This window comes from Ptiloglossa arizonensis, chromosome 3, assembly GCF_051014685.1.
Source record: "Ptiloglossa arizonensis isolate GNS036 chromosome 3, iyPtiAriz1_principal, whole genome shotgun sequence".
NCBI lineage: Eukaryota > Metazoa > Arthropoda > Insecta > Hymenoptera > Colletidae > Ptiloglossa > Ptiloglossa arizonensis.
Window position 1 is genome coordinate 8,987,292 of NC_135050.1, and position 524,899 is coordinate 9,512,190.

General features: G+C 35.4%; 9 protein-coding genes across 21 annotated transcripts; 5 read left to right on the forward strand and 4 right to left on the reverse strand.

The window, feature by feature from the left end:
* Positions 1-12,863: 12,863 nt before the first annotated feature.
* On the reverse strand, positions 12,864-268,706 carry LOC143144634 (E3 ubiquitin-protein ligase RNF220). 10 transcript variants are annotated; one of them, XR_012991474.1, is made up of 11 exons: positions 267,936-268,074; positions 264,969-265,082; positions 252,001-252,547; positions 190,161-190,298; positions 156,514-156,561; positions 24,327-24,598; positions 23,306-23,573; positions 20,602-21,053; positions 19,007-19,081; positions 16,664-16,809; positions 12,864-14,694 (listed from the first exon to the last, which is right to left on the reverse strand). XR_012991474.1 is itself a non-coding variant. In XM_076307241.1 (10 exons), the coding sequence occupies exons 2-10, from the start codon at positions 265,080-265,082 to the stop codon at positions 16,738-16,740; spliced, it is 1,986 nt and encodes a 661-aa protein (XP_076163356.1). In that variant the 5' UTR covers positions 268,567-268,706; the 3' UTR covers positions 12,864-16,737. The 10 variants fall into 10 exon arrangements, 9 of the variants coding, with proteins under 9 accessions (XP_076163356.1, XP_076163355.1, XP_076163353.1 ...); XM_076307241.1 differs by lacking the exon at positions 267,936-268,074 and adding an exon at positions 268,567-268,706 and having other exon boundaries at positions 12,864-16,809; XM_076307240.1 differs by lacking the exon at positions 267,936-268,074 and adding an exon at positions 268,403-268,535 and having other exon boundaries at positions 12,864-16,809.
* A 7,127-nt stretch (positions 268,707-275,833) lies between these two features.
* Positions 275,834-288,683, reverse strand: LOC143144173 (uncharacterized). 2 transcript variants are annotated; one of them, XM_076306292.1, is made up of 3 exons: positions 288,526-288,683; positions 287,752-287,898; positions 275,834-279,339 (listed from the first exon to the last, which is right to left on the reverse strand). In XM_076306292.1, the coding sequence occupies exons 1-3, from the start codon at positions 288,661-288,663 to the stop codon at positions 277,489-277,491; spliced, it is 2,136 nt and encodes a 711-aa protein (XP_076162407.1). In that variant the 5' UTR covers positions 288,664-288,683; the 3' UTR covers positions 275,834-277,488. The 2 variants fall into 2 exon arrangements, with proteins under 2 accessions (XP_076162407.1, XP_076162406.1); XM_076306291.1 differs by lacking the exon at positions 288,526-288,683 and adding an exon at positions 279,950-280,099 and having other exon boundaries at positions 287,752-287,890.
* Positions 288,684-294,455: 5,772 nt separating this feature from the next.
* Positions 294,456-336,153, forward strand: LOC143144305 (metabotropic glutamate receptor 8). Its single transcript, XM_076306590.1, has 18 exons — positions 294,456-294,559; positions 299,717-299,899; positions 301,477-301,692; positions 306,453-306,584; positions 307,399-307,578; positions 307,996-308,165; positions 310,633-310,787; positions 313,466-313,714; positions 313,992-314,147; positions 314,702-314,828; positions 315,853-315,964; positions 317,444-317,667; positions 318,070-318,350; positions 322,810-323,114; positions 331,756-331,884; positions 332,496-332,643; positions 332,728-332,903; positions 334,521-336,153. Exons 2-18 carry the CDS (start codon positions 299,729-299,731, stop codon positions 334,674-334,676), a joined length of 3,087 nt encoding a protein of 1,028 aa, XP_076162705.1. The 5' UTR covers positions 294,456-294,559; positions 299,717-299,728; the 3' UTR covers positions 334,677-336,153.
* Positions 336,154-342,038: 5,885 nt separating this feature from the next.
* Hcs (holocarboxylase synthetase-like protein) lies at positions 342,039-366,532 on the reverse strand. Of its 3 annotated transcripts, XM_076306907.1 has the most exons (18): positions 366,249-366,532; positions 359,444-359,643; positions 355,185-355,321; positions 354,923-355,093; positions 353,816-353,969; positions 353,680-353,745; positions 350,855-351,037; positions 350,599-350,733; positions 350,241-350,523; positions 349,306-349,437; positions 348,301-348,627; positions 347,711-348,062; positions 347,158-347,340; positions 346,840-346,972; positions 345,602-345,762; positions 343,997-344,111; positions 342,820-343,033; positions 342,039-342,371 (listed from the first exon to the last, which is right to left on the reverse strand). In XM_076306907.1, the coding sequence occupies exons 2-18, from the start codon at positions 359,595-359,597 to the stop codon at positions 342,200-342,202; spliced, it is 3,072 nt and encodes a 1,023-aa protein (XP_076163022.1). In that variant the 5' UTR covers positions 359,598-359,643; positions 366,249-366,532; the 3' UTR covers positions 342,039-342,199. The 3 variants fall into 3 exon arrangements, with proteins under 3 accessions (XP_076163022.1, XP_076163020.1, XP_076163023.1); XM_076306905.1 differs by having other exon boundaries at positions 350,241-350,733; XM_076306908.1 differs by lacking the exons at positions 359,444-359,643; positions 366,249-366,532 and adding an exon at positions 355,658-359,350 and having other exon boundaries at positions 350,241-350,733.
* A 434-nt stretch (positions 366,533-366,966) lies between these two features.
* Positions 366,967-368,156, reverse strand: LOC143144183 (uncharacterized protein C9orf85 homolog). The gene is made up of 2 exons (XM_076306312.1): positions 367,396-368,156; positions 366,967-367,310 (listed from the first exon to the last, which is right to left on the reverse strand). Exons 1-2 carry the CDS (start codon positions 367,826-367,828, stop codon positions 367,114-367,116), a joined length of 630 nt encoding a protein of 209 aa, XP_076162427.1. The 5' UTR covers positions 367,829-368,156; the 3' UTR covers positions 366,967-367,113.
* Positions 368,157-369,229: 1,073 nt separating this feature from the next.
* Bin1 (histone deacetylase complex subunit SAP18) lies at positions 369,230-370,521 on the forward strand. Its single transcript, XM_076306313.1, has 4 exons — positions 369,230-369,429; positions 369,546-369,652; positions 369,988-370,182; positions 370,253-370,521. The coding sequence occupies exons 1-4, from the start codon at positions 369,358-369,360 to the stop codon at positions 370,338-370,340; spliced, it is 462 nt and encodes a 153-aa protein (XP_076162428.1). The 5' UTR covers positions 369,230-369,357; the 3' UTR covers positions 370,341-370,521.
* Positions 370,522-372,857: 2,336 nt separating this feature from the next.
* On the forward strand, positions 372,858-374,619 carry LOC143144809 (ciliary microtubule associated protein 1A). The gene is made up of 4 exons (XM_076307608.1): positions 372,858-372,906; positions 373,254-373,466; positions 373,878-374,082; positions 374,364-374,619. The coding sequence occupies exons 1-4, from the start codon at positions 372,858-372,860 to the stop codon at positions 374,617-374,619; spliced, it is 723 nt and encodes a 240-aa protein (XP_076163723.1).
* A 377-nt stretch (positions 374,620-374,996) lies between these two features.
* On the forward strand, positions 374,997-377,902 carry LOC143144908 (uncharacterized). Its single transcript, XM_076307790.1, has 8 exons — positions 374,997-375,004; positions 375,076-375,111; positions 375,169-375,304; positions 375,472-375,505; positions 375,724-375,825; positions 375,952-376,146; positions 376,613-376,763; positions 377,656-377,902. Exons 1-8 carry the CDS (start codon positions 374,997-374,999, stop codon positions 377,900-377,902), a joined length of 909 nt encoding a protein of 302 aa, XP_076163905.1.
* A 5,256-nt stretch (positions 377,903-383,158) lies between these two features.
* Positions 383,159-388,094, forward strand: LOC143144909 (facilitated trehalose transporter Tret1-like). The gene is given in 4 exon segments (XM_076307791.1): positions 383,159-383,237; positions 384,288-384,550; positions 385,307-386,359; positions 388,056-388,094. Coding segments are annotated over 4 exon segments (1,434 nt in total).
* The last annotated feature ends 136,805 nt before the right edge of the window (positions 388,095-524,899 follow it).

A 524,899-nucleotide genomic window follows, 5' to 3' on the forward strand; every position in this document is an offset into this window, starting at 1 on the left:
AATGACTGCTTCTAATTAGATAATTTTAAGTATTGGAAAATATTCATATACATACCTATATACGAATATTCCATTAAAGGAAATTAAGGTAGTATATTTTTTATCTAACCCCCAATTCGTTGCAATATCTTCTTAAAGTTGTATCGTACATGTCATATGGAGATCGCTTACAATTAGTGAAATAAAATGTATGAAAAAGTAATTTTGTTGTTATCGAGGAAACAATTTACATATATCGCTTTTGCATGGACCATACTATACATAGATATGTATATATAAGTAATATCAAGTATCAACTTGAAATAAGTTTATGTAGCAAAGGAATTTGACAAATAGTAATGATACAACGTTGAAAATTATCGTTTTTTGTCTTCTTTAATTACTCATTTTATGTCATTCCGTAAAGGATTTAAGTCCAGTCATTGCGTCGGCGACGTGTGTTTTTGTTGATCGAAACATCCGATCGTTTGATAAATTATTATTAGCAAATAGCAATAAATGAGTATTCGATCTATAAATGTAAGTGTATTTTATCAATCCATAATTCCGTTAATTCGGAAAATCAGCTCAGGACCGTTTAAAATCATAATGGAGCCACCTCTTGCTTCTACAGTCGGTGTTAAACAATCTTTTTGAAATTCTTCATCTATTCGACGATGAACACGAATCTTTCCATCAGAATCAACGAGATTTAACTTTGATACGTCCATAAAAATTACTGGCCGTCCATTGCTCTTGAGTTCAGTTTATGTGATTTTTAACGAGCTGCGAACACTTCTTACGATTTTCTATCTGTTTAAAGTATGCTAGTTACTTTTCAACGATAGCTATTGTTCGTTGAAATAGATCAAAATATTAGATCGATGCAAAGAGAAATTTCATTTCACGGACCCCAAAACGATTACTTCCGTACAGAGTGTTGTTTTTCGTGCTCTGGAGCTCTCACAGCGGTAAAAAAATACTACTTTTGCAAGCATTAATTGAAATATTTAAACGATCGGTAATTTCGCGGGGTTTAGAATTCTGGTCACGTAACCGCTGTATGAATCGTTGCATTTCTGGAGAGATATGCTTACCACGACCCATTGTTGAATACGTCTGTTACAATAAAATCGACAAAGGAGTTGCACATAATGAAATTAACTCGATGAAAATTTGGTAAAACATTGATGTTTTTTAGCACGAAAATTTCACCAACGATTGTGCGTGACAATGATTCTCTATTTAGGCATAGGTTGCGCAAAAAGAATTTGTTCTTAAAGAAACACACGGACCACGTTCACAGCGTCATTCTCTACAATGTATAGATTATGAAGCTTTCTTCTGTCTATAATTTCTATACAGATATAAAAGACGTTAAATTTTACATATCGTTTTTACCTATTTACGTAAGCAAAGATTCGTTACCTATTTACATAAGTAAACATTTTTTACCTATTTACGTAAAGGTATATGTGCTTGTCGTAGTGCATAGTGTATCTACTGTACGATCCTTTGGCTATTAATTTGAAAAGTTTCAAACGCAACCACGTTATTAATATTAATAAAACGATGTAGATACCTAATATTGTTTCAAATTGTATCGTACCGTTTGTACACACGTCTAGTAAACGTTGAGCATTTTAGAGACACCCGAACTGCAATGTTCTCTATCGAACCGAAGAAGGATCATCAGCGACACGATAAGCACGAATCCATAAACCGAATAGATAGCGTTGCACATCTGTCTACATTCTCGATAGCGTGTACTTCTCGGCGTGTTTTCGAATTCGTTACACGTAGGTAGGTAAACTCGGATGTTTACCGATCGTCTCGATCTCTTCCGATTCCATCGGTACTTTCGATACGTCGCTATATTTGCAAAATGATGAACAGACGAGCAGAAATACTATACATAGAATGGATACGATTGAGTATACGGAACGGGCGTTCGATTATCGAAATTGTTATGAATAATCCACGGATCGATGGTTCGAAAGAGAATTGCAGAAAAATGGGAAAAATTGAAAAAATATCCAGTTTCAAGTTCTGTGTCTATACTCTCTCGACTTTTACAATTGACGGATATTAATGTTATCGAACACGTACGACACGAACCGGAGAAAGAAATCCGATTACATATTACCTATGTATATTTTTCCATCATTTTGTGCATTCGTTATTATGGTCTTTGTTCTTGAAGGAAATAAGCTTCGAAATTCAATGTATAGGGTTGTTCGGAAAGTAATTTTGTTTTTTTTTTTGGTGAAAATAAAACACGATTTTTCGTCGATATTCCGACAAAAATGTGTCAGGAATATTCGTAATTGGAAAATTACTTAAAACGATGTTGAATTTAAAAACTTCAAGCGGGATACGAGACTTATTATCTTCGAGGTCTTTGACGCGTTTGATAAAATCTCGTAGGAAATAAGAACGAATATCTCGACGTACATGTAAGATAAACCGAGGATAAAGTATGGATGGAAAGACCAAGTTCGGAGACAATAAGTAACAAGAAGAAAGAAGAGATTGGGATAAGAACGATAGCTATCGTTCAAAATGTTCAATAGTTGCTGTAACGTTGTAATGCGGTGACAATAAGAGAATTATAAAGCAACGTAAATGGGTTAGATAAACGTATCAAATAAACTAAATAATAAAACTATGGATAAGTTTATCCATAGTTATGTATTGGAAGACCTAGCTCGGAGACAATAGTAACAAGAAGAAAGAAGGGATAAGAATGATAGCTATCGTTGAAAATGTTGAATAGTTGCTGTAACGTCGTAATGCGGTGATAATAACAGAATTGTAAAACAACGTAAATGGAACGGGTTAGATAAACATATAAAATAAACTATAACTCTAAACGCGTCGTCAGGGACGTAGTTATGAATTGGAAGACCAAGTTTGGAGACAATAGTAACAAGAAGAAAGAAGGAGAGATTGGTACGAGAACGATAGCTGTCGTTGAAAATGTTCAACAGTTGCTATAAGATGGTAATGTGGCGACAATAAAAAAAATTATAAAGCAACGTAAACGGGTTAGATAAATATATAAAATAAACCATGGATAAACTAGTAAATCGGAAGACCAAGTTTGGAGACAGTAAGTAACAAGGAGAAAGAAGGAGAGATTGGGATAAGAACGATAGCTGTCGTTGAAAATGTTCAACAGTTGCTATAAGATGGTAATGTGGCGACAATAAGAGAATTGTAAAACAATGTAAATGGAACGGGTTAGATAAACATATAAAATAAACTATAACTCTAAACGCGTCGTCAGGGACATAGTTATGAATTGAAAGACCAAGTTTGGAGACAATAGTAACAAGAAGAAAGAAGTGGAGATTGGAATAAGAACGATAGCTATCGTTGAAAATGTTCAGTAGTTGTTGTAACGTCGTAATATGGCGACAATAAGAGAATTATAAAACAATGTAAACGGGTTAAATAATCATATAACACAAACCTTGGATAAACTACTAATCGGAAGACCAAGCTCGGAGACAATGAGTAACAAGAAGAAAGAAGTGGAGATTGGGTAGGAGAACGATAGCTAACGTTGAAAATGTGTTCAGTAGTTGCTGTAACGTCGTAACGCGGCGACAATAAGAAAATTGTAAAACAATGTAAACGGGTTAGATAAACATATAAAACAAACCATGGATAAACTACTAATCGGAAGACCAAGCTCGTAGACAATGAGTAACAAGAAGAAAGAAGTGGAGATTGGGTAGGAGAACGATAGCTAACGTTGAAAATGTGTTCGGTAGTTGCTGTAACGTCGTAATGCGTCAACAATAAGAAAATTGTAAAACAATGTAAACGGGTTAGATAAACATATAAAACAAACCATGGATAAACTACTAATCGGAAGACCAAGCTCGTAGACAATGAGTAACAAGAAGAAAGAAGTGGAGATTGGGTAGGAGAACGATAGCTAACGTTGAAAATGTGTTCGGTAGCCGGTGTAACGTCGTAACGCGGCGACAATAAGAAAATTGTAATGCAACGTAAGCGGTACGAGTTTTTTCGACATCGACGTGTGTAAAAGCGTAGGGAAGAGTGAATCGGCGGGGCATCTGTGGACGAAACAAATGCAACGACCGAGTTAAATCCGCGAAAACAGCGGCGAAGAAGGGTGTCGGGAGGGGGAGCCGCGGTTTGTTCGCGCTTCGTTGAAGTTATTGGAGGTCTAGGTGGGTAAACGGCTAGGTGGATAGGTGGAAGAGGTCCTCCGGGCCTCGGATGTGGTTCGTTTCGATAGGATGGTAGGCGGTCGCAATCAGTTTCATAGGTGCCTTACGCTCGAGTTCGCAGGCGTCGAAAACGGGTGCTCGACTTGCGCCGTCGTATGGCCACCCGTTTCGCTTTTCCTCGCAGAAACACGCCCTTCAACAACAACGCCTCCGTCGCCTTCGACGCCACCCTTGCGTCGCGCGGCGTCGGATCCGCACCGACTGTCAGATGCTCGCGAGATGCCAACGCGACCACTTTCTCCATTCCATTCCTCTCATCGCTGATCTTTCACCGAGCTAGCCGCACTGTGATCGTATCTGCTTTTCTCATCGAGTGCCTTTCTCGCGTTCGATGATTCGATCACGCTGATTATCCATCGCGAAAAGTTTCAGGTGTTTTCACGTGCGTCTTCGCGCGTCGTTCCGCGTCGCCGGAGACACGGACGGTTAACGGTACGCTTTTTACGCTCGTAGGTTCGGCAAGAGGTCGAACGTTGTTTCATCGTAAACGTTTTCCACGATTTTTACACTTGGAACTTTTCTGCGCTCGTATAGGAACGCGCTCGATAACGTGGTATTATAATATACAGGGTGGCACTGGAAGACTGAAGGGTTTCAAAGTGTCATGATTCGTTCGTTTTCAGTCTTTTTCGTCTGGTGGATGTTTTTCACGCACGATATTAACAAAATTCAAAGATAGTAAAAATAGTAAAAAATTGAAAGAAACACGTGCTTGTAAAAGTTATTTCCGTTTGATTTGGGTGAGTATTTCGGTAGCCATTCTGTATCATTTGCAGGATTCTCTAAGCTGCGGTAGCGAAGACATCGAAATGTATAGTAAATATTTGATGGCAATATTGTCGGTAAATACGGTAAAGTTTACGATTTTATCCGTTTTTGATAGCGTCGATACGATACCTGCGTCAGAATGGATTCGCGTAATATTAACGATCAACGAGCGGTATTGATAAGAAAATGTCTCGAACGCGAAACGAATTTACCAGTTGCAGCTTTCTGTACCTTTTCGGTCTACAACTTGTTTTGATTCGGGACAATGATTCATCTTCGATCATTTCTTCGAGACGAATGGTATCGTAGTAGAAATATTGAAAAAAAGTGTCCATCGAAGCGACGGATGGTTTGTATCATGGTACGAAGAGAACATCGGTGATGAGTGTAATCATTGATATTTTATACATCGTGATCTCTTAATTGGACAGTTATCGCTCAAAACATAAAAATTGTTTCTAGTTATTACCGAACGTACTTAATTGTAGAATGTACCTATATACACATATATTTATTAAATTTTGAAGAAAGTTAGACATTACTTACTTCGAATTTTTTACGTCCAATGATCGGTTACTTATCATTTCTTTTATACACTCATTTTAAAGTAACAAGGGCGTAAGACGTTTAACTATTTGGGGTATAGTGAGTTAAAAAATGTCCCATCTTTTCAATATCCTGATATGCATGGTGGGACATATTTCAACCCATCGTGAAAACTTAAAATAACTCCATACAAGTTGCACGATAAGATTGTTAATATTCCATATCGTAATTAAAGATTTAGTTAATTCATTTTTTAGTTTTAGTTACTTTGTATAGTTTCACAAGTTTAGCAACTGTGCTTCAGAGAGTTAAGAAATGCATACACCGTTTTCATTTTCGTTTCGATATTTCTTTCGTTTCTTCTTTCGCGTTGAAATGAATCGTTAACCACTCAAGAGGGTAGGTTCTTTTTAACATTGTCAGAATTTTACACGAGCGATCCAAGTAAGTAAAAATCACGCTGCAAATTTTCTCGTATAATTTAATCGTACTTGAATTATTTTTTTGAATTTTTTCTTCGTGAAAAAATAAACTGGCTGCCATTATTTCGTCCTTCGTATTTTAATTTAATTGTTCGAAACAAACGATCGAACGAACATTTCGTCCGGTAACGAATCGGATATTAAATTTAATTTTTCATTTCTTACACAAACAATAACGACATCGTTCAGGAATATCTAGGTAAAATTTAATCGACACTAAACGCAACGTATTTCGAAGATGTCGTGACAGCCAATTCGAGAAACACGGTTCTAAGAAAATAGCGTTTGAAGTTTACTTTGAGTTTAGATTCATCGGTAATGTCTTTCTCTTCGTCGAAAAATTCGCCCTCGTTAACAAAACTCTTTGCTCCTGTGTCAACAAATATTGTTGCGGAGCCAAGACCTTTATGAAACTATGCAAAGAGCCGAAAATGTTGCAATTAAAATTGTCAAGCGCTCCGGGAAAAAAGTTTGCGTTGGAAAATATTTCAAGACTTTCGTTCCTACTATTTCGCGTGTCGAGCTTTCAAATTTTAAGTTCAACGAAATATTCATCAACTGATGTGTTGAAAATTCTGGTAAACGCTCACTGTCTATCGGAACCATTTCAACACTGAAAGTGCTTCCGTAAGCTTTTTCTGTCGATACGTGTGTACATTGTTTTATTTTTTTTTTTCTTTCTCTCCGATCCAATTTTACAATTTCGTGAATAATATGTACCGTAACTATCGAAACACAGAATCTACATATTTTGAACGAAATCTGCGATCGGATGGATTTGATAAAAAAAATTGTTTCGCGATATCGGAAATTTCTTAATCGTATAGTATTCATCAAAGTGAAGCTTGGATATAGTCCAAATGTCCTTCAGATTTTTATTAATTGCGTTGATATTACAATACGAGACTCTTTAGTGTAAATAAAAAGGACAGAAAATATACCACAGGAATATCGATCAATTTATTGTGGTAAGAAGCGGGAACGAACGTCGTAATTGTATTTAAATAAAAGAAAGACGTTCCAATTTTTTGTTCCGATCCGCGTGACACGAAAATATGAAATTCCTTGAAAATGAAGTTTGTAGTTTGAAATTTTTCAGTCTTGTGTCCAATTTTGCAATTTTACTACGTTCGAGCATAATATGTATCGTAGCTATACATAGCACGCAACAACTACGTACAGTGGCTCCAAAAAATATTTGTACGCTGTATTGTAAAGAAATTCTTCTTACCTGTAAAACTGATTTTAACGAAAGTTTGTGTACATAATAATGCATATATAGAGAAATTTTTTTGTCCACAGGAAATTACTTTAAGAAAGTGAAATCGAGTTTCGAGGGTTTTAATGTTCTTTTTTTATCTTCTTAATGCAACCTTTCTTGAGACTTTTTTGCAACAGAATGATAGAGCACTAGAGGCTGAACATTTTTCATATGAAAAGTTTTAATCTAATTCACATTATTACGAAGTTGTATTTGGGAAATCGAAGTTTACGTACATCCAATGAAAGAAAATGCATTCATCGAATCAAAAGAAACAACAAGGACGAAAGACCAAAGAAAGGACCGATCAAAACTTCCAGATAGCTGACACAAGTAGATACCTTTTTGTGTATGGATGTAAATACTTATGTGTTAACATTATCGTTGTATGATAATGAACAATTGAACCTTTGATGCCTTTTTTACATTACACTTACCTTTCAAGTGTCATATGTCTCGAAATAATACGCATATTTATGCATAATTTTATTTTCGTTTACCATAAGCTTAGAAATGATTTTTCCAAATAAAATTGATAAGAATGTTACATATTATTTACAATTCAAAATCCCTTTTCTTAGACAATCTACACACTCTACGCCACTAGTAATTAAATACAAATGTAAAACTACAGCTAAATTCTCTTGAATACAAATGTAAAACTACAGCTAAATTAAATGCTAGCTAAAGTATTTGGTCAGGGATCGTTTGATAAAAATTTTTATCTCGCAACTGTAACATACGTAGGTATGATATTTATAGTATGCATAATATTACAACAGGGAGCTTTGACTTTAAAAATGTTTCTTTCTTAGAAATTACTTTCGCAACTAATATTCATACAAAGAGAATCCAAACTACGATAGAAACGTTCGAATATAATATTACTATTTAATTAATGCTTGCACAGAGGGTTCTCATTCTTTTCCTCTGTTCTTCTTATACCGATAATGGATGCAACGAGCAACTTCTATACGAATAATCTCAAACGTTCCAAATGTTCGCCAAAATTATTTGCGATAGCGGATAGATAAACGAGGGCAACGCGGCAGGTAAAACAACGGAGTTCAGGCAGGGTCAACCGTGAACAAAATAAGTACTGAACACCGAAGGGATCACGACTGGCTGAAACTGGCGAGGTGTGGAGTATGGAAGGCAGTGGAACGTGAATTCACGCGTAAGCAGAGGAGGTCAACTGTCGGCAGGTGGAGGATGGAAAGCATAGGCGGAGCCTTGAGTTCCGCCTCCACCTACGATCCCACCTCTTATTATGCTTTCCCCGACCTTTTCCAACCTCCCTCTCCGTCCTCTTTTTCTGACGTTTTCCTCTGCCACGCAATCCCGCGTTCATCACTTTTTATCTCGCTCGATCGAGCTCGTTTAGCCGTCTCGACCTTCTTTTCACTGGGCTTCTCTCTCTCTCTCTCTCTCTCTCTCTCTCTCTCTCTCTCTCTTTCTATCTATCTATCTCTCTCTCTCGCTGCTCTTCCCTCAGTTGCTATCATCGTTCCTCCGTCTTTCTTCTTGGCAAGAAAAATTGATCCATCGCGATCCTTTCGCGAAAGCGCACTTGCAGACCACACAGCCCCACCTTCGTGTTCAGTTCCACTTACTCGAGTTACTTCGAACATGCATTTAAACGGGTGCGGCCATTTTGCATCAGCTTTTTCTCTCGCTGCAACAAATCGACCTTCTTTCGGTTTTGTTCCACGAGAACCTGGCTTTGAAAAATTGTCACTTATCGGTGCATGAAGACTATAACAGCGAAGAATTTAGGTTTACTTTCGTCCGTGGTCACAGATTATGTAATCGACTTTATTAAATAACTGATTAACGTTTCGAGGGGATTTTGTAACCGATCGAATGGACTTTCCAAGGAGGATGTATAGTACATGATTTTTCGTCTATGCAATATCTGGGTGTTAACTAATGCAATCGTAAATTTTCGAGTCCAAATAATGATCGTCAGAATCTAATTTTTTTCTTTCGAAGTATTAGTACTTGCAACTAGGTATTTCACAGCCATGTTAGATAATAGGTACTGAAATCAATTTCGTGTTTATCGTTACTGATTTTGGAAAAACTGTCACGGTCGCGTTTATGGTCTCTACCACATCTTCTTTGGTTTCTGTTTTCTTCCTTGTTCAATTCTTTTTAGATATTTTTCCGCTAATTTGTTCGTCAAATGTATGTATTTTATTCTTGCAACGCCATTTACTCACATCTTTCCCAAATTTAAAACGAAAACTGTGCAACAAGAAAGTATTAAAATATAATAAATGTTGATATTTTGGGAATCTCTTCCAACGATACCGGATGTCTAATGTTCGTACATATATGTACTATAAGTATGTATTATACATATCTTGTACAGAGTGTGTCTACCAATTTTTATAAAGAGATGTTACTGTACGTAGAAAATATAATCGTTCTCGTTCCACGCTAATGGAATTTCATAGTCGCACGACAAGATAGATTTCTCCGATCCTAATGGTTCAGAATAAATAAAAAATTAACAATATCGATTTCATAAATCGGAATTATGACGCGTGAAATATTTGCAATGATGATAATTATGTTTTCAATGAAATAGAATTGGATCCATGTTGTTCATATTCTTTGCACAGATACGAGAAAACTTACAGATAGGTAAATACTTTTAGAATTAGTAAATCCTACAATTCTTTTAACGAGCTTAGATTTGAATCTGCTGTTGGCAGTTTTCGACAATTTTTATAATTTTCAAAGAAGCGTCGATAATACAGTTCACTACTGCGTATTGGTCCCTCTCTCCGCTATAGCACGATTACCTTTTCCAGGTGTGCGAGGCTGAGGACAAACATTGAATTATTTCGATGCATTGTCACATCGACGTTCTTTTGTTCGAGGAATTGTAGACCAGTGACGTCAAATTTATGACGTCAAAATTATGCAGTTTTCGAGAGTACGGTCCTCGGACGAAAAAAGTGTCTTATCTCTTCATTTATACTTACGAAAAGTAAAAAGTAAGAGTATTGAGATTTTTAACAAGAAACTTGACACTTTTCCTTATTTAATTATTTTATCAATATCGAGTGTAACTTTCCGCTATATTGATGTTTCTAGTATACGTAGATGTTAAACGTTCGTTTGTTAATCTCGAGGAAAATTTTATTGGTCGTTAAAAGGGAAAATAATTGTTCACGTGAATGTGTACTATCAGACATTGTTAAAGTTTTGGCAACAAACAAACATGCATTTCAATCAAATGTTCTGGCAAGTGCAAATAAAAATTTGAAACAACTTCGTTATAGTTTTCTTTGAGTACTATACTTGAATATTGCTTTTCTCGTCCTTGACATTGAAAGAAAGCGAAATATTAAATAATGAAAAATCATTTGGAGATCTATAGTCATTTAGAGACTTAAATTAAGTACGAAATAAGTAATGGGAAATGATAAAAATTTTGAATTTCTATCAGCTAGAAAAGTGTACATTAATAACATATTAAGGACAATGGGAAAAGTATTTTGTATCGTTCTACTACATTAATAAAGTAAACAGTCTTTCTCTCGTAACTGTTAGTAAAGCTGGTGAAATTCGAATTTTATTTTGCCTTTGTATTTATATCTGTTTCACTGTATGACGTTTCCTCTTTCGTGTATTTGCTAATAATATATACATACAGCCAGTCACGAGTATTCGTACACGCTCCAAAATGCTCATTTTATAAAAACTAAACGACAATTTCGTATATCGTTATGTTTATTTATTAATACGTACGTTGCTGATGACGACGTGATTCGGTTGGAGGATAATCGAAAGTAGTAGAAAATAATTTGGGAAAAATAGTACACCCTGAAAATATTCAAAGGATTTTAAGAAAACCTGGATATCGTGGTCACGTGCCACAGAAAATAATTTTGGAAAAATAGTACATCCTGAAAATATTCAAAGGATTTGAAGAAAACCTGGATATCGTGGTCACGTGCCACAGAAAATAATTTTGGAAAAATAGTACATCCTGAAAATATTCAAAGGATTTGAAGAAAACCTGGATATCGTGGTCACGTGTCAGAAGGAAAATCCTTAATCGGTGACATCAATCGTTCCAAGAGAATTTAATTTGCAAAAGACATGAAAACGACAATGTACAATTTTGGTAAAGTGAGTTACTCGCTGACGAAAGTAAATATCGATAATTAACAATGCGAGTGATCTTGTTTACTTTCTACAAAATAATCATCTTAGAGCATGTACGAAGACTTTCGCGACTGATTGTAAATATTTTACATAACTTCGACTTCGACGAAGACAAATCAGCATCGATTGGTCGAACGACTAAGATTTTGTCACTGTATAACATTTAATGTTATACTTGCTTTTACTAAGCTAAATAAATTCAATTTTAATCTTTCGAACGTGTGTTTCTACTGTTTCACTTATTGGACATATTATGTATTAACTACTGCTAATGTTTGCTGATACAAAAAAAAGAAATAAATAGCTCTCTGTTTGCGAATATTTTTTCAAAGCTTTGTCAAGAATTTGGTCAAATTTTATGTTTGTTCTTTCTCCACTCGGAAATCCTTGACAAAATAACACGCTACGTCTCTGTGTCTTATTAGTTAACATATATTTGGCAACTTTTAAGTTTTTCTCGCTCTTGCGCTCGATTTCTGATTGTAGAAAAATTTAAATAATTTTCAAGGGCTGTTTGATGGCCCGTTAAGGACGTGCAGATCGTCGAGTCGTTTCGTTGCTCCAATATTACGAGCTATCATTGTAATGACTCGAAGAGAACCAATGTTTACATGACTAATTCGTATCTCCAATTTGTCCGAAGAATTACTAGTCTTGAACTGATCGATCCCGTGCAACTTAAAATAATGTATTTTTAATATTGGACAGTAACCACAAAATGGAAAACAAAATATTTTAGTACGATCTTTCTACCCTTGGTCCGTTAAAATATTTTATTTTCCACATGTAAAGTGTGTCGAGTATTCGAATTATCGTCTTGTAAGAATTGGAAAGAATGTCTTAATAAATTTCTGCAAATTTTTCATTCGACGTGCGAGTAAGTAGCCACGAAATTGTGTATGTACATATGTATGTATTTATAACACTCGTATAACAGTTAATCGCAGAATTAAGTTTCACGGTCGATCGATAGAAACCGTGACTAAATCCTCGAGAAGTTATAGTCTTTGTATCAGAAAATTGCGACTCGTTACCACGAAACTTTACAAATAGATGAAATACAGTAGTTAGAAGGATTTGAAACTGCACAATTATTAAATTTCATACATTCTTTTCCACGATGCAAAATAAATTTTACCGTGTGTAAAGACTTTTTCGATCGAGGGACCACTGAACTGAAACTGTAATCGTAACGAAGTACTTTCGATACAGGAATAAATATAATTTCAAGCAAATATTACGTACCTGTGTTCCTTTCGTCCGGATACGCATCGTTAGAGAATACTCAAAGGCTAAAAAGTCTCGTATAGTTTTCGTTAGCAGGATTTGATGCGCAAAGAAAAAGAGAACCAATGGTAAACGACTGCTGTACATTCCAGGATCACTTTATTTCGGTTACAGAACAACGTTCATAACAGGTAGTTGGTTTCTTCTGTCCTTTTGTTTGGTTCGTGTATTTACAAGAACAGTCCCCGACGTGCGCGATGGGACGATTCGTCCATCAAAAATCTCGATCGGATGAGAGAAAGGAACGAAGCCGATTACGGATCGAGAGGCATGAGAAATAAAGAAAGAAAGAAAGAAAGAAAGAGAGAAAGAGAGAGAGAAAGAAATTTGAAAGTTCAATCGCAAGAAACACTCGTGGAATCGGTTTCGCCTTTCTCTCCCCGATGTTCGATCGATCGAGTTGCCAGCTTAAATTTTAAGACGAGAATATCGTTAAACGGAAATGCTGGAATCTGGACAGTAGGTTTTACGGACAAGTTACTGCGATCGTTTCGACACGGGTGGACGGTTTTCGATAATTTCACTTCAACGAATCTGAATGCGATTTAAACATCGAATCGATCGACGTGCTTTCGCCAGAGACACGACACAATTTCCGTCTAGGTCGTTCGATTGCTGTATCGAGTCATCTCACGAGCAACACGAATGTATCTCTTGTTTCTTTCTTCTTCGAAGCGGGTGAAATAAAAACAATGTACAATAGATATTCGTAATCGTTGATCGTTGTGTATTCTTTTTTTATTAATCGTCTTCCTAATTTTACGATCCCTGTTCGGTTAAAAATTCTTTCGATTTCAAACACGAAGAACTCGGCCGGGAAACAGGAAATTTGTTGAGAGCGAATTTCCTACTCGCTGTTGGAAATTCTGCAGCCCCGTGTGCAAAATGCGTAACGAAACTCGTGTACTCGACAAATCCGGATTGTGAAATAAATAAAAGAATCGATGCTACGAACGTAATAATATTGCTTCGGTTTCAATTTTCAACGCATTGTCGTCCAGTCGTGATCAAAGCCACCGAATGGAATACTTGCGCGTGCCGTGACCGAGATTAACATAATTTTCTTTCTAGGCGGCTAATGTACGCATAAAAATTTCAATTTCGAAGCTTATTGTATTTGTCAGCGAGGAATTTATTCAGATATTTGTCAGCCCGGGTGTACAGTATTGTGAACGATTCTCAGAAATACTTTTTCTCATTTCGAAAACGAGTAAATTAACTTTCCTCGATCTTTTCTCGGTTAGATTGATCAAAGTGGTAGAAACATTACATACTTGTAAACGTGCGTGGTTAAGTATGTAAACGTTCAGTAAAGAAGTCAAAGTTACACCTGGTTTGTTTACTTTAACTTGAGAACCTGGAACATTGTTACTCACGCGTGAGTATACTTGAGCGCAGCTCGAACAACCGGTATATCGTTCGAACGTATTTTCATCGGATCAATTATCGAGAATTTTGGCCAATCGTTTCGTTGAAAAATAATTAAAAATCGTTAACGCAGGGGAAGGTGCTCAGTTGGTCGCCAAGGATCGGAAAGTTAGTGAACGAAGACTCGATCGAAGAACAGGAAGAAAAATATCGACGAAGAACGATTTAAAGAATTATCGAATCGTTTTATTCGTTTCACGAGATGACCCGATGCGATTGTGACGGGGATTCAAGGATTGCAAGTTAGCGTTAAACTTTGCGTCGTAACACGCCGGATCACTTTTACAGTGATGGTTGATTGGTCGTGCCATAGTCTCGAGTGTCCACCACTGCGCGTAGTCGTCGAATGAGAAGACAGAAAGCATCCACGAAAAATATGATCTCCACGAACCGGATAAAAAAATCAATTTCAATTCGACTTGGCCCTTTCTCCTCGACGCCATTTCTATGTTTTTTCTTCTTCACCCCATTTTACCTCCGTTGTCGGCGACTGTGGCTAAAATGAACAATGTCCGTTCGGTCGATGAGTTTACGCGTATCCCGAAATCGGAAATCGATGGGAAAAGAACAGACAACGAGCGAGAACGTAAGAAACGTGATCTACCTCGATCGAATTGCATCGATGTGTGTAATCGCGTGCAATCGAACGCAACCGTGTAGGGGAGTGAATGAAATTTCTTTCGTATACGTACATCAACATCGCTCGCGAATACATCGATCACCGCTACGAAACGGTGAACGTTTTTTACACGAGTTCGCGAGAACACCTTTCAAAATTAACATTCGATAAGTGAACGAAGATTCCGCTTTTCACCGAAAATTCAATCGACCGCGTTTTGTCGAAATTAAACGTCCCCGATTCTTTACACTACGTATCGCGTGAACTGCCGTACGAGCAAACGCCTGTATACACTACTTGTTTACCAAAAAGAAAATTTGTCTTCACGTTTCTCTTCCTCATTGTGCTCGAAATCACGATTTCGAAGTGATCGGATCGCGACGAGTCGTGGCGAACAGCGAAAAAATAAATACACTTCCTTTGCCTCGAAATCAAATTATTTTCTGTCACGGAAATTCTACCGAAAACAACTGCGCCAATTGGACATTTCTCGATTATATTTCGCGCCATTTTTAATACCAGTATGCGTACTGGTACTGGTGAATCGAACGCGGTGAATCTTATACACAGACGTTTTCCGGGAAAAGATTTAAGAGAACGGCAGGCAGATTCGGCGAAAGGGCAAATTTAAGATAGATGGTAATCGTTTAAAGTCACACCTAAAATATCAGGTACGCGCGAACACTCCTCGATTCGAATCAAATTTGATTTCTTTGCAACAAGTAGTAGCGCCGGAGATGATGTTCTTTTTTCTTTTAGCGCGTACGAAAACACCGTGATTTAAAAACCGAACATGTACGTACAATTGATCGATACATTTGTTATCGTTGTTAAACGATCGAAATGTTTGTGGTTGAAATGTTGTAAGCGCATCGATTCTTCTCAATTCTGTAATACGTTGTTGTACATAATTACAATAGTCCCTCGATAAAATGCACACTATCGAGTCCGCGTCGATTCGTTTCTCGAATTTCGTATTTCGAACTCGGACGAGATCCAATCACGTCCTAGGCGATTGCAGCCGATTGGTCGCCGAGTTTCAAAGCGACGCCGCTCGCGTACACGTATCAACTAACTTTCACATTTTTCATTGTATCTTTACGAGAGTATTATTACCGGTGAGGTGAGGTTTTCCCGATGAAAAGTAGACCAAACTTTGCCGCGTTCGGCCTATTTTCACCTATGCGTGATACACACGTTGTTGCAAGAACTTCTTTTTCATTTTCATTGTAAAAATCTTTTCATTCTCAATACTCTCGAGATGCAATATGAAAAATGTGAAAAATATGAAAAATATAAAAAATAAGAAAAATATGAAAAATATGACAAATAAGAAAAATACGAAAAATATGAAAAATAAGAAAAATACGAAAAATATGAAAAAATATTCGCTTTGGAGTTCGGCCAGCCGGTTTTTAAATCCACGAGCCGCTTAAGCCGTAGAACGTAAACAGTGGTGGAGGTAGGGGACGATTCTATACGTGTTATAGAGGGAAAATGAGGCTGTTTATCGAGGGGTTACTGTACTCGGCAAAACAACATGCATGTATATGCAATTACGTGAAAGTATTTCGTCGCTAACAATATCGCACAGCAATTACGTAACATTTCTATAATAATAACTTAATAGTCGGTTAATTGCTAATTTATATCAAATACGCAGAAAATAATGAAATTTCTATCGTAACAAACGAAACGTGATCGATAGTGCATAAAATTGGTTCGATCGAGACACTATTCACGCGCGCCTTTTACGCTTAATTTACTAATGCTACGATGCGTAACGGTACATGTTAAATCTAAAGAAGAAATTTAACATGACGCATAAATATGTACAGATATTTACAAGTTTTGAAACGCGTCGATCTCTCCGTGAATAACCCCAGGTTTAACGGCTTTTTGTTTGGCACACGATTTCCTTCACACGTAGATACGTCGCAAGTCTGAAGGCGATGTTATCATGTTGCACTGCGGACAGAGCTTTTTCGCACCCTGAAAGAGCCGGAAATTTCAACTTTTCTGAACCTTTCGCACGCTTAAAATCATCAATTATTGATATTATATCAATTGCTGATATAACCGGTGGCGGATTATACATTTCAGGAGCCCGAGGCGAAAATAAAGTTTCGAGTCCTATTTTTCTTTATTTTTTTTCTTTTCTTTTTCGCACCGGGAAAAATGTGTTCAGAGACCCCGCGACTTCTTGGGGAAGATCGGGAGTCTTCTGGGATTCCTCGCGTCCCGAATATATCGGGTGCGGAGCTTATCCATTAGATAAAACCTCCACGACAGCTTATCACTGTCGCAATTGGGAGGGAACGTCAGCGATACAACATCCAATACCAGTGCTTGCTGATTCTACTTGACATTTGAAAATGTTAGAATTTATATTAATAAATACTGGTTATGAATTTTAATTTAAACTTGTTACTTCTGTAATTGGAAGTGTAAAGTAAAGTTGAAAGTAACGACTAATGAAGCAAAACTATACGAAACGTGATTACTTTTATAGCGATACTTTTCTGCTTGTTGAAGCATCAAATTTATTATTAATATTTCTGTAATATAATTGTTGGATACTTTCAAGAAACACTATCGATAGATTATTTAAATGAATATGGTCTATCCTATTTATTAAGTAGTTTCGTGTAAACAAGTATAAATGTAGTGTAAATGTCGTGTAAACAAGAATTTAAATTAATGAATACGAATTTCAATTGAAACTTGTTACTTTTGTAATTGGAAATGTAAAGTAAAGTTGAAAGTAACGATTGATAAAGCAAAACTGTATGAAATGTGATTACTTTTATAGCGATACTTTTCTGCTTGTTGAAGCATCAAATTTATTATTAATATTTCTGTAATATAATTGTTGGATACTTTCAAGAAACACTATCGATAGATTATTTAAATGAATATGGTCTATCCTATTTATTAAGTAGTTTCGTGTAAACAAGTATAAATGTAGTGTAAATGTCGTGTAAACAAGAATTTAAATTAATGAATACGAATTTCAATTGAAACTTGTTACTTTTGTAATTGGAAATGTAAAGTAAAGTTGAAAGTAACGATTGATAAAGCAAAACTGTACGAAATGTGATTACTTTTATAGCGATACTTTTCTGCTTGTTGAAGCATCAAATTTATTATTGATATTTCTGTAATATAATTGTTGGATACTTTCAAGAAACACTATCGATAGATTATTTAAATGGATATGGCCTATCCTATTTATTAAGTAGTTTCGTGTAAACAAGTATAAATGTAGTGTAAATGTCGTGTAAACAAGAATTTAAATGAATGAATACGAATTTCAATTGAAACTTGTTACTTTTGTAATTGGAAATGTAAAGTAAAGTTGAGAGTAACGATTAATAAAGCAAAACTGTATGAAATGTAATTACTTTTATAGCGATACTTTTCTGCTTGTTGAAGCATCAAATTTATTATTGATATTTCTGTAATATAATTGTTGGATACTTTCAAGAAACACTATCGATAGATTATTTAAATGAATATGGTCTATCCTATTTATTAAATAGTTTCGTGTAAACAAGAATAAATGAATAACGAGTGACAACTTTTTTTTATTGGTGTGTTTCTAGTTCTTTGGGCACGTGGGATACCTGTACCATAATCCGCCACCGATTATTTAACCCTTTCGCTGACAGTTGTATGTGATTAAACATTGATAAATTGATAACTAAAAAAGTTAATTAATTTTTAGGTTTTCGATAGTAATTAAAAGTTCTTATTCTTGTGTTTTCGGGTGAAATTGTCTCCCGAAGTTAATTTCGGTAACACAGGTTTCTTTTCGTGCAATTTTTGCTACGTCACTGAACAATTAAATATTTTTAGACGAAAATGTAGAGAAAAATTGTAGATGTTTCTCAATCGTGTGGAGTGATCGGCAAAATGTGGAATAGTCGTGTGACAATCAACGTGTTAAAATATCATTTACATACTGTTGTAAATGTTTAATAAACGAATCTTCAAAACCGTCAAGTCTTTCTTTTACAGAGCCAAATTAGTCACGATCAACTTTCCAATTTGTACGGTTTATCGTGTAAGCATTTATTCGCATCATATCGTTTTTTATTAGATGAAAAAGAACTTCAATTAGAAAGATTCGCTGGTCAGTCCACAAAAACATACGTATTATTAGAAGATTGCGATGTTTATAACTTACCAGTGTGTGTAACCAGCATTGCTCGCAATGCACATGCCAGCAGCAGACAGAAGTCACAGGTTTTTTATATTGTTCCTGAAAACAGACACGAATCAAAATTTTCTTTAATAGTCAAGGAATTAAATTAGGGTTAAAATGTAAACGTGTATTGCCCGTAACAAATTTTCAATTGTTTCAAAGGAAAGATACCGTTTGTGTGCATTTGTACAAAGTTGAAGTACAATATTCAGAAATATTGATCGATTCAGGAAACAAAAAAGTTATGCACGTTTGCATAACTTTGAACACGAATTGAACACGATTTAGTTTTGTATAAATCATAATTATGTAGATTGAAACGAGTTTAAACAGATTAATACCATTTTCAATGAATACAAATTGATTCAATTAGTTATATGAATTGATATTGATATTAGTTACATGATTGTACGAATTTCAAGACATTAATCGTTATTATGATTTTCAAGACATTGAATAGACCTCATTTTTTCATTGGGAGAATCTTATTGACTCAGCGATAATATAATAAATAGTAACGAAATCGTTCTGTTTCTAAGCATTGAGAAAGAATACTTTAACCTACGCGACGACTTTTAAATGAACTTCGATTTAAAAATATCAGAAATATCACGAACACTTAGACAAGGACACGTTTCCGTAGCCTGAATAAATTTCGTTTCATTTTCTACGTTCGTTGAAATAAAATTATTAGGTTGTTCGGAAAGTCTGGTGAAAATGAAACACGATTGTTTCAGAGTGTATATTATTCAATTATATATCCCCCATTTGTTGTTTTTCTCTCTTCAAATCACTTGAGAAGAGATCTTTGAGTGATTGATCCCCGTACGAGCCCCCAAATAACTGTTGTCCTCGTGCGGTATATTAAAGTATATTTAATGATATTATATATTACAATGATACAAGTATTAAACGTAGTGTTGGTGATTAGTTTCGCTTGGTACGTCTTTCAATTGTCTCGTCTTATCGTCTTTTCAGTCATACTGTCCGCGACACACTCTTCGGACATACTCTCGTCGTCATACTTTGTCATACTCTCCCATACTTTGTCATACTCTCTCATACTGCGTGATACCGTCTTACTGTGTCTCTTAACGTTCTTCTCGCGTTCTATACAGTCATTCCCATTCATTCTCTTTCATTCCAATCCTCAGTCTCTCTCACTTCAGACATTCGGTCACATTCGGTCACGTTCGGTCATCCTAATCGTTCGTCTTTCCCAAACACTCTTCACTTTCTCCGAACCACATGTATTTCCTTTCATCCCCATGCATTCTCACGCTCGGTCGTCGCGCAAGAGCAAGACCCCCTGTAAAGGATACTCGTGCCTTCCAGGAAAGCTAACGGACCGATCGGCGCCAAATGTTTAGTTTAACTCAAGTTCGACCGCGCGCGTTATCTTGTTTAGGCCTACGCTCGAAGCAGGCCTAAGCGGACGCCGAAAATCCGATACTACACATTTTGGAAAACGAAACGACTTCCCGAACAACCCCATATAACGTGACTAACCTCTACGGTATTCTCTATTTTGCAAAGTCTGTGTTTCGGTTTTACTCCAACATCTGATAAAAACTCACCATACAGATGAGACATTTGAATGGTTGACATCGCATTTCAGCCTCGAGTTCACGAATTCTGCCTCTGAGAGCCTCAATTACCGGTGTGTCACCGTCCCTCCTAGGCGAAGACGATACGCCTTCTCCCTGCTCGTTATGACCTAAAGGAGTCGTCGTTCCCGGTTCAGGCTTCACCTCGACCAACCCCTGACCTAAATGCTCGGGTGTCTGTGGCGCGTGCACGGCATTTGGCGAAATCACGGCCTCTCGAAGAGCGTCTCTTTCCTTTTGTTCCCTTGGTGTGCCTTCCATGCGCGGCGCGATCACGTCAGCCTCGGAATATTGCGCTGGCCCAAACTCAGCGGCATCATCGCCGTCGACCACCAGGTCCACATCCTCGTCCTCCTGCTGATTAGGCCCACCGTTACCGCCACCTGATGCGCGATTGCTCGACGACGTTATCAGACCTGCAGCTGCGAACAGATCAAAATGACAATATCCGCTGATGATTCCAATAATTCGAGAACTTTTAATGGTCCACTCTCGAAGATTTCCCAGTGAGTAATTCTCTGTTTCTGAGTATTGTCTGTTCAGTGTACACTTCAAATTTGTTTACATTTATCATTAAACCAAAATTTAGACATTTCAATGTGATGAGAACGTTCAATTAATTCAAAATTAACGCCAGTTATTTCGGTAGATTTTTCTGCATTTTTAGAGAATTTACGTGCTAATTCACTCCTAAATTTGTCTTGAACAAATTTTTTTTATGACACGAATTAACAAAAGGGGAATGGATGCAATAATTTGTACACGATCATTTTCCGTGTGCTGAATAAATCATTATGGTTTTAACTTTAAGTACATGAAATTTCAACACGGCATACGATATGGTATAATGTACCAAAGGTATAACTAAATTTTGGAAAGTGTGAGTGAATTATATACTTACTGTCGTCGAAGGTGTTAAGCTTAAAAAAGTACTTTTTGGACAAATAAAGATTTGTAAATATACTTCGAATAACAGAAGATGACGAAATACGCGTAAAAATATCTATAGAAGACACTACTCTAATGAATTTACAGAAGTAACTCGAGTAGCCGATACACGTTCGTAAACTTGAATACAGTTAGCTATAATTCTGGACTCTATTGTACATTATTGCAGGTCATTTTTCAAAGTGAAATTTACGTTTTCATATAAAACGGATATTTCATTATCGATACATTTACTATGTATATATACAATGTATAATATACATTTATTATCGATATTGGGTTGTTCGGAAAGTCATTTCGTTTTTGGAGAACATATAATTTAATAAAATAGAGAATATATAATTTGATAAAATGGAGAATATGTAATTTAATAAAATGTTTATACGCTCTAAAAAAATCGTGTTTCATTTTCATCAAAAAAAAAAAAAAAAAAGAAAAAACGAAATGACTCCGAAGAATCTAATTGTTCTATAAATCTGGATCGCTTCCAAAATTCAATTTTGTTCGCCTAGATTGCTAAAATATCACACTGTGCGCCGGTTGCCAGAAACCACCGTGGCTTTCGACGTGTTAAAGAGAGACGGTGGCGACTTGATTCTTACAATCGACCTAATCGACTGGAGTCGCTCGGGTTGCGATCCAACCACGGGCGACGTAGAGAGCGCACGAGATATACGAATGGTGAATGTAACAGTGAGTGTCTCATATTGCAGACATTTGGTCACCATGCTTCGAAACGATGTCGCATATCGGTGTTACAACAACACTAATTAACAACTTTTATATATCTCGTTGTACAATCCAGTGCAATTCTACTCCAGTAAAAATTATACAAAAATAGTCCGTATTCCGATTACTTTGTTACAACAACATTAATTAACAACTTTTATATATCTCGTTGTACAATCCAGTACAATTCTACTCCAGTAAAAATTATACAAAAATAGTCTGTATTCCGATTACTTTCGATTACACAAAAATCATACAACTTGAAGAGAAAGAACTCTGATCTCTACCTTGGTGTCTATACCTTTGCGTTGTGGATATAATTGCTTGAATTTTAACCGACGAACGCATAATAAATAAATTAAGGGGAGAGTAAATTTAGTTGTTCGAGATTACTAAAATGCGATATTGTCTGTTAGCCAAAACAATAGTTGAACAAATGTAAAGATACACAATTGTGTATGTGTAAAATGTACAATTCCAAAGATGAGTTTTCGTTGCTTCGATATTAAGATATTGTGTGAGAATGAAAGGAATGAAAAAGAATCTGAAGTGTTTGGAATAGACGAGCGAGTGAAGTGTGAAAGAAGAGCGATCGAGATAGCGTCGTACTGATAAATTTTTGGGGTACTTGACCAGACGCATGATGTGAGAGAGATTAGAAGAACGAGAGAGTGAGATTGATTAGTAGAAATGAGAAGGATTGGAACGAAAGGGAATGAATGCGTGTGAGGATATAAAGTGCGAGAGAAGAGTGTTTAGGGCAGTAGTCATTGTTGGAAAATTGTCGAATCGCGTATCGTGTCGCGTAAAATAAGAATAATCAACGTAATTGTGTGCTTTGTTAACGTTTTGTTCCTACTGTTGCTTCATTCGATACACGTGTACCCTAGAACTTCATTCACCCTTATTTTATAACCACCATCGCTAAATAAATTTCTACAATATACACACGAAACGTGAACGATAATATCTGAACGAAATATGTAACGATATGTACCCGAAAATCCTCCGACGAGCATCGATGTGGCTCGTACTCTTCTCTGTCCAGCCCATTCGTACTCCTCGAAGGTTTCGGCGTCACCTTCCACGTCGACCTCCTCCTCGTCCAGATTGTTCTGTCCAGCAGGATTACCGTTATTGTGTTTACTCAAACACCTCTCAACGTGTTGGTTCAATTCCTCAGTCGAGCCGGACAGTTTCTCGCTACAAACCGGGCACGCGGGTTCATCCGCTTTTCTTTTCCGATTCTTTACGCGAATTCTGGCCTGCGGACAAAACAAAGCATCGATCTTGAAAACCTATATTCAATTATACGTTTTCCACGGAACAAGTTCCCTTCGTTCCTCGAAATATTATTTCATCGAAACAATTTACTTCACGGTGAAATTTCGTTTCTTTTCACATCGCTCGACGTTGCGTTGTCATTTTTCTTGCTTTTAAATTTTACAATACACGATTTCGATACAACACGGACGTATCATTGTATCATTATTAATTGCACCGTCCACGCGAATAAATTAATCATCGTTCGTATATTGGTAAGCACAGACAGTGTTCCGTCCCTACACTCAATTTACTTAACTGCCGCAATCGAGCTGTTTTCTGCGTGCTTACGATTAAGTCGTAAATGCGGGCGAAACATCTGTCGCTAACTGAGCTCCCTTGTGACATTTGCAAAACAATGTTTCGGACAAATTTTATATATATTTTTACATTGAGTAAGATTCCGAAATAAAAAATATAGGTTCGTAACAACAATAACAATAACAATAACAACAACAACACCAATAACAATAATAATAACAACAACAACAATAATATTAATAATAACAACAGTGACATTAATAATAACAAGAATAATATTAGTAATGATGATGATAATAATAAAATTGACCTCCAAATAATATTGAAAATGCCCGCGCATTAGAAGACTACCTTCCTTTTTTTAACAAATTGTTTACGAGGTATTTCCTTGCGCCAACTTAAATAGAACACCCTGTATATGTGTATTTATTTACCTGCCTATTAGCTTTGATCCTTTTGTATGTCTCCCACCTTCCATGGGGTGTTCCGTCAACAGCCGACGGAGCATGAAGCATTGGCCCATGAGGATGATCCTGCGGATGCCCCGGAGGTAGATTTGACCTTGATGCTCGCGCTCGGGAGGACGATGAGGATATCTTGTAAAGTCGATCGAGTTCTTGAGCAAAGTGTTGCTCCAATTCCTGTGGTCTTACGGTGACCCCGCATGCTGGACAACACGATGGATCCGAAGGAAATTTCTTTTTACCTAGAAACAGAACAATATTGTCGTTTATTATTACACGAAGTATTGGATCGTTTCGTCTCATTGTTGAAACTATGCTTGTTCGAAACCCGATTCTTTCCTCGAGTGGTTTTGTTCTCCACTGGCAATTAAATACATTGAAATTCACTTATTTATAATATTAACATAAGGACTACCAAAGGGGTCATTTAACCTGTTTCAAACTTCTTTCTGGAATTACTGAATTATTAACAACGACTTTGCCTATATTATTCCTGGACATTTGATCAAAATAGACAACTACTGATACTCGTGAATTAATTCGTCCTTTATCCATTTAACTTAGAAGATACGTATATAGTCTGATACAAATAGTAATATATTCACCGTCGGTAGTGTTAACGATTTGAAATTCATAGATTTCAATGACTTACAATGACTATGAAATGAAAGGTTCACGGGTGTTTCAGAGCAAAAAAAAGGGTCGTTCACTTTTATAGTTAATTTTTAAGGTATAATTATTAGGAACTTAAGTATAATAGATACTGTTTTGATACTTTGCTAAAATAAGATTTAATATAGACCAAACCAGGTCATTACTTTTCGCCTTGGAAAACACATTAACTACAATAATTATTCACAGTAGTAACGATTTCACCGATTTCAATGCTCTTAAAGTACATATTATAGAGTAAAAAGGTCAATCTATTTTTGTAACTTATTTCGTTCGATGTCCCAAACCCGAAACTAATTATGTGAATTCTTTTAAAAAGGTTTTCGTTTCAATTAATCTCTTGATTTATTTTCTGTAATTCATTTGAGTCGATTTCTTTCAATAGACGTATTTATGTATCTGTATAAATAGTGGAATGGACACACTTTCAAATATTCCGTTGTCTGATTGAGTGGCGGAGGAGGGGGCTGTGCAATAATCGAATTATGAAACGAAGGGGGGAGCGCGTTTACTGATATCTTGAAACGCGATTATTTCCAATTGAAGCTATCCGCAATACCTACAAGGGAAGCAGAAGGTGTCTGTTTCAATAAAGAAAGGAAAACGGAATATCGAGTGTAGAGTACGGTGTGGCGCAGACATAAATTTGCGAGCGTATTTAATTGAAAGGGGAAAAAGAAGAATGGAAGTGAGATCCGAGCTTCTGACAAAGAGGAGACGAAACCAACGGAGAGAAAACGATGAAACTGCTCGAGGGAGACGAACGCTTGTGAGTATCGAACGGAAGAAAACTATGTACTTCAGGATATGTTAAATGGTTCGAGAATACTCGGTTGGCATTCTCCAAATAGACGAGGCTAAATGTGGAAGGAGCACACTGTAACCTCCTGAAACGAGATTCTTTGTGTCACTTACAACCGAAAGATTCTCTGCGAAGAACTATTAAGCACACTGTAACCTCCTGAAACGAGATTCTTTGTGTCACTTACAACCGAAAGATTCTCTGCGAAGAACTATTAAGCACACTGTAACCTCCTGAAACGAGATTCTTTGTGTCACTTACAACCGAAAGATTCTCTGCGAAGAACTTTTAAGCACACTGTAACCTCCTGAAACGAGATTCTTTGTGTCACTTACAACCGAAAGATTCTCTGCGAAGAATTTTTAAGCACACTGTAACCTTCTGAAACGAGATTCTTTGTGTCACTTACAACCGAAAGATTCTCTGCGAAGAACTTTTAAGCACACTGTAACCTCCTGAAACGAGATTCTTTGGGTCACTTACAACCGAAAGATTCTCTCCGAAGAACTTTTAAGCACACTGTAATCTCCTGAAACGAGATTCTTTGTGTCACTTACAACCGAAAGATTTTCTGCGAAGAACTTTTAAATTTACGTTGATTTCGGGAGAGATGCATCACGTTTTCAAAAACGTCTCAAAACTCGAATATCAAATAAAGGCTTCTGCTCAAGATGGTGAAAGAGAATGGTCACTTTAACATGGCCAAACGGTCACTTGGGAAATGTCAGCAAGAAGAAAAGTCACATTGACAGAGACAGTGGCTGTAACCAGAGCAAATGTAGCTTTGGTGAACGTAAAAGCGAAAACCTTAGTGATAAGGGCGATGACTATGAGTTTCGGTCCCAATGGCGATATGTGAAAGAGAATGGTCACTTTGACAGGATCGAACGATCACTTGGACAGTATCAGCAGGAAGAAAAATCACATTGGCAGAGACAATGACTGCAGCCAGGGCAAATGTAGCTTTGGTGAACGTAAAAGCGAAAACCTTAGTGATAAGGGCGATGACTGTGAGTTTCAGTCCCGATGGCGGTACAAAGGCAAACCTAGGTTAGGTTTGCAATGTGACTAGGTCACTCGGCCCACCAAGAGTACTCAGTTGGCATAAGTGAACTGAACAACTTGGTCAAGCAGTTGGAGATGGTGATACGAGCTCTGACCAGGGCTGGAAGAAGGAGAGGTCACGGTTGGAGAAATGTAACGCTTCCCCTCCAAATTGGGGTGAACGCGGGCCCTATGCCCCCTCTACGTCGCTCATCGTGCGAAAGAGAACGAGAGGTTACCGATAGAGTGGGTGTTACCGATAGAAGTGCTCGCGCCGCTGCCTGAAGAACGGACATGTCACTGCTGGTGAATCAAACACCCACTTTGTGACGATGGCGAGGTATCTAAAGTCCTCGACACCGTTCAATACGTGGATGTGATTGCTGTACCCAGCACAAAGCATCCCAGTGTTTCTCTGTGGTCGTGCGAGGATGATCACCTTGGGGATTTGATCGGGCGAGCTGCGTATCCGAAGTTAAGAGTCTTTGTATTTAACGTGGCTGCACCTGTTAAATGGCTTAACCAACCACGGTCCTCATAAGCGATGGGATTACGACGCGTCGTAATATCAATGATCTTGTTCGTACTAATTTTATCCAATGTATGCGTGTATACAGGGTGTCTCGGTAGAATCGAATATCTAAATTATTTTCATTGACATCGTAAATAAGAAAACGACTAAAAGGGGTTTAAATGTTCGAGAAGTGTATCGTGGCCTTCTTTAAGCCGGGCTTTACGATGTAGACACCAGAAACACACTATTTTCGTGGAACATCTGCTAGCCACGATTACATCTCAACGAACTGAGCGAGCGAGGAATTAGGGACCTAGAAGTTATCTTATTGTCGCGAATGTTCTTTTATCTTTCTGCCGAACACGTGCAATTTTATTGTCCTATTGGCTTGTCCCTCAATAGAGATTGCCGTATCATAAACCCATGGCATGGCGTTCGGAGTCGATCGTCCCAGGCGTGCAACCCTCTGTGTCCAATTCGCCCTTCCACACCCCGATGCAAGCCTAGGTGAACGTGCATTTAAAAGGATGCCCCCGTGACGAGGACATCGCAGTTTAAGTGACGCTGATTCGTGTATTAAATTACCGCCGTGATCTACGACGAGTAATCTATTTCAAGATACTTTACGTTAAGGTATAACCATTGTAACTTGGTTTTTGCCTATCCTAATCACCGATCCTAATGGTTACACGACCAACATGTATAAAATCTTAGAGAGCTTTCTCCGCAGGTGGATTATTTTGCACAAAAATTAGATTAGACACATTAGTATTATTTTATTGTCGCCCCGAGAAGGGTATAGTAAGTATCCAAAGGAAAATAGAGATTTTTCAGAGTGAGTTAATTATAAAATGACGATTCGTCGGCCATTAGGTGTACGTTTTGAAGACAATTAATCACGGAACAGCGACAAGCTCTACACAGGGTTTCGATAGTCGAATTATAAATAATTACAGTTTGCATTATTACCGAAAAGAAATGCGTACCGTCTTCACGAAACAAGTGCTTCTTTTAGTTCTTAAATAGAAGGTGTGTTAAATGTAACTTGGTAGTAAAAACAGACAATAATTTGTTCTTACTTTGCGCCATCGTACTTTTGCGTTTCTCTGTAAAGACGAATCGTCCTTTTTTCTCGCGTCTCTTTTTTCTTTACCCATTTTTGTATATTCCGTCTCTTTCAAAGCAATCCTTAAGGTTCTCCACTTTTTTCCCACTCGTGCCGATTAAAAGACAATGCTATTCTTTCCATCGCGTAGCTATCTCTTTTAACCGTGACAATAACCGCGCTATCGTTTCCATTTTCCGAGTACGAGAGATAAAGTGGTGGTGTATCTTTAATTAAAAAGAAACGGCGACCTAGAGGAACGAAATAAGAACGAAATAAAGATGGCGATTCCCTTGCGCGATAGAGCTAACGAGTACCGCATTATTAAAACGCAAATCTACCGGAAAAATGCTGGATGAAAGATGAAAGAAGTCCTTTCACTTTACACGAAAGCTGCTTCCTCCAAACGATAGTACGAGTATAACAGTACAATCAACAATTTATAGAAGAGAGTGTCAATTAACCAATTAGAGACGATTCGAATGTGTTTTACAAAAAGAGATGGACGAACGATAATTAAAACGATGATTAAGGATTTATGATACTTTGGGTTAGAATTGGAGACTGCGTAAAAGATCGTTGAAGTTGTAATTTCGTTGTATTTTTAACATTAGAGAAATGATGGTCACGTGTGAATTTACACGACGAATTAAATCAAATTTAATTGCCACAGGTAGATATTATTATTTTACCTGCCTTGCCACAGGTAGATATTATTATTTGGAAATCACGAGTTTCCTTTGACACTCGATGACAGCCTGAAACGTTTCGATTATTCTACTTTTGGCTGGTAATTTTTTTATTCGATCTAATGGCAATGTTTTTGTCAAAGGAAACTCATGATTTCCAAATAATAATGGCAATGTTTACGGACGCGTTTCATTCGCGCCGGTAACATCGAACGAGAAGCATTCGGTCGTAATTCGAAAGCTTTGCTTTCAGGGGTTTATGGCACCAATTTAGATTCGTGGCGCATCGGTCGCCATCTGAATGTTTCTGATTTAATAGAGAACATGACCGCAGACTCGAAGGGCGAGAGAACCGCACCTAGTTGTACTGGAAAGGGGTGAGTAGTGATTCCTACTCGAGTAGTCGAACAGAGGAGTAAAATGGGGGGAACCACCTGTGATTTCGCTATAATAGCAAAATGTTTCATCGGTTGGTGAATAAATTGTGTACTTTGGACCTTCCTTTGATGAATATGTACGTTGTGAAGTTGTTTCTTTCGCATCCTATTTAAGTATCGGGTTGTTCGGAAAGTCATTTCGTTTTTTTTGGCGAAAATTAAACGTGATTTTTTTAGAGTGTATAAACATTTTATCGAATCATATATTCTCCATTTTGGAAAACGAAATGACTCCGAACAACCTAATAGATAAGTGTATTCCAAATATTATTTTACGTTATATATCCGAAACTCGTTTTAATATTTATTATATATTTTGAGATATTTATAGCGTTACTTCTCCCCTGCGTTAACTCGGTGTTAGATCTTTAAAGATTCATAGCGTCCTGCTTTAAAGTAATCACTTCATTCTCACCCACCTGCTTGTTGTTTCTTTCCAATTCTGATAGTGTGCACACCGTTGTATTCGATTGGATTCGTTTCATTTAAGATAGTAATGGAAGTATTGTTTTAAGACAGCGCTATTCAGGCCTTGTCTTGGTAAGTCTCAAATCATTTGAAAGTGTTCTTTAAATGGTAAAATTCACAAAAAATAATGACAAAAGAATACAAAACAAAAAATAATTTGTAGACGACGTTACTTTAAACCGTAATATGTTTTTCAGTCACCGAACTTGTCAGAACACTTTTATTGTTCCGCTCGCTGGGCGAGCCGTACTCGACAAGTCCGTGGACCAACTTTGTAAACTTGAAAAATGTAATATGACGCTTTGTCGGTATAAAACATATCCCGAGACGTTTATTTATACGTTTATGTCTATTTAACAAGAGACCAATATATCTCACTTTGATACAAAAAAGTTTTTATTTTCCAGCATAATATTCCAATATAGAAATTCAGTTCTTATGAACTTAAAATTGTATTTGATAAAATTATACTTTTTCCAATTTGATTCACGTTATGTTAAATTGTGCATTTTATATTATTTATACGCGTCTAAATATTCTATTAATCGTTTTCTCGTTTAATTGGATCTTAATTTTGTTCGTTCAAAAATATCCAAAGAAGTATCGCATTCAAATATAGAGAAAGTAGTGAGAAAGAATTCTATTTGGATTTTTGGTTAAAATATTCGATGAAGTATTCTAAATGATATGTATCGACAGTTCTGTTAGTGATATAATTCGGCTAGGAAGGGTCGTGCAGCGACTACTTCGAGTGATACTGACAACAGACCAGTGGAGTACCCATCATTCAGCACTCTCTCACCGCAAAGGGTTAAACCCCCGCAATTTCACGTATACACTGGATCGTACTTGAATTTTATCAAAATTCCTGACATCGAGTGCAAAAAGGTGATCAAGTTGGCATGGAACGACCACATCGGTAAAAGACCAATCCGCAAGGGGTAAAAGATGGTTGATCGTGACGACGTGTCCAGAGGGAGGACCCAACCCATCGAGACGTCAACAGTTGTGGATAAATGCCTGAGGGAATCGGTAATGGTGACACCGTAGCGTGAAACCAACGACAACCCTTTCTGGTTAAATAAGATTCAACGATTTGTTCACCGCACGCACTACCGACACGAAATTGGACTCCTTGTTCGATTCGAATATCTTGTTAGAGTCGTTCGAGTTAGAAGAAATATGTTACGATACGGTTAATTTTTAAAGAACAATCTATGCGATCACGTCGATAGGTACGTTTCGACTATCTTTTCGAATTCAATTAATTACCAATAAGCAGAAATTTAGTCACTCATATTTTCATTTTCATGCGAATATAGAAGTTCGAGTTTCTTCTGTGAAAGCAAACCAGAGAGAAGGGTGCCGGATGGCAAGCGTAGGGAATGCGAGAAACTCAGTTGTTTAATTAAAACCGGATTATACATGATAGGTAGGGGGCTATGCTACATCTATAACCACCAACCTGGCACCATCGATATAGTAATTGTTCTACTCGAATTAAATGACCGTAAATACTGGATGAGCTCCCAACTAATTACCTGCTGCGTGTATTCCAATAATATAGGAACCAGCCATCTTATTTTCTTGAATATTTTACAAAAGCATCCCTTTAGATACATACGTAAGATCCATACGAGATTTGGACAGTTGTTAACTTAAAAACGATAACACATTTATTATGTGCATTCGAGTGTTACAGTAGAAATTTATTAAGTCTTAGTAGGACTTTTTCATGTAGATTACGCAAGAGTAGATTGTTTAGTAGTTATGTGTCTGTGACGAATAAAAGTTTATCTACACAACGCGTTATCTGAATAGAAATGTACTCAACTGTGGTCGGTGAAATATTTATTCGAAATTCAAATTAGACGCTTAATTCCGCGTCTAGTTCGTAATTGGAGTGCAATTTCTTGTTAAATTTGTAAGCAACAGCGGAATGTTTCGATGTACATAATCCGTATGAAAAACAATTAATACGTATCGCTGCAAAACGAAAACGGCAGTAGCATGCAAATGAATGGAATTAATACGAAGAAAAAAACGATTTCTTAAGATCAGTGATGTTCTTCTTGTCAGTGAAATATTAAAATAGCTGTTTGTTCATTCTCGTACGAAGCAATAAGGCGCAGAAGTGGTTATCGCACCAAGTCGATAATTACTAACACCTTTCATTTTACGCCGACGAAAACACACCTGCCGTACGAGAATTTTCGATCTTAATCGATCGCTTAATTATCTTAATACATTTCGGACAAAGCACGAATCGAACGCAGCGGTGAGGATACAATTCACGTCAAGGATTCGCAACGTACGGATATTTTACATTAACAACATAGTTCGTTATTAGGTTGCTTCGTACATACCGTACTATATTAATACGAACAATAATTCGTGCGTATAATGGCGAGTAACAGTCAGTCAGACATTTTACGATATTTTTCTTCGTTATAAATTCTCAATCGAACGGACGAATATCTTGTTCGTCGTTGGCTATGATACCCAAATAATGAGATTAATTTTAACGAACGTGAATAGAAAACATATACACACAATACAATATACTTTACGAGCAGTTCTTTATTCTGCCACTGTTTCGATCGAAATTATTCCTTCCAAAAACACGTAATTAAGTTTTCTTGTTCACACTCGCAAGCAGAGGTTACGTTTGCAACGTACTCGTTTAATCCATTCGTGTCTTTTAAGTCACAAATTGTGTGCAATTCCTAAAATTGTGTCATTTTAATCTCCGCGAACTACACGACACTTTCTGAACCTTGATTATTTTTTTCAATGCACTTGTATTGCACGTTAAAGAAATCAGTAAGGCCATTCGAATCTCTTTTGAAAATAACGAAAGACGCGTTTTATATTTTTTTTTTAATTAGACATCTACGGAATATTTTGTTCTATCGACTTAAATATATTGTATATTTAATATTTAATATTTCTCTCCGCGATATAATCTCCGCGAACTACACGATACTTTCTGAACCTTGATTATTTTTTTCAATGCACTTGTATTGCACGTTAAAGAAATCAGTAAGGCCATTCGAATCTCTTTTGAAAATAACGAAAGACGCGTTTCATATTTTTTTTTTAATTAGACATCTACGGAATATTTTGTTGTATCGACTTAAATATATTGTATATTTAATATTTAATATTTCTCAAAGGATGTATATTTCCTCAAGACAGAGCAGAGGTGGGACAAATTTTATTCGAGTAAAAAAGAAAAAAAAAACAACGTATAAAATCAACGTGCAGCGATTTATTCGCGACTGCTTATTCCAGCCCTTTTCGCGAAAGGGTCCCCGCACGTTTAGTCACCCACCACTGTCATCAATTGTAAGAGACGGGGATAGTTTAGAGAGAGACCATCACCAAGTCGTTCAATCCACTATCCACTACCACTTGGTATAATTTCAGTTCGATATTTTATATACACGTGTGTGTACGAGATATATTTGTTTTTAATCGCCAGTATCTGTTGGTGCGTCAAAGAACCGAACGTAAAACGTTAGCTTTGAATATTAAATGCGAGTATAACGCCGGTAATAACACGACATCCGTGTTTATCGTATTTTCTTAGATTTTTCTTCTTTTAAAGAGTACCATGTGACAGTTAATAGCTACGTGATTTTAACCCCTCATCGACCAGTCTCATCTTCACCACTGAGCCCACCATGGGTGAATCACTCCTGCAGGATTTCATTTCTAAATTATGGAACCATTCGTTTTCCTTGGCGTTTCGTTTAATTGACACATTTTGAACGGAACTTTCCGGTGAGAAAGCAATATCGCTTGTTCAGAAGGAACACGCGGTGTGGTTTATCAGAAATCGGGGTTCAAAGACCATAGGTAGACGTGGCCGCTAATCGTGACACGCACTAGGGAGATCAGGTATGTCTATAATTAATATACAATTAATCGTTGTACGATGTAAATGTTACATACGTATAGTACACGTAAAAGTAACAATAACATAGTAACTGTGAAACGACTAGTTCAATTTTTAATACGTATTCATTTCTTTTCGAATTGTTTGAAATTCTTTGATCGAAACGATCCAAGATGCATACTTGAGTAATTTAAAAGCTCAGATTGTTTGAATTTGAATTGAAACGTTGTTCGATTTTTATACCGGTTTATATTGTGCGCACACCAGTGATCCATTTGAATCCAAGATGCATACTTGAGTAATTTAGAAGCTCAGAATGTTTGAATTTGAATTGAAACGTTGTTCGATTTTTCTACCGGTTTATATTGTGTTTTCTAATTCGATTTCCAGACTATCACCATATCGGTAGAGTAACAGCGTGTACGATATTTACAAGCTTACCTCGTTTAAACGTTGCACCGTAAGTTTGGCAGTTAAGGATACAAGGGTTCGAGGGAGTTTCGATTCCTCTACATGCACAGGCTTCGCGAAGGGGCCACGTCTAAGGACATGCGCCCTTTCATGCATACCGAATTTTCCGTATCTCCTAGGTCGTCCTTTACGAGATGGCTGAAAAGCCTTCAGTGTTAGCCTTCTCTTGCCAACACTATTTACTTCTAGAATTCTTGCTGGTGCTTCGATCGGATACCTTTCGATGTTTAAATATTTTTTTTTTGTTCCTCAAGAGTTATTTAAAGTCGTATTAACTGTAATTGTTATCAGCAATTATATAAGTATTTGTAATATTCTATCAGAAGTTTCGTGTATCGTTAAGGATTTTCATATTTCCGAAAAATTGATTCAGGGAATTATACTGGTATTGTACCAATATTTTTCGATTATATCTTCATTACGCTTATACAAATCGAAATATGAAAATACGATATTACACCGTTATACTGTAAATATTGGTATATTTTTTCCCTTTCTCTTTTATTTCAATTTTCGAGACATTAAAAGACAAAGATTTGAAACTACTGCATCGAAACCGATATTCCATTATCGATACACGTGACTGCTTCTAAAAGAACGAATTTTGTACAACACACTTTACACGTATTCTGAAAACCCTATCTCAGAGTCCAGATCGCAAACCGATCGAACACTTATTGGTGGAAATTGGTAAAAAATTAAATAACTAAACTGTTGATATAATTCCAGGAAAACGATCAGAGACAAAATGACAGAAATTTGCTCGAGTTGCGGAAAATATCAGGTGCGTAAACTTGTTCTCTCTCGTGAATGTTGTAAAAATTGTTACCTCTTCGTTCGATTGTTTCGCGTGCTCGTAAGTATCGTTATTGGTGAATGAACCATGAAATGAATACAGTCCTCGGACTTCTTTCCCATTGATTAATTCAGCAGTGAAAACGTTAAACGTTCGGCTCGAGAACGTTGGAATACTTTCGCGAGCGACCGTATGTCGGTGACGTCTTTTGATCAGCGGCGAGGCACGCTCGAGGTTGTAAAAGCGAATTAGGAGACCCTCGACTTTTCTCGCGGAATATGTCTTCGTCTCGTACACCTCGAATTTATGCACGAACATCGCTCGAAACTGTGCGCCACACCGGAGCAGAATACGTATTTACGACGGGGGACGAGAGAAGTGAACGGATGCTAAATTCGTAAAAAATGAAGAAGAGACGCGGAGTAACAAGGTGGGACGAATACGTCGTGGAGGGAGAGTCGAAATTACGATATGGAAGACGGAGAAGTAGGGGTGGGGATAGATAAAAACATTTATTGTTTAGAGCAGCAACTGAGCGACCTTAACTCTGCAAGTGTGCCAAGATTGAACATTCGTACGTTGTTTAACATTTTCCCTAAATTTTCAACGAAACTTTAATTCGATCATCTTCGTGAATCGTGAAAAGAATGAAATAATTTCGATCGAACAGGGGCAAACGTTTTCTCTTCGCTATTTCTTCAAACGATGAATCCAGCAGCAAGTTTCTTACCAGTCTGGAATTATATTTATCGTCAAAAAACGACACGTGTAACTCTCGCGAGATTGTTAATATTTAAAAAATTTTTACCGAGCATTCTCTGAACAACGAACATTAGAACGCACCGATTTCAAACACTTATAATTTAGAAGTGCGATTATAATTTCTTAATTGTAAAGTAATGTTTCTCGATTTTGGGGTCACGTAAGGGTCGATATTTGAAGATTTTCTCAAAGCTCTCAAAGATTTTCAACGGATTGTTGCTCGTCAAGCGAAGCGAAGTTATTTGAAACGGACCCGCTTCTTCTCCCGGACAACACTGTGTTTTCCTTGCTCGTTCAACCGGCCGATATCTGCACGGATCTTTCGATTTACGACCCTTCGAATTTTCGCGCACACTTAATATCAAAGAGTTTCCCTGGATCACGATGAGAGAACCACGGCGGGGAGGGGGGCGACAAAGAGAAGATGGTACGCAGTTTTGGGAAAAAGCAGGCGGATGGTAATCTTTCCTTTGGCCGATGTGCAGGATTACGCGTCACCGCGCACGCATCCCTCTAACAGTTCGTCCTTTCATATAGACATTCCTTTCTCCTGTTCGTTCTTCCTTGTTCTCGACGCGGTGTCCTGTCTTTCGCATCTGACTTGTCGCACGAACGCTGGTAGCGATCAACGGAGGTCGATGTACCCTTTCAAACGACGAACAATCACGCATTCCGTTTTCCACGACACGTAGAGAGTTAATTCGATAACAACCGGCTGGAGATTATGTCCGCGTTTCGATGTTTAACGCCGCGGAGGTCGCGGGATAAATTGCTTAAGCGTCCCGGTGTATCCCAGGGAAACGTAATTAAGAATCTGTGCTGTTGTAACAATTTCTTTCTCAAAAATCTACAGCAATACGCGAAAAAAAAATATTAATCGAAGTAAATACAATTAGCAGTGGCCCTCGTTTAAAATTACTAGATGAAATTGTACGAGATGTACGCACACACTGTCGAACAGGAATAAAAAGTGAACGATTGAAGTAACGTTCGGTATGAATCAGTTTTATCAAGTTTGATAAAGTAATTGGTGGAATTCTTGGTCGATGGATTTCGTGAAACTACAAAATTCATTGGAAATAATAGCCAGCTGCGATATTCGTGTCGCTGTGAAGGTTATTCAGATACGATTTTTGATTGTTATTGATGTAGGAAGTGATTTTGGTAATTCTCTATCGAAGAACTTTTTTCTCTTGCTTCTCGTTATTTCAGAGTTTACGCAAATTCTCGAGTGATAAATTCATTTCGACGATCCGCAATCTCATGAGCGAATCACCTCGGGCAAGCGAGGGGTGATACCGTCCGAGTCAGTTTCCCATTCCTCTTTAAAGTGGAAGTTTGTATGTACATATGCGTAACCACGTACACATGTGTACGAATCCATGCGAGAGCTAATACACATAAATTGTGTAATACGTTTTAATTTTTACGCTTCCGATCGTACATCTTATCGGCTATATTTCCGCGTGTTACATTATTAGTGTACGGGCCGGAAATATTTACATACTGGTATCCCGCTAACGATGTACTAATAGAAAATTTTGATACGCTCATTTTTTAACCGAAATTATCACCTCGGTTACCGCGAGATCAAAATTGCTTTTAAACGAACACCTGGCGGAACATTCCTGGCTTCTTTTTTAACGTACACCTGATGTAAATCTTTCGAAGTGAACCGATTCGGATGAAATTGTTTTCGCGCGTCGAAGCAATGCGATCTATCGATTTATTCGAAATTTGGAAAAATTCTTCTCAACGAGTGCCAATCACTCGACAAATGTAATTAAATAGCATTTATTACTGGTAAAATTAACGTTACTTTGTTCAGGATTGTAACTTGTAATCGGTTGTAGAAAACTATGGTGAAATAGTTTTTGATTAGTTTTGATTGATTGAATAACTATGTTTGGATTAGTATTGATTGATTGAATAATTATGTAGAGTCGATTTGGGGGGTTGATTGTCAAATTTTCTGTGTTTTTTTGGGGATATTTTATTCGAATATTTATTCAGAACGTAATTGAAATTTCTAATTCGTATTTGTATTCAAGTTTGTGGAAAATACACTGTAAAATTTCACAATATTTAATAATTTTGTTGTTTTCAATTGATTTTAGATGTACAGAATTTTATAAATAGTTATTAGTAACAGCTGGTAAAATAGTTTTGGATTTGTTTTGATTGATCGAATAACTATGTTTGGATTAGTCTTGATTGAATAATTGATTGAATAATTATATAGAGTCGATTGGAGAGTTGATTGTCAAATTTTCTTGGTTTTCTTGAAATATTTTATTCGAATACTTATTCAGAAAGTAATTGAAATTTCTAATTCGTATTCGTATTCAAGTTTGTGGAAAATACACTGTTAAATTTCACAATTTTTAAAAATTGAGTTGTTTTCAATTGATTTTAGGTGTACAGAATTTAATAAATAGTTATCATTAACAGTCATAGAATACTATTTTATAAATAGTAATGTACAAAATATAATACATGAAAATAGTTTTAATATTAGCCGAAGAGTTAAATTTTTCATACCGTATCGAATTTTGTAAAGAAATAAATAGTAATCGGAAGGTTCCTTCGGCTCGTTTCAACGATTCTTTTGCCTTTGCTAAACATCTTTTGTTTTCTAGGAATAAATAGTAATGCAATACATGAATATAGTTTTAATATTAGCCGAAGAGTTAAATTTTTCATACCGCATCGAAATTTGTAAAGAAATAACTAGTAATTGGAAGGTTCCTTCGGCTCGTTTCAACGATTCTTTTGCCTTTGCTAAACATCTTTTGTTTTATAGGAATAAATAGTAATGTACAAAATGTAATACACCAAAATAATTTTAATATTAGCCGAAGAGTTAAATTTTTCGTACCGTATCGAATTTTGTAAAGGGATAAATAGTAATCGGAAGGGGAGACGGAGGGTACGATGGAATATCTCAATCGAGCTCTTTTCGAACAATTTTCGAACGAGCAGTGAAACATGTGGTCTTGCATTACCGTGGTGAAACACCACGCCTCGTCTGTTTCCCAATTCTGGACGTTTCCTGGCAATTAGCTGCCTTCGGTTCTTCTAATCGAGCACAATATTTTTCCGAATCGATAGTTCCGTTTGGTGGAAGTAGCTCATAATATACATGGTGGTCCAGGATTTAACGGCCAACCGGTGTCAGGATGTTCTATGAGCTGAAATAAGAAGAAATTCTATAAACGTAGTCGAATAAACGCTTGGTTAAAAATTTATAACAAGAGTATGAAAGTTCCTTTAGTGGATTATAGCGTAAGTATTGGTAAATTATATTTGTGTAATCGGTTTACCGGCGTTGAGTTTACGACTCGACACTATCGAAGTTAATGGATGTAATTTTTATTAATCTCTTACCGTCAGAGGACTCCATTTCAAAATGATCGCCATAGTTGTCGATACAAGACTGACATCGTTGCAAAATGGAGTTAGGTTGTACAACTGGTAGATAGTTACCGGTTCTAATAGAAGCGACATGGATCGTCTTCAACGATTTCAAATATTTAACAAACACAATGCGTGTAAACACATTACACAAATATCATTTTGATTTATTTATACGCTATAATGTGCTACGAGGAAGTTGCTTGTAATTTCATATTTCTCTTAGAACTTTTTAACAAAGCGTTTATTCGACTAGGTATTTATAGGAGTTTCTTTTTTTTTTATCGTTGAAAAAACTGCTCCGTTTTTTAGATACTATTAAAACTTTCGTGCAATGATATGCTAACTGTTTAATTATGCTACGAAATATATTATAAGAGAACAGGGAATCTATTTCAAAGAATGAGAACGTGAAAAATATATTAAATAATACCCTGGTAAAGCAGTATAGATTGAACAATTTTAACAAGAGTTTATAATAATTCTTTTTCAAAAAACATAAGAATGTTTGAACGATTAACTTATCATTTATTAATTCTGTACCAACGAATTAAGGGAATACGATTCATTTTCAATGATAAATCTAATAAAAATGGGTACGCGTGTGTATTTTATAATCTCGATGGTCAGTAAGAGTTTTATTATATCGAAAACGAATACGACAATTTAATAATCGTTATAGAAATATTCTAATACTAGTAGTTTTCAAATTTGTTAAGATAAAAATTTCTAGAATTCTATAGTTTAAATTAAGAGATGTTCAAGTTGTCCACATTTTTCTATATTATTGTTTCTGTGAAGTTAAAACTGACGGAGGACCGAAAAGATGCGATATCGCTGATTTTAACAAACGTTGATAAACTATTGCATTGCAAAAGTAGCGGAACATTTTCATTTCAGAGGACATGTCAAACGATTATCGAGAAATTTTTATGCGCTTAAATTAGTACAATTTTCATTGACGCGTACGCCAATGTTCGTGACGTTGTCTCAATTTTGTGCAAATCATAAAATCGAAAGATAAAATATAAAAACAAAAGATGTTTAGCAAAGACAAAAAAGTCGTTGAAACAAACCAAAGTCGATAGAAAATGAAAATCATGTTCAATGTTTTTATCGTCTATTGTGGTATCGTGCACAAAGAGTTTCTTTTAAAAAAGTGATCGACCAGTTAATAGAAATTATTATTCAAATATTTTAAGTTTCTTTCTAAAAACTGAACCAGTTAATAGAAATTATTATTCAAATATTTTAAGTTCCTTTCTAAAAACTGATCGACCAGTTAATAGAAATTATTATTCAAATATTATAAGTTTCGTGCAAAAAGAGTTTCTTTGAAAAAACTGATCGACCAGTTAATAGAAATTATTATTCAAATATTTTAAGTTTCTTTCTAAAAACTGATCGACCAGTTAATAGAAATTATTATTCAAATATTATAAGTTTCGTGCACAAAGAGTTTCTTTGAAAAAACTGATCGACCAGTTAACAGAAATTACGATTCAAATGTTTTACAACGTTTGCGCAAACGACCAGAATCGTATGGCAATAAAATTCAAGGATTTCGTATCGCGATAGTGTTTTTTTGCTCGTGCCTCGATACTTGTTCACATCTTTCTGTTCCTGGAAATGAAATTACCATTTCGAGGTCATCGCTGCGAGTCAATAATGGTCTGACGAAAAGAAAATTCGCTCGAAGAACTGTCTTATATCGAAAACAAATACGACAATTTAATAATGGTCATATAGTAGACATACTTTAATACTAGCATCAATACCAGTTTACTCGTTTACTATAATAGAAAATCGAGTATCAGCTACGTTTCCAAAATTGTCGAAAAACGTTAACACAATGCGCATCGGAACCAACGGGCATTTAAAATTTCTTTTCCAAATTGTCGTCTATCTGACGGTAGACAACCGTCTCTACGTTTTGGCGCGAAGTTTAAAAGATGTCCCCGTGCACTGTCCGAAAACCTTTTTGTTCGCTCAATCGATTCAGCCGTGTACAGTGCTATCTTTCTAATATTCGCTCGAAGAGTTGTCTAATATCGAAAACAAATACGACAATTCAATAATCGTCATAGACATACTTTAATACTAGCATCAATACCAGTTTACTCGTTTACTCGAATCGAAAATTGAGTATCAGCTACGTTTCGAAAATTGTCGAGAAACGTTAACACAATGCGTATCGGAACCAACGGGCATTTAAAATTTCTTTTCAAAATTGTCGTCTATCTGACGGTAGACAACCGTCTCTACGTTTTGGCGCGAAGTTTAAAAGATGTCCCCGCGCACTGTCCGAAAACCTTTTTGTTCGCTCAATCGATTCAGCCGTGTACAATGCTACTTTTCTAATATTCGTTCTGTTGCCGTATGAAGAATGGTGTAAATCGGTGCGCTTTCCAGGGACTTCGAGATCGGAACAGTTGAGAGAGAACGAGAAAGAGAAAGAGAGAGAGAGAGAGAGAGAGAGAGAGAGAGAGAGAGAGAGAAAATAAGTTCGGCGAAGTGGCTCCAGGTCCTGTTGTGTAAATGAGGGATCGTAAAGAAAGCTACACAGTATCAGCTACACCTCGGACACCTACTGAAACGTGGTCGGTGCTTGGACCCCCTGCCGCACGGCATCTCTTAAATCACGGCTGTTTGTAATTAAGTGAATGAATGGCCTGTATCAGAGTTAATATTTGCGACATGACGTATGACGCTGCCACGGAGACAAATCCCTTATATATCATCGCTTCGCTTTATATAAGTGGCCCTCTTCGCGGTTTAACGGCTTCTGCTTGACTGTTCCTGCGGATGTCGATCTACCCGTAACATATTTCTTGCGATCGTCCATAGATCGAACGATAACCGATATCGATCTTCGATCGGTAGATGTTCGAGGCTTGGAGCGCGACTGTTACATTCTAACATCAACGTTTAGCGTTACTCTGCTCGATACACTTTGCGAATTTAATTAGTACTTTTAACGAAGCAGAGAAAATGGGACTAGAGGCTGTGAGGTCGGATATCACCGATCTAAGGGCCTAATTTTTCCACAGGTCTCCTCACCAAGGGTCCAGGACTTCGTAGACGTGTCTCTGATTGGCTCGGAGCTGTTACGGATATTCACATTTAAGGAGACTATTTTCAGAGGCAGGATTCTATCAATGACACGACGAGAAGACATGTTGGGTAACAACGTTTCCAACACGCTTATTTTGTACAAATTCGTTTAGTTGTATGTCAGTTTGAATTTTGTACAAATTCATTTAGTTATGTCACTTACAATTTTGTACAAATTTATTTAGTTATATGTCGGTTGCAATTCTTGCTGTTTTGTTACTTTGAACGAGAGTATTTCAATTCTTGTTACATTACTACAAGTAGTTTTTAGTGATTTGAATGCTTGGCCACATACCCAAATAGTTACAGAAAAACAGTTAATTAATCAGTATAAAGACGTTACTGTTGTGGATAATCAATATTTTAAACGCGAATAGGAAATAACAGTTAATTTCTTTAGTTCGATAGAGCCAAGACTGTTTAGTTTACCATAAATATTACAGTTGGTTTATCATACATGTATCATTTTATGTCGCTCAAACCACAGAATGTACACTGATGTATTGGGGATTGATTCGATGCGTTTTGTACAGAAAAAATATGGCAATTTCTCAAGGTATTACTGTATGTATTAACCATCGAGCGTTAAAAGAAATTGTGATTCGACAAAGGGGGTAACTAACCTTGATTTAAGCAGTTTTTTACGGCTATCGTTTCACAGACGAAGAAGATAAAGTTCGTAACATAAAAAGTTGCACGTAATAAAAGAAACAATTAGGAAACACTTGGATTTCCAATCGGTGACCGCTCCTAAAGTAACGTGGAACTCGATCGAGGGAAAATGCTCGAGACTTCGTATAAGTCGCATTGTTAATAGAAGAACAATGGTCGTTATACAGGGTGTCGCAGTGTGTGTCGTTTCGGTTGACTTGTAAATTGAAAGTACAACTTAATGCGGTAGACGCAAGTTTAATACAGTAAACTGAGTCTTGAACTGGATTTTTAACTGGATAGGTGTGAACTGTTTGAACGGTTGTAAAGTAATCGACTGTCCTTTTATATTTTTCGACCAACGAATGGGTTGGTCGGAAACAAATTCGAATGCCCATTGGCGGGTACAAGTTTTCGATGGAGTTTCGAACGATGATTGGTGATTGCGAGTGACTGCTACAAATACGGATACCTGACCGGTACAGTAACCCATCGATAAATAGCCGCGTTTTCTCTCTATAAAACGTATCGAATCCTCTCCATCACTACACAGTGGTGTATATCGTTCGTGGTGGAAAGTGGCGAATATCGTGGCTAAAATCCAATTTTTCAATTCGAATATTTGAAAATGAAAACCTTTTTTTTTCTCGCCGGAATGGCAACCAACTGAATGTTTCGAAATCGTAAATATATTATTCCTTTCGGATGGTTTCGCGATCGAGAATAACGTTCTGTAAACAGAATCATAAAGTTCGAAACGAAACTAATTCTTTCGATGGCTCGGTACAGGACATTTCAAATATAGGTTTGTACTTTCTACGCTCTTATACGCGCGAGTATTTGTCATTTTCATTCGATATTTTTAAATATTCGGTACTACCTACACTTGACACGACTATCGCGAAGATGATGCACATATTATCGGTACGATGAGAAACCTATTACCGAAATATCGATGGAATCTTTACATAATTATAATTTGTACAAAAAGTAAACGTAAAATATTCTGAAATGAATGTACTTTTACAAAAACATAAATATATACCATCGTACCACATTTTATTGGTACGATAAGAAACCTTGTGGTGGTACAATTTAGGAATCGTGACAACTATTACCAAAATGTCGATGTAATCTTTACAATAATTGTAATTTGTACAAAAAGTAAATGTAAAATATTCTGCAACGAATGTACTTTTACAAAAACATAAATATATATCATCGTACCACATTTTATTGGTACGATAAGAAACCTTGTGGTGGTACAATTTAGGAATCGTGACAACTATTACCAAAATATCGATGTAATCTTTACATAATTATAATTTGTACAAAAAATAAATGTGAAATATTCTGCAACAAATGTACTTTTACGAAAACATAAATATACACAAGGAAACCGAGTTATTACAATTTTTATAAATTACATAAAAATGGTAAAAAATTACACATCGATCGTACCTGACCTTTCGAAATGTTTATAATACGTACCAATGAGTGTCGTCAATAAATTTTTTCTCTAAACATTTCAATATTCGGTTATTTCATACATTCACCACCGAATGGTACCTATAGTCGATAATAACGAAGAAATTGACGAGACACGATTTAGGTAACCGGTATGCATTAGGTAATTTTCGTTTAACTGCTCACTCGAAATTATTACGAGGAACACCTCAAAAAGAGAAATCGCACGTAGCGTGACATCGAGATGGCAGAGTCTGGTCGTGCGAGCTCAAAAAAGAGACCAATAAAAAACTGTTCCCTTCGTCTTTCCATTCTCATGAATGCTTGTATAGAAGCCACTAAGTAAGATATTGCCGTCTGCCGGACGTGTTTATGAATATTGGCACGTTGGCGAACGAGTTGTTTCGGACTACAGTGTTCGATATGCTCGCTGCAATATCCGAGCTGTACATGTACAAAGTCGAGCTCAGGACTGTAACGTAAGTCATTCGTGAACGCGTTTCGATATTCATTGCACAATACACAGTCTTTCGAATGTATCGTGTTGAGCTTCTAACGCCCAATGCCGGTCTTAAGCGCCCCTGATGGGCTACGTTCTCTTCGCTCGCAATTTCCTATTTACATAAATGATACGGATAAATGTCAAGTGTACACCGAGAGTGAAGTGTGTTTTCTTTTTTTTATAGATTACCAAAGTGATCACCGGTGTGTAATTCCAGAGTCACAATACGAACGATCGAAGAAGATTCGAAAATGGTCCAGTCTGTTCCATCGAGTATTTTTCTTCGTAGGTGACTTCGAGTGTATACTTTCGATGACAGATAATTGCGCGCATCTCTAAAACGGTCTATCGGAAGGTAAGTAAAGAAACGAATCGTTTTATTTAAAAAAAAAGCTAGACCTTTGTGTCTTTACACCCTAGCAAAGAGGAGAGAGACCGATAGATCGCAGACTCCACGAAACGTGTGAATCTGTAAAACATCCGAGTGAAGAGAATATTTAAAAGCGCGTCTGATTAGAAGCTTTCTTGTTCAGTTGGGTACAAACGAAAGTAGAATGTAGAAGTCTACCTTTTATCGTAATTGAAAGGTTCTGAATATTGAATGGATTGCAACGTGAATTCCAAGGCTAACAGTGAAGAAATTACGCGACGTGGACTAAGCGATTCTTTCTAAACAAATAACCGTTGGATGTAACTATATTGCGAGAACAAGGGGGAAGGGAGGACCGACCAGATTTCTGAGCACTTTGCGACGTGCGAAATGGCGCAATTTTTCGACCATAAATTTCAGCTGGTCGAAAACGAAGTTGATTTAATTCATACCGACACAGACACCGCGATACGATTAAGGAGACAAAGATGATAATAGCATCGAAGTGCAGTGTGTCGAGGATAAGGCAGAGAGTTAATCGATAGTTCGTAAGAGTCATTTGTGGTTGGAGAGACGTTGCTGTGGACAATAATATCGTAACTCGAGCAACTCAATTATCATACGGTGTGCGTCCATAGTCAATGAATCAATCCCTGATTATACACGTTGAAGGCTTAACCTTAATAACCGACTTGAACATAATTGGAAAAACGATGTCGCGTGTAATATAACGTTACACTTTCGTTTCTCCCTTTTCGCGTCATCTTCCTTCACTTCAGCTTTCGAACGATCTCTTTATCCGCGACTCTTTTTTCTTCGTGCGGTACTTGCACGTCCTTTTTTTCCTATTTCACTCGGCGCTGCTGACTGCAGTTCGTACGTGGTAGTGATGATCGACCGGTTATCAATTTCAATTCACTACTCTCGCAGACAGCTTTGTAATCTTCTTTTCGCCGATAATCACTTCTATCCAAGGAAGGAACCATCTTTCCTCCCTGCGCATTCCGTACCCCATCCACAGCCTATTACTCTTGAGTCGATCGTTTGTCAAAGCCAGTTGCATGCTACACGCGCCCTGCGTGAAACTGCATAATGGTATAAATATTGAATCTGATCTTAGAGCGAAAGCAACGCAACGATTTGTCGATCTGTTCTCTTTTCGATTCGCTTGTTGTTCTATACTTGGTACTGACAGTGATCACTTGTCCCCGTGAATGTTTTGATCACATTACACAACCGAAACGTAGACTATCAATGATTCTGCAGCTCGATGGAAAAATAAAAAATTAAGAAACCAATGTAAATCGAAGCTTTGGATTATGCCTTTTGGTACAAAATGATAGATTTAACGATTAAGGGTACCTTGAAGTTTCAATTCAATGATATTATTAATAAATCGTATAAAGTTTCTAAAGTTATGTTTTCTATGTATTATTATTTCTATGAAGGAAAACCTTTATACGCGTACAATATATATTAGACACTCGTCATACAACACACGAATCGTATATTACACGCACGACACATCGTACAACTCACATTAGACGCGGTTCTCTTACCACACACATTTATAGCTAATACACACATTAAACACGCCACACATAACACAAATATCATGCACACAATAGATAATACACATTGGGCATTACGCGTACCGTACACATATGCCACTGTTGTCGGATACATTACACGGTACCACCCACATCAGTCACATTGCATATAACACGTATACACATTACTTATAATCCTCAATATATTAAATACACAGATACGCACCAAACACATTTAACACTTTTATTTGTAAGAATTGTCGTAGAATCGATACGGGAATACATAAAAGTACCGTGATTTGTTGCACGGTAGCGTCACGCATAATTCTCGAAAATCAGGACCGTCAATTATCATCAGGCGAATCATGGGCAAAGAATTTTTTGGAACAGATCCAACTCAAATGATTCGAATACAATGAAACGAAATTTGTCGGCTAAATTCTGTTTACATAGGTATATATTGGATTGTTCGGAAAGTCATTTCGTTGTTTTTTTTTAGTGAAAATGGAACACGATTTTTTTCGAGTGTATAAACATTTTATTAAATTATATTTATATATTCTCTATTTTTGAAAACGAAATGACTTTCCGAACAACCCAATATAATAGGTATGTATAATTATTATTATTATTGTTGCTATTAATGAAACACAAATAGTAGAGACGATGACACTTAATTGCGAATCCGGGCAATAAATTTGGTCAATAAGCGAGACATTATTTACCGTCGTACAAAATGACAAATCAAAGTATGTTTTGTGTACCTATTTTTTCTACGCCAATGTACAATAATACCAGTGAGCGAACAACTCGCTGTTGGTTCGAAAAATTTTCATCAGAAGATACTAAGTTGTACAATAAGTGTTGTTGTTTTTTCCATTGTAAAGAAACACTATGACACTTCAACTTTGAAACAACTGTAATTATACGAACGAGTCCATGGATCTACGCGAAAGTTCATCAGACAGTAGTACCATATTTAGAAAAATAAAACGAACCTAATAGCACCATTTCTTATCAAAAAATAATTTCAATCTAACTCAAACCTAAGGACACAACTCATTGAGCAATCTATTACTAATCTTTGAAACGAATCATGTAACTGACCTAAAAGCGACTTAGAAGCGACCATTCTCATCATTCTCGAGACAAACCTACATTTCTTATCAAAAAATAATTTCAATCTAACTCAAACTTAAGGACACAACTCATCGAGCAATCTGTTACTAATCTTTGAAATGAATCATGTAACTGACCTAAAAGCGACTTAGAAGCGACCATTGTCATCATTCTCGAGACAAACCTACATTTCTTATCAAAAAATAATTTCAATTTAACTCAAACCTAAGGACACAACTATCGAGCAATCTGTTACTAATCTTTGAAACGAATCATGTAACTGATCTAAAAGCGACTTAGAAGCGACCATTCTCATCATTCTCGAGACAAACCTACATTTCTTATAAAAAAATAATTTCAATCTAACTCAAATCTAAGGACACAACTCATCGAGCAATCTGTTACTAATCTTTGAAACGAATCATGTAACTGACCTAAAAGCGACTTAGAAGCGACCATTCTCATCATTCTCGAGACAAACCTACATTTCTTATAAAAAAATAATTTCAATCTAACTCAAATCTAAGGACACAACTCATCGAGCAATCTGTTACTAATCTTTGAAACGAATCATGTAACTGACCTAAAAGCGACTTAGAAGCGACCATTCTCATCATTCTCGAGACAAACCTACATTTCTTATTAAAAACTAATTTCAATCTAACTCAAACCTAAGGACACAACTCATCGAGCAATCTGTTACTAATCTTTGAAACGAATCATGTAACTGACCTAAAAGCGACTTAGAAGCGACCATTCTCATCATTCTCGAGACAAACCTACATTTCTTATTAAAAACTAATTTCAATCTAACTCAAACCTAAGGACACAACTCATCGAGCAATCTATTACTAATCTTTGAAACGAATCATGTAACTGACCTAAAAGCGACTTAGAAGCGACCATTCTCATCATTCTCGAGACAAACCTACATTTCTTATCAAAAAATAATTTCAATCTAACTCAAACTTAAGGACACAACTCATCGAGCAATCTGTTACTAATCTTTGAAATGAATCATGTAACTGATCTAAAAGCGACTTAGAAGCGACCATTCTCATCATTCTCGAGACAAACCGCGTACGTCAGAATAGACATCTTCGCGCCGAGCGTTGAAATTCTTTCGAGGTTGTCGTTCTCTTTTGGTACAGAATTAAAGGAAGCGGAGCGTAAGAGAGGCAGCGAACAAGAGAAAAGAGAGATTCAGGAAGGGGAGGACACGAGGAATCCGGGGATTTACTGGCCCGAAACGAGTCGTTCATTTGCCAATGTAAATCCACAGAAGCTCCTCCATATCTTTTTCTCTCCGGTACCGTGGTTGACCCGTTGTTCTTTGCCGCAAGGTGGCCACTTTGCCGGATAAAGAAGATAAAGATAAAGAGAAAGACTAAATCGGGAGAGGACGTACGAGGTTGTCGGCTAAGAGAACATTCTTTATGAAGTAGACTTCTACGTTATTATAGTATCGGGCAACACGCATCCAGCCTCTTGGCTCTCCCTTCTTAACCTTTTCTTTCCTTCGCCCCCTCGAGTCTTTGAAATTTAAATTACCATTGTATTTTACGCGTTATACTTTCGGAATACCTCTCCCAATGCCACGTTCATCACGGTACGTCAATTTTATTATGCGTTTGTTGCATCGGTGGAAATTGCTGTATCGGCCACGAAGAACACTTCGAGGAATCCTTTTCGTGAAACGATTCGAGTTCAATCGGAAAACGAATCGCTTGGTTCGAACATTTTTATTTAAATTAACGACGATAGACAAATTCGTCACAGATATTTGGAGCAATTAATGTACGCGTTGCGCGCACAACGACGAAAGGTTAATCTCTATCGTATTCGATTTTTCGAAAGTTCAACATCGCGAACGTTGTCGAGATGTTGAAATTTCACTGGAACTCAGTTCTCCGGATTGTCCATTGACACAGGAAATCTCAACGAAATTCGCGATTACCGTATCGTTGACGCGAAATGGCTCACCGAAGAGCGAACGTAACTCAACAGATAAAGTGTACGGTATCGAATACTTAAATCAAGCGTGTTCGCGAGATAAATCGATACGCTATCAACGGGAAGAAGTACCCGCTGTAAGAAGATAAGACTACTCTCGTGAATTTAGGCTGTTAGCGAGACAATGACTCGTTCGGGTATTATCAACTTTGCGAAACAAAGGCGGGGAGACCAGGTAAGGATCCAAAACTACTGGATCGCGCGCGTCTCCAATCGTCGTAAAGACTTCGCGGATGTTTCCACAAAAAAAAAAAAAGAAATGAAAAAATAGATATTTCCTTCGCGCGAACACGAACGAATCTCCCGTTAAAATATTATATCCCATCGGTGATTTTAGTTTTAATACATTCGTATCGCTTTCGAACACAATTGGAAAACAAGTTTCTTAACGGAGATACGTGTACGTTTCTCCACGAATATCTTTTATATCGGTTTCGATTCGATCGTCCACGCGCTAAGAAACATTTTGTAGATTGTTCGTAACGGAGGGTGAATTTTACAAGAATTTTCCGTTTTCCGTAAGGACAAAACTCTGAGCAGAAACAGGACACGCTAACGTGCCGTGGGCGTAGCGTAAACGTCACGAACGACGGTCAGTTCTTTGATATCGCTGAAGCGTGAGGACGTTTTGGCAGACAGACGGATGGACGAACTGACGAGGGGTCTGGTTATGATTGTGATATTACAGTTGGTACGTAGTCTCTCGGAATGTGTCTGTCTTTCTCTCTCTCTTTCTCTCCCCGCCCCTGTCCCCCTTCGCTCGCTACCCCTTCTCCATCTCTCTCTCTCTCTCTCTTGCGCGCGCGCGCGGGTTTTCTTTCTTTCTTTCCTTCTCTCTCGGTCTCATTCGCTCTCACTCGCTCACCCCGTACCCGGTTTCTGCCTATGTGCGTTCTACGCGGATGCATGCCTGCCCATCAAGCCGCGCAACGTAGGGCTAATCAAACGGGCCAACCCACTGTGCGAATATTAATTAAACTCTCCGTTACGCCTGAATAGCATGTACAGAGAGTGAGAGAAGAGGAAAGAGGGCAAAGGTATGCGCAGGAGGATATCCGTTTGCCGTGTTATGTTCCGGCACCTACGGACATTGCACCTGTCGACAAAGCCACCGTTTCGAGTGTTACTCTTGCAAAAGGTGTTGGTATGTTAAAGGAGACTTTTATTAATACATCTCGCATTCGCGCTCCAAATGCACGCACCTTTCTAATTAATCACGAATTATACCATTTCTCAGCATTTTAACTGTGGAACAGTCTTGGGAGCGATCGTGAAATATCTTTCCGTGCACTTTTCAATTGACAAGCCGGTGTATCGTTTATGTTGAAAAACAAAGGGATAATGGGATTTGCTGGACCCCCGATACAGGTACAATAAATAGTACATTATTGTTACGATATTTGTAAGTATTCTACGGTATATTATCGCACAATTATTGAACGAATACGCTTATTAGACCATTACACATCTTGCACTATTATGCAAGTTTACTTTACACATAGTAAATTTTTATATCTTTTGTATTAATTGTTTCGTCATTCTATCCACTAAGTTGAAAGCTATTGCATAGCAATCGAAAGTTCGCCTAGTTTATCGTCGTACGACTGTTCTTTCAAGTGCAATATCAATAGGTAGATATCCATCATAAAATGAGGTACAAAGAGACTAGTTTTGCTTACAATGTATTTGTGAAATCTGTATGGTAATCAGAAAATTCCAACGTGTATAGAGAAAAACGTGCAACATTTGTAAAATTACTTATATGAAACTTACTTTTGAAATCAAATAGATTCACAAGATGCAGACGTACCAAGTATGTTACAACTTTTCTTTAGACTATTCTAGAGGTTAATAATGTTGGGTGTCCAGCCTTTTATTTGTCACAGTCAGATGCGCGTCTCATTTTTATCGGGAGAACCTCATTAATCCTTTGATGATATTCTCATGAAGATGGTAATTAGAAATATAAAGGTTGTCAATTTACATTAATGTTGTCACACCGTGCGGCGTTCCTTTGAAGCTCGGTAACCGAGCGTCTGTAACACGAGACTCGATCGTTCTTGCACTCACTCTTGGCATATCTCATTCATTCTCCTCATTGGACGATTTACACGGTCTGAGATACGAAAGGTCAATTCTAGGAATCAATTCGCTACCATCCCCCCTTATAAGGTTTCGCGTGGACCCGACAGTGTGCACTTTATCGAGGTGTTACTGTACTTTTAACATATATAAAGTTTGTTCTAAAGTATGGAAACTTTTTTTGTACGAATGATACTAGATGTACTGATTTGTTAAAGTGGTATCATCCGTTCCATTGAAAATTTATTTATATTGTAACTATACTCATTTTGGTTTAGGTATGAAGCATGTGTCCCTCCTTAAAAGGTTTCGTGTGGACCTGACAGTGTGCACTTTATCGAGGTGTTACTGTACCTTTAACGTATATACAGTTTGCTTTAAAGTATGGAAACTTTTTTTGTACGAATGATACTAGATGTAGTATGCACTTTATCGAGGTGTTACTGTACTTTTAACGTTTATACAGTTTGTTTTAAAGTATGGAAACTTTTTTTGTACGAATGATACTAGATGTACTGATTTGTTAAAGTGGTATCATCCGTTCCATTGAAAATTTATTTATATTGTAACTGTACTCATTTCGGTTTAGGTATGAAGCATGTGTCCCTCCTTAAAAGGTTTCGCGTGGACCTGACAGTGTGCACTTTATCGAGGTGTTACTGTACTTTTATCGTTTATACAGTTTGTTCTAAGGTATGCAACCTTTTTTTGTACGAATGATGCTACATGTACCATTTGGTAAAATGGTACCACTCGTTTCATCCAAAATTTATTTATATTGTAACTATTCATTTTGGTTTAGGTATGAAACATGTGTCATTAGTCACCGCACTACAGATTTCTGTATGAAAAGAATGATATAACTTGGTAAAATATGTATGAATAATAATGCAACATTTCAAAATTGTTCTATTTTTTACGTAGACTGTATCACTTAATTCGAATAATTGAGTTTCTACCGTACTATATGAGCAAAATTTTCCTAAAATTGTATAGTATCATCGGTGCAGTGGCAAGCAACGTGCGAAAAAATGGTTTCTGTTATCTTTCAATAAAAACATTAAAGAATTGTACAATTTCAAATTATAATTTCGGATGCTCGTGGGTATACGAAAAAATAAGCTATAGTAAAACTGTAGCAGGCTTCGAAATGCTTTTTCAACTAAAATGGAGGTTGTCCGTGAATAAGACACTAACATTCGTCGAAGTAGTAACTACACCGTTGAATTCTTATATAGATGTTGGATTTCAGACGATGTAAATGGTATATGGATCTGTTGTAAAGGCGGCTTCTTTGATAACATTGATCCTATAATGCGTCGATACGGGCATAAAGTCTCCATCGTAAATACCATAACTCCCTTTTTTTTTTTGCCACTCCCGATTATCTTTTCTACCTTTTATACCTTTTTTTTTCTACACAAATTAGCTTCTACCTTTCCGACGTGAAAAGCTGTTAACCATCCTAAATCCTGTCCTCGAACGTATACGACTCACACTTTAATTATGTCATCATAAAACAGCAGGAAGACTAACTTTCTGCTCCATCCTAGCTTTATGTTCGTATCGAGAATGTTCGTATCGAAACATGTCGTACAAAAGAAATTTACAAGTTCCACAAATGCTTTCTACGATGACCGATTAAACATCAAACATTGAGTACCCTGTCCCTACATAAAATAGCTATTACCTACCTTGTGCAAAGAATTATGTTATTCTGTTACTATATACAATAAAGATAGTTACTATAATCATAGAAGTAGCCAAGTTCAACGTACTAAATAGTCGTATGGAATTTAAGTTTTAAATTGATTTTTGTAATATCCATTTCAAATAAAGGTATGCAGAGTGTTCTATATGTGTCAAAGGTGAATTCGTATTATTTAATTCGTATTCGAATTAAATTTTTGAATTGTCGTCATAAGCACTAAAACTTCTATGTAATGTTTAAACGAGGAAAATCTTAAAAAAGAGTTTATTTTCAACTAGTTAATATATTTCTAAACGAATAAAAAATCAATTATCACTAATGTTAACGGTCAAGCCACATCGATAATTTGTTTTCTTATATAGGGTGTCTCTGAATGAGTATAAAAGTAAATCGAAAATGTGGAACATTTTTTTTTTATGGAACTTCGATTTTGAAGGTACGCAAGCTAAACACTTTACTGATAATAATTGGTCTCAATTTTACAGATCTCTTTACACTTCCCCATCATCTTTATAGAAGCAAATTATACAAAGTTAATGATAAGAAATTAATAAATTGATTCTTCGATTTAGGCTAAAATGTTGATTCAAATGAGACGTTACACACAATCAGGGACAAAAGTAAGTGGACAGATATGGAAAAGGATATCAATGGAATTTAATCAATATAGCATTATAATTACATGTTTATGCTTTATTTAACATTTATCTTTATAGTACACAAATTATTTGAACAACAATTAAAAGTCATATTTATAAACGGTGCAAACCCAAACAAGGTTTAAACAAAAACTCAACCAATTACGAAAAGACGAAAATAAGGGGACACTACCAATAACTGCTAATTAATATTTAATACTGCTGCAATTACGGCCTCTAGTCGTCGCGACATACTGTTTATAAGATTTTCTATATAATCTTTGTCAATATTGTTAAGAGCCGATTTTAAATAATTAACAAAGTTCATTTTATTCTTTCTCTTGTCCAAAGGAAGATTGGAATCCAATACACACCACAAATTATCTATTGGATTTAAGTCAGGACTTTATACTGGCGATTCGAGTAACTTAATATCTGAATCGTTAAAAAATTTCGTACTGTTTTTTTAGCAACATTTTTGAATCATTGTCCCGTTGATAATAAATTCTTCCTCCAAATTCATTTTTACTCTTTCCTCTGCCAAATTTTCGTTGATTATCCTAATGTACTTATCAGCATTCATAATACCATCAATTGGTAAATATTAAGGTTCCAGTCTCATTCCATGAAAAACAAACCCACACCATCAATGAACTACCTCCAAATTGAATCGTTGGTGTGACGAATGATTTTTTGCATGTTTAATTTTTCTTTCTTCAGACCATTTGCTTCTTCTTTAATTGTCACGTCTCATTTCGATTCATCAGAACACACTATCTTTTACCAGAACGATATAGGCATTTTAACATACTTTTCAGCAAAAGCTAAACGTTTCATCGTGTTCTAACATGAGGTTTACGCCTAAAAAAATTTTAATTTCACTTCGTTTCACTTGTTTTATAGTTTTTGTCCACACATTTAATACTACTGTATTTAAAATCTGTCGCGAGGAGATCGTTGGCTCTTCTTGAACAATTCGACGCTCTTCTTGTATTGTAATACAACGTTTTCGTCCACAGTGTCTTAAATTCTCCACAGTATTATGCACTAAATATTTTTTCCACCGTATTTTTTGATACTTTATACTTCTGAGCTATAACATTAGAATTTAACTCATTACGACAGTCCGAAAGAATTAAATTACCGATTTGGCACGAAATTTCTGCTGTTTTCGCCATTTTGATATTGTTCAACACTTAATCTTACTTGTATGATGCCTGAATAAGTATTGGAAAATTCATTTAATGTTGTCTATAAACATTATACGTAGATCATGTTTGTACACATTTCTTGTCTCGTAGATAATATATCAACTGAGTGTCCACTTACTTCTGTATCTCTGTAATTGGTTGATTTTTGTTTAAACTTAATTTGGGTTTTCATCGACTGTTAATATGTATTTTAAATGTTATTCAAATAATCTATACGCTATAAAAATAAATGTTAAATAAAGCTTAAATACGTAATTATGATGCTATATTGTTTAAATTTCGTTGATATCCATTTTCATCATTTGTCTACTTACTTTTGTTCCTGACTGTACATACTTACCACATTTGAAGCCAGAATTCTACATTATTCCCGAGTTAATAATTGTAAATATTTCAGCAAAGAAAGTGGGACAAATTTGTATAGGAAAATAGTTTCTCAAAATATAAATTATTACTTTTGATTATTGTGCACAAATTAATCAACGGTAAAGGGAAACGAGACAATTGTGCCGATCTTAACGAAACTTATTTTACGTTTTGATTTTTTAAGTCGCGATCCATCTTCAGAAGTGAAATAAACAAATAATCTAAAAACATATCAATTATAAATAAAGCAAAAATAAAGAATGAAAATTTTATTACACGAAACTGTAATACTTGTACGATAAGTTTTGTCGTTTTTTCCACCATAAAGAAATACTGTGACATTTTAACTTTGAACTGTAAATATACGAGTCGACGGATCTACGTGAAACTTTACACACGTTCATCAAACAGTATGTTTCAGAAAACTGAAACAACCCGATAGCTCCGTTTCTTATCGAACGACAAAACATATCCAGCAATCTATTACACATCAATAACTAGATTCGTTATATGTTCTTTGCACATCTATAAAACGAAGCTTCGCACGTAAAGGATTCGTTTCGTGTTTTCGATTTGTTTCCAAAACGTAGAATCACATCCGTGTCGGTTGTACCGTTCATTGAGAGACACTCTGTACTTATCGATGGAGGGTTGGTGACACGGTGCTCGTGAATGATTAACGTACGCGTTTACGAACAACGTTGATCAGAGATGAAAATAATATTTCGGATTCCCAGACAGTCAACACAAGCAGCTGGATACTCACAGTGTACGTTCCAAAGAAAGGCCAGATCGAAATTGTGATACATTCTAAAATTTTCGGCGCGTGCCTGACGAGCATACGAGCGTGCGTACTAGGCTTTAAGTGACCATTAACAGACCGATCAACGCGGAAGGGTCGAAAGCGTCGTACCGAGTAACTGACTAGCGCACCATCGAAACCGAACTAATAGTAGTGGCCTGGCACGTTCGTCAGCCAGGGTGACTTGGTCTGGATGTTCAGAATTGGCGGGGAAAGGGAGGAGTTAAAACATGGGGTGAAAGCGGTTTCGGCACCCCTGCTAACAGCAGCCTCCAATGAGATTTGTAGATAGACGCGTAGATGTTACTGACTGCAACAACTATTTTTCTTTATCTTCTTCCGCGTTGCGGATACATTTTCAATGTTCCAGGATCGTTTCACGGATGCGAGTTCGGTCTCGTTAGTGGATCTTTCGTTAACCTTGCACTCTTACAAAATTAATAGCTGCGACGGTTTCAAATCGATACAACCTATAGTTCCTTGTTTCTTGGATGCTTGGTAAAAATTTCGTTATTAAATAACGGAGTAGTCACATTACGATTACGTAAATGTATATTTTTCTTCTCACTGTGAATATAATTGAAGAAAAAAGGAACAGAAGAAACGAATTTTCCTTTAATTCGTTCCGAAGTGTACTTCAGTTAAGACGTAAAAGAGCGGGTATGAATGCTGTTCTGGGCAAATTTCAAAATTACGTTTATGGTAAATCGAGACTCTATAAACGTTACGTTGCGGTTTGTATTAAATTGAAAAATTATAAGGACAAAGTGAAGTATTCTGTACAATAATAGACATTAGTTTCTTACACAAGGGAACACTATCGACGTTTCAGCGCAGATTTCTTAATTTCGAAGCGCAAACAATCTATCGATTTCTTCGTTACGTGTTATGAAACATAAATGATAAATATTTCACGTTGTCAGCGGAGTTCTTCGATATTATTCACCGTGGAATTTTCAATCTCGAGTAAAACCTACGCACGAAGATCGGTAGGTTTATTCACACCTTCGTTTCAACCTAAACCGCGGTACTCGATTCGTCAAGATCGTCATTACGCGTGTACACGTTAGAACTGGTCTAACCAAGTCGAGAACTCCGATAACATTGTTTTAAAACCAACGGATCGGGTGCGATCCTCTGTAACTGAAATGTAGCGCGTTACGATTTAATTCGATTCAATTGAAAGCTTTTTGTGCAACTGCTAACCACCCCTAATGCTCGCCGCATGAAGCGGAACGACTTGGTTAAAGTGCTGTCGATTGTACATTTTGTCCAACTGACTCCGCCTGGCTGACTTTTAGTGCTAACCGGCCGTACAAAAGGACGGCTCTATGCGAGCCTACATATCGGAGAACTTATATACATATGTACAGACTCATTCACGTCGAGCAAAGATCCGAATATCCCTGGTCAACGTCCGTCGCCTTCCCGCACCCTATCATCCTCGTTCACACCTATTCCATGTTCAGAACCGGGTGTGCGTCACGTACCGGAACCCTCAGCCGCGGAAACCACCCGGTAATCTTGCTAATACAGATGTCACTGGCTTATACACGCTAGGGGGAACGTTCCTTCCTTTGTCGTTTAACGCTGTTTCGCCTACCTTTTCTTCGCGTGCCCTTCTCGGCGGTCTCGTCGCGACTTTTGCAGTTATTAACCCTAGAGAAACCGAGGTGTGTGGTGGGGAGGAGCGAGTGGCTCGCAAATCGTTGAGAAAATCTTGAAAGTTTAATTTGAAAACGAAATTTGAAAATATGCAAATATGGATGATATAAATGCCTTACTTGTCCATGTAAATTATTTTCATGCTTTTTGTTTGAAATATGTAAATAGTTATTGTTTGGTGAAAGTAGAAATTTAGTATTAGTTTCGGCAAATGATTTACCGTAAGCGTTTACAGAGCGATGAAGGTTAAAAGACTCTTCGTTAATGGTTAAAAATATGCTATTTTGCCTGTGTAGAATTTTTTAACTATTATTGATCGTTATTCGTATCCTTATGACCAATCGAACGTATTAGCGTACGAGGAAAATGCAATTTGAAAATATGCAAATATGGATGATATAAATGCCTTACTTGTCCATGTAAATTATTTCCATGCTTTTTGTTTGAAATATCTAAATAGTTATTGTTTGGTGGAAGTAGAAATTTAGTATTAGTTTCGGCAAATGATTTACCGTAAGCGTTTACAGAGCGATGAGGGTTGAAAGACTCTTCGTTAACCTTAAATGGTTAAAAGTATGCTATTTTGCCTGTGTAGAATTTTTTAACTATTATTGATCGTTATTCGTATCTTTATGACCGATCTCTAAGAATCGATTTAGATTCGACAAGAATGTTGAAAAGAAAGAACTCGTGTAATCGTGGACGAAGGTGTACTTTGTCAATAGTTTATACATTAGTGAATATTGATGTAATAAATGGATATTCTGTATTTATAGCAGCTCTTTCGAACGTTTCTAAACACTGAATAGGCAAAGGATCGAAGAACGATGACAGAAGTTACAATTAGTAATACAAAATCGTGTTGTAAATAGTCGAGGAAATATAAGAAGGAAGAAGGTAAAAATAAAATTAAGGAAAGGTGAGAAACTAACCATAAAAGAAAAGATGCGTTTATACAATATCATTGTACAGAATTTGCACAGTATAATTTACTTAAAAATTTAGTACCAATTACAAAGCATTTGCTATTAAAGACCACGTTTTAAACGAATCACATTTTACTAAATATTACTGTTTATCGATAGTCGACAAATGTTTCGATTTAAAATTTGTGAAATTTATTCTTTTTCGAACCAAATACACTTTTACAACGTGTGCAACGCAAATAGTCATGTATTGTCTATTTTGCTATTAATCCTAAATAATTTTCTTCTGATAATATGTATGCACAATTGTAATAATTTTGGTTTCGAATTAATTATGCACAATTATAAGAATTTTGTTAAAATGGAGTAAATTGAGTTACTCATCCTTAGTTCATCGGTCACCTTATCGCCGAAACTTGGAGACAATAAATATGGAAATACAAGCCTCTGGAAAAGTGTATTCCTATCATCGAACGAAAAAACTCTACACGGTGAATAATCTTCGCACACGTTAGGAAGAAAAAAAATTGACCGGTTTATCAAGCGATCTGAATCCAAGTTACGATGCTGGCGAAATGTAGGAACGACTTTTCAAAAGGACACTGGTGCAGCGCACTCGGAATTCTTAGAGGGTATTAACAGTAAGAACTCCGGCCATGAAAACCTAAAAATCTCGAGGCAGGGATTTATCGACGTTGAATAGGAGAGGAACGTCCATTCGAGCTTGCTTGAACTAACAGCGAAGTATCGCAGCACGTCCCATTCAAAACATCGTTCACTATATCCGTTCACAAGGACTTTCGCAGCGACATAAAAAGGACCAAGGCTGGATTATACAGTCAAAAGTCAGACTTCGAATTTGTCGGTACATCGAACAGAATGTAGCGGCTCGTCTAAAGGCTTCCGGTTTTCGAACACCTGCCCGTTTTTGTGCATTCTGGGACCCCGTCGGTGGCGTAGCACAATTTCACGCTCTTCGAAATTGACAAAGATGCGTTGGAAATATGATAATCTCCACGGTAGAATGTATTTCGTTCGGAGAATTTTCTTTACTTCTCTTTATCGCTGTTCGACGATCGATCACGTCGTTTTATGAATCTGTGCTGGAAATATTGCAAACTCTTCGACTTTACGTACCTTATGCACTAATATCGCGGTTCTCAAATTTTTTCTTTAGCGAGTATCACCGTATAAATATTCAATACCTTTAAAGAGTGTATGCAGAAATTTCAAGATACATCTATACTCATATGTATTAGCTTGTTCGGAAAATCATTTCGTTTTCTTCGGTGAAAATCAAACACGATTCTTTTTATAGTATATAAACATTTTACTAAATTGTATATTCTCCATTTTGGAAAACGAAATTACTTTCCGAATAACCCAATATAATATGAGTATAGATATTATCGATATAGGATTGTATTGATCTCACATGTTTATTATTTTTCTGATAGAACAATTGTACGAAATATAACAGAAGAAAGATTAACATATGCGGTTAACAAAGGACATATACTATCAGGAAGAAAAATTATTTTATTCAAATTTAATGCGATACGTGTGCTTGTTTGGCGGAAACTAATTTTTCAATTTGGTTCTAATTTAAGTATTGCTCGATATTTATTTATCAAATAATGGTTGACAATGCTGCTTCGTATAAATATGTATTTCTTAACGTTGACTTGAAGTCTCGTGGCAGGAATGCGAGAAAAGTGGAAGGGATACACCTATTCTCACGCACACATTCAATTCTAGTTTGCTATTCGTCGGGGCAGTTACAGATACATGTCGATCGAGTGACAAAGAAACTAGCGAGTTAGACACAGATAATGAGAAACACGCGGCCCATTGGCGTAGTTTTAATATATTACTATTATATATTAGTTATGCCTAATGCAGGACAATTTTTGTTTTTTTTTTTTTACAATATGCTATGAAAGCACTGGTTGTATAATTACTAGTAGAAATAAATAAAATTCCTTTCGGGAACAAAAATAATTTAATAAAAATATCATTTAGAAATAAATAGAAAAGGAATTTTTTATTCATTTCGAAATATATTATATACAGTGTGTAGCACACAATCGTCGCTACGATTTATCAGGCGCTGATGAAAAATGTCCAATAGTCCGATGAAAAAATGTTTTGGACAAGAATTAATCAGATAATACAATTTTTCAAAAAAATTCTTCATGGTAAATATTATAATGGCTTTCATGTGTTATGGTTTCTTAAAAGGATGGATTCTGTTCTTTAAAAATTAACTCAATTTTCTCATTTTTATTATTCTGATCGCCCTATATTTTTTATATGCTGTAATAGACAATGTTAAATTTTAATACCTTCGGAAATACCATTGTTCTCTTATGAAATATGGTTTTTACTTTCTTGTGAAAAACGACTAGTCGAATTGTGTATAATTGTGTATAATTTGATTCCATTAAGGAAAATTAATTATACTCAAAATAATCTTCGTTACTCCATCTATAGAAAAACTGTTAATATTGCATAATATTATTTTTTATATTAAATAACTCTTATGAGACAAAACAGACGTTTTACGCATTAAATATAAGAGCACAAACGAAACCTCGGTAGTTTACAGTCTTCAAGCTTTATATTCATATACATGTTGAAATAGAAACGAAATTAAAATCTATTCCTACTACTATGGCAAAATGATCAGCTTTCTTTGACTTCAAATCAATGATAAGGAATAGTATGAAATTGCATTAAAAATACAATTGCTTTCTCTTTTTCTTTCTTTTTAATTTTAAAGAACGATTATACCCTGCTCTCGTTTAAATAAATAATTAGGGAGTGCGTTCAGTTGATTAAGTATGCAACACGAAGTATCATTTGGATCATGCGTCGCGTAACGAAATAAGCGGTCGAATTGTGCTCGCTTATTTTCATTCTTTGGTTCGCCGGGAAACAATTGTTTAAAATTGACAATTTTACTTTTACAACCTATATCTTACGATCTATCATACTTGGACCACGCCACTAACCAAAGAAAGTTTTTCATACACAAAACTCAATGGTCAAACAGTCTCTTCTTAAATGATTCGTTTTCAGCTTTAGTTGAAACCTATTTATAATTCCATGTACAAAACTGTACGAGTACACGGGCGAATATATTAATATGGCACATTAATATGCGAAACATCAAGTATAAGCAAAATTGCTGTCATAAATGTAAAGTCGCAACAAAATAAGTTTTTAGTTTCCATTATTGTAATGCAGTATAATTGAACGCATTTCAAACATAAAACGAGGAAGATAGGATATAAAATTAAAGAGGTATACATACAATGCCAATCAGAGTCTTCGGCATTAATTAATGCACAGATTCGATTAAATGTACAGAATATTATTCAGGATCTGCGGTTGTATAGAAGCATACGTTTATGGATACAAACAACCGCACTTATACATCGATGAAAATCAATATTACTTCCATAAGGGGAAACATTGATTTTTTTTAAATAATGAACCTCGTGTTTTGATATCTATCAGGAAAATATTGTAATCAAGAAAAATACCGAGAAGATGTTTACGGAAAACATGTTTTGGGACCATTTGTTCGTATTTTCACTATTAAAAATAAATATACGTATCTACGGATATATGCAAACAAATGTGCGTGTGCACGTCTATTAACACGATCGCGTCTAAATGGCTGAATGAAATTTTATATTTATATTTTTTTTTTTGTAATCGGCTAGTAATGGTTTTTATCACTTTTGGTCTTTATTTTTCATATCTGTATACTTGTTATTGGTGAAACTGTTAACAAATTTAAAGAGTATTAAATTTTGTATAGAATTTACAGAAACTTTTTTTGTATCTTCTTCGGTGAAGATAAATTAAACGTAATCTCGTTCATTATGTTTTCTAATATGTTTAAAAGTACACATTTTCATCCATCAGAATCGAACTTTGATTTATCAGAAAATAATATTCTTTGTCATCCTTCAATCTTGGTCAACCAGTGTTTCTGAGACTGAGCAAACGAAAGTCGCATGTTTAGATTCTTTGCACTAAGCATTGCCTTTTTCATGCTTTTCGTATTTTTAACCAAAACTCTCAAAACACCTTCTAACTTTTATCTTGATTAAATCAAATATAAGCATTATAAACTGACTCGAATTCAACTTAATGGGGTCTTCTACTGCAATTTTAACAACTTTTAACCAAAACTCTCAAAACACCTAACTTTTATCTTGATTAAATCAAATATAAGCATTATTAAGTGACTCGAATTCAACTTAATGGGGTCTTCTACTGCAATTTTAACAACTTTTAACCAAAACTCTCAAAACACCTAACTTTTATCTTGATTAGATCAAATCTAAGCATTATTCACTGACTCGAATTCCACTTAATGGGGTCTTCTACTGCAATCTGTTAAAAAATTTGATTTGTTTTTGCATTTTCTTAAAGGATGTAGTCTCAGAAATATATGCGCAAAAACATGTCATATCATCAAACTCGTCAAATTAACAAAGTTATACATATTGCTCGGTCGAGCTGTTTAGTTCGTTGTTCGGATTGTTGCATCACTGATCGAAAAGTACAGCAAAAAATTGTGCGAAACACGCATCGTGTAGAAAGGAAAGAAAAGATGAAGCTGGTATGAAAACCAAAAGGATACCTGCACTATAAACGATAGTGTAGGCAAATGAGGACTGATGCCGTGAAGATGTTCATCGGATCAAAGGAACCACAAATACACTACGTATATTAGAAACGGAAATATTAAAACATAGAAAGGGATTTTTGATATTAATCCATATGGTGAAGAAATTACTGTCTAAAAAAAGTGAGTGCGTACATGTGGAAAACAGAACGAGCACCAGATTGTGGAACGTAAAGAAAGCAAATAAGGGCATCGGCTACATTTAGACATCATCCGTCTGTTAGTGATAAAGTCATAGAAGTTATAAAAATAATTTACGTGGATTCATCATCGGAAGATTTATCACAAAAGTGGCTGGGAGTGGAGACCCATCGATTTGGACGTTTGTTCCAAAGTATATTCATTGTGGATTCTCAACAATTGAAGTAGCAACATTTTTGGTCGTTAATATTTTTAACGGAGGATTTTCGAGTATTTTGGAAGTTGAATGTATTTTATATATTTATTTTATATATCTAGTTTATATTTATTTTATATATCTATTTTATATTTATTTTATATATGTATTTTATATTTATTTTATATATTTATTTTATATTTATTTTATGTATTTAATTTTTATATTTATTTATATATTATATATTTATTTTATATATTTTGAAAGATGAAATGGACATAACTGTTGGGCAGCAGGCCAAATTATACGCAAATGTCCGTGACGAACATCGAATCGATCGGTCTGAGCAACGGGCAACAGATGCTGCAAAGAAAGCCCGAATTATACAAAGAACTGAAAAATGATCAGAACAGGACTTCTTTGAAAAAGCAGAAGATTCTTTTAAGTGTTCTAAGTTGGCAGATTAACTTTAATATGATTTTGATTGAGATAGTACAAAAAAAATTTTAAATGTGTTTTCTCAAAACTATCGTTTCTGAAATGGTTGCCATGATATCTCGAGAACTACTCGGTCGATTTTGTTCAAATTTATCGTGTGTATTCAGTACTGTGTCGCTATAGCCTGTACCCCAATCAAGCTAAAATCATTATTTCTTTTAATTTTTGTTCAACCTGTGAAAGTTACAAATACGCAAGAAAATTGATATTGCAACTTCAAAATGCTGCCATTTCTTTAATTATCAATTTCTTTCGGTTTTTCTGGTATCTGCTGTAGACAGATGTATCCTGATTAAGAATCTTTTTCGTTCTTTGTTTTAAACAGACAGAATGGCTGAAATCGTGGCAACCATGAGAATACACTATTTCAATACGCGATTGCTTATGAGACTCTGTACCACCATTAACTTTGACTATTTTTCATGGTAAAAAATTTATAAATATTGTTGTAAGAGTGACAAGTGTATATACAAAACATCGTTGCAAAAAGTTGCAAAGTTTCTTTGTAAAAAAAGTAATCGCCCTTAATGTAAACTATGTTTAAAGAGGTACGAGAAGAAAAGGGAAAAAAGTGTCGATGGACGGATTCATTTCAATTTTACTTAACATTAAATAGCTTTCTGTTAATTACTTAACATTTGAATATTTAAATTCAATCGTAAATTAAATTAATATCAATTTAAATACAAAAGTTATGTGCTACTGTAGACTTCGATAAGTCGAAGAAAACAAGTCGAAGCGTTTCGCAAAATTGCAAACTCGATATTAGGATGATAATAATAATACTTCATGGCTTAAGTAAGCTATTCTATTCGTGGTCTACGCTTTACGGTCATCGACAATGTGTATAATCTACTTACTAATGGAAAATGCCGCATAACAACTGAACGCATAACGTTGATTCGATGGATCGAACGAATTAATCACCCGATTGATAAAATAAGACTCGCAACGTTAACAACACTATTATAAAATTGAGAATTAGCGATGCCTGCTCGACAGCACGTTCTTCTTTTATTATGCGCACGGATGGATATTTAAATAAAAACGTGTGCAAACATTCAATATAATTTCCGATTAATAAATATAAAAGTAATCAAATTATTCTACCTCACGGATTGTTAGTTATTGATATTAATATTCTCCTGGGAACACATAACGTTAACCACGTTATGGTGGATGAGACGAACTCGTTTAAATTAAAATTAAAAAGAAACAAACAGAATTGTGGGACAGATTCCTATTTTTAAAATTGTATCGCAATAATTCCTCTCTATACGTATCTATTTACGAGTACAGACAAGAGAGAGAGAGCATTATTTAAACAATACACAGTAAACCCCTGCGAGTGCGATTCGATCTGACGAAGAATGTCATTGCACAAACAATCCCAAGTATTTAAGCGATAAAACGTAAGAAACAAATTTCGAGGTAATTTCTAATAATTTTTTAGAAGCCATGTCAGCAACTTTGTCGTTACATTTTGATTCCTTGTATAAAATTTCACTTACAATCGTTCCCAGTTTGTAATCAGAAACAAGTGGCCGTTTTAAAGAAGTTTCTGTTTCAAGTTTTATCGTAATGTTATGGACTGCTGGTATTTTTCGGTAAAATAATTGAGCAACTCGTCACGAACAATGAACCAGTGCTACCTAACACTCGCACGTAACCGTGAAAGATTTATCGTTCCACAATTGCGGCTCGTTGTTCGTAAAATGAAATTTCAACGTGCGCCGTTTAGCGAAAGCAATCACCGGTTTAAAGGATCAGCCGGTGTTCTCGTGTAAAATTAGTCGCTAAAATTAGGGCTAAGATGCGCTTTAATATCTGTAGACAGCCGCTCATAGGAACGCCTCGTCGTCGAGCGTAGTCACGGTTAAAGCGCAGTCAAGGGGAGGATAATAATAAGGATAAGACTAAAGGATATTAGTTGGCACAACCAGGTTCAATCCGACCCCCCATATCTTATCCCTCCTACGAGTTAACTAGAGTGGGTGGATTTTAGGTAATTGTTTGATACCGACACCCTGCCAATGATTGCTGAACTACCTCGTTGTGCTACCGCTTCGTAGCCAATTTAACAAGCCCTTCTTCCACGTCGGGGAATGCTCATTTTGGGAGAAGAACGAGAATTTGCTATCAAAGAGAATCTCTAATTTTCAAAGTCGTAAACTCGCAAGCTATCAATTTTTATTTACCAATCACGCCACACGAAATGTTTAATTATCGTAACGGTTGTTAATGAATACGATGCAAAGTCTGAAACGAAGTTTCACGAAGTCCTTCTTTCGTGCTGAATTAGAAACAATTTTTGGTAAATGAAAAAATCTTCGTTAACAATGAAAATATATAATACGTGTTGCAATGTCTTTGGATTTGACGACGTTCAACCAGTGCTGGATACAATCAATTACTATAATTGCAATTAAAATTACAATTGTTAATTATAATTGCAATTAAAATTACAATTGTTAATTATAATTGTAATTGTGTTCAGTAACCATGAACAATTATGAAACCTAATTTGTAATTTCTATAAACAATTACATTCGTAATTGTAACTGCCAATTATGAATTAGATCGTACTTTAACGAACATTCAATCATCCTTTATCGATAGTGTGAAAGAAATTCGAACATGAAACGGTTATTCCGATCAACTAGAAGAGAAATTTGCAAAAGGGACACGTGTAATAAAGAGAACAAGGAAATGAAACTGATTAATGACAAATAGGAAAAATAAATACACTTGTTTGCATCGATTTGAACGAGTTGAGCATAGAAATGAAAGTTCTGAAGAAATAACAAATTTCAGCTTGCATTTAAGAAGAAGATGTAAGAAAAATTACTTCATAGTTATAATAGTGTTACCTATGACTTGTCAGTGAAATTTTTAGTCAGATCCTATGATTGCTCGAATACGAATATCGATTGATTAAATTCATTGTCAGGGACATTGTGTCGGGATCAAGGATAATTGAGAAAACAGGCACGATGCAACAGAAAGCATAAAGGACAAAAGGAAAGCGATTTTCTACTAATATCTGTCGAAAAGTTTTACAACCCTGTTAGAAAGTGCCTCGGGTACATCCTCGAAACGACTTGTACCCATAAAACGAAGATAGCCTCGATGGTACCGTAATACCATTTCGGGCAAGCAGTCGCTATTAATTAATGCTTTCAGTATCTGTACTGCAGTTCTCTTTCGAGTCGGCGGGTCAGCTCAAAAGATATACGGGAGGAAAAGAGAAGCAAAAAGAAAGGAAATCCCGGAAGGAGAGCCATTCGGCAGTCTTTTTCTACGTTTGACTTTGTAGCCACTCAGGATCGGCCCTTCGAGCCCTTTAAGTGCCCTCTAATCGACGCTACTAAACCATCGAGATCATTCCGCGGCCCACTATGGCCGTATGGCTGATGTTTCTGCATAACTCCACCTCAAAAGGGCGGCGGAACACCATAAATAAGACAAGAACGAAACGATTCCACCGTAGCAGTTTTCCTCCGCGTTGAAACGCATTCTCGAAAATATTAAAAAAAAAGAAAACATCCTCCCAAAACGTTACGGCCAAATTTGAAATAATAATTTCATTTTTAAACTTCTGCTCGAAGTTTAACTTAAACTTTTGCTCGAATCCGGTTTTTCTAAACCGGTGATTAACTTTCCTCGGAGTCTACTTGTCCGATTGATGTAAAGTTTGAATTGTATGTTGACACTAACAACACATAAGGATTTCTTTTTTCTGTAATACTCATTCCGAGAATTTCGAACGTTCTCTTTTTTTCAACAAAATTTAATTCCACAAATGTTCACCGTTCCTAAATAAATCAATATTTTTCGATAACGACGTTCGTTCGGTTCCCAAGAGTTATAATTTTATTCAATTCCGATCATTAGTCCGAGAGATACCTATACTACCATGGGTCTAAGAAATTTAGGTATCACACAAATTGGCAGAAGGTTTGTTCCAAATGTGTATGAAACATTTATATTAGACATATCAGTGGAAAAAATTCTTAAATATCGACATCCTTTCGAACCGAAAGGAAGGTCTTGGAAAATTAATAAATTTATATTTCTACCATATTACTATTCTAATATTAATGTACAAAACTATATTAACCCTTTGCACTCGAGGCTTCTTTGCTACCAGAAACCGACGCCTCGAGAAAATCCTTTGAGTTGTAAAATTAATCTGGAATGGAACATTTTCATGTACTATGTTTTTATGAAACTAAAAGAGATTCCCCTTAGGGAGGCAATTTGGTAATTTTATTTCAAAGTTTGAAAACTTTAAGAAAATGCTAAGAAAGACGTTCGATTATTTGTGGTGGATATTAATCAGATATATTACTTTTAATAGTAATAATAAGTAGTACATTTATTAGTAACAATAAGGTAACAGTACAATAATAGCTCTTTGGTTTACTTTCGCTCAGCTCTCTCTCGTTATGACCAATTCTCATTAGTGCCAACCTTTTCCTCCACATTCGATACCAACCTTTTCCCTTTCTCACCACTGTCCTATCAGTCTTGTACTGTACACGCTAGAAACCAATTTTCGCGCCATTTTTCCCCGAGAACCGAACAGACCCTTTAATTTCGCATTAATTTCACGATATGTCCTCATTAAAACCATGCCAACCTTTTCCCCCGGCATTCGATACCAACCTTTTCCCTTTCTCACCACTGTCCTATCAGTCTTGTACTGTACACGCTAGAAACCAATTTTCGCGCCATTTTTCCCCGAGAATCGAACAAACAGACCCTTTAATTTCGCATTAATTTCACGATGTGCCCTCATTAAAACCATGCCTGTTCTTTTTACGGGTGTGTCGGCCGTATTTTCAAACGCACCGTATATTTTAACGTCAGTGTGCATTTGTACTAACCGCCACTCGATCCGTACTTTTATCCCCGCATAAAAGCGTGCATAACTTGACACACTCGGTTGGCCTTCGTCTACCTCCCGTGGGGGACCCCGTTTCGATCGCACCCTCCTGTCGATCTGATTTCCTCTAAATTTGCGAATAAAAGTTTACACCGCGAGCGTTCTCTCGCGGGGGCATCATAAAATCGGGATTCAATATCGTAAGGACGCGAGGGGGTTAGGGACGGTGGCACCGTGGCACTAGAAAAGGGTGGGTGGATGTGTGTTCGCGCTGTTTGCACGATCTTCGACGAGGAGAGCGTCGCGACGTGTGTGTCCGCGCACATTGGCGTCACAGCCATTCCCTCCTTAACAGCATCCGGATACCTTCCAACGCAAATTAGACGCGAGTGCCTGAAATTACGCGAGACGCTCCTCGAACCGTGTGGTAGTTTCGTTCGCGCTTTTACGAGTGTTCTGTATACAATGAGCCGGATATAATCGCGTATTATTTAGTCACAAAATAGAGGAAGAGTGCAACCGAACCTTAATTATTAGTATATGTGTCTCAATTGTACGAGCGCTCTACCGTTCAATGGGTTTAGGAGGACTGTGCGAATGATTTAATATATTCGAGTATTCGAACGCTAGGAGGAATGGACTTGGAATATTTAACTAAGCGAGTATTATTAAGCGAATATCCAGATACTTGATCGGAGCACAATATTCTAATGCAATGAATATTTAAATCGTTGGGAATGTTCAAATATTCGAATGCAGAAAAATTCGAGAAATTGTCGCAGCCTCGGTGTGCCTCGATACGTCGAAATATTGTGTATAGTAAACATTAACGATTACAAGAATTTCGTAGGAATAATAATCATTAATTTCAATCACGAGACTATTTCGTGTCGAGACTATTTTCAAGTAGTTCTATCTAACTATTAAGCGTTTACCTACAGGGTGTCCGTTTTATCTGAAAATGCAAAATACCTCAGAACCGACTAAAGATAATGAGAAAATATTTTAATAAGAGTTACTCGGTACGAAGGGGGACATAATGTGATGTAAATACTTTTTTTCGCCGGTAAACGAATGGAGAAGATTTCAAGTTCGAGTTAGTCTTTGTTTGCGAATAGGATGCCGAATCTTTTTATGCAGAATATTATAGTACAAGTTAATACGAAAGCAATCAAGTGCTATCAGAGTTATTTCAGTCAATAGAAGCGTGGAAAATCGTCGTGTAATCGGGCCATCATTTGCCCGCAACAAACACGCAGGCAGTCACGCGGAATGTAGCTGACCGGAGGTGTACGGCACATGATGTCCCGATTGCACGACGATTTTCCACGTTTCTACTGACCGAAATGACTTTGATAGTACTTGATTGCTTTCGTGTTAACTTGTAGTATAATATTCTGCATAAAAAGATACAGCGTCCTATTTAAAACAGACTAACACGAACTTGAAATCTTCCCTATTCGTTCACCGACAAAAGAAATATTTGTATCACATTCTGCTTCTCTTTGTACCGAACAACTTTGATTAAAATATTTTTTTGTTAACATCCGTAGTCGTTTCTGAAAGATTTCACATTTCCAGATAATACAGACACTCTGTATATGTTTAATACGGAGTGTTTTAGGATTTTCCGATTGAAGTCTACTATAGACGTGGGTTATGTATTTTACGAGCAGAAAGAGAGGAAAAAATGTTATATAAACATAGGTTCGTAAATGTTTCTATTAAAAAGTTATACGTTCTGATTATTTTTGCTAAAGAAAAGCGATTTTAAATATTAAAATTTCAAATACGTCGAATAAACTGTATTCTTCTGTTAAGGTGCGGATCTTTATGAAAGGAATACAAACGTTTTATACGTTCTCGTTTTGAGATAGATAATTTAACCGAGTTGGTACAACAAGGATAGGTCTAATTTATTTATTCGAGATGTCCTTTACCTTCAAATATTTCAAGGTGATCGATTCAATTTCAACTAATCACTTGTTAATTCGCCATTTCAAAGTATTCGTCGTTTTCGTTAATAGAAGACATTGTTGAGAAATTGTGGTTCGAGTATTTGTTATAATATTTTAATAAAATCTCTAAAAGACTATTGTTTTTTATACTTATAAAACACACACTGGCACAGTTTATATCGATTACTCTGTGGACACTGTGTCTATAACATTCATGGAAAACTGTGGCCAAATTATGGTTCGAGTATTTGTTATAATAATTTAATAAAACCTCTAAAAGACTATTGTTTTTTATACTTATAAAACACACACTGGCACAGTTTATCTAGGTTACTCTGTAGACACAGTATCTATAACATTCATGGAAAACGTATGTACAATAATTATACTATTAGACCAAACGTAACACGATGCGTCGCTTCAAACATTTTTGGTACTTGTTGATGCTAATCCACAAGCGCGCAATTGTTTTTCAAAGAACCAATAGTACGAATCTATGTGTGTATACATATATTAGATCGTCCAATAAGTTCGTGTCGTTTATTTTTCTACTATACAAATTAACATTTTAATCTTACCTACGAAGCTAATGTACGTCCAGCTTTGTTATCGTTCCTATTTTTCTTCAAATGTCTGTGCACACATGATCTTGACACGTTCAGCAACTCGGCTCGTATTTTATCTTCCAGATGAAAATTTCCCTTCCGAAATCGATCGAGCCACTTTCTGCACGTACAAACCGATAAAACACCTGCTCCATAAACGACACAAATGTTACTTGTTGCAGTTATTGCCGTGTTCCCTTTTCGGAACTCGCAACACGCGAAACGAGGCAAATGAACACGTATTTCGCGTATCATTTTATCGTGTACGAAATATAAAATTCTCACAACTTCGCGATCTGTGGTTTTCGAATCACAGACTAAACTGAAACGTAACAGTTTCGTCGCTCGACTCCTTCTAGCTCTGTGTGTTTATAAAACGTATCGCAAGAAGTATAAACACACCGCGACATAATATTGGACACCATACCTATTGAACGACCTAACATTTACGTACACGGTGTGTAGTATATTTTCAAATATCTCGTTGATACGAGATTGTCCAATTTTCTTCCCAATAGAGTGTTTTTTTTTTCAATAATTATCATAGTTTTCTTCACCGACAGAAAGTTCCTTCTTCAAATTTATTTCATATATTTCCTTAAAATTGAAATACAATTCGGCAAGTTTTGCGTCAAAACGTTACGTTTCACCTCAATACGAATTTTGTTTCTGTTGTACGCGAATTGTCATATTTATTATTCTTACTTCGACATTGAATACGATTCGACCAACTTTGCAGCTACGTATCCACGAAGTGTGACATTTGTTTTTACGTTGGGCGTAAAGTGTCATATTTTTTTGTGAAAGATCCAAGAACCTAAAGGATTTTAAACAGTCGAATGAACGGACTGTCGATCTTTCAGGTTCTGGTGCGTCTCAATTTTGAATAGTAAAATCGTCGTGGTAAAGACACGTCTATGCACGTGCATATATATTTACGAGAGTGAAAAAACACGCTTGGTTGCGTGTTTCTCGATGTATGGTATGGCTCTCTCCTTCTTTCCCTTGTTTTACTTTCTGTTCCACTCGTTTCGCGACTCTCTTTCGCCTGGCTCTCGAGGATGCCCGTGTAGGTAGTTTGACACGGTCGTAAAAGACGGGCGTTTTAATACAATTTACAAGAAACTATCAAGCTGGCGCGCCCCGAGCCACTCTACTGGGTGTACCGAGTGAAATCGACTCGCGCACTACTTACATTGCTTTCTGGTTGGATTATCTCGTTACTATTGCAATTTTCACCGAGAAACTTGAACCAGAATCTCTGCGAAGGAATCGTTCCCGACCTGTTTATAATCGCATGCTTTTCAAACGATGTAATTTCGTTAAACACGCGTACGCATAACTATTTAGTATTTTTCTCCTTCACATAATCGTTTCTATTTAGTTTTCTTACTTTCTTCATTTCCTCGTTGATACAGGCGCGTACTTTAATTATCCCGGTACGGAGGCGAGCGTTAAAGTTGCAAAGAAGCATTCGTAATAAAATGTCCCAATGATACAACGCGAAAACGTGGTCGGGAGATCGATAAACAACGGATTGAATGATAAACGTTGAATCTTCAAAATGAAATTATCTTGCGCGAAGATTATTTGAAGATTTGCGATACCTTTCGTTACGAATTCGAGGAAAATGCAATCGGTGTACAGGTTCGAAGAATACCTTCATTAAACGTGGAATAAATAGTCGTCTGATCGTGGAATGTTTTACATACTAGACGAATAAACGTTACTTTTTGATCGAGGAGCGTCGACGTTACGGTTGAAAGAAATAATCGTATAGGGAACATATTGCAGAAATTGTAAGCGTCGGCATACTTTGTATCGAGTGAAAAGTAATACTATTAGTGGATTTAATTATTCTGTTGCGGTGTTCCACGATTTGGTCGGACAGAATTCAAACGTTGCTCTTGAATGCCTAATCACCTTCTCACGGGCTATAGCTTAAGGTAGTAAGGTTAAGAATCGCAGGCTGCTTGTGGCGCCAAATGTAATATTTTACAAGGTTTACGAGGCAGTCAGCTCGATCCTTGGAAACGTATACTTACCTGGCGACATCGACTTCTCCGAGGTCCAAGGAGTAAAATTCTCTCAAAGGAAGGAAGGAATGGTTCGCCGCCTCCTCGGGCGCTCTTTCTTCGCTAATTGTTGCTTATTAAAAACGGCCGTTCTTGTTACAATGTTGAGAGCACGATGTCAATGATGCTTCTTGATCCTTTTCGAGGATCTGCGAGCAGGAACGCCCTATTCCCAAGTAATTCGTGCCCAGGAATCGCCGGAGAAAATGTTTTGCATGCCTCCGGAATTGTGGAACTCATTTCCTCCGAAGGCCGAACTCGCTTTGAAGAATTTCGGATTTCTGTTAATTATTTCAAGTCGTTGTACTTTTATATTATCACAAATATGGGCCGGGGGAATCGTTTAATGCACGGTAAACAGATGTAAAAATTGATAAAGGGAACGGCACTTTTATGAATTTATACGATCCGTGTTCCACAAAGTTGAAATTAATGTACGAACAAATCTTCTCGATACGAGGTTAACGTCGTTACGCGTTTCTTTGTCGTTAAAATTTTGCAACGTAAATAAGCGGAAGTGGTTCCTGTGATTCTTCTCGAAATTAATCTCCTCGTTACGCGGTAAAACCCTCCTCTCAAAAAATCACTGATTCGTGATCAGTTAATCACCGAGATGATTAAGCTTTCAATTCCTGCGAATAGATTACAGGTGATTAAATCGGATGCTTTCGATCGTGAATTCGTAACTTTGACGCAATCGAATTCAAACCTAGCACAATCACTCGCTTGAAATACCGAATCCTATTAAAATGATACAGCATATGTACAAAGGTGATTATTGGAACTGGCACGACTAGCTCCTTTCGATAAAATTATGGGAAATATTCTATTGTTCGGTGAAATATAACTTGTACCTTTCGTAAAGGTACGAGTACACCTAAAAAAGATATCGTTATACTGTATTTTTATTGAAAATGCAATTTCGTTCAATTTTCCTCGTTATTTTGCGTGTAAAAATATTTAAAAGAACGTCGATATTTTGAAAAATTCAAGACACGTAAGAGCGAAAGACTTTCGTTCGACGAGTTCCATCGAATTTAACATATTTCGTATAAAATAGTAATTCTGAATTAATTGTAATATTGAATTATCGTAACTGTTACCAACTCGCACTGTATATTTATTTGCTGCAATAATATAAATACCTACATTTGCAATCTGGGAAACTCAATTCTTAATAAGAAGTTAGTGGATGTTGTCAAGCATAACCAATATTAATTCAGTAATAATTATTTCTTTACCGATGGCTGAATTTTCGACATTGGGCGAAACAGGAAATCAATAAATAAAGCTGAAGGACAGTTAAATGAAATTTTGTACGGTATGACTACTCAAAGGAAATACGGAAAATACGTACCAAGAGCAATCTTCGTGCAAACTGGTTGAAAAATAAATGAAATTCAATTACAACCGAAAAGCTGCGAAGAAAAAATAATTATTATTATCTTCTTCTCGTTTTCTGAAAAATTCGAATCTCAGAAGCATTGCTCTGAAAAGATTGTGATAAAATTTGCTAAATTTCTAAAAATACATCATTTCAAATCGAACTCTTTAACGATGTGCACAACCACGATTTGGCAACGATCAATTGACTCGACACTTGACTTTTATTTATTTTTATTCAGATCTACGTTCATGTATAATAAAAATCTTTTTAATTTGTTTGCTTCAAATGATTAGAACAAGAGGTCCCTTGAACACAAACGAAATATAAATAAATAGATGTACTGGATTTAAAAGTAACATGTCCAATAGTATCTGAAATATTGCCCAATTTTTCGGACTCCAAAATGGTCAGATCGCTTATAGAGAAGAAAATGATTATCGAATCGCAGAGAAACGATTATTTTGCAAAGTTGTTTCTATTTGCAACGAAAAGGGCTCGTTATCGAGTCGTAACCTTCCTTAGCGAAGAAAGATAAAATTTGTAGAAATTATCGGGAAATTGAGAAAGAGATAGAACAGGGGATATGGGGGTTGGGTGACGGAAGGCCAAAGAGGGAATCGTATAAGAGGGGAGATGTGAATACAGGTTGATACATCGCCAGAAAATTAACACATTCTTCTCACTCCACCGGTAGCCTGGCGACAATCACGAAATAATGTGGGCTGCGCGATCGACCGAAGGCCCGAAATGTGTGGCTGTCGTTGTGGTTTGCTATAACTCCCTCCGTTCCTACACACGCTCTCCAGATAGTGTCACTTTGTTCGCAGCGCTGTCCGTGTACTCTTTTACTTTCCGTCAATTTTCCGACTCGCACGTGCTGAAAATCTTCAATTGCGGGCCACGTTGCCGGAACGCGTAAAAGAATTACCGTGAATAGCAATTAGAGGGCGATTTCGGGGCAAGTGAAATCTTGTTCCACTCATAGACAATGAACAGAGACCATAAATGTTAATTTGATTATTTCTATTTTAAATCGAACGATCGAGCGGAAAATTTCGATCGAAACAATAGACGTGTTAATGTAATTGATGTTTTTTTCTGAAAAATCCATTGTTCTTTCTTTTTTTTCTTTTACCAATTATGTTTCTTCTATGTACTCCGTACAACTGTCGAGATCGTTCAAGGCAAACATAGGCGATCATCGTTGTCCACGGGAACCGTTAATGGGTCAGGAATTGTACGAAAAATACCGGGCACGTGGCCGAATTGTTTTTACACTAACCAAGGGTTAATTGTATTTATCGTCGGTCGAAAGATTTTCAGTAACGACTCGAACAACTCGTATAATTAAACGTTGTTTTGCAGGTGAATTCCGAGGCAGCGCGTGGCAGGGTTTGTTAGAACGCGATTGGGGATGGAATTCACAGCTGCGGATCGGCACGTCAGGGGCGACTGGCTAATAAATAAATTGACAAGGCATTTTATCGTGATTTGTCAGCGAGCGAGGAACTCGACAGTCCCCTGGTGGGAACTGCTACCGGAATAAAACAAAACGGAAGACCGAGGCAATTAATAATTCGCCTGCTACCTACCAATTTGTCCGGAGCGAGACGAATTCCGCTGCTACTGCTTGGCTTTTTCATCGGAAACAGAAAGAAAAGAATGGACAAGATCGTTTCTCGAATCTCCTGTCATCGTGGTCGCGTTCTCTGTCGTGGAACGTTCCTCGACTATCGTGTCAGTTTGTACACATTTTCTCGTCGCGAATGTAGTTCCCGGTCACGTGAAGCTGTAATTTCATTTTCGACTTTATCGACCAATCCATTTGTTGAATTGATAAGCATTCGTAATAAATCGAATCAATTAATAGAAGGAGGGTAAATAATGGCTTCTCAATTTTATGGTGATGCGTATGAATATAACATTTGTTTAACATTTCGTTTATCATTACTATCATCCCCATCAATAATTCCATATTCGATTTAACTCCTACCACAAAAATATACAATCCGTGATAGCATCAGCAATTAATAACTGCGTCTGCTCCTTGGATCCGCTACTCATTAATGACGATAACAAATCGATTGCAAATTAGTACCAAAAATTGACCTGATCGGTGCTACACTATTGGCATTCGGTAGCGATGCGATTGCACGTTAGAATAATGAAAAAATATTTAATTTTCATTCTACGATAATCACACGTTTAGACAGAGTTTGTTAAATGCCTCGTTTATTGTCTAAATCAATTTTAACCGAATACTTTGCTCCTTTTAGGAATTACATACCTTTTTCATGATAATAAATGTCAAGAAACATCAATGAGTTTTTAGTGATAAAGAACATTTTCATTTATATTATTTTAATTTTTTAATTTAGGTATACACCTTTAGTTCCAGCAGAGTTAGTATCCAATAATACAATACACACAAAACCATAGAAAGATCTGCGAAGTTGAAATTTATTATTAAATCAAATCCGCCTTTAGCTTGTGTATCTTTGAAATCAATTTCTAAAAAAAAGAAACTCCGTAAAAAAAAATTATATTTCGCATTGCAAGAGTAAATTGTGATGATACGTAATAAATATACCAAGACTTATTTTACAATGGATGCTTATTCATAATTAAGAGAAAACAATTGTATACTTGCAAAAAATGGTAGAACTTTTATATTGTTTAGAACGTTTTTAGAATGTTAGAAAATTAAATAAGTAGACGATTTATTTGGAAATCAGTTCACCGAGTTTTTATTCTCGTGAAAGAGTAATTTTATAAAAACGTGTCCGTCATCTCTTTCTGCAATACTATGTTACAATTAAGTTTGAGGAAATTTCCAGTCGAGAAACTTTTTCCTGTTTTTGCATGGTTTCTGAGCAATTATTGTTAGGTGGATTGTGAAGCGTAGTATGGACGCTGATAAATTGGTATCAAATTTTAGCACCTATAAATTATCTTTCAGCAGAGTGCCTCTATTTTTCGCGGTATTTATTTGCAAGAAATAAACGATGATCAATTTCGATACTAATAGTCCTCTTGCTCACTGATCTGGAAAGTATCGATACGCGTTGCCAGACGTGGAAACAAATCGTATCGTGCGTAAAAATTTCTCTTTCTACACCAACATGCCCCCATAAATATATTACCTTTTGCACGTTTCAATTGCACTCGATCATTTGATTTTTATTAATGAATTCAAAAGTGACTATAAAATGTTCCAAATTTTCATTATTATAACAAACGTGAATTGGTAAATGCGTTTATTTCACGGTAACGACGAAAGCAATGTTAAATACAATGTCATTTTGATAACGAACTACAAATAAAGAATAAAGGAAAATTAGCTTCATTATAGTAATCGTAATTGATCAATTGTTCAAAGTATTCACATTTGCGCGCCACCCGAATATTCTATCGTTTTCGTACTGGTATATTTATTCAATGCGATATTATTATTATTATTATATATTTATTTGCAACAATATTGAATATTATTTGAATAAATATACGTTAAACGTTTTATCACACGATACGATTCTTTGTAAGTTGTCTTCATTATCTTATGTGAAATGTTTTACTTAAAGATTTAACGTTCTTACAATGCTTTTGATTAAATTTGAAAACGCGAATCGTTTTCAGAAAAATATTCGATAATGAATAAATAATTGAATAAAAAATTGGTTAGTCAACATAGATCCTCAAATTAAGCCTTTTAATATAGTAACAATTAAAGTATTTCCACAAAGAAATACCATTGTAGAATATTATTTCTTTTAGTATTTATTTTCCAGGCACATATTATTTACTACCTTCGGTTAGATCCGACACGAATGAAATATCTATTCCGCGAAACAAGTGAATGCGTAGACATCGCAAATAAATATTTCTTATTCCTTATTTACTATTTTCTATACTTTACACGGGACAAAATGGGCGTTGTCTGTTATTTACAACGTGGACTATTGTATTTCAATTATTTATTTCATCTGTTGTCGCCCCGTTCTTCGGCTTCTCTGTTCATTTTTTTCATCGTTCTCTCTCGCTTTTCGTTCTTTCCACTGACGTGTTCATTTTTTCTTATTCTCTCTCGATCTTTCTCATATCGATGTCCTTCCCATTTTACTACTACTATTTCAAAACCATTTCAAATAGGTTTCTTTCGTATAAAATAGTATTTCCGTAAATTCAGAAAGGAAACAGTATTTCAAATAGAACTTTTATTTCAATTATTTCGAAGAAATATTGTACTTACTAATAGTAACAATAATTATTATCATTATAGTAAATTAAAATACCTAGTAAACTGGGGAAATAATTCCATGTACACGATCTCTGATAATCCTCTGTATTCTTACCGTAAACAATGAATCGAATTATCATACGATATATTAATTAAAGAGAAAATAAATATTTATTCGGAGAAGATTGATACCGAAACCTATATAGTTTAAGTAATTCTTTAGACAATTCACTGAGTACTACAAGTCTGCAAAGATTCGAATCAGCTTTCGAAAATGGCCTTCAAACGAGAACTTAATTTGTTTAAAACAGTCAACGATCATAAGATGATTTAAACTTTCGTGTTAATGAAATAAAAGTAATGAAAAAATTAGAAAAAAATTGGAGCCCTATATGTCTGGACTGAGTGGTACATCTCGAACAAAAACAATTCAATACGAAAAGATCAGATCGAAAATATTGAATAACATTTTATTACACCAGGTTTCGTTTTCGAGAAAATCGATTACGAAGTTGCTCCGAGTACCTGCGTGCACGTTTTGTTAAAATTCGGTGTAACAGAGCTCGCTGAAGGTATTTATCATCTTTTCGCACGATGCACAGAAATAATATTTCAAAACCGGAAATTTTCTTACAATCAATTTTACACGCTTTGTGTATAAACGCGATAAAAACGCTAGTCACTCGGATCCGTGCAAAAGTGAACCTCCTCGATAAATAGCCAGGTTTTCTCCCTAGAAAATCTATCGAATCATCTTTACCGCTGTTTATATTTGTTCAGTTCGCAGGTATCGATGAGACAGCCACTAACACGAACTGAAATCATTTATATTTCTCATTCTGATGTTTGAGATTTCCTCAATAAATATCAGATCAAACACCACCCTACACGGATTATTCTTGTAATTATTACTTTCGTATAGTAAAATTTGTATTCTTTTTACAATTAAATACAGTCGAAACGTGGCCCTGTTTAGATTCATCTCCGTCGAAAAAACCTCATCATTCGATTAATATTACTCTCGAAAAGGTATAACGAGAAATATAAAAAATTTTATTCCACATCAGTTGATACGCGTTTGGTATCGCTTTGAAGTTTCAGCTACCCAAGATCGAATTTCCAACTAACGAACGCATGTATTCGCCGTTGCATCTTGTTTATTCACGGTGTTGTATCTCACTCATTGTCACTATCCTCTTCTAGCGGCCCGTTTGACCTGAACCAGATACGAGAAAAAAATTCTCCACCGACCCTCCACTCGAGGTAATTAGTAGCCTCGATTTTCGATTTAAATCTTGGCACAGCAGATGTCACGATACTCACGCGTACGGTGGATATCGGGTCAAATGTGATCCGAGAGTAAAATTTGTTTGTACACATTCGAAAGCAATTTTTCATATTAGAGTTTTGTTTTCACCTTTCCTTTTTTCACAACGATATTAGTACGTAATAATTTGAAAATATAAAATACATACCCTGTGTTAACAAACGATCTCCTTTCGTGCAATCTATACGTTGAATCTCAAATTTCTACACAGTTACTATGGAAAATTATACCAATATGTAATCGTAACGAACGATACACAATATTCAAACTGATTGTTTATATTTAACTGCTTATACTAGGTTGTTCGATAAGTTTTGTCGGTCAAGAACACTCATCGAACAGTATAGCATTAGGTTGCTCGATAAATCTATTATATTGTAACTCCAGTGTCGAGATTGTGAACTGTCAAGCCAGTTCTTGAACGTAGAAGGAGAAATCACGACAATTATGTGTAAAATTTCAGTCAAATTGGTATCTGTCAAATCGTCTAAGCTCTCGAGGTTTTTGAATGAAAACTCGCGACTGACAATAGAGTTGTAACTCTAATTTCACTGTTTCTTAAAGCTACGAACATTGAAGTAGTATGTTGACAATAAACTTGCCAGAATCCATGACAGGGCATTAGATGCAGTAGAATGAAGCGGAAGGAGCCGCGAGAGTCGACAATAAACGGGCATCGCTAAAGGCCGTACTCACTGTTGCTAGACAGCTAGAATAGTCGGTTTCAAAGCGTTATGTCGGAAGCTGGATTGCACCACTCCGATAATGGCGTGGCGGACAATTGCACCGCTACGTTGGATATCGAAGCGCGTGACTAATAGGATACGGAAGTGGTTACAATACACACGATGCGCTTGGTATCCAGAGTTGATATCAGATCTGGAAGAATCTTAAGTTTCGTTGCTTATCTTCTTCGGTAATTCCAAAATATAAAACAACCGAAAGCTCTTACAACAAAAGGTTACTTTGATCTGTTGTTTCGTTACTGTTCTTCGGTAATTCCAAAATATAAAACAACCGAAAGCTCTTACAACAAAAGGTTACTTTGATCTGTTGTTTCGTTACTGATCTTCTTCGGTAATTCGAAAATAAAAAACAACCGAAAGCTCTTACAACAAAAGGTTACTTTGATCTGTTGTCTCATTACTGTTCTTCTTTGGTAATTCGAAAATATAAAACAACCGAAAGCTCTTACAACAAAAGGTTACTTTGATCTGTTGTTTCGTTACTGTTCTTCGGTAATTCCAAAATATAAAACAACCGAAAGCTCTTACAACAAAAGGTTACTTTGATCTGTTGTCTCATTACTGTTCTTCTTTGGTAATTCGAAAATATAAAACAACCGAAAGCTCTTACAACAAAAGGTTACTTTGATCTGTTGTTTCGTTACTGTTCTTCTTTGGTAATTCGAAAATATAAAACAACCGAAAGCTCTTACAACAAAAGGTTACTTTGATCTGTTGTTTCGTTACTGTTCTTCGGTAATTCCAAAATATAAAACAACCGAAAGCTCTTACAACAAAAGGTTACTTTGATCTGTTGTCTCATTACTGTTCTTCTTTGGTAATTTCAAAATATAAAACAACCGAAAGCTCTTACAACAAAAGGTTACTTTGATCTGTTGTTTCGTTACTGTTCTTCGGTAATTCGAAAATATAAAACAACCGAAAGCTCTTACAACAAAAGGTTACTTTGATCTGTTGTTTCGTTACTGTTCTTCTTCGGTAATTCCAAAATATAAAACAACCGAAAGTTCTTACAACAAAAGGTTACTTTGATCTGTTGTTTCGTTACTGATCTTCTTCGGTAATTCCAAAATATAAAACAACCGAAAGCTCTTACAACAAAAGGTTACTTTGATCTGTTGTTTCGTTACTGTTCTTCGGTAATTCCAAAATATAAAACAACCGAAAGCTCTTACAACAAAAGGTTACTTTGATCTGTTGTTTCGTTACTGTACTTCTTCGGTAATTCGAAAATATAAAACAACAGAAAGCTCTTACAACAAAAGGTTACTTTGATCTGTTGTTTCGTTACTGTTCTTTTTCGGTAATTCCAAAATATAAAACAACCGAAAGCTCTTACAACAAAAGAGTACTTTGATCTGTTGTTTCGTTACTGTTCTTTTTCGGTAATTCCAAAATATAAAACAACCGAAAGCTCTTACAACAAAAGAGTACTTTGATCTGTTGTTTCGTTACTGTTCTTCGGTAATTCGAAAATATAAAACAACCGAAAGCTCTTACAACAAAAGGTTACTTTGATCTGTTGTTTCGTTACTGTACTTCTTCGGTAATTCGAAAATATAAAACAACCGAAAGCTCTTACAACAAAAGGTTACTTTTATCTGTTGTTTCGTTACTGTTCTTCTTTGGTAATTTCAAAATATAAAACAACCGAAAGCTCTTACAACAAAAGGTTACTTTGATCTGTTGTTTCGTTACTGTTCTTCGGTAATTCCAAAATATAAAACAACCGAAAGCTCTTACAACAAAAGGTTACTTTGATCTGTTGTTTCGTTACTGTTCTTCGGTAATTCCAAAATATAAAACAACCGAAAGCTCTTACAACAAAAGGTTACTTTGATCTGTTGTTTCGTTACTGTTCTTCGGTAATTCCAAAATATAAAACAACCGAAAGCTCTTACAACAGAAGGTTACTTTGATCAGTTGTTTCGTTACTGTTCTTCTTCGGTAAATCGAAAATATAAAACAACCGAAAGCTCTTACAATAAAAGATTACTTTGATCTGTTGTATCGAGCGAGACATTCAAAACACATCACCTGAATATCTTGCTTACCGACTAACTATATTAATTCGCTAATCCAGTTTGCACTAGACTCCGGAGATGCGGAGGTCGATTCCGTTCTCTTTTATCCAACGATGTGAAACATGTTTTTCTACTTACCTTCCGATAGAACCTGTATCCCTATTGCTGTTAGCAGGGTGGTTTTCCTGAAAAAATTTTCTTTCGATATACCAATTTAGTTGCGACGAACAGTAGTTTGTCCCGCGTAGTCTCTCGGTGTCCAGCTACGTATCGTACCTAACCCGATCGCGTCTTTATTCGTGATCAGCTGGCCAATTAAAATCTGTGGTTCGCGATGCAAGCATTGGTACCTTAACTACACGATAACCACAAGAGGCGCATTACTAGCAGTTTGTCACCTAGTCCCCCAATGAAGCTTTCCTGTGGACTGTTAATCCCTTTTTCGTTTGTTACCGTTAGATACATTCGTGATCTGATAAATTCTAACAAGCCACTGAAAAGCAATGTCGCTTAAAGGTAAATTCTTTTCAATAATTTACAATTATTCAAATTATTCAAATAAGTATAAAAAGAAATAAAAGTGAAAATTTCAGAACACTTTGTCAAAGTTTTCGAAAGCAGAGCCGTGCGGCCTGTTACATTTCTGAACCATCCGATTGAAAAAAAAAGAAGTTTACGCACCGTTTCGCTGTCGGGAGATGCGATTAAGTAGTAGAGATATCATCCCCTAATAAAATGATAATTCCGATTATCACCCTTTTTCTGAACAGTGCGCCAGTTAACGCGTCTTGGAGGCCACCAATCCTGGCGGAAGTACTGTAACAACGATTCTTATCGAAGAAGTTTTTCCCTCGCCGGTTGGCAAAATCTCACCGTTCAAGAGATTACGTTAAAACAAGATTCAACGACTACTGGCAACGAAGTAATTCGAGACAGTCCCTGCCGAGTTCTGACCCCGGCTCTCTTCCTTTCCTCTGGCTGGCCTCCCTCTTTTTCCCCGGCTATCTACAAGCTTGCTCCTGGCTCCATCGCGGCAGTATATCAACAATGATAGTTATACACGTACGTTATAATCGTAAATTAGCCGCGGCAACATAATATATTCGTGGGCTGGTTGGTTCGCGCGTATCTGTTTTATGCGATTATTATATATGACAGCAGCAGTCATACCTGGCCCATCTCCCTTTTTTCTGCATCCTCTGGCTTCTCATTCTTCTCTTTTTTCCCTTTGCTCTCTTTGGCACGATCTACGACGACGATCCAGTCGTGTATGAAATCACGAGGGACACCGCACGTTAAACAACGTCAGTGTACCGTCCGATCAAAATTTGTCAATAGAGATCCATATAATAAAGTAAATTCACTTTCAGGTATTTCAATAATCGAATTCGGTACTAGAAGATCATAGACTCTAAGAACAAACTTATCAGTCTCTAAATACATACAGATACACGTAATAGAGTCGCTTGATGTCAATAGTGCAATAGTTGTATACAAGACTGTGTCTTTGTAACAGATCTTTTTAAAATTGCGATGATTCTCGATGGCAGTCAGTGCAGATTTCAGACTTGAACAGATAAGTACGATAGAAAGCTGCAGAGAAACCTATATAGTTGATATTTAATCAAATGTTATTAGGTTGTTCGAGTTTTGAAGTTCGATAAAAGTTATCCAACAGTACTAGATTGCTCAATAAGTTTCATCGAACGACACAACGTACTTCCTCTTACTTTTCGCGTGAGGTTGATTTTCTACGAGAAAATTAATTTTGGAAATACACGGCGTATGTAATAGGTTGTTCAAGAAGTTTCATCGAACGACAAAACTTATTGAACAGTACTACATTGAACGGTATCTTTTAATTTCTGCGTGAGGTTGATTATCTACGAGAAAATTAATTTTGAAAACACATGGCATATGTAATAGCTTCGTGTATCGTTCGATACAACTTCTTGAACAGTACTGTTCAATGTAGTACTGTTCAATAAGTTTCGTCGTTCGATAAAATTTCTTGAACAACCTACAACATACATTTTGAAAACACACGGCATATGTAATAGCTTCGTGTATCGTTCGATACTTCTTGAACAGTACTGTTCAATGTAGTACTGTTCAGTGTAGTACTGTTCAATAAGTTTCGTCGTTCGATAAAATTTCTTGAACAACCTATAACATACATTTTGAAAACACACGGCATATGTAATAGCTTCGTGTATCGTTCGATACTTCTTGAACAGTACTGTTCAATGTAGTACTGTTCAGTGTAGTACTGTTCAATAAGTTTCGTCGTTCGATAAAATTTCTTGAACAACCTATAACATACATTTTGAAAACACACGGCATATGTAATAGCTTCGTGTATCGTTCGATACAACTTCTTGAACAGTACTGTTCAATGTAGTACTGTTCAGTGTAGTACTGTTCAATAAGTTTCGTCGTTCGATAAAATTTCTTGAACAACCTATAACATACATTTTGAAAACACACGGCATATGTAATAGCTTCGTGTATCGTTCGATACAACTTCTTGAACAGTACTGTTCAATGTAGTACTGTTCAGTGTAGTACTGTTCAATAAGTTTCGTCGTTCGATAGAACTTCTTGAACAACCTATAACATCCGCCGTGTGTTTCGAAAATTAATTTTCTCGTAGAAAATCAACCTCACGCGGAAAGTAATCGGGAAGTTGGGTATAGTACTGTTCAATGCAGTACTGTTCGATAAGTTTCGTCGTTCGATAGAACTTCTTGAACAACCTATAACATACGCCGTGTGTTTTCGAAATTAATTTTCTCGCAGAGAATCAACCTCATACTGAATGTAAAAACGTTAGGATTTCGTCGTTGAGGATGGTACGAAATACAATTAAGGAAACAAAAATTCCAATAAAGATATTTCGTTGATTCCTTGCACGAAAGAGCGAAAGAATTCTACGTATGTATACACGTCTTTAAATGAATATCGCCAACAGAGTCTCTACGGCGCACACTCGGCCGCGTTGTTCCCAAGAAACCTCTTAATCCTCGTTCCCGCGGGTGAGAAATAATTTGCTCGAGAAAAACGGGGTGAGGCAAGTTTGCATGTACACCGGGAGGAGGTTTACAACCTTGGTTGGTTCGTAGGTAGATTCACGAAGGGGCTCGTTCACGCTTGGTAATATTTTAATCGTCACGTGGAGTGCGGCAAGATCGCCGCACCATCATTAAATCATACGAACCTTTTTCTTGCCAACTGTTTTCCTCTATCCACCTTCTTCCCCCCTACCCACCTCACTATCCCTTGAGTCACACGTAGGCATGACTCGACCATCACATCCTCATTACGGATTATTCATTAATCGAGTAGCCAGGTACCTTGTACATACGTTGAGTTACACACGAACAAGCTGGCACCTCCGTTTCGAGAAAGTATCTTCCTGTTCACTTACTCTGGCCTTTCGGATCTCCTTTGCATCCACGGTACCCGACTTCCCGATTATTTATACCGCCCGGTACAGGCTACACCGTGTAATACATTAACAGACATAAAGATACGTTTTCGTGAGCTATGGAGCGAATATAGAAAGGATAAAAAGTTCCGTGAACGTGTACATCGATGAGTAAGAGTCCTGGATTCAAATTTCGCGCGTATCTGTTCGTTTCTGAGACCAGTAATGGGACCAATCTAATCACATATTCGTTAAGCAAGCCCGAAAGAAATTGTCCAAAACCTTCCACAGGCACGTCGCTTCCTTTATTCCCTTAATTAGTTCAGAATTATTTACTTCTACCACACAACCGGACCGGACACTTCAATTTGAGGTTTCAACTTTTATTCAAACTACGTCAAACATTCTCAATTCTCGATATGACTTTGGATTACTCTCACATGCTGATTCCGAGGACAATGTTCTGCCTGCACTTTATTTCTCGATGCGTTTAATTAGTACTTTTTAAGTTCTTTATAATATTACTAAAATCACTAAACTGTACTACAATCTTTCAAAGATTAAGAATCTTCTTCTAGGCGAAGAATGAGAAACCTGTGGTCTTTTTAAAGAGGAATGTAAAAAAAATATACCCCTCTTGTCGATCGTCCATTGTTCTTCAACGGAGATAAGTTTCTTCGTCCAATTCGCGGATAAAACGCTCAAGAAACAAGAACAAACGGCGACCAACGAACCGACCGTTGGTTTATGAATTCCTGAAAAGATATTAACGTGTACAGGGTGTATCCGGATGTGAATATAATGAGGTGTGGTGAAAATAATCAAATAAAATCTATGACTGCATTCCGGGCCAGGACAGAATCCGTTGTGCGGTGTACGGTGAAGTAGAGAGAGAGAGAGAGAGCGAAGGGAATGCTACTTAGATCGAAGGCAGGAGATATGGTAGAAATAAGAAAGCGGGTTTGCAGAGCCGAAATGGAAGGCGATGTAAAAAAGGAAGGGCAAGAACAAAGATAGAATGTAGCCGCGTGTAAGTACGGAAACCGCGGTTGTCGAATCGCCGAGCAGAAAATCGTCCTGAATAACGTTGTCCAAAGGGACGCCGCGCGCATTTTTTGCGCCAATGATTGCAATTGGAAGCGCCCGTGAGTCAATTTGATGTCCGGTAGCCCTTCGGTGCGTTCCCGGATCGGGTAGAAACCGGTTGTCATTGAGCGCAAGGGACATCTTTTGCTACTGCACCGAACAGCTGTAAGCCCTATCGATGACAGTTACATGTCAATACGGAATTGAAAAGTGGCTGTCTTCCTTCCTTTTTGTCGCTCGGTCGTTCGTTACTTCACAAAAAAAAAAAAGGAAAGAAAAAAAAAGGAAAGAAAAAAAAAGGAAAAACAAAACAAAAAGGAATCTTTAGGTTTCTGATCAGATAGGTTCTATGGTAGATTTCTTCCTGATAGTTTTTTTGTATTTGTTTTTTTGGAAGTGTTTCGTACTCGAGTGACATTATTTTTATTGTGAAACGTATTAGAAGATGTGCTTGGTACTTCGAATGTGAATAAATAACGGGTAAGTGTATAGGACGAACAAAGTAAAATATTTGATTAGAAATGGTATGTTTTTGGACAATTATAACTTGGAACTTTTTTACTCTGAATTCTGTATGTGTACTATAAAATGCAGATGATTTACGCGCGATGTTTATTCAATTGGACGGTGAATTTTTTATCCGTTTATTGTAAAATATATTTTATTCTATGATTCGAAATCGAATTTTGTTTGTTCACCACGTGACGAATAAATATTCGTTCATCTTTCACACTTTGGCCGAAATTTTTATCTAAATAAACAATTTTGCCCACCTCTGCTCTAGATCCTTCTATTTCACGTGTAAGTATACACGGATACACGTGAATTAAAGGTTGGACGGAGTCCAACACGTGATGTTTTTTTTTTTATCACGTGTTACATAGTTATCCGGATAAAATTGTTTCATTCGAATAATTTATCCGGATAATCATTCGCAACGTTTGTCCGTAACAAATAAAAGTTTATTCGAATATCTTGGACGTGCAAATTAGCGTTTAGCGCAATTTCAATCGAATAAAATAACAAATGGGAGAACTCTCTATTCGCCAACAACGAATTAAACGAATAAATTCGATTTTCGAATAAATGTTTATTCGTTACGCGATTAAATAAATAATAACTAATAATACACAAGCAATTGTTCAACTGTTGTTAATTGTTACTAAATAATTGATAACCATTTCTTTGAACAATCAAAATGACCGAATAAATATTTATTCGTTATATAAATGAGAGAGCAATCCGTAATTACGATTGTAATTAATTTCAATGACATTTACATTTTTACAACTTTTTCGTATAATTACGATAAACTTTTAAAATTGAAAGATTTACGTGCTTTGAAGGTTGTCATAGATACATTGCGTTGTTCGAAAAGTCATTTCGTTTTTTTTGGTGAAAATAAAACACGATTTTTTTTAAAGTGTATAAACATTTTATTAAATCATGTATTCTCCAGTTTAGAAAACGAAATGACTTTTCGAACAAGCTAATATAATATTATTCTATAATGGGTTTCCGAAATTGATAAATTTGATGTAAATTTACGTGTATGTGTATTTTAAAACAAGATCGAAAGCTCTAATCTATTCCCACGCGAATTTCACTCGCAGGCGATATTTTAATCTAAACATACGCACGATCCCATCCTCTCTGTCCCAAACACTTGTCATTCGCACTCAGACATCTACGGCATGCGAATCTCTTTCATACCTACATGTAGAACGCCTCGTATAACAAATTATGAAATAATGAAACGATCGAATTTTTGTCTTTCTACGATAAGCAACGAATAGGTAAAAATTGCTGTTTACTCCAAAAGAATCGATCTACGAGTATGTAATGGATCATCAGATTCCTGTTCATTATTATTATTTACATTTCGACTCGATAAACTGAAATTTCCAAAATATTTTCAACATCTTCATCCCTAACACGTAACTTAACGATTACTATATACGCAACCCAAAACTTGCAAAAAAGAAACAGCATTAGCTTGAATTATCCGAGAACTTAGTTGACGTCATTTTATATTATTTTTCGACCGTGACTTTTACAACTTTTGTTACGAATTGTGTAGCATTCAAACTATCATTGGATTGTATAATATTGTTAATACACGAACGATCCACGAGTTTCTTGCCTAAATTTCAACAGTGAATGAAGTTTTCAAACATTGTTCTGTATACTATATAACAGCAATGAAAACAAAGACGACAACTGCTATGCATCTTTATTATATATAAACAAAAATAATAATAATAATACTATATCAGAAGTGGAAATAAAATTAAGTTTAGTACAAAGCTGTTCGCTGTTATCAGCCTGAACTTGAAAATAATAAAGGATAAAGTCAAAAGGGAAGAGTAAGATACCATTTAAAAGGATATCATTCCTATTGTTACTTACAGAATAGTTACGTTCGTACCAATTAAATCGGTATATTCTCTAAAAGAGTTTTCTAGAAGAACACCTGCCACGAAGACCAACGAAAGTTTCTTCATCGCGTAAAGTCTCTGTAAAATATAGCGTTCAGTGATCGTTTCCCACAAAGTAACAGCTGCAATAAATGAGCAAGATTGTCCACTGGGAAAAATGTTACACACGTCTAAAACATGAACACGTTGACAGGACAGTTTGAAAGTTTCCTTTCCCGGAAACACAAATCGTCCTGCCCGGTCGTCGACGAGAATCGACAACTTGTCAGGTTCTTCCTGTTTTGACGAGAACCGGTTTCATAAACTTTTCTCTTTTCCCGAGGCCTATCTCGACTTCCAATAATATTTTGACACGCGAATGTAGCTACTGTGCCAAGGTAACCGATACAACGCCCAAAATATTACCTACATAAAAAGCAATTTGTAGTTGGCCGACGGTACATTATTATTCCATAAACTGTGCTCTCCCGAAGCGTAGCTTCAACCATCGGAAGTCGTATTATCGACGACTTCCATCGACGATACACCGCGTGTAAAGCTCTTGAGAGAGATTTTCAAAACTCAAAAGTCTTCAGAGAGTCGCAACTTTCGCGCAAGCTTCGAAACAATTGTATCGAGTTGTTCGAGAAGTCACTTCGTTTTTTCTTGGTGAAAATGGAACACGATTTTTTCAGAGCGGGTAAACATTTTATCAAATTACACATTCTTCGTCTCGGAAAACAAAATGGCTTCACCGAACAACCCAGTACAACCATTGTCGAATTTAGAAGGAATGTCGGTTGCCTAGGTTGATCAAGTACATCTTATTCAATTTCGTCTATATTATACATCCTCGAAATCTGTAAACATACTTTTTTACCAACCTGTATATACGTGCACACCTATATGTGTATAATTAAAAATTGTTACTAACCGATACAAGATGCAAGAAAAATGAAACAAGGTTACATTATCTTGAGGTAACCTAGCAGCAACCGAAAGTCGAAGTAAAAACTTTTATATCCATCATTCTAGATTTACGATCACTGTCTCAATGAATACTTACAACGTGTATTTAAATATTTGAGAAACATTACGAGAAAGCAAAAAACCCCAGTAAATACTTGCACATCTCGTCTCGTCGACTTAGATATATATATTATATATACACATCCGTCAAGCTTCTTCCTGTACTAAACAGTACATCCTGTACTAAATTTTCACATCCTCGCAATTGCTATGTAATCATAGTTTATAAATATTTGGGTTTTCGCGATGGTAACGAACTCGAGGGAACTGTACATCGGAAGCATCTTATTATCAATTTATAGTGCGTGTATAATTATATTAGGCAACAGAGCCAGGCAAACGCTCTCAATTTACGTTGAAGAGCGGAGTTTTGTGATAAACACCGCGCGATCGAAGCTTTCGAACGACAGTCTACGTTCCATTGGGAAATCACGTATCACCGTATCGATATTATTCCATTCCAGCGGTATAATCTTCGCACAAGCGCGTCCAGATTTCCGGGCACGGATAATGGTTAGCTGATGTAATGAAAGAGTGTCCTCGAGGCGCGGCGAGGCGAGCTTGCGACATCGGTTGAAATAATAATAATAAAATCCCGGAGTGACGTTCGAGGTGTCGCTTTTTCGTTATTCCAACGCAATTTTTCCCACAGGTTTTCGGCTTTTTATCCATTCGGTGACGGGTGACGAGAACAAGGTGTTGGTTACAGTGCCAAACAGAGGGGACACGATGGATCCGACTGTCGGCTAAGTGGAGTAGCAGGAGCGAGCCTCTGAACAACAGAGCAGTCGAAGGGACTGATGTGAGTGACACATGGCAGCGTTGACAGCTCCTAGTCTTCCCTTTCCCCTCCACTTCGCCCTCGACGGCTACTCGACAACTCTGCTAGTCCGAATGTCATTAGCCTCCGACAATCCATCTAGGATATTTACGCTTGAATTGGTCTCCTCGAGTCTTCTTCTCTCGAGTAGGCTACAATCGGGACTTCTGCGAAAATTACGCGATACGAAGATAACGATGGTAGACAGAACGCGTTCACGGTTGGTTAGCAAAGAAATGTGTGTTTATGGATTTAGAAAGTATGTAGTGCTAGTGAGAAGAGTTTGATTCTTCGACTGTAGCGAGGAATATCTGAGCAAAGAATATTCTGTTAGGCGAAGCTTCTGTGGAAGTAGAAGGGAGACGCTTTGAACACCTTTTGTAGATATCAAAGGAATCGTATTCGGGTTAGGCAAGTCATTTGTGTTGCTAACATGGAAAATTTCCCTGTGTGATAAGATCGATTCTTCGGTCTAGGTTGACCCAGTACATCTTATTCAATTTCGTCTGTATTAGATGTTCTCAAAATTTGTAAATATACTTTTTTTTACCAACCTGTATATACGTACGTATGTGTGTATAGTATAAAATTGTTACTAAACGGTAGAAGATACAAGAAAAATGAAACAAGGTTAAATTATCTTGGGGTAACCTCGCAGGAACCGAAAGTCGAAGTAAAAACTTTTATATCCACCATTCTAGATTTATGAGGGTATTATTAATAGATCGGCGAGATTCTCGCAACGGTATTCGAACTATTTTTAATTCCACGTTACGAAAGAGTCCTTCAGAAATTATTCGTATAATTAATTTCACGAAGTGAACATTGAACGAAGATACGACGAACACTTTTAATTTGCATTAATGTCGTTACGGTGATACTAGACACCGAATAGATGCATTCCTAGATACATGAAAGGATCATTGAAACACCGATCCATGACCGAAGTACACGCCAAGTAAATTATCCCTTCAAGGTCACGTTTCCTCCCACGAAAATCTCCGAGTTTGCCCCCTTCTATTGGGTCGTTTGAAAAGTCGTTTCGTTTCTTTTTTTTTGGTGAAAATGAAACACGATTTTTTTAGAGTGTATAAACATTTTATTCAATTATATATTCTCAATTTTGGAAAACGAACTGACTTACCGAACAACCCAATAATACAACTGGAAATTTTGTAAAATCGTAATTTCTAGTTTTTCGTACATCTATCGTTACAAGGTTAGCTTTTCGAACGACCCAATATTATAGATTATTATTATATATTATTATATATATAGATATAGATATAGATATATATATAGATATATATTATTATAGATTATTATATTTTGCTGCGAGCTTCAATTTCTTTCAGCCATATGAACAAACGTATACGACATACACGAATACGATACCATCTCCGCTTTTACATTTATTTCTTAATTTTCATTCGGCTCAGATATTCGATAATGTTGAAGTATACGAATATATATTACGCATGTACAAGAAATATAATAGATAACTATAAAACTATACATCAGCCTACCTCTATATTTCAAAGACGGATGTCAGAACAAGTTTATCGATTTTGGTTATTTGTCTTGAACAAGAAAATCGACGAATCAAGCTCCGAGCGAACGATGAGTCATGTGTCAGAATGGAACGCGGAAACGAAAAGGACAGCAGCATCGGTAGAGATGGTTGCGGTAAATACCCCTCAGTGATTGTAACGGATCAGTTCAATAGGCGTTTACTATGACAGTTTCGTTACACTTGTACCTGCATCGGTGATCACGATCGTTCGTGTTTCTTCAAGTTGTATGCGTCTTTGGTAAATGGAAATCTTTCAATTCACTGGTCCAGTTCATCGTTTAGATACCTTCTCGAGATACTAATAATAGATTGTTCGGAAAGTCATTTCGTTTTTTTTTTTTTTTTTTGGTGAAAACGAAACACGATACAGTAAGTACAGAAGTATTCATTGAAGAACTATGTATATTCAATTTATGGTTATAATGTAGAAGACTGTATCTAAGGTTAATAGAAACATTATAGAAGACTATAATGTTTATCACTGTGAGGATCAACTGCAGTAACGAGGAACGATTTTCAGACCCCTGAACATTAATTACTTATACCTTAGAAACAAAGCCACGAAGATATTCTGAATTTGATACGTGTAAATTTATTAGGTTGTTCGGAAAGTCACTTCGTTTTTTCTTAGTGAAAACACGATTTGTTTAGACTGTATAAATATTTTATCAAATTAAATATTCTCCATTTTGGAAGACGAAATGACTTTCCGAACGAGTCGATAATACATCTGGAAATTTTGTAAAATCGTGATTTCAAGTTTTTCGTACATCTATCGTTACAAGATTAACTTTCGGACAATCTTGGACCATTCGTAGCGCGTTCATGGGAAGATCGCCGTTTAATTGCCGTATAAATAAATTAGAGGCGAAACGCGAGCATAATAGAAGGACAGGAACTTTTTGACTCTTTTTGCGGGAGCTACGAGAGCACGAAGAGGAAAGTTCCGCGTATTTGCAAAATGAGCAATTTATTCTGTTAAGAGTACCGACTGAGACGTGCAATCATGGGTTCACCCAACGAAGTTTGCCCGTTTAAATGGCCGTGGTTCCGAGTTGGGGTGGCTAATCTTCCAGCGAATGAGCACCAACGGAAGCTGGAGGACACTTCCACTGCGAGAAGGAAAGGGAGCTCCAAAGGGCGATTCTGAAGAAACGAGAAAGACGGAGAATGAATACCCGGGACAGAAAAGAACATACTTCCGTATTACGTTAATATCGGACCGTGGAATGTTGTTTAAAACGAGTGATTTACCATTTTATCGATAACCCCAATCTTGATTGCAACGTCTTTCGTAGTTTCAGTCGCTCGAATGAACGTATCGAATGGACAGTATACTTTTTTTTATAATAAAGTTCATTTGTTTCATTGTAGGATGTAAAATAAACCGATTGGTAATAGTTGGTTAAATAATTTAAATCACAAACGAAACGTAACGAAATTTTACTTACAATAACACCGCGATGAGTTGGAAATAGTACATTGTTAGTCAATAGTACGATGTAGTAGTGTTTTTTTTTTTTTAATTTCATCAGGCTGAGAGACGGCGTTAATAGATAATAATACGAGAATTTATGTTTTAGATTTTCAATCTTATTCTTTTCTTGATAGTAAGAGTATTAATAACATTTAATACCCACGTATATACATATAATATATTCATAATCTCTCTCTCCCTCCCCGTCCTCCCTCTCTCTCAATGCACATACTCTACAAGTATTCTTCTTTTGAAAATTCTATTGATCGAAGTAACCTTCGTGTACAAAGCAATTTAAACAAATCTCAAAAATACTCAACTGGAGTACAGTTGAGTATTAAAAATACTCATAATCGACTGAAGATTGATTCGAAACTTCGATTAATCGAAGATTGAAACGTAATACGTGTGTAATTTAATTTTTAAATATACGAATCGAATTTTTTACAGTATCACAAAATTATCCGAGTTTCCCCTACAAATTGTACAGACCAAAGTAACCTTCATGTACGATACAATTTAAACAAATCTCAAAAATGCTCAATTGGAGTACAGTTGAGTATTAAAAATACACATAATCTATTGAAGACTGATTCGAAACTTCGATTAATCGAAAATTAAAACGTAATACGTGTATAATTTAATTTTTAAATATACGATCCGAACTTTTTACAGTATCACAAAATTATCCGAGTTTCCCCTACAAATTGTATAGATCGAAGTAACCTTCATGTACGATACAATTTAAACAAATCTCTGAAGTACAGTTGAGTATTAAAAATACTCATAATCAACTGAAGACTGTTTCGAAACTTCGATTAATCGAAAATTGAAACGTAATACGTGTGTAATTTAATTTTTAAATATATTTTACAGTATCGCAAAATTATACGAGTTTCCCCTACAAATTGTACAGATCGAAGTAACCTTCATGTACGATACAATTTAAACAAATAACAAAAATACTCAACTGAATTACAGTTGAGTATTAAAAATACTCATAATCAACTGAAGACTGTTTCGAAACTTCGATTAATCGAAAATTGAAACGTAATACGTGTGTAATTTAATTTTTAAATATATTTTACAGTATCGCAAAATTATACGAGTTTCCCCTAGAAATTGTACAGATCGAAGCTGGTCTTCAACGTATTAATAAGTATATCGCACGGAAGTTAGATCGATATACATACACATTTACACTGGTTTTCGGGTTGAGTGCCGCGAGCAGGACGAAACGGACAAGGAAAAAGGAAAGAGAGAAAGATTCTTCGGCTGGACCCGAAGGGAGGCTGAAGCCTATTAAGACGTTCGCGCCAAGATAAAAGAAAGCTGTTGAACCAAGAAGAACAAGAAGCACGGTAGGGAGAAAAAGAAAACGAACACAACGAAGAAGAAGGGACAAGAAGAGAGACGCGGAACGGTGACCGGAGGATGATGCTACGAATAAAAGGAGCACGGAGATCTTTAAACAACGAGAGAAAGGGAGAAAGAAAGAGAGAGAGAGAGAGAGAGAGAGATAGAGAAACGTTGCGGAGGAAAAAATAAGAGTAAAAGGCTAAGATGGAGGAAGGCTGAAGGGTGGAACAGAGAAAGAGACTTAGGACGAAAAGAAGCCACCATTAAAATGAAAAATGACATTCTCGCTGACATCCCCGGAACGGTCTCACTTCCTCCGCTAGGTAGTTACGTACCTTACCCTTCTGGGCGAGCAAACAGCCTCCCTACTTGGAATTATTGGTGATTTTTTAAATCTGTTAAACAGGCCTCTCGACCGCAGTCAAGCCAGGGGTTTCCCTTCCCCTCGGTCTCCATCTTTCTCCCTCTCGTGGGATCTAAGCGAATTTCAGCTCCTCAAGATCGCTTCTTCTTCCTCCTCCTGCGCTCCATTTTAGGGGTCGTCCTTCCCGGGTGCTTAGCACCTTGTTATTTATTTTTCAAACTTTCCACCCGCCTGTGCCTCTTTTATATTCGTGTTGATCCTTGTCGAACGGAAGCGTCTCGGCAAGGAAATCGACGTAATCGAATACCGAGATCAATCCCGAGGGCGTTTCGAACGCGAACAATCGGTTACGGAAGTTCAGTCCGCGCGTAATATGCCTTTCGAGTAGTAAATGGTAAATAGTTATCAGAAATGAACTTTGTTGGATTAATATCGATAACAAGATTCGACTTATTTCGATAAAGCAAGCTTTCGACGATCACAATTATTTCGATCTTACGTTATCGGATCCAGAACATCAGTACAGAAGGTGTTGCATTTCATACAGCATGTAGACTCTTCGATTTGAAGTAACAGATAGAAACATGTCTTAAGTATTGCGCGAATAAGTAAAATGGAAACTGTTCAAGATAACAAGATTCGACTTATGTCGATAAAATAAGCTTTCGACGATCACAATTATTTCGATCTTAAGTTATTGGATCTAGAACGTCAGTAGAGAAGGTGTTGCATTTCACACAGCATGTGGATTCTTCGATTTGAAGTAACAGATAGAAACATGTCTTAAGTATTGCGCGAATAAGTAAAATGGAAACTGTTCAAGATAACAAGATTCGACTTATGTTCGACTTATGTCGATAAAGTAACCTTTCGACGATCACAATTATTTCGATCTTACGTTATCGGATCCAGAACGTCAGTACAGAACGTGTTGCATTTCATACAGTATCTGGACTCTTCGATTTGAAGTAACAGATAGAAACATGTCTTAACTATTGCGCGAATAACTGAAATGGAAACTGTTCAAATTTCCCTCCCAGAAAAAACTCTTTCTTTCCGATTGAATTGAATAGCTTCGAATGGCTCGAATAGCTTTCAAGGGAATTCGAACGTTGCTCGCAACGAAGAAATTAAGAACGGAAGGAGAATTAATCGCAGCGAGTATTAATTTTTAAAGTATCGAGTGCCTATGAATGCGCAGTTTTGATTGGACGACCGTGACATTATTTGGGACGTGGACGAGCCACTCGATCATCCGTGGCACCCTTCATTTGCATCGATCGACGCGTACGACCGCAGACTATAGTTTCTCGCAAGTTCCACCAGTTACAAGGACTTCGCAGGTCGAACACATGGGGCCGGTTAGACAAAAAAAAAGAACGCGCATCTCTTGATAACCATTCGTGTCACTAGGGTGAACACAATGGCAGATCGTACGAAAAGTCTGATTTATCACTCGCATCTCCCCGGGGGTATTTGTATTGGGAGACGTAACGAAATACGACATAATAGCTCGCAGTGGAACCCCGATGCATTGTAAGCCTTGTAATAGCGTGACAAGACCGCTGACACACTGCAATAGGCTGTTCTAACAGGGGAACTGTTTGATTTACTATTAGTTGCGCACCGAAACGTTCGATTTCGCGAAACTGACACCTTTCCTTTTTTTTCCTCATTTTGGACATCTCGTGTCGACCATTGCTTTGGGAATCGTACACGTTTCGATTGCCACGAGACATCCACAAATGCTTCTTCAATTTCAACGAGTTACCTTGTCACTTTTATCGACGACCGAAAGTATCGTACCTATGCGAAGAATACTGGACCAATTTGAAGTGTGCTAAGATTTGGGAAAAAATGGATAAAAAACAAAATACGAACGATATTTACAAAATTCGCAAAGGAGAGTATTAGGAAATAAAGGAAGAATGAAGTAATAGAAATCGTATTTCAATATTTGTTGAAAATCGTACGAATAATATAAATGTATTATGAGAAACGTAAAAATTGATTTCTCTTTTACAAAGAATATTCGTATATAAGAAAAATCATAGTTTGATCGTAATTTTATATAGATCGCTTAGTATGAAGTATAGATATTGCATTTTCAATCATTTGTAGCAAAATAACTGATATCGGTCGACAAAACTAAAGGATAATTCCATGATGCACGGCAACCGTCAGGATTATCTGCTACAAAACAAGTGATCGGTGTATTTAGCATAACGTTACTGAAATACAATTTTAATATTATTTTAAACATTTATACTTAGTTATCTGGCTATTGAAAATGTGGAATATTTACGAATTTATTAATATTTACTCGGGAAAATGCACTGTGTCGAGTTTCTATCTCATCGTTCCAATATATATGCAGTTTGGACACCAACCAGCATAGAATATAACAAAAAGTTAAATCCATACATAATTTTTTCAATTGTTTTGCTACGAAATTAAACCATTTATAATGTTTTATAGACTTATTTTGAGATAGAGATCTCTCGAACAAACATAAGAATTGTTTATGAATTGAAACATCAAAACGAATAAGAGACTAATTGAAAAAGCATGTAAATGGTTTAGATATGCAACAATTTGTACTAGAAAAGATCTAAACCCCCAGTTGAAACATTTACTTATAATTAACAACGTGCTTGTACCGAATAATATCCTATTCATTACATTTAGAATATCTAAATGTAGTATATTTAAGAGAAAACTAATTTTTTGTCAAATTCAAACATTTTAAGAATATTCTAGGACCCGCTTTGTATCTTTCAATAATCTGTCTGTCGTTCTGTTGTATTAATCTTCAAAAAGAACACGAAATTTTATATGACATTTTTTTGTCTTTAATAAAAAACATTTTCGTCATCTCACGAAAAATGTTCCACTTCGCTCCACACGAGATACTTTAACAAAATGTTTAATAGTTTCACTGTGACTCGAGGTACAGAGTCCGTTAACACGATCAATTATAATGTAGAAACTATGGAATGGGATATATCTTTACCTACCTTAATGTATTTTCGTAAACAAGTTGAAGAAAATAATTATCACACCACCACCATATCTAAACTTTTAAGGCACAAGTATTTCGCTCTCTGATACTTGCAAGAAAATGTCCTCGCGAAATTATAATAGACAACGAAATGCTTTGATGGTCGTTTAGTCTATTGTCATACGATACAAATTCGATTCCCAGCTCTTATTTATCCAAAACATTGGTGTTCCACTTCACCCACTCATTTCACTTTACACTACTTTCCTCTACCTCTTTATGTACCACACAAGCTTAACTTTTGACCACGTTTCCAATTTTGTTACAACAGTTATCAGAATCCAAAAATTACCTCGAACGAGTACTGAATCTTCGTCGAAACTTTCGTGAAAAATTAAACTAAAAAAAAAAGAAGAAAACGCTATTTAATTAAAATTTGCAAAATAAATCTTCCAGATCTGTGCGTAATAAAACGCAATACATTGATTTCAAATTCCACTTTTTTATTCGTCTCAGATCGAAAATCGTATTTGCAAAGACATTCGGTCGGCTAAATTGTTTATTTAAACGAATCAAGTCAGGCTTGAGACACACCCATTTCACTTTACACTACTTTCCTCTACCTCTTTATGTACCACACAATCTTAACTTTTGATCACGTTTCCAATTTCGTTACAACAGTTATCAGAATCCAAAAATTACCTCGAACGAGTACTGAATCTTCGTCGAAACTTTCGTGGAAAATTAAACTAAAAAAAAAGAAGAAAATGCTATTTACTTAAAATCTGCAAAATAAATCTTCCAGATCTGTGCGTAATAAAACGCAATACACTGATTTCAAATTCCTTAACTTTTGATCACGTTTCCAATTTTGTTACAACAGTTATCAGAATCCAAAAATTACCTCGAACGAGTACTGAATCTTCGTCGAAACTTTCGTGGAAAATTAAACTAAAAAAAAAGAAGAAAACGCTATTTAATTAAAATCTGCAAAATAAATCTTCCAGATCTGTGCGTAATAAAACGCAATACACTGATTTAAAATTCCATTTTTTTATTCGTCTCAGATCGAAAATCGTATTTGCAAAGACATTCCGTCGGTTAAATTGTTTATTTAGACGAATCGAGTCAGGCTGTATAATTTATTTCGTTTATTTCTAAAGGTGGGTTGAAAAGTGGAAGTTGCGAACGAGGGAACAGAGAGGGAGCGTTACATCGTGGAGTGATTGTCATTTATACCGGGCGATGTGGTACACATTGTTAGCCGCGATGACGGGAGCACTATCCCTGTCAGGCATTGTATATTTTTTGGATCGCGATTTAGCTGTGATGTACGGCTGCGGCTTTGCGTGTTATACTAGTCATATACGGCCGTCCATCCGATATCGTGCTATTACGCGCACGCGATGCAACTTATCCGAAAAACACGTCGCTGCTACTGATGTCACCAATGTGGAAAAATCGCGGCAGCCAAACGTCGAATTTTACGTCACACTGTTTCTCCTTAGACATTTCGAATTACGGACAACTCGTAAATATGTATCACTTTCCAGTGTATGAACGGGGAAGAATAAACACAGGTGTAAATATTTCGAGGTCAGTTTTCGAATTTGGCGCCGGTTGGGTTTCGCGTTGTTCAATTTTACTTGAATCAATTTTTCAAATTGAGGTCTGAAATTTTACTCGAACATCCTTTCGACTACAGTTAAGTAAAAATTGTAGGAAAGAGTTAATTCTTTTCTCTGGTGAAACATGAACACCTTCTCATATAACAACAGAGGGCGACGACGACGATGATGATGATGATGACGAAAAGTAACATTTTCTTCGTCTTGTGAACAATATTGTTTTATACATGTTGCAAAATGCGTATGAATCTAAAATTCTCTGCAAGTAAAGATGATTATTTATTTCATTATTGTTTATTTACTGCTTAGTGAATATATACTTTCCAAGTACCGTATACTGTATTATCGATAAACTTACGTTTTTCCAAAAATCAAGATCGATTGATTAATCCTTAATCGAGATTCTCTATCCGTGTGTAAATGCTAACCCGAGAACTTAAAACGCAAACAACCGAACATACTCAACACGCCTAATGTGCATTTGAATAATCAATTGTTTGTTTAATAACCGTACGAATACCTTCCATTCTGCTGTATTATCTCCGATAATCGGAATGCGTAAACAGATTTTGAATTTGGTATAAAATATATTCTACAGAGATTATAAACGATCCCAATGCAACGTCACGCAAATTTATTCATTAAAAGTATCGCAAGTGTAACGCACTATATTAACTCTAATGAATAACGTCGTGAATGGCGTTACCAATTTATTCTTCACGGATTGAACGGAGTATCAATCAACACTTCGCATTGTAAATTCGCAAATTTATCCTCCCCTCGATCTACCCTATCATCGGAACCGAAAAAATACTCGTTAAGTGGCAAATCATTATTTCTCAAAGTAGATATTCACTTTTTTCACGTTTCATTCGAAAATACTTAATTTGACAGAGAATACAATTTTTCCATTACACAATTTTCCTATAAACAGGATACTGATGTTTGCAGGTGTTTGTAATTGTGTACAACTAGTATTTATGTAAATATGTTAGACAATATCGGCTAACTGAAAGAATATAACACCAAATGTACACATTTACTCGACCGTAATACAGATTATGTGTAATAATATTTTAAACATCGAACAACAGCATTGTAAATTCCTACAAATATATTCTCAGTAAGATAAGTTTCTGAAACTAAAGTTTCGAATTATTCAAAGTTAGAAATAATTAACTAAATTACAATTATATAATAATATAATACTTTCTAATTGACAACGTATTGCAAGAGAAGTTACAAAAAACTCCCGGTGTACTTCAATCAAGTCTCAACCTCGTACCGTAAAAATCACAAGATATTCAAATAAAGTTCAATACCAGTAAATAATATTTCCTAAACACTCTTCGAATAGAACGCAATTGATAAGAATGGGGTAAAAAACGTTTCATCCTCCGTTCACAGGTGTTCGTTGTGTATTCATTGCGGGGGGAAAACGATCTCGTTCGATTCTCTTGTATCAAACAGGCGACTCGAAATCTTTGCATTGCGAGAGTATGCACGGTGTAACTGCAACAAGACGATCGCGACTAGATAGTAAGCCTCCTTAAGTCCGTAACCCTGCCGTGATTTGTGTCTTTCCTCAGCCTTGTGTCCCTTAGTGTTCCTGGCAGTGCGCTCTGGCCTCCCCACATGTACCCGGCTCGTCTCTACTGGCAGCCTACCGAGCAATTAACAAGTCCCCCTCGAGGGCTAATCCCGCTAATCCCTTGACTGATGCCTCCCTCCCTTATGCTACCTCTCCTTCCTTCACCTTCTCCATGACCTGCTACATTCGGGACACTGTCTACCAGCATCTCCAACGTTCAAAGGATCATTGGGTGTCCGACGTTCAATACGAGATTTTCAAAGATAGCCACGAGACCGAGTCACGCCACTTAATCCTCGTTAGAATTAGACTTCCGTTACAGGATGCTTTTCCGTAACTGTTCGCAATTTAACGTTCTTGAACACGGTACGTATGGTCGTGCGGTTCGTACTGAACTGTACAGCTTCCAAGAAACGCGAGTAAGACGAAGGGAATCGTTGTACTGGTCGAAATTGTTAACATTCGATTCTCTTACGAGCTACGATTACCTCTTACGATACCTGACTGAACGATTCTTAACCCTTTCCACTCGAGAGTCGATCCTCGATCGCCACTTAATTCGGTGTACTTTCTCCAATTTGGAAAATCATCTCGATTTGGAATTGAAATTGAATAAAATTCAATTATTCCTTTCTTGTAAGGTGTAAATATACGTGTACGAAATGTTGAAACGAAAATGTTTCGTTTTAAATTAATTACACAATTCCAAGGATTTCATCGAGTCAGGTGTGCTAAGCTTGTGCTTAGTTCACTTGGAAGGTTTTTATGCTAGTTTCTGGTAGCAAAGAAGCTTCGAGTGCAAAGGGTTAATCGCGTTTCGTTCTTGAGATTTCGTACACACGTACATTTGTACCATGTGTCGCTGGGCGCCTAACACGATCGAATGCTAAAATTCACTCTCCTCTGGCAATCAACACCCAAACTTAAACATCCATTCGATTCCCCTCTGCGTTGCAGTAAACACACGTCCGACATCTCCACAATCGTGTATTGTTAACCTCTTCGTATGTGCACAATGTATAGAAATACGTATTTCAAGTATCGACTCAGTACCTACTTTTGTCACGCCATAGACAGTCCTTTCACCTCGATTAAACAAAAGTGACTCGTTCTACTGTATTCAAGTTGGAGTAACCTCTCAATAAATAGACGAGTTTATTTCCTATACGACGTATCGAATCGTTACTGTCATTGTTTACGTTCTTCACTTCGAAGAGCAGGCTGCTCTGGATTTGAAAAACCAATTGACCGAACTTCAAAGCGGTATGGTATAAGTGGGACAACTACTAATGGAAATTGAAAACATTTATATTTCTCATTGTAGCTTCACGAGAGTATTATCAATGGAGCGGTGAGATTTCATCTCTCGATGAAAATTAGATCGGATTCGTACTATTTTTAATTACGTATTGTTGAAACTATTTGTAAAATGATTCGTATAAAGTGTAAATGAAAATATCTTGAACACCACGTGTACTCGTGTGCAAAATTAAAGAATCGGTAACTTTCGGTGACAAAATTGCCATATTCGACAGTTGTAACTACGTTAAAATTGATCACAGAATATTGTCATCAAGCAATAACATGGAAAGTTTTTCAATTGTTACGTTAGAATGTTTTTTTAATTGTACACTCGTGTTAAAACTAACTTATCTTTTTCACGTAAATTATAACTAATAAAAACGAATTGTGAATTCCAGTGGCATAACTTTTCGAATACGATATTGAAAACTGAAAAATGATTATTTTTAAATTACTATTTAATAAAAAAAAAAAAGAAAAAGTGCCTTTATTAACGAAGAATTCAATACGACTATGTATTGTGAAACATACAAAGGGGGTATCAAACGATGGGATAAAACAATACATAAAAATTCCTCGTGTTCTAAAAAATGGAAAAGTTCTTTACCGTTTTGCAATCTGAGGCTTCCTTTTCGGATATAAGCAATTAAAATTAAGGGATCCGATTTCCCGTACGCGCTGTTAAATCCTATTCGACTGAGCCCGCGGCGGTAGACACACACACACTCGCAAAACTCATGTTATGATACTGAATGCGGCGAAACCGTACTCACACCATACACACGATATAAAAAGTGTTTATGTTTCAAACCCTTTTTATATCGAATATCATTTATAGTAATTCAATTTCACTTTAGGTCAAAAAGTGACGATCTTTTTGTTCGGTAAATTGAATTTAAAAGTAAATAATTAAAAAACGAAATAAATTTTATACCACGAAAGTAAGCGAGACTAATTAATATACGTACACTTCGTCTCATAATTACACATGTTGTAACTTTATCGTTGTACAGTTTCGAAAATTTTTTTCGAAAATCGTTGAAAATGAAATTCTGATATTTCGATATGAAACGAGTAACTTTTGTCTAAAATATTTATCGGTCTGTACTAGGAGTATAAAAGGCTTCTTCCGGTCAGCGAGATTTCATAGAATATTTCATTCACTCTTACACCGTTTGTTAGCAAAAATAAACGAAATTGTGGTCGATAGTTAATACTGCTTTTAAATCTCTCCCGTTAATTTCAATGTATAGGTGCATTGTTTTTATCAATTTTTCATTAACCGAGATCAAACGTTTCGTTTAATTTTATGATTTTAAACATATTTTCTATGCAATTACGTAAAAGGATAAACGTTATTGAATACTTATTCGTAGCCTGTGATCAAATCTAAACATAAGAATCTATTTGTAATTACAACAGCACAAGAATAGGTACATTCATTTATACTTACTCCAAGTAATTGAACTTATAATGTAAATCGTAATAGAATAAAAATGCAGAATTGTTACGAATAATAATACTAGAAACTTCAATGAGAAAAATTAATTTCGGACGATCGTTTGTGTTCTAAAAATGTATTTGATTTAAGAGAGAAACGAAGTTGCAGTTAAATAAAAACACAGTTGCTGACATTTATAAAACAGAAAATTAATAATCTACAAGCAAAATTCCCCTCGTTTATAAAAGGGGCTGATTGTGGCTTTGCTGCGATCATCGTGGACACTCATCATCCTCGATTAATCTCCACAGTAGTACCATTTGCAACGTACCCTTGGGGGTGAGGATTACAATAACGACCTTAGAAAAATCAGTTATCGGTTCGGTTTGGGGTCCATAAGATTTAACGGTATTCAGGCGACGAATGTTAATGGCGAAATTAACGTTTCTTCCTCTTTTTTTATGCTATAGATTATTTCTCTTCCAATATCACACCTTTGCTTTCAGTGCTTTCGTAGAAAACATAAACACAATTCTCTGGTACATAAAACTGCAACAAAAGTAAACAACCAAAGAAAGACACAGGAATGTCTTCTAACGTTTCTTCCTCTTTTTGTATGCTATAGATTATTTCTCTTCCAAAATCACACCTTTGCTTTCAGTGCTTTCGTAGAAAACATAAACACAATTCTCTGGTACATAAAACTGCAACAAAAGTAAACAACCAAGTAATGTCTTTCCTTCTCCTAATTAGTCAAACGTGAGAGTTCCTTAATCACAATGACACGGCTTCTGAAAAAAGGGCTCCATATGTGTACCGAGGTAAATCATCCTAAAAGCAATCAGCTGGAGGCAGTAACGATGATTTACACCAAACTGCTAGGTGTTTACGGGCGTTTGTGTCGCATAAGAACCGCTGCGTTGGGGTGAATCGATTTCGTAGAGGTTTCGGCTAAAGTTGTAAGGCGTTTCAAATTCTCAGTAAAATTTATATCTCGTGTTGTCCAGTTTGACGAATATAAATGCCAACGAGTGCAGATTTACGATCGATGTTCTCAGCCTCATCGGCCAGTCCCTCTTTACGGTAACATTTCGACACCAACATGTCTATCAGCCGCGAATATAAGTTCTATCTTAACGCGTTCCTCGGGTCTTTTTCGACCCGCCGAGATCTCACAATACATTGTTTTCCCACGATTAAAATTACTACAATAGATTCGATTGGATGTACCCGTAGTTACATATATTATTAATCCTATCAGTGCATTGTAAAGTTAATAACACGAGTTCCATACATTCGGAAGACTTTTTACCTAAAGACCAGAAGTCTAATATAAGTCTCATATAAGGTATAGTCAAACAGAAAAACGCTTTTAAATTAATTGTACGGAACAGGTCCAAAATCATTTTTTAAAAATTGGAAAAGTTGAACTGTGCATTATAATGCAGAGTTTCGTACCTAAACTGGAACCTAAGAATAATAATATTGGCGGAATCATTGGTTCTAAGTATCATTCCATGTATTCATGATATGTCGACAATCTGACTTTCTAACCTGTCAGTAAAAAATCTTTGTACGCTGTTATCGTGTATCGATACTTAATGAGAATAAACTAAGTAAGAGAAAAAACTCCATAAATGTCTCGATATTTTCATTTTTGTCCTCTGCCATTTTTATGAAATTTCTAGCACCGGGTTGAATTTCTTTTATCTCGTTTGAATAATTTCGATTATGCTAAAATTAACGCAATGAAGTAAAATTAAATTAAAATAAAATTAACGCGTAAGGGTTACACGTGCGGAATAAAATGCGTTACCAGATGCACAATGCTGAAGAGTATCATCGTGTAAGAGGACTGCTTTTCTAAGGACGCGTGTGTGTTCGTATTAGTTGAGTATTGGTGAGAGAAGACGGTATACGGGTCAATAAATGACACTTTTTGCAGACCCACATACATAGCTGTGAGTGTGTTAAGAAGAAGCAGGGGTTAATAGTTCTGACCAATAGGACCCGCATTCTTTCTAGAAATAAACATTTCAGCTCCACGTATTTGGCTTTACTGTATTACACAATGGTGTGCGAATTTTATTAAACTCGACACGAAGCTTTCTGCAAACATTTCTTGACAAATTTCTTATTTAAATAGAAAAATACATTCTATTAGCATTCTTAATAACGTGTGTCAATATTTTAACAATATTGCCATGTTATATCACGGGAAATTTATTTACGAATATTTATTGATAATTTTACTGATCATTTGCATGATAACTCGAAGAGATTCAGACCGAAGATAAATATACGTGTTGTATTTTCTTGCAAGCCAAATATTAGATTATAAGTCTGATAATAAAATATTAGAATGTGTCAACGTATTTTTCCTTTATCCTATGAATTGTTAAATGAGATCGATATTCCTCTAAATATGTCAGCGATTTCACGATTGCGTTCAAGCTTACGCGAACTGTGGTAATCGTCCTAAGATTTTTGAGTATGATTGCACGTGTGAGTGTAGAGTAGGTAACGCGATTAGAAACATTTATTCGAACCTCAGCTGTCCGACGCTGAGCTGCGGTTAATAACAAGTTTCCTAGAGTGGCTTTTACCGAATGCCCGTCGTTCTTCTCAAACATTTCGAGTCTTTGAGTGTTCGCGATACAGTGGTGTGCGTAGCCTTACAAGTAATTTATGATACCAATTGAATATCCACGCGTAAAAAAGTTCCCGCAGTCGCGAACAGGAGGATTTCATCGTGGCATTTCCTGCCTACCGAATAGCACTGTAACCATAAAACCCCTGCCGGACTTCAATGACGATAGCGAACAGAGTCTAATAAAAATGATAAAAGGAGAAACCTGGAGAACATTCAATATGGTCGTGGTAGAGAGAGAGACGTCCTGAGTTGCATATAACCAGAGAGCCGCATTTTGATCGGAGTTGGCATACAATGCACGAAGGGACCCCCTCTATCTTAAAGTCTTTCGAAATTTTATAACCGTACACATAAACACTCCTACCAACCGCTCGGTTGGTTTCAAGGCACTGAAAAATCTTGGCCTGGACAACGGTCGAGAGTAGGTGAAAAAGTTGTCATTGCCGATGTGATTCAATCCTCTTAGCTCTCGGGTAATTGTATGCGAATTTTACGGAGATTTTATTATCAGAATTTCCATTTTTTATACTTTCGTACCGACGTTATTCGAGTGTGTTGTAATTCAACGTCCTTTGTCGTTTGTGAATCGGTAATGAGCCACTTGAATGACACGAATAGTTGAAAACAAGATGCAGGTAGGAATGTACATGTAATATGTACGGGAGAAATTCTAGTCTACGATAAATGTGAAAAGTTTACTTACGCTACTGCGAGGGGTCTTCCTTAGAACCAGGCAAGCGTTAACGAGATGCTCGTCAGTTGTGATTACAATGTTACATTAGTCGATATGGTAAATTCTTATCTTAATGAAACAATATTAATACAAAGATGAACTTTTTTTTTTATTATTGGACTTTTGTTAAATTTTGACAACTGCTTCTAGACTTAGTTCCTCTTTCGCTCCCTGTCCTTTTCTATGGCCGTTGCTGTTAACGAAATGCCGACAGAGGTGTAAAGTTACAAGGAATGTCCTTTGTAAATGTAAATTTTAGTCTCAAGGATTTCACATTTATCGAGAATAAATACTGTGCAATGAATTCATAAGCGTTTCGTTGTATAATTTGTATCGCTTCGTGATCGTCGATTGGTACTTGTTCTGCATTCCTTTACGTATCTCTCAGGAATTTTCAAATTTACAGTTTACGGTATCGATATTTTCTATACGTTCACCTAATGTCTCTCGATCACGGGGATCTAAGAACGATGAAAACGGTGTTACTTGTCCGAGTGTTTCAACAATACACACGAGAATATTGATCCCATCGTTGAGAAAACCTGTTCTCATTTAAGTTCCTCGAGATAGACGAGGATGAGAATTTCATTTACAAAAGTGAGATCCATTTGCCATCAGGTTGCTGATGACAGCGGTAACAGTCTAATAAAGCGAACACAACAGGTAACTAGAAACGTTTGGTCTACCGAGTTACCGTTCGTTCCTATACACCCAAGAGAACTATGACAGAAGCGATGTAAGAGTACACTTCTTGTTGCAGATCCTTTCTATTTTATGACCTTGCCTACACGGAGGTGTTTAAATGATTGGATGACGCTTTCGGCGTTATACTCGAGGACAAGTATGTATGTATATATTTTAAGAAAATATGTGCGAACTGATCATTTCGTTCGATGCCTTGCGTCCATCCTTAGATTGGAAACAAACACTTCTGTACACGCTGTTGCATCTAATTCTAGAAAATTCACTTTTCAACCTGTTCAGTAATAGTAAGAACAGTACGGTATACGAGACAAGAATATTCAACGGAGAAATATTAATGAAATAAAATATGTGTAGATTTCTAAAAGATAAAACTCACTCGGATGATAGTATTATTCTTCAGTCGTAGGCATAGTATTTAATTGATAAAGAAATGATCGTAAACGATATAACCCTACATTATTCGGATAATATCTCTCCTGCTACCTGATATCGTATCAAATTTCTTAACACCAGTTAAGAGAGATTAACACTGATTTAATAGAAACTTATATTTATTTTCTATGTCCTTATAGAGGATAAAAAATAGAAATTGAATACTTTGTAAGAGGCGTTCGATTCCGATCACCTAATCTCGGGATATTTTAAGTTTATTAACATATTTTGAAGATACAACGGGTGCTGAAAATGATGGTCATTGGCATCGATGCAGAACTGAAGCCACCAAATCAATGACCTGTACAGGTTTTCTACCTCCTGCAGCGTAACTGATGCACATGCTGTAGCAATTCTTTGTTTCGTATCTTCTGGTGTTGTAGCCTTTTTATGGTAAACAATATTTTATAGTTCACCAGATAGATAAAAATCTAATGGAGTGAACTGAGAAACAGGGAAGTATAAACTAGACAGTCCGTTTCTCAGTATTTATCATTACGTTTGCCTTCGGTTTATCTTAATTCTAAACATTTATTTTTTGTACGTCCATAAAGAAAGGAGATATTTAAGTACTTCCATTCTATAGCCCCTTCCCCCTGTGTAATAGAATTTTACGCGTCCGATTAACATTTAATCTAGAATTAATTTTTGTATACGAAAACGTATGCAATATGCAACATGTACAGGGTGCACCTTATGAAGATTTTAATAATAATTTTAATCAATAAGGCCCACATTCTTTTACAAGACACTACTTATGTTCAATAGCCTCATCGAATACGTACAACATATTTCACGTAAAATAGTTTAGTCGAAAATCGATGTCACGGACTACATGTGTCAATTTTAATATTTTGTAACACCGATTTCAATTAAATGCTCATTTATAAAAACTTGCTCCTTTTATTCTCATACTCTCAAAAGAAAATAGAAGTGTCGTACCATTGAATGCTTATTTTGCAACTAATGAAGAAATACATCTTTGGAAATGTTTACTCGGGATTGAAATAGAATTATTCGAAATATTCAAAAGTTTTAATACATAATGCATTCAATTGATGTTTCATTGAGTACCAAGTGACGAAAAAGTTCATCGTTAAAATACTGTAGATCGTTACAAAATCGATCGACTATCAACTTGATCTCTCGTTAATTCGAATAAGTAATAAGAATTTACATCGTATTACATGTTTGAAGTTTTCATTGTCAGAATTCTTACAAACAATACGTTTAAGACTCCCAAGTGTAAGTCGTGGCACCTTGTTACGATTCTGCTTTCCTTAAACTTTTCACCACTCTCTATCATCTTTGGAGAAATTAGTTTTCATATTACGGGGTTTGAGGACACACTGGTACCGAAATGCATCTTATTGTGCAAATACAATGTATTACAGTGAGAAAGGAAGACCACTCCCAGGTTAAGAAGAATGTGGTACGTAGTGTAAGTAGAATGTGGTACGTAGTGTAAGTAGAATGTGGATCGTTACGTACAAGTGACGTTAGTTGCAGACCTTAGGAAGTGTAATTGAAACATTTGACTCAATACGACTCGCAATTCCTTTCAGAATTGATCTTACTGTTTCCCTAGAATACATTTGATTTTAATTAAAATTAAATATATATACACTTCTACATATACTACATACACATACAGTCCTACATATACTACATATACTTCTTAATAAAAAGAAGACTATACCGAATATTTAAATAGATACATGCAGAATATGTATAATCAGATAAATCTAATCATAATCACACAACTCAAGGACTGAATATAGTCTAAAATATAAATTATACACGCGTCCCATTCCACACCTACTTTGTTTAGTAATGAAATCGTAATCCTCCGATATACATACTATAGTGTACATTACTGCGATATTTTCGAAAAGAGACAAAAGTATAGACAAAGAAACGTTTCCAAAGGCGCGCAACCCATTTAGAACCGAAAACACGTTCCCACTTGTGTAACACCCAGCCTGAAACACCATTAACACCATACGGACCAGGTACCGCCACTACGGGATTGGACCTCATTAGTAACTCGTCGGCAAAACCTTTCTAACTTGTAAAATATGATAAAATGTATTCATAAACAAACTTGTATTAGCATACTGTAATTACAATGCTGATTAAAGATTAAGCTACAAAAGTTTCGCCGTCAATCGGCTAATGCGGACCAATCTCACGCGAGACCGGTCCGTAAAGTATTAAGGACTCTATCACAGGAGCGTCGACCTTGCTACCGACATGACGACCAAGTTCTCGATGCCTCTGTTCGAAAGTGAGCGAGAAACAGTGGGTTTCAACGATACACGATCAACTTTCAACATTAACCCGAAAATGGTCGATTCTACCAAGATGTTTCGTGATCAAAACGTACTATTTAGCGTGGACTCGGAATAATTGCTAACCTAGCCGAAAGCATTCAAAAGAATTTGTATTTTTGGGACCAAGTTTACCTTCCATTTCTGTACACTAGTTACGTACACATATGTAGTGGTCGATTCTAACCAGATGTTTCGTGATCGAAACGTACTATTTAGCCGAAATCATTCAAAAGAATTTGTCTTTTTGGGAACTGTTTACCTTTCATTTCTGTACATTAGTTATCTAGACACATTTGTCATGCGTGAAATTCAACGATACACGATCAACTTTCAACATTAATCCGAAAATGGTCGATTCTAACAGAAGATGCCTCGTGATCAAAACGTACTATTTAGCATGGACTCGGAATAATTGCAAATCTAGCCGAAATTATTCAAAAGAATTTGTATTTTTGGGAACTGTTTACCTTTCATTTCTGTACATTAGTTACCTACACACATTCGTCACGCGGTAATTATTGCTAAGATATTAAACATATTTAAACCGTATACATAGAATGAAAAGAAATATCTTGCATAAGCGAATTCTACATACTTTGGCTCGGTGGAGTTCCGTTGAAAAGAGTTTCCAAAAATAATACAAGTTTAAACGGCCATGTTTTCACAAGAAAGAAAGAATAAGTAAGTAATGAAGAAGTAGAGTAATATAGAAAGTAATTAAAAAAAATTTAACTGCCATGTGTGCTATCGATGGTTTTATAGCGAGAATTCACTTCATGGAAACAACATATTTACAGGACAACGATTTTGCGGTGAAAATATATCTTCTTATATTTATTTCCAATTATCTGTTCATAAAAATTCGTTTACATAAGTTGTGTTTTGTAATGTACTGTGTTATTCTTGCATTATGTTGAGATTCTTTAACCAGCTTTACGTGTATTTTTCATTTTGGTAGAAAAGGGTAAAAGGGAAGTTGCACCCTTTTAGTATAATATATACAAAAACGTACTACACACGTATAAAATAATGTAAATCAAGTTTAGTAAAAGTCAAATTAAACTGTTTTAATCGAGTAATCGCATGTCAGCATAGTTGATCTTGAGTTGTTCTTCAAGGGAAAATGGCGAGGATTGGTAGAGAAAGGGTATTTGTTAACACAAGGTGTTAGTAGAGTATATTTTATTTAGTCTCTCCCTTGATACCAAACAGACGAGACACGATTCAAAAGTTTTTAAGGCAGAGATCAGTTTAATGGTTTTTGCATCGTCGCTTAAAAAGCATCAACCCCTATCGATGCATTTCATTTCCAAGAATAACGGGCTAAGAGTACAATAGAAGGAAGATCTAAACCTGGCTGTCGACCAACCGGTTAGAAATTAGTTAACGTTCAGCAATCATTCAGAACCGTAGAAGGAATCAGGCTTCTAACATCAGTTACTTGAATCAGGTGTCAATGAACGGTATATAGAAGACATTGCAGGTAATCAGGTTTCCAGCCATCAATCTTAGAAGCAATCAGGCTCCCAAGTAGTCAATTAGTTTGGGAACTCTCAGGCTACCGGTTGTCAGTCAGTTCAAGTTATGCTTCATTCAGGCTTTAGTGTCTTAAACACCATCGAAGTCAATTAATAAGCTAACCAATTAGTTACCAAGGATATAATTATTATCGAATAAACACTTTTATCGCTTATTGTTACTATTAAACATAAATACTTTATCGTCGTTAACGAGTATTCAGATGATCCTACGTAGAGATTAAAAGAGTACCTGACTCTTTTAATCCCAACCGACAATGTTCTTTTTAAAGAGCATTCAAAGTTACGATTATAAAATCGTTGTAACCGACATCGAAACGATTTATCGTCCACATAAAAAGTCGACTTGATTAGAGAGGAAACTTTATGAATCTCACTTTCCTCGTTCCTATCTTATTATTACTATCCTAAACACCTCGAACGTAGTATTAAAATCGCCCTCCCTCCTCTAATTACAAGATGTGAACTTTACAAATAATTGATATCTTGGAAATTTTTATTCTAAAATTAGATTCCGTTTTATATTCACGAATTAACAGTTAAAAAAATTACTTTCATCAGGTTTCGATACTACCTGCTGTACAATTATGTATTTAATTCTACTATCAATCATCATTCAACAAAATTGGGGACGAATTTCCTTTATCGAGATGAATGGTGAGAGGTATTAATCTATAATACATCCCTTTTTTCAAGTGCAGCACGTATTTGCTCATTCGTGCGAGATTATGTATAATGTAACTTTAAAATGTTTGCAAATAAATACCTATAATCACACCGACAGTATAATACGATCCGTGTCGATCTTTCGACCATCCATGGTTCTGTGTTCCTACTCCTACCTCTAACTCTTATCTCTCTCATTCCCCTATCCCATCAACCTTCACCCCTCTTCGCAGCTATACGCCGATAACCCTTGATAATAACCGACTACTATTCAACGTGTACACAACGGTCCCTGAATCTGAACGTATACACCCTTTTCACTTTTTTAAAATATCTCTTTGTAACAACGCGTTGCAAACGGGCAAAATGAGCGAGAAATAAAACAAATCGATTTACACAAAATTACAAGAACGTGTCCATTGAGAAATAAGATTGCTTAAAAAATTCGAAATACAATTTAAAGTGTAAAAATTGATGGCTGGGCAAGACACGACCAGATCCCCAGTTTATTTTCCTCTGTCGCGTGAATTCCACATAAACATTTGTTATTTTATTTTCTTCACTGACTCGTTTCGTTGAAACAAATTTAGGTTTCTGTCCGAGAAACGAAAGATCGTTTCCGGAAACAAATTCATCACCGTTCCTCGTTAAAACGTTCCATGCGAACACGTAACTATACACTTTATCGAGGTTCTACTGTCTTTGTGTCAGAGACGAACAAAAGTTGATCTCACTGTTCTTATTCAGTTTTTCTATCCATGACCAAACAATTGCCTTCGTTCGAATAAAACTTACTCGATACACAGTGCAGTAAATCTCTTCCTAATCGTTTAAGAAGATAAACAATTTTCTACACTCGAGGATGTCCGCGATATTCGTTCGAACCGTAACGTAAAAAATTGAGATATTCGATAACTTATCGGTGTCCTTGTTATTTTATATTAGGTTGTTCGAAAAGTCACTTCGTTCTTATTAGTGAAAATGAAACACGATTTTTTCAGAGTGTATTAATTATACATTTTAATTATTCATTAAATTATACATTCTTCATATTGACAAACGAAGTGACTTTCCAAACGACCCAATATTATTGCCAACGAGAGTGATGCTGTTTAAAAGTTTACTCTAGAGTTCACGGTTCGGAGAATAAATTCGTGCAGAAATGTTAGAACGTCCCCAGGGAGCACCGTTTAATTCATCGAGCACCGAAGAATCGAACAGTTGTTTCAAATTAGAATCAATTGTGCAACGAAAGTCTGGTTTTCGATTCGATTGGGGGCCAGGAACGAGCGAAGAAGAGGCCGGTAGACGGTGAAAAGGATCTACGGGACTCGTTGGGGAAGAAAAAGGTGGGAGTTGGTCGATTTAGAAGATCCCGAGTCCAGCGGCGTACCACGAAGAGATGCTCAGAAACAAATCGAGCGTGTTCGCGAGGTGGAGAGAATGTTTACGATATCCAGAGGCCACTTTTTCTCCGTCGTTCAGTTTCCATGGGCCGCGAACAGACAAGAGAGAGAGAGAAAACTACGGCCCGCGTACCGGTACGGATAAAAAGGTGAAACAAAAAGCCGATTATGTAACCCGGGGGATGAAATACGAGGTTGGACGGGGGCGGGGTGTCGGTCCAGACACAATAGGGTAATTTTCACGCGAGATTTGGGAGGCGATTTCGCGAGAGAAGGAGCGTCGACGGCATCTTCCACGAGCCGCTTTTCGCGTCCTTTTTCGCGACCCCTCTTCCTTCGGATAAGCCGTCTCTGTTGGTTGCCCGTCGACGCTTTTTTCCCTCGGTTGGTTCTTCGCAACCCTCCAGCTCCAGGAGCGTGAGATACGGGCGTCGAGGCTATTTCAATGTACCGACGCGTTTGTTACTTCCTACCACTTTGTTATTCAGAAGCGGCAAAACGAGACTCGAGGACAAATAGCTTCCTTCTGCTTGCCCGCTTTCGAACCCTCACCTTCACGCTGCCAAAATGTTTTTGCGAATAACGTATGTTTCGACGCTTGCTTCCTCCGTGTTGCTCTTTTGTCGTTCGTTTCTATTTGGTTATTGCCCGAAAATTTTCAACGACCGTTTCTTGATATTCCATAACAATTGTTTAAGATACAGTCGTGTTGCGTCGAATGATTGAGACATTTTCGTTTATAACGATTCAAACATTTTCGTACCGCGCGGGACAGCAACAACAACGATCTCAAGTAATTGGTTAATTATCGATATTGGGAAAACTGTTTTAAATGCGAAATGTATCGTAAAAGGATATCGAGGTGATCTTGAATTTTTTATACAGCATCTTTGTTTAGCACTGTATTGGTTAGTAATACCTTTATCGCAATATTATGATAAATTTCTACTAGGTTGCTCGGAAAGTTATTTCGTTTTCCAAAATGGAGAATGTATAATTTAATAAAATGTTTATACACTATAAAAAAATCGTGTTTCATTTTCATAAAAAAAAAAAAACGAAATGACTTTCCAAACGACTCAATAGTTTGCATTCATAGTTCGACCACCACGCACATTTAATACGAGACTTGATGACTGTTATTCTATCTCACTGATGTTTACCATTCACTTTCTTCTTTGGACGGTGCTCGTGACATGTCACACTCAGGGCCAGTTAACAATCCCTACCTATCCCACTTTCGAGTGAACGAAGAATCCAGATTTTATCACTTGAAAATAGAGAAAACACTGTAATGAAGAATAGTACGAACGAGACTATATTTGCATTCATTTTGGTAAGAAGTACCTTGCTGGTCAATTGGTGATACGAAGATGTCTACCGAATTGTACGCAAAATTGTAATTCTTAACAACAGATGTAATTCAGTCACGTATATACGTCTTATTTCCGAATAAATAAGGATAGCGACAGATCGAACCGTGTTGTTGCACATATAATATGAACATTGCGGTTAAGTGGAGTAAAAGGAACAATGCACGAAGAAATGTAGAAAAATATTGTAGAATTTAACTTTCGAACTGTTAAAATTCAAAACGTTACGTTCTTTTTCGCGCGTGCAACAAACACGATCTTTTCCTCTACAAAGCATTTCCATTTGGAAATGTTAGATTTCGAACTGTTAAAATTCAAAACTTTCCGTTCTTTTTCGCGCGTGCAACAAACACGATCTTTTCCCGCTACAAAGCATTTCCATTTGCGAATATCATTATATGACATTAAATTCGATGACGTAGTGAGCAATATGTCGTCCGAGTTATGTTCGACGGCCTCCTGAAAGGCTTTATGACTACATGAAATTTTATAAAGTTTATATATATATGTATACATATTTAACACAGAATCGTTTCGTGTCAATAACCTTTAAGATATACGGCGTTATAAAACCGGATTTCTTTGCGAATACAATTTCGCGTGTAGCTATTCAGTCGAAAGGTAATGTTCCTTTCCTTCTCTTTGCTGTTCTCACCCCAAAGGCATATCCACCTACTTACGGTACGTATGGCCAGTATAAGCATAAAGCTGCCGACGAAAACAGAGTGACATTCTACTACTTTGACGACTAATAGTCCGGAATACACGAGATCACTTACCTGCAACAGAGGAGAGAAATATATTATTAGAACGAGGAACGTAACCGTTTGATAATTTTAAATTCTACCGGTTTACAATATGTGGTAGCAATGCTTGCACGTACCGAATGTCTGTGAAACCTTCTCTCGGGCAGTTGTGAAATTTCAAGACACGATGAACGTTAAACGAACGTGTATAAAAATAGTACTTAATAAGATTCAATGTAATGGCAATTACAGATTGTAATTTACGGACAATTTTCCAGACGATTTCAAACACAACGAGAATCGAACACGAACCGCGGTTAAACGCACAATACTCGTATCTTTGCATGTATTTTGTTCAATGCGTTGTACAGTCGGTTGTTTACTCGTGAAAAATGTCTCCAGTTTCCAAATCGTTGTCAAAACCATCTACAAGTGGTACGAACGGACTTTGAAGGAAAGATGGAAAATTCCGTGCACACAAAAGAAAATAAACATTGAATGGAATTGTGCTCGTCGAAGGCAGTCACGTGTTAGTGGAAAAGGAAAGGACGGATGGGGCGAGACGGTCGAGAGAAGAGGAGAGGAGAGTGGAGATTTAGGCGTGTAATTGGCTCAGCTGGTGTTGACACGATCCTATCATCAATACCTCATCAGCCGTCCTCGGGAAACCTGTATCTTCCCTCTCGCCTCCGACCCATCATCACCCCCTCCACATTTCGTCGCCAACATCCCTCAGATCTCGTGCCAAGGGTGCAAGGAATAGTCAGAAAGTAGTTTACTCGAAAAGAATCAAAGAACCAGGTCTATTGAGCTCGTTTCTGAAATTCTTCGATCACGAAAGCTTTCTAATTGAACAGTTCTATACTTGACTTTACAATTACTAGATTCGATGGATCAGTAGCAGTTTTTATTTTAGAACTTTCTTCATACGATGGATCAGTGTGTCAGAATTATATCAGCTAGTAGAGAAACCCAGATTATAGGCAGGTTTCCACCTGCTCAATAGACCAGGTCTATTGAGCTCGTTTCTGAAATTCTTCGATCACGAAAGCTTTGTAATTGAACAGTTCTATACTTGACTTTACAATCACTTGTACCATATTCGATGGACCAGTAGCAGATTTTATTTTAGCACTTTCTTCATACGATGGATCAGTGTGTCAGAATTATATCAGCTTGTAGAGAAATACAGATTATAGACAGGTTTCTATCAAAAGGTTGACAATGTAAATAACCGACAGCAAAACTGGTATTTCTGGTGCTTTGGATGACGTCTCGAATCTTGGAAATTTGTAAGGTCTATGGAAACTATAAACGAAATATCAACTGGACAATATAACTTGGAAAAACAAACACAAAAGTCAAAGAAAGTATAGCTCTGCAATTGATCGTTTTCAACATACTCGGCTGTACGTTTCCAGTGACTTGTCAAGTTTGTACACATTTTATACGTTTAAATTTGTATCATCAATTGCTAAAGACAAGATAGAATCTTCCACGCGTAAATAGTAATCGTTTAAGAAACTAATTACCAGGTGGTGATATTTATATAAGATATAAAAAAAAAAACACAACGCTTAAATGCATAATTTTGAATTGTAGTTTCACCGTTTGATGAGAATTTTCACGGAAAAAGAGAAAGTGTTTTCGTTAAAATCGAAATTTTCCAAACGAAGAATGCTTCTTGGAGGAAATAATTTTATCCCGGTATGTGAAATATTTTTTTCATATTTCCGTAATACAGTGGATAGATAATATTGCAGAATTATTTAGGCAGTTACGATCAAGTGGAAAGGTAGGCGTTAAACAGCAACGAGAGAAGCAGATTGGCCATGTCAGATACGTATCCGGTTCTGAGTGTATCGAGGCACGTCATGCAACCAACAGATTAGCCTTCAGGCTAGCCTTTACACTTGCAGATGCAAATTAGAGGCAATGTATATAATTCGGGATTTATGTACAGGTTCCGTAGAATCCGTTGAATGACTGATAATTTCATGCGGAATATTCTGCACCGAATTTCCGCTATTCGAATTATATTTTAGTTGCGTACTTTATGCACGTATTTATCACATAGGCGTGCATTATATTAGAATACCTGCGGAAACGATGCGATACATTTATAGACGGAAAGAATTTTGAACGATAATCTCTTCGTGATTTCTTTCACCGATAGACACACGATTTGTCAACGAAGTTACGTGTCACCTTATTCTTAGCGCTGAAAAATTTTAGACACACGCCGACATACATCAAATACAAGCGACGCGTACCGAGTGTACGTTTTTGTAATAATTCCAAACATTGGATACAATGGCGGCGTATACAACTTTAATATGCAATTGGATATAAATTGCAATGTAAATCAAATATTACCATTGTCTTTGCACGGCATAGCAGTAAAAGCTGAATATTGTTATGCGATTCAATTCCTCTCATTGTCAGACACGTGCTGTGTGTCCGCGGTGCATCCGCGCATTCATTTTGTATCGACCTTCTAGGCCTGTAACCGAGGTGCGAAACCAATGACTTGAAAGTAATATTATACGTACCAGACAGAATTTATTTACCATGCAAATACTTCCGGGTTCGCATTTCACAGTTGCCTGAGATTTGATTACTTTAGTACGGTAATTTCACGGTGTTAATACCGTTTGCTAAAACTCATTCGTACAGGCGTTGCCTATTATGTCGTTTATAGATCCAAGCAGTGGATTATGCAATAATTAACTCCGAGCCCGTAATATAAATGTAATTAACCTCGATACCTTGAGAATGAGAACAGAATGCCGTAACGAAGTAAAATCTTAAACACCGAGTATCTGTAATAATGTTACAACTTATAACAATTATGGAGGAGAGCGATGTTTGCTGTCTCAATTTCACTTAATTTTTCTTCAAGGTAATATTATTTCAAATATGGCACTTTTAATTACCACACTCGAACTAGTGGTTCTTTATCTAGAGATTCTCTCGTCAATTTTAATTTTAATTTAATACAGTTCAAAGGCCAAGTTTATTTACTAATAACAAACGACGACACATATGAGAACTCGCCTTGCGTATATAATAGGTTGCTCGATAAGTTTTGTCGTTCGATAAAAAATGGTCCAAGTATAGGTTCGTCGTTTTATTTTTCTAAAGATGGTACTACTGTTTGATGAACATGTGTGAAGTTTCACGTAGATCTGTCGACTCGTTGTTATATTTACAGTTGTACAGAGTTGAAGTGTCATAGTATTTTTTTACAATGGAAGAAACGACAAAACTTATTGAACAACCTAGTAAATAACTTGACGCTTAAAGTGGGGTGTATGCCACAAACCAAAAGACACATTTTATTAATTATACAGAAATGTGTCTTTCGTTCGGAGATTACTGTATTACAAATATTATTGCGTGGCTCTCTGTTTCCTTTCGACAATGTCGTACAGCTTTCTTTATTCGAAGAAAGTCGTCGACGATGGATCGATCGATCGTACACAAAATGCGTATCGTAATTCTGTATCGCAACCTCGATCATTCTCTGAACACTTCTATCGAATTATTGTACACGTCGGTACGGTCGTATTCGCATACACGTGCGAATCACGATTCACGAATCGCCATGTGAAAGAGGTCTGAGAGTACTACAGTTAAATTTTTGTACAATTTTTGAAAATTGTGCTCTCCGATGTAAGTATTGATTACTCGATACTAGATCATAGTGTGATCTAGCTATCAAATTGAATTGAATCAGGCTACCCTCGCCATGTGAAAGAGGTCTGAGAGTACTACAGTTAAATTTTTGTACAATTTTTGAAAATTGTGCTCTTCGATGTAAGTATTGATTACTCGATACTAGATCATAGTGTGATCTGGCTATCAAATTGAATTGAATCAGGCTATCCTCGCCATGTGAAAGAGGTCTGAGAGTACTACAGTTAAATTTTTGTACAATTTTTGAAAATGCTCGATATAAATATTAATTACTCGATACTAGATTATAGTGTGAAATAATGGTCAGTTTGTACAGTGAAGATTTTATAGTTGATTCACCTTGGAAGCAAGTCTGCGAAACATTTTGTAAACGAAAGAGAAAATTCTGTAGGTGAGATGCAGATTCTACGGGTTGACGAATTGAATCAGACTATCCCGTCGCATAAGAACGAAGTCTTAAGGAAATTAACATCCATCGAGGTATTGGAGTGGCAAAAAGAAGGAGGAAAACTGAGACACGAGTAAAAGATTGTGGTTTTGGTTTCCTCGAATGGCCTCGATGGGAGAAAAAGGGAAAAAGCTGAACGAATCCGGGCTGCTGATGCGAAGAATGCTGGTTAATCCGCAGACTTATGCCTCGAGTAAAATGGCCAGATTTATATGGCTTAGTACCGTAAAAGCTACTGGGTATACAGGCCCAGGTACTTAACATGACCACCTCGAATAATGTTTAAACTATGCATTCTGTAAAACAATGCTTTTTACCGAAAAGTACGCGGTGCCGTTTCGTAGCGAGTTTACAACTCCACTTTTTATGTTTTTCAACGAAATGTTACGTTTCGGATTAAAATTCAAATTTAGATCGATTATTTGTCGTAGCAGAAAGTGTGGACAATTTATTGAAACGTTCTCGGCCCTAAGTATTCATTCCATTTCGATATTCGAATTTTTCATACTTTATGGTATCCACTCGATACATTTAGCAAAGTTTAGCAAAGTTCCATACCATTTCTGCTTCCTGATTTCTCATCGCGTTCTTGATTTTCATTCACGGTACAAGCGTTCCGGTTTATACCACTCTCCCCTACTAACGAAGCAATATTTATTAATCACTGTGAGTGAATTAATTTAGAAAACCCGTATCATTAGGCATCGGAGTATCGTTACCGAGTTCAAGAAATTGTACATCAATGCCAGTGGTAACGTTAACGTATGATGTAGTATAAAAGGAAATCGAATAATTGCGCCATTTTAAGGACGCGGTTCAAGCAACAAGTATTTAAATTTTAATTAACGAATGAAACTGATTCGATCCAGTGTCAGATTACTCGCGTCGAGTGAATCATAGACAGCGGTGGGGATAATTCCACTAGTTGTATCTGGTTTGAAAATTGTCACTCGAAAGTGGAACGTATTACTGCACTGTTACCCCACTTCTTGCTTGGGACTCGATGCACAAAGAAGTTCACCATCGAGTGCACGGAGCAAAATGGTACTTTATTTGAATTTCCAGCATATTACTTCATCGTATCGGTGTATCATTGTACAGTACATGGAGGGAAATAAAACTTTATTCGAATTTCTAGCACTTTATCGTATCGGTGTATTATTACACGGTACACGGAGTGTACCAACTGTATGGAAAATTTGAGCAAAATGGGTGACCCAAACGTCGCGGGCTTCCCTCGTAAGCCAACCGCGAGTGACATCGGCCGAACGCTGTCGAACGGTGACGACTTTATCGTGGATTAATTATGGAAAATTAGCCCAGCGAACGTATCGTGCCGGAGGAAGCGCCGTGATTGGATATTAGCACTCCCGCATTTGCAGCCTCTCTTGCTCTGCCCAGCAACGGCAACAACAACACTGTCAGACCGGCAGTATTGGCTACAGTAACAGTAGCATCATCATCATCATCATCACCATCATCATCATCATCATCATCATCATCATAGTCATCAATGTCCCGATCTTCGTGGACAGCCGCGAAAAGGATGAGAAATGATCGAGTTAGAGAATCGGTGCTCTTTCGCTGAATCGAATATTTTATTCTTTCTGGTCAATATTCAATTTGTTTCGACGAAACAAATGTGGGTCTTTCCTTTCGTTGGAATAACGAAGATAACATTCAAAGGGAAGAGGATACTCTGGGAATCTTAGACGAGCATTTCGATGAATTGCAATCTGATAAATTGTGGTAGAACTTTGTACAAGTATTGTAAAGAGAGTGTACTAAGCGAATCATGTAATATGATTGTCATCTGTTGGGATGTAATTATGTAATATGATCGTTATCTAAGAAGAGAAGACGAAGAAAGTCTCTCGATCGAATTTTATCGATACGTGATTTAAAGACGTAGAAAAAGTTGAAGCACTTGTAGAAATATTTTGACTAGGGGACGATCGGATTCAAAATATTTCGAAAGAATGAAAAATATTCTAGCAAACAAGAGGCAAAAGGAAATTTACATTTTATTATTCGAATAAAATTCTGTATGTTGTACTTTCCGTACAGATTGTATAATAATATACTTGTCTGGATGAAAAAATTGTTGTACGAAAGATTGAATAAAATTCTAACAAGAGAAGACGAAGAAAGTTACTCTCTATCGAATTTTATCGATACGTGAGTTAAAGACGTAGAAAAAGTTGAATCCTTTTTGATCAATATTCACAAATGTGTGTCTTTCTTTTCGTTGGAATAACGGAGATAAAATTCAAAGCAAAGAAGGAACTCTAAGAATCTTATACAAATATTTCGATTAATTGCAACCTGATAAATTATGATAAAACTCTGTACAAATATTGTAAAGAGTGTGTACTAACCGAACTATGTAATATGATCATCTATCGTTCGAGTAAAATTCTGTATATTGTACCTTCCATACAGATTGTATAATAATATACTTGTCTGGATGAAAAAATTGCACGAAACATTGAATAAAATTCTAACAAGAGAAGACGAAGAAAGTCTCTCTGTCAAATTTTATCGATACGTGATTTAAAGACGTAGAAATATTTTGCCTATGAGACGATCGTATTGGAAATATTTCAAAACAATGGAAAATATTCCAGCGAACAAGAGGCAGAAGGAAATTTACAATTTTATTCGGGTATGTGTAGAATTCGTGGCAGCTCGTTCGAAGATAAAACATCTTGTTCGTCAAGGATTCTAACGGAAAGAAAAAAGTGTCTTCACCCGAACACCGATATATTCTTTTTTCCGAAGAAAATCTCATTTCACAGGCGAGTCTCGTACGGGCTGGGATTTCCGAGCAGCCTGATCGCTTCGATTCCCGAGATGCTCCCGCAAGAAGAAGAAACAAATCCGTGGACATCGAGTTAACCTCTTTCCACCTATTCTCCCTACCAACAGCCATCCTCGCACGTCGAAATATCGGCGCTTTCTTTGTCCGCACGTACAATAAACTAAAGTCTCATCATCCGCGGGATTTGGACGCGATAACACGAACATTCGTCCCTCGAGGGAGAAAGATTCTGCGCGACCTGAAAGCCTCCGTGTGTCCGGCACGTCCACGCAACAGTGAAATAATGATAGAAGGCACTGTCAGCCATCATTCGATATCTTTGATCATAGATCAAGTCAAGGAGAACAAACTTGTACCGAAGCGATGAATGTTGATGCGTTATGCGCGTTACCTTAAACTTTCGCGAGGAATTTATACAATACACTCAAGAAGAAGAAAAATATACACCGAGTGTTCTTTAATTTAAATTGCGGTTTCTTAAAGACACTTCCTTGATTGTCTCGAGCGAAAGAAAATTAATTCCTTTTCGTTTACAATTCTCTAACGACATTGGAGTTTCAAAAGTATCCTATGTCTTTATTTGTTCTAATTGGCGTAGATATTCTCTATGTACAACGATGTGTAGAAACCTGTCTCTAAGTGAAACTGTAAATGCATTTTTCTAGAATTGACATTATTTAAATTGGTCATCGCGATACTTACGTTAAAAACTAACATCGATTGTGTTTGCTACATCGTACATAGTAGAAATTCAGAATGTATCGCAATTCGAAGATAAATTGCTCGTTAGATTTATATTATTAATCTCAACGTGTCGATTGCTATACAGATTCCTGTAAAAAGTCTCCTGATGTTAGATTACTATTACTTTGCGTCGAACTTTCGTAAATGTGTCAATTGTTACATGACGTAGAACTTAATATTTTTTCGAAATGTCGTCTATCCTTTTCGACATTGAGCACGGTCAGTGTTATTTATATCATCACACGGAAATCTCCGAGTATCATTTGCTTGCAATAGAATGCAATGTACGTTAGAAAATACAATTTGAAATCATTTTTGTATTATTATTCGGTTGTTCGGAAAGTCATTTTGTTTTTTTTTTAGTGAAAATGAAACACGAGTTTTTTTAGAGTGTATAAACATTTTATTAAATTACACATTCTCCATTTTGGAAATTGAAATGACTTTCCGAACGATCCAATATATAAATTCGTAAAATAGTTTCGTATAATGTGTAATTTTAAGTACATCTTTCGTACCGATGTACATTTACCAATAAATGTGTGTACTTCATTGAAACTCTTCGGTTAGATTGATAGATCTTTTGCAGAGTTCATAATATACCGTGTGAAAGCAACGAATTGTTTTTAATTCGTATAAAAACGATAGAATGGGAACAAACGATCCGAGTCTCAACGATAAATATCTAATAACCGTGTATCACACGAGTGAACATACGTACGTTTAGTAAGGAATTGAACGAGATTCAAATTTCTGATACAAAATCATTGATTAAGAAATCTGTTGCACAGATGAAACATTTATCGTTTCGTGAGACCGACAACGCATTTCTGGACAGTTACCTTCTCGCAAGAAGAACGAAAAATGTTGCTCTTTGGGGATATTTTATCGACGGAAACGAATAAATACGTATTTCTTGTTTCTCGGCGACGCGAACAGCTCCGATACAGTAATAACTGTGTTTACGATGGTGGTGTAAGTGACAGTGGGTTGGGTAGACGAAAATGGGGGCGTACGTGACCGCGGATCAACGTGGAGTGCCTTTTAATTTAGACAAATCGTCCAGATTAGCATAACGGGATAAATTATACTCGAGGATCCAGCCGATGGGGTGACGAGACTAGCAAACCCTGGAGGCATGTCCAACGATGGATGATCCATTGGTCCGTCTGAAAGCACGGACAGGACTGTTTCTACCCTTCTCAACTGTTTTCTACCCTAAACCGGCCAGCCAGATTAGGATATCCAACGATTTCAACGGCGAGTATCGGCGACCAGTTGGTTCATCGTTTGGTGAATGATCAATTTTTCTTCTCATGCATTTGGATCAACTTCTACGCAAAGTTGGACAAAATCATTAATATTCTTCTATACTCCGTTTCGATTCACATTTACCTCAGAGTTAACAATGCCTGTACCAATCAAACTATCCGTTTCCTCCGTCGACTTCTTTTACGTCACGTTTAACATTCCTCTATACTCCGTTTCGATTCACATTTACCTCCGAGTTAACAATGCCTGTACCAATCAAACTATCCGTCTCCTCCGTCGACTCTTTTACGTCACGTTGACGTCATCTTTTTAAAAACAAAAAAAAAGAAACTATGGGGAGAAAACTCTTCTAAAAGTTTCTCGAAGCTACAATTCCAATGAACAATGATTGCTTCGTAGTTTCGGTCGCGATTTTTGAACTTGTTTCCAAGTTACCTCGGTCGTTCTAAACGATCCTCGCGAATGGGTATAAAAACGGAGATCCCGGGACAGTCTGCTCGTCATCGAGTCCTCTCTGCGATCCCGTGGAATCGTTGTCGTCGTATTTACCAGGTCGGTCGTCGGCGAGGTGGGCCCACCTTTTACTATCTCCGGCGTCGTCCGTTTAAGGCGGTGCTCGGGAATGGCCGCGAGTTTTAAGGATCGCGGGTATAAAGCCGAGGAACGGCGCGAAAGCTCGTTGCAACGTGCACACGCTTCTTCGCGCGTGTAACGGGCACGCAACGCTCGTCCTTCTTGCACGTTGGACGACGGGACGCGACGCGACGCGACGCGACACGACGCGACGCGGCCCTCAGGATTTTACGGCTTTTTGACGGACCACATCTCACGCCGACGGACGACAACTCGGCCTCGCCGTGTGCTTAGCAACAAACTTGCAAATTTGCATGCGTGCACGCGTGTTTCCCGCGACAATGTAACGGGTGTTTCCAGGATATCTACGAGCGTTCAAGAGTTCCAGCGTACGCGCGGAAATCGTGAGTTCCGAGTGACCGAGCTCCAACGACTCTTCCACGTCGATTTTAATTTTCCAGTCACTTTATGCGTTCACCGAGTTCAATTTCGCCGTTGACGTTACGCACAGGTAGAAGTAAGTAGTTCGATGACGTTTTTTATCGGGCTGACCGGTATTTGTGCCGATGCAGGTAGAATCTTCGAGAAGGTGTGGCCGATCACGTGGAAATACACCCGTACACGTAGAAACACATTTCAGTCCAACAAACCTTGCGATTTATAAGGATAAAAAACGGTGGCAATCTACGAACAAGGCTACACCGGAACTTTTACTTATTTTATTTCGTCTCAGTTAACGTTTGTATCGTGCTAGCTACGCGGTGTTATCTAGCGAACAGTCGAAAGAACGTGTAACCGAATATTCGCCCGAAAGTGCACAAATCGTGCGGTAAACGTGTTAAATTGACACGATAAATTGTGTAAAAATGATCAGGTTGATAAGAGGATGTGGACGTGTCTCGCGACGTAGCTTTTTTCTTCTCGATTATTATTATTATTGTTACAAAATGATATCGCTTCGTTCAACGTTTCTCGTATTCCGGAATGTAAAAGAAGTAGGTGATACCGAGCATGTAGCGTGTATTTCAATAATCAACGGAACTTTCGTCTGTTTTTGTTGGTCCCGACCGTACAGAAAACCAGTCCTTCCGAATTCACTAACTAACACCAAGCGATGGCGAACAGCCCGAAAGAATTCCCTCGTTGACGTTAATCGATGACGATCAATTAAGCGCGTTCCTTTCTTTCCTCTCGATTGCTGCTGACGAGCCCATCTTGGCTACTTTGCAAAAACCACCAATGACGAATATTCGATCAATTGAAAATCATCGTACAGTGATACATTGCGTCGATTTCACTGCCCTTTTTACTCGCAACGATCATTTCTTTCAACTTAAACATGGTTTTCGCCGATAATCGTTGAAATACACTCTCCAAAACAAATACTGTCAGAGAATTTTTCTTACGCGAACGTTATATTTTACGTAGCAAACAAACTCTGTTTGTACACCCAGGATTCTAGAAAAAAAGGAGTCCGTTGATTAAAGTTTCAAGAAATTCGTTCAATCTATCGATACTCGTGTTCGGTTTATACGATGTTTCGAAAAATTGCACTGTTTGGTACGGGATCAATGTCGATCGTTTAGATAACACGCGATTACGCGCAGATTCGCGCGAAAAATAGAATGTTCGATTTACGTTTACAACCCGCGTACGGAAAATAACACGATTTACGTTCACCCGTTTGAATTAAACGACAGTTTTGTTGACATTTGAGCGTCACAAGGAGCAAGAACGCGGTGAAAGATCTTTCGATCTGGTTGGCTTTCAGTTCAAGGGACTTTGGCTGGCTCGATCGATCGTTAAACTTCCCTCTTAATCGCCGTGTCAAACCAGTGTTGTAAACTTATACTGCCGACTTCTACTACTTTCTCGAGCTGCTGGCGGCGACTCGCAAGTCGGGGCCGGATGACTCGAGACGACATGGGACGGGACGGGACTGCACGATCACCGCCCGTCGTGGATTTACAAAATTTTAAATTGGTCGGCATTCTTTTACGCGATAAAATATCCCGCCCTTATTTTCGCGACATTCGCGCCAAGGAACTTTGTAACTTTGTCGTATTCGCGCATCGCTTGGCTTTACGAGATTTAATTCGTCCCTCTTTACAGGGAAACGAAACAATTTTGGTTTTATGCTATAGACCCGCATTCGATAGTTTCGACGAGTTCTGAAATAACAAGATCAATCTTATTCTTTCTATTTCAAATAATATCATTTAATTACCCCTCGATGAAATCCTACGAAATTACAAAATTAACTTTGTCGTGCAATTTTGTCGATCGTTGTAAATTTATAAATTTGTTTATACTTGTACGTTTTTGTACTATAGATGTGTATTCGATAGTTTCTATGAGTTCTGAAATAATAAGATCAATCTTATTCTTTCTATTGCAAATAATATAATTTTATTATACCTCGATAAAATCCTATGAAATTACAAAATTAACTTTGTCGTGCAATTTTATCGATCGTTGTAAATTTCTAAAATTTATAAATTTGTTTGAACTTGTACGTTTTTGTGCTATAGATGTGTATTCGATAATTTCTACGAGTTCTGAAATAACAAGATCAATCTTATTCTTTCTATTTCAAATAATATAATTTAATTACCCCTCGATAAAATCCTATGAAATTACAAAATTAACTTTGTCGTGCAATTTTATCGATCGTTGTACATTTATAAATTTGTTTCAACTTGTACATTTTTGTGCTATAGATGGGTATTCGATAATTTCTATGTGTTCTGAAATAACAAGATCAATCTTATTCTTTCTATTTCAAATAATATCATTTAATTACTCCTCGATGAAATCCTATGAAATTACAAAATTAACTTTGTCGTGCAATTTTATCGATCGTTGTAAATTTATAAAATTTATAAATTTGTTTGAACTTGTACGTTTTTGTGCTATAGATGTGTATTCGATAGTTTCTACGAGTTCTGAAATAACAAGATCAATCTTATTCTTTCTATTGCAAATAATATAATTTTATTACACCTCGATGAAATCCTATGAAATTACAAAATTAACTTTGTCGTGCAATTTTGTCGATCGTTGTACATTTATAAATTTGTTTAAACTTGTACGTTTTTGTGCTATAAATGTGTATTCGATAATTTCTACGAGAATTTGTTTTAATTAAACGACTTAAATATATGCGTGTGTGTGTGTGTGTATTTAAGATCGTGTTAAATTAAACTTCTTTGACAATGCAAATCTTTTTTTTTGTCAATAGATACATAAATTTTAATTGTTTCTTTAAATTCTATAGCATTTCGGTTGCGAAACAAGCTTTGTATAATCGACTAGAGTCGAAGAAGTTGAAATATAAACATCCAGTGGCTACCAAATGGTCGGTTTTTGAAAAAATACACTTACTCAACCAATGCATGTTTCGATGGAATAAAATCCTTTTTACGTAGGCTCGATCTCTTAAAGTAATCAATGTAATTATCCGTGAATACATTTAAAACCCACGTACGCGAGAAATCTTAGGGAGAGCATGTCGTCTGGTAAAAACGACTTTTAAGCAAATGCGTTAGGAAAATTTTACGGTTCGACAAGAGAGTATTTGATTTTGAAATATGTATATTGCGTTTTTATCCAGAAAAGCTTTACCAAACTCTGTTAGCACTCGGTTTCTTCACAGAAATCTACGAAGGTATATTTTTATTGGGTTGTTCGGAATGTCATTTCGTTTTGTTTTTTGGTAAAAATAAAACACGATTTTTTTAGAGTGTATAAACATTTTACTAAATTATACATTCTCCATTCTGGAAAACGAAATGACTATCCAAACAACCTAATAATTCCCTCTTTTATTACAGTACAAACACGAAAGTCAATCTTGAAACAAAAGTATTTTTGTCCATTTGAAAATGATCGATTGAAACAATTTATACGCAATAATTACTCATCGATACATTTTTCAATAACGATTTTCCGCTTCCAGGAACTAGTAACTCTTTTTTTAACCAATTTGGACGCATCCCTAATACCACTAGTTTATAATTTCGTGTATGTACCAAGAATTAGTTCGTTTTCTTCTCGATTCTCTGAACGTCATCGATAAACGATGATACTATTCGACAACTTTCAACCGATCGAACGCTAAGCGTGCTGGTCCGATGGGAAAACCAATTGCGGTTTATGAAATATCAGGTGTCTGCCACGCTCCAATAAAAAGTTATTCGTTGTTGGAACAAAGTTGACAAAACTGATCGAGAAAATACTGCTCGCCGCGCGATGTTGAGATCTCCGACTCGCGGTGAAATTCTTTTCGACTAGACACGAACTGCCTTCAACCAGCACGCCATTGGCTACAACTCTCGAATCGTTTAAGCTGGACTGTAATCGCCGATCCAGTACTATAAACTTATATTACCCGCTCCGCTATTCAGTTTCCTGGAGAACGACTCGAGCCGTATCCTCGACGCGCCTCAAGTTTTTAACTAAGTAATAATTTCTGTGTCTTCCTCATAGTCGATCCGAATGCTTGCATCCTTTAATGTCCGCGATTTACAGCTAATATTTCCACCGCCTCGACGATATAGAACATAACGATGCTCTACTGTATAATGATACGGATAGCGTGACGGAATTCGTTGCATCGTCCGCCAGCTACATATTATTTGAAGTATCTAGTCGTACTTCGAACAACTTGTCGTCGCGGCCAGTTTCAGAAATTTTATGAAAATCGGAACCAGCTGACTCTGGTTATTACTTACTTAATTATTCTACGCCCTGAAGCAGAACTGGATAGACACGAGCGAATAACAGCGCCGATATGTCGATTTCGTATTTTTATGCGCGAAGACGTTCGTTACATGATGCAACAAAGTGGTTGGCCTGGACGAACCTTGCAGGGTTCTGTAAATTACGAAAATTTTCATTTACAATTTCGACTTGCAAAGTGTGTATATCATCACCTTGATTTACGTTATTGTTAATGTCTGTAATGAAAAATGTTTGGAACGAAAGTTGAACGATTTCGAGAAGTGCATATTTGGGGGTCATATATTTTTTTTGTAGGCGGATACGTAAAAGAGCTGGAAAAGTTAACTCTGTTTCTTCAAATAGAATCTGTTTTTAAACCATATCTGAAGATGATTTTCCAAATCTTCAAAACTGCATTTGAAGATTTCTTTTTTTTTTTTATTTTAATTCACGAATTCCTGTAACTGTACAGCTTCTTAATTTACTTTCCTCGCGTTGAATGCGTCGAACTGTTCTTATACAAATTTCATACTGTTAACTTAAGGATAGTTCCTCTTGTTCAAGGATGATAGTTCAACTTGTCAAGATTTAAAATTTAACAATAATTCAACTATAACAATACACGCAATTGCGATAATAATTGCAATAGTACGATTTATTAAAATTGTATTAAATTTAAGCAACCTTTCCATTAAAACGAACGATATTTATTTTCCTACATCCCTATACAATCAAAATCATTGAAACTCGAACAGTTGTGCCTGTCCCCTAAATGCACGACTTACAACGAGACAATAGACCTTGTTGATCCTTTCTCAGATATAATCATAAACGTTACAAATCTATGAACAAACTACGTATATCCGTAAAATATTGTTATCTTTACACATAGTATAAATATTCGAATACTCGTGGCAATATCCTAGAAAAGGTCTGAAATAAAAAATGTCTCACCTCTGAAGCGCGCGATTCGAAACGAGAGACATCGTTTCTAAACACGTGAAACGTGTTCGATTCGCGTGAATAAACACCGATCCGTGATTCGTGGGATGAAAAAGAAAGACGATTCGATCCGAGTGGAATGGAGGAAAGTACGCGCTCGAACGAAAGAAAGGCGATTTAAAGGTTCCAGGGGTGTCGAGGGACAGTTAGATCCCGCGGAAGACGTATAACAATAACAGGACAGAAACATCGTGGAAAACACTTTCGATGCAAACTACGAGGCTGACGTATTTCTGCATCACGGCGCCCGATTCTGATCTGTTATTGAATTGTTAAGCCGCGCTGGAATAAAGAGATATACGTATATATCCGCGTAAGCGACAACGACCGCGAGCGACACCCTCTATTTCTTCTTACACGACACTGGCCCCGATCTCCTTCCTCTTTCCCTCACTGTTGCCATTCGTACGCTCGTTTCGTCCCCCTCACGTTGGTTTTGTTCTCGCCGGTGGACGTCCCAAGGAACGAGAACGCAAATGCGCCCGCGAATAATATTTCCAGCCGCCAAAATGTGTCAGCGAGCTGATCCCCGCTGACATTTGAATATCTGTGACTCCCTAGGCCGACGGATATCACGGGTTCCCGGCGATATTTCGGAATCTCTTTGCGAATGTGCTCGCCGATATTCCTTCAAGGTTTTTCCTACTTTTATCGTAACCTCGGTGAATCGCGCGTGAATTGAAACGGAGGATAACACCGTCCGGGTTTCTCACGATATTTTCTATCTTTTCGTCCTTACCGAACCATTTCAAGTATTTCACCAGCGATCGCGAGTGAGCAAGATTCGAAGAAAAGAAAATTGATTTATGCGCGACGCTGCAACAGAATCGATGCACGATTGGTTACCGTGGTAATCAATGGTAAATCGTGGTAAATCTATCCACGAGTGGGTGAGATTTTTCTTCAGGCGAACGGATGGAAACGGAAACAGAGTTTTGTTGAGAAAGTTCGTCGATAGTTTCTAGGTTCGTTAGTTTTCGAGATGCAGTTGAGGAAACAGTAGTGTGTATTTACTATTTATTTGTCTACGTTCGATCTGTGTGTCAAGTTTTCATGAAAATCGAAAATGATCAATCGTCAGTGACGACGAGACGATACTTGAATAGATTGAACAGGCATCCGAACATACTGGTTGAAAATCTGCGGGATGATAATGAAGAGACGAATTAATTTGAACAGCGTTTTAGATTGTTAATTTCATCTGAATTAAAACAAGATCGAAAAGCAAATACCAGTTTACTGAAGGAACTAGTAGAAAAACGTTGACTACTTTCAAAGTACAATATTATTCTCTTTATTTAAATTGTTCGTGGTAATCGAAAACTATATTTTTATTTTTATGACGTTCGATTATGTAGATACATGGGAAACGAAATTATGAGATACAGATGAATAGAGTTTTTGGATGTACGTGTATTAAATAATAAAAATAGAAGAGATTCGATTAGACTAATCTCCGATAAATAGTGCCTCGATTGCACTTCTCTCGCAAATTTATATTCTCACATACATTGACTCTCTTTTGTTTCAATTCTTAAACTTTCTCACTCTATACATTTAGTCACGTTCACCCAAAATTCTTCACTCTGGCGCCATCTCAATTTCTCGTCTTCACGCCTCAGTTCGGACACCCTGTCGTTTCGTTCAAACACTGTTCTTTCACGCTTCGGAAACACTTTACTAGCTCGTCTATTCCAGACACTTTACATTTTCTCAGGACTTTGCACACATTTAAGAAAATAAGATAAAAAAAAAATTGATTTTAAGATCTTTCCACACGTTTAAGAAAATGAGATAAAAAAGAAATCGATTTTAAGATCTTTGAAGGTACACGATTTTGGTACGTAGAATCATTATATTGGTTTGTTCGGAAAGTAATTTCGTTTTCCAAAATGGAGAATGTATAATTTAATCAAATGTTTACACACTCTGAAAAATCGTGTTTCATTTTCACCAAAAAAACCAAGTGACTTTCCGAACAACCTAATAAAATAAAAACTAACGATGTCTATGTTATGTCGATGTCATGTAATTTATTAGAAACATGAACCAACCATCTATTTTTCATTTGTGGATAGTACTATGTAGTCATGTCTTAATAAGGAACCCGATGGATTGTATTTTTGAGTACTAAGTTGTTCTTAGATATCGGTTATTCAAGTGTGCGATATCACGATCGAGTTCCCTTTGTGGGTAAATTTTCCAAAAATATCAATTCTCGCTCACCTTGTCCTTTTTGAGGGAATAGTCGTGCCACGTTGTGGTTTGGGCTCAAGGTTCGAAAATCATGGGTCCTCGATACGTCGATTGCTATCGAAATGAGTGGCTAGAAACGCACATGACCGCCAAAGATGTAGAAATTTCATGGCAAAGATACAACGTCTAGGATCTTGATCTCCTGTGCAATTGAACGACCGAAATGTTAATATTACCGACAGTTTATCCTGAAAAACAGCGGGTACCGTATCGTAAATCCAGGTTTGGACAGTTTAAGGCACACAGATATTATTGTAATACTTTGAGTCCTCGAATCATGCAAATTCGTAGATACACGGTTGTTCCCCAATTTGTGTTCTTGTGTAGTATATATCACGTGCGTGTATGTATTCACGTATCGGATAGAGTTTACTTTGGTTGACTTTTATCACAAAGATTGTATACTAAATGATCAATATTCTAGACAAGAAGAAAAATTAATCTTGACAGGAATTGTTGTCAAGTCGGACGGTTTAATTAGCCCTCGAGAGGCCTGCGACTAATGGAAAATCATTCGACACTTTAGTTAATGTATAATATTCATATCGTATTGAACAAAATTTTAAGTCGCTCGTGTAATAAAATATTTAAATAGTTCAACTTTTAAATAATCTATTAAACAGTTCGACTATTAAATATTGGGTTGTTCCTTTCCCTCCCACATTAAAAAAGGAAAGAAAAGAAAATCTTACTCCTACAATTATTAAACTTCGATAATTAATGCATCGATGCAAAGTTCAATTAACGTATATTCTACAAAAAAAATTGAAGCTTACTTGAATAACCACTCGATTCAATAAACGCACGAAATACGTCATAATGACCCAACATGCTTGTCCTCTCGAATATTTTATTTCATAACCACTACGTTTCGATTTTTCTCAGCTATAAGAAAAACTGTTCCTTTCGAACTATTAAATCATTCGGAAAGTCATTTCGTTTTTTATTTTTAGGTGAAAATGAAACATTTTATTAAATGATATATTCTCCATTTTGGAAAACTAAACGACTTTCCGAACGACCCAATAGTTTCATTTCATCCTCGATCATTTCCTTTTATCGTCAACGACCATCCTGTATTTGTAAAGTACGGTAATTTATGGCGAAAAACTTGCGATTAGAAAATGTAAAATTCGTTGGTTGCCAGGAATTGCGATACTCGATAAGTTGAAAATGCTCGTGGATATTTAAGAAGCGTGAAGGAGGCTCGTGAGAGAGTCTGGTCTGCTAGCCAGGCCAGAAGAGTTTCAAGGGCTTCGAACGGGGGTACACGAAAGAAGATGTTCCACGAGTTTCCACGGTCGACGCGACGCTTCGGGAAAATTAAATGATTATGGGTAAACGATATCAAAGGGGAGACGAGGAGAGTAGAAAGGAGGGTACGTGTATTTCAATTCTTCAGCCTGACAGGGCCGCGAGATTGCGTATTTTTAGCAGAAAGAGGAATGATCCACGGAGCCCCCTCTTTCCTCGACGCCCTCGAGCGGATTTCGCCTTCCGTTTCGTTTCACGCCGCGATTCGCCGGAAAGACGCCGCGTGCTTAACCATTCCGCTCGATGCTCGGAAAGACATTTTTCGTTGATCTTTTCTTACGCTTTCCCGATCACGAGTCCCGCGTAACACGCTACGGGTCCTCCTTGATAAACGAAGAGCAGAAAGTCCCACCAACAAAAGCGGTTTCCAGTAGCAACAACCGTCTCACCGTTTCTCCAACTCGAGGAAACCGAAGTACCATCGATGACTAGTATCGTTTCTTTTTCTTACCGTGACGAGATTCAAATTCTTGAAAAAAAAAGGGGAAGGATCATTTTTCAAATCGTCCCTCGAATTTTACGGTAACCTTGTATATAACGGTATATATTGGTAACGTTATATATATATATTACCAATATATAATAGGTAACGTTATATATTGGTATCTTTATTTCTTCGCCATAAGGGGGGGTAAAAATGCACTTCGAGTACACGAAAACACGAGATTGTAGCTTAGTCGAGCAGGGATTGGCAAATTTCTATTTTGCAATCTATCCTACGCGAAAATTATTAAAAATACTATGAAATGACGAAAGTAACGTTTTCTCGTGTAAATAAAGATTATTTTGTATTAGTACATACGTGAAAATGATAAAAGTGTTATTTCCCTGTTCTTTGGGATTTTATTAAAGCCCATATAATATAATATATAATAGGTAACGTTATATATTGGTCACTTTATTTCTTTTATTCGACGACTTTGTTCAACTTCGTTTGCCATAAATGGGGGGTAAAAATGCACTTCGAGTACACGAAAACACGAGATTGTAACTTAGTCGAGCATGATTCAGCAAATTTCTATTTTGCAATCTGTCCAACTCGAAAATTGTTAATACTGCTGACAACGATCTCGTAAATTAATGTAAAATATACTAATTATCAGAGAAAATACTATAAAATGAGCGAAAGTAACGTTTACTCGTGTAAATAAAGATTATTTTGTATTAGTACATACGTGAAAATAGTAAAGCTGTTATTTCCCTGTTCTTTGGGATTTTATTAAAGCCAAAGCACACCCACGGTAACGCTTGACTGTTTTCTACTTTCACGCGATCGCTCTTTTCTTGTCAATTAGTACATTTTACTATTAGTATATACAATTGTATACCGTTTTCGATTCGAATAATTGCTATTTCTCGATATCGATATAAAAAAGTGTCACAAACGATCTAAAATTCTGAAAGCATTACGAATACATCAATTTATAAATATAAATACAAAACGGAATTTTTGCGACGATTACTTCGATCGTGATCGTAACAATTGTGCGAAACAATTGATCATTTTCGCACAGTAGAGCCACCGAAAGGATATAAGCCCTTTCAATTTGCAGAAGATTAGTTTTCAAAGCAGATTATTGCAACAATCAGCTGAAATTTCACAAAAATTGAAAAATTTTTAATTCGATTCCATCGTCGCGATTCTCGCAGTATGAGCAAGAAACGAACAGCGAAAAAGGAAGAAAAGAATATATCACAATTAACGCTCCTAACTCGAAATTCGAGTTCACCCTCGCCCTAAGTTACACGTACGTTCGCTGACTTTATGAACGCAAGTTGACGACTGTGATTGATCAAACGATTAAGAACGAATTAACGGTGTACAGTAATCGCTCGGTCGAATCCAGTTACACGTAACGGTATTTCCATGTGCATGAATATTTTCGGCCGACCGAATCGTATAATGTCACTGCGGCTGAACCGCATCCGGATTACAAATTAATTGCCGCGCGATGAAATCAAAACATCCACATCCGCTTATAATTAATATTATTCCGTCGTGTAAAGGGCGGTTCACCGCAGGTAAATCGTGCAACTGAACGCGTAAGTAAATTCGTGTGATCTATGATGGTTTGGACGAGTATGGGGACACGGTCGCTATCCGTACGACATTCGAACCCTCTTCAACGAAACAAGGGCGAGAGAAAGACAATTAGTAGAATAGCTTCTTGAAGGACGATCAATTGAATAACCGGCTTAGATAAACTTGTTTCGCGGTCCTCTTCCCTCCTCATTTTGGGGGCAAGTTTTCTGACTTTTCTCGATTATATATTCTACGGTTTTCCATGAGGCAAAAATGGGCAAAACTTCTTTCGAATATTAGGCGACCAAATAAAAGCACATTTATTTCATATTTCTTTTTCTTTTTGTATTTTATCGGGTCGTTTGGAAAGTCATTTCGTTTTCCGAAATGGAGAATATATAATTTAGTAAAATGTTTATACATTCTAGGAAAATTTTTCACCAGAAAAAACGAAATAACTTTCCGAATAACTTAATAGTTCGAAAGGAACAGTTTTTTTTATAGCTGAGAAAAACCGAAACGTAGTGGTTAAGAAATAAAATATTCGAGAGGACAAACATGTTGGATCATTATGATGTATTTCGTGTGTTTATTGAATCGAGTGGTTATTCAAGTAAGCTTCAATTTTTTTTGTAGAATATACGTTAAATTAATGGTTGCTCCGTATGTGACAGCGGATCTTTAAATAAGATCGTTAATTAAAATTACCATTGGATTAGCTGTTGGATTGTTTCAGTCCAGTGTTTTCCAAAGTGAAAGGGCACGAAGGAAAAAATGTGAATAATTTATAAGAGTGAACATCTCTTTGCATCGATGCATTAATCATCGAAGTTCAATAATTGTAGGAGTAAAATTTTCTTTTCTTTCCTTTCTTGAGGTGGGAGGGAAAGGAGGAATTTTCAAGATCGTAGATTAATTTTACAAAAGATATTTACTATAAGATTATTTTTCTTCTAAAATTTTTAATCGTTCGCTTTAAAACGAAATGTTGTTCTATTCTGTATCTATAGTTTTCATCTCTATTTAATGAACAGAGATACAACTAACGAACGAGATATAAATTTTACCTATCTCTGCCTTAAGATTTATGCACCACTTTTATTAAGGTCGGCGTTTTTCTTTTAGAAAAGGCAAAGAGAATTTTACACGAATAATATATTTAGAAGTATTCTACAAATTGTTCGAACATGTGATTCCCTTGCATTTAATATTTTTAAAGTACCACGAATAGTTTACATCTCAGACTCGATGCAACCTCTTGATAACGTTAATTGTTCCAATTAAGATATGTAAAACTACCGGACGGACTTAAGAACCCTGACATAATATGCGCTTTAATCGCAATGAAAATATTTCAAAGAATATTAACGAAATGCCACTTGGATCTCGGTTGTACAAAATAATACAAGTGCGGATAATTGTGCACATTCGGTTCATATGTTAGTCAAAGATAATCGAGTCGTAATGTTAATTTATATTTCGGAACAGTTTCGCTGTCTACAATTTTAACAACAGTTAAGACTTCGTAACCCGATTGCGTATCTTTCTCTGTACCCATTTGTAAATGATACAAAATTATTAAAATCAAATTGTATTTTCGAATGTTCCGGGAACGGATTTATTTTGTAGAATTTCACGGTAGAATCCTTAATGAATGTTCTATAAATCACAGGGGCGGGAAAGAAGCGCGTCACGCTTAAAGCGAAATTCGCAAAGCCGCGGAATTTTCGCGCGAATTGAACGTAGGGAGTGACGACGCGGATTCGTGTATATAGCAGGGCGGTATATTGGTGTAGGGTTTTGGGTTTGATTTACATCTAGCCCCGTAATCGAGGAAAGATTAGACAGCGGCCAGCTGCCGGGTCAGCGCGCCGACGAGCGGCTTGCGAGGGTATTTGTAAGCGAGCCTTGTCGAAATGTAGCACGTACCGATGCCCGCTAATCACTCTGACACTTCGGCTTAAGCTCCGGTGGAACCCCTGGTTTGCTGCTTTTTGCGACGTCATTCATAAGAGCCGCCGCTTTTCGTGCCGATAATTCGAATCTTCGAATGTCCAATAAGTAATTCCACTCGGACCTTTCTCCTGCCCGATCCTTCGTGTTACGCGTCTGTTGCGATCCAGGAAAGAGAAAAGTAGACCGAGTTATAATGTACCTATGTAAGCTACGTCGGTGTCACAATATATCTCGGTATAAGTTTCTCGTTAAAATATGGAATTCTAGGAAAATACAAACAGGTATTGTATTGTAATTTGAGTGGGTAGCCGATGCTAAATGCTAACTACTCAAATCTATTCAATGAATGTAAAAGTACGCTACAAGACTCACGCTATATGGGTGCCACGATATATTTCGGTATTAAATTCTCGTTAAAATATGGAATTTTAAGAAAATACAAATAGGGATTGTATTGTAATTTGTGTGACTAGCCGATGCCTAATGCTGACTACTCAAATCTATTCAATGAATATAAAAGTACGCTACAAGACTCACGCTATATGGGTGCCACAATATATCTCGGTATAAGTTTCTCGTTAAAATATGGAATTCTAGGAAAATACAAACAGGTATTGTATTGTAATTTGAGTGGGTAGCCGATGCTAAATGCTAACTACTCAAATATATTCAATGAATGTAAAAGTACGCTACAAGACTCACGCTATATGGGTGCCACGATATATTTCGGTATTAAATTCTCGTTAAAATATGGAATTTTAAGAAAATACAAATAGGGATTGTATTGTAATTTGTGTGACTAGCCGATGCCTAATGCTGACTACTCAAATCTATTCAATGAATATAAAAGTACGCTACAAGACTCACGCTATATGGGTGCCACAATATATTTCGGTATTAATTTCTCGTTAAAATATGGAATTTTAAGAAAATACAAATAGGGATTGTATTGTAATCTGAGTGACTAGCCGATACTAAATGCTGACTACTCAAATCTATTCAATGAATATAAAAGTACGCTACAAGACTCACGCTATATAGGTGCCACAATATATTTCGGTATTAATTTCTCGTTAAAATATGGAATTTTAAGAAAATACAAAAAGGGATTGTATTGTAATTTGAGTGACTAGCCGATACTAAATACTGACTACTCAAATCTATTCAATGAATATAAAAGTACCCTACAAGACTCACGCTATATGGGTGCCACGATATATTTCGGTATTAAATTCTCGTTAAAATATGGAATTTTAAGAAAATACAAATAGGGATTGTGTTGTAATCTGAGTGACTAGCCGATACTAAATGCTGACTACTCAAATCTATTCAATGAATGAGAAAGTACGCTACAAGACTCACGCTATATGGGTGCCACAATATATTTCGGTATTAAATTCTCGTTAAAATATGGAATTTTAAGAAAATACAAATAGGGATTGTATTGTAATTTGTGTGACTAGCCGATGCCTAATGCTGACTACTCAAATCTATTCAATGAATATAAAAGTACGCTACAAGACTCACGCTATATGGGTGCCACAATATATTTCGGTATTAATTTCTCGTTAAAATATGGAATTTTAAGAAAATAAAAATAGGGATTGTATTGTAATTTGTGTGACTAGCCGATGCCTAATGCTGACTACTCAAATCTATTCAATGAATATAAAAGTACGCTACAAGACTCACGCTATATGGGTGCCACGATATATTTCGGTATTAATTTCTCGTTAAAATATGGAATTTTAAGAAAATACAAAGAGGGATTGTATTGTAATTTGAGTGACTAGCCGATACTAAATGCTGACTACTCAAATCTATTCAATGAATATAAAAGTACGCTACAAGACTCACGCTATATGGGTGCCACGATATATTTCGGTATTAAATTCTCGTTAAAATATGGAATTTTAAGAAAATACAAATAGGGATTGTATTGTAATCTGAGTGACTAGCCGATACTAAATGCTGACTACTCAAATCTATTCAATGAATGAGAAAGTACGCTATAAGGCTCTCGCTATGAGAAATAGTCAGCAGTTCCTTAGACAGGTAACTTTTAACTATTAATATAATTATTTGTAAATTAATACAAAGAACTTACTCTGAAAAGCCCTTCCCTTCTTGCTTTCCTTTCCTCTTTTCTCATTCCCATTTTGTTACGTTTCTATTAACCTTTGGAGATGAAACCATTACTGAATGGTATTTGTGAATATTTTATAATTTTATAATTATAATATTTATGTAAAAGCTTTAGTTAATTAATTGAGAGAAGATTTTCGCCAGACTTGTGATCGAGTTTCTACTTCGATCTTCAGTTTCCATGATATCCGTTTCAATGGAAAGCTGCACGGCCCTCTAACAGGAATTAGGAAGGATCGCAAAGTCTGCTATCGACGGAATAAACTCAACAAAAGACATTAAATAACGTATTACTGCAATACTTGCACCGACAAGCCGGAGATACATCTAGGTAATTGTTTTACAAAATATCATACTAAATTTAAGAAATTTTCTTCCTTGAGATGTAAAGATACATGAAATATTAAAATATAATAGATTTATATGTTAATTTGTATGTGAAATCATTTTAAGTTAGGAATACACAAAATATGCATTAAATTTCTCGAGTTGCTGATAGGTCCCAGCAAAAAATGCCTCGAGTGCAAAGGATGGACATCTTGAGGATAAGAGAGAGAGAAACTGATACAACCAACTAATTCTTCGGAAAATCTTAATTTTAAGAATCTGAAAAACTTAAATTAGGGGAATGTATCATCGTTGTATCGACTTGATTAAAATTAAACTTGTAATTATTACGTATCTACCGACTGGTAAATGTGTGTAGTACTGTTGCATAATAAACTCAGCTTACAATCGCACGTGTGTGACAGAGTATTTTTAATCAAAATAAAATTTTGTAGGAGACTCACAACACTTTGCTGATAACGGTATAGCCGAGTAGTACAATATTGTGTACTTATACACGACTGACGTAACTCTGTAATCATTTGTATTGCGGTATCAGCATTTCATTAGTGTTGATCAAATATTGCTCGTTCAATTTTGCAGTATTGATCGTGTCATATTAGCACAACAGAGTTTCTTGTAGTTTACGTCACTTTAGTCGGTTCTATACCGATATGCTTTTATCCCTAAAACGAATGTATTCGGATTAATGAATGAATGTTTTAAATAGAATTTCCATTACGAATATAATTTCCGTAACATTGTATCATAAGTAGTACCGAACAGTTTCACGCGAAATTGTATTAATTTGAAACTCGACGAAGCGTAAATATTTATAAATCGATAAAATTTGTGAATAAAATGACATTATCGTCGAAGAAACGAGTGACTCGCTTGTCAAACTATGAGTATTTCTCCAAACAATTATCGTCTTTGCATTAAATTCTGTTAGGAATACGTTTACACTGGCATTAACCATAAATAATTAACTATATATATTCATTAATAACTATTACAGATCCAGTGTGCGAACGTGTTTACATATTTAAGACTTAACCTACCTACGTGACCCTTTTCACGCAAAACGTACTCAAAGAGTGACAACAATTATAATAATAAAGATGTCGCTTGACAGTAAACGGTCGAAAATTTTCAAGAGAGAAAAACAGGAGCAGAAGGCGGTTCGCTTCCGCTCCCAAAACGATTCGCCGTACAGTCGAAGAGGGTTAAAGTGGCGAATGTCAAACGCGTATAATAACGCGGGAGTAAGGGGTGACTGAGGGTGGAAAGAGAGAGGGCTCGAGGACGGGGTGAACGATGCCTGGTATAAGTCAGAATGCGGACAAGCGTGTGGTTTCGGGGGTGAGAAGTTTAAATGGCTCGTCCGTATGGTGCTTCTCCATCCCTTTATCCATCTCTCTAACCCCGTCCTCTTGCTCTCGACGTCCGCCACCGTAACAACCTCGTACGATCTACCTTTCGACTTCAAACATCTAATTTTAACTAGCCGAATCGCACTTCGACCGTGTTTACGTTCATTTTATCATTTTACGTGTTCGCTTGGCGTATCACGGTACTTGAAAACTACTACAATATTTCAAGAAATTTCCGAATTATCGAACACCGTGGAACTTTCCGTACAGAGACAACCTAATGTCACGATTAATTTTATTTTATCGAACCCGGTCGAATAATTTAATTATACGATCACGATTAAAAAGATAAATAACATTGCAGTTTCTCTCGTTACCAAAGATAGCGAATACAATACGATGTTTACTGTTTCTAATTAAATACCCTCTATGTGAATTCGGTGTTCACAAAATTGATATAAAGATCCAGCCAAGTAAAATTAGACAATTTTCTTCTATTTTTATTAAAATTATTAATTTCTAGATTCCTGTACCAATTCCGTATCCAATATACCAATTGATTTTTACCGAATAGACAATATTATTTCACACGTAACAAGGAACATTAACTTATTACTTCGTTTCGTTCTACAATTCCATATCGCCTCAATAATTGTGCAATGGGATAACATCGAAGAAATCTTTGTCCTAGATAATTCTTTCGATAAAGCTGCTTTCGTTATTCGTTACTCGTGGTGTTCGTCCGTCGCGAATAAAAGTATAGTTAGATGCATACTTGCATCTCGATGTAACGCGTGCAAATTGATCTAAGTAAAATTTCATTCACGATCGTTTGTTTCGCAAAGCTGGAAATGGTTGTTTCGATAACGTTAGATTTAAACGTCGCCTCGATGAGTTGTATGTTCTCGAGGATCAGAAGGGGATTGATAGCGATCAGGAACACGTGTCCATTGCGGAAAACTTTACGGTGTAATAAAGAGTCGGTTGTCCCGGGATCCGACAAGGGGATGAACTTTCGGTGACGAGGTTGTACGTGGAAGACGAAACTAGGCATAATTCGCCCCGTTACGCCCCTCGGCCTTTTCCCGGGAGTGATTTAAGTGGCAGGCTAACGTAGTAACTTCCTAACGTGCACAGATGCGACAAATCGACAGAACTTCTGTGCCCGCGATACCAGTGTCCTTGCTCCTCGATTTTCTTGTTAAGAAACTGTTACTCGGATAGTGCACGTACTGGCTGGACCGGTCGTTCTGTACAGAATGTTGCAACGACGTTGATTAGATGCACGTGGATTATCCATCTTCTTTCCACGAGATTCAATTATCACGAAAACGCGTAACGGTTTCAAGAGGGATCCGATGTTGACTGTCCTTTTACTCGTGGATGTGTAGAGAACACTTCGATTTTCCTTTTTCAAATTCAACGATGTAACGGTCAAAGAGTCGAGATTCTTAAAGGCCAATTTTGGTGGAAAATAATTTACATCGAAGAATCATTTACTTATTCGCGTGCACACTGTTGATACGAACGTTTATAATGTTAAGCTCGAGTGTCGATGCGTTTAGCTCCGACTAAAGTGATTCGACACGTATAGATAATACATAAGGGTATGGTATCGTTTCGAAACTCGTCAAATCGAGACTAAACAAAGTTAATTCGGTGCATTGTCTTCTATCGACAAAAGTATGGTGATTTTTTACGGTTTATTAAGTCACGTAAATTCTTTACTTACCAAATCGAATTTTAATTCCAATTAGTGGATGAAATTTGTCTCTATTCAGAATTCATTTGCAACGGGTCAAAGATAAATAGTATAAACTTTGAACTTTATTTCGTCGTACTTGACTATGTTCTTTATTTATTCTTCCAGTGACGATTCTCCGTTTATTTCTTTATCGACGATAACATTAGTAATTGATCATTTACGTTTATACATTTACAAATTGTTGTTTCAACTGGTTAAAATCAGTTACGAATGAAGAGAATTATACTTTCCATTCAAGTTAATAACTTCATAGATATTACTGTGAAAGAATACCATTTTCAGAATTTTACCTAAACTGAACAAGGTAATTTCTTAATTTATTCCTTTTTGTTCAATTTTTAAAATTCAAGGTTACTTCGAGGTTATATTAAACTACAACGAAGTGGTCTTATATCAACGTCAGGTACAATACAAAAAGGAGATAAAAATTCTTCTTTCGTCGTGTTAAAATTATTTACATTGTATCACATTTTTCCATCTCTTCGATTGTAAGAGAGTTATTTATTCTCTAAGCATTCTGTTTTACCTGGACCATCATAACCAGGTACATTTACACACTCACTCACGATTTAAACGGTAATTGCAGCCTCTGTCTCAACCGGACAATTAATTCAATCTTTGCGAAAACAGTGAACGCGTTTATTTATTCTAATTGATTTGTTCGTTCGAAACGGTCGGGCGAGAACGATTCAATCGCTATTAGAATGGAACTAAAACAAAAAAAAAAGTTTGCAAAGTTAACGGGAGAAGAATGAAATAGTGGAACTGCGCTTCTGTTCGCTGGAAAAATGTCCTTGTTGAAAATACAGCGAGAGTTCGAAATCATCTGTAAACCGTAGCGCGGCGCGCGGCCGCGGCCGCGTACTACGATATTTTAATATCCGCCAAATAGTTTCGGCCATGCCTCAAAGGATTAAATTCGTGTATTAATAAATCCATGAAACGCTCGATGAAACCTGCCTATTGTAATATCATAACATAACACGGTGGAATTTTCAAAATTTTCCTGCCTGTTAAAATAAATTCCGTGACGAACCTTCGTCGTTAGAGCATTACCGGGCCAGCCACTGACAGCTACTTAATTAAGATTAATTACTTGATTTCTCGGATACGCGCCCAATGGTCGTTCGTTACGTCGAGCGAGCTCTGTGAATTCGTTTCCTCAGCACGGACGAATGATTAAAAAAAAAAAAACAAAAAAAAAGGGGGGAAAAAAAAAATGATAAAAAAAAAATTGGAAAAACCACACATACATTCGAAATGAAATTTTGCACGAATCCTCGTTTGAAGATCTGCTAACGAACGTTTTCGTTTACAAGAGTCACCGGAATATAATCATCGATTGCAATTTCGTGCATTCGTATGTGACAAAGCCAGTGCGCCCGGTGGATTAAATAAATTCCATAATACTCTCCACTTCGATCCCCGGTGAATAATACGTGCTTCCACGTATTTATTTACTAGGGATACATGTGCGCCTATATACAGAGCCACGAATTTATAAAGCTATCACGTGCCCTGCTCTGTCGATCATCGCGCGCCACTTGTATTCCGTATAACTACGGGGCCACGTAGTTAGCAGTCTGGCTCCTCGAAAAAATATGGAAGCTTCCGTATTAATTTGCACCGTAATAATTACTTGTATCCACGAAGAAGCTATACGTCGATCGTGGTGTACCTAAAATCGGTACGCATTAGGTTAGCTACTAGCAGCTTACACGTGCGTAATCGTGTCTCGTCTATATTATATTCAATTTATTTCTTATTATTTCACGCAAAATGACTACAATTTCAGATCTACCTTGGGTTTTTTGAAACCCTCAAGAAGAGTTTTCTTATCGTTAAAAGTCTTAGAATATCCTATGAAAAAAACATTAATTCGCGTTTCTTGAACAAGAAGAAAATAAAACTGTTCAACCCTTTGCACTCGAGACTTTTTCACTACCAGTTTAAGTTGTCCAGAAAATTAATCTGGAATGGAATATTTTTATATACATCGCATAGATGCGTTTACACTCTACGAGAACGTAATATTTCAATTCCAATTTCAATTCCAAACCACGAAGTTCTCCCGAATTGAAAATAGTACACTGAATTAAGTGACGAACGAGGATCTTCTCTCGAGTCCAAAGGGTTAATTCTTTTATTCGATGGGATCTAGATATGCAAACGGTACAAGAGTATACCAATGCAGTAAAAAAATCTCCAAACTCTTAGTTTCGCGCACCCCTTACAGATATGGACTGCTAAAAACTTAAAAGTAAAATTTCTTCGTCGAAATTAGGCGAAGTGGACTCTGTGCCCAGCACACTGGACGTATACATATATAAGCACATACTGTGCAAACATCGAATGTAACGCGTTCTCAAACAATACCTAAACACTCGTTTCTCGTTGAAAATGATTTCTCTGTTTGGAATATCTCGGTTCGGAGTTAGTATACACTTTAAAGAAAAATTGAAAGGCGATGGTGTATCTTGCACGAGAGCGGTTACAACGATAGGGAAGACACGAGAAACGCGTGAAAAAGAAGCAGAAAAAAGACGGAAATTTCCTCGTCGACGATTTATACCCCTCGTACATCGAGCTCGAAAATCGTACATCGAGCACCCTCGGTGACTCGTATGCTCGTTCTTCCAGCACGTTTCATCCCCTTGCTGTCAGACGACTGACAGTGCACCTCTCCTGTACTCTTTCTTTTTCTCACCGGCGCCATCGACTCTCGAAAATTTCCCTTCTTTCATAATTTTATTCATTTTTCTTGCCAGCGATCCCACGGCCGTCTGTTTGCCTATGGAAATCCCGCGCCGACCAACTACCACTTCCTCTACCTCGGCCCAACACTTTCCAACCCTCGTGTACATTTCGCGCCAACCCCACAGCGAGCTGTCTGAATATTATTAGTAATTAACGAAAGGAACGGACACGCCACGGAATACCTGTGGCCAGTCGCGCAAAATGATTCTATTATCGAAAAGTTTCCGCCGAGGAGAAGGTCTTCCGACGAAATTTCTAATTTCCTGGAAACCTTCCGGGTCTTGCTTGATAAGCTGCGAGTTATGCAAATCTACATCGATCGTGGGGATTTTTTCTTTTCCTACTGGAATTATTCCTATAAAAATTTACTTCCTTTGTATTAATTATTTATTTTAATACGCGTGCCTCCGTTCGAGATAAGGTAATCTAGGATGAGATGAACCACCAGGAGAAACGGAGTAGGTGAATATTTCTCAAATTATCTGTCAAAGACACAATTCGTCGGTTTGGTATCGTTGTACTGAAAGTGATCGAGCATGTTTGTAAATTTTACATGGTAACTTTACGAAATTTTGATCAAATCGACACATTTTTTATTTCGGACACGGTCGATGTTATTCTTACGTGGTCGTTTGAAATAGTGTTATATTATTGTTTAAACAGATGTTTGCTTGTAAGCCAAGCTTTAATAACGTGTAAATGTAATTTTAACCTATGCTAGATGGTTCATATATTTGATACGATTCGAGACGGATAAATCACATACTCGGTGGTGAGAAAAGTAAAAATGATTTCGAAGATCGTATTGAAATAAACAAAACGTTTACTTTTGTGATTTCACGAGAGATATTCTAAATTACAAAACAAGTACTTATGGTGTGCAAATGTAAAATAATCTTTGTTCGATAGAATAATTTTTTTCAATAAAAATAACGTTTCGTATAGTATAAATATGGAAAATTTCTTACTACTCTTGTAACATAAAACTGCTTATTAATCTTAGTATCGTTATATTATAAATTAAGCATGGTCAAATTGTGCGTACATGTAAATCATAGACTTTCAATCGTAATAAGTCGGACGTGAATGTTACGATTGTTGAGGTAAAAAAAATTCAAATATCAACAATAGAGGGGCAACAGCGTAGACTCGTAAAATTTTCTATAATAATTCTGATCCGGATACTGTTTCAAAATTTATAGCAGTTTCGTAGAAATACTTGTCATTGTTATTTGTATTTCACGCTTCCATGGTGAAGGGCAAAAGACGAACAGGCAGAGGAGTGGTATACAAGGCCTGGGGAGTGAGGGTAGAGTAGGATAGGGTGGAAAATGACGATAAATACAAAAGTGAGGGCTCAAGCTAAAAGGGGACTGTCCAGAATTATCGTAAATACTGAAAAACCGAAAATTCGAGTTTTCCATTGTGGGTTTAAAATGAGCAGACAAACCCTCCGTTTGCATTTACGGGCAAACGATCACTCGTGGGTCAATCAGCGTTTATGCATGTAAAAGAGCTGGAAAAGAGGACAGGAAACGAGAAGAACGGGAGCTAACTTTAAATCCGATAGTTCTGTACACAGCTGGCCACTGGCAGTTATGAATTAATAACAAATGTATCGCGGAATGACTTCAACGTCAAATAAAACGATATTCCTGTCGAGTAATCCGATGTATCCCCTCATTTTATTCGCGATACAATACATTCACGCTGCTCCAACATTTTGTCAAGAAACGCGCTCGAAACACTAAAATAGTCAATTCGAATGGGCCGAGGTAAAAATAATTTGGAAATAACACAGTTCTATCTTATCCAATCACGAGACACGCAAAGTGGAAGTATTATATTTTTTGAAAGTATTGGTGACATCGAAGAATGCTATCGAACAAAGTTAAAGCGATCATGGTTGCTCAAGTTCAATCGAGATCGGGTATAAAGAAAAAGCAGCTATATACTCGAAGAATTTATTTTGCGTTAAATTATTTCTAACGGCAATCATTCGATTAAAACTAATACAATCAATATAGGAAGAACTTGTTGTGTAGAAAAATGACTGAAAAATGCCTATAAGCATTTCAAATATCTGTGATAATATGCGACTAATATCAGAATTAATTGAAACAAAGGCTATTAGAATGATATTGTTTACTTTTATCCACGACCCTGATTGACATCATACGAATGTAAACTACACTTATGAATATAGAAAAATGTACGATTCTGTTCTAACCCTTAGCTGTCGAGGCAACACTTTCAGTGTTACAGTGTGAAACACGACAATTTATCAAGGAGTTACAATATTCAAAAATGATCCAAACAGGGTTGTGTTTCCTAATTTTCATTTAGAAAGTGTTACCAATTCATTGATAACTCTGTTGTGAAAATATATGGAAAAATATGAAAATTTCAAGTTTCGTTACAGGATGCAATTCAATCTGACACACAACAAAACACGCTTTCGGAGGTTAATCTACGCCTTAAATCCAAAAAAAAATATCGCTTTGAAAACGTCTGAAAAGAATAAAAATAATGTCCAACGGACGACGTTAATTGAATCGAGTCTGTACACGCAAAGGATTGTCTTGTAGAATGCAAGTACAAATGGAATTAATCTTGGAAACACTTACGGAACGATTTCTTTTTTTTTTCACAGAATGCAATACGGAGGGTTAAGCACAGAGAGAAACACACACGGCTGTCTAGAACTGTTGTGGAATAACGTTGTCAATTGAAATATCTGTTGGCACGGCGCGAGTTTCAGCGTGGCTGTAATTTAACCTGCCGGTGGATTATATTTCGAACGAAAGCTTTTGCGAAAGTATCAACAGCCGTGGCTTGGCACAAGCGTGCATCATCCGCCGTCCGGCTCGGTGCGAATTTCAAATGTCGAAAACCTGATATAACGAACGTTATCGCGAATAATAGCGAGACCGTTGACAGACGATGACATTGAAGAGTACTTTTCGCTACGAATCCAAATCAAAGCGGAATATCCGAAACGACGAATCGTTAGTACGTTAGAACGACGTTGATCGTAATCGTCGTGATGAGCTCAACACTCGAACCAATTAAGAAATTAAATTTACTACCAGTGTTCGTAATACCGTGACGTAACTGACGAAATAGACGAGTTTACATATCGTTGGTACGACGATCGCGTGTAAAAGTTTATTGGACGTAACGTAAAGTTGTACGATAATTGATATTCTTGGTATTACAATGTCACCTGTATTTTTTAATAGATTCAACCTACGAGGTATCATTCCTTGTACAAAACTGGTCAACTTTCATAGTTAACGTTACTTTTTATATTTACATGCTTTCGAGATGTTTCACTTAGTTCACTTTCCAGAGTAAAATATCAGGTCGCCCATAAGTTGTTTATTTTTTTATCATATGGAGTAATATTTTAATCTTACCTATGAAGCTAACATACTACGTCCAGATTTGGCATTATTTCTATTTTTGTTAAATGTTTATATGTAGATGATTTTGAGATGTTCAGCAACTCGGTTAGTAGCTCATTTTCCAAATTAAAATTTCCTTTCCAAAATCGATCGAACCACTTTCTGCACGTACAGATAAAACACCTGCTCCATAAACGACAGAAATTTGATTTGCTGCGATTGTTGCCATACTTCCTTCTCGGAACTCATAGAACATGAGATGACGAAAATGGAGACACATTCCACGCATTGTTTTCTCGGTTATGAAATATAAAATTCTCACAAGTTCACGATCTGTAGCTTTCGAATGCCTTCGACAGACTAAACTGAAACGTAAAATGTTTCGTCGTTCGAGTTCTTCTAGCTCTGTGTGTTTATGAAGCGTATCGCAAGAAGTATAAACACACCGCGGTGCAAACTTATAGGACGACATAGTGCATGAACACTCGCTCTGAAGATGAATATTCACCGCTAAAAATAATACGCGTTGAACATTTTCAACTACTTTACAAGTGTGCGAAGTGTTACAAAAATCGATTTCCAACAGTTAATAACGAATCCTTGTAAGGAAGTATATTGGGTTGTTTGGAAAGTCATTTCGTTTTCCAAAATGGAGAATATATAATTTAATAAAATGTTTATACACTCTAAAAAAATCATGTTTCGTTTTCACCAAAAACAACGAAATGACTTTTCCAACAACCCAATAGAATGGTCGAACAATGTAAACATTACACTTTAGTGGATTCTGAGACATCGTACGGTTTGTATAGATTTCGTAGAGTATAATTTTTCATAATTATTCTAATTATAAGCACGAAAAAATCAGAAATCAGTAAATGTGAACGTGAGTTAATATTGAAGTTGCATAATGAAAATAAATCCTATCTTGAAATTGCCAAATTATTAAATTGAAGTAAATCTGTGATATATTGTATAATAGAAAAGTCAAAACCTGAAGGAAATATTATTAACAAAAAGCGTACAGGACGTCTAAAGAAGTTAACGTCCAAAGAGAAGAAAATGATTATACATGAAACGAAGAAAAATCCAAGCACATCTGTACCGAAATTTGCAACGATTGTTGCAAATAGTTTTAGGAAACATGTACACTCAAATTATGTTACAAGGTTCTGTGGAGGGAGGATCTTCATAAAAAAATACCATGAAAAAAGCCGTGTATCGATAAAATTAATAGAAAGAGAAGATCAATGTTTGTAAAAATGTGTATTGACAAAGATATTTCATTTTGGTATGAAGTTATTTTCTCGAATGAAAGTAAATTTAATATTTTTGGCTCGAATGGACAGCATTATGTGTGGAGAAAGTGCAACACAATATGATTTCAACTGTGAAACACAGAGGTGGTTCGACTTGGTATGGAGATGTATGACGACGAATAGAACAGGAAATCTAGTTTTTATTAATGCAATTTTGAATAAGTAGAAATATCTGAAAAGAAAATTTGAAATAAAGTACAATTAAATTGAACCTATTGGACAATTTCTATTTTCAACAGGACAACGATCCTAAGCATACACCTGGAATAATAAAGGAATTGATTGTATATAATACTTTGTATGTACTACATACTTTCTTCCACTCGTTTATACTCCTGATATAAATCCTATGGAACATTTATCGACCGAAATTGGAAAGAAATTCAGAAATTATGACATAACGTTCAAGGAAATGTTAAAAAACAAAATAACAGAAATATGGAATTCCATTGGAAAAAAGACAACAGGAAAACTTGTATACAGTATGGAAAACCGGCTGAGACACGTTATTGATGCCGAAGGATAATTAACCAGATATTATTCGTATTTACGTTCAAAAACGGTATATTTATACTCAATGCCTCGTAAATTCTATATACGTTGTCAGATTTTTTTATAATTTTAATTATACACTCTCGAGACTCTTATGCGACTTTACTTACAATCTTGTTTTGAAAACATAAACCGAACGTGTGCATTTCATTTGTTAACGATGTGGATTGCAAGTGTTCGAATACTTTCGTGAGTTATTGGAAATGAATATAAAGAGAGGGAGAGGGGAAGAGAGAAAATAGACAAAAGATAAGAAAAGAAAAAGAACAGATTTAGAGAACATTACATATAAGAATATTTTACGCAAAAGACAGTAGATCGTAAACATTAATGATGACAATTGGCTTCAAAAATTAGACTTTTTGGAAGAATGAACGTTGTGAAGAATGGCGCGATCGCTAAAACATTATTTATTATGAATTATGGAAACGATAGATAACAATGTAGTAAGAGAGAAGCATATTTCGTGTTCCATACAGCAAGAGTGTTATGGCAAACAAATTTTAAAACTTAGTTGATCTTTTTTATCTCACCCATAAGGTTGTCACCTTTTGAACAGTGGAAAGTAGAACGGGTCAAAACTATAAAAAGAAAAATATTATGTGAGATGCAATAAACTTCAGTAACAATTGATTACATTTATACTTTTCATCGTTTTAAACACATTTGAGCAAATTGGTTCTTATATTTCGAAAAAGAGTTAAACTGTTTTCTTATTATTTGTCAGTTATAAGTAATTCTCTTTTAACAAGTAACAGAATATTTATTTCTGCCGTCGATCCATTTGTTACTTATTATAAAAAATACGTTCCGTATAAACGTCACGAATAAAATATTATTTGGATAAAGCTTTTATTCAAATAAAAGTTTGTTCGTGACTTGCAAATAAAAATTGATCATACCTTCGTATAAATATTTATACATTTGTATATTTATATATTTGTATATTGACTAAACGAGAAAACAATCCGTTACCTTCGCACGCACGTGTGTAGTGTCTGCGTCACAATTAGACATAGAATGATAATTAATTGTTCAAACTTCTGAAGTACGTGAATTACCAAATTTCGACAGATATAAAATTGAAACGCGCGTGTGAAAGAGTTGTGAAAATTTGTAAACATGTAAATTTCATAAATTTATACAATTAATGGCAATTGCAATTGATTACGCTCAAATTTTACACACTCGCGCGTGCACACATGCAACTATATATATATACGGATGCACATGTAATATATGGTAGCTGCACAAGAAGTTAGCAGAGGACCAATAAGCCAAAATAACACAGAGGAAAGGGAAATCGTTCCCTCGCACCACTTGTAACGAGATTACTACGCCCTTGAGCAGATACATCGTTACTATTGGCTAAGTTGAGCACCTGTAGAAGTCCATTCGAAACAAAACACGACAAAGTGAGATGCAACGACTGAGTTCGCGAATGCATCTCAGATGCGTTCTGCATCTCACTTTATCGTAGTTTGTTTCGGACAATTAAAGAAGAACAAACTCGATTTTTTTTCGCTCAATTAATTTCGTTAATCTAAATACTATACTCATTATTGCACCGACGAATTAGAACCGCCAACAATTAATTTATATCGCTTTTGTATAGTAAATAATAAATAGTGTTCATAGTTTCTGTATTTGTCTCGGTGCACGAGATTACTCGTTATTGTTACTCAAAATTCAAAGTATATACCTCATCACGGTGAAGTTAAAACTCGATGCAGTGTAAACAGAAAGTACGGAAATTTTACTCTCGTATAATTCCATTTTATTTCCATTTCATTCGTTGCATCTTGACGTTCTTTCCATACAACATTTATCTATTTCAACATATTATATGAAAAACGATACTACTTGCGGGATAGACTAATATATCGCATTTTATTCGGCATGGAAAAAATTTCGTTGACAGTGTCGAAAAGCGAGTTGGTAATTAATTTAACCAATTCATTGGTACAGATTATGGCGGTGGAAAATCGAGCGTGTCCAAATATATTGCCGCAATAATTTCTGTTTAGTACTATACGTTTTTCTTCAGTAAAGTGGCCAGAACGTAAATTTTTCGTTTATTTTTATAATAAAAATCGGATATTCAGCAATCACGATTTAACACGATTGTTTGACAAGTTAATGTAGTTGAGCGGCGAATAATGTCCTATTTGGAACGGTTTTACCTGATCTGATCTTGTGTCTTCTATTGGGTTGATATTATAAAAAAAAAGACAAAGATAAAAATTAGACAATCCGTTTGCGTAAATCATAAACTGTATTCTGTGATCATATAATGGAAAAGTATGTTTCTGTTTGTCGATAAATCATTTACAACGTACGGCTGCAGAGCTTCCCAAATTATTTTGTAATAAATTATTTGCAAAAGCCAAAGAAATTAAATAAATTTTGCGCTCTTTCAGCATACATCACTTTTATTATCGTTTTCTTTTTTAATACTTTTAACGATTTCGTTTAAACGAATGAATCAGTTTCAACGAAACGTTACGTTTAATTTTTATATTCTCGTCTCAAGACTATTCGATTTTGAGTAAAACAGCTCCACGTACAATGAAAACTACCCTCTTACAATTTTGTTGATTCTTCTGATAAGCATTCGTTATTTGCAAAAATTGCAAAGAAGAAAAAAACGTTAAAGAGAATTTTAAGAGAATTATATATTCTCAAACGAGAGAATATTTTCCAATTTTAATTTCTCATACGAGAAAGTTAAATGAAATCTTATTCGTTGCACACTCGAGCAACATACTTTTCGTCTAAAAGTATTTCGATATATTCCTTTCTATTAAACTATGATAAAATAGCTCGAATTTGAAATATCTTTGAAGAATTATAACGTTGTAATATATTAATCTCTAAGAACATTTTACGGTAAACAGTTACCGCCGCACCGTTCAATTTCTCTACGTGAAAAAATCTCGCTGTAAATGTTGCAGCGGTGCAGTGAGCGTCTCGTATCTTTTATCACGGCGGAAAAGTGTTGTTACATAATGCTCGTGCACGGTTGTTCGATTAACGGTGCCTATCAGTTTTTCATGGGGAAATAATCCTCTCAGTGTCTACGTCATCGCGTCACGAGGCGGAAAGGGGCAGCACGTGTTCCAGGTGAATTTCATCTCTCGTTCACGGGCCGTGCTGTACACGCGTACACGCGTACACGCGTTACACGCTACGTACAGAGCTAGCCACTATAAAAGCACCCACATCCACACTTGTGCAATCCGAACTGTTTCCAAATAAAAATGAAAATACAACCCATGTAATGTATGGATTACAAAAGGACCGAGCCCCGACGTTCCGCATCGTCAATATTTGTGGTATGTATGTAGTTTTCCCTGGAAAACTGAAAACGAAATCCAACCATGCGTAAATTGTTCCTTCGCTCTGCGGCCGTCGATACGGTGCACCATTTCACTGTATCAATCTCTTGACCGTACGAGTCGTTTCATTAATTCTATTGCACCATTTTTATAAGTGATAACGTTCGAATCACCGTGTTGCACGACTCGTTTCTACGTAATTATCGCAACGTTTCGAAACGAATATTTCTGTCCCCTTATTAACGAAATTGGTGTTCAATTTTAATACAGATTCAAAATTTGAGAAAATTGAACATTTCTCTCAAGTTTTTATCACAAACATCGAGTTTCATGCCGAGTTTCATTTATAACTTTTTTTAATTCAATTAAGACAACCCCTTGTTGCAATGAACATTCGTTAAACGTATTGGAATCGTTTTTACCACTGTTTAACGTTCTTCGACTCGAACGATTTAGAAACTGCACGCGTGTCGGTGGGACGATCGTTGATGTAAACTAAAGATATTCTCACGATGAAAATGAAATCGAACACGACCGTGTTTGGACTACTCTTAATTGAGAATTCTTCAAAAATGATTTGAATAACTTACACTGACTAGTTTGGTCTCATTTTTATCGGGAGAACCTCGCCAATCCATTCATAATACTTTCTGGAAGATATTTTGAAAAATATAAATATTGTCATCGAGTGCTTGTAAAACGAGTTGCGTTTCAATTTCTCCGTGGGATAGTCAGTATATAGCTCACTCTCAATTCGACATACGTAAGATCGATTCAGGAAAATACGATCACTAGATCTCTATTTAATAAACGTACTTTTATCGAGGGGTTACTGTTCGAAAATACTTATTTTCAGATAAAAGTGTTGGCTTATTTTACCATCCTTATTTTACCATTAAAATCCTTTAAGTCGTAAAATTAATCTGAAATGGAACATTTTTATATACTTCGCATACGTGCGTTTACACTCCACAAGAACGTAATCTTTCAATTCGAATTTGAATTCCAAACCACGAAGTTCTCCCGGATCGAAAATGGTACACTGAATTAGGTGGTGAAGAATCTCCTCTCGAGTTGAATACTTCACTATTTAAACCAAATGGTTAAATAGTGAAAAAGAAAAACAGCTAACAGAGAAGTGCCAAAATTTGCAAATATCAGAACTTCAGTTAACGATACAGTTCAAATTACTAGTATCAAAATTTACGAATAGTTATTATTTGTATTAATGGATTAATTTATAACAACTAAACAAATACTTATATATGTATATATATATATATATATATACATCGAAACTTCTCTCTTATTTATTTATTTTGAACACTGTTTCAGGAATATTTTAATTCCAGAATAAATAGTACACGAGCAAGCTGAAATATGTATCAAACACTGACTCGATCTATTTATGTACCTACATATGTTATTATTGTACTGTTGGTTAAATGCTCTTAGGGTATCTTATTACAAAGTATATAATACACGACAACCCTCCTCCCCTATCCCGCTTTCTCTCTACTCTTTGTACGTTTCCTCACTACGAGTTTCGAGTCTCGTTAAATGTGATCTCGTGCAACGCGGAATACTGCCCTGTGCTTTCCAGAAGAGTTTCGTGTTCACATCTCGAAGATACGTAATCGATCGGTGGAGAACTTGATCGATCTCGATCTTAAATTCGCGATTAGAGCTGCTAATTGCGTATCACAGCAGTTGCAACGCGTATCGCGTGCATTGAAGTACAAAGGGACAACCGCAACGTTCTGCTGAGCAGTGACCTAATCAATGCAGATTTCGCTGGCGATTTCCGTAATTGCGCTGACGCATTTGCGCGTCCATCGTCCCTTAGCGACACGAACAAGAAAATGGAGGAAAATGGAGTAACTGGAAACTGTGACAAGTGTTGTCGTCTTGAAAGAGGATCTTGCACGGAACCGATCTCTCTAAGAGAACAAAAACCACGTGAGGATTACTATTGACGATTGGTAGGTGTAATGTAACAGAATTATTCGACGAATGTAGAATCAGTGATCAGTATTGAAAAGATCAGTATCTTCTGAGAAATTGAACAGTGTATTTCAATGAATGAAAGGACATCGATGAACATATCTTTTTCATTCGACACTGAATATTAAAAATGAATCGTACACGATTACAAAGATATATTGTAATCGTACGATAACGCAAAGTGGTGTTACAGATATTTTCGATTAATCTTTGAATCATGAACTGTGTGACACTCGCACGTACCCTCACACAGGGTTAAATTTGACCCCATATTTAACTTCTATACGCATTTCGGAAGGAAATCTTGGGACAAATTTTAACATAATAGTTACAGTCTTGTATTCTTGAATTATCTTTTCTGTTTTCTTTCTAAAAATTAGTTTCTTTGCAAACTGTGTTTTCCAAAAATAATTGTAGTTATAGAAAATTTTTGTATTTGCCTATGGTTTGTTGTACGAAGTTAGTCGATTCGATGTCGCGTAAGTAGATGCAAAGCTGTATTATTAAAGCAAATAATTTACCAAGATTGTTGCAACGTAATACAAATAGCATAGGATTCCTGTACCCTTAAATACGATACAGTATTTGTAAACATGTCGCAATGTTTCTTAATATTTTATCACATTAAGTTAGCTACGTTTTTGGTAAACTTACAACAAAGCTGTTTCTACACTCTGATACTTTAATTGTATTCGTAAACCATTTTGGTGTATTTCGCATAATTTCGTGTGCACGTTAAGGTAAATAATTCGTCGGAAGGTAATAAACGTGTACATTGCGTTAAAAAGTCACGCTACAACTAAGAATACGTGTCCGTGTAACTTGTTTGTTAACTTTTGCTGAAACGTGACGTGGACGAGTTACGCAAAGAACCAAAGAGAGCAAAACAAATGGATCGAGAGGGCGGTCAACGTCGATGGAGGATGGAAAGTGTGGGTACGGTGTTACAGAACGAATTAGAAGAATTTCGCCATAAAAACCGGTTTTCGAGAAGGAGGGGTTGGTTGGTAGAGTACCATGGAATATCGGTGTCGGTGATATTGTACGGTACCCGATATTAAAATGTCGGTGATTGATGTGTGTACCGTGCTGAGCGGTACCGAGTTACGATACACACCATGGGATTGGGGCAGCCAATGGAAATCTCACCCTACACACCTTACTAAAATACGGTTCCGTCATAACGGGGTGATATTGCATCTTCGAATGGCGGGCGAATTCCCTACTTCTTTGTGATCCATCGAAGAGTAGCCAAACATTTTCGTGGTCGAAAGGAAAAAGGAACGATCGGTATTTATATCTGCGTAAATCATCGGGCTATTGTGAGACGCTCGGCATCTTTCAGAAGGGGATGCAAGTAGTAAATCTTACGAGTATACTTTTTTCATTCCCCGACGGCTAACGGAGCGTACTTATCTTTTTAATTTTTAATATCGACTTTCGTTATTCGAACGTCTAATACCAGACAGGGGTAACGTTTTATTTATTTTCTTCATTTCTTTAAAGAATTATATCTACGAATTAACGTACAGCGATACATTTGCAACGCGTGCAATTTCATTTTGCACGTCGAACTTTGATTATTATTCGACGAGTATCGGATGAGAAGTTCAACTTTTATTCGTTTTCGAAATTTTATCTGGATGAGAAATTTACTCGTCGCTGACCGATACTTATCGAACTGGACTTTCGGTGCAGTTAAATAAACAAAAACTTCACTACTGATAGTATTTCCAATTGGCAATCTCCGATTTTAACGAAACTTGGCACAGACACACTGGAAGCGTATTATAGGATGATATTCAGGTTCGAGGAATGAAAACCACCCTTGAAATTGTGAATGAAGTACCTATTTAGTTAAACATCTTAAATATTAATAGAGACAGAGGCAGATGTTGAATACGAAGAGAATTTGGTTTTCGATAATCGTTTCTTCTTATGTGTCACTGGACTCTGTTGCATCAGCAAACAAAATCTTTGTATAAAATTCCTGTATAGTGTGTACACACACAATTTAATCTAAATTAACTCTTTACACTCGAGAAGTGTAAGAGAAGTGTAAACTACTAACCCTTTGCACTCGAGGGGTGATTTTCGGTCACCATTAGGTTTGACGCGGTAAATTGAACGGTGACGATTTTTATTTAAGTTTGATTTCTTTGGAACTCGAAACATTGATGCCAATTCAGCATCGTGAATGGGTTTTCAAACTGTTCATGTACAATCTTACGAAGTGTAGAACGATGCATTTTCAAATGTCTATAAGATTTCCTTATTTCGAATTAGTCCGTGATCAAGGATCAGGCTACGTCGTCAGCGTTAGTCTGAACTTGGCAATAGTGGCAATAGGAATATTATTTAAATATGGAACGTGATAATAAAATCAGCTCCGGGGAAGGCGAGTTTGATTTTTCGCTGTTGAACGATAAAATTACATTTATACACAGAGTACTCGATGAGAAGGAAAGTTTCAAAGTATGTGTAATTAATTCATATATTCTTTCCAAAACAGTAAAAAAACGGAGAAAAGAACCGCCGTTCAGTCATCTGCGGTATGTAAAAGCTTTAATTAATTAATTGAGAGATGATTTTCGCCAGACTCGTGATCGAGTTTCCACTTCGATCTTCAGTTTCCATGATATCCGTTTTAATGGAAAGCTGCACGTCCCTCTGACAGGAATTAGAAAGGATCGCAAAGTCTGCTATCGATGGAATAAGCTCAACAAAAGACATTAAATAACGTATTACTGCAATACTTGCCCCGACATGCCGGAGATACATCTAGGTAATTGTTTTACAAAATATCATACTAAATTTAAGAAATTTTCTTCCTTGAGATGTAAAGATACATGAAATATTAAAATATAATAAATTTATATGTTAATTTGTATGTGAAATCATTTTAAGTTAGGAATACACAAAATATGCATTAAATTTCTCGAGTTGCTGATAGGTCTCAGCAGATAGGTAATTGTTTTACAAAATATCATACCAAGCAACAATACAAAGACTCAAATTTAAGAAATTTTCTTCCTTGAGATATTAAAATATAATAGATTTATATGTTAATTTGTATGTGAAATTATTTTAAGTCAATTACATTTTTACGTTTAGAGGAATTAGTACGCTTCGACAAACATATCTTGGATGGAGTTACGTATGCAAGCGAATGAAATAATGAAATGACACAGTGAAAGTAAAGATAGCGATGACACGTGTCATCATTTAACACGTGTCGTTTAACTTGAACGCATTAAACGCTCTAGAAGAATGCGAAAGTAACATAGTTTAGCCAGCTAATTTTCGTGACTTCGTTTATGCATTTATCCAAAACAAAGACTATAAAAAGAATAATATTTAAATAGCTTATCAGATTGAAAAAGTGAAGCTAGATTCTTATTGAAGAAAGTGTACTTAATTACATAGAGATCATATCGAGTAAATGTATAAAATTTTCAACAAGTTGCATGCCTTTTAAATTAAAAGGATCGTATAATTAAAAGTGTTCGAATAGGCATAGAATACCATTATTATTCGATGTACTCTGGTCAAACATATGTACATATACATACGTCGAAACGTGTCGATTTCTGTCGACAACTGCGAAAACTGTGAAATTCATTCAGCAGAGAGATTTTTCCTACCAGTGATTATACATTCAACGGCGGAAGTATCGAAATATTGTAGAAAAGGAAGCTTAGCAGCGGTAAGAAATCCAAAAGGACACGAGACTTCCAATTAATTAATCTCCATTCAGACACGCCATTTACGAATCATCGATTAACACATTCAATGAACGCTCGATAGAAAGTTACAAAGTATGCGTGCATGCCTGTTGCGAGGCGGTGGCCATCCGAATGCTTGAACACTAAAAGCGACATTCGAGGCAAACTGCCAGGGTGCATCGCGTTATCATCAGCTGTTACCTGGCCGGCCATTAGCGATAAATTGACAGGCAAACACGGAATTGATTTTAGCACCGCAAAACTCGGTTTCTGTGGTGTCTCGCCACCCACACTTAACCGTTTGGCGTTCGGTATCCACGCGCGGAAAGGGCTTGAAATCTCGGCGTAATAAATCGATGTAAACGCGGCCGACGACAGAAACAAGAACGGGAGACAAATCATCCAATAGACTAAGCGATTTCGCCGGGCAAAAAAATATCGCGCGATCGAGTGTTATCAATACAGCGTTTGTCAATGAAGCGAAAATATTGCAAGTTGGGCCAACAATACGCCGTGAGAAAGAACTGCGATAGAGGTTCGATTATCCGCTACGATTGGCCAATCGAAATCGGCGTAAACGGTGTAAAAAAAAAAAAAAAAAGAAAGAGTGTTCCTGTCAGAACGTTTACAGACGAATCTACGCATCCCGATCAGGGGAGATTTGTCGTTTCGAACTTTTAAATTCAAGGGGGACAATTTTTGTTATTTCTGCGTACTTTGCTCGTCAGAAGGACCAACATTTTAGAGGGAATCTTTATATCTTTGTAAGCTTTTTCTAAAGCTTCTATAGCAGAAGCTTAGAGTGAATCACTATTTTTACTTTCTCCAAAGTAACCGAAGACCTCTCTCTTCAAAGATCAAATTCGAATGGTGAATTATAGGTGCTACGGACATTACTGTTTGAATGATAATTGTAAAGTGTGCGAGGTTGTTGCACAACCTGTCGCATGATGCAGTTGTGTTCCATGACAGTACAGCACTGCTATGCGACTATTATCGCAACTCGACGTACGACTCATCGTTTGATAAATCGTTGCGTCCATCATGCCTATTATTAAAGAAATATACGTTGTCTGCGTAAATGTTAAGAAAAGATTACGTTGCTTCCCCCCACTGTCTCCTTTCTCCTGTAACTGTATATAGAGTGAAATATTGTATTTATTATACGCGTATTGAAAAGATCCAAAGTATATAGGATAAAAATAATCTGTTTGAAGGGTGGTATCTTAACGATCCATTTTTTTTTTTCTGTAATATGATAAAGATACACCTGCCTTAACGCTAGATTTACCAACCAGTCGAAATGACTGGTTTCAACTGCTTTCATAATAAAATTTACTTAAAATTCCATGGCATGTTTCACAAAGACGTTAGAATTTTTCTACGCGTGTGATCAATTTTATAAATTCTTCTTTTTCTTCATCGATTGATTTTCTTTTAGATATATATATAAGGTATACCTTAATATTACAAAATCTGTCGGTAGTTCTAGTGTTAAAATTAATAGTTTTCGAATATACGAGTATCGCCACCTTTCAACTGCTATAATGGGTGTCAAGGCGGGTGAAGTTGGCCTTCAAATGTCCTTGGTGCTTCGTTCTACAAAGCAATCTCCTAATTACACGTTTGTTCTATCAGTAGCTTTCTGTTAAATATACGTAATACAAACTTTAGAGAGGAACACTATTTGATCACTCGTTATATGTTCATACGTCGTACACACGTAATATAAGATACAAAGGAAGATAAAGCAATCTATAGTTAATTCTTCAAGCGTGCAGAACAAGGAAAGTAGTAAACAATAACTTAATATTTAATTTCTTTTTCAATTTTGTAACTTTAATCGTACACATATGCGTAGCAAGAGTGTTTCTCATTTTTACTACCTAGGATGACAAAAGTGAATCTGATGTACCCAGAATGTGCAAGATAGGGCAACAGTCGCAAAGATTATCGGACATCGGATGCGCTTCGTGGTAATAATATCAAAGAGATATACCGTACGCTGTACCGTATTAATGTGTCAACTGTTGATAATTTGAATTATTTCCGAAAAATGTTCAAGTACGTATAATTAAAGATAGTCCGAGTAGAGTTGTGTAGCAATACCGTCGCGAAGACGTAATTGAAAACACAAACATTCTAAATTTCAATCAGTGGATTATTTTGTCCCAATTAGTGGATTATTTTGTTCGATTCAGTTATTAACCTTTCTTCTTTCACCGAAAAGGATCTGCAGCGAGAGCTTGAAAAAGGTTTACTTTCACAAGAGATTACTTCGTAAGTACAAGTATTAAATGTGCATAGATACCTTCGTACAAGTATCATATCGCATGGGTGTCGATCCTGTTTCATTCGTCTTGATTACAATTTACTGCCTGGTATCGAAGGTATTGATTGCTACCGTGAAATACTGGCCAGAAAATATTATATCAAAATGAAATTCAGTCTGTCCAACCCTCCGCTTAGATATACGCATCTTTCTTGTTCAAACGAGCAAGGAACGAACCGACATTCCGGTTAACAGTCGTATTCCTAGTATTATCAAGTTGGAATGCCGCTATAATAAATGGTGGAATCATCCCCCTCCCTTCCAACTGGGAGGCACAAACAATTCCCGACCGCGGTTCACCCTTATATTGTTACTCGAACAAAGAGTCGCGCCATGGACGACTTGTGCTATGCGCTTTATGGTAACCATCCCTTATCCACTGTTCCACTCCTCTTTCGAGTCGCTAGAAAAATCCCGAGTTGTCGAACGGTTCGACTTCAAGAGGGTAATCGCGACGTATGAATAAAAACGCTAATGGTTTTCCGCGTGGTCTACTCATCCACAATTTTTGAACATTATTACCCAAAAATCTTCATCGCGCAAACGAAGATACACACCAACCGACTCTACGTTCACCGTGTCTCTAGTCAGAATTAATAATAAACTTCGAATAATAGTATTAGTAAATTTTCCGCGTGGTTTGCTTATCTACAACTTTCGAACATGATTACCCAAAAATCTTCGTTGCGCAAACGCAGATACACACCAACCGACTCTACGTTCACCATGGCTCTAGTCAGGATTAATAATAAACTTACAACTTCGAATAATAGTAATAGTAAATTTTCCATGTGATCTGCTTATCTACAACTTTCGAACATGACTACCCAAAAATCTTCGTTGCGCAAACGCAGATATACACCAACCGACTCCACGTTCACCATGTCTCTAGTCAGGATTAATAATAAACTTACAACTTCGAGTAATAGTAATAGTAAATTTTCCACGTGATCTACTTATCTACAACTCTGGAACATTATTACCCAAAAATCTTCATCACCCAAACAAAGATACACACCAACCGACTCTACGTTCACCGTGTCTCTAGTCAGGATTAAGAATAAACTTACAACTTCGAATAATACTATTAGTAAATTTTCCGCGTAGTTAACTTATCTACAACTTTTGAACATTATTACCCAAAAATCTTCATCACGCAAACGAAGATACACACCAACCGACTCTACGTTCACCGTGTCTCTAGTCAAGATTAATAATAAACTTACAACTTCGAATAATAGTAATAGTAAATTTTCCACGTGATCTGCTTATCTACAACTCTGGAACATTATTACCCAAAAATCTTCATCACGCAAACTCAGATACACACCAACCGACTCCACGTTCACCGCGTCTCTATTCTGGATTAATAATAAACTTACAGTTTCGAATAATCGTAATTAGCGAATGGTATCGGCTCGTACGAAAACAATGCCGAGGTCCAATTAAAACGTGACTACTACTCGGCGAGAAGTAGGCAAACGAACGTAGAAATAAAGTGCTCGGACGAAATTTATCGTCGCGGACATTACCCCGGAGCGGTATCGCGATGTTTTCCATCTTCTCTTGGCTTCATAACTTCCTTTCAACCTGGTCGGTGATTTTTTTTATTAAACCACCGTGCTATTTGCAGTCGACTACGAGGAGTACGGTGTAACTCTGAGATATAATGTAGCCGTGCGAACCAAGCCGGTCGGTGACAAACGTTCCTTTTCTCATCGTAACGGCGCGGCGGTTTTTGCGCCACGGCGGGCGGCGGGCGGCGGCGGCGGGCGGCGGGCGACGGGCGACGGGCGGCGGGCGGCGGGCGACGGGCGACGGGCGGCGGGCGGCGGGCAGCCGAGCGGTCGCGCGTACGTGCGCAGCCTGTGTGCCGTGGCAATATGGAAGATCATACGTCATGCAGAAGCCTGTGGAGGAGAAATGGGGAGGGTGGGTCCACGTACACTCTGCTTGTCGTTTGTTTGCACACAAAGGCGGCGTGCGTGCGCAAATGAGAAAGAGAGAGAAGGAGGGATAGTGGGAGGGTTTGAGCCCTCTGTACACACGCGACCGTAATCTGTGTGTACACGAGCACGGCCGGCACACCCACACGGACGGAGATTGAATTCCAGCAAACGGCGATATAACGCCGTCGGAAACGAATAAGCCAAATAAAATAAATACTAAGGGCTTTCAGCGTGTACCGGCGGTCACGATTCCGTATGTACGCGCACACGCGGCCGCGTTTGTTTGCACGCGAGCTCGTGACTTTATGTGCGAGCCCGCGGAGTGATATACATGTTGCACGGATGCGCGCGTGTAGGTGCGTTATTGCCAAGCGTGCGGCTTATTAATCTGACGCTAAAGCGATAAAGCGGCTGCCCACGCGACAGCTACGATAGTACTTCATACGAGCACGACGACACTCTCTCGCGCAATCTCTACCCATCCACTCTGCCATGTACTAACGATTCCGGCCATTATCGCCGCCCTAAGACCCCGAGTACTTTGCTACCTGAGTATGTTGTTGCTTCCCTGACATGATGTCCTCATCGACGGACGCGAATACGCGAATTCGATTCTTCCTGTAAATAATAGAGAACGTACAACCTTCGAGTACAAGAGTTTTGTTTTTTTTTTGTCTTCCATAGGGAGAAACGATCAAATAATGAATACGGTAATGAACACGTCGACGACACGAGAACGTTAAACGCGTTTACGAGTTTACGCGAACGTGACACTTCTAACTCGTGCTTCGAATCTTTGGAACGTAATGGGTTAAAAAATGTTCCACCTTTTTGAAGCTAGAAGTATCGATAGATTCCGGTATATTCAGGTGTTCCTTGTACGCGTCTCAGGAGAATCGATGATCGAGGAAAAGAAGGAACTTACGAAATTGATTACACGTGCAGAGTCGAAAATCATCGTTACATCTTTTGAAAATATGCTGTGGAATTTTAAGTAAATTTCTTTGTAAAAGCAGTCGAAACCGGTTATATTCACCGGTTGGTAAGTCTGGTGTTAGTACCTTGATACATATGGTGGGATATTTTTCAACCCTCCATGAAAAATTAAAATAACTCCATACTAGTTGCACGGTGAGATTGTTAATATTCCATCTCATAATGAAATATCTAATTGATCTATTTTTATAGTTTTAGTTATTTTGTATTCCAATTATTCGATTCTTCGAGTCTCTGGTCAAGAAGGGTACATTGAAAATCAGCAATTGTTTAGTCGAACTTGTATTTGCGTAGAGTATACCGTTATGAGTAAGTGACATAAGTTTTAATTTTTAACTCGAGATTAATTATGAGAAGAAAAATATGCAACAATTTCGATTTATTTATTGTCCGTTACATACCTTTCTATTGCCCATATAATATATTGAGTTGTTCGGAAAGTCATTTCATTTTTTTTTTATGAAAATGAAACAAGATTTTTTTTAGAGTGTATAAACATTTTGTTAAATTATATATTCTCCATTTTGGAAAACGAAATGACTTTCCGAACAACTTAATATTTAAGGAGTAGTTTTTATACTTGAAATGTACATTTTTGTGTCCATACTCATTTCTGACATCAAGCTTCAATAAACGGTACGTAATAAATAAAATAAAGCGCTCGATAACTTGAACAAATTCTAATGCGTGTAAAAAAAGAGTTAAATATTAACGGTGGTACGACACTATCCAGTTTTCGTTGAGCTTACTATCTTCCAACCAGTTAGAATCACCCCAAACAAATAATACTGTACTATACGACCGTTAATATTTACAAACATTCAAAATCGATTTTTCCAAATTTTCCGCGTACTTTTATACGAAATACGAATAATCACCCCCGTTTCGATTGCACTCTGATTGTCGTCCTACCCTCTATTTTCACGGAAAAGTTCCGTTTAATTTAAAATATTCTTCATATTCGAAAATTAACCTCTTAATATAAAATTTGTACAAACGTAATATTACCTAGCTGAATTTTATATTTAATTCGTTACCATAAAGATGATAACGACACAAAGAATAGTTTCTGTTACGATTTTCTGATCAATTATTAAAGGGTTGTTAAACGATTTTCCTTCACGTGTAACGTTAAAACAACAAAGTAAAAAAAGACGTTTAGTTATCGATCTTGTTTCATTAAGTTAGCTCGTTTCTCGTTGAAAATAACTTCAGATTCACGATTCCTCTGCATCGCCAGAGACGTCCCGAAAAAGGTTCCAAAACCTTTATTTCGACTCGAAATATATTCCGCTTAAAAAAAAAAAAAGACTAAGTTTGTTAGCTTCGCGAGCGATGTTCAATTGAAATTTCCAAAGTAATCTGAAACTCTCGGCACACTTGTTTACGAGCGAAAGATCCAAGGAAACCCGTAGCCAAGAATCGAGCAACAGCCATGGAAGAACGAATTCCACGTGTACACTCGTTAGAGAGGATGTCAGGGTGTGAAAAGCATAGCGAGGAAACTAAATCAGTGGGAATCCCCGTAGCCGCTTACGGATCGCATATGTGCGTAGATTTAACCACTCACACACACACACACGTTCGAATGTCCCATGCTTCCGCGTTATCATTTTGAATATCTCTAAACAGCTCTCATCCTCCCTCGAAAGCCAGCCCTATCCGTCAGCGCTATCTCCTGCCGCCTTGCGTGCTCGAAAACCGGGATTGTTTTGCATCCATCCTCTTTTCCATCCTTTTCCTTTCCATCCGTGTCGTCCCTCTGGCGAGTTTAAAGAAAATCGGTGAAAATTTAAAGCGCTTACCCCCGTGGGGGTTCACGGTGGTCAGGGAATCGCGGAGCGGGATGGCTCATTGTTATCGGAATGCTTATCGTGTGTGAGGGGCTTACGTGGATTGTGCTCGGTAACCACGACTGTTACGATGCCTCGCCCACACACACCAGGGATACTACCAAATATACTCTCACCCAATCACCGACAACTACGACCCCCTGATACCACGACTACCCCCTGCTTACGATCTGTCGACAAATAGTAACGTATCGCGATTATGCTATGTTTGCACCGGCATCTATCTATGGCGAAAGATGACGCGCGGTTTACGTAAACGCGGAGCAACGTGGTTAAACAATACGAAATCCGTGCAATACCGACCGAAAGTTCTTTATGGAGATTTCAGGGAATCCTAGGCAATGTTTTACTGTATTGGTTCCCGCGTTATCGGCACGCGTGAAAATTAGGATTTTGCGTTAGGATTACACGAGTACAATCCGCTAATTTTGTAACAACGATGTTAGATGTTTTCAAAATTCCAACCACCTCCAGAGATCGTTATCCTCTTGCAATTATATCTACGCGTGTGTATATTTTTAACGAAATAAATCCCGGCTTACCCAGCAATATTTCAAATATTTTTTCTAATTGTAATATCGTGTATAATGGTAAATTGTAACGAAAATACCCGTCCTGTATAAATTTCACCGATCTGTATACAGGTATTTGTACATACCTACGTATGTTTATTTAGTTTGCGAATTTATGTACCAATTGCAGACAAATGTAAATTTAACGGTTGGTAAGACTTCGTTTACTTTGTTCTGATATTGTAAGTTTATTGGCGATCGATTTCGTTAATTTTTTGGTAGTTTCGTTTGACATTCGCGACAATTTCGTAAGCAACGACTTTTGTAATTGTTCTTCGTTTGTCGTGCGATGTTGCTGAATTCTAATTTCCGGTGCACGTCACACATTTTGTCAATTACCTTGACTGACATGTTATTTCATTTTTGGATAGTTATAATTGACAATAATTGTAGATTCGTGTTACGAGTCGGTGTCTCGACAGATGTAGAGTGTACTCGATTGTAATTTCGTTTACATTCTTCTTCGAAATATCTAAATAGATTCACTTATCTACGTTTGTTCGTTAAAATATAAATTATCCAGATCAGAAAGCATAAAAATCATCACCGTGTTTCACCGTAGAAATTACATATTTCATATTCAATTCTACATTAAATTTGCTTCCTTAGCCATATCTTTGGAAGAAAAAAAAAAACGAAAATTCATATTCATATATTTTGAAAGAAATTTGATTGCGTTATCTCTGTTTATCGCATCGATGCGTCCCTTTGTGTCATTTGACCCTGACACGACACACGACTGTTTGACATTTACAGCAAGCGACAGCAGTAATATATTCCTCGTTATAATTGTTTAAAATTGTTGTCTTACTTTGTTTCGTTTCATTTGGTACAGAATTTTCACAGACATTTTAGCTCGTTGATTTTGTCTCAGTGTCTGCCGGATAATAGGCAAACAAAAACTATAAGTTTGTACGTAGAAAAGTGTATTGAAAAACAAACAAATAAAGGAATTTATTATCTTGATTATCTTGAAACATTTATCGAAGTTACACGGTTTACTTTGTATATTGGATTTGATGGCCGATACTAGAAAGGCACAGATGGACGATTTATTTCATAAGCAACGCCTTTTACAATTGTTCTTCGTTTGTCAGGCGATGTTTCTGAATTCTAATTTCCGGTGCACGTCATACATTATATCAATTATATTTACCAATTACATTGACTGATATGTTATTTCATTTTTGGATAGTTATAATTCACAATAAATGTGACATCTCAGTGCGAGCAACTGTACGTGAACAAATTTATGAGTCCGTATATATAATTACTCCGCAAGGAATGAGACGTTAGCGACAATTGTATTACAATAAACATTGATAGGTGAGACTATCGACTAAGACCATTTCCAATTTTAATTAAAGGTATTTCCTCGATCTTTTGTGACAAGTATAATAGAACGATAAGATTAATAGTATAAATAAATACTCCGTAACGAATGAGACGGTAGTAATTGTTGTATTACAATAAACATTGATAAGTGAGACCATCGACTAAGACAATTTCCAATTTTAATCAAAGATATTTCCTCGACCTTTTGCGACAAATATAATAGAACGATCAGATTAATAGTATATATAATTACTCCGCAACGAATGAAATGTTAACGATGATTCTATTACAATAAACATTGATAAGTGAGACCATCGACTAAGACAATTTCCAATTTTAATCAAAGATATTTCTTCGACCTTTTGCGACAAGTACAATAGAACGATAAGATTAATAGTATATATAATTACTCCGCAACGAATGAAACGTTAGCGATTTTTGTATTACAATAAACATTGATAAGTGAGACCATCGACTAAGACCATTTCCAATTTTAATGAAAGATATTTCTTCGACCTTTTGCGACAAGTACAATAAAATGATAAGATTAATAGTATATATAATTACTCCATAACGAATGAGACGTTAGCGATGATTGTATTACAATAAACATTGATAGGTGAGACCATTTCCAATTTTAATCAAAGATATTTCCTCGACTTTCTGCGACAGGTACAATAAAACGATAAGATTAATTTCCATTCCAATAGAAGAAAGAAAATGTTTCGCTCAGGACTCGAACGAGACTAATCAGTTCCAGTGAGGGTTGAAACGCAACACTGAAATATTCGGTGTCAGTACTTTTTTGGACGAGTTGAGTAGGTCAGCGGCTGCACAATACGGCCAGCAAAAACAAAAGCACATTGTTATGTGGTTTTAACTAGCGGAGATGTGGTCGGTCCGTACCAGTCGCGTTTTATTCTCGACGTATACACGCGCTGTCGATATACCTGATAACGAGTTGAAAAAAAATGCCGTCCCGAAAAAAATGCAGGTTATACAGGAAATAGATATTGAAACGCGTATTTGCTGAAAAAAGAAAGTAGACCGGATATTGAAATATGTTTTCGCGAGACCGTTTTCGATCGATGCGGCTTAGTCTTGAACAAAGCAAACAAATCAGAAGGGAACGTAATGCATTTTTCGTGCGCAAAATGGTATATTGTAACGTTTCTCGTTTTCATGCCGAGTCGAAGAGCGTAGATTAAGCTTGATTTAAAAGCGCGCGTTCGTTTAAAAATAGAGCGACCTAACTGATCTAATTTGTGTCATTTATGATTTTATTCATACTATTTAATAATCCGTAGAGAATTTTCTTCGTTCGGTATCGTACCAATATCGTTTTCCCTTTTTTCAATGTACACAATCCCGGAACGATAAAAACCTACTATCGTTAATACTAATCGACCGTAGTGTTGTTACGTATTTATTTGGTTACAATTCGATTTTGGTGAAAACGTTTTACATTCCACGCTCCTAAATATTCTTGAGCCGGCGAGATCTCGTCGTTGATGAAATACTCGAAGGGAGGTAGTCGAAGGAGTGGCAGTTGCTCGATATTTTAATAAAGAAGATTGCAGGACTTCACACACTTACTTAGTCACGCGAAACGATTACGATAAATTAACAGCTCTCGTCTCATTCCCCGCTGTCTGAGATGAAAATACCCGTAGACCCAATGCTGCTTCTCCTCGGTGCACTTTCCTCATTTTAATTACCGATTTAATTAGTTTTACCAAAGAAGATGATCCAGTTCATCGTTCCATTGCGTATCGAAATCTCGCGACACACTTCCGAAATGATAATAAATAACGTTTACATTGTATTTAATCCTGTTCGTTGATAATCAGTTCGAAATGCATCGAGCGCGTTTCACGCGAACTTGCGCAGGTCGTCTCATCAGAATCGAAACAATTATTTAACTGTCTCCTTCGTTTCAGATAATACGAGATAGTATTCGAGAAATAATTGAAAAGCAATTTTGAACGAAGAACACGATGCGTTACAAAATTTCTTCCCCGGAGCGATTTTTTCGAATTGTTTCAAAGTTGTCGATACACTTTTACACGAAATCGCATTCTGTCGGATCTGTAGTGTGGATTTCAAGTGACTTGGACGTCAAAGAAACGTTGCATTTTAGAATCGTCTCAAAGAACGAATTCTCTCTTTGAAAGATTATCGTTTAACAAAGTGTACAAATCTCGTACGTACGTACGGGGATAGAATAGATTCAGAAATGAATTAAAAAAAATTCTCGCGAGGGTTGGTGAAAATTTTGATAAAAATACGACCACGTTTCCGAATAGGATGCACCTTTGAAATACAGAACGATGATTGCGTTTTATGAATTCGGCAATCGGAGAGTTAAACTACAAAGTGCAGAATGTTTGAAAATTATTAAGAATTCGCATTATCGGGTAAAAAGGAAGATCGGCATGTGGCGAATAAAATCTCGTAAATCTGGCGCGATGCAGTGCAAAAATGAAAAATAGCGAACAGCGTGTTGAAAAGTACTTGAATACCTCGACCGTTTACAAAAACTGTCTGTAACGCGCACGATTAAAAATACGTTGCATCGCAAAATCTCTGCGGTTCATTTCAATGGGGGTGAAATGCAACCGAGCAAAAACTGCAGCTAAAATATGCCGGAACGATGCATAATGCATTTTGCGATAAAATATGAATTTATGCACCTGCTGAGTTGCACTGTTTCGATTCGATCGACGATTACAAAGCTCCTCCAACCTCTGTAACGCGTGTAATTTTCACGGAATATTTCAGATTAAATTTTGAAACGCTCGAGAGTGCGCGAGCAAATATCACGAGTACGATTCATCGAAAAATACAAAGCGCCATTCTGTTTGTTATTTCCTTGCATTTGAAAAAATCTGCCGAAACAGATATTTCTCGAATCTTCTTACAATTGCCTCTACCGTTGAAAATGTTCTCTCGATTAACGCATACGGAATCGGTCACATCGATTTCAGACCTTAAACTAGTTTTCGAACTTTTCGCGAGCGTCCCCTTATAAATTCTTGCACTCGAAATTCACGGACAAAATACTTTTCTTAGCTTTATTTTGATTCATTCGACATTCGAACGGATCTTTCCTTCATTTCTTTCGATTGAATCTTTTACTCTTAACACAAAACACTACTGAAAAGAAACTATTGTTCCAATTAATAAATTACATTTACCATGATATATGATGTAGATACTGTGATAACGAAGCAGAAAATCAGAAAAATGCAACGAAAGTGTTTGTATAATTTCATCGAATGAAAATTTAGTCACCACTTTGTAATTGATCATTTCCCTGTCTCGTATTTTGTTTTTATAATCAACCCTGTACGTTCTCGCTTTCGAGTCAGTATTAGACGCGTTACGTCGATTTCTTTCTAAATTATTCGGATCGGAATTAATTTCGTTAGAAAAGAATACTTTGATAAGAGACGAGACACTTCGTAGAAACGTGTCCTGCTTGAATAATACATTCTTTCGATAATAAAGTATTTGCATAATAAAACGTTATCGTGGATTCTACTCTAGTTAGCGAAACGTTTGTTCAATCCGCGATGTTATTGTTGACGTGAGCATTATACCTACGAAGTCCGAAGCAGCTGTAACGGAGGGATTAAGGGAGCTACGCACCCTCTCGTAAAGAGTATCGGTCACTTTGTGTCGATACCCCAAATTTCATAACTTGGAACACCGAGTACACGCTGTAATTGTTACTGAATGTCGAATCAGTTTTGTTCCGATGCTAAACTAGTTTAGTTCCAACAGCTTAACCTCTCGTACAAATGGACGACTCTAGTTCCCTTGGTTTCCATAACCGCATAACAGCGAGTACTACACCTATTAATTCGGTTAGTTGCTTTAAAATACAACCACGTTGGTAGAGTTGCACAAAGACTATGTAACTACATTTAGTATGCAATCTTAGTTTCGTAAGACAATCAATATCTCTTTCTTTGTAAAAGGTAAAATTTCATTTGACATCAAAAAATAAATACACGCGAAATATGTACAAGAAGATGGAATCTAAAGCAGCATGGAGAAAAATATACACTTATGTTGAAAAAAAACTAATAATAATACGCAAAACTTGAATAATAATACGCAAATACTTTAGTTATTGCTAGTTGATCTTCCTTCATCTAATTCATGCCCTTCACTCGTCGACAACGTTGACACACAGAAGCAAACATCATCGAACCGCTCATTGAACTCCTTAATGCAATGATCAACTTCGATTCGTACACTCTCGAACAAATCAAAGAAAATCAATTGCGCGGTTAGATTCTTATTTTTCAATTGTGAAGTATTTCATTCTGTAATTCAAATTCTAATTTTTATTCTAATATTTTTTATGAAAGATTGTTCTTTCTTTCATTTGCCGTTCGAAATTTTTATCTAGGAGTTCAAAATTATCTAGACTTATCCAGATCTCGGGTCAGGTAAATTCATAAGTATTTGCGTATTGTTATTCAAGTACATTGTGAAAATTCAATGATGTTTTTCCACATAAGTGTATATTTTTCTCTATGCTACTTTAAGTTACGGTTTTACCCATCTTCTTGTACATATTTCGTGTGTATTTATATTTTTACGTATCAAATCGAATGTTACCTTTTACAAAGAAATACGTATTGATTAACTCACGAAACTAAGATTGCATACTAAATATAGTTACATCGACTTGTACACAAATTAAGGAATAATGTAGTCTTGCGACCTAAGCACGTGTTTGACTGAAAAAGACCGGTGTACCAGAAAAGAGAGTAACTCAAAGACAGAAAAGATATTAAACAGCATCATAGTAGCCGTTAAAACTTATGTGTTCCTCTAACTGACTGGTCGCTGCCCGCGGGAGACCCTCAAAAATGATTCTCGCGAAAGACGGCCGGCAAAGCGATTTAATTAACGATCTTCACGTGCCGAAAAATTTAACACTGTATAATAAACCCCGTGAAAGCTCCTCGTGTCGGTTTTACGTTACGAGTGCTCCGTAACTCTTTCATCTTCTTAATGTTTTCTTATCATTTTGCTCCTCCTCTCCCATTATATTGTTCTTCCGTGATATCGTTATACTCGTCTATATAACTGAAAATAAACAAAGCTATGTTGAAATCGATCGAATAAGGGATGAACGTGAACTCCCATCGAAGGATCCAATTTCGTTTTGTGTTACGATGCGTTCAATATCTCTTTCACGTTACTAATGGTTCATAATTTTGGTTTCTTTTACTTGTATTCTGATATTGTTGCATACAGAGATGTAGTTGCGGATAGTGAAACAAATAGCCTGTACTTTTTTCAAAATAATTTACCTTCAGCGTGGAGAAATTTTCCGTTAACAAGTTGGAAAACATTCGACCGAGATATTGAAATAATCACGAGGAAATGGTACTGAACATTTGCTTATCGTTATGATAAATTGTTAAGGTTGTCGAGCAAATTTTAACGAAAGTGTGTAATCGCACGATTTATGCAATTACAGCCACATTGAAGTAGTGGCTTACGTGAAAGAGATAAACGAAGTTTTAAATAATCGAAAGAAACGTTCACTTGCTATTCAAAAATGTCAATAATAATAGTTTAATAGAAAGGACAACTCGGTAATGAGATCACACGGGCGATATTTTCGGTAGCTTTTACGAAAAATTAGTTTTAGAACCTGTTATGGGATTATACGCTGTACGTTAAAGTATTATGATATTATATTGTTAAAAAAAAAAAAGAACCCTCCAATCGGGGCAATAATTTTTATTTACTGCTGAGGTGAAAGAAATTAATCTGCAATTCAATTTTACTGCACAATGGAAAAAAGCCACACAAACAACTATTCATTTTGGTGATACATTGTATCGTATATATACTAAAAATATTGGATAACAAATTACAGCACGTACGCGTGATTCAACGCGTAAATGTGTTTTACAGACGTTCAGATTGATCTCAATTGTCATTCACGCGTTATGCACGTGCAAATAAAAGTAAAAAACAGTATCGGTTTAAAAAATATATGCCAGTAAAACAGAAACGGATGTTTAAAATAAAATGGATTTCTTTGCAATATTTGGTTGAAGCGAATCGTAGCACGATGTAAAAGAAATCATATTGCACCGATTACGTTCGTACAAAAGTATAAAAATTCGATAAAAATTGATTGTTAACCGAGTACTGTTGTTTTAATTAATCACAAAACCGTTTTCGGAGACACTGAGAACAAGATCGAAGAATAACAGAATAATTAAACAGGAGCGAGCGAGGTACAGTAAATCGTAACAACATGACAGGAAATACTCTATAATTTACAATGATTTATAAACCTCACTATCGCAAATTAAGTACCATCCTAAGTGGTCAATCATATTTTAATGTTTAAAAAGGTTCGCATCAAGAATCGGTGTAAATTTAGTTTCTTTACTCTTAAATTTGTGAATATACAATATTTCTTTACACATTTTCGAATGTCTTCTTTTATGCGACCAAATGTCAACAAGAAAGTGCAGCGTGCAACTGAAAGAAATCAAATCGAATTTGAAATAACTTGTAGCAAATACAAATATCATTTTTATTCCATCAACTTTTACCACAAAAATGGAACAAATTTGATCTGTACCCTTATCGTATAAATCAGCAGTATAGCTGTTATTTAGAGACTTATTTCAAGATATCCTGTAAATTGCTTTTAAACCAAAATAAGCAAACAATAAATTTATCTATTTTCCAATTCAGTCTTTGGAATTAAATCGAGAAGATTTTTATTAAATAATTGCATTTGGTACGTAGAAGCAAACTGTTGTATTCGCCGCGTGTCTGGCACCTTGTTGCAACAAACAGCGAGAATCATTTTGGTGACAAAGTTAGGATGTCAATTAACAACGGTGTAAAGCACAAAATTAACGACGTATTTATGTACACAGCGTCGGTAAAAACGGCAGCTGAGCCTTCCATTACATTTCACTTCGTTCATTTACAGAATCCACACAAGCGACAATGAATTTATGCAATATTTAATCAAAGAAGCCGCTCCTAAATAGTATTTTCACTTCTTATCTCTTTATTTCGTCTTTACGCTCCTTATTCCTGGCAGCCAAGGTCGTAAGTAAAGGAGCAACCCTATTCGACGTGCCACGGAATATTTAATTAGTTTTTCCAGCCGACAGTCGCCGTCCATAAATGTTAATTGCAGATGAAGTAGTAATAAAAAGCCCCTGAGTCCTTGCCAAGCCACCCTTCTCTTCTGCCCCTTGATTCTTACGACGCTTAACGAGTACCCGCAAACATTATCCAACGAAACTCTCTATAGAGACATTTTTCCCTCGTTTATGGTTTCGCTGACATCTTGCTGTACGCAATTGCTAGATGTTTAGTATAAATCATTGCTGATCCATACAATCACCGCTCACATTTTCCGTTATTCACGGCACATATTACAAAATTACCGCCATTGTTCAAGGATGTCTATTACCTCGGAAATGGGCAACGTTTTATTCGATTATTTCGAACATCTGTTTCATTGAACGGTCACTTCGATCATTTCATTTCATACTTCAGATCGTTATTCTTATTAAACGATTGACAGATCTTGAGTTACTTATTTTCTTTTCATTGTAGAAAATTTATATTCAGATGAGAATTTTGTCCACTTCTACCTCACATCACATCACGTCTTACACGTTGCTCTGGTATTGATAATAATAATATTCCAGCATGATTTTCATCGATTTTCGATATTATTCAGAGAATATTTTGAAGAGGGTTATTGCTCCATTTTTTGATTCCTTCGGTTTATAAATTATTGTATTTATGTGGAATGTATGTATGTTTCAAACAGAATTTTTGACACAAATTTAAATATGTTTTTGCATACTAATATTGTAACCAGTAAGCGTATATTATTTCGACACTGTTTACTTACAGATCTATGTTAACTACCCCACCTTTTACATTTCAAAACTTTGAAGTTTTGTCTTGGATACCTTGGAGTTTCTGAATATTTATTGTATTTCTCACGAACGGGCATTCGCAGTTTCAACTTCGCGACTCTTTTTATTCTTTCCAAGATATCGTGATTATTTCGATTCAGAGATAGTATTCACTACGCGACTACATTTTATTTACCACGCTTTTGTATCGTAATCTCCCCTTGGTTGTTACGACGTCGGGAAAATAGTAATCTCTTTATATCTTTAACGAAAGATACAGTAGACTTAAAAAATACCATCTCGACGTTGCCAGTGTTTCTAAAATATTGTTAAGAAACACAAAGACAGCATTTCTTTAGCAGCGGTAGTTCAAACCTGAAAGTACGTATCAACACAAATAGTGTACATATGCATAAAAAAATTTTACCTAAGAGAGCATAAAATAATTAAATTCGAGGGAAATTTTCGTCGATAGGCTTCAAAAGTAAAAGTAATGGAAAATTTACCATCAGTTGCATATAACCGTAGAAAACATTTAAAAGAAATAAATTTTCTTAACCGTCTGATTTTAAATTTGTTCCTCGTTAAAGCCGTAAGAATAATCGTTCTGCTTTGTATTTGTTGTAGTTTTTATTTCGAAGCAAATCTTAACTCACAAATCGAGAACGTTTAATTGTAATAAATACTTGTATCGATTAATAGTATTATTCTTATTTCTGGATTATTACAGAGAACAGTTGCATTCCTCAAATTTGAGTTACTCCATTCTTGGAATAAAAATTCAGAATACGTGTTTACAATAATTAACCTTTTCGACCAATAACTAAATTAATCTCAGATTAAAAGAGGCTAATGTTCCATCTGGAAAAAATACAAACTATACATCTGCATTCTGTAGAAAATAAAAATAAAAGAATATTAGCCTTTGCATGTTCGATGGAATCTTTGATCGAAAAGCTCAATAATTACAAACAAGTCTTTTAATTTTAATTATACATAAATACTTGATAGTGTAAGAAAACTCTTTATCTTTTTAACCGTCAATCAACTATCTGAGAAACACATCGGAAAGAAACTCTCAAGAAGTAGAAGTACTTCATCCGAAGAAAAATTCTGAATAAAGTTCGATCTTCGAGAAAAACCACCAGTTTGTGATTAGACACGGATGGATGCACACGAGAACGAGGCAATCAGTTACAGCAATTTTATAGTCACTAATAAATATAATACTTAACAATATCCATTTTCTTGTCCTTTTTCAAACACAGTAATATGCAAATATCACTACAAATTACACGTGGCTTGGTGAATCGTATCTTAGCCGTCATTTACAACATTTTTAACGTTTTCAAAAGATATCACCTCCTAGCCGCTTATACGTATTACTTACACGCATCCTGTACACTAATCTCGGATCGAGTGCACATTCACGTGGAACGATGACAAAGTAAAACCATGGGAATCGAATGTACAGGTAACGGTAAATGTGTCGTAAATAATAGTTTTGTTGAAAACTCAGCACCGTACGAATAGGTGTTTGCTGCATTTTTACTGCACGGATCGCGGTAAAAGTTTCATTTAACGCGTTCATCCAGCAGATCTGGCAAACCTCAAAATGCAAAACACTGAAAGGGCAGTTAAGTAAGTAATTACGAGTTTCGTATACGTTCGATTCGTTGCTTAACCGGCGAAGGAGGACGAAGTTTCTGTCTCGTATTGTCAACGCTTTCAGCTTACCCCGACGAGCACGAAATTGTGGAAAAATCGTTTGAAGCTCCGACGGGAGGAGAAGACAGCCGAGAAAAATCAGTGACGATCCTCACTGGGCGATAGAAGGGCGGGCACGGCCAGAGGGGTCGTAGCAAAGGCAGAAAGAACGGAATTTAATTAAGTAAAATTACTGTCGCACGAAGAGGCGAAAAGCAAACGGGATGGGGTGGACCATGGGAGGTAGGGGAGGGATGTTGGCCGAAAAGGTGGCGATGCAAGACGTTACACGGGGAACGAGAGAAGGGAGGGAGACCGGCATAATGATCTTATCCCACGATGAGAAGGTAGTAATAGAAAGTAAACGAATTCAAGCCGGCCGGAAGTCTCGGTTCTTGCATTTTCTTAGCAGTGCGAGCCTCGCCGGTTGCCAACCTACAGTTTCGATTCGCTGTGTGAATATTTTTTACAGTGAAAATACTCCGTTGTCAACCTTGACCTGTACAATTCAATTTACCGAACGATTAATTGTTTGAAGAAATCATTTGCACTTCCCCGAACTATACGAAAGGAAAGTATTGGAACGATAGGGTTTGATGTGATTAATTAATACGTTTCTCTCGTGGGACCGTGTAAAAGAATTTTAATACCATGTTTATACACGCCAGCACGTTTTTCTTCTTCGATGTGGACGAAAGGAACACTAGACGACTTTGAACCTAACTCGTAAAAATTAATGCACGGGATTCAAAATTGAGAAGATATCTCGTAAACTAAAGGCGATTGTCGATTGTTCGAGAAAAAGATTCTTCGTAAAGGTGCCCTTGACAATATATGTATGTGTTAGTCAAGGTCATCGGATTAGTATCTTTTGAATTAAATAATTACCGAAATAGCTTATCGTTGCATACAGTTATTTTACATTGATTATTTACATATGGATAAACACGTTTTTAAACTGTAATAGACAGTTCGTTTTAATGGAACGAGTCTCTGTTGCTATCGAATTTATTATACCATGTAAAATCACGGTTATGACAAAGAATAATATGAAAATGTAAACTTAACTGTCTATTTAGAAATACAAGTGACTGATCAAGAACCTGGCACAAAAAATTCCTGTAAAGTTCACTTCCCAAGACATCTCTTAACTCTTCAACTACAATCACGTATTGTTTACTTTCAACAATTTATTCACGCGTGCAACAAATGGTCGATAGAGTGTCTTCTCGAAGAAGGAATTTGTGGAAAGTGTGAATGAAGCGACACTTGCAAAAAAAAGGCTCGATAAAATTTCACACGAGGCTTTTTCAAATTATTCCTTAGTTCCGAAGTTATCCACGCGATTAAATTATTACCGTCTTTAAATACGTTCGATTTATTACAGTTGAACGCGTTCACGATCACGTTGAATAAAAAAGAGACACGGGTGTTCCAGAACCGTTGGAATTACCCTCTCCGTTTCAACTAAAGCGAAACCAGGAACGCGTTCATCCCGTAGGATCCATGCAATCACACGGAACGGCCATTTACGCCGCGTTTATGAAAAATAATATCACCGTTCCTGGTAAGATCCTCGCCGTTTCGGCGCAACGATGATCGAAGAGAGCGAGAAACCACGAAACGAGTTACTCTTCTTACCTTTGAGATTACACTCTCAAAGTGTTGTGTGCGTCTATGCACCAGACTGACGAATACATAATTTAGAGCTTCTCGAAACAAGCATTCTCCACCAGCAATCTCTTTCAAACCAGAAACGAATTTTTACACGCACGACCGAGAAACTGACTTCTCTAGTTCCTTATACGTTTATCGAACAATTTCACGTCCCCGAAAATTCAGAAAACGTGTTTACAATAATTAACGTTTTCGATCGATAACCAAGTTGTTCTCAGATTAAAAGGGGCTAATGTTTAATATAAAAAAGATACAAACTATACATCTGCATTCTGTTGAAAATAAAAATAACAGAATATTAGCCTTTGCATTTCAGATGGAATTTCTTTGATCGAAAAGCTCAATTATTAGAAACACGTCTTTTAATTTTGATTATAAATAAATACTAGATGGTGTAAGAAAATTTATATAGGATAAAACGTTTGTCGTTTATTTGTGTAATAATGGCTCTCGTTAAAGCATTTGCATTAGATGGTTAAAATATCAGTCTTGTTATAATCGCTTGACATGTTCATTTTAAATATTTGTCTTCTCATCATTGGAATAATAGATTGTTCGATAAGTTTTGTCGTTCGATCAAATTTATTGAACAGTACTACATTGAACAATACTACATTCAACAGTTCTGTTCGATAAGGTTTAACGAACCACAAAACTTATTGAGCAGCCTAGTTCTATATTGTTCAATAAATTCGATCGAACGACAAAACTTATTGAGCAGCCTAGTACTATACTGTTCAATAAATTTGATCGAACGACGAAACTTATTGAACAACCTAGTATATAGATACAGTTCTAACATTACAAAACTAGGAAAATCACCTCCAAATTATTTTCATGAAATGTATATACTATATATTAAAAACGAATACGTAGCATCATTAGTACTTTATTTTTAATTCAAGAAGAAATGGGTCAATTAGGTGTTTTCCAATGCGTTGGTGTTGTTCCGTTAAAATGAAACTGATCGAGTATATCTGTGAATTTTACATTGCAACTCTAGAAAATTTGGATAAAAATTGGCATTTTAATTTCTAACGCGATCAATAGTGTTACAAGGAAGAGTGTCATTTTGTTGTTTGAGCAAACGTTTGCATCATTAGCGTAAAAGAAGCTTTAATAACACGTAGATATACATAATTGTAACCTACAGTGATGATGTAGAAGACGATTGCAATGACACTGATAAATAGTCCATCTATATCATACAATTCGGGATAGATTCATTCATAGAAGACGATGAATGAAAATCAGTGCGTCGATTGTGGCAATGATTACAACGAAACAAACGGAACATGTTCGCTCTCGTTGGTTTCACGAGGGATATTCTAAATTAGAAAACAAATAATTATTACACGGAGAAAAATAATAGCAATAGTAAGTAACAGTAATAATAAAAATAACCTTCTTCTATTCGATAAAAGTAATTGTTGCAGAACTCTGAAGTTCATTGAACAATCAAAATTAAGTCTGACATTGACGCAAATTGTCACAAAAAGGTTACATCTAATTAAAGTCAATCAAAGATTCGTTCTACTGTAAATTTGCGTTCTACTGAAAACAATAATAATATAGTTGATATAATGTGTATCACACATTTCCATTGTGCGAATACAAATAAAATATTACCACTTTTCTTTACTAAATTTTGTCAGTTACTTGTAATCTTAATATTATGTTTTTTTTTTGTTAAAAGTAGCATCCATTCTGTACTTCGACTTCAACATTATATAATATTTCTCGCGTAAGTTGAAAATATTTTTCGAAAATTTTTACGGGTTTCGATACTTCGACCATTCTACTATGAAATTCTATTAATAACAACTCCTTCCTTTGCAGTGAAAAAAATTGAAATTTTTTTCCAGCTTTGAACCACCGTGCGGCGTTTTGAATGTCTGCAATGTTATCGTAACGTTTTTCTTTCATGGTTATTTTCAGTCGTGGAAACAAAAAATAATCACGCCAGTGCTAACTCCGGCGAGTATGGTGAATGGTGCAATATAGTAATTTGTTTTTGTGCTAAAAACGCAGTTGCAACCGCCGCACGGTGGGCCCAACTGCCAGATTCGCGATATTGAGATCGAATATGGCAAATTTGTTTTAATAAACGCTTCATAATGGTCAAGTAGAAGTCATCGTTCACTGTACGATCTGGTGGAACAAATTCCTTGTGAATAATTCCGATTGAATCGTAGAAAAAAATAAACATTATCTTTACTTTTAATTTCTACAGACGATATTTCTTCAAAGTTGGTTGTTTTGGCGATTTCCATTCGGTACTTTGACGTTTTGTTTTTGAATTTTATCGAAAACACCAAGTTTCATCACCAGTAAGACAGTTTTAATCAGATCTTTGCAATGTTCAACACGGTTCAATTCTTGATTATCGGTTGACGTGTACGGAACAAACCGTGCATAAACTTTCAAAAGCTTGGGTTCTTGGATAAAATACGATGAATAAAGTCCTCTGATAAGCTCAATTCATTTTTCAATAATCGTATCGAAGATTTTGGCTGATTTCTTATTGCTTCGCGCAATTTTTGAATATTTTTTTCCGACGATTTTTGTTCTTGGACGATCTGAACGATTATAGTCGTTAATGTTTTTTCCAAACCGCCTCAAATCGTTTATACCACCGGTGAGCTTGAATATGCGATAAACAATTACCACTGTACACTTTTTGTAACAATCGATAAGTTTCGGTGAAGCTTTTACCAAGTTTATAACAAAATTTAATATTGTGTCTTTGAAGTTCATTTTTTGACCGGTATACGAAGACTGTCTCTCTAAATGTTATAACGTTGTTTCTAACGATTCAACTGTCATAAAACCTCAAAAAACGAAAGATGCAATTCTCCACGATATAAGTTTCGTATAGATGTCGCCACCAGTTTCTTTTATTCTTAGATAGTTCGGTTATTTTTGTGACACACCGTGTATATTGTAGAAAAGATAATTCATACCCAAACCGACTAGTTTAATGCACAATATTTCTGGAATCTTCGATTTTGTAGACCATTTCTCTTCAATTACCTTAAACGAAGAAATGAAAAATTTGACAGATTCTCCCATAAAATTCCAAAAGTTTATAGTAAAACATCAGTTGTAGTTTTTAATTTGGGTATCTAAACAGCTGAATATACATACTCGAGTGCAACAGTTAGAAGGTCAAATTCGAACACAAATTAAATATTATTTAATATACCTACATATTTAAATTTACAGGGATTTATTAGAAATTCTATATAAATATTTCTATTCGATATTAGACATACACATACTGCAGTGCAACGTAACTTGCAGTTTAACCGAGTGCAACAGTTAGAAGATCAAATTCGAACACAAATTAAATATTATTTAATATACCTACATATTTAAATTTACAGAGATTTGTTAAAAATTCCGTCTAAATATTTCTATTCGATATTAGGTATAGATATACCACAGTGCAACGTAACATTGTTTGCTATTTTATATACGTATTTTCTCAATAAAATACATAACTATCCAGATTGCGTTTGTATCGTACAATGTCAGACAAAGTGCAACATCGATATATACTGGTCTGGAGTCAGCTGACGAAAGTGCAAGCCTGTTTATAATCGGTTTTGTTAGATTTGTGGACACAAAGATGAGCATAGCTCTTTGGCTTAGTCTGTACAAACGTGCAGTCGATCTTGTAGCTGGGTTTCGGGGATCGATGGACCATTCTAAGCCCTCGGAATTGCGGAAATGAACAGAGCAATCGATATTCTCGTCTTAATAGATCGGTACGGTGACCTGATCCTGGTATCGACCGTCGGTTAAACGATTGTGCCCAATCTGGTAATCGATCGTTAAGGACAGATTAAACGCGACATTTATTTTATTTTCTGTTACCGGTAACAAGGGGACCAAGCAAAGTGTGACGATCAGATTTTAATGACGCTTCGTAGCGCGCACACACACACACATACACACACAGAGAGACTCTCCTCGTCCCCTCTCTTCTTTTCCACCTCTTCCTCTCCCCCCATCTCGTTCTCTCGATCTCTCCCTTTGCCTTCTCCTTCTCCCCTAGCTTCTTCTTCTCTCCCCTCTCCCTCTCCCTTCACCCTCCTCCTCTCTCCATCACCCCCCTCCCCTTTTCTTCTTCTCCCCCCTCTAGAACCGCATATTGTAAATATATCACATTCACGCCTCAAAAATACTGGACGGTTCGTAAAATATATTACACGTGTACCCAACGTATACACTCACAAGTGTCAATGTTACTTTCTGCATACGTTTGAGCACATTTTTCATAGTCTACCACTAATCTTCGTTCGTTTCTTCCGAATATACACCTCCTCCATATGTTTTACATACTTCTGCATATAAATATATATAATTTGCACATGTTCCACAGCCGCAATCCATTGTCGATACCACGAATCTTTGAGTACGTAAATGGAAGTGTTTTCATCGGTAGCCTATTGTCACTGTATTCAGTGTGTTCCCGATGGACATCGGAAAATATCATCACTCATTGAACGGAACAATAAACCACGAATCGAACCCTGCCCGGAAGCCCCGTTTACTATAGAATCGTGATCGTTCGGGAACCGATCTTCCACCAACGATGTCAATCGTTGAACCGCTGCGGAAAAGAATGCTCTATCTTAGATCTGGAAAGAGCGGGTGAACGTGTCATAGGAACAGTTAGGTAGCTGGTCGATCGGATCGGTTCTATCTGGGATCGTACGTGACGGTAATGAAGATGGCTGGTAGGCCTACCTTGGTCGAATACAAGGCAGCGGGTGGTCTTGGCAGCGAGTCCCGGGGGCAGAGCGAACCTGTAGGCCGGGCCCAGCGACAGCCCTAACCCCAGCCCGAGCGCCTCCGCGCCGCATCGGCCCCCGAACACAGGCCCCACTAGAATCACCCACATAACAACGGTCATCAGTCATCGTCATTAACAATACATTACACATTATACAGATTAATACAAGGTTCATGCAAACTCTCTCCTTTCGAACGATTAATTCTAGAAAGATCGAGGAAGAAGGTCGTGCCCACCCCGGTTGGAGAACCTTACAAATATTTCCTCGGTGTGAAACGTTTGATGTTATCCATCGTGGATTATGTTGTCATCCACATGGCAATTGATTATGTTTACAATTGATTTTAACGGAGCGAGAAACACAGTAATTGTAAAGAAAACAAGGAAACGGAAGAAAGGGTTTGGGTTTGGGTGAACGATAATCGTCACCCATGGTGTAGAAAGTATAAGAAAGAAAGGAAAAGTAGATCGAACGAAAGATGAAGTAATTGGATGTGGTCGGTGGTATTATAAATGCGTGGCACGAAATGGAAGAATAAAATGTAACTTATCGAACGCAATGCAAAACACATCGTGCGAAAAGTGGATAATGGATAATAAACGATCAGAGTAACGTTCTTTCGATTTTGTATTGTATTATATTATCTACTGAATTTATTCCGTAGGATCAAAACTTCCCGATAATGTAAAATTTGTTCAAGACATTGGTATATTCGTGTTATTTCTTTTCTATTGTACGAACTACCTTTGCTCGTAAAATATTTATTCCTAATATAGGGATAAATAACTGCAGTAATTCCCACTTAACGAGTAACGAAGTTTTTTCTTTCGTTTGGATAACAAACTCACTTCTCATTGTTTGGATTTATTTTCATTAAGAAAATCCATTAATCGTGTTTAGAAACAATAGTATTTGAAATTTCTATTCAAACGTTTCCCTCACGAAAATTACAAACTCCTCTAATTCAGTGTTATTTAAATAAGATCGCTCGAAGCACACGGAAATTGAAATGTTTCCAATTGTTTATAAATAGTACGATAATGTTTACCTACTCGATTATAAAAAGGATTCTCAAGTCTGTGTGTTCAAAACTCAATTTCCTCGAGATTAATCCCCGTGACTAACGTTTCTAGATTATAAGTACACTCGAGTAAACTTCAAGGTGCTTAAACGTTCCGACAAAGAATATTCGATATTCGTATCAAGTATTAAATCTGCAGGACGCTTATAAGACGGATTTTAACTCCGAATCGGTATTAACGAACAGGATCAAACGAACCGATGACAATATTACTCGAAAGAGTGCCGATCTGAATTCCTTTATCGATTTAACGCTCTTAGAAACGAACAAGCGTCTACTTATTACGATCTAATATAGATAATAGCGCATTCGTAACGCTTTATGTTGGTTTTTAGTATTGAGTCAGCACGTGGCGGACGGTTGACTATTAGAGACCCTTCGTGTATCTCATCCAACCCCACAGCTTAAATTCATATCCACTAAATGAAAGCTACAAACGAATCTTTTCGCGTGTCCATATTTTAATAATACGTAAAGATAATTTGTTTATAACATCAGGTGTTATAATATACACGAGCAGTACAAGTTTTATGTTCGAATTGTTTGGTATTTCGTGAGATTTTACTACATCAATTGGGTAAACTTAACATACGAAATAAACTGTGCAGTGAGCTGTATAGTAAGGTATTATTGTATGCATATGTCATTTTACATTGCAAATATTTATAATTTAGGAAACTAATTAAGTGGTTAAAAGATGAACCCTATCAGAAAGAAGCATTTGACAAAATCGATTTCTTTTGAAGAAAATCACTCTTATTAGTTACGAACACTGATCAGAAACATTAAAGGTTTCTGTTATACAAAATATTCTTTCTCTGTAAATTTGTATTTATCAGTTACTCAATCGAGATGAAGAAATTTAATTTTCGAGTTCCATTTGAGAGTTCTATCTAGTCGTGTACTCTATATATTCATTTCTGTATTTTCAAACCCACAGTGTTTCAAATAAAATATAAATGATAAATATAATTCCAATGCTTATCTCAATTTGTGTCTATTCATAGTTACAATAATTAATTACAATTATGAAAAAAATTAATTGTGAAATTAATTCAAAGGCTTTACCTACCATTGATTTCTTTCAGCAGTGAAATTCATAGATTAATATTCGACTAACAATATTCAAATAGTTTCAGTGCTACGTGTCTCGCGTACAATTTGACTTTACCACGAAAACTGTCTGAAGAAATAAGGAAGAAACGATGTGAGGACCGAAACGTAACCTACGCAGATCAATCCCGTAGAAGGGCGCAATGCCTAAGCCACAATCTAAATTCATGTTCGGGGAGGATAAATGCATCGAATATAATGTCGAAGGTTTAACATACTTTTAAAATTCGGTCTTTAAGATGCAGAACATGGAGGTTCTTCCTCCTTGGTCTTCTCTTTAGAACCTTTGACTTTAGAAGCTTGCACGCTGATTAAGACACCCGATACAATTAGGCGGCGAAAAGAACCTCAAAAGACGCCTCTCTTTACCTGCCCCCTTGCCCGAATGCAAACGCTTAACCGATGCCTGAGAAAGAGACAGGGAGGTTTTCTTGGTATAAAGAAATTTCAAGATATCGCGTTAAAAATTCGTTTCTTCGAAAGCTGGTACATTTTTCGCGCGAAAGCATTTTGATATTAAAAAAAAGTACCAATTCTTAGTCGGATAGAATCTACAATGTCGTTCAATAATTTTAGGATGATGTAGGACACTATATTCTAAACTAACCTATAAATATTACATGTATATAGAAATTCGATATGATCTGCGAGTCACAGTGAAAATGTAGAATGTTTTTTTTATTAGGAAGTGCTGATAGAGAAAAAATAGAGTGTATACGAATGTTGTATTTTGACAATCAGGGGATGATTCTAGACCTCTGAATAGGTGAATATACACGAAAAAAAGTTTGTTGCAAAAGTGACCTTCGTTGACTTTTTCCAAATCAAGGTATCGGATAATTTTTCTCCGTCAACTCTTTTTAATAAAAGAAACACATTCTACATTTGCGCTGTGACTCATAGGCCTTGTTAAATTTTACAAGACCAGATGCATCGAGAATATCGACCGTTACAGAGAGAAAAAATTATGTTTTTCGAATATTTTACTTACCAGACGTACAAAAGTGAACAAGGAAAACGAACAACTTTACTAACGCAACTAACAATCTATGTAGAGCTTATGGCCTATCCAAAGTACATAAATTAGGGAATCCGCTTAGAATAATAGTCAGTTCTATTAACTCCCCATTCCAAAATATAGCTTCTACACTCGATCACATACTCGGTACGTTTAACCCACCTGCTGCTACGAAGTGAAGAACAGATTTTGTCCAACTAATAAATTATATAACGTAGTTCTACCTGATAATTATTTATCGACCGACCTCACTGCTACCTGATTAGTATTTACGTCGCTGCTTGTAAATACTTAGAACGAATCAGTCCTAATTATCCCTATAAAAAGGAGATGTCGCTATTTAGAAAGTCACCAAGAAATTACGATACACAATGTTCTATTGTTCTCCGATTCAAAAATTAAGAAAGTATGTTAAGCGCATAAATCTAAATTTCTGAACTAAATGCAAACTACGGAGCCCATAACAGCGCATATATTGTACATACCGACGCATCGAGAACACAAAACAGTGTTACAATCTTAGAAGATGTTAAATTTATATATAGATATAAGTATTTTTCAATATCACGTTGTTTATACAGACTCCACAATTGTGACAAATTCCGTAACGAAATTAACTGGCAAAGACAGATATGAAATCATTGAAAACATACAAGGAACTCATCGTCGATGACAAACATATAATCGTCGCTCGGGTACATTCCCACCAAAGTATAATGGCAAATGAAAAAGCAGAGTTGCAAAAGAAAAGCGACAACACTCGCGCAAAATGAAGAAAAACCAGATCCACGACCAAAAAAAGACAAATTTATGATACAACGAAACATTCTTATCGAGTAGTGTCTCGCTGCAACGTGAATCGGAAAGAAAAGAAATCAACGATTACTCGATCAAGAATTGATTACTTTAAAATTACTCGTGAATAGGTTGCAATGGTACCTTGCAATGAAAATAGGTCCACCTCACCGACCCGCATGTAACATTCGGATAACAATTAACAATCCGCTACACGAACGCAGAAGATTCGAACCACAAAAGCGAGAATATAACCTGAATCTGGACACCTGACCTCGATATTCCAGAACCACTTAAAAATCACCCATGTTATATAAAATTCACAAATCTCTACAAGAACGTCTGGTTCCAACTGGGAATTAAACAAAAATATCAATTTCTCGAACGAAACGATGCTCCCCACTTATCCGAGGAAAATTTCATTGGCAAATGAAAATAATTCCACCGAGTACCGTGAAACTCTCGTATTGCGTACGATAGACTCCGTACGTGTATTCGCCGGACCGAAAATTACTCTTGCTCTGTCATGAAAGGTTCGATGTATCATGTAGAAGCCACCGTTGAAACACGAAACGGACGAGCAGGGTGATACCAGGGTGTCAGAAATAACTGAGGTGAGGTAGTGTAGAAAGCGAATCAACTAACAGTGCAAACAGGCATGGAACAACGTCAGTCCTTGCGCCGAAGCTAAACCAGCGAGACTCGCTTTCTCGATGAATTATTCAAGGCTTCTTGATCCGGTCTCTCAGCTCTATAAACCGACAGACGGATTCCCGTCCTCTCAATCGACGAGCTACCGATTTTTTCCTCCTCCTCCTCCTCCTCCATCTCCACCTTCTCCACCTTCTCCTTCCTCTTGGTTCTTCTCCCCTTCTCGTCTCTTCTCCCTTCGTTCTAGCAGTTCTTTCCCTTCCTGCGAGTATGTTGACCAGATTAAGATCGCAGGATCGACTGTCAGCTGCCGTGATCATGATGCGCAACAATCGCATGCTTCGGAATCGTTTCATGCGCCATGTTAGGCGGTCTCCTGTTTCCCGTTGTTTCCCTTGTTCTTCTACCCCACCTCTATCTCCCTCTTCTTCATTCACGTAGACGGGCCTGTCGTCATCGATCTACCGTGAGATGACTCGTCATTCGAGACTTTCTTGTGGAATGCGAGAACATTGTTGCCGGTAATCGTTGCATCGGGCACAGTCCGAAAGACCAGTTCGACGTAAGTTTTATACGACGAAACGTTCGGTTAGCGTAACCCTTCAATTTTCAACTGACTCGATTTCTAACTTCCTGGCCCTTTCATTTTGCTTTCTTCGTTGCATGTCACGTACTCGTGTTGGACTTGAATTTGTATTTTCTCTTCTTTCTCTGACGAATAATATCGTTGAAATAAATAAAGAAAATTTGAGTGTACGTCTACACGAGAGATGTATCTCTGTATCGCAGAAATGTATAATTAAGAGAGATGTAACGAGTAATGACTGTCTTGTATTTTCTCTTCTTTCTCTGACGAATAATATCGTTGAAATAAATAAATAAACTTTGAGTGTACGTCTACACGAGAGATGTACCTCTGTATCACAGAAATGTATAATTAAAATAGGTGTAACGAGTAATGCCCTTCTTGTATTTTGTAAACTTGTATTTTCTCTTCTTTCTCTGACGAATAATATGATTGAAATAAATAAATAAAATTGGAGTGTATGTCTACACGAGAGATGTATCTCTAATGCCCGTCTTTGAAAATCCTATAATTCGAAGTGTCGTGGAATATTAATATTTTGTTCGGTTCAACAATGAAAATGCAAGAAGTTCGTCAACCTGCTCTTTCGCAGTATCGGCGAATTGTAAATCTTTGCGAGAATTTTGAAATTGATCGTCCCTGTTCGAAATTTTAACGTATCGTTTCGCATCGACGATCCGCACGATCCGTACATCGAACGTTAAGATGTACATGTGCGAAGACACGAAGTGATTTTTTCGCAAGAACGAGCAATTACTGCATCGAGGAAAGAGGGGGCTCGGTTACTGTAAAACAGAAGAAGTAGTAGAAGACGAGACGTTTGGACGTGGCACTAGAGAGTGGATTGTGTTGCGGCAAGTTAGCTGGTTGAGTTACTTGCGTGAGACCCTGCTACTCAAAGCTGAAAGCGTAAGATCAGAACGAAGAAACGCAGAAGTTACGGCACAAGTGCAATAAGAATAGTGTAGTATCGATCGTTGGGGTGTCGGAGAGATACTTATTTTAGAGCTTCGGAGGAACAGAAAATTTCAATAAACGGTTGTTTGGTGTTGTCGATATTTCATGAAATTCGTTCTGAATTCGAACTTGTCAGCCTTGCTGGTTTTTTAGGGATATTCTTTCTTTGCTTTTTATCTTGAATCGTTAGGATTTTCAAAGACGGATATTACTCGTTACACCTATCTTAATTATACATTTCTGCGATACAGAGGTACATCTCTCATGTAGACGTACACTCAAATTTTATTTATTTATTTATTTCATTCAACGATATTACTCGTCAGAGAAAGAAGAGAAAATACAAGTTCAAGTACAACACGAGTACATGAGATGCAATTGAGAAGGCAAAATGAAAGGGCAGGTTTTTCAACCTAATCCTCGGTTCAATACTAACGAAAAAATAGAATTATGCAGATTCGTCAGTTTCTTGCATTTTTGCATACGGTTCTTCTTTATTAATATAAAAGTTACATCTACAACAATGTTGTTTAATATCCGTAATAAAATCATTCTTAATTGGCATTGGAATATTTGGAACAAATAACCAAATACAGCACAATTGTATAAGATTAGGCGTTTGATATAGTCGATTATTTAAAAACTATTTATAGATACTAAAATAGAATATTTTCTTTTGGTTGTACGTCTACATGAGAGCTTCGCTTCTGAATCATCCTCTGTATCGCAGAAATGTATAATTAAGATAGGTGTAACGAGTAATGGCCGTCTTTGAAAATCCTATAAATCGACGTGTCGTGGAATATTAATATTTCGTTCGGTTCGAAGTTGAATGAAATAAATAAATAAATAAAATTTGGTTGTACGTCTAAATGAGAGCTTCGCTTCTGAATCATCCTCTGTATCGCAGAAATGTATAATTAAGACAGGTGTAACGAGTAATGGCCGTCTTTGAAAATCTTATAATTCGGCGTGTCGTGGAATATTAATATTTTGTTCGGTTCAAAGTTAGAATGGTCAAGTGAGGAAGAGAAGGTAGACGAGAGCCATCGAAGCTGCTGGATGATAATCGACGTCGATTTTCACCGTAACAGCCGGCGTGTATCGATTGTGGAAAGACTAATGGCCAGCGTGGTTAACCATATTATCCCACGGCGGAAGTCCGCCAGTTCAAACGGGGACATAAATAGCGGCGGTTCCCGAATCGTCTGTTTCAATATTAGTTTAACAATCACGGGCACAGGATCTACCAACACGTACATCACGCACACGTTTATCGATACGCCAGACAAGAGCATGTGCGTGAAAAATGTAAAAACAGATGAATACAATTAAAGATTTTTAAACGCAACTTTTATTCTTTCATTTCTTAGTTCCCTTAGTAGCAGTTTTTTTTCTTCTTATTTTAGGTCTTCGATACTTCCTCGTGTGCGAGTGCAGCAGTTTACAATTAGACAACAATAAAGAAATCGTTTCTACGCAACCGATTCATATGGATTGTTAAAATTGGTAAAAATGAATTTCTAGAAAAAGGAGTATAAAATCAATTTCTTGTACCAGTTATGCTTCAATTAAACGTCATCGAAATCGTCAAAAATCTTCCATTGTACTCCTACGTCTAAAGACGTCACAGTTTTCTAATATTCGATGAAATTGTTTCATTACAAAAGATTTTGAATTCGTTACTTGAATATAACCCAAAAAAGTCCAAATTATGCCCCGTAGATCGCTATATAAATAGTGATAAATTAAAAATGTTTTGATACACGGGTGGGTTCTTACGAATCGACCAACCCCCTATATTGCGAATCTCTGTCGGACGACGACATTCCAGAAGTTGGCTCGATTCTTTATTAGTTTTACAACTTTTTCATAAAGCAACAAGAGTGATGGATCTGATATACTCGCGCATAGTTTAGTGAATATTGTCGGGGCAAGTCCGGGGGGAACCCGCAATTCGTATATCGTATCCAAGTCCTGTTCCTCTCCGTTGCTAAAGTGGATTCTAGTCAGCTAGTTTCCTCGATATTTGACAGAAATTCCCAAGATTTTCTGGCCTCCTAATTTCTGGCAACCGAGCAGATTGGCGATCGAGCGAAAGCAAGTGTCGACGGAAGATGGCTCGAAGTTTCTCAGGGCGTTCAAGTTTCACGGTGGTTGATATTTCATACAGAGTGTGCAATAGGGTACCCCTTCGTTGTGTCGACCTGTTCAGTACCTAACGTCACCTATATTGTTCGCGTATTATTACTATGTGTCTTCCAACGGTGTATACCCCATTGAGTAAAGTGTGGTTTCGCGTCCGGCTGTAAGCATTCAACCAAACAGTTTCCCTAGATTCCTCTTTCTACAACTATTAGCCCAAACCGGAGGAACGGTAAATATTTTGAAATTTGTGGACCAAAAGGGATATATATTATCAGATTCTAACACGAGTGTAGGAAAAAGTCAAATGGCGGCACAAGCGTAGTTTAAATAATGACATTAGTGTTTAAATTAAGAACGGTGTAGTCCATGTTTGAACATAGATTCCTCTTTCTACAACTATTAGCCCAAACCGGAGGAATGATAAATATTTTGAAATTTATGGACCAAGAGGGATATTTATTGTCAGATTCTATTACGAGTGTAGGAAAAAGTCAAATGGCGGCACAAGCGTAGTTTAAATAATGACATTAGTGTTTAAATTAAGAACGGTGTAGTCCATGTTTGAACATAGATTCCTCTTTCTACAACTATTAGCCCAAACCGGAGGAATGATAAATATTTTGAAATTTATGGACCAAGAGGGATATTTATTGTCAGATTCTATTACGAGTGTAGGAAAAAGTCAAATGGCGGCACAAGTGTAGTTTAAATAATGATATTAGCGTTTAAATTAAGAACGGTGTAGTCCATGTTTGAACATAGATTCCTCTTTCTACAACTATTAGCCCAAACCGGAGGAATGGTAAATATTTTGAAATTTATGGACCAAGAGGGATATTTATTGTCAGATCCTATTACGAGTGTAGGAAAAAGTCAAAGGACGACACAAGCGTAGTTTAAATAATGACATTAGTGTTTAAATTAAGAACGGTGTAGTCCATGTTTGAACATAGATTCCTCTTTCTACAACTATTAGCCCAAACCGGAGGAACGGTAAATATTTTGAAATTTGTGGACCAAGAGGGATATTTATTGTCAGATCCTATTACGAGTGTAGGAAAAAGTCAAAGGACGGCACAAGCGTAGTTTAAATAATGACATTAGTGTTTAAATTAAGAACGGTGTAGTCCATGTTTGAACATAGATTCCTCTTTCTACAACTATTAGCCCAAACTGGAGGAATGATAAATATTTTGAAATTTGTGGACCAAGAGGGATATTTATTATCAGATCCTATTACGAGTGTAGGAAAAAGTCAAATGGCGGCACAAGTGTAGTTTAAATAATGATATTAGTGTTTAAATTAAGAACGGTGTAGACCATGTTTGAACATAGATTCCTCTTTCTACAACTATTAGCCCAAACTGGAGGAATGATAAATATTTTGAAATTTGTGGACCAAGAGGGATATTTATTATCAGATCCTATTACGAGTGTAGGAAAAGTCAAATGGCGGCGTAGTTTAAATAATGACATTAGTGTTTGAATTAAGAACGGTGTAGTCTATGTTTGAACATATGCAATCCATTTTTAAAGGTTTCGATCGTTGTTGAAAAAATTGAAACGTATTTAGTCTCGTCAGACATCATTGTATACGTACAACGTATCGCCCCTATCGTTTTGGTTCTCTTCGGTATAAATATTAGGACACTTCGTAAGTCTTCGCGTATTTAAGTATGCGAATTTTTGGCTCAATGTAAGCATACATAAACATAGATCTACCAATTCAAACCACAAAATGTCCGTCGATGCTTTATACCCAGTCTGCTACCAGCCGTTGAAACGAGTTTCGGCAAAATGATTGAAAATATTTTTCAGTTCAAACTGAACGTAAGAAAAATTCGTGTAGACATCCTACGCTTTCCGAATTAAATAACATAAAAGATACTACGCGGATTATTGTATCGATATACTTCTTTCTTTCTTTCTTTCTTTTAAATCGACACTGGACAAACTTTAGAAAATGCACCGACTGATTTCTTACGGGACAGATCTCGATAAATTAATTTCGTTCGTATGTTCAAATGTTTATGGATCCCTTTATGGGACGACCAGACGAAAAGTACCTTCATTAACGTTAATAGGTATTTTCGGAATAAAATAAATTGGGTTATTGATTTTATTAAGCGTTTGAGTGAAAATTCAAATTCAAATTCTACATTAACACAAAGCAAATCCATAAAGTAAATTATTAATTATTAAATGGCTCATTTATGGATCGAATATATTGTACTAGAAATTACTCGATACTTCTTAAAGTACGGAATTTACGAAATCTAAAACTTTTTCGACATAAATTGATCATTTTAGGTCTTGAAAACAATATATAATACAAATGGTTCCATATTGAAATTCGCATTACTCGGTGAATTCTAGCCCTTTAACGATGCTGTTTGGTTTGGAACTGTATACAGGGTAAATACCGTGTCCTTTACTGTTTCGGATAATTTTCGTGGTCGTACTACTTAGAAGTATAATCCTTTCTAAGTATACTCGAACTTAACAGTCGAAACGTTGTAACGAATAAATAATCAATTGTATATTTCCTGTTGTAATTCGAGAAACACCTGAACCTGGTCATTCACCAAAAATACAAAATTAACAGAACCTTTAACAAATATTTTCGCGCGTTGTACGCTCAGAAGAAATATTAAACATCGTTTCCACTATTGTCGCTCCCGTAAACTCTTTAACTATACCTTCGTTAATCAATCGACCGTTCGTGTTCCCTGTACCCCTGTCGTTGCTCTACATAACCAGAATAACTCGGCTATCCTAGAATTAGATACCGAACAGAATCGAATTTCTGTAGTTCAGGTGGGATAAATAAACGAAAACATCAGCGGGAAGAGTGGGTATCATTAGCGTCAAACGGTGCTCGAAGAATTTCGCAAGATCGTTTGGAGCCCGAGGAACTCGAAAGAGCCCAGTGGTACAGCTCGTGAAGTGAGTTTCATGGTGTCGCGGCGACAACCGAAGAAAATACAAGCAAAGTCAAACACAAGCCGCCAGTGTCCTCTTTTGCATTAAACGCGCATTCCCTGGCGAACGATTAAGACCTAAGAGAAACCGCTTGTCCGAGCCACCGTGGCCCGAGTCAAGGGACGAATGAATGTCCTTATTGTCCTACCGTGAGAACTCCAGGCACGCGCTTCTCAGCATGAATTCGATATAATTAAATAAATTATACTGCTCTGCGAATCGCTTTCTCGCGATCCTCTGTTTCTTCTCGCTGGTCAACCAGATACAAACGATCCTCACCGAGATACCATTTATTCCATTCTCTAACCGGTACGCGGGCCCAACGTATTCTAAACTCTCCCGGTTACGAAATACTTCATCTCGCAAAATATTTACGGAACAATTGGAATTTTTTCCTTACAATTACGTTCGTCGATTATCAATAATCACGAAACTACTCGACGACCGACGGTGAATATAATTATCGTAACGAAATGGAACTTCGATTTCGATAATTAAGTCTTTTGAAATCGATACCTTCGTTTCTATTATTTATCGAACAATGTAGAATTTAATCGGAAATATAGAAGAGCGCTTCTTTTACAGGGCATCGTTGCCAGAAGATCGATTTTTAAAATGTATAGAGTATTGATTATTACGTTTCAATTTACGGAACTCTTTATAAGTCTCTTTATCCTATCGTGTTTGTCTAAAGACTGGAATTGGAATTTTTTTCTCATAATTACGTTCGTCGATTATCAACAATCAAAATACTAACCGAATACTCGACAACCGACGGTGAATATTATTATCGTAACGAAATGGAACTTCGATTTCGATAATTAAGTCTTTTGAAATCGATACCTTCGTTTCTATTATTTATCGAAAAATGTCGAATGTAATCGAAAATATAGAAGAGCGCTTCTTTTACAGGACATCGTTACCAAGAAAGAATCGATTTTTAAAATATACAGACCACTGATTGTTACGTTTCAATTTACAGAACTCTTTATACGTTTCTATCGTGTTTGTCTAAAGTCAGTTACAATTCCAAAGTATTTCTATTACATTATGTACAATTTAACTTGGTTAAATCGAATGTAAGTAAAACGTGCACATGCTCCAAAACAATTTCAAAATCGATTTTCTCGAAAACGAAGCATCGTACAAAAGAAGTTCATTCCATGTTTTCGATTTATATTTACACATAAAATCACCACTTTCTCAAACACACCACCCATATAGTATTATTTCCAACTGCTACGATATGAATGGTAGAATTGTACAGTTTACATTACTTTCGAATAAATAAAGGCATTTGGAATTTCTATATCCGTACCAGATTGTAAAACAGAACATTTATTAAAGACTTCCAGTGACAATTTCAAAGTCGATTCTCTCGAAAACGAAGCATCGTACAAAAGAAGTTCATTCCATGTTTTCGATTTATATTTACACATAAAATCACCACTTTCTCAGACACACCACCCATATTATTTCCAACTGCTACGATATGAATGGTAGAATTGTACAGTTTACATTACTTTCGAATAAATAAAGACATTTGGAATTTCTATATCCGTACCAGATTGTAAAAGAGAACATTTATTAAAGACATCCAGTGACGTTAACTTGGAATAAGAAGAAACCGTGCACACAAAGATCGCAAGAGAATTGATGACAGAAAATCATTGACACTACGCTGTTTGAAAAATATGCCGCGGCATCGTGTTACTTTTCTCCAACTCATGTTACTTTCAGCATTTACGTATAACAAACTACTCGTAAACCTGACGTATCGTGAGACTGAAAAAACTGTGGGACAGGTAATTTGAGAAGAGAAACCATATTGCATACCGTGGTGACTATCGTATCACTAAAACAACTTTCTTATGTCACTAGCGACAATTGTTTCCTTATTAAAATGCTTTCCTTCTCATTCGATGTATTAACCTTGACACAAAAGGAAATAAACTGGTAGAAAATTGAGATTAGCCGTGAACTACTGATTAATACCATCGAAAGATTGTAAAGAGCAACGATTGATAATTGGAGGAAGATAAGCGTAATTTGTACAACGCTAATTGTTTTCAATGTTTCTCTCGAGGAGAAAAATAATATACAGGGTACGCTAGGAGAAAATCTAGATAACAATGTCAGTACCTATGTTTCACGTTTTTTATTTATTTTGGAAAATAGATACTACGTGTACACAATTGGAGTAAGTTTATTTTACAAGAAACTTACGAGAAATACATTTTTCATGTATTTCTTATCTTTCTTTTTTTTTTTTTTTTGCACGTACAGGTTGCAAGAGATGTTCAGAACGACTACTTTACGTACCGTAAACATAAAATTTTAATAATCGTTGCCACTTCGTTCTAGTAATTTCATTTTAAACTAGTCACTTGCAATAGTCTGATTTTCGCGATATTTGAGTAAAATAAACGATTATCTCGAAAACAAATCTATGAAATTCAGATCGACCCACCAAATATACTGGTAAAGTTATTCGAAAGGAAAATATGTTTCTTTAATCACATTCCTTTACATCGTACATACGTACATTAATCAAATATAACAAAATCATGTTATTATATTAGCAATCGAAAACTGCTGTGAAAATTGTTAAATTCTTCGATAGTTTTAAACGTTCGATTAACAACTTGATCGTGTTTTATATTTCTTTTTACATTTAAAAATATTAAACATTTAATGCGTAATAACCGGTATAAAACTAGTCTAAAAATTGTATCTATTGGGTTGTTCGGAAAGTCATTTCGTTTTCCAAAATGGAGAATACATAATTTAATAAAATGTTTATACATTCTAAAAAAATCGTGTTTCATTTCCACCAAAAAAAAAAATAAAAACGAAATGACTTTCCGAACAACCTAATGGTATATTTCATAACTGTTCGAAGCGAAGTAAACGTTCCAAAATTAATTCAACACTATCTGTAATAAAATAATCCTACGAAAGCTTTCCCACGAGTTTCGTAAAAGTTTACAATTAATTTCAAAATTGTCCCCCTTTTTACCTTATTTTGGAGAACGAGAATTAAATTATCCGGTAGAAATAATGAATATGATAAAATCGGAATTAAAGAAAGTTCGATCTCGTTCGTGCGAACAGATCGATAGAAATACTGAGCTTTATCGCGAATTTCGTACAAAATGGTAGAGAACAAGCTGTCTGCTAATGCTCGTGTAATCCCATAAGCGGCATAAGTCCCGATGACTGGTCGGAATAATACCGATAGGCCGTTTCACCCTCTTCGTCCTGCTCGATATATGCGCCTTCCTACTGTCCCGTAACACGCAGCCCCTTCCGCCCAAGCTTACTATTCTGGAGCCGACTTCGAAGTACAAACTTTCAGCTTGTAAAACGGTACACTTTCAACCGATCAACTTGACCCGTAATTAACAAACACGAGTTACTCGAGCACCTGAACCGTGAAGCTTCTTGAGTATACGACACGGCGTAAGAAAAATTGAAACGTCGAAATGTGTGGTATTTTACCAAATATAGACTCGATAAATGTGAAATTATTCATTAATATCTTACAATCGGAGATGAAACCAGTTGAATATTGTATACAGATAAAAAAGAATGAATCTGCAAAATTATAATGTATTCGAAATTATAATAGTCAACGTGAATGAAGAATATAAGAAACGTAAGTTTGTCATTAATCGTTTTGTATCGAATGTACTGCTGGTCACTTTATGTATATATTATTTTATTTTTTATAAAATATTCAACTAATATCTGCTTCGTTCCACACAAATTCCTTATGCTTGCATCGTACACTGTTTCAGACTCTTACAAAAATATTATACTATCTATAACAGTTACAAGGTCTGAAGAAATATTTCAGCCGATAGAAGAACTACGTATACTTTTCGATCTGCGTGGCAAATTTCCACAAAATTAAAAATTATCCACCGATTGAATCGCTGATATCTTTTCATGGAAAACCAATGCAAGACTTTAAAAATTCCTTACGTTCATTTATAAATTACTTTTACTCGGACTGTTATAACATAACAGTCAGTATTTACATAAAGTGTTCTGTAATACATTAATTTCTTTTTCGAGCCTGTGAAATATTATACAATACGTATGTGAGTCGAACAATTGAACACTACGTACGTAAGTCGATTCGATTCGAAAACAACGCGTACTCGTACTTCTTCAAGTCAATGGGAATAGAAAAAAAGGTGAACGCAAATCTCTGGAGTCGAGATCGTTCCAATCAATTACAGTTCGTATATTTTGCGGGATTGGAGGGCGCAGTTAGATCGTTTACCTCATCGTTCAAGGTGTACGAAAAGGAATGTTTCGGCAAAGCTGCTCTTTTTCTCCTTTAACGAAGATTTCCGTCCGTTCAACTCCGTTGAACGCAGTGAATACATACAACCCTCGTTCGCTCTCTTCAACTCTCGAGCAAGGTTGCCTGCGTCGCTCGCTGCTTTAGTGGTAGTAAGGGAATCGGATGCGAGGATCTTTTCCCTGTAATTAATTTAAGAGGGCTCGCCCGAGGTACTCTTGGCAGCCACTGTCTGACTAGATCTACCGAGAGCTTCGTGGCATCTCGCGGATCACCGAGAAAACGAAGAGGGTCGCGGTCCTCTTCCTTATCGTCCTGCCTACCCACCGACGCTTTTCTATAGTTTTCCTCTTTCGATTCCCACGTTTTAGATTCCCGCTTGTCAAACCGTTAAAAAGAAAAAGAAAAAAAAAGAAAAAGAAACAATCTTCTCGAAATGGTAGCGGAGCTCCCGATTTTAATTAACTTTACCCCGAACGATCGAGAAGAGAAGCAAGACATGCGTTCGATCGTATTTTTTACTCGAATTTTTTAAAACAGAAAACGATCGATGTACAAGTTTCTGGCCATGTGACCAATACGAGAAACTTTTTACTTATGTTAAGGTTTCAGCGCTAAAATGTATCTTTTTTTCTCGAATTTTTCTAAACAGAAAACAATCGATGTAGAAATTTCTGGCCATGTGACCAATATGAGAAACGTTTCACTTATGTTAAGGTTTCAGCGCTAAAATGTATCTTTTTTTCTCGAATTTTTCTAAACAGAGAACAATCGATGTAGAAATTTCTGGCCATGTGACCAATATGAGAAACTTTTTACTTATATTAAGGTTTCAGCGCTAAAATGTATCTTTTTTTCTCGAATTTTTCTAAACAGAAAGCAATCGATGTACAAGTTTCTGACGAATAATACGAGAAACGTTTCACTCACGTTAAGGTTTCAGCGCTAAAACGTAACTTTTTTCTCGAATGTTTTAAACAGAAAGCAATCGATGTACAAGTTTCTGACGAATAATACGAGAAACGTTTCACTCGTGTTAAGGTTTCAGTGCTAAAACGAAGGCTTTCGGGATATCTTACGGTACAACTTCCGAAATAACAATATGTCCACGCACGTTGTTCATTTATTCCGTTACCGGTACATTATTTCTATAATCGTATAAACGAAAAGATAAACTGTACGATGTTGCTCGCGCAACAAGCAAGTTGCAACCGTCGTATCTCGAAACGTTCGAAATTCAAATTTCAAATAGATACTTCGTATTATCGTTGGGAATAATATTCTCTTTCTTCCCGTTGCATCGTTCTTTGACGTTAAAAGAACGTAGAGGTCCAAAGGAATACGAACGAACTGAATGATTTAATTAAACGTGTACGTAGAATTGCGAAAGTGCAAACTGGAAGAGCGGCTTTCGCCAGGGTTGCACGGTAGTTTTGAGCAATCGCGGGTTATAAGACGGTGTTAAGCCCGTGTTACCGAAAAGGGAGACACGAAAAGGATGAAAAGGAGGAGAAAGATCGATATGCCAGGTACTCAGGAAGCTGGACTATCGAGAAAAGGCGAAGCAGAAAGGGAGCGCGTGGTAATCCAAGATTTATCCTCGCAGGCTGTGACAGCAGGACTGCTGCTCCTACAGCGATTTAAGGGCTATCGGATCCTTCCACTTTCGCAACACTGTCACCAATTTGCCGGGAAACAGGAAAGGAATAGGCATGGGGGAAACGAGAAGGAAATCGTCGCACTAAACTTCATTGGTATCGATAAATAAAACTATTTACAATGCTCAACTTTCGGATAATACACGTTCCGTGCAACGGAAGCGGATTCTATTTCGAAGTAACAAAAAGGAATCCTTCGTTGTTCGAAATAACATTTTAATCGGTGTACATATTGAGCACGTATGATACGGTAAATGCACCATGTACAGAATTTTTACGACTTTAGACGTGGAAAACGATCAATCGATCGTTATATGTATTATCATGGATCTGAAGTTTTATTGAAAGTAATTATTTCTTATTGTCACACGAAATGAAATTGTCGATTTTTGGCTATAGAGAAATTCGTTACGTTCTCCTCGAGTCGAAGATTCTAAATAATTATATTTATCGATATCAACGAAGTTATTATTGGTACGCATAGTTTGAATTATTTTAATACAGTGTATTATCGCTAACAATATTGCGCCCAGTTCACCCACGACATTACATAGTTCGTGTCATAGTTTGATGCGCTTACACGTCTCCCTTTATTATTCGTATAATTTGTATTTCAGATTCGATCGCATTGTTTCGAAGATTATCGTGAAAACATCGGATCGGAAACGTTCAATGAATCGATTTCAACAATATATCTTTATATTCGTTCCATGTGATTTTTGTACATAAAACACTCTCGATGAAAATTAAATTCGATCGCGTGGATTCTTCGCGTATTAATGAAAAAATAATTTTGCACCCATTTTCCAATTGCCGGTTCTTTGTCGCTTCCGTCATTGAACGTTTCGATTTCAATTTTCGAAACTTTTCGAATTTCTTCACTGAAAATGTTAATAGCTCTGTTTCTATGACATTCATTATCAAAGTTTGTTTTCCACCGATCTTTTTTATGCTGTCATCTGCTGTCTCAATTCAATCAATTGATCTGCCGCGATTCAAAATTGTTTCGTCGGAGCGTTTAACAGAGACACGTGAGTGAAAAGACTGGAATTAAAACCGGTAAATTGGTTGTGGTAAACATCGTTCATAATTCGAAAAAATATGTGATTATACTGAGAAACAATAAAACGATAAACAAGTACACGGTAATTAAAATACTAGTCATAGTACCCGATAATTGAAGATAATGGAATAATAGTGCCCGATAATATCTTACTCTGTTAAATAAAAACCAATTTTATCGAGCAAAATATTAGATTGTTCGGCAAGTCATTTCGTTTTTTTCTTTTTTTTCAGTGACAATGAATCACAATTTTTTTCGAGTGTATAAACGTTTTATTAAATTATACATTCTCCATTTTGGAGAACGAGATGACTTTCCAAGCAACCCAATAGTTATTACCGATCGTTTTAACAAAGAAATATAATCGCAATACCAAGAGAGACACGGACCACGGTGATTAAAAATGTTATTTTCTCAGCTATTTGTAAAAATGTTGCGTCACGATAACCACACATTCCAAGGAAGACGATTCACAGTACGAACCCGTAAATAAGTATAACACTTAGTATTTTGAAAATACACGATTTAGCAAAGTTCTTTAAAAACGTCGCCCAATCCTTCCGGTATTACTCGATAACCGCGCGTACACTCGCGGCAATATTCGTGGTAAGATGAAACACAAATTCAGGCATCTCGTTGAGCAGAAATCCTGCTAGGATCACGCAATTACACGTGTTCGCGTATACGTTTTCGACCTTATAATCTTGCCGAGGTGCGACGAGTGCGGCGGAGGAGGTACAAGAGGAGACTCAGAGCGTGATAAATCGTCGCGGCCAATGGTAGCCAGCCGATCTCCACGATTAAAGTAAAATATATGGCAGGTTTAATTACGAAGAGATTTCGGAACGCGACTGGACGAAGTATTATGCGCACGAGAGAAGAGGAGGGAAGAGGAGAGAAGAAAAGAGGAGAGGAGAGGAGAAAGAGGGTAGGGAAGAGTAGAGAAGAGAAGAGAAGAGAAGAAAAGAGGAGAGGAGAGAACAGAGGAGAAGGAGAGAAGAAGAGAGAAAAGGGGAGAAGAAAAGAGAAAAGAAGAAGGCAAGAGAAGAAGAGAAGAGAAGAGAAAGGAAGAATGGCAAGCGGTAGAGGATGGTCAGGAAAGGGAGACGATGGGCCCAGAGGGGCGACCTCTCAGATGCATTATTCATGAAGTGTGAGAAGATACGATATGATCCAATATGTGGTCCGCCCATACCCGCTAAACGTGCTGAACTTGAGAGGAAGCTGTGAACAACATCCCTTCCCTAATCTGCTGAAAATTGGTCCACGAATTTTCGAGTAATTTGCTAGGCAAAGATAGCTTTTTCAAAGAAAGCAATAGCTTTCCCTTAGCGACTGCTACGTTTCATTATTATTACTCGCATTTTTACTCGTGTGCTCGAAGAAGAAGTTATGCGTGCCGTTATCCTACTTGGATTCTAGTTCAAAAAATTATACCTATACAATGAAGATCTTGAGGCATGTGGTCGAAATTGATTAAAAAAAACTAATGTTATTGAATAAAAACAATTTTATGTAGAGTGTTTCGAAGGATTGAATTTCGAGAGGACGTAATATTAAATAATGTAAATTATTTACTTGTTTACTTGCGTTTTTTCGGCGTATTCCAGTTCTAAATAATGGACTATTATGTTCGTTTGATACTTGGAAAATAATATTTATCGTGTTAGAAGATTCCGTAGGTATTTAAATATTCTTGGCTTCGTTCGAATTACTTAAGCATAATTTATACGCAAAGCAAGGAAGTATCGTCTAATTTCTTTCTACCAAGGAATCGAACTGACACCATTGAAATAAAAATGATTATTACAACTAACTAGCCCAAACATTAAGACTCATTTATATTTGAAACGAAGAAAACGAATCAACTTATCTCTCGTCTCAACAGAATCGAATTCCCAAAGTAGGATAAAAATATTGAAATAGGTAATTGTTTCAAAAAATTGTTTACGAATATTGTTAATTGTTTCTAAATGTGATTATTGCAAATGCAATAGAATAAAAAATACTGAACGAGTGAACGACAAAACGAAGACTTAACCCCTTCAGAAATCCTGGTTTGTACACGTGTACCTACGTTTAGTTTTAAATCATTCTGAACACTCTAACGTGGAAGTAATCGCTAACGATTGGAAATAAATATTCAAAAATAAATGTCGAAATGACAGTTCAGTTTGTTGAACGACACGGATAAATATTAATACAATTTGTTGCGTATTACGTAAACGTAGCTCGTTCTCTTCGGTTAGATTTTTGTAAAAATTCTGCACTGGAAGAGTTCTGCGGCATCATCGGGAAGCGTAATCTCTGATACTTGAGTTCGCGCGGGAAACTCTCAAGAGCTTCCGGTGGCGCGAACAAGCGGCAAGAAGAGGTTTGCCACCGAAAGGAACTTCGAAACAAAAAATAAACGGTGCAAGAGCAAGAGCGGAGGATCCAGGTGGTTCGATGTTCCGACAGTTTTCACGCGCAAACAAACACGCAAGGGTTACTCTGAAAGTTTTGACAAGCCGGAGATCCATTTCAAATGTGTTAAACGTTTTTACGTATTGTGGACGAAGCGTTAGTAAGCTGTTTATTTACAGTCATGATTTGTTGAAGCATCGCATATTTCATTCATTCTGAACCATACGCCACAATTTACTTTTTTAATGTAAATTACAACGCGAGAGTGTTACGTCATCGTTACTAAAGTTTAGAAGAATAAAGTAACCATGTGTCCTAATTTTTCACAGGCCAGTCCCATTTCTTAGCTAATCGTCCCAATTTTCGTCGTTTTTATTTTCAATAAATGTATCATAATATCGAAAAGTTTGTACCATTGACATACAATGAAAATAAACGTTTCTATTGTAAATTTTTAGTAGTAAATATATACTTGTAATTAGTTCGTTCGGAATATTCTTCATTTGAATAAAGGAAAGATTTTTAGTCGTTGCGTATATGAATTATTTCTTCGTTGATTTTTTTACAAACTTTTGCATCACTGTTTGTATTCAACGAAGTAGCTATTCTAATTATGTATTAGAATTTATAAACGAGAATAGAAAGGCAAGGAGAGTGGACGATTTTTAATTTCAACCACTGTATAAGAATGAACAATATTTACTTGTCTATTAGACTCAATAAGAGTCTTCTTTAAGATCGATATTATTGTATACATATAAAAAATAATTAACAAAAGCTAAAAAGATAAAATTTCAAGTAATTGGAAAATTTAATCGCTGAAAGTTAAGTTAATTATAAATGTATTGCATATATTTCTTTGTAATTGCTTGTTTCGTATCTATCAAACTTTCTTTCTTATTATTGCTACATTGACAATAGTATCGATGCCTATTCGGTTTATACGGTATTGATTTGTATTCATTATAACAGTATCAATATCGAACATTGATACCAACTACGCACTGCACGTAATTGATACACATAGATATTTTCGTGCAAGGATGGATAAAATGTATTCGAAGATATACTTACACGTGGTATTCGATATATGTGTAACTACAAAATACTTACATATATGCATTGTCGAATACAAGATGCACAGGTATTTTGTACTTTCAGGTATTTTGTAGCTTCGTCAGTGGATGCCGAATATTAAAAACATTAAAATAAAAACATTTATAAAAATTATTCCAATTAACATTTTATATTCTATAATCGAATATAAAGGATATTTAGTGAAGGATACTTTAGTAAATTTCAGTATTCGGTATATTTTTATTAAAATTTTATATTCTATAATCGAATATATAGAATACTTAGTAAAGGATACTTTAGTAAATTTCAGTATTCGGTATATTTTTATTCAAGTAATTACGAATAACGTTTTATTTGTGATATTTGATAATCGCATTTCCCTTGCATGGATCTTGCGAATGATTACTATTTGAATAATGCTGATACTGGTAATATCGTTAAATATTACACTTTGTCATCAGGAGATTATTCAGTCATATGTAAAATAAAATTGCGCATTTTCTAAAATAGTGTAATTTTTATGAGAATACGTTTTCCATTATGACAGAATTTTCAAAATGCTTTGTAAATTATTATATATATTATTGCTTCACTTTTTCTTCACTAAATAAAATCAAAGTTTAAAAAAAATTATAAATTTAAAAATTTTAATCCCCAATTCGTATCACACTATTTAAATACTACAAATATCCAGATACTCGATCAGTGTACAATATTCTCGAATATGTATTTAAAGTATTTAAATTTCATTCGACAAATGTTTGAATCACCGAATTGCTCGAATATTTGAATACTGGAAAAGTTTTAATAGATTTTTAATTCCAAATATTGAAACGGCGTACCGTGTTTGTATTACGTATCACATTTACGGATCACGTTAAATTTACGTAGAATTATATTTGTACACCTGTATCTGTACGCGTTCCGATTATCGATCATTTACCAAGAAAGCTCCAGAAAAATGAACCGCGTAGAGAACTTACCGTAGTAAATATCGAACAACGATATTCGAATACGAACATCTATAAAATATTCCGGTATTAAATTATTCGAGTAGTCACGGCCCTAATACATAGTCCGTGGATCACGTATTCTTTTGTTTTTAATTGAAAGCTTAATGCCGCAGTACTGCAATTTCGTAACGTTAGAACAGTGTTGTGCATACTTGCAGTTGCACGCCGCAGAAATCGAGGCGGCAGCGGCGAAACGTATTAACACACAATGAGATAGTTTTGTTCCACCGCTCCTTGGGAGCCGTGCGTTTGTTCGCTTCTCTCTCGGTTCGAAGCACGTTCCATACCATGGATTTCTGTCTACCTGGTGTCCAAAGATTTGTTAAACACAATGTATCTCCCACAGACTGCGCTGTTCCTTTAAAGTAACCAGTTCGACATCGCGTGCGATTGGAATTCACTCTTCTAACCAAACTGACGCATGCAAAATATTCATGAAATGCACATGAAACTGGCGATCGGTACAATTATTGAAAAATCAATTGAGAATTTCACTCGGTGAATGAAACGTTATAATTTAGACGTGTCTGTACGATATACGTGGACGTCAAGTATTTAACACTGTATAGAAAAAAAAAAGAAGATAGATAGATTGATAAATTGACAGAGAAGGAAAGAGGCTCCACAAACAAAGCATTGATTTAGCAATCAACGAAGGTAAATGGCGACGACTCGTGAAATTAGTGTTTATATTACCGGATATATTACGCTAATTGGGAGCGGTTCACAATTATATTTCCAACAGACCCAAATGTACGCGCGAAACAAGTCAAATTAGGAACTAAGCTACAACTAATTATTTAGAGCTGTGAACGATATTGTTCGCAAGAAATCAATGTATCATTGAGATCATTAAATGGTAGATTGTTAAAAATAGCTTCGTCTGATATCAAACTTAACTACAATATCTGCAATAATTTAACGACGAACGTTCAAAAGGCATTACCGAAGATACTGGTTTTCAAATTCTAAACATTCTTATTTCCCAATTATCATATCTTCCAATTAACATACGAGTAAAATAACTTGAATAAAATTGTCGAAATTTTCAATAACGATTCATGACGGACTAAATTTTTTCTACTCGAAGCATTACGATATTTAGAAAACTATTTCCAGAGATAATATTGTTTTTTACCGCAACTGTAACAAACTCGATCCGTCGGTCAGTGTCGCGTACTTGTAAATAGAAACGAATGTGTACGTTAACCGCACCGGTGGAAAGAAAAGTGGTTTACGTGAAAATGGAGTAAGAATTAATGATAAAAATCAGCAACTTGTACTTTGGGAACACCGTTTACATGGAAGACTCACAAAGGACAGACCGTTGGGCATCTCCTTTGCACGGAACTCGTTGTGGACCATTGTGTGCGGACGTTTTGATAAATTGCCGAATAATTGTCAAATGTTAGAAAACGACAAAGTCGAGACGACACGCAGAAAAAGCCGGTCCGAAGTCAAGACAACCAGAGGCGTCGACTGCCTCTGTTAAACATGTGCGAAAGTTGTTTGAATCCACTGATGATATTCGATTCTAGATTCAACATAATTTCAACGAGAAGTTACCATTTGAATCTGAAGCTGGATAAAATACTGGAATAAATCAAATTCACCGTAGCTCGTGGTGCAATTAATAATTCATAAATAATCGCCATTAGAAGTTCTATTGACGTTTTTGACGTCCACAAATACTTTGAGGTCCGTTTCATTTTTTTGGCAAATATGTGATACGATACATGAAAATAACCATTATGAAACAAAAAATTAATTGATCCATTCGAAATATTTACTTAAGAAACAAGGTTGAGAGTAAATCTGGGAATAGTATATAATATTATGTTATTAATCGTTGAGCTTAGATTTTGATTTTGAACCAAATGGTCCCAAAACGGAGTACTGATTTAATTACAGTCTAATATTTATGGATCTATTCGAAAAAAAAAAGTTTAGGATCAGCAAATTAAGAAATCTGATAGTATATTTTTATTACAAAACGCCTATAGATAAAACGAACAGACTATCTAAGTAAAACTTAATATCCAACATAAATTTAATTCGATTCCAAGGAATTTACTTATTAATTTAATTAGTTACACTCAGCGTTCAAAACCAAATTTATCTTATAAAATATAAATCGAACGCAAATCGTTAGAATTTCTTAGAAAAGAAGGCAATAATTATAATTTCAAATATACAATAATTCTCTTTTATTGATCAAATAATTACCTATTTTATCCTATGGTAATTCTAACATAATTCTAACGTTTCGATGTAAAGATTTTATAAGGAAAAATAGTTTATCGTATTCTTACGTACCATAATTGGGCCCATTAATCATCAACATTGTGTCGTCAAATAATTCAATCCGAAAGCTGAATCTCCGAAACAGTTCTCGCAAAAGGGATCATTTCAACCGCGAATGGGCACAAGGGCCAAACTGGTGGATGAATAGAGGAAGCAGCTCGAGGTAAAAATCGAGGTAGAAAAGGGGAGAAGCAAAAAAAGAGATGGTGCGTGTTTACGCTTGCCCTTTTAGCACTGCTTTGCTTGCTGTTCATTCAACCGTGTACCTACACGTAAACGCATACAAATCCTTACGCGTCTCCGCGTGACGGTGACGAACAGACACGGTTGTATTTTCTTTCGATACAGGGTTTAGTCTCGATAGAGAGATACTACACCGACAATACTTGTACAATATTTTAATACGTTAACTGCCAAGCAGATTTCATAAAAGTTGGTTAGGTTTCTCCATAATTTATATTTTTTTACCCAACACCTCTACGTTTAACAATTTCATCGAAACTTTCTACCGAGCGTTATTTGAATTTAAATATCGTATTTAAAAAAAATGTAATTCAATAAAAGAGTACAACGGTACATTTTGTTACAAATTGTCTTGCATTGTCCATTTCTTGCTTCACGAAATTACATTTCCGTTAAATTGCTAACGACTCGTTCCCGACTTTCTACGATTCCGAGTTTTAAAATGTAGGAAATTAAATTCGCTGCCTTTGATGGGATTTTCTTCGATTACGTAATACTATGCTTTGCCATTTTAACAGATCCTATCGTACGATATTGGGAATACGACTAACGGTAGGTGCGAGCGCAAGAGCAAATAATAGAATTCAATATCCGTAAATCAGTGTTTGACCATTCCTGGCGATAAATAATGTACTTGAATTCTGAAAAGGAAAAAGGAAAAATTGGTTACCAATCTCTTTAGCATCCTTCGAATGGAAGCAGGTTTATCTCTTTGACACGGTCGTGTCGAGGTAAGGGTGGGTCCAGATTTGAAGTCAAGCGCGAAACCGGGCGCCGCGCGCCGAGTCGAGCCACCTAAAGCCACACTGCTGCTTGTGGAACATACTTCAACCATCCACAACTATTCAACTGCTGACGCTCATGAATACCCGAACACGGGTAACAATATTATTTTAAATCCAGATAATTGAAATCGAGTTAATAAAAAATACCAGCTACATAAACTTTTGCGAACAACTCGGTAAGATTCTTTGTCTCTTTCTTTGATTTATACGCGTATATTTGTAAGTATTATTTTTACGAAATTAATTGCGGAATTTAGCACAAAGGCTTTTCTTATCACTGATTGATCTGAGAATCAAGTTTCTTTAAATGAAATGCCAGTTGTTTGTATGTCAGAAATCAACAGAGTAATGTTTTCTCTCTCTCTCTTAACAAAATAATCCCTACAAGTGGAAATGAGGCTTGAAGTGGATCATCTGTGCGATCGTTCGCACACTTTCTGGCATAAAAAAAATAACAAGACTAAGCGGGAATATGGCTATAGGTGGATCGGTTCGACGCTCGGCTAAAGTCTGGACGCACCCTAACGCGATTAAGTAATTAGGGAATTTTTAATCTTGTCCCTCATTCGCCCTCGTTTTGGCGTCGGTCACGAGCCGGCAAAAAAATAAATAAACTCGAACCCACGCCGTTCAGGAATTAAATCGCTGATGAAGAGCCGCTCTCGTGCTCTTTTTCCGCCTCTCTTTTTCTCTGTTTCCTCTTTCTCCTATCTTTCGCTCCTTTCTCGTCTGGCCTGAATCGATAAATTATCCTCGACGAACCAACATGCTTTCAATCTTGCTCTAGCCTTCTACAACTTACTGACTGAACTCTGTCTTTTCTCCCGATAGTTAAGAGGAAAATTAGTACATACTATCAAACACATACATACATACATACATACATACATACATACATACATACATATATATATGGTAATAGTATACATATAATTATGTATGTGTGTATATATATGTATACCATTGGATAAATAAATTATATAAATAGAAAAAAATACTATCCATAATAAAATGATATCAAATACATACATACATACATACATACATACATACATACATACATACATACATACATACATACATACATACATACATACATACATATATATGGTAATAGTATACATATAATTATGTATGTGTGTATATATGTATATATATATATATATATATATATGTATGTATATGTATACCATTGTATAAATAAATTATACAAATAGAAAAAAATACCATCCATAATAAAATGATATTAATAACCCGATAAACACGAATTATTACACGCGGTACGCTACTTATGCCGAACAACAATCGTGTCGATGTATAATCGAAATAATTGAGCAGATACGAAATCACAGACTAGGCAGAAAATATTACTCGAAGAAAAAGTACAACTGCAATTTTCAACCGTGCACAAAAGTGCGTGAGCGTAACGTAAGAACACATGTACAGCGTCTATAGGTATATTTTGCCTCTTGACGTTTCGTCCGATGTTTAACCATCTCAAGGACAGAGTTCGTCTCTCAGTTGCACGATGTGATCCGTACACGTTGATTTTCGAAACGCTTTTGATTTTGTCCCGAAAGAATTCGTCGATGCACAAAAACGTCCAACGAATAGTGATCCTTTATGCAAACGAAAGGAGCGTGACTAAAAAGGTGATGTAACATTAATAGCTCTCGGTAGCACTAACGATAATACCAATGGTAGTAACGAAAGTGGTAGTGGGGACGGTAGTCGAAGGTTAGACAGTGACAAACCGCCTTGACCCGCTGTGATTTCAGTTAATTGTCGGCGGGGCCATTTCTCACTCCGCGGCTCGGCTTCTGCCCGGGCGACGACGTTGTAAATATCCCTAAAGACGCTACGGGTAAAGGGCTAAAGGTGGAACGTCTTACTTTCGCAGGCTTAGTTTATCCCAGCTTAACCTCCCACTCGTGAGCCGTTCTTCCTTTTCTCCCACTGTTCTTTTGTGGAAACGACTTCTCGCCTACAGCCTATGCACTAAATTGCACGATCTCTGTTGACGTCTATTGATCCCCACCGGCTAATATCTCAGGTGTAACGTTCCCTAAATATGTTCCCTGACATTTATATATCCTTTTTCCCTTTTGTTTTTCTCTTTTTCCAAAACCAATTAGTAGTTGCCCAATTTCTTACACGACTGCATAATATCGTGAAATATATATTGTCCATAGTTCGTTTGAAATGGATCTTTATACTGTATCATGATATTCAAAGCTAATGTCACTACGAGAATGAGAAATGCAATTTGCCTTTGCTCATTTCGAATCGGTGTGAGAGAAACGCATCTTCGATCGAATGTACCGCTTTTTGGCTCACTCGTATTGGGTATATCTCAACAATTCATTAATAATAAGTATACACACATGTACACTCTCTGGGTTGATGAAATACCAGTTTGTTATCATTTCGTAATTTTGCTATAGCTTCTTAAGATATCATTTAAGATACTTATCACGTTTTAAGAATCTATGTTCGATATAACATTCTCTTCCTAATTGTTCACGCAGAATATATTACCAAAGTTGTACAGAGACACACTGTACCTACTGGTATAATACATTTAGACCTTAATCTACCATATCTAAAAACAGACTACCCGAGAGTATTCAATTGATAAAATTAGAACTGTCTTCGAGATTCGTAATAATGAAGGTTGGGTTTGTATAACTAAAAAGTTCTTCAAAAAAATACAGACCATTCAAGTCGAAAAGTAAAAACAAGAAAATATGACACAGCTACTAGGTCGATCAAAAATGAATATTCGTGTAAAATTTGAACAAAATCAACGTTCGAGTGTTCGCGATACTCCCTTCTGAGCCGGAAAAACGCAATCGCGTTTACGGGGCACGAGACGAGAAAAGAATGGTCGATGGAGATTTGCCTTACCATGCAGTTAGTCATAAAACGCCTGTTGGCCGAGTGTCCTGACTAAATAGTCGACCGCAGTTATTACAAACGAATATACGACACGTGGTCATGGTGTACGCCGCCGTACGGGCTGATGGTGACAGTTCAATCCGAACTTCGGCGTTCGGCGGTCAGAAATGCTGCCCGCAAAACCGCACGCGTGATTTCTGCCTCTCTTTGCCCCTGCCAAATCACTGCCGTTTCTCGACCGACATTTTCAATAACTTTCCGTGTCTTTTAAACTCGTTAGTCAAACAATCACGGCGTACGGTTCCGATTACTCGTTCAATTTCCGTGGGTACATCTATCACCAAGACAACGCTTATCGTAGGCACATTAACTGCCACATCGACAGCGCGAAAGGTACACTTTGAATTCGATACTTGTATTTTCACAAATTCGACTGGAGGGTTCTGTAGGGACGACACTTTCAAACGCAGATTTTTTTACGTAATATTTACTTCGGTCGAGTATTTTTCTACTTAAGATTTTAAAACAGTGTTCCGTTGACGCGATCAACATTTCTGGATATAAAATGTCCCGAAGTTACAGAACTTGTGATTTCGAATTTCGTGGTGCAACGAGAGATACCTAAGTAAGATACGAGAGCTGTTATAATAGATTTAAGTATGGAATAACAATGTAGAATTATATGAACTTGTGACGAGTGAAACAGTACGATAAGAACGTATCAGGGGTAATTGTTACGCCTTAAATTGAAGTCGTAGTAACCGAAATATTAGTGTTACGCATACGTGGATAATATGGCAATCAACACGTTGATAACTGTGTGAAAATTACTGGAATTATAGAAACTCCTGAAACTGGTGAAATTCGTATCTGATCATACACTCGTACGAGTATATCAATGGAAACATTAATACCCAAACGACGATATCGCATCACGTTCATTTCGAAATGTATTCTACCCTATTTTATTCAAGGAACACTCACCATACGTCGCATCCAGTTGTGAATATCCCGCAAGATGTCGTATTTATAATCCAATTCGTTGATATCTGAAAAATAGTCTCCTGCTGAATCTAACGTTTTTTCGGTGGATAAAAATTTATGCCCGGTCAAGAAATACTTTTATCGGGGGCAACCATCTTGGGAAAATACGGGACGTGTAGTACCAGTTGTAAATCAATTTCAGAAATTTTGACCGTCGCAACTACCAATATGTGCAACACTTTCTTCTTTGTCAACTCGGGTTTGGCTTCATCAATAGTCAAATAAAAATCAACTATCAAATCGTTCTAAAAGCTAAAGTGTTTTCAAACACCGCTCGTACGTCATTTCAAGGTATGTGGTTGATCCAATTGTCATTTTGTACATACTGGATGTATTCTCTAAGGCGACGTACGATTTTTCAGTGATTTGCTAATCAAAATAATTTATTTTCATGGTAAAACCAAAATTACCTTGGGTTCTTCAAATAAAACCAAATATTTTTCGCCTTTGTATTTTAAGTGACATCAAAACGAATTGAAAAACCATATAATATCAAATTTTTGTTAACGAAATACTGTATTTACGGTTGGAAATGGAATACTTAGCTTTTTGTCATATTCTAGATTACTGGTATCGTAAAATAAATGACGATAGAACAATAAAATTTCCTGCCTGTATTTTAATACATGTTCAAAGTGTATTCCGTTTTCCGTGCTGTAATATTTTGCTTTTTCGTATTAGTTCGAGTGTGTTGTTGTAATTACTCTACAGGCTATAATAAATTTTTATATTCAATTTTCATTCATCTTACGACATCGCAACATTATAAAATCCTAATTCAATGTTTTCGTTCGTTACACTAAGGTCAAATGCGTTTACACTGTCTAAAAGTAGAATAAGACGAAAAGCTACGGTAAACATAGTATTGTGTTAATAAAAATATAAGGTTATATAGGTTTCTAATCCATCTTGATGTCATCTACGATACAATGAGAAAATAAATATCTAATCCTATTTAAAAAAATGATCAAGATGAGCTTAGTTTCGCTATAATAAAAATATAACGTTATATAACTTTTAATCCATTTTGATGTCACCTACGATACAATGAGAAACTAAATATCTAATCCTATTTAAAGAAGAATCAATATGAGCTTAGTTTCGCTATAAAAAAAAAAACCATTCTTTTTTATTTAAAAATTTAATCTAGGCATTGTAGAGAAAGCGTCGTAGCTCGTGATATGAGAAACAGACACAATCTAGAAAAATGCATAAAAAAAGACCGTGTTTCCACTGATTCCTTCTACACGCTCGGTATCACGTAGAAATTGGTGATGACTGTATCGAAAGATATCACTAACGAACGATTAGTATCTTAATTTCTCAAATTTTCATCGAGTTAGCCCGTTGTTGGACGACCAGCCTTCTGTTTGCTGTTATTCATGACGAATCGCTAAGGGACGAACATCTTTAAACGTACTCGGTGTATTTTGTAGCGCAAGGGTCTATTCTATCGTAGCTGGCGATTAATTAAGGGCTACGGTCATTCTCTCCTCGCTAAATACCTCAGTGTGTAGCGATTATCTCCATCCTCGCCATACAACCTTACAGAGCTTCGGTGTCGAACCAAGTAATATTTAGGAAGTGGTTAATAAACGACGCTCGGTTCCTTATCGAGATTCCTTGACCAGAAATTCGCCAAACGAGGTATAAATACTTGTAAATCCTTCAGCGTTCGTTTTTCATCGGGATAGGCAACGATTTTTCCCGTTTCGTAGGCGAATTACCGTAAACTCTGAGCTAACCAGGCTCGGGAACGATATTAATTCGTCGGTGGCTCGTACGATGATCGACACATGTTCACGGGAATCGTGGTCCAGAACGAGGAAGAGGAAGTGGAAAGCGGACTGGCACCGCAGTTTGCCAATTTCCCGCAGGCGTTGTGCGTAGGTGCGCGACCGGTTAACAGGTTGGGAGATGAAGTGCGTGAACGAACGAGATTCGGAGAGAGGTGAAGCGGAGGCTGATGTGCGGTCGAACAGATTAATATGCGTGAGGCTCGCACGCTTCAAACCCCCGCAGGCCCTCCTGATCCTCCATCCTTCAGTTTCGCCCACGTCCTGCGCCGCCGTCCTTTCATTCCTGCTCCCATTTGCGAAACATACAATACGTGCATGAACACGTAGAACTACGTATGCTCGCGATTGTGCGAGGCTACGAGTGGCCTGACCGTTTAGTAATTTCTGTCACGAGTCGAGTGTTCCGCACGAAACGTCAACGCGGCCCGTTACTGCAAAACGTCTCTCGGTCCTTCCATCCACCCCACACCACCCACCCTTCCTACTCCTCCACCTCCCGCTCTTTCCCACTGCTTACGTATGCGCCGAGGTTTCGCGCGAATCCGTGGGACGCATCTCTGAGAAAATTCGCGGCTGCGAATGCGCCGCAGCCACCGCGAAAAGACCCCGGTCAAAATGCAATACGCTTTGCGTTTACTCCCTGCGAAGGGAATTTCAACGCTCTGATATCCATCGGTTGACAGAATTATTTCTTTATTATTTTCAACCCATCGATCTTGCAAGTGTACGAATATAGTCAGAATTTTGTTCGATTAACGATTTTGAATATGGTCAGAATTTTGTTCAATTAAGAATTTTGAATATGGTCAAAATTTTATTCAATTAAGAATTTTGAATATGGTCAGAATTTTGTTCAATTAATAATTTTAAATATGGTCAGAATTTTGTTCAATTAAGAATTTTGAATATGGTCACAATTTTGTTCAATTAATAATTGTGACTGTATTCGAATACTTCCAAGATCGATGCGTTGAAAATAATAAAGAGATAATTTTATTCAATTAACAAAATTGTTAATTATCTTCAGCTTTTCTTTCTTTTTTTTTTGAAACTGCAGAAAATGCATTTGCAAAGTGCGAACGAATGATTGTTATTCCAATGATTCCAATGCGTGTGTACGTAATATTTTTAAAAACTTTTGCCGTTACCGATGCATTCGCTTCGAACATTTTCGGAGTTTCGAAGTAATTTTCGTTCTTTATGCTTCATGCGAATTGACAGAGGGTCTCGCAAAATGCAATACTATCAAACAGGGAAACATTTTACATGGAAAAATAAATACGAAGACAGAGATAAGACTGTCATGTAATGGTTCTTGAAACAATTACGAAGGACGGAAATAATCTTATAATTGTTACAGATTGAAAATCTGTACTATACCAATTTTAACCAAAAGGTTACGGTTTTAATGTCTATCGACAATTCTTAACAGAATGAGACCATATGAGGTGACAAGTGGTAATTCGAAACAAAAATTAGCGAGAAAAAATATACCTACACAAGCACTTGGTTATAATTATGATAACCAATACGTGGATACGATTTGTATCGAATTGGTTTAGGAAATTATGCATATACAGACAGTTTATCACAATCGATCATACTATACATCTTGTATCGCTCATAATACATATTCACCACACAAATGCCACATACATGCCAAAGTATCGAACTATTTCATTTTGTAAGCGAATTGTTAACGAAGCGGTAATGTAGATTAATATAGAACTAAAGAGATCGATGTAGAACTAAAATCGATCTCAGTTGCATAGAAACGATGCAAGACCTTATAGAATCTATATCGAAGTTGGTGCTAGATTGGATAAATCTAATTTCGAATCTCCAGTAACAGTTACTTCGAACCGAGTAATATTTGTAACTTAAAATCAGATTCAAAATCGATACTCTAATTGTTTTAAATAGACACTAACGTAAAGAAACAATCGACAATTCAGTAGGCTGCTTTCGAACAACCGAAAATTGAACATTTTATTTGGTGATACGAAATTGGTATTCGAATCTCTACGATTTCATCCACAAAGGAACTATTATTTTAGATTCAGAAAATTTTAGATTTAGATATCAAGAGAACGTACAACTTTTGCAAACCACGTTTTTTCTTATTACTCGCAACAATGAAGATCTATTTAACGTAGATACGGTTATTGGATATAACTGTGGATTAAATAGGTATTCTGTAGATTAGAATTAAACAGAAATAGATTGGACGATGTTAAAACCTTTGCCACGTGTTCACGAATAACGTTGATCTGTAAATCAATTCAAATTTCAAATTTCCTGCGAAATTAACCGATGCAATTTTGTTAATGACAAAAGGAGATTAATTTCATTAATTATTTTATTTCAATGTATGTATAAAATTATTCCATTCGCCATGGTGAGCAAGCAGATTAAACACTTACTTTATGAGTTTAACAACTGTATGGAAATTAGAAAAGAAGGTACCGAAACTATAAACATAGTAGGCGCGTTTAACAACAAAGCTGTGTATAAGCGGTGAAATAAAAAATTTCAAAGAGGGAATTTTATCATTTTAAACGAAAGCTCGAACACTCGTTGATAAATTATTATATAAAATTTAAATCTTTTAACGTCGAACGACGATACATCGTTGCGTATGCGAAGACGCCTTACTATTCGAAGCGCGAGAGGACTCTATCTCGAAATAAATTTGTAAAACGTTACAAATGTTTTAATTTCGTTGCAAAACGATTGAAACAAATGTGTGTGGATTTAAATTTTTGTTACGTTCTACGCTGGTCGGTGCCGAGACCGCGTGTACGATTGAACGATAAGATAGAAACTCGACACGGTGCATTTCCCCGAGTAAATATTAATAAATAAGTAAACGTTACACATTTTCAATAGCCAGATAACTAAGTATAAATGTTAATGATAATATTAAAATTTGATTTCAGCAACGTTATACTAGCTACACCGATCACTTGCTTTGTGGCGGACAATCCATCTGACGCTTACCGTGCATTATGGAATTATCCTTCAGTTTTGTGGTCCGATATTGGTTATTTTGTTGCAAATTATTGAAAATGGAACATCCGTATTTTATACTACGTGGTCTATACAAAGCTATGATCAAACGATGATTCTCCTCATGGCCAGATATCGTTTGTAAAAGAGAAACTAATTTTTATGTCTTCCATTTATGTCATTCGTATAATTTTCAACAGATATTGAAATACGATTGGCATTACTTCGTCCTTTCTTTGTTTCGTAATATGCTCCTTGTTGAATTTTGTAAATATCGTTCTTAGTTTGTTTTTCATCAGTTTTTTTCAAACCTTAGCAAATTCATCGCAAAAGGGTTAAACAACATGGTCGAATACAAATACACACTCGTGCTCGTGTGTATTTCAGTTTCGACGAGATAAAATTTTCGTAGCACTGTTGCTCCGAATCTGTAAAATTGATTTACAGATCAACGTTAATTTCAGTTATGACTGAAATTTAGTTTCTAAAAAAAGCTTTCATTATAAAAGTGGTGTAAATCCACGAACACAAACGTTGATTGTATCATACACTCGTACGAGTGTAACAAACAAAACAAATGTTTCAAGAAACAAACGATGTGCACGTTTGTTCGGTGCGCTAACTGTAAGCGCAAATTGTAGACTTACGAGTTGTGAATTCCCGATATGTCACAATGCACATATTTCTGAAAACTGCAACGAAACAAAACCGCTAAATATCATTTTCAATGACCATTTTAAGTATTTTCAATATTTCTAGTTATCTCAAAGACGTCGTTCATCTTCTCCACTAGTGCCCTTAACAAACATGCATGCGTTGCACGTGTCGTTATCTGTAGTTGATAAATAAATTTACTCTTTGAACTAGGTTAAAATTAAAATTAACATCGAAACGTATAAATAAAGAACTACCAATTCAGACGCGATGGTTGAACGAGTCGCGTTCGAAATAACATTACCCAAAGAAAGAATCCATTTTTCCAAAATGGAGAACACCTAATTTGATAAAATGTTTCTACGCTCTAAAAAAATCATGTTTCATTTTCACCAAAAAAAAAAAGAAAAAACGAAATGACTTTCCGAACAACCTAATAATTTCAAATGTGTTCGGTTCGTCCATTCGATAAAGAATATTATCGAATAGACGAGTGTTGTGAATGGACTCTCATCCGAGAAATGTTGAGAATCGCAAGAAAGTGAAATATCACTTGCACGTTATTGCAACGCGGGAAGATTTCAACCGATCTATTCGAATTGAGAAAACTCGCGCGTGAACGCGGCCATCGATGCACAGAAGCAAGATAATTGCGAGCTGCCGGCGCGATGATGTTAACGCCGCGCGGAGACGTCCGGTTTGATAGTGCATATAAAGGTGTCCGCGTGTACAATAAAGGAGAACTCCTCCCCCACCACGCCCAGATCCTCGCAAAGAGGTTCGTACCTCCAGATCCACCCACATAGAAGTGGATTTCTCTCTTCCCTACCCCCCGGCCCCGTATAACTCTCGTTCTCTCTCTCTTCAACCACCGTCAACACCGGCGAGAGGACTCGTCTAGGAGGCGGAGCATCTATTTCTATCCCTGGCAGAACGTAGGAGATCGTTAAGTGAGCGGAGGAGCCACGTCGTGACGCTCCAAGACAAGCGGAACGAGTAGGAGCACGCGTAGAAGTACCAGTAGGTGGGAGAAGCTTCGAGGTACACCAGAGCCAGTGGAGATCGCCATGGCGCTTGCAGATTTCTCTACATGCGCGTACCATCTCCTCTCGCGAACTCCGCTGCAACGAGCCAGAAATACAGTTTCCAAGCGAGGGGCGGGCAAACAAGAAGGATATACACGATTTCCTTATCCGCCGCCGCCGCCGCCGCCGCCACTGCCACCGCCACCGCCGCCGTTGAGTCTAACTATGTGCGGGCATTACTGCAAATAACGGGGAAGAAGCGGTGGGAGTATCATGTTTGGCCGGAAAGGTACGAGAGAGGAATATTTGCAGACTTGTGTTACAGAACGCCATTCTTTCTCTTTTGATAAAGAATACGCTCCGATTATTTTGATTTTTCAATTACAGGTACACAGGTAGAAATCATTTTTGATAAAAAGCTTTGGGCGAAACGATATTCTAGGGGAAAATGCATCCTTTTTTTTTTTAAGTAGAAACGCGTTTACGGACAGAGTGTGATAAGAATACTGATCGATTTTAGGGCGATCGTTACCGTTTTCTCTCCGTTGGAAGTGAACTGTACAAATTTTCATTTGTTCCAGGTTTTGACATTTGGCGGGAATATGATTTCAATACAGGGTACTGGAAAAGTTCTATGTAAAACAATTTAATTTTTATTGTTTAACAATTATAGATTTAGACAGAGTTCGTTGTCGTTTTGGTAACGAGTCGGTATTAAAAATACTTTCAATTTTCTCAGATGTGTACCAATAGAATCTCATTTTACCAATACAGTAAGATCCCATATCTGAGGTTTTGTACACTTATGAAGTATACCTATCTCGTTATAAGAATATAAAAGTAGAATTTCTTAAACGAGAACTGTTTAAGAACTGTTTCAGCTTGTAGGTAGTGTGGCAACATCTCGTTTCTTCGCAGTAGGTAAGTAAAAAGAATACTTAAAAATTTCAATTCATTGGATAATTAAAGATAGTAGTTACATGCTCAGATTTCCTTATTCCTGACGCACCGTAACAACTTAGGACCCGTAACACGAATAAAGTAAAAGGGAAAAATAATTTCACGTAATTGTAACAAGGGTATTTGAAATGTAGGTTCATTGAGTTTTGAAAACAATCTGAACGAGAAAAACATCGTATATAACCAGAACTGTCACCTTTTGAAGAGTGAGAACTGCCCAGAAGTAAGATACTTCAAAACCGTAAACAAGAGTCGCGTAAGGTGCAAGATCGGTATATTGTTTTATTTTATCGAGTCAAAAAACTTAAATAAGAGTAACAATTCTTGGCGAATATAGTACTTATACTTTTAATCTCTCTTGCATAACCAACCAATTCGATCAGCTTCTATTAAAAGTTCGATATATTAGGTTGTTCGGAAAGTAATTTCGTTTTCCAAAATGGAGAATATATAATTGAATAAAACGTTTATACATTCTAAACAAAATCGTGTTTCATTATCACCAAAACAAAACGAAATGATTTGCCGAACAACCCAATATTTTTAAAGATTTACAATCGGGTGACGATCAAATTTCAATCATGGTTTTCCTAGACTGTGCCTTCTTTCACCTTTCGCCTTGTGAGACAAGTCGTGCAACTACGAATACACTCCTGCGTGACATTAGACCTAAAATAACAGTTAGAAAGGTAAATAATCATCAATGGACCCGTTCGACCAAGTCTTGTAACTTCGACAAGTAAACGTTAGCATCGGGTTTCAAAAGGATTAAAATCATCCTCGATGGTAGAAAAAGCATTACGATTTACGAAAGCGTCGATCTCGATACGAGCCGACGATTTCGCGTGGATCTTCCGTTTAGCCCTACAAAATCCATCTATCGGGCATTCGTTTGATAAAGTACCTATCTATAAACCGACACGTGGCGGATAAACCGAGGTAGCCCTGGAACGGAAAAAAAAAAGAACCGGATCCTAGGATCCTTTCGTCTGGAAAAAGACGCGTCTGATCGATCGGTAGCGGCGGTAGCAGAAAACGAAAACAAGAAGCAGGGTGGTACGGCGAAAGAGCTTTCCGCGCAGGATCGAGGCAAGCTGCAGGCTACGGGAGTGTAGGTAACCGTGGCAAGAAGTACACGCACCTAGATAGAAACGGAGTCCTTTCCATTGCGCAAGGATCGAGGCGGAGGAGTCTTTATCCAATGTACATGCAGCTCGTATATAGAGCTCCGCCTAGTTGGCTGCAGTTGAGAGGAGGAGGACACCGAGTCTCAGTTATTTTACCGCATGCAGCGGCGCCACCAATGCTGAGCTACCTTCGACTCTCCTACTTCTTCTTCCACTCAGAAATTGACTATATATACCGTGCAACGGGAGGAGCGTATTCGACGTCGTCGCAGTTGCAGCTGCACCTGCTCCTGTATAATAAATCGAACGTCTCTCTTCGCAGCTATCCACCTTCGTTTTTCTCGTCCCTCCTTTATACCCAGTAAAAATAAACGGCAGCGACGATAGAACTTCGCCGGAGATGAAACGAGAAATACTATTTTCGTAGGTACGCTTGTTAAGCTGGGAATCATCCGAAGGGATGTCGACGAATCGTGAACGGTTGAAATTCAATGAACACGCGATGAATATAATACGCGGGGCCAACGCTTTATCAGATTCGCGCGAATATCGTCGAAATTATTGGTAAACTCTGGAAACGCTCGCGAGGGAAGTTCAAGCGGAGACGTTTCGGATATTTGATAAGATATTCGTTGAGAATGGGTGATTTTCTTGGGAGAACCTTTTTGGAGAAACAAACCGAGTATTACGTTAAAAGTCATTTACATACCTTTTTCATTTCATTTTACAAGTAGTTGGGAATAACTTTAAAACGAAACTTTTCTTTGGTAATTTTAGTGTTTACTGTGCAATCTGTTTAAGACGAACTACACGTTGGGTAGTAAGAATATACTGGTCACCATTGATATAATATACGGAAAAAACACTGGATGAATATCTATTGTTTTACCTGGAAAATAGGAGTAAGGTACGAATCTATAACGAATTATAGTTAAGGTGTAGGTAATCGTAACATTGACGAGGCAAAAATACAGAATGAAGAAGCACAAGTTTTTATATATTTTACCTTCGCCTCGCCAATGATACGATTTTTAACTGCCACGTGATTCGTACATTATTTGTGTCTTCTAAGTAAACAAGTAGGGACTTGTGTATTGTTTACGTATCCGATGACGACCAGTTTATTCTTATCGCGCGAACAAGCTGTTACCTTTGGAAAATTGTACGATACATGTTGGAATTACCGAAAACTTTTTGTTGACAATATCCGTTACGGCGAAATTGTTTCTCGTCGCGAAATAGTTAAGGAAGCGTTACGTGATCGAAGTGACACTTGTGTTCGTTCCTGAACAAACATCTAGGCGTCGATCGTAATCATAAATCGTTAATTTATGGGGCACTGTACAAAGTGCTGAAAGTAATAGAAACAGATTGCAACAGTGCCTTGGCTCGGTTAAGTTCGTGTTACCAATTAATACAATATATTCGTGTGGGAAGTATCCTCTGCTTCGAATGATTAGGAATCGTAGATAGGTTCGTTTGTGAATCAGCTACGATATACACGTATGTTTCTAATTACACGAATTACGTGATTCGTGTAAACACGAATTGTAATCGATGACTGGAGAAAGGATCCACGAAATCTATAATCGTGGAACCCTCTATTTCTAATCAATTGGTTCGTAAGTTAATCACTCCGATACCTCTTAATTCGTTAAAATAATTCCCGCGTCTAGATTCAATTTACGCAATTTACGTTCAATAACCGACAAATTATGTGATTTTCCAAATTTCTCTATTATTTCGATAATAGATTCGAGACGACGTATCGGTTGCCAAACAGGTGGCATTCGATCGAATGGCCGGTGCAGAGTTACCGACCTCGACACGTAGCAAGGTATCGTCCTGTTTATAACAGTGCCTGCAGGTAAATTTTAACGAAAACAATTGAAGCACAGTGTTCGGAAGATTGTGTTCTTTCGTTAATTTCGACCATTCGAGAATCGATAATTGGGTGAATTGTGTAAGAAAAATGTGCCGTAGATTCGAGCGTAATTCCCGCGAAATTGTTCAAGTATAAAACTGGAGTAATCTTTCAACTGATTGAACTTCTACTCTGCATCGATCGTACGGGAAACCGAAGATGGTTTCAATTCGAGGAAATTGTATATTTTCCGTGTACTTCCTCCATTTTAGAATCGTGTTCCTATCGATTCTTGTTTTTTTCCTGCAAAAGTTATTCGAATAACTTTTGGAGAATTTCCAATTTCGTATAATTGAAAATACTTAAAACGAGTGTAGTGTTCCGACTTATTTTCACTAGAAAATTCTCCTAAATCCATCGGTAATACTCTCGTGAAAAATAATGAAAAATTGTAATTTTCATTGCCCGGTGAAATTCGATCCCTCGTACAATAAAAATCGCTATCGACTACCGACCACTGAACTCAGGTAATTCAAGACTCTCTCGCTGTTGCTCCATCTCGCTCACTCTCGGTGTAGCCTATTTATTTTCCTCGTCAGACAGTATATACGCAGCTTGGTCTCGGCCCGAGATAAAAATGGTTGATCTTCGGGAAAAAATGACAACCTTCCACAAGTAATTGAACAAGAGCCGGCCAGATTCGCGATCAGTTATCCGGGAGGTAGTTTATACGAACGTAATAACATTGCGAAAATCTCGATAGACCAGATGAAGAAGAATACGAGTATGCACTGCATAAAATATATTATGCAACGATGTCTCGGTCGAAGAAGATCACTGAGATATCTGCTTTGTTTTTAACGATACGAGAATATGTTTATGACGTAATTTGAATAGTTTCGGAGGAGAAATGGAAGAATATTTTTTACTAGAAAAAATACCACGTAAACTTTTAGTGTTTAAAGTTATCCGAAGCTCGTGACTCAAGACTGCAGAATGCAATGTAAAGAAATAGATATATGTCTCTTTGGTAAGAAATATCAATGATGTTGGAAACACTCGAATGAAGCGATGTTAAGAGAGAAAATTTCTTCCACGCCATTCCTTGTTCAGAACTATTTAAATTGTGCCATAATTATTTTTCACCCCATGAAGCACAAAGTAGATTTCGTTTGATCTGTATCGGCTGAGACACTGCACGTAAGTGTAAGATATTCATTTTTCAAATATATAATCCTTATAAGTAATTTTTATTTAGACACCAATACTTCAATCGAACAGTGCCAATAAATCAATAGATATACAATATTTTCTACGAGTTCGAACAAGTATTTCAATTTGAATTACTTTATTTTTATATAACAACGGACTTTTATGTAATTGTACTTTTTACTTGAATTTTAATCCTATTTGTAGACACACGCATACAATTTAATTGTTCAATGATTCAATTGATAGTGTGTAAGGAAAAATTATTTATTACACTCTCCAGAATATTTGTACACGTGTGCATTTTGTATCAATTTTAATTTTAATTTATGTAAAACTTGCATACTAATAATGTCATTAGAAGTTCTAGTTTCTTGATGAGAATAAATAATTATAATATCAAGTAATTCACTTTGTTTTCTTTTGTCACATCGTAGAGAGAAATAATTAATTGATACTATTAAACTAATAAATCTAACACGAAGTATAAGTCTATTGATCGATTGGATTGGTATTGTCATATTACAGTAAAGATAATTATTTTTTTACAATTATTAAATATTATAAAAATTATAATTCTTATACAATTATGTAACGTGTGTGTGCGAAGGGTATTGAGATATTCGAATTCTCTGACATCGATTATTTTAATTAGCATGAAAATATCTCTAACCTGAAACTCTGACCAATATAATTTATCAATTGTATATAGAATTTTTTTGTCAATTTTACTTTGCAGACTAGAATTACTTACTAAAGACACGCATCTTCTCAAAGAACGTTAATAGTCTACTACTCTCCATCGCTCACAAATAATATACAATACTTTTCCTTCGTGAAACGAAACGATCATTTTTATACTGAAAGCCATTTCTCCTTAAGCGTAATATATTCCTTCCAAATTATTCTGCGTTTTCGTTGAAATTAAATGACATATTCCCGGTCAGCTTTTTAATGCAGAATGATGACGTGAAAATGAATACGTAATAACAAAATGGCGAAATGCTAATTATTTCAATGCTCTTTCCGCGCATATGTACATGAATTCTGCGCGCAAATATTCAATTGCGAACTGCATTTTAGAGGAGAGCACAAACGTAGACTATATGTTCCGTGAATATAAATCGAGAATTGCAAATAAAGAAAATACAAAGGAACGTTGCAAAACTGAATGCGTGAAAGGTGTTGCCAAATGTAAAAGAAATTTAATTCCTTTGCTAATACGTAATATTTAACAAAATCAAATTCGGTCGAAGGAAAGTCGAATCTTTTATATTGTCGAGCAAAGTAAATAATAATATAGAATAAATCCAATCACCAAACGAAACCATTTTTACCTCACAAATTTAGAAAACAATTGTTTTTAAAATAGAAATTCATGTATCTTTTTTGCTCATAATTTGTATAAACGATGTATAGTTAAGGTGTAAATTTTTTGGTTTTAAGAACACATTTTTCAGGAAGCACTCTTTAGTTCTCATTAGAAAATAAGAAGAGAATGAAGAACAATTTTGTGTCTTGAAGCAAGCCAGAAAATAACAGAAACGTTAAAAAATTAAATAATTATTAGATCGTCCTAGATGAAGCAATATATTAATTTGACCTATGAAGCCGATAAAACACCTTCGAATGTTACTTGCTGTAGTTGTTGTCATACTACTTTTTCAAAACTCGTACAACATGAGACGACAAAAATGGACAAGCATTTCACACATTATTTTATCGACTATGAAACACAAAATTCTTACGACTTCACGATATATGGCTTTCGAATGCTTTCTACAGACTAAACTGAAGCACAACTGTCTCGCCATCAAAGTCCTTCTAACTCTTTGTGTTTATAAAACGCATCGCAAGAAGTATAAACACACCGCGAAACTTATGGGACGACCTAATATAACTGTTTTTAGTTATTCACGTTTCCTTCCTTCAATTTCGTAAGCAATCTTCTAATCCGTATTATGTTTCAATATTTAAACTATTTGTAAAATTGACCGTCAATTAGTACAGATATGGTACACTACTTGAACATATCGCGCGATGCTTTTCTTTATTCATTGGTGAAATAGTATTTATTCGCTCGCACTGTTTCAATTCAAGTTTCATTGATCAATTTCTCGTCGAGACGTTTCTCGTTGTCGGTGAAAGTTTGCTCAACCGATTGGAAAATTTAGATTCTTTTCTCAGCAATGATCAGAAAACAACGTTAACGGTATTAACGCGGAATTACATTCGGTTAACTGTTCTTGTTATAAAACGTAACCACGTTCCTAGCAATTACCCAAGAACACGCGCACGTTGATGCACGGATATAAAAATGACCACGAAATGGGTATCCGATTCTACTCAAGAAATTCATCGCGTTACATTTTCCCTATTGCCATTATCGCAAATACCCATAACCGAGTATCGACAACTCATTACGAGGAACTTTCCAACTGTCCGCAGCGAGAAAATGCGCGTAACGCGAAACTCATTACGATGCGTGAATAACGAGCCGCAGTATAGATTACCGGATTCAAACGAAGTAGAATTATTGAGTTACAAATGACCGGCATTCCACTGGCTGCTGTCCAACCACGATGTGACGAGAGCGGATAACTCACCGCGGAACATTCAATATTCTGCTTCTTTGTTAATATCGTACAGACGAGACAAATAATAATAATAATAAAGAAACGTTTCCTTTAGAATCTTCGCTCGTTAAAGGCCAGTGCCTTATTTAAGGAGCATTCAGAGAAACATATTTTCACTGGTATTGAAATTTAGTCGACTATCGTGTGGTTTCAAAGGTACGAAGTTGGGATTACATAATACGCGATGTAATATTTTTTGTTAGGAATAAAAAAGACGATATATAGATAATTTCCAGATTTTCGTTGATTAAATTAATTCTACTTTGCGTTATTATATTATTGTCGCTAATAGAGCTGTTCGTAGAAGTTTCAACTACCGTTGTTTGTTTTCCACTGTGTGCTGTATACAAACAGTGTATCTTAATATTATTAGATACCACTAGACCCCAGTGTCGTATTCATAGCATTGAAATTAGTATCACGTGTGTCAATTTTATATCAGTTTGTATCTTGTAGACCTAAATTAATATTTATAAATATATTCTATCAGTCTGGATTCTCTCATGTTTTTATTTAGTCGGTTGTTTCTTTCTAACTTATTAAATTCAATGCTGTGCATACGGAATTTACACCTGCACGTGAATTCATACGAAATATCGTTTCTCCTGTTCAACGAAAATAAAATTTCTTCAATATTCATCTATCGATAACTAAGAGAAGAAACATACGTTTGGATGATTCTCAGACTTCTTTTCAGCGACCACGTTTAGTGTATCTTAAAGATATGAGTGTACGAGTATCGGCAAAAATCAAAAATGAAATTTCAAAAGTATTCCTACGCTAGACTAAATCGAATGAAATTTTCGAATGAAGAAAGAAAGAAGAAACGTTTCGCCATTTCGTAACACTTTGAAATTAATTCTCATGGAGCGACGTTTAACTTTTAATTTCGTTTTTCACACAAAAGTTGAACACGATGTCATACACCCTGGGTACACGTTAGGCGTATATGAAACGCGATACCTTTAACGGGAATTTTTTGCACGGTTTTGCTTTATTGTTCCGCAAAAGTGATTGGTAACTGGCAGTATCGTCTGCAATGTCGCCATTCGTCACATGCTCTTTTATGGAATACAGACGAACAAGAGCGCAATGGTCGAGTATGGGATTGGTATGGCCCATAAGGCACCCCTTGTCTCTCTTTGACGATTGAAAAAATGCAATTAAAAATTTGGACGGTAATATAGGTCAGAGACACGACGGCCCCGTCATCAACCTCCCATCCCACCCCTATGATTCTGTGCAGTGCTACGCTCTCTACCTACTTCGTGACGACGAATTTTCGGAAATACGCGTTACCAAAGCGTCGCTCCGATGTTTCAACGACACTTCGTTTCTAATCAATGTTCTCGTTATATAATTAAACTATAACAATTCTCCTGCAAGAAACACAAGATATATTCAATTCTTATAATTAGAAAGATACTTTGCTTTACACTGACAGAAGCTAAAACGTAAGAATACACGATGCTTGTCATATTCAAATAGATGTTCTCGTTATATGATTAAACTATAACAATTCTCGTTCAAGAAACACAAGCTACATGAAATTCTTGTAATTAGAAAGATAGTTTGCCTTATACTGACAGAAGCTAAAACGTAACAATACACGATGCTTGTCATATTACATGAAATTCTTATAATTAGAAAGATAGTTTGCCTTATACTGACAGAAGCTAAAACGTAAGAATACACGGTGCTTGTCATATTCACAGAAATGTTCTCGTTATATGATTAAACTATAACAATTCTCGTGCAAGAAACACAAGATATATTCAATTCTTATAATTAGAAAGATACTTTGCTTTACACTGACAGAAGCTAAAACGTAAGAATACACGATGCTTGTCATATTCAAATAGATGTTCTCGTTATATGATTAAACTATAACAATTCTCGTTCAAGAAACACAAGCTACATGAAATTCTTGTAATTAGAAAGATAGTTTGCCTTATACTGACAGAAGCTAAAACGTAAGAATACACGGTGCTTGTCATATTCACAGAAATGTTCTCGTTATATAATTAAACTATAACAATTCTCGTGCAAGAAACACAAGCTACATTAAATTCTCGTAATTAGAAAGATAGTTTGCTTTATACTGACAGAAGCTAAAACGTAAGAATACACTGTGCTTGTCATATTCACAGAAATGTTCTCGTTATATAATTAAACTATAACAATTCTCGTGCAAGAAACACAAGCTACGTTAAATTCTCGTAATTAGAAAGATAGTTTGCTTTACACTGACAGAAGCTAAAACGTAAGAATACACGATGCTTGTCATATTCAAATAGATGTTCTCGTTATATGATTAAACTATAACAATTCTCGTGCAAGAAACCCAAGCTATATTCAATTCTCATAATTAGAAAGATAGTTTGCTTTATACTGACAGAAGCTAAAACGTAAGAATACACTGTGCTTGTGATATTCGCACAAATGTTCTTGTTGTATGATTAAACTATAACAATTCTCGTGCAAGAAACACAAGCTACATTAAATTCTCGTAATTAGAAAGATAGTTTGCTTTATACTGAGAGAAGCTAAAACGTAAGAATACACGGTACTTGTCATATTCAGACAAATGCAAATGAAATTTTTAAGTTAAAGTTTTCTTCGATCTGTGAGACTATCTTCTACTTATACTTAGAAATACACAAATAATACATTTTTACGAGAGAAATGTATCTAAATTGAAAAATAAACGTTAATAGAATGGAAAAGAGGAAAGAAATTGTGTCATATTTAAAGGAGAGAAAATATTTTTTAGAAATAACGATAGATAAAATTATCAAACCAATTTACAGTGTTACAGATACAAAGTACGCCACAAATGTAATATACATTTAAATGTATGTAGCAAATGAATAAAATAGACCTAGAAAAAACTATGTCAATTATGATGAAGCATCAATTTACATATTTGTCTCTCATATAGAGTGAACAAAGAGCATGTGTAATATTGAGGTCAAATTAGAAAATCGAACAATTAAAAATTAATATTTTATTATATTCGTAACGTTGAATTTTATAAATATTTTATTTCACGTAGTTTTAATAATTGTTTTTATAATTGTATGTAAAGAATCATTTTTCTTAGTTGAATATCACAGAATTAACCTTCCTTTTTTGATTCAATTGAAATTTAGTTTGTAAGTATAGAATATTACTTTTTATCCTTTCAATTAGACAATTCGATAACTAAAACTTAATGAATCACGACAAAATTTGCTATATCTACTGTTTAGTAAATATAGTCGTAATTTCTAGTTGCATGAATCTAACGTAAAATTTCTAAAATTCGTACGATTTTCTTTCACATACATATTCAAACATTTTGCCCGACAGGCAAGGTTGCGCAGAGTTTTGTCCGGTTGTTCGTCGGTTTCATTAACGCTTCGCGCGTAGGAGCACTTACCCTCATTTGTATTCTGAGAACGAACAGCGAGCCATGCCGCGATTTACTAGCACGTTCTACGAATTATTTGGTAATCAAATTTTTCCACTCTCGTCCCTTACCTCGAGAAATGGCTGGAAAGGTGCACGTCGTTCGGACCTTTTACAATGATTTCTCTATTTTACGGTGGTTGCGTGAGAAGGCCATTAGGAGTCCCGTGTAAACGTGCCATGAAAACGATTTCAAGTAAATAGTTATAACCGGCCGCTTTCAAACGAAACACGCTAACAAAATTAATCGTTCTCGAATTGAATGAACCAAAATCTTCAGAAATATTTGTACTCGTTTAGTAATTAATCAAACTTCGAAAAATTTCGATGGAATAAATATTATCCAAATCATTTGTGTTCTTGCCTATGAAACCAGTTAACCCATTAGATATTAAATTCTTTCTCTTTTCCAAATTAATGTTAACTATTTACAAATAGCAAGTGACAATCATATTGATCAATTTTAATTTCAGTTGAAAATTATTTTCTGAATGTTCTATTAACAGCTAGGATATTTTAGATCTTTCTAATAAAAAATATGCACTTTTTGCTATATTATACTCGTATCATAAATATTTAAAACTAAGTATACTAAAAAAATACTCGTATTACTTTCTCATATTGTATTTTGCAATATACGAATTGTTATAATTCCAAAAAATACGAGTAGTGCATGAAACATTTATTGCTTGTTTAACTTTTGTTTTATAAACAATACTGAAATTATACGAACGCCACCATTGCTCGAATAACTGTATAGTAAAACAATTGCTGAAGATAAATGTAAAATACAGCTAGCGGCATACATCTATTTTGTAAAATAGAACGATATTTGTAAGTGATAAACAAATCATTTTTAAATTTTCGCATTAACGAATTTCGCTTACAAAGCACGAAAATATTATGAGATTTAATATTTCCAATTTAAAATTTCGCCGAATCTGGTTCAATTAATTCATGTCACGTCTTTCAATAGCAGCGTGAAACAATAAAATGGAAATTAATATGTAATAACGGAAACAATAAAATAAAATACAGACTCTCGTTACTCACTCGTTTTTTTTTTTCGCATGGATATGTGCAAGTCGCACTGACGAAAGATCGACTACAAACTGCATTTTTGTACGAAAAAGTGCACATAGATACACACATGTATGTATACCACCGAATTGTCTATCCACGTGGTTTGTATATTTGCATAGAACATCTGGGTATGCGATGAAGCGAACAAGTATTCAAGTATTTTAACATCCATAGTGTGAGACAAGACTCAGATTTCTTAAATATTTAATTTAACCACACATACGAAGCTTTGAAACCTTAAATAATTTGGGTGAAAGTAGCACAATGTATTGAAAAATACTAGAGAATTAAATGCAACTAGAGATTTCCTATTTTCATCCTTTCTATAGGATTACACAGTGTTCGCAGGAATACTAGCCAGCTTTTTTCTCAAAAATAACAAGTGTATCGAAAAAATGAAAGAAGAAAAAGTTTTATTTTTTATAATCGACACATTAGTGTGTACCAATGTATCTACGATCATTTTCAAGAAGCGGAGATGGCGATTAATATTTCAAATAGAATGCTGTATATTTTTCTATATCGTTTGAAAGACGAGTTCGACCATGGTTCGTACTATAGCCTTCAGGGTCACAGAAAATCCGAAATTAAAGAAATATTCGAAATATTTTCCAGCATTTTATTTATCGGTATTTCTATCCGATCAAAACCGAAATAACTTTTATACTAGAAGTGAATATCACATTGAACATTGGCAATCAATGGAATTTTTATTCCAAAAATTTAGTTTATTGAAAGAATTGTTCTGTTCGTCGAAGAAAAAATTCGAGATCAAAGAGATTGGAATACATTGAAACCGAAGTAGATAGTTTTGATGAACAGAAGCATATCAGTTTTGCCACAGTGAGATTGTGCTTTAGAACAAAATTCTACAAGCATCACAATACGTCAATCATTCTTTAATACGAATGAATTTTAGGCAACTCCGCTAAATCAGTATCAGCTAATATCGTCAATCGTTAACGAAACACGGCGTGCATCGGTGTTAAACCTGATGTACCACCTTGCCAATGAGAAATTATATAAATATCGACAGACGTTGTGTGAGTTCGACATTGCAAATTTTGCACGGAGAACACAAAATGCTCGAAGTATCAGGTGGACGAGCGACGCTAAACAAACGTTGCTTCAATATCAGGCTAATATTTACCAAATAACTCCATACAGACTCAATAACAAACACGAAAATTACTCACCATACGTATCTAATATTGCACCACGTAATAGTACATCGGTATACTTGCGACAATAACGAACGATCGAAATTTGTTTAAAGCTTTAGACACATCGTTCAGCTTCGTGTAATAAGTTGAACGTTGAAAACAAATATAGATACGAAAGACTCAAAGAAACGATGTATCAAGACATCTATTTAGATTATTTAATTTATTTGTGTTCAGTATCAAATAACAATCCCTTGATAATTCGGTATCATTCCGTACTAAACGATAGTAATGATATATTAAATATATTATTATATTTAATATACAAGGTGAACTGAAAGCTATTGTCATCCGAAATAATTTGTAATTTAATAAGTTTCAGGAAAAAAGTTCTATATCAAATATATTCTATTTATTGAGGCTCATCGAACAGATGCATTTCAAGTTTACATTTTTTCAAAGACATTAAAGTGACTTTAAACTTTTCAAATGATACTCATGATGATATTTTGGCTAGTAAATAAAACAAAAAAAATTCCTTTAAAACAAGTAAAATCGTTCAATGGATAATGATGTAAATTGTTAATTTTTCCGAACATTTGTTCCTATCTGTTAATTGTTCTTTTCTATCTATAATTTAACGTAATCACAATTTTCAGCATTGCCATTGTGCTTCATTGTTTCATATTTCTACAATTTCTATACAGTTCATTGTTTACGTATAATAAAATGTGAGTTTACCTGTTTAAAAACTAAACAAACCCCTGAACAAGATGTCGATTAATTTTTCTAATTTTTTCATCGCTCGACCATCATTCACAGTTGATTTGATAAATTCAAAATGAATCGAACGAACGCTCTTCTTCCCAACAAGATACACAAAACCGTACAAACGGTTCAACATCAAGGAACTTCGAATCGCGCTAACAAAAATATATCTCTGATGCAACAATAATCATTTTCAATTCCAGTTTGCACGCGTGATGAATGCAGTGGCACTAAAATTACGACACAATCAGTGTACGGGCGCAATCAGTGTAATGCTACAATTCAGCAAAAATTGCACAATGGAATTAGCGAAAAACACAAATAACTGTAAAATCCGTGCATAATCAGTTCCCTGGATAATATATCGCAGTGATGCGTAAATTTTATACCGGATCGTCATAATATGCGCAAGCGGGGCTGCTCGCTGGTATGCACATGAATGTGCAATCGCCAGGCCAACAGATGTAGTTTGGTTTGCCGCCAGGAGGAGAGGTGAAATCGTTCCGTTTGGTAGACTGTTTGAACGTTTTGCGATGAGTTTATTCGAGTTATCAATTTCCTGACAAATATCTGCATTTCCGTTCACGTATCTCTATCCCCAACCCTTTCGCTTTTTCCCTCGTCTCTCTGTTTTGCGATTACAATATAATCGATTTCATTTCAATGCAAAAATGCGCATTGCCTGCTGCACTGGCGATCTTCTTTCATTTCAATGGAGGAACACGATTCGTTCAAAGGTCACTATTCGAATGTTGCAAGAAATATTACATCGTATCAAAACGTTCGTTTATTAACCACTCCGTGCATGCAAATAGTGAACATTATTATTTTGTCGTAAACATAATACTACTACAACTACTACTATTATTACTCGTAATACTATTGCTACTATCATTACTCCTACTACTATTACTCCTATTACTACTACTATATTAATCCTACTACTACTACTACTACTACTACAACTACTACTACTACAACTACTACAACTACTACTACTACTACTACAACTACTACTACTACTACTACTACTACTACTACTACTACTACTACTACTACTACTACTACTACTACTACTACTACTACTACTACTACTACTACTATTACTACTACTACTAATAATAATAGTAATAATAACGATGTTGATATTGTCGATGATGATTGTATATCTTCGTTATACATTAAAAGGAAAAATAATATTGATGTACTATATTATTGAGCAAAGAAAAACGAGTAAAATTAAATATACGTTCGGCACAAAGGCGACCTATAACTATGTATAAATTATTATTAATCAAATTTTGAAAATAATATAATAAGAGTTCAATAAAAGAATAAAGAATAATAAGTATGCAAACAAAATAAATAAAAAGAGAATTTGATACAGATCGTTTGCGTATCGTTGATTGCAATTAATGTACTAACCTTAACCCTCGTATGACGATCCGTGGTGGATGGTGGCTGGGTCTCGCGTGATCCATACGAGTACATACATACATAACTCTTATATACAGTAATCAGTAAAACTGAATACAGTTTATAAAATTTCCAAAACTATTCACACTGATTCAGATACACACCATTATATTATAACATGATAATATTCATTCGATATATTTTCAAATTGTCTCTTACTATTTTATCGAGTGCATTTTTACCATTCTTTATACTATTGTAACATTAAAGAATTTTTTAATTATAATCACTTTCTCTTTATATTATTATACTGTGTTCACGGTACAGGCTGGATAATAAAACAAAATATTTTCGTGTTTTGGGGACGTAGGACACCAAGGCTAGGTTTTTCATGAGGAAATGAAACAAAATTGTGAAATGAACAAAAATTATGAAGAAAATTTATGCCGATCTTTCACTTATATAAAAATCTTCCTAAATCATGTTTGCTTCCACGAGACTTTCCAAAACGACCAAGTAATAAAAGAAGTTCGATAAATGCAACGGTTTCGATACAATTCACTGTAGCAGTTTCCACTTTTTGTTCAATTTCGTACTTACACTTGCTTTTTCATTCGTATGTAAAATATTAGTGTCAATTATTTCTTCGTCGATGAAAAGATTGAAACATTGTTTCACTGTTACCACGGTTTTACTTTTTATGACGAGAGAGCCATGTCTCGACAAATTCTGAGAATTAGTGACATTTTTATTCCATGAAATATATACATATTTCCATACACGTTCAGAAACATTATGATATCGGTCATCCGTGTCACGATCATTATGATTTTACGTATCAAACTTATCACATTCTGCATTTCGTATTTCTGGCTCAACATCGCTAAATACTTCACTGCCACTATCTGACGAAATTTCATTATTGTATTCGTCCACATCATTCAGCGTTCGCCCAAAATCCCTCTGACTATTCACGGATATTACAAATGTACTTGTATCATTTATAATAAAACTTACGTGAAAAATCGTTGCACGTTGTATAAAAATCTTTGATAAAACTATACTGTATAACGTTCACTAAAATAAATCTATAGATTACTTTGGACATTACGAGAAATCTTCGAGACGTCATTTGCTTGTCTCAATCATTCTTCGAACTGTTAATAAAAGAGTTTCATTATCTTTAAGAGTATAGGATGACAAGTGTTGTATTAAACTTTGCCGGTACAAAGCAGTCACTCTTTTGCCATTTGACGGAGATATGATTTCAAGACACGATACTGAAAAGATTCTACATAAGAAATTTTACTTTTGTTCAACAATTATACATCTAGAGTTCGTTATCGTTTTGCTCGAGTTTGTATTAAAAATACTTTCAACTTTCTCAGATATATACGAGTAGAGTTTCCTTTTACCAATGGAGTAAAATTTATATCGAGTTACATCGCGGATATGGAGATCCTATTACGGTATTGTTTCGTTATATTTCGTAATATGTTCCTTTTTGAATTTTGCGAATATCGTTCTTATTTTATTTTTATAAACTCTTTCTCAAACCTTGACAAATTCGTAAAATTGTCCGCTATTTTTCGCATAGGGTAAACGTGCCAGTGGTCGACCCTTAGTAATCAGCCTCTCCTAAAATAAATGTCGGATAATTAAGAAGTAATGCCAAAATCGCGTAAAATAAAATGTGCCAGTTGTCAATCTATACCTCTACTTTCGAAAGTATACACAGTTTCATGTCCCTAATGATAATACTGTGAACTACAAAAATTCTTGTCCTGACAGCGATTAGTTAACTGATATCACGTGGCGAAATTTCAATGAATTCAGTAACAGAAGTAAGCATCTAAAATAATGTCTATCGTTGATAAATGTAAATTTTAAATATTAATATTTTACATTAGTATGAATTCAGTAACAGAAGCAAGCATCTAAAATAATGTCTATCGTTGATAAATGTAAATTTTAAATATTAATATTTTACATTAGTATGAATTCAGTAACAGAAGCAAGCATCTAAAATAGTGTCTATCGTTGATAAATGTAAATTTTAAATATTAATATTTTACATTAGTAATACTCAAATGAAAGATTTCTGAGGTTAAAATAGTATTAATCGGTTAATATATACGTTTTTTTTTTTTTCTGTAGGATCGATTACTATTATTGAAAATATAAGCAAAATTAATAGACGAGTGCCACGGTTTACTATTGGATAGTGTTCAAGATTAATGTACGACCAGTAGTAGGCCGTCAAAATACAAAACAGCTGTGAATTGAATCTAATAATACATAGTTGCTCGCCAATAAATTAAATATTCCGAATTTTCGAATAAGTGCATCGTTTGAAATGTTTAAACGCAAAGATGAATCGAAAGCTGATCATAAAATGGAAGTGATTCAGAAAACGAGTCGAAGTCGTGCAAATTGAACTGAAAGTCAAGATATTCACAAGACAGAAGAATTTGGAAAGGAGAATAAAGATTGCGCGCGATCTACAATTATTATAAATAACGAAAGAATGGATGACAGTGCCGTTGCAAAACTATTATCACTTCGATCATCGCATGAAGAAATGAAGGAAATTGATAGCGATGTGATAAAGAAAGAGAACACTTCTTTGATGAGGCATTCATTTTTCCCAAAAATTATTAATAAATAAAGTAAAAATAAAAAGAATAATAAGCCAGTGCTTGCTGCTATTTGCAGCAGAAGGAAAACAAGAAGCACGAAAAGAAAGCTACAGAAACGAGAAGAAAGAAAGAAAAAATAATTGACGATAAATGTGCGAAGAAGAAAATAATTAAAAAGAAAATAATTGAAGGCAAAGGCAACAAAATTACACCGAAAACTGATACCATGCAGAACGTGCTTTAACGATTTATATAGTGATGCAAATGACAATGAAAAACATGTAGGATGCAACGAATGCTCTGCATAGTTTCATGCTAAATGCGCAAAATTCGTAGGCCATACCGATACCTAAAATAAATCATTTATTTGTTTATTGTGTTCATTTGCTAAAGTACTACGAGTGTTATTAAAGTAAGTTTTTTCAGTCTATTTTATATTACAAGCATAGAAAGAAAATTGTTCTGTTTCATTTTATTTTACTTTTTACTCATCAAAATAGAACTCGTGTTTTGTTTTTGTAAATTAATGCATAAGTGCATTGTGCAATAAATACAAACAAACAGTTCTGTTTATTTATTCGCCAATTTAGTTGTTTTAATTACCTAAATACTTATGCAACTTATAACGGCTACTTGCGGACATTTTTGCATATTCTTGTACATTCCGATTGTAAATTAATATATTGTTAAACGGACTAGAAAATATTCTTAAAATATGTACTTCAAAGAATACAGCGATATATAAAACATTTAGAAACTGATTGATTAACAATAATCACGCATAGGTTGAATTTTCATAATGGCTTAAATGGCCGACTGCTAGAACATTTATTCTAGGGTAAATAAAGCGATCTTTTATAATTTTCTACCGTCATGCGCGATATAAATTTTACTCCATTGGTAAAATGAAACTCTACTCGTATATATCTGAGAAAGTTGAAAGTACTTTTAATACAAACTCGAGCAAAACGATAACGAACTCTAAATGTATAATTGTTGACCAACGAACAATAAATTTTTTTATGTAGAACAGAAGAACTCGAAAATCATAAACTGATTCGTTGTAAATCGTGGCTGTCTCTCAAGTGGACGGTCTATAACGAAACAATACTGTAATATGCATTGTAACTGCTATGAACCTAAAAGTAGAATCTTTTCAAGTGGACTGAACGACCGTTTCGATCTATATGTAGGTACCTAGTGTGTCAACATCTCGTCTCTCCGCAGTACTTATATGTAGCGAAACACTGAACATGTTCCAATTACCGGATGCCAGAAACATCAAAATTGCATCGTGATACCAATCGTACCGCAGATTGATAGAATACAACTATGCTGTATCTCTGGATGAACGGTAATACGATCGCGTCGTTATCAGTAAACGATAGTCGCTCATACCGAGACGTTTACACACGTTGCCAATTCGAACGAATCACCGCTGAATTCGTCATGGGAGAATTAAAGAATTCGTAAATGGAAAATACACAATCTGTAATTAGCATGTAGAAAGGGTTACGAAGAGGCTAAGTCGCAATTACAAGGAAAAATGATTTTAAGCACGATGATCTGGTCTTTCGTCATTGTTCTGAAAACAATTGTATTCTTCTACAATACTGGCAACGTATCAGGAATATAGAATGAAACTTTGCAAAAATATAAAACTTCCCAATTGATATATACATGAAAACTATGTTTAATCGTTTTTAACATTTGCATAGTTGCTAACGACCTTAGCTATTGAAGTGATCTTGAACGTAAGTTAAACAAACAAAAAATTTAAAAACGAAAAAGGGGAACGGTAGAAATTCGTAGTTTCATTTGAAAGTTTTCGCTTTATTTTGATAAAAAATAATAGAATATTCTATTATTTTTATTCTATATAAGTAACTTTGAATATCATTTACACTTCTTAAACACGAACATCAATCGATGAGACATTCACTGGTGTAATATTTCTCAATGCTCCATCTGTATGCGAAATTTCATCAAAATCAAATTGTCAATTAGGTAACGCTCCTTCCAAGTAATTAAATCAATAGCGCGTGCATTCATTGAATTTGAAAACTGATTTACGCAGAAACATAATCACATTAAAGGGTACCCTTTATCATTTGTAAAAAGTAAAAGTGATTGAAATCGATCGATAGCTAATAATTGTTCGTCCGTGTGTCCGAGAGTTATTCAGAAATAGTTACGTGCTATTTCGCACAGTACCAATACCGACGAGACATTTTTCTACGCCGTTAAAATCAAATAGAGATAGTGTAATTTCGCGAATGGAGCAGCAAATGGTATTTATTTACCATGAATCCCTGTCAATCGTGATAATGAACATATTTCATGCGTAAGTATTGATACATCCCAACCCCCTTTTCGACGCAGCAACCAAAAAGGGCGCGCGGTATGCTCGTGTGAGCAAAACGATACATCGTTGAGTTTAAAATACACAGGAACGGTTCGCGGGCGTATGGTAAATCAAATTATTTGCTGATTATTTCACGATGTTCCCCACAAATTCTTCAACTCCATATGCCGATTACGCAATTAATTTCCATAGCATAAATCTTGTGCACCGAGTAGCAGTCTCATTTCGATACTGTACCGGCGCATAATTACAAATTTCTCAATTATATATATATATATACATACAACTTTTCGATGATAAATCATTTTACATTTCTAATTAGGGAAGAAGGCGAGTATCTGTCACATTTGTGCTGTGCACCCATCCAAGTCGAATTCTGTGACGTAAAACCGATGGCTAGACACAAATGTAGAATTTAAAATTGTTAAACTTTAATTCACCACGTTAGAGGATTTAATTAAATATATTGTAGAAGTTGTAGGTGGTAAATCGTTCGACGTGCGTGCAATTAAGAATTAATTTCGATTGATTGTAATTATTATACCGAGGATATTCGGGCACTTAACGTATTGTCAAAATATGACAATACGGACGACAATAGGGCAGAAATTGTACTATGGTTAACGGATAATACCAAGTCGTTCAATGATGGAAAATTAAAGCGCACTGCTTCCACAACTCTGTGTAATTCACGAATCACACTGCTCGAATACATTATATTTCGATAGAATATTTTCAACTTTTCAGAAACGTCTTTAATACATGTAGATACATCTGTCACCAAAAGTACTGATCGAAACAGTCGTATCGAAAGTAAGTGTTTTTACTCGAAAGTAAATAAAGAAAATTTATCCATAGTAATAATGACAGCTTAAAATTCTTTTTTTATATAATCACAACTTTCCAATTTGTTCGATGGATACTTGGTAAATTCTTTTAACGTGTGTTGCACAGAACGTGGATGACAGTCCCCATTGAAATATCATCGCAAATTAATTCTATGTATTTTACTATTCGATTACCAGCACTCTTATCGATCTCTTTATTTCATACTTCTTGAGTTATATTCATATCAACTTCTTCTATGAGTGAACTAATTAAATTACTTATCGGAATATATTCGCAGCCATTGCTGTGTTTCATACGTATTTGTTATTGAAATTATTTCTCGCTTTTTAACTATTGTAACTTCTTTCTAGTTGTTTTTATCATTGTCTGTTGTTTGATTAACATTTTCTTCGTTATTTGCTGAACTTTCCCACTCTCCAGTACTTGTTTTTCCTTATTCTTATTTTCTTCATTGGTGGTTTAGGTTTGGGTTTTTTTTAACAGAATATTCATTGCCATTGGCAAATATTATAATATCCTCAACGGTCTGATCCATGTTGATATTATTGACGATGAACAACCGTTGTTACACTCACTGATCACACGCAGCACTTTTATTATTTACTTCAAGAACAATCCGACACACGACTGTCACAGTCAACTGTTCGAGTGGAACTCTGCCAGCTTCAAATGTATTAAAATTAGTAAGAAATCTATGAATAAGATATTGAAAAATTTAACCAACAACATCGGATTTTACGACACAAATATAATAAACGTATATATATAAAATATACAATACACCTCTGCATATGTACTTAAACAAACATTAATTCTGTGGAAATTAACCCCTGTTTACTTTGAATGAAATTGTTTAACAATTGTTTTACGATTATCAGTTATTGTCAACTGAACACACTTCGTTCTCGTACAGTAATATAATTCTAAATGTCTTCTTAATTATGCGACAGTCAGTTTAACTTTTTTAATGCGCAGGAAGTATATTTCTAAGAAACATTGCATTGTATAATGCAGTGATCCTTTGTTTAAAGTACAACTACATTAAAATATAGAAGTACTATGTAAAAATGCAAAAAACCAAAAATTAATTTCATATTGTCTTTACCAGTTATTAGAAGACAATTATTTTACCTTTTCGATGAGGTTTAGTTTCATGCTTAAGACTCGTAGTGTATGCAAAACAAGCAAAACAAAACGTGCTCCATTTCACTATTAATTTTCTATAAAAATATGCATTTACACGAACATCCGCACGAGAAATAAACATAAGAATGTTTCGTACAGTACAAATTTACACAAATTCTTGATTCGAGACCGGTCGAGCAAAATTTTACGCAAGCAAGTCCTCTTTGCAACGCATACGCACCATGCCAAAGTGAATATCGACTAATTAATGACACGGTTGTGTAGTGTTTGTCACAGTCAAAGGACATCGTTATCCTGGCGTTGAGCACTCGAGAAATAAAACTAAAAGGCAGTTTGACGCCAAGGTTGCACGCCTTCGACCTTTTCCAACCCTTTTTTCTCGTCTTGCAATCAAACGAAAATTAGCCGCAGTACAAGGACAGGGAGACATAGAAAGAGAGAGATAAAGAGAGAGAGAGAGAGGGAAAGGGGTGGAGGATACGCGAATCCCGACCACTGTGTGCTTTTTTCGATTTTAACAGAGGAAATTTACAAAGCGACCTGCTAACCAACCAAAGGACGATTCTTCGAGGGTGAAAGAGCAGAGGAGCAAAAGTGAGAATGAAAAATGCTCGGGGGGACATTAAGCTGGAGGAAGAGGAGCGAAAAAACGATCGCTGCGAAATCGTAGTCGAGAAAAATGAATAGCTCTATCTTTCGGTAATTAAGACTGTACCGAAAAATAAGCAAACACATGGAAACGAGCCCTGTACGGACCTTCAGACATGGCACAGCTGCCACGACCCTGAGAATTCAAATAAACGACTTAGGTAGATTAAGCATACAAATCTCCGCAGTGCCTCCTTTGCAAATTCCTATATATATATGTTTCAGCTGGCCTTTTGTAAACAGAGTGGACTATCTAAATGGGAACGCCTAAATATCTCCGTTAGTTATGGATATATGAAGGAACCGTTCGGGTCGAAAGTTTCGTTCAAGTTCTTTCTCTCAACGTTTCACTATCATTAATTATTATCAACGATGTTCCTTTCTTACAACGGTACTCTGTACGCTTATTCAACGATTTGCAACAATGTCCCATTCCCGATCACCTAATCCTCGGATACTTACATTTTATTAACAGATCACGGGGTAAGTCTAAATGGAATCCTAAATATCTTCGTTATTTATGGATTATGAAGGAACCGTTCGGGTCGAAAGTTTCGTTCAAGTTCTTTTTCTCATTTTCATTATCATTAATTATTGTCAATGATGTTTCTTTCGATTAAATGATAAAATACAGCGGTACTCTGTACGCTTATTCAACGATTTGCAACAATGTCCCACTCCCGATCACCTAATCCTCGGATACTTACATTTTATTAACAGATCACGAGGTAAGTCTAAATGGGTGGTAAGTATAAAACGCCTAAATATCTCTGTTACTTATAGATATATGAAGAAACCGTTCAGGTCAAAATTTTTGTTAAACTTCTTTTTCTCAACATTTCATGATCAACGATGTTTCTTTCAACGAAACGATACAGTACAGCGTTACTCTTTACGCTTACTCAACGATTTGCAACAATGTCCCACTCCCAATCACCTAATCCTCGGATACTTACATTTGAATGGTTGTTCATTGCCATTTGCCATTTTCTCCGATATTGCAATCTTCGTTGTCGTCGCTGAACGTAAAGGCGACAGCGAGGTTTCGCGCAAGGCACTCCCGTAAAAATGTAACGTTTTCGCAAAAACTGACCAAGAACGCATTTACTTCATCACACTTCACAAGAGAATTACACAACATATCCCGCACCGATTTTCGTAAGGGAATAAAGAACCGAAAGATATTTCGCTCCTCGTGATTCAATTTCTCCGTTGAAACTCGATAGATCACTCGAATACTACACATTAAAACGATCAAAACTGTGTCGCTCGGGAAACAAAAAATTTACCAAAATCTATTCGGATTGTTCACTCGAAAAGCAAAAGTTCCGAATCTTTGATTCTCATCGATTCCTCGATAGATTCTAGCTACTGTATCGTACACTATTGTAATTTTCATTGCTCGATATCTCGTAACTAAACTATACACTAAAGATTCTCCGTCTACCTAAAACGCTCAATTAAACTCGGTTCGTGATACGGTCAGTTTGTTAGCGTTCGGTACTTTGTGTCCCCGATCGCTGATAAAACATCAGACAGTGACAATATCGTAGTCACGGAGATCGACGACTCGAACCAAAACGGAGAGTTCCGAATCTTCGATTTTAATCAATTCCTCGATATCTCGTAACTAAACTATACACTAAAGATTCTCCGTCTACCTAAAAAGCTCAGTTAAACTCGGTTCGTGATACGGTCAGTTCGTTAGCGTTCGGTACTTCGTGTCCCCGATCGCTGATGAAACATCAGACACTGACAATATCGTAGTCACGGAGATCGACGAGTCGAACCAAAACGGAGAAAGTACGGACGAATGAACCGTGTGGGAGAAAAATTTGGTGAAACTTACGTCGATAAGGTCGTCCTTCTTCGGGCGTGGAGCGCTCGGTGTTCTCGGATCCGGGGGTCGCGTTGGCGTCGCGATCCTCTTCCTCGGGTGTGGTGCCGCGATTTGGGACCGATCCGGTACCGGGCCCGGTCGGTGATCTACTCGTGGAGCCAGCGGGGCTCTGAGGCGCGATTTCTGATCCTGTCGCGGTACTCGCACCACCGACACCACCTACACCTCCGATGCCGGCCGTCGCTCCGGAAACCGAAACCACGGCGCTACCGCCGGCAGAGGACAACGACGACGGTGAGAACATGTTCGATAAACTCGACAGAGAACCGATGCTGGGCAAACCGGAGCCAGTCACCGGCCCGTTTCCGGTTTCTACTTTTAGGCACTTGCTCGGTGGAGCGAACGCCGATGGCCCGAGGGGCCTGAACCCACCGAACGGTAAACGGTGATCCAGAGGGTGCAAGAATTGCGGTGGTAAGTGGAGCATATGATGGAGCCCGTATCCGAGAGAAGCTGCGGTGCTGAACGGCACTTGAAGGTCCTTCGAGTCGGTCACCTGACGAACAGAATATCACGGATTAGGCGAGGGACAGTGGAGCTCGATACAGTGGTTAAATAATAACACGCGTTGGTAAGCCTGACTTGGGATCTTTTCTGGCCGGTTGTATTCTCGTGTGGCTGATAAATATAGAAGCTAAGTTAAACGTTTAATCAACACGTGTCTACACGACGGATCGACTTACGTGGAAAGATTGAAACTTGTGTGTGAAAGTTGAAGCGTTAGGGGTTCGAAGTTTCGTCGCGTCAAGCGTGTGTAGAATCTTACGTTTACCGTGGTTTCATTTTTCTAGGTATGGTATTTAAACGTTTACGGCGCGATTCGTGGGCCCCGTTGATGGTTTTTGGTCGTATCGATCAACGTAAAGGAAGTCAGTTGAAATATATGAGAAATACTGTTTCCGTTTATCAGACGATTCTCTGTTATTTTATCGTTTATTCGCGGAATAAACGTCAAACGATTACACTTTGAATACGTTTAACATAATTTTCGCATCGCCCGTTTCTGTCTGATAACTCTTATTTTACTCTATGTAAATCTAACGGTTTATGTTCGAAAAATTGTTCACATCGGTTCCACAGATTTATCTGGCGTCTATCTTTAACGATCAAAGTAAACATCGGATCGATGAAAATGTCACGATTACGCCGTAAAAGTTAACGTATGGTTCAATAGCTCTTTCTCTCGTGCGTTCGTCTAATGTTCATCCGAGGTACCAGTTCTTTACTCACTGTTGCAAAAATATTTCGAGCTTTTGTTTCTTTCGTTCTGTAACGTATACTTCAACACTTTATTCCTTTAGACTCGTTAATTTTGAACAATTTAATTAAAAGTAAGTATTCTCGCAACGATTCCACTTATTATTCTTATTCTTCCTCTTCGTATTATCAAAACTGTATTTAACGATTGATATTTCAGATTTGCATCAACCTCGGTACAATGTAAATAAAATGAACAATTGGTACTGTTCGGTACCATTTTGCAATGTGAGATTTCATTATCCAGATATAAGCGGTTAAAGTTTTCACACGCACATACTTCATGAACACGGATTTCTCGTGTGTGAATGCGTACATGACGGCCTTGCGATCAGCTGACAGGAATATAAATAGCATGTGCTAAGAGTCACATCGGTAAAGTTTAACTGCTCATATCTGGAAAACGAAACCTCAGATTGTAAAATGGTCAAGGACTTTTTAACGTTTTTCGCGCAACGAATCTGCACGACTTGTTCCACCCTTTTGGAACACCCTGTACCCTTATACATAGTGCCGTTGCAACTTGTACTTATAAGTAGCGTGCATTTTCTTTATATATTTTTCTCTTATGTAAAAATAACCTTCGAAAAACTTTAATTTATACGGTTACTCGAAAATATCTGTCCACCCCATACGTATGATGTATTACATTGGTATAACGTAAACCTTAATTAATACACTTTAACGAAGAATGTATTATATTAAAAAATTATACACAATTCATCTAAAAAAGTATTTTTTATCCATAAAAATAACAAAAAGACAACCATAAACGTATCACTCCAAAGTCAATGTTTACTTTGTAGAAACTTAATTGCTATACATTAATACTTTGTTCGATATTTCTTCGATTCTATTATAAGTTTTAATCTGTTATGTATAGATTGAACTATACATTTTTTAAATAAATTTTCTGTCATTTCTGAGCTGAATGCATTCTAACGTAAAGTATATTAACTAAGGTTTATACTGACGGGCATTAGGTGTAATTAGTAACTAACTTTGAAACTAATTAAATACGTAAACTATATTATACGTGTGGGGTGAGCGGATACTTTTATGAATAACTGTATATACGTTATAATACAAAAAAATGAATTCTTTGTATATTTTATTAATATAAGATATGAAATTATTCTGAAAGCGAAGCGACTTAAATAAATCGTTCACGCGTTACTCTTACAACCAAAATGTTAAAATGTTTTAAATATTTGACAAACAAAAAGATACAATGAATTTTATGTACGTTAAGTATGTATATAACGAAGAGGACCTAAATAGAGGTCAAAATATTCAATAAAAGAATGCTTGCTTTCATTACACTTCCAAAGATTTATTTCTATTTTACAAGTAACATAGACACTTTATATTTCAAAGGAAGTTACGAAGCAACTAATTTCCCAATAATTCCTAATAATACCCGAGCCTCAATTTAAAACAAATTTACGGAACATGGAACCATAGGCTCTTCCCAGCTTCGCATAAATTTATTTTTCAAACCTTATTTTAATTCATTCGACTACCATACGATTATGTATACCTTTGAAGAAAGTAAATTTATTTTCTAAATGTTCCACTCACAGATAGTAATAAAACCTTGATTTTTAATTGGTAGGTATAGCAAACCAGTTCTTTCTGGTCGGTACATAAACATCTATTCTAACAATACGTTATCTCAAAAATAAGATAATACCTTGCAGTGTTTCTCAAACTGTGATTCATGGACCCCCTGGGTCCACGAACGTGTTGTTAGGGGAAAAGATGAAGTAGCAATTATAAATAGCAAAGTTTTAAAATTCACATTAAACAACATCCGGTCAAATATATAATAGAATGATTTAATTATCTTGAAGAATTTGTTAACATAAATTCTTTATCATAGATTTCAGATGTGAATGCTTCAGCTTATTACAAAATAAGTATAAAGTATTTACAAAGACACATTTACCGATCGTAGATCATTATGTGCATTATTGCACAATTCTTATTTTCACGTCACAGATTTTACCAAAAATTTATTCGCTTTACCCGTACGATTGTTCTCAGATGTTGTACTTTCCTTTACATATTTATATTATTCGCGGTAAGTAACGTTTAATTTGATGTTTGAAACAGGAAAGGTAGATGCACATAGTTATGGATCACAAATAATTCTTTTTGCATTCTCGTTGTGAGCACCCTGCGCATCGTTTCAGTGCTTACTTTATGCCTCAGCAGGAAGAAGACGTGCTTACTAACTGGGTTTATCGATCCAACAAAAAGTTGATTTAAATTTGAATTTCACCAGGAAACAGAACAGGTTTAGCTCGAAGAAAAAGTCGTCCCGTTTCTTTTTTTTTTTTTTTTTTCTTTTCAAGAAATTCAAACCAATGTCAAATAGTAAAATAGAATCAATGTGAACATGTTTCGATACAAGTGTCCGAAACTATTGGAGTAAAATCGAATAGTTTCTAGATATAAAGACAAGACTAGATACAAAAACCATTTTCTTGGTAGCACTCATAGTGCTCGTAAATGAATTTTTATTACATTCCCGTTTATTCTGATCTTCTTCCATCTTTTATTCGCTCTTTAATGTTTTAATGTCAAATTACGTACCTTCTTCGTGCATTTCAGTAACGAATAATATGGAGTACGTGGTGTATTCGTAGCGAATCGTTGAATTGGTTAACTATACGGGGTTAATGAATAGTTTCTTTCATTTACGAATTTTTATCTTTAACTTAATATTGTACGCAATAGAAGTTGTTGTCTGTATTAGTCATAAGAAGACTCAGCCTTCCGGGTTGTAATTTGAGATGCTCGCACCTTGGCAACCACAAACGGTTGAAAACCATTTAAAGTAAAGAGAAGTTAAAAAAAAAAAAGAACAAAAATGTCTGCAGCAACTTCTTTGTAAAGAATGATTGGTCACTAGTGGTTAATAGTTTAGAATTTATTTAGATTCGTCAATCCGTCGGTATATTTTCCATCTATAATGCATTCGTCCAGATCATGACTTGATCTTTATTATACATATTCTTCCACATTTACGTCAAATGTTTTTGCGTTAAATCTTTCCACGATGAACATCGTTTGTAAAAATGTGATGCATAATAAAGAATTGTAGAGAAATATGATTTCGTATTTTTGTATTTTCCTTCAGAACGATAAAGGAAGTTAGTTTCAATGCGGAAACAATAATGACGAAATATTATTGTTGGTATTTAAACGAAGCACGACGAAAACTGAATTTAACTCGTACACACGATGAAATGGGAATTTCGATTGCACGATTGCAAAATTTCAAAAGTACTTGACGCAAAGTCAAAATTATATAGTGCAATAGTAGAACATCATATTTGTTGTAAACGTCTGTTAAAATGTAGTTAAATAGTTTACGATTCTCTATCCACCTACGAACTTTTATTAACTCGTCTAAATAAGTTATAATTTACTTTCCTTTCTTCAATCGGTAACTCTGACTTAATTAATTGTAAATGTCATAACGACACACAAATCTATGTACAAAATTGGAAAAAATATATAAATATATATATTATAATTTATTACCGTACAAATTGATAGTTGTTTAATAATCTATTGTATCGTATATTGATTTGGAATTACGTAACATAAAAACAAATTTCAATTCAATTTAGTTGTTTGTTTGCACGTCATTTAGAGAAACATATCGTTCCCTTTGCGCACGACTAATCAAGTCGAAAATAAACAATTAATTTTAATGTGCAGCTATTCGTGTACTATGTTTCTTTTATAGATGGTACGAATCAGTTTAATTCTAACGTGATAGAAATTAAGTTTGGATCTCAGATGACCCATCAGAGACATCTAGAGTTAAAGCCTAGAGTATTCTCGTCAAGTCAATTATTGTTAAAACGATAAAGAGGCGAGCGTTACTCCGAAAAACGCATTTTTTAACAATGTTTAACGTAGGAAAACCACATCGTTCGTAGAAACTAAAACGCGAAATATAAAATCACTACAGATCAGCAATTTAAATTCTACACGTGTATTAAAGATAATAATAACTATAACATGACATTTAGCCGTTGTCAAAGGCACGTATATAATGAACATACAACATACTAAATCAGTATTCTTTCTACATTTGGTAGAGAAGTAAAACCCATAGAAATGGAAATAAACAGAAGGTGGTACGTAAATATAAATCTGGTAACACGCTATTGAAATATTGTAACAAAAATAATGATATATATTATAGTAATTTCGTGGTTGATATATTAGCACTTAAGAGTGGATCAGTGATACTAATCTAATTTATTTTTGCCAGATTTTTCATCGCCGGACACTTATTGAAAGTCATGAAATAAGTGAAATTTAGTTTCTGAACAATGTTAAAATTGTTTTAGAAACAAAAGAGTACAATATTTGTTCTTCTTCTATTGAAATACGATGATACAGCGTTTTTCGATCCATCATCCGCGTGCAACTTTTATCTTATTTCTACGAAAAAAATATACCGGTGAAATTTGACCATTTAACTTTGGAACAGTCTATGTATTTCTTATTCGTACTTCTCCTTTTTCATTTTCTTTTTCGTATTATTTATTACACATTATATTCGTATCAGTATTATTCTAATAATTTTCTATCGCATTCTAGTATCGTAATTAGAAAAATCCTTTTGACGATAGAAATCAACGCCTAATCAGCATATTTTGTAATGAGCATAAAAGAAGATATTATGGGTGCAAACGGGCCAAGGCGTCGCTGTTCGTATCATCGTCATCACTGTCTGTCGTTCAAAGGTTAATCGCTTGAATGTTAACAGTTTTAATGAATGATTCCTTAAACGAAAAGCACTGACAAGCACAACTATATAATGCAGTATGAATAAATTCAGCATAGTATCTGTGAAAAGAATATATTAAGTAACCATTGTTGAACACGCAGCGTAAACCTTTTTATACGCATTGCTTATGAATATATAAAAGCACTGTTCAGAGCGAATATCCAAATTTGCCTCCATTGTTGATACGAAGAGAGATGATTAATGCTGTTGACGGAATCCTTGAAATATACGTAACAGTAGTATACTTCATTTCGACGTTTCAAAACATGGCCAAATATAAAGTATATTATCACGTATGTACATATATTTCAAGGATTTCGTCAACAGTATTTATCTTCGTTTCTCGTTCTTCGTATTAACGAGGCAACAAAAATTGAACACGTCGGACACGAATTTCGTTCCTTCGATTCGTTAGATTAAATGTAACTTTAAATGTAACTTAAATGTTACTGTAATTTAAATGTAACTTTCAAATAATGTTCACACGTTTTACAATTCATGCAACTCGAAAAGTTACGAAAATTCTTCCACTGATATTTGTAAAGTACTAAGTAGAGAAAATTTTTAGCTTTCGTAAACAATTCTATAAGATTCTTCTTCTTTATTCAAACTGTCATCAGACTCCTTTATTTAACTTTTACGTATATTCGTAAGTATAATTATCATAAAATAGATTGTAAAATTGAACACAAATGCTTTTCCTATCGCTGTTTAATTCAGGATCGCAGTTTAATAGCAATATTTAAACAAAATAGTTCGTTCCCTTTCTTCTAGTTTCGAAAATGATACAATACGCGTTAAGAGTTTGAAAAATTTCAATATTTTCTCACTATCCATTACAACCAAAAGGATGACATTTACCGCGGCCTGATGTTTCGTTATTACAAACATTACAAAACAGAACTCGTTGATTTCCATCGAGGCATTCACTATGCCAGCTTAATAGACTCGTCAATCACAGCGAATAGAATGATACAACGGACGGGGGAAAGCTTCACGTTTTGACGGATTATTATAACACAGTGGTTTCGCGTTATTAACAGTATAATGCCATATTGCTTTCGTATACGCTATTTCAATGTGCTCAAATGCATAGGAATACCCGCATACTGCAAATGAGATATCCGGTTATGGTGATATGATAAGTTTTATCCATGAATTTTAACGGATATTCCAGTGAACGCAAAATATCGAATTTTCACCGAACAAATACTGCTGTTACTGACACTTATCAAACATTTACATCGATAATTACGTGTACTCGTGCGTGGTATTTTATTGTTTCATATGTTACTGCGAATATATAACGATTGTTATATGCTAAACTGTAAGTAACTAAAAAGTTCCTTCCCGTCCCACTGTAACATAGTAATCTAAATTGTTTACAATTCTCTGCGAGAATTCGTTGCGATTAATTCAAATAAAGTATTTAAAAAAAAAAGTACGTTACGGTATAATTATCCTTGATTTATCGAATGATACTGAACCTTCAATGTTCGTGGCTCTGTTCGCACAATATTCGTGTAACTATGAAAACGTATCGTTCATTATTTTATTCGAATATTACGAAGTAACGAATTTCTAAAATCGTTTCTTTCAATCAAATTTCGTTTCACCCTCGAATGTTTCTCGTACGAGACAAAAGCAACAAACCTGTCGAGGGAATAAAATATTCACTCGAACAATAGATCTTTTTGTGAATTAGAGAGTATGTCGATTATCTGAACGCATTCTTTGTATAATTGTATCATTTGTATTTAAGTCGTTGTATGTTCACTGATGGTTCAACGTTTATGATTTTATAGATTAATATTGATTTGCTGCAATTCTACATCATACAATTTAGAAATAGTACAATTTACTGTACACCGACGTAGTATTACATTACCCGTATTGTAACATGGCTATTTAATTAATTGTGATTCAATATTGATTACCCTTTGTCTGCAGTACATCACAATTTCAAACTGCAAATAGAAACTATTGACAGAGCGCTGTTACATCGTTAAACATTCATTTTTACAACTATGAATATTAAGTATTTATCTCGAACAAACATCTCTGCAATGACCGCTCTATTTTAAATACGAATGAAAATGTTTCTACCTATTACCGGTCGAAAATAGAGTAGCAATATTTGAACAATGCTTACGCACTATCAGATCAATATCCGAGCCCGCGTGGCTGTTCTGTTCGGTGTCGTATCATTTTGCTGTATTTATACAATTTTAGAATTTCATCGTTCGCGAAATATATTGCAAAATGAAATGTAGAAAACGTTTTCTTCTGTAACTTATTTTCAGTCATAGTTTCTACATCAAAATTAAAATGATTGCTCGCTCGATCAAAATTCACATTCGTCGTTATATTAATCTCTGTAAACTTCATACCTGTAAACGTTACGATAATATAACGTTTTCGATCATATTTTAATTACAATTTAAATTATAATTTAATCTCCCAGTACTCGAACTAAAAACTGTACACGATGATATTCCCCTTTGTGCCCTTCTTATAAATTTCTACACGATTCTGTTGACGATTGTTGTGTGATTTTGGAAACGTTATAATAAAATTATACAGCTCGGAGGGACTAATACAACAGTGAATTTATGAAGTACTTCCGTATTCGTACAAAGTATAAATCTATTTTATGATAATTATGCTTGCAAATATATGTAAGTCAGTAGTATCGATTAATACGTAACGTTACTTTATTTACAATGCGTTCAAATTGCTCACCTTACCAAATCTTGTTCTAAATAAAATTATCGTCTTAAATCGTAGGTACACCAGCAATAAACATTCGCGAAGTGACCTCCTTCCTTAGATTTTAATGAAATTTTGCATGCTTATGAAAGGATACGTATCTTTTACATCGGTGATAATTTAAAGCGAAGGGGTAACACTACTTTCTAAAGTTTTACTCGTTTTACCTTGACAACTATTGTACATATGCGATCAAGTTTTTCAAACAAATTCTTTACGGTTTCTACTAAAACCTAACGTGTCGTACACATCGGTAAGAAAAATTGATAACTTGAATGATCAATTTTATCACCCTAAAACCGAAAAATGAATAGGTAAGTGTACATTGTCTTCGTTTTTTCTCTTATTAAGATTCTTCCAGATTGTACTTCAAGATCGAGTCTACTTTATTCTTAACAGACACTGACAAATCAAAATATTTAACTTTAACTCGCTATCTCGTCTTTAAGAAAATGTTGAGCATAGCTATTCTCCACCGGAAATCAAACTCCAATGATATCTATAATAGATCCTTTTTCATGGTAATATTAAGTGAATGCTTTGAAGGATAGTTTCGTTCCTCTTCAATTTAAATGATCACCGTTAAAAAATAATACGTATCACCTTATTTTTAGCAGTTACATAAACATGCAGAATATCATACAATCCTGGAACACACGCGCGCATTTTACGGAGATACTTTGCTAGTGACATTAATGACTGCATAAATATGTAACTACTTTGCAACGTTACCTCTTGCATTGCTTTCGTTTTGAACCTTTTATTTTGCGTACATTTTTCATTAGTATTTATTACGTTTAACACGAATTACGTTAACTCGTCCAAGGCTAAATTGCATTGAAATCGGAGCATTACGAATATCGTTTCGCAATTCTCTTACTTAGGTAAAAAGAAATTTAAATCGTTCGCAGATTTCATTGATTTTTCTAACCACACCTGTGAAAATACGGAAGCACATCGGAAACAATTATTGATACTTTGAATGATAAGTATTTTGAAATTTGCGTGAAAAATTCCGGCTGAAAAATACACCTATTAGTAATAATATTTCCTCTAATTATATTCTATCTGTATACCCTATTCGTATCGCTTTCGAAGCCATAAAGTTTTATGAAAATCAAGGTCACTTCGCAGATTTTCCATCCGAGGACCTTCCTTCATGTTCTGTGCATACGTGCTCTGATCAAAATTCGTCGTAGACTTTCGATCATCGTCCTCTAAATTTCGTATCTTAGAGTCAAAGGGTTAGAAACGTGTACCCTGAACGAGAGAAAGAGCATATAACTTTACATATACATACATACTTAACATATAATATAACTTTCATTGTAGTCTCGCATGGAGAACTCGAAGAACCGTGAAAAAAAAAAAACAACACATGGAAATCGAAAACAGATGCGCTGTATCGATAGGTAGGAAAATTTCCGAATAAACATTTCATCGATTCTATAACGATGTGGACGACGAATTATAGTTGTACGAGAATTAGCGCGGCGCGGTTAATTTATTATTCTTTTATACGAGGAAATGAGGTTCTCGTTTACCGCTCTCCGTATTTGTTCTTCCGTTCGATCAGTGATTTATTAGGTATTTATTATTATCTTAATTACATACCACGGGTGCCACGAGTGCGGCAGTTTTTTCAACGTTGACCCGATCAATGAACAACGATCAATGATCGTGCATCTATGTATTCGCGATATTTTTAATCTCCCTATTTCCGGCTCGCGGATAATATTGTTGTTCCGCGGCGATTAATTTCCGTAAAAATGATCCCGTTCTTTCAACAGCGCCAATGTTTCATCATCAAGATCCCGATTGATCTGTGCCTGTCTTAGGGGACAGGTATCGTCTGCTGTGATTTATTTAAATCTACTCACGGTTTCGTTGTTTCAAAATACACTTCGTTCTTAGTCGGTACAAGCGAATTATTATTATTCGGGCTCTCTTCTATTCCACACACAATATCTCAGCGATATATACATATTGAAACTCCGTTAATAAAATACTGTTCAATGCTTTTGAAATACGTGTATTCGACAAGTGTTGTTTCGTTTCGTTATTTGTCTCTAGAAACGTGTTAAATCTTGAACAGGGGGTGGTTAAACATTCGTAAAGGAACGTCTTTACTTTACCGTTACTCCTTTCATAAAACGAGGGTTCCAAATTCGATGACCTTTAGAATTTTCGTTAAGCGATTAATACTTACTTTACAGTATCAGAGTTTGGTTGTCTGACTTTGACCAAAGAGTGACTATTGTGAAATAAACATTCGTTCGCTACGATTTATATACGCATGCATCTACGTTACCATACATTCGACAAAATCCCCATTCAAATCGTGCATTAATTGCCACTGGTGAGCATAAAGCAACAAGCGACCAAAGCGATTACACCTGCAATTGATTCTCATTCGAATTCGCATTTTTGCAAACACAAAGATTCCTCCTTTTTATTATTCGCTACGATGACGCGAAAAAACGAATTGACAAGAAATTAGGCAAAACATAAAAATGACGACATTCGTTGAGCGTACCACCAATTGAAACTGCTTATGGCAGTAATTCGTACATCGGTAGATTTTTCGTTCTTCGCGCGAATTTTTGAATTGCAGCCATTGAATCGACTGGACTTTCATACTCGACGCGTCAGTTATTGGTATCAATGTTAAAACTATTCAAATATTTAACAGACACTTGAGTAGACACTACGAATTGACTTTAAATATTTGAGTATTCGGATACCATTATTTGAATATTACTACTCGAATACCATTTCTCGGATATTACTCTTCGAATGATACTATTCCGATGATAGAACATAACGCAGATCCCTAAAAACGGTGGACAAGTCATCAAGGACAAGTTACCCTACATGACGAAACTAGCGAAATATATTGTTAACTGAGATTGCTGTTCAATAGATAAGTATTGAAATGGAATTCGAAACGATGAAGCGTTCGAATTTTCGAATACAGAAAAATTCGACAAATAATAGCACCATTTGTCTAACACACAATTTGCTCAATCTTTGCGTGTAACTTGTACGTTAACACCGCTAAATCCTAACGTAAATTTCTTTCTAGTCGTTGCGTTGTATAAATCCAACCGATTGAAATAATATTGAAAAGAGAAACGGTTAATGAATTTTTGTATCGAAGCAATGATCATGATCGAATGTCAGTATTGCGATTAGAAGAAATAACAGATTTGGTACAGATTTGGCGACAAAAATAATTCATTAATATCGGTAAGAACTACGCGATAAAAAATATTCCTGTACAATAGGAAATTGTTTTCGTTTCCCTTCCGTTTAAACTGTCACAGTGATTAATCGACAAATACAGATACTTCGAACGGTACGATGGTCAATATAACGAATAAGTGGCGACTAATTATTTATCTTATGTGAGCTATTTTTATTGTTGACCTTTCGAATCATTTGTATGTTTTAAGTCATATTTTTAGTAAACATGATTATACAATCTACGAGTAACGTTAAACTTATACCCACTTGAGTGTAATAAGAACAAGTGTACAATAAAAGAAGATTATACATCGATATATATTGCGAACAATGAGAATCTTGTAAGGAGTTCATCATACAAACATTAAAATTATTACTCTGCGCATCTTTTAATTCGTATAATCCACACCTTACGTATCTTTCATGTAATATTATATCTTGTAATTTTAATTTTACATTTACAGATCACTTGCTTACGTTAATTCTGAAAACGACTCGACACTAGTGATTCGAAACGTCAAATATAAAACCAACAATTGTATCTACGTGTATAATTGATAATAAAGAAATATGTGAACGAACATCGTCGTTTCTAGGAAACGAGAACTGGAGGTACGTGTTGTTACTCGTCGAGGTGAACAAGATAAAAACAATTACGTATCGTGGAAGAATATTAAAAAAGGAAAGTGTTTCGGTGGATCGAGCCAATCGTCGCAGTGCTGTGCCCCGACTTAAATATTATTTTCACCATACTCGTGCGTCAGCAAATAGATAGGAGTACAAGCAAACACAGGCTTAAGCGTATAGGTAAGGATAGTAGGACACTAACTTGTGGATTGAAGGGTCTTTGCATTCTCAGAGCTTCCGGCAGCCCTCCAGACTGTGAAAACACAACCAGAGACGGCGGCGGTAGATGATTCGGCACGTACGCAGAATTATCCATCTAGAACAGATATCGACGTGTTCCATTTCTCAATCTTCCATGGATCTCTCACTCGTATCGATCTCACGTGCGAAAACTGTCGAGAAAATCACGAATTTTTCAAACCCGACGCGACACAACGCACCGAAAGAAATCTGGTCGGCGTTCGAACGATCAGTGTATCGTCGAGATGATTTCACTACATCCGTACACGTTATCATAGACGACGATCAAACGTGTAAGTACTGTTTACATCGAATCGAGTGTCGTGAAATTGATTAAACATTGTACACTAACGTTCGCAACGTTCAAGCTGCGTATCATTTTCTACCTACGATTAAATCGATCAGAATCGAAAGATTCGCCTCTTATATATTTGACCGATTAAATATCGAATTATTGTTTTCTCGAAATTGATAGTTACTTTCTAGACAAAAATATTTCACGAAATTGATAGTTACTTTCTAGACAAAAATATTTCACGAAATTGATAGTTACTTTCTAGACAAAAATATTTCACGAAATTGATAGTTACTTTCCAGACAAAAATATTTCACGAAATTGATAGTTACTTTCCAGACAAAAATATTTCATAAAATATCGCCGAAATTGATTTTATTAAATCGATACATTGTACGTTTGAATGTCTCGGAGTACTTTTTAAATAATATGCACTCCAACTGTTCCTCGTTCGTTACTTTTACGCGACATTGAACGTACTCGCGAGTTTATAACCGAGTTGGAAAATGATTACGAGAAATTCGGTTCGAAATGAAACAGTACACACGGGATTCTACTAAGGAAACAATGCTTCGAATTGTTTCACTCGATTAACAATGTATTCTGTTATGTTGGCAAGTAAGTAGAGGAAAAGGTCTACGTAATTGCCGTAACAGTACTCGGACCGTTTTACCTTATACGTTTAAAAATATTCTTCACGTTCGATACATCGAGCAATAAAATACCGCTGAGGCAGATCCTCAAGTTTCATGAAATAATCGAACGGGATAAAATTTCTTGTCCAATACACGACGATGGTTATACTTTTCAAAATAGACCGTTGTACAGATGCAAATATCGTCTCTGTCGACAAATTGAATATTACAAACTTGAGGAGGCGGATACTCCGCGATTTTGAATGAAAACTACAAAAGGAACGTTACAACGGTTTGAAAAAACGATCAATTTTCAATTCGCGGTAATAAAGAATAATTGACAAAAAAAAATTACGAAACGTTGAAACACCGAAAGATCGAACACTCGTAATTAACGCTGCCTCGTGTGAAACTGAAAACTTCCAAGAGAATGGACATCAGAGATCGGTGAATATATTAATTAGGAGCGTTTAAGGACGATTCGAGGTATGACGGTATAGTTAATGACTCGACCGACAAATAACTTCGATTTCTGTTAATGAAAACTACAAAAGGAACGTTACAACGGTTTGAAAAAACGATCAATTTCCAATTCATGATAATAAAGAATGATTAATAAAAAAAAAATTCGAAACGTTGAAACACCGAAAGATCGAACACTCGTAATTAACGCTGCCTCGTGTGAAACTTAAAACTTCCAAGAGAATGGACATCAGAGATCGGTGAATATATTAATTAGGAGCGTTTAAGGACGATTCAAGGTATGACGGTATAGTTAATGACTCGACCGACAAATGACTTCGATTTCTGTTCCTTCTTGTGTTTCAACGAGAGCTATCGAATTTGATCCATGAGCAACTGCATCGATCGCGGTTGTGTCAGCTTCTCTTTCTCTTGTATCGAATAAATTGAAGAGTGCAAGAAAGTACGCGCGCCGAGACTCGGGTTGAAAAGGAGGTGAGAAATGATAAAACGAGTGTTGCGACGCTCCGCGGGTGTTCAGGTTCGTTTATTTAACGTAAAAATTGCCCGTTTGCAACGGACCGAGTTGCGTCACCACCGATGCAATTTATTCGCGCGTTACATTAGACAGTAATTTTACGCGATATCGAATAGTTCGCGATGTAAACGGGATTGGAAATACGAGAAACTGGTTGAATTCTGTCGGTTTAAATATGGTCTCAAACCGGGCGCCGATTATTTCAATTTTCGATATCAAGTGACAATACTTTTCTGACCAAAATTCGGGACTCTTTTTTTTTTTCGTTGCATCTTTTAATTTCGTTCCTACGGTGATTCGTTTCTAACGAAATTTCTTTCAAATTCTACGATTTCGTGTGATTCGTGGATTACAGTTCACTAGGAAATTTCAGAGACTCTTATCCGATGTACCGTCTCTGTACAACGCTCTCTCGTTGGTTCACTCGTTAATTTTGTATACTCGATGAATTCTATAGGGAAGACGGTGAAAAATTTGTATCCGTAACGTGGAATCGTGTTTAGACGTTAATAATCGAACGGTGTTGCGTTCCCGAAGTTATCGGTTGAAGCTATCGATTCGTTCTAATGGCGTTCCGAATTATTTCTGTTCGAATAATGTATATTGAGAGTACACCTATTCTGTGTTTTAAAACGATACAGCTTTCGTCTCGATAAACTTTACGATAGATTGCAACTACTTTTGAAACGTAACGAACGGGAGAATATTTGAATAGAACTTATCGACGGTTATCGAAGAAATACATCGTTAATTTGATTACTGTGCATGTTCGAAAAGTAACTTCGTTCGAAGGTGGTTTCGAAGCACTTGGAGCATCGATGGAAACGATATAGGAAAGTACCGAACACCCGCAACAGAACGACGCAACAGGCTAACGTCATTTCGATCACTTGTCAACGCTCGATGATCAATAAAAACAAAACTGTTGCGCGCTTATACGAGAGAGACCGTATTAATATACATAATATTAATTCGTATACTAATCACCATAATGCGTACATTTTGTTGAACGCCAAAGAAGTCACTGCACGAAATACGACCGTCCGGAAACATTCACTCAATTTTCACGAATCTCATGGTCTTTATCCGTCTCTTAGGAAACGTGTCCTTATCACTAGTAGTTGGCACTAATATCCGCAGAAATCGATTTCCAAGGAACGTTACGAGCAATCCATTCGAAAAGAGCGCGTTAGGCGACGAATAAACCTAACCTCAACGCGCGCTTGTCACGAGTTCGAGTACCCGCGTAAACAGTCAATAAACGTTAAACTTGTTTTGACAATCGTTGAAATGTTTCGTTCCAAATCCGTCGATCGCGTTAAAATACATTAAAAAGCTGGCACACAACGATTAACGGGACGATGCGGCGCGGCGCGGCGAATTCAAATTCAAACGAGTCACGTAATCCCGCCACGACAGGCCACTCTGACCTAACCTCTCGGCGGATGATAATTCCCGACAAGTACCTCAACTGGTGGCTTGGTTCACTCGGGTACGGCTCTCTGGTAATGTACTAAACGTGGTGAGCCAGGTGCAAGCAAGGGGTGAGTGCGAGAGGAATGCGCCAGGCCTATGCGAGCAACCTCGTGGACATGCGAGTGCAGACTGATTGGAGTGTGAGGATACTTACCCACGAGTCGCGAGAACGGAGGCGGTGGTGGAGGCGAGGTAGAGGCGTGGAGAAACAAACCGGCGGCGGTGCTCGCGTGCGCGCGTGTTTTCCGCCGCCATTACTGGCGCCACTGTAGCGGCACTATGGCAGCGCGCATGCGCGGCATGCGCACACGCTCGACGCGCACCTATTATCGCGGCGCACCGAGGTTTAATCGTGCGTTGACAACGTAACCAGCAGCATCTAGAATGTTATGTCGCGATCTGTAAATCAAACGTCTCGAGAAACTACATTCCTCTCCGACTTATCGAAGGTGTGGCTGAACTTGTCGAACTCCTGTGAACAAGTGAATCGATCTACGTGGCCTGTAATAACTATTTTTGTTGTTTATTTTTAAACAGAACTGTACAATACCGCGATAATGGTATATAATATTCAAAATTGGATAAATACTGTCAGTTATTTCGAGCAAAGTAATGTGACGTATACTTAGAGTCGTGTTTCGTTGACTTTATTTAAAGATTTTTAACGTTTCGTTGTTCGAAAGTGTCTTTTACGATAAAGTAAATGCGTGTTGTATACAATCAAGAGTTTGATTCGGCTTGAGACGTTCAGTCATCGTGTTTCATTCCATTCGTTATTGATACTTTAAAAACAAATATCACGTAAACGTGTAGACATTAATTTATTAATATACAAAAACGTTGAGAAAATTATGAACGCGATTACATTTGCAATTTTTTACATGACGAGAGAACAAAAATTTTCAGCACGAAGGAAGAGAAATATCTAATTAAATGCATTTAAATAATAAGTTCGAGAGAAATGAAATACCCTCGTCTCTTATTTTCATAATACTATAATAATTTCAAAACATTTTTGTAACGACGTCAATAAATAGCAGTAAATCCTAAAAGTGATTTATCAACGTAGTATCGTTTAGTATTTATATCGAAACAATATACAAACATAAACGATGATAATCTTTGTGAAGAGTCCAATTTATTAATAAAGGAAATTGCAGAAAAATTAGAATTATTTCAAGTTCATATATATATTTATCAAAGTATTTAATGTTATCAAGGAAAATACACTAATTCAGAGTTTTAACAAACAGGAATTGAGAATAAAAATCATGTTTCAATTTGTACCTACGAATTGTACAACAGCTGATGTGTAACTATGCTTTAATATTTCAAATAACAATTGAGTTTCGTAATTTTGGTGTAAAAAAAGTTTTTTTTTAAATATAAACACTCGACAACGAATTCTGAATCCGATCATAAGTAATACATGTTTGCAAACTACGAGTTTGAAATAACAATTCTCGTCTTGAATGTTATACACGGAAAACTTACTTATGAATAATATGCATACGATTTGGATTCACTTCGAAATAGTATACAAAAAGTATGTTATAAAAAACGGTATCTCCATTTAAAATGTTTTAAATGCTACTTTTTTTTATAGCAGGTGTAACGTGTTTAATATATTACAGTCCATTACAATTTATGCAACATTCATGTGTAAAAATATTTTGACGAACGAATTTAAATAAAAATGAAAGAATCTTAAATTTCTCTCATAACCACGTTTTGTTTAACAAATTATACCAATTTAAGTAATAATCACGTGTGACTCAATAATAACATACTATCCTCACGTACAATGATGTAACACAGTCACATAGACATCGATATTAACCTTTCTACTGAAACTATTTAACACCAACACTATTGCTGCTTCAAGCCACGTCTCCCATCTCGTTAGAATCAGTTTAGGTGTCAGTGAAACGTTTAGTCATTTTTTTCGATAACATTCCACACGTACGAGTACTTTTCCAAATATTACCTTGACAGAAGATATTAAATTAATTATGAACAAGGTATTTCTTCTGCAACTCAGTTTAAGCCATGTATTGCACGTATTACATGGATCATATTGAGATGAAATCCTTTCATATTTTTAGCAATTTTTACTACACAAGCAGCTGCATCTGTCGCAAGGAATAATACTCTTTCTTCATCACAGTCTCGCCACGCCATTCGTTTAAATGAAGTGACGAAACGGACAATATTTGCATAGCTTGCTTTTCTTAATTACACATCGTTCAATTCTATTGATCGTCTCATCCACGAAAACCCATATGTAATTTTCAGCAACAGCATTTTTAATACCATGCATTGCTAATTTATAGTAATCGTCTAGAGAATTTTTTCGTAGTGTTGACTCATTCTGATTCACAGATTTCATAAAAAAATGTCTGTACATTTCATAATCAAGACATTCCTAAATTATATTTACAGCGACCATCGCTTTAGACTTGTCAATGTAAAATTCATTCTTTCTCGTCACAATTTGCTGTTTTTCTGGTATTGTAATGTCGAGCAATATGTTTCATCTGAATTTTCTTTCTGTCACTAAGAGTATTCAAATGTTGTATCATTTATGATTTTTTATCATTGAATAGTTACTCCATCGTTTATAAAACAATCATCTCCTATTTCAGCAATACAATTTCGAACTGATACACGAAAACATTTTCTTAAGCTGAACATCTCGTTTATTGTTTAGAGCACTAATTTGAAAATGAAAATAAAATACATTTCGAACGTTTTGCTGTTTCGAATTATATTATACCTAGATAGATCGTACATAGCACTATCATAAGTGTCTATGTACAAAAATATCAGAGCTGCATTGTTGTTATTTCCTAGATGATTACTTGTTATCATATACAATGTTTATGCGCGTTTTAGAATAATACCAGTCGCGTTAAATTTATCGAGATTTTGATTTCACTCACAGCAGATTGGTTTGAAAATTCAGTAGATATCGGATTTTATAAAGACGTATAATAAACATAAATGAATATGCATATGTACTTAAAAAATATGCAAAATAGGTAGTATATGGTTGAAACACTTTAGAAATTAAATAAATGTTTATTTAAATTCCGCTTTATGCTTATTCTAATAAAGATACGTATTTACATGAACATTTAAGTCTACTAAGCAGTCTCTATTTTAATAACGAAAGACTGCATATATAAAATATTGAAGCAGAAATAGTAATTTCGGATTTCTTGATGAAAAAATATCACTATTCAATATTTAGAATATTATTATTCCACGTATTTTTGATTAACGAAAAGTTGACAAAAATTTATTCAATCATTATTAACAGAAAATAAAATGTGGTGATAATAACAAATAATTTGGAATACTTCATAATATAAGTATCGTATGTATATTGAGAGTAACGAGGAGTCTTTAACGATTTCAATTAATTAACACGTCATAAGATTTAGTAACATTATTACCTTATAGAATCTAACAAAATTTTAGATAAATCCCAGATAAGTATACGGTTACTAGATTCAATGCAATTGCGTTATTGTACATTTTCGTTTTATTTTAAGCCATAGAATCTCTTTAGCCTCATTTATGTCACGAATCTTGGCACACAATATGGGTGTGTGTAATTTGATTAAAATGTAATTAATCTCATTAATATACGAATTAATAATAACAAAAAATGTGCTGATTTAATCTTCAGAAAATCTGCTCGGTTTATATTATAAATGATGTGAGAACAATAATTACTATTGTTTCATACGAAAATAGATACACAAAAAAGAACTTGTCAAAATTAATACTTAAAAAACTTAATTTTTATGACTTGATCGAAGTGAAATACTAAGCAGAACATCTATAATATAATCTACAACATGTAGATATATTGCATTCAGGACTTCAGTATTTGTTGCAATGTAAAATTATACGAATCGAGAACATTTTTGTCCGTATTGTACGAGAAAGATTTTTTATAAATTCTATTTAAACTAAAATTTTTATGTTGAAGAACTATTATGTGCCTGTTTTCATCGTACATTATAGAAGGGAACTTATTTTTTGAAAACGTTCTGTTACTCTTTAAAGAGACCATATTATATATCTGCATAGAGATTCAATGCATTCATTATATAAAATCGTTCTCCAATTTTCTTTAAGGATATTATATCATATATCCCTCGACGAATTTTTAATAGTAAAATTACGCTCTTTATATTTATTTTATTCATAGCCTATATTCACGAATGTTTCGACTAAATCTATAATATATACGTTAATACCATCTTAAATATAAGTAGATTATAAAATTGTGTTACATACAATTTTAATGCGCCATTATATGACATTTTTACACAAAAACTAATTTTCAGACACACAAAGAGCAACAGATTTCCACTTTTCGAATACAGCTTAGACTACTACCACGCGATGTTTATTTATAACACACCATATTTAGAAAATTTTAAACGTATAATTAGAAACTAAAGGCAACATACGTTTACTATCTTCTTCCACGTATATAATACATAATAATTCCTAATAACGGATATTGACAATTTTTTCATTTTTTCTCATATATTTCAATCATTAATGATTCAGAGTGAAAGTATTTTATACTGACTATATGGACAATAGAGAAAGTATTTCAATAACATGACATTATTTCAATTGGGAAAAAGACGTGAAATTAGTGTCTACTATAAAGGTTTGGTTACAAATTTGAAATTACTAGTACAGTTACAAATTAACATTACTTACGATAAAATTAATATGCGTGAACAATGGGTAAGATAACATGTCGGTTGAAAAATAGAAACAGTTCCAGCAGATAATCACCATATGTTTTCTTGGGAAGCAAGAAAAATGCATAGTGGCTCCCTCTATGTCAAAAGTTTGGAAACTAACCTTTAGTGACCGATGAACCGATCCCAAACAGTATGGAGTATTCAGGTAATAACATTTCGTGTTTTTATAGGGCCAACATGGAAGAATTATTATTATTTACATAAAGTCGTTCATATTTAATCACTCTCTAGCGCATGCACCTTAAAAATCTTTTGTTACCTCACGCTACATCATAAAACAGAGAAATCCTTACCCTATACCCAAACCTAGTTACCATCACTATGTCGGTAACTAAATTATTATCACTGCAACAGTTCCATACATTCTTATACATTACAAAAGCTTCTTGTGTTATAATATTATACTTATTCATATATCTTAAGAAGTCATTTTAACTTAACAGTCGATTAGCTTGGTATTATCTATAACGAATAATCATCTTCTACCCGTATAACACCAATTACCAGTTCTTACCACAGACGGATGAAATCAATCCATTGATCTAACTCTACATGTATCATAATCGAATTTAGTTTTACTGAGCAATTACATTATAAGCAACAAAATAAGGTATAATGAGCAGCACGAATCGTGCAATTAGAGTTAATCCCGTTTTCTTGCAGACGCACTGATAAAAAGACCATAACGTTACGGTACGTAAGTATAATATATGAATCGGTTAGAGATTTCTTACTTCCAAAAATGATCGGTTTTAAAGGCCGGAACATTTTGCAATCTATTTTTAAAACTTCAAACTATTATTTAATATACAAAAAATCAATTTTCTCAAAATTTCAAACAGTCCTGCCCCCTCAAATGCAGATGGATTGCAAGTACATTTGGATGTTATTATTAAGAAAATTTAAGTTTAAGTCCACTTGTAAGAACTGCTTTCATTTCTCGAAGTACTTACAGAGGGTTCAAATCCAACCAGCCAGTCAAAATATGAATGTATGTACATGGAAGGTGTTTGATGCTCCTGCTACTTAAACCAAAATATCCCATCTTCTCAATTAGTTGTCTCACCTTACACACCACAAAAATTAAACGTGCTCGAATACAGATTTTCCCATATTTACAGTCTCCACATATTTATTTCCCACTGATTACGTCATATCAACATTTGGTATACTTTCTGAAAGAGAAAACATTCTTCGACCTAGAAGTTATATAAAATGCATTTATAGAATTCACCGGATTTGTAAAGTGGATACATCCAACCGAATAAATATAATAGATCCCTGTATAATGTAGAGTATACGTTCTGTGTTATACGTAACTCAGAACTCGTAGAAATTAAAAGGAATATAGGATAGAGAGAGAAAGAGAAAAAGCGAAGACTGGGTATGTGATGCAAATACATATTTATCTCCTACTTTGTACCGGGGTTGTCGCAATTCTTTTACCGTGTTATACGAATATCTACTGTAATATGCAATAACATGTGATTACGTATCCTATTTTTCATAATCTACCAAGGCTGTATTTGACGATTATTAATAATACCCACATGTTTTATTAACAGTTTAATGCGTTCCGATTTTGAAACATTTGATCTAATAGGATGTAAAAATAGACTTTCATCTGCTCTCACTAAATTTGTGCAAGTATTTTACAAATTTGATAATTTTCAAATTCAAGATTCAAATTCAAGTGAATAATTAGAAAAGTAATTTATATTTCTGTTAGCCCTTTAAAACTGTGTAGTTTTGCAGCAGTTACATGCATTGTGAATATCAACTGAAACTTAATACTTTAAAGTTAATGAAAACTATTGCGGCAGTAAACGGTAATAATAACATTAAGCATCAAGAGTTTCGAATTCAATTAGATGAAGTACAAAATGTTGCATATTACTTGTAACTATTTTTTCACCAGTTTCACAATTATTAATACGCTTTGAAACGTATCATCTCCATAAGACAACATTAAGTTCATAGAAAAGTATATGATTCAACATATTTCTTAAAATAAATTATTTTACGCAATTATTATTACTTAAATTAATTATCTTTATTGTTATTTTTCAGTCAAAAACAATGAACTAATTGATAAAAAAGAGTAAAATTAGCTATATTCAATTAATTTAATTGAATTAAAATATTAATTTATATATTTTAATGCTATAGTTTCTATATTTTATATTACACGAATATAGGATTATTAAATAATATTACATCATATAAATAATTTTCATTGTCGTTTTACATTTTAAATTTGCGTATGAATCTACTTGATTATCAATAACTATCTAATCATTCTTTATCTTGTGTCACGCCTTAAATGAATTGTTTTTATGTTGTTACCCCATCAAGAAATTTCATAAAAATCGTTATTAACTAATGTGACAAAAGAATTTTATTACACAATTCCAATAAAAAAATCTCAATTATCAACAAATTTGAGCAATCGTGAATTTGAAAATATGTTTGAGCAACACAAATTTATCCGAATCGTATATAACTACATGCATAATGAAAAAATCAAAACTACAAAGCAATGATTGGAATTAAAACGGACGATAAAATATATTTTATTTGACTAAAAAAATATCTATAAAATCTTCCTCTACAATTTTTATAAAACCACTTCATATGATTCCAAATTATGAACAAAAGACACGCATACAAAATTTGAATAGAATTTTTTATTTAATTATGGTGTATTATAGAATATTATGGTACATTTATAATTTATAAAGGTTTCATAGATTTTTATTGCAAATATTTTTATGCATATTTCATTATTTTGTTTCATGGTTTATAATCAAATGTGTAAAGAAATTAGAAAATTTGTAAATATTCGAAAAAAAATCAAAAATGAAAATTACAACTAACTGTATATCTTGAAATTCTAAAAGTCTTCTGATGCAAAGGTTATTTATCATTCGTCTACACATTGTTGCGTGTTTAAGAAAATATCCTGAATTGAAAAGAATGCGTGTCTCTTATTTCCGACTATTTTAGAAGCTTATGAAGATTTGCCAAAGTTATTAATATTCCTTATTAAGAAATGACCAAGGATTGAAAACAATTATGATACAGATTCCGGTTCTTAAAACAGTTATAAGAACCGAAATAATTTTTAAACAATTATGAGTGAAAACTGTTCTGATCTGCGTCGGTTTCGATTACGATTCTACAGAACCAATATTATATTGGTTCTAAAACGGTTCCATTACAGTTATGTATCAATTATAATACATACATCCATTACATATCAATAATAAATCAATTAATTCATTTTGAACGTAGTAATCCCTTCTCGTTACTTATAATTTTCTTACAATTTAAACGTGCAACCGACATGTATGTTATCAATAATGTCTGAATTTAAGAAAAATGATAGACTTAAAAATCAAAGAAAATAAATATACGTATGTATACCGAAATTATTGTAGAAGAGCTTCCAGTTATAGAATGCATTTGAAGACTGCCACTGTACATTTCGAAATATTTGCAAACAATGCCGCACTTTTTACGGCTCATTATGTTAATAATTTTTTTAAGTATTACTAACAACTATTGTACACTATGACTAATTTCACACTTAATTTACCACCTAATTTAAAGTATTACTAGTGCTAACATTAACAGTATTACCGACACTTTCTATGAAATATAAGTTTTCTTTTAATCGAAGTATTCGCCACTCGTTCAGGAATACAACTGAATGTCACGCTTCGATCATGCTGATTTATTATTCTTAAGCGTTACGTTTGTTTATGAATTCTTATCGCTAAGTCTCAATTCCTGTGAGCCTCTCGTTTCAATACTTCAGTCAACGCAGAAAGAATCGAATCAAAAGAGAGAATGACAGGACATAGGAGCGATAGATAAGTACCTATTATAGAATCGATATAGAACCGATATAAGTTAATATTTCTCATAACTGTTACAATACTATTTCGGTTCCTCATAATTGTTTCAGTCTGAAACTGTGATATAATAGTTTAAAACGGTTATCTTCAGAACCGTTTCGACCCTTGGAAATCACTAACTAGATGTTCTCTGACAGTTCACATACCGTATACACTTATTTGGCAAAATGTGTTTGATATTATTGAAAATAAATTAATATAATATCTTCTTCCTATTCACATATCTCAGGTAATTATGCATTTCACAATTTCTTACATATTCATACATTCGTGATTCTTTTTTTTTTTTTTCTTCAAATGTACGAGCGTGACAAGTCGGAACTGGTGTACATACGGTAAAGTGTAAGAGATCACACGTCATTAACCATACTGTATAAGATTAAAAAGTGCATCGACATTTTCTTTCTCAGACTCTTGTCGTACAACTTGCGTAACATCCTGAGTCAAAAGAACCTCCTCGATTAAAACGGTCTCTGTATCAGGATGCTCGGAGATGGTAATGTTTTCTTCTTTAACCTTTTCTTGCGTCTCGTTCGATTTCATCGTATTTTTCCTTCGCTTCACCCTAGGCCTGTCGGTGTGTATCGTCATGTGTCTCCTTAGATCGTACTTCCCAACGAAACGAGCGTTACAAATTTCACACCCGAACGGTTTCCCGCCAGTGTGTGTCCACATGTGACGTCTTAAAGCGGCGCTGAACGTAAACGCTATTCCGCAAACGTTGCAAATATACGGTTTCTCTCCCGTGTGCAAAAGACTGTGATCCCTTAAGGTGGCCCTCTGATTGAATCGTTTTCCACATACCTCGCAGGTGTAACTTCGCGGATTCGAGTGAATCCTCACGTGGTTCAATAGGTTTCCCTGTTGGGAGAACGACCTTCCGCACACCTCGCATTTGAATGGTTTTTCGCCGGTATGGACGCGCATATGCGTTTCCAAAGTGCGATTATTCGGGAATCTCTTCCCGCAAACTTTGCAGGGATACTTGGGCAGATGTAGACCCTGAGGGTCCAGATGAGTGATCAGATGTCGTTTATAATTACCCTTATGATTGAACAACCGTGGACACTGGCTGCAAGCATACGGCGCGCCACGTATGTGTGTCGTGATGTGCGACTCCAGTTCCGATTTAACTTTGAACCTCAGGCCGCATTTCGGGCAACGGTGTCTTGGAAAATCTGTATGGCATACCATGTGCCTCTTCAGATACCTCTTCATGGTGTAAGCTTTGTTACATATGAAACAGGAATACGGGAACTGACCTGTGTGGGTCTTCACGTGTGCACGCAACTCTCTGTGGCTTTCGCAGTCTTTCTCGCACACCACACAAAAGAATGGTCCGCTGCTCGGTACATGATTATCTATGGTGTGTAACAAGACACCGGTCAATTTGTCGTAATTTTGCAAACACAATGTACACTGATACTGTATCACGTTGTCCTCGAGTTTGATCTCCTTTATTCTCGTTATCGTGTCATTCAAGCTGCCCAATATGTTATCTTTCGGATCAACGAAATAATCGGAATCAGAGTCACCGGTTTCTTTTGCGTGTTGATTGGACTCCAACGAAACCTTCGATTTTTTTCTTCCATTTACCTTCTCCTTTGAACTCTTCTTCCATGGTCTTTTCCCATACGTGGCGTTCACTTCTGTATCTTCGGATTTCTCCACGCAGACAGCATTTATAAATTCCTCGTTGTCCACAGATTCGTTTACGATCTCACCGTCATAGTGGTCTTTCAGGATATTTGTACTACTTTCTAATTTAATCGCAGCTTCTGGCTCGCCAGAAAGCGCATTATCGACGTTCACATGCTCCAATGCAACGTTCTCTTCTGGTATATACATTATCGTGTAATCTAAGTGTTCTGATTCTAAGATTTTCGAAATTTCATGGGGTATCTCATCCTTTATCCGTTTCTCTTGGTCGAGCTCTGATCTGGGTAATTTCGAAATTAGAATCCCTTTCAGACCAGATATATCAGCCTTATTGAATTCAGCATTTTCTTCCACTAAATCGGACACGTCAATCTCTAATACGTGTTCTCCTTTATCAGGTATATTACTTTCTTCGGGTAAAAGCTCTTCCGAACTATCTACGTTATTTAGAGATTTAAGGTTCTGTTTGTTGTCTAGCAGTTTCACATCTGACAGTTCGTTCGGTTGATCTATATAGTAGTCTTGTTCGACATCATTGCCCATCGCTTCTTCCTAAAAATGAATACAAAGTAGTTGAAATGGCGGAAATTTCTTATTACGTACCAGTGTGTAACAAGTAAGAAAATACAACATAAAAGAGAATAATTATATTGCAGAGAATCAAAAGGACAGTGAAGCACAATATCAATTACTTTTTGATCGATATATTTTAAACATGTACGATACAATAATTTAAACAATGTTTTTTCGCTCTATTAAACATCATTTGAAAATGGTATTGGACTATAATCATTTTATTTTAACCTTTCAGACCAGTATTAATTTCAAGTCCTGTTTTATTACTAATACTTCGAATTGTTAAATACAAACTACGGTTTTTATAGATACTCCTGAAAAAGTCCTAATAAAAATTAATTAGTAATATTACAAATAATATTATTCTAATTTCTTAATCAAACTTCCTATTCTGGATTGTATCAGGAGAAAAGAGCACGGATATTTTATATGATAGTAAAGGTTAAAGTTATTTATTATTTATCAGTTATGGAATTTAGGGTTGTTAATGTACTATTGAGTAATTTCTACTTGTAGAAATTCTTTTTGAAACACTCTTTACAATTATTATTTTAATAATAAATGATAAAAGAATTTGAACACTTACAATAAAAATCCACAAAATGTTTGACATCGATTTTGATGAAACCCCGTGTTTTTTAAATTAAAGGACATGTAATTTTCTTAGCTCCAGAGACTTGACTTAAGGGATGAAACTATGTTCGAAAGCTTCATCCTTCTGATGCTCTCTTGCAAACTATTGGAAATACAAAAACAATTTTGTAGACAATTGTGTTATTATTTTTCTATATATTTAGTAATATGGCGTGAGTATCGATTAAACAATGTAACAAGAAATTCTTAAATTTGCATTTGCCATATTTATCTTCAGAATTTATTATTTTATATAACAACGACAATAATCTTTTCTTTATCCTAAATCGAACAATATTGTTTTACAAATGATTTTCAATAGCACATTAACCTTAAAAGATCATTTTTGCATGCACACATGTGTAAACATACACGATGGTTCATAGTACGTGGAATTCACTTCAGAAATTTATTCAACACTCGACAAGAATAAAACATTTAACCTTGTTTCCGAATTATAGGGATTGATGTGTTGCAGCAACCACGTCGGTAAACTAAGCTAATATAACCGATTCTACTCGACTGTTTACAAACAATGCTCCGTATAGTAAAGTTTGTCTAACAAGAGCGTGACCTGAAAAATTGTTACCTGGTAACCTTAATCGGGGATATTCCCGTATCAACAGGTAGTAATGATCGACTCTTCCCCTAATACGCATTCTAGGAAAAGTTTTTGCTTCATCGTTGCGAAAGAACGACTTCATTAAACATGAGTGCTGCCTACGCGAATAATTCGAAGCGGTCTTTCTGTGTAAACATTTGGAAGGTCCAAGAATGTCGCGTGAAGGGTCTGCAAATTGTATGAAAAAATCGAAGACGTTTCTAAGTAAGCGGTTAAGTGAGATAATTTGAAAAAATAAGTACCGATGATGATTCATCAAAACATGGTTTGAAAGAGAGAAAAAAACGGATAGAGAAGATAAACAGGTTGTTCAGATGTTTTACACAAATTCTTGTTTATTTCTACGTTAAGGATAGGCAAGATTGAAAAAGAAAGATTCAATTACATCGCATCTAACTGTTTGAAATCGCTTGTGTACACAGATTGTAAAATACTGGAGCACAATTAAGAAACTTCTTCTCTCTGAGGAGCAATCGAGAAAAGGACCGCACGAACACACGTAAATGTCGATCGGAATTAAGGTAACGTGATTTTTTCGGACCAAGTTTCTTTTTGGATACGAAGTACCATTCAACGATCTTGATCTTCTCGAGGCAAAGATTTGATACATTATTTATTTTCATAGGTAATTTGGATGCGTAAAAAATTGGTCAAAATTAATCAGAGAGCTTTAGTGTCCTAAAGTAAAAATTAATCAGACAGCTTTAGTGTCCTAAAGTCAAAATTAATCAGACAGCTTTAGTGTCCTAAAGTCAAAATTAATCAGACAGCTTTAGTGTCCTAAAGTCAAAATTAATCAGAGAACTTTAGTGTCCTAAAGTCAAAATTAATTAATTGCGAAGAGACAATGAAGATTGGATTTTACAAGAGGACAATGATCCAAAATATCAAAGTTATGCCGGACACATTCTTATTAGACAGACTGTACATACAGAGTTCAAATATTTTCTAAAGTACGCGTGCGTGGAAAAAATATTTTGTACAAAAATTACATGGTTCGAAGGTTTATATTATGTATCGCATGTGTTCTATTTTTATACAAGAAGTTTTAGAGATTTAAAGGTCAACTCTGTTCTTTTTTTTTTTAATGAAATACTATATTTTTTATACTAAAATATAAAAGAACGTTAAACCCTGAGTAAAAAATATTGACCTTTATTAGGTACCTAAAGCTAATAGTTAACGAATAATTTTATTTTATTTCTCAAAAATTTACTTCGCATAATATTCAGTTAATTTCCATCTATAAAAAGATACACGAAATTTATAATATATCCCTTCAAACCACTTTTATATAAAAAACATTTTTTCGTGCAACGTATACTTTAAAAGATATTTAAGATGTGCAAGTTGCGTGAACCACCCTCTTGTACAACACAACCTTGTTAATTATTCTGTAAGCACTATCTTATAGTGTTTTCACTATAATATTTCAGGCTTGTAATATTTTGTAATTGAAGTGACAATAATTAACTATTTCAATGAAAGAATGGCCGACGTTAAATTTGACTTGTCAAATGTAACACAACCGAAGCAAGATATCTGAATGTGGAATATTAAATAGACGTCTGTGAAATAAGGAAACCTATAAGGAGAGCGTTCATTTAGATATACAACCACATTGAAGCAAATAATAGAATCATTATAATTACAGAAGTAAGAGAGAACGTCTGACGTACCTCGTACAGGAAATCTAGCGAGTCACAACTGTGTACAAAGACTTACCAACGCTGATTATTTAATACAAGAACCTAATACAATCAAACAAAATTAATTTAAAAAATACATTTATCACACATAAAATGTTTCGTTCAATGGGAAATGGTGAAACATCTCACGAGAGATTGAAATTATTAAGAAAATGTTCTTACGAAAGTTGTTCAGCACAAAAGGAGACATTACGTGGTTTAAATAATGTTTCTGTAGATATAATCGTGAGGAGAATAACAAAGTCAAATTAATTTTTTCCAAATAGAATTTTATATTATTTTATTCGTAATACGATAACGTTTGTTAAGATAAACTCAACAACATGCCGACAGACGATAACATTCCAAATGTCGCTAAATTAAATCCGAAGGAGTCAAGTTAACACAAATTGTTTATTGTCGGTCAGCCGAACCATACTTGGCTATACTATCTACTCATACCAGATCGATGTTTCCGTTCTTAATCGAGTGGTCTTGATACGGAAACGATACCAATATTGTAGTAAATACGAGAAATTGAATATGATGGATATCAATTAGACTATTCAATAAAAACCTAATAAGATCGTTAGTTGATTCTTGTTACTGGAAACACAGTTAAATGGTTATAAGCGAAAATTAATATCCATACATCGCACAAGTTAAATACTGCTAAATGGAAATTACCGCTGCGTTAATTTCTAACATGTATTACTTTTTAACGCATCAAAATGTCCTGCCCCCTTAATTACACCTCTTCTTTATGTGACACAGTCTCCGTAATAACATCTGTGTTATTAGAGGCTAATGGATTAAAGGTCTGCGTAGACGGAAACGGAATAACTCCAGAGAAATTTTATTCGATCTGACTTGGACAATACTGTATTAGAGGATTTAAAATATTCGTCTGGTTTTTTTCTTTTTAGACTAAAATAAATGAACGTTTTTAACACCGTTTTATACTCGTACCATTTCGGAACCCACACTTAATTTCCGAAGATGTGTACTTAACAGTATCTATTTACTTGCCGTATTATTCGTAAATAAAGCAGATTTTTAAATTCGTTAAATACGAAGCATTAGAGTACCACAACAATCAATATTGAATTAATGAAAATCTCTGCATCGTTGTTCAATCACTGCATCAAAAATAATCTAGACTAAATGCGTGAACAGAGATAATAGGCGATAATTTAATCGAATCTATTTTTCGTCGTGGTTAATTAATAGGTGAAATATCAAATTAATTTACCAAGCATGCGATTCAATGTGCCATTAGAAAAAGTTTTATTTGATGTCAAACGTGGCATATGATTTATACACGATAGTGTACAATTCGCACCATTTCGACCAAGTAGCTGGGCAATTTTTGGACGAGCAATTGTCAAATAAATGGACACGTTTCACAAATCTCATTTTCTATCCGTTCCCCAGACTCAATCAATTCAATCTTTACTTGTACAATTATCTGAAATCCATTGTCTGCGCAACGTCCATTAAAAATATTGAAATACTTCGCCGGAGAATAAAGGAGAGTATCTGAGAAATCCGAGGAAAGTAATTTGTTAAAAAAATTGAGACCTCAATAATAAGGGGTTTCGAGCACCCTTCGTGAAGATAAACAGATATAAGTTTCTGGGAAGTAAAACTTGCTGCATTCGGAAATGAGGTCAAATGGGAGAATAGGTCGTATCTTTATATAAAACTATTTTATTATCTTTAGGTACTAAACCCATCTCTGAAGCGAATTTCACGTATACGGGACACCGTATGTTATTTCTTTGAAAAATAATGCAATACCATTTTGAGTATCAAACGCTGCAAACAAATATTAAAAAAGCCTGAAAAATATGCAAAATGATTGTAAACCCTGTAAGGTATTTGTGTGTGTGTGTGTGTGTTATGAGATGTTAAGCAAATAATATTCCTTTACATTAATGGTCTTTCGAGTATGATTGAAAAATTAAGTATTACAATTCATTGATACGTGCAAGGCTGTTACAGACATATTTTCAACTGCACATTTACTGTTAACAATACAAGGTAGACGAACATGGAACTATACGTGCTGTTTGCATCTGTGTGTATCTTTTGCTATGCGATGAACCGCTCAAAATTTAAACAATGAGTTCTAGAAGTTAGATGAAAAAATTAAATTTTGACCGTTCATATCTCAAAATCGAATCTTTAGATTGTAAAATACTAACGAACTTTTCGATTTCATTTGGTATAAAGAATTTATATTTCGACACGATTGATTGATTTCTATAAAATTTATATAAAAAGAATGTTTCTTGATCGTTTATTTGCTCTTTTTTCTTTTCACATTTTGAACGTACTTTAATGTTGTTCAAAATGTGCTTAAACTTTCCTCTCGAAAGAGAAACTAAAAAATATAAATGTGCAGAGACGTTCACATGCTAGTACTAGGTTGTATAATAAGTTTTGTCGTTCGATAAAACTTATTGAACAACCTATTATATATATTATATCCTTACTGCCTCACATTCATATTATGCGTATGAAAAATAAGTATACCAGACTAACGTTACTTCTTATTAATGTAAATTTAATCATGCTAATATTGCATAAAAAAAAATTTGTTCAACAAATCTAACACTAAATATAAGATTATTACATTACTTTTCAATGGAATAAGGTGTAGGTGTATGTATAAGTATAACAGAAGTTAGAATACAAATTGTTTACTTTGTGTTTATAAAAATGTTAGCAATTTTGAAAAGAAAAGTAACCGTAGCAATTTGTCGAATTTCGCATTACATTTTGTTAACATTGTTTTCGCCATGTTGATCTCTCTATTTGTTTATAACTTTTATCGTCTAAAAGTAATACACCTGCTATAGCTGAAAAAGGTTCATACGTATACTTTAATTTTGCTCACACTATACACACGCAGTTTCATAAAAATCAACGTTGTACATTTCGTGAATATTCCTTGTAGTTTCATATTTAATACATTACTTTCGTCATTACAATGAATCCATCGATGAATATAATAATAAATTAATTAATTAAAAAAAAAAAACGAATTGCGAATAAAATTTTTTAATATTAACCATATCACTTTACAATCACTTATAATAATTAAATTATTAAATTGTAATATGTATAAAAAATATTACTAGACAAAGTGATTAAGGTAATAATTATACTTTTTAAATATACACAATAATTTTAGTCCACAATTGAATAAAATCAATAACTGTAAGCAACATACAAATACTTAAAGGATAAAATATATGTGTATTTAAGTACAACTTAGTATTTTTCTTTGGGTTCAAGCGAAATCGAACACTCTCCGGAGTACCATTTCGGATTCTACTGAAACTTAAGTATGTTGTAATCTTCGGCGCGATATTTAAATGTATCTCGAAATATTTTTCAACATTTTGAAAATTGTCATTTGTACAAATGTTTGAAGTACGGTGTTAACTTTTTTAAAATAAAATGTAACTGTTAAATCAACAACCATAATTTATTTATTTTGTTTAAATAAATTAATAACAATTTGTTGCTCTTTGATGATCTTGACAGAATTTTGACAAAAATGAGGACATAAGAAAGACTTCAAACTTTCCAACCATACAAGAAGATATGATACAACATTCAAAAGTACACAAAACTAAGGCTAATAATCACAAGAACCTACTTGCAAAAAATTGTTATTGAAGCATGCCCAGAAGATTTAAAAGTAAACAGCCTGCAAACCTAATAAGATCCAAACTCTAACATAGTGTACAAACTCTTATGGAAACCAACTGTAATATTACACATCCCCGAGAAATTTTTGATAATTGCATTGAAAAAATCCTTGTGATTCTATAGCAACTATTCTAAAAAATATAAATAATTGTACGAAACAATTAAAAACACATAATAAAGGAACTTAAAAAAAAACTGTTTGTGGTTTCCATTGAATGGTGGTAACTTGAATGGTTTCAACAATAAATGCCATTAATAAAGAGTAAGTTTTCAATATCTATTAACTATATTACAACTTGGTGGTATACTCTATATAAGAACCAAACAGGATTCACCTAGATATGTACCTAGAAGCTTATTCTCATTCGTTTGTTAATTTAAAAGTTATAATTTAATGAAAACAATTTAGTATTGTACTTCAAACAGTTGTAAAATCAACAATTTAATCATATTCAAGTTGCATCAAAATCTGAGATGGTCCTCTAAAAAGTGCTTGACTTTATGTAGAATGACCCCTGTATTTATGGCCCTGATTGAGTTTTAGTTTTAGTTATCATAAATTAAAACAAACTTTCAATTATGAACAAAAATTAAAATTCAAAACAATATTATTGTTATATTTCATTTCTAACACTTAAATGTTGGAAAATGAAAGTATTATTATACACAGAATAAATATAATACATCAAATTACAACGAACTGTTAATTCTTTTTAAAGAAACACTTCTGTTGTTAGTATAAGGTGAAAAGTACTCTTTAAAAACAAAGGGTACTTCTAAGAAGTTTCCTTTTCAAATTGTCAAAAATGGCAGATTCCTCTTGATCAGTCTTGTTCATTCCTCAATTTTTATGAGTAGTTTTGATGATATTTGCACGAACTGATATAGCAATTCTATATATGCTTTAAGTTCATTAATTTGTTTAATCTGTGTTATTATATTATAAACAATTCAAAGATATTATTTCTTTAATTTTATCAAAAAATTTACTATTAAATACTTCATAATTAGAGTGGAAATAACGAAAGCAATACTAGTCTCAAAGGAAGAGATTCTGAATAAAGCTAATGCTTAATATATGACAAGCAGAGACAATGAAAAGGAAGGGACTGTAGTAACAGCAATGAAATATTCATTCATTACCTTCCAAAGCAGTATTAATCAATCAATGTGAAGATTATGACAATTTTTAATTGTTTTCATTTTTTTTTATAATTAAAACTGATATCAATTAATTTTATATGATTAATTCATTTAATAGAGTTCAAAGATAATAAATATTTTGTATTACAGTACCGGCCAAAAGTTTGTATCTTTGTACAAATTAAGAAATGATTCGATTTTCTTCACAAAAAAAGAACAATTTTAAGTTAGCATAACTCACCTTATTTACTGAAGAAAGGTATTAAACAACATAAGTAATTACACCTGACAAATTTTATAAATGTAAAATGAAAATGATATTGAATGTAGAACCAATGAAATAAAATAAATCCCACTGTTGAAGAGTTAAAAAAATAATTTATGATAATCAGATTTGATAAAATAAAAACCTTTTTAACATAAAAAAAGATGTGTAGAAACAACAAAATGAGTGATAACAAAAAAACCTATGAGTCAGAACAGTTATTGTAGAATCAAATATTATAGAATAAAATAAATAAAAATTAAGTAATATAAAAAAAATTATAAGTTACAATAAATCTATTTATTTACTCTTACCTTTATGGTCCAACATATTTGTGTTTCGAACATCTTACGAAGCTTCTTTTCGGTAGCTTGAACTTGCAGCTTGAAGTCGTAAAATGCATCTGTACGATATGCACATTTTGCACAAAGCATATTTGGTAAACCATCGTATCTATCAATCTATGGAAGAAATAAAATATAGAAATAATAAACTATAAATATTACAATTATATAATATTAGAAAATAAAGAAAATCTGATTAAAGTCTATTCAATTCTATATTATAAATTTCTTAAAGTTACTATAAGAATTAGTATTTTCCAAAATGATTGATAACATTTTTTAAGGTTATATATTTCCTTCAAAAATACTGTTCAGTAATAAATAACCTGTAAAAAAAGGTGTTTATAGAAAACTATTGTACTGATTTCTTTGATCACTTTAAATTATCGCTATACATATATGTATATAATTTTTGTAATGCTTAATTATTGTCAATTTGAAAACTACATTTTAAGTAGAATATGTAGTAGATGTACAAAAATAAACTTTAATAATTAATCAATTGAAACATTATTCTTACCTACAATATTACAACAGTAAAAAAAAATATATATATACACACAAATACACATGTATATATAATAATTATATCTAATAAATAAATCTTTGGAGATAAGACTTTAAGGTTATGTTCTTCTGTTGCAAAACTCAGATGCATTTGTCGTTACAATTAATCGCAGCAAATAATAGTTTAATTCATCAAGAAAATAAAAGTGTGAACTGTAAATAATATTTATTACTAACCTGTATTGATGTAAGTTCGGCAAGCTTATCGGGTAAATTTTTTTGACTGATTGTGTCGTCATCGTACATAGGAAGAAGTACACCATCGACCTTCATGCACGCACGACACATATCCGCACAGCTGATTTCCCAGCTCATTGTTATCTTAAAAATCGCAACACGCGCAAAATAAGGCTTTCACGGTGTTCTTGGTCACTTATAAATAAATGCATTTCACATTTCGCGGTCAGCGTCCCGTTTCCTGTGGAACATTGTCGTCAACATAAAGTTCAGTCATTAACTGTAGATAGAGCTTACGTCTATCGAATGTGCCTCAGTGGCGCAATCTTACAATGTTAAACGACGTTTCATGTTATGTATTATTTTTAGATATTGTAATTAATGCAATTAAGTTTAATGAATTGTGATTATGCTAATAAAAAAAAAACATATTTAAACAAATTTGGGTTATTAACACGATTATAATAAATTTAGGGATTCAGCTCTGGTAATTGTAATCTTGATATATATACATATGTATGTTGTCAAGGACACTCTTTCAAATAACCCCCAAATAATTTTACTCGTTATTCAGTTCGAAATAAAAAGTTACTAACTAGAAAAGTTTGAAAAATATAGCAAAATTTTTAACAAATTTTCTCTATACATAGGATCATCGTACATATAAACTCTATTCTCTTCTTTTCCAACTTCACTCATTAAATACTGCTTGTAAGTACGCATCAACCTATTTCAATGACCTTGAATTCCAGCTTTAGTAATAGGTTCGATGTAGACGAGTTTATTTTTGCTTTGCAATCTTTATTTCTTTTTTTTTTAGTTGTTTTCAATTGGAAAAATATAGAAAAATAAACGATCATGCGGCGTGTAGATGTACATCGACATCAAGCCATAATCTAGTTTAAACTAACCTAATCCACCAATTAAGTTAAATTAGGTTAGGTTGACGTTACATTATTTTGAAATGGCGATACAGGCAAAATCCCTCCCCCACCTACAAATTAAATTTTGAAAAATATGGCATTTATTTTTAATAGCATTTCTATATATTGACTGAATATAATAGTGAATTATAATTTGTTTAAAACATTTTTTTAATGAATAAGGAGCTATAACTAAATCCTTTTGGAGGTTACTCAAGAAGACGTACTCAACAATATATGCCGAGATTAACTGTATAATTTCCTAAATTTATGAATATAAATGTAAACTAAATGTTGGGAACTACCATTTCTATGATAATATAACAAAATACGAATCTGTACATAGAGTACACTTATATATACATACATACATATGAACTTTGATTCGTTGCAACTACATCTACAAATAACATTTCTGTCGTTTAGTTGTTAAGAAACACTTAAATATTAGCAAATATATTCAATTTATAAATAATTATAGATTCGAGTATCCATATGAAGTTTTAGAATACAGAAATACGTACAATACATCCACTTATAGGCTACAAAAGTAAAACATATAAATCTCATTTTAATAATTTACGATATTTTATGTACTTAAATAAATGTAAACGTGGCTTCAAAATAAAATTCACGGTGAAAGATAATTTTTAATCAATGAAGTCTAATATAAACGAAAATGTGTTAAACGAAATTTTCTGAAAAATGTGGCTAATATGATGAGAACGTTTATACTAATTAGAATCCGAAAAATTCGGTATAAATATACAGAAATTCGAAGCAATGTAACTTCTATAAGACTGCATCCGAAAAACAATATCCGCTCAATTGTATCTGGTAAATATTCTCATTCAAAATAAACTACTATATTTCACGAAATTACTTTTAAAATGTCTTTACAAATGTGTAAACTGAGATAAAGAATTAAAGAACTAATAATTAATTAGAAAAAATCACTAAATTACAAATTTTTTTATCTCTAACAGATAATCCTTACATTTATAACTTGACCCTTTCATGCCTGCGTAAGTGAGTGCAAATGGGCTTTCCTTGTACGGGGAAGTCTGCCGGGAGTGTGTTGGCACTAGGATTGACTGCTTGTTACGTGAATGCCGACCATAGTCGATGCTAAGACCCATAGGTCTCCACAAGGATGACGATTCTAGTTGGTACTAAAATTTACAGTTTTCAATTTCAAACATCGCGGAGATATTGGATCATCGTCACCACTTGTCGCACATAAATACTTACTTAGATACTGGTCTCGTCTATGTTAGACGTTTTGGAAAGTTTCGGTCGCTTCGTAGTGTAGTTCGTAGTATTGGTTGTTGTTTGGTTGTTTCGTTTCTTTTTGGTGAAAATGAAACACGATTTTTTTAGAGTGTACAAACATTTCATTGAATTATGTATTCTCCATTTTGGAAAACGAAATGACTTTCCGAACAACCCAATATAATGATTCTACGTACCAAAATCGCGTTCCCATCAAAGATCTTAATATCGATTTTTTCTTTATTTCATTTTCTTAAAGTGTACGACTTTGAAAACACGCGTGCAAAGTCATTTACTTCAATTTGTGAAAAAAATTGATATAGAGGTTTGAATGTATAATACATTCCTGCCGTGTGTAGTGACGCTGCACCGTAGGTATACATTTCTCTTTGTACCTTTTTGACCCACACATTAATAAAAATATGAATCCGAAACTCTATAGGGGTTCGAGGTTCGTCAATTCCAGTCTGGAGAGAAATCGCACACATCGTCGAAAGCATTGAAAAGAAAAATCTTATTGAAAAATGACCAAATTCCCCTTCTCACGAATTTGCTCTAAATTTTGCACATTCGTAGATCTATGTAGTCATCGTTGATTTTCGTTACAAACTTTCTCCAAAATTTACCGGGGATAGACTAAGATGGGGTAAAAATGCCACCTAGCGAAAATCAACGTAAATTAATAGCTTTTAAATGATTCGAGATATTTTAGTCAGACTTTCTCTAAGAAATGGAAAAAATGACTACTCTCAGGTGGTATCGAGTTTTAATGGATTACCATTATTTTGAACCAAGTGTATTTATTGTTCTCAATTTATTAGGCCAGAAAAAATGATAATTAATTGTTATAAAAAGTATACACTTTCCAAATGTTAATCAGATACCATCTCAATTACATCTTATTTCATTCTCTTTTAGATACCGTAAGTTAGATCGAAAAGAAACGAAACATTAATCGAATTTATACCACGTGCAATGTTAAGAATACATTGAAACTTTTTCAAGTTTCTTTCCATACTTGGTGTTCATTATCATCAATTACTAGTTTCAGTAGTCAAAATAAAGGTTTTTCTAATTCTTATTAAATATTAGAGAAAATACTGAATTAAAACTGAAGGAAATATATAGAACAGTTAGTATGGAAAATTGCACGGTGAACTTGTTACAAACCAACTGACACACAATATAAAGATTGGCAGTAAACTGATAATAGTGAAGTATAATTCGTAAATTCTTTCTATTTAATATAGATTATCCTACATATTTTACTGGTTTTGAAGGTGACTATGATTGGTAGGAAACATTAAACATAAAGAATAAGTGACAATAGTTCATGCTTATGTAAAAATAAAAGTTTTTAAGTGCGTAAGTCGAATCTAGCATTCTAACGTTAATATAACGTATTAAACACATCAGTTTGAGTCTTGTTCGGTATTCAAAGATTTCTTGACGGAAATTGATCGAATTACGATGTTCGTTAAACGTTAAATATTAGTAAAGAAGAGTAACTATATTTAAAATAGAACTAACGTTACAATAATAGTTAAATGATAAAGAGCATCTATTCGTACTATGCGTTGATATTCGTACTATTCCTCTTACCTGTGAAAAAAATGTAAACGATAAATAACTCGGGTACGTTTTTATTCAACTACAGGGTAAACATCGTTGCAAAGGTTAAGGGTTAAAATTGTTCACTGGTGCAATGTTTCCGCGTGCCAGGACCAATACAATTCACGTTTACGAACTTGTTTCATCTGTAGCGTTAGATAGCTCCTCCGAGTTTCTACGTGGAACGACATTGTACATAGCCGGATCGTTCTATAAGAAGAAAAAGCCATCCTCTTGGCAACGGAGGAAAATATGTGAATACATCGCGAAGGTAACAAAGATTATTGGGAGCTGGTTTTGTGGTTCATCTCGCGTTGAAAAGTCGATCGGTCGAGAGGAGAGGATCAACACCTCTTTTCGAAACGTACCGGCCCATCCCTAGACGACAGAGTTCCCGGAGCGCTTGCGCTCCAATCCTAACTATAAGAGTCCGATCGGCGCTCGTCGAGACTTCAGTCCACCCCGTGGTGCCGGTGTCGCGTTTATTGTCGCGTTCGTTGTTGCATCGTTTGTTCCTTGGATTACTTTCGGTAACGACCCCGCCGTTATGTTGTTCCTCGCGTTTCAGTGACAAAGATCGAACAACAAGGCGAGAAAGGGATAGGGTGAAGCGGTGCGACTAACAGAGAAAGTGAGCGAGAGGGAGAGAGCGCGCGTGACAGAGAAAAAGACCAGCTTTACCTCCCTTCCTCACCTTCCTAAAACGATAGGACCAGCGTCGTCAACGTCACCAACGACGTCGACATCCTGGACAATCAGCGTACGTTTACGACCAATGAGATGACCATATTTCTCGTAGTAGCTACCCGTTCTTTCCATCCTACCGTTCTGTAGTGACTATGACCAACATTCTCGGACGCTGGGATAATAAATATTGCACGCATGCATATGTATTTGTCGCCGTTGTCATTGTATCGATAGAGGAGATCAAACGGTAATAAAGTCGATCGAATTCGAAAAATTCTCGCTGTTTTGTGTATATTGAAATTCCATTCCGTGGAACTTTCGTCGAGTGGCTCTCCACGATTTTATCCTTCTAATGAAAACATTTTACGATCGCGGAGAATCCGTTGGGGGATTAATTTTCATTCGTTCCCGTCGAATAATTATCGTGTCTGAATCGAGATCGAGAATTTGTTTAATGTTGCGACGCAACTTTCTATTTTAAATATCGTTCGTCGTTACTCGCTGCGTAACGATGAATTGATTTCACTTAAAGCGCGACTTAATCGCAGTTCTCAAGTGGAAATGATAATACTTTGGATTTCGTTTACGTTTTGTGAAATCGCTGTTTACTGTGCTTTAACAAACGTGCCGCAGACTTCGACTTTCCAGTTCAGAACTAAAAGTTTCCCGATGGTAACCGTTACAAAGGGGAGCGTGTATTTTGAAACGAATTTTTTTTCAATAATTAAAAATTACTTCGATATAGAAAGTAACGAAAGTAACGTTATTAGTTTTATTAAGCCGATAAATGTTTCTCTTGCTACGGAAACGAAAAGACAGGGAATAACAATTTCAGAATATCGCGTCTGAATGCTTAATAGAGTTGCATAAAACAGCACGTTAGAAGGATTGATCGATCGATTTGTCTACCGTTTGAATTAAGTATCTCGATTTACTATTTTCTATTTTACGTTACATCTATAAAAGTAGCATTATTAATTTCGTATTATTCATTTAGTATTCGAGTAGAAAATAGACACTACACAGATAATAAATACTACATAGTAAGTTAGTAAACGAGACTTATTTTAATAAATTACCGATTCAATTGTTCGATAGGTACAATCGTTTTATTGATATTCAATCGATAATAGTTGATACTTGCTATCAGTAATAATTGTCAAATTAATCGAGTTTCTAATTCATATGTACATACAAACAAAAACCGGCTTTTTTGAACATACACACGCATACACGCGCATGCACGCACACACATATGTACATGAAAAGAAGGAGAATTCATATAAAAGCTAAGTACGAGATAAATACGAGAAAGGTGCCCATAATAATTGTTATGGACGTCTCATCTCCTGTGTAACTTATACATTCCCTTCCTTACGTATAGATACATGCACACAAGACGATTTTAAAATTTATACATGAATTTCGAAGTTTATAAGAATATTAGATAACTTTATCTGAGAGAAAATATTTCCAAGAACAGCAAACATGAACGAGTTGTGGATACTACATAAAAACAACGCCCAGGTGCTACGTTAAAGGTACGTTTTCGCGTGACAGTAATTCTCGTAACAGTGTAGCGGTTATTTGACTACTTGTATGCAGTTGTGTTATATGTCATATCATTAATTCTATCGTAGAATGGCTTGTAATAAATTAATTTTAGCACCTGTTCGTATCATTCTTGAGATTATCAAGTTTGTTGCTAAAAAAATTGACATTTTTTGGATCACTGCTGTAATAATAATAAAAATCATGACATTCTTGTCGCAAAACTGACAGCTACACTATCGTACAATGTCACGATGACCAAAGTCATGACTTTTATCGAATGAAGTAATGTTGTTGCGATAAAAGCATTTTTATAAATTATATAATATGTAATGGGGATTCAAACTGAATTTGAAAACTGGGCTGGACTTTAGTTCATTTTTAAACGAAGGTAGAGGAGAATTTCTAATGATAATATTGTATGGTTTGGTAACCACTTTTTCTCTATTGATAACACAAATAGTGTACGTTTGCGACTAAATTCACACGCGTGCCTATGTTGTGAAATCTTAAGAATTACTTCCACAACAATACCACAGAGCTTCATAAGGCAGTAACAAAAGCACACGAACAATACCCATCACTCGATCTATAACAGGAAAATACACAACAAAACGAGAACATACTTACAGCAGAGGAAAAACAAAGGAAAATGGGCAAGAAGACCATTACGTGGCAAACACCACAACATCGTGGCAAATTCAAACATAGATAAAGAACTATCGTACAAGTGGCTCACAACCGGACAACTCTTCCCAGAAACGGAAGGATTTATCATAGCAGTACAGGACAGGGTCATAGTCACAAAAAAACTATAGAAAGTATGTAATAAAAGAAAATATAGACACAGAGACGTACGGATACTACCGTGAGGAAAAGAAAACAATATAGCACATCGTCGGATCGTGCAAAGTGATTGCCGGAACTGTCTACACAGATACAGTGCAATAACAAAAATCGTGCACCGAGAGCTTTCGACACAATATAAATTAACAGAAACGAAAATATTCTGAGCAACTATTCCCTATACATATAGTCGTTGCTCGGTTTCAGTTTCGAAAACGTGTTGCGATGTATATTTTGTTGCCTACAACACAAATGTTATTATTAGTCTGAGGTGTCTTAGAATTCGCATTAAGCGGTAAGTAGACTGACAGGCAATTGGCAGGTAGCGATGGACAAAAGAAAAGTCTAAAAATAATCCTTGGACAAAGAGTGATCCGTGTTATGTCTTACAAAAACCTTCGTTCAAATATGGACACCTCACACTGCAGACTATTCGTAAATAATTGCTTTATCATTCTTTTCGCACTGAACTGTGTGGCTGATATGTGATACTTGGTCGATACAGGAAACAATGTATCGACCACTGTTAATGTAGCATTGGGAGGAGAAAGCGTGAAATGGACAGATAATATAAAACTCGGAGTTACTATATTTGCAATAACGAAATAGGATATATTGAATATAATTTGTCTACGTTGTAAGTACATTACCTCATGGCTTAAGTGTGTACCCTTTCGTAAGAAACTATTGGAATTATACTATGTGTTTACGAGCATAAGTTACGTTCCAAAAGCATGTATTTACAATGTCTTTTGGAACAATTGTTTGAAATTTATTCTAAGACTGTCGATTTGGACTACACGGTACATTCCTTTTCTACTGGGGATTTGATTCCCTCGTTGCCTTTACCACTGCGACAATGATCAAATGGACCTTCAGTGCATTCCGAATTTTCTATGACGAAACCTCCCTTCTCCCAATGTTCCCCAATCCCACCGTAAACAAGCAGACATAAGGCACATCCCTTTCTTATACTTTATAAAATTGCTCCTTTAATACTTTCTCCTCTAAAATAATACCAATAAATGTGATCGACCAAGAAATTATTTATCTATTTCTTGACAGTATTTCTGAGGAATGTATGGAGAAATGAATGGAACTTTATTGGATACATTTTAAATATGTTTACAAACAAAAATTAATTTCTGTTGATTTAATCTTTCTAATTTGAAATTATCATCCAGAACAGGGTTTCTCGTGTATTTTAAAGAAGACTTCGAGATACACGAATAACACATGAATAATTTCTACGAACTAAAATAATACCAATAAATTGTGATCGACCAAGAAATTATTTATCTATTTCTTGACAGTATTTCTGAGGAACGTATGGAGAAATTAATGGAACTTTATTGGATACATTTTAAATATTTTACAAACGAAAATAAATTTCTGCTGATTTCATCCGTCACCCTAAACATCTAATTTGAAATTATCATCCAGAACAAGTTTTCTTATGTATTTGAAAGAAGACTTCGTGATACGCGAATAATTCCTATGAACTACGTAATCATGATAATACAAAATTATAAAAATTATTCAAAATCGTATATTAAGTTTAAAAATTTAAACTTGAAATTAATATTTGAAAAAATTAGAATCAAATCTTTAAAATTGGAATTAAATCTTGTAAGGGCTTCATTTTATGATTAATCGCAATAATTTTGTATTTGTATTATTCGTCAGTTTGCAAATGATGATATGTCGAATTTGATGAACATAATTCAAGTGTCCATAATAATTCGAAGGATAATTCTGTTTGAGATAGGATACATGTCAGAATCGATAGCGATTCTCAAGAGTCGCTGTCGAGAATAAGAGCTCTTTCACACGAGCAAGCTGGAGAGTCATACGGGTGATTGCATCGAAACTTGTATGCTCGGCTTCTGTATATTCGTGTGAAAGAACCCTCACTATTTGTGCTACATATAACCACTAAAGAATCTTATTCATATTAACGACTTACGAGAGTAAAGCTCACAAGTGGACGCTTAGCCTAACGCTCAAAAATACATGTCGTAAAGTTACAATTACAAATTTGGTTTCGTTAATTTTGAAATTTTAAATCACGAATATAATCTTTCCAAACGACCAATTTCGGAAATATTACACATTAAGTATTCTTTTCACAGTCTTAATTTTCAAAATAATAATAAAGAATTAGTCATCAATTATAATTACAGAAGAAAACAATAAATAGCTGTTTTTTAGTTTGATTTTCTGTCATTAATAAACAATAATCTCAGTAGACATATTCAAACTCTCGCGCTACGATACGTAATTATACAATTATTGTATAATTATTATGAGGTTTCAATGTATTCCGAAATTACCGTTAAGAAGAAGGAACGAACTATGTATCGTGTGTGACTGACTTGATGATCTTTGGAAGGAATTCGGGCTGAGTGGAAAGTGCACGCTTCGTCTCACACGCATTTTCCGACGTAGCGTTACAATTGGTACAAGTACTCAAACATAAATACTAATAAGAGTACTGACAAAGAAAAGAAATAAGATTTGTCGAGGCAGGTGAGCCGCAAAGCGAGCGGTGGAATCTTAACATTGGCGTAGATTCGGATCTGAGTAGAGTACTATTATTAACGCATTATAATATTTCTTTACTTTTTATCAGATATACAATAATAGAAAATCAAACAGATATTTATTAATTTTATCAAATTCTTTCGACATGGAACAAATTATTTTGAATTAACATTTTAACTTTAAGGGCAATAATAGAACAAAAAATGTAAAATATTTTACATAATATATAAATAAATAAATATATAAGTAATATAACATAATGGAACAAATTAAAACTGTAATTACGTATAACATGATACAATATTAAAACTTTTATATAAAATATTTCAGGAAGTTATATGAATTATTTTAAAATATGAAAAAGGCATCCATTATAAATTATTTGTATTGCATCCACAATTTAAAGTTAATCTAACGCGTTTTTTGACAAGGGTTCAAGAGATATTACATTTTATAATAGTAATGATTTCATTTCTGCTCGGAATTCATCACTAACTCTCGTCTTTTAGCTCGAAAAATGTTCACAATTATTTCGAAAATTAAGGCCAAACGACAATTATTGTTCAGATAAAAGTTATTCATTTTGCACTTTTTATTAATTTTCTAATTTTTACCAAAAACCAGCAAAGACACAATAGTTTCTCAAGCTCCAGCGATCTATATTTCCTTTTAATGCTAAGATACAGCATTTATTTAGAAAACAGGAAAAAGTAAGTTGATTTAGGGAAAAATAATTAACGTAAACTTACGCTAAATATGTAAATAAATAGATAGAAATATAAAGAAAACAATTATATAAGAAACTATAGTAGGATTTCCGTATTTGTTGTTTTGTGTCCCGACAATAAGCAATCGAACGAAACCTCTATAAATACAGTGATCCTACGACTATGTCGATAGCGGCATACCGCCAGGAGCCAAAATGTAGTGACTACGGGAGTTCTGTATTGGGGAATAGGTGGAGCGATCGAGGAACCCCTCTTGACTCTTTGCCGCCCTGTATATCATTCTCTCTGTCACACACGATACAGTTTGCCATATGACTACTGTAAAATAAATTGTGCAGAATAAGACCTGCATACCTACCGCCTATCATTTTGTGAGCACAATACTTATTTTCTAAAGAGGGTCTAGAATGAAAGGGTCAGAAACATTAATGTCGATTAACTTGCAACAAAAGTATCAAACACTTATGGAAAAAAATATAAAGTTTTGAGTTACTTTGAAATTGTATGGAGGCAAAACTGGTTTTGAAAATTTTGAAAGCCTGAATGGCTCTTATAACCGTAAATGTGACAAAGATTAATACACATTTACCATTATTAAAAGATATAACTGTATGCTTATGACTGGTTGTCTAGTTTCAACAAGATGGTACACTACCAGTTCTTTTCTACGAGGCTTTACGAAAAGGAAAGTAAAGGGAAAGTTTACACAATGTTTTAGTTTATAATCGAATTAACAAATATCTGAAAGTCAATGAAAAGAATTTTTAACATTTACTTGTAATAAATTTTCATTCGCTAATATTTCTACTGTCGTTGATTCATTATTCGCGACTGTTTCCAAAATTTTCCAGTTCTTTCATATTCAAAATCAGGTAAAGTTCATGGTACTATGATCATTGGATTCGCCCTGACCTCAACTATTATATTAAATACAATAAAAGTGATTTGAAAAATGACACGAACACAAACAATAAATAAGGTAATTAATTAATATGATATACAGATAAATATTTCCTTATTTTGTTCTAGTACCAGTAGGCAATGTTAGTTTCGAGGATCAAGATGACTATGGAGAAGATTTTAACATGGATTGCATATTCTCTCATTGTAAGCGAATGTCACAATTGGAAGGGACACGAGGAAGACGGCTCGAAATTAATCCGCATCAACGGTGACGTAATCCTGGGTGGAATCTTTCCCATGCATGAACAGGTAAATTTACATCAAATCGTACAGCAGCTGACCTCAAATTAACATATGGAAGCAATTTCGTACTATTCTATTTGTAACATTAATTTACCACCAATGGATCTTATTTTAACGGTAATTCTGCATTCAGTGCATTCGTTTCAAAGCCCACTTTTAAAAATTTTCCTTCTGTGCATTCGTAGACGTATGTGGTCCTTGTCAATTTTCGTTATCAATTTTCATAATAGGAAAGTCCATTGATCCCATTATTTGTTTTATTGTTCAGAAACCTGATCGTTAACATATATGTAAGTCAAATAAAATTTTCCATATAACATTTTACGAATTTAAAATCCATTGATTATGTTTATAAAAGAAGCAAAAAACATAAAGAAATTTATTTTCATATGTTTGATACAGAAAAACGTATAATAATTTCAAAATGTATTTTCATTAATTTAGTAAACGAGTTTTGTGACAGTTAATTTATAAGAATTAGCTTTATACTAAGTTTCATTGGATATCATTTCAAGATTAATATTTTATTGTGTGATGTATTATCCGTATACGAGAAGAAGGCACAACTTGTTTACATCCCCATTCCGCTCGTAGTTCGTTGTTGCACCTGCGATCGCAAGCAAGAGTCGCCATTGGCTGAAGACAGTGACGAAGACCGATGGCGGTGATCACAAGTTCAAGTGAGAACGTATTCGTAGTTAGGTGCATTGGCGTAAGCTTCCAATAAAGCGTCAAGTATTTATTGGGTTGTTCGGAAAGTCAATTCGTTTTTTTTTTTTTTTTTTTTTTTTTTGTGAAAATGAAACACGATTTTTTTAGAATGTATAAACATTTTATTAAATTATATATTCTCCATTTTGGAAAACGAAATGACTTTCCGAACAATCCAATATAAACAGAATAATTTGCTTACGGTTTAGGTACTATTGCTAATGCGATAAGTTGCTCGTAATGGAAAAATTAATATAATTTAATATGCGTAATAATCACTAATATGTTGAAAATTATTTATAGCGAAAAGAATTAATTTCTGTTTATTAAAAATAATATAAATCTGCTTATACCTCATTTATATCTAGATAAATTCTATATAATTACAATTTACACAAAAACAAGTCACGTTAGTAATGTATTAAAACCAGTATAACTTTTATAATTTGTAATGTAAGAAAATGTAAAGGTTATGCTTGTTTTAATTTTATCGTGACTTGTTTTTGTGTAAATTGTAATTATATAGAATTTATCTAGATAGAAATGAGTATAAGCAGATTTATATTATTTTTAATAAATATACGAATTAGTTCTTTTCGCTATGAATCATTTTCAAAATATTAGTGATTAATACGTATATTAAATTGTATTCATTTTTCCATTACGAGCAACTTATCGAATCAGCGATAGTATTTAATAGGATATAAACACGTTGTGCCTTCTTTTCGTGAACGAATAATACATTTTGTTCATGATGTATACACATATTAATATTTTAAAGCACAATTCTGGAAAAAAAAGCAATTATCAATCTGACTAAAACTCTGTTATACGTGTATTTTATTCATAGATAGTTATATTTTTATTCATAGGTGTCAGGTTCCATCGGTCAATCACCGTGCGGCGCGGTAAAAGAAGAAAAAGGAATGCAGCGTTTAGAGGCTATGTTGTATGTCCTCGACGAAATAAATGCAGACAATAATTTATTACCTAACACCACCTTAGGTGCTCTTATTCTCGACTCTTGTAGCAGCGATACCTACGCTCTTGATCAAAGTATGGAATTTGTCAGATCCTATATGAACCAAGTAAGTGAGTTCTCTTTAAATTTTACTCTCTCTAAATTTACTCTAAGTGGACAACTTGATCTCATCTTGTTGCATAGAAAGAATATTATTCGTGCCTTCACTTCACGTAATACTAAAATCTATTTCCATTGGATCCCATCACACGCTGATATTCTTTCCAATGAAAACGTCGATACTCCAGCGAAAGAAGCTTCCCTTCTTCGACTCTCGTCTGACTTCAAAATTCCCTACACTGACTTCCATAGGAATTTCAAAAAAGAGACCAAAAATGGGACTGAGAGACAGCTTTTGGTACGAGTTACACATTTTTATAGGAACTCTGCTACTCCTTCATTTTCTCGTAAAATTCTTCCTAGAAACTTTACTTACTTTATCAACAAACATCGATTCAATCACTTTCAATTAACTGCTTCACTTTTTAGAGTCAACCCAGCACAAGGTGCCAATATGGTCACATAGAGCAAAATCTCATTCACACTGTATGGCAATGTACTCTATATGATCGTGGTAGATCCGGTATGATTAACCAACTGTGCTCTAAAGGTTATTTCCCCTTTTTACACAATTGATGCTTTCCGTTTTCAACACTTATACCACTTATGATGCTTCTATTTAAATTTCTTATTTTTCTAATATAACTCCACGTATTATACGAGTAATTATGAAGCTTATTACATGTTCCATGTACACTCACTTGTGTATATTTGTTATGTATACTTGTACTCTATATATTGGTGCTAATAATCCCGTACGGGGTTATAGCGTACTAAAGAAAAAGAAGAAAAAAGTAAACGAGTTTTCCTTTCTTTCATGTTTTTCTTCAACGCAAAGTTTAATCTCAGCTGTAATTACAAATTACGTAATTTAACTGTGTCGTTACCTCAGAGTACAATCATATACCATCGCGAATCTTAAATTTATATTTTTTTGCACATTCCACATAACTAGATTAAACTGTTAATTATAATTCTGAAAATTCTTGTTTGAAGATATATAGAGTTTTTGTACGACAAGCTGAAGTTTAAAAGTGGTCAATACGGATTCCCATAGAATTGATATGAGATGGTAGGTCTCATGAGACCACTAAGCTTCTGCCACTTCCGTCTGTGAGCTTCTTTGCGACCGAGATCTCTCAGCAAAAAAATTAAATTTTAATTATTTTTAATTATTTAATTAAACTTACTCTCATTAAGTTCTTAAATCCTTGTGGATTTTCATTTGGAATATTATCCATCTCTAGAAATCGTTGGAATAGTATAATTCTTACAAAGAGGTCTATAATTTCTAGTGTCTGTAAAAATTAAATTTAGACTATTTAATTATTTAATTATTAGTTTCACTAAGTTCCTAAATCCTTGTGGATTTTCATTTGGAATATTATCCATCTCTAGAAATCGTTGGAATAGCATAATTCTTACAAAGAGGTCTATAATTTCTAGTGTCTGTAAAAATTAAATTTAGACTATTTAATTATTTAATTATTAGTTTTATTAAGTTCCTAAATCCTTGTGGATTTTCATTTGGAATATTATTCGTCTCTAGAAATCGTTGGAATAGCATAATTCTTACAAAGAGGTCCATAATTTCTAGTGTCTGTAAAAATGTCGTTCTACACTTCATATTTCTCCTTCTAGAAGACAATGATACCATTGAATCGTTTCTTACGTTATAGGTTTTATATGAAAAGGTACATACTTTATTTTTTCAATAAAAAAACAATTCAATAGATTCAATATGCAATAGTATAAGTTAATGTAATCAAAAAGTACCAATTTTTTTTTTTATGGTGTTATTGTAGTCTTTTGTAGTAAAACTTATCGAATTGATACGTAGGAAAATATGAGGCAAAATGGAACTGCGGTTTATTTCACATTGCTATGCTGCCATCTCCCTGAAAACCAGGAAATGTAAAAAGCAATTGACATCTGCGCGTCAACAATAGTCGCAGTCAGTTTGTAGCGTTCTTACGCGTTAAGTTGACATTTATCGATTTCTAGCAATTGCGATCTTATTTTCTCTCATCAAACATCAATAGGTAAGTAACAATATTCAATACTATTAATTATTAAACATTTTTATCTATATGCTTACAAAATATTATTACTAAACAAATAAGAATATTATCGTTCAATTAATCCTGATGTAACATTTGAGGCAAGATGCAGAAACTTCTATAAACGATAACTTTCAAATAAAACGAATCGAATCTGCAAAAGAAAAACACAGAGACAAAGTTGGACCGAAGAAGCATTGCCAAAAGTTGTTGAAACCATTGTGCCAAAAAAAAATGAGTTATCGTAAAGCAGCTGTAGTTTTTAATATTCCAAAAAGTATATTCGAAAGAAAGGTGACTCTCTATCGAGAAAATCCTCAGCAGATCAATTTAACCTCTTAAAAAAATGTATTTACGTTTGAAGAGGAGGAAGAATTGATATCATATTGAAAAGAAATGGAAGGCTTATTATTTGCCCCGACAAATGGATTTAAAGAAACTAGCTTTTCAGCTAACTGTGAAAAACAATAAAAAAATATAGCTTTCATTTCTTGAAACAAGAAGCTGACTTTGATAGACTCGCTGGTTTTACGAAGCAACATTAAAATTTGTCTCTTCAAAAACCGGAAGCAACTTCAGTAACGATAGACATGGACTTTAACAAAGTTATGGTGTCAAGCTTCTTTGACTGCTAAGCCAGTGATTTATATATATATATAAATGATAAATATAAATTTACTCCGAAACGAGTATACAGTTGCGACGAAACAAGCATACCCTCGGTGCTGAAAATAAAATCAAAGATGACCTCTGCAAAGTGTATAAAACAAGTCAAGGCTTTGACATTGACAGAAAAATGACAGACAACTATTGAAATTTGCTTTAATGTAGCGGGAACTTACACGCTGTTGACGATTTTTCCTCAGAAGAGAATGAAGAATGGACGGAATTATTCGTTCAATAATTTAAATGATTTGTACGATTTATGAATGTTTCCAAAATTATTCTGATTCTATTGTTATTTCATGATTATACAACGCATACAAAAAAAACAAAATGGCGTTATTTTAAGTTTTACAAGTGTACTTTAATATATTTCAACACACAGCTATCGATACTATATGTATGTAATATTTTGTAATATAGATATTTTGTCAACAAATATAGAATTCTAGAGTAATTTTTTCTTAGCATTCCTGTCTTGCCCCACATTGTCCTATTGGTTAGAATTCCACCACGAACTTGTAGTTTCAGTTCAGTTCTTTGAATTTTCTATAAATCAATTGTTATTTTTTTAATAATACAACTTTAAAATTAGGAAGCCGTGTACTTGCAAAACATAAGGGTATTTAATCATCCGTGGAAGAATTCTTTTATTTCATTCTTTCTTTTCTGTTCTTTCAATTTAATTGGCAACTAAATTATTAATAGATATATAAAAATTGTTTGATAACTGAATCATTACCTGATAAGAACTTTAGAAAACGGGACGCTGCGTGTTTTGATAAATTTTGTAGCAACAACTATTGTTGCTCTAGTTTCTATAATAAGTACTAATGAATTCCATGAGAGGATAACAATATTTTTTGAATTTATGAATTGTACAGTAACCAGGATCAACATTGTGGCCCCGACTTGTAGCATTCTCCAAACAAGAATTGTAGTGAAACCTGTCTTTCAATTTCTGTACATTGGATTCTTTTCTATTTTTACTATCCCCCCCTCTCCGTATTGACTTACATTCAAGACTCTAAATGTAGAGCACTTATGAAAAAAAATAAACAATAAACGTATGACAACTAATGATGAGAATCATTGCTGAAAATGGTTTATCAAATATTTGGAAGAGCAATGAAGCTGGCTAGATATATTTCACATACGACTGTTGTACAAATTACAATTATAATTATAGAAGAATTAGTCGAAAAACTTGATTCATAATCATCGTCATTTGAACAAGTTTCTTCGTTACGAGATGCAGAGTTCTGTTTCATTAAACGTTGTGCATCACAAAACAAACATTGCTAAAACAGTAAGATTTTAATTAGAAAATCCCAGCTTATTCATCGTACATTTATCGGATTTTACTCTCAAAGATTTATATTTTTTCATAAGCTTAAAACATTTTTTAAATATAAATCGAATAAGAAAATGAATTTTGTCATATGGTATTGAAATTTGATGCTGTATCTTATTAATCTGATACGTCTGCTTATACATCGATTTCAATATTCATGTCTGAATCTGTTTGAATTTATGTTAACCAGCTAATAATATGTAGCAATTTTTAACTTAATATCAATTATTAACCGCCCCTCGAAACATTCTTCAAAGCAACTACCAAATAGATGGATAATATGAATACCTCTACGTAAAACCAATTGAAAAGTGCTTCGATGGACGATCCATGGATATTTACACGACAAATAATATGAATTCGTCTTTAATCTTTATGGAATCGCTACTGAAACTGATGCTGTTGATATAATTGATTGCAACTATAACTAGAATTCAACCTATAAACAACAATCGTTTCTGTCTATTACGATTATAATGTTACGTAAATTTTTCATCACTCATACATTTGTCTAATTCATGTGTTCAGTCCAGATATTTAATACACTGTAATACACTGTACCATTATATACTATCAATTAGCGGTATTTTGAGCATCTACTTTGAATAAGTAGATTACTACTTAATCGAATGTATGAAACGAGTGGAATACACAGAGTTACATACATCTAAAGATGTTATTCATTTTCAGGATATAACGGAATATAAATGTGAAAACAATAAGCCACCAATGTACATGCCTCACAAACCCGTGACTGGTGTTATAGGAGCTTCCTTCAGCGTAGTATCCATTATGGTTGCCAATATCCTGAGATTGTTCAAGGTCGGTAGTAAAGACCCATTTAATAATTTTCATTTGAATTAAACAAGACATGCTGGTACAGTTTTTAAGTAAAAAATCAAACGAGAACCTTGATATATTATTTATGATAATAACACTTTTTATCCCTTTTTAAATAATTTTGTCTTTCTTTACATCAAAAAGGGCATTTTACACTTGAAAACATAGAAACATAGGCATATTTATACAGTGTTCTACATATGACAATATCAAATATAGTAGCTCAACAACTTATGCAAATATTTGACGTAACATTGATTATGATATTAATTTCTGATATTGATAATATTAATAATGATACTTAGAAATCGGTTAAGGCCAAACTTCCGTATAATTACCAAAGTCAAATATTTATTTAAATAAATATAAATGATCACACAGCTTGTTTAATTATTAAAATAATAAAAAAATTTAGTACTCCGATAAAAAATTGGTATAGTACATCCAGTTTACATTTCTTCCGGAAGAAAAAAATGTTTTTGTACTCATTGCAGTACAAAGTTAATATAGGTTACTTAACAGAACAAAATTTTTAATTTCTCTTATACTTATTTCAAGCAATATTGTTCATTATATTATGAACTTTTATTCTTTCATAGATATCGTTACTTGTCCGAAGATGACCTGAAATTAATAGATCGAAAGCGTTAACAGTGATTTTTTTTTCAGAAATGAATAAAATTAACTACAATTGCGTTATTTAAAACTAAGATGCATTTATTTAAAATCATAGACTACTTCAAATAAGATACTTTCAAGTTATAATTACAGAAAGTGATAATTACTCTGATCGCAGATACCGCAAATAAGCTATGCATCAACGAGCACAGAACTGTCGGATAAAAGTCGCTTCGAATATTTTAGTAGAGTGGTACCGCCAGATAATTTTCAAGCCCAAGCCATGGTGGAAATTATTCATCAACTCGGCTGGAAGTACGTTTCAACGGTGGCAGTTGAAGGCGATTACGGAGAGAAGGTAAAATTATGCTTATACACTTTAGACCTAAACAAAAAATGTTATTCCTCTATTAGATTTATTTCTTTTTCCAAAGTAAACAGTTTTAATGAAAAATGAACTCAATAATACATTGAGTTCTACATACTATTTTTTAACATTTTTGAAGCATAAAGCGTAAAGTATTTTATGCAATTTTTTGCCTCTTATTTATCAGTACGTCCTGCTTCTGTATAAATGTTTCAGAGATGAATACTGTGCCGATTTTTTCATTCTTGTTAAAATCTCATTGAAATGTCTTCAATCGTTCGAAAATTATTAATTTATTTTGATTTTCACCGGACAGTAGGGAGATTTTGTTGTTTTTAAATAAGCGCTTTTTCCAATGTATATTATATAAATAAATCATTTTGTATTCACCACTTGTATACTCTTCAGGGTATTGCCAGTTTCATCTCTCTGTCGATGGAGTACAACATTTGCGTGGCAGTTAGCGAGAAAATCTTAAGGAATGCGAAAAGCGAAGACTTCGATAAAATTATTGACCGGCTCAGCTCGAAACACAATGCTAGAGGTGTCGTCTTATTCGTTGATGAGGATAACATAAGGTAAAATGCTCTGTTACGTCTTTCTCTTGCCAGTTCTGCAGAGGAATCGTATCTAGATTATCAGGGTGGCTGTTGATGTATAGCATCCCCATGTACCCGAAGCACTGGTATATTAGTATCATAGATTGCAAGATATCATGCTTGGCAGTGCCGGCTTGTGTGGCTGAACGAAAGCTTCATCATGGTTTAAATGTTTGAAATTTGAACAGTTCACCAGACAGATTTGCGGTTCTGTTGAGTAGTAATAGTGGCAGCTCATATCGCGAGTAGAGCTAAGACTGCCTGTGCGAATTGCAAAATGAATACATCAACTTACGAACTATTACAACTGAAACAAAAAAGCTTCATAAGACTTTAATACAACCTCTGTCTTGCTTACCTTTCTGAATTAACCATTAATCAAGCCGTTGAACTACATCCAATATAATCCGTACATTTGACCAAAAGTGTCAAAAAGTTGATTCAACATTACCGAAAGTATAAGGAATACAATAGCTATATATTGTGCAAAAATAAATTTTCTTTTCATGAAAGAAGTCTGCCTGAGTCTTTCCCAATCTCTTGGAAAGAGATTGGAGGAGAGGTATAGGATTTTCCACCCCGGAATTTCGGATGCGGAATCTACCCATTAAAACCTTCACGGTGACTATTCTTGTACGACCACAGAGTTACGTCAAGAACTGCCAGTGACATAACGTTCATAATGTTGTGACGTGACATAATGTTGAGAAGGAAGTTACATTCAATTCCTCTGCCTCCCCTTGTTACAGTGTTGAAACGCCTGACAACAGGGTAGAATCACATGGTGGGCGATCATGAGTTTGGTGCTCACTTTTGGGGATCGCGTCTCACGGTCTTACTATGCCCTGGTGAGGGAGGAACAGAAGAGTAAGCGTCTTTCTCCTTCTCCTCTGGAGGTACACACATATATTATACCTCAAAGTGGGACCAGACTTTGTTCCTCCCTGAATTTCAGAACCTATGTGGGAAGGGGGAGGAGTCACCTCTTCCTGTTGACCAGGGAAGGGGGAGGAGTTACCTCTTCCCATCGACCAGAGAAGGGGGTGGAGCGTGAGGTGGGTGACTAGAAGAGCGACTCCTGCCTACACGTTCATGCTCCCTTCACTCGACCCCCTTTGGCAACATAACTTGTTTACAGGAGGTTCCTCTCCCTAATTTTCCCTACCAAAACACGACGAATCACCGCCCAAGCGAAACACACCTTTAAGATGTCTTGCACCTTAATTGCTCGACACGTATCGGTGACATCTCTACTCGTGCACATTATCTTTATTATCATTACCTTATCTTATCTGAATCGCACTTATCTATACATTTATAATGTTAACTTGTTTTATCCTACACATCTTTTAACGAGCCTCTATTATTCTGGCTGTCTTCAGAATTTGAATCTTCTACGTTGAAATTCAAACTACCCATTGCAGTTTCTAATAAATTATCTTTCTTACAATATTTTTTTATTAAACTACACTTGGTTGTAACGGTACAATGAAAACTAGTAAGTGTAATACTATTTAAATACATGAAAACAAAAATTAAATATTCAATTGTAATTAAAAAATTTGTTGTCTTGTGTATTTGTTGGGAAGAGACAATTCGTTCGACCCTCTTCCCCCCATCCCATCATCTCCGGTGTCGCGAGAGGTCCCTCCCCTCCCATAATCACCCCGCCCAGGACCCACCCACCCAGGCGGGGCATTCCCAGGCGTAGGTATCGCCCGAAGCAACTGTGCCCAGACACATGGACACCTGATTAATCAACCGGGGTTCAAAGTACGCCGCCCAATTACCCAGGGCCTCGCCCCTTTGATTCGTCCTGGGGGACTCCGAAGCCACCAACTTGGAGTTAAAGTCCCTCAGAACTAGCACCGACTGTGGCGTTCACCGCCTGCTCTGGCTAGCACTATACCGTCAATCAACAAGCTAGTACAACATACCACAAAAAATTCACTTTCGTTATTCTTTATGGAATCAGAACTTAGCTATACAATACAGATAACTTTCAAATTAGCAAACTACTACAGTCATCTCCTTCAAACAATTGAAAGCTAAATGCAAAATTCCACAATGTATCAGATGCCAAGAATACAGACATACAAAACATCACTGTTTTAAAATACCGATGTGCGTTAAATTTACGAAACATCACTTTACGACCGACTGCCCGGATAAAGGCAACATAGAAAATATTATATATTTTAATTGTCAGGGTAACCATTCAGCAAATTATACCAATACGTAACACTAAACACCCATCAGATCAAGCTCATAGAGACACAGCAATAATAATAAAAACTAACATCAAACATTATCTCCATACATAGCACAACCATACTTAGAAGCAAGATGCATATCTGCCAAAATAGATAGTTGAACAATAAACTTTGCTGCAGTCTACAATTCACCTAAATTTAAGATCACTAAAGATCGAATTTTTTGTTCTCAGAAAACTCCTTCAAGCAGCTGTCAGAACCAATCGTACAGGTCATTTTATGTGGGTAGGTAGTGACTCATGGGGCGCCAAAGTATATCCAGTGAGAGACCAGGAATTCGCTGCAGAAGGCGCGATCACAATTTTACCATATAGAACTTCTCTTCAAGGTATGTAGAAATATTTTATAAATGTTACTTCATTGGATATGTATTTTACTCACGAATGAATTTAATATCAATAAGATTCTCGATTAGATTGTACTTAAATAGTAAGTCAGATATTTAAAAAATCTATGTGATTCCTCCATTATATAATCTGTAAGCAGAAAACATTCAACATTATTTATAATTAAACAATCAGTTATTTCTATCATATAAAACGTTGTTACGCTTTAGTCAAATTCTTTTATTTTGCCTGTACTTTTACTTTTAGTCTTAGTAGCAGCTAGACTATCTTCCAGATATCTACAATTTAACCATAAACATAGTCGTAAGATTATGAAGAACTTTCTTTCATATCCTTTACAAATTGACATCGTGTAAAGAGTCCATAGAAACTAGGTGTACCTCAAAAAATAAGTATAATTATTTAAAAATTTCTTCGATCCCTTCCAGTGGGGTTAAAAGTGATGTAGTATGCGTACCTTACACATTAAAATCTCCACGGTGATTATGGTGAACTGCAAGCAACATAATATTCAGTGACTCCGCCCCCTTCTCCCACCGCGCGGCGCGGTGTCCGCCCACGCCCCGTTTCTTTGTGGGGAGGGGCGTGTTTAGTACCTCCCTTCCCATATTACGGCCGCAGGACAGAGCCACGCTGCCACACTGCCACACTATCATGCTACCCCGCCACTCTTCTTGGAACCGCATGAAAGGGTGGCTTGGGGATGATAGGGTGATTTCTTCGCCGTTTGCTATTAGCACGGCCCTTATCTTGCACTCTTAAGGAGCAGCTCCATTTACATCTATCAAGATTTCACTGACCCAACTCCATGGTGGCTTTCACCGTGTCTCGATCGTCAAAACCCTGCTAGCAGCGCTTCGTCACTTCGTTGCCTATACAGTGCACATACTACCCGAAGTTACCGTGCTTGGACAACACCTACATTGTCCGGTAGATGAGGTCACCCAACCTCTATTCAGTCACTTTGACAGGAGTGGTAGAACAACTCCAACAGTCTGCTGGCTAGTGGTTGGCTGTGTCAGCTACCACTACCACTGCAGCAGCATGGACTGCTGAGCTTAGCACTTGAGGACTTCAACGTTCCATCGCTCGTGGCACTCATGGCACTCGTAGCGGTTATTGCAGTGAGCCCGAGAACAAATCCAGCAGAGAAAGCCTAGAGAGGATGATCCTATTAGGTGGACCGGAATGTAATGTCGTTTCCCGACATTACTTTCCGGTCCCCCTAATAAATATAATATTAGGTGGACCGGAATGTAATGTCGGGAAACGACATCACTTTCCGGTCCCCCTAATTTCGGGAAACGACATCACTTTCCGGTCCCCCTAATAAATATAATATTAGGTGGACCGGAATGTAATGTCGTTTTCCGACATTCCGTATTCCGCGAACGATCCTTAAAGCCAGTCACTCGTGTCATATTGAGCCTGGAGGCCATAAATGTGACATACCAATTTAACCATTCAAAGATCATTGAGAGCATACCTCATATCTGTACAGTTAATCATGTCTGGGTTTGAACTGTCTGAAATACATAACGAGACACGAGAATGTGTATAAAATAAAGAATGGTCTGTGCGATGTTCATTTGAACGAAGAGTTTCTGGATAAATTGAATTATAAAATTATTGAATACAGATCATTCGAAAACAGTTTGTTAAGAGGGAAAACATTTTAAACAAAAGTTGTATGGTATGAAGTGTATAAAGTTGTAACTACGATTAGATTTTTCTATTTTATTTTTTTATCGAGATATGAAGGTCGCGTTTAATTTTTTAATTCTAATGTATATAAAATTTGACTACGCTATTGAAAAGCGATGAATATTGAGATATTCATTAAATGTGAGAAATATAAATTTTACATTCACGAGTTCATCATCATTTAGTGAAGCATAATATTTCGTTAAGTATTAATTTTCGAATTCACATTTTTATAGTTTTTTTATTCAGTTTTTCATACTTTTTTTTTTAATAGTAGAGTTAATTGTATACATTGCGATTGAGAAATTTAAGGGGACCTTCATATTTCAATAAAAAAGCAAAATGAACAGAAACTAATGTAGCAGTTTCCATTTTATAATCTACAACTTTTGTTTAAAATATTTTTCCACGCAACAAATCGTTTTCAAGTAATTCAGTTAATAGGTCTTTCTGATTTTCTCTAGATATTAAAGTTCTTTATAGAGGTGTACAAGTGAGAAATATAGGATTACCTTCTACCTAAAATCATCCTACACGATGGCCAAGTAGTGCGTGTAACGAAGTTCTGATTAGACAACAAAACATGTCTTACCGAATAGTATCCATATTATTTTATGAATCATGATAAAATGCTTGAATAATTGAAGGAATATCTTCTAAATTAGTCTCTAATGTTGGCTAATAATGTTGTATTTTAAAAATATGTAGAACTACTTTTTAAATAAACGGATTTTAGATTGGATTTTTTTAAACCCAACGTATGTTTATTTCCTTTTACTTCTCTACTTCTTTGTCCTAAATTCGTACAGGCTAGTTTCCCATTATAATAGATAGTTTTACTCCTTTAATCTTTTGCTCCCTTAGCTACTGATTTAAAGTTACATTTCATCCTAAAGACTCGAAATTATAAGTACGTCACTGCATTTAATAGTTTAATGTAAATTCACATTTGTAGATTTCGACAACTATTATTTAAATCTTCGTCCAAGAGTGGGCAACGAATGCGATGATCAAACTGAAAATAACGTTCTACATAAAGAACTACCTAGGAAAATCGTGAATTGTCGAAACGTTTGGTTCCGTGAATTTTGGTCTCAACACCATAAATGCAGTTTCAGTGCAAATTTGTCAACAGGAGCAACACGTTGTACCGGTACCGAGGAATTAATTGATTACGAACAAGAAGGCTTGGTACCATTTGTCGGTAAGTTGTGTTTCTCTTCCAGAGTTTTAATGAATTATTCCTCGATTAACTAACTTAAAATTTAAATAAAGTTTATAATGTATATTTCATTTTTGCAATTGAAAAATTTTCGTTACATAGATCACAATCTCCAACAAACTCCATCAAACAATTTTCTCGTCGATTCGTTATGTATTCGTTGCTACCTACTTTCTAAAATGTAACGCGAATTAAAAAAGATTGCATAGTTCATCTAATATACGTTTCATTATTAATAATCATGTTCAATTATTTTTAGTTGATGCGGTTTATGCGATAGCACACGGTATTCACAATTTAATTGAAGAAGAATGCGTAAATAATCTTGGAACGACTCACTATTTGTGTGAGAAACTTCGTCCAGCACCAGACGGTCAGCAACTACTTCAACATATTCGAAATGTCACCTTCATCGGTGAGTGCGTACCATATTACTAATCCAATTGTTATTTCTGTTGTTAAGTGCAGTATTTACATAAAAGAAAATCGAAAGGTATGTTCCACCTTTCATTTTTTTAAATTTGTTGTTTATATAATATTTCGTTGTGTTAAATGGGACTCTCGATGTAGTGTATCGAGATATAGTGTACTACAATAGTTTAACATATAAACACATTAAATTGTACCATATCTTTAACTTTTTTATTGTATTAATGAATTCTTTGTATCTTGTTTTATTCTAAAATTATAATGCATCAACATCATAATTGGTATAATTAGAAGACTGACACACGCTATCTTCAAATGTTCATGCTTTATGTTAATGTTTATCTGTTCACAAAAAAATAGAAATTAATTGTGTTTTGCGTGTCTATAAGTCACAATATTAAAACTTCAAAGACATATTAGTTTCATTTGTAATAACTCTATCTTTACATGTATAAAATATATAAATGAATTGGAGTGGGTCAGGACATTTTTAGAATAGAATATTAAGTAATCAATAAATTTTATACATTTGTGACACAGGTCGTCAGGGTACCGAAATTAAATTTAAAGCAGACGGTGATGCTTATGGATTTTATAATGTATATCAATACCAACGAAATGAAGAGGGTCGTTTCGATTATATTCTTATCGGCACATGGAAAGAAGAGTAAGTCAAATTTCATATATCATGATTATGTAAGTTGTGTATGCTAGATTGAACCATGTCTTGTATTTAAAATAGTAAGTAATTTACACGTTGATTTTCGCCTATGTAAGTTAGAGTGGACCTTAGTTATACATGATGACAATTTTTTGGTTAAAGTTTTTCTCGAAATACTTACTATAATTATGCCACTAGATGAAAAAATAACCTGTGCAAAATCTGAAATTGATTGGAACAGGAAGATGTGCCATACTGAATTTAAAAATGTTATTCTTACAACTCATTTTTCTCTACTATAACATATCGTTTTTATACACTTTTGTACCTTATTGAATTCGTTCTTTTATACTTTTTAAAAATATGGAAACAAAGTTTATGATTTTTTCTTTTTTATAAATGGTAATTTTAAAATTTCGAAAAATTTACTTGGAGAAAAAATATACTTTTTCGAAATATGTTTACTTCGTAAAACAGTATAACTATTACCTGAATTATTTCTATATATTCGCAAATAATGCAGATATTTTTATATTTTGATTTCAATAATTTATTATAAAATATAAAAACAATGGAAGAAAATTTATCGTATAAAATCGGAAGCCTTAAAATTGGAAAGAAATTGTAAAATAAAAAATGAAAATATTCTTATTATTTGAAAACATTATTTTAATAAATGATTTCCTGTATAATTTACACTTACATATCCGTTGTTAAAAAGTATTTTTTTTTAAATGCCGGAAACGTTTTCTATTTTCGAAAACAATTTGTAGGATGTTGGAGTTGTGAACAATTAGTCTGAAGATGAATCTGGTAATACATTTAATCATAGTGTCTTATAACAATATTCAATGCATGTTATTGATGAAGTGGGAACGAACTATGCATTAGTACGTTTGTGATATTAAATTAGAAATATAATTCAGGGTGCTTCTTAAGCTAATAATTTTGACAAAATCGGAAATGAGTGACGAAAAAATTCCTGGCAATTGCCATCGTATTTCCTACAGTTTAGCAATTTTTTGTCTAGATTGACACTTGATATTAATATAACAAGATGGGCAGCCGGAGCTGGTGAAATGCATATCCCTCGAAGTTTATGCAGTGATAATTGCCCATTAGGTCATGTTCGCAATTTTCAGGCAAGTAATAAAAGAAAGTACATATAATCACACTCTCTTGTCATCCAAAAAATTCATATAAACTTTCGAGCATTCATACTAGAGGACTTTCTTTCATTATGTTCATAAATATTTATTCGATACTCCTTACACTCCCTTACAAACGCTAGTTACTCGTGCAGACACACAATCGACAAAGTATAATACTAAAAACTTTTCACCAACATTTACAATCTTATTTTATAAAAACTTTTCACTAGCATTTATACTTTTATTTTATAAATACTGTCATTACAAACAATGTAAAAAGTAATGTAAAAACCGGGTGGGGAGCCTGCCCGTTAAAATCTCCATGGTGACCATCTTTGCACGATTTTGGGAGAGACATCGGGAACTGCCAACAACATGACATACGGTGCTCCTCCCCTGTTTGTGCGGTAGGTATGGGCATGTCCTTTTTTTCAACGTTGGAACGCCCAACAACACAAAAACAAAAGGGTTTTTGTCTATTACATATTTGAAGGGAGAAACCATCCCCTTTCTCCTCCACGCTAAATTTTGGGACTGTAAAAGGGCGAGATCGACAACACCGAAGCCTCTCATGGGGTGGGAGCATGAGACGAGGAACTTAGATCAGTTATAGAGACGCCTGGATGCAATGCACTGTTACTATTCGTTAAATCGGGCAAATGTAGAAGTCTATCGCTCGACGAGCAACGCAAACGAAATAAAACGCGACAAAGTGAGATGCAAAATATATCTGAGATGACTCGTCGTGCGGTGGACTGCTCCACACTCCTAACTTAACCAGTAGTGACAACTCGTTAGCATACGAGCGTCTCAGTTACGTCACGAGTGATGCAAGTGAAAGATACCCCTGTAATATTTTAGCTTGTAGGACAGCAGCTAACTCCTGGCACGTTAATAATACCAGTATTGTCGTATATATAGATTTTTCCGTCGATTTACGAATTTCTTACTTTGTTTACGAGTCTATAAATTATAAATTAAAGTTTACGAATTTCTGGTATCTTTTATTAAATAAATATTCAAGCCAGATAAACGAGCAATGTCTGATCGGCAACAAAATGTCGCTAGATCGTTACACACGTTATTGATAGATATTTTTTTGAAATTGGTATTGAAAACCATGTCGACACTTTTGCTGCATGGTCTTTTCTTTAGAAATATCCACAGAGTTCATTACATCATGTACTGTAGAGTATCATTACATAATGTAATACTTACACGTACCAGCATCACACAATATTGTAACTATTGATATCGTCAGATGGAAGAAGCTTTGCTTCATCTTTTGAGACTAATGGGAACTTAGCGTTTAGTTTTCTATACGATAGCAATCGTTTGCAATACGAGGAACTGTTTTAAAAGAAACATTAATTTATGAGGCAGTTTAATCCAAATGAAACGGTGCAAGAAAATTTCTACCATTACGTAAATAAATAATGCTTCGTAACTATGGTGCGATAAAATTTTCAGGAAGCTTGTTGTTGGAGTTGCGTGGCATGTCGAGAAGATGCTTACGTTTTTAACGACACTTGTCGCAGTTGCGGTCCAGGATACGCACCGGATGAAACAATGACAAATTGCGTCAAACTTACGGCTGAAGTAATTCCTTGGACCAGTCCATGGGCACTAGTGCCATTAATATTCGCATCTATCGGCATACTCAGTACTTTGTTCACTACTGTGGTTTTTATTCGGTAAGTTTAATAATGATCCACAATACAGATCGTTTCAGTATTTTTTCGACAAAAATTGTAACTGATAATCAGAGATATTTCATGTTCTCGTTTTAAAATATTTTACTAATAACTGTATATGTTATTAGTAATGTACTGTATGACGTTTTTCGACACGTTTTATCGAAGGAAAATCAGACTATTTATCGAAGGTTTACCGTAGTGCAGTATTTCGTTTTATTATTCAGTTGTTCGGAAAGTCATTTCGTTCTTTTTGGTGAATATGAAACACGATTCCTTTAGAGTGTACAAACATTTGATTAAATTATACATTCTCCATTTTGAAAAATGAAATTAGTTTCCGAACAATCCAATAGTTTAACAACAATTATTACTATACGTTAATTCGTAATTATATTTCAGTTTTAATCGTACCCCAGTGATTATGGCGTCAGGACGTGAATTATGTTACGTGTTGTTGGTAGGGATTCTATCGTGCTACGGTATGAGTTTCGTGATATTAAGCAAGCCAACCACATGGAACTGTACATATTTGAGAATCGGTTTGGGCCTGTGTTTGAGCATTTGTTATAGCGCGATACTAACTAAAACAAACCGAATATCGCGAATTTTTAATCAAGGAACAAAGACTATAAAAAGACCTTCCTATACATCACCGAAGAGTCAAGTTGTGATCGCAATCGGTGAGTTTACAAATTTTCAAAGGCATGCGTAGATACCTAGGCGTAGATAACAATGTTTATATCATTCTGTTCAATTACTTCCAAAACTATTTGACATTCAAACAAATGTTTCATATAAAACTTATTCTTGTTTGAGTACGATTAATAGGGGAATCGTTTCAATATTCGCTCACCGAAATCAATTAATTTAACGACTAAATAGCATTTTATTAGAATTGAGCAGTATTCTGAAAAGATAATTACACATTGGTTAAGACATCAATTTAAGTATTATTAAGTGGATATCCAAACCGATAATGAATGGAGGCATAGTTAGAAAATATTATATAAAAACTTTGAAATTAGCAAGCACTGACACTTTTGAAAGTAAATTTATCGCGTACAATGTGTTTTGAATAATTTGCAATACTAAAATTGAAATTCACTGTTCACTCTGAAAGAATAAATCTATCATCTTTTGCCCCTGAAATACGATGTTTAGTCCAAAATTTTAGGGTACACTCAGGTGTGTATGAGACGATGTGCCAAGCGTGCGTGGGTCGAAGCGGTTAAAAATGATAATGGTTTTTTTATTAGTTTTACAATAGCATAATATACTTGTAAGAAAAATTACGACGGAACTAAATAAGCGGAGGGGGGGAGGGGGAAGATTCCATTATTTAAATTCAGTGTGTAAAGTGTCACTTGAAAGCGAGAATTACTATGTATAAATTCATCATACTTTCTCATACGATCGTATGATTTTTTCACGTAACGACTTCTTCGCATCTCCTCCTTCACTCCCATCCGTATATCTCCCTAACATGTGTTCCCATACGTATGTTCCCATACGTACAATTAGTGAAATAAGCATAACAATCTACTAAAATTAGTCACGAGTGATTTCTTAAGCTCTACCTTTGTTCGATACGAACTATTAAATCTGAAGCTCTCTGTTGGCCACGTGGTCGTACTCACTGGATCTAAATTAGAGTTACATTTATCTTTTGTAATGGTACCTCGATTTTTCATATTTCGAATCGTTTGAAAGTTAAGGAACACAATGACGCATCTCTGTTTGCGTCTTAAGATCACTGTACAGACAGCACAGAAAGATGAAAGGGATGCAAGTACATTTTTATTAATAAGTACAATTTTGGATTTAAAATCGTAGTACCTATTTTGCATAATATTTCTAATCAGAAGTTAATTTCGTTCATTTTAGGGGAATCAAATGTACTTGAAACAGTAAAGATTATATAGTCTGCGCAAAGTTTTTTGCTTCTTTCTCTCGGATGCAAACTTAATATTGTGTGACTGTTTCGTCGTGAATATCAAAGAGGTCATTTTATAATAGAATATGCGTAAGAACAATAGATACGTAATTTAAATATGTACATATGTGCATTGAACGTAAGGATAATTGGTCTCAGTTTACAGAAGAATAAGATCGTCGATTAAAAATCAAATACTTCGATTAAAATGAAATTTGACTAGTCAAACTTTAAAGTATAACCTTCGCCGATTAAACAATAAAATGAAACTAAATTGCTTAATGTTTCAATTTACCTAGTCATGAGTTCGACGATACAAGTACTTTAGCAACGAGGAACTATGCTCAGTAACTAGGCTAACTAGCACTTTGTTAGAAGATGTTCAACTTTATTTTATTTTAAATGGATTCGTATTACAAATGGTACCTGAGGTACTTTTCCACACAAAGCCTAATCAATTATTATTTGAAACAATTGTTTAAATAGCAAATAATTTTGAAGATATTTACGTTTTAGATTAAAATGAACATTCTGCGTAAGTAACTGATACAGTTATTTCGTGCAGTAAAGTAAACCTAATGTAAGTAATTTATACAGTAATTCATATAACAAAATTAATCGCAACAAATTTACGAACTATTTCGTATAATAAAACAATAGAAATTATATTTAAAACTTACAACTACATACTGTGTACAGATCATTTTTTGGTTAAGCAGTTGGATTCACCAAATTTTGTGTATTCGAGCTTGTTTGGGATACTTTCGACGAAAGTTGTTTTGAAAGAGTTGGGTAAACGAATAACAATTTTCGGGGTACAGTCCCATATTGTAAACGATCGAGGAACAATATTTACTTCGCACATGTTCAAGACCTTCTATGAAGAGCATGGTACAAAACATATCCTCGATACTGTGTGGGATCCTTGTGAGACAAGAGAATGAAACAAGTACAAAGTGCAATAAATTGCATTATCCGCTCGTAAAACACCGATACAGATTCTGTTTGGTTATAAACTACATAGCCTGGCAGGTACGAGGTAACTAATTCAAATTAAAAAATCACTTTGAATTAGGTAGATTTGCAACAGTTTGACCCACAAAGATGTGAACCTCCTAAACAGTCGATAAGAGGTGTTGTTGTGTTGGCAGCTAGTTCAAAGATGATGAGGGGGAGCAGGAAACTGTTGCCAAAGGCAAAGTGTTATTGCACTCATGAAGGTTCTTACTATGTAATGACGATACTACCCAATGATCGGTACAAAGTGCAAAATTTGCGGCACTTCAAAGAGTCCTCGAATAGTCGCAACGTAGTAGCCTTTGATAGTTTGCGGAGATGTGTTATCTTCGATGATACATAGCGAGTAGGGTGAGTCGATGTGAAATCTCAGTAGATGAGTGCACCTGAAAACGAAATTTTAGTATTTGATTAGGGTCCATGGTTCTGAGAAGCAATAGTGGGTGAAAGTTGTGTTCAGTGCAAGTACGAGCAAAACTGGAACCTAGACTTCTGTATCAGGGGAGAACCAAAGACATATGGTCACCAAGATCATGAGTAGTCGGAGTTAGGCTGGTACTAAGCTGAAATAGCTGGTCACTTATTCGTTGTCAGTTGGTAAATGTTCCTGGCAAGGCTAGCAACCGAAATAGTGGTTGTGGAAAAGGTGACTATTCGGATTGATTTGGAATTAGTCAATCTTTGAGATTGAGATTGTTCATTTGGTCTTCGTTTCGATAGCGTCGGATAGTATTTGTCTGAAAGTTGGGTTATGATAATGTCTAAGAACTTATCATTCTGGGATGGTCGTAGTTCAGGTTGGACAAATATCCCTTGTGTAACAAACGGATGTTGAAGCTAAGCAAAGCTGCTTATTAACCATGTTTCAGATCGATTTTAACATTACCATTTCTTTCTCGTCATGAGACAACTTATCCATTGATTTTGGCGAACGGAGCATTTGTTTCTTAAGGATCGTACAGTTGCTGGGACTGTTTACAGAGGTGAAAATTGGAGACGAAACAACAGACACGGTCAAGGATGTTCAGTGTGCCCGAATTTTGAGCAGGGGCATCGAGCATTCTTTCGAGAACTATCAAACATCGCAATTATTACTGAACGGAGACCTAGTCTTTGTAAAATCTTCAAAACCGTCGTTGTGAATGAACTTATCAATTTATTTAACTTTAAAGAAATTGTAACAAGCATTAGCAACGACAAAAATAACAGACGAAGACATTGCCGGTGTTTTAAACGAACGCGAAGAAATGGAGAAGAGAAGTTTAATTGAAGAACGTGGCGAACACAAGGAATGTTACGAAAAAGAAGAAGTAGTAAACGAAAAGAAAAAAAGAAAAAATGATACAAATAAAGGAGTAGAGCGAGGAAGAAGAATATGTGGAAGAGGTCTAGGAGAAAAGTGTTTCGAGAGACTAGAGAACATTCAAAAATAGAATTAAAGTATTTATTTAAGCGGTTAACATATAACTGCGGGTATGAGGCAATAACATATATCGTGTATCATTTTTTAATACATATTGTGTTCACACTGTAATGCAAAGCAACTCTACGTGGAGAGAATAGTAGGATGCGGCCGTCATCGTTGAGGGATTAAATGCTTATCGGTGGCTTCTTACAAAATGGTGGCTGGGTCATTTTCACGCTTCATTGGTCTGGAGATGCTTCTTTCAATTGGTGGGTACAGCGACGATTGTACAACGAGATATTACCGATTACGCGAGACGCACACAAAACCGTGTGCTTAATATTATTTTATTTGCATATCAAAATCCCATAAAATAGGAGAACCAACATCTTTTTATCAAAAAATAATCTCACGATCAATGATCGATACAATTACGACTACTCGTTAGATTTCTTTTTATCTAATTGGATTTCTTCTTTTATACATTGTTATTTGAAATGATATCCCTTCGAAAGTGTGGCTACACGTACCGTGAAAGTTGAAGACCTGACCCAGACCTTTAACGATAAGCGAACTCCTCTTAAGTGTAGACGTGACCGATTCAACCGAAGTAAAATGTTTCTGTACGCGTTAACCAGTTAAACTGCCTAGCCAACAAGTCATCTCTGCACAGTATCATAGCGTTTGAGCTTTAAATATACGACCGACAAAGGAAAATTTCAACAAGTTTATTAGTGTAAACCTTCGATCTTGATATTGTATTATGTAATTCCCGTTCTTATAGGGATCACTGCAGTGCAATTAATTGGTGCTATTGCGTGGCTAATTATCGAACCACCGGACACCACGGAAATTCATCCTTATCCATTATCAGCGGTACTCACATGTCGCGTTTCCACATTTTCTCTAATGATGTCCCTTGTGTACAACATGGTCCTAATACTCATGTGCACTTTGTACGCATTTAAAACACGTAAGATACCGGAGAATTTCAACGAGGCGAAATATATTGGTTTTACAATGTATTCAACCTGCATCGTATGGTTAGCATTCGTGCCCATCTACTTTGGCTCAAACAATGATTACAAGGTTTGTATTTATACTTGTAGGACACCGATCGTTTTATGAAAACACACACCAAACCGGGATCTAATATAAGTGATAATAATTTATTAATTTCGATAGGATTAACAATGCGAGGCTCAAGGGTGACCTTCACCGATTCCAATGAAATTTGACAGAGTGTTAAGTAGGTATAAAAATTTGGAAAAATCCTGTAAGAGTATATCCGTGCAACAAGACTATTCACATTAGAGGTCGCCGTGGCGTTGCAACTAGCTAGTATGATTACAAGTGCATTCATGTCGCGGTTTCGAATCTTGTCACGGGAATTTTTCCATGTTTTTTTCAGCAAGTTTAATCATTGATTATCATTAGTCTCTAGAAATTCTCTCAGGTTCTTGGTACAATGCCACATATGTACGTGCGTGCGTTTGCACATACACAAACACACGTTTTATGTACTTGGTACACATATATACGTGCATATACGTTAAAGTGCCTACATTTTTAATTCTGAAGAATCCAAAATGAATCATAAAATGCAGAAATATTTTAACATAAACTTTGCAAGAAACTTAGAAAGAAAGACAAGGGGCAAATTTGCAGAGTAGTTGAGCAAAATTTATTTTTCTATTGCTGAAAAAATAACTGTAGAATTGAGTAATCTGAAAGAAGAAACAATCAGTATAAGTATAATTCTGAGAACAATGAACAGAGAAGAGTTATTGGAAACAGTTCTGAAGAAGAACCTATGGATTTCTGAAGTAAATAGGTAGAAGTGGCTGTAGTTGCCAAAAACCATCTAATAATTGTTAAAGGTATAGAGAAGCAAGAATAATGCTTTAAAGAAACAGAACTTGGTTCGTACTGTTAAACATAGAAGATTCACAGGGTCTAGCGATGCATAATGGCTTCTGGAGATGAAAATCTTGTATTTGTAGAGAGTACGATGAAAAAGGACTACGTTGAAATATTGCGAAGAAATTTAGAGACTAGTATTAGGAAATTGAATTTATCGGGGGAATATACTTTTCAAAGTGACAATGATCCAAAACACATGGTATGGCAGAAGAATAGCTTTTTTACGAGATAACAAAATAGTTACAACATCTTTCAAAATTCCTAGACCTTAATTTCATGAAAAATCTATGGAATTATCTGGATCAAAGAATGAAAGAAAGGAAGAAACTTTCCAGAAAGTCCTTTTAGGAGAACGAAACAAATTCCTGCATGTTGTATTTCTTTCTTGGTCAAATCAATGAAAAACAAATTGACCGAAGTTATAAAAAACAAGGGACGTTTGAACGAAATATAAACTTTAGAAGAAAAAGGAAAATTATTATTAATACCTAGAGTGGCAGTTTCTTTCATATTGACTCGAGAAAAAAGTATTTTCTTATGTAGGCAAGAAGCTACATAAGAAATAATAATAATAAGAAACTACATAATTCGAGCTGAAATAAATACACAGTAAATTCATGTGAGGGATGCACGTACATATTGCAACCTCAAAATCAGACAAAGAAATAAAAGGAATACCTATCCGATTTTAAATCAAATAATAAAACTGTATATAACAAATGAACCTTTTCTTTTAGTTCTTGATGCATGGTTAGATCAAATTGACATTTTGATATATTATATAATGATGTACTTTATTCCATCAAAATGCAGTCCATATCGTCAGTCGTGTGACGTGTATTTTTATCGTCAATATATATATAATGAATTGTAAACACCTATATACGAATCAATGATTAAATATGTGTGGTTTACAGAAAAACCAACTAACGATAGGGAAGAATTTAACAGTGTCAGTGATATCAATTTCTCTGTGGATATATATAATCACAGTTGTACATTTTACAGTATATAAAATCGCCATTGTACATTCTAATCATCATTGTAGATTTTATCTACACATCAGTATTAAAATATTAATAGGTAATTATCAAACTCTTGATTCAGTCATTGAAAACCGTGTCAAGTTGAAATTTCTTCTGGACATGGTGATCTTCCATTATATTTCGCTATAGTCTAGAGTATTTCTCTTGCTAAAGAATCATTTCTTTCCGCTTCGTCGATCGTATGCAGTATTTTACGAATATTTTTACATCGCACTATTTTCTCTAATACAGATGTCACTTTCTTAATGTTAACAATATACTGAATCGTTATTACGTCCAAGTGTTATCTATGTGCGACGAAATGTAAACAAATTAGGTAAAGTGTATTCAAGAAGTATTGGAACATTAACATTATTTTCTAACAGAATTGTTGAGTTGTTACTCATGATCCATTTAAAACCGGAACAAAAACTTGTAATCATACAGCTAACAGTTACACCATGGCAACCACTGATGCAAATCGTTTTATTGCACTGACATATCCAAGTAAATGATTTTTGCAAATTTTTATGTCTTTTTTTAAAATTGACTAGTCGTCTACGGTTAAAATTATAGTTACCGCTTATTATAATTATAGATGTATTATTCTGCCAAATTTCATTTGTATCGGTGAAGGTCACTTCTAATTATTTCTGAGGCTCCAGTTGTAAGATTATAAAATAATCTAGACCATTACTGTTACAACCAAAATGAGAAAAGATTGAAGTGTGACCGTTATATTTTTTACTTAAAATGGTTTCGGTTACCTATTAATAATTGTAAGTGATTGAAATTTTTATTAATTACTGGTTACTGGAATAGTTACTGGAATAATTTTTGGATACGAATAATAACTATAGTTAACGAAAATGTTAATTCGTTACGAATAATCATTATAGTTAGCGAGAATGTAAATTCGTTAAAAATAATCATTATAATCAATGAAAATAATTTTTGGTTATAAATAACCATTATTGATAACCAGAATTTTATACTGGATACGAATAAGCATTATCGTGTCAAATTGGTAATAGGCGATCTTTGAAATTTTTAGTTCATACGTGACTATATATGTCAGTATGTCTTCATAAAAATATTAACAATGAATCGACAAAGTTTCCCCCATAAAATTAAATCTAAAAACAAACTTATTCGTACTATTTCTAATTTTACGTTTTTCAAGCCACTTTTGATCATTTTTAAATTTCAAATATTTTAAAAATTATCCGAAAGTGGTTGTATTTGAATTCATTTTCACTAATTTATTGATAATATCTCTTCTAAAGCGATATAATGGAAAATATAAATTTTAGTTTATATTAGTGAATGAAATTCAATCAGAAATGCGATAAGGTTCGCTCTCGCGAACCGTGTAACCGTGAGAGTCCATGGATCACTTGCTCTGAGTAAATAAGAACAGATTTAATCGAATAACCAAATCATCTATGAAAGTAAAATACGTATCGTGGCGTTGATAAGAGTTAACAACGCCTATGTATTTTGTCTCCGTGTATGCAATTTTTGCAAGTTTAATTGTGTTCTCAGAATATTCAATTTATTACTGTTTTTGAGGTCGTATAAAAAAGGCTAACTACTGTAAACGAAACGTTGTACGTTTAATACAAATAATTGCTCTCGTATCCAATTAATATACATTATTCTACCCACGAAAATTCATTTCAGGGATCAATAACAAGAATAATATAAAACATAATGTATTGTGTAAAATAAAGATAGTAACACGAATGATTCCATATCAGTTGACGAGAGATAAATGTATGTTATTTTTCTGCATCGTTACAATTCTTTTTAATGTATGTGTGTACCTATGTATAGTGTGTGGAACAAATATAACAATCTCGTAGAAACTGTAAGGTGTGAAGATAGAGAGAGGGGCACAGGAAGCTTTGATATTTTCAGTTTCCGGTGTTCCTCCGAAAACGTGCGAGGACGGCCACCATGGTGTGTTTTAGTGGGGTAGATCCCCACTAAGAATCCCACACTCCCCCTACCTCTTCCCAAAGAGTCGAGGGAGTCTTTCGAAAATTTCCTCCACGAAAAAAAAAGTCTAGAGATTGTGGGCTAATGGTATCATCATATAGTAATGTTAACATATAAAACAACATTTTTTCTTTCAAAGTATGAAAACGCAAAGTTCCTTGTCACAAAAATAAAAGGAACTATAACTCAGATCTATTAAGTATAGCTGTCTAGTCGATGATAGCGTCTCAATAAAGAAAACTATAGTTGACTGCTTGTACTCGATAAAGGTATCACTTATCGCTTCGTTAAAGAGTACCTGAACTAAACCGCTATATATGTTCCACGCACTATATTTTGTCTAATTCGATCACATTTTAATCTCACTGAGAAAATACCTTTGATTGTTTTCGTAACCAGTATAGTTCCTGGGTTTCACTCGTACCGCAAAAAAAAAGTCGAATAGAGATCAGGTCGGATCAACTCGATCTGGGATTTCGAATGATTTGGGAACCTGAGACACGATTCAAAATCGCTACGTGTTCAAAAATCCGAGTAGTCGTATGTAAGATAAATCTTTCATTCGAATGAAATCTGAGCGTGTTGCTGTCAGTGAGAGAAACTGATGGGAAATTTCCCGAATTGCTTCCCTCGTTTGCTCGATCATAGTAAACACTCGTCGATAAAATGAATCATTCTCAGCTCACCTTTCAAAAATTCAATCGCCGGGTGAGAGATCCAGAATATACGGATGATATCCTAGGAATTCAAATCGGAAAGATTTAACGACTTCGATTGTTATCTTAGCTGGTATGTGAACGGGCATTATTGTGCCTAGAAAATAACCGTTTGCAATAACTGTCCTCTTTACACCGTGTGTATACCCGGCATCAATTTTTCTGGTGCACAACAATTTACACGAATCACTATTTCTCATTTCTCTTGATAATCGTCAAGTATAGGTCCATCTGAATCCCAGAACAAGGTGAGCATGACCTATTTTTTTTTTTTTATAGCTGACTTAGTTTTGTACTTTTTCTACGTGGGTGAAGGGGCATGCTTCCAATGCATGCTTTGCTATCAAGACATTGCCCTTCAGCTAGATTTCTTCTACCAAGTAATATGAACTCCTCCCAATCGTACACTTTTCTTTGCGTTGGATAACTGTCATACTGAACTTTTGTACCACGATCACAAAAATCTAATTGCGAAACTCTTTTCTTATTCCCTGCTATTTAATAACGGAACTGGACGATCGTTAACACAACTTTGAACAATCAATATAATTGTTACCCATGTCAGATCTAATACAGTAATTTCAATGTTCAAGTGACAATTTTTATACCAAATTCAAGTGTCGGAATCATTCCCACCACTGTTTATGTTTATCCAGTATAAGTGGCCCATGGCATCAAACGAGAGCTACGAAGTTCGCAGATGAAATCAAATTTCATTCTATAATGAAAATTAAAACTATTATACTTAATATTCTATCCTGTGAAAGTATTATTAATAAATTGGTAAGGTTCTTTTCTTGTAGAGAATGAACCTGAACGTGACATTATTAACATTATTTTTAATCATTGTCACTGAAAGCTTTTCAAAAAAAAAAAAAATCGAGAAATGAAATAATGAAAAACAAAACTAATCAGATCGGGTTTGGACTTAATTTTCCCCTGGGAAAATCCCCTGCAAACCCTCGAAGATACTCTTATAAAACTATAAACATTGACGCGTTGTATCTGGTAGTTGATACACGAATATGTGTGCAGCGTCGCTTTGTAGTCGATGTTCGAGCACAGGTAATGCGAGACTTGTTCGCTGTTGCTCTATCCTCCTCCCTCTCGGTATATATAATACCATTTAAGTTTTTCATCGGACGGCACACGCAAGGCAGTGGCTTTAGCTCAATAATAAAGTTGCTACTTACTGCGCTTTCAATATAAAATTGAAACTATTAATTGTAAAAAGAACTTTTGAACGCCAGTGTGAATATCACGTATTGCAATCTTTTACATTTACTTTTCTAAACATTATCGTGCAGAGATTTTTAAATTTCGAATCTCTGTGACGTATGCAGAGTATTTTTGCTAAAACAAGCCGTCTAAACATTTCCTCCATTTTTAATGACAAAAGAATGTTTGCCACGCAATTTAAATTGTTTTTACATTTTTGTTCTTTGTATCGTCGTTTCTTCCGAGTTTTCTCAAGGTCATCGATATTTCTTATCAGTCGAGCAAGTATTTTCTTCTATTTCGTCATCTAACGGATGAAAAAAAAAAACATTTAAGTGTACCTTCAAATGACCTGAAAATCTGATCATGTCAGAACGGTGGACGAACTTACTTACGTTATAAATACTCAAGTATTCAGTGTGAATGTTCAGCGAAATGCTGAATATATCGAGTATCATGTATAAAACAAAATCTGCTCGACAACTGATTGAAAAAAGATCCTCATTGTATCGGTAAATAAATATGAAAAAATTTACGGATCTTCGGATAATAAATATCGATAATTCCGAGAAAACTCGAAAAAAATGACAATATAAAGAAAAATTTTCTCACACATTTTTGTTTCAAAATTATTTAAACGGTGGCAAAAACGGTTTTTGTATTATTAAGAACAAAGGGAATGTTTAGGTGACCTTCTTCAGCTGAGACACCCTGTACATTGTTTGTTATTCTTCGAATGAGAATTAAACATTTTTTCTGTGTGCGGAAGAGTAAATTGATGTTAAGAATTATGTCGCGATCACTTCTCGGAAGTGTATAATAAGTTTGTGTCTGTGTTAAAACACAGTTACACATTCACATCTTGTTAACGCCAGATCTCACGATTTCACATTCTGAGCATGCATTTTAATCTTGTCGAGCTTAGATACTTCACAATTGTGCGACATAAGTGCGCAGAATCAATGTACCATCGATTTTAATTTCTGGAAGATTTAATTTACGTCCATATTTATATGCGACGATTCGCATAAATCGTTGTAAAATAATAATGCTCTGTTAATGTATGCTAAACGTCCTGCACATTTTGAGGTATTTCGCACATTGCATGCTGCATATCATAATAGGTTTTTTGTGTTTTTATATATTAAATATGTGCAATATATTTATGTTCTTATACAATGATGAATAAAGGTATTAGGAAATGTAAATGGAAAATCCCTCTTAGCACCGACGCTATTACAATAAATACTAAACAAATTACAGAGCTGGTCGCATGCTTCTGGTTTCATATTCTCTAATACAAATTTAGAAACGATTATATTTAACAAAAATAAACAATACCAACTGTAAAACTAACTCTTAACAATGGTGCACTAAAGGAAACAACCACTATAAAACTACCATGATTAATTCTTGACTCCCAACCGACGTGAAATACCCATATTGACAAATGAAAATCTGACAGCACCCAATGTCTCGATATATGAAAAATAATAGCTACGAACGACTGGGGTGCTGATCTAAACGCCCTACTACTGACGTATAAAACTATCATAAGATCTAAATTCGACTACAGATCAATTGTCTATGATTCTGCCCAACCTAGTACGCTAAAAAAACTCGACCCTATACACAGCAATGCATTAAGAGTTACAATGGAAGCCACCTACTCTAGCCCAATAAATGGCATTCTCAATGAAATTCCAAAACCTCCTTTACAAATCAGAAGAAACTCCTTAAACTTCTAACATAAAAGTCAATCCTATGATGCTAAAAACTCTGTTTCAAGAACTCGAAGAAACACTCACAGATCATACACATATGTATTTACATAGACGAATCTGAAACCACAAAAGGTTCAAGATATGCATTCATCGCTAACCATGTGATCAAAAAAAAGTTAAACTATATCAAGACACACCTACTCTCTACTGCTAACCAAATGCTCTGAAGCATGTTATCGAATTTAGAAACAGCTACTCAAATAGAAACTTTAACATCTTTTACGACAACACTATTCAAGACTGCCACAACGCTTAAGTCAAATCTAAAGGAAAACCTTAATCACAATGATACAAGTCCCTTCACACACTGGCATCCTCGAAAATAAATAAGCAGAAAAAATAGCCAAAGAAATAGCTAACCTATGCACTCCTGACCATTACTACAGTAATTTATCTCCAGAAACCATTCTCCGTATTCTGAAATACAAAATGCAGCGCTTCATCGTCCATTGTGAAAAATATAACACGATATTATATTTGATATAATATCAAATTCAGATTAAAGGATAATCTAAAGAACTACGAAACGATCCAAAACCTTATACAGTACACGAAGCATACGAATCTGTTTGACTAGCAGTAAACTCCTACTGTTTGATCGTTAATAACTCTGCTAATGATGGATGCGACCTTAAATAATTAATAAAAAGAAAAGCATCAGTATAGATCGTATTTTCAAAAAAAATCTCGGCTAAACACGAAAAGAATACAGTTCCTTGTTTAATTTTTGTCTCGAAATGTAAGTTTGAAGTCCAAAGTCTAGATCATATCATAAATTATAACATTTAAGTAGATCTGTAGTAAAGAAAAACAATGAAGACCACATAATGGCCTGTTTTCAGCGGAACGAAGTATTTTCACATTTAGAAACGTAACGAAACCAGCTAGAAAATCTGAAAATTGTGTTATCTCTCCCGTGGAAAACATTTCTGAAATATTATTTATTATCGTCCATGTTTAACCAGCAGATATTATATTTATAAGACCGACGTAGAATAAGAATCTTTACTTTTAATTTCATTGTTCAAACTGAGAGAGAAAACAAATAAAAGTAAATTTACAGGTACAAATAGCAAGCATGTGCATGTGCATCAACATCTCTGCGTCTGTAGCTCTCGGTTGCCTCTTCACACCAAAGGTATACCTGGTACTTTTTCAACCATACAAAAATGTTCGGCCTGGACATGCCAACGTAAGTATGAGTTTTCTAAAATTCGAAATAAAAATACGTAACGTGAGAACAAAACACAATAGGAGATTCTCGGGGCTAAAAAATTACCATAATTTTTCCCTTCGCAAAATCGCAACTCTTCCAATGACAATACATTTCAATCAGAACGAACAGTCGAAACAAGTAACGTGTCCATTTCCTTATATTAAACGTATCACGTTTTTCTTACACGTTTGCATATATCGTATTTGCTTTCTTACATAAAATTAAGCTACCGATGTACTTCTAATTAATCGTAACATTCAAGTTAGAAAATATATCAGTGTAAATTATTACTATCTATTAAGATTCATTTGGTAATTGTTTATTACGATACCTATTCAATTTACTCGACTAATTCCAATTGATCGAACAATTTACCCTTTTGCTGCCAAGTTACATTGAAAAATATATTTTGTTCACATGTTGGATCATTTAATTACGTAATTTGACATCACGCGATACGTCTTCCTCCTGGAATTGGAAATATTTCAACGTATTTTTCCATCGATACGTTTCTTTGCCGATTACACTCCGCCGTCCGTGAAAGTTCTACGCGCAATCACTACATGAAATTCTATGAACTATTTCAGACGGGCGCATTGCAAAGTAGTAATCGTGCAGCTCATAGTATGCGATTCTCTTATGGTCGCAGCCAAACGATGCAGAGCATGACCTCTTGTTCTCGCAGCAGTCCACCGGCAACACGTTCAGGCCAAGACGAGGTGAAACACGCCAATGGTGAGACACAAGCACTGGCGAGTCCATCTGTCGAGGAGACCTCGATTAGCTAGGTCTCTCTTATACACCTCCCTCCCTGTGTAGAATATCAGGGCAGAATTCGTGAAATCGCGACGGAGGTGTATAACGATTACGAAGAGGACCGTAAGCTCTCGATTGTTCAAGAAGTATCAGAATCGAAGGATATTCCCAGTCCGTCAGTGTTCGTTGAGAATTGTCGAAATCGAAGCCGAAAGTCGATTTCCAGTGATTCCGATCAGGTGATCGATGTTTTATTAAATTTTATAAACGGCAAGCTACAAGTCCTGACAATCAGTTTTTTTTTTTAATACACTCGCTAACTAGCCTAACAATACACAAAAGTAATTATCTTGAAATTACGGAATACTGTTTTATACGTATACAGGGTGTATTGTAACATGTATGTGGACCATTTCGGCAACAAATTTGGAACAGAGAATAATGAAACATATTCGTACAAATGTGTGTCTTGCGTAACTTTGTTCCCCGGTTATGGTCGTTTTTGTCATACGGTAATTCTTAATCACAAATTTAAATAGATTAATTGATTCTATTTAGTAAAACGTTTATATACAGTGCGTGATAACTCCTTGACACCTCTGAAGTTTTTGACTATTTAAATGTTGAAATATTTCGCTAGCACAAATATTTTATATGTCCCTATGACTCGATGTCCGCAGACTTATATTTCCATTAAAAGGGAGAAATACAAAAATGGCTATGACTCGGGACGAACTCGAATAAGACACATGTTCATAAGAACTTCGTTTATTGTCTTTGTGTCTCCAACTGTCACTGAAGTAGCTCTCACGTGTTACGATAGTCCTTTATATCGTATGTACATATTATAGGGAGATGAGATGTTAGCACACTATCCACAAGTTGAAACAACACACGAGTAGAGCATCAGGCGCTCGTAGCGTTACAATGACGTCTATTCACTGATATTGGGTGAATCGATCATATCTGTTTAGAAGTCTAGCGGGAAACAATAGTTACCGATAGTGTATCTGCCCGATTGACAAATCGCACATATCAACGTGGTATTATGACTAGTGCAAGCGATAATATCCTATTTCAAAGGGAGCTGATTTTTGTTTAGAGTGTAAATGATATCTTTGAAGCATCGGCTGGTAAAGCTTATAATTCGTGTTTGTATTTTCGTGAACATTTTTTATATAAAGACACAAGGGTTTCTATCGACTGGTCGAGTAAGTATCTGATATGTCCGTGTATTTCAAGTCAATTATTTCTGCGGCGATCGAAAATTTTCTTACATTCACCGAAATCGCCAAAGATTTTCTACAATTGCATTCTATCGGCTAATTTCGCGTAAGCATCTCCGTCATGCTGTCACGGTTACGATACAACAAAATCGATTTAACTATTTTTCAGAAGTACTCGTTCTTATACATTTTCATACATTTTCGACTAAGAACTTTTTGCCAGGAATTGCAGATGCATCAGAAGAATATCGATGTGCTAGAATAAAATTACTCGAGCGTATCAAAATCACAATCTCATAGAAAACATTCAAGTTAGAAAATATATCAGTGTAAATTATTACTATCTATTAAGATTCATTTGGTAATTGTTTATTACGATACCTATTCAATTTATTCGACTAATTCCAATTGATCGAACAATTTACCCTTTTGCTACCAAGTTACATTGAAAAATATATTTTGTTCACATGTTGGATTATTTAATTGCCATTTCATTCAAACGTATACTTTTTACGCGTTCTGAGCAGTCTACGTTTTTCGTCAATAAGACAATAATAAAATGATCACCAAGAATTGTGGGTAAGAGTGAGTAAGCTTTTCTAATTCGTATTTTTGTAACTGTGTTTCGAGTCGGGTGATCCAGGGCGTAAGATTCGAATGGGAACGATCAGTTGCATCTTCGACAGAGCGGTGTCTCATAGCACAGAAGTTAACATATTGTCCAACGAAGAGCAGACTTTCAACATTTACAGCGATTCACCGACATTCTCCGACTTTTCTTCGTAGTCTACGACGTTCGATGTCAAAATGAACCTAAAATGTCATTGTTGTTATTTAGAAATTAATTACCAGCATCAAAACATTATTACAGCCTCCTATCTGTCCTCGAGAAGAAGTTATGTATAAAATACACTTTTGCTATAAAAGGTAAAAGATCGATCGAATCAAACAGCGATTCAATAGCAAAAATGTCATTTCTAATGTTAACATAGTTACAGACACTCCTGTTCGATGTTACTTTCGTTACCTTTGATTTATCGATTACCGCAACGTTCACCATTTTATTCGAGCAAAAATAACAAAAATCCATATTACTATAGGAACGGAATTTCAATTGATATAATATTAACATTAACATGCGACAATCTCAATCGGTCAAAGAACAAAAATAATCAATTCTGTTGTGTCCTTGTACATCTCCTAAAAGTAAGTATTGCAATATTAAGTATTCACTGCAACAATATTCGATCAAATTTCACTGTACGTATGTCTGTATAACAAATACTTATGTTCAACATTTACACGCGCGCGTACACACATTGATCGTTGATAACAATGTGGAACCTTTTCTCAGGATCAATTTCTCGTGCGAAAGGAAAGCAAAAGAGTTCAATCCATTTTTGCAATCCGAAGCCTCGTTTCTGAGATACAAGGTGGAAGTTTACTTATGCGATTTCCAATACGTGTTATTTAAAGTAACTCCCACTTAATGTATACACAAAGATGATACACTTGCCTACAAATATACGGGAAAGATGTCACTTTCTTACCTCGGACTGAAATCTACGCGCGTATATACCGTCCGACGAGATGGATAAATGGAATTTCTCAAATGTTACGTGTACTCAATGGCCGAAATCTCAAACTAATGTTAATCCGCGATACAAGATTGGCTGTATTTTTCATTACGTCTTTATAACGACATTATAAATCGATCAACAAGATCCTTTCGATAGAAACGAATCTAAACACGATGCATATGAAATTATTTTTACTTGTTCGTTATAGAAATCACTTTTTTCATAACTTTCAGTTGTACATAAAGACCCTATTTCGAATAAAGTCGTATTTGGGTCTTGTTTTTAGAAGGGATACCTCGTGAATCCATTGATAATAATCTCGTAAGGATATAATAATAGATATAAAAATTTCAATTTTTATTTGTTGAAATTTGATCCCGCATGCGTTTGAGTCGACGGCTCGTTTGCGCTGAATAAATACTAACGGTGGCAGAAGTGATTGTTAGGTTTAGAAAAGTAATAATTAATTAGGGGTAACGTGTACAGGATGAGTCATCTATGACTGGAAGTTAAACTATTTTCGAAACTGTTAATTATATATATCGGAAAAAATTTCAGGCAAAAGTTGAATGATTTCGAGAAGGACATTATTTGATATGACTAGAATTTTTGTAAGTGAACCTATAGAGAACATGATATTTTTCAAATGTTTTTTTTTTTAACGAAATCGCATATTTTAACGCATCGATCGATTTAGCTCGTCATTTTTTATACAAAATTGTTAGGTTACTTATGTTTAAAAATTATTACCTTAGGAGATATTTTAATTAAAATATTTACAGAGTGGTACTTATACAACCAATTCCAGTTACATATGTTCTTTTTGCAACCTTTGTTCACTGTTGAAGTAATTGTTTCGTAGGAACTATTCAGGTCAAATTGACTCGTATCGAATCATACACTAATATTTGAATAAATTTCATTCTCATTCATAATTGATTTATTACAAATCTGGAACAAGGAATTACATACTGGGTATGTATAATACCTTATTAATATAAAAGGTCATGATTGATTTCGGATAGTTCATAAGTAACTTAAACTGAATCAAAAAAGTAATTTAGAACTAGATCGTAATAAATATAAAATAAGATTTATTCAAATACATGTTCGTCAGTAATACATAGTAATATCATTATTTACTACACTGTTGAAATTAGAATTTATATTTATGTTTTGGGGCAGATTTAATATAAAAGTTTAGGTATGGCGAAAGATTATAATGTAATTATCATAAATAATAATATATAAGACTAAGATAACCTGCCAAGCATTAGTATGTTATTTTGTTATACCAACAATGTAACACTTCTTTGAGGATATCGCTTGATAATTTAGCGAAAAAGTATGGACTTCTTTTCGATTGAAAGAAAAAAAAAAATCATAAGATTTTTGCCGTGTAGCTTCCTCAACAATATTTACGCATATTTACGTCAGATATACGATTTTTTATAAATGAAAATAAGAAAAATTACAAGAGTTGTATAATTTTAACTAAAGCGTATTTTGAAAAACTGGTCCAAATGACTGACGTGATTCCTATCGTTTTGCTGATGTGAAACGAAAAACTTCATTATTATTAAACAAAGAAGTAAATCTCGAGTGGAGATAGAAACTTTCGTTAATTTTGCTAAATCTCGAGATGAGTAACTAATGCTTTCGCAAGCCCAAACGCTCGTTTCAGCTCAGGTAAACAGTAGATCTCAACTATGAACCCATTTATGTCACTTAGGAGAAGGATAGAATTTCACGCTATTCGTACCCACTGGTTCATGCATGCACATTTGAAACACCCTTTTCGCTTGACCAAGCAATACTTTCGAATGTAATCAAGTATGTCCCCTTAATGACACAAGACTGATACATGATATTGTAATTCAATTCATTCGATGTGCTCATCGTAACAAATTTTTGCATTTATCGATATAACGACATGTATCATATTTTATATATATCTTAAAGAAGATTTCCAGTTTAAATTTATAAGTTGCAAGGTATTTTGTAGTAGGTGTTGTATCATTTGTATATTTATAAACCGAGATTTATGAAAAAGAATATCATCATTCGACGTCTAGATTTACCCCTACGTATTTTATCATTTGTAGTGTCCCCTTGTGAATACAAAATAAGAGATCATCCAATACGATCAAGTATGAAAATGATTGTCTCTCAAAATATGATTCTCCTCCTTCATAACTCCTAAAGCAGAATATCAAAGAAAATGGATAAGAAAAGAACATGGTCTAGTCAACCAGAATCGACTTTGTTGGTAGAAGTTCCTGGAATAAGAAACATCACTTTCTGCTTGACTCTTATCATCTTGATTACTTTTAATAATGTATTTGAAACCTTTTTACGATTTCATATTTGTCAAACAATGTTATCGATTACATCGTTATCTAAAGAAATGAATAGTATTAGCAAATGTAATAAACGATAATTATTTAAAATCAAGGATAACGAGTAATATCTAATATGCGTTTAGAATGTTATCATTCGTTTCGTTGTTCGTTAACTGTGTACAAAATTTGAACGAAATCGGTGACCCACCGAACGCGAATGCACCTTGTTACTGTCACATTCAATATGTATCAAAATTAAATATGCACCGAAGCATATTAAAGAATTGCAGATTTATTATATCGAACTACAGTAATTTTCGCTTAAAAGTGGCAATTTTTCCGACTAAATTCAAGTATCAGAGTTATCCAAATGTTTGTTAAGTGCAAACGACCCATCGACAAGCGCGATATTATTGGTCTCAGCTCGAGACAAAAATTCGCCATCTACCTCGCTTTCAAGTAAGTTGCCAGTTCCGATTTTGTCACTTGAAAGCGGGAACTACTATAATGCTCATAAACTAATCGGAAGACTCGCAAGTCACTTTCTTGGTTGACTTAAACTTAGCGATGCTTATGACAAAAACTTATAAAAAAAAAAAAAATAGTAAATTTTAATAAATTCTTCATTCGAGAATGAAAATATCTATATCGAAGAATACTTTGAAAAGGGCGATTGATTTTTTCTATTTTCAATATCAAACATTACGGTATCTACAATTTTATACGCTACTTGGAATGTTTTTAAATTAAAAAAAGAAAGAGTTTAGAAAACTTAAGAAAAAAATATATGCGTCCAACATAGGGTAGAACTTCATTTCCATTTGGCAGACTCACTATAGTTGATAGCTAAATGTTATACATATAATAAAATCAAAGTAAATTATCCAGCTAAGTAAATAAATAAACCTGTACTTTTACAAATACATATACATATATATATATATATATAACTACCGAAAATTAAAAATTTCGATTAGATTTAGAAACAAAATAGATATAAGTATATATGTACCTATGTGTGGGTACATGTGCGTGGATTTTTAACAGAACATAATGATGCTGGGAAATTGCACAGACAAATCCAATACTTAGTTTAATTCGTCGAAAGAGTGCTGTTTCACACAAAATGATTACCATGTGTTCTCGTTTAGATATACAGGGTGTCTTCGAAAAAGATGGTTCTCTTAATCCTCTAATTACTGAACTTAACAGTCTTGCGACATCGCTTAAAACGATCATCGTTTTCGGGGTACACACTGTATACACAGGAAGGTTCTGCGTGACAAAATAAATGGAAAATAGATAATAAGTTCCCGTACGAGGTTTTGTTTATGAAACAATAGACTGAATATTTTCCTGGTGGATTTAACCATGTCGTGATTGAACGGATCTCGATATAACGTTTACAAGTAATATTAAGGGACATGAATTCTTGCACTTTTTATATGCGATAAGAATGCATCCCATTATCATGCTGGACTTTCCACTCAGGAACTCCAGATGTAGATAACTACTTACAAAGGAGACACCAGCAAACTGCCAGCAGCATAACGTTTGGTGCCACTCCCTGTTCGAGGACCGCGACCGTGCCCACGCTCGTGTTTTTTGAAAGAGGTGACTGAGAGATTACATTTAATCCTCCTTATCCCTCTTTTCTTCATGTTCCTCGTCGTGTGATGTACTTTCACATTTACCTAATTTAGCTAATAGCGAGGATGCATTTGCGTAATAACGCGAGTGGACGATTCTCCTTTTCCCCTGTGCCGTTTTAGCTTCTAGGACTTGTTGCGCGCTTGCGGTACGTGTACCAGGAGAATATTCAAAGTCGATTTTCTCGAAAACGAAGTTTCGTATGAACAAATTTCGTTCAATATTTTCGACTTGGTCTTTCACGTATGATTACACTCTTCCCGATTGATTGTATAAATATTTATTCATACGTTAAAATATTGTATACATATTAAAGAAAGGATGGAAATCTATTTCTGTTCCTTCGTCCGCTAAAGTACGTGCGCGCTAGGAATTTCTCGAAAATGGTCACCGAAAATCAAATTTTCCATCGAAATATCGAGAGAAATTTGCAACGCGCAACATTGCCACGCCTAATCAGAGAAATTTAACTAAAATTGTTAAACACTCGCTACGGTCTTGAAATTGTCTAAGAATTATATGCTTATTATAAAAACGCATCTAAAGAGTGTATAAATATGTATAGTTGTTAACGATGTGGTCAAACACACTTGGCTGACTTGACTGAATAATTGCGAAACTTTACAAACTTCAGTAGCGCAATATTTAAAAATAATTAAATAGGTTCGCCAAAGATTTATATCTGTAATTGCGGATAGCGAATAGATAAGTTGAACAAAAATCTTTTCAAACTTTACATAAGAAAAAAAAAGATGTTCTGTAAATCTATTAAGCGACTACCCACTTGTTGTAAATATTTCGGCTTCTCGAATGAGTTGAATTTTTACTCGAATTTAACAAAATGAAAATTTTGAACCATGTGTGTTTGTCTCAAATCTCTATAATATACATACGTATGTATAGACATAGATTAAGCGAACGAACGATCGATTGTCGCAGAAGTATAGACAACGAAAATGTAAACTCAACAAAAATATTTTGTCGTCTAGAAAAATTAATTACATCTAGATTATTACAGTATTCATGAATGGAAAAGCATAAATAGCAATTGAATTGAAATTATTCTAAACCACGATTAACATCTAACAATAAATCAAACATTTATTTACTCCTGAATGTGCTTTGAAAATTATAACTATTTACTATAACTGTAAGTAAACGACTAAAATTCGAGTGAACTTTTGTATAGGTTCTCCTGATAATTAATGAATCAAATGGTGACCTGATAGATAAATAATGTCACGAAGAAAACAAAGGTCAATTTGTTGTTACTTTACCTTTGAACTACTATATTACGTATGTGTATATGATTAATGTGCGATATTGACATGTTATTTAATTTTTAAGAAAAATTCCTCGGGTATCAGAAAATAAATACAATTTATTGTACGTTTCTATGTTTGGACATCCAACTTAGAAACATATACATAACACGTATATAATAATAATTGATATATAATAATACGTAGAACTATAAAGACGTTCAATTATCGTATAGAATAGTGAGGTATCTATTATAATGGTTCTCGTTTTTCAAGTACAATTTTATATTCTGATGCCAGTTGAATTTATTGTAACCTCAATTGAACTTTTTGTAAGACAAATTTCAAATTTCATCGACAGTCAATAAATAATTAGACAAACTGTAATTTGATTCTTTTCTCATAGTTTATTTACAAAAGTTCTTTTTTTCACTTAACCTCTTAATAACCGAGTCTACGAAACGAAAACTTCACCATGCGAATAGAAGTAAATGACGAATCTCAGAAATGAAGTTTTGTGTGATTCAGCCGTAAGCATTCGTCCATTTACAATCTTCAACTGCCAAGAATTAACTCACTCCAATACACATAACAAATATTTTTTTCGGCTATGTACGTTATTCGAGTAAATTTATACCTAGACACACTTTTAATGGAGGCAAGCACTACAAAAAATGAGAACAATGTTACGTTACATTAGTATGCTATTTTAAACAGCTGCATAATCACACCATACTTCTTTAAAAGAACCTTCACGGGTCAACGTACGACGGCGACCGACTTATGACTACAATCGATGTGCAAAATTACAAGTCATTGTGTTAACAGCGCATACACTCGCTAATTAAGAAGTTTGTAACAAGTAGCACTTTGTTTTACTCGACAAGTGTACCAAGAGATCGATACAACGCGTAATTTCTCCAAGAGGTAATGTCAATTGATCACCAAGATCATGCGATTTGACACCTTTGGGCTTTTTTCAAAGGTAAGGTTTGTGTCGACGATCCAACATCGAACGCGTTGTTGGATCACAACGTGAAAAATGTTGGGAAAAGATCGGTGGTTCGTGAAAAAAAACCGAGGTGGACATTTGGATGATAACTCGTTCCATTATCAACTCCCAAGTTTGTACTTTTAAATAAGAAAGAAATATATCGAGATTACTTAAATCGTCCGAGTTTTATTCAAAAAGTAAATCGACCGATGATGATTGGGACACCCTCTATACTTGAGCGGAGTTTTTCATTCCTAAATTCAAAGGAGCGGAATTCCAATAAGGAAGTTGTCTAACAAGGTATGAATAAAACTACAATAGAGTTTACACAGTATATTTATTATATAGACGAATGATGCAAAGTAGAAAGGGAAGTAAAAAAAACTTACTCAAGACTGAATTTGGTTTTACAGCCAACGTTCGTATGATATATAAAAATGAAAGAACAACAGTACATAATTAATGAATCTTCAGATTTCAATTATTTTGGAACTATCAGACCTTTGAAATAATCAAAACTATTACCATCTGGATGTACAGTGATAACATTTCCGTTCTCTTCACGGACGCGTAAAAATCCATAATCATCAATGCCTACAATTTTAACAATTTCCGACATACCAGGCGATAAAGATATTGTCACAGTGTCGTCGCTACAAACATACAAAATAGATTAAAACATTGTGCAACATATGTATTAAATGAAATGATAACTATTGGGAAAGAACAGAGTATGTCCATATTTTTACTGGAATAAATTAAGATGATTATCAATTGCAAAATAAACAGTACTAAAGACTAAAAATTAGAGAAAGCGACCGTTGATGTCCTACCCCCCCCCCCTTCTATCCTGCGAAAATGAGAAAACTCAGTCCTTCATAAATTGGACAGATTTATCGTTTTATTTATAAAACGTATTATCTCGTAGATCTTAATTAAAAAATGTGAGGTTTAAAAATTATTTTAAATAATAAAAAGAAATGTCTCAATTACTTATTAAATATTCAAAAAGCAATTGATTCAACGTAACGATAAATAAAAATACTTTACAGTAGAATAAAATAATGTCATGAATGAATAAGCGATATTGAAAGAACTTACGTATGCATCCAGTGTTTATAATAAGTTTCAAAGAAGGTATCTATATTTCCAGTTTGTACGATATTCAGCCATCTCTCAATTTCATTAAATACAATGGCAAAATATTGTTCGTATGAGATTGGTTTCAACTCCTTGTGATACGTTTCATTGAACATTTGAATTACATCGTTAATACAGCACGTGGGCTCCTTATTAAATAAATTCATTCCAACTCCTGAAAATGCCAATAGTTATACAGAATATGGAACACATATAGTGTGTCTATTTTAAATGGACTCTCAAAAATATTTCGTACTGACACGAAATTCGTAGTATAGAGAGACTCCGTTGTGTTGAAATCATATATTGTTTCTTAAACGAAGAGATGTACATTATGCAAAATATCGAATAAATACAATTGTGAGAATTCCAAGTAATCTTATCGATTAACAGGCCATGATTGCAGGAGATGAAAAGTGGATTACTTATAAGAATATTACTCGAGAAAGAACGGATAGACGGGAGAATTTCAGCCAGAACTCAAAGTTACGCTTCATAGAAAAAAGTTCTTCTTTGAGTATGGTGGAATCGAAGAGGACTAATTCATTACGAGTTGTTAAAGCGTAATGAGCCAATTATGGAAGTTTTGTACGTTAAACAATGACCAAGGTTTCGGAAAAATTGCAAGAGAAACAACCACCACTCGTCTATCGTAAGTGTCGTGTTTTTGCATGATCCAACTAAACACACGTAACACATATAGCAAGAATCATTCAAGGGAAAATTTTAGAATTAGGATCGTTCATTTTACTTCACCTTCCTCACTCAACGAACTTAGCCCCCCCCCCCCCCTCACCCTCCAAGTTATAATTTATTTTCATTCTTACAAAATTCACATACAGAAGTTTATTCAAACACTTTTTACATCAAATAAGCTCATTTCTTTGCATCAGGAATTGACAAATTATTAAATAAATGAAAAAAATATTTAATAACGAAGAATATGTTTCAAATTTAAGTTGTTTTGTGACTTCTTTGAAAATGGAATAAGATTGATACGAAAAAATGGTAATTACTTATGATTCAACTCAATATGTATACACGAAATAAGCAAAGTTACATAGAAAAAATGTATGTAACGGAAAAATTACAATTACTTTATAATACTAATACATAACATACATAGGTTGATACCTACCAATATTACAGATATTAATATCTGATACCACGGTGGCGGTTAGAATCAAACCACCAATCTTGATTTTGTTACCAGCATAAATGTCATTAGGCCATTTTAATCTAAGATCAATTTCCTATTAGCAAAAATAGAGCATTATTAGCATTAATTTTTATATTATAATATATGATACTTTCAAATAGATAGAGAAAAATTGATTAAATGTGTATTAATATTTTGCGATTTAAACAAAACGGTACATTTAATCTGTTAGTTTAAAAGACGCAATTGCTTTTATGTGAAATTTTTGAATTTTAGTTTATTTTTCTCGCTAGGATATTACTCAGAACTGCATCGAAGTTCCTTAATTGAGTAATTTTAGCTGGAAATATTAATGAGTAATTAATACTTATTATGCGTCCACGAGAAGAAGACAGCATTGTTACATCCTCGTTCCACCCGTAGCGAGACTGAGTGAGAGACAATACTGCATCATTGGCGTAGCCTTCTAATCAAATGTTAGCTATTAAGAAACGGAATGATTTCGTTCCTATTTAAATACTATCGCTAATTCGATAAGTTGCTCGTAATGAAAAAAATTAATACAATTTAATATGGGCAATAATCACTAATATTTTGAAAATTATTTATAGCGAAAAGAACTAATTTGTATTTATTCAAAATAATACAAATCTGCTTATACCTCATTTATATCTAGATAAATTCTATATAATTACAATTTACACTAAAAAACAAGCACAACCTTTACATTTTCTTACATTACAAATTATGTAAGAGATGTACTGGTTTTAATGCTAACGTGACTTGTTTTTGTGTAAATTGTAATTATATAAAGTTTATCTTAATAGAAACAAGTATAGACGGAAAATATTAATAATTGTAACGCCATTAAATTCTGTTCATTTTTTCATTACGAATAAATTATTGAATCAACGGTAGTACCTAAACTATAAGCAAATTATTCTATTTACGAATATTTGACGCTTTATTGGGAGCCTACACCAATGCACCTTGCTACGAATTTTTACTCGCATTTAAAATTACTGCTGTCGGTTTTCATCATCGGCTCCGGCCAATGGTGATTCTTACTTGCGAGAATGTAAACACGTTGTGCCTTCTTCTCGTGGACGGATAATAAACAGTTGAAAACATGCATGGTCTGCTAACTAATTATAAATAATCGTGGTAGTGAACATGTTAAGAAGAATTAATGGTACGAAAAGAATGCTGTAAAAGAATGTAACGTAGAATGCTAAACGTAGTATGCATGGTCTGCTAACTAATTATAAATAATCGTGGTAGTGAACGTGTTAAGAAGAATTAATGGTACGAAAAGAATGCTGTAAAAGAATGTAACGTAGAATGCTAAACGTAGTATGCATGGTCTGCTAACTAATTATAAATAATCGTGGTAGTGAACATGTTAAAAAGAATTAATGGTACGAAAAGAATGCTGTAAAAGAATGTAACGTAGAATGCTAAACGTAGTATGCATGGTCTGCTAACTAATTATAAATAATCGTGGTAGTGAACATGTTAAGAAGAATTAATGGTACGAAAAGCCTACGTAATACTAAAAACGAATGTAACGTAGTAAAAACAAACCTCGTATCCAGGTAGAGATTTAATGGCGCATATAATAGAAACTGAAACCAAATGTTGCAGAAGCGAGATGCGCCTTCCAAGTACTGAAGCAATCGGCACGTGAACTTGTAAAGTAAACATCGCACAACCTTCAGGACTGAGCCATACGTTTTTACTTCTCCCTTAAAAATAATATATGACATAATATGTGTTACGATAACTTCCATCGGTAAGAACACTGGCCGAGTAGGTTGCCCCAGTTAAATAAGAAAATATAGTATGTTTAAGTATAGAATATAATATACAATTGGGAACAAAAGTAAGTGGATAGATAGTGCGAATAGTTATTAATGAAGATTAATCAAAATGATACTATTATTATATAAGTATATTTTATTTATTACGTATCTGTATGGTACATAGATTGTGCGGTAAAGAATTGAAAAGATATTTTTATCTTTGTAAAAGTAAATTGCGTTTAATGGAAAACAACCAATTGTAGATGGCTGAAAGTAAGTGGACACTCGATCGACGTGTTATTTTGTATCGAAAAGCAACCACTAGCAATCTTCAAATTTCTCTATCTTGTTTAATCGTCATTTCTCGTAGTCGACCGAACTTGGATAAATTCTACAAGTGATCTCATTCTGAACTTTTAATACTATAAATCGTTCGATTTGAAATGTCAAAGCGTGTTAATACTTTTAATATGGATTCCCTACCATGTGAAACTTCTATCATTTTTTCCTTTTATGTATTTTTGTAAACATTGTCCTCGTACGACTCCAAACGGAATGAATGAAAACAATGAAATAAAGATTTTACGAATGTTTAAAAGTCATACAAAATATCACATCTATAAATGAAACGTTCGAACATTTTTGTCCAGTCAAATACAGATGTGAGATATTGTTGTGAGGTGAAAGGGAATAGAGTTTTAGGATGTACGTGTATTGACAGAAATATAACGATAAAACATAAACAAACGATACAATATCGACGCTGGTTACGAAAGAAAAAAAAAAAAAAAAAAAAAAAAAACTCCCCCTTCAGAGCGATGGGCTTTCTTATATTTTAAGTTTTTGGGCCTATGTGACCTAAATCGCGCAGATAAAATTTACTATCAGTACACAATTCGCGAAATGGAACGTTTTTAACATGACTATCACGACAAACAGTAAAAAAAACGTCATTGAACGAATTTATTTGTCCGATACTGTATGTATCCTTAAGGAATAAATGTAGAAATATTTACGTACCTCGTCCTTGAGTTTGTCGTCGAGCAATAACAGCCAAACCATGTTGTAATTGATGACCGTTTACAACCTCCATCGTTGATGACATTACATCAGTATATATTACTAAACGGCCTATTTCCTTCGTAGTTAAGTTCTGTGACAAAAAATATTTGTGCAGCGATCAAAATAAAATTAGACGATGGGGAAAGGATAACATTGTATATTTTTAATTTTTATTCGAAGTAAAAATTTAGACTATCAGAGGATATAATTACTAACAGAAAATGATATATTAACGTATTGAATAGACACATTCGTATGACTTGAAACAAATATTACCTCGAAATATTCAATCGTCGAAAAATTGCTAGGACACTGATAGAACATTATAGGAAGAAACGTAGACGAAGCTAAACGTGTAGTCATATTATTTCGGCAAAATTGTAATTCCAGTTTTGGTAGCTTTAAAGTATCATTCGGTGACATAATATCTTTTAATCTGTCTAACATTTCCAATTTTAACTGTAAAAAATTAAATAACATCTGTAAATTTATTCCATCCCAGAGTCTAAAAAGTAAACATCTTAAATAAAAGTGTGTGTAGTATTACTGTATTGTATCGTTTTATGCGCATCATTTTAATGTAGAGAAGTAACGTACGATAAGTGTTCTCGGTTATAATCGCCAAAAAAGAAGTATTTAAATGTAAAAATATATGTAATAAAGAGCATTTCTGAATTCAATAGAAGTCATAAAGCATAAGAAAATAAGACGATTAAATTAAACGACTAGGTACCATTAATTACGTAAATGTTATCCTTGTTTCGTATACTTTAAACGTGTAAATTAAAAAACATTGTGCACAGGTATAAACATTTTATATTTTTCTCACCTCGTAACACCCCAGAAAGTAAGCTGGTGTATAAGTTACCGGTGCTTGCGATACACTACAAAGTTCTATTCCGAGATGTACGTTTAACAGATCATTGAATATCTCTATCCTGGCAGCATTGCTTTCTTTCAAAGCTTCAAATTTAGTCTCCTCAAATTCATATTGCATTGGATCCACTTCCAAATGTATTTGGGAAAAGACAATTTTTCCATCATTTTTCGGAAGACTCGCAAGTAAAATGCTTGGCGTGTGCCATGTTTCCTCTGTTCCTAGTACTTTTACATCGAACAAATGCGAATTTCCTCTCTTATCTTTCACACTTACCGAAGTCGGAGGAGGCAGACTAGACACTCTAAAAAAGATCTTTTGAAATATCTCTAACCACCGTACCTTCGCTGTATCGCTAAACCTTACCATAATTATAAATATTTATTTAAATAAGAATTTTGTAAATTTATTTATACTTTCAAAGAAAACATTTTATTCGGTTAGTATTTTAATTTTTTTATGAACTTTCTCTTCAAACTTCCTTTATATTTTGAACTGTCCTTCGTATTTAATGAAAGCATCATTACATATAAATATCTTACTTTACATCCTCGTGATCCTGAGAGAATCTCGTCCTTAAAGGAGACGCTTGATAACAGAAGATATGATGCATCATGCGTACATGCTTCCATTTTCCATAAGAAAAATGAACGAGTTCATTTTCACGCACTTCCGCTGTTTTAAACGACGGAAGTAAAACGTGAAGTACATCAGAACATAAAGCAAGAAGTTTACCGCCGTGGACGATATATTCAAGCATCTGATTTCCAACCTCGTTACCAACATTTCCACAAACAACAACCAAAGCTGCATTTTGTATCCATGCGTCATTCTGTGCATCTTCTAAAGACAACGCATAAATGACATACCTGTTTATAAGAAAAAAATGTGCTGAACAATGTTAAATATAATATATTCGAAATTTATAACGATGAAATCAAATAGTATCAAAATGATTTTCAATTAATACAATGAAAATATAATGAGTTTGAAACTTCTAAATAAACTCATAGATTAATGAAAAACTTATTTAATTATTTAAGAAACATATGATAAAGAAATCAAAGTAGCGTTAAAGTGAAGCATGTGCCTATCCGAGAAAGTAACAAAATTGAAAAATTTACAAAATTTCTTTAAAACATTGAAAAATTGCTAGTTTCTACTAGAGGACGGTACTTCCACGAATAAATAGAAAATAAACACATGTCATAAAAGCTCCTGACTTTTCACGAAAAACATTATTTCATGAGTGCATACTATATGGTGCACCGCAATCATAGTTTGGTTCCAAGGAGGATCTCCCCTTGTATCAGGGATCAAATTTCTACATTTAACGTGAGGTCCTTTCGCACACTTAACGCGGGAACGCTGTATGCGTTAAATTGTATAAATTAAAAATATTTTTTATTGATAATGGTTCTTTTTATTAACAATTTATACACAATACTAACTAATATATAAATTTATTTCAAGTTATGAAAATAAAATTGGGAGTCTTAAAGTAACCGCATGTTTTATTAAAAGTACAATAAAGAAAATGAACATACTTATCTGTTCCAAGAGATTCGTCTAATACGCTTTTCACGTTATTAAGCGCAATGGTACTATCCGCAAATATTAAAACATTTGGCGGTTTAACAACTTTAGATGATAATTTTGATGTTATGTCCATGTAGTTTCTAAAAAAATAAACGCCGACAAACATAAATACAAAATAGCATGCCTACAATGTTTATATTACATATATTGGAATACAATTATAATTATCTATTCCTTTTGTTTGTTTGTTAAAGTAGAAACTTTAATTGACGGACTACAGTAAGTCCACAGTTAAAGTCGGAGATTCGAAGTCCGTGATCTTAAGAATGCATATGTTAATTTAAGTGTGTATGTAGAACAACGGTCATGGTCGAGAAACTGTAGTCTAATAGGGGAACTGCCAGACTAATGGTGAAGTTAGTGTTACGACCTGGGAAAATGTTCTCCAGGCTTGTATAATTTTAAAGAACTGTACCCAGCATGTGAGAGTAATTTATTTATCGTTGTACCTCAATTAACAAATACCGTGTCATTCGAACGTTGAATAATGGAAAAATGCCAAGAGAAATTGTTATAACATTGAAAGTTAATAAATTAACAGTCGATAATGTCTCGTATGAAAACGATGTTTCATTCAATGATGGATGTATACACCAAAGCAACATTGTGGTAGAATTAGATATACTTATTTCGTATTTTATTCTAATTATCAAATATTGTTACTCGTGTTATGATTTGCAGAAATAAGCGAAAACAAATGATACAATGTGAGCTATGGTTTGGGTCCGAATAGACCCAGCCCCGCCGCTCGTATAGTCGTCCAAGGTTAACCTCGTCCAAGGTTACGTTTCAAGTTGAATTTATCAAAATATGAGGCAATATAAATAATACGAAATAGCAATTTTCAATCGATGTAGATTTACTTCATTTGTACAGTACTTACTTGGCATTACTTTTAGATGATGTCGCTTTACTATCCTTCGCATCGTAACAAGTTCTTTGTTTAGGGGATTTACTGGAACTTTCGATATTAATCGAAGGTTCTTGTACGGTCTCTTTAATGTTAGATACTCCTGCGTTGTCACTGATACTGAGTAATTTACTCTCGGCATGTGATATATTTTTAACCTGAATGGTATCATCTGTAGTGACTTGTGTTGTATTTGATACATATTGATTGTCACATATATTGGGTAATTTACTCTCGGAGTGTGATATATCTTTAACTGAAATGGTATCATCTGTAGTGACTTGTGTTGTATTTGATGCATTCTGATTGTCACATATATTGGGTAATTTACTCTCGGAATGTGATATATCTTTAACTGGAATGGTATCATCTGTAGTGACTTGTGTTGTACTCGATACACACTGATTCTCCTGCTTTGAAATTCTTATAGAAGTTTGTTTAGGAATGGATCTTCTACTTTCGCTTTCTAAAACAAGTATTTAGCGTCATTTAGTTAAAAACTATAAACACTTTTTAATTTTTCAATCATAATATAACGAACCAAGGTATATTAGTATAACAAAATCCTCAATTTAATGAAGTTTTACCTAGTCTATCACTTGATGTAATGAATTGTAAACGTTCAACTGCTTCATCTGTTACCCTAGTTTTTGGATAGACTACTGCACCTGGAAAATCCACTTCAAAGGATTTACATCGCATGGATACCGTTTTGGCAATCTTGCTTAATGTTCTTAATTTTTTTATATGGCTTTCCCAGTCTACTTTGTCTATAAATTTATATTAAAACAAACAGATATTTCAATTTCATATTCTATTTTATAATTTTATTTATTATACAAGGTCACCTTCAGTTTTTTAAATGGAACTCTATTTTCTTTTAAATTTTTTCCTCGCAAAATATTCTTTTCATTGCCAGAGATAAAGATGTATTATACGAAGACGGAAAATAGTATTCAAGAAGAATATTATAAAAATATACACTGTCGAACATTATTATAAGATTAATATTCCACATTATTGAAGATAAAAAAATTCAAAAAATACTTTATAAAGTATGTTTAACTGTTTGAGTCCCAAACACCACGATCGCGCTGTTCAGATTTTATGTCGAGAAAATCCAGGACATTTCGAGCGTTGAATGTAAATAATACATTTTACAATAGGTACAATGCTATAATAATAGTGCAATAATACGTTACAGAATGAAACATTCTGTATTTCATTGTTGCCTTCTCGATCATTTTTATCGAACAAAGCTTGAAATATTTGTAAACTTACAGTACGCGTATGTAATAATACACATGTATTTCATAAAATAACGAATTGCAAATAAAAAATATTTTTGCATTATGAACAAACAATTTAAATGGAGAGTAACACTTATAATTTGTAACATCGGTGTTCATCAAAACGTATTGGATGAATTCCTTTTTTACATTGCACACAAATTAAATGTGATCTTTTTATTGCATCTTTGGTGCTACAGACCACGCATTACTAAATCTTTAGTATCTTTACTAAATCAAACTTACTAACTTCTAGTAGCTTTACTAAATCAAATGTTTTTCCTTTACATAACCGCGTATTTTCTATTCGTTCATCCACTCACACTCAATTTTAAAAATAATATTCGAAAAAAAATCTGACCGATTTATTGCTTAACTCTTTCCTTGTAGATTATATATGCATTTAAAACCATGCATTTAAAATAAACGAAGCGCTATCGTGCTGCTTGGGTCTTATCGTACTCGTTAAAATATTCTCCGACACCTTTGATTTCAATGTACATCCATATTCAACGAATAAATAAATGTCTAGTTCTTTTGACTTATCATAGAACTTACTCATGTTACCTACACTTTTTGTCGTTAAAATATTCTTATACACTTTGTCTTTTAATATATTGTAATAGAATAATACGATGAATAATTTTGTTTGACAATTTGATTACATCACTAACTTGACATTTTTAAACTAAAAGCACCACATTACCAATTTCGACACAAAACAAAAAAGATTAAAAAGAAAAATGTATGGATTCTATGCTTGGCGCAAAATTTGAATTGATTTGTATAGAAAAATACTACCAATAACTTACCTCTTCTTATCATAAATTTAATAGTCCGATGATAGTTATGAACATTGCTTACAAACATGATATAAACATAACGAGTAATATCAGTCGCACAACAATGTTAGAAATGTAACTTTATAGTATGTCTTCTGAATACTTCTTTCTATTTTATTTTTACTTTTGATGGCTAAAAGAATATTTTGTGCTGCTTACTGACGTGGACCTATCTACTAAAAGATAAAGGAAAAAATAAATATACGGTTCTATTAAAATCAGTGAAAGGTTACTTTCAAAATTATCCAAAATAACCAAAATCTAAATCGGTCTTTTAACACTGGAAATAATTAACATAATCAAGTTATGTGTTTCACTCTGTATATAAATTACGGTTTATATCGTGTTATACATGATTTAAACAAAATCGATTTAAACAATATTATTAGAACAATATTATAATATGTAATATCGATAAAATATTAAATCAAGGATACATTTCGTACGAACTTCATTGTACGAATCTTAACAATTCGATAAAAGGCATCTTGTAAATAATATAATAAAAAAATAATAAAACAAAATTTCTTCGGTAACTTAAATCAAATGAGTTATATGGATTGAGATCACAAGTAAGGCTGAGGTTTGACTCGAGTCGGTATATAGATCTAGAAATTGGTGAGGATAGAACACGGTCATATAAGTGGACAAATTTGTGGTTACTTGTCCAGACCCTACTGTACACGGTGCTGATTAAAAATTCAATTTAACCTTAATTTTTTATCGAATAAAAAGTTTTTCGAAATTTTTAGCGTGCAGTTTTTCATCAGATTAATGTAAGAAGTCGAACAATCGTGGCAACCGTTACGATGAACACCCTGTATAATTACATCTTAATACTTTTTTGAGAAGTATCATGTTTTATAATTGATGCAATATAATTTGAAGAGAACAAACTTCAGGAACATGAAAGTTTAGTGAAAAATGAATTTCAAACTTTTCTAACATGTACCGTTAAAAATAACAAACATTCTAAAATAATCTGCGCAAAAATATATTTCTACCAACAGTAACTGCAGATAAGCTGCTTTGTAAAATTTTCTAAAAATGATTTTGTAAACTACAATTTTTCTATATTATGGTTCGTTCAGAAAATTGATTTTCACTGTTTGCGGAACATGAAAAGAGTATTTTACTAAATAATTTTTGTAAATTTCAAAATTCAGTAAAATTAAACAATAACTCAAAAACTATTAACTTAAAAATGAGTTGCTAACATAAAAGGAAGTAGTGGCTAATTTACACATGTATATATATAATAATATACTTTTATAATCTCACTTTTAGGTGTTGGTGAATCCAACAGGCTATTGTTGTAGCAACAAGCCTCTCCGGACATCAGCACAGCTGAAAAAAGATAGCAGAAAATTACTTTAATCCGAAATTTTTTATAAGCAAAATCGAAATCTATACTTACTTTCTATACGTTTCAGTAACAAGCCATTATTAATGTAACATTCACCTTCCATTGATGCAGTTAAAAATTTTATGACTGGATCTAACTCTGTTTGTAGAATGAAGACAATAGTTTTATTAGCCGTCCATGCTATAATTGTACCGTAATCTTCAATCTAGAAGATACAATGTAGCTAAATTAGGGCTCTCACTATCCGGATATCCGAGTGTCCGAAATATTCATTATAACGAATATATCCGGATATCCATCCTTAAATCCGAGTATCCGGGTATTCAAATCCGGTTCTTTTCTCTTAACATCTCGAATATATAACTCTTTTTATCTGGATTGTATTGTATTATTATTGTTCTGTATTAGTATTGTTCGATCGTCAATTTATCAAAAAAGCAAAGATATATAATTTATGAAGTATTGTTCTATGAACTTCTCAAATCAGATCAGACAATAACTGCTGAACGATGCACAGACAATTATTACGATTAAATGAATCATTATTAGAGAAATATTCAGCTTGTGATCGCATGTTCCTGTTGTTACAAAAAAAAATATCTATTAAAGTCGACTGAGAAGTTTTATTCCACACAGCCCACTCCCTAAACATAATATTATCCAATTATCATTTATTCCGATCCATGCAACACGACCATGCAGATACTCATTTCTATAATAAAGTCGAAGTAAAATCTGTAGCAATTAAAATTCCTGAATTCCACTTTCAACACAAAATATCTGTATGTTACATATGCACGTCGCACATAATTGCATGATATGTCAGAAGAACTCCTTTTATACGAAATTAATGTCTCGTAAAATTGCAAAGTAAATATGTTTTAAATCGTAAAAGTAAGACGAGTGAATTTTGTTTTGTGTGTGCCCAGTGAAAATATGCTTGAAATCTTCAAAATGTAGTAGAACAATTACTGAACCAAAATTTGAAGTGCTTGTATCTTGAAAACAATGTTAAAGTTTTTCCATGCCCTTGGATTTTTTAAATAAAAGAAATAGAAAAAGCATCTATAAATTTCTTTTGATACCTAGTATAGATCCCTTATACAGACTTATCCTATTAAGAGTATAAACAATTATTATTATAAAAACAAATGCTACCTTTATGGTTTTTGTTGCGGCAGTGGGTTTATAACTCTCAAGATCAGCTTCAACAAGAATATGAAGTCTGTACTCTGATGGGAATGCATATCCAATATTGTTACATGTTTCTAAAGGGAAAAATGTTGGGCCAAGTGGATACTTTAACCAACTTGAGACGTCAACTTGTTGCTGGCAAGATATTAATTAATTAAACCATCAATTAGTAATAATACACTCAAACTACAATAATTTTCTTGTATTATTAATACTTAATGCATACTTGAGGATATATAGTGCAAAACTTCATATCACCATGATACCATAATAATTTCTCGAGTTTGGCAGCACTTTTATTTGTACATAGACAAGAAGTCATAAACTCGTCATTTTCACAATCATCCTTGGGAGATTTTGATTCTTAAAATATGAAATACAATTTTATTATATTCTTCGTACAAAAATAGTTTTGCATATCTTTCAAAATATATAATACTAATATCAAGTATGCATGTACACCATTAATAAACTCAAAAGCGTTTAGGACTGCCACGTTTCTGATTTAAGTCTCCGGTTTTAATTTTCTATCTCCAGCCTTCAATTTATTACAACGTAAATTCGATCTCGAAAGTAATCATAATGTATAAAAAGTTATTTTATATGAAACCTCTCTCTTAGTATCAATATTATACGAATTCATTTTGTTCATCTAAACAAAGTTCTCGTTTGCGAAATTTAAAAAATTTTTGCACTTACACTCTTAATCTTTTATTATTGAGCGCATAATCTTCAGATATTGTATTATGTAAAGGTGACAGTTTTATTTGTACTCGGTCGAATATTTCAGAAAGAACTAAAAATGTAAAAAGAATGTTCTCACAAATGTTTAGTACGAAGGAGTAAGTTATGCTTTTTTGTCGTTAAAAGAGACGAGAAGATTTTGAGGTCGATTTAATCTTTTTAAATGGAATGCTATATTTTGTTTATAGCTTCCAACAAAGTCATTTCGTTCAGTGAAAAGTTATAAAATTATTGAGGAGTCAGGTCAATATGTGCCACACATTTTTGGCCAAAACATAAATTAAACAAATATTTAGTTTTTCCTACGATTTATAAATAATTATTTGATCAAAAGCCAGGTATGCTGATACTTTTGTTCAGGACTTTATATGTGAAATTCGAGCAAGTAGGAATATAATATAATTTCATTAATCCTCAGTAATGGTGCTCAGAATATGATAAATCCATAGCCATTTTAAATATTAATAACTTACCAATTCATAGTTCCACTAACACCTTATTTGCATTTTATAATGGTGCGAATCATCTACCACAATTTTAGTACTTATGTTAGACATATCCACAAGATATGCTATGCCAGATCGGATGTTATACTATTTTCAGTTTTTGATGTGCCCTCGAAATCGTGCGAGTATGACCATGGTGGGAGTTTTAGTGGATAGATCCCAATGGATCAGGTGAGTATTTGGAAAATTTCCCCCACGTTGAAAAAAAATTTAAAAAAAGGCATGTAAGATATACTTAATGTTACGTAAACAAACCTCAAGCTCCGTAGGGGGAAATTGGTGGGACTAATTTCATATAATATGTAAATATAGTTCAAATTATTATTGTTGCGTCGAGTCGAGCCCTACCGTTTTATGGCGGGATTAGTGCAGGTGCCGAGCATGTCATCGGCGCACGTGCTATCCCCCGTCAACTAACTACCCTACCTGGGTTCTTGGAAGGCTGCTAAGCAGCTACAGGCAATTAAGGCGACTTTCGCCGTTTGATGATTTTTAGTAATTTTGACTTCCAAGAACCCACGGTTTAAACTAACAATCCCACTCCTGGAATCCCTCTCCTGCAACTCCGCTGTCCACCTCCAAATTTCCTCGACCAATCACATCCTGAGCCGAGTGTATAGAACGGAGGGTTGAGACGCGGAAAAATCACTTGGACACTTTTAACATTGACTTACAACTTTGCCACAAGTCAAACTATCACTTACAACTTACACACTTGAACACATGACTTACAACTTTGCCACAAGTCTCACTTTAACTCTTACTTGATACTCACTTAGTCACTGACTTACAAGTTTGCCACAAGTCACTTGACACTTTAACACACTTCGCTTACACAACTCAGACTTGAAATACAATTTCGCCAACAAGTCAAACACTCCAACTGAAAGCTTCAACTACAACTGTGCCAACAAGTTACAATAACAATCTTTGCCAACACTGTACTAAATATATTATTGTTGAACCACATCGACAATAGTGCATTTATAAATCACCAACCATCTCGATAACTCTAACGAGCTGTCGAGAAGTGCAGACGACGAGAAGCTCCAACATCAACACCTCCCGTCGTCCAAAGCGCAACAATTATTGAATGTTAAATTAAAAGCATTCGTCGCGTTTTTTTTCTTTTTTTTTGTATATTCGAAGGAATGTGCTGTTGATGGTGCTGTCATATTTCTTTTTCGTTAGTTTCGAATACCTCTTGTTCCTTTATAAGTTAGTTACAGTTTACGACGTTTAAGAGTAACATTTATACAGTAAAATTTAATACAGTCATTTCTATCGTATTTATATTTTGCAACCTAGGAACGCATCTACACTTTGCTTTTCCATTTTATCCTGTATTTTTTACAATTACATGATATTTTGGTCTTATATTATTCAGTAAGAAGCCATAAATATTATATTAAAATTTTCGGTAAAAAATGATTAATAATAAAAGTTTTATAATTGAATCTCACCGATACGCCTTTGATCTAGTTTGACACTACCCAGCGAAGGAAAAAAATGTTGTCTTTTCTTCTCGATATGTAAAATTTGAGCCCTGAGACATTTATTTATGGAGAGACTTCACTGTACTTGACAATCGGGACACAAATCGCGCACTATTCAACGAAGGTGTTGATCTTTAGACCTATTACACTTCAAACCATCTTTCAAAGATCGCCTTTGTCGTGTCGAACGTAGAACAGGGCAATAAGTAAAAACGAAAAAGGTCTGAGAGTTGAGACGAGAAAAGAAAAAGCATCGGTGAAACAATACTAATGCAATGATGACATTTTTTAATTCTGGTTCTTCTTTAATGAAACTTTTATCATCATATTTGTGAAGGTTCTCTGATTAAAATGAAACCAATCACGTTATAATTTGAATTATCGACTGATCGTCCGAGTGACTAATCGCCCGTAACAGCGAGAGGATTTATAAATAAATTAATTTATTTGATGACATGTTTGATCTCATTTTAATCAGAAAATCCTCACGGATACGTTGGTGAAAGTTCCATTGAAACGGAAAAAGTTTAATTATTGCTTTGTGTTGTTTCACCAATACCCAATTTTGAGTCGAGTTACATATCCCGGACGTCAAACTTTGGAATATGTCAAAAGGAATCCCCTCAGTGGTGAAGTTGAACAATAGTCGATTATACGTTTCTTGCAGTTATTCAACTTTCACTGTATTTTCCATTCTTTGTTTTATACCTATTTCTCATTTCTACAGGGTAGTACACCGTTCTTTTCCTCTTGGTTTCTCACTGTTCTGGCGATGCTTGTGTCTTGCGTATAGCATAAGTGTGACTTGAATAAACTGAGTATTACTCCTTTTTCTCACATCAATCGCACCATTATTTTCTTATCGATTTTACGTTGCGCGTATCACGACACAACAAAAATAGAAATTTCATCGAATCTTTCACGCGATATGTAATGAAATATTTGTCTTGTAATGTTTTCTTTTACCCAGTAAATGAAACTGCGGTTCAGTTTAGGGGATTCAGTTCCGATGACCTTGACTTCGATATACTTCGTTTGTCAAGGACACTTTTGAATAACTTCCAAAAGCTAAAAAAAGTTAAGAAAAGGATATTTCAAAAACGTAGCGTTTATTTCTTGGAGTATTTCTATTTATTAGATGAATATAACGGTGAATTATAATTTGTTTAAAAATTTAACGCGTGGGCGAGCGCAAGTGTTTTGGCAACATATATCAAGACCAAGGTCATTGGAACTGAATTTCCTAAACTATATAATTATCTTTCAAATTAGGTGACAGTACTGGATAGTAAAAGACCAATAACAAAAATAACAATTGTAAAGGTTGGACAATCATTTTCAACCAGTGCTCAATTCCGAAATAATAAATTGAAGTAAAAGAATCGTAAGTAATTTGTATATAAGCGGCATAATAAAATAACCTTGCTAATGGGCAAATTCGATCTGAAACGCTGTAATTTTTGCTCTTATGACCACATAATGTACACCTCTTACATACTTATGTCAATATTGAAAGTAGATTATTCCCACGAAATTTGAATACTTCTTCAAGTACCATAACCATTCATTCGGTAAACTAAATAAATTAAAAACAAGTAAATAATTCATTGAAATTATTTTGCATAAGTACATAAGTGATTTTTAAGGCTTTTTAAATTATATCATTTAGTAAAAGTTGGTAATACCGTCATATAAAGTGACAAATATGGAAGTTTCAAAACATAATAATATAACATTACCTTTATATGAATCTAACAGTGTTTTGTTATAAAACATAAATGATGGATAATTAGTTGTATTCCTTTGAAATAAATTATACAAATGTGTCTTTAAAAACAATATCCTTTTAGATTGTAATGAAGTTGCTATCATATACAAGAACGTTAAAATCATCTTGACAAAATTGTATTCCCTTTAATGGTGATGAAATTACTTGCTTCTGAAACAAGAAACATGTTTATCTTATTTTTTATTCATGTGGGCCATAAATATGAACAATTAATAAAACTGATATTGAGAACATTGACCAAAACAAAGTTAACGAACAACGTACATTAAATAAATATATTATATTTTAATGTATAAAAAATTAATTTCTATTTATTTCTTCTCGTAAAATGTTCTGGGTCAGTGGGAATACTGTAGTATACAATATACGAGCAGCTTCGCTTTATAAATAGTTGCTAGTAATGTTGAAAGATACCTAATATTATTGATATGTCTATACATCTTGATATATCTATTGATTTGTAGAAAATAATGTAAGTGCCAATGCAAGCATTATTTCATTATTATTTTTTTTTAATTACTACCCAAGCCATGTATTATTAGTACTACTGGAAAATAAAAAGAACACGTTAAATATATTTTTGATTTTCTATATTTTTTATATTCTCACATTCTGATGTAAATAATTTGGAAACTAACAGGATTGGTTTTTTCAGTTCTTTTTACAATTAAACTGTCGCACATACTGGCTTTTCTACAAAAATAGAATTCTTTTTTCCACAAGTTAAAACATTATTAACGCAAGAAATAAATAATTTTATAATATATTAGGATACCAAGGGTTTTCTACAAATGTAGAATTTTTATTTCTCCAAAATCATTTAATAACATTTCTTAAATATTATCTATAACATTCTATTAGATATTATCCACCATTGTTTATGCTTTGGTAATCTTTTTAGATCCGCTCAAGGAAATTCTGTTCAGAGTGTTTTGAAGAGAGCAGGAACAGTAATAATTAGGCAGTTCGTCATCGCAAATATTTTGAGCAGTTTCGAAAGCTTTCTAATCACGATTAATTTCATTGAGCAACACGTGTCAATCGGGAATCTATAATTTTTAATCCGAATCTTTACTATTATCAACGCGAAAAGAAAACTTCCAAAACAATATCGAATCATACATAATACAGTACCGACAGGCAATTATTATTAAAAGAAATTTATTATGAAATGACAATCGCGCAAAGTTATTAGACAACATAATACATACAAAAATAAAGACAAATTACACTTTGCTTGAAGATCTTAAAAAAAAAAAAGGGTACGTGAATGTCAACGTTATCATTATGAACATGAGTCATCTGTTTAACTAACATAAATTTTTGTCTTGGCAATCTCTCTTCGTTTATGTAACTTGCAATGATTTATTAACTGGGTGATTAACTAATCGCACATTTTTACCATAATGTTCCCCGAGATACTTGAACTTATCAAGGTCACAAGGAGACCCTACAGTTGCCCCATCAGTACATATTAGGTCATCCCATAAGTAATGTCGTTTTTTGACGGTGACTTTCGGTGAAAAAAATTAATACTTACATTTATTTTCAATCGTCGATATATTGGAATACTTTCTTATTCCATTTTCTAAAAACTTCTGGAATTCTGAATTAAAATACTCATTTGGTGCTGACTTTACATCCTCGCTATTGTTGAAATTTTTTCCACTCAAAAAATGTTGCATTAACCGCAATAGATGATAATCGCTTGAGGCAAGATCCAGAGAGTATGATGGGTGTAGCAGAAGTTCCCAATTGAAATTTTTAATTTTTTCTACCGTTATCCTTGCTGTGTGTGGCCTAGCGTTATCGTGGTGAAATAGAGCACCTTTGCGATTCACTAACGATGGTCGTTTTTCTATTAACGTTGCTCGAAGACGTTCAAGTTGTTGGCTGTAAATCTCAGCTGTTACGGTCTGATTTTGCTCTAAAAGCTCAAAATGAATAATTCCTCTAATATCGCAGCACACGCGCAACGAAACTTTCCAGGGACGAAACCCTGGTTTTGGACACAGTAAAGATGATCGACCAGGTGGTAACCATTTACGTTTTCGTTTGGGATGGCAGTATAAGACCCAGTTTTCGTCACGAGTAATAATTTGATCGAGAAACGAACGATCATTTTGTCGATCTCGCAGGGAAGCAGAAATGTTCATGCGCTGGATACACTTAGAAACCGTCAGTTCATGCAATACCCATTTTCCCAGTTTCGATACTTTTCCCAATTGTATTAAATGTCTATGGACAGTACCGCTGCTACTGCTGCTAATCTCTCAGCAATTTCATCGGCAGTTAATACGTGGCTCTAACTCGATTAAAGCTTTCAATGCCTCAAGATTGAACGCTGTTGGTCGACCGGATCTCGGTTCGTCGAAAAGGTCAAAATCACCTTTTCGAAATTTCGAAAACCATCCTTGACACTTTCTCAAATTCAAAGCACGTTCACCGTACACTTTGCAAATGTTTTCAACCGTATCCGTAATTGTGCTACCGTTTTTAAATCCGTATAACGTACAATGCCGTAAATGAAGTTCGCACACGGTCGTTTAAAAATTTCTTTTCGAGTGAAAAATGTCGATCGAACTGCATCGAACGCAACCGATAGACTGTCGAGGGAGCACTCTTTAAGCTACATAGAAAGAAGTTTCTATAAACGCATCGCCGAGATGCGATTCAAGTGTTTATTTAAAGTACGATAAGAGACGACATTATTTATGGGATTACCTAATATGTAATACAGCAAAAGACCACCTCCAGGAGGGCACAGAAGTAGACCGGCTATCTCCCTCAAACACTCAACGCTGACGTCGTGGGAGGCTGGTTGAGGGCTAGTCCCTCCCTCCAAAAGAAGAATGAAATAATAGATAAATGGCGAACGGGGTAGTGTATCCTTTCGTTTCCATGCAGTAGAACGTGGCTATGGAGGCTGAAGACGACCATGAAATTGGGGCTTCGTACAGTCCCCCTCCCGACAAAGACGCAGACTAGGCGCAGAATATCGCGTTGCACAGAGGGGGGGGACGTTTTTGGTAGATTTCCCTCACGTGAAAAAAAGATTCTTCCTAAACTTCAGTAGATTTTTATGGGTAAGAAATGAACGATTCTGTGCTTTAAATTATGTCAAGAGGGTATTTTAATATGACATACAATATTTGCAAATATTATTTTTAGGTTTTCTTTTATACAAAACATATAAGACATTACGTTGGTAAAAGTTTTAGATTATATTTATACATGTTTCGGTAGTAAATATAATTATTTTCATCGAAGAAAAGTCGAAATTGACGGTACAGTGTGCCCTTGTCTGTAGTGGTTTCATTAAGGATGTCGCCTTATGGTGTCGCTGATTTTAAATCTTCTGCTTATCTAAATTGGAAATACAAAATACATTTCTGATTAATGTAAGTACGGTTATAGTAGGAAGGAAAACAAAAGAGAAATAACTATTGTCGCAAGAGTAACGATTCTTCGAAAGTTTAATTATCGATTTTTTATTCTATTTTTTTTTAAATCTATGGAGCTGAAAAATACAGAAAGAATATAAAATTTTGATACGATTTTGCTTCAGACTATAACCCTATGCTCACTGAATATACAAGTAAACTTTTGAGTTAATTGATTTAGTAGATTTTTAAACATCGCGAATATATCATAAGGTTTTATGTCCTTAAAGGTGTTTTATATAATAACTCATACTTACGGCTAATCTACCAGGCCAGAGCCATGAAGAGGACCCTCTTCTTTTCATAAAAATCATCTAGCATAACTTCTTCTATTGTGATTTCCGTCTGAACTCTTTCGACAGTTGATCATCATTTAAAATAATCATTCTACAATGCCGTTACTTGCCTTTTCAGCATTTTAACAATTCTTTGCCCATTCTTCTTTTCACATGCTTAATACACTCTTTCTTTTGCATAACAAGGTTCTCATACATCATATATACTCATATTTAAAACATCTTGTTCTCATCTCCTCCTCAGTTGTAATTGATTCTATTGATTGCCATTGAATTTTTTCTTCTTCCAACTTTTAGGACGGGCGTGAGTCATTACGCTTCCCTTTTTGTCTTTGGCGGCTCTAAGTTTGAAATGTGTGTGGAAGGAAATAAGGAAAAGGGAGTGGGAAGAAGCGTTTCATCCCGGGCCTGCTAGTGGAGACTCGTCAGTAAGGCATCCTAGCAGACCCTGCCTTATACGCCGGGACATTGGAAGATCGGTATGGAATCGTATATATACCGATCGGAGCAGGTACGGGAACTTGCGGGAAACGGTTGGTGGTGAGAGTTTCCCTCTGGTGGCAAGCGTGGGTAGCGCCACCACATGTCCATCTTCCTATAAGACCTTGTTGCGGCACGCAAAAGTCCGCGCGGTCCGTACGCGCTCTACCGTTTATGGCTGGATTAGCGCGGGTATCGAGCACGTGCTCGACACGCGTGCAATTCACCTCAAACCAACAACCATAACCCGGTTCCTTGAAAGTCTGCTAAACACCTGCGGGGTCATTAAGACAACTTTCCCAACTTTACTATTTTTAACAATTTTGACTTCCAAGAACCCCCAGTTTCTAACTAACATCCCCACTCCACGTTTCCCTTTCCTCCGACACAACTGTCCACCTCCCAGATTCCAATCAACCAATAACATGTCGAACCGAACATATAAAACAGAAGGTTGACACGCGGAGCGGAGTTCGGTGGCCAAGCTTCAAAAAAAAAAAAAAAAAAAAAAAAAAAAGGGGTCAACTTGCCAACTTTCGCCAACACTACACGATAAATACACTATTGTAAACAGTAACCGACAAGACTCGTCTTTTAATTGCAACGATCTCGATATCCGTAGAAGGTTGTCGAGAAGCGCTGACGACAAGACGCTCCAAATCAACACTACTCGTCGCCCAATACGCAATGGACCTAATACAATTCTTACACTTTGAACCAAAATTTGCAATTTTCCTCGCGCAATGAAGGGTCTAGCACAGCTCGTTATATACCGAATGTTATGACAATTTTATAGTAAGTTAGATGTTCCTTCACGAAATAGAAAAACCTATAGAAACCAACCATTTAACTGCGGGTCTTTTAAAAAAAAGAGTCGAGCAAAACGCAAAAGTAATAATGATGCTGACAGTTATGTGTTTTAAACAGCTATAATTTCACTATTTTCAGAAATTCAAATATAAGCTCCTATACATACATTCTCGAAAGCATGTTCTTCAAGAAAATTAAATTTACAAAAATCGATTTTTTCAAGGGCTCACACTAAAATACCTTCTTAAGAAAAATGTATGATTATTTGAACCATGGTCAATAATAATCAACATATTTTGTGTAGGCTCAATAACATAAATTGGAAAGACAAATTGGCATTATTTTTAGCATTTATTAAAATAAATTTTCTCCCAAATAAATTTTTCTCTGGTATTTCAATTTCATGAAAAAATAAATGAGATATCCAATATGGCCAAGTTAAGTAGAACAGCATATATGTGTACTTAATTTTTAAATACCACTGAACACCACCCAATATATATTTATACAATTACACAAACATTTAAATTATTCTGATATATACAATACAATTATTTTGATACTGTAACATATTTTTCTTTCTATTTCCTGATACATAAAATCCATTATTTCTAAAATTGTTGATGTAGATTTGCAAATACTCATAATATTATATATATATATACAAATATAACATCAAGAACATAATCGTCATTTCTTTGAATGTTGATATTATGTCAAGAAATCAATTTCTGAATTCTCTAAATAATTTATACATACTTATGATTATAAAAGAACATCTTCATTTTTTAAAATACAATTATCACGTGCATGTACAAGTTTTCTGAAAACATTTATATAGTTTTCTTATTACCTTTAAACGCTAAAATGTATATTAGATATTTTTTTCTATTTCAAATAAATAACCAGGTCTGATAGGATTAAGACAGTTTATTATTGTAAAACTTGTAAAGATCAATCTAATTTCTATGACAATGAATCTGTACAATGTCTTAAAAAATTCTATACACTGTAATATAATATATAGTGTGATTAATAAATAATAAGAAATTGAATACAGGTGATATACAATGAAGGTTTGATATATGAAAAGTATATAGTAGATAATACTAGTTGATAGTATAGTGAACACTACCTTAACCCTTTGCGGATGGGATGGTTCAAAGTGAACCACAAAGGGTTAAATGTATTTTTTCTTTTATGAACATTATGTTTATCGAAAAAACTATACTCACATATATTATAAAGACTGAAATTTTGAAAAAATGGATCAGTTGTTATCCGTTTAAAGAGACTACAAGACATGTGATATTGTTAAACAATTACAAGTAACATTTGGTGACTTTATTAAACCTCTTACCACAGTTTATTTGGTTTAATCCTTTCAGATAACATTTGAATATAAATTTACTAATTAATATGTTTACATAAGCAAACAAATATATATTTCATAAATTAACGTAACAACTGAAGAATTATTTTATTTTAATTCTTATCTATTATGATATTAAACGTAACCTAAAAACATTAGATACACAGTTATGGATTAATACAAAATCTGAGAAAATACTTTAGTAAATGTATTTATATAACACAATAAAAAATGAATGTTATGAGCATTTCTGCACATTGTTCTCAAATAATTAATATTTATTAGATGTTACTAATCGTGTATAAACGTAGTGAAACTGTTATCAATGATGTCTTATGAAAAAATGTCACTTACCTATTTTCAAATTCTATTGTTTGTTTATGAATCTAAAATCGAAAACACAGACAGTCACACTCTTATTAGCAATTTCACATGAATAAATTACTACACAATTATATTATACGCATTTTGGACGTGTAATACGAATTTATTGATGCTTCATTGTTACGCGTGTCACCACAGATGGCGTTAAAGAAAAATGGAATGGTGGTTGCTGATTCCTACTAACTTCAAGTTATATTTCTAATATTTTCGCGCCAATTTTTAATTTGAGTGCTAGAAGTTTAAGATTCCATCCTATTTGTTATAATCTATATTTACTCATTTATTTATTCAATGTAAAGTAAAAGATTAACAAACAAAGACTTGTATTATGTTAAATTTATCCATAATACTTGATTTCCTTTAATGAATCATGAGCAATTATAAAAGAAGAATCTGTTTTAAAAAGTTATCTATATTAAATATATTAAATAAAAAAAATATACATACATATATTAAATAAAACTTTTATAGGCATTCAAAATTCAATTGATGATTTTATTTTAGACTATATGTTAATTTCTCTTACACTTTAATGTATTTACATTGTACTTTTAAACCATGAATAACACTCTTATGACTATTCTCTAGAAATATGTAATAACGTTTTCTGGATAAAAATTAAGAATAATAGATATTGAACATAAAAATAAATTATAAGAAAATAATTGTCCAATTGAATTATTTTAAATATACAATATAGAAGTCAAATCATTATACAAGTAATAAATATGGTTGATTACATGCTTTTAATGAACATGAAAGTAGATTAGCCATTGTTTTATTTATTATAATGAAAGTATTAAAGACAATAAATTATAAAAATATATTTTGTTGTTTATGCAAATGAATCTGAATCCAAATCATGATCGCTATCAAAATCTTCATCATCTTTTTCTACTAATGATTTTAGTTTAAATAATAATTCACTTTTAGATAGATTTTTGTCCATCACATTTCCATTTTCATTTTGTTCTTCATTTTCATTTGTCTTTGTGTGCTTATTTTTTTTTGAATTATTTCTATTATTGGAAGCTGAAACCAATCAAACAATATCTATATATAGAAATATATCAGAATGTTATACAATTATTTATCATTTAAATTATAGTTTTAATACCATTATGATTCATGTAACGTATAAATGTTCTACGCTTTCGTTCAGGTAATTCTTTGAGAAGTATCTGCAATTCCCTATCTAACTTCACAGATTCTTCTTTACTCGGTGTCCCTTCAACAATGTCACTTTTCTCACCACATTTTGGACAAACTTCAAATTCCTTGGCACAAGGTAAACACATATTGTGATATGCATGTTTTACTGATTTTTGCTCACACTTTATACATTTTGACGGTGCTTTTAATGGTTTGTATTTTTTATATTTAATTTTCCATTCAATAACTTGTTTACATCTTTCACACACATTTGCAACTTCAATATTATTAATGACTTTTGTTTTACGTGATGTATCATGTAAATCATTTTTGAAAGCAGTTCGATTTTTATGTTTTTGAGGTCTTGACCGATTTGTATTACCTTTTTGTGTACTCATATTTTTCGTTTTAAGAGTAAGATTCGTATATTCTGTAAATTCTATACTTTGTTAAATTGTTATGTTACTCTAATTTTCAGGAAAATATTAGTTCAATATTGTCTGTTGTTAAAAATTCCTTTTTAGTATTTCAATTTCGTAAGTTAACATAACCTTTATAATTGATAAAGAACAATCTAAGGTATCCACGTAGATACTTTATATATGTGCGATTACTTGCAAGTTCATGATTAACGTACACATAAAGATAAATTCTTTAACAGAAAATAAATTTTTATTTTATATTCTTCTATTATTGTATTTTAAAAAATATTTATATATAGAAATTTAAACGTAATTTCAAATCCTGTAAAGTAAAAAGTAACGACTTTTAATTTTTTTTCTCAGACTTACTAATTATACCATCGAATTGAAATACGGCAAAATTTAAAGCATACCTTTTTACACATGTTGTAAGCTAATAATTATTAAATGTATCCGATTAAATATATAGTGAATAGTTGATTATTACTATGGTTGTTTAAAAACAGTATTGCACAACGCTCTGAAATGAATTAAAGTTTTCTACTACGCGCTTAATTTTTTCCTTTGCGTATATTTAAAATAACAATAAAATATATTTTTAAAATTTATAACACACTACTCTGTAGCGTTGGAATACTGTTAGATAACTATGATGTCACTGGTATTCGGATTACTTTGAGTTAGTCGGATTTCTAGATAGAGACTTTTGCAACCAATGTAAACGTATCGTACATCTAATATAACTATATATTTCTTAATGTTTTAAAAATGTAATAAGGAGATATAAGGAAGGTAAAAATGAATTAAAATACATGTGATGATTTATATATAATAATTTGTTTCACAAAGTTTATGTGCCTACTCTAACCGAATTTTCTATGAACAATGGCGTCGCGCGCGTCACGAAAAACGAGTCAAAACACCATATAATCTATTATTAAGATTTTTCTCATCACTCCACTTTTACACTCTATTTTGTCACGTAATCTGAACACCGATTTTTTCAGAACGTCACTCAAAAACACTGTATAATGCATGAAAATTCATTACTGCTAACGTTAGGCAGCGCTACTTTCTACGTAAAACCACCATAAAGTGTGTGTAGGAGTGAACCAATCCAAGTAAATATACATAAAGAAATACTTGATCCTACTGTCTCAATACCAAGTACTTTTAGTATCAATATTTTTGATTTTGATGTATTTTCGGTATCGAAACAAAGTACTCGTATTGATTTTAAATAATCTATAAAAGTACATCAAGGAAACAAGTTAAATTCTGATTTTTTTTCACTTATTCAGTCCTGCCTTTTAGTTCAGAATCCTATTATCTGCGGCGCTGTAAATGCTTACTAAAATCTAGAGAGGTATCCATCTATAATAATTTTCTTCAATTTATGGAAGACGCAGCGTAAGCTAACCTTTGAAAACATTTAACGAGATCTTTGAAAATATAAGTTCTCCTGTCTGAACATATTTCTAAATGCGTATATAACAGTTATAACAATGACATCAGCAATAGAATCGATGGTAGTAGATGAAAAGCAATTACCAGAGAAACCAATAGATAGAGAAAAGGTATACAATATTACAAACAATAATACTCGAAAAATATCGATTGAAGATTCATACCGTTTTCGAAAAAATTATATTTTTTCATTTTGATATTAATTTAATTAATATTACATTTTCAGACATGTCCACTTTTACTTCGAGTATTTTGCAATACTGGGAGACATCATAATATAATGGAATATAGTAGGGGAAATGTTCCTTCAAATGAATTGCAGATATATACATGGTAATATTTCTAATACAAAAAAATTAAGAATAATATATTTATATTTAATAATACTTTTGATAACATTTAGAAAAAGAAAGAAAAGAATTACATAAAAAAAAAATGTAACTTTTATACAAATTTTAGTTTGGAATAGTACTACTTTGGCTAAAGGAGTGATTGAAAACTACTTCTATGCTAGTAGGGTTAAACTAATACTTAAAAATGTTCAATGTTTAAAGCCATTTTTTTATAAAAATGTTTTAACAATGGCAGAGCATTCTAAGATTTGTTTATAGTCATCATCATTTTCATGTAGTTCCATTTGAAAAGCAATTTTTCTTTTATGTTAAAAGGATGGATGCAACATTAAGAGAAATTACAGGATTAGTTAAGGAAGTAAATCCAGATGCTCGGAGTAAAGGAACGTATTTTGATTTTTCATTAGTAACTCCAGAATTACGTAATTCTGGATATCGTATGCGTGAAATTGGTGTTACTTGTTCAGGACAAAAGGGTGCAGATGATAATAAAACACTTGCACAAGCAAGGTATGTATTTTCTTAAATTAAGGTAATTTTGAAGAAAACAAAATGATTTTAGTTATTTATATAATTACAGGTTTACAATTGGTGATTATTTAGATATTTCTATTACACCACCAAATCGACAACCAGCAATTAGACGTGGTGCACTACGCCAATACTGATTTAAATTACAAAAATTTTAATTTTCATAGGTTAATAATTCGTTAATTTTCTATTAATTACCTTTCAATATCCTACAAATTTTCTAGGTACTGCCCAGAAATATCTTGAAAAATGTGAGTTTTCGGATATATTTATTAAAATTAACATACGTTTCTTAAAAATAAAGGTATTTTTATGCTTTTTATTTTATTTTATTGTAAAATGTATGTGGTTTCGAATACTTTTTACAAACCTATTTGTTTCCCTCATAAATGTTTTAAAAAGTAATCTTGTGAAAAATAAACAAAAATAATTAATAGGTATAATTGCAGTCAATGGAATATATTTTGGTTCGAAGTATTTTAAAACTAGAATGTTAGGTTTACGCTCTTCTACATTCATTTCTATCCATTGCAATTCATTATGTATATTATTTTTGTTACTATCGCTTGATTCTATGACTAGACGATTTCTAGTCGATGTCCACTAGTCGATATTACACTTTCATCATTTTCACTTGATTCTATCATTTATCTTTACCTTCACTTTCTTTATCACTTAAATTTAGGCAAAACGTTTTCGAATGATCCTTTAAGTTCGTACTATTTCCTCTTGTTTTGTACTCCTTTATTAAATAAATAAATAACGATAAGAAATTGCAAGTACAATACGACGTTCACGCCCGTGTATTCAATTCAGCGGCCATTTTATCTTTCTTGTCTCCTTTCTTCGAGACTCGATGATTCGATTATCGAAAACTGTTAATAGTAGATGCTAATTATCGATAGTAATTCGATAGTGGGAAACCATCGATAGTCTCAATAAGACTATCGATAGTTTTACGGTCCTATTGGGCAGAAATTTTAGTAGCCTCACCTACCAAACGTTACAGGTGCTGCCTGTACATGGTTGCTTCTGCACGTATAGGGAAAGAAGTGATAACGCGCTGCCGATATTGTTCGGTGACCAAGACACGGCTCAACGCATTCGTAGATGTGCCCCATTTGGGCGGATGAGCGTTGTATTCCGGTGGAAGAAATTGGGGGGAACCTCTCGCTGTCGGGCGTGGTAAGGGCCATGCGCATTACACTTTCTGTGAACGTGTAATGTTGCAAGAGGCCGTAGAGCGTGGGTGCGAACTCGTCAGCAGGGGTCGTGAAAGGCTCCTTTAGCTGTTCACCTTGCGCCGTTGCCCCAATCTCTGGGAGGATGGCTTATTGTCAAGCGCCCCCTCTCGATAAAAACACGCGGCGTGTTGCGGACACCACGTCGCAAAGGAAGAACACCGGATGTTATGCCGTCTGCAGTTCCTGGTGTCCCCTCGAAATTGTGCTAGTATGGTTATCGTGTTATGGGATGTGGGGAATCCCACACTTCCCCCGACCTCTGTTCAACGAGTTAAGGGAGTCTTTGGAAGATTTTCCTTATGTAAAAAGAAAAAAATGATTGATAGATTCTAGAATTCTATTAAAACATAGTGATAGAAAGCGAAACGAAACGAATTATAGATAAGAGTCAAAGTTAAGTAATTTTCTTATACGAATTTAAATTAGGTCATAGCGAAGAAGTCCCTTGTCAGCCGTCGGCGCGGCGATTATCTTGATTCTGCTCTTGAGGGAGGGGCCAGACCTCTTGAGAATAGCTCCGTCCTTGGAAGGGGGAGGGGGAGGGGGGCAAACGCGGAAGAAAATGAGCATTTGCAAAATCAAAACAAATGCAACCTATGAACATTTGACGGGGAAAAATATCGAAATTTTGTTGGTTGTAGAAGACAGTTCTTTTGTGGACGTTTCTTTAAGTATGTATTTTAAAAACTGGTGGTTTTATGAAAAAATGTTTTAGACAGAAATGATGCATATTTTTACGTGGAATAGAATTATGAAATGAAAAATATAGGTTTACGATAAAAAGAGACAAGTTAATCTTGAAATGACTTTAAAAATGCCGTTGCATTAAGAAACTAACAATACCATTTGAATCCTTTTTCATATTTATAAAAGGCTTGTTCCACTTTTTTTTAATTAGTTGCCTACGAGGTATTTTGTTCTGTCAAGTGAAATGGGAAATCGTGTATAACTTCTTCTATGATATTTTCAACAGTGCAATAAATTAGTAAACTTGATTGAAATTGATTATAATTCAATTACAGTTTACCATAATATTCTGTAACATCATTAAAGCAACTTTTACATATTATGTATTAAGGTTATAATAGTACGACAAGAAAAGTACAATGTAATATAAATTTCGCGATTATTTCCGTTATTTTAAGAAATGTAAGAAGTATTAAAGTATATGTTGAAAAATTAAATGAAATGAGAAATTAAACAAATGATATAATTATTTTACCCTAATTATGTTTTTCACTTATAGAGAACTTCATTTATATGCATTTATTATGAATACAACATTAAACTCTTCAAATACTCTGAATATTGTCTCTAAAATTTCGGATTATTAATCATTTGTATTCTTTCATTTGATATCTTTTTGTGTCGTTTTTGTATCGTTTTAAATGATATTTTATGTTATAAAAAATGGAGGAGAAAGAAAATGAACAAAAAATGTTAAGTTGTCTAGGAAAGGGTAAGATTTAAGTGAAAAGAGTATATTTATAATTTTAATGTCGTAAGTTCTAATGTTATCCTCAACGTTGATTACTATAACTTATTTTATAAAATAAGCAATGTTTAATGTAACAATTTAGTATTTCTACAGCGATCTATACGTGTTCTTATGTTGATCATCTGTAAATCATGAATATTAAATTTAATTAATATTATAAATTGTTGTGTTTGTTTATGAATTTATTACGTATATGTATTGTTTGAGGAGCAATGAAATTACACTGTGTCACATGTAATAACATTATCAATTCTAAATGATACTAACCAATGCTTTTTAATATTGTAAAATTAAATGTATATATGCAGGGCCTGGTCCAGTATACAAATTACGATCTTTAGTTGGTTACGAAAATCATTGTCTATCTCGACAAAGGTGTCCAGCATATAGTCTGCGTCATCCTACTAAAATTCTCATACCCGCCGTTGGTCCTGGACCGCGATATAATGTTGCAAACTTAACAAATTATGGTTTGAATAATGCACCTGCTTATACAATAGCTGGCAGAGAACCTTTTACAGGTGAGCATATTGTTTGTCTTTCAATATTTCTTATAATTACACAACTCGATAAAATAATGCTTAAATTTTGTTTTTTTTTGTACTTATATTTGTAAATATGTTATTTCATTTGAGTACAAGTTTATTTTCGAGTAGTTGTAATGTAAGTAATAATAAATATTATTATATAATAATATATTTCGAAGAAAAATTAATTACCCCATACATACATTTCTCATTTCTCTTTTCTTTTAATTTGTATATTGATTTAATTTTTACTTTTAAAATTCTAACTGTATCTCTGATTTACATAAAATAATATATACGAATAAAAATTCAGTATTGTTTTATTATTTAAATTATTGAAAATATCATAAAATGGTATACACGAACAATATTTTTTATACTATTAGTTTTTATAATATTTTTCAGTAAGACAGTTAGGTCCAGGGCCAGGCGCACATTATCCAGAAATGTGTCCACCAATGAATCATAGTATCCGACCACCAGCTTATAGCATTAAATCTAGAAGTAGAACAAAAATCAGTGACGGTGGTCCTGGTCCAAATACATATTGTTTGCCAACGTGTATAGGTCCTAAAATTCCCGACAAAAGAGCTCAGGGTGCTTTCTCAATGTACGTATTTAAATTTCAATAAAACTATGAAATGTATGTCAGTTTTAGGTTTATTATTCTTTAATTCTTCATCTTGTTTTTGTCGATACCCTTTATAAAAATTCTCTCCTTCTCTTCTTCTCTTCGTTTCTCCTTTGAAGGTATCTTTAATTACAAATAAAGTTACGAGTCGTTAGATTAACATGAAACATTTATAAAAAAATAGTTTATAAATGATTTCACTTTATAACGATCAATACAATTAGAATTATTGATACAATAATTCTATTCTATTGTTGCAGAGGTGGTTATCATAAACTTAGACAAGAACATGTTGGTCCTGGTCCAGCAGCTTATACAAACATTAACACTGATATTGTAAAACGTAGTTCTCCAGCATTTAGTTTAAAATGGAGAAATGAACTAGCTGACATAGATTTTGGTCCAGGACCACAATACTATCCTCAATACGTTGGAAGGCAAGCACCTATGTATTCTTTCGGTATTAGGCACAGTGAATGTGCTGGCATACCTACTACTGAATTAGATGAAGATTAATATACATATACTCCATTTCATGAATTAATAAGGAGCTATGAAACACATGAAATATATTTCATATATTTATGAAATAATTTTGTATATAATATTGCAAATATTTGTAACATGAAATTTATATATTTCATTGTACACGTTTAAAATATAAATTTATATGTCTTGTTCTAGTAGACTTCGTTGATTCAATTAATTAAGTTTACTACCGTGTATCGTACATGTATAGCCTTCCGTTGACTTGAAGTCTTGCGAGACGGCACAGGGGCAAAGAGAAACCGCAAGTTTAACGTTAGCCACGCACTCTGCCATAGTTATATCTGTTTATATATAGCTTGAAGACTATAAACTACTGAGGTTTCGTTTATGCTTACATTTAATATATGAAAACGTCTGTTTTATCTCATAAGATTTGTTTAATATAAAAAAGAATATTATGTAATATTAACAGTTTTTCTACAGGTGGACTAAGAAAGATGATTTTGAAATATTATATAAGTAATTTTCCTTAGTGGAATCAAATATTTCGTATGATACAATCCGGTTCAACTCTAGTCATTTTCCACGAACAAGTATCAAGCCACGTTTCCCAAGAGAACAATGTTCCAAAAATCATAGAATTAAGTTTTCTTTTCAAGAAAAAAGTATACATCGTTTTGAGAAAGCAATGGATACATTTTGTCGTAAAATCGTTAGTTCTATCAAATAAATAGGAATATTCACATACAACATGGAGCTTCGGTTAAAAATAATGAGATGTTTAGGTTGTTCTACGGAACTGATTGTGAAACCGGTGGAATTGTCGATATGGTTTCATACATAAAGAAAAGTCATAAGGTTAAAATTGAACGATTTTAGGTACTCCAAATTCCTGATATTATTATAGATTTAGGTACATGCATGTGTGCAGTTACGATAACTTTCTTTTAAGATGCAGAATTCGCATGTTTTGGCTTGTTTGATAAATTTGGGACATCTAGTATCTGTACGAACGTTCTACAAACTACTAATATGTTCATGACTTTCAGGAAGCACAGCAATCAACTGTTAATGTCTAAAATAATGTCGTTCAAATAACACCACTAAATTTGTAACCAATTTAATTTTCAGCGAAATGTAAATTTTCAAGTATAAACATGTTAACAAAATCGGAAGAACAAGCAAAAATTAAACCAAACACAAAAACAGAAACTGTCATATGCGGAATTAGAAGTAAATTATTAAATTACACTTTGCAGATAAATATAAAAATCTTACCGAAGTATTAAATTTATACGATCACCGTTGCCTGGAGAAAGTACATCGGATTTAATTTTACAGTATATTTTTATTTTGCAGGTGCTGGTCCCAAATACAAACTCAAAACACTTGTAGGTTATCACGACCATTGCATTTCGAAATATCGGAATCCAGCATATACTTTTGGCAAAAGATTTCCTATTTTGCAAGGCTGTGAAGGAGTAGGACCAAAATATTTACCAAAAATACCTAAACAAGAAGGTTTCTCTTTTGGATTAGTTGGGAAAACTTTTGGTACTTAATGTCTAATTTTTATAATACCGCTTTCTATGATATAAACGTTTTGAAAAGTTTTACGACGATATAATGATATTATTCGTTTCATATTGCGTTTTTGTTATTTAGATATTTAAATTATTTCATTACATTCAACGATTCAAGTAACATTTTAATAATGTTACTAAACGCTCGAATAAAGCAGTTTGCATATTTCGACGATTCCTCTTTCCCCTGTGCCGTCTTAATTCATAGGATCACTGCCAACTTTTCATGTGGCTACGATATATGTACATGTATATTTCGTGTGGTTGCCAGTTAAACGACTGTGCAAAGATTTAAAGAAAGTGAACAGGAATTATTGACTAATATAAAATTGTTTATTCACGTGGTTAGACTTCGAAGCATAAATTGTTCGCCTTTTTATTCATTAAAAATTTTTACATCGTACTAGGATTTCTACATTAGAATTTCTTTCTTTTAGATACTTCCTGTGGACCTGGTCCGAAATATATTTTACCAGTTCCAAAAAGTCCAGCGTTTTCGATAAAATACAGAACTAAGTATAGGAGTAGTTGTGGTGTACCTGGACCTTACAATGTGAAACTTCCTCCTGATGGTCAAGCTTTTTCTATGTACGTATTATGTCTTCTGTACATGGTGGATATGTTTTGCTAATCGCTTTATTATGGTTATTTTGAATTTATTGGTGATATAGATATAAATTTCAAAACTATAGCATAGTACAGTGTTGTCTAATACAAACCTTGAGGCCAAGGGAATTTTCTACAACCTATCCTCATTAGTATTATATAGGAACTTTGTATGATGTCTCATTAAGCCATGTTAGTTTAAATATCAGTAAGCAAAATCTATCGAAGAATGTTTTGATAAGTGGTTGGCAGATGAGTAGTATAAATTTACCTTTAAGTTTGTATATAACTCCTGGAAAATATAATAGTTTTCGATCAGATGTATTAATCTAAAATTTAATAAAATTATTCATATTTTAGGGCTATAAAATATTATTATTATACGTCTAAGTGATAGGGAATTAAGAGGTGTTTATTATATAGTAAATCATAATAGAAACCCCTCATTTAGTATCGAAGAAAAATAAGGGGAAAAACAAAATATTACATTTTTTATTGGGAAAAAGTTTTCGATCGATAGAAACTTTGGAAATAAGTTCAGATTTGTTAATCGACATTTATGATGCAATCATTTCGGTATTAATATTTTCTAATGTTCTCACGTGTACTAACAGCTTTAATTTGTTCGCACATTGAATTGATTAGATACTCACCTAAACACCTTATTTTATCCGAAGTGTACATTTTATTTTAATTTAACGATGCATTACATATCCATTAAGAAAGTAAATTTTTGTTTATTCGCGACAAGGTACATCGAGGATTCCCAGAGTACATATCCTGATTTGCGCCTGCAAATGTTGAAGGCAATTTTAAAGAAATAAACTTAATTATTTTATGGCAATGCAATATACACGACATACTTAAATTTTAGGGGACATCGTATAGCCGCTTTAAAACACTGTTCCACACCGGGTCCTTCTTCGTACAGTGTACATTTAGTTACACCAAGGGCACCAGCTTATACCATAGCGGGTAAACAAGAAGCAAAAATAGTTTGTGACAGTCCGGGACCGAAGTATCTCCCTAAACCTCCCAAACCAATTCCCATGTTTTCTTTCGGATCCAAGCACAACGAGTGTGCTCTTCCTTACATTGTTGAATGTGACGATCAATGTTGAAACCTAAGTGAATATCAATAAAACTTATAACATACTAAATATTTCAATAATCAACGTTTCCGTTGTGAATTTAATACGTCAATGTCCTGCGTCAAGTGTTACTTTCAACGAAACAGTATTTCTCTTTTATCGGGAGGGCGTTAATCAACCCCTTTCCTGTATCACGGCGTCGAGTTTCTCTGCGGGGGCAGAGAGGGGGTTGGGCTACGCTGTTATGCCCCCTTCTTTCAGGAGGTAGCGGTCCCCGCGTCCACGTCCGGGTGCATGGCAACACGAGGTCTTTATCTTATAATTTTAGGAGTAGAAACCAGTTCTGCCCACGAAATAAGTGGTGGGTGCGAGGCGGCTGGCTTCTTCTGTGCACGTGTAATGTCGCAGTAATGTAATCCAGCTTCTCTCACTGCAGAACATGGTCCTCGCGACGTCCGGCAGCAAGAGGTCGCCCCCAATTACCCTCATTAGGACAAGGAGCTTACTCGCCTAAGCGAGACACACTTTCAGGGTGTGCTGCGCGGTGTCTTGGTAGCCGGGACAACGTCAGCAGCGCATTGTTACTTTAGCGGTCCTGCAATCGCTGGCGTCCCTCGAAACTTCATATCCTATTCGGTGCAGGACTGACAAAAGTAATCGTATCCGGACAGCATCTGCATTCCAGTTGGTGATTGAAACCTTTGCCTAGTCACTCTGACAGGACTCTGACAAAACTCTGACAGAACTCTGACAGAACTCTGACAGAACTCTGACAGACACTCCGTTGACTGGTGGTGAGTTTGATCGGTCGCTGGTGTCACTTCAACAACATGGACTGCAGAGCCTGGCATTTGGGGGTTTCTAGGTACCTCTTGTCCTATCAGAGCCTCCCGCTGCTTTCGGGATTCACAACGGCAGTTGTATTAAGTCGCAGGGAGTCCCACGACCCCATGGATCCAAAGCGAATCTTATCCTATCAGAGCCTCTCGCTACTTTTGGGATTCACAACGGCAGTTGTATTAAGTCGCAGGGAGTCCCACGACCCCATGGATCCAAAGCGAATCTTATCCTATCAGAGCCTCTCGCTACTTTTGGGATTTACAATGGCAGTTGTATTAAGTCGCAGGGAGTCCCACGACCCCATGGATCCAAAGCGAATCTTATCCTATCAGAGCCTCCCGCTGCTTTAGGGATTCACAACGACAGTTGTATTAAATTGCATGTGAGGGAGTTCCACGACCCCATGGATCCAAAGCGAACCTTGTTCTATCACAGCCTCTCACTACTTTTGGGATTCACAACGGCAGTTGTATCAAGTCCCAGATAGTCCCACGACCCCATGGGTCCAAAGCGAACCTTAGAGGACCATTGAACGAATCATGCTATCTAAAGGCCTAGAAAATTCTTTCCAACGTGGTGCCCTCGAGCCAAAATGCACATCAAAATACCAAGGCTCGGTCCCATATATTTCATCCGGGAGTTCATCTCGACTTCACTTGCGCCGTTGATGGTTCCAATCGAGATGCATACATCGGCTTTATGGAGCACCGTCTTCGAAGCGATCCTCCCGATTCGTTCGACGATGGCCAATCCCATAGTGGTCCCCGAAAGTTAGCATTAACGTGTTGTCAGCGAAGGTGATCTTGAAAACTTTGTAAAAGGAAACATAGAAAATGTGTACCGTAATCAGGTTGTAGTCATCCTCACCAAACAAACAAAACAGATTTCACCTGTCGATGAACATTGAAATCGATTTGCGTGCTTCACCTTATGCACACGAGTAATTCTAAACGTTTAAACTATATGGGATACGTAAACGATATTAAGTACCATTTCGCATTGTCGATACGCGTATTCATTTCGGAAGAAGTTAGAGGACATTACTTTATTTGTTTAACGTAATAGAGTATGGATGAAATATTAGTATTCATTGCACAGTGGAGCAATATGTTCTATAAATTTGATAAATTTTCGACCGTATGTGGAAATGTATAAATTTTTCGAGATGTTAGTTGGTGTTTACTTATGTTCTTATGTTATTTCCTTTTCTCTTAAATGTTAGCGACTCGGTCTGTTTCCATCATTTATCCACCTGAAGATAACCCACCTTTACAAACTCTCTGTGTAAGTCGCGTACACACCCCCGAGGGCGTCGGCAGCTTTCCATTATACCGACCATGTCATTTTCTTCCGCGCGGGTCCTAGCTTCTTTATCACGCCTTGCGTCATCGTCTCCACAATCGCAAAAGGAAAGTAAAGAAGGGAACAGCAGCAGCTGGTAAAATGAAAAGAGAGTTGAACGTGTAAGCATACAGACCTGAGAGACGACAGGGTGACATAGATCGAGGAAAAGACAGGAATGAGAAGAAAGGAAGAGACAGGGAAAGGAGAAGGACAATTTGAAATAAGAATACGAATTGAAAGGAGAAAGATCTCTAGACTTCTTTTCTTTCGTCCACGAACTGAAACTTTTTTCGCACCAGAATTCCCTGCGGCAAAGACGAAATCTCGGACGATGGTGTAAGCGATTCCACAGTGTAGTTTGATGGAAATCTTGAAGAGCTGGGTAATGGAGACCCAGTAATAACGCGATGGGATTGTGCAGATCAACAGTCGGTGAGAGTGCACGAGGAATTTCTTGAAACGAGACACGCTTGAACAAATCGTATTCATATTCCGGGTCGTTGTGCTATGATAGTGCTCGATCAAAAATTTGTTGCACATAGATGAGGAAAATTCATACGAATCGATGAAAATTCTTTTCGAAAACGATGCTAGAGAATTGGCTATTCTCTACTTTCTTGTCAACGTGAAAGTTTTAAGAATGATTTATCAATGTACACGTGAACTTTGATATATTGCAGTCATCGCAATTGATCTATTTAGATAATATAATACATTCCATTAATCGTCGTCGTCTTTTTCGAATTATGAGAAAAGTTGAAAGAAAGAAAACTTTGTTGAAAAAAAATACATACACACAAAATATGACTCGTGTAACTCGAGATCTTACTGTATAGACTTCTCCGAGTGAAAAATATTAATTCCCGTTAAAAATAACCATTTTTATGAGGACTTTATCATTATTAAATAAACATAGTAAATTAATTGTTGGCATGTTGCTTCAAAAACAGGTTCAGTGCTCTCTGATTCGTTGCAGCAATTTCTGTCTGTACAACTGAAAGAAGATTATCCCCACCAGTTTCTAGAAGTACTGATTTCGAGCAATCTTCGTCGTTATCTTCGACACGCGACCTAACAAACCGCGGTATGTTAGGTTGTTAATAAATTATCGAAACGGAGAAGTAAATTTTCAGTATTCTTTATTGATTCGTAATTGGATATTAGTAAAAAGTTAAACACTACATACACGATGGTACCATCTGTGCAATAAATTGTACGTATTGTAGTAATGTTGGCTACTGAAGTACAGTCACACGACGATCTTAAATAAATGCGAAAGAATTTCAACTTTTACCTACAAGCAATTATATTCCAATTCCCATACCTTTACCAATGCGAAAGAATTTCAATTTTTACCTACAAGCAATTATATTCCAATTCCCATACCTTTACCAATTTTTCGAATTTTAATCTAACAATTTAAGAATACGTTTAACATTTACATCTCAAAGAAAATGTAAAGAAAGAAAAATTGTTATCTTCAACGCCAACGATAGAAAATTTCCTAAAACAAAAGTAATGTTCAAATACATGTACAAGATTTTTAATACATTTTTGTAGTCATCTTATCCTCCTAATGGACTAATATTGACTTATGGTATCTATCGATGTTACGATGATGTTTCTGTGTTATGTCGTTGAGAAATTTAATCACGAATATTCATGATTGTTTACTATTTAAGTGGTTACTTTCATCCTATAATATTTAAAATAATTTTAAAATTAAACTTACACATACTATGATACGATGGCGGCCAATTTTACATTTAAAATAAGAGTCGTTCGATTGAGCATTATGTAACAGATATCATCACACAATGTAACACTTAGGGCAATAAAATGCTCTGTGTTCCTACTTGTTTAAACACAAGTAATCTTGTTCAACTTTTTTTGGAAAATTACTTTTGTCGCTTGGTAATATACATTCACGTTTACAACGCAGACGATGATCATAACACGAATATGGAATAATTAGTTATGTTCGAAATGGAGGTCTCTTTAGCTTATGTATCCTTTACATAAATTTCATAAACATTTTGACACTATCGTAAAAGGTGCGAGTAATGTGATACATGTGAATAAAAAATGGAATAGCTAAAAAAAATCATAAAACGACTACGTACATATGGAAAGAGGCAAAAAGAAAGATATAATTTAACGTATAGTAATAGCTAGAGTACCCTAAAATGCGCAATTGTAAAAATTGTACTCTAATTCTGTTTATCTAAAGGAAAGTGTCATCGAAAATACAGAAAAAATAACAGAAGAGATATTATTATTAATTTTTTAATATTTTTTATTTTAAATAAATATTGATTTATACATACATTATTGAACATTTATATACACTATATAGACGTGACTTGATATACTTCTTAGATGTGACATACATGACGTGTAATTTCTTTTTTTGAAATCACTATTAGAATAATACTATTTTGATGTTTTCGCCATCATTATAATAGGTCTCCTTCATGAATATCTATAAAAAATATATTTAAAATTACTTTTAATTTCTATTGAATCAGTAATACCTACTTCAAATCATTAAATACAAAGTACACTTTTAATAGATATTTCTCAAGAGAATCTAAAAGAAAGGTCGAAATATCGAAATAATATTACATTAACACTTTCTAGATACACCAAGTAAACTAATTGTCAAGTGTCACCTAACGGAGCAAAAACAACATTGTTACAACTATTTTATAAAAATATCTACAATAATCCACAATAAAATTAGCCAGATTTCTTCTAAATATATTGATCAACATAACCTGATGAGAATTTGGTGGTTTCTTCTTATCAAGATTGAAACGGATGCCCTCACGAATGTCTTTGATGATATGTAGACGGAAGCGAGTCTGTCAACGATGGATATTTGTTTCTAGTACATACGTATATGACTGTGTCATTATAAATTTCACAATAAGTAACTTTTGAGTGTGTTTCACATATTCTGGTATCAAGCTGTTATCTGATACATTGATCAAATAGAGTTGTAGATCGCGTTGACTTGATTTGGTTCAGTTGCAGATTGATATTCATTCTAGTGTTTGAAGCGTATTGGTGCTTGAGGTGTTCAGAGCGTAAATTTCAAAAATGGGTACAGGCTCCGAGAAAGGCAGATATACATCACCAGAAGGCTCAAGAATGTGGGAGTATTTGGCTATTTTAACAAGTAATTACAAAATTCCCTTACCGTACAATATTTTTCACCTCTAACGACATAAACAAAATGTTGACCGCAATGTCCAATATCACAATAATATTCAAAGGATACTTAATTTGGTGACGTGTGATTATCTTTAAACACTAGAGCGATAACGTTCAAAAATACAACCTAACAGATTTCTGGTTTTACTTTATTGTGTGTTAAGAATGTAAGCTAACGTAAGCTACATTACAAGTCACGTTTGACGTCAATTGGTCTTACAAGGGACATCTCTTAAGTGTGAATCGCCGATTTTAATAAAACTTACATAAAATATGGTTTTTAGAAAACCATTTGACATGTAGTTTTCTTTCTACTATTGTTCATACCCAAGGGGCTGAAATCAGCCCTTAAAGTTGGGGGAGAAAAGCACATTTCCCTTGATATTTCGACGTTAGCATTACCGCGGACCGTTTCTACTTGTGGCGACAAGTTTTAACAGTCAAGGACTAATTAACAATAAGTGTTATTATACCATACATTTTTACAATTGAAGCTGATGTTATCGTACCAATGCTAACTCATATTGAAAGGATCGAACCAAAATTTAAAAAAAATACGCATTTTCCATATTGGTCTATAGTTTATATTGGCAAATTTGAAAAGAAATCGAAACCGTGAATTGTATAAAAAAAAGTATTATAAGTGACAGTCTTTTTAACATATTGCTTAAACGAATTAATATCTTGCAAAACTGTTTAGGAGCTTGAATTCGTTATTCAAAAGTACACAATTACGTTTAAGCAATTTTTTTTTTCTAGCTCTCATCATTTTCGAAATATCGAGGGAAATGTGCTTCTCTCCTCTAACAAGTAATTAGAAAATTGTATTTATAAAATTGCAGGGCTGATTTCAGCCCCTAGGTACAAATAACAGCAAATAAAAAGAAATACATGTGAAATATTTTTCAAAGACCTATATTGTATGCCAGTTTCATCAAAATGAGCGATTTACTTAAGCGATGTCACTTGTCAGCGATTGATACGTATTCCACTTTAATGCAATTACTTTCTCTAGGTTCTCTGATGGCAGGTTGCATCGGCTTTATTGTAGGATGGAATTCACCTAGTATTGTAATATTAATGGCTGAAGATTCACCTATTCAGGTCACAGCATCGGGTATTTCTACGTTAGTAGCTATTGTAGGCGTTGGTCATATGGTGGCACCACCAATGACCATTTTCCTTGTTGACAAGTTTGGTAGAAAGAACACCATGTTGCTTAGTTCCTTACCGCTTTTAATAAGTTGGAGTTTAATCACAGTTGCCACGACTATTTGGGTAAGTATTTACAAAATTTTACAATACTACTTTATTAAGTATATTAATAGGGTAGCGGAATATTTGCGCAACAGGTACGAATAATTATTGCATTCCATTTACCGTTAAGGTACGAACACTTAAATTTATCGATTAAAGAATCTAACCAGAATCCTACTCAGCCTAACTAGTCCACTTACTAAGGGAAAACTACCTTCTATGGAAAAATTGTTTCTGTAATTGAATGCAGATATTTTTCGTCGTGAAAAATACTCAAAATTAATATTAGTTTGATATCAGTGTTTACCTGTAAGTAAAGTGTAGCGATACCTATAACATACTGGGCTCTCGTTAACTACCTCCGAAAGATTTGAATTATTCTTTTATATTAGAAATTTAGAAAACAACAATATTGTAAATAATATTACATACTATGCGATGTATTAGTATTTTCAGATTATGCTTGGCCCGATAAGCGTCGTATTAAAATATCGCGACACGAAAATACATTTTTAAGAGAAATTTCTTACCCCTAGAGCGTCTTTTAGGAAATAATTTTCGTAAACCGTGTCCTTCTCATAAATTATTTTCCACAAATCATAAATTGAAAACAATATTCTATAAGAAGCACACCTCCTCCACGGTTGCTTCATAAATATTTAAATACGTGCTAGAAGTTGTTTTATAAGCTAATTTAACCTAAGAGCCAAAGTTAATTTAATAAGTTTCTTTGTTACCGGATGCAATTATCATATTCATGATTTTTTTCTTGTGTAGGAACTGTACGTGGCGAGATTTCTGGCAGGTGTTTCACTAGGAATATTTATCTGCGTTATTCCGATGTACATAGGCGAAATATCGTCAATAGATACACGGGGTGCTGCAAGCTCTCTAACAGGCATCATATTCAATGTCGGTATCTTTCTAACCTTTATTGCTGCACCGCATCTCTCGTTATCAATAATGGCTGGGATTTTCTTGGTCGTCAACATTGGTTTTGCCATCGTCTTTTGGTTTATGCCGGAATCGCCGTACTTTCTGGTAATGAGGAACAGAATGGACCAGGCAGAAGAGGTGCTAGAAAAACTACGAGGCAAAACTGACGTTTCCGAAGAGCTGGAGACGATTGTCGCCTCGTTGTCAAAAAAGGAAAGGGAGGTAGTGAAGAGTGGAACTTTGAAGGACATTTTCACCTCGCGTGGAAATTTCCGTGCTTTTCTCATTATTATGCTTTTCGCCGTGACACATCATTTCGGTGGTTTCTTTACGATTATCCTATACGGGCAATTAATCTTTAAGTCAACCAGTACCATGATAAGTGACTACATGATGAATGTTGTTATCGGTATAACGCAGGTGATTTCCTCTCTTATAACTTCTTTTCTCGTCGATAGGCTCGGTCGCAAACCGTTGATACTTGCATCGGGTATTTCCGCTGCTATATGCAATCTCGTGATCGGTATTTTCTTTTACGCGAAGGAATACTTGAATATGGACGTTCAGATGTTCTCATGGGCGCCGTTCGTATCTTCCATAATATTGGTCTTTACTTTCAGCTGTGGTCTGGTTTGTCTACAGATCACCCTAATGTCAGAAATCTTCGCTACTGAGATTAAGGCAATTGCTACGTGTCTTATTGGTGTACTCGGTGGTTTAATGGGTACTGCTGGCTGTAAGCTGTACATATGGATCGCCATAAGTTTGGGCTATGGTCACTCGCTACCATTCTTGGCGTATTTTGTAATTTTAGCAGTTTGCACGCTAACTATTTTCCATCTTACGCCGGAAACGAAGGGCAAAACGTTTATAGAAATTCAGAGGGAACTAAACGAGGGACGATTACCGTAACTTTTCTTCATGAGTTTACCAACACGCGCGTATTGAAACAATGTTACGTTCATTTTTCTATTAAAGTGCAGAGAGCATTTTTTATTTAAATGGAGAAAATGTATCGTCGTTACTTCCAAACGTGACGACGGTTTGCGAATAAAATTTTACGAACAAGAAACTATTTTCTATGTAGAATAAGTGCTTGGAAAATGAATACTCTCATTAGTGGTAACATTGCAATTAGCGATAGCGGTTTCCATATTTTTCGTTGTACAAATGATAAACTGTTACACTTTAAAGTTCAAAATTCATATGCGCGTTAACGCACGAATCGATAGATAGTCAATGGATCCGTGTAAATTACATTCTCTTCGTATCTAATTAATAATTTCCTATCGTATAATTATCGGTAGATAATTCGTCTTCTGAATCAATTGTTTGGTTTGTGAACGTTTCTGCTTTTTGCCTTATCGGTTCGGTATTAGGTAGATACTTGTTGTAATTTTATTTGAACTTTAACTTTCTTTCCACTTTGATCATTCTTATGTACGACAATAACGTCACAACAAAGTGAAAATCTTAATCCCTATTCAAAGATTCATAATTGTTCGAAAGTGGTGTTAAATCAAGGATATTTCCTCGAGCGTAAAATCCATTGTCTATTATAACACGCGAGCTATCGCAGGTGTGACTTATTGTCAGTAGGAAATTCCGTTAGTCTGATGATAGATTTGGCAGTACAACTTTTGTCCATTTTTAATTTTCGATAGAATTATCGAGTAAACAAGGACGGTTCCTTCGTTCGAAACGTGTAAGGTCAGGCAGCATCAGATTTTCGTCCTTCGATTTTACGACTCGTTTCATTCAACTTGATCGAGATACAGATGATCTGTATCCTCTCAGCTGATCTGCCTGTAATATCATACCCCACGATATCTAATTCAATTCTTGAATTCCATTTATCGAATTTATAATGGCACGGATCTTTGCGTATTCACGTCTGTAACATTTTCGTCCAAGTTATCGTTTTCAATTCACATTGCAACGAGAAACGAACAGGTCCTGATCAAGTATCGTGTCTTTAGTTTCCAAGAATACTTGTACCATATTTGTGGCACCGAAATATCGGATGATTCTAAAGTTGTGCGTGTCAGTATACGCTCTACGAATGCTACAAAGTGTACGGAATAAGAACCGGTCGACCTATACGGCGTTAGCGAGAAAGTTTAAGAAAGTCCAATTAAAAGTTCGGATACCGCATGTGACGTTCACCACGTGCACTGGTGATTCCAGAGATATGCTGAATACCGGGTTGCTCTTCTACGACTGTAACGACTGTTGCATTCTCATCAAAGTTAGCTCTGGGAAGCTATTTGACTGCGGCGTGCATAGTACTTCCTACTTTAGTTTCATAGATAATTTATTGTGTACAAGTTTAAACGACGCAATTCTAGAAGGGAGTTTCATTATTGCGAAACGACATTTCGACTGTACTTCAATCTTAATGCGAAGCTCGTTTTTAGAAATTTAACGGTTGCACAGTGTCCGATACATTATTCAACTTTCCCTTTACAGAGAGAGTGTCGATATTTGCTAAAAGTCTACTCGATTCGTTCTTCGTACGACGATTGTTTATTGCGTATTGTATCTTTAAACTTCGATCGAGGTGCATAATTCAGATACTTCTACCATCGAAAATCGAACCAAGTAAGATCGGTGTATCGATATTGAATAGAATTGAGATAACCTTCCGATGTGATATTTGTTTTAAATAAGTCAAGATTCGTTGATCGAACAACTCATCGTTGGCACGAAACGTTTCGATTAGAAGATAGGAATACCCAAAATAATTCATTTGATCGACCGAAAGAAACGATCGATATAATATTTATTTTTTAAATCAAAGACATAAACGCATATTCTACAGTGTATTGAACGTTCTGATCGTGCTTCGATTAATGAATCGGTGTCGGTGAAACTATCATTGTCGAAAGTTCGAATAAGAATTCGGTAATTTGATCTGTAACAACTTGATGTATTGCTTATCAGAGTTTTAAAACTCTAGTATTACCTATATCTTCCTCGTGTTATTGTAAATCTACCATTTATCTCGAGCGTGGAATTTGATGGAGGTACACCTAAGAAATTTGGAAACCATTGTTTTCGAAATGAAGAAGCGCTTATTCAAATTTGTCCAAGTGATGTCGTCAAACGAGTATCTTCTTCGATTGGGAGGATTGATCATCTTTATTTACTACTAGTTCAGGTTGTACCGGTAGAATGTGCGAATAAACGTCTGATGGCTGGATATCCAACTCCCAGCGGAATTCTTCCGGATATCCGTGGTTTAGTAATATTCGGGTTGTTAACCGTAGACTAATATCTTGGGATCGGACAAATCCCAGGCGACAGATATTGGTTTACAACTAGTAAGAAAATAGCAACTGTTGCACGAGTTTTTGTATACCGTGCAAATAATTTAGCGTGCACGTGTCACCGCTTTGTCAAGTATCTTTCGGTTCAGAAGTTTCGAGACAGCGTATTGTATATATTGTATGGAAAAAAGTCAATTGATATCCATTAAACCTCAGTAAAGCATTTATACGATTTATTTCGATCGAAGTAAACATGATTTTTATTTAAAATGAAATGTTCGTTGGTGTTTACAGTGTACGTATATTAAGTAGTAGCTATTGATTTTGTTAATATTCAAGAAAATATTAATGTACAAGTGCTGGGATGTTAGAATATATTTTTTTACACTATATTTTTAACTTCTGACAGCTTTTTAGATATTTAATTTTAAGTTGAAAATTGTGTTAGTGTAAGCTAAATTGTTATAAAAAAGACAGGTCTGTTGTTACTAAAACGTAATTTAATTTCACTTATGTACACATAATAAATATAAAAATGTCATTTATTTTATGCCTATAAGTTATTGCAAGACTACCTGGATTTCACGGTTGTTAGGTTACTAAATTGCATGTTTATCTTAATCTATGCAACTATTTACTCGCATCAATGCAGGTATACACTTGTCGAAACGGTTAGTTCGCAACTTCTGCAAGTTAACTACAACAAATAGAACCTACACGCAGATTTGTTTCGCATTCTAAATATTACAATATATCGCGTTTCGTAGTTTTTGTACACTTAAATTTTTCACAAGTGTGTCAACAAAAATGTACGTATACGTAAAGAAAAATGTTAACGCAATTAATTATCACATATACCGCATCTTGGTTCGGTTTCAACGAACAAAGATTTTTGAACGTACTCGGCCTTTCATTTGTGCGATTTAAATATATAAAAAAAACCAATGCAGTGCACGTAATGCGTAAAAATATGCAAAATATCTAGAATAATGACATATTACAATATTTAGAATGTGAAACAGATCTTCGTGTGGATTCCATTTGCTGTAGTTAACTCGCAGAAATTATCTATTAATTTACAGATTTTTTTCTTCTTTTTTTTTTTTATTGACGCATCAATGGATACGCTGGTGTACAGTATGCGGCGAGCTACATGTAGTCTTCGAGACTGCCAATGTTTTAACAGATTCATGGTCGCATTTGCAATGCATCGAAAAACGATGGCATTCAATTCGAACGGCGTGTTTGGTTTGGCCAGATATTGAATTGTACGCATTTGGCTGGCCAGCGACGACAGCGCGATTTAACTTTTAAAACGTTTAAGCGTCACGTTGTTTCCCTCCCGCTCCTTCCGTCACGTGTCGTCGAGCGTCGTTGCGTAACGAACGGCCATTGCGCGACCACTGGATGCATTCCCAATCCGAGTATGTTCCACCTTCTCTACTTTTTTCAAGATAAAAAAGTACGACTGTACGCCACAATTTTCTTTTTCGAAATTGTTTCGATTGGAATTTTTCTCTATCGTTCGTTGTTAGATTTCGCAAGCGGATTTAAAAGAAGAAGAAGAAGAAGAAATATAAAAGAAAACGAGAGAAGAGAAATATAAAAGATACAAAAATAAACAAGATAAGTAAGATTGGTGTGATTTAGTACGGTGCGGCTTAAGCGAAAGATTCTGTCAGAGATATTTCGATTGTTATTAAACTCAATGCCGATAGAATTCATCATTTTAGGATATAAATTTTTGAAAAAGATTTCAATTTCACGAACACTTCGAGCGGCAGCTTTTTTCTGCCGCTAGTGAATTGTGAATATCTACGAGTGTAACGACACAGAAGTAAATGGTGTCGCCATAAAATCTCAGTTCGTAAGAAACGAACGAAAAAAACACTTTGGTATCGTTTCCTCGAAGAATGTTCATTTTGGAAAATGAATGCAACATTATTCCCCTGGGTATCGATTCTCGTGTCTCGTTCTAGCGAAAGAACGATTAAATTCTTTAAGACTGTGGATAACATAGTAGCACCTGAGGAAGCTCTTGTGGTCGAAGTAACCGGTGCACTTTTCTATCGCAAAGACACGTTACACGATTGTTCCTTGCAAAGTGATGGGGACGGTGCTTTATTAAATTCCTTGACGATACTTTCCGCAACCTTTAAAGGTCCGCCCGTTCTGCATCGTCAAGCAATTCTGCTTTAACGTTTCAGAGTTGAGAGAATTCTTGGATTTTCAATATTCACTGATCAACAGCCTGGGGACATGGGATTATACAGAACGTTAGTATTTAATAGAACATTGGAAAGTACTTTGTGTGTTTTAATAACCAAACGAAAGGATCATTAGTAATCTCCTGTTCTGTCTATACTCCTTCCTTCCAGGCTTCTTGTCCGCAGACAATAATTTTAGCCTTGAAGTGTTCAAGAACATCTGCAGCATTTTCAATCAATCAACGGAAATAGCATCTAGGTCGGAGATGAGATTTTCCACGAATCCAGTACGAACACTTCTCCTTCGAACCAGGTGTGTAATTTAAATTTCTGCTAGTATTTTTAGATTCAACGCATTTTTTTCGTATTGGTGTTGAAAACTACTGCCTTTCGTGACGTTGAACGCTGCTAATTAGAGGGTTTCCTGGTTTCCGCTTCTTTTTTACTTTACTCTTTTCCACTTCGAGCCTCTCCACAATTTTCGGAGGGCACGGATTAAAAAATTTTTTCATGTTTCTTCCGAGATTCCGAGTTAATCCGTATGAACGATGACGATAGATTTCTTGCCAAGCAAACGGAAATTCTCGTTCGTCGCTGTAGTATTTTGACGAACTTTTAACTTCAGATTCCACTCCCGTGATTATAAACACTGAGTCGGAGAACACAATCTGTAAGGGTCCTTGTAAAATTTTGGTCAGCCTGAAGGACGCCTCGATGAATGTACTTTCTGAAAAAATCTTGGAGATTATGTACGTCGCGATAGTCGACATCGTTTCGAATGATATCATTATTTTTCTCTTGTTATTAACTTTACAAACAACTTTCGATTAATTAAAAATAATAATATTACTTACTTTTTGTACAACATACTTGTTACAGAACTTACAACGAAACTGAGTACTGTACACAATCGTATTACGAAGTTCGTTTAAATTTTAAATTTTGAAAAGTGTTAAAAATTAGGGCTGATAACTGTTTCAAAGATTATTATTGCAATTTTAGGGATTCAAAGCTTCCTTAATAGCATGAAATGTGTGGCCGAAGAATATTCGTCGAACACCAGGAAACAGGAAGAGTTGATTTGCGTGGACAAACCGACGATTGGCTAACACCGAGAGCCACTAACAGGAAGTTGATTTTCGTAGCCGATTCGGTGCTGGGCCAACACTGCGAGCCACGAGAAGTAAATTGATTTTCGTGAACAAACCGAGTTTGGCTAACATTAAGAGCCGCTATAGTCAGGTTCATAATATTTATAAATTCATGTACTTCGAACAGCATGAATACATAAATGTGGTTTATTGTGGATTTTTTTCAACTTTGTTAAGCTCTTAACTAGCTTAAAGACAAAGTTTCTCAAGACAACGTTCATTCGGGTTGAGAAGAATGCTTCTCTAGTTCGATATAGCCGGAAGTACTGTACGGTGAGAAGAATGGTTTGCAGAGTCTGAGGATCCGAGCTTTTTTCTCTTTGAAAGAAATAAACCTGGACTAAACTTGAATATTCATCCTCTTGTATCCGAAAATCTAAATGTCGTTGTACGTGTCCATCTAATGTTCCGAGAATAACATCTTAATACTTTGACTGCCAAGTTTTGTAAAATGTTCCTTGAAAACCGTTGTAGATAATTTCATGATTTATACTAGCACTAGACAAACGAGACTCATAGGATCTCAGAGTCTGAGGATTCGAGCTTTTCTCTCTTTGAAAGAAATAAACCTGGACTAAACTCGAATATTCATCCTCTTGTATCCGAAAATCTAAATGTCGTTGTACGTGTCCATCTAATGTTCTGAGAATAACATCTTAATACTTTGACTGCCAAGTTTCGTAAAATGTTCCCTGAAAACCGTTGTAGATAATTTCATGATTTATACTAGCACTGGAGACTCATAGGATCTCCGAGGTCTCTTTCGTTTCTGCCTAAATGCGACACCAACGCATACGTTGTACACAGCGTCTGTATCTGTGCACTAACTTGCCTTGGTGCGCTAGGTTGCATGTTTAGCGCGGTGCGGTTTCTTTGACAACATAGCATACCTATTTCAGAGCACTGCGCAGGGAGAACCGTGGAAAGAAACGAAAGCAGTGGAATAAGGATTTTCTACGTCGGTGGACACTATCAATTTATACTTTTAACTAGGGTCCAAATACAAGTTATCCTAGAAATCTGTGTGAAAAATTTTATTGACCAAATATTGTTTATTACTTAAGTTAAGGGTAGTAATTGTAAAGTGTAAACACTTTTTCGAAAAACAATACGATTAACGAGTATCTATTTCTTGTTAATTGGGAACTATAAACGCAGATTAATTTCACGAGTGGCCAGTTACACCCAAAAGGGGCGAGTAGTTTCTAAATCGATTTTGATTGCAAAATTTCCTAATAATTCATCTATCGCTTATTCATGAAACGAGTTTCAGGAATATTTAAAATTTGTGTATTATATATTCTAACATTTTTCGGTTCAACATATAAAATTTCAATCTATTTGTAAATTATAAGGGATAGTGTTTATTTTATCAGTGTGGTAATTCCTGCTTTCAAGTAACAATTTTGCAAACGGATTCAAGTTACAGAATCATATCCCCTCTCTTTTCTCCCTCAAGTATTTAGATTTACGTAATGTGTTAGATATAAGTCGACGCTTCCTGAGAATGTTTTAAAGGTAAATAGTCGGAAACTTTGTCGCTTTCTAAATGTTTATGGTTGTGAGAAAAGTTAAATAGATTCTTGACAAAGGTCGTGTATACTCATGGGCTAACGCTGAGCTACGGCTGGCGACTAATTAAATGTTAAACGACGTTGTTTGGAAAACATACAAGTCTGAAAGGAATGTAAGCGATTTATCGATTCGCTACTTTAGTAGTCGTACTACTAAAAAATGGGATCATGTATTTAAAAGCAGAGAAGTCGTGAAGAAGATGGCAGAGACTTTTCGATAATAGAAGTATGAGAGTCCGAACGATACCTGCGTCAGAATATACAGAGCGTTACCGGGCGAGTGGTACCATCGGGCAGGTGGTGATTCTACGTGGAAAAATAAGTTGAAAAAAAAAGAATAATATTTTTCCATTTGAAGCTTCGTTTACAAGAAAAGCGAGTTTGAAAATCGTGGCACGACCATTTTTGTTTACACTTTCGTATTCGTTATTCTCCGTGATATTTACATTCTGTCTTCAGCCGTACGGCTACCGACTACTCCTATTGTCAGTCCGTTCGCATTGGTCGAATTGTAACAGCGAAACCGTTCGGTACTCGTAACGGGAGTGTGTCTGTGATAACTAAGTATTGTCCGATAATACTAAAAAATGTATTATCTACAAATTTTTAAACTCGACGGCTGAGTGGTACCCGATAATAATTAAAAATGTATGACCTACAAATGTTCAAACCCGGTGGCTAAGTATTAGCTAATGATAACAAACGTATTATTCGCACAATTTCAAAATCGATTTCCTCGTAAACGAAGCTTCGAACAGAAAAATGTTACTTCTTTCTTTTGGTAATAATTAAAAGTGTATGGGCTACAAATTTTCAAATTCTGTGGCTAAGTATTAGCTAACGATAACAAACGTATTATTAGCACACTTTCAAAATCGATTTCCTCGTAAACGAAGCTTCGAACAGAAAAATGTTATTTTTTTCTTTCGATTAATTTTTGCACGTAGAATCATCATTTGCCCGATGGTACCACTCGCCTGGTAACACCCTGTATAGGTTAAGGCATATCCCTTACCAAATAATCAAATTTTAGCAAGTATGAGCGATTGGTCGACGCGCAAGCTCGGTTCAAGGAAAAAATTGCTAACTACCGTGCTCTCAAGTGAATTGGCGGTTTCGATTTTGTAATTTAAAAGTGGAAATTACTGAGCTTCATCCGAGAGTACTAGGAAATCAACTCGTTGCTTCGCTTATAGCTTAAAGAGAGGACAGAAACGTGTCCCCCATTAAATACGGAAATCGATCGATTTACTCTAAAAGGGAAATAGTCTGATTTTGATTAACGCTTTGAAGTATCAGTTTTAGCTTTACAGAGTTTCTACAGGGTAGGTATCTTCTAATGAATCAGTTTTTGGTAACTGAGAGCTGTGAACGGTTGAACGTTGATACAGATAATGTTTTTCCTCACTTTTCGTTAAAATGCTTTTAACACGTAGACTGTCAGGTCGTACACATACATCGTACATTATTACAAAACAATATTTACAAATTTCGAACGTGTACAGTACGCACTAAACAGTGTAAAAAGTGTTTAAATCACACGGGTTGGGAAATCAAAATCGTCAAAGTTAGACACTTTTTCAATTATGGTTTTTAGTAACTTGTTTGATCATTTAGCAGAAGAAATATTATATTATTCCAATGTAAATGAATGTAATGGAAATGTAATGTAATTCAGGAAATGTTCCCTCCCCCAAGATTTTAATGAAAAATTTTTGCAAATATGTAGAACGGTAAAAAGTAATAAGGAATACTTTAAAGTTTCTCCTCGAAATGCTATCTTGAAAATGATAATAGAAAAAAGTTTTACTGTCTTAAATATTTTGTGAAACGAATACGATCAACTAAAATCTGAACGTTAGGGCGCATGCAATTTCGTCGACTTGCAAAATTTATAGATCTGTGGTAAATTTCCAATCAATCGTGAAATCTAGATGCTGATTCCCGAAACTTCGTTACTGGTTTGAAACTAGCTCTCTGTGCATTAATCTCAAAGGGAACTATTTGGTATACTACCCTTCAACAGATTTACATCAAACTGGATCGTACATGTGAATGGTACAGATTGATAATACCTTTTACGTCGCTATAGCTTCAATAAAGAGACAGGCTTAACCACTCGTGTACAGTTGTAAGATATTGCGAGATGTACAGTCCCTGGCTATCGAATTACTTAGAACCACTGGCGTAACACTGAAAATGGTAAAATTCAAAGTTACATAACTTTGTTAATATTTATAAAAAAAACTATTGCGGCAGGAATGAAATGAAAGATTTCACCTTCAACCTTTTTGTTCGTTTAAGCGATTTTACTTTGGTCGATGTCCAAGGAAGGAAATTCATCTTCAATGGAACAATTTATGAGCACGAAACCAACATTCTCAAGCTTCACGAGAGAGCCACTCATAATAAATTCGCAGGAACGAAATGTTCCTATTAAATATCTTACCAATTCTACGAAACATATCTGATAAAGGTATATAAAATACGTACGCATTGTATTCTTGCTTGTTTTTAAAACAAAACTATGTAAAATATATAACGCGTGCAATAAAGGGTCTTATACACGAAGAAAGAAGTTTCTACCTAGAGTTCAGTTTTCAATTTACATTATTTAAAAATGTAGATTTCCGTTGACCTTAATATCCACAATCTGGTAATGCGTTTCAAATAACACCGTGAAAAATACGAGAAAGTAGTAAAGGTGTACGGCATTGATTATAAGCTGTAGATATTCGTTGAGGTGGAAGTGTCATACACGAAGTGTAGATGGAGCAATGAAGGTGCAGTGGAGGCTAGTATAAAGCATGGTAGACAATAGCTGCTTCGATAATAGAATAACGCGAGACCATGACACGTTTGATAGCGATTCAATTAATGCCGTTATCTACGACGATACTGCACGCGCAGCTTTTGACCGTGGACCATCATCCACTCTTCCCTCGTAAACCTTTGCTTCGGATTCTCCGTTGTTCATTGAAGCAGGTTCGTTGGATACACTATCGGATAGATTGCCGTTGTTGCGCAATATTCGAAATAATTGGTAACAATAACGTTGGCCGTATTCGCCAGCTGATAGTCACTTCGTTGTATTTATCGGGATTGAATTGTTAGCGTATTGCGTTAATACGGTAAAATATAATATATTAACGTTTAAAGTGCGCGATAATAATTACGATGGTGATGAGGTCGATAATGCCGATGATGATATAAACTTCGACTAATATTTTCCTTAATGAAAATCCAGACACTTTCTGAACAATTTAACGATAATCGAATTTTTGAGAACACGCTGAAATATTCAGGCGGGGCTGGAATATCGAGTTGCGATCGTGATCAAAATTCAGCATTAATTTTCTCTATAGTAGTTTTGCGCTGTCAACAGGATCATTCTTCACCTACGTTATATCATCTGACCGAAATGGTCTCGATTAAATTATAGCAAGAGCATTCGATCCCGGATTACAGTTCATTTGGCCGATTTCCAATTACAATTAAACTGATTACTAGCGAGGGCGAAGAGCAGACTAACAAAAAGCGCGCAATATCCCGACGTTATCGGCATCGTTCCAGAATGTGGTTGTGCACGAACATGCAGTGAACTTTATTATCTCGTGTGCATCAGCGATGTACGACGCGTGTGGATTGTTACGATTTTCACCGTGTCTGTACAGCCGTGGATAATTTCACCGAGTATGAATTAACTAGTCGCCAACTAACAATCTTGAAATTTTCATCTCCATATCGTTACACGCGTAACATAGTTTCCGCCCTGTGCGTGAAATTTCATTTAAAATGTCCAGTTTCGGTGCACGTACAACGAATCAAATTTTATTTAATTTTTCATCGCTAATTCTTTATTAACCAACGCGTGTGTTCACCTCGAGAATTGTTATTCGTTCGAATGAAATTGTCAATAAAACAGGAAATATATAAATGTCTTTAATTTGCACAGAGTTCACCGATACCTGTAGAATCGTTTCAATTCGATGGACCACGGAAGGCAATGATACGATAATTTAATAACGTTGGAACGTGAAATCAAGTAGCTCTGTACTGAAAACATGGCAGCTAGAGAATAGATTGCCTGTGAATGTACACATACAAACAATTTTTCCTTTAAGTGATAACTCGATAAATTTATAAACTGCAGTTGCCTTCCGACAGCGCTGGAATAGCCATTCATAATGGGAGCATCGCACGCGAATCATTTATCATTCTAATTGATTCTAAGTACAGAGTCGGAGAGAGGGAGCAGACACAGGAGCGCTTAGAACGAATGAATATTCATCGTACAAAATGCAGAGGAACGTTTCCGGGGTGTTCCACATCTGTTGTTGATAAACGGATATTAGTAGACATTTGTTTCTCTAATGGCAAAAAGTGTGATCTGAACGAGTTATTCGGAATATGACCGGTGTTTGGAGAATTTATGAATTCGGTTCTACGTTACTACGTGAAAATTTAACGAACTTCAGTACTCTTTGGGTACAGAATTACAATCATTTTCTTCTTTCACGTGACCTTATCAGTTCACAAACGATGTTTAAAAATGGCGTTGAAATTCGAACAATTTAAGGGCCGCATAATCCATTGACTGTTCGCGTACGTGACCTACTACAGGTGTTTTTTCGTCGGAATTTCTTTCATAATAGCCTATAAACAACGTTTTCGCTAAAATTCAACTTTTATTAACACTCTAACGAAGATGAAAGTAGTACCGTTTTAGAGAATCACCTAAAATAAAGATTAGAAGATAGTCCAAAGTTCTTTCTTGTGACAATATTGTGCCACTTAAATTTGTACCTGAACTACAGTATGGTAATTTTTCTTCAGTTCGATACATTTGAACATTCATTGGTATGTTAGTTTCTAAGAAAAAGTTCTTCTAGATGTAAAATAATAGAACATAAATAAAATTGTCTAAACACACTCTATCGATAAGATGGCGATTTATTTTAAACGATTTTTATCATTACGTAATGAATATAAAATTAAAACATAGTGGACGAGTTAAATGGTAATTTCATTATGGCTATGAGAAGCAATAAAAAATGGGAAAGGTTCGATATACTTCAAACTAAACACCGGTGGCACGAAATTGATTTACATTTTTGTCAGAGGGTATCACTGAAAATGAATTTGCATTTCTAATCTGTACAACCTTCGATCCGTTACTCTTATCTAAAAGTATAATTTCTTCCGAAACAAAAATTTGTTGAAAACATACACTTGCTCGTTAAGGAACGGTAGGAATGCTTGAATTTTATCAAGATATTACTTTTGGGGAAATTCAAATTTTACAAACGAAAGTAACTGAAATAATTTCAGTTTAGACAAAAACTTAGAACAGCTACAAATTTAAAGGAATCGAAAGAAAACCATTCGTTAATTCCAAAACGTGGAAAATTTTACTGCAAGCGAAACATTAAGATCGCTCTCGTATTTCGAATTCTATCTGCAAATTTTGAAAATTGTCTGTACGATATAGTACTCTTACATTTTTATCATTTAACTGTTACGTATATTAAGAAAATCACTCGGGTGATGAACTCGGTAATTCTAATGTTTATGTCGTAAAATCTTCCACGTGTGTGTGTGTTATTGTCTGCCATCTCCTCTAAAGTTATTGTACCACCTACGGTCAGGTTGCTTGTTCTTGATAATCCTCTCCACCGTGCTTGTCATGTGTGGAGCCATGTCACCAAACGCCTAGCATTGTCTAACAATACTCGACACACGAAGCGATCGATTTTCTCAGTTGCTTAAAATACAATCAGAAAGTTTTCGCGGCAGTAGGACGTATTCAGCTAATATCCGCACAACCAATGATGATTCTGCAGTCTGACAATTTCCAATCAACGAGCGGAAATGGCACGTTTCTATACTATTTCGCAGCAACGTCGTCTATACTGACTCGTTACCCGACAGACGTTATCGGCTGTTTCAGACGGATATAAGATGCTTTGCAAAATGCCAGATCGTAAATTACTTCGTTTCTTCAACAGTCAGGTCAACTAGCCACTGCAGTGTCTTGTGCTCATATTTCTTACATACATCACCAAAGGCTTTTCATCGTCGGTTAAAGATAACTATACTCCAAAGCTATCATCGAATACATTCTGCGAGGTAACTACCAGTTCGTGCACGTGTTCTTTATTTGTTTACTAGTGTATTTGATTGTTCAGTGATCCGAAAATAGCCGTAAGACAGGTCAAAAACGCTTGTATTCTGGTTACGTATGTTTTTATCCACTGAAAGACCAAAATGTTTACTTAAGATTGAGGTAAGTTTTTAAAGTACTTCGTACTTCTCCCGTTACTTGAACATCATCGACGCGTAAACGTATTTAATAAAATCGATCCTTCTTGGCTAGCGTGTATCACTATTAATTTCCGCGGATAAACCCTCGTCGAAGTAAACTTTTATCCGATTGAACATTTATCTAGATAAAGATTAGGTATTCGAGCAATGCTCAACTTTGACGTTGAGGCACAAGCGATTACTGCCGAGAAAGGCATAGAAGTACGGTGAAAGGCCACGGAGGCGGAGGCAGCGTATAATTAAACCAGGTAATGTCTGAACATTAGAGAAGATGATGACGTCATCAAATCCCCCACTCTCAAGACCAAGCTCCATCCACTGAAATTTGCCGTCCGTGCAGCCCTCCACCAGCCAAGAGAACGGAATTCTGTGGAATTGCCATCATTATTCGTCTCCCATCTTCTTCCCGCGACTTAATATCCTTCCAATTAAAAACATATAGCATATGAATATAATCATTCGGTTGTCTAGTACGTCGGATAGATCTGAATAGTGAATCTCTGACGGATTAGGAAAGAGTAACGTTACCAAGAAACACGTGCCTCGTGAACAACGATTGGTATTAGATAGAAATGTGTAAGAAATATCAATGAACGCAACTTATTTTATGACGTATGGTTCATTCAGTTTGCAAGGTTTTGTTCGAGTCATCTGTGAAAGATGAATGAACGGTAACAGAATCAGGGGAGAAATAAATCGATCGTTACGATTAGGTGCGAGTAATACTCGAGCAATTCTACACCAAAGTGGTTAACAGGAAGTATTAAAATGTATAAAAATCTCGGGTACTTGGTATCAATGATAGATAATACTTTCTCAACGAATAATTTAGTATACCGTGTACGAGTCACGTATTCTGCGGACGATATCTACCTTAGGTATTCTTTTTAATTAGATATCGATTAACGATCAAATTAATAATATAAAAATTTTGTTCTCGTTTTGTCGTCACTCTCCCATTTTATCGAGTGGTTGTGAGATTGGGACTCACGGCTGGCCTTTATGCGGTTTCTGGAAGATTGACGACAGGCCAACGTAACTCTGCTGTTAACAATTCCCAGTGTCCCTTTGGAATCATACTAGAATGGTCACCGTCGAAGTTTTCGTGGTGAAATTCCGCATCCGATCATTCTTTTCGAGTAGGGGAAACCTTACACTCTCTCCGACCCTACTCCGAGAGGTTGAGAGAGCCTTTGGAAGATTGCTCCACGTAAAAAAGAAACAGGAAGCGATTTCTGTAACGAACTAGAGCCATTGTGGGTCTCCGTTGCTTGTTACTCAAAAACGATGCGAAACTTGCCCTTTGAATGCAATAACTTGTGAATTTTATAATTCCAATCTGTACGTGTGGCATATCTCTAGATTTCTCACATCTGAAGTGGAAGCATTCAATATAACAATGCAAAAAATTATTGTCCCAATAATATTGAATTCTTGGCCGTTATGTTAGATGAAACAGTGATTTAACCTCTCTCCTCGTATTGCATTACCGGTATTCAAATCGTTGGATTGAACGTAACGGGCCACCACTATGATCAAGACGTTTTACTTCTTTATTTAATTTTTACATATATCTGCAAGTATAAGTGTCAAAAATGAAATCGCGAAATTGATTCAACACAGTGGATTTTCCTATTACCGTTTAATTCAGTAGTGGAAACGTTAGTAGGTCCTCTCCAATTCAGCTTATAAATGTTCTATGAAATTAATACCAAGACTCTGCAGCGGAGTTTCTAATTTGTAAGGTGAACTATAATATTATAGTATCCAAACTTGCCGTAGTTGAACTTTCAGAATATGGACGTAGTATTCGGGCGGAATTCTGACGGTATTCAAATGTGCCGCAGTTAAACTCTCAAGGTATTCTGATCTTTTTACATCAAACTCGGTTCGAGCCAGCCAAGTTCAAACTTCCTTTCACCATCCACGGAAGAACATGTAATTAGGTGGGAGAATGTTAGGACCAATAAAAATTGAAACGGTTTCCTCGTTATACAAGGCCTACAAGTTTGAAATAAATCGTTCTACAAGAAGACTATCAAGGGACGTTCGCACAGGAAATTCTTTGTTCCAGAAACCCATAACGTACAATGCGCCGGGTGCTGTTAAGAGTAATACGGGCGCACTTTTTCCTAAAAACAAAAGTTACCCGATAGATAAAAGTTTATATTTAATGTTCAACTGATACTTTGTACATTATAATCTTGTAATTTTATCGATAAATCTCCGAGACTCGTTTATTAATACAATTACAGTATTATTTTGAAACCTTAGATTTAAAGTATGTATCTTTTCTCTCAACAATTTGGTATGCAAGCGTTTAAAGTTCATTCTGTAATCAGAAGGTAAAAATTACCAATAAATTGTTACTAGTATTTTATTTTGACGATACTAAAAAATTCTCGGCTTCCAGATAAATCTTTTTATTATTTACTTGTAAAATTAAATTTGAATATATATATATATATATATATATATATATATATATATATATATATATATATACATATATGTATATATATATATCAATAACAGTTATTGAGCTACACAATTTCTGGGCGTTGATTATCCCTCTCAAAGAAATATTTAGGTCTCATCGTTGAACTGTTTCAGGAACCTTTTATTCGAGCTATGTATTTTTCATTTTTGGAGGTGGTCCTAAATCACGGTCGCTCCAAAACGTAACGCAGAGCGGAAATTCGTCCTCGACCGTAATTTGCACGGATCGCGGACCAAACTGTTGGAACATGAAAACGCCCGGCTACGCTGCCACCCCTGTAAAAAGGAGAGGGAGGCGAGGATAAAATGTCACGCAGAGTGAAGCGCATTACCATACGCTACGACTGTGGAACACATATAAGACTACCCGCTCGAATGGAGAGCCAAAATTAATTATTCTCTAACAACTTCGAATGAGACTCACTCCTTCTCTTTCTCCGCATCCCTTCTGACTTCTTTCTTCCGTCACTCATTGTGACCTCATTGCATTTTCTGCAATCACAAAGATTCGGATGCAAGGGATAGCTTTAACGATTAACTTTCCTTCGTTAAAAACGTCAGTTTTTCAACCACCTTGCCTTTCCAGGCAATTCTATAATATATATCAGTGAGCGATCGTCAACCACGAAGAGTTACGATCCTTCAATTGAGAGTACTACGGTCTCCCTTTTACGCGTTTTGTAAATAATTCGGTCGGTTTGAGAAATTGTTATTGCGTTGAAACACAAATAAATAAAATTGATAATATTGATTTTATAGCAAATAAATAAAATTTGAATCGAAATGAATTATAGTTCATCTTAAGTTTCATGCCTTTCTGAATAACCCGATACTTAACGCGTTCAGCAATAACACGTTCGAACCCAAATGTAGACATTAAATCCATGAAAATAATTTAATTCTCGATAACGACACGATGAAAATAATCACGACAGAGTTCGTTCGTTGTTTTTTGTAAAAAATAAATATTTCTCGTAGAGATTCCTCCGAAACGTTCACATTAGCGAACAAAGGGATAGCAACTTCGAGAAGCAAGCAAGAAAGTCTAGTTTTACTTAATACCGCAGCATTTCTGATTTCAGCACAGAGAAGATACATTTTCCGGTAGATGCAAAGGTAGTTGATGTCGAGTTGCAGACACAGGACGAAGCGTATTTGGTTTGTGGGTTCGTGAGGGTAGGAGGTGAGGGTAGCAAGCGGTTCTAACCTAACAGTCATTCGCTTTGCTAGCGATCGACAGTAACAAACAGGTCAGTAGAGCGAGAAACGTTTACCCCGCTATTCCGTATCGTGATCCTTTTTGTCCGAAGAACTTTGAAATATGAATGAATGAAAGTGTCGATTTTCTTTACGACCGTGAACGCATAGAAAGCTATTCTTCGGGTCATGAATTGATAAAAGAAATCTCAAGACACGCATTTGTGGTAAAACGTTCGAAAATAGATCTGGTTTTCACCTGCATGTACATTCGTTGACACATCTAGAGAACGAAGTGCATCGTGTGTTCCACTCTCGTAGTAAATGTGAAAAACAAAAGATCGAAGTGTCATGGAGTTGGTTCAGGTTACTCGTCGTACGAATTAATAATTGGAAAATTATGCAAGTGTATTTCCGTGTTACCGAATCGTTTGATTTGAAAATATATGTGATTGCTGTAAAAAGAAAAAAACAAGGAGAGATATGACATTTTTTACGATTTTTAGTCACGAATAAAATTCTCACAAACATGAAATTGAATTTACTGTGGTCGAGTACGATGAAACGCAGCTTTTGACAAATTTAATTATCACATAGTCATTACATCACTTACTGCAAAGATGGTAATTAATATTTTTCCGTCTAACGACCTGTTGGATTTATTATGGTCAAGCATAGCGAAGCAATACATTTCATTCGATTGGCACTGGACAAAGTGTACGATGCGACACTATGAAGATGCGCAGCTATTAATTGTGACTTCCAGAAGAAAGTTTTTATTATAAAATTCGTCCCTTCAAGCCAAACATTTTCCTCGTCTGATATTTCTTCGTATCGTCAAAAACAATAAAGATACGTTCAAAGTGCTCAAATTAAATGGTACATATTTAATAATTTGTCTGCAATGTGCTAAATTTAAAGTAACGTGTTAAAAGTTGAACGAAAGAAATCATTTTCTCTATCGTTGTGCTGTTACACACTTATCGAAACAAATGTCTAAAACGTTAAAAACTACGTCTCTTATCTTTATAAATTTAATTTATAATTGAATTATAAATGAACGCAACGTGCAACTAGTTACACCGGCTGACAGAAACGAACTACCTAATCGTTCATTTGTGCTCGTCTTTTAGTAAATTAAATGGGACATAATTAATCATTTATTTGCAATGTGCGAAATTTAAAGTAACGTGTTAAAAGTTGAACGAAAGAAATCATTTTCTCTATCGTTGTGCGGTTACACACTTATCGAAACAAATTTCTAAAACGTTAAAAACTACGTCCCTTATCTTTATAAATTTAAACGCTGAACGCAACGTGCAACTAGTTACACCCGCTGACAGAAACGAACTACCTAATCGTTCATTTGTGCTCGTCTTTTAGTACATTACGTGGATCACGATCACCATTGAATAATCGACTCCCATTCGGTTTTATGCTTGACTAAGAATCCTGGGCATTCTGACAGTATGAAGGTAAAGCGTATAGGAGCGCGGTAATAAATCGGCGGTTCTCAAGTACCCTGGGGGAATGAGCTGACGAAAATATAGCGGCGGCCCGCAAACTAGGAATTGTTAGTTACTGCGGTCGGCTGTAAAATATATGAGTCGGGCGTCCATGAAGCAGATGCCCGCAAACCCTATTCTCAAGTGGTGTGAAGCGGTAGGCTAGATCGAAAATTCGCTGCTCTAAATTTGCTCGTGCCCGATGGTGATTGGTTTTATTATATCCATTTCAATTGATCGACGCGTTGAAAATGAACGAATAAATTCAAATACCGTCGGTGCTCGTGCTACTTCCGCATTATCGAATGTATCTATAAAATACATAGTTCGAATAGGTTGCGTTCATTTGCACAGCATTGATAAAGAAATATGAACAAAAAAAAAAGAAGAAAGGTACCGAGGCCAATGAAAGATCGAATTATGGAGAATTCCTTTGTCGATCCGATTTACGAGTATCAATTTCCAGGTAATCCGATTTACAAGTATCAAGAAGATAAAGTGTTTCAGAATTATGTACGCGTGTAAAATTACGAAGTTATAACAAGATAATCGCTGGAAAATAGAGGTAACTTTTAGACATTTTTTTTTTTAAAGAGAAGTATGCAATTTTATTTAATGTTTATCCATTGCATAAAATACAAATCTACGTTGGGTGGTGTCGCTCTCGTTACTCTTACAAATTTATTTATTTTTTCTTTTTGTTTTGATTTTTTGTACTGGTTCAAGGTTGAATATTGGATTTTTTGCTCCAAAGTTTTGCATTCTTTCGATCATAACGGAAATAAATTTTCGATAGCAGCGTTACTCTTGTCTTTTTCCTTTGTTTTAAACGATACATTTTTTAGAATGTGTGTGAATCGAAACTGTTGAAGTTCGCGAGACGTTTAATGTTCTATCGTTTCCGCTTAGAACGCAAGACTAATACATTGCACGATGTGCTTAGCGCTTGTGAGAATTCTTACAACGGAGACGTTAGTTTGACTTGGCTGTCTCTTTAGCGTTACACGTTTTCTTTGACAACGTAAATATGCCATACAAGAAGGAATTTTTAGAGAGGGAAATAAACGCGCGAGGGGCCCGCATATTGTATATCTCTGTATAGTTCGATATTTGTCATTGCCCTTCTCTTTAACAGACTGAACTGTGAAATGGTTAAAGTCAGTTTTTATCAAGTTTCGTGTTAATACGAACCATTCCACAATCCACCACTAATTGTCCATTACGTTTTGTATAGAGACTCACTCAAAAAGCACATGTCTTGGATACAGATAACCCTTGTAAGACCTAGCTATTGCATTTTTTTTCATCCTCTCGCCAAAGGTAGTTTCCCTCTTGTTTCTCTATCTGGAATCTACCATGATATGCGCCACGCTCTGTTAGTCTACTAACGTAGCTGCTAATTATCGTGTAGATACATTCAGCAGTCAGCGCACACGAGGTGAATGACAAGGCCACCTCGTGGGATGACAATGGCTATTAGAATTCTTGGAACGTGCTATTAGGTAAATCGTGGAATGCTGTGGATCACAATTCGTAGTCGGTTCGTGCAATCCTGCCACGTATGAATTCTTACGAGTGTGGTCAAGTTTCCAGCTGAGAAGCTCGCCGATCGAACCAATTAGTCCGCAGGCACACGATAGGTGTTGGCTAATTGTAATTATCGGTGTATCTAATTTTTGATCGGTAGACTTTGAACCAGCAAAACGAAATTAGCCTTCAATCCTTCGTTAATTATGATTCCTATTAATGATCCTTAATCGAATCTACCGCATGATTTGCAACGTTGATTGCGTTCCAAACAATGATATTATTCGGCAAAATTAGCAAATTTACTAAATAAAATGAATGTACGTTACTTGAATAATTGGTGAACAGGTAAATTTGTTAAATTTAGAATTGGAAAGTGTTCACGTACACTTATACGTTCTGAATATAGAAATTCTGAAAAATGTAACTATTTGAGAATTAATCATTTTTAAAATTCGAATTAATTTATGCGTCGAAGAACTGCTGATTACTTCGTCATCGATCATTAATGATCTCCTGAATTATATTTTTGAACGTTTATAACATTATTACTATACTGTCTAGTAACAGTATTACTATAATATTATTACTATAATATCTAGTAATAGTATTACTGAATTAAACTGTTGTTTTCAACTTTAATTTAGACTATCTTCAACAATTTAAAAGACACATTATTTTTGTTGTTTTTAATTATTGATGAATTTAATTAAGCACAACGACGAATCGTTTTACGTAAATTCTAGTTAACGTTTATTATTTTAACGATATAAGAGAAATCTTGTTTGTAGTTCTTCTTGCCCTTACGCGTTAGTTATTTTTCTTAGTTTTAGGTTTGATAAATTCTCTTTTTATAAATCTTCCTAAAGACGAGGTAAAAGTCAAATCGATACGTTAACACGAGTTATACTTATGAATGTTACGTTCCTTATTTACCAGTTAAAGAGAACATACTAATCGTCCGAACTTAACCTTTAAGTACCTTATCAATTCTACACCTCCAGTTCTTAAAAGAAAACATACTGTTAATGTCAGAACGAACAAGCACTTTAAGGACGAGAAACAAATAGCCAAATGGAACACACTGGACATTCGAGCTTGATCTTCGAGGAAACACTCGTATAAACATTAAGTTCAACTCGATTCAACCTATTATTCTTATTATTACAATCCGCGAATATATGAAAATTGTTTTGTACTTTTCAATCATATATTTCCAACTCGAAGTTCGTAATCTGAACAATTATAATAACGATTAATTCAAAGCAGCCTTCCTTTGTTCGCAAATTTCAAAGCCTTAACAATGCATACTCTCCATTTTCCTCTCTTTCTCCGTCCAATTTTCCTTTTCTTGCCTTTCTTTGTCTGCAGATTCATCCCGCGGTTCTCTGTTATTCCCGAACGGTAACTGGTGTGCAGCTAACTGCGGTTCGCTTGCCTTTATATATGATCCAACGAGAACAGCCCCAGAGACCAGAACGCAGACTGAGCAGAGCGAGCAACGCAACAACCCCAATCTGACACTTGTGAAAGTTAGGACGGGCAATTTTCTGTTATTGTTTTGTAGCTGGCTTTGTACGTGCGGTCGGCCGTGTGCAAATCAAAAGTCCAGACTGCTGTCACGTTTGACGATTTGGGATTCAGTATATCGCGGCTCGAAATACCGGTGTGAGAATGAACCAATGAAGCAAACTGCTCCCACAAATGATTCTTAAACGTTCTCTGTACATTTCACTGGAAATTCAGTTGCCATTTGAAGAGCTTACGGTGACGATGAAACATTCCAAGTGGCGAAACATCTGTAATGTAATAAATACTTCATTGTATTGCTTCGAACAACCCTACCAGTTATAACGAGTCGTTTTCGTGTCTTTATGGGAATTGTGGGAAATATTCATATTAGACCAATTCAGTCACAAATTGAGCTATCGTTTCGTCAAACATTGATGTTTAGAGCACAATCGTCGAATATAAAGGGATGAAAATGTTCCTTCGAATGTTAAATCGTTTTACTTTCAATTAAAGGTGAGAAGAGGTGGATAAAAAAATTTGCGTTCCATTCTCTTTTCCCTGTTCACTCGCCACGCAGCCGTTTCTGCACCGTTCCCTCTGAGTCTTCCGGGTGCAAAACAAAGTCGACGCTCGTAAAATATTATGTAGGATAAGGAGGTCTTGGCTCTGGGCCACAATCAATGGCGATGCAGGAGTCTGGAAAGTTTATCCAGCTAAAGAGCTTAACGTAGCCACCGTTGTCCCAAACTTCCGCTTTATAAATAAAGTTCGTCACGACCCTATTTCTGGATGTCCAGCTCGAACGTCTAATACCGGTGTATACTTATCACAAATGCCTACTGCCTGTTTACTACTTACGTTCGCTACAAATGTTACCTGAAGTTTCGAGCCAGGGGGTTCACAGGTTATATTATTTGTAAATAAATCACGTACCATTAATTTTTCAATATTTACAATTATTTCCTCAATTGATTACCATTTGTGCGATGCTGTCTTCTAAATCTTATCGTTTGCATCACGGTACAATTTTTTGACAAGAACCTGTACCTATTAAATCTAGTCTGAAACGATTAAATTAGTTTACTGTAATCTTCAGTTTCGAAGCCGGAATTTGTCTCCGGATTCACGGTGAGGTGTCATTCCTATCATTGGTTACGTTTCCGAAAAAACTGATCGATCCGATCATTCAAGACACCTGACAGATCTAATTTTGCGCCTTGGAATCAAGAATTACTGTGTATCTTATCGGATGGTGCATCTTTCTCGCTAGAATGTACCAGCTTTCTTTTTCTTCTCGTGGTAAGAAGAAGGGTGGGGGGAAGGATATTTTTAAGACTTCCCCCACCCTTTGCAGTGAAATCGGTGGGCGTGTACGATTCGACAACACGGCTGCGGAACCTACCCAACAAAGCCCCTATAGTGATCATTTTCGCACGATCAGAGAGGGATACCGGGATGGAAAGATTTCCAGTGTCTCTCCTCGTGTCGGCTTTACATGCAAGCCGGCCGCTCTCAGCCCCGTCGCCCACCATTCGTCGAGGGGGCCGCATTATGGGCGTCCGTGAGGCCCAAATCACGGTTGTCCGCAATCTCCTCGACTACGCTCCGGTGAGTGAGGCTCGGGAAATCAAGTGTCTCTCCCTTTCCCGCAACTGACACACCCACCCATCCACACATCTGCATACACAGAGACTCGTAGACACGCAAACACATACACACGCGTACATGTGTACACACACCGGGCTGGTATCGAACAACCAGGCTTCGAAATTCTTTTCCAACTTGGTAGAGGTGTTTATGAAAATTGAATTTTTTAGTTCATGAAACTGAATTTTTAAATCGATATACAAGGTGACGACAATTCGTCACGATCTAACGTAAAATTTTCGCGAAACTCGGCAAGCGATGATCGAAATTAAACGATCCAAGGCCGTATCGAATTGTCCCAAGTTCGAGATAGGAACGATGAGCTTCTGTCCACCACAGTACACGCACATGCACTACACGGTACCGAGAAATTACGGCTGCGGTATCAGACACTCGACTATGCCTCTGGGGCACAGGTTTGCTGAACTTTCGACACGACCTGCTGATTTCGCTTCCGCTGACCAACACGGGCCGCAATTCCACTCTGTGAAGCCAGAATGGGCATAGGAAGTGCACGCTACTGACAATCGAGAGCGATTTATTGGTGACGCTTATTTAGTTAAAAATACCGTGGAGGGTAAATGTTGGTATACTAGAATCTGATCAAGTCTTTAGAAAATGAATATCCGCTCGCGTATCGGAATTTAAATTATTACAGAGGACGTCCTTTCTGCTTTCCCAAGTATTTATACAGTGTTGATATTACATATTCGTTACTTGGGTGTAACGCTTGGAAAAAAAAATTTCGGTAACTAGCGAACGATGTTAAAATATTCATTGTTTGGATAAGTGGAACACTCTTCCGCGTGTACTAGATTTTCACTTTATCCTGTGTATTAAAAGTTTCATTTCTTCCGGTAGGTTAATTTTTAACACCGAGGAAGTTTGAAATTCAACGCAAGATTGTCAAACTGTTGAATTAAAATTTTACTCTATAATTCAAAGTAATTAAAATTATAACGCAGCACCTGATGATACAAGTCAAAAGTATAATACTTGTAATAATTATTTATCTATGAAGTATAACTAATATTTCTCGAACAAATATTTACTAGACAGTTTAAGCATTGACTTGAACATTTTGTTTCTTTATCGCATGAATTTCTACTACACAGATTGTATATATTCAAATTTGTTTATGGGAAAATTGATCTTTTATCAATTCTTAATATCATTGTCTCAATTGTCGTTGTATCGATGTGACGAACAAGGGTCGATCATTTTGCAATGTTGAGCCTGGTATAGTTTAAACGTACTTCCTTTAACTCTTCATCGCAACGTTTTTATAAATTTCCAATATTCGTTTCTCAACATCCACCCAATTTTCAGCACCGGCGCCACAAATTCGAATCTCTGTACGGTCCGTCAACGCAAACCAGCTCTGCTTCCGCTACTCTTCGTTCCACGTCACAGGAACAATCCACAAAAGGAAGAAAACTGAACAACGAATCTGTAGACAAAACGCTACGAGACGAATTTTCAGGTATTTATACACACAACGGTGGTGGCAGTTCCACTTAAGCTGTCGACGGAATGCTGACGGAAGAAAAACGCAAAGCCGCGGAACATCGAACGCGTGTATGGTTCTCGGAGCATCCTCGAGCACGCCAGTCCTCCTTCTGCTCTCTGGTTTTTAGACGGTGGCGAAAAAGGGGGCCGTAGCTAAGGGAGAATTCAGGGTACTCCTGCGGGAATAGCGGGACTCGCGACGTCACGGTTCGACAGGCGGGTACGTAGTCTCTGTTTCCGCATCCTTGAGTCGTGCGACTTACTCTCTCGTCGATTTCATTTGTAGAGTGGGTGCTTCAGGCTGAAACGTACGCATTCGCGTATGCACGTGTTGGCTAGGAAAGAGAACGTACCGACACAATCATGGAGATTTCGACGAGTATGTCTCTCCGCAGGAATGTTCCGCCATGTTTCGTGTACAAACTTTCAGTCCGCTCGAATTCCCTCACCCGTGTTCTTTAATTTTGATTTTCGGTAATACTGGTCGTTCTGGATTCGGGAGGGGAACTTTTGGACGAACGTTTCCGAAGATCTCAATATTGCGACTGTGCAATAACTCTTGGTGTTCGCGTTTGTAGTGACTTCGGTCAATGATTGAACTCGCGAAATATTCGCTACTTTTAAGGTCGGATAGTTTCGTGCTCGAGATTCGGAAGTCTCGCAAAGATTTATCGACAGAACTTCCGGAAGGTAAATTGGATAATCGGGTAATTTTGAATCTCGATGTGTCGCGTTGGGAAAGTTTCTCTTTCTTCGTCTCGTGAAACGTAAATAAATGATTACAAATGATCTTACACAAGTTTCAAGCAAATCGGGCGTTAAATGATATAAAAATATAATTATTCTCAGATTTTCGTTTTATTGGTCGATGTCTCGAGTGTACAACTTTTCAATTCGAAATTATTATTAGTAACCTAACGCGTAATGAATATAACCCTATTGATATTAACGATTGTCCATATATCGTACGCGATACAAACATCAGCGAATTATCAGGTTGTTCGGAAAGTCACTTCGTATTTTCCGGTGAAAATGAAACACAATTTCTTCAGAGTGTATAAACACTTTATTAAATCATACATTCTCCATTTTGGAAAACGAAATAACTTTCCCAACAACCCAATGTATCACTGTTCGACCGTAAAATATAATAATGTACGTAAGTGTAAAATTGTATCGATCAAATGTAAAACAAAAACGTACGAAGTTTCCCTTCTTTCTAAATGGACTTTTAAAGACTCCCCCAACTCTTTGGTGTGGAATCGAGGGTAGTGTAGAATTCTTTGCACCTAGAGATGCCGGGTGAGTAACCTACCCGCTGAAACTCTCACGGAGGCAATACTGGCACGATTACGGGGAACACAGGGAACTGCAAACAGTAAGATCTGCGTCTGCCTAGTATCTTCGTCAGGGGAGAAGGTACCACCCACCCTTCACGGGGTAGGGCCACGCTGGCCCACTGCCCTCCTTTTCGTCAGCTCCAATGTCATAACCGTCCGTTGCACTCGTCGACACGAGGGTGACATATCCCTCGTCCGCTAGCGTGGTCTCTTCTTATATTTTTCGTGGAAGGAACAAGTCTTCTTTCCAAGATAAGCGTACGAGAGAGAGAAGAGGGGTTGGAGGGTCATTATCGGCCTTCCTCGTCCTTCAAATGGGCGAGCAATAACGCTAGGTTAAATCGGCGATCGACTAGAGGGGTCTCCCGTGACCCATGCCGGAGATAAAGGCCATACTCGTAAGCAAGAGAAACTGGATAACGCTTAATATCGCTGAAGGCCACGAAACGGGGTGCGAGCTCGCCGATGATGATCGTGGGAGGCCCCCCCTTAACTGATCGACTCCTGATCCGGGCCCCAGAAGAACAAAAGAAGCCGAGGATAGCCTTCATCCTCCACGTTGCTTGTTTCGACACTGTCTTTCGGTTCATTGACAAGAAAATAGCTTTTTCTACGCGGTGAAGGTTGGTTCCTTTTTCAAAGAGTATAAAATAAAGACCTCGCTAACAGCGGATGGCTGATGAGTCAGTATGGCTTCGGGGGCCGTGGCCGGTTAGATGGATTATTTAATAAGTATACTTTTGTATTAAAATATTTATTATAATTGACTAAATTAAAATGGCTTCTTCGTCTAACGATAAACGACGAATCGCACGCTACGGTACTTGTAAAATATTGTAATTTTTAGTTACAATGGACTGTTTCGTTGCATTAACGAAGGAATGGTAAAATTTTGATATAATTTTAAGATTTTAGTCACGTTCCTGGCGCGATCGGTTCATTTGGGAATAACAGTTTCTTTAATCTAGTAGTCAATTGCAAGTTTAACATAGGAATAGCAGCGTCTATATTGGTACCCAAAATACTCCTGATCCGATGGAATGAAAACACACTACCACTCGGAAAACTGCCCTTTATAGGATATTGATCTCACAGTGCCAGCACCTAGATTCTGTACTGCGGCATTAAACGCTGATACGAACCACGGCACGTCGCACGCGGTATGGAATATTATAGAGAATTTATTCGAAAATCGACGACACGTATAAACGTTGTGTCACGCTGGTGAGGCCGTAAAAGAAAAACAAATATGCCCGTTCAGTGAGATATTTAATTTGTCAAGATTGAAATATGTACCCGACGAAATACGTGTACATTGGTAGCTACACACGTGAATCGTTCGGAGTACTCGAATCGAGAGGAGGCTGCTTAATTAAAAGTCACGCAGGAACATGAACCCAATGAGGCCGACGATATTAGAGGAAGAATTTGAATTTTTCAGGGCTTGAAAAATTCAACGTTCCTCGTTATGTAACACCAAACTCGTATCGTTGCGAAGACAATGGCCGGTCCGGATATATAATTTCTTCTTTTCGTTTACCTTGTTTTTTATAATATAAGTCTGAGTATATATAATTTCTTCTTTTCGTTTACCTTGTTTTTTATAATATAAATCCGAGTATATACAATTCCTTCTTTTCGTTTACCTTGTTTTTCATAATATAAGTCTGAGTATAGTTTATTAAAAAAAAAATGTTACAAGTAAGTACAGACTTATGATATAAGTCTGAGTATAGTTTATTAAAAAAAAATGTTATAAGTGAGTACAGAGTATACTTCACATTGAAAGTATGTTTTAAATAATTATTAGAAAATCGTAATTTTCTCAGCTTTGTTGAATTTATTATTCCATTTTCGTACGATATAAGGCGTCTCTGGTATCGCGATGAAAAAATCATCGTACATACAAGAATTTGTACCAAGTATCTACGATGTTTTATTAACTCGATTTTAATGTAACACTGGTTCGGGTAAGAGATAAATTATGTAAGTTTAGCACTTTCAATGGCAGTTTCATTTCCATCGGGCGATATTTTTTCCCCTTTTCAGTAACTTACCTATCTCTGTATTTTCACCGATAATTCTGCTCTGGTTGTTCAATTTCCTAGGGCTTCTCAGTCTTTTTTATTTGGATTCTAATTAAGAGTTCTTCAGCTAACTTCGATATTATAGTTTCGATAAGGGAGGAGCTTGGGGAGGGAGGGAGGGGCGTCGAGGAAAAAAACGTCTGGATCGAGTACGATAACTTTTCGTTACGATAGTAACTTCCTAGAAAAATAAATTATTTTCGGTCCTGAAGAGATTGTGTTAGAATCGATACCCATTGTACTCGCACCATCGTCATTCAATATTCCCATTTTCTGATGTATGCGTAAGGGAAATAGAAGAGAAGAAACGTTTTTAAATTTTATAAAAAATACCATAATATAAAACTCTAGTTCTTTAATAGAAATCTATGCTTTAATAATCTATATGTTAGAAGATTGAAATAAAAACTGTATCGTGCGTTTATACAGTTAACGAAATTTTAAATAACATTAGAGAAGGTATAAAGAAGAGGTTATTACACGTTATGTAACATCGTGTGCTTCATTGTAAAGTGTATCTTGAGCGAATCATATTTTTTATGTTGTCCGCAACGTAACACGTATATTATTTTATCGATTGACGATTGGAAAGTGGAACAAGAAACATTGTATATTAGAGGTTCTAAAGTAATAATTAATATTCACAAGTATTATTCTGTTGCGAAAAGAAGGCATAAGTTGTTTACATCGATGCTCCGCCCGTAGTCCGTTGCTGCTCCTGCGATTACAAACAATGATTCAAGAGATTTTAAGTTCGAACAACAACAAATTCGTAGTAAGGTGCATCGGCGTAAAATCCCAATAAAGCGTCAATTATTCATGAACAGATTAATTCGCTTACAGTTGAGCTTATTACCGTTGATTTGATACGTTGCTCGTAATGAAGAAATGTATACAATTTAATACGCGTAACGATCATTAATATTTTGAAAATTATTTATAGCGAAAAGACCTAATTTCTATTTATTAAAAATAATATAAATCCGTTTACACTCATTTTGTAGTCGATATAAAATATTGGGTTGTTCGGAAAGTCATTTCGTTTCTTTTTGGTGAAAATGAAACACGATTTTCTTAGAGTGTACAAACGTTTTATTAAATTATACATTCTCCATTTTGGAAAACGGAATGACTTTTCGAACAGTCTAATAAAACAAGATGTATAATAAACGTTTAACGCTGCTTTTCATTGCTGAAGAGCAAAAAATTAATTGGTCGACACATTTGAGAATAAAGAATGAAACGATGTGATGAACATTTTTTTTTCTCGAATAATTACTCTGCACCGTGAAACAAGTTAAATTATTACTAAACGAAGTCGAAACACGGCTACCAGAATATACATAATAAAATTATAATTTAGGCAATGAACATTAGACAGTAAATTTTCCGTTGCATTGTTTACAGTCTGTCCCATAACAACAGGTCTTTCAGGTTTGAGGGTGTTTTCTTGTGTAGTCACCCAAAATGAGTTTTGCAATTGCTGCAAAATACTCGCACAACTCACCACAATTTGTTAAGAAGTGAGTAGATAGGTAGAAGAAAACGAAAAGTGTCGATGATTGTTCAAATGGTCGTTTGAAACGAACTACCTGCACCGGAGAAGATAAAGCGATGCTCATACTTTTTGCTAAAATTTCAATACTTTCATTGGGTAAACGTTAAAATTGTATCAAAGGAGCTTCTTACATCGGTAAAGCGTAATTAATTGATACAGACTGCAAAACGTCGTAAGTCTCTTGTTAACATCGTTAAGTAATCATTAGCTTAATACCTGTTCTTACAAAGAGGACTTGTTAATTATTTGACTCCGATATCGAAGTCCTTTTCAAACACGCATAAGTAGCAAGCTTACGGTAAAAGATCTTCTTCGTGAAAAGGACGAAGTAAAAGGGGACCATCTATGAAAACTATCTCGTTCGAATTCTCTTCAAACAGGAAATCCACTGACAAGCGTTGTACAGGAATTTTTCATTTTATTCGTTCAAACTATTATCTTTCATAATTGTCCCATCGAATGCGGTATAAATACACCGAGCACGGGGACGCGATTTACAAAAAGCATTCGTGCGATGCATTACAAACGCGAGGCAGAGAAACCGATAAAAAGAGTGTCTCCGTAGTCGAGGTTGTAAAAACGCAGGAATGTGGGTGGAAAAACACTGTGTAGAACGACACGTGGAAATCGAACGGCGACGTGAAATCGTCAATGTACTTGAACATTGCGCGAAATGAAGTGTTTCCATTCGGTGCGCCGCATAAATAACGGCGTCAATCGTACGAGTAATATTCACTGAACGAATATTATAACGTTGTAAAGCCAGTACACTCGTATGTGTACATATTTCTAGTGCTCTTCCCTTCTCCGATTCCTCCTCGCTTCGCTGCTTCTAGTTTTATTCGGTCGACCACGCTCTTTTTCCTACACCTTTTGCCGCGCTATCGGCATGATGTACGACCTGGCTATTATCCTTCGAGCTTTTCAAGTACTACCGACCGTTTCAGAATTTCACCAGTCGTTTAGTTTTCTGTTCCGGCCGAGTGGTGAGCTACCTTTAATGTGTATTTGCATCTTTGCTTACCCATTGAATCCAAATACTTGTCGCGTATTGTTAAACGACAGATGTTTCGTCTTGCTTATTTGAAATTGTTCGTCGAAAAATAACGATACAGCGATTCTTCGATAAATAGTCGCGTTCGTTTTCTAATATACATCCCCACGATTATTTACGTCAGCGCTGTCCAAGCGAGACCTCGTGAAACCTCTAGAGTTTCTCCACTCTTGGCTGAATGTGTCACTATATACACGTCACGTAATGCGTAACATCGTAACGCTACCTCTTTATGATTGCCTCTTTAGCGTCACCGGGATTTTTCGACGACACAGGTAAATGGGCGGATGAAACGGTTGGAAAATTTAAATACAAACGATCCAGCATAAAATGTGTGGAATTCCACCTAGTAGAACAACATTGCGGTAACGTTGATTGTGTAATTCCAAGCTGCTCTTTTCTCATTGTTAGTGCCTAGTTTGCCACGGTCAGATGTTCAAAGTGGCCTACCGTTTTACCGCATCGATGAATTACCTGTTCAATATTTTTGTCCGCAAAAGTTTTATTTATTGCAAACTGCAAGATATAGGCAGCACGTGCCACGTATTGTGTTTCATTTTTTTTCAGCTAGTAGAAGTACAACGTTTATCATGTTACGTGTATTGTTCAGAAATATCGATGTTATTTTACCAGTTATTTCCCAACCGGCCAATGCTTCTTTCAATTCGATAATAAGACTTTTGGCAGCGTTCCTTTCCTTCGTTTCGTGCGTAGTCAAAGTATACGACTGCACACACCATTGGCAATCGATGAAATGTACACCGATCGTAATATATACGTAAGTATTTCTGCTTTTAAAAATTCACACGGGTGGTAAGAAATGGGGAATACGGACGAATCGACCATTGAAAGGAGAGAGAAAGAAGTGGTGTACGTGGAAGAGTTAGATGATTTCATGGCGACACAAGTGGCTCGCTTGATATACGTCCAAAGTTCCTTTGGGCAGGCAGACTCTTGCTGTAGGAATCGGTAACACATTAGACCCCCGTCTTTAGAGCTAAGTGAAATTCTTGAGAAGTTTAATTTAATTATACCGGGGTCAACCGAAGCGATTAATCGCGACGTACCAATAACCGAGCTCTTCGTCTTGCTCCCTGAGCTCCATGGCTCCGCTTTGTCCCTCTTATATCGATTTCTCACATAGGAAAACTTTGGTCATACTATAAGGAGGACACTTTAGAACGCCGTCGCTGACATGAAAATTATAATGCAATTAAGCGATAAATTCGAACACGTTGAATTCGTGGCTTTATAATTAGATAACAGGAGCTAGACAAGTTTCACGGTTTCCAAATTCCGCCACAATTGAACCTTATATTCCCTAGGCCGATAATAAACTTGGAAAATCGTGAACGTATTTCATTTGACACTATATCAATACCGTGTACCGTATACTACGCTTAAGTACTATTTAATTGTGTAAATAGAAAGTATGGAATCATAGGCTAATGTAGTACAGTATACATGTTTACGTTAGTCACATCAAAGTGGCTACTAAAATAAATTTACACTTAAAGTTAGCACTTTTCTAAATTAGTACATTTGTAAAAGTCAAAAAAATATAATAAATAAAAATACAACATTCAACAATAGTTATAGAGAGTTCTCAGGTAGTTGTATTTTCCACACTAATTTCGGTCATACGGTTATAAAAGTCTTCTCTACCTTGGGACGACAAGTTTTGACAGCCAAGGACTAATTAACAATACGTGTTATTATATCATATATTTTTACAACTGTAGCTGATGTTATTGTACCAACACTAATTTTTATTGAAAGGATTAAACGAAAATTTTCAGATATACGTATTTTCCATATTGGTTTATATTTCATGTAGGTAAATTTATAAAGATGCGAAACAACGAATTGCATAAAAAAGTATAAAAAGTGAACATTTTTTAATATATTTTTTAAACAAATTAATATTTTGCAAAACTGTTTAGAAACTTAAATTCATCATTCAAAAGTACGCAATATGTTTTGAATATCTTTTTGCAAGGTTTCATTATTTTCGAAATATCGAGGAAAATGTATTTCTTTCCCTCAACTTTAAGAGCTGATTTCACCTTCTAGATATGTATAATAGCAGATAACAAAAAATACGTGTTAAGTATTTTTTAACGAACTATATTATGTGTAAGTGTCATGAAAATCGACAATTTACATTTAAGTGATATTCCTTGTGAGTTTAACTCCACCAAGAGGCTTCCCATCGAAATAGACAGGGGCCCCTTATAAGGCCACCAAGTAGACTATGCCCGCATAGCGGTGGCGAACCTGGTCGTTCGAATTTCGTAGGTTGGGGGAGGAGTCACCTCCGTCCGACCACTAGTAAATCATCCGGCAAGGAGACACGCCCAGTCGGGGCCAGACAGTACTGCAGCAAGCATAGCAAGTTGCAGTCCCTAAGGGAGCTACGGAAACTGATGACCCCTCGCTTTACATTTTTGTTTACATTTATATGGTGTGTATATATGTAGTTGTTACAATTTATAATTTATTTAATAATTAATTTACACGCCCATGTGCATGCCTGCACACACACACATGTAATTATACATGAATTATATGTATAATTATAATATTATATATGATATATAATTATAATGTACATATGATGTATAACATAATTATAATATACACATGATATATAATACATAATTATAATATAAATATAATATATAATTATAGTATATGTATCATATATAAATATGTAATATAATTGTAATTAAAATATGGACAATTATCATCTGAAACTTTTAGAAGATTTTATTGAATATGACATTTGTTTAAATATTCGCAAACCTGGAGAAAGTTTCTATGGATAACTGTTGTATACTTACGTTTATTTTGTTCCATAGTATTTTTTCTATAGCTACACTGAACACGTGTACTTGCGACTTGTTAGGAAACGTACAGAAAACATAGGGTGTGATTCATAATGGTCATTATAAATTTCGAATACATCGTACATAATTCATCGTCAAGGTATGATGTCGTTACAATATTACGCGTGGTATTTCATTGTTCATGTACCATAGGCACCATATTATCTCCGTATTGTTCGGTTATAAATCAACTAGTAATAAGCTTCTCTGGTTTTATCGGAATAGACTCGTAGAATCGTTTCGTAGTCGTTAATTCGTTTGGGCGAGACTTATCTACATATTGAAACGAGATTTGCGAAGATCCAGATTAATATACAGCTTAGATCGCATTCTCAGTTACATAAAATCTTTATCGTAGACCACTTTAATAATTCAATTACAAATTGCTTACTAACTTGATCCGAGTTTATGACCTCCATTAATTTAGCAGTTTTTTATTCAGCTTTAGCATTACTAGGATTTCATTTAATAGCAGAGGGATAAAATTGTAATATGTGTAAGTAACATTACGTAGTAGTTATTTCAAATCGAATTTTGAAACGATGGAGAAATTGAACGACAACTTACTACCAATAACATTTTCTGTTCATCTTTCATTCCTTTGTACTTTGGTCAAAAATAAAAGTAACTTATTTGAATAAAAATTGAATATACTTAAAAATTCTTACATAGCTGCAACAAATGATTTTTATTTATTAAATGTCTAACTTTATGAAAATATTAAATTAACATGTAGTAAAAACTATAATTAGTCCTGAAATTATATTTTTCTAATTTAAATAGGGAATTAAATGTGTGCGTAACAAGATCGTGGTAAAATTTTAAATATGTACTCGTAATTATTCGTGTTGCATTAACAATATTTTACATATGTTGCATAATTTCGTTACTGCGAATACCACCAGACATTGCTATGAAGGCATTTGCAAACTTTTTACCACGATGCAATACCAAATCCAAGTTCCGTACAATTTTGACTCAATTTGCATCGGAAGTGGATTCTCCATCTCCGTTGATTTGTCTAGAAAGCCTTTATTCGCGCGCGTGGCGTAGTTTTGGGAAAAATGTTATAATATTGTTAGGGAAAATAATAAGAAACATTGTAGATGCTTTATTTACCGAAAATTAACAGAATTATTCAAAAGAATTAATTCTACTGCAAATGAACTTCTCCACAGGCAGTTCCATTTGCCAGGGAAATTGAAACTCAAATCGACTTCGCTGGATTGATTTCCGTCGGTCGGTAAGAACCAACCGTCTTCTCGCTCAGAGAGTGGCCATTACAATATAAATTTGTCATCACGATAATAAAACCCGACAAGGAAAGTTCGGAAACTTTGAAACATAGAAATAATCGAAACACTGCGCGCGACCAGATCAGTTGAAACTTTTTTTCGGAGAATTTCACAAATTCTCGTAATTATTAACGCTAATTTGAACGAAACTCGAGAAACCGTACATATAAACTCCGTTTACTTCCAATATCGTCTTTCGAATCATATTTTAGACAAAAAACCCCCCATTCAAGATCGCGTGACACGGCAGTTTACATGCTGTCGATATTGAAGTTTCTTTTCGTTTTCGTACATCAATCTCGTTTTTAAGTAACAAAATCGAGACCGTACGTAAGGTACGTGTCTCGTAGCATCGCTCGCGCAAAAGAAAACCCGAAATAGCGGTGGATCGATTTAATCGTTCGAATCCGTGGTAAAAATTCTTCCTCGAAAATGGGACTTAATTCGATCTCTGAACTGGAGCTGATTGAAGAGCGATTTCAGTTCGATGCGTTTGACTTTCGCGTTCACAAATTTCGTATTATTGCCAATTACACGTCCGGTATTATTTTCACGGTAAGGTACCTGAGCAGGTAGGTACCCCGGTACGTAGGTCACGGTGTGACGCGTTCCCCGTTGACACGACAGATACTTGTCCTCCAGACTCAGAGAGCAGAGCTCGACGTGGGATGTTCGGGAGGGCCTGCGCGCTCCGGCAGCCTGCGGGATCAGTCGACATTCGAAGCGGCACTCACGTTCCGCGACCGTACCGCGCGCGCCTTTATCTTGCCTCACTAAATCGTCCTTTTGAGGCTGCCCGATCGAACCTCGTGTTATTCATTGCCTCGATAAACGTCGCGAATATCGAGCAACGTTCGCGGTCCCCGGCCGACGAGAAGCCGGGAGTTCTGTTGTTCGTCCGCCAATAACCGATCAACGATCAAGAATCCCTAATACCTGGAACGATCTACCGATCTGTTGCATCACGAGTATCGAATTAAAAGAGATCGCGAGCTGGCCGATCTTAACGTTTATCCGTTTCGTAATACAGTGGAAGTTTCTTTGTTTCGTGCCTTCACGGACGATTCTACCTGGGACTGGTTCATCGATTCCCTATTGATCGAAAGTAGTCGGAGTTCATTACGAGGACAATTCGTCCGAGAAACGAGTTTCGGTGTTTGTGCTACGTTCGATGAACCTTCGCGTTCACGTGTCCCGTTCCAGACGGGATTAGAAGAAATTTACCGGCGATCGAGCACAGGTCGCATGGTCTATTTGTGATGGTTAATGAAAATGGTGCTCTCAGGGATCACGTGTATTTAACAAGTGATTAGTGTGTCGAGGTCTTGTTGTATGTGTTGCGTCCCCGAAGCTACAGTTTCCACGTGCTCCTTCGACCACAGTGAGTATATCGAGTGTCACCTTGCGATGCATTTTTCTTTCGTTTTCATGGTTCCGTCTTGTTAATATTCTCTTTTATAGGAGGTGCTCGTAAACGTGGGACGGTTGTTGTTTCTCGTTCTTTGAAATCTGTAAATAAGTCTTTCCCCTGGAAGTGATTCTCGCGTAATCTTGCTTACAATCGTGCTGCGTCGGTTCACTGGAACGTTTTTCGCTATGAGTTCCGTCCGTGAAGAAATCAATAACGATTATAGTAGCGACGAAGGAAGTGACACGTCGTTGGCAATAAAATAGTACTTCGTATTTGACGAATCTACCGGGAATTACTCTCGCATGAGCTGGTAAATTCAGGTGAAACATTTCAACGTAACAATAGAATAACGTTACACACCGAAGAACTGGGCAAACCAGTTGATTGTGTCGCAGTTGTAAAACGAAAAACAATTGTTCTTTGAGCTGCTTTTGTCTCGTGGTGTTCCATTTTTTTCTGATCTTGTATCTTTACTTGTGACGATCAATTTCTAAAACTTGCGATAAATGGACAATGAACTATTTCCTTGTTAACGTTTTCGGTAACGAATCATTGTGTTCGATCTAGATAAAAATTTGGCATTAATCCGTGACACGGACTAGTCGCGTGACAATATTACGACATATTGTATCATTGAAATATTTAATTATAGATATTCGATCTTGATTTTAGCGGTTCTTACCGGGTTAGAATGGTTAAAATAACATAAACTAAATGTAAACGGTTAAGTGACGAGTACAGTCAATTTACGATTGCATTTCAGTCAAACGTGAACGTTGTTCGAATAAATATTTGTAGAAACAAAAGATTGTTCATTAGTCACGAGTGAAATTCAATTTATCCGTAAGTCTGAGAAATGTTTGTTTACTCAAACGTTTATTCGAATACCTCCTAACTTCGATACTGTCTATAATATATTAATGCATTATTTAACGTTGAATGTGTACTTTATATTCATTTTTAATATAATTCTAACATATTTCTATGTTAAAATTAAAGTAAAAGAAAAATAAGTACGATAAAATATAACGTCAATTTACGGTACGTTCACGACATGGAACCTCGAAACATTTACTTCCTGCAATCGATTTAGAGTTATTTCAGAAATTGTTCGACACGAAAAAGCGTTTTGGTGATTAAAAAGCTTGTTGCACCGTTCACCTCGCATTACGAGCGAAACTTCAATTAATATTCTAAAAGTTTATTTAAACGGTCAGTGTGGCCAATAACGCATACAATGACAAAGGTATACAAGACCTTAAGGGATTTAATCTACACTGGGCAATTAATTGTGCCAGTGGATTATGCTTAAAGAAACCTTGTTCAAACGCAAGTTTGCTGAATTACACATAGTGAAGCAGATAAAGCGTGAGAATGAAATATTTTTCAAAATATGGGCAATATCAAAGAATGTTTTCTTAAGTTATGCACTATTAATTATCATTTATAAACATAAATGGTTAAATAATATACGTGGTTGTACATTTGATAATTATTCACGAGTAGAAATAATTAAGTAATATTTATTTGTTTACCGTGGAAACGAGGTCACGTAAAAGAATACATACTTACACGAACTCTTATTAGACTAGTGTATACCGTACACTACTAAAGTAGGTTCCATATGTTATGGAACACCCTGTATAATATTGTACAAACTTGAAAATCAATTTGACATTCTTTACGAAGGATGTTCCATCTTCTCCTATGAACGAAAGCGATACGTCACAATCGATCATACTTTGTCAATCTGTATAAACGAAAATTCTTTGTCCTATCTACGCCAAGTCGAGTTTTATGAAGGACGTAATAATATAGGGTTCCGTTATTTGTTAAATATCATTAGATACTAATCGAAAAATACTAATATCATTATTAATAACTAAAACGAATGAGAGTTGGATGAAACAAAAACTAAAATTAAAAATTAAATTCTTCCGATCGGAGAAACAGTACCTACGGATTAAGTAGTAAGAAATTATAAGAAAAAGAGGTGGAACAATAATGGTGAATAATAAATACATCAAAATTGAACAATAAAACGATAACAAAGTGATAAAATTAAATGTCAAAGCGAATTGTCAGATTGAATAAATCGATAATGTAATTATGAAGCTAGTAGTGAATAATAGTTACAATATTTACTCGATAGACAATAGATGATGTGTAGCTACATTTTTGAAAGTGATTTTTCTGCAGACCTAGGACTCTGCGAGGCGTATTTTGTGTATTTAGAAAAATGAGGGTAGAAATCTAGCGTTCATCTTCGTATTTGGATCGAAATGTTAGGACACAATACTCACGTGTAATTATGGCACAATTTTAGTCTTTAACGCGTTTCCATATTCGATGACTTCGCGAAGCATTGGTAAAGCTGAAGTATCTTTGAAATTATGGAAAGCTCGTTAACGAGCTCTACACGATGCTTTGATGTATTGATTACTTCACGCGTTTGCAGAATACCTTAAAATGTCGTGTAGGAGCCAACGTACCGTTTAGTAACATTACTATGCAGATTCTAAATAGTATACATCTATGTTATTTGATGCAAAATAACTAAACTTTATTATACTAATAACGAGTATAATATACTAATCTCTGAGTTATTTAGGTTGTTTTCTTGTTTTTCATATTCTACATCATGCAGTGGGATTTATAGACAGTTATACGTTAGTTTATTTCTGTCTGATTAATGACTTTTCCAGTTACTCGATGTAAGTGTACCTATTGATACTAAATGTCGATGACAACTGACTGAAAACGTCAAAAAATTAATGATCAATTCTTATGAAACTTAGTGCACAAATAGAGCATTGAAAAATATTAAACATGTATTTTCTTGAATTGATGTTTGTGGTTAAGGGGTGGAAACTGTCTTCAAAATTGTGAATGTAATGCTTACATAATCAATCTTTTTTAAAAAGGGGTACAGATAGAAAAAAATGTTGAATATGAAAATAGTTTGATTTTAAACTCATAACAACGTTGTTTAAATAAAACCTTCACCAACTTGTGGTACGGTGTCATTATAGTTAATCAGGTTTAATCTTATTTTGGTACCTTAATTTATGAAAATAATTACATTATTTTACAAAGGATGTAATTATGTAACTTTGTTACACATGTATGGATAAATGAAAATTCAAAAACTTTTAGTTAATGTTTCCAAACCTGTAACAACGAGATTTTTATTTATTTATTATTTTTCATTTAATGATTTGTTCGTTGTAACGAAACAAAAATGTTATTAATTGTTTTTCAATTGAATCCTGTAAGTAAATAAAAATTTAATTGACCGTACAAAATCATTCTTACGACTGTGAATCGTGGCATATACCCCTTGTCTTAACGCCATACTCGCGTACCTTTTTGTTTGAAAACGGAGAGGGTATTCCCTATCTATGAAAATATTTGTTAACAAGTCATCAAGAAGTTTTCAATTTTCCGAAAGTTTACGTTACAATCTCAAATCAAACGAAGAACTAGAGTAAGAAAAGGTTCAGAATGATTACAGAGTGAAATAACAATTCTCGTATTCCTCTAGTCCTGGCAGTACAGCAAGTCCTCAAATTGTGCCGATTCGTTAGCATGGTGTCTCAGTTAGAAGTCATCTGTTTACTCATCAGCGAGTAAACAGATAATATTTGAAATCGACGTCTGAGTATTGAAAGAGGGAGATCGACTTGGAAGAAAGGAGATAGAGACGTTGGAAGATGGACATAGCTGCCCAACGACTAATTAAGCATGCACGCTTATGTGCTGTCGCAATCGACTGTGTAACGTCAGTCAGCAGTAGATTTTCGTCCAAAGCACATCGGCTATCGATCTTGCTTCCGATTACACGAAGTCGTTATCTTCTTTGTCTTTACTCTGTTCTTGAAACCTGTTCCATTTGACTTGATCGAGATACACGGCGTTCCGTGCTCGATCGTTGAAGCAGCTTATTCTCAGTTTCGTTAATAAACGATTATTGTGCTCTAGAATCGGTGCATTCACCTGATTCTAGATTGACTGCTATTTGACTTTGAAGTAACCCAAGGCCAGTTCTTGGATGGTCACTCGGTTAACGGTTAGCTTACCGTCGATGTTTAAATAGCTTTGCAAAACTCTTTACGTTGACACCACTCTATAACCTCGCCCTTTAAACTACCAGTGTGACGAACAGAAGCACACCTGTACAGTGAACGAAGTGCCAGAGTACCTACTTGCGTTCCCGTACGCACAATTTTCCATTATAATTGAATCATTCGACGAATGTTTCAAACGGGAGATCGACTAGCTTCGCAAAGAGAACGATGTAACTCTCAATTGGCGAGTTTTTTAATCTCTTTCTCCCACGAGACGCAATGCGTTCGTTTCGCGGGTGGTTGCACGATGAAATAAGCCTCCGTTATCAGTTACCGAGACTACTTTTCTACGAGTCGTAGTAGTTCTCTACGCTCGCGAAATAGAGATATTTGGGGCTTTACAACCTCCACTTGCTGCGCTCCATTTCAGACAATTAGCGAATCGTGCATTCGGTGCAGAGACGAGGTCATTTTCGGCTCTGCGCGGTTGGCACCGATCGAAGAAGTGTCGGTAATAAAGTCCACTACTCCAGCTGCGTGACCCAGTGAGATAGTGTTTCCTCCTCCCGCCATAGCACGGTTGCCACTGTCAGGTGTCCGAGGGCAGATACTGTCATTGAACGTATACGATTACCATATTACTTCGATGTTGCTACACAGACGTTCTTTATTTCAGAAAGGGAACATCAAAGGCCGGAATACATCAACAAAGTATAGATAGTTTGTAGATTTTCTAAGAAAATCTCTAACAAAGTACTGCCCTTTAGAACGGTAAAAGGATTACAACAATTGTAACATTCACTCCTCTCTTTCATCCGAGTCACGTTTTCCTTTTCTAAAACGCTTTGAATAATATCAAATTGTTACACATTTTCTTTCTTTTCAACGTGGAGAAATCTTCTAAAAGACGCTTCCAAAACCTTGGAGCGGGGGTCGTGCGAGATTCTTCTCATTCTGCAATAGCGGACGCAGGGCCTAACTATTGGGTTGTTCGGAAAGTAATTTCGTTTTCCAAAATGGAGAATATATCATTTAATAAAATGTTTATACACTCTAAAAAAAATGAAATGACTTTCCTAACAACCCAATACTAAAATCACTCCAGCATGAGGAGCTGGACAGTCCCGGCAGTCCGCTAGTCCCACGTCGGTCGAGCCAGTCGCTGCTACCACTGAACCGCAGGGCCTGGTGTTTGAGAACTCCCACCTCGCGCCTCGCCAAGAACTCCCACCACTCGCGTGCTCTCACTCGACTCTCGTAGAAAGTCGCGTGCGAGTGGATCCAGCGAGGGAAGCCCCGACAGGAAGGTCGTCGCCTCGTCGAACGTATGTAGTACTATAGCCACGGGCGATCGCAGCGCCATCCGTTCGTGAACCTGGCGCAACGCCGTTTAGCTGCGCCGGGAGACCGCTAGGTCGCCAGCCCAGACGGAGGCTCCGTATGGAACCACGTCTGAATCATGCCCGCTTAGAGGCAACGAACACGCTCCCTCGGACCCTACAGATTAGGGAAAAATCGGCACCAATTCCCTCCAACCTCCATTCCGGGATCAGTGACCCTCGAAACGTTAGTGGTTGTCAAGGCTTAGGTCTAGATATTTCATTCGGGATCTCGATGTTATTCTGTTATTGAAGGACTGTTTTGTCGTGTCAGTTTAATTGGGACACCCTGTACGATATAAAAGCGATGACGAGACATTATATCGACATATGTCGTAACGTATTCTTTCATTTTCAAATAGGTATACGTGTATCATGGAAAGGGCAATACGTTTTTATATTTCTAACAGAATTTTCTGATTGTTGCATACTAAATGTTAATCATTTATTTATTTGTTCTTTTTTTTCTTCTATAATTCGAAAGGACACGAACACGGTAATGAATAATTTGTAAGTACAACGACTGCACAAATTTGAATAAATTTGTAAATAAATGTGAAACTCGTATCAAATAGTCTGACGTATGAATACCCTTGTATGAATAAATAACTGTCAACGTCACGTAGAAATATGCACGTGGAGTGCAACAAATTTATGCTAATTGCCATCCGATGGTTTCGGTCGTAGCTTTCAATCTCTAAGTTTCAAACTTTGGTAAATTAAATAAGATTTGAAATTGTTGATCGCGACGAATGTAATCAATTTTTGGGAACTTTACGTTGCTTTTTCGATTTTCAAAGTTCCAAAATTGTAATTACATTTATCGTGAACCACCATTTTTACCGAAATTCGGATTGTATTTTCTATCGTTTACATGTTTATGCGATATATTTGTAAATTGTGTTCAAGAACGCGTGTACGAAGGAAAAGTGTTCTTATCCTACTATAGTCTCTGGAAGGTAGCGAAGCTCATAAGATGGGATAAGATTGAACTGCAGCAGGTAGCAGGTGCATCTCTCCAAACGCGCAGTTGGCGGAAGAGTAAAAAAATTGGTAGTTTCATTTCACTTTTATGGGCTCCGCAGCGCCGAAGATTTCATCATCGCGAATACAGGGGTAAAGGGATGAAAAGAAGATGGGAGTGAGGATCAATTGAGCGGAAAGCTCTTTCCACGCGAAAGATTAAGTTCGTATATCAGAAATGTCGTTTCTCGGAAATTATGCCAATAACATAAGTTATCATTTATTTGAATGTCAATTGCAGATTATTTCGAGAGAATCATTTTTTGCAACGAGCGTGCACCAGACATTGAAAAACGTCTACATTTTGTCGAATTTGTAACACGAAACAGGCGATTCTTTCGTGTAAAAGTAAATCGAAAACTCGAAACGAAGTTTCTTCGTAAGAAATTTCGTCTTTGAGAAGGTTTGTTCATTAATTTTGACGTTTTTATCATTTCTATTCGTCATTCGTAATTTTCCGAAAATTTCGTGAAATTTTTATCGGGTAGAACATATTAATCGTAAAACCGTGTTACAAAAGTACATAGACGTGTTCAACAAGACTATCTCTTACGCGATTTGGGTTTTCAGCCCTTCACGTAATACTTATAAAGATCTCTCAGGCGGTCTTATTTCTTTTTCTTTATAGCCGGCTCTCAAAGAAGAGATAGCCAAAGGTTTTTCTGCTCGATCGCAGGAATCGTGCACCCGGGAATTGACTTAACGCTGAGTTTCTATGTAAATTCTGGATCGTGGCAAAAGCTGACGGTGATTCAGACGATGCGTTTAAGAGAAATTTACATGCGCCTTTCTTTTATGTTGCTTTCCAATCGACCGTTCCTGAATGCTTAAGAATCTAAAGAAAATTCCAATTCTGAATAGAAGAAATTTTTCCATTTTTGCTTTAATGTTCCCGATTCTGTATAGATTCCGTAATAATTTTCGTTCAAAGTTAGACTAGCAAGGTATCGCGTGCTTAAATGTCTTTAATACAATATGAAAGATGTTGGTAATGACAACTGGTATTTGATTATTAAGACAATGACAATGCACATTGGACGAACATCAGAAAAGTATTCATGACAATAGAATTTGTACCATTAAAAAGCATTCATCGTGAACACAATGTGAATTCGAGTAAATAATCGTACATTGGACTTATCTCTGCATAATACTTATTTATTTCTGTCTTTGTTCTTCGATTGGTATACGAAAGAACTGCATTCTTTAAATCTAACATCAAAAAGACTCGAGCTTCATCTAATTAATCCACAATGTCCTCCATTAACGGCATCGGGAATCTATTGCGTACAATATGTTTGTTTAATTTATAATAATCGTTTTTTTTTTCTTTAAACGTTTATAGCAGTGTTGACAAAACCTTCTTTTATTTCATCGACAGCTGTCACGGTTGCTGACTAATCGATTCTTCGTTGAATAACACAGTTCTTGTTTCGATCAAGGTCTATATTTTGTTATTATTTTTTTACCTCGCCGCTGTAAAACAGACAAACGTGGCACAGTGATTGATTTTTCGAGAGAACTCGGCACTTGGCGCTTTTAAAAATAAATAAATTAAAAGCGTTGCACAGATCTCATTTCTGAAAAGTGGGAAACAAATTTCTCGTTGTTGTAAACGCAGAGAAACGTTTACGCGTATAAATAAAAATTTGTGAGCCAATAATTCTTGGAAACGTTGCCACATTCTATAAATTCACGGCTCACCGTCGGATTTGTAGAAAATCTCAACTCCTCGCCATACCACGAAAAAATTAATTCCCACTGTGAAAGAAGTTAATAGTGTTTTGCTCCGATTTCACAATTTTTCAACAGATAGTACACGATGTCTGCAGTTTATTTTCCTGGCACCTTTGCGGTAGATTATACCGTCGCCAAGTAAATTTACTAAAGATGTTGTATTTTCATACGCCAGCAAGACTCGTACCATCTTTGCCCGTGTTTGTTCTGCGTCGAGTTCGTTCATCGAAAAATGTTCTGTTTATCACATCCGTTCGTGGCGAGGAATAAAAGAATACTGAAAGCGACTTTATTTGCCTTCAAACGGAATAAGCCGCAACATATTCTCAAACATGTATCACTTTGAAGAATAAAATGATCGGAAAGTCGAAAACACGAACAAAGAACTGCGAAATTAACGTTCGAATTGTAGATAAGCACTTCAAAGAACAATGGCATTACTTATAACTGGAATAACGCAATATGTGCGTTACTGTCGATTGAAGTACAGCTTTAGTATTCAAATTTTGTTAATACAATCTATAGGACCAAATAAGAAAAAAATTGTATGTAAATGTAGGTCGTTTGAAACTTTGTTAAAAAATTACAACAAAAATACAGAACGCAAATGCTATAACGAATTTGCAGTTACTGCGATACAATTATGGAATTGCAAACTCCATAATTGGTTAAAGATGGAATTACCCAAGACAATTAACAATTCATTTAAAAATGTCTACCGTTCTTGATGGTACATAATTGACAACTGTCAAAAATTGAATTCATAACTCCACGAATTTCGTTTCTATTTCCTTTCATTTGATCGAAAACGTCATTAATTTTTCGCATCAATTTATTACGCGAATTTATTCCTATTCGATACACACTTTCTTTCAAAGTTCCCCATGGAATAAATAAAAGTTACTTTCAAAATTAAGAGAAAAAGAGGGAGAGAGAGAGAGAGAGAGAGAGAGAGAAACATTCTTTTTCCCTTTTAATCGTTCAATCTCTCACTTGCAAGTCAAAAGGTTTCTCAGAATATCTTCTTCCTCGAAGGGAAGACTCTTTTCTCCTAGGAAACCTCACTCTGTCTCTCTCTCTCTCTCTTTCCTCGTAGTAGTAGGACAAATTTCTTTTTCCTCTGAGTTTCTCTCTCCTCTTCGTGGTCAAGAGTCTTTTATACAGCCTTCTTTTATTTCAGAAAGGAATCTCGTTTCTCCCTCATAACCTGAAGATTCTTCTCAGTGTTGCCCTCTCGCTCCCTCGATCTTCCGCGACATAAACGAATGCTGGGTAACTATCATAGCTAAGACACTCGTTCCAAACGAAGAATAGGAAACCTCGGTAACGTCGGACACAAACCATTAGAGCTAAGCTCTGCTACTGGCAAAGGGCGTATCAAGGTATATTCAGGTGACCATTAACACAGATACTTTCGCCAAGGTGTTGGCCTTTTCGAACACTCGTTGGTGCAGCAGCGAACAAATACTTAATGAGATTCTTGAGGTAGTGGTTTATAATCTAGCTCGCGTGTGATCCGATACTTTTTAAGAGAAGTACGATTATAGAAAGATGACAGAGATCAACATCGAACTCGATCTTATTTACAGTGCCCTGATATCACAAATCGCAGCAATTGCTCGACAGTGACTTCTAAACGTGCAACGTTCTTTCGGATTACAACATGTCAGTTATAAATTTCAAAAACTCGAAATGGAATTTTCCACTCTGGAGTGATACAGTGTTGAGAAACGGATTTCTGGGACAACCCGTCCACCTCCTCGATTCTATTTTATTCCGGAGCAATATTACCAAACATTCCACAGAAATGCGATGAGCAACCTCGGGCGAGATTCTTGCCACAAGTAGTGTTATGAAAACAGCACCCTCGTAAAGAGCTAGCAGAGCTGGTAGTAGTCAGCGGCAGATAAGTGGAGAAAGACGTTGACCCAAGGAGCATTCCGTTCTAGCAGGAAGGTGGCTAAAATGACGGAAGAACTGAAAAGGTACGAGAATTCCATCGACTGCTCTGTCACGAACGGCTTTGCCAGGATATTTCGTCGATTCTCATCCTTATCTTGGCCCGCTGGACAAGCGTGGGACAATATCACCGTACCGGTGATTCGAATCGAAGCGAAAAATACTCCTCCTGAGAGGAAAAAGAATTTCGTGGCCCATCATGGCCACGTGTAGTCCCACGGTTACTGTTACCGTTGCGGTCCTATGGTGGAGAAGAGACGAGCTACGGATCGAGAAGATACGTCTAGTGTGTTGCTGAGTATTAGATAAAACAAAGAAGTAACTGGGAGAAGGAATAAAAATATGCAACCGAGCTACGAAGGAATTACATTGAGTTGAACAGAAAGTTGTCTCCTGCGAGAAAATGAGTGGCATACTTGCCACCAGAGGGAAACTTTCCCGCAGTTCCGGTACATGCTTCGATCGGTATATATACACGGTCCCTTACCGATCTTCCGATATACCGGTACATAAAACAAGGCCTGCTAGAATGCCTTATTATACGGAATAACCGACAACACATTCTCATTTCAAACAACTATCACTTTGAAAAATATTACGCCGTTTGGAAAGTCATTTTATTTTCCAAAATGGGGAGAATATAATAAAATGTTTATACACTCTAAAAAAATCGTGTTTCATTTTCACCAAAAAAAAAACAAACCAAAATGACTTTCCGAACAACCTAATAAAATGGTTAGAAAGTCGCAAACGTGAAAAAAGAATTGCGAAATTAATGTTCGAGTTGTAGATAAACACTTCGAAGAATAATGATATAACTTACAAGAGAAATAACGCAATATGTATGTTACCCCTTTCCTTTTCCACCTATTGGAGTAAAGGCAGGACCTGGTAGGAATGCCTTACCGATGAACCCACTTTCCCCATTTTCATCCCACTTAGAACCACCAAAAGTGGTAACTCCGACAACGAACACGCAAGCAATGGAAAGCAGAACAAAGCAGCACAACAACCCCAGAAACTACAGCACAGAACGCACAAGAAATGCAACGTAAAACCAATTTCGTAATCCTTCTCGTAGGGTTGACTTCTCGATCTGGCGGAGCTGAGCCAGCGCACACTAGCTGGCCACCGCACCTTTTCTTTCTTCATGGTTACCCGTAGGACAGTAACATATACGACTCGACACGGTGATGATCACACGACGACTAGCCATGGACTTCTCCGACGACATTCGACGATGCACTACGGCACATTTACGGCTAGAACCGATACGCTCGCCATTGCATTAACGTCGAAAACACGGCTCGAGTAACGTTCTCGCTGCGCGTATCCCGTGATCCAGAGCTGCGTCCATTACGAAAAAGAAGCATTCTCTTCAACCACTCTGGACAACCTTCTTTTGTGCCTGTTGTGCCCAAACTGAACGATGGAAATATCAACGTCTCCCGAGACAATCGAGAAGAGTTACATCAAATATCGTTAAGCACTGGCAAGTGGGAAAGAGTTAATGTAGTGGCACTTGCCACACTTGTGAAAACTTACCTTCTCATAAGTTCCCGTATCTGCTATATATATATATACGATCTCTTACCGATTTTTCAGTATCTCAGCGTATAGGCAGGGCCTGCAAGATGAAACGCTCATCCTGTGTCATCTGCATGCTAAAAGGATACTTCCATTTCTTCTCATTGAAGCGACAAATTAATAAGTATTTACACTTTCTCAGAACAGGTACCCTACAAATCATTTTCCATTATCCGTGCAATATTATTGAAATTATTTCTAATTTATGTTCACTCCACAAGTTACTGTAATTGATACATTTTGAAATCTTTCAATTAATCCAATATTTATTCCTGAGAAAACGCTCTCGTTTCCTTTATCTACCTACCTACCTTCTACCTTCGCTACTTCAAACCAGTAGTTACCCTTCCTTTTCTCTCGTTTTCCTTTTCTTTACCTCCACACACTTCAAATTTAAGCGCCTCACTATGGCGACCCCGGCTACCGAAAGGAGAGTCCTTCCTTTTACCAACTTCGACACTTTTAGCACCGCCGAAATATTTATTAACATTCTTTTTTAACGTGATCGGTAGATTTTTATCAGTAGCTTTCGTCGTGACGAGACACCGCTTACTTTGCGATCCCGCGTAACAGATTGTAAAAACAATTAGTTCCCCTGTGGTGAAAAAGATACAGTAAGTGTTTAAGTGTAGAGGCTCGAGTAGAATTGGGTATAAAATCTCAATAAATGTATAATATATCACTGTCCCGCAAGGAGAGAAGAAAATAAAGGACTCGAAACACCTCGAATAGATAATGCAATTACACTTGTGACAATTTTGTCGATCGGAGGGAATAAAAACGTGATTACAGCAAAAGTATTGATTTGTTCGGTGAGTCATTTCGTTTTCCAAAATGGAGAATGTATAATTTAATAAAATGTTTATACGCTCTAGAAAAATCGTGTTTCATTTTCACCAAAAAAAACGAAATGACTTTCCGAACAATAATTTTCACAATAGGTGCAATGTGGGACAACTATTTCTTTTGCATTCTGTTCAATGGGTCGGTTTAAACACTCGTGGTGCCGGCATATCTTGAAACAGAATGCAGCTGGAATTTCAAAAATCGTATTGTCTCTTTCAGCGATGTATTTAGCCAAGCATGCTGAATCATTTTCTGGTACCGTTTGAAAATCATGATCGAAACCAGCGATACCGATTCACGATACTTAGCCTGAATTTAATTCCCCGGGAACGAGAAAAGGGCTGGACAGCTTAAGCAAATTTCTTCAAGAGCAATAGAGAGAAAATATTTACCAGATGTGTATATCTTTAATGAGTATCGATATTTCACCCTAGCAACGCAGTAGTATATTAAAACTCGGCATTCAGTTCCGAAGTATGTAAAAATGATTCGATATGCTCGGTTTGAGGTTAAATATGGTTTAAGATTAGAGTTGGAACGAACAAAATAACATTTAAAATTCCAGCTGCGTTTTATTTCAAGTGTTCGAATTGCCCCACTGGATAGGATGTGGAAATTATTTTTGTCGTAATCACGTTCTCGTTTTTTTCAATCGATAAAATGATCGCAAGCGTGATGCATAATTATTCGTTACCTGTACGAGATATTTTCGAGTTCTAATTTCGATTGCTATTCACGTGAATAATTTTTCTTTTTTTTTTTTTTTCATCAAAAGGATTTCACGAGACGCGAAAGAAACGCGATCCCGTCGAAACTCCGGTCCCGTTCAGCATTCGTATGCAAATACAAAAATTAAATATCGCTTCTAATCCTATGTATTAAAGGTCGAATTTAATCTCAGGACAGATATATCTCAGAATGGAATAGTTAAAAGCGCGATGCTCACCGCGAACTTTTTCCCACTTGGCGAGCGATTGGCGCATTTCGTTAAATTAATTAAAACTGGTTACCGCTCGACGAAACTGACTAATGATGAACGTACCGACTTCGTTTCGTGTATTCATTAACCGACGAAACGCTCGGAAAGATGCTCCACGCGCACGCGCGCGCGCGCGCACGCGTACGCGTAATTTCAGAGAATTTCCACGAACCTTTTTCAACCAAATAATTAAAAAGTAGTTGTAAGAGGCGAGCAAAACTGGTCCAGAACTTGGAAAACATTACGGACTTGCGGAAAAGCAAATCGGGACGCTAGCTGTGCCCCTTGCTACGAAATTTTGTGTGACATTCGTACTAATAAAGCAAAGAGAGAGAATATGTGACTGAATCGCTCTTCAAAGACATTAACGTGAGATTTTGAAAGGTAATCTGTTTGGTATTGCGAGTATTGTGTCATCAGCATGCTGAAAAGATACTTCCATTTCTTCTTATTGCGCGACAAATTGATATTAAAAATATTTCCAAGTATCGATACTTACGTATCGAAATAAAATACTTACGCGTTAATGTTAGAAAAATTTACACATAAATAAGTATTTACACTTTCTCGGAACAGGCACCCTACAGATAATTTTCCATTATTGGTGCAATATTACTTAAATTAATCATTTATGTTCACTCCACAAGTTATTGTAACTAATACATTTTGAAATCTTTCAATTAATTCGACATTTATTCCTGAGAAAACCACATGTATTACCACATTGAAAATTAATCGATACACTCGTATTGCTTAATTGCCATAAATAAAACCGAATGTTAAAACGAGAATTTCTTTCTTTTGTACAAACGTGTGCAAGGTTTTCCTTCGGGAGATTTTTTTTAAATATATCGACTACTTGATAGACCAAAAAATCATTGTTGAAATTATGCAAAGGTCAGGCAAGAAAATAACATTCTGTTGAAATTGCAAAGATCATTTTATCAAAGAAGGATTTCTGGAACTCGAATAGCGCAATTTCCCTTTGTTTCAACTCCTACACGGGGATAGAGAGTTTAAATCGAAATCAGAAAAACTAACTCTGAAAGGAAGTAGAGAAACTTGGTCCTGCTTTGAAAATGTAAAACTAAAATAAGCTTCCAGGAGGAGTTACATTTAAAGTTCTAGGAATGTCGGATGAGCAGCGTAAATTTTCGAAAGCGGAGATTTATCTTACACAGAGGTAAGGAATCAAATGCTTATGCAAAGAATCAGCGAGAGTTTATTTTGCATTAAGACAGACGCAGCGGAACCGTTTTCCTACTTAATCATATTAAAGCAGTATTTCCAGTGTTCAAAATAATATTAATTTCTTTTCCAATTATTTAAATTTCATTACCGTTTTTATTGTCACTGTTTTTTATCTGTATTACCATTTTAATTGTATTATTTCTTCTAAGTTTAAAATTGAATTTATTGTATTTAATGATTTAAAATTAATAAAACGGACAAATCTGTCGCAGATGGTAACTTTTTTGATAATAAGAGTAGTAATAATAATAAAAAAGGAAACAAATATCCTGTTGTTAAAAAGTCATTACAAAACATTAAATTATTTAATTTCAGTCGATTCAATATTATTTAGAAATATGTAACCAAAGCATTAGATTGAAGATGTTAAAGGAGGATATTGCCTGAAATGACGAGTATTGATTCAATTAAATTCACGTGATATTAATGAAACAGTAAGGCTGAGATAAGAATTAAACGCTTCTAAATAACTTTACATACCGTGCAAAGTTTATGAAAAATTTGTCAGCAGAACATCGTTATTCGTTCATGTATAAGTAATATTTGCACGAGGAATAATACAAACGTTTCTATATTTTTCCAAGCCTACGTCAGAAAACGTAACACTTTATTCTCCATCGAAGACGACACCTCCACGTATACAAAGGTGGTTGGCCATGTGTGGCCTGTATGTTCTCAAATATTTAAACTTATCACCGAACTTCGCAGAAGTACACGTACTGCTGAAAGTGCTGGAGAAACTAGTCAAGACGATGTCCCTCGACGTAGTAAGAAACTCTCTACCGTGTGTAACGTGTTCGTTCAGTACGAGAATTTCACGTCGATTTAAAGGTAACGTCGTGAAGTTCCCGTGCAACATGCAGAGAATTCCGACCCACCTCTTTTCAGCTCACGCCAATTGATCGAATGCATTCTAGCAGCAGTTTGCGAGCTATTCTTCGGTAACAACCCGGGGATTATCTGTGGAAGTCAAAGTAACGAACATTTTTATTTGCTACGAGCGTTGTTTGCGTTTCATTCATATATTGTGTTCATTAGCGACCTTTCGATTCAAACGTAACTTTGACCATCGTTCAAAGCCTTTGATCATCCGCGTCATGGAAACAGAATTCTTTTTTCTTTACCAAAAAAATGTAGATACATCGTTGAAGTTAGGTGTACTTTTATTATAAATCAGTCGAATTACTCAACGTTGTCGTAATACAAAATATCGTTTAGAAATAATAATGTAAATAGTAATGATACCTTCAGTTGTTTTCACGTGACATAAAAGACATGAATAGTCATAACTAGACACGATTGAACTTTATTTACATGTTGTTCAGTATTACACCTGTCAAGAACGTACACGAAACAACGAAATAGAATATTGAAGGTTCGATTAAAATCGATTCGGTAAATTTTTAGTTACGATTTCATTTATATGTACTGATATTTATTTTCATAAAAACTGCAAAATAATTCCTTAAAAATTGTAATCGAATTCTTACTTTTTTACCAAACGCAGACGTAATACGTGATCGAATACATTTGAACGATATTGTATCTGTAGAAAAATGAAATATTAAATAATTCTAGTAACTTGACACCATAAAGCTAAAGTGAACGTTCCTGTGCTACAAAGAATTCTGATTAAAGTTATTTTAAAATCCATTTACGTTAAGTTTACTTTAGCCTAGATTTCCTTGCAAGAGCTTGATCAAAACTGGGAGTGTTTGAACGACCAATTTGTCTAAAAAAATATAACAGAGAGGTGTTTATAAAATAGAATTGAAGAGTAAATGGAAAAAATGAGGAAAATCACAAAACAATATTATCGAGAAAATGAAGTTTGAAAATTTTAGTCCACTGCGAAAGAAATAACAATGTTTAATGAATTTAACGAAATTGTTCATAAAACAAAATGTATACCTTAATTAAACGTCACAAAACGAATGACCAATACTGTATGAATAGCTAGATATATTTTTTACTTGTTATATTCTGGGTAACGTGTTATAAAATCGTTGAGTCTTAAAATCACAAGATTTTTTAAAACCAGCTCTCCGTATTTTACTTTCGAAATTGCTAGCAATTCTGTTTAAACTGTATTCGAACTATACTCAGACTAAATTTGAACTCCATTTATTTTCTATTATTGTCATTTCTTCTTTTTAGTAATCTTCTTTTCTTTCAATGCAAATTGGATATATCCTCTTTTTAACTGGTACACCAAGTCTTTAATGCTACCTTACGAAGACATTTTAAACATTACAATTAGTGTAATTTGATAATTCTGTGATCCCAGTTGTTACAAACAAAATGTGCTGCAAAATAGAAAAACACAAAAATTGTACATGTCTTTCTTCGAAATAATGGAATAAGAGGAAATATTTCAAGTATTAAACTTAAGTACGATTACCTTGTGTACACGTACGTGTGAAAGCGTAAGCAATACGTGACAATTTTTCTCTTGTTCTTCTTTCGTGTTTTCTATCACATAGATCTGGAAAAATAGTAAATCTAACGCGCAAAAGATAAACAAGTTTCCGAATACAGTAACCAGCAGCGTAATCAAGTCAAGAGCTATTTAGAAGAAAAAAAGCACATGCATTTACGACTTGTTTCTAGACTTGGAGTCGCTAGTTTTATAAATATGCGAGAAACTTCCGCATTCTCATTACGCTATTTATTCTCTTTTTCCTTTTGTCCGTTCTACGCGGTGCGGATGATACAACGGCCAATTACGTCGTGAAGGGAAATGAGTTCAAAGAAATGGCTTCTGTTATTTTTCGAGATTGGATGTCCTTAAAGTGTAGATTTCGTAAACGATACAGCGGCTGCAGTACTAGCAGCTTAAACGATACCTGTTGGAAGCTTTTAAGACATATGTACGTTCTGTGCCAAGAAACGGTATCGTTACTCTAATGAGAAAAAACTTTATAGTTTAGTTAAATTTACGTAATCGGGATAGAAACTTTTGTTTATCGTATCAGGTAACAACAGGAAGGTAGAGTTAATTATTTCTCAATGACAGATTGAAATTGTAGATAATTTTGTAGATAATCATCGATTCGTCGTATCGACCGGATGCGAGAATCCACGCAATCGAATCGTCCACAGTAATGTTTTTCCAAATATTTTAGCCATAACTCGCTGTGAGAATCGCATTCATTTCTGACAAGTACAATTATTTATGACAAAGTAAACACAACGGAATTAATACCAAGTATTATTTCAATATTGAATAATACAATATTGGTCAATAATTCGTAATAAACAATGCAAAAATGAAAGTAGTAACTTTGTGTAATGCGACGGATGGTCGTTCGTAAATTGTTTATATTTGTTCATTTATAAATTGTATTCGTTCCAGAACACAGGAGGACACATCAATACGGATACATCGGTAACCCAGGTCTCAAAAAAACGATAAGATAAATATAAAATTAAATGCATGAAATGGAAAATATATTTCCCTAAGAATATAATAAGTGTACTTATAATATATAAATTTTATTATTCAGTAAGAGAGAAGTGCAACAGTAATGCGAGTTAACGCGTTTCAGGTTTTAATTTTCACCATTTGATGTTTGGGTGAGTCATTGATGAAGTACATACGCTATTGGTAGGTATTGTCGATGTAAATTAAATTTACTGCCAGTATGCAAATTAACGAAGCAGCAATCACCTTTTGTTTCGCTTGTAACTCTTTTAAAAAAATCGATATTTCGATTTCGACTAGTTCTCGTAACGTTTTTTTTTTTTTTTTTGTTACGTAGAAATGAAATTATAGAAAACGGAAAACGTTTCTGTTCCAGATGTAAAATTGCTAATGTAATAGTATTCGCGTTATGTTCCTATTACAGAAACAGAATGTTTCTTTTTTACAGAAACGTTTCGTACTTTTCTTCGCTTTTGCTTCCGGAGAGAAAAGAATTCAATTCTTTCATTATTGTGTTTGAATGTTGCAATTTCGAGAGATGAATTTTTCCCCACATTTATTGTCTAATGTTAGAAACCAAAGTACTTCTTTGCTATCGCAATAAAGCAATTACAATGCAATTTTCTACCTTCGTGGTCTGTTGCTGCTAATGTCTAGTTTTGTTCACTAATTTAGACATTATTCTGCACCGAAAGCTATATGTGAACGAAATCTGTAGCACGCAAATCTAATTTTCATCTACGATTTGTATTCAGATTGATCATACCAGTTGGATGGTAGTAGCCGCCAATTTACTATTACGATCGTATCGCGATATTACTTTTCCAACTTCGGACGAGATTACCATTTGATAACACTTCAAAGTTCATTACTAAGATATCTGAATAATTTAGACGATGAATAAAGGAATAGCAACGATAGTGATAAAATTAACATTCTTAATAACAAGTGCAATGTTTGAACTTGTTCCTTTGCCTTCAATAGTACCTAGTATATGTTCACAACGTATTTACAAGACATCAATCATTTTAAACTTCGTTAAAACTCCTTTGTCGCTCTTACATTATACGATACGATATTGCCATAATGTTAATTGTCTTCTAATGTGGGCTGCGAAATGCACATTGCAATAAATTGAATTTATATTTTCAATCCAGATCCTTTCTACTTCTCTGCATTATCATATCTTCGTCACACCAAATCTTAAATCCTACAGTACGAAATACTTGGATATTAAAACACGAATATTTGAAAATATAAAGTGATGCATTGCTAATCATTGTCGTTTTAGTCTCTTTAATCGTCGCACAGTTATCTCTACTATTTCCTGACAAGGTTCAAAGCGAGCTACCGTGGTGCCTGCAACCCCTCAAGGACGATCACTCAACTGCTAATAAATAACACTTAGCTATATCTTACTCCCTTACACTTTGTCTCGGTCTCGTATCTGACGTGCTCAGAGGCGAACAAACTGGATATAGATAGCGGTCAATTCCCGGGACACCTACCCACTGTACCCAACTCGGTATAACCGCACTTGTAAAGAAAAATGTTTGTAATGTAGTAGTTTCCTCGTGGTACAAAGTCGGCCAGGTAATCGTTTCAATATGTGTCCTTTTTGCGTCTAGAACGCACGTAGCTTCGAGGAACTTTTTATTTCTCGTAAGAGAGTGTTCACACGGTTATCGTTTATCAAAATTATTCAAACAAGGATTACTTGTTTCGTAAAAGGGCACCGACTAGCCTCTCTGCTCGCCAGGCAGCCGATATTCTCCTCAAAGCACCAGTGGCTCTCGAGGATCAGTCTCTTGTATTTCATCTGGGACTTCATCTCGACACCGAAGTCACCTACCCGTATTAGGACGAGGCGGGGCTGGTGGATGGCGACTCCAGCCGAGGTGAGCGTACGGCCACTACCTCCGTCTTATGGAGCACCGTATAGAATGTATAATAGAAAGTATAATAACATTTGTCTCGAATATAACCAGTGTGGCGGCACTACCCACGCTTGCCACCAGAGGGAAACTCACCACCAACCGTTTCCCGCAAGTTCCCGTACCTGCTCCGATCGCTATATATACGACCTCTTACCGATCTTCCAATGTCCCGGCGTATAAGGCAGGGCCTGCTAGGATGCCTTACTGACGAGTCCACTAGCAGGCCCGGGATGAAACGCTTCTCCCCACTCCTTATATTTCCGTTCTTTCCTACCTCCTCTTAAACATCTTTATAGCGCCGCCAAACCAGTATAATATACGTATAGATGTACCGTCTTTCGATTAAACGATGGAAAATTGAACAGAATATCAGTGAAATTATTACTAACTCCGGTGTACTGTTTCCTTGTTCGTGTGTAGTCTGTAGGAAATAAGAGATCAGTAACGCGTGTCAACAGATACGCGGGGATGATTACACGGTTATCGTTGTTGCACGCCACGCCCCGTTTACGGAGCGATACTATTTGTCCGTCGTACACAAGGACCAATTAAGGCTTATGTGCTTTTGTCTCCTTCGGACGAGCAAACTCGCCCGGTCCGGGGAGAAACGCTGACACTGCGGAACATGGCGCCAGGAGTAGTGGTTTGTTTAGACCGACTGTGGAACACCAGAATTGATGGATAATGCGAATATAATCGGGCCGTTCAAAAGTTCAAGGGTCACGAATCACGTTCAAATTTCGCACGGAGCAGTTTCACACCGAGTGTCATAATTTACAGAGGTTGGACAAAAAAAGTCTCGAGAAAGTATTTTGACCCATATACCTACAGACCACTCTATTGTACTAATTGATTTATCACGTTCTACTGATGTTCCACCGAGTACGAGAATAAATGGAAGTGGGTAGACGTTAGTTGTTGACGAGACAGTGTTTGTCTCATTGTAAGTAAACAAATAGGTACATATATAAATGGAATAAATACTCGTTGGATCTGTGCTACATATTTTGGGACAATTTGTATATTTCCATCCGTTGTACACAGATCGGTGAAGATACGAAAGCAGCGTTGTTTTAACTTTGAAATATCGTAGCTGCGAATGAACGCGCCAGATAAATTCTACAATCGGACGATAAAAATAACGTACAACTAAATTTCCATAAAAGGAATCAGCACCTACGGTTTTGTACACGTGTAATCGAGGAACCGGAATCAAAGATGTTTCGTATACTCGCCAAACGGCTACTATCAACAAGTAAGTCGAGTCAGTCGATATTTATTTTTGCCACGATCCACAACACGGGAGATTTGCTTTCCCTCGCTACAATAAATCTTACACCTTATAATTAAGATAAGAACGGCGCGGGTGTGTGGCTCGATAGAATTTCCGTGGCTGAATAATTAATGAAAACGCGTGAAAAATTCCGTGACGGGTATGATCTATGTGTACGATGTTATTTATTTACGTAGATACGGAGATTGTCATGCAAATATATAATTAACGCGAACTGAGAATGAAAGCATGTATGTCCTCTGACAGTATTCTCCTTCTACCTCTGTGCTGGTAATAAATCTACAGAGAAATACCGGGTGGTTTATTAAACACGATCAACCTAATTGAAACAACGTTCTGATTACTCTGTTTCAAATAATTGTTGAAGATACTCATATCGGGTCGATACGAGATACCAGTTTCTTTTCATTTGGACGTATAGATAAACACGGGGCGTCTTGGAAAATATCACGAGTTCCGTGTGCATATCGAGTGTATATCGAGTGTATATCGAGTGTTCCAAAAGCAGACGAGAGGAGTGCTTTTTACGAAAAATCCAAAAGAATCGTAATAATGTGAACTTTCGATACCGATCGTATATATGATACCGGAAGTTGAATGTCTTTTAACGAAATATGGTATTTTTTATTGCATATTCGGATTCTATCTCACTGTTTCAAACAGTTTCCTCGAAAATGTGTCCATTGCAGGATATTAAGATTTATTCTTTTCTAAAAGAAACCTACTGCTCGAAGGATTTTATTAACATCTAACGATGGAATTGCTCGAAGAAATTAGTATTGTAATAATTGTTTTCTGATCGATACGAGACACTCTGTATATACATTTATTTATTTTTTGTGACCGATACGCTTCGGTAAGATCTTGATAATGAATATTTTTATTCTTTACGAATCAAAGGGATATTGGTTTAAAAACTGAATAAATCATCCGTCTTATCGTGAGTAAGCGTATCGGATGAAGAATATTCTGTATGAAATTGGTTGCGAGGTGAAACAGGAAGATGTATTTTCGTGTTTCCTGTTAGATGAGATAGGTATGATAAGAAGGTGTGCAGAGTAGATAGCTTTTCAGAAGGATACCCTGGATCGAAGTTTCTCGAAAAATGTAAACATTTACGGAATGTTAACAATTGCTAAAGTTGAAAGTTTTTGGTTAGTAATATCGTGAAGGTATTTCAGGTACGAAAATTAAATAATCTTAAAGAAACCTATGAAAGGCGAATAATACCTTTCATTCTTCGTGAATATTCACAGGCAAATGTTTACATACACTCGTTTGTCTTTTTACAGAATAATTTTCGTTCAACACGATCAATTATCATAATACCTTTATTGTATACATTAGGCTGTTCTGCATTACATAATCCCTTTTCTTACACGTTTTCGTTAAATTTTTGGGTCACCCAGTAGCTGAGTTATCAACATACCAACTTTGTATCTTCGTCACTGATGGTACTTAAAGCAATGGATTAGGTTTTTTCAAAAAATTGTTAATAAATTTCAAAGTAGATTTTTAAGATTCGATAATAAAACTACACAAACTGCATGGAATATCTTTGTTTTAAAACGCAAGAATAATTATACTCCAGTTCAACATTTGACGATCGATGAACAATTGCTTGGATTGTATATGTGTATGTATGTATAAGTTGAAAATAATTACAATTGTTTTACTACATTTATTGATCACTTACTTTCGACCTTTTACTTTTTAATAAAAGTACACAGTGTGTACACTGGTATGGGTACATAATACGAACAGAAAAATGTTTTCCAGAAATTCAGCAGAAAATAAAGGATATTGCTTGAAATTGCAAACTACAGGAACTTTTCCGAATCTAATCAAAGAACAAGAACCGCGAATAGCTAAGCAGCTGTGTTATAAGCCAAGGTAGGATCGCCGGGATGTATTTGGAGCAGCTAGGAAATTTAGCAGTGAATTTCTAGTTCGGTGGGACGAATTGCAAGTTGTTTTCTCCTTCGTGTATAGCACCTGCACCTGAACGAGAGCCACGTATACAAAAATTAAGTTAAATGAAATACATTCAGTGATTCGAACAAAACTCTTCCTGCGTTGTAACAAAACTAATATATTGTCCAAAAATATACTACTGGTTTTTACAATATGATACAAAATTAGAAACACCGAATGAATAAATTGAACATTAAACGTAGGAGGACCTCTGATAAAGATCAGGTTGATGAAGTTACTCAAACGTATTTTACAAGGATAGAAAATACATTACCCCTAAAAAAAATTATACACTTTACCAAAATACTATCGATCTTTGAACAATCTACTAATAATGTTCGTAGTATCATTTCAAGAGTGGAACCCTCTACTTTCGTGCCCTTAAGTTGAATTTCCTTGAAAATTCTCTGTCACCGGGAAGAGATCGAAAATATTTGCCAAACACGTTCACATGAATATGTAATCTTGAATTATTTTCAAAGCAATTGTGCAACGGAAACGTGCCATTTACTATCTCAGCGATTGTTAGCGCGAAATGTTTTAGAGCTTATTTGTAAACGTCAGTACCTTTTGCGAAAAGAGCCTGAACGCAACTGGAGAACAGTAAGGAACGACAATTAGCGAGTAGCCTAATGAGAGGAAGGTGGAAGCTGTAACAGAGAGTGAGAGAAACAATAGGAAGGTTTCATTGAACGAGTGTGTAAGAGAACAAGAGAATGAGGAGATGGAATGGTGTTGCGCAATTACCAAGCAAATAGAATGTATTGTATAAGTTACTACACGACCGATTGTAAAATTAGTTTATATATACAAATAATTTACGGACGAGTAAAGGTACAATGAGAAATAAAATGGTAGCACGCCTTTATACTTCTCCGTGTTCGGTACAACTGGCAGTTTGATCTCGATTTTCAAACCTTTCTTGCAGAAATAAAGACAAGTTTCACTTTAACGACGCACACCGCACAACTATCGTCAGGTCGGTAAATTCACTTATAGGCCCGGAAAATTTGTTATAAATGATCTGAAGAACTCATTTACCGAAAGCAGCCGCGAAAACAATCTTTCAGATCAGGCATGCCACGATGATCAACTGGCTGCGTCGTTTACTGCGAAAAACATCAAATAATAATACATTTTTCTCTCGATATTACCATTTCTTAGTTTTTGTATCTATTTCATTGATACGATGAAACTGAATTCATATTTGAAAGGAATAATTCTACATTATAGTAATATACTTAGAAATACAACTATTGGGTTGTTCGGAAAGACATTTCGTTTTCCAAAATGGAGAATATATAATTTAATAAAATGTTTATACACTCTAAAAAAATCGTGTTTCATTTTCACCAAAAAAAAAAAAAAAAAAAACGAAATGACTTTCTGACCAACCTAATAAATTTTAACGGTAATTATAACCGTGTTCAAAAATTTCGCACGGAAAAATTCCAATATCCAAAGAATACATTCCTCTTTTGTCTGAACTCCACACGTCATTACGTACGCTTAATTATACATAACCGGTAACTTGGCTCATTTAACGAACTTCAGGTATATCCAAATACCATCTTATTCGAATTATATTTAATCGAACGATAAGAAGTTTTTCCGAAACGATTGGTGTTTACACTTGGAGAAAATCTCGCCAATCCATTGATCATACTCATATGAAGATTCAAAGAGAAATGGAAAAGTTGGAAATATAATAGCAGCAATAACGATAACATCGAAAGAAAATAGAGTAAAAAATACAAGAATAATAAAAATAGGTTAGTGTCGAACAGATACGAATCTTGAATTTACGTGGGGATAAAAAATATTTATAAAGTAATTTGAAAAGATAAATTGATCAGCACTTGAAAGGAGAACTAACTTTTTACGCATTTTATTGTTTTAAGAAGGAAGTATATAAACGTTCTTGACACCTATCTTCAGCGAAATACCGCAGTAGATTTCTTAAGATGTAATTCTGAGCATTAGCGTCACGTACACTTGCAGATGTAATTTTCTTCCGTGGAACGTGAACGTGTTGAAAATACACTTTTGATTATTCGCCAGAATTCACTGCAAGCCTTTCCATAGAATGTGCCTGGCAGAAAATGGATTGTTGGTCAGGTTAGCAATTACGTTTCGCGATATCATTCGATACAAGCTCGCGTGCTACGGTAATTAACGTAATTTTAACATTAAACAAGACAGACGCGTATCTTTTCGATCTAAACCGCCGCTAAACTGCGATTTTCTATTTCGTTAAATAAACATTAATTACTTTAATTCCCGTGAGAGACAACTTCATGGTCTGTTTGCGTAATGTTCCAAACGTGAGGCTTCGCTTAAACCAGTTAGACACACAGAATCTTCTCCGAAGTGTTCCTTATGGTGAATTTAATAAAATTCTCTCCGGTATTTCTATTGCAACAAATTTAAAGAAACGTCAGATACTCTTTTTATTAACTTTCATCGAAAACCCAGGACAAGGATAATACTAAATCGTGTCATAAATCTTTATGTATCGAACTATGTGAATCTTCGGCACGGTGTAAGAATAACCATGCAATTTGAAACAACAAGCTTCCAATACTTTATCATCATTTTTTCAATTGACTTTGATGTTCAATGAACCAACTCGTCAGATCTCTCTTTTCAACCCAGACCACAACTATAACACATGGACGAGTTAATACAGATACTTCTTCCGAGAATCGGAAGCACTACCTGAGAGCTAGCGCGAAGAGTATCTATTAAATGCAGCCTCTGTTCAGCTCCTATAAAACTCGCGAAGTTGATTATTGGGTAAACAATATTTTCATTCGCAGCCACAATAACATTTATCAAACAGTAAACGTAAAATATTGTACATCGCACAAAAATTAGTCTATACTGTTTTTTATAGTTCCGACAGTTCTAAAGTCGGTATAATTCAAGAATTCGGTATATGTGAAACTTCGATATAATTCACAGTTCCGTGTGCATAATTCTGTATAATATGAAGAAATTCCGATTCTTCGATATAGAATCGTCTAAAATGGATGGTGACGTGATTGGAAAATGGCTACCTAAATCTTTCGTGCGACACTCTTCAATTCCCACTAACCGTGTTATTGGTGAAAAGGCGTGGAAAGTTGGGCCCTTTTTGTTACGGTGGGGGAAATCTTCGAAAGACCCCTCAAACCCTCGAGGACCTAACCCAGCACGTGGAAACACCGGATGCGGTACCTATTCACTAAAACTCACGATGGCTATCCTTGCACGTTCTTAAGAGGGCACCTGCACCTAAAAACATCGAAGCTTCTGATGCTGATCCCCCCTCCCGTGCAATCGTCGCTCCCTCTCACATTCTCGTTGGGGGGGTTAGCTTCTAAGAACTTAATCTTTCGCATAATTAAAGTTGCGGTGAAGTAAATTGACCAACTGAAGAATTTAAGGGTTAAACCTTTTCTTCTTCTGTCACATACTCCCTTGTTCTCTCGTTCGCATCGAGTCAAAGATTTGGTGGTCCATTATCGTAAGTCTAGTAAGTGTCTACGTAAGTCTATCGTGAGTGTCGCAGAATAGAGGAGGTAAATTGACCAACTGAAGACTCTAGAGGTTAAACCTTTCCTTCTTCTGTCGTATACTCCCTTGTCCCCTCGAGTCAAAGATTCGGTGGTCCGTTATCGTGAGTCTAAGTATACTCAGTCTGTGTCGCAGAATGGAGGAGGTAAATAGTCCTCGTTGACTGGGAAATATCCTTGATTGGTCAATTTATTCGACTACGACCCCAATGATAATTTCAAGAGCTGTTTGTTAAAAATTCCCCGTAGCAAGCGAGCGTGTCATAAACTTAGGTTTGAATCTCCAGTAAGAAAGAACGATAGATGGCGCGAAGTTACGTTTTCATTCCCGTGACGTTATCTGGCATGATTGCCCGAAACCAGATGGATGTCAATGCCAGTAACCAACAGGGAAACCAATAAAACACACGTGACGATAAATCGCGCGCAGTCGCACGAGCATCGTTGAACGAGCAATAATGGGTGCCTCGTGGCCGAGCAAGCCTGTATCCTGTACCCGGATACCTGGAAAGGCTACTTTCAGGTTCCACATATAGCGAGGCTCCAGTACGGTTGTTCGTTTGTCCGGAAGCAGCCGTGTACTGGGTCATTGGTTGATCTATTACATGTCGTTCTAACCTGCGCCACTCGTGCACCTCTTGCAAAACTGGTCACTACCGACGAGACTTGTTCCGCCATCTTACCACCATTATTACGATATATATCTTCGTCCAATAGTTCCTCAACCAAATATTACTGCGCTTTTACAGTACTTACCGCGGAAGTGAATGGTACGCCGATCAAGCGAATACAGGGAGTGTTGTGCCAACCAAAAATCGATTTTATGAATCGCGACTAACGTGAGTTCTGATGTGCACATTGTGACGACGAAACGACACGAGATTTCTTCTCATTTAGCGTTTTACTTGGACTAGTTGTCAAACGAAGACGAAGCGATGGTTTGACTTAGAAATCGACTTATTTCCACGAAACTGATTTTCAATTTGTACTAGGTGCCCCATATTGATCCAATATGGTTTCTTGATGCTTCTGGTTATTTCAAATGTTACGTGAGTCGATGATTTTAATTGTGTTCAAATGAAATCTTATTAGCCGAAGAAATACGTCTGAATCGATACTTATTGATAATTGTTTGATTTTTTTCTTTTATAATTTTTCTGTGTTTATATTTATATTTTAAAGTGATCGAACTATTTCGACACTCTACTGTAGGATTCAATAAACATTTTTCTTATTCTTCTTTTTTATTTGAAATTTTAAATAATATACCCGAGATATAATGTTTGGTTCCGAATGATAGAGTATTTTTCCTTGCTTTTTAAGTCAGTAGCATATGTTTGGATTTCTTTTTTCAGCTTTTTTCTTACTCTTATTCTTACAATTGTATGCTTTTCCACTGTAGTTGTATCCGTAAGTTCGTCTTTCGATATTTTTTCATTTCTGTTATTTTTCCTACGTTAATTACGGGTACAAGTTTCCTTTCTTATTTTTCTTTTATCTTGCTTTTGGTTATTACTTATTTCTATGTCTTCTACTGTGAATTTAATCATGATGTCCTCTATCTTTTGCGAGGTAAATTTATCTCCTTTTCTACTATTTTTAATTGGATGTTTCTTAGTTTTTCTGACTGGACTTCTACGTTGAAGTACAAATACGGTTTTTCTGTTGAGATGGTATTTCTTGATCGATTTGTGTTAAAAATGGATACAGATCGACAAGAGACTCCTATCGTTTGAAGAATAAAACTGACAAAGTTGTTTCGCGAGCACCTTATTGATATGGTGTTCATAAACAAAGAAATAAGTGTAGAAAGACATAAATTAGAACGGTGTAAATTGCGTATGAATTTATAAATTTATTACAAATTTTTGTAAATATGCTAAAAAGGGTACTCAGGTCCAATGACTTCAATCTTCACATTAATACGTATTACAGTCTTGAGTTACAACAAAAACATTCTACATTAATAATATTAATTAAATTAATAAATAACAAGCGACAGCTAAAACCCACTGATTGTTACTCAAGACTATGACTTTAATAACATATTTTATGTCCCTTTTAATGCACGTTTACTCAAATTTCCTATAAACTTTCTCTAAATTTCTCCTACAGTTATAAACTTTGAAGATTTCATACAAATGCATAAATTTAATAGATTTACAATAAATGTATAAAAAAATTGTATCAATTTGTAAATTTGACCGACAAATATATACCAAAATGAAATATAATGAATACAGTTTAGAAAGTACCTAATTTTTAAAGTATCCTATGGAGATTACCACAACCGTGCATTAACCGATATTATTTGTACGTATGCTCATATTTATCACTTTTCTGTCGCCTCTACAGTAATTCGTTCCATTATTGCTCCATCCTTCTAACGCGTACTTACATTGATTCGTCTGTCGCGACTGAAATTGCACGTGGCCGTCAACGGAAATAACCAGCCGACACGTGTCGTTAAAACAACATCAGCAGGCGTAATGCAAAGTAAACACAGGCAACGCGTACATCGCAAATCCACAATCGGATCATAACGTATCGAACGTTATTCCGACTGTTGCTCTGATGCGGCCGACATCGATGCGACAGCCAGTTATACCTAATACCATTATATGTACGCGGCGGGCAAACGGTGAGAAATTTTAATTGAATTGTATATTATGAGCTTATCATAAATAGATTGTGAATATTTATGAATATACCAATTTCAATGGAACGCAATCAACATTAATAGAAAAAAATTGCAAAAATGGGATTTACAAGGGAAGCCCCAGGAGTGATCCTCACCGATTGCGATGAAATTTGTCAGAGTGATGGATCTACATCTGCAATAAATTTTAGCTGTAATGTATGAGCCATTTTTGAGAAGAATTACTAAAAAACAAATTGGAAAAAAGCGCCTTTCGCTTTGGCAGAGAGCAAAATAGAAAATGGTAATTGATATATATAATACGTTAATTCATCTGAAATAATAAATAAAGGTTTCTTTTTATCGGGAACCTTGCCACCAGAAGAAAACCACCAATCCAGAGATAAATATTCTGACGAAGATAAATGTAAAAATTTGTATTTTTTTTCAATAGATTCTGCAAATTTTCCAACTTACGTATCTTACATTTTTTTGTTTTGAGTGTCAAAGAGAGTAGTTTCGTCAGAAAAAACGAGAATATGTAATTGTCCATACCTTTGTTTCGTTAACTGGATTCTGTAACGGTCCGTTATAAGCGAGCGATTAAAAATTATTTGCGCAGATAAACACGATAAAACACTTTGAAGTGTGGTGCACACAGGATGTGACAATCGCTACTTAGATAAATTCATTCGAATTGCGAAAGTATGAGAGGTTTAAAATTGCAAATTACATTAATTGGTGATTACGAGTTTACCAGGCTGAAATGACGCTGAACGACTGTTTGTAATGGGTCCTTTGTTCGTCTCTCCATACACACCATTGTCGATGCAAGTAAGGAGATACGCTGCACGAATTGCTGAAACAAATTCAACGGCTATTATAGAAACGATTGGCTCGTTCACCGCGAGGACATTTTGTGGCTTCTTTGTGATTTTATCGAAGTTATTCTGGAAATTACTGTAGCGAACGTGGCACCGAAAAATAATCGCGTATCCGCGCTCACGTTGGAGCGGTTCTCACAGTGTTTGTTCAACTATTTCTTCGAAAAATGCATACCTAAAGCCTTTAATGTTTTTTCGGTCGAGCAAATCTGTAGACTTACCAGTTACAATTCGTTGATTCTTTTAAAAATAGTGTCTCGGCACGTGAAAATATATTCAAAGTGACGTATATTCACCCTACCGTAATGAACGTGTTAATGGACACGCTAGTAAATAGAGTGAATAACGTTGGAACCAATGGACGGTATATATCGCAACGAGTGCATCGCGAATAGTTATCGTCGTGTTTCGGAAAGAGATCGCCGATATCGTAATTGATGAGAATTGGCCAAGGACAGAAGTGAAATACGAAAAGAGTTAACGATAAATTTCAAACAATTACGAGCATATTCGGTAAGATTTTTGGGGTAATTAAACTGAGAAACTGTGGGAGTTAATCGCATACATAAACAACGCACACGCATACTAAGTTATGCAGGTGGACAGAATTTATACCGTAGTTTGCAAACGTTTTTAATCTCGTGTCAGCGACAGTTCCCGCAACGTGAAATTAAGTACACTCGTTAGCAAGACGATGTTTGCTAATGCGAGAAAGATTCGGGCTTCCCAGGGTTCTTATCTTTTTATACACGAATGTCACGGTGTTTCCCATTAATTCGCAATTTCACGGCCAGGTCACGCGCACTGCCGAAGAAGACAACACGTTGGTGATATTTTATATTGTCACGTTCCATGCGGAAATATATGAAGCACTGCGAAATAAATCATCCACTAGAATTCAACGTTACGGTTTCAATTTGTTCAACAGACGGATGTTCCTCCGATCTCATTTGTAATGCATACTTTGCTACCGACCGGAGATCGAACTTGTGAAATACGACCGGTCGAAGGTTTATATTTTCCTTATCGTAAATGAAAAATAAGAGTACGGTAACTCTCGCGACCGAGTGATGAAACCGAGATTGTCGTTTTACTCGAAAACGTATCTTCGAGTGCACTTTCCAAGCTAGATTTCTATGTATGCCTTCCGGGTGCACGTGATTTATAATAAAATATCGTTTCAAAATCAATCGATCCACCTGTTCTACATTACCAACAAATATCTCAGATATCTGTGGTACCTTACAAGAAGAATTTACCCAATACTATCTTCCAAATTTGTTACTTCTCAGTTGGTCATCCAATTTTCCAACAAGAGTTTAGCACCGAGTCTTTTCAAATTATCGGAATTCCAGCTGCTGCGTTTCAACGAGATCATCGAAGCTTTTAAACCATCATTTATGCAGGAGGGAGAGTGAATCCAGGCGATGAAACAAACAATCTACCCGATAATGTTCAGGTTATTACACGATCGGTTTAAGTGGAAGCAAATGCTCACGTTCACTTACCACTGAGGAAGTACTGGCTACTTACATACATACGTGCCATCGCTTATTACTAGAAGAACGGTGATACTTCAACGAAAGTTCCTTAGGGCTGTTCATAAATATCTCTGTCAAAAGCCAACCGCTTGCTGGATAGTTAAGACCGCCACTACCTTTACTATAGCTCCGCATAAGGTGGTATCCCTTTGAAGGTTTTCGCTTTGGAGACTTGGAGTATTATACCGAGACTACTATGGGCCAATTATAGTCTTGCACGCGCATATGAACTCTGAGGTCTGTTTTTCTTCATAATTAGTAAATATATTCTGGTATTTTAACACTGCATCGACATTATCGTTGAATACTTATCAATTTTCCTCTCATAGTTTGACCGATATTGAAATTTATATTAATTGTGATATCATAGTAAATATGTTCTGGTCTTTTAATGCTCCATCGACATTATCGTCGGACACTTATCAATTTTCTCTCATAGTTTGACCGATATTGAAATTTACATTAATTGTGATAAGTAACAAATATATTAGGTTGTTCGGAAAGTCATTTATTTTTTTTAGTGAAAATGAAACACGATTTTTTTAGAGCGTATAAACATTTTATTAAATTATATATTCTCCATTTTGGAAAACGATATGACTTTCCGAACAACCTAATAAATGCAGGGAACAGAGTATTAACCCTTTCCACTCGAGAGGCGATTCTCAATCGCCATTTAATTCGGTGTACTTTCTCCAATTCGGAAAACCATCGTGATTTGGAATTGAAATTAAAATTCAATTACTCCTTTCTTGTAAGATGTAAACATATGTATATGAAATGTTAAAATGAAAATATTCCGTTTTAAATTAATTACACGATTTGAAGAATTTCATCGAAGTTTCTGGTAGCACAAAAGCTTCGAATGCAAAGGGTTAACATTTTAATTGTGTTATCTTTTAACAGATTAATAATACAAGAAGCTCAAATCAACAAAAGAAAAAGAAAACAGTAAATCAAACTAAAATATTATAGAATAATAACAGTAATTAATATTTTGATCACTATCTAAAATACAATTAATTGTCCCTTGATGTTTTATTAAGACTAGTTAGAAATATATTTTAACTTTTGTACACTGTTCGAGTCAATTTGACCTGAAATTGAATTTTGCTATTAAATAACTTTTGAACAAAATATTTCATTTACACGAAGTATTTATGTACATACTGACTTTTATCAGCACTGCTTAAAGAATTTATCTGACTAAGAAAAATGTATTATTAACGCACTAGGAATTGACCGTTATCTTACGAGCTACAAAGTCTCAGAGGAAAGGGGAATTGTCTGCTCATGTCGGTCGTGACACGACTGCTACATTCTCACACAGGTACATACATCGTCGTTATTGGCTAACGATAAGTTGGATCTGGTTAGGAGTTTACCACGTGACAAGGAACGCGAACGAAACAAAACACGGTAAAGTGAGATGCATAGAGTTCGCGAAAAACTTTTTATTTCGAGTAAGAAATCAAACATGAACTTTTCGGGAATATTGGCATATTCCAAGAAGACGTTTGAGTTTTAACTTATTTTAAATATTGCAATATATTAGGTCGTGTCATAAGTTCGTGCCGCGGTGTGTTTGTACTTCTTGGGTTACGTTTCATAAACGCAGAAAGAAGAGGCAAACGCAAGGAGACTTGGGTGACTAAACTGTTATGCTTCAATTTAGCTTGTAGAAGGTATTCGAAAGCTACGGATCGTGACGTTATGAGAATTTTAAATTTAACACCCGGTGAAAGAATGAGTGAAACGCGTGTTCATTTTCATCGTTTCGTGTGGTACGAGTTCTGGAAAGAGAATACGACAATAAGTGCAGGGAATGTTTGTGTCGCTTATGGGGGAATGTGTTTTATCTTCTCGTACGTGGAGAAAGTGGTTTGAACGATTTCGAGAGGGAAAATTAATTAGATTTTAATTTGAAAGATGATCTACGCCTCGTCCAGTCGAAACGAGGAGTTTGTCAATGCGAGGAATGTTGTAAATACTAAACACAGGAAAATCATGTCTAGATGGACATTCGAAGAAACTGAGAACGATGCCAAAGTTTGACGTACGAATATGTTAGCTTCATAAGTAAGATTAAAATATTGGGTTGTTCGGAAAGTGATTTCGTTTTACAAAATGGAGAATATATAATTTAATAAAATGTTATAAAGTTATGTTTAATATCGTTATAAAGTTAATATAATAGTTGTTAATCAACAATTATACAGTCGTATACATTTCGAAGAGAATGATTCGTTTTCGAGAAATGAATATGTTCTTACAAAAGAATCTGTAGACGTAAAATATATAATATATATATAAACTATGAGAGGAAAATTGAATATATATATATTGTCCCATTTTTAGTTCGAATGTTTAACGTTTTTTAAATATTGTAGCGATATTCCGAACAGCCACAGGAAAAGGTGTACTGTAAACAAGATAGATTTATATTGAACAAAGTCGGTAACATACTTGCAATTCACGGTTTTATTACACAATTTCTCGTAGCGCAGCTGCAACGACGTTCCGCCTGTCACGGAATGGCGCGCCCAGTTTCTGTTCCCGTCCTAAAAATTCCAATTTTCCAATGTTCTTCCGAATCGGCGAGCGCGCGACCGGCTCGAGAGCGTTAATTAAAACTGCACAATGAGCGAAGTTGCTAGCGAGGCGAAACGAAGTTTTCGTGTAAAACTAATCGCGTTTCCCCAGTGCTACATGAAACGCAGCCCAGCACTCGTGCGTACGTATTTTAATAACAAGCTCCCGTGACCCGTCCGAAATTTTTAGACCCGAGTGCTGTTTTTAACAACGTGTCCCAAGAATTAATCGTCGCAACGACGAACCGTTCGATTTATCAACGGCGTTGCTTTCTTCCAACCAGGCTAAAGAATAGTTATTCTACCGTTTCTTTCGTCCGCGTGAGAAATAAATCAATAGTCGTTACGATGTTCAGGGAATTCCCTAAAGAGTATACGCAAAGAAACTTATAGATGTATCTATGATAAAAAGTGACCCAGATAACTAACTCGGACCTTGAAAACTTCCGAAAAAAGAAACCAACTGTAAAAGTATTTCGTAATCATTCTAAAGACTAAATTCTCACGTTCTAAATGCTACACCCAAGTGCTTATACACCAGCGTTGTTCGTGGTACCGCTCTAAATGCTAAAGTTGCAGTAACACCAAATGTGTAATAAACTTTTTAACTCTTCTGGTAAATTTTCTATGCTTTTTCCCTGTTTTATTTCATTCTTACACAGATGTTTCTTCCAAGGTTGATTAATTCAACGGTGAAAAGGTTCAACCGTGTTATCTGATACGTATCAAATGTTGATCGGTCAATCAGCAATAGAACAATCGAAAGTGACGACGTCACGGTCAGAGTGGACGAGTACAATTCAGATTTGTAACACATCGATGAACGATACACCACGGTTGTGACTCAATTTGATGAGCTTTTTCTAGCCAGAATAAGGTCCATTCTCGAAGGATAATGAACATATTTATGCATTCAAGTTAATTCAAATTTAAGCCGATAGCGAGGTGAATGTAGAATAGGGCTGGTAGTACAGCCATATAATAGGTAGTTTCCAGCTCAGCAGAACCAGCACGCAGGCTGCGCAACTGAGTAAAATCGGGTTTGGATTGTTATTGGATGCACAAGTGTACTACACGACTGCTGTATCGCCGCTCGCATTTGTATACGCGCACTTCTGCTTCGCAAGGATGTAGAACCACCGTTATTATGGGAATTCTCTTCGCGGAACGGTATCTTGTATCCGCTCCCGTTACTTTTCGATGACAGATATCCTCTTAATTGTAACAACAAAAGTTACGATCGAGCCGTAATTAAGACGCGGGGCCGACGTTTGTATTTTCTATGAAACACCCCGGCTCGTTATTCCTCGCAGAAGTCTACATTATCCTACTTGGGAATTTGTAATTCGTTTGCGTCTCGCTTACCTTGATTAAAATGATCAGTGTGTCGTTGGATCTTCGTCGTTTGCAAATGCGATGCAAATGTTTTTAAGGGAGGTATTCCGTGGAAGTTTTATCAGTATGAATTATCCCCTTCTCGACACCGCTGGATTTTCGCTTGTCGTCGGTAAGAGATACGAACCGTGCAACCGGTTTGTCTGTGACTTGTCCCATTGTAACAGAAACAGTGTATTTCGTTGGCTTGAAAACGTAACTGATCTTCGAAGGACATAAATCTGCGGTGGGCATGACAAGTGCCTTGAATCACTATCGCCATCTGGCAGCCGTCTTTCAAACGAGACATCGGATTCAATAGGGCGACCGATGTATGACAATTTTATAATATTGTAGATATTTTTCTCGATCGCAATTCACCGTCACGATTCATGTTGGCGGTTTCTTTGTTCGATGTCGTTTCGAATTGCGGAGAACGTCGCGATAGAAGTCAAAACTGAAAATAAAGCAACGGAAGACGCACAGAAAGTTCAGACGTCATGAAATCGAAATAAAATAGCTACACCGAAGAGTACATACGTTCGGGACATTTAAATATGGCGAGCTTTGTGTACGTCTTGCTACACACGTATGTAGAAGATACCTGTTATTTTCTTGGTACTTCAAACAATCTGTCTCCCTTTCGACAATATTAAACTTCTTTCGTTCAATCTTTCGCATAGCAATTGCCACTTCGAATGTATTTCTAACAGTTTTCTTGAAAATGTATACAACTTTTAATTGCAAAATAATACTTTCGTAAATTAAATTTATTCAAATTATAATCTCGATTCAATTTCATCGATCGTGTCGTATTCCTCAAAAGTGTTCCTTGATATCGATATATAAATTTGGAAAAAGGAATCGGTGAATCGAACTAATTACCAGGCAGTTACTTATTTTACTTTAGGATGAAAAGGAAGGAAAAGGGGAAAGCGTAGACTTCACCTGGCCACTTTGGACCACCAACCCGTTTTACCTCTCAGCGAGACGTCAATTGACCCATATATCCATCGATTGCCCATGAGCCGAAACGATCGAATCGTTAACGATACGAATCGTAGCTGGGAATTCTAAAAAAATATCGTACGTTTTTCTTTACCACGAATGATTTACATACATCCGTCAATTTGAAAACACAATCGTGCCAAAGTCGGTAAAATATCAAGAGGAATAGCGCAGTAACGATAACCCCTCTCAAAAATTATGTTACCGGGATAAATTGCCAACTACGCCAATTGTCGTTACTCTTGGACTATTTGTTTCGAGCTTCATTTCCAAAGTAATCACGGCTGCCTTTCCACTTGCACAACATTTCTAGCTAAATGAATATTGCTCAACGATTAGATCCAGGACTTTTTAAACGGTATAACTTTGACCGTCCGAAGGATTACAATGCTGCAGACGGTTCACGTGGAAAGGAAGCTGCGCCAGAATTGTCGAATCATTAACCTAAATTACATTTCATCAAGATCGCCGACAGAGTTCTGTTGAGTTCCGACTTACTTATTTCTCGGCGTTAATGCACGTGTTTAGCTCGTAATGAACCATTCACTCGAATGAATAAAATCGACGTTTTAGAAGATTGACTACAATTTGGACACGAATAATTGAACGTGAACTATAGCAGTCTTAGAGAATAGCGAGATTATTGAAACTTTCCTGGAACTCGGAACACCTGTGATTAATGTCAGGAATATCGATGTAACGTGTAGTAACGATGGTTTCGGTATCTCGTGAAGTCGTTAAAGAAATTTTTACAAGAATTGCTTGATTCTCGAGAGAGAAAAGAATGGAAGAATTATTTATTTCGTTTAGATGGGGTACCGATTTGCAATGTCTCCGTGGAGGGTTAAACGTTTTCAATTCGTTGCGTAAAAATTTCACCGTCGCGTCCAATACATTCGAAATGTAAACGCATAATCTTTGGGAAATATATCCAACATCAGATGTATTCGGACATCAAGCAGGTAACAAAGTTCGTCAATTAATTGACCCACACTCGTGGCACCGACCACCTTCGAACTAAGTGCATGCTCCGCTATTCAGATAAATTAGGGAACCCAACCGGTATAACTCGGTGTAATTGAATGCTGACTATACCGGTCTAAAATGAAATTTCTCCCTCGTTGGTATCAATCGCACTTGGGAACTACCGACAACGAAACTATCGAAATTAAAGCGGCAACACCCGTGGTACATTCAAGTTCTGCGTCGGCTGCCACCATGAATATACTCACACATCGACACAGTGTTGATCATTTACGAATGTAAATTAACTTCGGTGAGTTAAGTGTCCCTGTGTCCATTTGTTATTGTAATACGCTTTGAGATTGTTAAGCCAATTGACCCTTTACTCTCGAGACTTTCTTCGCTGGGACCTACCAGCAACTCGAGACGATTTGACGCAAACATTTGACACATTTTTAACTAACCAATTAACTTAAAATAATTTCACTTTGTAAGATTATATATAAGCAGCTTGAAAACCATTCAGAAAGCTGCATTGGCATCAACGTTTCGAGTTCCAAAGAAATCAAACTTAAATAAAAATCATTGTCACTCGATATACCGCGTCAAACCTAATGATAACCGAGAGTCACCTCTCGAGTTACCGCATCGAATTAAGCGGTTAGTTATCGAGTGTAAAGAATTGACACGTTAAATGTTATTGTCATTCGTTTACGAATGATATATACGAATATATCTCACGCATACAGTGCGCAGATACACTTCACGAGGTGTATTATTACTGAATTTATGAGATTCTTACGATACAAATAAGACCAGACCTGGTCGTAAAGGAATTATTTTCATTCACTTTCAACCACGTACAATTAAATACAATTAATACTCGTTAATCTATTGATAATGTAGTATCGGATTTTCCGCGTTCGCTTGGGTCTGCTTCGAGCGTAGGCCTAAACATGATAGCGTTTGCGGTCGGACTTGAATTAAGTTAAACATTTGGCGCCGATCGGTCCGCTAGCCTTCCTGGAAGGCACGAGTATCCTTTACAGGGGGTCTTGCTCTTGCGCGACGACCGAGCGTGAGAATGCATGGGGATGAAAGGGAATACACGTGGTTCGGAGAAAGTGAGGTATGTTTGGAAAAGACGAACGATTAGGATGGCCGAACGTGACCGAATGTCTGAAGTGAGAGAGACTGAGGATTGGAATGAAAGAGAATGAATGGGAATGACTGTATAGAGCGCGAGAAGAACAGTATAAGACAGTATGACACAGTATGACACAGTATGACACAGTATGACACAGTATGACACAGTATGACACAGTATGACACAGTATGACACAGTATGACAAAGTATTATATGACGACGAGAGTATGTCCGAAAAGTGTGTCGTGAACAGTGTGACTGAAAAGACAATAATACGAGACAATTAAAAGACGCACAAAGCGAAACTAACCACTGACACTACGTCTAATACTATTATCACTGTAACTTATAATATAAATATATATATCCATACACCACGCACGAGTACAATAGTTATTTGGGGGCTGGTACGGGGATCAGTCACTCAAGCTCTCTTCTCAAGTGATTCGAAGAGAGAGAAAAAACAACAAGAATGCTCTCACGAATGTGTCCAAATGGTGATACATATACGTAATCTGTTTGAAGTTCCGTGAGTAGGTTTTTAAATTCACAATTAACGATTCCTCGAGTTGAGAACGTAAACATGTTTGGAACGATTCGATACGTTTTACAGAGGGTGAGTACGACCATTTAACGAGGATTTGCTGTACTTGTTTACGTTACCGAACGGTTTCGATTGTCGTAAGGATACGAATACCGTACAATGAATCCTCAATATCCTCGCAAATAGAACGGAATAAAAATTCGATCGAATGATTCGTATTTAACATAACGTTGTATCGTGGAACGCAAAGAATGGAAAGCAATTCAACATTTTTCGTCAATATCGTATCTCCGCGGATCTCTGCGCGTTACAGTTCTGTTTCCGGCAGAACGTTCAATTATTCCTACATTAGTCGAATATTCAACCCGTAACCGGGCTCGGAATACCTGGATTGATATTGAATCTTCCGCACCGGAACATAATAAAATGATACGACACGTAAGAGTAAATTCAGTCTCGGCTATCTGCATTCGTCTCGTCGTCTGGCATCAAGTGTACCACGCGGAAAGTGATAACACTCGTAATTTGGTATATCGTCGTCGATTATGCCGCTGAGATTACCGATACGGTCGTTTACGCGGCTCCGGTCGCAGACGTAGAAAAACGAGACATCCAACTGCGCGAAATGGGAGGCACGAATTACTGGTGTCGAAAACGTCGGATCTACGAGGCGAGCTTGTCCTGGTAAGAGCCGAAAGAACTCGAGTGTCGACTCCCCCTCTCGTCAGAAACACGAAAATGGCACGTAAGAATGAGCCCGGGCACCCACTGTACGGCTCTGGGAGCGTTTTCACGCACGATTCAAACTTCTTCACAGTATTTAGGTAGGAGAGAAGGAAAGTGGTGGGCGGTTGTTGCCGCGTGTACGCTGAGTTTGTCGTTGATTGACTGTGAGACCGCGGTTTTTCCTCTGTATACAGAGTTCCCCGTGGGGCAGCTTGGATAAGTGAACGAGGTTGTCGCGAACTTTGGATCAGAAGGGAAACGTATTCAACTTTATAATAATCACTCTTATCGGTCACGTACAATAAATCAAAGTTTTCCTCTCGTCGAGATATCCGTGTTTCTTTATAATTGCCTCAAACAATTTTAGCATTCGCGTTATCGATGTTCCTATTGATTCGGGCACTATTTGGTTTTATAATTAGTATAAACAGAGAATCGAATGAAAACGTTTAGATCTTTGTGTATTTAAAGAAGTGGAAAAGCTCTCTACACCGAAATGAACGTATATCGTGAAATAAACAGAGTGTACGTTTTCAACGAATAAAGTGCAATAAATTGTAAATAAATTATTGAAACAGCAAATACTTTTATTTTGATGCATATATACTTTTGTTAATACGATACTACGAAACTGGTATAAATTAATTAAACTGGCTCAATATTTACGTTTCGAATGAATTACGATGACATTTTCAAGTTACGTTCAAAAGCATCGTAGGAAAGTGTGTTGAATGTATGAATTTTTGGTACATAGCTATCGATAGCATTATTGACAACTATATCGTTTTTCGCCCGTAAAGTCCTTTGAATGAAATACAGTAAATCTAATTCATGAAATTGAAAAAAATCTTTTCAATTTTTCCGTTCACAAGCGCTACGAAACCAAAGTTTATTTTTAGGTCAATGCGGAAGATATATAGAAGATAAGATCTATGATGCAGTCAGTAATTCCACGAAATATGTACTGGAAACTTCCACATTTATGGGAATTCAGGGTATGTACTTCTTCTTTAATGCGACGTTTACAGTTTAGCTGTGGATAATCCAGTAACTCTATTACCAATAGGAGACCATATATCTTCAATATCGTCGAATTATACAAGAATATAACATAAATATAATTCTTTTAATAAACTTCTATAACGTCTATCGATATTATCAGTATTGCATATTTCGATCGTTGAAAGAATAGTACAATTATTAGAATAAGAAATTTTATAAATACAATATAATTTATTAAGCGGAACTATTTATTTACATTAAATGAATATTGAATTTCAATATTCTGATTGTACAAACGCTTTGGATCATTCAATTCACAACGTATCATGTTCGAGCTGTTTGAGTAACTTTAAATTTCTAATACGATGTCTAATTTTGTAACGATCCGTTGATTGTTTAAAAGTTGTAAATAAATAACTGAGAGCGATAGCGGTTTTTATCGGCTGTCGTTCAGTTCTATCGTTCGTTATGGATCAGTGTCTTATCCTTAATATACTTGTTTCTAGCAAGTATGCCAGAGAGCATTGTTCAACGAGATTTTCCTGATTTTGTAACCAAAATTGATTATTTAGTATACCATGCGCGAATGCGTTCATACTACTTGAACATCGTCGCGTGAATCCTTACATTTACAATAGATTTCACGCTACGAGTGTGGTTTCGTGTAAATTAAGAATTTTATAAAAATAAGAGCTGTCAGTCCAACATAGTTATAACGATAATGGTATATCGAGTCTTAAGACATTATCGTCACCATTTCTGGATCAGACTTCATCCGAGAACATAAACGTCATTTACTAACGCAAGGTACATCCCATTCTCCAAAACAAACACAGATAAGGTATACTTTAGTAATTTGCTAGAACAACAATCCACGCCATTGTCCTCGTGGCCGCTCATGGTAACTTAACTAATTGCGTTCGCAGAAATGTCACAAAGATCTACGTGTCCAAACTTGCTCTTCCGGTTAAATCTACTTGACCGGTAATAAATTTCATTTACCATAAATTACGGAATGTTGATATTAGCTTCTTATTCTAGACTAATATACTAATAATAATACTTTCTCTCTACCCATACTCTGGGTGACTCGCTTATTGTTAACTGACTAATCAGTTAAAGTCCCAGGTATCGACACTACTCGTACTTCCATAAATATATATATAATTATTTACATAGATATTATACATTCACTTACAATTTATAAAAAGACTGGTTCAATGGATTATGACTTTCTTTATTAGTCAGTATTTTCTTTGACAAAGAAAAAAATTATTAAGTATAAAGTAATGTCGAATGAGCATATCACCTAATGGACAAGTCAGTGACTGCAATGTTATCTATTGGGTAATTGTTTTATTTGAAAAACGTTTGCTCATTATTCCATACGTGATCCTCAGGTTTGATATTTGGAAATTTTGTAGAATATCTACAGTTTTGATTATAACCCAAATAGAATCATTCTTTATGTGTCTTAAAAGATAGTTTGAGTAACTTTAAATTTCTAATACGATGATACATCGTAAATTAAATTTCTAATAAGATAGTAGGATTACAGGAGTTCCTATTGTAAATGCAGTTTTCCAAAAATCTTAACGATATATTGTTAAGGGTTTTGTAGTATAGAGAACTCGAAAAATCAATATTCGATTTATTACATTTCAGAGAAAGCAGCTACAATGGAATAAGTGGAGTTGCAAAATTAAAAGGGTCCGCAAACTCTCATATGTTATTCGCATAAAATTAGTAATAAAAAAATCAATGACAAATTGATAGCGATTCGTGTGTTTGCAATAGTTCAATCACGGGAAAATAACGAATTTGCGCAAAGGGAATACACTGTGAATATTTTAGAACACGAAGGAATGGTCGTCGATCGATAGTTCGACTTTCCTCAACGATATTCGTTGCCGTAAAGAAAAAAGAGAAACACAAAGACAATTCGAAGTATGAAACTGTGTTGTAAATCTTCTCTAAAGCAATTCCGTGAAATCAGTTTCAACGAAGGGGTTTAGTGATCGCGATTCAAGGGCCAAAGAGACACGAGTGTGAAAAGAAGTCGTAAAAGTAGAAGAACGGGTCTTCCTCTCGAAACGACAATACATTCGGCGTATGTACCTGTAAAACGAGGCGAAGAAATCCTATACGACTTTCCGTACAGTTACTTTAGCGCTGTTCCTCGGCTGGCAAGGAGTAATAAAGTGCCAGTGTCCAAGCTAGCGGAAATTAATCGACGCGGAGAAAACTGCAGTGTACTCGACGGTTCTCTTTCAACAGAAACACAAGCAACCTCTTACTTTCTCGTTAAGAAGTTATTGGATAGCAGCAAAATCCGCGTAATGTCGCGACAGTCGAACGTTTAATTCCGAGATCTGTTAAATTGTCGAACAAACGGTCGCGCTCGAAATTATTATCGTGCCACGGGGACATATTACATTTGTAGGATCCACTGGAACAATAGTTATTACCGTTTGTCACTGTTCACGCGACAATGCGTGTCGATCTTGGATTTTAATTATCCGGGTGCATGTTACAAGTGGTAACGAACCTGAGTTGTTAACCATCGTAGACTTTTCGTTTAATGTAATCTATGGTACGCCCACGAGGGAATTAAGTCTGTAGTTACGACGGTTATTGCCATTAATTATGGTTCGCTAAATACATGTTTATAAATTACGAGCATAGTTCGATTTAATTAATGTAAGGAATTTTAGATATTTTAAAACGTGGCGTGTAGTACGCTTCGATAATAGTCGGGTACAATGTTTATGAAATTATTACTCATAAGCATTCAACCGAATTTTAATAAGTTCTGCGTCATTGAATTTATGTTGAAATTATTTTATCTGAAATAAATTGCAGTTTCGTTTGCAAACACTCTTATGAAATATACGGTCATTTCGCATGGTTGAGTGAAATTCGAGAGTCGAGGGAAATGAAAAGGAACATAAAACGATATCATTAAATAAATATACGTACGAATATAAAATGCATCGATTTCGTGTTATTGAGAACAAAGGTTACCAATTCAATTTGTACAAAAATTAAAGAGTATACACGACGTGGAAACTTGAGATCGTTCAATTACTAAAACATTCGTACAAACGTAATAGAATATGTAATTTGAACAAGCATGATTTAATTAATGTAAACATTTGAATACTCTTAAGTATATAAAAGTTGATTCTTTACTTAGAAGTATATAACTCTATAAATTGTACGAGAAGAACAAACTTTGAGAAAGCAAATATAAAGATTAACGTATTTAGAACTATTAGTCAATTAATATCATTGATTAAAACTTGGACGATTTTGAAACGATTAGTCTTACTATTTTTTCCAAACTAAAATAATTAATAACGTAAATTTTTAAAACACTGCCTGACTGTATATAAGATTACATGTTTGTTTTTGCTTAAATGTAGGAGAACATAAGAGAAATAATAAAATAAACACTGTGAAAGTTACGAGTATAAATAGTGTAAAAAAAGATGAAGGGAAATGTATACAAATATACACAGTAGATCATTTCAATTGAAACACTTAAATATTTCCGTCATTTACTGTTCTTTTTTTCATAGGGGAATCTTAAGATCTCCCTGAATCGTGGGACTCCCCGATTCGGCTATATGGTTGTGGAGTCTACCCACTAAAACCCCCACAATGATCATTCTCGTACGACCACAGAGAGGCACCGAAAACTATATACCAGCAGTATAACGTCTGATGCCTCTCTTCGTGCAACGCTGCGACAGCGCCTGCGCCCGCGCCCATGCATTTTGGGTGAGCAATAACGAAGTTTCATGGCGATAAGTAAAAACTAAAACACGTATAGAATATTTCCTATATTACACGTTGGTTAATAAATTGATTGATCGAATCGAAGAGAATCGAGAGTACCCATAGAACAAAAATTCCATAAAGAACGTTCGAATCTTATCTATGCGTCTCAACAGAGATGAATTATTTCGTTTGAAGTACACGAAATTCAAACTAATATTAATCCATGACAATTAGTATCCTTGTGGCGATACTGTTGTGTTATATAATTGAATAATTGATTTGTGAATATTTCTTACAAATTTCAGTGCTAGTTAGAAGTAAGTTGTTTATTTCTTCGTTGAGAGCTACAAAGGTGAGAACGAGAGCAACTCAAAGGGATCGAAATCGAGTGAGGAATGATATGAGAAAGTTGAAGCATTTATACTTTGACCCAATATGCTTTTCTCGACGTTTGTTTTTAGATTTTAGATCACATTTGTTTTTAGATTTTGCGACTCGCTCACATATCTATCTTGGCTTCACCATTAGCAAGAAAGAAGCGAGAAACGACCACTCGGAAATCGTGTCTCTTTTACGTTAAGAACTTGTGCCGGTATCTAGTCAACTGATCTCAAAGAAAAAATACTATATTACGTAAGTTGTCAACTGTTAAATTTCTAATACCATCTAAAGATGATTCGACAGAAATCATCTCTGGTAGCCCTATGGATGTATGTGTTTATACATATACGAATATATGAATGTATGTATACATGCATATGTACATACAGAATGTCTTATCTTCTAGAGCATTCTAGATTAAACAAAATAAGAATTTGTTACCATGACAAACAGCAATTCACAGTTAGTCTGAAAGCTGAATATTCTCTTCCAGGATATTAATAAAGTTTGATTTATTGATAAAATAGAAATACCGAGCAATTATATAATCACACCAATAACCAGAAATTCCAATACCAACGAATTAAATTAGTTGTCGCAACCCAAATTACATGCATTTTTGTTTCAGCTAATGCGATCACATACGTTAGATATGTATATAAATATACATATACACATAAGTTAGAAGAGTATCGTGTGACGAAGTCATGAAGGAATACGGTGGTTCTATTCCCATAAAATGTGATCGCTTTGCACCTAAATCTAGGCATCCCTGATGGAAATTGGGTGGATCCAGGGCCTAATCCCAATTGCCTCTCTCTCGTTCAGCTTATAGGGTTTCGGCAACTTACGATCTCTGCATAGTACACGTATGCGGCCGAATCTCTGAAGAGATTAATAGCTCCGTGTTAGGTCTACATATCATCACGTTATAGAGTAATCATAATCTAACACGTTGTTACTTGTCAGTAGATATTTCATTGTATATAGGGATGTAATGATCAATTCTGTGTTGAGCAGAATGCGTATAACCGGTAAATAGAATATGGAAACTATCGAGTAATTTATGCCTACGAGGGAATTTTGTTAACTAAAAGATTCAAACTATTCAAAAACTTTGCAGGTTTGTAGGGAATCATAGGAGAAGTATCGAGTCATTCCTTGTTAGCTACAATTTTGTTACTCTAGGTGAAAATACACCTTAAAGGTGGATAGACATTCTCCTATCTCCTTAAGTATCTTCGAAACTATAATATATATAAAAGAAGAAATAGTTAAAATGAAAATGTAATAGTTTTTCGTGAACCTCGAACGTTTCATCCAAATTTATTTATTTACTATATTTCGCAGGTGTTTATTAAAAGACATCACTCGTTTAGTGACTACAGAAGTAGGTGTGTGAAATTTTATAGAAAGATCGCTCAATGATGAAAATAGATAGATTAAATAAATGAGTTACTTTCCTGTGAAAAGAATTGTCGAAAATAGCAGTTTTTAATTGCGTTACAACGAGAGATAACGTTGGCTTATTTTAATTAATTCTACCGATAGCCGTTAGACTGATTTTAATAAGTACATCAACGCGAAGACCTAATTAAATAATCAGTATTCTATTCGGTTACAACATTATAGTATTGACTCCAAGTATCGGAGCAGTTGTATTCTAATTGCCTGCTAGTCTCAAAGGACTAAACTCTAAATTGTACACTGGCTTCACCGTGACAGTGGTTTGAATAAAACATTAGCAAAGTCAGATGCAGCACGAATATCACTCGGTATTATATAATTTGTATAAATTGAACGGCCTTGGAATTGTTGCTGGAGATACGAACACAAGTAATCTGAGTCCCTTCTCGGTACTTATATACGTATAGAACGTTGAGTCTGCAGTTGCCAGACACGAACTTACATTATCATTAACCCCTTCGTAGCGTGCCATGTAAATGTGTTTACCTACCAAATCCAGTGCCTGGAGGCGCGGGAGCCGTGAACAGATCAAACGTATACGCGTGTTAATGGCAATTGCATCGTGTGTACTATTGTCTCGATTAATCAGACTTACTGGCAAATAGAATTGCGGCTCGTTTCTGTACGCTTGCGGAAGAAAGAGCAAATTTCATTCGCGCCTGGAATTTTTTGGGAATAAAATTCACTCGATTGCTCAATCACGAACAATTTATTCAATTTACGCTGATTCGCCATGATGATGCAATTTTCACTGGAATGGTCCTCTTCAATGCAGTCGGTTTTACGGTATCATTGGTGCGGAGAGTAAAAAATTGGGTCGTGAAATTGATCTTGTGCTAATTAATTTTCTATTATTTTAAAATAATAAAATATCTACAGGAATTCATTTAATTAGTGCCGGTGGTTATAAAATAAGGGTGAACAAAGTTCTAGGATATACGTGTATCGAATGAGGTAGTGTAGAAACGAAACGTTAACGAAACCACCCGATTCAGTGTATTACTTTCGATCCGGGAAAACTTCGCGGTTTGGAATTCAAATTGGTATTTAAATATTACGTTCTTGTCGAGTGTAAACGCACGTGTGCGAAGTATACAAAAATGTTCCATTCCAGATTAATTTCACGAGTTAAGTGATTTTCTCGAGGCGTCGGTTTCTGGTAGCGAAAAAAAAGCCTCGAGTGCAAAGGTTTAATAACTACGCTGACTACGCTGCTCTTTCTTTACGCGACACGACACGCTTCGACGATTTCCCAACAACGACTGCTCTTGACTGCTCCCGACTACCCTAAACGCTCTTCTTTCGCACCATGTATCCTCGCACGCGTTCGTTCCCTTTCATTTCAATTCTTAATATCTCTCACTCAATGCGTCTGGTCACGTACGCCTAAAATTTCCCAACGCGGTGCTATCTCAATCGTTCTTCTTTCACACTTCACTCGTTTCTTCCAAACACTTTGGATTCTCTCCGGACAACACGCAATCTCATTCTCTCGCATTATCACATATCGGTCACTTTTTAGATTGGGATCACTTTATTTGATACCATCATGTGTAGTTGGTAATAGTTTATTTCTTTCTCTCTAATAGTTTTAATTAATTCTAATGTCACCAATCATATTTTGCATACATTTATAGTGACTTAAAAAGAAGGGTTTATCGTGATGACGTTGCCATATGATGAGGTCTCACGTCAGATGTTAAATCCTATAAAATAAATACTAGAGTGTTAAACATTTTCCTAGTACCAAAAGTAAAATATATAAGGTGGTTAAATCAGTAGTTATAACATTAATTATCGCTATATGTATATGAGACTGAAATAAAGAAATAAATTTTCGAACGAAATTTAGATTGTCAAATTTAAACAAAGAAATCTAAATTTTAATATATTACATTTCCAGTATATCAGTTGCAATCGTGTTGGTCGAAAGGAACAATATGGAGGGAGCGAGGGATTGATGCAAGGTATTGTGATCGAGATAAATGTCATTTATATAACTACTTGTCCTCACTTTCCCTATTCGATTGGTCACGAACCGTCATCGTGAACACACGAACGAACGAGAGCTGTACAATGTAAACAGTGAAGCGAGAGTATGTGTGTGTGTGTATACTAAGTAAACAAGCTGTGTTCAACCGGCAAACCGACAGCCTGAAACTCCCGTGACTCTCGGACAAATACCCATATATATTTCGCACGAATTGAAAAATTTAAAATGATAACAGACGAAAAAATATGGAATGTCACAAACCAGCCACTCAAAAAATCCGAAAGAAGGTCAAAGTTACTTAGTCATAGATTCAGAAACAGAAATAAACCCGAAAGAATGGAATCTACCAGAAAGAATGAAAAAAAAGAAAAGAATAAATTCAACAACACTCGAAAAAAACCGAGAAAAAAACCAAATGGTTATTAGATCGTAATTCAATCTCAACATGAAACAGCTACGAAATATTGAACCACGGTAGCGAACTTCCAATTAAAGGGACAAAACCACCGCCAATATTTATCGAAGTCCGCACTATGAACCCCCTAATGGAATTACTAAACCAACTATCGAACCAAACATCATACACACAATAAAAAAACTTTAAAAATAATCAAGTTAAAATCCAAACCACAAACTCCGAAGATTAGAGAAAATTGATAAGGACATTTGGAACAAAAGACATTCTAAAACCGATCCTGAAAAAGTCAAATACCACTTGGAATCAAAAGCAGCGACAGCTAATAACAAAGAAATCTATAACAATATAATGTGTAATACAATAGTTACAATAGAACCATCAAGAGCCAAAATGGATATATCTGATCTATGGATACTATATGACTTGGAAACAGTCAAGTCACGTTCTAAATTTCCTTTTTACACATATTACGGTACTCCGTATTCAAAAAATGGAAAGTTTGCAAGCAAGAATCCTCCACACAATAATAAACGTTCCCTGGTATGCCAGTAACGACGACATACGTAGATTTACCTATTACATATTTACGTATTTAGTGATTACCTATTACATAGGTAGATTTATACATTACATCACATTACATTACGTTATGTTACATAGGTATAGGTAGATTTACCTATTACATATTTACGTATTTAGTGATTACCTATTACATAGGTAGATTTATACATTACATCACATTACATTACGTTATATTACATAGGTATAGGTAGATTTACCTATTACATATTTACGTATTTAGTGATTACTAAAGGTTCCATCTGTACAGAAAGAAATAATTCGTTTAACGAACAAGCACAAAGCTAGAATTGACATATGCACAAACCCACTAACAAGTATGACGACAACTGCTACGACGACACAGAAAATTAAAAAGAAAACACCCGAAAGACTTATTAGAACTGTAACTGTCATCATTTAAATATTTGTGAATATTTTTTCTTTAAATAAGAGAATGTTAAAAAAAGAAAGAAACTTTCTCTATTCACCACGGGTCTTGCAAGTGTTGCTACTCCTGAATCCGAAAAGATTATACGCCATAGTGGTTCTTTTCCGGTTCGCAAACGTTACTGCATAGACGAACATTATCTCCGCATACGTAATGCGGTATCCCGTCATCTCATCGAATATCGACGCCTTGCATCCCGATGCTCGCAATTCCCTCGAGTAGGTCGGTTTAACGTTTCGTAAACCGAATTATTCGATCCATTCTGTAGGAATGGCAGTGCTCCGTCGGTAACGAAAGCGCATTTTTTGAAAATTGCTCATTGCTTCAGTAAACCAGAAGGGAAAATTCTAGAAACGGAATTATTACCGAGCAGATCAAATGTATGAAATTGCGACGAGCTAGAAAATTGAAATTATTTCTTACGTTAGAATGTATTAGATAACAGAATTTGCACGGTGAACTTACTCGTGATATTTCTGGAGATTATTTCGTAGCTGTTTGATAACTCACGGTTAGGTATTTATATAATTAACAATTACGTAAAGTCTCACTCAAGGTATAAATTTAATATTATAAGTACGAACCTCAATGTACTATCTAAACATATACGGAAAACAACACAAATGTTTTCTGGTGTACGTATTAGTATGTTTCATTATAGTTGTATGTAAATAAGTTTTATGTAAATATTTCTACTAGGGAGATCAATTGTGGGATTGTTTAATCATTTACACGAAGCCACATAGCAATATTGAAGCAATATCGATGTCGACAATATTGTAAATAATTTTACGACTGCAGAGTTTACACGTTTTGGTAACCTTAACGATACGTTTGTATCGACGAATTCGAAAGTTTTGTTTATTACGAGTATACGAAACAAGAAGAACGTATATTTAAGTATTACCGTTTTACTCTACCCTCACGTGTGCATATAAAATGCTATGCGCTCGTGTGAGTTATCGTGTTTCTACAGCGTCGTCATGAGACCTAGTAGGGAAGATATACGATGTGTCGTTTTAAAAAAGGAGAGGAACGTTCTGAGAAGAAAAAAGTGAATAGATTTACGACTGCCAAACGCGATTGCAAGGTCAATAAAGCTAGGGCGGTATTGAGAACAATGCGTTTATATACGATTATTGCTACTAATTAGATTTGAATAAATTATAGTTGAAGAATTTCTACAGCAAATACTCGTTTCACTAAGTACTTTTAGAAATGGTTTCCACCATTTGAGTTTTCTTAAGACTTCGAGTATCATTGTTCAGATATAATACGTTGAATTTTGCTGCAGAAATTTATTTAACGAGGAGATCGACGGAATTATTCCACTAACTTTGTTATAAACTTTTTCGGATATTCGGGAGGTAGTCCTTAATAAAGTTGAAAAGTAGTTCGTCCAAAGAGTGTTTTCACAGTATAATGCTCTATTTTTGAATGCCTATTTTTAAAGAAACTGAATTACTAAATTTTTCAAGAAATTAAGAAACACTTGTAAATTTTTCTATGTCACGTGGATCGAAAAACTCAAACGATACTTTTCAAAATTACAATTCTCTTAACACTGGACTCACCAACCAGTCAGAATGGCTGGTTTCGATTGTTTTTACAAAGAGATTTATTTTAAATACCATAGCATATTTTCAAAAGATGTTACGATGTTATTTTATTCTATACACATAATCAATCACATAAGTTCCTCTTTTTCCTCAATCATCGATTTTCCCGAGACACGTACGAGGAATACCTTAATATACCAAAATCTATCGAAATTTTTAATGTTAAACAACACTGACTGTATGCATCGTGTTATCAAAATCTGTCGATGTGTCACAAAACAAATGTATAAATATCTGATAAATATTTTGCAGAGGTTTGGTCGCTAGAGGTTGTTGGTTTTGAAAGCGACGCGTAATGAAAACACGTAATAATAGAGTCATTGTTTTTGTTTATTTATCGCGATTCACTTGTCGACGAATGATCTTTATCGTAAACGAGATTGAATTTTCATTCATTTCTGAAAATAACAATGGTTGTATTCGTTGCTATATCTTCGCGAGAGTGTTATAAATGAATCGACGTTTTTACGATGAAAATGAAAATAAACGTGTCCTCGTTCGAACCATTTTTAATTAGAAATTAATCGAACTATTTTGAAAAAACTTTCAATTTTGTGCAATGAAATGGGGCGGTGTTCAGACTCATTTTCATCGGGAGAACACCAAACCATTTATAATATTCTGACGAAAATATAATGAAAAATGTAAAAAAATGTTATTCCGCATTAGAGGTTGACAATATCGATCGGTATGCAGTATCGTATTCAAGTTACGACCATTAAGAGCACGTTATCGGCTTCGGCTCGTCAGCTCGAGATAAAATTCGTTGGCTGTCCCGCTTTTATGTAACTATATCGGTAGTCTCGATTCTGTTATTCGAACACGGATACCAGTGTATGTTACAACGATAGAATCGATTCTTAATAATAAATACATTGTTTGTCAGTAATTACCGATATAAATGTTTACCTTTGCGCAAAGCTTTTCGAAACTATCCATCAAGACTAGGGAATTTCGAACGTACACGGCGAGCGGCTAGTTGCAGGGAAATCTTTACAGCAAACGCATCAGTTAAACGGCATTCGCGTAACAGTTTCCCGCGAACGAAACGGCTCGAAATGCAACGAGATTGGACAAAACGGTGACTGGAGTCGAGGGGCGCAGAAGGGAATAAAATGATGCGATCCTAGTATGCACGTATACACGAAGCGGGAGCGAAACACTGCGTGTTAACGAATAAAGAATAGCGTGTTGCACCGGCTGCATTGGATGGGACCGGGTGTACTGTGAAACGACATGCAATGGACAACGTGTCAGCACGAACAAAAAAGAGGTCGCAGGAAAAAGGACAAAAGCGAAGAGCCAAGTCAGCTGCTGAGGCCGCGGACTATCTATAGACGAGATAATTGCGATCGAGCCTTTTAGAAGCGAGGGAATTCGTACTGTCGGGATTGATATTCGTAGCTGTGTTGTCTGGATAACTTTGTCCGCTTTCGTGCCACACTGCGCGCTCCAAGAATTTAATAATTGATTACGAACTTCACTCTTTAGTTGTTTGGTCACAAATAGATTACAGTTTCAATTTTGCGATATGAAAAGAACTTGTTACGCGACACAAAGAAACGTTGCCGGCTATTTTCTTTTTCGGGATACTTTGCGAAAGTGTAACCGTCCGAGGGAATAAACGAACGCGTTTCGTGGACTTTTCATAATTGGAAAATCTATAGGTACATTTGTAAGAAGTAAATTAATAACTTATAAGATTATTTCTTTATTTTCACCGTTCTTTCGAAAGGAGGTTTCGCAAGGTAGTTTGAAACTTAACGAAAAGATTCATTTCGTCTAGGGGAGGGTGTCGGTTAATCTTGGAGCTTTCGCGATCACGAGGGGTCACTTTCGTTGAGCATAGTTCCCCGTTGTCAAACATTCAAAGCTGCACGATCGTGAATAATTACCCCAGGGACACTGATATTGTAATGTTGTGACCAAGTAACGTAGAATATTCTTAATATGTATACAAAGAAAAAGTACTCAAGGAACTAATCTCGTTAAACGCAACGGGGATTACTCCCACCGATTTATCGTGCCACGTACATGTTGAATGCTAATGCAAATTTTTATCGCAACTCGTTCTGCGTAGCTCGCTCTCCTGTATCTTCGACGAAGGATGAAACTAACGAAGGTCCTCTTTCTTCATCTTGTATTCCGTTGAAAATCTTTACGTTGCGTGTCATTCTTGAACAGCCCAGATTTATAAAGGATATTATTCAAGAGGCGTAACTAGTGAATATTTTCCGTATCGATTAATATTTATACGATCGATGTTTCTCGCGTCACGCGACTCCTTCTCGTTTACAGTTACGTTCGGGTGATGGGTTTGGAGAAATGGTATCTGTCTAGAAATCGAAGGGTGGTAAACAAAAAACGAGGATCGGTAAGTTCTACGGTAGAAAAAAGACAGTGATACCGAGACTGGTGGCGATACCGATGCTCATCACGGCAGAGAAAACAGTTCAGGCGACCAGTAAGGAGGAAGACGTGGATAAAGAGTGGGTTATGCGGTAGAAAACGACACGCTATCAAACGTGAACACTCCGGGTGTCTAGCGGTAGTCACGGTGGGTTGTATAGCGCCGGATGATACAGTGCATCATCAACAGATAAGCTGCTTAGCTCTGGTCTTATACGAGTGTTGCTCGGATCTCTGGGTTCCCCGACTCGTTCTTCTTTTTTCGCTCCCTTTATTTCGTCCCGACTTTCTTTCTCCTTCCAACTTTATCTCCAGAGACGGTCCATCGACGCTCGGAATATCGAGCTCGACGATACACTGCGTTAAATAAATTCCGGGAACGAGGATCCCGATTCTTCTAATCGGAACAGAATCAGCCGGTAATGTTTGTATTAAGACTGGACCGTATTATCGCCGATTCGTTGAAGAAATGCGAACGACAATTTGGCTCGCGTGGAAGCGAGGACCTCCCTCTCGTTTCAACGTCTGCGAAAATCGCATTTCATTGCACTAATCTGCCGCTAATGCGCTTCCGTGATAAGCAAGTGTAAAAATTCGTGTGCACGCTATCGGAAGCGTTTGATATCGATCTTGCAATTAGCGACCCGATTTTCTATTTTTTTTTTTCTTTTTTTTTTTTGCGTTACGTAAGATTAGTTTTTACCGCATTTGTTATACCTTGCGGTTACTTCGTGTTTCGATGCGAGGTGTGTTACCGTTCGATTGTTTTCGAAATATTGTTTGTCATTGCGAAACAATATTACGGGTGAATAATACTATTCCTAAGTTTTCTGTCTTTATTTATTTGTAATAGATATTAAATTTATTAATATTTACTATCTAATATTAGCTACTAAATTAGAGTTTATTCTAGGTATTAATATTCAGATACTTTGTATTTAATACCAAGCGAAGTGGTTGATCGTGTAGAATATTATCGTGAGGATGTTTGAAAAGAAATTTTTTTAATACATCGTCCCCTCGTAAATTAAATTCGTCTTCGTTTCGCGAACTATATTTTCAACGAAGGATATCTATAAATATCCATGTATTTAACTATCTATAAAACATTCACACGGTACCAGCTAATAGTAATTTGAATAACGAGATTCATACATGACAAACTTAATCTTTCGAACATGTACTTCACCCCCAATACTTGCAAATCGATACTGCTTAAACGCTTCGATAACACATACCAGAGGGATTTGCGTCGAACAGCACGCTTGCACGTGATTTCTGATCCACCATAACCGCCATGTCACGAACTGTCACTGTAACAGGAACTATTATCACACAGACATCCTGTTGACCGACCACCTCTACAAGTATTCGCGCGTATATGGATCCTATTCACTGAAGGCCGTCGATTGCCTGTGACAACTGTCACGTCAAAACATTTCTCTCGAAAATGCTTGATAGTTCACTACAACGATGCCGCGTTAACCCTTAACAACGCGTTTCGAACACAGCTCGGCGAAGTTCGCAAAAATATTGCCCGAACTTGTCCAGCACAATGATGATAATTTTCAATGCGAAGAAATGTATAGAGAAATATATATATACTTTTCATTTGTCGCTTTTTCTCCAGTATTGTCTAGTTCATTGAAATCTTGCGTTCTTTTCTCTCTACATTTACCGCAAGTTTGATCATTCGAGACGTGTACAGAAATTCTAGACAATGACGGTTTGTCGTACCAAAATTCAATAATTAATGGATGCCGTTTATCCGAACGAAATTTTACAATTATTAAATTAACATGAAAAGATTTGAAATTTTAATACCGGTATTATGTACACGAAATGTGAATATAACGTAATTAATGTAAACGTAATGCAAATTACGCGAAATTATTGTGAAGCGTGGTTTTGATTCATAACCACCAAAATTGAGCGTCACGTAAACGAATTTACGTTCAAACAATGATAAATTATACTTTCGCGAGAATGTAATTATTCGTTGTGTCGAAAAATTTGGAAAAATTATACGAGATAATTGCCGTCGTTACCGCGGTTCAACGTTTATTGTAATTTTGCTTCGACACCCGTTCGATCGGAAAAAAACATTGTTCGTTTGGAGTTCGTTGTAGTAAAAAATGATACAAATAAACAGGACAACAATACATACAAATGAATGGTCGAAATTTGTACGTTGTCTCTGCGTTACAAGCGAAACGAAACTTTACCATTTCGATTCGTCGAGGGATACTAATTTAACGCGTGACGTACACAACGTTGCACATTACCGGAATCGATACGTTCGTATGCATTGGCCGTGGATTGTAGCGCATTAAACTTCTCAAAGAATCTCGAAGGCACTGAAGGATTGCAACGTATCGGATACGTCCGATAGGCGAGACGCGAGTTTGCACAAACATGCCTCGGTCGTAGACGTCGCGCGCATTTTCGCGCATGTAGACGTAAACATTCGCGCGGGCGAAAGGAAGCTGAGTCACTCGATTCTCCTTCCAGGTTCTGAAGCGTCGGAGGAGGCGTCGTTGAAAGGGGGGAGGCGAAGAAGGGTGGCGGCTGAAGACTACTCTGTTTGCTAATTACTCGGCGTCGGCACATTTGCATCTACGTTCGCACCAGTCCTCCTCCTCCTCCCCCCGCCTCTCGCTTGGCAGTGTTAACCTTCTCATTAAACGTAATTGTTTGCAATAATTTGATGCCACCTGTCTCCCTCCTTCCGTTACGACTAGCCAACTTCTCCTAAGTGTATCCACTCTACAACCCTGCTTACCGTTACATCGTCTAGCAGACTGTCTTCCCGTATCCAGTTCCTTCGCTCGTACGCACTTCGGTTGCGTTCGTATCCGTGGAGCCTATCCCCGTCTGCGCGTATTCGTTAATAGGAGTCCTGGGGTGCACTCGAACCGTGAATACGGGACACCCGTGTACGAGCGCGAGAAGAGATTCTGATTGCCGTCTCTTCTGGAGCAGCGAGTAGTTGTCTGGCCGGAGCCACGGAGGGTCTTTGTTTCGACAGTGACGTCCGCGGCATGTATGCACCGTACACGTAATAATAGCGACTTCAGATATACGTCCTTGGATGTGACAATTACAGATGGCCAGATTAATTGTCGGAGGAGCCGCCGGATCGAGCCATAATAGAGCCGAATCGCTGAATAATGGCGACCGTAATTTCTGAACCGCGCGCGAGAAATTTATTCATTAATGTCGACTGGCCGGGAAGTTCACGGTTTTGTCGTTGTCGTTTCTGGGAGTTTCTTACCGTTCCGTCGCAGAACAACGCAATTTCCGTCGCGGCGTTAGGAACCGCGGCGAACGAAATTGTTTACGTCGGCGATCTGTTAGCGACGTTCGCAATGGCGGTTACCACCGTGTAGATTCAAAGTACAAGGAGGTCGGACTTCGTAAACGAAGTGTTCAATTGCTCCGTAACTGGTGAAACGTAATTTGAAATAATGAAACGTCCAGTTTCTTTGCCCGGGGTACGGCGAAACGAAGGGCGGCGAGACGTCGGATTCGTTTATTTACGCATTCTCTAGTTACGGTTCTAGAGCGGAATTTTTCTTTCAAGCGGTAAACGCTTATTCGAGTTACGGAATTTCAAATTGTAAAGTCACTGAACGTATTTCGAATACGAAATTCCGTAACTCGAATAAGTAGTTCATTTTTCTTTAAAGCGGTAACTACGATATTGCGATCTTGCCTGTTCACATTACGAAGGTGCATACTACAAGCGATCTCCAAATCGTAAAATCATAGAACGTATTTCGAATAGGAAATTTCGTAATTCGAATAAGTAGTTAATTTTTCTTTAAAGCGGTAACTACGATATTGCGATCTTGCCTGTTCACATTACGAAGGTGCATACTACAAGCGATCTCCAAATCGTAAAATCATAGAACGTATTTCGAATAGGAAATTTCGTAATTCGAATAAGTAGTTAATTTTTCTTTAAAGCGGTAACTACGATATTGCAATCTTGCCTGTTCACATTACGAAGGTGCATACTACAAGCAATCTCCAAATCGTAAAATCATAGAACGTATTTTGAATACGAAATTCCGCAACTCGAATAAGTAGTTAATTTTTCTTTAAAGCATTAACTACGATATTGTGATCTTGCCTATTCACATTACGAAGGTGCATACTACAAGCGATTTCCAAATGGTAAAGTTATAGAACGACGCGTCTTATCTTATCTTGTGAACGAGAAATGGTACAAGTTGTACACGAAAATACTTTTACTTTATGATTTTAAACATTTTCGTGAAATAATTTTTCTCGCTTGGTTAATAAAATCTACATTTCGCGCGGAAAATGTGATTAGCAAACACGACGTTGAACGTTTTCAAACGAGCATTCCACAGCGGGACACGATTATCGAGGAAAACATCACTGGAAATGGAACTTGAAAACCATGTATAAAATGAACGAGAGCCAGAACGAACGTTTTTACCTCTATATTATGTCCATTTTAGTCGTAAAAGGTTTCTGTACATGTCTTACGATAAAGTGTGCTTGTTGGCAGGACGATATAACGCGGTAATAAAGAAAATGTAACGTTAATTCCATTCGTGTAGCGAAAAAACGGTGAGGGTTCCTTGTTAGCGTGCCTGAAAAGACGCTTAATTACTTCGTAATAGCAGTTACTATTGAATAAAATTAAAAAATACTTAAAGCAAACTGCGCCACGTACCTTAATGATGATTATACGACGCATAAAGGTGGAAACTTTCTTATCGAAATGCATAGTACTTGCTAGCACTTACTTTTGTGAGCTGCAAGTTCTGTTTAGTTCTAGAAACTATTTTACTTTCGTTTCGCTCGAACGGTCACAACGACACGGCATGTTTACACGAGGCAATTTTATGTCTGTGTAATCTACTTGTCACCATATCTGTTGGGTTGTTCGGGAAGTCGTTTCGTTTTCCAAAATGGGGAATATATAATTTAATAAAATGTTTATACATTCTAAAGAAATCTTGTTTCATTTTCACAAAAAAAAACAAAAACGAAACGACTTTCCCAACAACCTAATAACCTAAAATTTTCAAATGTCATAACCCAGTATAAGTGTACAAATGAGAAGTATTCCATTGGCAAGTTAAATTTTCAAACGTCACAAGAAGAAAACATTCACTTAAACTAACTAAAGTTGACGATAAATATCGCGTTATTAAAGTCAAGTCGATAATGCAAAACTGATGTAAACGGACCAAATTGAAAATGGAAACTGAAAAGAAGCTGCAACGACACAAGCCAAAAGAGAAGACACGCTTATCACAGATTTGAAAGAAATTTCAAACATATTAGTAACACCTTTCCAACGAAACTCCAGCAACGACAACCACGCGAAGAAATTCTTAACGTGCAAACAAAAAACAGAATCAAACCTTTGAATACCCACAAACACCTATCCAGACCACTCCTACCCTAAACATGTACCTTCGATCAGAGAAACTAAAATACTGTCTGAATAAATGCTCCAGAACATCACTGTTCCGTTCCAGAGTCCCAAACATCTTCTTGTGCAAGCTTCCGCAATTGTGTGTTATATTAATCGGAAATTTAATTATGAATATTTGTTCAGAATTTTATGTTCACTTATACGCAACAGTATTTAAAATAACTCGAAAGCTTTACGCATATGCTGGTATCCTTGAAGCAATTAATGTTAAATATATCACTGATCGCATATTAAGAATAGCAAACAGTTTTCGTTAGTTCAATACTGTTGATCAGAGACGTATTTTATTTTATTCGACGCGTTTCAGCGTGCATTTCATAATTGTTAATATTTCAAAAATACCGATAAATATTCTACCGATACCTCATAACGTCTCGAATTGATAGTTCGAGTAAACTCGTGCAAGAAAGACCGCAGTGATATTTACAAACACGTGCTTACGTCGGTTGAATATTTATTCTGGAAAAAGACAATGAGTACAACACACACACGCGCACACAATCCCTTATACAAACGCACATATATGGTATATCCGTGCGCGTACGACTATTCGCTATTCAGAGAGCAAATAAATGAAACGAGGGCGTCATGTAATACCGCTTGCTACCAGCGTATACTCTCATCCGACGGTTTTTCATATTGCCGTCCAGTTACTTCAACATGAAGATCTAGCTTCCAACTTGCCCACAAGCCACGTATAGATTGCAATTTTATATTAATGAACGTCTTGGAATATTTGTCACACTCCTCTGTACAGTTTACTGTTCACTTGACGATCTCAACGTTCGAACAAAAACGACTTGAAATTCAAAAGGCGCAAGCGAAGCTTTCACAATTAAATCTAGGCTAACGATGCACTCCATACAAATCGGACAATTTGTTCACGTTTTGTAAAATTTCTGGTGGATAGTAACACCGGTCCAAGTTGTTGATACCCGGTTTTTATATTTATGCATTCTGCGTTGATTTTAACGCGGAACATTTATAAAATTAAACTTCTTTCAAAATTCCGCTTCTAGTGCAATATTTTTCGCGATTGTATTTCACTATTTTTGATTATACGTCATTGAAAGTGTCTTAAAAAGTGATTCGAATTATGTAGAAGGAAGAATAGTTAATAAATATTGTAGAGTACAGTGGTGTTCGGTTTCATTTTCATTATGATAATCTTGCTGATCCATTAATAGTAATTTTGAGAAAATATAATAACAAACGGTTTTTACTTTGCATTAGTAGCTGTCACACCAATGTACGCATGGCGTCGCTTGGAACTCGACGATTGAGCGTCTATAATACGAGGACGCTTGAAATTCACTACTACCCCTTTTTGAAAACTTTTCAACGAATCCGAGAGCGTACGTTTTAACGCAGAGTTATCGTAGTTTTAGTATTTTTACAGTTTCATATTTTTGCTAGTTATACGAGCTAGCGAAGCAATATTGTATTTGTTTGTAGAGGTAATTATTAAAAAAAAAAAAGAAACGCGAATAAAGAGACATCTTTAATATATAATTCTTGTGTCATTGAATACGTCTCTAGCATATTGTGAAAAAAATCAGTTCACGAACTTTGTAGACAGACGTCGTCTAACACAAAGACTTGCAATAATCCATAAAGCAATGAACGTGTGAGTTATTGTATAGAAACAGAAGCGAAATATTTACAGAAGAATGGAAAAAAGTATTGCAAATTTCGCGTATTAAGCTGGTATTGAAACACTTATCTGTTTTTTTATAGCTATATCCAGGAATTAGTAATTGAGAATCAAAAGGTTAGACATTAATTTAGTGTCAACATACAAATAGCATTTACTAAGTACTAAGAAATATGTACGACGAAACACCAAAAAATGAAAGTAACTTTATTTGAGTAAAGTAACAAATGTTTTCATACGTATAAACAATGAAATATTATAACGGTGGGAAACATATTTTTCACGAGAATAATAAACATAATATTTTTAGTCTAGTCGGTGTTTTCATTGTGGTAAAGACGACGCGACCGTGTACGCGAAGCTCGAAAAACATTTGGTAAAATGTGGGAAACTCGGTCGCCGATACGATCGTTAGCGAATTGTATACAGCAACGTGTGATAATTCCGTTCAACGATTTTAGGCTCATTTGTATCTGTTAATTAATAATTAAATTGCCGAATGAACAGAATTACACCGAGCGAGGATTTTGGTTAATGGCTGCGTAATGTTAGCCTTTTGGTTTCGTATTAACTTCATACGACATCGATAATTACGTCGAAAGATTTTTCTGTTAATTGGGTCATTTTTGTGTAGAGTGGTTTAAAAGAATTACAATCTTTATAGAAATTGTCAGTAATGTTAAAGAAAATCATACTTCGAGAAATTAGAGTTTCGACGAAGCATTTCTTGTGACAAATAGGCTTTCTTCCCGGGGAAGAATTTCATAAATGTATGGAGTAATATTATTGAAAATTATACGATCTGGCATGTGTTTTCTATTTTGTAACGATTTCATTCACCATCGTGAAAATAAATACAAATTTCACTATAATATCCTCTGTCTAACAAAAGGGAACTTTTTCGAACTGTGATCCAAGATATTTATTCATTTCATTTATTTGTTTAGATGTAGAAGAGGTCGCCCAGAACAACCTTAGGAAGTAACAAGGAGCATTTCTATTTTAGAAAAATAAATGATTAAATATGTGAAAATTTTTATCGCCAAATGCCCACCGTGCAAATTGAACTGTTACAATTAGTCATCAAAAGCAATATTTTTTGTATCTTTATTTGAGTTCAAACTCTCGTACACGTGACTATGCTTTTACTTTTCCATTTATTTGTTCGTTTATCATTTTTTCATTAAAATATCTTACACACTAGCATTTTTACAAAAAATACCATACAATCGATATTTGGCGATTGAAGTTTTACACATTTCAGAATTTATTCCTCGAAAGACTTTCTTTTTGTGTGTCGCGATTATTCCCTTCAATCTCGTGTTAAAAAAATTATGTAAAACGTGACTGTATATGAAACGTGACGTATAGTAGAGAAAGTAAAACGAAAGAACAAGATTCAGTGAGTTATTGTTTTAAAACCTAATCCTAATTAATCTTAAATAAATGTTACATTCACTGACATTTTAGTATCGTTTGGTATAACGTTGCCGCAATACACTTTAGGTAAAGTACAAGACACGTTCATTTCGTTACGATTGAAACAGTTAATGAAAATTATCAATCGAAGACAATTGTATTGAATAATAAAAATTGCATTTTGGAACGAATGTTTTCAATCTTGGGCTAGACTTATACTTAAGAGCCTTGAGCAATAACAAATGTAAGAAACTCGACTGTGAAAGTTTCCACTATCTGATTGTAAAATGTCCACGATGATAGATGCATAGATGTTTCAAGAGTGTGTGTATAGGGATTTTTAAAGATCTATATATATTTGATTAAGAATCATATACATGTATTTTTCGAACCAATACATTGTTTAAAATCGACTCGAAACAATTATACGATTCTCTTCAACACAGGCACAAACACTGGTAATTCGTACACTACGAATGAAAAATATACGCATCGTTTGAGATGAAATACTTTCTTAACGCACTGTATTCGCGTACGGGTTTCTCTTCTACAAAGAAGTACGTAAGCCGATAATAGTGGATTAAGTTGAGTATAGAAATATTCTCGATACAATTGAAATACTTATTGACGGGGATAAAACGTTTCATATTTCAACAAAAGGAACTTGTATTCTTTCACCTATCCCGTATAACGGCATGTAGCAGCCTGTAATAGATATATGCCTTAAAGATTACGTAAATCCTAGTTTATTGTAACTGGTAAGGAAATTCGGTTGGCTCGGAACGTAATCTCGCAGCGTTCCATGCGATTCGATTTTCCACCGAGGTATTTCGGTTTTGTACTTAAATAAAGCAATGTAGCGAAATCGATCATGGGGAAGCAGTCAATTACGAATTAAAAATTGCATTTACAGGATCGTATGAATTATTCGATGAGAAATACCGACAAAACTGGCAAACGATTTATATTATTCACTAAAAGTGTCCGACAGGTTGAATAATTCGTTAATTAATTCGATGAGTTAAAAGTGTCCGACAAATTGTACATAAAAGTGTACCTTTATATCTATGTTTCGATTTCAATATAGCTTTCGCCTTTAATCGAAAACCATTAACCAATTTTGAATACGAAGATTTGTGTCGGTGCTTCTGTAACTGCAGTTACATATCCATAGCGAATGTTTCGTCACACCAACATAAATTTCAAATGAGTCGAGATCGGTTGATGGTCATGTTCTTGCATGTAGAACACCGCTGTCCAGCAAAGGGCTCCTTGCCTAGCTGCTTCCTCTTCCGACCGTGTCTTCTCCCCAAATAGTCTACAATCGTTGTTCAAGGAATCGCGTGACGCTAAAGAGACAGCTATGACAAGTTAGCGTTTCCGTCGTAAGGAAGTTCACAAACGTTACGCACGACGTATGTATACCTTAGTGCCGCGTTCAAGCGGAATTGGAAGAACCCCAGAGATCTCACGAGGCTCCACTTGGAGAGACCAACTTGGAAGGTGATGTTCTGAACGCACAAAAATGAACGAATAAAAATTTGATCAACCTTTGCAAGTTTCTGATCCATGCTATCGATGATAAGGAACATGTAGAAAATAGGATAAGGCGAGTATGGTTCTGTATGTTATAATCTCATTGTGTTAAAAAAGATACTGCTGAATAATGAGGAAATGTATCATACTGGATACGAATGCAATGCAGTCGAGTGGATTAGGAAAATAGTAAATTGCTATTAAATAGTTGGAACTATTTTGATCAAAGTTACAAATTTAAGTGCACGATTTATGTAGTGATATATAATGGATTATATATAGTATGCAAATAGAAATTCGATAAGTTAAAACCTTGGTGGGTGTATGATTTGTTTTTTGTAATCCCTTGACAGCAGGAAGGGATCGTCACTTAGCAAGGAGTGAAGCTGAAGCTGGTAAGGTTGTGTATACGTGATTATAAGTGATGGAGATATACTATTGAAGCTCGGTATTAGATTAGTTATTTTGCTCATTGATTCTCAATGCTTGCAGAAATTTTCAGCTTCATTTTCGTGTAATTTTCGATATTCCACTGCAGCATGTCAAACAAGTTAGTCTGGACTTGAATCCTCTTAAAACTTCTGAGCCGAAATCGATAACAAATTAGAACCGTATGTAGTTACGAAGAGAAACATTAAAATCACAACTTAAAAAGGTTTGGTCTACTTTGGAGTAAAATTGTTTCTGAGGTTCGAAAGGAGATTTCTCCTTCTCAAATTTTCTTTCGTAACATTGGAATCGTTTGAAACAGGACGTACAAGAATGTATAATTTTCATAGATATCTGTTTACATTGAAATTCACAATCACTTGGGGATTCAATTTGTTGCTCGCAACAAACAATAGACATTTGCCGATTCAATTCCATTACACTATATTTAATATCTATTTTTCTCTCAGTTCTTGTCTCGAACGTTTGTATATTACATACCATATGAAAAGGATGCGGTATCTCAAAAGAGAAACGTTCAAAGCGACGAACAAGTGCAACTGAAAAGTGTTCCTGGTTTACTTTTCCCACGGATTTTGTTTTTCTTTCTGTTGTGTCTTTTTCATACCTGAATTTTTACCAGTAGTTAAAACTTTAACTCGTGTCTACCTTGAAAACGTACTTAAAATGAAGAAATGAATAGGTACGTATTATACAACTCTTCAAAATTAAGAATAAAGACTCGCTCACAATTCATTGATCGAAGCATGTAAATCAAAAAATGTCGTCCAAAGATTAATAGTGCAATACGTTTTTGTTTATCTTTAACTTTATATTTTCCTCAATGTATTTCCTGTGTAATATCAGTTCTTTTAGAGAATTATAGGCATATTCCATTATAAGTAGAATTATATACTATAATAGATTTATTTCTCCAAAATGTTGAGTTTCTTTACATATGTAGTAAAATCTCGATTATTGCTGGACAGTTGGGTTAAAATTCGGTGCAACGATTGAGGTTTATACAATAATCGAAATGACCATCCAATGAGAGGGAACTCCACTTTCATAGAACATTTCCACTATTTGTGATGATTACTATTAGTTACTTCCCCCTCCAATTTTATTCGTTGCTTGTAAGTGATCATCACTGGCAACGCAATGCAATAATAAGGAACGAACAGGTTCTTTATTTGGACAGTCACCGTTCATAACTGTCTCGTATAAAGTACAGTACCAGTATGAACTGAAATGTCACATTCGGAGCTGGATGACTATATTCCACTTCTCCAATTTCCTCGTCAGATCCTTTTGTTTTACGATACGTTCTTAACGGAAAGACAAGAAAGTAACGTAAACGCGCAGAATTTAATAGTTTTATGCCAACGATGTCTTAAAATGAACACTCAACGCTTTTGTCGCGAATGAAGTAGTATCGTACGTCATGATAGTCCGTAAAATTTAGGAGATATTGCTACCGTACTACGTTTCTAAGAATTTGCAGCTATCTCGATACTATATTTTTCAGAAACTGTGTGCCCTTTTATAGTTATACGTTTCTTCGTAAATTAAAGCAAAAAATCCTTTAATGTTGCATTAAATATATTCACGAATGAAAAATTGAAATTTTTATGTTATAACTTCGGTGTAATTTTACGCTTGTACGAAAATAGGATGCCACCGAATCTTATGAGCGGGGATCACCGAAATATTATGCTAATACTATGGTAATGTTGCATTTAAATAAATTGTATATCACGTATGTTGAATATCTCGCATGTGATACAATGTATGATTATTTCGTTATATTGTATATCGTATTGTTATTTTTAATGACGAAAACGATCCATTTTCCCGTCTATTTCTAAAAGAGACCGTCTCGTGGAACGAGTTCCGTCGAGATCTTTAAAGAAGTGATTGTAGTTTATCAGAATAAAAAACATGAACTGGTTTTACCTTTTGAAATTTGAAGAGTGTAACCCAGGTTAGTTTAAAAGTACCTCGTAGCGTACCGTTCTGTATTACTCGAACTCCATTCGAAAAGTAAAACGGATTAGTATTCAAGAGATGAATGACTCGTTGAGTCCTGCGCAGAAATACAAAGTCGTTGATTACAAGGCTTAATGGAAAACGCGTTTCTTACAGTGAGCTCTAATTGTATAAAAACGAGGAGTAAAAATAACGAGCATTAAGCGAATGTCCTAGAATGGAAAAAAATGCAGAGAGTGAAAATAAGAAAATTAGTTAGAACGGAAGGTCTCGTTATTTTAACGTGTTTTTCATTTTCATCCGTCTCTGTTCCATAAAACGCGAATCAGCGATAACTATTATTTGTCAATGGAAATAGCGATCGAAGGAAAAAAAGAAGTAACGAAGAATATGTTAATTGAACAACGGATAACGGTAAAAACAATTAGAAGGAAGTTACAGCAGGTGAAAAATGAAAAGTAACACCAGCGACGAGCACAAATTTATTATTTTCCATTTTATTCGAATCTTGGACGTTCGACATCCAATTAAACGCACATTTTTCGCTTCGAGAGACCGAACAAGTAGTTCCAAACATCATAATTTGTCGTGGATGCATTTGCAAGCGTTGATCCACGTTCATTAATTAACGTATTTGCCCCTCAACGCTGACCAGCAGGACTCATTTCATCTCTGATCATTGGAACGTTCGTTCTCTTGATAGCTAGGCCGTTTCCGCTGTAAAATGACCACGTTGGTTAATTAATTAAATCGTTGAAGAGTGAAACAATTAGAGAGAATTGAGTTATTTTTGTGGCGTCGATTGAAGTTGTGTTCGCGCATCGGTGCTCGTCAATTGTTATTCTTCTGCGATTGGAAACGTTGTTTGCTTTCGATTTTCTGCCCGCCAGATGGAAATACTTTGCGCCGTGTTTCAGACCAGCCACGCCGGAATTGTGTTTCCTACATTTTCGGGAAATTCAATCAATAACGTTTTTCGCAAATAGAGATCGCGGTCGAAAGAACGAGATCTAAACGATCAAGTAAGGATCTCTCTTCGCAGATCGTGTACCGTGAACATTAAACGAAAATGAAATTGCATTTGAGGCTTCGTTTGCGAGAAAAGTGCATTTGAAAATCAATCTAGTACGTATGCACTCGAACGATGACTCGTGTTACCTATTTCGCTACAAATGGTATCCGTGATTGTTCTTGTTCAGTATACATCGTCAGCCACTGTTTACTATCAATACTTAACTACTAGTCCGTTCTTGAGACACTTAAGATAAGAAAAGATACTTTGAACGTCTGTAGTGGAATTCGTAACATCGGTTACATATACGCGTACTAAATTAATTTTCAAATTAACGAATGTTTATTACCATCGTTATTCATACGCCTACGCAGAAGTAAATACGTGTGTACATACGAGAATATAACATACGCGGAGTACGTGAATGTATAAAAGCCAAGGTGCAGCTAGAAATTATGCTATCATAAAATTTAATCTCAATTATAAACCCGGACCACTTTTCGTTAACCGTGAATATTATTAAACTGTCGTCGGAAGGATCAGAGCCATTGTTGTTATTTTTTGTCTCTTTCAAATATTAAAAGCTAGAATTTTACAATTTTGAGTTAAAAACTGTCGTAGTGAGCGTAACCAACAAAAGTTAACTTTAATCGAATCTCGTTGAGAAATAGCATCCAGGTCAGGCGGTGTAGTAATGTACTGCATTTGCGTTGAAGTTCTATAAAGCAGGGTGCAGGATGAGAAGAAAAATGAATGTCATCATAAATCTCCCGAATATGGAAGCCACTCTGCCTGAATGGTTATAAAAGAGATTGTAACATAAATATTTACTTTAAGGGGAGAGTTTCTTCTTAAGCGAAAATGTCTCTTTTCTGAAATGGCATAATGTAATTCGTTCATACTTTCCCATGATTTACATTATATTGCGCGTGATGTTTACTTTTTTCCACGTAACTGTATCGAATTCGTCTATTCTTTTCAATTTTTCCGCTGCTACTTGATTCTTGAGTCACAAAGGAAAACAATCATTCTCCGAAACACTGGCCTTAACGATAAAATCGTAAATACAACATCACCTGGCAATTTACGTCACTTACTTTTCATTCTTCCATGAAACTGCGATTTATTGCCGCCAGTGAACGAATAATTTCTCCGAAGATCAGGCAACATTCCAGTAAACTATATTTTCTGTAATATAATGAAAATACACTTTAATTCACTCGCTGGAATTTAACCAAATGATCGCATACATCGTTATGTCTTTCCGAACGATTCGAATGATCGATAAAATGCATTTTGCAGAGCACTTGAAAATTACGGTTGAACGGTGATCCCGTATCAACCGATTTCTACTTCCTTTTTTCTTTTTTCTTCTTTCTTATTTTTTTTTTCTCTCGTTCGCGATTCACGTTCGCCCCGACGAACGCGCACGTTAAATTTCTCGCGACGAAACGACACTTGGCGAAATCCTTAACCGCAGTTACAGTAAACCGAATTAATTCTCAAAAATAGCAAAGTCTCGCGTTTACGTCAAAAACTTGGCTGTGTTTAAAGTTGCAACAGCAGAAGCAGCGGAGAAAGACAAACAACAGAAAGGGGAGACAGCACGAAGCATCGTCACGACGGCGAAATTTTGCGTCGCAGAATACTCAGGAGCATGGAAATGCTTTCATTTGACGTGCAGCGTCCTCAAAGGCTCGCATTATGAGTATCACGATCTTTTCACAGACATAGTAGGAGATATCTCATAGAAATGCTCGCGTCTATTTACCGCGGACAGAGGGGCCGCGATGGTAGGAGTGAGGGAAACGGAATGAGGTGGCGCAGTTTGAAAGAGACCAGGGGAACTAGCCTCTGCAAACGTTGAGTGGATAACCCGGGGGAAACTCGAGAGGTTCGGTCGCCTTTTCCGTAGCGCGTGCCTTCTTGAGACCCGTTAATAGTACTCCTGGAAAGATCTTCCATCTTGCTACTCGATCTTCGCTAGGTGAAAGATGTCCACACTCCGGAAACACTTCTCGTACTTCCTTCTCAAGTAGGTCGAGCCGACGGTGTAGAGATTTTTTCTCCACTGCACGGATTCCAGTGGACACGGCTGGCCACCCCTCACCCTGGATCTTCGTTAATCCTTAATTAAAAATATGATTAAAAGAGTCACCGAGAGTATCGAAACCATGGAGCAAAAATACGCTCGAACCTCACGATAGGAGGATTTCTTTACTTTCGAAGGTGTTGTTGTCGCGTTGCAAACACTTTGCCATCCGGTGCTCCATGTGCTAGAAAGCTATCTAATTTCGGTATTACGAATGGAATGGAACGTAGAAGATTCAGAGATACATAAAAGTAGTATTATCCGGTGAAACAAAGGTTCGATGTAATTATGATTTTGGTCTTTTCTTTTACTAGGAATATCATTACTTTTATCCGGTGCTCTATGTGCTAGAAAGCTATCTAATTTCGGTATTACGAATGGAATGGAACGTAGAAGATTCAGGGATACATCAAAGTAATATTATCCAGTGAAACAAAGATTCGATGTAATTATGATTTTGGTCTTTTCTTTTACTAGGATACATAGTCAACTTTGAGATATCATAAACGTAGATACGTTTTATAACAAATCTGTTAGTAGAACTAACCATTAAGGCTTGGTTTACTTAGATCCTGACTTAGACACACCTATTGAAAATAGTTTTCTGTATCTCGAGTCTTTAAATTAAAGTCAGCAGCGAAAAGGATCTTAGTAACAGCCATCGAGTGGCTGAAAAGGGATATTTTAAAGTTAACTGATGTATTTAGTTAAAAAAACACCAAAATCATAATTGCTTCAAATCTTTGTTTCATTGAATAGTGTTACTTTCATTTATTTCTGAATCTTCTACAGAAGATTCTATATGCGGAAAAGCATATCCGAAATAGCATTAAACGGGATAAAATTGAGATAGTTTTTATCACACAGTTTATATTTTCTCTGGTCCAAACAATACAAGAAATAACTGGTATGAAATTAGGATAATCCATGATTATATTGTGTCATCTGAAAGCAATAATTTTTTCACCTTTTCGACCTTTCACCACCGCTTGTTCCGCTCTCTACAGACCCATAAGAAATGATTCTTAGGTGTCCACCTCTCGTTATTCGACTGTTCGTTTTAAAGGAAACAAGAAGAGTAAAATAATTCTGCTTCGATATAAATTTTCAAAAAAGCAGCACTAATTCGGCCCAGGCAACAGAAATCGATGAATTTTATTCCGCGAAATAGAAATGTACGAATGATGATATCGGGTGAAGAGTGAATTTAGAACGGGGTCATGTGTTTCGAGTGTTTCAATTGTACCTAAATATCACTTCTGACTTGTTGCGATAAAACAACTAACGTCTCCGTTGAAGAGTCAAACGAAAAAGCTAACTCAGTTGGAGAGGCTCGCGTAGCTGCACCGGAAAATTACAAGTGGATGAATACTGATGGCTGTGTAGAAAAGAGGAGAAAAGAAACTCGAACTATCAAGCACAACACTTCTGATATTGCTAATATTTACGTACATACATATCATTTACGACCGAACGAGCTTTATTTCGGAGTATTCAATATCCGTCGTGCACTATGTACTTTCCATGTACCCGTGCTCTGTGTTACATAGTGTTCCAAAGAAAATCTTCGAGTTCAAACGAGGAAAGATATTCTCGGGAGTAAAATCGCTCAAGCAATGTAATATCCATGCCACTATAATGTATGCATATAGGTACTCGTACGTTTGAAGTATCGTGTCGGCTTATTGAAATTGGAAAACAAAATCCTCGTGCAACGGTTGGTCGTTATTTATAGCGACGGTAGCTAGCGAGCTTGATACTTTAATAGAAACAGAATATAAAAAGTGACTGCTACCATAATAATTCGAGGAAAGTTTAGGAGGTCACTGGTTCGGTTTCACTGTTCTACGGACTATTCTTATTTGAGTGACACTTTCCTTCAAGTTCCTATCAAACGGAGAGATATTCACACGAATCGTTCAATCGAATCCGGTTCCATTTCTTCGCCGCAACGAATCTGATATTGGCCTATGGATGTACTTACATTCGTACATGAATCCAAAAATCTTTCAATCTTAGATTCTTGGAAAATTTCGAAAATTCAATTTCACTGTTTACCCAGAACCTCCAATTATCATTGGACAACTGATGCATTCCTCGTACTATAAATTTCGAACGGGAAGCATCAGGATCACCCTCGAAATGAAAAGACATAACAGGAAGAATTATTAAACCACCGGGCCGAGATAATGGAAAATTTAACAAAGGCCTTTCAAAGTGAACCGCGTTCCGCGTCGCCAGGTTATTGGCGATATCATCTATTCCGAACATCTCCTTCGTTGGACCAGACGATTGGCCAGACTGGTTGCCCCGCTCTTGTGACATATATTCGCTCCATTCTGTCCAGCAGTTTTCCTCTTTTTGAAAATTAATGGGCCCATTCATTTCTGAAATTTCAGATAATGAGAGATACCACCCTTTCCCCTCTATCACTCGTTTCCTCTAGTCGTCTTTTTTTTTTACCCATTCTCGGAGAGTTTTCTCCATTTTTATCGTGACCTGTCCGTTCCGTTTTCCATGTGTTCGTATCTCTCCTCCTTTTTCAGAAACGACGCGTATTAGAACGCTCCGCGAGGCGATCATTATTATGTGCCAATAACATTGTAGTCGGATTCCAGCTCGTGGTTACGTTTCCAGATAAGGAATGGAAAGTCTTATTTTCTATAGGAGACGGAAAGCTATCGGTTAATTGCGCTCAATTCGGATTATGCAGAGCTGCAAGCATATTTATAAAAAGTTCTTATTGAAAATTCGGATTGTTATCTCGACGGAAGTTTTACACATCGTCTCAAAGAAAAACGATAAGAAAACACTGTGAAGATTTCGATCTTTATATTTGTTGTTGTACCTTCATAAATATCTATTTTTAATTACGTGTAGGAAAGAGACGAAACTGTGCACTTGCACAAATTTTACATCCCAAGTTATCTACATCGTGACACTATGTTACATTAATCGTCGCTATATTGTTGTGCAATTTTTTCAACGATTTAATGGATATTTTTATATACAATGTTTTATATTCCAATGTGTTTTAAACGAGTAAAAGTAAGTAAGTAACAATTTATTTTTAATTTTTCCAGGTTATTATCAATAGCTTATGAACAACCTAAACAAAGTATTTTATTAAAATTTTACAGTTAGCTTGAGAGTTAGTTTGGTCATTTCATACCAATGTTGTGGTCTATGAACTAAATATTTGTACAGAATGTTATTTCTAAAATAGGCATTTCACTATTAACATCACGATGTTGAAGTTTATGGCGTGGTTCGTTTTAGGTACCATATCTAACGCTCTTACGTTAACCAAATAGTATTTATTGTTAGTAACACGTGACCCGATCGATCATTAAAATATATTTCTGCGAAAACAGTACCTCGTATGTAAACATTTTATTCCTCAATTTGCAATGTATCTCTAAAATATAGACTCACCATTTGCTCGCTTATACTATCCGTCTCGAAAAACTCTGTACAATATAAATCTAAAATAATTATCCAATATTTGTTATTCTTCAGTGTAGACATAATCAAATCTGGCATAGCGTACTTAAACATTTTCGACTAAATTCGTTAGTTCTGTTCAGATATATTTTGAAACATATTTGGATAATTTAAATTGAAAAATCACAATCTCGTAAAATCATAGAAGAAGAAATGATCAAAAGTGCTTAATCGCTGTCTTTGCAAATGAAGATATTTGTATTTAAATCGATTATAATTCTTCACTGCCCAGGCAAGTCATTGCAATATCGGTGTATAGGCGATATACAGGGGCAATTTTCCAGTCGATCTGGCAACAATTTCGCAATAATATACCAGGCCGCAGAATGAATTATGATAAGCCTGTCTAGGTGGTAACCGAAAAATACAGTGTTTTGTACGAAAACAGGGGGCATTAACGACACGGGCACGTGTGTATGCGCCCGCTGCCGCGTAATACCATGAAATGAAAACAAAGCAGCATTCGAGCTATTCATTGAGGTAGAAAATGCAATTAAAGCGAGATTATAACAATGGATGTGTCGCGTTTTATCCAGATCCGTTCTTTGTTGTTTTCCCGCATTTTTACATTGTGAAAAACGAAAGCGTGACTTTGATAAGATAACCCGTCACCGTTTATATCGACAAACGCATTTTTCCAGGGACACGGAACTTATTACCATCTGTTTGATGGACCATGCTGAACCGACGGTTATTTATTTGCTTTGGATTTACCGCGCTTGTATATTTTTCTGGTTGAATTTGTTTTCACCATTCTACCACAATCTTTATCCTCTAACCCGTTCTCCGCCAGTCCTGTTTGTTCATAATATCCTTTTTACTTTTTTTTGTTTTATTGTTTTGCTGTTCGGTAACATTGCGATTTTTAATTAAATCTCTCGGGACATTGAATTCGAGTATCCGATACGATGATGCTGAGTGATGCTTCGTGTCATATTTGAACGAAACATAACAAATTCAATAAAATGCTTCTCTTTTTATGTAACCAAATAATGTACAACGAATACCGAAGAAGGAACAAGTTGGATTTACCGATATCTAATAAATTGAGTTTTAAATCTAAACGATCTTTATTGTTATTATTTTTCAAACTTATTGCTAAAAGTCGGGGTAAAATTTGTATTGGAAATTTTAAAGAGAAAATTTGAATACGGTTATTTAAATCGGTAGTGTTTGAAAAAATATTTCTTGGTAAGCTTAAATTTGAATTAAGATCGATTTATGTACAGTTTATACAAGATGAAGAGAAGGAGCATTAAAACGATGTAAAAAAGTGTTATATGAGTGTTATATAAGAGTCTTATGTTTATATAGATATACGTATGACCGGGCGCACAATATTGTGGGTATTTGTAAATCGATATGACCCATGAATTTTTAAGAAATTTTAATTATCTCCGGACGTAAATATCTCAAGATTAAATGATCCGAATAGAATGGTTATTAATATCGTTAAATTTGCTTTTCTTTATGATGCATAAAGTTATCGAGGAAAACATAGAGGATTATCGGATTAAACGTTAACGAAGAATCCGATTTAGCTTTTAAGATGTACATGATGTATTTCAAGACATGGAAGACATTTAATTAGATCTCTACGTTACGTTTCGTTGTGCCAACTGAAATGGGACAGCTTGTATATGGGGAGGAAAAAGTTTTTGAAACAGAGAGCCAAAACTTTGTTAAATACGTTGTCCTCTGCGTGTTATTGCATTTCAGTTATTAAGAAAGATGGCTGGGACACTTGTACGCATTACATTATGTAGGTTATATTTCAAGAGTGGAAAAAATTCGAGCGATCGATTTTCAGAAAATGTGAGCTGCCACAGAAACACTGTGTTATTTTAATTGCAAAAGTCATAACCAGCCAACGGTATCGGCTTGATAAATAATAGGAAGAGGGTACAAATGAAAACCTCGTGTCACGGGTTTATGATATGTCAATCGTTATTGAGGACAAGGCGATACGGCGCTAGACATGCACGTGTTCGGTATAAATGCGCAAGTTTGTGACAGTGAAACTTTAATCCCCAGCTTAATTAGTTACCTGAAGCTTTAGTATTACTAGCCGATGACCCTACAAATAACATGTTCAATAACACGGAGGTTTACGCTCGGTTTGTCTAGCTTTGGCGACTGTTTTTGAACACTGAGTAAAAATTCAATATTGAAATCAGATATAACCGGACTCGATAAAAGTGACATTGCAGAACCACAGGAATTTTAGAAATTGAACGCCAAACGGTTACCTGTTAACACAGTACAACAAACGAGGTTTTAATACAATTATCGAGGTTCTGCTGTAAACACACTTTTGAAGAATGTTACAAATAATTCCTGATACTTTTTCTTTCAGCTGTGTGTACACCATTTTCTGATGCACGAGATACTCAAGGTGAAACATGTAAATATACGTTTATTATGTATATGTAAAAGTACAGGATTTCCTTTCGTAACAGTTTACACGATACGTTAAGCATATCAAATTTGTTGAGAAAAATCAATCTGAGTATTAAGAAAACTTGAACGGAGTCAGGAGTAGTCTAACCTAACTTGTTAGTCCAGTCACGCAATATCTTGCCGTTGCTATTGCGAGATCTACCATCACGGCTCGTACTTCAAAGTATAGGACAGAAATGTCGTAACGCGGAGAAAAATGATTCAGATTTAAAGCATAAATCCATCCAAAATCTCTTTAATCTATGGAAGGTATCGTACGTTTCTTGCTCACTTCCCTTGAATAACCGGAGAAAAAACAGTTGGAAAAATTATTAAAATATTGCAAAAAGACTTTTCTGAACGAAGAAAAATACGAAGAGTATCATACTCTCTAATAGAAATTGTAAAAGGCACGAATAGCCGAAGAATGTGTATCAGTCGCATGTGTGTTGAATAAATACACGAGTGATGTTAAAGGAAACATAGAATTGCATTTTCTTGACTAATAATAAATTACAAACAGTAAAAGCAGACACTCTTTAGAAATACCGTCTTCTGTAAGTTACAACACTGTTTATATAGGAAAGTGTAAATGCATAAATTCGTAAGAAGAATTTAAAGCTAGTTATAGTACTTTTTCTTATTAAAGCATGTCGAAACATCCATTTGTAATATTACTTGTATTATTTAAATTATACTTGTGTTAGCCTATTCTTTGAATCTGTAGCTTAGTGAAACAAGTTTAGAACTTTACAAAGGTTCCTCTATTTAACCAGAAACCCTTTATTGACAATCGACCAAAAATTCTGAAACTAAATATTCCTAGTATACTTCAATAATGTGTAACTTTAAAAGCCTATAGTTTCGCTGTATACGTAGCGAATGTATTCGTAGAGTTTGCACAATTTTATTAGTATATCTGTAAACATCATTCACTATAATATAATTAAATATATACTTACATATATGTATACATAAACAAAGTTCCCCAAGCATACTAGGTTGTTCGATAAGTTTTGTCGTTTTTCCATTGTAAAAAAAAATACTATGGCACTTCAACTTTGAGCAACTGTAAATATACGAACGAGTCGATAGATCTACATGAAACTTTACATGTGTTCATCAAACAGGAGTACCATTTTTACAAATATAAAACGACGAATCTAATAGCTCCATTTCTTATCGAACGACAAAACATATTGAGCAATCTGTTACATATAGTCAGACATTTTTCCATAAAATTATGATGACTATCACGACAATAAGTTGCAAGTAGAAAAATGGAACTGATAGATTACGTCTCATTCAGTCGGGAAAAAAATTAATTTATGCAACCAGATACTACTGCATACCGTGATAGTCGATTTACTCCACATTGCTGTCGAATTCATCTGTTTTATCTGACTTCTAAAATAGTTCCGTTCCAACTATCAAACCGATCGCTTTATACTCGAACGAACCAATTTCACATTTATCTTGAAGCTGAAAAATTGCGTACTCACACTTAAACCAAATCAAAGTGGTTTATACTTCAAACATTTAAACCAAAGCAATTTCTCATGCGTAGAGTGTATCTTTATAGAACTTTAAAGAAACTTTAAAACTGTTCTTCCCTGTTGAAACATCGCGCAACTTTTCAACCTCCATCGCTGTTTTAAGACTCCGCAGTGCGAAAGAAAACAACCGACTGCTCAATAAGCCTTCACTTCCACCACAGTGAATCCAGTAGAAGCAATTCCCTGTATACGTCTTGCAGAACATACATATACAATAGATGACAGTCAAACACAGACATCTGTACAGTCAGCCTTAGACATTTTGTTGGATCTCGTCAAAAATATTCATATTTTTGTAGACGATGGTAGTAAAGTAACGCTTCGTTTAATGTTCGAAAATTAGCACCATAGGGAAACTTTAACCGAGGCTAACAAATAAGACATGACTTATGTCAATTTATTGGGTTGTTCGGAAAGTCATTTCGTTTTTGGTGAAAATGAAACACGATTTTTTTAGAGCGTATAAACATTTTATTAAATTATATATTCTCCATTTTGGAAAACGAAATGACTTTCCGAACAACCTAATGGATAAGTGTATTTCAAATATTATTTTACATTATATACTCGAGACTCGTCTTAATATTTATTATACATTTTGACGAAATGACTTTCCGAATAACCTAATAGATAAGTGTATTCCAAATATTATTTTACATTATATACTCGAAACTCGTCTTAATATTTATTATACATTTTGACGAAATGCCTTTCCGAACAATCTAATAGATAAGTGTATTCCAAATATTATTTTACATTATATATCCGAGACTCGTCTTAATATTTATTTTGACGAAATGACTTTCCGAACAACCTAATAGAATACGAATTGAAATTTATTTTTACTCATCGGTAAATGATGGAAATAGAAGATGCAGAAGGTAGTATGTAAGGTGAGTGAAGTCGATGGGCCAGCAACAGCTGCTAGCAATCGTCTTCGAGAATTGGAGTGAGGTGTTCTGCTGTGGCCACTCCTGGCCACTCCCAGGAGTCTTGCAAGAGGTTGAACCGATATGAAATTTGATAACCTCGATCCCCGTCAAGTTAGTCCTAAAGCCTGTCCCTTTTTCCACCCTTTTGGCTTGTCCAGCGTTCTCCTCTCTCCGTCACTACTTACCCCACGTTTTGTTTCTTCCCTCTGTTCGTAAACTTTTCTATTTCTTCGTCTATTCCGTGTGGAGCAGATGTTACTGCCAAAATCAATTTCGATAAGTAACCTGCGGTCAATTTTTGAGAGACGCGCCACGATCTAGGTCTACACAAGTTTAAACTGGCTCTTTGTTGATCCAGAGACGAAATGACTTGGCAATTTACTCTTATCCTTCTCGGCCGAGGTTTCTGTAGTGCACGACGAGATGCACGCCTTTGACTTTGATGGCGATACCGATAGTGACTAATGGGAGTATTGCATGTCTCGAGCTGGTCGACTGATTTAACTGATAACTTGGGCCACAGATGTTAAGATAGAATATTAGAAATGGCCGATGCTTTTGGTTAGTTGCAGTTTCTTGAAAGATTAAAGATACTCTGCCGATAAGTTTGATAAGTCACGATCGAACATGGGTGTCGTGTGATTCTCGTTAATCTCGCGCATTGGAAAACTTTCACTGTACCAGATTTTTCGAAATTAGTAAATTGGTTTCGATTAAATTTGTGTTTATTATCCGTTACTGTGAAAATTGTGATCATCGCTGAGCTACGGCTTGCTATTGCGAAAGTCGATCACGAATATCTATGTTACTGGACTATCATTCAACGATTGAACAAAAAAGGAAACACACTCCACGATGCAACATTTATTGATTCACCTAGGCAAAGTGATACGTTTTCCATTGCACTAGGCCCAACTTTCCCTCCCGTTGTTGCACACTAGTCTCCTCGCGCATTATTGCGCGGAATGCAAGTTACTGGTTTCACGAGGGGATAGCAGAAGGGTAGCGGGAGTAAAACCGAAACGTGATTTACGGCGCAAGAAGGATACGAACGTAGCCAAATATCAGTGTAAACGGCACTGATGCGACGGAAAATTAAATTTACGCTCCCCACGGAAGCTGTAAATAAATATGTCGCTTAATGTGTCCGTATGACCCGAATTAATTGCACGTGGAAGGACGACTTGAAACACTCGAAACGCGATACGCTCGTGTAACGACGAACGTGAAGTATTATTTACACGGAAACGAGTCAAGAGTTGAGTCAATAGAACGAGGACTTAGAAGAAACGAAACGAAACAGAGGTTTGCATGCGGGGACAGATACGTAGGATTTAAACGTTTCAAATAGTTTACATCGTGGCACACGGTCGTTGTAGACTTCTCAAACTGTTAACTTTGTTTGCGGTACACACGCATTACTCATTAATTTACGACCGTGTATTTCAAATGCACACCAATCAACTGTTTTCCATATTCAGAATGATCCACTAAAAACAGGTTACTCTAATATTGGTTTCGTTATTTCAAATTATAAGGAGAAGAGTGCTTCTACCGTTTCGTTTGTACAAATCATATATGGACAAAGTAAATAAAGTAAAGTAAATATCCAATTTGTTCTTTCTCTTAGAAAAATGAATCAGATTTTCTTACTTCGTAGGCTGTATATTTTTATTTCGTGTTCACGGTATTATTTTTCCACGTAGTCGTTTTAGATGAATAATTTAAAAAATTATCCGAAGATAACTGTTTCAACGGTATCGATTCAACGCAACGTAAACTTACGCTTGTTCTACGTATAAGTGTATTCTATGGTTTTGTTTTTCGTTCTCGTAGAACATTACGATATCTCAACAGTGAAGCCATAATTTACAATCTGGTGTAAACATTGAATAAAAATCACAAAGCAAATCATACGTGGACAAAGTAAATAAAGTAAAGTAAATATCCAATTTGTTCTTTCCCTTAGAAAAACGAATCAATGGTGCAACAAAACCAGTATTCTATGGTTTTGTTTTCGTTCTCGTAGAACATTACGATATCTCAACAGTGAAGCCATAATTTACAAAGTATCTGGTGTAAACATTGAATAAAAATCACAAAGCAAAGGATAAAAAGCAAGCGGATCATGCCGTAGCAAATTCAACCCTGTATTTACACAGGCAAGGAATCAAACAGCAATTCCCTCAATGAGTATTCAGCCAGGATATCACAATTTCCATAATCCCGTCTAAACGTAAACGAACGCTTCTGATTCTGACGTCAGGAGCGAACGTCCCTGATAGGCCAGCAAAATTAGATTCGCTTCTAGGAGCAACACTGTCGCATCTGTCTGCATATTGGATTTCGCGTCGTCCTGAGACGCGACGAATTATTTTTACTGAAACTCCTTTTCTGTCTCTCTGTCAACAGAATAAGATTTCCACGTGTTAGACTGGCAAAATATTTCGCTTGCACAAATACCGTACAAATCCTGCGCAAGAGTTTCGAGTTTTCCCTCGGCAAGAATCGCGCGATCATCCTCGCCACTTCCTGGGGTTGCTGGTTTCAAGCGAGCCTCGAACGTCACCGTCGCTAATAACTTGGATTATTAATCAATTACCGAAGAAGAGAAGTAAAAATTTCATACTTCGTACTTTCTCGTTAACGAAACTTCTTTACTCGAATCCACGAGATTTTTACGACGAGAATGATACCGAACGCAAATATATTATCGATAAGTACGTTTCTCGTTACGATAAACAAATGTCGATTTATCGTTGGTAAAAGCGCATCTGATTTACATTTTTACTTGTACATTTGGAATGATTTTCAGTACAAACGCAATTACGTAGTCTACAGGTATGAAATTAACCATGTCCACTGTCGATCCTCTAACCAGCAACACTGTTAACAATTCTCTTCAGCTGAAAGTATCGTTACTCTAACAAGTATATCGTTACCTCCAGAAAACTGTCGACGTGTTAATATTTTTAATATAGAACGGAAATTCGTTATCGATCAGCCTCGAAAGAATTTAGTTCCTTTTTCTTTACAATTCAGAGGCTTTGTACAGTATTTTGAAATCAGATTCAATAGAATAGAATTCTTCGTTTCGATTCTATTAGAAAACACAGCCCGTGCCAATACTTTCCTCCGACACTGTAAGAATCGGTATATTTAACAGCTAGGAATCGTGGACAGTGGCTGACACGACTGAATAGTTTAATCGACGTAAAGTTAATAACATGCGCTTAACCTTAGTAATTCTCCACGATACGTTAAAATTAGGGGATGAAACGCGGCCCGGTAACGCGGAATCGCGGGCAGATACGACATAGACCTTTTGATCTGTCACAGAAACACGCGAAATTGGATTCATGAAGCGTAGAAGGGAAAGCACGTGCGCCACGCGAATATTGGATTTTCCTGCGTCGTTATACAGCTGACGAGTTGCTTCTGTTCGCCGATCACTGTCGACAGAGCAAACGATGATACCCAATTGGGCGTACTCGTAAGTGGCAATCGCCTCGACGTCACGTACGATTGCAACGTGTCTCTCTTGCGAACCGTGGAGAGAACAACAGAATGGAAACAGCAACGTCAGATTGGACTAAAAAAAAAAAGAGAGAGAGACCGGTTTTGAGCTGCCGTTTTGTTGATTGGTGCGTTTCGCTCCGGTGCGTCGCGATAGATTGTAGACTTCGGTATTATGACAGAAACGTCTGACATGCGTACCGTTTCCTGTGCTGCGCACAAGATTACTGTGTTCCGTTTTACAATGAAAAGATATTCGTTGCATTTACCAGGAATACATCGAACAGAAAATAAGAGCGAAAACTGTGGAATCTCCTTCTGTGTTTGCCAACGGACTCTCCAGTAAGGCTTCTTCTCATCGATCCTAATCGCGTTTGATCTTCACGAGGAGCATATCGAGTAAATTTTTATTAATTTTAGAGACACACCGTCCTTCTCGTAAAAGAAACTGCGCACAGGTAAAACACGAGCATGGAAAATACCATGTTGTTCGATAAGTTTGATCGTACGATGAATCATATCGAGTGAATTTTTATTAATTTCGGAGAGATACCGTCCTTCTCGTAAAAGAAATTGCGCACAGGTAAAACACGAGCATGGAAAATACCAGGTTGTTCGATAAGTTTTATCGAACAACCTATTAATCTTTCATATTTGAAATTAATTATACAATTATTAACCAACTTACAAGGGAGGGGGGTGAGCCTCTTTCGAGCACCGTGTCTCTGTGTTAACAGTCGGGTTTACTGGCTCTCTTAATGCTATTGTAACACGGTTCGTTAGTAACCCTTTCCCAAATAACGAATCTCAGCGAAATGATCGTCCCGCTCAATGTTATCGCCAAAGGTACGCAGGATTTTGATTGGGGTAGCGCTAATTGCTTGTTTCACTGTGCTATTCCATCCAGCTCTGTCGCTTTTTAGCTGGTTTTAATGTTTCCGAGACTGTATTTTTGGCGAGTACGGTTCCACGGAGCGCGAAAGTATCGTCCTGTTTCTCATTGTTAACGGGGTTGCCTGTAACCCCTGTCCTCCGTGTACATTTATTACCGCGCAAGAAATTTGCGAACTAGTAGAAATAAAACAAATTCAATGTGTAGGGCCGCTTCCACGTCCAAGAGGATCTGGGAGCAGACGGAGAGGCTACGAAAATAGAGTGAGCGAGAGTAGCATTAGTTAATTAGGTTAGGCAGGAGGCGTGACGTCGTAATTATTGCAACGTAGCTCCAGCTAGCATGCCTGCCTGCCTACCTACAGGTCTGCTTGCCTGCCACAACAAAGTTATTAATTGCTTCCTACTATTCCAGCCTAGGCAAACCCTTGCGTTCACAACTACCGTGGCCCACCTACCGAACGTCTACCTGCATATCTGTGTAGTAATTCCACAACTCATAATTGTATTTTATCGTTTCTGTTAGGGCTCGACTAATGAACAGCTCATCATTGGATTCGAAAGGAGGAAAAAGAATTTTACAGCCGATGGATGAGGAATGTTTTCAAAACTGATGAAATTTGAAAGGATCAATTCAATCTACGAGAACCAATTTCAAGCATTCCTGTTCCGCATAAACCTTGTGTTTGTTAAATAAAATCATTCGCGTTGACGAGTCATTGTTCGGAGATTAGTTTTTCCAAGTTTAATAAAATGACAATTTTGTCGTTTCAGTGATTGTAAGAGGGTTGTGTTAAGGATTATGTTAATGCCACGTAGTTAGATTTATGTTACGTCGAGGAGAATCGTCACGTTTATCGAGACCGTGATTCTAATATTCCGAATTTGTCTATATTTCCAAGGACCTGGATATAGTTGGAAAATTTCAGCTCTTTCTGAAAAAAAATCCAGGCATACCACTCTCAAGGTTACTTCACTCATCGTAGATATACAAGAAAAGATGTATAAGAAAAACTTTGTGTTAATGTCGCAAGACAGTTTCCTCGAACAAAGGGTTTACTGTGCAATTTTCCTTTACAATTTTCTTGTAGGATAATTGCATTCGATCGTATAGGGGTATATGAGGAAATCGTCCCAATTCTCATTGTTCTTAACATGTCCCCACCTAAATGGTACCTGTTCCCCTTGGTGGATAGTGGGAGAAAATTTGAACTTGGTCAAGTCGAATTAAGTTTTACGAAAAAAAGAAACACAGAAAATAACCTTACAGTCTCTAGATGTAAACGCGCAGATTATATTTAAAAATTATGACAGTATTGGGGTGACTTAATAATACGCTAATCCGTAAAAAGAAAAGTGTTTCCCGATGAATTGAAATTTCATAAATGTGTGAAATTGCCTTCAAAAAATTCAAGTCGAATTTGTACCTTTACAGTAAGCGTCTATCGAATAGTTTCTATTGATATGGAAATTGATCTGGTATCTTATGCATTGCATCACAAAAAGGAATAATACTGCATTCATCGTACGATCGTAGGAGATTAAATGTACTATAGTTGGCTTATGATCAGGGAAATTCCATATATATCGTGAAGCGTATATTGGTATTTGCATTATTGCGTAAAATTTAATATGTTCCGAGATTTATAGAAAATGAATGAAAGCCGATTCATGGGATGCATGAAACCTGTGTAATGCTCCCATTGACTCGAACGGCAGATATTAATTGAACTGCAATAATAAGAATAATATAAAGTTTTAAAAATAAGATTTAAAAATCTGATACTGGATCTGTTGGTTATCAATTAACTGAACATGAAAAGGTTTAATAATGATTACAAATGAACTGCGCTTTAATTCAACTCTTTAAATTTGTAATGTCTGTACAGTGTCTATTTAGTTTTCGATCGATTCTAAAATAACGATACTAGTTTCCTCAGAGGAGAGGGCGGAGACTGTTCTTTGAGAAAAATTATTTAACGTACCAATTGCAAATATATATAAAAAAAAAACGAAACAATTTAACCACAGGTAATTATCCTCAAGATCTTGAAACAGATAAGACGAATTTAATTTTTAAAAGAAAGAAAGAAATGGAAGCACCCTATTAAACATTTACAAACAACAGGAGCACCTGCAGAATATTCAAAGTTATACTTGAAATTTCCTCATAGTCCACTGCACCAAAAATAATGATACTTCCAGTTAAGGTACTGCGACTGGATTTCAACAGCATTCAAAGGGAACGCCTGGTTACTTCAGTTAGATCTTGATTAAACTCTGCGAGTGACGCGAAAAATGAACGAGGAGGATCAAAGATTCATTCAGATCAAGTAGATACTTAAAAAGTTCTTCCATACACTCGTTTCCTTTCTTCCCCAACTGCATTATCTACTTATCGCATTTCACCACCTAAAGAATTTAATGAATATGCTTTTAACGACAAAAGGACATTATGTGCTGACTGTTATATGGTAAAGAGAAGGAGGAGATTCGAGTAATTCGTTAATGAGACCGTTCGTTAGCATTTTTTAAATCATTAATTCTCAAGACCAGCTCTGCTACATCTCGTGCATCCTTCGGCTGTTGAAGCTTCTTTGGCACGATGAAAGGATTCAATCGTTCCAGTGAGTCGATTACTGAAGAATATTAAAAACTTTGGGTAAACATTGCTTCGTTCGTTTTATCGTAGAGAAACAACGTAGAGCGGAAAGACTACTTGTTCTTTTATCCGGCTGAAAATACGTAATTACCGTATTTCAATCGGTAACTTTGTATACACATTTATACATCTTTGAGAAGGATGCACAAATTTTTATATAATAAATGTATTAATATTTAAAAAGTTATAGATTAGAACGTATCTGGGAACGTACGGTGCAAAAATTTAATAACTGAGTCTCTTAGTTGATAGGTTAATTATACATCTTGTCTTAATATTTTAAAAATTGGACTTTTATGTGGTATCTTATAAAAAATTGAAAAAGGTGATGTAGTTTTATTGTAGGAAAATGAAGTGAAAGGATAGTAATTATTATGACATTTATATATGACAAAAGATACATTTCTTTCAATAATAAACTAATAGCATTTAACATAAAATAAATAACATTATTGAATTGAATTGTGATACCATTTCCTTATAAAAAGTTGCCTTCCATACGACAATTGATGTATAATATTAATAATCATAACTTATAAGAATATTACTTTTATTACACTACAATTTAATATATTCTATATTATATCCATGTATTAAAGAAATTCATTTGTCGTTGGTTTCGTCATCAAATTTCAACAGCAAAACAGGACATACAGGAAATTATAAATTCATATGTAGTTTATTTTTCAACTGTAACGATCTGCTAGATCGAGCACGTTGAATATTTAATATATTAAACTCAACGTCCAGAGAAATTGTAATTTAAAAAAAAAATATCAAATTTTTCCCCCGTTTGAGGTGCAACCACTGAATGACGAGTTAATTTAATGGTGAGTCAGTTCGTGTTAGTGTATTTTTGTTACGCATCGTTATTGATTGTTCTAACTGTTTAATTGAAAAGAATTTATTTCTCATCGTTTCGCAAACTATAAATTTATTGGAAGGTCGGACAGATTTCACACACAGCGGTACCAATCTTTAGGAATGTAAATTAACAACTTTCGTTCCATAACTTTCGTTACAACTATATTAATTTAAATAATATCGTAAAGCTGGCATCAAGAAAGTTGCTCGATATTTGTCAATACCTGTCGCTAACGTATCCATTTCTCAGTTAACCACGTACACGAACATTGAATGAATCTCGATGTTCTTTTTTCCCCAATATACCTGGATAATTATCTAATATTAATTCCATTAACTTATTTCTTTATAAAAGTAAAATTCTGGCACTATCGTTCGAAGTTCGCTGCAGTAACACTTCATCGAACGTAAAACACTTTTAACTGAACTCATTTCCTGTCGAAGCGTGGCAAATAACAGTTTCTCTCGAGAACAGAGTCCCTCGCTTCTGGTCTGAGTGATTACATTGTAAAATCGGAAGCGGAGTTTTTCCGGGCCGATCAGGAAGTTCCTGTTGCCGCTGCTGCTTTATCTCGCCGCATAAATTTCGATTTCCAGCTGGAAGTTCTAGTTTATTTCGCATGATGGAGAAGGCGTCAATGGCACTTCGACGTTACGATAGTCAATAAAAGCAATAAGACCGCTGGTTCTCGACGATTGCTTCATTTCCGTAAAGAGGCAGCCTACCTGTGCTTTCATTTCCATCGGAGCCTGTCGAGTCTGTGTACGTACATCGATCCTGTCGGCTGCTACACCATTTTCCACACTACGTTGAAATCGTTTTTCCAGACACTGACAGTTCTACCACCATCAGAGGATAGAGACTGCAGTTGGTTACGTTTAAATCAGTTTCTTAGTGTATCTCGGTGACGTCTATCCACAGTGTTGCTGACACGGTACGGAAGGGCTGTTAAAGCTGTATCTGTTCTATTTTTCCTGTTGCTAATCCAGTGATTCAAAGAAGTACAAATTATTTGTTTTCCACTTTGAAAGAAATTATTTCGTTGATTTGCAATATATTGCGGTACAAATTATTCGTTTTCTAGTTTAAAAGAAATTATTTCGTTAATTTGCAATATTTTGCGGTACAAATTATTTCTTTTCCACTTTGAAAGAAGTTATTTAGTTAATTTGCGATATAACGATCTATATATCACATTTCTTGAGAAATTTCGTGTAGTCGCAAACCTCGGTTACGTGAAAAAACAAGATTTAGAAAATTTTATGACAAATTAATAACGTATAACTGGTTCAGAATACATTGATAAATAATGTATACTGTATGTTTGAGTAGTGGACTGAATACAGTAATCCCTCGATAAAAGGCACGCAGTCGCGTACGCAGGGAAATCTTTAAAGAGGATCGGTAGTGAATTTGTTCTGGAATCGATTTTCATATCTCGGGCCAACCATCCAACGAGGAGAATAAACGAAATATACATTCAAAGCAAACGTGACTCGTATTACAGGCTCCTGGTTATCGAACGTTAAAGCGATGTCGAATGCGTATCGGTATGACGATACTGATGCAAACAACTTGTACACTTTTGATTGTCACGAAAATATCATCAATGAACTGGTGAGGTTTTTTCGATAAAAATGAAACCGAACCCGGACAGTTTCCACTTATAAGTTACTTGAATTATTTCTGTAAAACTTTCAACTACGTGTGACAAAAATATTCCGTATACGGTCCTGTTTGATCTCATTTTAATCGTAAAAATCTTGCAAATCCATACGTGTCATACATCCAGTTTTCAAATTAACGATCTATCCAATGGTAGAGATGATTGTATACAATTTATAGAGAGAAGTGGAAAATGGATAATTGAGTTTTAACAGATCGAATATACAAGTATTTGATGAGTAATGTCTCTGTGCCCTTTGTTTTGTATCTTCTTAAGTGTCTGAATCTTTGTGCTTGAATATTGGTTGTATTTTATTTGTATAATGTGCTATTGTTTCTACAGTTGTCGTGCATATTTTTCGTTGTTCCTTACATCTAGGAGGTGAATGTTCTGTATGTGTATTGATTGTAGTGTGGATTTTACCACTAAACACTTTCTTACCACAACACTTGTTGATCGAACCAAGTGCACCTAATGCAATAGGTTGCTCGATAAGTTTTGTCGTTCGCTAAGAAATGTAGCTATTAGATTCGTCGTTTCATTTTTCTAGAGATAGTACCACTGTTTGACGAACATGTGTGAAGTTTCACGTAGATCTGTCGACTCGTTCGTATATTTACAAGTTGTTCAAAGTTCAAGTGTCGTAGTATTTTCTTACAATGGAAAAAACGACAAAACTTATCGAACAAGCTAGTATAGCTATCCGAAATTCCAGTTTCGTAAAGGCTCCCAAGACGTTCAAATCCTACACCTAAACGGTACCAGTGGTCCTTAAGTGAAATGCACCCATAATTTTTGATTAGTTAATACCATGTCCTATTACAAACGATGAAAGTATCATTCCAATAATTAATTGACGATTTTCATCCGACTGGTGTAAGCTTTAACGTATTTAGACCATAGTTAGCACACATATCAATGACACAAATAGAAGCAGCAATTTACTTAGAAGGTTAGATAATTATGCAAATGAAGTGGCAGCAATAGTCTGGAACTTCAGAATCCTGCAAGCGACCATAATAAACAAACCAGTCTTGCTCATTAAATTTAAGACCCTGTTTGTCTTCGCACCACTCGCAGTTGCCGTACAATACAGCGGTCCTTAAACAAGATAATTATTACACACAAAACACCTTTGAATACGGCACATATATCAGACGAGCAGAGAATCGCTGAAACTTTTCGAGAAGTTCCCAGACTGGGTCGCAGGTATGCCGAAGTATTCTTCTATGGTTCTGCAAAGGACTTAATGGACAAAGCTAGCGCCAACTTTTTCCTTCGTTCTCGAACCTTGTTATTTTTATTCGCACGGCGTGGTCCGACTGTTAATTTACGTTCGGAAGTTTCACAGAGCGAGGGTCGCGACGAATACCTATCCGGTAATAATAAAGTCAACACTCATGGAATCGATTCTGACCACTTTGCTGTGACACGACCCTTTTTGCAATTGAAACGTTCGTCCAACATATTCAAATACGGATTATTCTGCGATAAAATATTGAGGGGGACGACCACCTTTCCGATTCCAAGAAATTGATATTTTTATCGATATACTTGACATCGTAATATTAAGGAGGAATTTGCAATGTTAACGTAGCTTTATAAAAAGTGACGGAAATATTGTTTAACGTATAAGGATATTTTTGATTTATGTTCGTAATCATTAATATTGTACATTCTGTATCGTCAGAAAAATTCACAAACATCACTGTTTTGCAGTTCAAAAAATTATATTTCCTTTTAATACACTGGGACACCTTGTATGTCGTTTTGTAGGAATCTAACAATAATCGTGACGATAAATATTTTATCGATTTAACTAATTACTAACTATAAGTACTCCTGTCATTCTGACATATTTGTAAATAGTATTCGATGCAAATTTGGTAAAACTATTTATCCGAATACATTTGTTATGTACTGTGGATGTCTAGAATATTACATCAGTTTTAAATGTTACTTGAAGTGTTAGATTGAAATAGTCTGTATTACTAATTTTACACATCAGTAGCATTATTCATTAATATTACTGGAAAAATTATTGTTTCAGATTTTTCTTGGATTCGACCATGTAATAGTGCATTTTGAGGTATGTTTTTTTTTAACTTCCCGCGTAATATTATATAAATATTGTAAATGATAAATTCATACTTGTCATTTCATTAGTATCTGGTGAGCAAATTTATACTCGTCTCCGAAAATTAATGTTTCATATACCGAATATAATGTTTCATATACAATTTATTCAAGATGTTCTAAAGGAGGGAATTCAATAAAAGTATAACAATTTGATGTGGAAAGAGTTGAACATTATGAAACTTTGGTAGTAATTGTAATATTGTAATATAATATTTCATCTGTTCGTTGCAATTAGACTTATTTCACAATAACTAACAAATATTATTTATCTTCTTAAAATATATTAATTCTGCTAAGTGTATCCACCATACGTTGACTCGTACCATAGAGATTAATCGATCGTATTTTGCTAATAACGATATTGCAGAAATTATAGTTTTCGCGTGATTAAATTAATCAGTCGTCCAATTACTCGAACCTTTCGCGGACTCAAGTGGATTCAGAAAATATACGAACTAATTAATTATTAAATCAATGTTGGTCATGCAATGGATGTAATAAAACTACGTGGAAATTACTGCACGATATTGGTTATAAGAGGGATAAATAATCCGAGATTATTTTCAATGTACAATATATTTTTTTGAAGTAACTATTGGGGCGAAAAGGGAAATTCCTCAACATTTGTTCAAATAGAAGGTGGTATTAATCTTGTTATTGAGATAGTTCTCATCGAACTAAATAAGATTTACTTGAATCATTTTTTTTTTTTTTGGAATTATTTTGTTCTATCGAACTATTTTTTTATTTATATACATTCAGCACGAATAGAATTTATATTATTTTTCGAAAATCTGAGCAAATGAGCGATATTTCTTTACGGAAATATGCACGAAACTTTAAAACGAACTTAACGAACTTTTATCCCGCATTAATGAAATCACGGCAAAGTGCTTGAAGCGAGCTAACTTTTCTACTTTTCGGTAGTAAATTGCTTTCTTTCCTGCGAGGAGGAAGTGTATCAACAAAATTTATCAAATATCGACAGTCTATCGAGTCACGGAATATTTATCAAACGACATATTTCCATGAAGACATAAAATTCGCGTACTTTAATTGAAAGGGCACTACTAAACTAGCTGTATCTTCGACATTTTTAATTTTTTTCTTTTAAAGTAGTGTATACTCCTTAAATATCGGTATAACAATGCCCTAAATAGCGACACAATAATTTCTTTATAGTTCTTAAAAAAAATTCTAAAAAATTGACCTGTGGACTAGAATACTCCCTCAATTACTCTAATCGGAATTACTTACAATGAGATATTATTTCTTGTGACTAGTATTCCTAATTCGTGAAGTGATCCTTGGTTATTGTAATTGACAAGCATTCGTGAATACACACAGTGGCTCAAAGATTTGCTAGCTATATTATAAACTATAGATAGAAATTCTTTAGAAATTCGTCTTACCTATAAGACTGATTATAATGAAAGTTTGTGTGCATGTAGGGTATAATAGTGCACATATAGAGAAAATTTTTGTCCACAGGAAATTTCTTTAAGAAGGTGAAATCAAGTTTCGAAGGTTTAAATGTTTCTTCTCTTTTTTTTTTTGTTTTTGTAACGCAATCTTACTTGGAACTTTTTTGCAACAGAACGATAGAACACTAAGAGCTGAACGTTTTTCATATGAAAAGTTTTGCTCTATTTCACACGGTTACGAAGTTGTATTTGAAAAATCGAAAAAAGAGTGGCACCGTAAAGGCTGATATCAGCCCATTGAAGAGCTTGCAACGACTTTTATTTTCTTTACAACTTCGTAATCGTGTAAAATACAACAAAAGTCTCTTATAAAAAATGTTCACTTTTCAGTCCTCTATCGTCCAACTGAACTAGAAAGTTCCCCCGAAAGAATTGTATCAAAACAACGAAAATATGTTGAATTTTTGGCTCTTAAATTTATCCTCTCGGGAACATTTTTTGTCAAAAAACAAAAATTATGTTATATGTGGCCTAGTGTGCTTTATACGCGCACAAAACTTCATTAAAACTTGACTTCGTTATATGCACACAAACTTTCATAAAGACTCGTAGGTTAGGGGAATTCTCTCGTGATACAGTGTCCAAATACTTTTTCGATCCACTGTATGGAATTTGATCCCATTCTTAACAATAGCGTGGCAGTAATGCTAAATACCGTCCAGCCGGTATCTTCGCAACGCCTTTAATGGCCACGAGTAGCAGAGGTGTCGCTCGTTTTAATTATCAATCTCCTCCTGCACGGTGTATCCGGATAATTTTCTTTTTTTTTTCAGAGGGGCTATTATTTACGACTTCATGTCATGCATGCTGCTGTTGGATAAAAGTATCCCGGTAAACTGAGCCCTTATCGATCGGGAGGAGCGAGAAAGAGGAAAAAGAGGGCAAGGAATGAGGTGGAAGAGCCGTACAGCGGTAAAGTGGTCGGCTACACAGGCACGAAATGTATGAATTTTCCATGCGGGCTTCGGCTCTCCCGCTGATTTCTTTCCTCTATTTCTTTCTGGGCTGCTCTTTCTTCTTCCAGAGACGCATTAACGGGGCAGAAAGTAAGAGGCATTACTTCCGCGCTTCCCTAATCACGAGATTAATAATTTCCCATTCATTTTCCCGCGATGCAATTAGTCGACGATTGTTTATAGACCAAAGTTCAAAGTCTGAATGAAACGGGAATTCGGGTCCCTTCGGACTCGGTTTTCGCGGTACTCGTGTTTCTTTTTTTTTTTTTTTTGCTTCGTTTTTTTATTAACTTCTTATTATACTTTACTGCGATATAACTTTTCATTGCTCGTATTAGTTTTCGTTCGCACGTAACGTGTCGAGTAAATGACGAGAATTTTTGTAAATTACTCGTTGTTACACATTATGTATGAAACGATACGTTCGCTTGTCGAAGGTGACGTTAATAATAGATCGGAGATGATTTTATTTAAAAAACGAAGCAAGCATTATTTTCGTTTATCTTCAAAATCAACTTTTCTAAGATTCTTCGTAATGTAGATGTGTCCTTTGAACGTTATCGACAAACTCGAAATGATTACTTTCGATCTGTAATTTCAATTTTGGGAGTAAGAGGTACACACGTCATTTTTTATATTCTTCTTGTTTGTGGCTAAAATTATTCGCCCAATTGTAGCATACACTTTCGTAATATTGAATTTTGTATTCACTGTCACGATTCATATCGAGTCACTCAGTTGTCATTCCCACTATCAAACGTTGGTATCAGCGAATGCAAGCCTTTGCACGTTGAACGTTAATTTCCGATTTCGTGCAGACTGGCCAGCCAGATTGAGGCTCACTTCCCACCATTTCTCGATCATTGGGAAATTTTTTCTGTTGACGTATTTTCTATCGAATACAAGACAATGAATCGTAACCGAACATATATTCAATTAGTTTCTGCGTTTCAATGGGATTCTCTTTCTATTTCATACGAGACTTTATCGCATAATGTTTCCCATTATCGTGGCTCGTTATCTAAATGTACACTTTTACGAAACGATCGTAAAACTACAAGTATTCTTGAAAAGTCTGATACACATTTCTTGAAGTGCGATCATTGTGCATTACGTTTGTTTATGTAGTACACGATTTTGGATGCGAAACACGAGCGATTATAGATTACATTAAAAGAGATTAGATTACCAGAAATTGAGTGCCTGCGCATGGGGTAATATGAACGAATGCAGTCAATCGTTCATTAAATTATACGTGCCCAGCGTTCAGAAAACTATAACCTAATGGGACTTACGCGCGAATTTAGCATGGCGGTTAACCTGCCATACAACAGGCATGCCAAATTCAGTTTCGCACGAGGGCCAATTTGCACTTCAGCACCATGTCACAGGACGTAGCTGTATAATTATTTTATAACAGCCAGAAATATTTTCAAAGCGATTCTATAGTCGTACCAATATCAGCCAATATATAGAAAACACGTATAGCACTCGCAAGAATAAAATAATTTTCGTAAAAATAACTAAAAGGATTTATATAATAGCGTAGTACCAAACGTATACATAGAGTGTTTATTTGAAAAATTTGCATCTAAATATCTCGAAAGTAACACATTTTTTACTATCAACTATGATTGGACGTAATGAATTGTGGTTTCAAACTGAATTTGATAATTGATTAGAAAGAGTCATTAGATACGAAACGTTTTGTTTTAGTATTATTAGCACGCGATGATATTACGAGATAATTAACTCGAGTTCTACTTATTAGCAACTTGAACCCTGACATAAGTATGATTTCGATATCGACAAGAATTAATTTACGAAACAATTTTAATATACAATTTCTTTTCAATTTTCTTTCAAAATTATAACTCATCCTGTAACTTCCTCCATAGACTTACTTTTCGCTGCAGTTTTTACTATTGTTTGAAAGAATAACCTTACTACAGTGACTCAGATATCGATTACATGTAGCCCCTAAAATCCTTCCTGAAACATATAGCAGAATTCTTTAACCTATGTGTGGTGGCGGTCGGTATTCCTCAATCCCTGAATCCGAAATGAGATATTTCTCATATTTTCTTGCTCACACCGTCCCAGTTTCTTTGTACAACAAAAGTCTCCGTTGAATGTGGAAGATTTAGGTTTCAGTTTCTGCATATATATATATATAAAAAATATATACGTGTTTTCTTTTTAGATGATCTCTTCGTATTTTCTATTCTACATGAAATATTTGTATCTCTACGAGAATATGTATTTAATACAAAAATATTCGGGCGAGTAATTACGGATAGAGTATCTAGATGTACGTAAAAAATGGTATCGGTATTTAAAGATGAAATATGTACATGAAATTTACATTTAAGTCATTTATCAATTTTTAATATAAATGAGAATTCATGTATCGAATTACTGTATCGGGTTTTAGCAGCTCCTCAATTGTGAATAATACTAATCGCGAATCGAAGTCAGCTATTATTATCTTTCTATTATCAAGTTGCACGTAAGCTTAAAATTTTATAGTGAAACTATATTTGTTTACGGTTAACAAATATAAAGTATGCCAAATGATGCTAAAGATAATTCCATTCACACTTATCGAGTAGTCGTCTAACTAGTAAATCGTTTAATTAAGGTTTTATGCTTTTGTGGACTCGAAACGGTATCCTCAGTACGATGTAAATTATTATCGTTGAATTTGATAAAATTAAAATAACTATCGAATAAATTCTAATAAAAGAAAATTTTAATTTATGAATTTTACTTCTTTAACGCTCGTAACACGAACCCTCACTTAAACCGTCCAAAGAAAAGCCGCTCTTCCGACGGGCGTTGTAACCTCTAACCCATTGCCGACAGGGGCGTTACCGGAAATATCTACGGAGTGATCTATTTCTTTCACCTTGACTATATCTGTGAAACTAACTACAGGTCTAGAAAAGGTGGAAAAGTCAAAGGTGTACATACTAAGTATATAAAATATATTACAACAAACACTCGTTCAGATATCACATTTCTTTCTTACCGGATGTTAATCAGCAAAAATACGTTTGATTTATATGATTGATATGTTTATTATAAACATTAGAATTTCAGAAAATAAAAGAAGATTCCAGTGAAGTTTACGGGGGAAGCTTGAGGGACTTGCACACGATGTTTTCCTATGGGAGTAATCAAAGTTCTAAAAGTTAAACTACTTATTGTTTCCTTCTGATATTAAAGAATTTCATAAACTTGTAAACAGCCAAGAAATAATTTTTTGTATAATTTTCGAGTAACAAAATAAAATTCAGTCAGAGAGGAGTCGTGCAAAATTCATTCTCTACTAGCTCGAATAGATTTAAGAATAACGAGTTTTTCTTTTATTTTTTTCACGATAAATCGATAAGGTAATTGATAGACATTTATCAAAGCTTTTAATAATGCTTATTCATGTAAAAGTAATAGAACAATAATATTGTTCACGACAGGGTCGTGAATCAGTTGCTGTTTCCGAATTGAGGAACATACAATCCACAATCAAAATTTGTTTAATAATAGTAAAGAATGTAACGACACGAGAAATTGTGAATCATTATTCATAGTTAAAAGTTTCTGTTTCTCTCGTGACGATTGACAAATAGATCTTTCACGACCCACCGAGGTAGTGAAAGTAGAAGTTAGCTTTTAATTGTGTTTAGACATTAATGTGCCTATTAGGGAGGATTCAGAGCCAATTGTCAAAGTTTCATCCAGTACTAAAAACGAGCCAGTTGCTGTTGCAAAATCTATTCTAGGAAGAATACACTAAGAGTGCAGCGAAAAATAGGTTGCTATATCCGCAGACAGGTACAGTCATTACGAATCACTCTTCGATCAATTATCAGTGAATATCAATCAGTTGTCAATTAGCATTTCCAGAGGCAATTAAGCGTTCATTAATTACCCAATCAGTTTAGTAAGTAATAGATCAGCATCGGAGAAAGCAATCTACCTACTACCAACAGTCATTTTATATTAATATACGATTGGGACATTTCAATCACTTTACGCGGGAAGCCAACAATATTCGGGTCACCGGTTTGGTTTAAATTTTGTACATAATCGGTGCACATATACCCTTTGCACGGTGAGTTCTGCAGTGTCATCGAAGTTATTCTTCCTTATATTTGACAATGAAAAAAGAAAGTGATAGAGGAAAGGATCGAGCTGTTGAACAATGTCTAACCGTCTATCGCATTGTTAATAATGTGTTCTTCTATCGTATTATTAATAGTATCTAATTTTGAATCACACGATTGATATCGTCTAATTTTTTATAATTTGCAGAGTATAAGTAATTGCATTATTTACTTAAATGGTTTACGTTTCAAAATAAAGGGTACAGTGTTAGATCGTATACAGAGTTCGAATCAAAACTCGAAACGATTGCCAATTTTTCGAATTAGGTTACTTTTTAGGGCAAGTTCCATGACCTAAATCTCGAAGAAACTGCAAAAACTAAAACTCGATTTTTCGATTCGTAATTAACAGACTGTATCCTAAATACTTCAGAGACGATTACACGTTCAGGAGTTTGAATTTTAAGCAAGTGAAATGTTGCAAATTTGGTTTTCCAGATCTCCTAAACCGGAATACTTTGATAAATATAGTACACTTTAAACAAGCATGGTTTTCATTCCACAGCTTCCGAGCACAGAACTTCCTTTCATAGAAAATAAGACTGAAGCTAAAGACCATTAACGTTTCCCTTCCTAACGCCAAACTGTTACGCCCCTAACGCCTCAGGAAAGATATTCTTATTACCTTCCTATTACCTTGCTCCATTCAAAAATTCACAGTCCAACGTTTCTAGCTACTTCTTTCTCTTCGCAGGAAAACACTCAACTCCCATTGGAAGAAATCTCTCCGGTTGGAGCTATCAACATAGTAGCAGCTAAAAGCAAACAACCACTGCTGCGATCGTTCGTGAACTCCTTTACGTCCAAATACATTGGAAGGCAATTGTTTTGCTCGAAAGTTATTTAGTACGTTCCTACTACAGAGAGAACGTATTTAATGCTAGCTGAACATTCTTTAGCGCAAAGCAAGCTTTTTCTTGCCCTTTAAGGGAGAGATCCGCCGATATGAAAGCTAATTAACGAATCCGGTTAATGGCGAATCTGAACTTATCGAGATTCGAAACTAATTGCTTTAAGCTAGCCTTCCCTTTTTCGAAATGTTTTATGAAAGAAACAAATGTTATTATCGTGTGGATATTATCGCAGATGAAATGTACTTACAAATCGTATAAAATAAAAATTCATAAATATATAAACTTTAACTTTAACAACCATAGTTGCACTTCTAATCACCAAATTTCAAAAATGGCTTCTACATTTCTTCTAACTCCTTCGAATTATCATATTGGTGTAAGGAGTGATAAATTGATGATAAAATGTAGGAAATAATTTATTCGATCGACTGCTAATAAAGTGATCCTATTTAATGTTTCCTGAAACAGGGAATAGGAAATAAATTAACTGTACCTAGCAGTGAATTTGTTTCTCCGAAACAAATTTCTTTGAGATCCGAAAATGAATTTCAGTGAACACTTACTTGCACTTTGGCAGGATTAGAACATGGCATGTTAACAAGGAAGCAGAATGTTAAATCCGTAATTTCGCGGAAGATTCTATACACAGTGTAACACGTCACAACGTTGACCTATAGATCAGCCATAAACACAAGCGATTTATGTTTATTTGCTATCACTCTAGGGAGATCTGTAGTCTTCCTACCGGTCGTTGCTTGTCACTTGCGCCATATAATATAGTTCATAATGCTATTCTCGCTGATCCGATAACCTTAATTCCACGTAATAATTTATATATTAATAAAACACAATAATCATAGTGGCACCATTCGTGTCTAGATAAAATACGACCAAGCACGTTTTTTAATCATAGACTTGGATTTAGATGAATACCATGGAATCAGTGAGGTATAATAGAAGCTCTTTAAAAACTATGTTTTTCGCTACCATTTTTTAAATTACGTTCAAGTTTTCAATAGATTTTTTCCTTTATAGAAAAAAACGACGAACGAGATAATGTATTGAAACTTAAAGAGTACAATTATTTTAAGAACTAACATTGTACTTCAATGGACACGAAAATTGAATACAGTTCTTTAACAGGTTCTTGGTAGTTTTTAGCAGAACAAAAATTGGTCTTCGGAACAATAAATATAAATTAATCTATTAGAATACAAACAACGATGTTTCGGTAACCTGTATTATGAGCCTTTTCAGGTCAAATTTGAATACAATAAGCTAATAATACAGAGAATTTCTGGTAAAGAGAGAAAATGAAAAATATTATTATTTGCACAAACAATACTCAAATATTAAAGTAAAATAAACAAGTTGGCAGAAAAATATTTCAGGAAGCGTATTCAAATTACAATGCACGTTTTATTTAATGTTGTATTGTATTGTATAATACAAAAAAAGTGCCCGATCCCAAACTTTTGCATTGTAGTGTACATATGAATATGATCTTTTAAATACACACGTGCACTTTTGTTCTGTAAAATTTGGCACGCGTGAATTCTTTTTTTTTTCCATGGAATAAAATATCGCAGAGAAGGAATTAAAACATTATTCACGAAGCACCATTATTTTCTCGGCTTCGTACATTCGTACATACAAATCGTTAAATTTTCTGTTCACAATGTATTCTTGGTGAATTTCGCGTTGAAACGCTTCCTAAGGTCGTCTATCTGTTATCTACATCGAGCACCTCGTGCTAATAGCGGTTCGCTCAGCATTTAACTTCATTAACACCACAGTTGACGGATTGTACATTTACGCTCGTGCAGGTTAATACCACCCAACCGAAATTCGATAGTAATAAAATTTCAGAGATTTAAAATTTTTAATTGTATTCCTTGAACAGGGATCACTACACGTACGTAAAAGTAATCTGTTTGCCAGCAACCGTATTTTATGCAATATTCTGCATCATTCCCGTGACTCGAAATACGAGTATGTATAATGTAACATTCCCTCTTTGGACACCACTCTACGAAATATATTCCTTGAACTCTCGATACGAACTAAACCAGAAACACTTGCTGTTACTGACAAGGAGACCTTACAGTAGTGCAAGTAGTAAATGAAAATTATAGTATGTACGCATCTAGTATCAAAGAACCAAGTTTTTTCACGATGGATCTTCGTTTTCGAGATATCTTGATTTAAAGTTTGATACGCACGTGACAAATGATATCTTGAATATTATATACTGTGTACCACCATCACTGGAAAGTCGCATAATTCCTATTGACAAGATAAATTGTATTTTTATTTAAAAAAAGTAGTCACCCATTTTTAAAGTAACGACACACAAATGTCACGTAATAAGCTTAAATCTTAATTCAGTACGACTTCGAAATGCAAAAATATGCTATTCGTATTGCCACTATCGAGGCTAATGGTTTTCGAACATATTCCAAGTAACTCTTAGAGTGTCGATAATCATTGTGTACTTATAAACGGTGTCCGTATATCTGGTTTATGTTAGAGAATAAGAACGAATCAACTAAGTAGATAAGTAGAGAAGACGTATTGAAAATACATTCATTAATTAATAATCGATCGTCTGCTCCAATATTTCAGCCTGTGCTGTCTATACGCGTGGTAAGCACCGTGTTTATTAGCAAACGACACCAATATTTAAAAATGTTGATCGACTGTGCTTTGACAATTAGCAGCATATAGAATTAAGCTTACGTGGTTGTCGAGAAATTACGTTCGTTGAGCGACAAAATTGCCCTGGCTCGAAGAAACGAAACGTTGCGCGTTGTGTCGCTCTGATGACTCCACTTCGAATTAACGGAGTCTAGTCGAGTTGAGAGGAAGATTGTTGAATCGCGACTACGTGTTTACCGTAAACTTCGATTTATTTTCGCTGAGAAGGAGAGCTCTCTGGATGTGTCGCTTTGGTGATTTTGTCGTAACTGACTCGTCTCGTTTCGGTCTCGTCGAGGAAAGTTCGGTCGTTTAAGAAAAATCAGTCTAAGCGATTGTCCATGATTGGTTAATTCTGACGATGTCGTGGTACCGAGGACGAATGTTTTCACTACGTCTTGCCAATAGGAAATTATGCGACTTTCCTATTGGTGATGGTGGTACGTAGTATACAATATTTAAATTATTGGATTGTTCGAGTCTCGGATATATAATGTAAAATAATATTTGGAATACACTTATCTATTAGGTTGTCCGGAAAGTCATTTCGTCAAAATATATAATAAATATTAAGACGAGTCTCGGATATATAATGTAAAATAATATTTGGAATACACTTATCTATTAGGTGGTTCGGAAAGTCATTTCGTCAAAATATATAATAAATATTAAGACGAGTCTCGGATATATAATGTAAGATAATATTTGGAATACATTTATTCATTAGGTTGTTCGGAAAGTAATTTCGTTTTCCAAAATGGAGAATATATAATTTAATAAAACGTTTGTACCCTCTAAAAAAATCGTGTTTCATTTTCGCCAGAAAAAACGAAACGACTTTCCGAACAACCCAATATAAACGATTAAACGGCACGCATGGCAGGGATGTCGCGCGGATGATTGGTTTACGAGGTGGCCTGTGTCTCGATCGGCAGGTAACTGGTTCGCCAAATAATTTTTGGAAACGAAGGTTTCTCCCTTATTGAGGGACAATGGAAATTGTGTCACAACGATTCTAAAATGTGCACGGTATTACCAAAAATTACGTTTTGTATGTTTCTATGGTAAACACCATTTACAGTACCATTTGAATTGTATTTTTATTTTAAAAAAGTAGTCACCCATTTTTTAAGTAATGACATACAAGCATACCCAAAATTGACATAAAATCGTTGTAATTAAAAAATTTTGACACTGATGTAGCACAGGTCCCCGTTGTCGAATCACTTAAATTTTGCACGTATAATTCTTTTCATCGAGTGACACTACAAATTCAAAATTAAGGACCGTCTTAATATCCACGTATGATCGAGAAAGAAAAGTTTTAAACGAAATTGACAATTAATGTACGAGTTGGGCTAATTGGCTCGTACATGGTTGAACCGTGCTTCCCGTCGAATCAGCCGAACGAAAAGTCTCGTAATCATTACCC

Coding starts and splice junctions, on each gene's coding strand:
- LOC143144183 (XM_076306312.1), bottom strand. CDS start 367,828: ATGAGTACACAAAAAGGTAATACAAATCGGTCAAGACCTCAAAAACAT. Junction 367,311..367,395: donor ACGTTACATGAATCATAATG/GTATTAAAACTA, acceptor GATTGGTTTCAG/CTTCCAATAATAGAAATAAT.
- LOC143144809 (XM_076307608.1), top strand. CDS start 372,858: ATGGAGGAGAAAGAAAATGAACAAAAAATGTTAAGTTGTCTAGGAAAG. Junction 372,907..373,253: donor GTTAAGTTGTCTAGGAAAGG/GTAAGATTTAAG, acceptor GTATATATGCAG/GGCCTGGTCCAGTATACAAA. Junction 374,083..374,363: donor GCTCAGGGTGCTTTCTCAAT/GTACGTATTTAA, acceptor CTATTGTTGCAG/AGGTGGTTATCATAAACTTA.
- LOC143144305 (XM_076306590.1), top strand. CDS start 299,729: ATGTTAGTTTCGAGGATCAAGATGACTATGGAGAAGATTTTAACATGG. Junction 314,148..314,701: donor TCGAAATGTCACCTTCATCG/GTGAGTGCGTAC, acceptor TTTGTGACACAG/GTCGTCAGGGTACCGAAATT. Junction 332,904..334,520: donor TTTCCAGTGATTCCGATCAG/GTGATCGATGTT, acceptor CTGTGTTTCGAG/TCGGGTGATCCAGGGCGTAA.
- LOC143144908 (XM_076307790.1), top strand. Junction 375,112..375,168: donor GATTTTGAAATATTATATAA/GTAATTTTCCTT, acceptor GTTCAACTCTAG/TCATTTTCCACGAACAAGTA. Junction 376,147..376,612: donor ATTAGTTGGGAAAACTTTTG/GTACTTAATGTC, acceptor TCTTTCTTTTAG/ATACTTCCTGTGGACCTGGT.
- Bin1 (XM_076306313.1), top strand. CDS start 369,358: ATGACATCAGCAATAGAATCGATGGTAGTAGATGAAAAGCAATTACCA. Junction 369,430..369,545: donor AACCAATAGATAGAGAAAAG/GTATACAATATT, acceptor TTACATTTTCAG/ACATGTCCACTTTTACTTCG. Junction 369,653..369,987: donor GAATTGCAGATATATACATG/GTAATATTTCTA, acceptor TTATGTTAAAAG/GATGGATGCAACATTAAGAG.
- LOC143144173 (XM_076306292.1), bottom strand. CDS start 288,663: ATGAGCTGGGAAATCAGCTGTGCGGATATGTGTCGTGCGTGCATGAAG. Junction 287,899..288,525: donor CCGAACTTACATCAATACAG/GTTAGTAATAAA, acceptor TTTCTTCCATAG/ATTGATAGATACGATGGTTT. Junction 279,340..287,751: donor AAATATGTTGGACCATAAAG/GTAAGAGTAAAT, acceptor ATTCATTTTTAG/GAAGAAGCGATGGGCAATGA.
- Hcs (XM_076306905.1), bottom strand. CDS start 359,597: ATGATTTTAACGTTCTTGTATATGATAGCAACTTCATTACAATCTAAA. Junction 355,094..355,184: donor TTTGCACTATATATCCTCAA/GTATGCATTAAG, acceptor ATATCTTGCCAG/CAACAAGTTGACGTCTCAAG. Junction 350,734..350,854: donor TACATCAAGTGATAGACTAG/GTAAAACTTCAT, acceptor TACTTGTTTTAG/AAAGCGAAAGTAGAAGATCC.
- LOC143144634 (XM_076307237.1), bottom strand. CDS start 267,989: ATGTTTCCGGACGGTCGTATTTCGTGCAGTGACTTCTTTGGCGTTCAA. Junction 190,299..252,000: donor AGAAGGACGACCTTATCGAC/GTAAGTTTCACC, acceptor GGGTGATTCTAG/TGGGGCCTGTGTTCGGGGGC. Junction 21,054..23,305: donor GCTCGTCGGAGGATTTTCGG/GTACATATCGTT, acceptor ATCTGTTCGCAG/CTGCAGGTCTGATAACGTCG.